Source organism: Homo sapiens, chromosome 16 (assembly GCF_000001405.40).
Source record: "Homo sapiens chromosome 16, GRCh38.p14 Primary Assembly".
In the NCBI taxonomy this organism is placed as follows: domain Eukaryota; kingdom Metazoa; phylum Chordata; class Mammalia; order Primates; family Hominidae; genus Homo; species Homo sapiens.
The window spans coordinates 31,049,794-31,588,939 of record NC_000016.10 but is presented as its reverse complement, the minus strand read 5'-3'; the positions used below and the strand labels follow the sequence as shown (position 1 = coordinate 31,588,939).

At 49.2% G+C, this 539,146-nt stretch overlaps 23 protein-coding genes, 3 long non-coding RNA genes and 6 pseudogenes across 110 annotated transcripts, besides 102 other annotated features; 15 read left to right on the top strand and 17 right to left on the bottom strand.

The window, feature by feature from the left end:
- The first annotated feature begins 19,415 nt into the window (after nt 1-19,415).
- YBX3P1 (Y-box binding protein 3 pseudogene 1) lies at nt 19,416-21,173 on the top strand (annotated as a pseudogene). The gene has a single exon (NR_027011.1). The product of NR_027011.1 is annotated as a Y-box binding protein 3 pseudogene 1 (transcript).
- Nucleotides 21,174-21,224: 51 nt separating this feature from the next.
- FRG2KP (FSHD region gene 2 family member K, pseudogene) lies at nt 21,225-25,718 on the top strand (annotated as a pseudogene). The gene is made up of 4 exons (NR_135055.1): nt 21,225-21,566; nt 24,232-24,332; nt 24,939-25,015; nt 25,306-25,718. The product of NR_135055.1 is annotated as an FSHD region gene 2 family member K, pseudogene (transcript).
- On the bottom strand, nt 34,013-34,887 carry VN1R65P (vomeronasal 1 receptor 65 pseudogene; annotated as a pseudogene).
- LINC02190 (long intergenic non-protein coding RNA 2190) lies at nt 35,373-42,242 on the top strand. Its single transcript, NR_146571.1, has 2 exons — nt 35,373-35,795; nt 39,653-42,242. It is a non-coding gene; the product is annotated as a long intergenic non-protein coding RNA 2190 (long non-coding RNA).
- On the bottom strand, nt 41,203-42,135 carry VN1R64P (vomeronasal 1 receptor 64 pseudogene; annotated as a pseudogene).
- Nucleotides 49,120-50,319: an enhancer, noted in NCBI's record as "MED14-independent group 3 enhancer chr16:31549942-31551141 (GRCh37/hg19 assembly coordinates)". NCBI's record gives its function as "activates an origin of replication core promoter dependent on BRD2, BRD4, P300/CBP and CDK7 cofactors, and independent of MED14, by STARR-seq in HCT116 cells {active_cell/tissue: HCT116}" and the evidence as "EXISTENCE:reporter gene assay evidence [ECO:0000049][PMID:35650434]".
- Nucleotides 60,137-61,040, bottom strand: AHSP (alpha hemoglobin stabilizing protein). 3 transcript variants are annotated; one of them, NM_016633.4, is made up of 3 exons: nt 60,978-61,040; nt 60,726-60,804; nt 60,137-60,482 (listed from the first exon to the last, which is right to left on the bottom strand). In NM_016633.4, exons 2-3 carry the CDS (start codon nt 60,798-60,800, stop codon nt 60,249-60,251), a joined length of 309 nt encoding a protein of 102 aa, NP_057717.1. In that variant the 5' UTR covers nt 60,801-60,804; nt 60,978-61,040; the 3' UTR covers nt 60,137-60,248. The 3 variants fall into 3 exon arrangements, with proteins under 3 accessions (NP_057717.1, NP_001305150.1, NP_001305151.1); NM_001318221.2 differs by having other exon boundaries at nt 60,726-60,800; NM_001318222.2 differs by lacking the exon at nt 60,978-61,040 and adding an exon at nt 60,926-60,963.
- Nucleotides 72,098-72,598: an enhancer, noted in NCBI's record as "H3K27ac hESC enhancer chr16:31527663-31528163 (GRCh37/hg19 assembly coordinates)". NCBI's record gives its function as "activates a minimal SCP1, AML or CMV promoter by ChIP-STARR-seq in primed H9 embryonic stem cells {active_cell/tissue: H9 hESC(primed)}" and the evidence as "EXISTENCE:reporter gene assay evidence [ECO:0000049][PMID:30033119]".
- Nucleotides 72,305-72,505: a silencer, noted in NCBI's record as "peak2567 fragment used in MPRA reporter construct". NCBI's record gives its function as "represses an SCP1 promoter by STARR-seq MPRAs in K562 erythroleukemia cells {active_cell/tissue: K562}" and the evidence as "EXISTENCE:reporter gene assay evidence [ECO:0000049][PMID:32103011]".
- Nucleotides 79,374-80,476, bottom strand: RUSF1-DT (RUSF1 divergent transcript). Of its 2 annotated transcripts, none has more exons than NR_186400.1 (2): nt 79,904-80,476; nt 79,374-79,772 (listed from the first exon to the last, which is right to left on the bottom strand). It is a non-coding gene; the product is annotated as an RUSF1 divergent transcript (long non-coding RNA). The 2 variants fall into 2 exon arrangements; NR_186401.1 differs by having other exon boundaries at nt 79,374-79,767.
- Nucleotides 79,999-80,568: an enhancer, noted in NCBI's record as "active region_10765". NCBI's record gives its function as "activates an Ori minimal core promoter by ATAC-STARR-seq in GM12878 lymphoblastoid cells {active_cell/tissue: GM12878}" and the evidence as "EXISTENCE:reporter gene assay evidence [ECO:0000049][PMID:35858748]".
- Nucleotides 79,999-80,847: a biological region, named in NCBI's record as "NANOG-H3K27ac-H3K4me1 hESC enhancer GRCh37_chr16:31519414-31520128".
- Nucleotides 80,133-80,847: an enhancer, noted in NCBI's record as "NANOG-H3K27ac-H3K4me1 hESC enhancer chr16:31519414-31520128 (GRCh37/hg19 assembly coordinates)". NCBI's record gives its function as "activates a minimal SCP1, AML or CMV promoter by ChIP-STARR-seq in primed H9 embryonic stem cells {active_cell/tissue: H9 hESC(primed)}" and the evidence as "EXISTENCE:reporter gene assay evidence [ECO:0000049][PMID:30033119]".
- RUSF1 (RUS family member 1) lies at nt 80,549-99,465 on the top strand. Of its 2 annotated transcripts, NM_022744.4 has the most exons (13): nt 80,549-80,866; nt 81,062-81,176; nt 88,209-88,254; nt 89,415-89,447; nt 89,533-89,638; nt 91,990-92,091; nt 95,004-95,074; nt 95,153-95,337; nt 95,416-95,473; nt 95,892-95,962; nt 96,600-96,743; nt 96,854-96,931; nt 98,008-99,465. In NM_022744.4, exons 1-13 carry the CDS (start codon nt 80,567-80,569, stop codon nt 98,103-98,105), a joined length of 1,407 nt encoding a protein of 468 aa, NP_073581.2. In that variant the 5' UTR covers nt 80,549-80,566; the 3' UTR covers nt 98,106-99,465. The 2 variants fall into 2 exon arrangements, with proteins under 2 accessions (NP_073581.2, XP_047290452.1); XM_047434496.1 differs by lacking the exons at nt 95,416-95,473; nt 96,854-96,931; nt 98,008-99,465 and having other exon boundaries at nt 96,600-96,634.
- Nucleotides 80,669-80,718: a silencer, noted in NCBI's record as "silent region_7423". NCBI's record gives its function as "represses an Ori minimal core promoter by ATAC-STARR-seq in GM12878 lymphoblastoid cells {active_cell/tissue: GM12878}" and the evidence as "EXISTENCE:reporter gene assay evidence [ECO:0000049][PMID:35858748]".
- Nucleotides 80,779-80,838: a silencer, noted in NCBI's record as "silent region_7422". NCBI's record gives its function as "represses an Ori minimal core promoter by ATAC-STARR-seq in GM12878 lymphoblastoid cells {active_cell/tissue: GM12878}" and the evidence as "EXISTENCE:reporter gene assay evidence [ECO:0000049][PMID:35858748]".
- Nucleotides 80,848-81,563: an enhancer, noted in NCBI's record as "NANOG-H3K27ac-H3K4me1 hESC enhancer chr16:31518698-31519413 (GRCh37/hg19 assembly coordinates)". NCBI's record gives its function as "activates a minimal SCP1, AML or CMV promoter by ChIP-STARR-seq in primed H9 embryonic stem cells {active_cell/tissue: H9 hESC(primed)}" and the evidence as "EXISTENCE:reporter gene assay evidence [ECO:0000049][PMID:30033119]".
- On the bottom strand, nt 98,171-105,817 carry SLC5A2 (solute carrier family 5 member 2). 4 transcript variants are annotated; one of them, NM_003041.4, is made up of 14 exons: nt 105,678-105,817; nt 104,196-104,267; nt 104,017-104,121; nt 103,047-103,211; nt 102,665-102,770; nt 101,540-101,620; nt 101,181-101,410; nt 100,767-100,902; nt 100,450-100,557; nt 100,168-100,318; nt 99,892-100,060; nt 99,602-99,817; nt 98,710-98,836; nt 98,171-98,631 (listed from the first exon to the last, which is right to left on the bottom strand). In NM_003041.4, exons 1-14 carry the CDS (start codon nt 105,801-105,803, stop codon nt 98,405-98,407), a joined length of 2,019 nt encoding a protein of 672 aa, NP_003032.1. In that variant the 5' UTR covers nt 105,804-105,817; the 3' UTR covers nt 98,171-98,404. The 4 variants fall into 4 exon arrangements, 3 of the variants coding, with proteins under 3 accessions (NP_003032.1, XP_006721135.3, XP_024306170.2); XM_006721072.5 differs by having other exon boundaries at nt 98,171-98,836; NR_130783.2 differs by lacking the exons at nt 99,892-100,060; nt 100,168-100,318.
- Nucleotides 99,393-100,052: an enhancer, noted in NCBI's record as "H3K27ac-H3K4me1 hESC enhancer chr16:31500209-31500868 (GRCh37/hg19 assembly coordinates)". NCBI's record gives its function as "activates a minimal SCP1, AML or CMV promoter by ChIP-STARR-seq in naive H9 embryonic stem cells {active_cell/tissue: H9 hESC(naive)}" and the evidence as "EXISTENCE:reporter gene assay evidence [ECO:0000049][PMID:30033119]".
- Nucleotides 101,050-101,209: a silencer, noted in NCBI's record as "silent region_7421". NCBI's record gives its function as "represses an Ori minimal core promoter by ATAC-STARR-seq in GM12878 lymphoblastoid cells {active_cell/tissue: GM12878}" and the evidence as "EXISTENCE:reporter gene assay evidence [ECO:0000049][PMID:35858748]".
- On the bottom strand, nt 110,980-116,788 carry TGFB1I1 (transforming growth factor beta 1 induced transcript 1). Of its 4 annotated transcripts, none has more exons than NM_001164719.1 (11): nt 116,717-116,732; nt 115,384-115,499; nt 115,206-115,258; nt 114,963-115,105; nt 114,701-114,788; nt 114,485-114,590; nt 114,183-114,377; nt 112,755-112,928; nt 112,378-112,459; nt 111,930-112,078; nt 110,980-111,630 (listed from the first exon to the last, which is right to left on the bottom strand). In NM_001164719.1, the coding sequence occupies exons 2-11, from the start codon at nt 115,459-115,461 to the stop codon at nt 111,364-111,366; spliced, it is 1,335 nt and encodes a 444-aa protein (NP_001158191.1). In that variant the 5' UTR covers nt 115,462-115,499; nt 116,717-116,732; the 3' UTR covers nt 110,980-111,363. The 4 variants fall into 4 exon arrangements, with proteins under 4 accessions (NP_001158191.1, XP_024306180.1, NP_001035919.1 ...); XM_024450412.2 differs by lacking the exon at nt 116,717-116,732 and adding an exon at nt 116,491-116,537; NM_001042454.3 differs by lacking the exon at nt 116,717-116,732 and adding an exon at nt 116,739-116,788 and having other exon boundaries at nt 110,982-111,630.
- Nucleotides 111,197-111,929: an enhancer, noted in NCBI's record as "H3K27ac-H3K4me1 hESC enhancer chr16:31488332-31489064 (GRCh37/hg19 assembly coordinates)". NCBI's record gives its function as "activates a minimal SCP1, AML or CMV promoter by ChIP-STARR-seq in naive H9 embryonic stem cells {active_cell/tissue: H9 hESC(naive)}" and the evidence as "EXISTENCE:reporter gene assay evidence [ECO:0000049][PMID:30033119]".
- Nucleotides 111,814-111,903: a silencer, noted in NCBI's record as "silent region_7420". NCBI's record gives its function as "represses an Ori minimal core promoter by ATAC-STARR-seq in GM12878 lymphoblastoid cells {active_cell/tissue: GM12878}" and the evidence as "EXISTENCE:reporter gene assay evidence [ECO:0000049][PMID:35858748]".
- Nucleotides 111,930-112,661: an enhancer, noted in NCBI's record as "H3K27ac-H3K4me1 hESC enhancer chr16:31487600-31488331 (GRCh37/hg19 assembly coordinates)". NCBI's record gives its function as "activates a minimal SCP1, AML or CMV promoter by ChIP-STARR-seq in naive H9 embryonic stem cells {active_cell/tissue: H9 hESC(naive)}" and the evidence as "EXISTENCE:reporter gene assay evidence [ECO:0000049][PMID:30033119]".
- Nucleotides 112,662-113,394: an enhancer, noted in NCBI's record as "H3K4me1 hESC enhancer chr16:31486867-31487599 (GRCh37/hg19 assembly coordinates)". NCBI's record gives its function as "activates a minimal SCP1, AML or CMV promoter by ChIP-STARR-seq in primed H9 embryonic stem cells {active_cell/tissue: H9 hESC(primed)}" and the evidence as "EXISTENCE:reporter gene assay evidence [ECO:0000049][PMID:30033119]".
- Nucleotides 115,909-116,449: an enhancer, noted in NCBI's record as "H3K4me1 hESC enhancer chr16:31483812-31484352 (GRCh37/hg19 assembly coordinates)". NCBI's record gives its function as "activates a minimal SCP1, AML or CMV promoter by ChIP-STARR-seq in primed H9 embryonic stem cells {active_cell/tissue: H9 hESC(primed)}" and the evidence as "EXISTENCE:reporter gene assay evidence [ECO:0000049][PMID:30033119]".
- On the bottom strand, nt 121,773-130,636 carry ARMC5 (armadillo repeat containing 5). Of its 6 annotated transcripts, NM_001288767.2 has the most exons (8): nt 130,439-130,636; nt 129,964-130,086; nt 128,941-129,472; nt 126,911-127,018; nt 126,023-126,809; nt 124,053-124,546; nt 122,958-123,090; nt 121,775-122,861 (listed from the first exon to the last, which is right to left on the bottom strand). In NM_001288767.2, exons 1-8 carry the CDS (start codon nt 130,541-130,543, stop codon nt 122,051-122,053), a joined length of 3,093 nt encoding a protein of 1,030 aa, NP_001275696.1. In that variant the 5' UTR covers nt 130,544-130,636; the 3' UTR covers nt 121,775-122,050. The 6 variants fall into 6 exon arrangements, with proteins under 6 accessions (NP_001288749.1, NP_079018.1, NP_001275696.1 ...); NM_001301820.1 differs by lacking the exon at nt 130,439-130,636 and having other exon boundaries at nt 121,773-122,861; nt 129,600-130,086; XM_006721091.4 differs by lacking the exon at nt 130,439-130,636 and having other exon boundaries at nt 121,775-122,879; nt 129,600-130,086.
- Nucleotides 128,891-129,240: a silencer, noted in NCBI's record as "silent region_7419". NCBI's record gives its function as "represses an Ori minimal core promoter by ATAC-STARR-seq in GM12878 lymphoblastoid cells {active_cell/tissue: GM12878}" and the evidence as "EXISTENCE:reporter gene assay evidence [ECO:0000049][PMID:35858748]".
- Nucleotides 129,431-129,770: an enhancer, noted in NCBI's record as "active region_10764". NCBI's record gives its function as "activates an Ori minimal core promoter by ATAC-STARR-seq in GM12878 lymphoblastoid cells {active_cell/tissue: GM12878}" and the evidence as "EXISTENCE:reporter gene assay evidence [ECO:0000049][PMID:35858748]".
- Nucleotides 129,769-130,309: an enhancer, noted in NCBI's record as "H3K27ac hESC enhancer chr16:31469952-31470492 (GRCh37/hg19 assembly coordinates)". NCBI's record gives its function as "activates a minimal SCP1, AML or CMV promoter by ChIP-STARR-seq in primed H9 embryonic stem cells {active_cell/tissue: H9 hESC(primed)}" and the evidence as "EXISTENCE:reporter gene assay evidence [ECO:0000049][PMID:30033119]".
- Nucleotides 130,957-131,525: an enhancer, noted in NCBI's record as "H3K4me1 hESC enhancer chr16:31468736-31469304 (GRCh37/hg19 assembly coordinates)". NCBI's record gives its function as "activates a minimal SCP1, AML or CMV promoter by ChIP-STARR-seq in primed H9 embryonic stem cells {active_cell/tissue: H9 hESC(primed)}" and the evidence as "EXISTENCE:reporter gene assay evidence [ECO:0000049][PMID:30033119]".
- Nucleotides 134,713-135,484: an enhancer, noted in NCBI's record as "H3K27ac-H3K4me1 hESC enhancer chr16:31464777-31465548 (GRCh37/hg19 assembly coordinates)". NCBI's record gives its function as "activates a minimal SCP1, AML or CMV promoter by ChIP-STARR-seq in primed H9 embryonic stem cells {active_cell/tissue: H9 hESC(primed)}" and the evidence as "EXISTENCE:reporter gene assay evidence [ECO:0000049][PMID:30033119]".
- Nucleotides 135,485-136,257: an enhancer, noted in NCBI's record as "H3K27ac-H3K4me1 hESC enhancer chr16:31464004-31464776 (GRCh37/hg19 assembly coordinates)". NCBI's record gives its function as "activates a minimal SCP1, AML or CMV promoter by ChIP-STARR-seq in primed H9 embryonic stem cells {active_cell/tissue: H9 hESC(primed)}" and the evidence as "EXISTENCE:reporter gene assay evidence [ECO:0000049][PMID:30033119]".
- Nucleotides 136,838-137,132: an enhancer, noted in NCBI's record as "tiled region #15326; K562 Activating DNase unmatched - State 8:EnhW". NCBI's record gives its function as "activates a minimal TATA promoter and a strong SV40 promoter by Sharpr-MPRA in K562 cells {active_cell/tissue: K562}" and the evidence as "EXISTENCE:reporter gene assay evidence [ECO:0000049][PMID:27701403]".
- Nucleotides 145,729-146,524: an enhancer, noted in NCBI's record as "H3K27ac-H3K4me1 hESC enhancer chr16:31453737-31454532 (GRCh37/hg19 assembly coordinates)". NCBI's record gives its function as "activates a minimal SCP1, AML or CMV promoter by ChIP-STARR-seq in naive H9 embryonic stem cells {active_cell/tissue: H9 hESC(naive)}" and the evidence as "EXISTENCE:reporter gene assay evidence [ECO:0000049][PMID:30033119]".
- ZNF843 (zinc finger protein 843) lies at nt 145,780-153,506 on the top strand. 2 transcript variants are annotated; one of them, NM_001353381.1, is made up of 2 exons: nt 145,780-145,797; nt 151,756-153,502. In NM_001353381.1, the coding sequence occupies exon 2, from the start codon at nt 152,091-152,093 to the stop codon at nt 153,135-153,137; it is 1,047 nt and encodes a 348-aa protein (NP_001340310.1). In that variant the 5' UTR covers nt 145,780-145,797; nt 151,756-152,090; the 3' UTR covers nt 153,138-153,502. The 2 variants fall into 2 exon arrangements, with proteins under 2 accessions (NP_001340310.1, NP_001129981.1); NM_001136509.3 differs by lacking the exon at nt 145,780-145,797 and adding an exon at nt 146,151-146,304 and having other exon boundaries at nt 151,756-153,506.
- Nucleotides 146,135-146,344: a silencer, noted in NCBI's record as "silent region_7418". NCBI's record gives its function as "represses an Ori minimal core promoter by ATAC-STARR-seq in GM12878 lymphoblastoid cells {active_cell/tissue: GM12878}" and the evidence as "EXISTENCE:reporter gene assay evidence [ECO:0000049][PMID:35858748]".
- Nucleotides 152,207-152,377: a silencer, noted in NCBI's record as "fragment chr16:31447884-31448054 (GRCh37/hg19 assembly coordinates)". NCBI's record gives its function as "represses an EF-1alpha promoter that drives an FKBP-Casp9 reporter gene in an ReSE screen in phorbol 12-myristate 13-acetate-treated (for megakaryocytic differentiation) K562 erythroleukemia cells {active_cell/tissue: K562(+PMA)}" and the evidence as "EXISTENCE:reporter gene assay evidence [ECO:0000049][PMID:32094911]".
- Nucleotides 152,959-153,459: an enhancer, noted in NCBI's record as "H3K4me1 hESC enhancer chr16:31446802-31447302 (GRCh37/hg19 assembly coordinates)". NCBI's record gives its function as "activates a minimal SCP1, AML or CMV promoter by ChIP-STARR-seq in naive H9 embryonic stem cells {active_cell/tissue: H9 hESC(naive)}" and the evidence as "EXISTENCE:reporter gene assay evidence [ECO:0000049][PMID:30033119]".
- Nucleotides 160,580-161,209, top strand: COX6A2 (cytochrome c oxidase subunit 6A2). Its single transcript, NM_005205.4, has 3 exons — nt 160,580-160,687; nt 160,789-160,925; nt 161,083-161,209. Exons 1-3 carry the CDS (start codon nt 160,615-160,617, stop codon nt 161,164-161,166), a joined length of 294 nt encoding a protein of 97 aa, NP_005196.1. The 5' UTR covers nt 160,580-160,614; the 3' UTR covers nt 161,167-161,209.
- On the bottom strand, nt 162,435-195,605 carry ITGAD (integrin subunit alpha D). 18 transcript variants are annotated; one of them, XR_950791.3, is made up of 31 exons: nt 195,549-195,605; nt 194,599-194,704; nt 191,478-191,581; nt 191,274-191,344; nt 191,031-191,145; nt 186,695-186,825; nt 185,295-185,440; nt 181,272-181,425; nt 181,024-181,174; nt 180,442-180,515; nt 178,416-178,578; nt 178,062-178,204; nt 177,724-177,864; nt 177,423-177,635; nt 175,972-176,102; nt 175,694-175,851; nt 174,335-174,489; nt 173,949-174,080; nt 172,654-172,727; nt 172,294-172,435; nt 170,749-170,865; nt 170,560-170,639; nt 170,325-170,459; nt 165,748-165,826; nt 165,481-165,588; nt 165,292-165,369; nt 164,982-165,095; nt 164,737-164,838; nt 164,363-164,473; nt 163,372-163,529; nt 162,435-162,925 (listed from the first exon to the last, which is right to left on the bottom strand). XR_950791.3 is itself a non-coding variant. In XM_011545835.4 (30 exons), the coding sequence occupies exons 1-30, from the start codon at nt 195,577-195,579 to the stop codon at nt 162,812-162,814; spliced, it is 3,573 nt and encodes a 1,190-aa protein (XP_011544137.1). In that variant the 5' UTR covers nt 195,580-195,605; the 3' UTR covers nt 162,435-162,811. The 18 variants fall into 18 exon arrangements, 17 of the variants coding, with proteins under 17 accessions (XP_011544137.1, XP_011544141.1, XP_011544139.1 ...); XM_011545835.4 differs by lacking the exon at nt 163,372-163,529; XM_011545839.3 differs by lacking the exon at nt 163,372-163,529 and having other exon boundaries at nt 170,376-170,459.
- Nucleotides 205,832-206,332: an enhancer, noted in NCBI's record as "H3K4me1 hESC enhancer chr16:31393929-31394429 (GRCh37/hg19 assembly coordinates)". NCBI's record gives its function as "activates a minimal SCP1, AML or CMV promoter by ChIP-STARR-seq in naive H9 embryonic stem cells {active_cell/tissue: H9 hESC(naive)}" and the evidence as "EXISTENCE:reporter gene assay evidence [ECO:0000049][PMID:30033119]".
- On the bottom strand, nt 205,941-233,764 carry ITGAX (integrin subunit alpha X). 7 transcript variants are annotated; one of them, NM_001286375.2, is made up of 31 exons: nt 233,649-233,764; nt 232,942-233,047; nt 232,212-232,315; nt 231,839-231,909; nt 231,576-231,687; nt 229,110-229,240; nt 228,875-229,020; nt 228,477-228,630; nt 227,727-227,877; nt 227,031-227,104; nt 226,736-226,865; nt 226,187-226,329; nt 225,865-226,005; nt 225,566-225,775; nt 217,726-217,856; nt 217,443-217,606; nt 217,156-217,310; nt 216,431-216,562; nt 216,270-216,343; nt 215,550-215,691; nt 212,025-212,141; nt 211,861-211,940; nt 211,675-211,758; nt 209,294-209,372; nt 209,076-209,183; nt 208,875-208,958; nt 208,561-208,674; nt 208,316-208,417; nt 207,933-208,043; nt 207,044-207,137; nt 205,941-206,472 (listed from the first exon to the last, which is right to left on the bottom strand). In NM_001286375.2, exons 1-31 carry the CDS (start codon nt 233,683-233,685, stop codon nt 206,444-206,446), a joined length of 3,510 nt encoding a protein of 1,169 aa, NP_001273304.1. In that variant the 5' UTR covers nt 233,686-233,764; the 3' UTR covers nt 205,941-206,443. The 7 variants fall into 7 exon arrangements, with proteins under 7 accessions (NP_001273304.1, NP_000878.2, XP_024306031.1 ...); NM_000887.5 differs by having other exon boundaries at nt 205,941-207,137; XM_047434074.1 differs by lacking the exons at nt 205,941-206,472; nt 207,044-207,137; nt 207,933-208,043; nt 208,316-208,417; nt 208,561-208,674 and having other exon boundaries at nt 211,667-211,758.
- Nucleotides 206,333-206,833: an enhancer, noted in NCBI's record as "H3K4me1 hESC enhancer chr16:31393428-31393928 (GRCh37/hg19 assembly coordinates)". NCBI's record gives its function as "activates a minimal SCP1, AML or CMV promoter by ChIP-STARR-seq in naive H9 embryonic stem cells {active_cell/tissue: H9 hESC(naive)}" and the evidence as "EXISTENCE:reporter gene assay evidence [ECO:0000049][PMID:30033119]".
- Nucleotides 219,775-220,381: an enhancer, noted in NCBI's record as "NANOG-H3K27ac hESC enhancer chr16:31379880-31380486 (GRCh37/hg19 assembly coordinates)". NCBI's record gives its function as "activates a minimal SCP1, AML or CMV promoter by ChIP-STARR-seq in naive H9 embryonic stem cells {active_cell/tissue: H9 hESC(naive)}" and the evidence as "EXISTENCE:reporter gene assay evidence [ECO:0000049][PMID:30033119]".
- Nucleotides 227,236-228,220, top strand: LOC100422479 (integrin subunit alpha X pseudogene; annotated as a pseudogene).
- Nucleotides 233,993-234,182: an enhancer, noted in NCBI's record as "active region_10763". NCBI's record gives its function as "activates an Ori minimal core promoter by ATAC-STARR-seq in GM12878 lymphoblastoid cells {active_cell/tissue: GM12878}" and the evidence as "EXISTENCE:reporter gene assay evidence [ECO:0000049][PMID:35858748]".
- Nucleotides 234,373-234,502: an enhancer, noted in NCBI's record as "active region_10762". NCBI's record gives its function as "activates an Ori minimal core promoter by ATAC-STARR-seq in GM12878 lymphoblastoid cells {active_cell/tissue: GM12878}" and the evidence as "EXISTENCE:reporter gene assay evidence [ECO:0000049][PMID:35858748]".
- Nucleotides 236,913-237,062: an enhancer, noted in NCBI's record as "active region_10761". NCBI's record gives its function as "activates an Ori minimal core promoter by ATAC-STARR-seq in GM12878 lymphoblastoid cells {active_cell/tissue: GM12878}" and the evidence as "EXISTENCE:reporter gene assay evidence [ECO:0000049][PMID:35858748]".
- Nucleotides 256,063-328,965, bottom strand: ITGAM (integrin subunit alpha M). Of its 8 annotated transcripts, none has more exons than XR_950796.1 (31): nt 328,848-328,965; nt 327,143-327,248; nt 323,442-323,545; nt 323,059-323,129; nt 322,793-322,910; nt 317,856-317,986; nt 316,948-317,093; nt 315,422-315,575; nt 313,241-313,391; nt 312,196-312,269; nt 311,891-312,020; nt 310,831-310,973; nt 291,286-291,426; nt 290,986-291,198; nt 267,569-267,699; nt 267,313-267,476; nt 264,387-264,541; nt 264,158-264,289; nt 263,909-263,982; nt 263,536-263,677; nt 263,318-263,440; nt 262,005-262,084; nt 260,710-260,793; nt 259,637-259,712; nt 259,035-259,142; nt 258,776-258,859; nt 258,519-258,632; nt 258,335-258,436; nt 257,665-257,775; nt 257,138-257,304; nt 256,071-256,702 (listed from the first exon to the last, which is right to left on the bottom strand). XR_950796.1 is itself a non-coding variant. In NM_001145808.2 (30 exons), exons 1-30 carry the CDS (start codon nt 328,873-328,875, stop codon nt 257,233-257,235), a joined length of 3,462 nt encoding a protein of 1,153 aa, NP_001139280.1. In that variant the 5' UTR covers nt 328,876-328,965; the 3' UTR covers nt 256,063-257,232. The 8 variants fall into 8 exon arrangements, 6 of the variants coding, with proteins under 6 accessions (NP_001139280.1, NP_000623.2, XP_011544152.1 ...); XR_007064878.1 differs by having other exon boundaries at nt 290,986-291,195; NM_001145808.2 differs by having other exon boundaries at nt 256,063-257,304.
- Nucleotides 257,383-257,462: a silencer, noted in NCBI's record as "silent region_7417". NCBI's record gives its function as "represses an Ori minimal core promoter by ATAC-STARR-seq in GM12878 lymphoblastoid cells {active_cell/tissue: GM12878}" and the evidence as "EXISTENCE:reporter gene assay evidence [ECO:0000049][PMID:35858748]".
- Nucleotides 263,398-263,625: a silencer, noted in NCBI's record as "fragment chr16:31336636-31336863 (GRCh37/hg19 assembly coordinates)". NCBI's record gives its function as "represses an EF-1alpha promoter that drives an FKBP-Casp9 reporter gene in an ReSE screen in phorbol 12-myristate 13-acetate-treated (for megakaryocytic differentiation) K562 erythroleukemia cells {active_cell/tissue: K562(+PMA)}" and the evidence as "EXISTENCE:reporter gene assay evidence [ECO:0000049][PMID:32094911]".
- Nucleotides 303,705-304,904: an enhancer, noted in NCBI's record as "MED14-independent group 3 enhancer chr16:31295357-31296556 (GRCh37/hg19 assembly coordinates)". NCBI's record gives its function as "activates an origin of replication core promoter dependent on BRD2, BRD4, P300/CBP and CDK7 cofactors, and independent of MED14, by STARR-seq in HCT116 cells {active_cell/tissue: HCT116}" and the evidence as "EXISTENCE:reporter gene assay evidence [ECO:0000049][PMID:35650434]".
- Nucleotides 314,408-315,607: an enhancer, noted in NCBI's record as "BRD4-independent group 4 enhancer chr16:31284654-31285853 (GRCh37/hg19 assembly coordinates)". NCBI's record gives its function as "activates an origin of replication core promoter dependent on BRD2, P300/CBP, MED14 and CDK7 cofactors, and independent of BRD4, by STARR-seq in HCT116 cells {active_cell/tissue: HCT116}" and the evidence as "EXISTENCE:reporter gene assay evidence [ECO:0000049][PMID:35650434]".
- Nucleotides 316,607-317,132: an enhancer, noted in NCBI's record as "H3K27ac-H3K4me1 hESC enhancer chr16:31283129-31283654 (GRCh37/hg19 assembly coordinates)". NCBI's record gives its function as "activates a minimal SCP1, AML or CMV promoter by ChIP-STARR-seq in primed H9 embryonic stem cells {active_cell/tissue: H9 hESC(primed)}" and the evidence as "EXISTENCE:reporter gene assay evidence [ECO:0000049][PMID:30033119]".
- Nucleotides 317,133-317,658: an enhancer, noted in NCBI's record as "H3K27ac-H3K4me1 hESC enhancer chr16:31282603-31283128 (GRCh37/hg19 assembly coordinates)". NCBI's record gives its function as "activates a minimal SCP1, AML or CMV promoter by ChIP-STARR-seq in primed H9 embryonic stem cells {active_cell/tissue: H9 hESC(primed)}" and the evidence as "EXISTENCE:reporter gene assay evidence [ECO:0000049][PMID:30033119]".
- Nucleotides 322,687-323,886: an enhancer, noted in NCBI's record as "P300/CBP strongly-dependent group 1 enhancer chr16:31276375-31277574 (GRCh37/hg19 assembly coordinates)". NCBI's record gives its function as "activates an origin of replication core promoter dependent on BRD2, BRD4, P300/CBP, MED14 and CDK7 cofactors, with strong dependence on P300/CBP, by STARR-seq in HCT116 cells {active_cell/tissue: HCT116}" and the evidence as "EXISTENCE:reporter gene assay evidence [ECO:0000049][PMID:35650434]".
- Nucleotides 323,093-323,572: an enhancer, noted in NCBI's record as "active region_10760". NCBI's record gives its function as "activates an Ori minimal core promoter by ATAC-STARR-seq in GM12878 lymphoblastoid cells {active_cell/tissue: GM12878}" and the evidence as "EXISTENCE:reporter gene assay evidence [ECO:0000049][PMID:35858748]".
- Nucleotides 329,109-329,208: an enhancer, noted in NCBI's record as "active region_10759". NCBI's record gives its function as "activates an Ori minimal core promoter by ATAC-STARR-seq in GM12878 lymphoblastoid cells {active_cell/tissue: GM12878}" and the evidence as "EXISTENCE:reporter gene assay evidence [ECO:0000049][PMID:35858748]".
- Nucleotides 342,544-343,046: an enhancer, noted in NCBI's record as "OCT4-NANOG-H3K27ac hESC enhancer chr16:31257215-31257717 (GRCh37/hg19 assembly coordinates)". NCBI's record gives its function as "activates a minimal SCP1, AML or CMV promoter by ChIP-STARR-seq in naive H9 embryonic stem cells {active_cell/tissue: H9 hESC(naive)}" and the evidence as "EXISTENCE:reporter gene assay evidence [ECO:0000049][PMID:30033119]".
- Nucleotides 343,552-344,055: an enhancer, noted in NCBI's record as "H3K27ac-H3K4me1 hESC enhancer chr16:31256206-31256709 (GRCh37/hg19 assembly coordinates)". NCBI's record gives its function as "activates a minimal SCP1, AML or CMV promoter by ChIP-STARR-seq in naive H9 embryonic stem cells {active_cell/tissue: H9 hESC(naive)}" and the evidence as "EXISTENCE:reporter gene assay evidence [ECO:0000049][PMID:30033119]".
- Nucleotides 344,056-344,560: an enhancer, noted in NCBI's record as "H3K27ac-H3K4me1 hESC enhancer chr16:31255701-31256205 (GRCh37/hg19 assembly coordinates)". NCBI's record gives its function as "activates a minimal SCP1, AML or CMV promoter by ChIP-STARR-seq in naive H9 embryonic stem cells {active_cell/tissue: H9 hESC(naive)}" and the evidence as "EXISTENCE:reporter gene assay evidence [ECO:0000049][PMID:30033119]".
- Nucleotides 344,922-345,011: an enhancer, noted in NCBI's record as "active region_10758". NCBI's record gives its function as "activates an Ori minimal core promoter by ATAC-STARR-seq in GM12878 lymphoblastoid cells {active_cell/tissue: GM12878}" and the evidence as "EXISTENCE:reporter gene assay evidence [ECO:0000049][PMID:35858748]".
- TRIM72 (tripartite motif containing 72) lies at nt 357,403-374,821 on the bottom strand. Its single transcript, NM_001008274.4, has 7 exons — nt 374,643-374,821; nt 373,812-374,208; nt 369,750-369,845; nt 369,421-369,651; nt 368,022-368,044; nt 365,995-366,113; nt 357,403-364,759 (listed from the first exon to the last, which is right to left on the bottom strand). Exons 2-7 carry the CDS (start codon nt 374,199-374,201, stop codon nt 364,185-364,187), a joined length of 1,434 nt encoding a protein of 477 aa, NP_001008275.2. The 5' UTR covers nt 374,202-374,208; nt 374,643-374,821; the 3' UTR covers nt 357,403-364,184.
- Nucleotides 371,670-372,584: an enhancer, noted in NCBI's record as "H3K4me1 hESC enhancer chr16:31227677-31228591 (GRCh37/hg19 assembly coordinates)". NCBI's record gives its function as "activates a minimal SCP1, AML or CMV promoter by ChIP-STARR-seq in primed H9 embryonic stem cells {active_cell/tissue: H9 hESC(primed)}" and the evidence as "EXISTENCE:reporter gene assay evidence [ECO:0000049][PMID:30033119]".
- PYDC1 (pyrin domain containing 1) lies at nt 371,805-372,978 on the top strand. The gene is made up of 2 exons (NM_152901.4): nt 371,805-372,197; nt 372,783-372,978. Exon 1 carries the CDS (start codon nt 371,912-371,914, stop codon nt 372,179-372,181), a length of 270 nt encoding a protein of 89 aa, NP_690865.1. The 5' UTR covers nt 371,805-371,911; the 3' UTR covers nt 372,182-372,197; nt 372,783-372,978.
- Nucleotides 373,500-374,414: an enhancer, noted in NCBI's record as "H3K4me1 hESC enhancer chr16:31225847-31226761 (GRCh37/hg19 assembly coordinates)". NCBI's record gives its function as "activates a minimal SCP1, AML or CMV promoter by ChIP-STARR-seq in naive H9 embryonic stem cells {active_cell/tissue: H9 hESC(naive)}" and the evidence as "EXISTENCE:reporter gene assay evidence [ECO:0000049][PMID:30033119]".
- Nucleotides 374,415-375,330: an enhancer, noted in NCBI's record as "H3K4me1 hESC enhancer chr16:31224931-31225846 (GRCh37/hg19 assembly coordinates)". NCBI's record gives its function as "activates a minimal SCP1, AML or CMV promoter by ChIP-STARR-seq in naive H9 embryonic stem cells {active_cell/tissue: H9 hESC(naive)}" and the evidence as "EXISTENCE:reporter gene assay evidence [ECO:0000049][PMID:30033119]".
- Nucleotides 385,488-387,055, bottom strand: PYCARD-AS1 (PYCARD antisense RNA 1). Its single transcript, NR_102400.1, has 2 exons — nt 386,954-387,055; nt 385,488-386,480 (listed from the first exon to the last, which is right to left on the bottom strand). It is a non-coding gene; the product is annotated as a PYCARD antisense RNA 1 (long non-coding RNA).
- Nucleotides 385,830-386,189: a silencer, noted in NCBI's record as "silent region_7416". NCBI's record gives its function as "represses an Ori minimal core promoter by ATAC-STARR-seq in GM12878 lymphoblastoid cells {active_cell/tissue: GM12878}" and the evidence as "EXISTENCE:reporter gene assay evidence [ECO:0000049][PMID:35858748]".
- Nucleotides 386,180-387,454, top strand: PYCARD (PYD and CARD domain containing). Of its 2 annotated transcripts, NM_013258.5 has the most exons (3): nt 386,180-386,523; nt 386,737-386,793; nt 387,099-387,454. In NM_013258.5, exons 1-3 carry the CDS (start codon nt 386,250-386,252, stop codon nt 387,353-387,355), a joined length of 588 nt encoding a protein of 195 aa, NP_037390.2. In that variant the 5' UTR covers nt 386,180-386,249; the 3' UTR covers nt 387,356-387,454. The 2 variants fall into 2 exon arrangements, with proteins under 2 accessions (NP_037390.2, NP_660183.1); NM_145182.3 differs by lacking the exon at nt 386,737-386,793.
- Nucleotides 386,300-386,529: an enhancer, noted in NCBI's record as "active region_10757". NCBI's record gives its function as "activates an Ori minimal core promoter by ATAC-STARR-seq in GM12878 lymphoblastoid cells {active_cell/tissue: GM12878}" and the evidence as "EXISTENCE:reporter gene assay evidence [ECO:0000049][PMID:35858748]".
- Nucleotides 386,719-387,349: an enhancer, noted in NCBI's record as "H3K4me1 hESC enhancer chr16:31212912-31213542 (GRCh37/hg19 assembly coordinates)". NCBI's record gives its function as "activates a minimal SCP1, AML or CMV promoter by ChIP-STARR-seq in naive H9 embryonic stem cells {active_cell/tissue: H9 hESC(naive)}" and the evidence as "EXISTENCE:reporter gene assay evidence [ECO:0000049][PMID:30033119]".
- FUS (FUS RNA binding protein) lies at nt 394,069-408,830 on the bottom strand. Of its 7 annotated transcripts, none has more exons than XM_011545781.2 (15): nt 408,713-408,830; nt 406,518-406,542; nt 406,276-406,427; nt 404,938-405,082; nt 404,550-404,731; nt 403,761-404,001; nt 402,104-402,138; nt 400,583-400,615; nt 399,714-399,817; nt 399,146-399,275; nt 398,799-398,900; nt 398,542-398,665; nt 398,098-398,198; nt 397,830-397,977; nt 394,069-397,541 (listed from the first exon to the last, which is right to left on the bottom strand). In XM_011545781.2, the coding sequence occupies exons 1-15, from the start codon at nt 408,723-408,725 to the stop codon at nt 397,502-397,504; spliced, it is 1,575 nt and encodes a 524-aa protein (XP_011544083.1). In that variant the 5' UTR covers nt 408,726-408,830; the 3' UTR covers nt 394,069-397,501. The 7 variants fall into 7 exon arrangements, 6 of the variants coding, with proteins under 6 accessions (XP_011544083.1, NP_001164408.1, NP_001164105.1 ...); NM_001170937.1 differs by having other exon boundaries at nt 404,556-404,731; NM_001170634.1 differs by having other exon boundaries at nt 404,544-404,731; nt 404,938-405,079.
- Nucleotides 406,159-406,659: an enhancer, noted in NCBI's record as "H3K4me1 hESC enhancer chr16:31193602-31194102 (GRCh37/hg19 assembly coordinates)". NCBI's record gives its function as "activates a minimal SCP1, AML or CMV promoter by ChIP-STARR-seq in primed H9 embryonic stem cells {active_cell/tissue: H9 hESC(primed)}" and the evidence as "EXISTENCE:reporter gene assay evidence [ECO:0000049][PMID:30033119]".
- Nucleotides 407,281-408,041: an enhancer, noted in NCBI's record as "NANOG-H3K27ac-H3K4me1 hESC enhancer chr16:31192220-31192980 (GRCh37/hg19 assembly coordinates)". NCBI's record gives its function as "activates a minimal SCP1, AML or CMV promoter by ChIP-STARR-seq in naive H9 embryonic stem cells {active_cell/tissue: H9 hESC(naive)}" and the evidence as "EXISTENCE:reporter gene assay evidence [ECO:0000049][PMID:30033119]".
- Nucleotides 407,426-407,515: an enhancer, noted in NCBI's record as "active region_10756". NCBI's record gives its function as "activates an Ori minimal core promoter by ATAC-STARR-seq in GM12878 lymphoblastoid cells {active_cell/tissue: GM12878}" and the evidence as "EXISTENCE:reporter gene assay evidence [ECO:0000049][PMID:35858748]".
- Nucleotides 407,526-407,575: an enhancer, noted in NCBI's record as "active region_10755". NCBI's record gives its function as "activates an Ori minimal core promoter by ATAC-STARR-seq in GM12878 lymphoblastoid cells {active_cell/tissue: GM12878}" and the evidence as "EXISTENCE:reporter gene assay evidence [ECO:0000049][PMID:35858748]".
- Nucleotides 407,676-407,735: an enhancer, noted in NCBI's record as "active region_10754". NCBI's record gives its function as "activates an Ori minimal core promoter by ATAC-STARR-seq in GM12878 lymphoblastoid cells {active_cell/tissue: GM12878}" and the evidence as "EXISTENCE:reporter gene assay evidence [ECO:0000049][PMID:35858748]".
- Nucleotides 407,766-407,855: an enhancer, noted in NCBI's record as "active region_10753". NCBI's record gives its function as "activates an Ori minimal core promoter by ATAC-STARR-seq in GM12878 lymphoblastoid cells {active_cell/tissue: GM12878}" and the evidence as "EXISTENCE:reporter gene assay evidence [ECO:0000049][PMID:35858748]".
- Nucleotides 408,042-408,803: an enhancer, noted in NCBI's record as "NANOG-H3K27ac-H3K4me1 hESC enhancer chr16:31191458-31192219 (GRCh37/hg19 assembly coordinates)". NCBI's record gives its function as "activates a minimal SCP1, AML or CMV promoter by ChIP-STARR-seq in primed H9 embryonic stem cells {active_cell/tissue: H9 hESC(primed)}" and the evidence as "EXISTENCE:reporter gene assay evidence [ECO:0000049][PMID:30033119]".
- Nucleotides 408,086-408,135: a silencer, noted in NCBI's record as "silent region_7415". NCBI's record gives its function as "represses an Ori minimal core promoter by ATAC-STARR-seq in GM12878 lymphoblastoid cells {active_cell/tissue: GM12878}" and the evidence as "EXISTENCE:reporter gene assay evidence [ECO:0000049][PMID:35858748]".
- Nucleotides 408,256-408,405: a silencer, noted in NCBI's record as "silent region_7414". NCBI's record gives its function as "represses an Ori minimal core promoter by ATAC-STARR-seq in GM12878 lymphoblastoid cells {active_cell/tissue: GM12878}" and the evidence as "EXISTENCE:reporter gene assay evidence [ECO:0000049][PMID:35858748]".
- Nucleotides 408,804-409,564: an enhancer, noted in NCBI's record as "NANOG-H3K27ac-H3K4me1 hESC enhancer chr16:31190697-31191457 (GRCh37/hg19 assembly coordinates)". NCBI's record gives its function as "activates a minimal SCP1, AML or CMV promoter by ChIP-STARR-seq in primed H9 embryonic stem cells {active_cell/tissue: H9 hESC(primed)}" and the evidence as "EXISTENCE:reporter gene assay evidence [ECO:0000049][PMID:30033119]".
- Nucleotides 409,046-409,115: a silencer, noted in NCBI's record as "silent region_7413". NCBI's record gives its function as "represses an Ori minimal core promoter by ATAC-STARR-seq in GM12878 lymphoblastoid cells {active_cell/tissue: GM12878}" and the evidence as "EXISTENCE:reporter gene assay evidence [ECO:0000049][PMID:35858748]".
- Nucleotides 409,276-409,345: an enhancer, noted in NCBI's record as "active region_10752". NCBI's record gives its function as "activates an Ori minimal core promoter by ATAC-STARR-seq in GM12878 lymphoblastoid cells {active_cell/tissue: GM12878}" and the evidence as "EXISTENCE:reporter gene assay evidence [ECO:0000049][PMID:35858748]".
- Nucleotides 409,856-409,915: an enhancer, noted in NCBI's record as "active region_10751". NCBI's record gives its function as "activates an Ori minimal core promoter by ATAC-STARR-seq in GM12878 lymphoblastoid cells {active_cell/tissue: GM12878}" and the evidence as "EXISTENCE:reporter gene assay evidence [ECO:0000049][PMID:35858748]".
- Nucleotides 414,118-414,367, bottom strand: NDUFA3P6 (NADH:ubiquinone oxidoreductase subunit A3 pseudogene 6; annotated as a pseudogene).
- Nucleotides 418,506-419,166: an enhancer, noted in NCBI's record as "NANOG-H3K27ac hESC enhancer chr16:31181095-31181755 (GRCh37/hg19 assembly coordinates)". NCBI's record gives its function as "activates a minimal SCP1, AML or CMV promoter by ChIP-STARR-seq in primed H9 embryonic stem cells {active_cell/tissue: H9 hESC(primed)}" and the evidence as "EXISTENCE:reporter gene assay evidence [ECO:0000049][PMID:30033119]".
- Nucleotides 438,630-439,166: an enhancer, noted in NCBI's record as "H3K4me1 hESC enhancer chr16:31161095-31161631 (GRCh37/hg19 assembly coordinates)". NCBI's record gives its function as "activates a minimal SCP1, AML or CMV promoter by ChIP-STARR-seq in naive and primed H9 embryonic stem cells {active_cell/tissue: H9 hESC(naive and primed)}" and the evidence as "EXISTENCE:reporter gene assay evidence [ECO:0000049][PMID:30033119]".
- Nucleotides 438,874-450,014, top strand: PRSS36 (serine protease 36). 5 transcript variants are annotated; one of them, NM_001258290.2, is made up of 15 exons: nt 438,874-438,941; nt 439,209-439,244; nt 439,442-439,477; nt 439,705-439,867; nt 440,265-440,545; nt 442,985-443,151; nt 445,103-445,352; nt 445,469-445,598; nt 445,947-446,203; nt 446,296-446,444; nt 446,980-447,217; nt 447,330-447,471; nt 448,183-448,448; nt 448,525-448,646; nt 449,524-450,014. In NM_001258290.2, the coding sequence occupies exons 1-15, from the start codon at nt 438,905-438,907 to the stop codon at nt 449,800-449,802; spliced, it is 2,553 nt and encodes an 850-aa protein (NP_001245219.1). In that variant the 5' UTR covers nt 438,874-438,904; the 3' UTR covers nt 449,803-450,014. The 5 variants fall into 5 exon arrangements, with proteins under 5 accessions (NP_001245219.1, XP_016878457.1, NP_775773.2 ...); XM_017022968.2 differs by having other exon boundaries at nt 446,296-446,459; nt 448,525-448,639; NM_173502.5 differs by having other exon boundaries at nt 446,296-446,459.
- Nucleotides 439,167-439,702: an enhancer, noted in NCBI's record as "H3K4me1 hESC enhancer chr16:31160559-31161094 (GRCh37/hg19 assembly coordinates)". NCBI's record gives its function as "activates a minimal SCP1, AML or CMV promoter by ChIP-STARR-seq in naive H9 embryonic stem cells {active_cell/tissue: H9 hESC(naive)}" and the evidence as "EXISTENCE:reporter gene assay evidence [ECO:0000049][PMID:30033119]".
- Nucleotides 439,703-440,240: an enhancer, noted in NCBI's record as "H3K4me1 hESC enhancer chr16:31160021-31160558 (GRCh37/hg19 assembly coordinates)". NCBI's record gives its function as "activates a minimal SCP1, AML or CMV promoter by ChIP-STARR-seq in naive H9 embryonic stem cells {active_cell/tissue: H9 hESC(naive)}" and the evidence as "EXISTENCE:reporter gene assay evidence [ECO:0000049][PMID:30033119]".
- Nucleotides 445,916-445,995: an enhancer, noted in NCBI's record as "active region_10750". NCBI's record gives its function as "activates an Ori minimal core promoter by ATAC-STARR-seq in GM12878 lymphoblastoid cells {active_cell/tissue: GM12878}" and the evidence as "EXISTENCE:reporter gene assay evidence [ECO:0000049][PMID:35858748]".
- Nucleotides 446,046-446,455: a silencer, noted in NCBI's record as "silent region_7412". NCBI's record gives its function as "represses an Ori minimal core promoter by ATAC-STARR-seq in GM12878 lymphoblastoid cells {active_cell/tissue: GM12878}" and the evidence as "EXISTENCE:reporter gene assay evidence [ECO:0000049][PMID:35858748]".
- Nucleotides 446,506-446,795: a silencer, noted in NCBI's record as "silent region_7411". NCBI's record gives its function as "represses an Ori minimal core promoter by ATAC-STARR-seq in GM12878 lymphoblastoid cells {active_cell/tissue: GM12878}" and the evidence as "EXISTENCE:reporter gene assay evidence [ECO:0000049][PMID:35858748]".
- Nucleotides 447,727-448,260: an enhancer, noted in NCBI's record as "H3K4me1 hESC enhancer chr16:31152001-31152534 (GRCh37/hg19 assembly coordinates)". NCBI's record gives its function as "activates a minimal SCP1, AML or CMV promoter by ChIP-STARR-seq in primed H9 embryonic stem cells {active_cell/tissue: H9 hESC(primed)}" and the evidence as "EXISTENCE:reporter gene assay evidence [ECO:0000049][PMID:30033119]".
- Nucleotides 448,261-448,796: an enhancer, noted in NCBI's record as "H3K4me1 hESC enhancer chr16:31151465-31152000 (GRCh37/hg19 assembly coordinates)". NCBI's record gives its function as "activates a minimal SCP1, AML or CMV promoter by ChIP-STARR-seq in primed H9 embryonic stem cells {active_cell/tissue: H9 hESC(primed)}" and the evidence as "EXISTENCE:reporter gene assay evidence [ECO:0000049][PMID:30033119]".
- Nucleotides 449,078-449,770: an enhancer, noted in NCBI's record as "H3K27ac-H3K4me1 hESC enhancer chr16:31150491-31151183 (GRCh37/hg19 assembly coordinates)". NCBI's record gives its function as "activates a minimal SCP1, AML or CMV promoter by ChIP-STARR-seq in naive H9 embryonic stem cells {active_cell/tissue: H9 hESC(naive)}" and the evidence as "EXISTENCE:reporter gene assay evidence [ECO:0000049][PMID:30033119]".
- Nucleotides 449,771-450,464: an enhancer, noted in NCBI's record as "H3K27ac-H3K4me1 hESC enhancer chr16:31149797-31150490 (GRCh37/hg19 assembly coordinates)". NCBI's record gives its function as "activates a minimal SCP1, AML or CMV promoter by ChIP-STARR-seq in naive H9 embryonic stem cells {active_cell/tissue: H9 hESC(naive)}" and the evidence as "EXISTENCE:reporter gene assay evidence [ECO:0000049][PMID:30033119]".
- On the top strand, nt 453,213-457,507 carry PRSS8 (serine protease 8). The gene is made up of 6 exons (NM_002773.5): nt 453,213-453,526; nt 453,769-453,786; nt 455,552-455,714; nt 455,987-456,258; nt 456,345-456,511; nt 456,605-457,507. Exons 1-6 carry the CDS (start codon nt 453,442-453,444, stop codon nt 456,929-456,931), a joined length of 1,032 nt encoding a protein of 343 aa, NP_002764.1. The 5' UTR covers nt 453,213-453,441; the 3' UTR covers nt 456,932-457,507.
- Nucleotides 454,152-455,098: an enhancer, noted in NCBI's record as "NANOG-H3K27ac-H3K4me1 hESC enhancer chr16:31145163-31146109 (GRCh37/hg19 assembly coordinates)". NCBI's record gives its function as "activates a minimal SCP1, AML or CMV promoter by ChIP-STARR-seq in naive H9 embryonic stem cells {active_cell/tissue: H9 hESC(naive)}" and the evidence as "EXISTENCE:reporter gene assay evidence [ECO:0000049][PMID:30033119]".
- Nucleotides 456,047-456,992: an enhancer, noted in NCBI's record as "H3K27ac-H3K4me1 hESC enhancer chr16:31143269-31144214 (GRCh37/hg19 assembly coordinates)". NCBI's record gives its function as "activates a minimal SCP1, AML or CMV promoter by ChIP-STARR-seq in naive H9 embryonic stem cells {active_cell/tissue: H9 hESC(naive)}" and the evidence as "EXISTENCE:reporter gene assay evidence [ECO:0000049][PMID:30033119]".
- Nucleotides 457,508-457,546: 39 nt separating the features above from the next.
- Nucleotides 457,547-471,276, bottom strand: KAT8 (lysine acetyltransferase 8). Of its 5 annotated transcripts, none has more exons than XM_011545971.2 (12): nt 470,364-470,881; nt 470,084-470,241; nt 468,680-468,754; nt 468,426-468,601; nt 461,852-461,905; nt 461,587-461,751; nt 460,801-460,890; nt 458,783-458,923; nt 458,580-458,673; nt 458,334-458,484; nt 458,040-458,194; nt 457,581-457,745 (listed from the first exon to the last, which is right to left on the bottom strand). In XM_011545971.2, exons 5-12 carry the CDS (start codon nt 461,891-461,893, stop codon nt 457,681-457,683), a joined length of 903 nt encoding a protein of 300 aa, XP_011544273.1. In that variant the 5' UTR covers nt 461,894-461,905; nt 468,426-468,601; nt 468,680-468,754; nt 470,084-470,241; nt 470,364-470,881; the 3' UTR covers nt 457,581-457,680. The 5 variants fall into 5 exon arrangements, with proteins under 5 accessions (NP_892003.2, XP_011544273.1, XP_011544272.1 ...); XM_011545970.2 differs by having other exon boundaries at nt 470,084-470,236; NM_032188.3 differs by lacking the exons at nt 470,084-470,241; nt 470,364-470,881 and adding an exon at nt 471,048-471,276.
- Nucleotides 457,941-458,888: an enhancer, noted in NCBI's record as "H3K27ac-H3K4me1 hESC enhancer chr16:31141373-31142320 (GRCh37/hg19 assembly coordinates)". NCBI's record gives its function as "activates a minimal SCP1, AML or CMV promoter by ChIP-STARR-seq in primed H9 embryonic stem cells {active_cell/tissue: H9 hESC(primed)}" and the evidence as "EXISTENCE:reporter gene assay evidence [ECO:0000049][PMID:30033119]".
- Nucleotides 458,889-459,836: an enhancer, noted in NCBI's record as "H3K27ac-H3K4me1 hESC enhancer chr16:31140425-31141372 (GRCh37/hg19 assembly coordinates)". NCBI's record gives its function as "activates a minimal SCP1, AML or CMV promoter by ChIP-STARR-seq in primed H9 embryonic stem cells {active_cell/tissue: H9 hESC(primed)}" and the evidence as "EXISTENCE:reporter gene assay evidence [ECO:0000049][PMID:30033119]".
- Nucleotides 470,693-470,812: an enhancer, noted in NCBI's record as "active region_10749". NCBI's record gives its function as "activates an Ori minimal core promoter by ATAC-STARR-seq in GM12878 lymphoblastoid cells {active_cell/tissue: GM12878}" and the evidence as "EXISTENCE:reporter gene assay evidence [ECO:0000049][PMID:35858748]".
- Nucleotides 470,983-471,332: a silencer, noted in NCBI's record as "silent region_7410". NCBI's record gives its function as "represses an Ori minimal core promoter by ATAC-STARR-seq in GM12878 lymphoblastoid cells {active_cell/tissue: GM12878}" and the evidence as "EXISTENCE:reporter gene assay evidence [ECO:0000049][PMID:35858748]".
- Nucleotides 470,983-471,458: a biological region, named in NCBI's record as "ReSE screen-validated silencer GRCh37_chr16:31128803-31129029".
- Nucleotides 471,232-471,458: a silencer, noted in NCBI's record as "fragment chr16:31128803-31129029 (GRCh37/hg19 assembly coordinates)". NCBI's record gives its function as "represses an EF-1alpha promoter that drives an FKBP-Casp9 reporter gene in an ReSE screen in K562 erythroleukemia cells {active_cell/tissue: K562}" and the evidence as "EXISTENCE:reporter gene assay evidence [ECO:0000049][PMID:32094911]".
- Nucleotides 471,300-480,554, bottom strand: BCKDK (branched chain keto acid dehydrogenase kinase). Of its 4 annotated transcripts, none has more exons than XM_017022859.2 (12): nt 480,461-480,554; nt 479,522-479,893; nt 479,361-479,429; nt 479,157-479,267; nt 478,816-478,863; nt 478,616-478,735; nt 478,441-478,539; nt 478,179-478,252; nt 477,721-477,849; nt 477,551-477,640; nt 476,913-477,071; nt 471,300-471,477 (listed from the first exon to the last, which is right to left on the bottom strand). In XM_017022859.2, exons 2-12 carry the CDS (start codon nt 479,714-479,716, stop codon nt 471,339-471,341), a joined length of 1,233 nt encoding a protein of 410 aa, XP_016878348.1. In that variant the 5' UTR covers nt 479,717-479,893; nt 480,461-480,554; the 3' UTR covers nt 471,300-471,338. The 4 variants fall into 4 exon arrangements, with proteins under 4 accessions (XP_016878348.1, NP_001116429.1, NP_001258855.1 ...); NM_005881.4 differs by lacking the exon at nt 471,300-471,477 and adding an exon at nt 476,149-476,819; NM_001122957.4 differs by lacking the exon at nt 471,300-471,477 and having other exon boundaries at nt 476,102-477,071.
- Nucleotides 479,044-479,936: an enhancer, noted in NCBI's record as "H3K27ac-H3K4me1 hESC enhancer chr16:31120325-31121217 (GRCh37/hg19 assembly coordinates)". NCBI's record gives its function as "activates a minimal SCP1, AML or CMV promoter by ChIP-STARR-seq in naive H9 embryonic stem cells {active_cell/tissue: H9 hESC(naive)}" and the evidence as "EXISTENCE:reporter gene assay evidence [ECO:0000049][PMID:30033119]".
- Nucleotides 479,937-480,830: an enhancer, noted in NCBI's record as "H3K27ac-H3K4me1 hESC enhancer chr16:31119431-31120324 (GRCh37/hg19 assembly coordinates)". NCBI's record gives its function as "activates a minimal SCP1, AML or CMV promoter by ChIP-STARR-seq in primed H9 embryonic stem cells {active_cell/tissue: H9 hESC(primed)}" and the evidence as "EXISTENCE:reporter gene assay evidence [ECO:0000049][PMID:30033119]".
- Nucleotides 480,162-480,701: a silencer, noted in NCBI's record as "silent region_7409". NCBI's record gives its function as "represses an Ori minimal core promoter by ATAC-STARR-seq in GM12878 lymphoblastoid cells {active_cell/tissue: GM12878}" and the evidence as "EXISTENCE:reporter gene assay evidence [ECO:0000049][PMID:35858748]".
- Nucleotides 482,438-483,254: an enhancer, noted in NCBI's record as "NANOG-H3K27ac-H3K4me1 hESC enhancer chr16:31117007-31117823 (GRCh37/hg19 assembly coordinates)". NCBI's record gives its function as "activates a minimal SCP1, AML or CMV promoter by ChIP-STARR-seq in naive H9 embryonic stem cells {active_cell/tissue: H9 hESC(naive)}" and the evidence as "EXISTENCE:reporter gene assay evidence [ECO:0000049][PMID:30033119]".
- Nucleotides 492,935-494,056, top strand: LOC124903680 (zinc finger protein ENSP00000375192-like). The gene has a single exon (XM_047435012.1). The coding sequence runs from the start codon at nt 493,562-493,564 to the stop codon at nt 494,054-494,056; it is 495 nt and encodes a 164-aa protein (XP_047290968.1). The 5' UTR covers nt 492,935-493,561.
- Nucleotides 492,975-493,154: an enhancer, noted in NCBI's record as "active region_10748". NCBI's record gives its function as "activates an Ori minimal core promoter by ATAC-STARR-seq in GM12878 lymphoblastoid cells {active_cell/tissue: GM12878}" and the evidence as "EXISTENCE:reporter gene assay evidence [ECO:0000049][PMID:35858748]".
- Nucleotides 493,670-493,719: an enhancer, noted in NCBI's record as "active region_10747". NCBI's record gives its function as "activates an Ori minimal core promoter by ATAC-STARR-seq in GM12878 lymphoblastoid cells {active_cell/tissue: GM12878}" and the evidence as "EXISTENCE:reporter gene assay evidence [ECO:0000049][PMID:35858748]".
- Nucleotides 493,770-493,819: an enhancer, noted in NCBI's record as "active region_10746". NCBI's record gives its function as "activates an Ori minimal core promoter by ATAC-STARR-seq in GM12878 lymphoblastoid cells {active_cell/tissue: GM12878}" and the evidence as "EXISTENCE:reporter gene assay evidence [ECO:0000049][PMID:35858748]".
- Nucleotides 493,850-494,029: an enhancer, noted in NCBI's record as "active region_10745". NCBI's record gives its function as "activates an Ori minimal core promoter by ATAC-STARR-seq in GM12878 lymphoblastoid cells {active_cell/tissue: GM12878}" and the evidence as "EXISTENCE:reporter gene assay evidence [ECO:0000049][PMID:35858748]".
- Nucleotides 494,143-498,086, top strand: VKORC1 (vitamin K epoxide reductase complex subunit 1). 3 transcript variants are annotated; one of them, NM_001311311.2, is made up of 4 exons: nt 494,143-494,383; nt 495,519-495,628; nt 496,074-496,157; nt 497,598-498,086. In NM_001311311.2, the coding sequence occupies exons 1-4, from the start codon at nt 494,211-494,213 to the stop codon at nt 497,804-497,806; spliced, it is 576 nt and encodes a 191-aa protein (NP_001298240.1). In that variant the 5' UTR covers nt 494,143-494,210; the 3' UTR covers nt 497,807-498,086. The 3 variants fall into 3 exon arrangements, with proteins under 3 accessions (NP_001298240.1, NP_076869.1, NP_996560.1); NM_024006.6 differs by lacking the exon at nt 496,074-496,157; NM_206824.3 differs by lacking the exons at nt 495,519-495,628; nt 496,074-496,157.
- Nucleotides 495,210-495,918: an enhancer, noted in NCBI's record as "H3K4me1 hESC enhancer chr16:31104343-31105051 (GRCh37/hg19 assembly coordinates)". NCBI's record gives its function as "activates a minimal SCP1, AML or CMV promoter by ChIP-STARR-seq in primed H9 embryonic stem cells {active_cell/tissue: H9 hESC(primed)}" and the evidence as "EXISTENCE:reporter gene assay evidence [ECO:0000049][PMID:30033119]".
- Nucleotides 499,820-500,320: an enhancer, noted in NCBI's record as "H3K4me1 hESC enhancer chr16:31099941-31100441 (GRCh37/hg19 assembly coordinates)". NCBI's record gives its function as "activates a minimal SCP1, AML or CMV promoter by ChIP-STARR-seq in naive H9 embryonic stem cells {active_cell/tissue: H9 hESC(naive)}" and the evidence as "EXISTENCE:reporter gene assay evidence [ECO:0000049][PMID:30033119]".
- On the top strand, nt 499,997-505,503 carry PRSS53 (serine protease 53). Of its 6 annotated transcripts, NM_001039503.3 has the most exons (11): nt 499,997-500,188; nt 501,114-501,134; nt 501,241-501,403; nt 502,042-502,307; nt 502,449-502,603; nt 502,757-502,976; nt 503,680-503,830; nt 503,916-504,160; nt 504,237-504,382; nt 504,605-504,821; nt 505,131-505,503. In NM_001039503.3, the coding sequence occupies exons 1-11, from the start codon at nt 500,131-500,133 to the stop codon at nt 505,148-505,150; spliced, it is 1,662 nt and encodes a 553-aa protein (NP_001034592.1). In that variant the 5' UTR covers nt 499,997-500,130; the 3' UTR covers nt 505,151-505,503. The 6 variants fall into 6 exon arrangements, with proteins under 6 accessions (NP_001034592.1, XP_011544121.1, XP_011544122.1 ...); XM_011545819.3 differs by lacking the exon at nt 504,605-504,821; XM_011545820.3 differs by having other exon boundaries at nt 504,605-505,503.
- On the bottom strand, nt 504,744-516,253 carry ZNF646 (zinc finger protein 646). Of its 9 annotated transcripts, none has more exons than XM_047434956.1 (3): nt 515,998-516,253; nt 507,239-512,694; nt 504,744-505,969 (listed from the first exon to the last, which is right to left on the bottom strand). In XM_047434956.1, exons 2-3 carry the CDS (start codon nt 512,613-512,615, stop codon nt 505,848-505,850), a joined length of 5,499 nt encoding a protein of 1,832 aa, XP_047290912.1. In that variant the 5' UTR covers nt 512,616-512,694; nt 515,998-516,253; the 3' UTR covers nt 504,744-505,847. The 9 variants fall into 9 exon arrangements, 8 of the variants coding, with proteins under 8 accessions (XP_047290912.1, XP_011544292.1, XP_005255769.1 ...); XM_011545990.3 differs by lacking the exon at nt 515,998-516,253 and adding an exon at nt 514,953-515,167; XM_005255712.5 differs by lacking the exon at nt 515,998-516,253 and adding an exon at nt 514,179-514,518 and having other exon boundaries at nt 507,210-512,694.
- Nucleotides 513,752-514,284: an enhancer, noted in NCBI's record as "H3K27ac hESC enhancer chr16:31085977-31086509 (GRCh37/hg19 assembly coordinates)". NCBI's record gives its function as "activates a minimal SCP1, AML or CMV promoter by ChIP-STARR-seq in primed H9 embryonic stem cells {active_cell/tissue: H9 hESC(primed)}" and the evidence as "EXISTENCE:reporter gene assay evidence [ECO:0000049][PMID:30033119]".
- Nucleotides 514,285-514,818: an enhancer, noted in NCBI's record as "H3K27ac hESC enhancer chr16:31085443-31085976 (GRCh37/hg19 assembly coordinates)". NCBI's record gives its function as "activates a minimal SCP1, AML or CMV promoter by ChIP-STARR-seq in primed H9 embryonic stem cells {active_cell/tissue: H9 hESC(primed)}" and the evidence as "EXISTENCE:reporter gene assay evidence [ECO:0000049][PMID:30033119]".
- Nucleotides 514,640-514,779: an enhancer, noted in NCBI's record as "active region_10744". NCBI's record gives its function as "activates an Ori minimal core promoter by ATAC-STARR-seq in GM12878 lymphoblastoid cells {active_cell/tissue: GM12878}" and the evidence as "EXISTENCE:reporter gene assay evidence [ECO:0000049][PMID:35858748]".
- On the top strand, nt 514,700-528,093 carry ZNF668 (zinc finger protein 668). Of its 4 annotated transcripts, NM_001172669.2 has the most exons (4): nt 523,911-524,140; nt 524,255-524,368; nt 524,459-525,127; nt 526,660-528,093. In NM_001172669.2, exons 2-4 carry the CDS (start codon nt 524,322-524,324, stop codon nt 527,870-527,872), a joined length of 1,929 nt encoding a protein of 642 aa, NP_001166140.1. In that variant the 5' UTR covers nt 523,911-524,140; nt 524,255-524,321; the 3' UTR covers nt 527,873-528,093. The 4 variants fall into 4 exon arrangements, with proteins under 4 accessions (NP_078982.3, NP_001166139.1, NP_001166140.1 ...); NM_024706.5 differs by lacking the exons at nt 523,911-524,140; nt 524,255-524,368 and adding an exon at nt 514,700-515,281; NM_001172668.2 differs by lacking the exons at nt 523,911-524,140; nt 524,255-524,368 and adding an exon at nt 515,438-516,200.
- Nucleotides 515,024-515,824: an enhancer, noted in NCBI's record as "H3K27ac hESC enhancer chr16:31084437-31085237 (GRCh37/hg19 assembly coordinates)". NCBI's record gives its function as "activates a minimal SCP1, AML or CMV promoter by ChIP-STARR-seq in primed H9 embryonic stem cells {active_cell/tissue: H9 hESC(primed)}" and the evidence as "EXISTENCE:reporter gene assay evidence [ECO:0000049][PMID:30033119]".
- Nucleotides 515,090-515,549: a silencer, noted in NCBI's record as "silent region_7408". NCBI's record gives its function as "represses an Ori minimal core promoter by ATAC-STARR-seq in GM12878 lymphoblastoid cells {active_cell/tissue: GM12878}" and the evidence as "EXISTENCE:reporter gene assay evidence [ECO:0000049][PMID:35858748]".
- Nucleotides 515,438-515,732: an enhancer, noted in NCBI's record as "tiled region #2047; HepG2 Activating DNase matched - State 1:Tss". NCBI's record gives its function as "activates a minimal TATA promoter and a strong SV40 promoter by Sharpr-MPRA in HepG2 cells {active_cell/tissue: HepG2}" and the evidence as "EXISTENCE:reporter gene assay evidence [ECO:0000049][PMID:27701403]".
- Nucleotides 524,035-524,662: an enhancer, noted in NCBI's record as "H3K27ac-H3K4me1 hESC enhancer chr16:31075599-31076226 (GRCh37/hg19 assembly coordinates)". NCBI's record gives its function as "activates a minimal SCP1, AML or CMV promoter by ChIP-STARR-seq in naive H9 embryonic stem cells {active_cell/tissue: H9 hESC(naive)}" and the evidence as "EXISTENCE:reporter gene assay evidence [ECO:0000049][PMID:30033119]".
- Nucleotides 524,663-525,290: an enhancer, noted in NCBI's record as "H3K27ac-H3K4me1 hESC enhancer chr16:31074971-31075598 (GRCh37/hg19 assembly coordinates)". NCBI's record gives its function as "activates a minimal SCP1, AML or CMV promoter by ChIP-STARR-seq in naive H9 embryonic stem cells {active_cell/tissue: H9 hESC(naive)}" and the evidence as "EXISTENCE:reporter gene assay evidence [ECO:0000049][PMID:30033119]".
- Nucleotides 528,094-539,146: the final 11,053 nt, after the last annotated feature.

Genomic DNA, 539,146 nt, shown 5'->3' with positions numbered 1-539,146 from the left:
TGAGCTCCCGGGGGGAGGGGTGGCAGCCATCACTGCAGCTCCAGACTGCCATGTTTTCCCTGCTGGTGCCAGGGAGACTAGACAGTTTGGACCCAGAAGGAATTCCCCACAGTGCAGCACAGCAGCTGTGGCAGATTGTGGCCAGACTGCCTCTTTAGGCCAGACCCTGACCCAGTGCTCCTCACTGAGGGGGAGGAGCCTCCCTAAAGGAATTTTAGCAACTCCAGCCAGGGGTTTAGGGACAGAACTCTGATCCCCCGGGACTGAACGCCTGAGGGGAGGGACAGCCACAGTCTCTTTGGATCAGCCTTATCCGCCTGCTTGTTCTGAGGAATTCAGGCAGTCCAGATGAGTGGGATTCCCCTCAGTGCAGCACACTGACTCTGCCAAGGGGCAGCCAGAATGCTTCGTTAAGTGGGTCCCAGATCCCAACCCTCCTGACTGGATGAGACCACTCCCAACAGAAATTGCCAGACACCTTATATAGGAGAGTTCTTGCTGGCATCAGGTCAGTGCCCCTCTGGGACAGAGATCCCAGAGGGAAGGAGCAGGCAGCTATCTTTACTGTTCTGCAGCCTCCACTGATGACACCTCCAGGTGTGGGAGGAATCCAGGCAAAAGGGTCTGGAGTGGACCCCCAGCAAAACACAGCTGCCCTGTGGAAGAGGGCCCTGACTGTTAAAAGAAAAACAAACAAACAGAAAGCAACAACAATAGCATCAACAAAAAAGTCACCATAAATACCCTGTACAAAGGTCAGGACCCTCAAAGATTGAAGGCAGATAAACTCATGAAGATGAGAAAGAACAAAAATCTCTAAAAACTCAAAAAGCCAGAGGGCCTCTTCTCCCCCACATGATCACAACACCTCTCCAGCAAGGACAAGCAGCTGGGTGGAGGCTGAGATGGATGAATGTACAGAAATAGGCTTCAGGAGGCAGGTAATAGTGAACTTCGCTGAGATAAAGGAGTGTGTTCTAACCCAATGCAAACAAGCTAAGAACCATGATAAATCATAAGGAACCGTTAAACAGAGCAACCAGTTTAGAGAGGAACATAAAAGACCTGATGGACAACACGAGAATGTCAAAATGCAACCACAAGTATCACTAACCACATAGACCAGGCAGAGGGAAGAATTTCAGAGCTTGAAACCTATCTTGCTGAAACAAGATAAGGTTAGAGAAAAAAGAAAGAAAAGGAATGAACAAAACCTAACTATGGAATTATGTAAAAAGACCAAACCTACAACTAATTGGGGTACCTGAAAGCGATGGGGAGAATGGAACCAAGTTGGAGAACATAATTCAGGATATCATCCAGGAGAACTTCCCCAACTCAACAAGACAAGCCAACATTTGAATTCAGAAAATCTAGAGAACTGCAGTAAGATAGCCCATGAGAAGATCAATCCCAAGATACATACTCATCAGATTCTCCAAGGTCAAAATGAAGGAAAAAATGTTAAGGGCAGCCAGAGAAAAAGGTCAGGTCACCTACAAAGGGAAGGCCATTTGACTAATAGCAAACATCTCAGCAGAAACACTGCAAGCCATAAGAGATTGGGGGTCAATGTTCAACATTCTTAAAGAAAAGAATTTTAAATTGAGAATTTAGTATCCAGCCAAACTAAGCTTCATAAGCAAAGGAGAAATAAAATCTTTTTCAGACAAGCAAATGCTGAGGGAATTTGTCACCACTAGGCTTGTCTTGCAAGAGCCCCTGAAGGAAGCACTAAATATGGAAAGGAAAAACTATTACTAGCCACTGCAAAAACACATGGAACTACAAAGACCAATGACACTAAGAAGCAACTATGTCAACAGGTCTGCAAAATAACCAGCTGACATCATTTGACAGGATCAAATTCAAACATAACAATATTAACCTTAAGTGTAAATGGCCTGAATGCCCCAATTTAAAGACACACAATGGCGAGCTGGATAGAGTCAATCAAGATCCATCAGTGTGCTGTATTCAAGAGACAAATCTCACCGTGAAGACACATATAGGCTCAAAATAAAGGGATGGAGGAAAATTTACCAAGCAAATGGAAAGCAGAAAAAAGCAGGGGTTGCAATCCTAGTTTCTGACAAAACAGGCCTTAAACCAACAAAGATCAAAGAAGATAATGAGGACATTACATAATGGTAAAGGAATCAATTCAACAGGAAAAGCTAACTATCCTAAATATATGTGCACTCAATATAGGAGCACCTGGATTTATAAAACAACTTATTAGAGACTTAAAAGAGATGTAGACGCCCACACAATAATAGTTGGAGACTTTAACACCCCACTGTCAGTATTAGACAGATCAAGACAGAAAATCAACAAGAATATTCAGGACTTGAACTCAACTTTGGATCAAGTGGACCTGATAGATATCTACAGAACTTTCAATGCAAAAGCAATAGAATATATACATTCTTCTCAGTGCCACATGATACTTACTCTAAAATCAATTACATAATTGGAAGTAAAACACTCCTCAGCAAATGCAAAATAACTGAAATCACAGCAAACAGTCTCTCCAACCACAGCACAATCAAATTAGAACTCAAAATTAAGAAACTCACTCAAAACCACACAACGACATGGAAATTGAACAACCTGCTCCTGAATGACTCCTGGGTAAATAATGAAATTAAGGCAGAAAGCAAGAAGTTCTTTGAAACCAATGAGAACAAAGAGACAATGTACCAGAATCTCTGGGACACAGCTAAAGCATGTTAAGAGGGAAATTTATAGGACTAAAATGCCCACATCAAAAAGCTAGAAAGATCTCAAATCAACACCTTAACATCACAACAAAAAGAACTAGAGAAACAGGAGCAAACAAGCCCAAAGCTAGCAGAAGACAAGAAATAACCAAGATCAGAGTGGATCTGAAGGAGATAGAGACATGAAAAACTCAAAAAAATCAGTGAATCCAGGAGCTGGTTTTTTGAAAAAAATAAAATAAATAAAATAGATAAACCACTAGCAAGACTAATAAAGAAAAAAAGAGAGAAACATCAAATGGACACAATAAAAAATGATAAAGGGGATATTACCACTGACCCCACAGAAATACAACCAACCATCAGAGAATACTGTAAACACTTCTAAGCAAATAAACTAGAAAATTTAGAAGACCAATAAATTCCTGGACACATACACCCTCCCAAGACTGAACCAGGTAGAAGTTGAATTCCTGAATAGACCAATAACAAGTTCTGAAATTGAGGCAATAATAAATAGCCTACCAACCAAAAAAGCCCAGAACCAGATGGATTTATGGCTGAATTCTAGCAGAGGTACAAAAAGGAGCTCATACCATTTCTTCTGAAACTATTCCAAAAACATGAAAAGGACGGACTTTTTCCTAACTCATTTTCTGAGGCCAGCATCATCTGGATATCAAAACCTGGCAGAAATACAATGAAAACAAAAGCAAGAAACTTCAGGCCAATATCCCTGATGACTATTGATGCAAAAATCCTCAATAAAACATGGCAAACCAAATTCAGCTGCACATCAAAAAGCTTATTCACCATGATCAAGTCGGCTTCATCCCTAGGATGCAAGGCTGGTTCAACATATGCAAATCAATAAACATAATTCATCACATAAACAAAACTAAAGGCAAAAACCAAGTGATTATCTCAATAGATGCAGAAAAGGCCTTCGATAATATTCAACATCCCTTCATGTTAAAAAGTCTCAGTAAAGTAAGTATTGATGGAGCATACCTCAAAATAATAAGAGCCATTTATGACAAACCCACAGCTAAGATCATACTGAATGGGCAAAAGCTGGAAGCATTCCCCTTGAAAACCAGCAAAAAACAAGGATGCCCTCTCTCACCACTCCTATTCAACATAGTATTGGAAGTTCTGGCCAGGGCAATCAGGCAAGATAAGGAAATAAAGTGTATTTGAATAAAAAGAGAGGAAGTCAAGCCATCTCTGTTTGCTGATGACATGATCCTATATCTAGAAAACCCCATCATCTCAGCCCAAAAGCTTCTTGAGCTGATAAGCAACTTCGGCAAAGACTCAGGATACAAAATCAATGTGCAAAAATTACAAGCATTCCTATACACAAACAAGAGACAAGCAGGGAGCCAAATAATGAATTAACTCCCGTTCACAATTGCTACAAAGAGAATAAAATACTTAGGAATACAGCTAACGAGGGAAGTGAAGGACCTCTTCAAGGAGAACTACAAACCACTGCTCAAAGAAATCAGAGAGGACACAAGGAAATGGAAAAACATTCCATGCTCATGGCTAGAAGAATCAGTATAATGAAAAAGGCCATTCCACCCAAAGTAATTTATAGATTCAATGCTATTTCCATTAAACTACCATTGACATTCTTCACAGAATTAAAAAAAAAAACTGCTTTAAAATTCACATGGAACCAAAAAAGAGCCTGTATTGCCAAGACAATCCTAAGCAAAAAGAACAAAGCTGGAGTCATCATGTTACCAGATTTAAAACTATACAACAAGGTTACAGAAACCAAAAGAGTGTGGTACTGATACTAAAACAGACATATAGACCAGTGGAACAGAATAGAGACCTCGGAAATTGACCCCACATCTACAACCATCTGATCTTTGACAAACCTGACAAAAACAAGCAATGGGGATAGGATTCCCTATTTAATAAATAGTGCTGGGAAAACTGGCTAGCCATATGCAGAAAATTGAAACTGGACCTCTTCCTTACACCTTATATAAAAATTAACTCAAGATGGATTAAAGACTTAAATATAAACCAAAAATTATAAAAACCCTAGAAGAAAATCTAGGCAATACCATTCAGGACATAGGCACAGGCAAAGATTTTACGATGAAAATATTAAAAGCAATTGCAACAAAAGCAAAACTTGACAAATGGGATCTCATTAAACTAAAGAGTTTATGCACAGTGAAAGAAACTATTATCAGAGTGAACAGACAACCTACAGAATGGGAGAAAATTTTTGCAATCTATCCATCTGACAAGGTCTAGTAGCCAGGATCTACAAGGAAGTTAAACAAATTTACAAGAAAAGAGCAATCCCATTAAAAAGTGGACAAAAGACATCAACAGATACTTCTCAAAAGATGACTTTTTCAGCCAACAAACATTTTAAAAAGCAACAAACATTCTCATCACTGATCATTAGAGAAATGCAAATCAAAACCACAATGCAATACCATGCCATGCCAGTCAAAATGGTGATTATTAAAAAGTCAAGAAACAACAGATGCTGCCAAGGCTGTGGAAAAATAGGAACGCTTTTACACTGTTGGTGGGAATGTAAATTAGTTCAACCATTATGGAAGACAGTGTGGCAATTCCTCAAAGACCTAGAACCAGAAATACCATTTCACCCAGCAATCCCATTAGTGGGTATATACCCAAAGGAATATAAATCATTCTATTATAAAGATACATCCATGCATATGTTCATTACAGCACTATTCCCAATAGCAAAAACATGGAGTCAATCCAAATGCCCACCAATGATAGGGTGGATAAAGAAAATGTTGTACATACACACCATGTAATACTATGCAGCCATAAAAAGGAATGAGATTATATTGTTGGCAGGGACGTGGATGGAGCTGCAAGCCATTATCCATGTCCAGCAAACTAAAACAGGAACAGATAACCAAACACCACATGTTCTCACTTACAAGTGGGAGCTGAACAGTGAGAATACATGGACACAGAGAGGGAAACAACAAACACTAGGGCCTGTTGGGGGGCTGGGGGGAGGGAAAGGTTCAGGATAAATAGCTAATGCAGGTGGGGCTTAATATCTAGGTGATGGGTTGAGAGGTGCAGCAAACCACTATGGCACACATTTAGCTATGCAACAAATCTGCACGTCCTGCACATGTATCCTGGAACATAAATTTAATTTAAAAAATTATCCATGAATATTCTTTCTTTTTGATCTATTATAAATGGAATTGTTTCCTTTATTCAATTTTCAGATAGTTGTTTGCTAGTATATAAAAATACAATTCAATTTACATGTTGATCTTGTATCTTGTGACATGGATGAATTTCTTAGTTCTAGTGAGTTTTAGTAAATTCCTGACAAATTTTTATATAGAAGATTACGTTGTGTGCAATGAAACACAGTTCTACTTTTTTTATTCAAACTGGACAATTTTATTTTACTTTCCAGTACAATTTCCCTGGCTGGAGTACAGTGTTGGATAGAGGGTTAAAAGTGGAAATTATGGTCCTATTCCCAAACTTATCAGTAAAGTACTCAGTCTTTCACCATCAAGTATAATGCTAGTTGTAGGTTTTTATAGATGGCTTTTAGCAGAACTCACTTTTTTTCTATTAGTAGCGTTCTGTGTTTTTTTTTTTATCACAATGTATGTTGGATTTTTGTCAAGTGTTTTTCTGTGTCTATCGAAATGTTCTTTTTGTCATGTATTCAAGTAATATTGTGTATTATCTTAATTGACTTTTAGATGTTAAGCTAACATTGCATTTATGAAAATAAAATCTCACTTGGCTATGGTATATAATCATGTTTATTATGTTCCTGGAATAAGTTTCCTAGTATTTAATAAGGATTTCTGTGTCTGTAGTCATTAGGGATTTTTCTCTATAGTCTTCTTGCAACACTTTTGTCCAGCTTTGGTATTATGGCACTCCTGGCCTCATAGAGTAAATTGGGGAGTGTTGCTTCTATTTTTGGAAGTCATTTTGAAGAATTAGCATGAATATTTTATTAGATGTTGATAAGATTTATCATTAAAAGCTTTTGATTCAGAGATTTTTGATGTGGAAGACTTTTAATTAATATTTTGTCTTCTGATATGACTTTATATAGAGTCATGTATTATTTATCAATGGGGATGTGTTCTGAGATATGTGTTGTTAGGCATTTCATCACTTTGCAAACAGTATAAACTGTACTTACACAAACCTAGATGGTAAACTCTATTGCATACCTAGGCTATATGGTATAGCTTATTGCTCCTATGCTACAAGTCTGTGCAGCATGTTACTCTACTGAATGCTGTAGGCAGTTGAAACACAATGGTAAGTATTTATGTATCTGAAGATACCTAAACATAGAGAAGGTACAGCAAAAAATACTATATGAAAGATAAAAAATGGTACACCTTTATAGAGCACTTACCATGAATGGAGCTTATGGGGCTGTAAGTTGTATAGTAAACACATAAATTAATAACATAGTCATTTATTATCATTATCAAGTATTATATGCTGTATATAATTGTATGTGATATACATTTATATGACTGACAGCACAGGGTTGTCTACCCCAACTGACGTGGTTTGGCTGTATGTCTCCATCCAAATCTCATCTTGTAGCTCCCATAATTCCTATATGTTGTGGGAGGGATCCAGTGGGACATAATTGAATCATGGGGGCAGGTCTTTCCCGTACTGTTCTTGTAATAGTGAATAAGTCTCATGAGATCTGATGATTTTAAAAATGGGAGTTTCCCTGCACATGCTCTCTTTCTTTGCCAGCCACCATTCATGTAAGATGTGACTTGCTCCCCCTTGCCTTCTGCCATGATTGTGAGGCCTCCTCAGCCATGTGGAACTGTAAGTCCATTAAACCTCTTTCTCTTGTAAATTGCCAAGTCTCGAGTATGTCTTTATCAGCAGTGTGAAAATGGACTAATACAGTAAATTGGTACCAGGAGTGGGGCACTGCTGAAAAGATACCCCAAAATATAAAAGCGACTTTGGAACTGGGTAACAGGCAGAGGTTGGAACAATTTGGAGGGCTCAGAAGAAGACAGAAAAATGTGGGAAAGTTTGGAACTTCCTAGAGATTTATTGAGTGGCTTTGCCCAAAATGCTGGCAGCAATATGGACAATAAAGTCCAGGCTGAGGTGGTCTCACATGGAAATAAGGAACTTTTTGGGAACTGGAGCAAGGGTGACTCTTGTTATGTTTTACCAAAGAGACTGGTGACATTTTGCTCCTGCTGCAGAGATCTCCAGAATTTCAAACTTGAGAGAGATTAGTTAGGGTATATGGCAGAAGAAATTTCTAAGCAGCAAAGCATTAAAGATGTGACTTGGGTGCTGTTAAAGGCATTCAGTTTTATAAGAAAAGGAGACTATAAAAGTTCAGAAAATCGCAGCCTGACAATGCAATAGAAAAGAAAATCCCATTTTCTGAGGAGAAATTCAAGCCAGCTGCAGAAATTTTCATAAGTAACAAGGAGGTGAATGTTAACCCCAAAGACAATGGGGAAAATATCTCCAGGACATTTCAGAGGTCTTCACAGCAGCTCCTCCCATCACACGCCTGGAGGTCTAGGAGAAAAAAATTATTTTGTAAGCTGGGCCCAGGGTCCTCCTACTGTGGTGAATCTAGGGACTTGGTGCCCTAAGTCCCAGCCACTCCAGCCACTTGGCTGACTAAAAGGGGCCAAGGTACAGCTTAGACCATGGCTCCAGAAGGTGCAAGCCCCAAGCCTTGGCAGCTCCACGTGGTGTTGAGCTGCAGGTGCACAGAAGTCAAGAATTGAGGTTTGAGAACCTCTGCCTAGATTTCAGAGGATGTATGGAAACACATGGATGTCCAGGCAGACGTTTGCTGCAGGGTTGGGGCTCTCCTGGAGAACCTCTGCTATGGCAGTGCAGAAGGGAAATGTGGGTTCAGAGCCCCCAGGCAGAGTCCCTACTGTGGCACCACCTAGTGGAGCTGTGAGAAGAGGGCCACTGCCCTCCAGGCCCCAGAATGGTAGAACCACCAACAGCTTGCACTGTTCACCTAGAAAAACCACAGACACTCAACACCAGCCTGTGAAAGCAGCTGGTAGGAAGGCTGTACCCTGAAAAGCCACAGAGGCAGACCTGCCCAAGACCATGGAAACCCACCTCTTGCATCATCATGACCTGGATGTGAGACATGGAGTCAAAAGAGATCATTTTTGAGCTTTAAGATTTGACTGCCCTGCTGGATATTGAACTTGCATGGGGCCGGTAGCCCCTTTGTTGTGGCCAATTTCTCCCATTTGGAATGACTGTATTTACCCAATGCCTGTAACCCCATTGTATCTAGGAAATAACTAACTGGCTTTTGATTTTACAGTTTCATGGGCAGAAGGCACTTGCCTTGTCTTGGATAAGACTTTGGACTTTTTAGTTAATGCTGAAATGAGTTAAGCTGAGAAGGATGTATGTCACCTCAGGACCTTGTGATGATTGCGTTAACTGCACAAATTGTTTGTAGAGCATGTGTGCTTGAACAATATGAAATCTGGGCACCTTGAAAAAAGAACAGGATAACAGCAATGTTCAGGGAACAAGACAGATAACCTTAAACTCTGATTGCCAGTGAGCTGGGCGGAACAGAGCCATATTTCTCTTCTTTCAAAAGCAAATGGGAGAAATATCACTGAATTCTTTTTCTCAGCAAGGAACATCCCTGAGAAAGAGAATGTGTCCCTGAGGGTAGGCCTCTGAAATGGCCGCTTCAGGGGGTGGCCATCTTTTATGGTCGAAGCTGTAGGGATGAAATAAGCCCCAGTCTCCTGTAGCACTCCCAGGCTTATTAGGACGAGGAAATTCCCACTTAATAAATTTTGGTCAGACCGGTTGTCTGCTCTCAAACCCTGGCTCCTGATAAGATGTTATCAATGACAATGCATGCCCGAAACTTCATTAGCAATTTTAATTTTGCCGCAGTCCTGTGGTCCTGTGATCTCGCCCTGCCTCCATTTGCCTTGTGATATCTTATTACCTTGTGAAGCATGTGATCACTGTGACCCACACCCTATTCGTACACTCCCTCCCCTTTTGAAAATCATTAATAAAAACTTGCTGGTTTTATGGCTCAGGGGGTATCATGGAACCTGCCGATACGTGATGTCTCCCCCGGACACCCAGCTTTAAAATTTCTCTCTTTTGTACTCTGTCCCTTTATTTCTCAGACCGGCCAACACTTAGGAAAAATAGAAAAGAACCTACGTGACTATTGGAGGCAGGTTCCCCCGATATCATATTTTCTGAACACTCTAAATTACAATAGAAAGTGTCTATTAAAATGTATTGGTTCATTCTCATGCTGCTATAAAAACTGCCCAAGACTGGGTAATTTATAAAGGAAACAGGTTTAGTTGACTCAGTTCCACAGGGCTGGGGAGGCCTCACAATACTTACAATCATGGTGGAAAAGGAAGCAAACACATCCTTCCACACATGATGGCAGGAAAAAGAAGTGCAGAATGAAGGGGGGAAAGATCCTTATAAAACCATCAGATCTGGTGAGAACTCACTCTCTATCATGAAAACAGCATGGAGGTAACTGACTCCATGATTCAATTGGCTCCCACTTGTTGCTCCCCTGACACATGGGGATTATGGGAACTACAATTCAAGATGAGATTTGGGTGGGGACACAGCCAAACCACATCATTATGCCCTGGCCCATCCCAAATCTCATGTCCTCACATTTCAAAACACAATCATGCCCTCCCAACAGTTCCCCAAAGTCTTAACTCATTCCAGCATTAACTCAAAAGTCCAAGTCAAAGTCTCATCTGAGACAAGGCAAGTCCCTTCCACCTGTAAGCCTGTAAATTCAAAAGCAAGTTAGTTACTTCCTAGATATAATAGGGGTACAGGCATTGAGTAAATACACCCATTTCAAGTGGAAAAAGTTGGCCAAAATGAAGGAGATACAGGCCCCATGTGAGTCCAAAATCCAGTAGGGCAGTCAAATCTGAAAGCTCAAAATGATCTCCTTTGACTCCATGTCTCATATCCAGCTCACACTGATGCAAGAGGTGAGTTCCTATGGCCTTGGGCAGCTCTACCCCTTTGGCTTTTCAGGGTACAGCCCCCCACTCCTTGCTGCTTTCACAGGCTGTCATTGAGTGCCTGCGGTTTTTCCAGGTGCAGGGTGCAAGCTGTCCGTGGATCTACCATTTCTGGGGTACAGGATGGTGGCCCTGTTCTCACAGCTCCACTAGGCAGTGTCCCAGTAGGAACTCTGTGTGGGGGCTCTGACTCCACATTTTCCTCCCACACTGCCCTAGCAGAAGTTCTCCATGAGGGCTCTACCCCTGCAGCAAACTTCAGTCTGGACATCCATGTGTTTCCATACATCCTCTGAAGTCTAGGTGGAAGTTCTCAAACCTCAATTCTTGACTTCTGTGCAACTGCAGGCTCAACAACATATGGAAACTGCCAAGGCTTGGGGCTTGCACCCTCTGAAGCCACAGCTCAAGCTGTACTTTGTCCCTTTTTAGCCACTGCTGGAGTAGCTAGGATGCAGGGCACCAAGTTGCTAGGCTGCACACAGTAGGGGGGCCCTGGGCCCAGCCCACAAAACCATTTTTTCCTCTTAGGCCTCCAGGCCTGTGATGGGAGGGGCTGCCATGAAGGTCTCTGACTTGCCCTGAAGACATTTTCCCCTTTGTCTTGTGATTAACACTCAGCTCCTCATTGCTTATGCAAATTTCTGCAGGAGGCTTGAATTTCTCCCCGGAAAATGGGCTTTTTTTTTTCTGTTACATCACCAGGCTGCAAATTTTTCAAACTTTGTGCTCTGCTTTCTCTTGAATGCTTTGCCACTTAGGAATTTCTTCCACCAGATACTCTAAATCATCTCTCCCAAGTTCAAAGTTTTACAAATCTGTAGGGCATGGGCAAAATGCCACTTTTGCATAGCACAAGTGGCCTTTACTGCAGCTCCCAGCAAGTTTCTCATCCCTATCTGAGACCACCTCAGCCTGGACCTCACTGTCCATATTACTATCAGCATTTTGGTCAAAGCCATTCAACAATTTTCTAGGAAGTTCCAAACTTTCCCACATCTTTCTGCCTTCTGAGGCCTCCAAGTCTCTAGGAAGTTCCAAACTTTCTCACATTTTCCTGTCTTCTGAGCCCTCCAAGTTTCTAGGAAGTTCCAAAGTTTCCCACATTTTCCTGTCTTCTGAGCCCTCCAAAGTGTTCCAACCTCTACCTGTTACCCAGTTCCAAAGTCGCTTCCACATTTTGGGGTATTCTTATAGCAGCACCCCACTCTGTGGTACCAATTTGCTGTATCAGTCCATTCTCATGCTGCTATGAAAAAATACTGGAGACTGCATAATTTATAAAAGAAAGAGGTTTAATTGACTCACAGTTTGCCCATGCAAGGTATTGAATTGTGAGTGTGCTCACAATTGTGATTTCAAATACCACTTTTCCACTCAATCAACCCTGCTACTTGGGTTTTACATGACCCAATCTTGGACATCATGTCTGGTAAAATGCATGCCTTGGTCACAATCAATGTATCAAGGCCATCCGTATGTGACACTGACCTCAATCCAAGCCATTAATTGTGGCCGTTTGGTTTGGCCTTTTGCAAGGGAAGGCCTGCAGCAATTCCATGGCAGTATCTACACATGTTAGTGTATACTTTTGACCCACGTTTACTGGCAGGTGTTTAATGTGGTCTAAAACAGGGGCAGCTGTCTTATGCATGTGTCCAGGTGTATGTGGGATGCTGCAAGGGCACATATGTGAGCGAACTAAACAGTTTGTTAATGCTATAGCTAAATCCGCATAGCAGGGTGGTGATCCTGTTCCCTTTGCTATTTGCCAGCTCCCTTGTTCACTGCAGTGCCTCTAACCTGCTTTCCTCCTCCCCAAAGGTAACTAAGATCTTAAAAGTTAACATTGTAAATCAACCTTGTCATTTCATACAAATGTTTTAATACAGGACATTTTTAGAAAATTGTTTTTTTACGTATATTTAGGGGACACAAGTGCCGATTTCTTTTCTTTTTTTTTTTTTTTTTTTGAGATGGAGTCTCACTCTATCACACAGGCTGGAGTGCAGTGATGCGATCTCAGCTCACTGCAACCTCCACCTCCTGAGTTCAAGTGATTCTCCTGTCTCAGCCTGGGACTACAGGCACACGCCACTATGCCCAGCTAATTTTTCTATTTTTAGTAGAGATTGGGTTTTACCATATTGGTCAGGCTGGTCTCGAACTCCTGACCTCAGGTAATCCACCCACCACGGCCTCCCAAAGTGCTGGGATTACAGGCATGAGCCAGCCACAAGTGTCAGTTTCTTTTTTTGTTTGTTTCTTTTTTTCTTCTCTTTTTTTTCTGAGACGGAGTCTTGCTCTGTCACCCAGGCTGGAGTGCAGTGGCGCGATCTCGGCTCACTGCAAGATCCGCCTCTCAGGTTCACGCCATTCTCCTGCCTCAGCCTCCTGAGTAGCTGGGACTACAGGCACCCACCACAACGCCCAGCTACGTTTTTGTATTTTTAGCAGAGACAGGGTTTCACCATGTTGGCCAGGATGGTCTCGATCTCCTGATCTTATGATCCGCCCGCCTTGACCGCCCAAAGTGCTGGGATTACAGGCATGAGCCACCGCACCCAGCCACAAGTGCCAGTTTCTTACATGCATACATTGCATAGTGGTGATGTCTGGGCTTTTAGTGTACCCATCACCCGAACAGTGAAATTTCTTCCCAGTTGTTTTTCACCCCTCACCCTACTTCCGCCCTCCAATCTTTCGTGGACTCCAGTGACTTATTTCACTCTATAAGTCAATGAGAACCCATTGTTTAGCCCCTACTTATGAGATCAAACAGTATTGAATGTTCTCTTCTTGAGTTATTTCACTAAGGAAAATAGCTTCCAGTTTCATCCTTGTTGCTGCAAAAGACATGATTTCTTTTTTTTTTAATGGTTGAGTATTTTGTGGTATATGTGTACCACATTTTAATTTTTTTATTTTTATTTTTTCGGTGTAACATAGTAGGTGTTATATGTCTATGAGGTATATGAAATATTTTGATACAGACATACAATGTGTAATAATCATATAGGGGTAAATGGGGATTCATCACCCCAAGCATTTCTTCCTTATGTTATAAACAACTCAACTATACTCTTTTAGTTATTTTTAAATGTGCAATTATGTTATTTTTTACTATAGTCACCCTGTTGTGCTAGCAAATACTATATCTTATTCTTTCTATTTTTTTTGTATGCATCAATTATCCCCACTCTCCCACCCACTGGTAACCATCAGTGGATTATGGGCTCGGGGTGCATATCATTCTCAGCCTCTGGTAAACACCATTCTACTCTCTATCTCCATGAGTTCAATTGTTTTAATTTTTAGCTGCCACAAATAAGTGAGAACCTGCCAAGTTTGTCTTTCTGCACCTGGCTTATTTTACATAATGTGATGACTTCCAGTTCCATCCATATTGTTGCAGATGAGAGAATCTTATTATTTTACAGCTGAATAGCCCATTGTGTACATGTACCACATTATTTATACATTCATCTGTTGATGAACACTTAGGTTGCTTTCATATCTTGACTATTGTGAATAGTGCTGTAAATAAACATAAGAATGCAGATATATTTTTAATATAGTGATTTATCTCCCTTTGACTATATACCTAGTAGTGGGATTGCTGCAGCTAATGGTAGTTCTATTTTTAGTTCTTTGAGAACTCTCCATACTGTTTTCCATAAAGGTACTAATTTATATTCCCACCAACAGTGTATAAGCATTCCCTTCTCCCTGTAGCCTCACCAACATCTGTTGCTTTTAGACATTTTAATAATAGCCATTCTGACTCATGTAAGATGGTATCTCATTGTGGTTTTCATTTGTATTTCTCTGATGATTAATGATGTTTAGGATCTTTTCATATGTTTATTGGCCACTGGCATATGTTGTTTTGGAAAATCTCTCTCTGTTATGTCCTTTGCCAACTTTTTAACGGGGTCACTTGTTTTCCTCTTGTTGAGTTGAGTTCCTTATAAATTCTGGATGTCAGCCCTTTGTCATATGCATAGTTTGCAAATATTTTCTTCTGTTCTGTAGGTTGTCTGTTTACTTTGTTATTTCTTTTGCTGTGCAGAATCTTTTTAGTTTAATTGAGTCTACTTCTGTTTTTGTTATGTTTACTTTTGAGGACTTTGTCATAAATTCTTTGCCTAGGCCAATGTCTAGAAGAGTTTGTCCTAGGTTTTCTTTCTTCCAGAATTTTTATAGTTTCAGGACTTATGTTTAGATCTTTAATCCATCTTGAGTTAATTTTTCTATATGGTCAGAGGTCTAGGTCCAGTTTTATTCTTCTGCATATGGCTATTCAATTTTCCCACCACCATTATTGAATAGGGAGGGAGTCATTTCCCCAGTGTACATTTTTGTTGACTTTGTCAAAGATTGGTTGTTCGGATGGTTCATTGGATGTGACTTTGTTTCACGGCTCTTTATTATGTTCCACTGATCTATGTCTATTTTTATACCAGTACCACGTTGTTTTGATTACTATAGCCCCATAGTATAATTTGAAGTTGGATAATGTGAAGTCTCTGGTGTTGTTCTTTTTGGTTAGAACTTCTTTGGCTATTTCGGTTCCATATCAGGATCTTTTTTTCGTTCCATATGAATTTTAGGAATTCTTTTCTAATTCTGAATAAAAGGACATTGGTAATTGGATAGGAATTGCATTGAATCTATAGATTTATTTGGCCAGTATGGCCACTGTGAAAATATTGGTTCTTCCAATTCACGAGCATATGCCATATTTTCTTTGTTTATGGAATTTGGTTTTTTTTTTTTCACTAGTGTTTTGTAGTTCTCCTTATAGAGATCTTTTACCTCCTCAGTTAAATATAGTCCTGGGTATTTTATTTTTTGTAGCTGTTGTAACTAGGATTGCCTTCTTGCTTTGTTCCTCAGCTAGATCATTATTGGTGTATAGAATCAGTATTGATTTCTGTACATTAATTTCATATCCTGAAACTTTACTGAATTTATTGATCAAATCTGAGAGTTTTTTGGTGGAGTCTTTAGGGTTTCCTAAATATAAGATCATATCATCAGTGAACAGGAAAAATTCTACTTCCTCTTTTTCAGTTTACATGCCTTTTCTTTCTTTCTCTTGCCTGATTGTGCTGGCAAGGACTTCCAGTACTATGTTGAGTAACAGTGGTGACAGTGGGCATTTTTGTCATCTTCCAGTTCTTATGGGAAATGCTTTCGACTTTCAACAGTATGATGTTGGCTGTGAGTTTCTTGTATATGGGCTTTATTATGTTGAGGTATGTTGCTTTTATAACTGGTTTCTTGTGGATTTTTAAATGAAGCGATGCTGAATTTTATCAAAGGCTTTTTCGGCATCTGTTGAGATAATCATACCATTTTTATCCTTAATTCTGTTTATGTGATGTGTCACGTTTATTGAATTGTGTATATTGAACTATCCTTGCATCTCTGGTATGAGTCCCACCTGATCACAGTGCATTATCTTTTTTATGTGCTATTGGATTTGATTTTCTAGTATTTTGTTGAGGATTTTTGCATCTGTTGAAGTATATTGGTCTGTAGTTTGTGTGTCCTTGTCTGATTTTGGTATCAGGGTGACACTGGCCTTGTAGAATGAGTTAGGGAGAATTCCCTTCTCCTTGATTTTTTGGAATAGTTTCAGGAGGATTGATATTAATTCCTTTTGTGTGTTTGGTAGAATTCAGCTGTGAATCCATCTGGTCCTGAGCTTTTTGTTGCTGTTATTGGAAGTTTGGTGAGGGTGGGGAGGTTTTGGCTTTGGGGTTTTTTGTCTGTTTGTTTGTTTGTTTGTTTGTTTTCACTAATTCAATCTTGCTACTCATTATTGGTTGTTCAGGAGTTGTACTTCTTTCTGGTTCAGTCTTAATAGTTTGAGCATTTCCAGGAATTTATCAATTTCCTCTTGGTTTGTGCGTGTACAGTCTTTCATGATAGTCTCTGAGGATCTTTTGCATTTCTGTGGTATCAGTTGTAATGTCTCCTTTTTCATTTCTGATTATGTTTATTTGGATCTTTTCTGGTTATTCTAGCTAGAGGTTTATCAATTTTCTTTTAAAAGAACCAACTTTTTGTTTCATTGATCCTTTGTATTTTTTGATCTCTATTTCCTTTAGTTCTGCCCTGATCTTTGTTATTTCTTTTCTTCTGCTAACTTTGGGTTTGGTTTATTCTTTTTCTATTAATAGTAACTGAAGATGTAATGTTAAGATGTTAATTTGTGATCTCTCTCCCTTTTTCATGTAGATATTTAATGCTATAAACTTCATTCTTAGCACCATTTTTGCTATATCTCACAGCTTTTGGTATGTTTTTTTTTTCATTTATTTCAAAAAATAATTTCTGTCTTAATTTTTGCTATCAACCCAGTGATTTGTCAGGAGTATGCTTTAAATTTTCATATATTTATGTAGCTTCCAAAGTTTCTCTTGACATTGATTTCTAGCTTTATTCCACTATGATCTGAGATAATTTGATTGTTTTAAATTTTTTAGGACTTGTTTTGTGGCCTAGCATGTTGTCTATCTTGGAAAATGTTCCATGTGCTGATGAAAAGGATGTATATTCTATAGTTGTTGGATAGAATGTTAGAATGTTCTATAAGTCTCCGAATTTCCTTTGGTCTAAAGTCCAATTTAAGTCCAACGTTTCTATTGATGTTCTCTCTTGGTGATCTGTCTAGTGCTGTGAGTAGGGTGTTACAGTCCCCTACTATTATTGTATTGGCGTCAAATTCTTTCTTTCGGTCTGGTAGGATTTGTTTTAGGTGTTCCAAAGTTGGGTACATATATATTTAGAATTGCTATATTCTCTTGCTGACAATTGTTATATCTTCTTGCTCTCAAATGATCTCTTTATCATTATATAATGAACTTCTTTGTCTTTTATTACCTTTTTGTATTTAAGTATATTTTATCTGATATACATATATCTACATCTCTTGGTTTTGTTTCTGTTTGTGTGGAATATCTTTTTCCACCCCTCTGCATTCAATGTATATGTCTTTACAGGTGAATTTCTTATAGGCAGCATATAGTTGAATAATGTTTTTAATCAATTCTGCCAATCTGCATTTTTTAAGTGGGGGATTTTAATCCATCTACATTCAAGGTCAATATTGATATGTGAGGCTTTGTTTCTGTCATATTATTGATTGTTTTCAAGCTGTTTTATAAATTCTTTCTTCTTGTTTTGTCATTGTGGTTTCATGAAATTATGTTGCATTGACATTTGATTCCTTTCTCTTCCTCCTTTGTGTGATTGTTTTGTGTAAACACACAAAGTGAGTTTTATATTTACACGTGTTTTTGGTGATGGTGAATATTGAGCTTTCATTTCCATGTTTAAGACCACTTTGAGCATTTCCTGTTGTACTGATACAGTGTTGACAAATTCACTCAGCATTTCCTCGTCTAGGAAAAACTTTCCTCTTCATTTACGAAGCTTATTCTGGCAGGATACACAATTCTTGGCTAATAACGTTTCAAGCATATAGAAAATACACAAAGTAATGTAATAAACCTGTCACCCAGCCTCCACAGGTACCAATCATGTGCCATTTTTGTTTCATCTATATTTCAACCCACTCCTCACCCCTCACAACTGTTTTATTATTCTAGGGGTTGTTTGTTTGTTTGTTTTTGAGACAGAGTTTCACCCTTGTTGCCCAGGCAATGGCGCCATCTCGGCTCACCACAACCTCCACCTCCCGAGTTCAAGCGATTTTCCTGCCTCAGCCTCCCGAGTAGCTGGGATTGCAGGCATGCGCCACCACACCCGCCTAATTTTGTATTTTTAGTATAGACTGGGTTTCTCCATGTTGGTCAGGCTGGTCTTGAACTCCACCTCAGGTGATCTGCCCACCTTGGCCTCCCAAAGTGCTGGGATTACAGGCGTGAGCCACATTTTAGGGTTTTTTTGTGAGACAAAATGTACATACATTAAAGATAGAATCTTAACCGTACCCTTTTGAGAAAACAGTACACCTATATAAACCTCCCTCTAAGAATAAAATTCCTGGCCAGGCGCAGTGGCTCACGCCTGTAATCCCAGCACTTTGGGAGGCCGAGGCGGCCGGATCACCTGAGGTCAGGAGTTCAAGATTAGCCTGGTTAACAGGGTGAAATCGCGTCTCCACTAAAAATACAAAAATTAGCCTTGGTGTGGTGGCGCATGCCTGTAATCTCAGCTACCCAAGAGGCTGAGGCAGGAGAATCGCTGGAACCCAGGAGATGGAGGCTGCAGTGAGCCGAGATCGTGCCACTGCACTCCAGCCTGGGTGACAGAGCGAGACTCTGAAAGAAAAGGAAAGAAAAAAAAGACGAAAAGAAAGGAAAGGAAGGAAGGGAGGGAGGGAGGGAGGGAGGGAGGGAGGAAGGAAGGGAGGGAGGGAGAGAAAAAAGGGGGCAGTAAGATCGAGCGAGGAGCCCAAGAAGCGAGCGCGCATCCCGAAGCTCGAGCTGCCTCCGCTGCGCGACCCCACCTCTGCCGCCGCCGCCTGCGCCGCGAGATCAGCCCCGGCCTCCCCGAGAGCGAGCCCCGGCCGCGGCGACCACCAGCCGCACTAACCGCCGACCAACCGCCACCGAGGCGCATGAGCGAGAGCAGAGGAGGAGGAGGCATGAGCGAGGCGGGCGAGGCCACCATCATCACCACCACCCTCCAGCAGGCTCCTGCGGTGGCGGCCGCCGCGGCTCCCCAGGACCCCGCGACCAAGAGCCGGGTGGGCAGCGGTGCACCCCAAGCCGCGGCCCCGGCGCCCGCCGCCCTCGTCGCAGGAAACCCGGGTGGGGACGGGGCCCCCGCAGCCACGGGCACCGCGGCCGCCGCCTCTTTAGCCACCGCCGCCGACAGCGAAGACGCGGAGAAAAAAGTTCTCGCCACCAAAGTCCTTGGCACTGTCAAATGGTTCAACGTCAGAAATGGATATGGATTTATAAATCGAAATGACACCAAAGAAGATCTATTTATACATCAGACTGCCATCAAGAAGAATAACCCACAGAAATATCTGCGCAGTGTAGGAGATGGAGAAACTGTAGAGTTTGATGTGGTTTAAGGAGAGAAGGGTGCAGAAGCAGCCAGTGTGACTGGCCGGGGTGGAGTTCCTGTGGAGGGCAGTCGTTACGCGCTGATTGGCGCCGTTACAGACGTGGCTACTATGGAAGGCGCCATGGCCCTCCCCGGGATTACGCTGGGAGGAGGAGGAAGAAGGGAGCGGCAGCAGTGAAGGATTTGACCCCCCTACCACTGATAGGCAGTTCTCTGGGGCCCGGAATCGGCTGCGCCGCCCCCAGTATCGCCCCCAGTACAGGCAGCAGCGGTTCCCGCCTTACCACGTGGGACAGACGTTTGACCGTCGCTCACCGGTCTTACCCCATCCCAACAGAATACAGGCTGTTGAGATTGGAGAGCTGAAGGATGGAGTCCCAGAAGGAGCACAACTTCAGGGACCATTTCATCGAAATCCAACTTACCGCCCAAGGTACCATAGCAGGGGACCTCCTCGCCCACGACCTGCCCCAGCAGTTGGAGAGGCTGAAGATAAAGAAAATCAGCAAGCCTCCAGTGGTCCAAACCAGCCGCCTGTTCGCCGTGGATACCGGCGTCCCTACAATTACCGGCGTCGCCCACGTTCTCCTAACGCTCCTTCACAAGATGGCAAAGAGGCCACGGCAGGTGAAGCACCAACTGAGAACCCTGCTCCATCCACCGAGCAGAGCAGTGCTGAGTAACACCAGGCTCCCCAGGCACCTTCACCATCGGCAGGGTGACCTAAAGAATTAATGACCGTTCAGAAACAAAGCAAAAAGCAGGCCACAGCCTTACCAACACCAAAGAAACATCCAAGCAATAAAGTGGAAGACGAACCAAGATTTGGACATTGGAATGTTTGCTGTTATTCTTTAAGAAACAACTACAAAAAGAAAATGTCAACAAATTTTTCCAGCAAACTGAGAACCTGGGAATTCCTGCACAGAAGACAAGAGAGCAGCCTCCCCAGTTTCAGCAAGCGCTAGGTTTATATTTTTTTCCTGGTTTTTACTGTTTGGGTAATAGATATTGAAACAAGTAATATTAATACCGCATGGGGAGAACCCCAACCAAAGAAATCTGAAATATAAAATAAATGCTTTTTTTTCCGTTTTTGTTCATTTTGGATGCTGGCGCTAAGCCTCCAAGTGTCATGATTAAAAAAAAAATTATGTCCTTATTTATTTCTAGGATGAGGGGAGGATAACATTTTTGCTTTCTTATGTGACTCTCTTGGAAAATGTGCAGTAAGAAGTTCCTCAAAAATAAAATTTTTACCCTTCAAAGGAAAAAAAAGAATAAAATTCCCCAACTTAACAATTATTAATGTGCATATGAATCATATGGGAATATTATTAATGTGTCAGAGGTTGAAGAAGTGGCCAGAAAAAGAAAAGTATTTTGATGGCAGGCTGGAGAACATCATGAGAGTAAACTTTAGGCCTGTTGACTGTCATTTTGGCAATGTATTGGGCCCTGGCCAAAGTGCTTGGATGCAACGTGGGGCCAATCAATAAATCCATCCCCCATGCTTTTCCTGGCCATGAGGTAATCGGCAGCCTAGTTCATGTCTTGATGGGAACCTTTGCCATGTGGAAGGATCACATCTCAGGTTTCTTGACAACTGGATGACTTTTGAGAACAAAGATCTAGGACAGATCTATTCTTGGATTGTGGACAGGCATCAGCCTACTAACATCATATGGAACAGGTGACATCCAAATATGTTAAGAACCTCTGACAATGAAGAGTAAAACACAAACTCAATTTTAAAAGGCACAGGACCTATGAAAACATTTTATGGTAAAAGAAATACAAATGGCCATTTCCCACGTAAAGATGCATCTAACCTCAATGGTGGTCACAGGAAAATAAATTACAAAAAAAAAAGTTTTGTGTGACCATCAGTTAGGAAAATTAAATGCTTCCTACTAATCTTTTCATGATAAGTAAAAACATACTAGCCAGGCATGGTGGCTCATGCCTGTATTCTCAGCATGTTGGGAAGCTGAGGCAGAAGGATACCTTAAGCTCAGGAGTTTGAGGCTACAATGAGCTATGATCATGCACTCCAGCCTGGGTAACAGAGAGTGAGACCCTGTTTCTAAATAAATAAATAAATGAGTGCATGAGTGAACATACATACATACATATACACACACGGTTTTTTACATGTTTATAGAGAGTATAAAGGGCCAATGACCTTTTAAGGCACAATTAGCAAATATGTATTGAGTGGAAAGATGCATGTTCTTGCATGCAGGATTCTACCTCCTGAAATGCATCTGATAACACTGCTTGAAAATGTGTGTAGAAATGCCCACACTAGCATGTTTGTGGTGGGCATATAAATAATAGCAAAACAAAACAAAGGAAAAAGAAAAGTACATATATGTGAGGAACCCTTTTGGTTATCCTGGGTTTTTGAGATAATGTTCATAGAAGGAAAGCAAGTCAAATGAAGAGCAATTGAGCAGGAAACGGGGGGAAATACCCTCAGAGTAATAAGATTATCTCATTACACTTAAGTTTTGCTGATGCTTCAAGTTTCCTGAGTAAGTTATGCGAAGCATCTTTCTCTGAAAATCTTCTTGCTGCAGAACAAACCATGTTTAGTGTCTGTATATGTCTCAACTTCCTGTCCCCACCTGGCGGATGGGAAAAAGGACACGGTCCTTGCTTGTGTTTTGGAGTGAAAGAAGCATTAAAGGTCTTGCAGACTTTACCAAGGATTCTCCTGGTCTCATTTCAGATCCAACTTCCAACTCCAGGCAGCCTCTGTGTTTTTCTTTAATGTATAATCAGGATGTACTTCAATTTGGACTCTATTGCTGTTTGGCCTGTATATGCAGTTTCAAGATAGCCCCATACACCTGCCTGCAATGATCCTTCAGGAATAGAATGGGCTTCTGAGTTGAGGAATTTGGGAGTATACTGAGCCCTTTGTGTATTTTTATTAAGTTTCTCTATTCATGCCAGGAGAAGGCTGTGGACAAAAAGTAAAGGAGGAGACACTGGAATTGTGATGTCCAAAGATTCCAATGTTCAAGGATTATTTGAACCCTTCAGATATCTCATTTTTGCTTTGTTCCTTCTGTCAGTCTTAGTAAAGGGTCCTGGAGTCAGAAGTTGCTGGGGCTTTCTTGGTTTCAGTGTCTGCTTTTTATTTAAGCCCATGGGTTTGGGGACAGGGTCCCACCACAGCACTTCACTGGGCACCTCCTGATCCTGGCCATGTGTCCTAAAATCTGGCAGTTATTGCATGTTCTCTGTGGGTTGAGGAGCAGGGAGGTCAATGAGTTAGCAGCAATCACAGGTGGCTTTCAGAGGTTCTTGTGAGGATATATTTTTGGATTTGGGTATTGGTTTTTCAGGACAGAAACAGACAAGTGGCCCATTAGGTGTCTGGAAATTCATAATGCAAAGTCATATCCACAACTTATTGTAAACAGAAACACAAAGAGAAAGAACCAAAGCGTGCAAGGTTGATGATGATAATCCAGCTGAATGGATCAGCTTAGATCACAGATGCCGAGCAGACTCTACAGAGTATAGTGGGGCTCCCAGGGTGACTGAGGGAGAATGAGGTAAAGGGAAAGTTTTGCTCTTCAGCTGGACTTTTTGCTGCCTCAAGAATTCAGTTGATTGGGTTAGCTTTACATGTGATCTAATCAGTCCAATGCGGTCACATTTTACCTAATCATCTCCCCCACTTTCAAGCTAGGAAAGGATATTTTATTTGGTGTTTACTTTTTCTCTGCATTATTATCTTACCACATATGCATATATCTAATATATGAACTATAACTTGATATTTGTCATATCCAAGCATTTGAGAAATATAACATCTATGCGCACAATTTTAACACTATATATAATTTTCTTCATGTGCAAAATATATATACACATGTCAATATGTGGTCTGTCTAATTCTGCATCTTGAATTCGGGGCAGGATCTTAAATACTTCTAGGTGGGAATTGGGGCACAAATCAGATAGGGATAAGTTTCTTGCATTCCTCTTCCTGTGCCCCCAGCTTTGAATTCCTGCTTCTTAACATGGTGACGGGGCTCTGCATCTAGACCTTATCTGTGTCTAGGTCCCCAAGGTGTTCATGATGGAAAAATTTCTTATTGAGGCCATGATGAGTGGCAGGAGGGAGAAATCTCTTCAGCCAGTAGGAGTGAGCCATGTCCAGCTTAAGGGCTTAGAAAAACAGGTTCACAAGAACAACCTGCACCTGATTCTGGGCATGTGTGAGAGAGAGAGAGAGAGATCACCTTTCACTGAAGCTTCACCATGGGATGGGGAACTGAAGACCAGACTCCCACTGCCCCTCCATCCAATGCCCCATTGACCCACCTTCTTTCCAACAGGTCTCCTTTACAGAAAGGGGCTTGGATAAGGAGGAAAGACCATCAGAAGAAAAGATAAGACACTGTCTTCTCATTCCAGTAAGAGCCACATGCAAGGCAAGGTAAGGCCTTTGGGCTGTTCCTATGGAGTCTGGTAGGAGGGGTAGAATTAGGGATACTGATCTGTGTCTTTGGTGGGGTTTCATTTTGAGATTAGAAACGGGAAATGACTTACAGTCATCACAGGGATTTCAGAAATATGGTGATGATCCCCCGGAACTCTGTGCTTCCCATTCACACTTGACACTGGCTGAACAGCCTTGATTGAGAGAATGACCCACAAATATCGGTTAGGTATAGACTTTGGGACTCTATGCCTAGGAAGAGATGAGTCACCTAAACTTTCTTTTGCACTGAGATCAGAGCCCAATTCAAATGAGGAAGAGAATTCCAAGGAAACTAAGCTCAAAGTCAGAAGCAGCACTGCTAAACTATGTAAGATGTGATTCTTTCAAGGTGAGAAGAGATAGTGGATGGGTAAACACAGTCTCCTCTGGGAAGGGAACTGGGAGCTCTTTGGCATCCAGGTTCTTATAATTCTTGGACTCTGGAGAACAGAGAAGAACCGAGTTTTGGTGGCTACCTCAGCTCTGGTGTGTCCAGGATGGACTAGAGTGCCTAAGGTGTTCAGTTGGAGGCAGTCACTCAAACTCCCATTTTATCCACAGAATCAGAGTCCAGCTCAGATGGGGGAACTCTAGGAAGAGAGAAATCCATTCCATGGACAGCTGCCAAGATAGAGCAGGTAGGATCTTCCTTTTTTGTTCCAAAGGGCAGATTAGCAGGTTGTTTATACTGAGTTTGGGCAGGAAAGGGGTTTCTCAGTGGCTGAGAGGATTTTAGAGATCCTGACATCCAGAAAGCATTTGGGGTCCCAGAAGGGATTTAGCCTCCCTTGCTTAGGGAGACAGAGGGGGCAGGGAAGGAGGAGGAAAGACAAGTGGGGTTCACCTGAAGGTGCATGGGGACATTCTGGGAATGAGCATCCATGGGAGCTGTTCTGGTAAGTCTCTCACTCACATGCTTCCTCTTCAGGACAGCATCAAGGACATGAGCCGAAAGTGCAAAAGGACTGCTTGACTTTGGAAAAGAAACCAAAGGCCTCTCTGACACTGTACACATCAGTGAAATGAGGAGACCCATGATGCCTGCTGTGGGGGACCCCCAGAGGCCCACACCGGGCACAGCAAGCGGCCCAGATCTCAGTCTCTAGGAGACCACCCACTGCCACTTCAGAAAAGCCTGGTGACCTCTCTGCACACTCCATCTGAAGCCATTTATCACAACACAGCCCAGGTGTGGGAACAGTAGGCCTATTCTCTGCTGACCTGGGAGCAGCTGTCTGAGCTCACCCTGGCTCCAGGGGGACTCTGTGCTATGGTACAAACCTGTGCCGTGGCCGCCCAGATGGCCTATGTCTTTCCCACTGAGGGCTGGCTCATCCCAGCCACACTCCCTGGTCCCTAGGATCCGGCCCTGAATGGAGAAGCTCAGAGCTCCTCCTAGGAAGAAAATGGACCCACCCTTACCCTGGAGAGGAGATAAAGGAGCCTGATAGTGGATCAAATGAGGCTTTAGCTGGGGGCACCCAGACCCTATTCAACAGAGGACACAGCTATGAGAGTGAGAACAAAGACCTGCTACTTCTCAGGCAATTTTAGACACACTGTGTTAATACATGACAAAACCAGGGACAGTCTTGGGAAAGGAGTTTGAACAATATCCTCAAAGTGGAAAATGTTTCATTTGAGTCTAAAACTACTGACAAATTTTGTACTTCATGTTAGACATTTGATGTTTTTGGATGTTTTATAACAGTCACACATTTCTTTGTAATCAGAAAATATTAGGGTAATGATTCATATGTGTTTGTATATTGCAAAGTATAGCAAAATGAATATATATGTAGCTCTTCCCCCTTTAAGTCAAAAAAGGCTGTAGCTCTTTACTTTCCCATCCTGAGTCAGTAATAAAGGACTGATATCTACTAACCTTCAACAACATTCTCTATGGAGAAATGTTGGTATTTTTTCAATTCGACGAAATGATAAAATCATGCCATTGTTTCATTTTCTTTGTTCTAAAACTGTCAGAATGTATTAAGCGCTTGTTGATCATATTTATTTATTCTTCAACCTGGATTATATTATCTGCCTAATTTTAATCTTCCATTTCATAGGCTTCAATTGAGCTTATTTTTTAAAAAGCTTTATTAAAGTATAATTAACTTTCAATAAGCTGCACATATCTAGAAGGTTTATTTTGTTTTGATGTATGTGTATACCTGGGGAATCATCAACACAGTCAAGACAATGAGTATATCGATTCCCCCCAAACATTTTATCATGATTACCCCCCATTGCAATTCTTCCTTTGCACTCCTTCCAACCCTAAGCGCTCTCTAAGCAACCACCGCTTCCAGTAACAATAGATTGATTTTCACTTTCCACAATTCTATATAAATAGAATCACACAGCATAAAATCAAGTCCCACTGTAGCAGGTATCAACAGTTCATCGCCTTTCGATGCAAAATTGTATTCTAGAGCTTGTTTATTTATTCGCTAGTTGGAGACCATGTGAATTGTTTCTAGTTTTTGTCTATTACAAATAAAACTGGCATGAATATTCATATACAAGTTGCTGAATAGACATATATTACAATATCTCTTAAGTAAATACTTCGGAGTTTAATGTTCAAAAAAGGGAACAACCACTAAACTGTTTTGGAAAGGGGTGGCATCATTACACATTCCCATGAAGACTGTACGAGGGTTCCATTTCCCCTACATTCTCATCACATTTGGTATAGTCCCTCTATTTAATTTTCTGTTTTTCTCTTTCTTAACTTTTACTTTAGGTTCAGGGGTACATGTGAAGGTTTGCTACATAGGTTGAAGGTTTTTTACTTAGGTAGACTCATGTCACAGGGGTTTGTTGTACAGATTTTTTCATCACCCAGGTATTAAGCCTAGTACCGAATAGTTACTTTTTCTGCTCCTCTCCCTCCTCCCAATCTCCACCCTCAAGTAGGCCCCAGTGTCTCTTGTTCCCTTTTTTGTGTCTGTGTGTTCTCATCATTTAGCTTTCACTTATAAGTAAGAACACATGGTATTTGGTTTTCTGTTCCTGTATTAGTTTGCTAAGGATAATAGCTGCCAGCTCTATCCATGTTTCTGTGAAAGACATGATCTTGTTGTTTCTTGTGGCTGCGTCGCATTCCATGGTGTATATGTACCACATTTTCTTTATCCAGTCTGTCACTCATTTAGGTTGATTCCATGTCTTTGCTATTGTGAATAGTGCTGCAATGAACATTCACATGTATGTATGGCAGAATGATTTATATTCCTCTAGGATATATCCAGTAATGGGATTACTAGGTCTAATGGTATTTCTGTTTTTCAGTCTTTGAGGAATCACCATACTACTTTCCACAATCGTTGAACTAATTTACACTCTCACCAACAGTGTAGCAGTGCCAGCTCCATCCATGTTTCTGTGAAAGACATGATCTTGTTTCTTATGGCTGCATAGCATTCCATGGTGTATATGTACCACATTTTCTTTATCCACTCTGTCACTGATTGGCAATTAGGTTGATTTCATGTCTTTGCTATTGTGAATAGTGTGCAATGAACATTCACATGCATGTATCTTTATGGTAGAATGATTTATATTCCTCTGGGTATATATCCAGTAATGGGATTACTGGGTCTAATGGTATTTCTGTTTTTCAGTCTTTGAGGAATCACCATACTACTTTCCACAATCGCTGAACTAACTTACACTCCCAACAACAGTGTGTAAGTGTCCCCTTTTCTTCACAACCTCACAAGCATCTGTTATGTTTTGAATTTTTTGTTTGTTTTTTTGAGACGGAGTCTCACTCTGTCACCCATGCTGGAGTGCAGTGGCACGATCTAGGCTCACTGCAAGCTCCGCCTCCCAGGTTCACGCCATTCTCCTGCCTCAGCCTCCAGAGTAGCTGGGACTACAGGCACCTACCACCACGCCCGGCTAATTTTTTGTATTTTCAGTAGAGACGGAGTTTCACCGTGTTAGCCAGGATGGTCTCGATCTCCTGACCTAGTGATCCGCCCGCCTCGGCCTCCCAAAGTGCTGGGTTTACAGGCATGAGCCACCGCGCCCGGCCTGTTTTGACTTAATAATAGCCATTCGGACTGGTGTGAGGTGTTAATCTCATTCTGGTTTTGATTTGCATTTCTCTAGTGATCAGTAATATTGAGCTTTTTTCAGATACTTGTTGGCCACATTTATGTCTTATTTTGAAAAGTGTGTGTTCATGTCCTTTGCTCACTTTTTAATGAGGTTGTTTGTTTTTCTCTTGTAAATTTAAGTTCCTTGTGGATAGGAGACCTTTGTCAGATGCATAGTTTGCAAAAACTTTCTCTCATTCTGTAGTTGTCTGTTTACTCTGTTGATAGTTTCTTTTGCTGTGCAGAAACTCTTAAGTTTAATTAGATACCATTTGTCAATTTGTGCTTTTATTGCGATTGCTTTTGGTGTCTGTCATGAAAGATTTGCCCATTCTTATGTCTAGGATGGTATCGTCTAGGATGTCTTCCAGGATATTTTATAGTTTTTGGTTTTACATTTAAGTCTTTAGTCTATTGTGAATTGATTTTTGTATATGGTATAAGAAAGGGGTCCAGCTTCAATCTTCTGCATATGGCTAGCCAGTTATCCCAGCACAATTTATTGAATAGGGATTCTTTTCCCCATTGCTTGTTTTTGTCAGCTTTGTCAAAGATCAGATGGTTGTTGCTGTATGGCCTTATTTCTGGCCTCTCTATTATGTTCCATTGGACTATGTGCCTGTTTTTTTTTTTACCAGTTCCATGCTGTTTTGGTTACTGTAGCCCTGTAGTATAGTTTGAAGTCAGGTAGCATGATGCCTCCAGCTTTGTTCTTTTTGCTTAGGATTACCTTGGCTATTCAGGCACTCTTTTGGTTCCATATGAATTTTTAAATAGTTTTTCTAGTTCTGTGAAGAATTTCATTGGTAGTTTGGTAGGAATAGCATTGAATCTGTACATTGCTTTTGGGCAGTCTAGCCATTTTAATGATATTGATTCTTCCTATCCATGAGCATGGAATGTTTTTCCATTTGTTTGTGTCATCACTGATTTATTTGAGCAGTGTTTCGTAATTCTCATTGTAGGGGTCTTTCACCTTCCTGGTGAGCTGTATTCCTAAGTATTCTATTCTTTTTGTGGTGATTGTGAATGGGATTGCCTTCCTGATTTGGCTTTCAGCTTGTCTGCTGTTGGTGTACAGAAATGCTAGTGATTTTTATATGTTGATTTTGTATTCTGAAACTTTGCTGAAGTTATCTATCAGCTGAAGGAGCTTTTGGGCGAGACCATGGGGTTATCTAGGTATAGAATTATGTCATCTGCAAACAGGGATAGTTTGACTTCTTCTCTTCCTATTTGAATGCCCTTTGTTTCCTTCTCTTGCCTGATTGCTCTGTCTAGGACTTTCAATACTATGTTGAATAGGAGTGGTGAAAGTGGACATCCTTGTTTCGTGCTTGTTTTCCAGGGGAATGCTTCCAGCATTTGCCCATTGACTATGATGTTGGCTGTGGGTTTTTCATGGATGGCTCTTATTGTTTTGAGGCATGTTCCTTTGATACCTAGTTTATGGAGAGTTTTTAATCAATATACTGATTTCCTTTCTTTGGGGTATATTCCTAGGAGTAGGGTTGCTGGATCATAAAGTAGCTCTATTTTTAGTTTTTTGAGGATCCTCCAAACTGTTCTCCATAGTGGCTGTACTAATTTACATTTCCACCAACAGTGTACAAGGATTCCCTTTTCTCCACATCCTCACCAGCATTTGGATTCTGTCTTTTTTTTCTCTTTTTCTTTTTTTTTTTTTTTTTTTTTTTGAGATGGAGTCTTATGCTGTCACCCAGGCTGGAGTGTAATGGCGCTATCTCTGCTCACTGCAACCGCTGCCTCCTGAATTCAAGTGATTGTTTTCAGTTTGCAGCCCCAAAGATGATGTCCTCATTCAAATAGTCTGTAGTTTTCAATACGGAAGACCAAAAGCTAGAAAGTAGTCAATGACACAAAACTCTTGAGTTCTGACCACTGAGTGGAGTGACCACTCCTGCTTCAAGTTCCACATGGCTGGCACTGAGGTTAAACACCCACAGCAGCCCAGTGGAACCATGAAGTGTCATTTTTCCCCGACCCATTAGAAAACTAGGACTAGGCATTTAGTAAATACTCAGTGAATTGTGTGTTGTGGGGGAGGGTCCCATAGAGCCAGCAGCATTGCTTTGGACAATGGAGGGGGGCAAAAAATTCCCACCAAAGATGAATCCCAGTTTTTCCTTTAGAGCTGTTTCTGTTCCAGTCCAATTTCCTTCTTGATTATGTTATTTCTATTTACCAAGTGGCATTCTGAGATCATTTATAGAGTCCAAATTGACCCATCTCAAAATTGAAATATAAAGCTATATTTCAGGAAATATAGTAACTTTCAGGAAAGGTCCCAGCCCTAAGTTTGGCAGGAGCCCCTGACTTTAAGCAAGCTCAAAGCTGACGTAGAAATCAGTGTAACTAGTAGTGTTACGGTTGCTATGAGTTCAAAATCCCAAAGAATAAAAATAGAAAAATTAGCTGGGTATGGTGGCGTGTGCCTGTAATCCCAACTACTCAGGAGGCTGAGGCAGGAGAATCGCTTGAATCCGGGAGGCGGAGGTTGCAGTGAGCCGAGATCGTGCCACTGCACTCCAGCCTGGGTGAAAGAGTGAGACTCTGTCTCACAAAAAAAAAGAAAAGAACAGAAGAAAGAAAGGGAAGGGAAGGGAAAGAAAGAAAAGAAAAGAAACAAAAGAAAAGAAAGAAAAAGAAAAGAAAGGAAAGAAAAAACATCCCTGCCCAGGAAGGGAGGGGCAGCTCAGGCTCCTAACCTAGGCAAGAGGGTGCACCAAATGCCTGGAAATATGCCTGGGCAAGGAGCAGAGAAACCAACACTGCAACAAGACCTTTTCAAGGAAAGGAGAGGTGGCTCAAGCTCCTAATCTGGGAGAGTGAGTATGCCGGAAGCCAAGAGACAAGTCCGTGTATGAGCAGAGAGAGTGCTGCTGCATCATGTTCTCTGCATGGGAACGGACAGGCAGCCCAGAACTCAAAATCCAGGTGAGAGGGTGCACCAGATGCCTGCAGACATGCCTCGGCCAAGAGCAGAGGAGATGCCTCTGCACCAAGCTCTTCGCACAGGAAGGAAGTGGTGGCCCATGCTCCCGATCCAGGTGAGCAGGAGTGGGATCTGTCTCCCTCCCCATCCTCAGAACCAGTTGGGCTCACTCCCCTGACTGACAAAGGGGGCAGGCTGGGGCGCCCAGAAATGCCATACGTAGACTGGTCCCAGGTTGCAAAGCCACCTCTGGCCATAAATATCACCACCTGAGAGCAACCATGGCTTCAGCAAATCTCCTCCCTTTCCAGTCCTGTAATGAAAGAAAGACCGATTCCGGTGCCTATAGCGGAAGTACACACCACACTTGCTGCTCAATTCTGCCTATGGGGGTCCTTCTCCTCCTCCAGAACAAGTGCTTTAATCTTTCTCACCAGAGACCTAAATACCTGTGGCAGCTGCTGCTGCCCAGCCACCAAACAATGACTGCCTTGACATGAGCCAGAATTGAAAATGGCATCCTCCTCTTGGTCCTGGGTCTGGGAAAATGTCTGCAGCTTTTCCCAGTGCCTTTCCCTCTCAGAGTCTCCCAGCCTCTCCCCAAATTCGCTCCAGGGCTTGGGAGAAGCAAGATGCTCTTCCATGTCCTGAGTTCCACATATCCCCGTTGAAAACGTGAGTTACTGAGACTCTCTGTCCCTTTCACATACTAGGGATTCACTCACTTTTCTCAGATGAATGCCACCACCCAAGCTGCTTGCCCACCTTCCCTTCCCCAGGATCTGAAGTTATCTATGCTTCTCTGGTGAACTGTCATGTTCCTGCTCGAATAAAAGCTCAGTGTCCATCTCTATGAACTATTTTGCTATTTCCGACATGGAAGACAAAAAAACAACTAGTGTTCCTAATAGCCCCATCATGAATACTACTCATATGCATTTACAGTGGCATGATTAAGTTCATTGCTTGATGTTCAGATGATGCCATTACTTTAGAGGGCAAAAACCTCAACCAACCTAATAATTCTATCACCTACCTAATGAATGAACCACAATAACATACAGATAAGTTTCCAAACATGTGGAATTCAAAATCTACATACAAAATAAGTTACGCTATATGATTTCATATATAAGCTACAAAACAGGTGAAAGTACAGGTGAGCTATACTGTTAGGAGTCAGAGTCATGGTTACTCCTAGAGGTAGTGACTGGGAAGGGCACAAGGAGGTGGCTGGGGTCTGACGATGTTCTGTTTTGCAACCTAAGACATGCATACAGAGTTGGGTTCAGTTTGTTAAAATTTCATTTAGTTGTGCACTTATGGCCTGTGCAAGTATTCCAACTTTTTTAAAAAATACATATCAATTAAAACACAAAGAGAGAACATAAATGGATTAGTGATTTTTGTTGTTGTTGTTTTGAGACAGGGTTTCACTCTGTCGCCTAGGCTGGAGTCAAGTGGTGTGACTTGACTCCAGCCTAGGCGACAGAGTGAAAACACACAGAGCAAACACAGAGCCTTGGCCTCCTGGGCTCAAGTGATCCTCCTACCTCAGCCTCCTGAGTAGCTGGGACTTCAGGCATGTGGCACCATGCCTGGCTAAGTTTTTAATTTTTTGTAGAAACTAGGGCTCACTATGTTGCCCAGGCTGGTCTCAAACTCCCTAGCTCAAGCAATCCTCCTGCCTCGGCCTCCCAAAGTGCTGGGATTACAAGCGTGAGCCACCTCACCTGGCTTGATTAGTAATTTAATGCCTTAATGTTGTCAAAGTGGAGGTTGAAAGTATTAAATAACTTTATACCATGATTAATATTTCAAAGTCTGCTGTAACCTCTGTGTTAAAAACTAAGATATGCTTGTATATAACTCCTAAATAACAGATGTTAACTGTGATTTTTAAAAATCTATATATAACATAGAAGACGTTAAAATTGGAAGAATCAGAAAAGATGATGGGTATTCAGAAGAATACAGAAAGTTGGTATATCCAATGCCAAATATAGCCTTTAAAATATTAAACATAAATAGCTAAATTATTCCTGTCAAAGTCAAATGTTATTTGACTATATTCAATTGGATATTCCTTCAAGAGATACAACTAAACATAAACATAATTTTTTTATATATTTATGTTTTAGTTACATCTCTTGAAGGAGTAGAAAAATTAGAAGATATATGTTATTTTAAACAATTAAAATTAAAGTAGAAAAAGTAAAGATACATTATATATGATTTTAACCAATTAATCAGTGAGGATGGTGATACCTCAGATAAAAAAGACAATACGGTTAAAGTAGTTTAACATTGTTATAACTAATATTATTTTTACATTTCTTAAAGAATAATTTTCCAATATTATTGCTTGATGAATAACAAACATAGTCTGATTATCCCCACACAGTTAGACATATGTAGGTGTTTTTCTGTATGTATCACCAATCCCTTGTAACGTCAGTTTCACAACTGTGCTTATAATTCTTTGGGGATGAGTAAACAACTGAACATTGTGCAAAAATACACAACATACATATATATGATAAAATTAGTGGATTTTGTATTCTGTGTCAGGCAAATCAGAACCTGGAGACAACAGAGTCACAGCTGATGGAAACAAAAAGTCTGAGAGTTGGGGAACACAGAGCACTCAGGGCAGAAATGTTCACCAGCCACTGCCCAAGAGGATTAAAAAGAGCCAAAAATTGACAAAAGGAAAAGACAATATAAAAGCATACATAGATGCTCCCCAGGACCAGGATGGCTTAGGTGACTCTGGACTCAGGGGAAGACCTGAACAGCCAGTGGGTCCTATGAATGTGTTGGACCTTCAGCTTGTGCCGGTGCAGGATGAAAATCATGGAGCCTCTGGCCCAAGCCGTGATTCCCAAATCCAAAACATCAAGGAATCAGAACAGCACTGCACACAGGGAGTGGGGGATTTTGACATGCATCACAGCATAACAGTAGCCATTATCTGTTTTCCTTGTGATGGCTGCATTGAGTTATAGCCAGACACATAAAGAAGAAAATTATTTGTTAGTGTGTTTAGGATCCAGCACCAGAGAATCAAGTGTCCAATGAGCTTGGGAAATATTATTCTAAGCTCTGCCCTACTGGAGTCCCTGGGGAAATAGTGATGGCCTGGAAGACACTCAGGAGGCAAGTGCTGCCAGGAGGAACACCCCTGCCCAGTCTCTGAAGGAAGAATAGAAGTTCACGTGAAAAATCCTTGAAGTTGTTCAAACCAAAGATGTCATGGTCTTCCAGATTTTTTTAGAGGGAATGACCAAAGAGTTGGGTATAATCAGGTGCATGAGAATCAAATCTGTGCACCTTAACTTGCACCCAGTGAGGAAAAGGGAGACATATGATAAAGAAGAGAGTTTCCCAGACTTTGCAGAGTCAAATGTGTCAGTCTGTCTTCTGCTAAACAATCCATCATGGTTGAGTATCGTTGATCAAAGTGATTCCTGCACCTGCAGATTATTCAGGTGATTATGACATGACCTCTCGGACAGGGTGTTCCAGAGAAACAAAACCAATTTAAATTGTTTAAATTTAAATAACTCAAATCATTGAATTAATAAATTATTTTAACTTACTTTAAATACATACATGCAATTTATTGAAGTATAGATATTAATACTCAATAAATGTTTATTCATTTTAAGAAATTGGCTCATGTAACTATAGAGGCTGAGAATTCCCATTATCTGCTGCCTTCAAGTCAGAAATGCGGGACACCCAGCGGTGTTGCTTGAAGGTTTGAGAACCAGGAGTGCTGAGGGCAATAGAAGATCCCTTCAGGAGTAGCCCCAGGTAAGGGACCCCAAAGAGTGACCTCACTTCCTTGACAATAGACCCCAACAGAACTTGGAACACTGGAAACCAAGCACCCACATTCTAGAAACAGTCTCTCCCCAGCTCACTTGGCTGAAGATACTAAAGAGAACTAGATGTTATCTAGTGTTATCCTGCTGATCCCAATTTCCTATAGTTCTGGCACCAGAAAATCCTGAATGATAGGTTTTTCTGAAGCTGCTGACATCGGGTCAGCCCTCAACACCATCACCTTTGGCCATGTTCAGGAAGTACTCAAAGGTAACACTGGCAGCCAAGAGCAGGCCAATCAATGTCTGGCCACCACCCTAATCCCACCTGGACAGTCACACCCCACCTCCCTATGTGTGTTCGCACAGTGGGGGTGATATCATGTGGGTCTGGCCTGTCCTGAGCAGAACCTGGTGTTGGGTTGTCAGAAACCCAGTGACCCATCACGTTCACTCTTCAGATCATGGCTCAAAAGTCTGCAGAGCAGAGACAAGAGATTGACAAAGAGGTGTTGATGAGGTAATGTATTCCATTTCCCTAGGTGAAAGGCAGGTGCACCACACTGTGAACAAGGACCAGTGCTGGACTGGAGTGAGTGCAGGAGCAAAGGGTTCTCTAAGCTGGGCGCAGTGGCTCACGCCTGTAATCCCAGCACTTTGGGAGGCCGAGGCTGGCGGGTCATCTGAGGTTGGGAGTTCAAGACCAGCCTGGCTAATGTGGTGAAACCCCGTCTCTACTAAAAATACAAAAAAAATTAGCCGGGCATGGTGGCAGGTGCCTGTAATCCCAGCTACTTGGGAGGCTGAAGCAGGAGAATTGCTTGAACTCGGGAAGCGGAAGTTGCAGTGAGCCGAGACCACGCCATTGCACTCCAGCCTGGGCAACAAGAAAGAAAATCCATCTCAAAAAAAAAAAAAGGTTCTCTAATCCAGAGCCTGGAGGGGGCTGGGGAAGGCCTTCTGCTGAGACACTACTGTAAATAGCTTTATTCCATACACACACACACTCACACCCATGCGCACGTGGGTGAAAAAATATGTAAACCTTGATATATAGATGTAGATGTAGATATTCATTCTATTAGTTCTGTTTCTCTGTCTTCTTGAGTATGGCCATCCTAGTGGGTGTGAACTAACACTTCATTGTGGTTTTGATTTGAATTTCCCTAATGAATAACTTTTCACGTGCTCATTGGCCATTTATGTTGTATTCTTATATCCTCATGTGTTCTTATCACCAATAATTAAAACATTCTCTGGTAAAATATTTTTCTAAGTTAATTTACTTATAAAAATTACAAAGGCATGAAGTGATTTACTCAATGAACGCTGTTATCTCATTTAATTTTTCATGTCATGATATGAGCTGATTCTCTCATTGGCGTGTCCTGTATTTTTGAAATGAACCCTTCTCAATCATTTTCTGTACCTGTATATTAATTATACATGCAAATCCATGACTTACACTTGCTTAAAGTTTTGACATAATGTATGTATTAGGTATCTTATTATTTAACAGAAATCACTTTTTCCTCTAAGTTTTCTAATTTATTAGTGTAAAGTTGTTTGTCTTAGAATGTAGACTTTTTAAAAATCTCCATGAAGTTTTAAATACTGTTTATTTTTTAATATTAAATATATCTTTTCACATTTTTATTAACATTGCAGTAAGCTCTATTTTATCATTAATTTTATTTTATTATATCCCATGTAATACTTATTCTAAATTTTTTACTTACATTATACTTTATGATAACACATTATTTAGGCTAAGCTTTTATTTTTTTGAGACAGTGTCTTGCTCTGTCAGCCAGGCTGGAGAGCAGTGGTGCGATCTGGGCTCACTGCAACCTCCGCTTCCCAGATTCAAGCGATTCTCCTGTCTCAGCCTCCCAAGTGGCTGGGATTACAGGCACATACCACCATGCCTGGCTAATTTTTGTATTTTTAGTAGAGATGTTTCACGCTGTTGGCCAGGCTGGTCTCAAACTCCTGACCTTAGGTAATCCGCCCACCTCAGCCTCTAAAAGTGCTGGTATTACAGGCATGAGCCACCTCTCCTGACCAAGGTGAAGCTTCTTTTTTTAATTTAATTTCAGAGTTTGACATCAAAAACACATATTGTCAGGCATCTTCTATTGTAGCATTTGAATTTGCAGCCATCTAATTTTCTCTACTTTTGAACAAATACAGTGCACAACTTGAATATGAAGAATTTTTATTGTCTTTTCATCTGAAAAGTTCTAAATATTAATTAGGAATATTGCTTAGTTTTTAGGTTTAGTATTTTAAATTGCTTCATAAACTATTTCAAAATATTATTATTTAATAGTGGCAAGGTTAATCTCTATGATTAAAATATTTTACATTCTTTAAGCCTCCCTCTGTGATTGCATTATTTCAATCGTTCTATATTGCTGAGTAATGCAACACATAGCCCAGGTTCCATATATGTCCATTGGACCAAACTTCTGCATTGTATTTTTCAAATATTTGAATTTTCAAGACATTTTACCTGCTTTACCTAACAATAATAAGAAAATATCTGTGGAAATTTTTCACTTCAACCACATGGTTAGCCCATTTGTATTATGATTGTTTCAAATTGGCTCCCTTGAATATTTCAAGGCAGCAATTACCACCAACTCCCTAGAAAAAGGGAAGCATAAGCCTCCCCAGGGTCCCTGGCGTCGGCTCCTCCACCGACGGTGACTGGTTCCACCAGATTCACTTCCCAGAGGTCACCCTGATGCTTATTTCTTCTGAACAGGCTAATTGGGATTATTGCTAATACAGCATAGTCTACCCTCACAGTGTCCCGAAAATTAGGCAGTTTTCTTGATGAGTCTCATATTCATCGGCTGTGAGTCGAATTCTAATGAAAATCTCTTTCCACAGTCCTGTGCTCATTTCGCTCCACCCAGACCACTGCGTCCATTTTTACCTTAAAATATTTGAAATGGACCACTCTCCTCCCACAAAAAATTCACAGATTTCACAGAACTAACTTTCTTTTTAGAATTTAAGGTAAAATGCCACCCGCCATGCAAGCCTGGGTGGGGAGCGCAGCTGCAGGCCTGGGGGGCAGGAGCGCAGAGCCAGGCAGAGAGGGGCTGCGGCAAAGGGGGAGGCCCAGACAAGGCGACCAGAGGGCCAGTTTTCAGTGTGTGAATTTTTGAGTGAAGCCTCAGCTCAAATGAGAAGAAATCTGCAAACAATAACTACTGACAGTGAGTCTGCAGAGTCATCTGAATGCATAACATGGAATGTTCTCAAACCAGAAGTAGCAGAATGTGTGACTCCATTGATGAGGACTGACTACTGGCTATAGGCCCTGGGTCAAGACAATTTTTATACCTCCCTGGTGGTTCAGAAAGGAGTCTCTGTAAAACCAGAAGCAAAGAAAGGAAACAATCTGAATTTTCTTTTTTTTTTTTTTTTTTTGAGACGGAGTCTTGCTCTGTTGCCCAGGCTGGAGTGCAGTGGTATGATCTTGACTCACTGCAACCTCCACTTCCCAGGTTCAAGCGATTCTTCTGTCTCAGCCTTCCGAGTAGCTGGGATTACAGATGCCCACCACATCACCTGACTAATTTTTGTATTTTAGTAGAGACGGGTTTTCGCCATGTTGGCCAGGCTGGTCTCAAACTCCTGACCTCAAGTGATCTGCCTGCCTCAGCCTCCCAAAGTGCTGAGATTACAGGCGTGAGCCACCGCACCCAGCCGTTATTGTGAATTTCTGTATTTTCTCTGTCCAATCTTCTGTAATTTATTTTGTCCTGTTGTTACGGGAAAGGGGTCCCGATCCAGACCCCAAGAGAGGTTTCTTGGATATCACACAAGAAAGAATTCAGGGTGAGTCCACAGTGTAAAGCAAAAGCAAGTTTATTAAGAAAGCAAGTTTATTAAGGAGGTTTATTATGGTAAAACGACAGCTACTCCTTAGACCAAGCAGGGCGTTTCTGAGAGTAAGAGGAGGAAGGTGTCAGCCCCAGGTACAATGTTTGTATATATACAGGATAAAAAAAGATCTTGGGGAGATGTGCTCTGCTACAAGGACTTGTGATAAAGGATTAATTTTCTTAATTACTATATTTTGCAAGAATCAATATTATTATCTTTAAAGCAAAATTAGGAATGCCTTTGTTCTCCAAATATCAGCATATCCAGACACTCCCAAGTCTGGATCTGTTTAGTAAACATTATTGGTTCCCTTAACCATGAACATGTAGAGGCCAGCCTCATTTTCCTAGCCCTCACTCAAAATGGAGTCACTCTGGTTTGAACGCCTCTGACGCTATGCTTGTGTTTCTTTTATTTTGAATTACAAAAAAGAGGTATGATGGAAGCTCATTCACCCTTTTGTGATTATTCCAGTGAGATGTTACTGTTCTGCTCTGGAGAAGATACTGTCAGATAATGTCCCGCATTTCCATCAGCTGGCATGCATGCCTTTGGACTCGGACAGGGTTCTTTGGATTGTAGCTGAATTTTCAATGTTTAGTCAATATGGATCTGATCTCCGCATGATCTTTTTTGTGAATGCCAACACCATTTTGTAACTTTTTTCCATTCTAAACATTTTTCTTTTCACTGCCAACCCTCTGCCTTGTGATTTTATTGGAAATCAAGGACCTGCTATTATTTGTTAATTTGCCATCATTTATGTGTATATTGAAAGGTACGAAACCCACAAGCACAATGATCATTTTTATTTGTTTGAAACTTCAGCAGAATAGATATCTGCATGCTTTATGAAGTTGCTTCGATAGCAGCCCCTGGGATGCCAGAAATTAGCATTTCTTTGCTGCCATGGGCTGATGATACTGCTGCTATTAGAGAAAGTTTAGCTGTGGCACCAACTCACAGCATTTTCATAGAAAAAGATTACTTGTAGCTTATTTTAGAAGTAGGAACATTTGGTCTATTCGACTAGACTTGCAATTTTAAAAAAAAAAGGTTGCATTCATTAAAGAAAAAATGAATTTAAGGTAAAATGACAAAACCTGATCTTTAACATCCTGAAGGATCTGATACATTATTTTCCCTCCAACTCCATCCCAGGCCTGGTGGTAGAACTGCTATTTTTCCTTCTTACCTTTTAGAAAAGTATGCATCTAGATTTTATTCAAAAATAGAAGAAACAACAGTAGAATCATATAAATAGCAAAAATTTGAAACTCAAAATATTAAGCGTAAGTTACAAAAAAACATATAAACAACAGAATATGTGGGATAAATACCAATTTTGATACAATTAGTCTGGATTAAAAGGCTGAAAGTTCAGGTGAAGGAGCAGAGAATGCTCCTTCAAAACCAAAAGAGAGAAAATCTTCGTATAAGAAGCATGAACATAGGATCTACACATCAGAAAATTTATAGAAGGACAGAATTATTTTTAAATAATCAAAAACTAGTCTCATTAAAATAAAGTATAATCATCAAGGACAAAAAGAAAATTCTACAACTTGAAAATGGGAAAAAAATGAAGATTAATTCAAAACAAAAAATGGCGTGAACTATGACTTTCTTCTCACTTTCTTCATTGATCATCACTTAAAGCTTCTTTACTTCATTAAACTTTTCTTACACTGCTGTGCCCAGTTAATTCCATGACATTTTTTACTAATTGGTTAAAATTGCACTGTTACAAATTATTAGAGGCCCACATTTAATGAATAATTTGCCTCTAAACTTCTCCATTGCAACATTAACAAAATGAAAATTATGAATGCCCTTTGCAAAACATTTCATCTGTAACTGTCGTTTATGATACATGAAAAATCCTTGAAGGGCAAAGACAGATTCTGAGTCTTACACACACTTTGCAATTGACTGCCAATTGTGGTGCTTAACCTTCTGCAGGAAGAAATCAACAAATGGCCATTCATTGTACAGAAAGAAGACAATCCACATAAATCGGAGAACTATCTGATCAGCTTAGGCAACTGTGGATTCCTTCCACAGCAAGCAGAGCCCAGCCTGGCTATTCTGGGATGGCTGCTCATGAGCACAAAGGGGCTGACCGTGGGAAAACAGGCAGTGATCAGTGCCAAGGTGTTCAACAGCCACCAACTGGGATTAGGAAAAAGACGTGTAAAGATGGAGGAGAGCGAGTAAAATAACACAAGGTGCTCACCAGGACCAGGATGCTTTGGGTGACTCTGGACTCAGGGGAGGATCTGGGGGAGAGGTTGGTCCCATGAATGTGCTGGACCTGCTGCTTGAGCCTGTGCAGGATAAAAACCATGGAGCCACTGGCCAAGGCCATGAGCCCCAAACACAAAACATCAAGGGATGATAACAAGACAATATGTAATGACTGTAGAATTCTGCTCCTACCTCTTCCAGAACAATACTTATAATCATTTGTCTTTGTGCTATTTATGCTGTTCCACTTGCCAGTCACATGTAGAGGAACAGTAATATTTACCAGCGTGTTCAGAATCCAGCACAGGACCAGGATGTTGAAGGACCTGATGTATCTGGGAGCATGTAGTTTAAGCTGTGCCCACCTGAATTCGCTGGGGCTGATGGTGATGACCTGGAAGACACTCAGGAGGCAGGCATTGCCAACGCACACAGCCCTGCCCACTCTGTGAACATAAAACACAAGTTTGCATCCAATATCACTGAGGGAATCTTTCGACCCAAAAGCAGCCATTGTTTGTGGGATTCCTTTAGAGTATAACCTAGGAGTTGGCTATGGTCAGGTGCTTGAGAATCAGATCTGTGGACCATAACATACCTCTGGTGAAACAAAGGAAACTATAGTGGTAAAGAAGAAAGAAATTCCCCAGGAATCCAACTATGATCTGAGATAAGAAGATCATGCCTATTGAAAAATCCCTGGAGGCCATTTGTCATTTTTCAGTGTCTGATAATTACATTCAAAGTGAGAGAACCCTGCGTGGAAACATAAACTCTGTTTCACTTTTGCAAATAAAATCCACTATTGTCCACTTACCGTTGTTTCCAACTTAGACATTTTCTTTTTTTTTTTTTTTTTTTTTGAGACAGAGTCTCGCTCTGGCCCAGTCTGGAGTGCAGTGGCGCATCTCGGCTCACTGCAAGCTCCGCCTCCCGGGTTCACGCCATTCTCCTGCCTCAGCCTCCCGAGTAGCTGGGACTACAGGCGCCCGCCACCACGCCCAGCTAATTTTTTTGTATTTTTAGTAGAGACGGGGTTTCACCATGTTAGCCAGGATGGTCTCGATCTCCTGACCTCATGATCCGCCCACCTCAGCCTCCCAAAGTGCTGGGATTACAGGCGTGAGCCACCGTGCCCGGCTATTTGTGGGACATTTTGTTTTCTGTTGTGTTTTCTCTTTTTTTGAGATAGAGTCCACCCTGTCACCCAGGGTGGAGTGCAGTGGCGCGATCTTGGCTCACTGCAACCTCTACCCTCCCAGTTTCAAGCGATTCTCTGGCCTCACCCTTCCAAGCACCTGGGATTACAGGGGCACACCACCATGCCCAGCTAATTTTTGTATTTTTAGTAGAGACGGGGTTTCACCATGTTGGTCAGGCTAGTCTCGAACTCCTGACCTTGCGATCCGACAGCCTCGGCCTCCCAAAGTGCTGGGATTACAGACGTGAGCCACCACGCTCAGCCTTGTTTTGTTTTTGAGACAGAGTCTTACTCTGTTGCCCAGGCTGGAGTTGCAGTGGTGTGATCTCGGCTCACTGCAACCTCTGCCATCTGGGTTCAAGCAATTCTCCTGCCTCAACCTCCCAAGTAGCTGGAATTACAGGCGCCTACCACCACACCCAGCTAATTTTTTGTATTTTCAGTAGAGATAGGGTTTCACCATGTTGGCCAGGCTGGTCTCAAACTCCTGACCTCAGGTGATTCACCTGCCTCAGCCTCCCAAAGTGCTGGGATTACAGGCCTGAGCCACCACACCCAGCCTATTTGTGGGGTATTTTGAAGCCAATTTTATAATGGCCAACCTTATGCCTTGAGGGATAAAAGATGAAGGGCCAATGTGGATGAGGAATTTTAATGGTAGTTTTGTTGCTCCATAATCAGCCAGAGACAGAACATTGGTTCACTCCTCTTAACCTACAGCATAGGGTGAAGAGAATATTGCCAGGAGGCCTTCACGCTTGTCGATGGGCATCATTTCTTAGGTCTCTTTTTCTATAGTTTGGAGTAAATATAAATGAGGCAATGATTAGACATTTGTCCCTCATAGTGGGCTCTGTAGCAGCTTCTACTGCAAAGGCTTTGGTTGTACAGCAGTCTTCTTCAAGTTCCGTTGCTATAGTTGTGCTAGATAATAGAATAACTCTAGATGACCTAATGGCTGAACGTGGAAGAATCTGCACATGGTTGAATACATAGGTATTAGAGAGATTTAGTTGTAGGGAATTAACAAACAGCCTGCTGGGTTAAAACAAGTACTCTATCTAGCTCACTCCTTGATCTATTTTATTTTAATTGGTTTGGTTTGGACCCTGGCTAAGGAGCATACTCCAAACTCTTGGTATTATCCTCCGGATACTCACAACAGTAATCTCCCAAGTATTCTGTATTCTCTCAAAAGTATTAAATGTTTGTTTGCAGCCATCTATGGAATGGCAAATGATCTCTTTGACTGGAATGACAAAAACTCAAAGAAATGTATGCTCATTGTTTGAAATGCTTGTTCCCTGGTGCTATAAAGAAATAGCACTTGAACATAAATTTAATTTACTCAGCAAGGCCATTTTTACTTCCTGCAGAAAGGTTACACTTGCCAGCAGTTTTGCCAAGAGAGTACACTGAACAAAGGACACAGGGTTATTTATAACCTGACGTGTCCACCCTACTGCTGTGCCTGGTTTCCACTGGCTGGAATGGGGCCTTACATTCTGTATTTGTCCCAATTGGCTAGCAATTTAGAACTTTTTAAAAGAGTCAAAGGCAGAGGAGAACAAAGGAAGGAGGGAGTAACTTGTGGAATACTAAGAAAGGTAAAAACACCTTCAAATAAGGAAGAGGAACAGGCTATGACTTAATGCTTGCTTGAACCAGTATAAGCATGCCAGGGCAAATATTTAGGCTAAATTGTGGGAGCTAAGAACACAAAGTACATTGATTTCTTTATCATGGCTAGCAGATATTTAAGAATGTTAGCACAGGTCTTTGAATAAATTTTGCTTCTAAGGGAAGTTACTATTTATTCCTAATTAAATGGGGAGGAAAATCTTTGAAGAGGAACCTCTACTTTACTTTTTACAATCATGAAAACAACACAATCTATGAATGTATTTGCTGAGACCAGAAGCCCAACATGATAGTGACTCAGAGTAGCACTAAAGCCCTAAGTTTTGGTCACACACAAAATTGAGAGTTTGACCAAAAGAGGAGATTGTTAAATTAAGTTTAGCCTAAACCTGTCTTCTTATATATTTTAAGTTTGGCCTAAAAGTTTCTCTCTACCTAGTTAACTGTAACTTACCTGGATGTATAGATAGACTATGGCCTGCTCTTGTACCAATCATTGAGCTTTGGCCAATCAAAGACGGCCAATTGTTCACATCATGTTCAAATAAGATAAATGCCAAGCTATACCCAATGCAGCTGTTTCTGCAGCTCACTTCTGTACTTTTTTCTGTATGTCACTTTCTTGATTCTGTCCATAAATCCTCTCCAACCACACAGCAGCATGGAGTCTCTCTGAACCTATTCTGGTTAAGGGAGCTGCCTGGTTTGCAAGTCATTCTTTGCTCAATTAAATCCTGTTCAACTTAATTTGCCTAAAGTTTTTTTAAAAAACATGACCACAATGAACATGAGCTTGGAATACCTTAGGTGGGAGGAACATGGTAGGTGACATTGTTGGGAGGATGAGGTGAGGCCAGAATGGGGTTTGAGGGCCAGAAAGGGACCCGTCTGTGAGGCTGATGAGGTCGCTATTGGTAACTGTGCCTGTTATATGGGGACAGGGTTATTACCCCTACGAAACATAAGAGAAGAGGAAAAGCAGGAGGTATTTCCCTCACATTTTTTTACATTTCCACAAGAGCCAATAGCCAAGTACATGGCTTCTATCCTTCATTCTCATAGTGTCCAGAATAACCAGCAATGTCCAGTGAAGAAGGGGCTCAAGTGCACACAGCAGTCTTCTAAATACTGACCAAAACAAATTAGGTTTAAAAATCATCTACATCTTTCTCCATCACAAAATTTTTATCAAGTTAATTTTTAAAATTGGGTTTGATTTTAAAAAACTTTTTAAATATATAAACATTACTTTCAAAATTCTGGTTGGTTAAATGCCAAGACCAGCTCAGTCGGGGGAGACCCTAACCCAGTGGGGTTAGATGAATTAAAGACACACACACAGAAATATAGCATGTGGAGTGGGAAATCAGGGGACTCACAGCCTTCAGAGCTGAGAGCCCTGAACAGAGAGTTACCCAAATATTTATTGACAGCAAGCCAGTGATAAACATTGTTTCTATAGATTATAGATTAACTAAAAGTATTCCTTATGGGAAACAAAGGGATGGGCTGAAACAAAGGGATAGGCTCTGGCTAGTTATCTGCAGCAGGAACATGTCCTTAAGGCACAGATCACTCCTGCCATTGTTTGTGGTTTAGGAATGCCTTTAAGAGGTTTTCCACCCTGGGTGGGCCAGGTGTTCCTTGCCCTCATTCCGGTGAACCCACAACCTTCAGCATGGGTGTCATGGCCATCGCAAACAAATCACAGTGCTGCAGATTTTGTTTATGGCCACTTTTGGGGCCAGTTTATGGCCAGATTTGGGGGATATCCCCAGCATGTCCCCCTTCTTGTTTTTGCAGGGCAATAAAAGCAAAGGTGGCTTTATCACGGTGAGCTACTTCTCACAGGAGTCGGGATCCACATCTGCAGACTACACAAAAACAAACAACACAGATTAAAAGCACAATCACCATTGAAATCACAGAGCCTCCAAGTGTCTTTATCTATTTTAATGGGTTAATAGCTGCTAATCCGTCTGCAGCTCCTTCAAGCACTGCAGTTCCTGGCATTACGGTCAGGTGTGCCTGGGATGCTTTAAATATTTGTTCTTTTAATTTTGCAATATCCAAAGACAAATTTGTAGAGTGTCCTTCTAGATCCTTTTTTATTCTTTCCCAAATTTTGATCTTACTAAGAACCATTAATAGTTTCCACAAATCCTTATGTTTAGCTCCTATAGCGGGCCATATCATCTGAGGTTGAGGTGCCACTATACTGCCATGTTTCAATATAATAGGAACTCTTGCTGTACTTCTTACCATTTCTACCATCTGACCATTTTGTTTAGACCAGTTGAACATAGGGTGGCCATGGCACACTATGCTCCAACACTGTGCTCCAATCCAGTGATCATAACATTGGAGTAATATTTCTAGAGTGGTGGCAACACAAAGTATATCATCCATATAATGAATAATGTAACGCTGTGAAAATTTTTTACAAGTAGGTTCAGTTGCTTGCCCTATATAAGTCTGGCAAATTGTTGGACTGTTTAACATGCCTTGTGGCAACACTTTCTAGTGAAAATGCTTAGCAGGCTGCAGGTTGTTTACTGCAGGAATCGTAAATGCAAACCATTCACAGTCTTGCTCAGCTAAAGGAATAGTAAAGAAACAGCCTTTTAAATCTATGACTATTAAAGGCCAATTTTTTGGAACCATAGCAGAAGAAGGGAATCCTGGCTGTAATGCTCTCACAGGTTGTATAGCTGAATTAATGGCTCTTAAATCAATTAAAATTCTCCATTTACCTGATTTTTTCTTAATTACAAAAACTGGAGAATTCCAAGGGGAAAATGTTGGAGCTATGTGTCCTTTTCCTAATTGTTCAGTAACTAAGTCCTCTAAAGCCTCCAGTTTCTCTTAGCAGCCGTTGTTCTATCCAAATTGGCTTATCTGTTAACCATTTTAAAGGTATAGGTTCTGGAGTCTTAACAATGGCCGCCATCAAAAATGATATCCTAAACCTTGGTGGGAACTTTGTCTTTCTGCTGGAAGCGGTTCCTGCAAATCTTGCAAATTTTTTACTAGTCCCATACCAGGGACATACCCCATTTCATGCATCATATGTTGACTTTGAGGGCTGTATAATTGCTCTGGAATTAGAACTTGTGCTCCCCATTGTTGTAATAAATCTCTCCCTCATAAATTTATAGGTACAGAAGTTATAATTGGTTGAATAGTCCCAGGTAGTCCATCAGGCCCCTCACAATGCAAAATATAACTACTTTGATATACTTCAGGGGCTTTACCAAATCCAACTATGTTAAATTTAGCGAGTTGAATTGGCCACATTGATGGCCAGTGCTGCAAAGAAATGATTGAAATGTCCACTCCTGTATCTATCAAACCTTTAAATTTCTTTCCCTGGATAGTTATTTCATAGGTAGGATGTTTATCAGTAATTTGATCCATCTAATAAGCTGCTTTGCCTTGTTTATTTGTGCTTCCAAATCCTCCTGCTCATTTAATTTCACTTTTCCCCATTTCTACATATGGCACAATCAGGAGTTGTGCTATACACTCTCCTGGCTCTGCTTTCCAGGGAACAGAAGTAGATATAACAATTTGAATTTCCTCATTGTAATCTGAATCAATGACTCCTGTTTGTACTTGCACTACTTTTAAATTTAAACTAGACCTGCGTAGAAGTAATCTTATCATCCCTGCTGGCAAGGGTCCACAGACCCCTGTTGGAACTTTTTTTGGGGTTCCCCAGGCAGAAGGCTCACAGCTTTTGTGCAGCATAAATCTACTGCGGCACTCCTGGCTGTGGCAGGTGACAGACATTGTACGGGGGTTAGGGAATGGCCTGAGCTGGAAATGTCACAGTTTGGAACAGGGCCCAGGACTGGCCCCTCATGCCTTTTTCCGAATTTAAAAGGAAAAGACTCAAATGTAGCTGTAATATCTCCCTGTTGATCTGGGGGGTGTATTCTAACAGGGAAACTGCCAAGCCTCTATATCACCCTCTTGTCTAGCTTTCTGAATTCCTGCCTGAATAGAACTGAGAGCAGTCGCTCAAGGTGCTGCTCAAACAGTCACTGGGGCAACTACTTTTTGCCCAGTGTCTGCCCGAAAAGAAAGATCTGGGGGGTCAGGCCACTCTTTTTCTTCAAAATAATGAGGGGGTGCAGAAGGGCAGGGATGAACCTCTCCCTCCTTTGCTGCTTTAGCTTTAGCTGGCAAACAAACCTGCTCTGTCATCTCCTCTGTTACTTCATTATACTTTCCTTCCTCCTCATCATGAGTGTTCCAAGGTGGAACAAACCAGAGCCCACACTTGTCCCATTGTTACTCTGATGCTTCCAAGCTCCCCTTCTTACTCACCATGGGGATTGCTTAAGAGTACTCGGGTGTCCTCCAACTTAGTTCCACGTTCTCCAACCCTCACTCCGGTGATCCTTCAACCTGGGTTCGAGTCCCCACATTGGGTGCCACTTGCCAATACCAGCTTGGTCAGGGAGACCCTAACCCAGCAGCGCTAGAGGAATTAAAGACACACACCCAGAAATATAGCATGTGGAGTAGGAAATCAGGGGTCTTACTCCTTCAGAGCTGAGAGCCCTGAACAGAGAGTTACCCAAATATTTATTGACAGCAAGCCAGTGATAAGCATTGTTTCTATAGATTATAGATTAACTAAAAGTATTCCATACGGGAAATAAAGGGATGGGCCGAAACAAAGGGATGGGCTCTGGCTAGTTATCTGCAGCAGGAACATGTCCTTAAGGCACAGATCGCTCATGCCATTGTTTGTGGTTTAGGAATGCTTTTAAGCAGTTTTCCACCCTGGGTGGACCAGGTGTTCCTTGCCCTCATTCCGGTAAACCCACAACCTTCAGCATAGGTGTCACAGCCATCACAAACATGTCACAGTGCTGCAGAAATTTTGTTTATGGCCACTTTTGGGGCCAGTTTATGGCCAGATTTGGGGGCCTATCCTCAGCAGTTAAACAATTATGTAAAGTTCACAAAGTATAGAGGAAGTTCCAAGAAAGTGCCAGAGCCAGAGCTACTCCTAGAGTATGCTTTGGGGCTGCTGTCTCATCCTCAGGGTGTCCCCAAATCCTCCAGCCTGGATGCTGCCTCCAGGGTCCACCCTTGTGGGAGTTCCTACTGAGACCTCCCTCACCAGAGCCCAGAAAGAGCCAAGCCAAGCTCAGCCGGCAGTGGCTGCTCACCCCGGATGATCTGTCTGCTCTGCCATCAGTTACACCACTGCTGCCTACTCTCAGCCAACTCCACCCTACAAAGAGACATGGGCGGCACATGCCCGATCATGCCTTTGGTAACAACCCCCCTGCATCTCACCTGTCTCCAGGTCCCCACATCCCTTGAAGCTTGGTTTCCTTGATCAGGATTAGGGGTTTTCAGTATGGCAGGGACTCCTGATAGTCACAGAATGGCATCTATGAGGCCAAACCATGTCTGAATTAACACTCCATATACCCACGTACTGGCCATGTGGTTTGGCAACTTTGTGAGCCTCCGTTTCCAAGTGAGTAATATCCCTGTAATTAAAAGTTCTCACAACTTAAAGTTCTTGTTAATTGTCCATGTCAAGATTACAGGCTAAATTACGGTTCTATTCAGCTGACCATGAGATGAGGAGATCATCCTTGACTATCCTGGTAGGTGCAGCAAAATCACAAGGGTCCTTAGAAGTGAAAGGATGCAGGAGAGAGTTGGCCTGATGTGATGTGAGAAAGACTGGACCTGGTGGTCATTGCTGGCTTTCGAGCTGGAAAGGGACCAGGAGTGAAAGAATGTGGGTTCTTCTATAGACTAGAAGAGGAAAGAAAAAGAACTCTTTTCCAGAGACTCCAAGGGGGACACAGCCTAGAGGACAACTTAATTTTAGCCTAGTGAGTCTCATTTCAGATTTCCGATCTCTAAGTCCATAAGATCATAAATTTGTTTATTTATTTATTTTGAGACAAGGTCTTGCTCTATCGCCCAGGCTGGAGTGCAGTGGTGTGATCTCGGCTAACTGCAACCTCCGCCTCCCAAGTTCAAACGACTTTCCCACCTCCCCCTCCAGAGTAGGTGGGACTACAGGCACCCACCACCACACCTGACTAATTTTTGTATTTTTAGTACAGATGGGGTTTCACCATGTTGGCCAGGCTGGTCTTGAACTCCCGGCCTCAGGTGATCTGCCTGCCGCTGCCTCCCAAAGTGCTGGGATTACAGGCGTGAGCCATCCGCCCAGACCATAAGATAATAAATTAATGATGTTTTAAGCCGCCAAGTTTGTGGTCATTTGTAATGACAGTCATGGGAAACCACCTCACAGATATGGAAAGATGTTCACCTTCACTTACCATGAAAGTCATGGAAAAAAATAGATCATCGTTTTTTTCTTTTTTGCCTACTAGGTTAGCATTAAAGAATTTTAAAAACGAATTAAAAAAAAACTTAATATCCTTGAGCCAGTCAGTGGAAAAAAATGATACCATGGTTCCTTACTGGAGAAAGAAAAAAAAATTAGCTCAAACACTTAAGGTGGTAATTTGGAAATACACATAACTATTTTACATGGACTTGTCCTCTGACTCAATATGCTAATGGCTAGAAATGTACAGTCCTCTATTTCCCAAAGTCTGCCAAACAACATGTACAGAATTTTTTTAAAGCAGCTTTATTGAGGTAAAATGGAATACCAATAACCGCATATATTCAACGTGCAAAATGTGATGAAGTTGAATACCTCCTGAAGCCATCACCAGAATCAACAGCGTGACCTTCCCATGACCCCCAGCGGTGTCCTCAGGCTCTGGAATCGGAATCTCCTTAATTTGCATCGGGCGGTTGGGGGTGTGCGGACCTCCCAGGAAGCTCAGCCCCGGGAACCCAGGAAGGGAGGGCAGCGCGCCGCGATCCCCGCTGGGCGGCAATGGAGGAGCGGGGGTCTGGGCGGATCCGAGCCAGCGCGGCCCCGGGGCGCGTCCCAGTTAGTGCAGCGCCGGTGCGGCCGGCGGCTGCGGGCTGGACGTGTCTGTCGCCAGTTCCTCCTGCGGGAACTTGGGGGCGGCTGGGCAAGGGGTGGCTCCACGGGAGGCCGGTCCCAGGTGAGCTGCGGCCGGAGCTCCTGGGGCACCCGGGGCTGTCCGGGGACGGGGCCTGGGCCGTGGGGACCTCATGACCTCCGCGGGGAAACGCCGGGGGCGCGGCCTGGGCCCGGCTGCTCCTGGGCTCTGGCCAGGGAGTCGCGGAGTGGGAACTGAGAGGCGCCGGCCCTGGTGACAGCGTCCTGGCTGCAGGACTTTGGGGCGATGGGCTCTGGGGGCGCCCTGGGGCGCGGCCCGGGGCATGCTGGAGTTCCCACAGATCAGTTAAAGGGCGGCCGGGAGGCATCGAGGTCGGTGAATTGTACAGTACACTTAAATTGTCACCTAACGTCACGTCTTGGCTCCTTTGCTCTCAAATGGATACCCCCCCCCCCACACACACACACACACACATACCCTTGTTTTTCTTATACAGGAGTGTGCTTCTGAGGCGGAAGTGTTCGCAGCTTTGCTTTGGCAAACCTTTTGAACCTGACCTTCCTAGTGGGATTGGACTCACATCTAGGAACAGAAAACGAGGCCTAGGAGGCCGCGCTTCCGTCCAGGAGCGGCCCCGCAGCCCCCACCTTGCCTTGGGTGGGCAGCCTTTGCGCAGCCTTGGGAGCCTGGAAAGGCCACAGCCAGAGGACAGGACCGCAGCCCAGGAACGCGCTCCTCCTGCTCTCAAATCCTGGGACTTCGCCTACCCATTGCAATCTTGACATCGTTGTATTTTACCAACTAGATTTTTGAAACTTGTTTTTGGACTTCAAAGGGTTTTTTTAATCAAACCAAAAATTTTTAAATAGATTTGATAAAAATCTTGTGATGGAAAATGACGTGATAATTCTCAACCCTAATGGACTTCTGGCTGTGTTTAGAAGAGGATGTGGGCACCTGAGTCCTTCCTGGCCAGGCTCACTAACCGCTCAGGACTGCAGGCAACAAGGGAAGAAAGCCATACACTTGGCTCCCGGCTCCCTTTAGAAAAATGACATTGAGAAGCAAAGTCCTCCTCCTTGTAGATTTTGAGGCTCAGATGTTATTACTATTATTATTATTATTATTATTATTGATATGGAGCCTCTCTCTGGGCTCACTGCAACCTCTGCCTCCTGTGCTCAAGCAATACTTTTGCCTCAGCCTCCTGAGTAACTGGGATTATAGGCACAAGCCACCACGCCCAGCTAATTTTTGTATTTTTAGTAGAGACAGGTTTTCACCATGTTGATCAGGCTGGTCTCGAATTCCTGACCTCAAATGATCCACATGCCTCCGCTTCCCAAAGTGCTGGGATTACAGATGTGAGCTACCATGCACGGCGAGGCTCAGATTTTAATAACAGAATTTCCATGGCTGGATGATATCACACAGGACTTACTTTTAAACTTTGTTGGAAAAAAATTAATATGAGTCCTATAAGTAAAACAGAGCCCTAGAGGAGCAGGTCCACACTCTTGGTGTTTTGGCTCTGGAGTATGACGGTTCCTACCAATGATAGCTACACAGACGTTTGAAGGTTTTGCCTTCTTTTAGGTAAACTCAAGGAAGATGATCTGTAAACGATCAGTGTCACATTTCTACTTCTTTAGTGGAACTTAGGCAGATAGCGGTGGGAGCTCCAGGAGAGAATTTCACGTGATTATTTATACTCCTCTTATCTAAATCACCCCACTACCTTCTGGAGGCACCACAGCAGCCTCTCTACTGGTTCCCTGATGCTATCTGCATCTACAATCTGTTTCCTTATTGTAGCCAGAGCGGTTTTTTTTTAACATGATATTTCGTTGTTTAGAACTGTTCCGCAGTTTTTGTTGATGAATAAATTCCAACATATCCTGGCGTTAGAATAGCTTAACACTTAGGAGTGGGGAGTGGGGGGCTTAGAAATCAGAGCATCTGAGCAGATCCCACGTTCACTGAGCTGTGTGAGAAGTCACGTTACTTCTCATTGTTTGCCTCTTCAGTTTGTCTAACTAAAAAAAAAAAAAGAAAAAAAAAACAGGAAAATCACGAATTTCCCAATCCATTTCTTTCTTTTTTTCTTTTCTTTTCTTTTTTTTTTTTGTTTTGTTTTGTTTTGTTTTAAGATGCCCAAGCTGAAGTGCAGTGATGCTTGGTCACCCAGGCTGGAGTGTAGTGGTGCAATCTCAGCTCACGGCTCCAACCTCCGCCTCAGGGGTTCCAGTGATTCTCCTGCCTCAGTCTCCTGAGTAGCCGGGATTTAAAACACCCACCAATACACCCAGCTAATTTTTGTATTTTTAGTAGACACGGGGTTTCACCATGTTCGCCAGGCTGGTCTTGAACTCCTGACCTCAGGTGATCCCCCGCCTCGTTCTCTCAAAGTGCTGGGATAACAGGCAGAGCAACCACGCCCAGCTATTGATACATTTCTTAATACAAGCTCCTGGTTCTGCTGTTTTGATATATTAAATATCCAGCAATAAATTTCTAGGTTCATAAATCTACAAAAATAAAATTAAACCTATTGCTGAAGACAAATTTTGTATTGCAGTTTTATGAGCTTTGATTCCTTCTCCACTTGCAGGTAAATGCTATTTAGTGGCAGGAAGACATTTCGCTTCTGTAAAAGGTATTAGAAACAATATAGCAGTAATAGAATTTATAACTACAAAACTATGCGCTCTTAAGATTGAAAATGCAAGCACATCTCTCCCAAAACATTTGTAATGAATAATGTGTCAACAAAAAGTATACAGTCATTATAGTCAACTCAATTTATACACTAAAGTCTTTTTTTGTTTGTTTTTGGGGGTTTTTTTGAGACGGAGTTTTGCTCTTGTTGCCCAGCCTGGAGTGCAAAGACACAATCTCAGCTCACTGCAACCTCCACCTCCTGGGTTCAAGCGATTCTCCTGCCTCAGCCTCCCAAGTGGCTGGGATTACAGGTGCCTGCAACCAAGCCTGGCTAATTTTTGTTTTTGTTTTTTTTTTAATAGAGACAGGGTTTCACCATGTTAGCCAGGCTGGTCTTGAACTCCTGACCTCAGATGATCCACCTGCCTCAGCCTCCCAAAGTGCTGGGATTACAGGCATGAGCCACCGTGCCCAGCCTAATTTATACACTAAAGTCTTTTATATTTTAATTTTGGCCACTAACTCCATTATGTGACATTCCTGTTTGTTTTGTTTTGTTTATGGTATCAGTAAAAACTCTTAAGTTGTAAGAGGGAAGAAAGTGTAAAAAAAAAAATTCATGAAAAATGTAATTAATTCTCATGAGTGCACAAACTCTGGAGGCTACAATAGAAGTTTTATATGGAAAATCCAATCAATACAGTAATTTTCAAGGTTGGGAGAGGGGATGCTCATGGACAAATGGGCCTCTGACATCTACAGAATTTTTAATTTGGTTCATCTACCTTCAGAAAACCTTTCACAAAAACATGACATTTGCTATAGAAAGATCAAGTAGTTTATTCCCTCACACATACAAAAATAGGAAACTGAGGCTTACAGAAGCTAGATTACTTACCTTGAAAATATATATATACACATATATATATATTTTTTTTGAGCTGGAGTCTCGCTCCGTTTCCCAGGCTGGAATGCAGTGGCAGGATCACGGCTCACCGCAACCTCCGCCTCCCGGGTTCAAGCAATTCTCCTGCCTCAGCCTGCAGAGTAGCTGGGACTACAGGTGCGTGCCACCACACCCAGCTAATTTTTTTGTATTTTTACTAGAGACGGGGTTTTACTATGTTGGCCAGGATGGTCTCGATCTCCTGAACTGGTGATCCACCCGCCTCAGCCTCCCAAAGTGCTGAGATTACAGGTGTGAGCCACTGCGCCCAGCCAATTTTTGTATTTTTTGTAGAGACAGGGTTTCCCTGTGTTGCCCAGGCTGGTGTCTTAGAACTCCTGGACTCTTTAGCCCAGCATGGTGGTACGCACCTGCAGTCCCAGCTACTTGGGAGGCTGAGGCAGGAGAATCACTTGAGCCTGGGAGGCAGAGGCTGCAGTGAGCTGAGATTGCACGACTGCACCCCAGCCTGGGCAACAGAGCAAGACTCCATCTAAAAAAAAAAAAAATCCTGGGTTCAAGTGATCCTCCCACCTCAGCCTCCCATGTCACTGGGACCACAGGCACGCACCACCACACCTGGCTAATTTTTGTATTTTTTGTAGAGACAGGGTTTCTCTATGTTGCCCAGGCTGGTCTCTTAGGACTCTTGGACTCAAGTGATCCTCCCAACTTGGCCTCCCAGTGTACTGTAATTACAGGCATGAGCTACTGCATTATTAATATATAAATGCATCAAACAAATGTATCGGGGATTCCAGTGGATTCTAAGTGGACTTGGACATGTTGGGATGTGCCTGGAACACTAGTGGGCATGGGCCGCCCATCTGCATTTGCAGGAGAACTGAAAAATATCCAGAAGGCAAAACCCTTTAGGAGCTACAAGAAGCAGGCCCTAGAGGAGAGTAAGGCAAGTGAGGCATGCAGGACACAACATTTAAGGAGGCCTCACTCTCAGGAGCTGTCCCTGCACTTTCACGAGCCTGCGAGAGAGGGCTTCCTTAAATTTCCCACTGATTCCTCTTTTGTCTCACCAAGTCACAGCCCTGGTAAGAAGCCAGAAGTGGCTGGGCTTGGTGGCTTATGCCTGTAATCCCAACACTTTGGGAGGCTGAGGCAGGCGGATCACCTGAAGTCAGGAGTTTGAGACCAGCCTGGCCAACATGGTGAAACTCTTGTCTCTACTAAAAATACCAAAATTAGACAGGCATGGCGGTGGGTGCCTGTAATCCCAGCTACTTGGGATGCTGAGGCAGGAGAATCGCTTGAACCTGGGAGGCGGAGGCTGCAGTGAGCCGAGGTCGCACCACTGCACTCCAGCCTAGATGACAGAGCAAGACTCCGTCTCAAAAAAAAAAAAAAAAAAAAAAAAAAGAAGCCAGATGTGTCCAGCTTGTTCCAGTGGTCAGAATTGGGCACAGAGTTTTATCATAAGAACGTGTTGCAGCTACTAATAGGAGTAAAAAGAAAGAATTTACTACAATGATGTAGCAGACATTTGTAATGCAATGTGAATATTTTGTTGTACAGATGGGGGTGGGGTGTCTTGCTGTGTTGCCCAGGCTAGTCTCAAATGCCTGACCTCAAGTGATCCTCTCAACTCAGCCTCCCAAAGTGCCAGGACTACAGGTGTGAGCAAATTGCTGAGTCTTGATGAGGGTAAGGGTCATGTTCCAGGGTCAAAGTCCAGCTGAGAGTCATCGTGAGGATCAGAGTGGGGGTCAGTGTCAGAGTGAGGATAAGGAGTGTGAGGCAAACATTCAAAGCCTGGGTCAGGGCGAGGGTCAGAGTCAGTTTCAGGGTCAGAGTTCATCACAGAGTGAGAAAGACTTAGTGCCAGGGTCAGGCTGAGTGTGTAGTTCAGGCTCAGCATAAGTTTCAGATTCACAGCAGGTTCAAGGACATGGTGAAGGTATGGATAAGGGTCCTTATAGAGTCAGGGTGAGGTCAGGATCAAGGAGACCATAAGGGTCAAGTCAGGGTCAGTGGAAAGTAAGCAGCAGAGTCAGGGTCAGGTAAGGGTCAGATTTATGGTCATGATGAGGGTTATGGTGACATTAAGATTTCCAGGCCAGGGGAGGGTCAAGTTGAGTGCCACTGTAGGGTTAGCTTCAATGTTCGGTTGGGATTAAGGGTGATGCTAAAACTGAAGGCAAAAGTGAGGGTCCGGGTCAAGTACAGAATCAGGGTCAGGGTGAGAACGAGATAGAGTGTGTAAGTGACAGTCAGGATCAGGGTCTGGTGAGTGTCACAGTCAGATGCAAGGTGAGAGTGAGCACCAGGGTAAGGCTCAGGTGTGAAGGAGGGGGTGGTGTCAGAACGAGAGCAAGGTCAGAGTCAAGGTGAGAGTGTATGCTTCAGGGTCAAGAGTCATGGTTAAAGGCCAGGTGCAGTGGCTCACACCTGTAGTCCCAGTGCTTTGGGAGGCTAAGGTGGGAGGCTTGCTTGAGGCCAGGGGTTCAAGACCAGCATGGACAACATAGTGAGACCCCATCTCTACAAAAAATACAAAAAAAAATAGCCAGGCATAGTGGCATGCACCTGTGGTCCCAGCTACTCAGGAAGCTGAGGTAGGAGGATCGCTTGAGCTCTGGAGGTCAAAGTTGCTGTGAGCCATGCTGGCACCACTGCACTACAGCCTGGGTGACAGAGCAAGACCCTGCCTCTTTAAAAAAAAAAAAAGTCATAATTATGATCACTGTCTAGGTCAAGTTGAGGATCAAGGGTCAGGGTCATAGTGAGGGTCAGAGTCAACATCATGCTAAGGGAAGGGTCAGTGAAGGTCAATTTCAGGGTAAGGGTCAGGGTAGGATTCAGGTTGAGGGTCAGAGACAGGGTGAAAATTAGGATCAGGTAAAGTTTAGGGTCCAATTCAGCATCAGGATCAGTATAAGAATGAGAATGAGAGGCAATGTCAGTGTGAGAGTCAGGGTCATTGTGAGGGCAAGGTGTCCATTATGATCAGGGGCAAGATGAAGCTAGAGGTGAGGCTCAAGTTCAGGGTCAGCTCTAGGTCAGGTTCAATATGAGGGTGAGGATAAGGGCAGGGTTATGGCTATAATGTTTTACCATTTATTTACAATCTTATTTCTAGTATTAATTCAGATACTGCTAAGCAAAAGAAGGTTATTCTTACTAATTCTAATTTATTTTCCTTCAGGAACAGTAATGGATTTGGGGCACTCTCTGCTTTAGTTATTTTATTTTTATTATTATGAACCATCAGGTTCATATCACCGTCTCTGAAAAATCAAAATATCCCCAATTTTACTTCTTGTAGATTTATAACCAGTCACTTCGTTGATAGTAATATGAGAGCAGAAAGTGCAGGTAACAGATTTTTCTGTCTTAAAAATATTTTTTGCAGCTTCTCAATTGCACAAGCTTATGGAATGGTCGGAATGGAGTTTCAATGTTGAACTTCCCAGTGAGAATCTTTTCTACCTTACACCTGTAATTGGTCATTTTCCTTTGAGCACCTGAGAAGTGCTTAGCTCAGCAGCTCCCATAGCTGGATAGTTATAAAGGTATGGAAAATTCCTCTTCATGAATTGAGCCAAAGCGGCTTCTAACATTCTTTTCAGCTAAGCTGAAAGACAAATACAGTGGTCCCTCCGTATCTGTGGGTTCCGCATCTGTGGATTCAACCAACCAAGGATGGAAAATATTTGGGGAGAAAAATGGATGGTTGCCTCTGTACTGAACATGTACAGGCTTTTTTTCTTGTCGTTACTCCCTAAATAATACAGTGTAACAACTATTTGCACAGCATTGACGTTGTAGTCGGTATTGTAAGTAATCTAGCCATGATGTGAAGTCCACGAAGAGATGTGCGTGGGTTACATGCAAACATTTCGCCATTCTGCATAAGGCACCGGAGCGTTGTGCTGTGCGCTCTCCTAGCGTCCCCCACTCACTTTCCTCCACCCACACACACCAGGCCAGGTCTCTCTTGCAAAGGTGAGGCTGCCGACTACTGTCCCGCCTGAGCGGGCTCTGGTCCTCACTCACAGACTGAGATTTCCTGAGAGGTGCCGTGGAGAAGGCCCCAGACTCTGCCTGGACCACCGACCCCAACCCAGAGGAGCTCGCCGCCTGCTTCCCTGGGAGGCGCCACTCTCCCAAGCTGGATCTAGGGCCGACCACACCCCAGGGTTGGAAGCACCGCTGGGGACACTGAGCGGGTTCCCTTTCCACCCTGATCCAGGCTGCAGAGACCTACAAAACAACAGTCGGTTCACAAGTCCCAGAGGAAAGCTTGCTGGAGGTTGGAACGAGGAGCAATCCCTCTGGGCCCCAAACTTTTCCCGCGTTAGAGAGAACACCGAAAAGGTCCAGAACTGCGCCCTCCAGCTCCCCGCGCGCACCCTGAGCCGCGTCTGATTGCTGTGCGGCGCCTCCTAGCCGCGCCCCCGCCCCGCGCACCCCCGCCCCCGCTCAGCACCCCGGGAACCCCCTCCCCCCGCGCGCCCCCGCCCCGCGCACCCTCCCCCGGAGGGCCCTCCCCTCTGCGCGTGGAGGCTTTTCCTGGAGACTGCGCCGCGGGTCTAACACCTTCATTTCGTTTTTAAAAAGCTCTTGAGTCTGGCCCGTCCCTGGTTCCGCCCAGAGCCCTAAAATAGAGGCTTCGAGTCTGGAGGTCTGGGAGAAAGGGAGCTAGACCGGGAATTGATCTGAGAAGCTTGGGGTGGGGGGAAGGCGGATTCCTCTGCTTCCCAATCCTGGCATCTGCGCCCAGGGATGTTGGAGCCAAAGGGAAGTGGCTTCCCCTCCTGAAATATAAGGGGCGCGCTAAAGGGTTCCCAGGATCCCTTCCAACTCTAAATTCCTGCGATGCCTGGGGCTCCGGGGAGGTATTTTGCGGTAGTCAGAGTCCGAAGATCCTAGAATGTAGTTTGAGCTGGGGCTAAGGACAGGGGATTGAAAAGTCGAGGCGGTGGACCTGGCGCAGGATGAACAAGACTGGGAGACTTCCAACAGTTTCCTCCTCGACAAGCAGGTCACAGGACAATGTCTGGAGGACTTCTATCCCCCTTTCTTGTTTCTGCCACCCCCTCCCCTGCAGCTCTGCACTCTCTCTAGTCCCGCCTTCCTGGCCCTCGTTCAGCCTGTTTTAGTTTAGAATCGCTGCCCGGTGGTCACTCAAGGCTGCTAACCTCTGCTGTAAGGAATTAAGCTTCCAAGAGCATATCTAAGAAGGAGGGCGGAAGGAAAGGGACCGAGTGCCTCCACATGTCAGGACAGACCATGAAAGAGAAGCCAGGAAGTCCAACAAAACCAGCACTGGTCTTTATTGAGGTGTCAGGGTAGAGTGGCAGGAGCACAGCCTAAGGACATGAAGGTCAGAGTTTCTCAGAGAGGAGGGGCTGGGTCCCTGAGCTAGGAGGAGGGCGGTGGGTGACTCGGGAGCTCATGAGACTTCAGGAAGTCCCTGTACTTGGCCAGGAAAGGGTTGGCCAGAGTGTTCAGCTCTTGCCGAAGCTCCTGCAGAGCCTTGTCTCGCTCTTGGGGCTCCCCTGTCACCTGCTGCCTGTAATAGTTGATGTAGAAGTTCATCCAGTCCTCCACCACAGTCACCATGTCTTCTTCAGAGACGAGAGGATCATTGAAGACCTGGGGGGTTGCGGAGAGGCAGTTGGCAAGGGAGAATGTGGTCAGCAATGGGATTCGGGAATACTAGAATAGTGCCACAGCACCAACTCTCACATTCTCTTTCCTCTGCATTGTATCCCGTGTCTCTCGTTGTTTCCATCAACTCCACCATTACTTCACCAGCTCCAATTATCCTCTTCCTCCACTTCCCCGGCACCCCCCAGTCTCCAGGCCAGTCCTTTGAAATGGAAAGCTTGGACTCACCTGCTGATTCAGCAGAACGCTGAACTCCTTCAATCCTGCGGAAATGAGATCCTTATTGGCCTTAAGAAGAGCCATCTGCCTGGGTAGAGAAAAGGGTAGAATTTACATATCTGTTTCCCTCCTCACTGGGTATTTCCCCCAACCCACTTCCTCCCCTTAAAAATCCCTCCTGCCCTGCAGGGCTATCTCCTTTCCAAAACCTTTCACATCCTGCCCTGCTCTGAGGTCACGATTTTCCCAGGTTGGGCTCACCTTCAGGTCTAACAGGCTGTATATGTCTCACCCACACTCTTGAGGGTGCGTGAATCTCTCTGTGCCAAGCTATAGATGTAGGCAAGGAGTCAAGTGTCAGCCTAAGATAGAAACGCCCTGCATCTAGGTCCTGAAGGAGGGTGATAGGTCATTCTAGGGAGGAGAAGAAGGGAGAGGCTTCCCTGAAGGTAGAAAGATAACAAGGCCAAAAAAAAAAAAAAAAAAGATAAATGAGGAAACCCAGGAAATGCAAGAAGGCAAGAGCCAAACCAGGGGCATGTTCCTGCTTTTTGCCCCATATTTCAGTATCCAGGCTCGAAATGCTATGGAAATTGACGTTTACTGAGCCCTATTACATGACAGAGGCTTTTGTGTAATCACAACGATGTGATCGCAATGATTCTCCCAATTCGGAGATGATGTATTAATAGCAGCTTGCATTACATTTATTCATTTGTGCCAAGCACTGTTTCAAACATGTACAAAATATTTATCCTATAAAATTTCTTTTTAGACACATTTTGCAGATAAGCCACCTGTAAGCGTGTGGACTGAACTCCACCACGCTGTGCTCCATAAGAATGGAGATAAATAGCCGGGCGTGGTGGCGGGCACCTGTAGTCTCAGCTACTTGGGAGGCTGAGGCACGAAAATCGCTTGAACCCAGGAGGCAGAGGTTGCAGTGAGCCAAGATCACACCACAGCACTCCAGCCTGGGTGACAGGGCGAGACTCCATCTCAAAAGAAAAAAAAGAATGGAGATGGATTTGTCTTGTTTACTACCCTGTCAACAGGTACCCAATAAAGCAGAAATACTCTTTTTCCTCTTTTTAAATATTTTTCCAGATATTTTCCATTTTCAGTAGATGTTTCTCAAATTTCAAAATCACTATATACTAATTGAAATAATTAAAACAATACAAAAACGTACACTGAAAAACTGAATCATTTTTGCCCCCTCCAAAGTAACCAGCATTAAACATTGTATATTTCCTGTCACTTTTTTTTTCCATTCAAAACCCAACATTCATAGGTGCCTATACACTCATAAAGCTTTGTTGATTTGCCTTTTTGGTTGTAGCATTTTTTAATCAATATACAGCAAAACTGACTTCCTTTTGGTGTACAGTATATTAAATTTTTTTTTTTTGAGAGGGAGTCTCCCTCTGTGGCCCAGGCTGGAGTGCAGTGATGCGATCTCAGCTCACTGCAAACTTTACCTCCCAGGTTCAGGCGATTCTCCTGCCTCAGCCTCCCAAGTAGCTGGGATTACAGGCGTGCATCACCACGCCTAGCTAATTTTTGTATTTTAGTAGAGATGGGGTTTCACCATGTTGGCCAGGCTAGTCTCGAACTCCTGACCTCAAGTGATCGACCCACCTTGGCCTCCCAAAGTGCTGGGATTACAGGTGTGAGCTACCGCATCTGGCCTAGTTTATTAATTTTATAACAGATTTGTGTAACTACAAACGCAGTTAAGATACAGAATGTTTCTGTCACCCAAAAACCACTCCTTCACGTTACCCTTTTGTAGCCACCCCTACCCTCACCCATAACTTCTGGCAACCACTTATCTGTTCATCACTACAGTTAAGCCTTTTTCAGGATGTCATATAAATGGAATCATACAGTATGTAACCTTTGAGACTGACTTTTTTTGGTCAGCATGATGTTCTTGAGCTCCATCCAAGTTGTCACAAGTGTCAGTGGACACATTGCATTGTATGGATGCACTGTAGTTTGTTCATTCAGCCACGGAAGGACATCTGGATTGTTTGTACTTTGGGGCAAGTGTGAATAGAGTTGCTATAAACATTTGTGTACAGGTTTCCATGTGAACATGTTTTCATTTATATAGGGTGGAAAGTATGTGTTACCGGCCAGGCACGGTGGCTCCCATCTGTGATCCCAGCACTTTGGGAGGTCAAGGCAGGCAGATCACTTGAGGTCAGGAGTTCGAGACCATCCTGGCTAACATGGCGAAACCCCCTCTCTACTAAAAATACAAAAATTAGCCAGACATGGTGGCATGCACCTGTAATCCCAGCTACTTGGGAGGCTGAGGCAGGAGAATCGCTTGAACCCAGGAGGAAGAGGCCGCAGTGAGCGAAGATCACGCCACTGCACTCCAGCCTGGGTGACAGAGTGAGACCTTGTCTCTAAATAAATAAATAAATAAATAAATTTATTATCTTACAGACTTAGAGGTCAGAAATCTAAAATGAGACTCACTAGGCTAAAATTAAGTTGTCCTCTAGGCTGTGTTCCCCTTGGAATCTCTGAAAAAGAGTTCTTTTTCTTTCCTCTTCTAGTCTATAGAAGAACCCACATTCTTTCACTCCTGGTCCCTTTCCAGCTTGAAAGCCAGCAATGACCACCAGGTCCAGTCTTTCTCACATCACACCAGGCCGACTGTCTCCTACATCCTTTCACTTCTAAATAATTTTTCTTAAATATTTCTTTAAAAATAATTCATTACCAGATGGGAAAGATCAAGATCCCAATGCCCTTCCAAAGCTCATTAAGGAAAAGTTTCAGGAAGGTCTCTGGTACATGCCAGGAAACTCAAAAGAGATGGTGCTGCCTCAGATGGCTTAGAAGACCATGCTGCCAAGAACACATCTAACATTGAAGCCACGCACAGTGGCTCATGCCTGTAAGAGGCAGAGACGGCAGGATCGTCTGAGCCCAAGGGTTCAAGACCAGCCTGGGCAACATAGTGAGACCCCATCTTTTAAAAAAAAAAGGAAAAAAAAATCTAATTTTGTTCATTCCTCAAAATTTCCTGGCACAGTTGGAACTAATCTAACTACCTGGACTATAATGAATTGCAGAGTAAAATTAGTGAGATGTAGTGAAGAATTGAAGTCTCCTCCCTCAACCAGTGTCTTGAGAATAGCAGGGGAAACTGATTCCCTTTCAGCATGCTAGATACATCAATAAAGGAAGGGTTGAACGTGAGATTACAAAAACACATTTGCTAAAGAATTGTAGAAAACCAGGATCACAAACTCATTCTGCAACAGAAAAATAAAGCACTGCTGATTTACAGAGGAATTCACTTCTGGTGATGTCTCTTAAAAATTAAGAAACCTAATAGGAACTCCCTCATCGAGGCAGGCTCTGCTTCAGCTGAACAAGAAATTAGCCAGAGGGAGGAAAAGAGAACTGTTTGGACTTCCAGGAAGGCCTCTCCTTCCACCGAGAGGACTGCAATGAAGACCTCAATCATCAGGGAAAGAAGAGCCTTCTCCAGAAATCTGATTGGAATTGATGACCCAAATCCCACTCAGTCAACGCAAAACCCTGACTTGCTCGTGGCAGTACCAGGTTGGAGTCAGGGCAAAAAGGTTGTAGATTTCATGTTACATAGTTTGGCCCATGGTTTCCCCTGTGAACATTTTGGGAGGGAGGTGAGAGCTGAACTGGTTAGGTGGAACCTTGGTCTTATTTCCTGGAGATGTGACGTTTTTGGGGCCTGTTCCTGCTGTGACTGGCACAGCAATCAGGACCTGCAGCCTCCAGAGGGTCCCAGGGCTGGGGAGGAGACATGAGCCTTGCGCATCTGAAGGTCAGCGTCTTGGCAGCATGGCTACTCGCAAGAGGGAGGAGCTCACTCTGGATCCATTCGAGAGAGACTTGTCCCTTCCCCCTCTTCTGCCCCACCCCTGGGCCACTTTCCTGTCCCCTGACTCCCACTTGACTTTGTTTTCACTAATTGGAGCTTAGCTCAGAAAATGGAGGGGGCTGAAGTTATAGGTTATGGGAGGGGAAATTTAAGTTTGGGAAGACAGAGGCTCCCTTGATTGGCACTATCAGCCACATCTGCAGCCACATGAGGGTCTCAATGCTGGGGCAGGGGGCAGTGAGACTGGCCAGGAACCTGAGTCCCCCGGGGACTCGCAGACACCTGCCCCACACATCCTGAGTGTGCTGAGGGAGACCCAGCCGAGATCAGCTGTGCTCCTGGGTAGGTGAGAGCAGGCCCTGCAGGGGGCCCAGTCCACCCAGGAAGGATGCCCAGAGTGGCTGAGTGTGCACCTCCCTCTTCTGCCTCTCCTTTTCCGCTGCAAGCAAGACCGGGGGTCAGGAGTTACAGGTGCCAGAGTCCAGAACGGGCCCCTCCTCCCCAGCAATGTGGGTGGGGTCAGGGGCTCAGGTCAAATTCAAGGAAAATCTTCAAGCCACATGGTGTAGAGCCAAAGCTAAAGAGGCCGCCCTAATAATAGACAGCAGCAGCCCCTTACAGATATGCTCAGACTCATAGGGTCTCAAAATGCAATTCTCCACAGTAGAAAGGACATCTGCCCTGACAGAAGACTGCACTCCTAGATAAACAGGGGTCATCTGGCCCATTATTTAAAGGTAGACCCGTATGTTCAGATTATGTTAGTGGAATAAAATTCATGACATGAACATTTTCTTTGGAAAGAAACATCCCTTAAATGGCTCCTGGAGCCTAAAACATCCTCTGGAACTCCCTTGAGGCCATGTACGTCATGACTGCTAAAATTATGATGAGAACCAAGTCTTATTTTCCTACAGGTAAATAGAACAAATGGAGACAAAGGCCTGGGCAGCCCCACTGCATGTTTCAGGAGGAAAAGTAATGTCAGCTAGGGATTCTTTCCTTTAACTGTCTTCAAATTCTTTCATCCAATCCTTCTAAAGAATCTTTGTGTATACTCCCACACAAGTTTTGTAGACATTTATTTTTGCCTCATACATTTAAATCATAGCAAAGGCTTTTAATTGTGACAGGATCCAAACACATTTAAACAAACCGCACATCGCTCTTTTGAATGTGTCCAACACAATGTTAATGGGGTGGTGATTTGGCCCTGACCACTATATATTTTTTTAAAAACCAAACAGGTTTTTCCTTAGCAGCTGGGAGTTTTACAACATGCCTTTTACTTCTTGAACTTGTATTTCTATTCCACTATCCCCACTTAACTTTATCCTAAGATAACTCACATGCTTTTGTGCTTGTATTTTGTTCACTCCCATTCTACTTACTTGCAACTTCTCTCATGTGCTGTGTCTTTCTGTTGGTCTCTCTGTCTCACTCTCTCTCTGTATAAATACATGGATAGACAGCTCTGACATATATATTCAAGAGGAAATTTATATATATATATAACATATATAGACACATATTTAGTAAAATGCGGTTTACCAAAGTGAATGTTTCAAATTTTAATAAATATTTATGAAACAGAAATTCCAATTGTATTGGAAATAAATCCTCTAATCAGATGGATGGCATAGAATTGAGGGAATTGTTGAAGGGTCCCTATTCTGGTGGTCTGGGACAACGCCCCTTGTAAATTTCAGGCAGGTGAGATTGGCAATTGGGAGAAGGAAGGAAACGTGAGAAGGGCCCAGGGGCAGGGACTCCCCTGGACACCGTTTCCGGGCCTAGTTGATTTTGAGAATGAGTGAGTATGGACTTCAAAGAACTGGAATTTGATTCTCTAAAACTTCCCAGGACCGCATACCCATTGGAAGGGTTCTTCCTGCTCATCTCGGGACCATGGTGTTCTGCCTACAGGGGTCTCTGAAATACCTGGATTAGTAGGAGACAGCTGAATTCTCACAACTGCTTCTGCTTTGGGGAACTCCACCCCACACTGCAGAGCAGAGGAGAGTGAAAAAGTTAGATAACATGGAGTGTCAATTCAGACATGGTTTGGCCTCAGAGATGCCATTCTGCGACTATCAGGAGTCCCTGCCACACTGAAAACCCCTAATCCTGATCAAGGAAACCAAGCTTCAAGGGATGTGGGGAGCTGGAGACAGGTGAGATGCAGGGGGGTTGTTACGAAAGGCATAATTGGGCATGAGCCGCTGACGTCTCTTGGTGTAGACTTGGTTGAGAGTAGACAGCAGTGGTGTAACTGACAGCAGAGCAGACAGATCATCCGGAGTGAGCAACCACTGCCGGCTGAGCTTGGGTTGGCTCTTTCTGGGCTCTGGTGAGGGGGGTCTCAGTGGGAAACCCCACAAGGGTAGACCCTGGAGGCAGCATCCAGGCTGGAGGATTTGGGGGCATCTTGGAGACAAACTGAGCTGGGGTTCCCACAGGAACCAGTTAAGGTGCGGGCTGGGCTAGCAGCTGGATCTGTGAATTGTACAAGGGACCCTGTTTGGTCACTGAAAAGAAAGGCCTCACCCCCTTTGCTTTCAAAGTGATTCCCCAACCCCCATATTTGTAGTATTCAGGGGCATGCTCCTGAGGTTAAAGAGTTTGTAAATGTGCTTTGCAAATCATTTGAAACTGACCTTCTTATAGCGACTGTACTTAACATCTAGTATGGAAAATAGGACCTATGAGACACCTTCTTTCCATCCAGAGGAGCAGAGTTAAAGGTCCCCTATTTCTCTTACACAGCAGCAACTGTGTGTTTGAAAGGTCAGCTCCATGTGTGACCTATGTAGCTTAGAAAGACTGTAGCACCCTGAGGACAGGACAGCAGCCCCGAAGCTCGCTCTGGGAGTAACTCTAGCTCTCACACTTCATTGGAACTTCCCCTATATTTCATGAACTTGACATAGTTGTTTTGCCAACCAGAATTTTGAAACTAATGTTTATATACTTTAAAAGGTTTTTTGTTTGTTTGTTTTGAGACGTAGTCTCGCTCTGTCACCCAGGCTGGAGCGCAGTGGCGCGATCTCGGCTCATGGCAACCTCCACCTCCCAGGTTCAAGCGATTCTCCGGCCTCAGCCTCCTGAGTATCTGGGATTACAGGTACCTGCCACCACGCCTGGCTATTTTTTGTATTTTTAGTGGAGACGGGGTTTCACCATGTTGGCCAGGCTGGTCTCCAACTCCTGACCTCAAGAGATCCGCCCACCTTGGCCTCCCAAAGTGCTGGGATTACATACATGAGCCACTGCACCAGGCCTTAAAAACGTTTCCTTAATCAACCAAAACTTTTTAAATTGACTTGATAAAAATGCTGTAGTGGAAAAAGATGTAGATTAGTATTTAGAAGACTGCTCTATGCACCTGAACCCTCCTCATTGGACATGGCTGGCTACTCTGAACACTGTGAGAATGAAGGACAGAAGCCATATACTTGGCTTTTGGCTCTTTGTGGAAATATAAAAAGTAGGAGGGAAATACCTCCTGCTTGTGTTTTAAGAACTTTTCCCCTTCTCTCATGTTTGATGGGGGTAATAACCTTGTTCCCATATAATAGGCCCGGTTACTAACAGCACCCTCATCAGCCTCTCACACAGGTCCCTCTTTGGCCCTTGAACCCCATTCTGGCCTCACCTCATCCTCCCAAAAACATCACCTACCATGTTCCTCCCACCTAAGGTATTCCAAGCTCTTGTTAACCTTGGTAATGTTTAAAAAAAATAAGTAAAAAATAAAAAAATACTTTAGGGAAATTAAGTTGAACAGGATTTAATTGAACAAAGAATGACTTGCAAACCAGGCAGCTCCCTTAACCAGAATGGCTCAGAAAAACTCCATGCTGCTGTGTGGTCAGAGAGGATTTATGGACAGAATCAAGAAAGTGACATACAGAAAATGGTACAGAAGTGGGATACAGAAACAGCTGCATTGGTTACAATTGGCATTTATCTTATTTGAACATGGTTTGAACAATTGGCCAAAGCTCAATGATGGGTACAAGTTTAAACATACATAGTCTGTTCATACACTGTTCCAGCATCCCTGAGCAGTTGGTGTCTCCCTGGACTGTTCACAGACTGTTATCACCTGTGGGCTTGGGTAGGAGGGGTTCCCAGATAGTCTCACACCAGGCAAGTCACCAACTGAAGGAATTACTAAAACAGTATGTGACTGTTTTTAAGGTACCCAGAGAAAGTGGGTCAGATGCAGGCGATAAAGTGTTACTGAAGGCAGCCACATCTCAGCTCACCAGAAAACAGGCTGTGGGCTCTTAAAACAGGTTACAGTGTGTATTGTGCCCGTAAAAATGTTATCCATCAGACAATAGCCACAGCTGCTCTATTCAAAGGCTGAATACCCTCCCTGCACTTGTGGAAACACCATCTCTGTGGCAACAAAACACATGAGGAGACAAAGGCTTAGCTACATATTTATGGGCTGTGGTCTCCAGTGAGACACCCCAAATCCACATTTCTACTTTTGTCACTGCTGTCTTATTGTAATTAAAATTGTAAAATATTTTCATATATTTTATTCTATTTTAAAATTTGTATTCCACTCATTTCTATTTCTATTCATGAATCAACAGTACACTATTTTAATTCCCATGGTTTTTATTTATTTATTTTTTTTTTTCCTATGGAGTCTTGCTTTGTCACCCAGGCTGGATTGCAGTGGCATGATCTCGACTCACTGCAACCTCTGCCTCCCGGGTGCAAGCAATTCTCCTGCCTCAGCCTCCTGAGTAGCTGGGATTACAGGTGCCCACCAAGACCTGGCTAATTTTTGTATTTTTGTTAGAGACGGGGTTTCACAATGTTGGTCAGGGTGGTCTCAAACTCTTGACCTCAGGTGGTCCGCCTGCCTTAGCCTCCCAAAGTGCTGGCATTACAGGCGTGAGCCACCGTGCCAGATCCCCATGTTTTAATAATATATGACAAAGGAAGTCACTCTTTTTTTTTTTTATTTCAAATTGTTCATGGATTTTTTTTGTTTACTTTACATAGCAATACATTTTTTAAATCTTCAGAACTCAAGTACATGGTATTATATTTGGGTCAAACTCAACATATAAATTTATTCAAAGATTATTGACTTCTCAATATTGTTGAATTTTCCCACCCAAACATTTGGTGTCATTATTTTTCATTTGTATAAGTCTATTTTCATGTTTTTCAGAAATCTTTTACACCAATTTCTTACTAAATTTATTAAACATAATTTTCTGTAGAATTCTGCCAATTTTTTTGCATTGATGAACATAGTCACATGACATTCTCATTCATTCTATTAATGTGATTAATTTCATCGATGAATTTCTTAAGAGTGAATCATACTTACCTTCATAACATAAAGGGCGATTGATTGTGCATTAACATATTGATGCGATAGTTTCTAATATTTAATATTTTACTCTTAAATGTATATGTCACCAGGCACTGTGGTTCACGCCTGTAATCCCAGCACTTTGGGAGGCCAAGGGGGGTGGATCACCTGAGGTCAAGAGTTCAAGACCAACCTGACCAACATGGAGAAACCCTGTCTCTACTAAAAATATAAAATTAGCTGGGCATGGTGGTGCATGCCTGTAATCCTAGCTACTCGGGAGGCTGAGGCAGGAGAATCACTTGAACCCGGGAGGCGGAGGTTGTGCTGAGCTGTGATCGTGCCATTGTACTCTGGCCTGGGCAACAAGAGCAAAACTCCGTCTCAAAAAAAAAAAAAAAGAAAAAAAAAGTATATGTCCTATTTGTCTATAGTATTCTATATGGCTAAATCTAGGCAAGGTTCTGGTATCACCTTTATATACCCTTCCTAAAAACTATCTTAGGAAAGATTTACCTCTCTATAACTCTTGAGTAGTTTAAGTAGCATTAGTTTATTGATTATTCTATCAGTAGAATTTCCCTCTCAACTACATAAACTTGGTGCTTGTGTGTGTGGGAGGGGAAATTCCTTGTTAAATGTCTTTGTTTCTTCTATGAATATTGCTCAGTTTAGCGTCTAACTCTATTGAGTTACATTTTGATAAAACATGTATTCAAAACACACACACACACACACACACACATACATATGCAATATACATGTGCATATCAACTTGCATTGAATTACACAGATGTCTCTATTTTGTCAATATTGAACCTCACGTTCTTCCTGGCACTGTAATCTGTTGACAAATCCTTCTCAAGTTACCATTTATTTATAATTCAAAGATTGTTCATTTGAAGAATTTGGGGAGTAACAGAAAATGAGAGCTTCAGCAAAAACACATTCCAGGAGGCACAGAATCCAGCACCCACTGCGCTTCATTGTCATCCCCTTCTGGCTCAGACTCTGCATTTTCTGCTTCCTCCAGGAGAGCCCCTGTCTGCCTCAAAGGATCATGGAAAAGCAGAGCCTCTCCAGGCACTGCCATCTCTCTGGAGGTGCTGCAGGGAAGTTGTCATTGTTTTTGGTAATTGTAACTGGGACAAAGTTTTTCAAAAATTACTGGGGGAAATTCAGCCCCGATATTTCACATAGGTTCTTTTCTATTTTCCCTAAGTGTCAGCCAGTCTGAGAAATAAAGGGAAAGAGTACAAAAGAGAGAAATTTTAAAGCTGGGTGTCCAGGGGAGACATCAAAAGTCAGCAGGTTCTGTGATGCCCCTCAAGCCACAAAACCAGCAAGTTTTTATTAGCAATTTTGAAAAGGGGAGTGAGTGTACGAATAGGGTGTGGGTCACAGAGATCACATGCTTCACAAGGTAATAAAATATCACAAGGCAAATGGAGGCAGGGCAAGATCACAGGACCACAGGACTGGGGCGAAATTAAAATTGCTAATGAAGTTTCAGGCACGCATTGTCATTGATAACATCTTTTAGGAAACAGGGTTTGAAAGCAGACAACCGGTCTGACCAAAATTTATTAGGCAGGAATTTCCTCGTCCTAATAAGCCTGGGAGCACTACTGGAAACCGGGGCTTATTTCATCCCTCCACTATGATCGTAAAAGACAGCTGTCCCCAAAGTGGTCATTTCAGAGGCCTCCCTTCAGGGACGCATTCTCTTTCTCAGGGATGTTCCTTGCTGAGAAAAAGAATTCAGTGATATTTCTCCCATTTGCTTTTGAAAGAAGAGAAATGTGGTTCTGTTCCACCTGGCTCACTGGCAGTCAGAGTTTAAGGTTATCTCTCTTGTTCCCTGAACACTGCTGTTATCCTGTTCTTTTTTCAAGGTGCCCAGATTTCATATTGTTCAAACACACATGCTCTACACACAATTTGTACAGTTAACACAATCATCACAAGGTCCTGAGGTGACATACATCCTCTTCAGTTTACAAAGATGACGGGATTGAGAGATTAAAGTAAAGACAGGCATAGGAAATCACGAGGGTATTGATTGGGGAAGTGATAAGTGTCCATGAAATCTTCACAATTTATGTTCAGAGATTGCAGTAAAGACAGGCATAAGAAATTATAAAAGTATTAATTTGGGGAACTAATAAATGTCCATGAAATCTTCACAATTTATGTTCTTCTGCCATGGCTTCAGCCAGTGCCTCCATTCAGGGTCCCTGACTTCCCGCAACAAAAAATATTTTCAATTCCCCAAGTGGGTACTGTCATTGCTGCCCCAGGTGAAAGTATAATTGCAGTTCTGTGGGGAGGTGAGGTCACAGGATCCTGAGCCCATATCTCTGACCTGGCCGCCTCCCTCCATACACTTGCTGGCCGTCCTAACAGTCACTGAGTTCCACAGCCCGGCAACAGGGAGGCGCCTGGTGGGTGTGTTACATTTTGGTCTATGAGGGATCGCCTGCAAGGGAAGGAAGTGTATCAGGAGGTGGGGTAAATGCTCTAGTCTGGAAAGGGGACTTCACTGGGCCAGAAACTGACCAGTGCCAAGGCCATGTGGGGAAAGGAAATAATTGCTGGGTCATGGGCTAAGTTGTAGAGAGGGAGCTAAGTTCTAAGAACATGAGCCAGTCCTGAACTGCGGCTCATTTATGTCATTGTTGGTTTTTGATGCAAGAGGCCAAAAATCTGTTGTTGTTTTTTTGTTTTATTTGAGACAGGGTGTGGCCCTGTCACCCAGGGTACAGAGGGACGATCTCAGCTTGCTGCAACCTCCACCTACCAGGTTCAAAGGTTTCTTGTGTCTCACCCGCCTGAGTAGCTGGGATTACAGGCATGCACCAACACGCCTAGCTAATATTTTTTGTATTTTTCATAGGGAAATACAAAATGATTTCACTATTTTGCCCTGGTTGGTCTCGAACTCCTGACCTCAAGAGAGCCACCCACCTCGGCCTCCCAAAGTGCAGGGATTATGGGCCTGAGCCACCATGCCTGGCCCCAAAAATCTGTTTTTGTTAATCTTTCTTGTCTAAGATCTCCTTACCCGTAAAATGGGAATAATGGGTTTTTTAAAGTTTTGTAGTTTAATTTGGAAATTAATTCACTAGTTGTTCTGTCAATTCCACAAGTCAGAACATTGTCAGGATGAGTGGAAGCATTTCTACAATTCCTTCATGCCTGTGATAATGTATAAGATATAGCTGATTAAATTATCTTATTCTTTTTCAAAAGTATTAAATATAAAGCTTTAACCTGCTCTGGACATACAAAGTACCTAATGGAGACTGTGATGTGTGGTGACAGGAAACATCTGGTCTCTGAGAATGATGAAAAGACCATGAAGTCAGGGGATGAGCGGTCAAGGTATCTTGATGACCTTAGGTTTTCATATTAGAACAAAAATCATGGACTTCAGTAGTTTTCTTAAGTAAATTATTTGATAATATTTACTCTGCCTTGAAAAACGTCCTAAAGCCATTCTTCGGCTCAATACTCATCTTAGTAACACTTAATTCAGTGAATAATTTTCCGTACCTTGAGTTTTCCTTTTACATAATAGACTTGTGTTTTAATATATCTAACAATTCTGACATTGAAATAATTTTTTTTTTTTGAGATGGAGTCTGGCTGTGTCACCCAGGCTGGAGTGCAGTGGCATGATCTCGGCTCACTGCAGCCTCTGCCTCCCAGGTCACGTGATTCTCCTGCCTCAGCCTCCCAAGTAGCTGGGCCCACAGGCATGCGTACCACCACATCCAGCCAATTTCTGTATTTTTATTAGAGACGGAGTTTCACCATGTTGGCCAGGCTGGTCTCAAACTCCTGACCTCAGGTGGTGATCCACCTGCCTCGATCACCCGAAGTGCAGGGATTACAGACATGAGCCACCATACCCGGCCTCCCCATCTCTATTTTTTAAAAAATAAAAATTTATTCTTTCCACAAATGGGTATTTGGACCCTACCTTGTGCCAGGCACTGACACAAAGCCCTGGAAATAGATTAGTGTTCCTGGATCTTATGATCGTTAGGGGAAGAGACAGGATGAGTGGCAGGGGTGAGGTTCAAGAGATCAGGCAGGGCCGGATCTGCAGAGTTTTGTTTGCTCTGACAAAAAGTTCGGGTTTTATTTTCAAGTATGAAGAAAAGCCATTGAAGGGTTTGGAGGAGAATGTTGCAATCTCCTTCCATAAAAGTAATGATAAGCCACTGTGAGGTGTTTTTGTTGTTGTTGTTTTTGAGACAGAGTCTCGTTCTGTCACCCAGGCTGGAGTGCAGTGGGACAATTTCGGCTCACTGCAACCTCTGCCCCCCAGGTTCAAGTGATTCTCCTGCCTCAGTCTTCCAAGTAGCTGGGATTACAGGCTAGTGCCACCACGCCTGGCTAATTTTTATATTTTCAATAGAGATGGGGTTTTACCATGTTGGCCAGGCTGGTCTCAAACTCCTGACCTCAAGTGATCCACTCACCTCAGCCTCCCAAAGTGCTGGGATTACAGGCATGAGCCACTGTGCCCAGCCCACTGAGAGGCTGTAAACCAGAGAGTTGGAAGCTGTGTGGAGAGTGACTACAGGAGGCAGGATTGGAAGGGGCGAAATCAACTAGGGGAAAGTCAAGGGGCTGAGAGCTTGGAGTATTCTGCCCCATGCTTGATATACCGGTGATCTTTGAACAACACGGGTTTGAACTGGGCAGGTCCACTTATAATGTAGATTTCTTTCAACCAAATATAGATCAAAAATATAGTAATGGCTGGAAGTGGTAGCATGCACCTGTAATTCTAGCTACTCAGGCAGTGAGATGGTAGGATCACTTGAGCCCAGGAGGTCAAGGCTGCAGTGAGCCATGGTCACACCCCTGCACCCAGCCTGGTGACAGAGTGAAACTATCTCCAAAAAGAGGAAAGGAAGAAGGGAGGAAGGGAGGAAGGGAGGGAGGAAGGAAGGGAAAAAGAAGGGAAGGAGGAAAGGAAGGAAGGGAGGGAGGCAGGAAAGGAAAAGAAGGAAGGGAGGGAGAGAGGGGAGAACAGAGCAAGAAGAAAAGAAAGGATACCAACATTTTTTCTTATTCAGTTAAATAATAAAAGGAAAAGGAAAGAAAATACAGCAGGCCGGGCGCAGTGGCTCATGCCTATAATCCCAGCACTTTGGGAGGCCGAGGCGAGTGGATCATGTGGGGTCAGGACTTCGAGACCAGCCTGGCCAACATGGTGAAACTCCGTCTCTACTAAAAATACAAAAATTAGCCAGACATGGTGGCACATGCCCGTAATCCCAGCTACTTGGGAGGCTGAGGTAGGAGAATCACTTGAACTCAGGAGGCGGAGGTTGCAGTGAGCTGAGATTGTGCCACTGCACTCCAGCCTGGGCAACAAGAGCGAAACTCCATCTAAAAAAAAAAAAAAAAGCAAATACAGTAACAGAGGGTTGCAAAAGCCACATATATGCAGAGCCAACTGCAAGACGAGTGTGTGCAGGTTTGCGTATACTCCAGGGTCCTGGAACCAATTCCCCAACTATAACAAGAGACAGTTGCACTATCAAATGACAGGATTTAGGCGCAGGCTTTCAAGAGACCTCATGAGAGAGAAATGTTACAGGCCGAAAGAATGAGGGTCATGATCAACTCAGTATACCACTGGAGGCTGTATGAGTAAACCACAAACTGTTTCTCATAAATGCAGAATGTTGGCAGACTGACAAACTGCGTCTGCCACCCAGAAGGAATGCTGAGGGCAGTCATGCCCCAAGCACAGTGTTTCTTGCGATTAGGTACATCTGAAGCCTGTTAATAATATTATGAACCTGTTATCAGTTAAGCAGCCAACCCATCATTACCTCCTCCTCCCTGCTCTTGCTACCCAACAAATACGAAGGGCTGTGGAAGCTCAAGGGCTGCCTTTGCTCACTAGAAGCAGGGAGCTCTCTTCTTCTTCCCCTGGACCCTTCCTTTTTGCTTTAAGTTTTCATTGTCTATGTTCATCCCTTCATTCAGTCTTGTAATGAGGGTGTTAAAGAGTAATGGCAGTAACTGTTATAATGACGGTCTCAAGTAGTAACAGTAGTAACTGTCATAATGATGGTCTCAAGTAGTAACAATAGTAACTGTTGTACTGATGGTCTCAAGTAGTAACAGCAACTGTCATAATGACGGTCTCAAGTACTAACAGTAGTAACTGTCATAGTGAAGGTCTCAAGTAGTCAGTAGTAACTGTCGTAGTGAAGGTCTCAAACAGTAACAGTAGTAACTATCATAATGAGGGTTTCAAGTAGTGACGGTGGCAGTCAGCCATAGAGAAAGGGGAACTATCACTCATCTCTTTGTCAAGCCACCTATCTGCACACTCAGGTCACAGGGAAGTGTATGATGGGTCCTTGCCCTCAGGCACTTACAGTCCACTTGGGAAGACAGGACATCTGTACCTAACAAAAGCAAATACAAACTGGCTCCAGACAGCATAGGCTAAGAGTTAAGTAAATGCTACAACGAACAGGGACTGTCATAGTCTCTGAGTAAGGAGATGTCAAGGTGGACAATGGTAAGCAGTAGAGCTGCAGTGGGTTCATAAATAATGTGACCATATATTCCCATTTGCCTGAGACAGCTTCACTGCAGACCTGTTTTCCCGCAGACCTGTTTTCCCAACACAATTATTACCAGTGCTTCCTTTAATGACCCTCTCAAAAGTCCTGGTTTGCACAATAAATTATACAGTGACACTAGTCATGAGGGCCACCTGCCTCACTTGGAGCCAAGGGCCTCACATTTGAACACTTGACATTATCTCTGAATAAGAACCAACACTTAAACAGTATGTACTATGTGCTAAATACTTTAAGAGTTTTGCACATACGACATGACTTTTTTGTTTTTTGTTTTTTTTTTAGACAGAGTCTTGCTCTGTCGCCCAGGCTGGAGTGCAGTGGCGCAATCTCGGCTCACTGCAACCCCCACCTCCCAGGTTCAAGCAATTCTCCTGCCTCAGCCTCCCAAGTAGCTGGGACTATAGGCACATATCACCACACCTGGCTCATTTTTGTATTTTTAGTAGACATGGGGTTTCACCATGTTGGCCAGGATGGTCTTGATCTCTTGACCTCGTGATCCGTCCGCCTCGGCCTCCCAAAGTGCTGGGATTACAGGCGTGAGCCACCGCGCCCGGCCAAGACATGACTCTTAATTCTCGTTCCAACTCTGTGTGGTAGGTACTAGTATTATTTCCATTTTACCATTACCATTTCGTCTTTCAGAAGAAGAAACTGAAAGACAGAGAGATATGTAACTTGCCCAAGATCTCACAGCTTCCTGGACAGCTTCCTGGACAGAACCTACATTCACAGTAAGGCCCTCTGATGCCCCAGAGTCCTATCCACTCACAGAAGCTAACCTTTCAAATATAACACAATGCTTGATCTTTCACTGTGCCAGGAAACTCAAAATTATTTTGAAAGGATAATTTATTGACAGTGTTATAAGCTAAATGGAAAATAAGAATTAAACATTAAATTTCTGCCAGGCACAGTTCATGCCTATAAGCCCAGCACTTTGGGAAGCTGAGGTGGGCAGATCACTTGAGCCCAGGAGTTTGAGACCAGCCTAGGCAGCATGGCAAAACCCTGTCTCTACAAAAATAAAATACAAAAATTAGCTAGCCATGGTGGCACACGCCTGTGGTCTCAGCTACTCGGGAGGCTGAGGCAGATCACTTGAACCCTGGAAGTTGAGGCTGTAGTGAGACTGTAGTGTGATCACACCACTGCACTCTCTGGGTGACAGAGAACCTGTCTTTTAAAAAAAATTAAATTTATTCAACTACTTCTCTAAAGTGCCACTCCAACATATACCAATATATTCTTTAATCTCAAGAGCTTTGGGAGGCCGAGGTGGGAGGATCACTTGAGGCCAGGAGTTGGAGACCAGCCTGGGCAACATAGTGAGATCCCATCTCTACAGAAAATTTTAAAAGTTGGCCAGGCATGGTGGTGCATGCCTGTAGTCCCAGCTACTTGGGAGGCTGAGGCAAGAGGATCACTTGAGCCCAGGAGTTTGAGGCTGCAGTGAGCTATGATTGCACCACTGCACTCCAGCCTGGGTGACAGAGCAAGACCCTGTCTCATCGATCGATTGATTGATTGACTGATAGAATAAAAAATAAATCTTAACCCTAAGGATGAAGAAGAGCTTGGCCTACAATGTCCTGCAGTTTGGCCCCTAACTCCCTAGCAGCCCTTTCCCCATGCCCCTCGTGCTCTAGACTTCTGCTGCACCGGCCTTTGTTGGATGTTAGGTACCATGCTCCCTCCCCACTCAGGACATGCTGCTCCTTCTTTCCAGAAAATTATTTTCCCATCATAATCAAGTTAACTCTTACTCTAGATCTCAGCTAAATACACACTTCCTCAAAAAAAAAGTTTCCCAGCTGGCCTCAACGGCTCATGCCTATAATCCTAGCATTTTGGAAGACCGAGGCGGGAGGCCTGGGCAACACAGAGAGACCCCAACTTAAATTTTTGTTAAAAAATTTCCCTTGGCCGGGCACAGTGGCTCATGCCTGTAATCCCAGCACTTTGGGAGGCGAGGCAAGCAGATGAGTTGAGGCCAGGAGTTCAAGACCAGCCTGGCCAACATGGCAAAACCCCGTCTCTACTAAAAATACAAAAATTAGCTGGGTGTGGTGGTGAATGCTTGTAACCCCAGCTACTCCGGAGGGTGAGGCAGGTGAATCACTTGAACCCAGGAGGTGGAGGTTGCAGTAAGCCAAGACTGTGCCACTGCACTCCAGCCTGGGTGACAGAGGGAGACTCCATCTCAAAAAAAAAAGTTTCCCTTGATTCCACTGATTAGCTCAATTCTCCTTCTAAAAGTCCTCATATTAAATAACATGTACCCCTCTACAGCAATTGAAATAGTTCCAACTTTGCATTTATTTGTATGATTTGATCAATATCCTTCCCTAATATAAGTTCCAAAAGACCAAGACCCTTGTTTGTTTTTGCTCACTATCCCAATGAGCACATAGGTAGCAACAGGTATTTGTAGAAGAAACTGGCAAACCATTGGTAAAAAAGAGATAACAAACACGGAGTTAATGACAACTGCACGGTTCAAGCGATTTTCTTGCCTCCGCCTCCCGGATAGCTGGGATTATGGCCACACCACCCCCACGCCCAGCTAATTTTTGTATTTTTAGTAGAGATGGGGTTTCAACATGTTGGCCAGGCTGGTCTTAAACTCCTGACCTCAAGTGATCCACCTGGCTCGACTTCCCAAAGTGCTGGAATTACAGGCGTGAGCCACCACGCCCAGCCCAAGGATCACTTTTGAGGCCAGGAGTTTGAGAGCAGCCTGGGCAACATAGGGAGGCCCTGCCTCTATTTAAATAAATATGTTTTTAAAGTACTTAGTCTTCAAACCTTGTTTTATTTTTGTCCTCTATTCAAACCAGTACCTGAATTTAGACAACATTACAGAAATGTTGTGATTAGGCCATTTGTATTTTGAAACCCGAAATTTAAAGAAAAAAAAAAAGAAAAGAAAAGAAGTGTTCAAGTTTATCTCAGTCAGAGAGAGACTGTGTTTGTGTGAGATAAGGCGAAGTGGGGTAGAAGGGCCTTCCAGGATTAAGTCCACGAGGAAGGTGACGGTTTGGGAGAATCTGAAGTTTCAAATAAGGAGTTGTCGGTTGGGATCAAACTGTGGGGATCCAAGAATGCCAGGCTAAGAAACCAGGATATTTTATTTTCTGATAAAAAGAGGATGCTTTTTTGGCAAATTTCTGCTTCGGAGTGAAGATGCTGCACTAGATGGGAAGGAGAAGAGGAGAAATGGAAAGAAGAAAAGGTGAGTTCCAAGGACAGAAACACTCCCTCTTTGGACTCCCCCCAATTTCATGGACTCTCTCCCGCAAAAAAACACACAAGAACTTCCTGCCTTGTTTCCTTGTTTTGTGACATCATTGCAATCTCTTGATTTTTTTCATCCCTCGGATTCCTTAGCATCCTTCAAAAGTAATGTTCCTGCAGTCTCGCAGAAGGCCGAAGGATGGAGAATTTCTAGTCCAGGCCAGGGACACTCAGAAGAGAGAAAAAAAAAAGAACAAAAAAAGACCCAAGCAGCTTCACAGGGCCTCATCTGGTCCAATTTCTTCTCATGATGCATTCATTCACTCATAAATATCTTTTGAGCACCTACTATGTGTTGGGTAGATCTAGGGATAAAATCAGGGTTAAAAATACAGTCGCTGGTCTCACAGCAAAAAAGGCACCTGAGGCCCAGAGAGGGCCACTGACTTGCCAAAAGTCACAAGCTAAAACTTCTGTGGCCGAACCGCGTCTCGAACACAACTGGCGGAGGCCCACGGCGCCTGCAGCCCAGCTGCAGAATGCTACAAAGCAACGGGGGCCGGTGCCGGGGCGTCCGAAGCAGCGCCGAGGCCGGAGAGAGCGACAGTCAGTTTCCTAACTGCGCGGCGGACGCCGAGGCCGGCGCCTGTTCTTGAAAGATGTCCCTCTGCAGCCGCGGTAGCCCAGCCGGAAGTGCCGCCTGCCACGTCCACCGTGCGGCAGGGGCGGGGCTGGGATCCAAAAGCTCGGCATGGCTGACGACGCGGGTTTGGAGACCCCGCTGTGTTCCGAGCAGTTCGGCTCCGGGGAGGCACGGGGCTGCCGCGCCGCCGCGGACGGGAGCCTGCAGTGGGAGGTCGGGGGCTGGCGCTGGTGGGGGCTCTCCAGGGCCTTCACGGTCAAACCTGAAGGACGAGATGCGGGCGAAGTGGGGGCTTCCGGGGCCCCCTCACCGCCCCTCTCCGGGCTCCAGGCCGTGTTCCTGCCTCAGGGCTTCCCTGATAGCGTCAGCCCGGACTACTTGCCCTACCAGCTGTGGGATTCCGTGCAGGTCAGCTCGGTCGTCTGGGGCAGAGGACAGTGCAGGCCACTCCTCCCTCCCCAATAATGGACGGGTGACTGAGACTCGGAGCCCGGGGGGCGGGGGGTCTGACATGCCTCATACACCAAGAACAAGAACAGATGAAGGCACTTAGACCGCCACGCTCCTACGCCCGCTTCTCACCCTACTTGTTTTCTTCTCCAGGCGTTTGCTTCCAGCCTCTCCGGCTCCCTAGCCACCCAGGCAGTCTTGCTGGGCATAGGGGTGGGGAACGCAAAAGCCACTGTTTCAGCTGCCACGGCCACCTGGCTCGTGAAAGGTGAGCTGCACCCCTGGAGCCTCACGTATTGCTGCTTTCAGCCCTGCTTTCGCTGGGCTCTTATGTGTATATATGTATGGACTCGTGCCCCATTAGGTAGAATTCAGGCAGGTCTCCCCAGTGATTAGAGTGGTGCTTTGTAACCCAGTCTTACTTCCCACATCTGGAAGACCCTCATCCCACTCACCAGCCTAGCAGCCGCACTCCATTCCCCACACAGACTTCTGAGTCTCAATCATCTGGATCCCAAATCCCGTCCCCTCCCCTTTATCCCTATTCTCTTTGTGGAAGATTGCATAAGAATGCAATTGATGGAATAAAACTGCCAGCTGCCCAGGATAGGGGAAATTGGTGAGCTCCAGAAAAAAAAGATATAGTTGGTCCTGAGAAGGAGAGAGGAGAGCCTGGAAAGAATGGAAGGTATTGTGTATGCTCTGGGATACCAGATGATGCTGTAAATAATAGAGTGACTATCTGCTGAATATGTACAGCTTTTAAAAAATTGTTTAAGGAAAAAAAATACAGTTTGGTACCATGCCACCCAGAGAGGGAAATAGAACAGAAAAGGGAAATTGTTACATGTTCTACACGAGGAGGCCCCATGGCTTTTGCCACTGTCCTTTGTCTTTCACTACTGCTCGCAGGGGATATTTATTAGGCTGGTGCAAAAGTAATTGCGGGGTTTCTTTGTCGTTATTGCCATTAAAGGTAATGGAAAACCCGCAATTACATTTGAGCCAACCTAATAGATCTAAGGAAAAGCGCTTTCCATTCGTAGCATCAGTCTGGCCACATCCCTTGTGAGCCTCTCTGGATTTTTTTGAGAAAACAGGAGCTTCCTGTTTACACCTTTACCATTAAGACTGAGAAAACTGGGCCGGGCACGGTGGCTCACGCCTTTAATCCTCGTACTTTGGGAGGCTGAGGCATCCTGGGCAACATAGGGAGACCCCCATCTCTATTTTTTTTTTTCCAGACTCGTAGTCTCACTGTCACCCAGGCTGGGATGCAGGAGTGCAGTGGCACAATCTCAGCTCACTGCAGCCTCCTCCTCCCGGGTTCAAGCGATTCTCCTGCCTCAGCTTCCCAAGTAGCTGGGATTACAGGCATGTGCCACCCTGCCCCGCTAATTTTTTGTATTTTTAGTAGAGACAGAGTTTCACCATGTTGGCCAGGCTGGTCTCGAACTCCTGACTTCGGGTGATCCATTCGCCTCAGCTTCCCAAAGTGCTGGGATTATAGGCGTGAGCCACTGCGCCCGGCTTGTTGGCCGTATTTTTGGAATGCATTTGGAGCTTGGGTCAGTAGTTTTTGTTTTCATGTGATGTCACCAACATGTTGCCTATACAGATTGAATATCCCTTATCCAAAATGCTTGCAACCAGAAGTGTTTTGGATTTTGGAATTTTTTTTGGATTTTGGAATATCTTCATGTATATAATGAGATTTGTTGGGGATCAGACTCAAGTCTAAACATGAAATTCGTTTATGTTTCATATATACTTTATACACATACCTTAAAGGCAGTTTTATACAGTATTTTCAATGGTGTGCATGAAACAAAGTTTGTGTTCATTGATCCATCAGAAAGCAAAGATGTCACTGTCTCAGCCACACGTGGACAATCTGGTTGGTTAGCGTCCCCATCGTTCCTGACTCTGAATGTATATGCTACCAAGAAGCAGTCATTTTCTTATACCTATTCACACAGAAGTACTTAACAGTATAAAACATGATATACCACTAATACAGTGAGAAATTGTGTGTTCAGGGTAACTAAGCAGCACAGCAGATCACCAGAACACCTGTATCAGCTTCTGAACCATAGCAGCAGCAACAAAAACGGCAGGCTGTCAGTCTTCAGCTGTTTTGGTGAAAAGGTTACTGGACACCATATTTTATTTTTTTAAGGTGAGAAGAAACATTAGAAGCAGTTGAAGGACAGGAAGCGGGTCCTCTAGGGATGAGGAAGTGTTCTGCTGGATGGCTTTTTAAAATGTTTCCTCCAGAGTCATTTGCCTCATTAACTGTGGTTTCTATCTTAGAAGTCTCTCTTGGATTCTATAAACTGCCTGATTTCTTGTTCCGTTATGAATGTATGCTGCTCTAGTGCCACAGTAATCCCCTCCCACATCCTCACCGTGCTGTCTATAGGCACTTTTTCTGTAGTGGTAACAGTATCCTCTTCATTGTCACTGTTACCATGATTGCCTTGATTCAGAACTGAAGGAGGCCAGCCCTTCCACACTGTGGGTATTTCTCATCAGGTGGGACGAGAGACTGAGAAAAGAAATAAGACACAGAGACAGAGTATAGAGAAAGAACAGTGGGCCCAGGGGACCGGCACTCAGCATGCGGAGGACCAGCACCAGCACTGGTCTCTGAATTCCCTCAGTATTGATTACTATTTTCACTATCTCGGCAAGGGGAATGCGGCAGGAGAACAGGGTGATAGTGGGGAGAAGGTCAGCAGGAAAACATGCGAGCAAAGGAATCTGTCACAAATAAGTTCAAGGGAAGGTACTGTGCCCGGATGTGCACGTAGGCCAGACTTATGCTTCTCTCCACCCAGACATCTCAGTGTAGCAGAGTAGCAGAGCAGCATTGCCGCCAGCATATCTCTCCTAATCCTCCTCAGCACAGACCCTTTACAGGTGTCGGGCTGGGGAACAGTCAGGTCTTTTCCTTCCCACGAGGCCACATCTCAGGCTGTCTCAGTAGGGGGAAGCCTTGGACAGTATCCAGGCTTTCTTGGGCAGAGGTCCCTGTGGCTTTCCACAGTGCATTGTGCCCCTGGTTAATCGAGAATGGAGAATGGCAATGACTTTTATGAAGCATACTGCCTGTAAACATATTGTTAACAAGACACATCCTGCACCGCCCTAGATCTCTTAAACCTTGATTCCATACAGCACATTTCTGTGAGCATAGGGTTGGCGCTAAAGTTACAGATTAACAGCATCTCAAGGCAAAACAATTTTCTTAGTACAGATCAAAATGGAGTTTCTTATGTCCTCCTCTTCTACATAGACACAGTAACAGTCTGATCTCTTTCTTTTCCCTACAAGAACAGTTTGTGCTATTTCACCATCGGCTGTTTCTACTGGTGGCATCGTGTCTGCACTCCCAAAAGCTGCAGGTTTTGGAGCATTTCAGATTTTAGGTTTTTGGATTAGGAATGCTTAACCTTGGCCGGGCATGGTGGCTCATCCCTGTAATCCCAGCACTTTGGGATGGGGGGCCAAGGTCGGCAGATCAGTTGAGGTCAGATGCTCAAGACCAGCCTAGCCAACATGGTAAAACGCCATCTGTACTAAAAATACAAAGATTAGCCAGGCATGGTGGCACGTGCCTGGAATCCCAGCTACTCAGGAAGCAGCGGCAGGAAAATCACTTGAACCCAGGAAGTGGAGGTTGCACTGAACCGAGATAGTGCCACTGCACTCCAGCCTGGGCAGCAGAGCAGTATCCTGTCTGAAACAAAAAAGGAACGCTAAACCTTTAGCTCAGACAAGTTATTAAGAAAAATCAAGATCACTTTAAGATATGAAAAAAAAAAAGAAAGGCCAGGTGCCGTGGCTCACGCCTATAATCCCAGCACATTGGGAGGCAGAGGCAGGTGGATCACTTGGGGTCAGGAGTTGGACACCACCCTGGCCAATATGGTTTAACCCCGTCTCTAACAAAAAACTCAAAAATTGGCCAGGCGTGGTGGCAGGCACCTGTAGTCCAGCCTGGATGACAGACTGAGACCCTGTCTCAAAGAAAAAGGATGAAAAATCTACTTAAAAGGCTTGTTATTGGCCAGGTGCGGTGGCTCACGCCTATGATCCCAGCACTTTGGGAGGCTGAGGCAGGCGGATAACCTGAGGTCAGGAGTTCGAGACCAGCCTGACCAACATGGAGAAACCCCCTCTCTACTAATAATACAAAATTAGCCAGGCATGGTTGTGTGCACCTGTAATCCCAGCTACACAGGAGGCTGAGGTAGGAGAATCACTTGAACCTAGTAGGCGGAGGTTGTGGTGAGCCGAGATTGCGCCATTGCACTCCAGCCTGGGCAACGAGTGAAACTCCATCTAAAAAAATAAATAAATAAAGGCTTGTTATTGATAGTAAAAGAAGCTCTCAATTAGGATTTTACAAGCTCATTTTCATCAAACATGGGAAATTTCTGTGCAGAGCTTCATCTGAGAAACTTACTTGGGATTTTTTGATGTGATCATTTTCAGTTACCTGTCTCAGTGGAACGTGATGCCAGTTGTCATGAGTAGCAATAGTAATAAAACTTGTTGCTAATATTTTGGCAACCTACCTTAAGCCACACATTTTGTATGGTTACATGTAATATGTGTCTTGATCTCTGCAGCAGCCATATTAGTTAGCTGCCATTATTCATTTTTTAGATGGAAAAACAGAGACAAAAGTGTGTTTAAGTAACTTGTCCAAGGTCACTTAGGGCCATGATTTTGACCTAGGCAGACTTATTCCTGTGTTCTACTCTTAACTACCACACTCTTTTGCCAGCTAAGAATGTCAAGTGGAGCCAAGTACAATTTGTGGTCAGCTGATTCCTTATTAGGACTCAGATGTTTCTAGATCTTACAGCTTGGCCAGTTGTAAATGAAGAGGAAAAAAAAGCAAGTGGGAGTTTTCTATTCTAGTGGACAGTAGTGACTCAGATGCTAGGGAGTATATATATCATTTGTCCTGTAAATGCCTCTGATGATCCATGGAAAGGTAGAATAGGCTCCCTTTCTGTCAGGTGGCCCAAGGAGGACATACACCTGAGTGGATACAAGTGTGTAGCTAAAGGGAAGAAAAATAGAGTCTGAGCTGGGCACAGTGGCTCACGCCTATAATCCCAACACTTCGGAAGGCCGAGGCGGGTGGATCACCTGAGGTCAGGAGTTTGATACTGGCCTGGCCAACATGGTGAAACCCCATCTCTACTAAAAATACAAAAGTTAGCCAGGTGTGGTGGCTGGCACAATGATGATTTTGCCGAGAATATAATGTACTTGAAGGGAAGAGGTTAAAGTGAGGGATGGGAGGCCTGTAAATCCACCTTGTTGGGTGTTACTTCCAGAGTCAGGACAGAAATGGAGAAACAAAGCAGGCCAGATGGCAGTAGCTTGGACCCATGCTTTCCTTCAGTGAGGTAGCCCCAGCTGATGCTGGCCGTGAGAGAGGGCAGCCCCAGTGTGGCCATATCTTCAGGTTCTTCCAGAGAAGCTGGAAATCCATATTTTCTTGTAAAATACCTCAATTTTATTCACCGATTTAATGGGAGCCTTAGTGAAGGGGAATGATCCCTCCCAAAGTCTCAGGATCATTGTGAAGATGAAAAAGCACAGGTATTTCAGGTGTGCACTGGAGCGCTTACTGATTTCCCTCAAGTCCAGGGTGGGCAAGCATGACTCAGTGCCCAAGAAGGCTCTGGAAAGGGGAGAATGCATCTGCTCTCAGTGGAGAATGGGAGGGCTGGCCCGTGTCATTGCATTTATGTTTCGTGGGAAGCTCCCAGCCCTCATTCCCATAACGTAGTGTCCTTTCTCCTACATCCCCACCTCAGGGTCAGTGCCCTCAAGCTCAGACAAGTCCAAATCCTCTCCCCATGGTATCTGTCCTCTCCCATGTCCACTGTATGAGTCCCTCCCAGGTGTCTCGTTCTAAAATATTTCTGCCAGGCTTAATGGGTGCTGCTCTCTGTATAATGGATGGTCCAGATTGACAAACTTTTTCTGTAAAGGGCCAGATCTTAATGCTTTGCAGGCTTTATAATCTTAGTTGCAGCAACTCAGTTCTGTCATTGTCTTGCAAAAACAGCTATAGACAATCTGTAAACAAATAGGCATGGCTGCATTCCAGTAATACTTTATTTCCAAAACCAGGGAGTAGAAACAGTTTAGTGATTCCTGGTCTAAATCAGTGTTTTCTATACTGATTGTTATCTGCTCTTTGGCTGGATTTTGACCCTGGGATCATCTTGGTCACTGTGGTCATGAAGTACCTGGCAGAGAGAGTTAGGTAGCCAGAAAGCATTTGTTGTGCAAACGAAGGTCCCACTGATTCCAGAGACTTCTCTTACTCTGCCCAGCCTAAGGAGGCCTGTCCCTCTGCCGTGCAACCCCAGCTGCAGTTCAAATCTTTTTTTTTTTTTTTTTCCTGAGACTGGGTCTTGCTCTGTCATCCAGGCTGGAGTGCAGTGACATGATCATAGCTCACTGCAGCATTGATCCTGAGTTCAAGCCATCCTTCCGCCTCAGCCTCCCAAGTAGCTGGGACTACAGGCATGCCACCATGCCTGGCTAATTTCTTTCCTACTTTTTGTAGAGATGGGGTCTTGCTGTGTTGCCCAGGCTGGTCTTGAACTCCTGGCCTCAAGCAGTCCCTGGGCCCAAACCCCCTGTAATCCCAAAGTGCTGGGATTATAGGCCTGAGCCACCATACCCAGCCTAAATCCTTTTATTTATTTATCCCATAATAGCCATCTGTGAGCCAACTGCCCAGCCTAAGAGCTAGAACAGGTTAGCAATAACCTTTGAATTTCCACTTAAGATTTCCTGCTTTTTTGAATAGTTTTACCAAATAGGTAAATATTCCTAAGTGCTATATTGTTTAGTTTTAATTTTAGAGCTTTGCAAACTGTGCTGTATGTGGTCTTCATGAGTTATTTTCATGCAAGAGTTTAATAGTATTCATCTATGAATGAATGCCTCTGGGTGAATATACTAGAATTTATGTATTCTGTCAGTCAACATTTGCATTATTCCCAGGTTTTTTGCTGTTATGAACAATTCTGCAAAGAACATTTCTTGTCCATGTCTCCTAGGGGACATATTGAGGAACTGCTATTTGTAGGCACTTCTGACCCCATTATGTAGCTATGACTATCCACAACTTCTAGTACCAGACCGAGTTCCCAAAGGCAGTGACTCAGTGAATTGGCCAGTTCAGTGCCAGGGTCTGCCAGGCCCCACAGCTCCCACACCTCTTCCTTGCTCCTTACCTGTGCCTTCTTTCCCCCAGATTCAACTGGCATGCTGGGCCGCATCGTCTTTGCCTGGTGGAAAGGGTGAGTTTGTCTTCCCGGCCAGCAACTCTGGCAACTCTTCCCAGTAGTGGTAGTAATGATAGTAATAGTATTGCCATTAATTGTGGCTGTAAGGGTTCCATGAGATGATCTATGCAAAGTGCTTAATGCCCGTGGCATCGTACATAATGGCTCAGTAAACACTAGCTACCATTAACAGCTGTAACTGTGCCCCCTGAGCCTCTGTATGTTGTCTCTAATCCTTACAGCAACTCTGTAGGATGGGATTGGATGTGTACATTTCATAAATGTGAAATATACCTGCATGAGGGAAGTTACCTGCCCAAACCACACAGCTTATAACTAGCGAGATGGGATTTGAACCTGAAGCCTGTGCTTTCCATGGTATTGGGCAGTTCACTGGGCAGAACCCTCAACCAGGCCATGTGTTCAGGATCTCGTTATGTGTGTCTGATACCTCTCCCAAGAATATTCCCATTCCCTCCAGGAGATCTCATACTGAGACTCGGGCCTAATGCTGCAAATCCTGAGCTGGGCTGGGGCTGCAGTATCTCCTGCCACTGGGACCCTAGAGAAGTTGTTTCCAAGTGTTTGTGCACAGGGCAGGGAGTCACTGTCTGACGAAAAGGGCAGGTGAGGTAGCCGTCCACGGTGTTGTGTAACAGAAGTACCCTAGGCCTGGATGTCGGAGCCCGGCTCTCTTAGCCTTTTCCCCAACTCTGCGTGTGATCCAGGGAAATCATATCCCCTGTGAGGGCTAGTTGTCTGTAACATGCAGGGTTACACACTCAATGTGATGTTTACTAGTCCAAAACATGCTCACTGGGTACCCTCACTCTAAAGCAAGAAGAAGAACGGAGAGAGGCAGAGGAACTCAGGAAGAGCCTCCCTCCAAGGACAGACAGAGGCTGGGGAGCAGCCACAAGACAATCAGGGTTTTTCCTTGGTAAATCATGAGTTCATAAGCGGGAGACACTAGGTGATCAGTCAGTCACTGAAGGTTCTCCCAGCTAATGGTGGCATTTTAGGTAGCAGTGACCGGCTGTGGGGACAGATGTCTGTCTGGGGGTGTGGGTTTTCCTGAGCTCTTCAGACTTTACTGTGGTCCAAGACTCCCCACACTGCCCATAGGATGTGTTTCTCCTTAAGTCCAAATTACAACAACCTCTCCTCCCCAACAGGAGCAAACTGGACTGCAATGCCAAGCAGTGGAGGTGAGGAGGGGCGGGGACGGGGGAGGGGAGTCTTCCATTATGAAAGTCTCCTACCTCTGACCTCTAACCTCTGATCCCTCCCCAGGCTTTTTGCGGACATCCTCAATGACGTAGCCATGTTCCTTGAGATTATGGCTCCTGTATACCCAATCTGTTTCACCATGACCGTCTCCACCAGCAACCTAGCCAAGGTAGCTGCCTGTGGGGGCACCCATCTGCCTAAAACACCTGCCTTGGTAGTGTGTGAGTTTACCTGGGCTCTGTGAGTTTACCTGCCACTTCAAGAAGAATAAGAAAGTTCAGATGTTTCTACTCGAACCCAACCATCCTTTCTGACCCTCCTCCAGCCAGACAGCATCTAGTGCCCCAGAAAGTGTAAGGCAATGTCTAGAGCCACAGGACTGGGGAGGGAGCTCCGAGCTGAGAACTAGAAGGGGTTGTCCAATGTTGACATTTTGGGACCAGCTTCCTTGACTTCCCTTTGGTTCTTTCAGTACAGTATTTATTGAGTGCCTACTGCATATTTGGCACAGAATGTGGGCCCCCGTCTTTGAAAGGAAACCACACATAATTGCACCAGTGTTTGTGGAATTATAGGTACAGGTATTCTAAATGAGAAATGTTGGGGCCTGCAAGAGGCTGAGGCGGGGATTCCAGCCTGGTCAGGGAGTGTAGGAAGAGCTCCCCTGAGCCTGGGTCCTGAAGATGGAGTTTAAGGTGCAGGGCGGGTGTTCCGGGCAAAAGAAACAGCACAGCTTAAGGTCTGGAGGCGAGGTGGAGATGGAGCACAGACCGCACAGTGAGCTGGGGGACACGCGGGGCTCAAGCACACTCTTCCTCCACGCCAAGCTGTTGCCTGCACAACCCTTGCAGGTTGATCTCACCCAAATGAGGACACTGAGGCCTGGCATGGTTCAGTAAAGAGCATATCCTGTCAGAGTTAAGTCCCTGGCCCAGAGGAGAAACTCAAGAAAATGGAAAACCCATTCCAAGGCCCATGTGTCAACTTAAAATCACGTTAGGGCCGTGTTTCTCCATAAGTACTAGCATTTGGGGTGCAACGGTTCCTTGTGGTAGAGGACATTTAGCTTCCTTGGTTGCAAGCCTAAATGCTACGAGCACCCCTAAACAGGGTAGGAAACCCCAGAGAAAAGCATGGCTGTAGCTATGGACCGAGGGTTGTGCCATCTGGCTTTTGCTTCAAACTCTGCCTTTGAGACTTCAGTCTCTTCATCTGTCCAACAAGGGAATGGAACAGGGCCATGAGCTTCCCTCTTAAGACCCCTCTCTAGAGTTCCCCTCTCCACAACCTCCATCTCCAGCTGCACCAAGAGAAGCCAGCCTGGCTGTCATCTATGCTGCCGCCACCACCACTGCCACCACCTCCTCCTCTTCCCCCTTCCCCTTATCTGTCACCTTCGGCTGAACCTTCAGTTCTGTTATTTTTCCCTCCTCAAAATCTCCAGTCCATTCTCTCCTCCATCTTCCTGTCACCACCTCTCACTGCTGAGAGAGCACCGTTGCTTCCCAGGTAGCCTCCGTGCCGCTCCTCTCTCAGAGCAGCCCAGTGATCCTTTCAAAGAGGAAAGCAATCAGGTCACTCTGCTGCTCCATTGCTCTTAGGGAAAGACCTTCACCAGGCTTGCCAGGCTCCGTGTGGTCAGGTCCCTGCCAGCCACTTCGCCCTCACTTTGTCCCTCGTTCCTCTGGCCTTTGAACAGACTGTTTCCTCTGCCTGCGTATTAACTTGTTTATTTGTTTATTATCTGTTGATCTGTATGCTCCATGAGGGCAGGGCCTGGGTCTGACTTGTATCACAGCACCTAAGTCTATGTCTGGCATCTAAAAGAGCCCTCAGCCAGGGGCGGTGGCTCACGCCTGTAATCCCAGCACTTTGGGAGGTTGGCGTGGGAAGATCTCTTGAGCCCAGGAGTTCCAGGCCCGCCTGGGCAACACAGGGAGACTCTGTCTGTATTCAAAAACTAAGGATAAATAAAAATAGTAATAAGTAAAAGAGCTTTGATGAACTCGGGATGATTGTGAGTGACCAGTGACCCTCCTTGATTAGCTTTATCCTGCGATCTCAGAGGGAGAGATCTGGGTACCCTGGGAGGTCAGGGCCATCAGTGTAGGTTTCGACAGCTTTAACTGGGGCAGGAGGAGAGTAGAGGAATTACAGGAGGCAGATGTAAGCATGAAGCTGGAAACCAGCCTGAGCCTCCCGCCAGTAATGGGGAGGGTATAGCCCAAGCAGGAGCTGGAGGGCTGGGAGTTCTGGGCTGAGAATGATCTTTGGGCCTCCACCTTGGGGAATGAAATTGAGCTTCTGTGAGGCCAGTCCCCAAGGTGATAGTGGCAGGTGGGACTCCAGTTTCCTAGAACAGGACAGGGAAGTTGAGCCTAGGGGGCATCAAGGTGAGAACTAGATGCCAAGGACAGCATTCAGAGTTTGGCCGGGGCCAGGTTTTCTCCAGCTGGTCTGAGTGCCTGTGTTACCAGGACACGTGTCTCTGCCAACCTTCTCTCTTCCCCTCCCACCCAGTGCATCGTGAGTGTTGCTGGTGGGGCCACTCGGGCTGCCCTGACCGTGCACCAGGCTCGGAGGAACAACATGGCTGACGTGTCAGCCAAGGACAGCAGCCAGGTGAGTGCCAGAGCTGGAGGGAGGGCGTGGAGTGGGGAGGGGAAGGGGAGAGAAGCCACTTGAGTGCCCTGGAGGGCCCAGGAACACACAGGAAGAAGTATGGGTGCTCCCTGCTGACTCAAGACACCCAGGCAGGAGTAGGGGTTTGGGCTCTGGTGGCGGCAAGTCCGAGCTGATCTCAGGCCCTGCCCGCCACCTGTGTGGCTGAGAGCAAGCCCTCAGCCTTGCCCTCTTCAGACCCCACCGTGCAAGCTGGATGTTCTGATCACATGAGGCCCCACATGTCAAGGCAATTGGCAAGTCAGAGTTACCCAGCATGTGGGGTTGCTGGGTCACTGGCTGGGGCCTCCACTCAGCAGTTTAGCAGGCCTGCTGGCCCAGCCCCCTTGCCCACCCTAGGGAGCCTGGAGTTGGGGTAGGGACACCCCTAAGGCTGAACTCCGCATGGATTAGACCTCTACAAACCCCGTGCTGAGTGCTTACGTGTACTGCATCACTTAACTCTCACGCCTGTCATCCTAGCACTTTGGGAGGCTGAGGTGGGAGGATCACTTGAGGCCAGGAGTTTGAAACCAGCCTGGGCAACCCGGCGAGACCCCATCTCTACATAATATATAAAAGAAACTTCAGCTAGGTGTGGTGGTGCACACCTGTAGTCCCAGCCTCGAGCTCAGGAGGTGGAGGCTGTGGTGAGCTAAGATCACCCCACTGCACTCCAGCCCAGGTGACAGAGCAAGACCCTGTCTCAAAAACAAACAAACTCTCACACCAACCCTTTGAGGTAGGTACTACTTTATCCCTAGTTTACAGATGAGGAAATTAAGGCCCAGGGAAGTCCCAGAAGTGTGAGATGGTTTTCTTTGACACTGAAGCAATTTAGAAACTGCTGTTCTGTGCATTCCTACTTTCTGGCCTTCTCTTCCATTGTTTGGCTCAATAATCTTAACCCAAGCTAATATTTATTAAGCACTAACCATGTGCCAAGTATTTTGGTTCTGGGAACTCTTTAAATTCTCACAGTGGGCATGTGCAGTAAATGCTCATGGTTGCCTTAGTACAGATGAAGAAATAAAGCATGGAGAGGTCCCATCTCCCTGGGGGCCCCTGGGGAAGTCCCTTCTCTCAGGATGCTCGGGCTTATTCCACCCATTGTCTCTTCTGAACCTAAGTCCACAGGCTGTTAAGGAGCAAGCAGGAAGCACAGCACAGGTCCCTCACCGCAGGACTCCCAGCTCCATGCCTGGTGTCCCTCTCCTGTTCTCTCGCTGGTCCCCAGACCTCCCCCTAACCCCAAGCCATTTTTCCCAAGACCCCAGGGCTTCCTCGGTCCACAGAGCCAGGGACATATCCGGGACTAACCTGGGAATGTGTCAGTCCCGCAGCAGACTCCAGCTTTCTGCCAGTGCAGCTTTGCTGTCACTGGATGTGGCCACTGGAAATGACTCTTCCCACCTGGGAGAGAGGAGCTCCTGAACTCCCCAGGTCCCTGATCCCCAGTTTCCTGCCACACCCACAGCGTTTATTCCCACAGCATATGCCCTTCCCAGGAGGGCTGGTTGAGAAGAGCTCTCCAGTCTCGGGTCCTCTCTATGCCAGGACCAGCTCTCCCTGGGAGCCCAGTAGTCAGGGGCACCAATCCAGACTCCTCCCTCATGATGAGTTGGGGGCAGGTAGCCTGGGGTCCCTTCCCCTAGAGTGATCTCAATCCAGCCATCAGAGTGTTCTCCTAACATTGATACACAAGGGAAGAGGTGTGGGTCTTGTTCCTTTTCTTCCCGGGTGGTTCCTTGACCCCTTTGCAAATCTATCTGCCAGTTACTGCATACCAAAGGAGCTTGGTGGGAGGGGAGCAGTCAACTTTTTAAAATCAGTAAATAAAAGTTATTCCAGCTCATGCCTGTTATCCCAGCACTTTGGGAAGCTGAGGTGGGGATTGCTTGAGCCCAGGAGTTCAAGATCAGCCTGGGCAATATAGCAAGACCCATCTTTACCAAAAAATGCAGTAATAATTAGCAGAGGCGTGGTGGTAGGATCACTTGAGCTCAGGAGTTTGAGGTGGCTGTGAGTTATGATTGCACCACTGCACTCCAGCCTGGGTGACAGAGCGAGACCCTCGCTCTTTAAAAAAAAAAAAAAGTACACATTAGTGAGTGCCTGAGTGTGGGTCTGTTCTGGTGACTTGCAAGACAAGATGTGTTCAAGGGTATTCCGAGGGCACCTACCTGGGCAAAAAAGCAACTGATACACATATGTATTTAGACAGGGTATCACTGTGTCTCCCAGGCTGGAGTACAGTGGTGCAATCATGGCTTAATTTTTTTTTTTTTCTTTTTTGGAGACAGTCTTGCTCTGTTGCCCAGGCTGGAGTGAAGTGGCGTGATCTCAGCTCACTGCAACCTCCACCTCCCAGGCTCAAGCAGTTCAGCCTCCTGAGTAGCTGGGAGTAGAGGCACGCGCCACCATACCTGGCTAGTTTTTTGTATTTTTACAAAAATGCAATGGGTCTCACCGTGTTGCCGAAGCTGGTCTTGAACTCCTGAGCTCAGGGAATCTGCCCACCTCGGCCTCCCAGATTGCTAGGATTACAGGCGCGAGCCACTATGCCCCACCAAATTTTTAATTTTTTTGTAGAAATAGGGTCCCACTATGTTGCCCAAGCTGGTCTCAAGCTCCTGGACTCAAGTGATCTGCCCACCTCAGCCTCCCAAAGTGCTGGTACTACAGGTGTGAGCCACCTCGAGCTGGCATCTTTTAAATGACATTTCACCCACCAAAAACTAAAAATTTACCCACATTGCAGTAAGGAGCCCTGGGAGGTTGTGGAGCAGGGAGGATGAGGTGAAAGGCACTCGGGCACTCAGTCTGGCCTGGAGGGGCACCTTCCAACTCCTTCTCCCTCTGCCATTTTCCAGGAGACGCTGGTGAACCTGGCGGGGCTCTTGGTCAGCCTCCTGATGCTCCCTCTGGTGTCAGGTTGCCCTGGGTAAGCCGGAAGCAGGGTGGGCAGGAGAACCCCAGCTGGGCCTCTGCCCACTTCAGCTACCTCACTCTCTCACCCCAGCTTCAGCCTTGGATGTTTCTTCTTCCTCACTGCCCTCCACATCTACGCCAACTACCGCGCGGTCCGAGCCCTGGTCATGGAGACCTTGAACGAAGGCCGGCTCCGGCTGGTCCTGAAGCACTACCTTCAGAGGGGAGAGGTACTCGACCCAACTGCAGCCAATCGCATGGAGCCGCTGTGGACAGGTGACCCTGCCCCTGGTCTCGGGTCCTGTGTCTCAACCTCTCCCACTGCCTAGGCATCCTGACCCCAGCTTCCCACAGGTTTCTGGCCAGCTCCGTCTCTATCCCTGGGGGTCCCCTTACACCGCTTGGTCTCCAGGTGAGTGGCCTAGCGTCTCCCGCTCGTCACCACCGCCACCCACACTCCCCTCACTCCGATTACACACTGGCCTCCCTGGCAAGGCCCCACCTCTCTGTCCTGGGTTCTTCATTGCTGCTGAACAGACATGGGGTTGGTGTGGGTGTGTGAGGAAGGAAAGGGTGTATAACATGAAGCAGATGTAAGAGATGTGCTTGATGGGTGAAGGAAGGATGGGTAGATGGGGAAGTTGGATGACTGGATACAGGAAGAAAGGATGGATTTGGTGTGTATGGGTAATGGCTGAGGGAGAGAGGAAGCGAGGGGACCTGAGTGAAGCCTGGATCATTTCAGTTCACTGGGTGGCTGTTCAGTGGCTGGTTGGGCATGCCTGCCTTTGCTGTCCTCCACCCCCACTGCACTGTCCTCTCCCCCACAGTGTCTTTGAGCTGCAGCAGCTGGTTGAGGGGCACCAAGAATCCTACCTCCTCTGCTGGGACCAGTCACAAAGTGAGTGTGCCTCATTCTCCCAGCCTAAGACGCACCCTCCCAGGTCAGCCTCTCATTCCTCCAACCTAGGGCCCCGAGCTCTGGGCAGTTTGGAGGCTGCCTGTTCTGGGGGTTGCTCTAGACCGTTCAAATTACAGCTGCAATGCCCCAGTGAAATTCATGTCACCGCTTTGTAAAACAGAGCTAACAGTACCTGCCTTATTCCTTGCGGTGTTTTTATGAGGATCAAATAATGTGACTGCAAAGCTACATTGCAGCACTCTTAGGAAGGCTATGACCTTTGCTGTCCGTGGGAAACCACCCTTCTCTCCATCCTGGGTTGCCTCTTGGGTAAACAAGTCCTTGAGTGTGCTGGTCCGCTGGTTGAGTGTGAAAAGGTGCTTATTCTCACTAGCCATTAAAGAAATGCAAAATAGACCCAGCCCAGTGAGCGGCTGGGAAATTGTATTTGGAAATTGGTCAGTTTGGCCCGAACATTGGGGAGCAACAGGAGATGAATTGGAAAGGAAAGGGTGAGGTGCTAGCCTTCCGTGCCAGGCCAAGGTCTTGGGGCAGACAGGGGAAGCAGGGTGATGGGATAGAAGGGGTTTGGGAGGTGGCCCTTCCCTGATACCAGTCTGTCTCTGGGTCCCTCCAGACCAGGTACAGGTAGTTCTGAACCAGAAGGCAGGCCCCAAGACCATCCTAAGGGCCGCCACACATGGGCTGATGCTTGGGGCCCTGCAGGGAGATGGACCCCTTCCAGCAGAGCTGGAGGAGCTGAGGAACCGGGTGCGGGCAGGTAAGTGCCTCAAGATTTAGACTGCTGATGCCTCAGGGTGGGGAGGAGAGAGGACAAACTCTGTCCTGCTGGAGGACACAGAGCTTCTGGTTCTGCACCCCCGTACCCAGGTCCTAAGAAAGAGAGCTGGGTCGTCGTCAAGGAGACACACGAAGTGTTGGACATGCTGTTCCCAAAGTTCTTGAAAGGTAACATCCCTCAGCCCATGGCTGCTTGGCCCCTGAAGCCTTGTCCCTGGGGGCCCCGCCTTCCCCCACTCCCACCCTTTCACCTGAAAGGTAAAAGACTTGGGTTCTTGGGCCTGGTGCAGAGGCTCACACCTATGATTCTAGTGCCTTGGGAGGCCTAAGTGGGCAGATTGCTTGAGACCCTGCCTGGGCAACATGGCAAATCCTTGTCTGTACAAAAAAAACACAAAAATTAGCCAGGTGTGGTTCTGCTCTTGTGGTTGCAGCTACTCAGGAGGCTGAGGTGGGAGGATCACCTGAACTGGGGGAGGTCGAGGCTACAGTGAGCCATGATTGTACCAGCCTGGGTGACAGAGCAAGACCCTCTCTCAAAAAAAAAAAAAAAAAAAAGACTGTCGGGCACAGTGGCTCACACCTGTAATCCCAGCACTTTGGGAGGCCAAGGCGGGCAGATACTTGAGCTCAGGAGTTCAAGGCCAGCCTGGGCAACATGGTGAAACCCTGTCTCTACCAAAAATATAAAAAAATTAGCTGTGCATGGTGATGCACGCCTGTGGGACTGTCAGGAGGCTGAGATGGGAGGATCACTTGAGCCTAGGAGGCAGAGGTTGCAGTGAGTCCAGATTGTGTCACTGTACCCCAGCCTGGGTGACAGAGACCCCATCTCAAAAAAAAAAAAAAGATGGATTCTCTCTGCAATCCTAAGTTTGGGACTCAGTTACTCAGTTTCCCTGTTTATAGGACGGAGAGCTTAGAATGGTCTTTGAAGTGGTATCAGTGTAGACAGTCTGTGTAATCCCAGTTGGCATGTAGGAAATGGGAGGATGGAGCAGGGAGGCCCTCACATTGGCTGATGAGGACGTTTTGTCTGGCGCCTGTTCCATCCCAGCGCTCTTCTGTGTGCCATTTCAACGAATTCTTGCTGCAGCCAGGTGTGGTTTCAGCCTCATTTTATGCCATACTCACCCAGCAGAGGCAGTGGGAGCCCCAGTAGTGCACAAAGCCTGCACCCAGCCTGTGCCTCTCCTTACCCTTGTCCCCAGCATTCCCGGCAGCACCCCATGATCTCTCCCCAGGACTGCAGGATGCCGGCTGGAAGACCGAGAAGCACCAGCTAGAGGTGGATGAGTGGAGGGCCACATGGCTTCTGTCTCCCGAAAAGAAGGTCTTGTGAGCAGCCCAGACGGAGGCCCAAGCCCAGGGCAGGAACCTGGAGCAAGGACACTTTGGCCACAGCAGGACAGGGGAAAGGCAGCTTTATTTTTCCTTAGGGCAACTGCAGCGGGTGGGCCAGGCCCTCATGGGAAGTGACTGCCAATCAGATGCAGTGGGCCCCAGGCAGAGGAAGGCCGGGAGAAGGGGAGCCAGGACCTTCTCACCCCACTGCCCCTTCCCCTTTTCTGGGGAGCACCGCAGGCTCCTCACCCCCACTTCCTGTGAGGCTGTGGCTTATGGTGTCCAACGCAGTTGGTCTTAGGCATAGAAGCCCCAGAGGAACACGGCCACTGCCATCATGAGCAGGGCATTGAGGTTGACCACACGGGCCCAGCTCGGGTCCTCGCTGATGTCCTCCAGCCGCCTGGCTGCTGCCGCTGCCTCCTCCTGGGTAAGGGGCGGAGGACTGCCCACCCCACCTCTGCTCATTCCACAAAACCAGAGCAGGCACTGGCGGAAGAGGCTTGGTGCCGGGGCCTGGGGCTCTGAGGGAAATTGAGGCCCTGCAGTTAGTTTGCGGGAACTCAGCTCCTCCAGCCCCACCTCCCAGCATGGTGCCCTACCATTCATCTCCATGGCACTCTCTGGGCACCCATTCTGTACAGGGAGTGAGGAGCCTTGCTGCTCATCAGCATCCAGGTCCTCCCGTTCCTCCTTGCTATGCCGGAGACTGAAGACCAGGCGGTGGAGCTGGGGAGGGTGGGAGCACGAACGAGGTGGGAGTTCTGTCCCCCCATGCCTGGCCCTAAAGTCTCTTGCACACCAGCTCGTCACTGCCTGCCCTACCCACCTCTGTCCAGTCTACACACCCAGCCCAGGCTTAACTCATGCCAACTCCACCCTACATGGCTGCCCTGTGCCCTCGGGATAAACCCCAAGCCCCTGAGCTTGTGTTTAAAGCCGTTGGCCTTGCTCCCCCAGCTTTGTCAGCTCAGGTCTGTCTACACCCAGATGGTAGCGCTTGTGACACTGGCCTGGCAGTCCTGCTCACAGTGTTCTGTGCCTGTGTGCTCCCACCCTTTCCTCCTGCTGCTGCAGAAACCCGGCCATCCTTCCACACCCAGATCTCTTGTCCTGTCCTCACCCCACCCTGCCACCATCAGCCCTGCCTGGAGCCACCTGCCCTTTGGCAACAAAACCAAACCTTTTTGTGGGCGTTCAAGATGGTATTGTGCCCACCAGTCAGATCCTGTGTTTTGAGTCCCAAAGGCCATGCCAAGGATTGGCTTTGGGAGGCTTTAATCACCAACCCATCAACATCAAGCCTCCCCCAGGCCGGTTCAAATAAATGTATTTAAATAAAAATTCTTGCTCGGCAATTGCAACTGCAGCTGGACCCCCAGCCCATTCCCAACCCTCAGTCGAGAAATTCAGGTCCTCCCAGCTGGGCACTCCAGGAAGCAGAGGGTAGGTGCTGTGTCCCACAGTGCTTGCCTGGGGCACCTGGCCACTCACGTGCTTTCTGGGGATGGGCGCGGTGCACAGGGAGACCGTGAGGGTGAGGAGGCCAGAGCAGAAGAACAGCACAATGGCGAAGTAGAGGTAGTGCACGCCGCAGAGGAAAGCTGGGCACGCCGAGGGCTGCACACAGCTGCCCGAGCCGAAGGAGAACTCGGGAATCAGGCGTGCCAGGCCCATCAGCAGGCCCCCGATGAGTCCCCAGAAGGCGCCCTGCGAAGGAAACAGGTCAGCCTGCTGAGGATGTGCAAGCCCAGCCCTGCCGTCACCACGCGCGTGCCGCTCACCTGCTCATTAACGCGCGGCACGAAGAGCGCCAGCACGAAGACGGCGGACACGGGCGGTGCCAGGTAGCTAGAGACTGCCTGGATGTAATCGAAGAGCTGCCCGCCCTGTGCCGCCTGCACCACGGGAAGCCAGGCCACCGACACTACCACGATGAACACCACCCAGAGCCTGCGGCGGAGGCCGTCGGATCGAACCCGGACCCTGGGCTCCCCTGCAGGTGCGCAAGCCCCCGCCCCGGGCTGATCCGTTGGGGAGGAGGGGAGCCCAGGCCGCACCGTCCCACCAGCAGCAGCTCGCGGTCGCCGGCGCGTGGCCGCAGGCGCGTGTAGATGTCCATGGTGAAGAGCGTGCTGCTGCTGTTGAAGATGGAGGCCAGCGAGGACATGAGCGCGGCCAGCATGACCGCCAGCATGAGTCCGCGCAGACCTGCGGGCCGACGGCAGCCGTGAGGCTGGGGCCACTGGGGGTCCAGGGCGGCTGCAGCTGCGCGAGGGACGACCCCTCCCAGCAGCGGGCTCCGCAGCGAGCTTGCGCCTGTGGCCCGGGGCTGCCCTTACCGTTGGGCATGAGCTTCACGACGAGCCGCGGGTAGGCGATGTTGGAGCAGCCCACCTCCGTGCCGCACACGCGCCTGCACACCTCAGGCACCACGCACGCCACCTCGTCTGCCAGAGAGAGGCCACCGCGCCGTTAGGACGGGGCCTGGTCTGGGAATCCCAGGAGGTGGGGACTGGGAATCCTAGCAGAGGAGGCGTGCGACCCCCGGAGGGAGGCGGGACTCCGGGCCCAAACTGCCGAGTCTTAGGAGGGTGACGGAACTGGGCGACGGGCGCCCGGTTGCTGGCACAGGAAAGGGGCGGGGCAGGGATGTTACCTGGGTACAGAATGCGGCTGATCATGCCTGGCATGACCATGAGAAACATGGGCGTCAGCTTCAGGTACCCACACAGGATGCAGCCCGCCTTGATGTGGGTCAGGCTCTTCCCGGCCAGGCAGCGCTGCACGATGACCTACGGGAGGGGCGTTCAGCTGCCCGCTTGCGGGCCTCCCCTCGGCCCCGCCCCGCGCCCCGTTCCGCTCTGTGCCCCGCCTCTGGCTCGTGAGTGCCCCAAGTTCAGCTGCACGCTTGGAGTAGATGGAGCCTTCTGTCTGGTTTAGCACCAACCCGAGGGGTTCCCGCCCCTCAGACTGCGCCTTAGACCGTTGTGGGGAAGGCGGGGAGGGACTCAGGCTCCGCCCGTCTCGGCTCCGCCCCGGCCTCACTGCAGGCGCAGCCCTATACCCGCACCTGGTCGCTGCACCAGTACCAGCCCGAGACGATTGTGAGTCCGAGGAGCAGCGCGGGCCACGGCAGATCCCCGGTCACGGGGTGCCGGAGCAGGTGGTAGGAGTCGGGCCGGGGTCGATAGCAGAAGCTGGAGATGTTTCCCACGGCTGGATCCTCGGACACCGTCAGCGAAGTCGCTGCTCCCAGGTATTTGTCGAAGAGACCCGAATACCCGCCCACCTCGTGGAAGGCTGCCGGGCAAGGCCGTCAGGGGACCCTCCTTAGGACCCTCAGACCGGAGACGCGCAACGGCCCCGCGCGCAGGCCGAGAGCTCCGCGACCATGCCCTCCGCGCCCCTCCCTGGTAGGCGAGCCCCTACCGTAACCCATGAGGATGCAGGCGCCCCCCAGAATGACGAAGGTCTGTACCGTGTCCGTGTACATCAGCGCGGCCAGCCCTCCTGCAACAGGCCGGGGTCAGGGGACAGCCCAGCTGTTTATGTTACAGGCTGGCCTTAGCAATAAGGCGTCTTTGTGGGAATTTGAAAGAGTTCCCCTTCCTGGAGAATAAATTTCAAAACGATAGCCTGTTCTCGGGGCTCATGCACGCAGGCACCAACAAGCAGGGCTTGGCGGGCAGAGTGTGGCTGAGTTTTAGGGCCAGGCGCCTACTTGCAGGACCCCCACTAGCAGCCCCCTCTAGGCCCCAGTTTTGTTTGTTTTTGTTTTTGTTTTTGAGATGGAGTCTTGCCCTGTCGCCCAGGCTGGAGTGCAATGGTGGATCTCAGCTCACTGCAACTTCCGCCTGCCCGGTTCAAGCAATTCTCCTGCCTCAGCCTCCCGAGTAGCTGGGATTACAGGGGCGGGCCACCACGTCCAGCTAATTTTTTGTATCTTTAGTAGAGACGGGGTTTCACCATGTTGGCCAGGCTGGTCTCAAACTCCTGACCGCGTGATCCGCCCGCCTTGGCCTCCCAAAGTGCTGGGATTACAGGCGTGAGCCGCTCCCAGCCGGCCCCAGTTTTTTCTGCGTCATCGTAGGAGAGGATGATTGTCTAAGGTCCTATACTCAGTTCCGTTCCTTCTGGAGGTGGGTCCCTCAAGCGGGCCTTGGCACCAAGCCCTGCCTACTCTGGTCCGCATCTGACCTCAGGCCCCACCCCAGGTCCCTATGAACCATACTGGGTTTTGCCAGAGATCTTGGAGACTCGTCAGGTGTGCTCTCCCAGGTGTTCAAGGCAGGCAAGAGCTGCTAAATCTTCCTTTTCTCAAAGTCCTCACTCAAGCCCAGCATGGCTTTCTCTCTGAACTTCCAGTCAAAATCCAAGAGACAGTGGAAAGAGAGGAAGCCTTTGCTCTCCAAAGATTTAGTTCCTTCTCCTGCTTGGACCACACCACCCTTCCAGACCTCTCCAGCTTGCTTTCCTCTGGCAGCTCCCTAAACCCTGGCCACAGCTGGCAGCAGTGTCCCAGGCCCACTCCCTTTCCTAAGCCCCTGCTGGCACCTGTCACCGTGTAAATCATGGTGATGCCCAGAAGCGCGATGACGGAGGCATAGATGTTCCAGCCCAGAGCCTGCTGGATGAATACAGCTCCGGAGAACATGTCCACCTTGGGGGAGAAGCAAGTGCCAGGTCAGGACCCAGGGCAGTGTCCCCAGCCCACCTCCTGCCCAGGCCATGCCCTACTAGCCTCAAAGCTTCCCTCCATTTTTCCAGGTCCCAGCACTGTAGCTGGTGCCCCGGAGACATTCATTGCAGGCTCTGCCTCCATCATCATAACCCTCGCAGTGGTTTCTCCTAGGTCTCACGCCCTCTAGGGTTCTCTAGAGACCCCACTTGAGCCCCACCCTTCTAGGGCCCAATCGCATCTGCCACAGGCACTCACTGAGATCTTGGTGAAGATGTACAGGAAAAGGGAGAGCACAGACAGGTAGAGGCGGATGCGGCGGCCGCCGAAGCGCTTGCGCAGGTACTGTGGCATCGTGATGACCCCCGCTGTCAGGTACACGGGTGCAAACAGCCAGCCCAGTAGCAGCACCACGAAGAGCGCCTACGGGGGGCAGTACTGCCGCTGAGGGTGGCTTTGCCCTCATCCCTGAGGATCTGACCTCTTCGTGAAGGTGCTACTCCAAGCAAGTGGCCCTGGGAAGGGCCACATCTGGGGCCCAGAGGACAACTGCAGGTGATGGCCCCGGGGCCCTGGGCACCAAGGAACAGAGCTGACACCCTCCTGGGCTCTTAACTGGAGCCCTCCTTGTCTCCCCAGGCTATCACTTCTGGCCCGTTTTTCCCAATGTTGTCCCTATGATCATCTAGATATGAACCCCAGCATAGACCCCTCAGACTGACCTGAGCCAAAGCCACCCAAACCTTGTGTCCCTCAAGGATCAGCTCAGCAGTCTCCTCCTCCAGGAAGCCCTGAGCTCAAAGCCCAATCTCCCCTCCAACAGGAGCCTCAGTCCCAGAGCTTTGTCTCTGCTCCTCTCTTCTGCAAAGGGCTTTAACTTGGCCCCAAATTCCTCACAGACCACAGCTTCGGAGCGCATCTGAGCAGGTGCTTCCCTGGCTTTGAGGCTGCTCACCCCACTCAGAGAGGAATAAATGGAAGCTCCCAGAGGCAGTGGCTGGTGCAGGCTGGCTCACATGGCAAGTCAGAAGCAGGACCAACAGTGGTCACCCCTGCACCCCTCTGCTTCCTGGCTAGATGTATGACCTCCACTCCCAGCCCAGTCACACCCCGCAGTTGGGAAGTCCCACTGCCAGTCTCATTCCCCCTTTCCTGGAGTTTCCCCAAGGTGTGACCCTTCCAGGTGTTCTCACTGAGGGTGGGGTTATTGGAAAAAAGAGGGCCTCACATTCCACTCGAATCCAGCAACAGCCAAGCCACTTGCAGCGCCAGTCCCTGCCAGGCCCACAAAGTGGCCACTGCCGATGTTGCTGGCGAAGAGAGAGGCCCCAACCTGGGTGGCCAGAGGAGGGAGTGAGCAGGGCTGCTTCTCCAGGCCCCTCCCGTTCCCGGCCCAGCCCGTCTCACCGGCCACCACACCATGCTGCGTCCTGCCAGGAAGTAGCCGCCCACAGTGCCTCTGTTGGTTCTGCACATGGACTGGGAGACAGAGGCGGGGGAGACCTGGGTTTAGGGCACAGCCTTGGACCTCATCAGCCACCTCAACACATTCCTCAGCCTTGTTTCTGGCTGAAGATTAACGAGCCAAGTTTCCCTGATCGTTTGCACTCCCACCCCCAACTCCTCCCAGACACTCAGGGCAACCCAGGCTCTAATCCCAGTGTCCTATTCCCCCAGTTTTTTTCACATATTTTTTCTTTTTCTTTCTTTTTTTTTTTTTCTCATTTTTTGAGACAGAGTCTTGCTCTTGTTGCCCAGGCTGGAGTGCAGTGGTGTGATTTTGGCTCACTACAACCTCCACCTCCCAGGTTCAAGCAATTCTCATGCCTCAGCCTCCAAAGTAGCTGGGATTATAGGCACACGCCACTATACCCAGCTTTTTGTGTGTGTGTGCGTGTGTGTGTGTGTGTGTGTGTGTGTGTGTATTTTAGTAGAGACAGGGTTTCACCATGTTGGCCAGGCTGGCCTTGAACTCCTGGCTTCAAGCAATTCACCTGCCTCAGCCTCCCAAAGTACTGAGGCATGAACCACCGCACCCAGCCCCACATCTGTCTTTCTTTTTAGAGACAAGGTCTCGCTCTGTCTCCTAGGCTGGAGTGCAGTGACATGATCATAGCTCACTGCAGCCTTGAACTCCTGGGCTCAAGCAATCTTCCCACCTTGGCCTCCGAGTAGTTGTGACTACAGGCACACACACCACCATGCCTGACTAATTTTTCCTTTCTTTCTTTTTTTTTCTTTTTTCTTTTTAAGAAACAAGGTCTCATCCAGGCACAGTGGCTCACATCTGTAATCCCAGCACTTTGGGAGGCAGAGGCAGAAGGATTGCTTGAGCCTAAGAGTTCAAGACTAGCCTGGGCAACATGGTGAGACCCCTCTCTCTTTAAAAGTAAATAATTTTTAAAATAAATTTTTTAAATAAAAAAGAGATACGGTTTCACCATGTGGGCCAGTCTGGTCTCAAACTCCTGGCCTCAGTGATCCCCCTGCCTTGGCCTCCCAAAGTGCTGGGATTACAGGTGTGAGCCACTAGTTCCATCCCAACTCCCCAGGATTTATCATTTGTGGATTTGGCTTGACCTTCCTGGGGACCTTGAATATTTTCTGCTGGTCAGCCACAATGTGGCCAGGGGAATGAGACCCCATTTAGAATGTCGACCCTGATGAAAATCCGCGGACCCCTTCAGCTAGCACAGTCCCAAAGTGGGAAGACAAGGGAGGAATGTTGGCTGGGTCTCCCTGAGAACTTCCAAAGACCTGCTTGCCCCCAGGCCTAGGTTTCTCCTTCAAAGATCCAAGCATCATTCTCCCACCTAGGGTCCCCCTGAGACTTTTCCCCCAGGCCCCCAAAGCCAGCAGCCACCAGCAGCACACCCCCCAACTTCTCACCCACAAGCCAACGCCAATGACCAGCAGGAAATATGCAGCAATGACTAGGATGTCAGCAGGATTGTCAATCAGGGCCTTCTGGGCCCCCATCTCTGGTGCCGAGCCTGCCTCTGTGTGCTCCTCCATTCTCCCCAGGATCTGCCCCATCCAGGAACCAGCCCCTGGATTCCCCCAGGGGAAGGATTAATGGTTACCTCAGGGGCACTGAGCCGACAAGTCCCCCAGGTCTCATTCCCGCTCCCCAGCTTTGTTTAGCTGAATCAGGTCATATCAAGGCTGAAGGCTGGTCTTGGGGAGCTGGGCCCTTCCAAGTTCAAGAGCACTCTTTCCTGGGCCTTAGCATCCGCCCTCTCCCCTGTGCTCCAGGCTCAAAATCACTCTTTTACTCCCTAAAAATGCATCGCTTCCTTAGCTAAGCTAGCACCCCTGGATTTAACTAATCCAGAGGAATCATTTTCAAATCCAAGTCTGACAGGGTCACTCGCCCTCCTCAGGAACCCTCCATAGCTCTTAGTACAAGCTCTTCAGCCTGATTTCCAATCCTGGTCATGCCCCAATTCCCGCTCATCCTTCCCCCTGCTTCTCCAAACCAAATCTAGAGGAAATCAGAAATCCTTTCCCACTCCTTTAACCTACCCAGCCCAGATTTTTGCTTTTTGCTTTTTTTGACCAGATATTTTATCCCCACCAAATCCTTGCACAAACTGTGTCTTCTGTTTAGAGCACTTCCCTGTCTCCCAAATGGCCAACTCCTACTCAGCTTTCAGTACCCAGCCTGTGTCGCCTCTTCAAGAAAGACTTCTCTGACATTTCTGATGTAGTTCTGAGCACACTGTGTGGCCCTTGCCTGGGTCCAGGTCTGTCTTCCCAACAAACTAGTGTCTCCTCAAGAGTAGGACTGGCTGGGTGTGGGGGCTCATGCCTGTAATCCTAGCACTTTGGGAGGCTGCAGCAGGAGGCTCACTTGAGCTCAGGAGTTTGAAACCAGCCTGGGCAGCGGAGTGAGACCTCATCTCTTAAAAAATAAATAAATAAAAATTAAAAAGAGCAGGACTGATCTGATTCATCCCTGGAGTCTCATTTCTCAGCACAGGACTGGATTCAAGAAGGGAGAGGCTGGTTAATATCTGTATGTCTACCTTTCTAGAAGAATTGACCAGACTTGGATGTCAGGAGACAGTCGAAGGAAAGTCCTGCCTGATTATGGCAGCGATGGTCATCCCGGAGATGGGGAACAGAGAAAAATGCTTTGAGTGTAATATGACAGAGTTTGGATGAAGGAGTTCCTTAGCTTGTATTCCTCTAAAAGGAGACCCTGAGATGAGAATTTGTGTGCAACGACTTTCCTGAGGAGGTGATTCCAGTATGGACTGTGATGGTGTAGGGAAGAGAAATGAAACAAGGAGAAAAACCAACAAAGCATGTGTTTCTTTGTTTTGAGACAGGGTCTTGCTGTGTCACCAAAGCTGGAGTACAGTGGTGTGATCACAGCTCACTGCAGCCTCGACCTCCTGGGCTCAAGGGATCCTCCCACCTCAGCTTCCCAAATAGCTGGAACTACGGGCACGCCACAACACTTGGCTAATTTTTGTATTTTTTATACAGATGGGGTTTCACTGTGTTGCCCAGGCTGGTCTCAAAATCCTGAGCCAAACTGCCTCAGCCTCCCGAAGTGCTGGGATTACAGGTGTGAGCCACCACGCCTGGCGTAAGGGTGTGTCATTTGTCAGGTTACCACAAAGAGCAGTTGGAGCCTCATCCCAAAAAGGACACTCTGAGACACTGTGAAGAACACCCCATAGCAATGTTCCTTGAGGGGCCAGGTGGTTGGGGTATCTATTCCCTGATTTGTGTCTGTCACTGGCTAAAAGCTGCAGAAATGTCCACACACTTCAGGCCTGCTGAGAACACGGAGCACACTCCCTCCTCCCAAGAACAGCCTCAGACAAGAAACTCCAGAAGGAGCTGCAAGTCAGGGTATCTGGAAACTGTCACAGTATATGACTTCCAAGGTGGGCCATGCAGGTATATGGGTGGGGCACCCACAGTGTCTGCTTCAGAGGGTGATGAGTTTAAAGTGCCTGAGAGAAATCCAGTGCCAAGTGTCAGAGGACACGTGTGTGTTACAGACATTTCAGATAAGGTCCCTTCACCACGGCCGTCAAAGGCCTTCATGATGTGACATCTCCTTCCTCTTTGGCCTCCCCATTGCTGGCTCCAGTCCAGCCACAGTGGCCTTCTTTCTTCCAAGGCATCAGACTCTCTCCTCCTCCCTGGCCTTTGCACCTGCTTCCTGTCTGCCGGGAATGCTCTCCTTGGCGCCTTGCACAGCTGGCTCCTTCTCCATGTTCGGCTCTCAGCTGAGACCTTACATTTTACTACCTGGTGAAAGTAATCTCTTCCCCACCTCCCCTAACTTAGTTCTCTATTTCATCCATTGTACTCTCTCTCTTTCCTTCCTTCCTGGTTCCTTCCTTCATTAACAAACACGTATGGAGACTGGCTATGTACTGGACCTGTTCTAGACACCAGGGAGAAAATGGTCAGCAAAACAAATGCACTGCCTGCTCTCGGGAGCTTCTGTTCCGGTTGCAGAATCAGACAGAAGCCAGAAACAATAAGGTCCAGGTGTGGTGGCTCATGCCTGTAATCCCAGCATTTTTGGAGGCTGAGGCAGGGGAATCACCTGAGGTCAGGAGTTCGAGACCAGCCTGGCCAACAAAGTGAAACCCCGTCTTTACTAAAGATATAAAAATTAGGGCTGGGTGCAGTGGCTCACGCCTGTAATCCCAGCACTTTGGGAGGCCAAGGCGGGTGAATCACCTGAGGTCAGGAGTTCGAGATCAGCCCGACCAACATGGAGAAACCCCGTCTCTACTAAAAATACAAAATTAGCCGGGTGTGGTGGTGCATGCCTCTAATCCCAGATACTCGGGAGGCTGAAGCAGGAGAATCTCTTGAACCCGGGAGGCAGAGGTTGCAGTGAGCTGAGATCACGCCATTGCACTCCAGCCTGGGCAACAAGAGCGAAACTCCATCTCAGAAAAAAAGTAGCCAGGAGTGGTGGCACAAGCCTGTAATCCCAGCTACTCAGGAGGCTGAGGCAAGAGAATCGCTTGAACCCAGAGGTTCAACCTCAGGAGGCAGAAGTTGCAGTGAGCCCAGATGGCACCACTGCACCCCAGCCTGGGCAACAGAGCGAAACTCTGTCTCAAAAAAACAAAAACAAAAACTCCTACTTGCAAGAGCACTGCATGCTAGGAAGGAACTAGGGAGGGGCCGTGGCACGGAAACCAGGGAAGCATTGGCTTTAGCTAGGCGGTCGGGAAGGTACCGCTCCTTCATCACGCATGTCACCTTTGTACTTGGCTGTCATCTGTCTCCGCTACTAGACTTCAGCTCCCTGAAAGCAAGGGTCATAGCTGCTTGGTTCCCCATTGTCTCCCCAGAGCCTGGCACAGGAGTGCTCAATAAATATTTGGTGAATGAATGAATGCCAATTTGGGCATCCTCAAGATAGGGAGGTGATTACAGGCTGGGGTTGGGGGTACATTCTTTGGGGAGAATATGTGGAAGGGGAAGAGCAGGAGACCTGGGAAGACCATGGGAGAGGAGCCTTAGAGAGGAAGAGATCTGGGGGCCTGGGAGAGGCTGGGGCCATGGACGCCTCACCTTTTCCTTGTGCCCATACATGCTCCCTGCGGCTTCTAGCTCTTCCTGATGAGCTGGAAAGGGCTCTGAGGACCTATCATTTCCAGCACCAGAGGTCCCTAGAGTCTAGACCCAGGGGACCACCCTGGGACTTAGGGACTCAGATGGAACCTGAACTTCTTCACACCTGAAACCCTTGGCTCCATCTTCCACACCTGAAAACCCCTGGCCCCATCCTTCTCTGCTAGGACTTGGCTCAGGTCTTGGGTGTCAGTTACTCCAGGATGCATCCCTTGACTCCCAGTCTGGGTTAAGAAGCCACCTTCTGGCTTCTACAGCCCCCAGTGCTTCCCTCAGTCACAACCTGGCCACACCAAGTGTCATCCTCTGTCCAGGTATCTGCCTCCTCAGCCTGGGGCTCTCCAGGGCAGTGAGCCTGACTCATCTCTGGACCCAGCACCACCCAGCACAGGGCTAGGCCGGGAGAAGCCTCAGGTGGTGGCAGACAGGCCAGCAGGGACAGTAAGTAATGGCTCTGAGTGCGCTGATTGTTCTGCCTTGACTGGGACACCTGGGGGTGGGAGTGAGAAAGGGTTAAGCTGAGGCCGTAACTACATGAAACATTCAGGTGATCCAAGATGTTGTGGGTCAATAGTAAGAGGGAAGCTGTACCTTAGTGCCCAGAACCAAAAGGTGAGCACAGCTGGCACTCTGAATAGAGCTCCATCCCTCAAGGCCCTTTAATAGGAGAAAAAATCTGGGAACCAAAGGCAGTGCAGGAGGGGAGCAGATTAAGTTCTTTCTCTCTCCTTCCTTCCTTCCTTCTTCCTTTCTCTTTCTTTCTTCCTTTCTTTTCTTTCTTTTTTTTTTTTTTTTTTTTTTTTTTGAGACGGAGTCTCGCTCTGTTGCCCAGGCTGGAGTGCAGTGGCGTGATCTCGGCTCACTGCAACCTCTGCCTCCCAAGTTCAATTGATTCTCCTGCCTCAGCCTCCAGAGAAGCTGGGATTACAAGCGTGTGCCACCATACCCAGCTAATTTTTGTATTTGTAGTAGAGACGGGGTTTCCCCATGTTGGCCAGGCTGGTCTCAAACTCCTGGCCTCAAGTGATTCACCCGCCCTGGCCTCCCACAGTGCCAGGATTACAGGCATGAACCACTGTAAGCGCTTATTTCAAGAATAAAGGGAAGGGCGGGCACAGTGGCTCACACCTGCAATCCCAGTACTTTGGGAGGCCAAGGCGGGAGGATCGCTCAAGACCAGGAGTTCGAGGTTGCAGTGAGCTATGGCACCACTGTACTCCAGCCTGGGCGACAAAGTGAGACCTCATCTCTTAGGACAAAACAAAACAAAACAAAATATAGAACTGAAGAAAGAGTAATGAGGGCGGGAATATTCGGTGGGGCCCCAGTTGGAGCTCTTGTCCTGGCTCTGCCACTATCTGTACAGTCCTGCGCGAGTCGCCACACTTTCCAGCCTCAGGCTCATCTGATACTTGAAGTAGGAAGTGCAGGAGTGGCTACCTGCAAGGGCTGAGGCTGCAGGTCCCGCTGCGGCCACAGGGCAGTGACCTAGAGACGGCCGGGGACAGAGCCAGCGCGGGGGTGGGGAGTCAGGGCCAAGCTCCTGCGCGCATTCAGAGACAGCACCAGGGAGAGGTGGAATGCGTGTGTTTATGTAGGTAGAAAAAGTGCACAGAACAGTGAGGGTGCAGGGAGCAAGGACGTCCTGGCCTGGCCTCCGATTCGCTGGAATTGCAAGGACCCTCCCCCAGTAAGGGGGCTCCCTCAAGGGTGGGAATAGAGTGGAGGCCCGCACGGGAGTTCTTGTCTGTGTGCAATCCACTTTGTGGGCGTGTGGGTTTAGGTCTGGCTGGGCCGTTTCTGAACTTGACCCCTGAGGACTCATAGTACCTTAGGGGCGGGGCTCTCCAGTGGGTGGGGCCTCCCGCTCTGAGAGCAAGGCCTCGGGGTCTGGAGGACCCGGCTTTTCCGGGAGGGCGCGGCCTCCGGGGGAGAGGGCGAGCCGAGCGGGCTGTCAGCCGAAGAGCTTCAGGAAGCAGGGCTGGCAGTAGGGCTTGCCGGCGCGCTCCTGGAAGGACCCCTTGGTGAGCGGGCGCAGGCAGAAGGTGCATGTGAAGTGGTCCGGGTGGAAGCGGCGACCCAGGGCCGACACGCAGCGGCCGGTCACAGGGAGGCCACACGTGGCGCACAGCGAGCCGCGTCGTGCGTGGAAGTGGTTCTCGCACAACGGGCGGCCCTCGTGCTCGAAAAAGCTGCCTCCCGAGAAGGGCGCGAAGCATTCCTGGGGAAGGGAAGCCGCGAAAGAGGACAGACAGGTCAGCGGCCACTGCCAGACAACGCGCGTTACTAGCGGATAACGCCCTGGGACCCCGCAGCCCGCCCTAGACGCGAAGAATCCCGTCCGGTGGGACCCTGCCCGGAAAACTCGCCCCACCCGAGGTTCCTAGCAGCACCTCCCGTGACCCGCCCCCCCGAGGGCCCGCCCCCTGCCCTGCACCCTTGACCCGCCCCTCCAAGGCCCCGCCCCACAGCCCTGTACCCTTGACCCGCCCCTCCAACGCCCCGCCCCGCAGCTCGCACCCTGCAGACGAAACAGTCCGGGTGCCAGAGCGCGCTGAGCGCCGAGATGTAGTTATCCAGGATGGGGCCCTGGCAGCCCTGGCAGCGCGGGGCGAACAGCTGCAGGAAGTCCCGGCGGCAGTAGGGGCGGCCCTCGCGCTCGTGGAAACCTAGGAGAGGGAACCGAGTGGGCTGAAAGCAAAGGGTGCGGGCGGGACGGGGGACCCACAAGACCTGAGATCTGGGGCCGAAGGAGGGGCAGTCCGAGGGAGCCTTGGGGAAGGAGGAGCCGGGTCTATGGCGGGACAGAGCGGGGAGGGCTCGGGTCCGGAGTCTGTGTAGGAGAGGGCAGGGCCAGAAGAGAGCAGAAGGAAAACCATGGCCCTGAGGACTCCGGAGGTCGGAGGGGCTGGGGCGAGACGTCGAGGGGACCCGCAGCTTTTAAGATGGGAGTCGAGTTCACTCTCACCCTCATCTCCGAAGGGCTCCCCGCAACTGACGCAGCAGAAATGCTCTGGGTGCCAGTGAGTGCCCAAGGCGGTCACCATCTTCTGCAGGGAGGGAGAGGGCACTCAGCGCGGCCTCCGTGCCTTCGCGCCTTCCTCTCCCGCGCGGAACCCGGGTGACTGGACTAAGGCATGCGTGGGGGGAGGGGGAGAAGATCTAACTAGGAACGTGGGGGTCAGAAAGGAAGAGTGGAGTCCAAGGGGCCGTGGACATTGCCAAGGGGAAGGGGTAGGGGTGGAGTGGGGTATCGCGGGTGGGGCGGGACCCATGCGGTGGAGGCCCGTCCCACAGCTCTCCTGGTGAGATAGGGCGGGCTCGGTGCGGCCGGGCGGGGCTCACGTGTCGGATGGGCTGGTTGCAGAAGCCACATCTTGGCGAGAAGCGCTCAAAGTAGCACTCGGGGCAGAAGGGGGCTCCATCCTTCTCGAAGAAGCTGCTGCCTCCCAGGGCGGTGGAACAGCCTCCGCAAACGAAGTGCTCGGGGTGCCAGGCGCGGCCCAGAGCCGTCACCACCTGCGAGTGGGAGGTGAGGCGGGTCAGAGCGGCTCTGACAACCACATGCCCAGTGAGGCAAGATTTACGCGGCGTTTTTCGAGTCCTCTCTGAGCGATCAGAATAAAGAATCCAGTGTTCGAGATCACGCAGCCTGTAAGCGATGGAGATCTAGCTCCCGTGTTCCGTCTTCCAGCTGCGCTCCAGGATTGACCTATACATGAGGCACAGCAGGCACAGCGCCTGGAGCCCACAATACATTTAGGGGCCCATAAAAACGTTTTAATTTTTTTAAAATCAAAATACGATCAGGCTGGGTGGCTCGTGCCTCTAATCCTAGCATTTGGGAGGCTGAGGTGGGAGGATTACTTGAGTCCAGGAGTTTGAGACCAGCCTGGGCAACATGGCGAAGCCCCATCTCTACAATAAATAAATAAAATTAGCTGGGCGAGGTGGCGGGCGCCTTTAGTCCCAGCTACTCGGGAGGCTGAGCTGGGAGGATCACTTGAGCCCAGAAGGTCGAGGCTGCAGTGAGCCACAATCGCACCACTGCACTCCAGCTTGGGTCACAAGAGTGAGAATTTGCCTCAAAATAAATAAGAGGGAGGAAGTGAAAAATCCGTTTTTAAAAATTCAGAATAAAAAAATGAACTAGAAGAAAATGCTGTAATACACAATAATAACATACCCATCTTTACACCAACACAGACATAAAAATCTATTTATTTTAATGGACGAAGGGACTCATGAAGATGAAAGTGCCTATGATCCACAAAAGTCACAATGCCACCCTCCTTTGCTGAGATGGGCAATTCTGGGCTGGGAGTCAGGTACTTGATCTAGCAGGGGGCACTAGGTTAACCCCTAGGCACAGCTGTTGTCAATCACATCTGCTCAGTCAATAAAACAAGGACCAGTGAACCCAGTCCAGACTCTGACGGAGGAAGAGAGAGCCTTTGTAGATGCCTGAGAGATATTGGGTGGAGCCACAGAGTGTTTTGTGAAGATCAGATGAGATGAGGGTTTGTAAAGGAGCTGGCACAGTGCCTGGCACACAGTAGGACCACAATAAATGGTAACATGGTTGGAATTTTCACCCTACCACTAACCTGCTGTGTGGTTCAGAGCTTCAGTTTCCTCATCCATAAAACATAAGTAATAATGATACCCACTTCCCAGATTAACTTACTAAAAGGGAACAGCATAAAGCCCAGCTCTCACTAAAGATGGGTCTGTGACAGGTCTCTGCCTCCCTTCTCACAAGGCTCCACTTACTTGCCCAGCAATAGGTTTATTGCAGGAGCCACAGAGGCCTTTGGCCTGGGTGGGAACACCCCGGCGGCTGAGGTCGGACTGCAGCAGCCCCAGCATGGTGTCTAGGCTGCCCTTGCCAGTCGGCTCTGGTGGGGATGGGGAGCCCTCATTTGTGGAGCTCACCACCGGTGGCTGAGTTGGCCCAGAGGCTGGAAGCTGCAGCGGGGAGGACATGAGAATTGAGTCAGCAAAGCAGCAGATGTGGAATTGTCTAGAAGGGGTTGGGGAGCCACAAATGGACACTGGCCCACTGCCCAACTCACATGGTTTTGAACGCGGAAGTCAGAGAGTGAGGCCATCAGTCTATCCAGCTCCAGAGTGGCTGAGGTGGCAGAAGCCTTTGGGAGGCCAGGAGACGGGCTGGAAGGGCTGTGAAGAACATGCTTGTGTCATCTCAGAGCCTCCCAGAGCAACGCTCCCTCTAGTGACTCAGATATCCAGGACTCATCTCTCAGCCCTGACAACGACGCCAAACTCACAGGCTGGGTCTTTTCTTATCTTCAGACTGGTCCTCCTTCTGCTCTCCTGAAGCCACCTTGCTAGATGGGAACTGAGACATGATTTCATCTGGAGAGAGGAGAGGAGGACGCTACATATAGGGCCATGCTCAACGCACCCTCACACTTGAGGCTTTAGGTCCCTTTAACTGCTACTCTGGGAAGTGTATTCCTCTTAGTCTCTGCCCCACCCTTCCCTCCCCTGCCCCTATCGCATCAAGGCCTCTCTCAGTCACCCTGGTACCTGTGATGTTGAACTGAGTGGCATTAAGTTCCTGAAGCAACCGATCTAGCTCACAGAGCCCGGTACCCAAGACACCGCTGGAAGAGGAGAATGGAGGGGCCGCCGGGGCTGCAGGCTTTGGGGACCGAGGCTTGCATACCGTGCTGGGAAGCAGAGTGGGAGCCTGGGTTCAGGGGTGGGGAATCCAAGCCTCCTCACCTGAGACTCAGTTGGCCCCCATGCCCTGGTTTCCAGGCCCCTCACCTGTACAGGTGGTCCTTGTCCCCCGAGGCTCCTGAAGACTCCCCAGACCCTGTCTACAGAGCGGAGACGCACAGGTGGGATGACAGGCCTGCACTCTGCCCCACTGAGGCTGAGATCCCCATAGACCAGGCCGAGCCTGGCCCTAGTGGCTGCCCCAGTCCCCAACATCCGATCTCACCTGTGGCTGGTGGCCATAGGATGGGGGAGGGGTGAGAGGCTCCGCAGGGCGCTCTTTGGGAGCCCCTGACCTTGGCATGTGCGAGGTGGTAGTCTCCAGGTCAGAGAGCAGGGCATCTGCAGGAAGAGGCCATCAGGGAGAGAGACAAGGGTCACGGTTAGATCAGAAGATAAGGTTCCCAGTGGGCAGTACTGGAGAAGGACAGAAGCCAGTATTAAGAGAAGAGGTCACAGGGCCAGAGCCAGGCAGAGCACTGCTCGAAGGGTAGCAAGGAATATTTATGACCAGAATATCCCAGTTGCTCACGCTTGGAGCCAAGCACAAACCCAGCCTCCTGATTATTTTATTCTCCCCATCTTCTCTGATGCAGTCAAAATGGGCTCTTCACCCAAGCCAAATTTGGCTCCCCTCCAAATTGCTCCATTGGCCCAGTGCCTGGCCCTCAGCTTTCTGATTGGACGCTCTCTCTTCCATGCTGGTTAACTCCTCCCTCTACCTACACAGGCCCCGCCCAGCCTGGCCACTCCCAGGCCCCTGAGTCCCGCCCTGGGCTCCTCACTGGCGCTTCGCTGGGACCTGCCTTCTGATTGGCTGTTTATCTGCGGTACAGCGTCAGTTACCCCTACCGAGCAGCGCCCTCTACCGCCAGGGGCCGGAAGCCCCTCTCTCCCGTGGAGCGCACAGCCTTCCAGCCCCAGGCTTCGCAGGGAGGACGAGATACCTGGGTCCCCCTTCCGGACAAGACACCTCTCTCCATCCCTGCATCCCCAGATCCGGGTCTTTTGAGCCCTTTCACTTCCAGAACCCAGAAGTCCTGCCCTCAGTCTTCGTCTCTGAGCACCCGCGTGAAACCCTGAAGCCTTCGCGGGCGCCTAGGCACTCCTGAGTTACTATTCTCTTCCTTGCCTCAAGGACCTGACCCTCACTGTGCTCAGGAGCCCTTAACTCCTCCTCTCCCAAAACTCTGGTGCAGGCAGGCCCGCTTTTTTTCTCCAAAACTTGATGCCAGACTTTCCCGTGCCCTCTACTTTCCCGGTCCCCGGGCCGAGGCCCCTTTAACCCCTCCCTCCCCAGAGCCCCGCGCCCGGGCGCCCGCGGGCGCCGCACCTCCCGTTCCATCTGCCGCAGCCTGGGATGGAGGAGCACAGCGAGGGAAGAAGGGAGGGAGCGGCCGGCCCAGGAAAGGCAGGAAGGGAGAGGCAGGAAGGGGGACGTGGAGTTGGAAAGGAGGCGCGGGCAGAGGCGAAAAGCAGAAGTAAGAAGACAGGGATGGGGAGATGCGGGAGAGCGACGGCGGGGAGGCAGCTCTGGGCAGCGGTGAGGGGCCACGGACCCGGGGATCCGGCCCCACTCACCCAGGTCCTCCATGGCGGGGCGCGGGCCGGTGGCGCGGGGCGAACAGGGCGGGGGCCGTGTCCGGTGGGGGCGGGGGGCGGGGGACGTCCGGGAGCTGGAAGCCCGGCCGTGACCATGTAAGGAAGCCGGGACCCGCTGAGATGGGGATGGGGGGGCGATGAACGGGGGAACCCGAGGTGGGGGCGTGGAAAGGAGGGAGCGCCCCGGCCCACCCGAGCCCAGCCCGCCGGCCTGCCGCGGAGGCGGCCACACCCCAGCCTTGGCCTCAGCTGCAGGGAGCCCCAGGAGGCCAGAGCCAGAGAGAAGTGGCTTCTCCAGACCAAGCCCCAGAGCCGCTCCCTAGGGAGACTTACAGACACGGACTGAGGCCCCCAAACAGACACCGCTCAAAGCTAGCGCCTGAGTCCTAGACAAGAGCCTCCCTCCCACCCATGCCATTCCTGGGAGACTTGTCCCAGACGGAATTTTTGGATTGGTAGCAGGAGTGATATTCTAAGGCTCAATTAGACCTCAGGTTCGGAGACCCTCCCATCGGAGACCCTGACAGATAAATAGAGGCCCCAAGAGGCATACATACCAGACACAAAGAAATCTGAGGGACGGGGACAGACACAGTGAACCCACCCACAGACTCTACACTAGGACCTTCCCTCCAAGACTTGGTCATGGACACACGTAAACTCGAACCCGGGCGCAAGCCCCTTGCAAATTCGGGGAAAACACTCCCAGGCAACCAACCCCCAGCCAGCCTGCAAGACAAAGCCCTTCCTCAGCACTGAGGTGGCCCAGGCCTGCTCTGAAACAGCCCTTTCCCAAGTTACTGATGAACTCAGAGCAGAAAGCAAGACACAGTCTCCAGCCACAAAGTGGCAAGGCCTTCCCTGGACTGAGACCCTGAGAAACGAGGTGGAAACGAGAGGCCATAGAGGTAGTTATGGACAGACAACTGTGCTGCAGCCACTCTTCTGGACAGATCTGAGCACTGGAATGTGAGTATCAACCCAGCAGCAAATCGGAACAACCTGGGGAGCTTTTTAAAAATGCGAGACAGGCATGGTGGCTCACACCTATAATCCTAGCACTTTGGGAGGTCAAGGCGGGCAGGTCACTTGAGGTCAGGAGTTCGAGACCAGCCTGGCCAACATGACAAAACCCCATCTCTACTAAAAACACAAAATTAGCTGTGCGTGGTGGTGGGAGCCTGTAATTCCAGCTACTTGGGAGGCTGAGACAGGAGAATTGCTTGAAACCTGGAGGCAGAGGCTGCAGTGAGCTGAGATTGTGCCACTGAACTCCTGAGCAACAGAGGAGACCCTGTGTCAAGAATAAAAAAGAAAAAGAAGAAAAAATGGGCAAACGACCTGAATAGACAGTTCAAAGAAGTTATATAAATAGCCAATGATTACATGAAAAGATCCTCAACATCATTAGTCCCCAGAGAAATGCAAATCAAAACTACAATGAGATGCCACATCATACCTATTAGGATGGCAATAACAAAAAAGACAGGTAATTAGGCAAGGAGCAGTGGCTCACACCTGTAATCCTAACACTTTGGAAGGCCGAGGTGGGTGGATCCCCTGAGGTCAGGAGTTCGAGACCAGCCTGGCTAACATGGTGAAAACAGTCTCTACTAAAAACACACAAAAAAATTAGCCAGACATGGTGGTGGGCACCTGTAGTCCCAGCTACTTGGGAGGCTGAGGCGGAAGAATCCCTTGAACCTGGCAGGTGGAGGCTGCAGTGAGCTGAGATCGTGCCACTGCACTCCAGCCTGAGCAACAGAGCGAGACTCCATCTCAAATAATAATGATAATATTTTAAAGGCCAGGCTCAGTGGTTCACGCCTGTAATCCCAACACTCTGGGAGGCCGAGGCGGGCGGATCACCTGAGGTCTGGAGTTGGAGACCAGCCTGGTTAACTTGGCAAAACCCCGTCTCTACTAAAAATACAAAAATTAGCTGGGTGTGGTGGCAGGCACCTGTAATCCCAGCTACTCGGGAGGCTGAGGCAGGAGAATCACTTGAACTCGGGAGGCAGAGGTTGCAGTGAGCAGAGATTGTGCCACTGCACTCCAGCCTGGTGACAGAGTGAGATTCCGACTCAAAAAAAAAAAAAAAAAAAGCTGAAAAGAAAGAGGTAATTAGCAAGTTTTTGTGAGGATATGGAGAGATTGGAACCCTCACACATGGCTGGTTGGAATGTAAAATCGTTCACTAACTTTGGAAAATGGTCTGGCAGTTCCTCACATGTTTAAACATAGAGTTATATGATCCAGCAATTTCCCTTCTAGATATGTAACCAAGAGAAATAAAAGCATATTCCACAAAAAAACTTGTACATGAGTATTCATAGCAGCATTATTCATAATAGCCCGAGTGGAAACAACCCAAATGTCCGTCAACTGATGATTGAAGAAATGAAAGTGGCATATCCATGTCTTAGTCTGTTTTGTGCTGCATCGTAGAATGCCTAAGGCTGGATAATTTATAAAGAATAGAAATATCTTTCTTTCAGTTCTAGAGGTTGGGAAGTCGAAGGTCAAGGGCCCTGCATCTGGTGAGGGCCTTCTTTCTGCCTCATCCCACAGCAGAAAGCAGAAGGGCAAGACAGTGCAAGAGAGGGGGTGGGGTGGGGGCAGAACCCATCCATTTATCTATCAGCTGTCCACTCCCTTGATAACTAACCTACTCATGCAATAATGCCATTAATCCATTCATGAGGGAAGAGCCCACATAACCTAATCACTTCTTAAAGTTCCCACCTCTCAACAGTTGAATTGGGGGTTAAGTTTCCAACACATGAACTCTGGGGTACATGTTCAAACCACAGCAATCCATAAAGTGAAACTGTATTATTCCTAATAAAAAGAAATGAGATGCTACAGTGTGGATGAACCTTGATAACATTAAGCTATATGAAAGAGGCCAGATATGAAAGATCACACATTGTATGATTCCATTTATATGACATGTCCAGAATAGGTCATCTGTAGAGATACGATGTAGATTAGTGATTGCCTAGGGTTGGGGGAAAGGGAGTGTTATGGACTGAATGTTTGTGTCTCCCCCACATTTATACATCACAGTTCAACCCTCAGTGTGACTATATTTGAAGATAGGGCCTGACTGGGCGCGGTGGCTCACGCCTGTAATCCCAGCACTTTGGGAGGCCAAGGCAGACAGATCACCTGAGGTCAGGAGTTCGAGACCAGGCTGGCCAACATGGTGAAACCCCATTTCTACTAAAAATACAAAAAAAGTTAGCCGGGCATGGTGGCACCTGTAATCCCAGCTACTTGGGAGGCTGAGGCATGAGAATTGCTTGAACCAGAGAGGCGGAGGCTGCAATGAGTCAATATTGTACCACCACACTCCAGCCTGGGTGACAGAACAAGATTCCAAAAAATAAAATAAAATAAAATAAAATACCGATGCCCAGTCCAATGTGAGCAAAAAGACCCCAGGCATCAATAGTTTTTCAAAGCTCACTGCTTGGTTCTAATGCATAGCCTGAAAACCAGAGACCTGGACCAACACTCACAGAGGCTCAGAGACAGCAAGTGCCAACCTCAGCTGCCCAGAAGCAAACCTTGGCAGGCCCAGTGCAGCTCTCCCCAAAATCAGGCTGCCACTGAGGAGTCAAAAATCTGCAAGCCAATTATTAAACAGTAAAAGAGCAACAGATGTTGGCATGAATGTGGAGAAAGAGGAATACTTATACACTGTTGGTGGGAATGTAAATTAGCTCAACCTCTCTGGAAAACAGCATAGAGATTTCTCAAAGACCTACAACTAGAACTATCATTTGACTCAGAAATCCCACTAACGAGCATCTACCCACAGGAAAAGAAATCATGTAAAAGACAGCTGGACTCATTGTGTTTATTGCAGTACTATTCACAATAGCAAAGTCATGGACCCAACCTAAGTATCCATCAATGGGTGACTGAATAAAGAAAATGTTGGCTGGCACAGTGGCTCGTGCCTATAAATCCCAGCATTTTAGGAGTCTGAGGCAGGAGAACTGCTTGAACTTAGGATTTTGAGACCAGCCTGGGCAACATAGCAAGACCCTGTCTCTTAAAAAAAAAAAAGGAAAATGTGGTACATATACACCATGGAATAGTACACAGCCTTAAAAAATGAAATAACGTCCTTTGCAGGAACATGAATGGAGCTGGAGGCCATTATCCTAAGTAAACTAACTCAGACACAGAAAACCAAATACTGCATGTTCTCCGTTATAAGTGGGAACTAAGCAATGGGTACACAGGGGCATGAAGATAGAAACAGACACTGGGGACTCCAAAAGGGGGGCGGGTAGGTGCGGGGCAAAGGCTGGAAAATTGCCTAGTGGGTATAGTGTTCACTCTTTGGGTAATGGGTTCACTAGAAACCCAATCCTCCCCAGTACACAATACACCCGTGTAACAAACATGCACGTGCCCCCTGAATCTAAAGCAAAATAATAGTCAAAAAAAAAAAAAAAAAAAAAGATCTGGAAGCCAGATGATGGAGACCCTGCCTTGGAGACCAAAGCAATGTGAGCCCTTCCCTCCCCTCAACGCCAGCACAGGTCTTTGTCTGTCTCTGGGCATGACTAAGACAGGGCTCAGAGATTCCCTCCACAGCAGGTCTTCCCTCAGACAGACAGCAGTAGGACACGTGGCCCAGGAGATGAAAAGGGAGCCAAAGAATGGGGGCCCAAGATGGGCAACAGTCAGTAATGCAAAGGCCTTCAACACATCATCAGACTAACAGCATTCCCTCAGCACAACCCTTTCAGCCCCAAGCAAGATCTGTGTGTCCAGTTGGGTTGCTATGTCAGAGGAGTGAGGCCCTGACAGCAGGAAGCAGGCTTCCCCTGAGGCCCAAAACCACATCCTAAGCAGCAGCCTGGGAACTCAACCTTGTCCCAGTACTTATTAAACTGTCACATGCAAGGGTGGTCTGTGTCCAGACACAAAGACCTGAACAAGACCCTGCTTGGTGGGCGAAGAAACAGAAGCAGACACACCACACAACACAGGTATCCAACTCCAAATTGTTTAATCTCAATTCCAGAGGTCTAGGCCAGGCCAGGCACCTGGGGCTCTGGGCTGTTCTGCTTCTCTGGGCCCTACACCCAGAACCTGGCCTTGGCTTCTCGCTCCCGGGTCTTTAGATCGTCATCTTGGAGTCCGGTTCCATGTTCTCACCGCTCCTCCATGATGACTCCTTCTGCTCAGCCTCCTCCCTTGCCAGTCTCAGGGAGGATCCTTCACAGCCAATTCATCCTTGGGTCCCCTTCCCAGGGGACGTCAACAGTCTAGGCAGGGACCCTTGCCCCCAACTCAATCCCCATCACCACAGCCAGCAAAGCCTCCGTCAGGGGCCCTGCCTCTTCACCTGCTGCCTCCACAAGCCCCACCAGGGCCAGACCCCGCTTCCTCGGGCACTGCTCTGACCCCAGTGTCCAGCGGGCACAGTGGGCAGCCAGCCGGGGCCGGCCCAGGCGGAACACCTCACCCACTGACTCCGGGCCACCCTGGGGTCCCAGGTGGATGCGGCCCACGGCCTCTTCCAGCTCCTCCTCCAGCCCAGGCAGTAGGAAACGGCCAGCAGCCTCCAGTGCCTCCTCGGCCTCTGAACCCAGCAGGGGCTGGCCTGGTGGGGGCACGGGCCCCAGGGCAGCCCCACACCCCCGACAACCATGCAAATGATGCAGGACAGGCCAGGCTGCACCAGGCGACAGACCTCGCAGGGGCACCAGGTCCATCTGGGCTTCTGCAAAGCTGCCTGACAGCAGGGCCCGGAAGAAAGGGGAGGCGGTGGCTGAGGCCGCTCGCTGGGCAGGGAGCTGGAGGCCTGAGTCCAGCAGGAAGTGCAGGTCGGGAGCTGGGACAGGGGCTGGGCCCAGCAGAGGTTCATAGAGGCAAGGGGAAGGTGAGTCTAGGTCCATGGGGACTGCCTGTGGGACAGCTGGGCTCACAGTGGGAGACACCAGGTCTTGGAGGCAGGAAAGGGAGTCCGCGGCAAAGAAGAGGAAGAGCGGGTGTGGGGCCGGCCGGGTCAGCGCCGCAAGGAGGAGCCGGAGACCACCCTGCTCCAGAAGCAGCCGGCGCCACAGAGAGGGCTTCCTACAGGGAAGAGAGGGCCTTTCAAAAGGTGGGCAACGGGCCTGGGAAACACAGCACTCCTCCCCCAACCCCGCAAGGCACCCACTTCCCACTCACCGGCAGATGAAGGGCAGGGTCAGCGCGCAGGCCACTCGGTCCTCAGGGCTCCCAGAGAGCAGCAGGTGCGTCAGGGCCCCAACCCCAAAGGGCGACTCAGCCTGAACCGTCAGGTTCTGCAGTAGCCTCTCCCCTGTGAGTGGAAAGCTTGTCAGGCTGGGAACTGGGGTCTAAGACAGGTGGGGTGAGTGAGACAGGGCTCTGGGCCCGTGAGATGAAGGAGGGTGAAACCTCTGGGTGAGAAATCAGGGCACTGAAGAGACAGTGCTGGGCTCGGGACGCTGGGAACCTGAGGTCCAGGACAAGGACAGAAGGTGGGACAGTCAGGGTGTAAGTCTGGGCCCCTGAAGTGTGGGCGGCAAGCCACCCAGGCGCCGAGGCAAGAGACGGAGGACACGAGCTGTTCCAGTATAATACAATATAAAACAAGAATAGTTATACCAGATATAGATCTTAGAGATATATGAATATCATTAATCATTAGTTTGTAGTAATTACTCTTTATCCCAATATTGTAATAATCCTCGCTCTATAATCATAACCTGGGAAAAACCAGGCCATACAGAGATAGGAGCTGAGGGGACATAGTGAGGTGTGACCAGAAGACAAGAGTGCGAGCCTTCTGTTATGCCCGGACAGGGCCAGCAGAAGGGCTCCTTGGTCTAGCAGTAACGCCATGAAGCAGCCTGTGGTCAGGGCACAGCAGACAGGGCAGTCCCTGGCAGTGCTGGGGGTGATGGTGAGGCTGGGGTTCACAGGTCAGCGTGCTGGTGGGGAGCAGTCAGGACAGTGCTGAACCAATGGCAGAGCCAGGAAAGAAGCACAGACCAGCCCAGATCCTGGGCGCGGGGCTGCATCTAGAGTTAGGGTATCTGGGTCCCAGGGCTAGGGCAGAGGACACAGCAGAACTCTGCCTGTGGGCCCATGGAGGGACTGGAACGCCCTGCTCCCCACCCCACTCTGGTGACAGGTTGTCTGGAGGACGGGCTGGGGAGGACAGGTGAGTGGGAAGGTGAGGTTCTGGGCCCATGGAAGCCATGGGGGAGGATGGGGACTCACATGGGGGCAAGGAGACGGGTGGGTATGGGAACTCACCCAGCTCTCGGTGCCGGCTGTGGAGAGTGGGCCGGGCACGTGGTGCCGGCCAATCGTCAGGCGCCACCCCCAGCACCAGCCAGGCCCGCAGCAGCGCCGCGCCATAGCTGCGCACGAAGGCCTCGAGGCAGGCAGGGTTGCAGGTGAGGCGTGACAGAATGCGCAGTGCACGTGGGCTGGGCGGGCCCGGTGCGCCGGTCACATAGGTCAGCAGGCCGTACAGCGCCGGGCCGGTCACAAGTGCCCCACTTGGGTCAGGGGCCTGGGAAAAGCGCGACAGCAGCAGCAGGGCTGGCCCTTCGCGTCCCCAAGGCTCCTCGATGGCGGCGGCGGGGCTGCGGCCCGGAGTGCGTTGGGTGCGTGGTGCCCGCAGCGAGGTCGGGGTCGGGGCGGGGCTGGCCGGCTCCATGGGCTCCGGCGGACACTGCTCAGGAGACCAGTCGGGGGAGATGTCATCAGGGCCTGTGGCATAGCCCTCGGAGATCAGCCACGACCTGCGGAGGGCAGAAAGGGAAGGAGACTGAACCCAGAGCCAAGGTTAAGGGGCAGAGTCCAAGAGGCGTGAGGCGTCTTTTTTTTTTTTTTTTTTTTTTTTAAAGAAATGTGGTATCCCTCTATAGCCCAGGCTGGAATGCAGTTGTGGGATCCTAGCTCACTGCAGCCTTGAACTCCTGAGCTCAAGTGATCCTCCCACCTCAGCCTCCCAAGTAGCTGGCACTACAGCTGTGTGCACCACACTCAGCTAATTTTTTAAATGTTTTGTAGAGATGGGTCTCGCTATGTTGCCCAGGCTGGTCTCGGACTCCTGTGCTCAAGCGATCCTCCTGCCTTGGCCTCCCAAGGTGCTAGGATTACAGGCGTGAGCCACTGCATGAGCTAAAAGCTGTCTTGGAGGGAGGTAAAGCCAGGGGAGAGAAGGAGGGCGGAGAAAGGGGAGAAACGGAAGTGAGAGGGGGATACGACTAAAACCTCATTCAGTAATTACTGATGCCTGTCACGTGCCAAGCCGTTCTTTAGGTGCTGGGTAGAAGCACTGAACAAAGTGCCTGTCCCCCTGGAGTTTATGTTCCAGTGAGAAGAAGCAGACAAGAAGTAAGAGTACCATGAGTTATGTTAGTGTGGGGCTAGTGTAGAGTACAGGGGTCATGGAGAAAATAAAAAGGAAATAGGAAGCGCTGGGGGCTGGGCATGGTGGCTCACATCTGTAATCCCTACACTTTGGGAGGCTGAGCCAGGAGGGTCACTGGAAGCCAAGAGTTCAAGACCAGCCTGGGCAACAAAGCGAGATCCCCAACGCTAATGTTTAAAAAAAAATAAAGAGTTCCTCAGCTTTCCTGTGATGCTTCAGCTCATGAGTGATGGTAAGAGAGTAAGAACTTGGACTCCAGAGCCCACCATCTTAACCAGCGTATATCCCACCTCCCAGTGAACTTGTCTGGGGCCCAAAGTTCAAAGGTGCTGGCGTGGAACCAAGGTTAAAAGGTAGATCCAGCCAGTGCAGTGGCTCATGCCTGTAATCCCAGGACTTTAGGAGGCTGAGGCGGGTGGATCACCTGAGGTCAGGAGTTCGAGACCAGGCTGGCCAACATGGTGAAACCTTGTCTCTATTAAAAATACAAAAATTAGCTGGGAGTGGTGGCCGGCACCTGTAATCCCAGCTACTCGGGAGGCTGAGGCAGGAGAACTGCTTGAACCAAGGAGGTAGAGGTTGCAGTGAGTGGAGATGGCACCACTGCATTCCAGCCTAGGTGACAGAGTGAGACTCTGTCTCGAAAAAAAAAAAGGTAGACTCAGGGGAGTGGAGTGTGTTAAATAGGAACTGGCAGGTGGTCGTGTGGGAATCAGGAGTCTGGGTTATAAAAGTCTTATTCAGACAGAATAGGGGTGGAGGTAGTGAAGAGGACCAAGACAGACACAAACCCCACATCACTGCACTGCTCACCCTCCCAAGCCCTGAGGCAGGGACTCACCTGAGGCTCCGGAAGCTTCCACCCTGTGCCCGCTCAGGGGTCCTCTCCTCAGGAAAGTCCCAGGAAGCAGCTTCTCTTCCCTCTTCTTCCTCCTCACCAGCCTCACCACACAGCTGCCCAGCCAGGAGAGGCACAAGTCCCAGAGCCTGCAGCCGGCCCAGGGCCCCAGTGTCATACAGAAACCCCACAAGGGCAGCCACAATACGAGGGTGCCATGCGCTTGCACGAGGGTCCCGCAGCAGGCCCATCAGTAGATCCAAGCCACCAGCATCCCGCAGTCGGGCCCGGTTGATGGCCTCACGACATAGGAGGCACACAGCCCGCACCAGGGGCTGCTGGGAGGTTGGGCTAGCTCCATTAGGATCCCGGCGCTGCCGGAGCTCATCTACCAGCACCTCCACGCCACCAGCATTGCCCAGTGCAGGCCGAATCAGGCCCTGGGCACACAGGTTGGCGAGGATCAGAATGGTTCCCTCGCGTACTGCCCGCTTGGGGTGGGAAGCCAGGCTGACGAGTGGGCCCAATCCCCCACCCAGACTTAGCTGCTCAGCACAGGCCCGGGAGCAGCCTCGGCTGAGTTCCAGGAGGGCACGGACGAGGGCTAAGGTCAGTGCAGCATCTGGGGCAGTGGCCAGGAGCTCGGCCAGCGGACGCACTGCTCCCTGCTGTGCCAAGGCCAGGCGGTGCTGGGGTGAGTCTGCCAGGTTACGGAGGGCACGCACCACGCTCTGTAGGCACTGCGAGTCCTGGCAGGCTGTCAGGCTCTCCACAAGCAGGGGAACAGCACCTGAGGGCAGGAAAGGGGAGCACAGAGGGTGAACAAGGACAGACACTCAAGCCTTTCTTCTGCCCCAAGCCCTAGCAGACCCCAACCTCACAGCCTCTTACCAGCACAGTGGATGTCCCCACAGCTCTCAGGTTCCATGGCTAAGTTCCCCAGGGCACGGGCCGTTCGGTTCTGGATGCTGTCTGTCTTCATGCACTGAAGAATGGTCACTGCAACGACAGTTTGGGCTTGTGAGGGTTCTACCCCTTACTGTCTCTCACATCAATAACCTGGAGAATGTGGCCTGAGAGGGCCTGGAAGGCTTTCAGAAGAGGCTAATGGTCGGCAGGGCACCGTGGCTCAAGCCTGTAATCCTAGCACTTTGGGGGACCAAGGTGGGTGGGTCACTTGAGGTCAGGAGTTCAAGACCAGCCTGGCCAACGGGGCCAAACCCCATCTCTACTAAAAATACAAAAATTATCTGGGCATGGTGGTACACGCCTGTAATCCCAGCTACCCGGGAGGCTGTGGCAGGAGAATTGCTTGAACCCAGGAGGCAGAGGTTGCAGTAAGCTGAGATCGTGTCACTGCACTCCAGCCTGGATGACAGAGCAAGACTCCATCTCAAAAAAATAAAAAGAAAGAGGCTAACACTCGGGCTGGGTCTGGAGGGGTACACAGGAAGGTATTTGCCAGAAGCACGGTGGATGGGGGTGTGAGAAGGCATTTCAGGTTTGGAAGCAGCCTTTCCAAAGGCCCAGAGGTAAGATACAGTGTCTGTGAAAGGCTTCAAATGTCAGGCCAAGGGGTCAGGACTTGAATGTGAAGGCACTGGGGGCCACACAAGGGTTTTATGAAGGGGAGTGACACGATACAATCTGACATCCATAGGGAGAATGCATTATGGGGAAAGAATAGGAAGGGGGGAGTCAAAAGGCTGTCATAATAGTCCAAGCATGAAAAGACAATAGCTTGAACCAACCCAGCTACTGGCATCACACAGCACAGAGATACCAGTCTCTGGGCACACAATGGAAGTAGGAAGAGAGAGAAGCAGATAAATTCAGAAGATATTTAAGATGAAAAATAGTAGCTGAATGATGGGGGTTATTTAATAACCAAAGCTCTTGTCAAACATATATGGTCCAGATACATTTTATGTAAATTTTAAATATATTAATGCTTCCCTTTATCCGAAAAGTTAAGATGTCATCAAAACTAGCATAATTTCGTGGAAGGCAGGTAGTGACATGTAAACTGCTTTCACACATTGCCACTAGGAGGCACCAATTTAGCTGGTAAACAGAAAAGCTTATGTTTTGCTAGGATTTGTTCTTACTGTGCTGGTTTTAATTATTTTTATTTATTTTTTCCTGCTTCCTAAGCGACTACTGATTTGTTTGGTTTTCTAAGATACGAGGTCTTGTTACGTTGCCCAGGCTGGAATGCAGTGGCTATTCACAGGCAGTCATTGTTCACTGCAGCCTCAACCTCCTAGGCTCAAGGGATCCTCCCGCCTCAGCCTCCCAAATAGCTGGAACTACAGGCGCGTACCACTGCACCCAGCTTATGCTAGTTTTTAATAACTTGAAATACGTATCATGCTTAGAATATTTGCATATTCGTGCCATATTTGTACTTCGTTTTCTCCCCACTCTGATTTTTTTAGGTAGCTATTATTGCCCCATTTTACAAGGAATCCTAGCCTCGGAGGGGTTAGGTGACTTTTGCAGATCTCCCTTTCTGAACCACTACACCTTCCAGCTCATCAGTGGGGCTTCAGAACCTTGCACAGGGCCGGACACATAGTTGGGCACTGAATGTCTGCTATGAACATCATAACTGGACGGTAAGAATCATCTGAAAAAATCACCAAATAACTCTTTGGCCTCCGCTAGTCCAGCTTCGAAAGAAGTCCTCAACAACCAATTCCTAGATAATGGCTACAATTATCTGGTCTGGGAGGGCTCTCTCTCATCTATAGAGAGTGCAGTGACGTCACGGGGCACAACAGATTGAGAAACAGGAGCGATGCGCCATCACAAAGCACGTTATTCCGGGATAGGACACAAAGAACTCCAGACTGCCCGGGTCTAGAGAGCAAGGGAGTTGCAAACCTAATCTTTCTAGGAAACGGGGGCGGAGCACTTACCCAAAGGGAGTATGCCTCCGAGTCTGCGCACTTCGGTCCGGCACGCCCCTTCCGTACAGCAATCGGCTAGGATGCTGAGCGCCAAGTCCAGCGTCTTGCGCAGGCGCACTGGCGGCGTAGGACTAGACGACGACACAGCGGAGGGGGCGGGGCCCGACGCGGGGGCGGGGCTAGAAGCTCCCGACGCGGCCGACGAGGGGGCGGAGCCGGGGCCTGCCTGGGACGGGGCGGAACCCGCTGCAGCCGCTCGCCGTAGCAGCGCGAGTAGGGGGCGGAGCCCGCCGCGTGCCCGGAAGCGCTCGATTCCCCCCGCTGCCTTGATGTGGCGCGTGCGGAGGGCTAGGAGCGCGCGGCTCAGGGGTGTCTCGTTGGTCGCTGGGTCCTTTTCCCCACCCAGAGCCTCCCCGGCCGCCGCCGCGAGCTGCGCGAGGCAGAACGAGAGCGAGTCCGTGAGGGTTGGCTTCGCAGCCGCCATCTTGGCTCGGGCCTCAGACTCCGCCCCGCTTCTCGCCGCTGATCCCAGGGAGCGGAACTGGAAGACAGGGAAATCGTCGGGCACCGCCTCGCTGACGCTGTTTAGCGCCACCGCAGTGATGCAAGTCGGAAGTTGTAGTTCTCGACCCCGGAAGTCTGTCCTTGCACACGAGGCGCGGCAGTACCTTAATCGCAGCGCATCCTGGGACGTGCGGGCGGTGCATGAGGGAGATGTGGTCCGCGTCGAGCTTCTCACGCCTACCTCGGGAAGCGCTGGAAACTCTTCCAGGGCCCTCCAGGTGGGCCAGGGCCTCCGAACAGCCCAGAAGTCCGACCACGGAGCCTTCGTGCCGTGCCCCGCCCCCGGCGTGCACTCGGCGGGGACCGCCTTTTCTCCTCTAGGCTCGCTTCGCTGCCCCCCAGCGGTGGTGCGGCCCGGCCTTGGGACGGACTCCGAGAACCCCGAGCCGGGCCGAAAGTGCGGGGTCCTGACCGCGCCGCAGACGGGGAGCCCTCGCTCGGTCAGAGGAAGAAGAGGGTTAAACCTACCGAGAACGTTCGCTGCCGCTTCCTAGAGTGACGGGCTTGTGGAATTTTCCGTTTCCGGAGCTGGACCCCGGTGTCCCGAGTGTCCTCCGCTCTGGACGTGCTCGTGAGCTCAGGAGCTGGCATCTAGGAAACGGGGAGTTCTTCACTCGCAGCGCAGTCGGCCGCGCCAGAAGAGGCGAGGGAGAATCCGGACGGGGCGGGGCGGCGGGGGAGCGGGACATTCGCGTCCCGGGGAGCCCCCAGGTCACCCCTGGATTGCGAGGTGGCTCCGCCTGAGCAGCCCTTCCTGGTGTGGTCGGGGCAGCTGCCCGCCCGGAAAATGGTCAGGCTCTAGCCCTGGGGAGGAAGAAGCCTTTGCCAAGAGCAACCGTCTACAAGCCCCAAAACCTGCGAGTGCCGGAAATGTGGACTGACCACAGCCTGCCTCCCCGGCTTCATTCACCACCAAGGCAGCCCCTCTGGTGACAAGCCTTACCGTTGTCCGGGTTATGGCAGAAGCTTCCGATGTGGCTCTGATCTGGTTAAGCACCACTGGGTACACACCGGTGAAAAGCCGTACTCCTGCCCCGAGTGTGACCATCGCTTCGGCCCTATGCCTGTGCCTAGTGTGGTAAGACTTTCAGCGTCAGCTCCAACCTGATCCAGCACCAGCGCGCTCACACCGCTAAAAGCCTTACCGCTGAGGGGACTGCGGCAAGAGTCTCAGCCTTGGCTCCACCCTGTTGCAGCACCTGCGCTCCACATGGGTGAGAAGGCCTCTAAGTGCCTTGTTTGTAGTAAGAGTTTTGTGCACAGTTGGAATCTGCTGCGGCACCAGCACAGTCACAAAGTCCGGAAACCTGATGCTTGGTGGTGAGTGTGGCCAGACCTTCGGCCACAGCTCCCACCTGCCCATCCACTAGGCGGCCCACAGCAGCACCCCTGCGTCTGCCTGCAGTGTGGCAGGGCCCTAGCGCAAAGCTCCAACCTGGGCCAGCACCAGCGGACGCACTAGGGCGGCAGCCTCTGCAAATAGCCCTGGCTTCAATTTTAGCTGAAACTTCAGCTCTGACTTTGGTTCGGACTTCAAGGAAATGGAAGGAACCAGGATCTCTAAGCAGACCCCCTTCTGCTCCCTTAGGGCTGTTGATTTTAGAGCTAATGATGGGATTCGGTTGGGGCGAGGGGGTCTCCACATCTTTTTGCCCAACCCTTTGCTAAGTCAAGGAACCCCAGTCTGGGCTGGGCATGGTGGCTCATGCCTGTAATCCCAGCACTTTGGGAGGCCAAGGTTAGCGGATCACTGGAGGCCAGGAGTTCGAGACCAGCCTGGCCAACATATTGAAACCCTGTCTCTACTAAAAAAAAAATGCTAGGCGTGTTGGCTCTCGCCTGTAATCCCAGCTACTCGGGAGGCTGAGGCAGGAGACTCACTTGAACCCCGGGAGGCGGAGGCTGCAGTGAGCGAAGATCGTGCCACTGCACTCCAGCCTGGGCGACAGAGAGTGTCTCAAAAAAATAACAAATTTAAAAATTGTTTTTAACAAAGGAGCCCCAGTCTGGAAGAATCAGAACACTAGATCTGTGATCACTGCCTTCAAAGAGCCCAGTCAGCTGAGAGGGCTTAGGTTTGTTCTTTGAAGTTACAAAGACAGAACGTCGACCAGCTGAAGGGAGAGTTTTGGAATGGCGGGAGCTATCCAGCGTGGACCCAGCTGCCTGCAGATCTGGCAGTAGCTGACACAGTCCCTTCACAGGCCTAGGGAGTGATGGGGTTAATCACACCTAGAACAACAGCTACCTCTTCCCAGAGGAATGGGACCAGAAATCAGGCAAGCCCCTGTGAGGAGTTCCATGGCAGCGCGCAGGCGGGGCATTCCTAACCTCCAGAGGGAACCATGAGGGATCCTGTGTTCTGGCAGATGGGCCAGAGAATTTGAACTTGGGACCATTGTGTGAGCCCTGGGTGTGTGAGCCCTTCAAAAGTCCTCTCAGCACGTGAGAACTATCATTATGGATGATGCTAGGGTGGTGGGGGCCCCAGAACAGACCTGTATGTTGAGTTCAGGGGTTGCTTTGTTGCATTTCTGGGCAGGGGCAAGAGGCCCAGGGTTTGTCATCTGCCCCTTCCCCTGCCTTATCCCCTTCCCTTCCAAGTTCCCCAGGCTCCTTTTCTGCCAGTCTGTCAAGAGAGGGAAGAGTGGCGAAGAGTCCTTTGTGCCTGGACATTGGGGACTGAACATGGCCCTTTTGCCTGGGCATTGCCCAAACATATATTTCTACTGGCATAACTTTGTGTATGTGAGAGCCAGGGGTAGGCTTCCCAAAGCACCTGCCTGTGCTCAGAGTAGACACCAAGCTCTGAGGCCCTTCCCTTCCCTGCTGGGGGAGGGAGTTGTCTGTTTCAAGGACCTAATGTCCACCCCTTGTGGGACAGTCCTACCATCAGTCCAGGCATCTGGTCTGCTGCCCCCAAATTTTACCATCTTTTTTTTTTTTTTTTTTTTTTTTTTTTGAGACGGAGTCTCACTCTGTTGCCCAGGCTGGAGTGCAGTGGCACGATCTCAGCTCACTGCAACCTCCGCCTCCTGGGTTAAAGTGATTCTCCTGCCTCAGCCTCCCGAGTAGCTGGGACCACAGGCTTGCGCCACGATGCCAGCCAGTGTTTGTATTTTTAGTAGAGGGTTTCACCAACCCTCTACTAAAGACCAGCCTCTAGTTGGTCAGGCTGGTCTCGAACTCCTGACCTCAAGTGATCCATCCGCCTCAGCCCCCCAAAGTGCTAGGATTACAGGCATGAGCCACCACGCCCGGTAATTTTGCCATCTTTTATCAGGCTTTCTGTGTCGAGGACGCTACCCACATAGAGTAGAACCTAAAGGGAAGGGATGTGAAGTGACCTCACCCTCAGCTTCTAGCTCATGGTGTCAAGGCTTGTGTGATCTTAGACACGTCTGCCTCTTCTGAGCCTGTTTCTTCATCTGTAAAACAGGGATGGGAGGTTGTGGTAAAGATTCCACAGCAACACTGCACACGCATGAAGTACCTGGGCCAGGGATGACTCGGCAGACCTCAGTTTCCCTCTGCCTCCTGCCTAGAGCTGTTAGCAAGCATCCATCATGCGGCTCACACAAGAGCTCCCCCCGGAGGTTACAGAAATGAAGGCAGCAGCCCCAGTCCTTGGGTAGCCTGTTTCCCCTTGAAGGAAACAGACTCAATATCAGCAACACAGAGTGAATGACGCCAGGGTGGCGAACGGGCCTTTCCTGGAGCAAATGCGGGAGGCTTCATGGAGATGACGTGTAATGAACAGCACTCATCTCAGGCTGGGAGCAGCACATGCCCCCGGCAGGGAGTCAGTGATGAGGTATGGGGTTCTTGACATCTTCCTCACCCAGGACCCTTCAGAGAGTACGAGCCAGGGTTTGAGTGAAGGGCCTGAGCCCAGCACATGCATGGTAGGCACTCAAAGAATAATTGTCATGATCAGGTCCTTTTTACACTGCTTACTAGTGGCCTTTAAGCCTCAGTTTCCTCACAGTTGCCTTGAGTGAGTGTCAAGTGTTGTAGACCTCTGCAAAATTCATAACTGCTTAAGAATATTAGGTATGGGTAGAGTAGGCTTGGAAGGAGGATTGGTTTGCAGAATCCCTTTCAGAGACCTGTAATCTAATTTCTCACATTAGGGCTAATACTCCTGGGACCCCTCTCCTCTCCAATTGCATAAAACAGGTTCTGACCAGAACAGCGAGGCAGGCCAGACCTCAGAAGCAGAGGGACGGGCTTAATCTAACAGGAGTTTATCCCATGTCCTGCATCCACTGTACCCTGTGCTGGGTTTAGAAGTAGCTTCACTGTCCAAGCTTGTGACCCAGTGCCCAAGCCCGAGATGGGAAACACATTTGTTTTGGCTGTGTGTGTGTGTGTGTGTGTGTGTGTGTGTGTGTGTGTGTGTTTTCAAACAAGCCAAGATTTTTACTTTTTGAGTTCCATTTTGTTGCCCAGGCTGGTCTCTGAAACTTCCAGGCTCAAGCAATCCCCCTGCCTCAGCCTCCCAAAATGCTGGAATTACAGGTGTGAGCTACCATGCCCATTTATTTATTTATTTATTTATTTATTTATTTTTGAGACAGAATCTCACTCTGTCATCCAGGCTGGAGTGCAGTGGTGCAATTGTGGCTCACTGTAGCCTCAACCTCCTGGGCTCAAGTGATCCTCCCACCTTAACCTCCCAAGGAGCTGGGACTACAGGCATACACCACCACACCTGGCTAATTTTTTGATTTTTAAAAAATGTTTTGTAGAGACGGGGTCTCACTGTGTTGCCCAGGCTGGTCTTGAACTCCTGAGTTCAAGTGTTCCTCTGGTCTCAGCCTCCCAAAATGCTGGGATTACAGATGTGAGCCACCTAACCTGGTCTTTTTATTTTTTTAAAGAGCCAACATTTAAATAAGGAGATTTCACATCACAGTCGATTTCTGGGGCTTGGTTTGTTGTTGTTTTTTTTGTTTTTTTTTTTTTTTAATTGAGACAGGATCTTGCCAGGTTGCAGACTGGTCTTGAACTCCTAGGCTCAAATGATCCCCTCCTGGCCGGGCACGGTGGCTCACGCCTGTAATCCCAGCACTTTGGGAGGCCTAGGTGGGCGGATCACGAGGTCAGGAGATCGAGACCTTCCTGGCTAACAAGGTGAAATCCTGTCTCTACTAAAAATACAAAAAATTAGCTGGAAATGGTGGCAGGCGCCTATAGTTCCAGCTACTCAAGAGGCTGAGGCAAGAGAATGGCATGAACCCAGGAGGCAGAGCTTGCAGTGGGCGGAGATCCTGTCACTGCAATCCAGCCTGGGTGACAGAGCAAGACTCCGTTTCAAAAAAAAAAAGAAAAGATCCCCTGCCCCGGCCCTTCCCTCCCCCACCCACCTCGGCTTCCGAAAGTGGTAGGATTACAGGCGTCAGTCACCACACCCGGCCTGCTTTATTATTTATATCAGAAGATGCTGCAACATTGGATTTTTATGGCAGCAGTTCGTTGAGTAGTGGCTGTCCTGGACATAGGAACAGGGACACTCCCTCTTGCATCCCTGACTCAGCACGTTTCATATGTGTTACTTGCCTGTCCCCTGCAGAAAAGTACTTGAGGTTACAGTCTCCATCCCACCCCACTGTGGGTGAGAAGGACCTTTCCATGCAGTGAAGGCACTTTTCCCCTTTCCTTCACCCCTTCCTGTTCCCTTCTCTGCCGTTTTCCTTCTTCTCCCCCAGAACTCCTCTGTGAAATACCTGGCCTCCTTCCCTGAGCCTCCCTGTCTCCCTGCCACCCCATCTCCACTCCGTGCTATGACATCACCCCGTAATTTGAAGCTCCTTTCCCTATCTGAAGGGAGGCAGAGACAGAGTGCACAGGCTCAACTAGGCAAGGCAGACCCTTGCATGCCTGGGTCAGAGGTCAGGGTCTCTGGCACACATTCCTCCCAGAGCAACTGTAGGAAGCAAGCCAGTACAGAGGTACTCTAAGCGCTAGACAGGACGGGGTGGGAGTCGGTAACATCGTCTCCTCTGGGCTGGCCCTGCTTCTGCTTAGCTCTGGGCATAAGACTGACTCCAGTACAGTCACAGTTATGTCTCTGAGCTCACCCAGTCCTGGGTTCCAGGTTCCCAGCTCTGAGCCTGGCGAGACACACACAGGCTGGTGCTGTGGGATGTCTTGGTACGGTGGCTCACGCCTGTATTCCCAGCGCTTTGGGAGGCCGAGGTGGGCAGATCACCTGAGGTCAGGAGTTCGAGACCAGGCTGCCCAACGTGGTGAAACCCTGTCTCTACCAAAAATATAAAAATTAGCCAGGCATGGTGGCACGTGCCTGTAATCCCAGCTACTTGGGAGGTTGAGGCAGGAAAATTGCTTGAACCCAGGAGGTGGAGGTTTCAGTGAGCCAAGATCGTGCCACTGCACCCCAGTTTGGATGAAAGAGTGAGACTCCGTTTCAAAAAAAAAACAAAAAAAACAAAACCAAAAAATAAAAAAACACATCAGCTTGACATTTTGGAGGCATTCCCAGACTCAGGGTTAGTCAGCAGATTAGCATTTAAAAGAAAGTCTTGTCCCTACAGATTCCCTGACCTCAGCTACCCATGAAGGGTGGGAAGAGGAGTCCTTAGCAAGAAGTCCAGGAAGTTGACAACCTCCTCAGACCTGATAGGACACTCCTCTCTCCACCCTGCCTCCTGACTGATTTAATCTCAGGGGTGTGAGGACCTCTGAGATAGGCCCCAGGAGTCTCACCCGCACCACTTATGTCTCAGGGCTAACCAGAGACTCCCTGAAACAGATCCTAGAGGATTCCCAAGTGATAGGATAAATAGAGAGGTACTGAGACTTCCTGGCGTGGGTGACCTCTCCCAGGCTGGCCAACCTCCCCCATTCAGAAATTTGCTGAGCACCAGGAGTGAATGAAGTAAAGGAAGCCCCTAGGAGTTCAAGAAGCAGAGATTTCCAGGTCCATGCACCAAAGCTCATGTGCTCAATTCTCAGGAAAGGCCTCACTCAGTTAAAAAATTTTGTATCATGAAAGGGTAAATGAATTAATTAGTGAATCTGGTTTCTAAGCCAATGGCTTACTAGAAATATTATAGTAAATCAGAAAAAAAAAAAAAGGCGGTGGCTCACACCTATAATCCCAGCACTTTGAGAGGCTGAGGTGAGAGGATGCTTTGAGCCCAGGAGTTCGAGACTAGCCTGGGCAACATAGCAAACCCCATCTCTAGAAAAAATTAAAAAACCAGCCAGGTGTGGTGATGTTCACTGTAGTCCCAGCTATTCAGGAGGCTGAGGCAGGAGGACCGCTTGAGCCCAGGAATTTGAGACTGCAGTGAGCTAGGATTGTGCCACTGCACCCCAGCCTGGGCAACAGAGTGAGACCCTGTCTCTAAAAAAATAATTTTTTTTAAAGATAATTCTTCAAAGGAGATCCGCTCTTCCTTTCCTACACCCATTCCCTTTCCTCCCTTTCCTGAACAATGCTGTCTTACAGCCTCTAGGGGCAGGCAGAGCCAAAGAGGCCTCTGCCGGGTGTGGGGAGTGAGACGCAGCAGGCCAGAGCATGTATCAGAGCTCCAGCAGGTGGGGGAGGGTGTCCACACGAGAAGGTGGCCTGGCTTGGCATGGCAGAACCTGATAGGATTAGGAAGGCATCAGCCACGGGAAGGAGATGGCGAGAGAGATAAGAAACTGCTTCCACCAGCTATTGGTCAAATAAGTACACATTTGAAAGATAACAGCCAGGTTTCTCAGTGTCAGAGAAAACCGAGACACAGCTCGGGAAAGGGAGAAAATGTGGGTGGGGAGACCCTTGTGGTGTCGAATTGGAACTGGAGGTATAGGAGTAGACTCAGGATTTTCAGAAAGTGTTTAGATAGACATAGAAATTAGTATGGGTGTGTATATGTGTATGTGCACGCAGATGTGTGTAAATGTCCATATATTCCCTAGCTCTGGAAAGCCCTGGAGCAGTGCCATCCCAATAACAAAAAGCTTTTTATGGTTTTTTGAGATAGGGTCTCTCCCTCACCCAGGCTGGGGTGCAGTGGTGCGACCACAGCCCACTGCAGCCTCGACTTCCTGGGCTCAGGTGATCCTCCTGTGTCAGCCTCCCAAGTAGCTGGGACTACAGGCATATGCCACCACACCCAGCTAATTTTTAATTTTTTTTTTTTGTAGGGACGGGTCTTGCTACGTTGCCCAGGATGGTCCTGAACTCCTGGGCTCAAGCAATCCTCCCACCTCAGTCTCCCAAAGTGCTGGGACTACAGGTGTAACAGTTTTAAGGTAATCAGAATCAAGAAATGATTGAGGTGATGCTCTGGAATAATGGGGACTAGAGAGTCGTGACAACTAAATGCAATGTGTGGTGTGGTAGCATTTTTCTGGGCTGTAGTCCCTAGATGGGTAGAGAAGAAAGCCCCGGAGAGGGTGAAGAGGTGGGGATGTGGAAGACGTCAGAGAGAGCACAGGGCAGAGCGCAGAGAACTGCATCCACAGGCCTCGCCATGCCCCCAGCATGGCTGCACCACACCAGCAGATGCCTTCGCTTCCCAGCAGTGGACACAGGTCACTGGATCCTCACAAATGAGCAGCCAGGAGAATGTTTGCAGCCTGGAGATTCGGGGCTTTGTCAGCACCTTGGGAAGGTTTTGTTCTTGGGTTTTGGGTTTTTGGTTTTTGGATTTTTTTGGTAACAATATCGCTATATTTATTCTCCTGCAGTACACTTTTAAATTGCTTCAACATTTTCCCCTTAAAATAAAAAAGAACAACAACAAAAAAATTCCAAACCTTAGAATTGAAATATTTGGCCTTTTCTCTCTCTCTTTTTTTTTTTTTTTTTTTTTTTTGAGATGGAATCTCGCTCTGTCGCCTAGGCTGGAGAGCAGTGGCGCGATCTCAGCTCACTGCAACTTCTACCTCCTGGGATCAAGCGATTCTCCTGCCTTACCCTCCTGAGTAGCTGGGACCACAGGCGCATGCCACCATACCAGGCTAGTTTTTTTTTGTTTTGTTTTGTTTTGTTTTGTTTTGTTGGTATTTTTAGTAGAGACGGGGTTTCACCGTGTTAGCCAGGATGGTCTCGATCTCCTGACCTCGTGATCCGCCTGCCTCGGCCTCCCAAAGTGCTGGGATTACAGGTGTGAGCCAGTGCACCTGGCCTTGGCCCTTTCTCTTTTTATTTCCTCGCAGTTCTCTCCCTTTTTTAAAAAAAATAATAATAAATTGAATTTATAAATAGAGGCAAGGTCTTGTTATGTTGCCCAGGCTGGTCTCGAACTCCTAGGCTCGAGGGATCCTCCCACCTTGGCCTCTCAAAGTGCTGGATTACATGTGTGAGCCACCCCACCTGGCCCCAGCTCTCTTAATTGCCAGCACTCCTCTTGGAAGTCCCTCATCTTGATTACCTTATTTAAGGTCACCTCCTCACAGGCCCTATCTTTTTTTTTTTTTTTTTTTTTTGAGAGGGAGTTTCGTTGCTTTTGCCCAGGCTGCAGTGCAATGGCGTGGTCTCGGCTCACTGCAACATCCATCTCCTGGGTTCAAGCCATTCGCCTGCCTCAGCCTCCCAAGTAGCTGAGATTACAGACATCTGCCACCACACCTGGCTAATTTTTTGGAATTTTTAGTAGAGACGGTGTTTCACCTTGTTGGCCAGGCTGGTCTTGAACTCCTGACCTCAGGTGATCTGCTTGCCTTGACCTCCCAAAGTTCAGGGATTACAGGCGTGAGGCACCATGCCCAGCCAGTCCCTGTCTTCAAATACAGTCACACTGGGGGTTAAACAATGTATAAATTTGGGGGCGATACAAACATTCAGTCCATAACACCCCCTATACCCCAACCCTAGGCAACCACTAATCTACATCTTATCTCTACAGATGACCTATTCTGGACATGTCATATAAATGGAATCATACAATGTGTGGTCATTCGTGTCTGGCTTCTTTCATATAGCATAATGTTATCAAGGTTCATCCACACTGTAGTATCTCATTTCTTTTTATTAGGAATAATACAGTTTCACTTTATGGATTGCTGTGGTTTGAACCTGTCCCCTAAAGTTCATGTGTTGGAAACTTAACCTCCAATTCAACTGTTGAGAGGTGGGAACTTTAAGAAGTGATTAGGTTATGTGAGCTCTTCCCTCATGAATGGATTAATGGCATTATTGCATGAGTAGGTTAGTTATCAAGGGAGTGGACAGCTGATAGATAAATGGATGGGTTCTGCCCCCACCCACCCCCTCTCTTGCACTGTCTTGCCCTTCCGCTTTCTGCTGTGGGATGAGGCAGAAAGAAGGCCCTCACCAGATGCAGGGCCCTTGACCTTCGACTTCCCAACCTCTAGAACTGAAAGAAAGATATTTCTATTCTTTATAAATTATCCAGCCTTAGGCATTCTACGATGCAGCACAAAACAGACTAAGACATGGATATGCCACTTTCTTCAATCATCAGTTGACAGACATTTGGGTTGTTTCCACTCGGGCTATTATGAATAATGCTGCTATGAATACTCACGTACAAGGTTTTTGTGGAATATGCTTTTATTTCTTTTGGTTACATATCTAGAAGGGAAATTGCTGGATCATATAACTCTATGTTTAAACATCTGAGGAACTGCCAGACCATTTTCCAAAGTTAATGAATGATTTTACGTTCCAACCAGCCATGTGTGAGGGTTCCAATCTCTCCACATTCTCACAAAAACTTGTTAATTAACTGTCTTTTCAGCTTTTTTTTTTTTGAGTCGGAATCTCACTCTGTCACCAGGCTGGAGTGCAGTGGCGTGATCTCAGCTCACTGCAACCTACGCCTCCCAGGTTCAAGTGATTCTCCTGCCTCAGCCTCCCAAGTGACTGGGATTATAGGCGCCTGTCACCACGCCCAGCAAATGTTTGTATTTTTAGTAGAGACAGGGTTTCACCAAGTTGGCCAGGCTGGTCTCAAACTCCTGAGCTCAGGTGATCCGCCCACCTCGGCCTCCCAAAGTGCTGGGATTACAAGTGTGAGCCACTGCCTGTAAATATTATCATTTAAAAAATATCATTTTTAAAAATATTATTTAAAAAAAAAATTTTAATGTTTTTTAAATATTATTTTTAAAAATAATAATAATGTTATTATTATTTGAGATAGAGTCTCCATCTGTTTCCCAGGCTGGAGTGCAGTGGCGTGATCTCAGCTCACTTCAGCCTTCACCTGCCAGGTTCAAGTGATTCTCCTGCCTCAGCCTCCTGAGTAGCTGGGACTACAGGCACCCGCCACCATGCCTGGCTAATTTTTTGTGTGTTTTTAGTACAGACTAGGTTTCACCATGTTCACCAGGCTGGTCTCGAACTCCTGAGCCCAGGTGATTCGCCCACCTCAGCCTCTCAAAGTGATGGGATTACAGGCATGAGCCGCCACTACTGGCGTAATTACCTGTCTTTTTTATTATCACCATCCTAATATGTATGATGTGGCACCTCGTTGTAGTTTTGATTTGCATTTTTCTGAGGACTAATGATGTTGAGGATCTTTTCATGTAATTATTGGCCATTTATATAACTTCTTTGAACTGTCTATTCAAGTCATTTGCCCATTTAATTTTTTTTCTTTTTCTTTCTTTTTCTTGAGACAAGGACTCCTCTGTTGCCCAGGAGTGCAGTGGCACAATTTCGGCTTACTGCAGCCTCCACCTCCATGGTTCAAGTGATTCTCAGCCTTCCGAGTAGCTGGGACTAGAGGTGCAGGCCACCACACTCGACTGATTTCTTTCTTTCTTTCCTTTTTTTGTTTTTTGAGACTGAGTCTTGCTCTCTCGCCTAGGCTGGAGTGCAGTGGCGTGATCTCTTCTCACTGTGACCTCTGCCTCCCGGGTTCAAGTGATTCTCCTGTCTCAGCCTCCCGAGTAGCTGGGATTACAGGCACATGCCACCATGCCTGGCTAATTTTTGTACTTTTAGTAGAGACAGGGTTTCACCATGTTGTCCAGACTGTTCTCAAACTCCTGACCTCAGGTGATCCGCCCACCTCAGCCTCCCAAAGTGCTGGGATTACAGGCGTGAGCCACCGTGCCCAGCCTAATTCCATTTTTAAATTGGATTATTTGTCTTTTTTATCATTGAGTTGCAATAGTTCTTTATACAGTCTAGGTACAAATCCCTTCCCAGATATATGATTAGCAAAGATTTTTACCTGCTCTGTGGGTTATCTTCTCCTTTTCTTTTTTATCTTCTCTTTTTCTTAATAATGTCCTGTGAATCTCCCTGACGTCTGGGTATTTGGAAAGAAAAAGAAAAAAATTAAAGAATAATGTCATATGAAGCGCAAGAGGTTTCAATTTTGATGGTGTTCAGTTTCTGTATTTTTTTCTTTTGTTGCTTGTGCTTTTGGTGTCATATCTAAGAAAGCATTGCTTAATTCAAAGTTATAAAGATTCTAAGAGTCCTAACTTTTAGTTCTATGATTCAATTTGAGTTAACTTTTATATGTATTGTGATATAGGGATCCAAATTCATTCTTTTGCATGCAGATATTCAATATCTACCTTGTATATATACATATATTTTTTTAATTTTTAATTTTTTTTTTTTTGAGACAGAGTCTCCCTCTGTCACTGAGGCTGGAGTGCAGAGACACAATCGCAACCCACTGCAACCTCTGCCTCCCAGGTTCAAGGGATTCTTGTGCCTCAGCCTCTCGAGTAGCTGGGATTAGAGGTGTGTGTCACTATGCCCAGCTAATTTTTGTATTTTTAGTAGAGACAGTGTTCTGCCATGTTGGCTGGGCTGGTCTCGAACTCCTTGCCTCAGGTAATCCGCCCACCTTGGCTTCCCAAAGTGCTGGGATTATAGGAGGGAACTACCTCGCCCTGCCTATTGTATAATTTTTTATTGAGAGTGCTATGGTTTGAACATCCCCTCCAACTCATGTTGAAATTTAATTGCCATTGTAACAATATTAAGAGATGAGGCCTTTACGAGGTGATTAAGTCATGAAAGTTCTGTCCTCATGAGTGGATTAATGCCATTATCATGGGAATGAGTTAGTTATCACAGGGGTAGGCTCCTGATACAAGGATAAATTCAGTGCTATTTCTCTCTGTGTCTCACGTCTCACAAGATTGCATGCCTGATATGGTTTGGCTCTGTGTCCCCACCCAAATCTTGTCTCAAATTGTAATCCCCACATGTTGGGGGAATGGCCTGGTGGGAGGTGACTGAATCATGGGGGCGGACTTCCCCCTTGCTATTCTCGTGATCGAATTCTCAGGAGATCTGGTTGTTTGATAAGTGTGTGGCTCTTCCTCTTTGCTCTCCCTTTCTCTTCTGCTGCCATGTAAGATGTGCCTTGCTTCCCCTTCACCTTCTGCCATTATTGTAAGTTTCCTGAGGCCTCCCCAGCCATGTGAGTCAATTAAACTTTTTTTTTTTTTTTTTGAGACCGAGTTTCAATCTGTCACCGAAGCTGGAGTGCAGTGGCGCTGTCTCAGCTCACTGCAACCTCTGCCTCCCAGGTTCAAACAATTATCCTGCCTCAGCCTCCTGAATAGCTGGGATTACAGGTGCCTGCCACCATAGCCAGCTAAATTTTTTGTAGAGACAGGGTTTTACCGTTGGCCAGGCTGGTCTCAAACTCCGTACCTCAAGTGATCTGCCCACCTTGCCTCCCAAAGTGCTGGGACTACAGGCGTGAGCCACTGCGCCTGGCCTCTTTTTTTTTTTCTTTCTTTTTTTTTTTTTTAAATAAATTACCCAGTCTCAGGTAGTTCCTTACAGCAGTGTGAAAACAGACTAATACAAAGCACTTTCACCTTCTGCCATGGATGACCCTTGATGCTGGTGCCATGCTGTTGGACCTCTAAGACTGCAGAACTGTGAGCCAAATAAATCTCCTTTCTTTATAAATTACCCAATCTGTGGCATGGTTATAGCAGCAGAAAATAGACTACACCAGAATATAGAATATATCAAGAGTATAGAAACACAACTGACTTCTGTGTATTGATTTTGTTGTTACAGCTTTGCAGAATTTGTTTATTAGCTCTAACAAAGTTTTTTTCATAGATTCTTTAGGATTTTCTATAAAATCACCTCATCTATAAATGGAGATAGTTTTACTTCTTCCTTTCTGATTTGCTTGCTTTTTATTTTTCCTTGCCTCATGGCAAGAGCTTCCAGGCAAGAACTGGTGAGAGCTTCCAGTACAAGGCTGAATAGATGTGGCAAAAGTGGGCATCCCTTTCTTGTTTCTGATCTTAGAGGAAAAGCTTTTATTCTCTCACCATTGAGTATGATGTTGGCAGTGGGTTTTTTCATAGATGCCCTTTATCACGTTAATTGAGTTTCCTTCTATTCCTAGTTTGCTGAGTATTTTTATGATGAAGGGTGCTGAATTTTGTCAAATGCTGTTTTTACACCAATTGAAATAATAATGTTTTCCTTTATTGTATTGATGTAGTGTATTAATTTATTTTCATAAGTTAAGCTAACCGTACATTCCTGGGATAAATCCCACCTGGTTATCCTTTTTATATATTTCTGAATTTTATTTGCCGGTATTTTCTTGAGGATTTTTATGTCTATATTCATAAGAGATATTAGTCTCTAGTTTTCTTGTGATGTCTTTGTCTGATTTTGATAGTAGGGTAATACTGGCCTCAGAATAAGTTGGGAGGTTTTCACTGTCATGACTTTTATAACCTAATTATAAGTAATTCTTGCCAGGTACGGTGGCTCATGCATGTAATCCCAGCACTTTGGGAGGCTGAGGTGGGTGGATCACCTAAGGTCAGGAGTTCGAGACCAGCCTGGCCAACATGGCAAAACCCCATCTCTATTAAAAATACAAAATTTAGCCAGGTGTGGTGGCCGTGTGTGTAATCCCAGCTACTTGGGAGGCTGAGGCACGAGAATCACTTGAACCCAGGAGGCAGAGGTTGCAGTGAGCCGAGATCGTGCCACTGCACTCCAGCCTGGGTGATAGAGCAAGACTCTGTCAAAAAAAGAAAGAAAGAGAGAGGAAAGAAAGAAAGAGAATGAGAGAAAGAGAGAAAGAAAGAAACTCCTATAGTATTCCACAGGTCACATAGACCAACCCTGGTGCATTGTGGGAAGGGACTAAAAAGGGTGTGAACACCAGGAGTAGGATCACTGGGAACTATCTCAGCAGATGGCTGCCATAGCCACCAACTGACTAACATTCACTGAACACTCACCATGTGCCAGACATTGTGCTAAGCTCTTCACTTGGCTTATCTCCTTGAATCTTCCCAGCAACCTTATGAGGTAAGTAGGTGCTGTTATTATTGCCATGTTACAGATGAAGAAATTGAGATACAGAGATTAGATTCACCAAACTGCCCAAACTCCCACAGCTATTAACTGGTGGAACCAGGAATCAAACTCAGTAGGGTGTGCATATAATATACTTTGGGTGGTGGTGGTTGTTGTTGTTGTTGTTGTTGTTGTTGTTGTTGTTGTTGTTTTGAGACAGGGTTTCACTCTTTCACCCAGGCTGGAGTGCAGTGGCATGATCTGCAACCTCTGCAACACTGCAACCTCTGCCTCCTGGGTTCAAGCGATTCTCCTGCCTCAGTCTCCTAAGTAGCTGGGATTACAGGTGTGCACCACCATACCCGGCTAATTTTTGTATTTTTAGTAGAATAATTTTTGTATTTTTAGTTTCACCATGTTGGCCAGGCTGGTCTCGAACTCCTGACCTCAACTGATCCACTACCCTTGCCCTCCCAAAGTGCTGGGATTACAGGCGTGAGCCACCGCGTCTAGCTTTTTTTTTTTTTTTTTTTTTTTTTAAGAGACATGGTCTTGCTCTGTTGCCCAGGCTGGAGTGCAGAGGTGTCACCATAGCTCACTGCACCTTCAACCTCCTGGGCTCAAGTGATCCTCCCACTTAAGCATCCTGAGTAGCTGGGACCACAGGCGCCCACCACCAAGTCCGGCTAAATTTTAATTTTTTTTTGTAGAGATGGGGGTCTCGCTTTGTTGCCCAGGCTGATCCCTAACTCCTGGCCTCAAGCAGTCCTCCCGCCTTGGCCTCCCAAAGTGTTGGGATTACAGGCGTGAGCCACTGCGCTCAGTCTGTGTATCCTGATTACTAAATTTTGGGGTGTCTCCTTAAATTCTGTGCCAGAAGCCAGTGCCTCACTCGCCCTACCCTAATTCCACCCATCCCGGTGACCCAATGTCCCCGTTCAACCTGCACCATGGCGCTTCCCAGCCCCGCTCCTAGCGCCTCCTCCCGCCCCTAGGGGTCGCCGTCGCGCCGTCATTCCCTTCCTTCGATGCCCGGGCGAGACGCGCAAAAGGTGGGAGGAGGAGAGGCCCGCGTGTGTGCATGCGCATGGCGCGGACTCCCTCATCCTGGTCAGGGAGTGGAGGGGTTGGGTCTCAGGCAGCTGTTAGCGGAGTCCTCAGTGTCTCGGTCGTTTCTCCCTGTCTTGGTGAGGGCCAGGGGACAGGTCGGGGCAGTATTTGGGGGAAGCGAGAGGCAAGCAGGGCGGGCTGGATACGGAGCGCCCTATGACTGAGGTTAGGGAGGACGCCCGAGACCCCCGGCATCCTAGTCCTGGGCCGTGGGCTCCGGACGCCGGGCCAGGACGCCTCCAGCTCCCAGGGTCCCTTGCGGGGACCATGTTTCCCCACAGGCCCCGCGGCTGCCGGGTCCTCGCCACGTCCCCTTCCCGGAGCTACGCGCCCGGCTGGGTTCCGATCCGCCGTGTCTCTCGGGGGCGGCTCGCGGGGCAGGGGCGCTCCCGGCTCGGCCGCACGCCCAAGTGTCATGCGGGAGGTACGCGGGCACGGGACCTCACCGGGTAAGAGCGAGCGAAGGGGCCGGGCGCGGTGGCTCACGCCCGTAATCCCAGCACTTTGGGAGGCCGAGGCGGGCGGATCACGAGGTCAGGAGTTCGAGACCAGCGTGGCCAATATAGTGAAATCCCTTCTCTACTAAAAATGCAAAAATTAGCCGGGCGTGGTGGCGGACGCCTGTGGTCCCAGCTACTCGGGAGGCTGAGGCAGGAGAATCGCTTGAACCCGGGAGGCAGGGGTTGCAATGAGCCGAGATCTCGCCACTGCACTCCAGCCTGGGGAACACAGCGAGACTCCGTCTCAAAAATAAATAAATAAATAAATAAATAAATAAATAAAATCGAGCGAAGGGCCGCAGCCCGGGCCCACCGCCTCCACCTGAACACGCGCCTCCGCCGAGCCCCTCGACCCCGCGCCAGGCGAGGCTTGGTGGGGCGTTCCGTGGACCCCACACGCACGTCGGTGTTATCAGGAGGGAAGGGGCGGGCCAACACCTCCACCGCCTTTGCGGCCGGCCGTCCACCCTCCATTCTCCTGCTGGAGCCGTTTCCCAGCGATTCTCCGGCAGTGCTGGCTGCAGCACACCCGGCCCGCCTTAAAATCTCAGCCGCCTCCCCCGTCCCGGAGTCCTCCCCTGGGTTCTGTCCTTAACTGCATCACCGACCCCACATACACACAGGCATGAACACCCATCTTTTCACACGCCCCGTTTGCTTTCTCAGAACTTAGCAGATACTCTTAAGCTGAGAGGGTTTGGTGAGGTTAAAATTTATCTTGTGACATTGAGTCCAGCAGTTCAGAGCCTTGAACACCTCAGTACATGGCCTTGACCTTAGTTTATTACTTCTGTATTCTGCCGGGCGCTGCGGCTCACGTCTGTAATCCCAGCACTTCGGGAAGCCAAGGCGGGAGGATCGCTTGAGCCCAAGAGTTGGAGAGTAGCGTAGGCAACAATGAGATCCTGTCTACACTAATTATTTAAAAAAAAAAAATTAGCCAGGTGTGGTGGTGCACACCTGTGATCCCAGCTACTCAGGAGGCTGAGGGAGGACCGCTTGAGCCCAGGAGGTCGAGGCTGCAGTGAGCCATGATGGTGCCACTGCACTCCAGCCTGGATGATAGAGGGAGAGCCTGTCTCTAATACTAATAATAATCAATAATAATACTGTACGGTGTGCCCATTACTCAGGAGGCACTGTAGTAGAAGGATAAGCTGTGGCGGTAACTGAGGATAAACAGATAACCATTTAGCTAAAAAGGTTCTTAACCTTGGCTGTATGTTGTTACTCCTGGGTGCAGCACAGGCAAAATAATTTTGAAAGCTCCCAGGTAATCCTAATGTGCAGCTAGCACTGAGAACCACTGCTTTAACCCCTGAGGAAGGTAGGTAGGGCCTAGGGTGGCCCGAAGCACTGGGCCGGGCACCTTCAGTAGGGAGCAATCTCAACCCTTTATCCCTGTGAGTTACTCATATTGTAACATTTTCTGTGGGTTCCATGCTGTGAAAACAGTAAGCACTGCCCTACAGTAACAAGCATGCTTGACAGCCCTTGTGTCAGATCATCCATTGGAAGAGAGGGGAATCAAATCACAAAAGGCCAACTGGAAAACACACTCATCTAGGGAAGAGATTAGGAAAGCCTGGGCAAGGCTGATGACAGGGAATGTAAGAGAGGAGTTATAGTCACAGGAAGAATGTTGAGTGATAGTAGAAAACTAGATGGAAATTTCTGGCAGCCTGTGGTACTTTTAATTGGCACAAGGACTGATTTCGGTAACAGGTCCCCCTGACTCCCAAAGGAGAGCTGCGGGAATTGCTGTGGTCTTCCTAGGGCCCTCAAGACCATGAATGGGCTGGAGTCTGGACCAGTCTCAGGCACTAGCAAATTGGACAGTAGCTCATTCATACTGGTATAAGAGCTGCTGCTTTATCGAGGCCAGAGGCCCTTTCTTATATGGGGCAGCAGCTGCGCTCCTGGGAATGATTCCTACATAAAAGATTCCACATGGAAAAAAAATAAGCTCTGTGCATTCCATGAAGATGCTCATTACAGCATTATCTCTACTAATGATCTATTCCAATAATAAAGGAAATGAATACAATATAATATGGTATTTCAAACAAAGCCATTAAAATAGATCATTATGAAAGAATGTGAATGAATGAGAAATGTTCATAAGTTAAAAAAATGCTTATTTTTCAGAGAGCAAAATTAGACTCGTCTGTTGCTTGGAATGGCTTCCTCTTGCTCTGTGTCTAAACTATGATTATGGAGTAGTTAAAATGCATATGCATGTTGGCAAAGCCTGAATAAAATATGCAAACGTGAAAATATTTTTTGTAGAGGAGATGAAATTATGGAGGAAGGAGTGTGTCTATTTCAAAATTGTCCTAATGAGAAGTATTGTGGCATAGTAGTTCAGAGGAAGCTCCCTGGAGCCAAAAATTTTTTTACCGTATATATGGCTTTTCTAAATTACTTAAACTTTCTATGCCTCAGTTTCTTCATCTATAAAATGGGGTAATCGTTAGTATCTTGGAGAGTTGTTGTGAGGTCTAACCAATATGTGGAAACTCTTAGAATAGTACCTGGCATGTAGTAAGTACACTGTAAGTCCTGGCTATTTCAACTCCGTATTATTTATAGCTTAATAAAATATTTTAAAGATAGTTGGCCAGTCAGCACTGATACTCCTGTCTACCTGTGTTACATCTCAGAAGAGGCTTAGCCTATCTGTGCTGACACTTACTGAAGTATAAGTTATATATAAAACACACCCACTTTAAGTGTACAGGTTGCTGGTTTTTGGTGAATGTGTACACGGGCATAACCATCATCACATTCAGGGTGCAGAACTTTGCCGTCACCCTCTCATGCCCCGTGCAGTCAGCTGCTCTCTCCCTGACCCAGCCCCAGAGAACCACTGGTCTACTTTCTGCCCCTATGAGTAAGTTTTGCTTTTTGTAGAAATGGAATTTCACAGAAATTGAATCATATAGTATGTATTCTCTTGTGTCTGGCTTCTCTGGTTTAACATAATTTTGAGATTCATCCATTGCTTGCAGGTAACAGCAGTTCCTCTTTGTTGCTAGTATTCTGTTACATGGGTAAACCACACTTTATTCTTCCACCCATTGATGGACATTTGGATGTTTCTATCTTATGCCTATTATGAATAAAGCTGATATGCACATTTGTGAAAAAGTCTTTGTGTGGACATATGTTTTTATTTTCCTTGAGTAAATCCTAAGAGTAGAATTATTGAGTCATGTGGTAAGTGTACATTTAATTTACTGTTAACCAAAACTGGTTTCCAAAATGCCCAGGCCATTTTATATTTCCCCAGCAATGTGTGAGACTCCATATCCTCAGGCAACAGTTAGCACCTTCAGTCTGCTCGATTTTAGTGGGTGCATAAGGGCACTCCTTGTGGTTTTAATTTGCATTTCTCGGGTGACTGATGATAGCACATCACTTTTTTTGTATCATTATACTTTTAAGTTCTAGGGTACATGTGCACAACGTGCAGGTTTGTTACATATGTATACATGTGCCATGTTGGTGTGCTGCACCCATTAACTCGTCATTTACATTAGGTATATCTGCTAATGCTATCCCTCCCCCCTCCCCCCACCCCACAACAGGCCCCGGTGTGTGATGTCCCCCTTCCTGTGTCCATGTGTTCTCATTGTTCAATTCCCACCTATGAGTGGGAACATGCGGTGTTTATTTTTTTGTCCTTGGGATAGTTTGCTGAGAATGAGCACATCACTTTTAAATGGTAGCTCACTTCTAGGGAAGGAAGGAGAGCGATGAGTCAAAAGAAGTTCCACTGTTTTTGAGCTTAGGTGTCCAAGAGAATAAAACTGGTGCCACCAACAAAAGTGAAATTAGGAGTCAGTGATTTTTTGGCATAGGGGTATTAAATTTGAAGTGATGGCAGGATGTTAAGGGGGAAATAACTGGGTGGCAGCATGCTTTGCAGGCTTGGAGCTCAGTGGGAGGTCAGGTCCTGAGATAAGAGCCAAGTATCCGCTGAGAGGTGAAGCACAAACGGGGAGAGAGAGAGAGATGAGACCCAAGGATCAAGCCAGGGCTCAGAGTGGCCAGAAGCATCTGTTCCCCAGTCCCCATTTCCAAGTAATGGAAAATCCAGACTGACAGGCCTAATAGGCCTAAAAATAGATAAAATTAGCCCACTTATATATGAGCCACTGGAATACTTTCTAGTCCTATTGCAAACTCTACTCTTGGCTACTTTGATTGTTAAAATTGTAAATTAAAAGTTATCTATACCCTTTTTAAAAAAGAGTTTCAATATGGTTTGTGACAATCAGTTAATTATCTTTGTGGCCTGAGGGGCCCCCTTCTTTTAATCACCTTAACCAATAAAGCAATAATGTCTTTCTGAAGTTGATTCTTTTTGATGGTTTGTGTTTGGATGTTCAAGGTTAATGAGGAAATGATCCTTACCACGCTTTTGTAATTTTAATACAGACAGGGTCTTGCTTTGTTGCCCAGGTTAGTCTCCTGGGCTCAAGGATCCTCTGGCCTCAGCCTCCCAAAGTGCTAGGATTATAGGCATGAGCCACTGCGCCCAGCCTCTTGCTACACTTTCATTCAGGATAAAGATGGTAATATCCAAGACTACTGAAAGTCTTATAACCCCAATCCAAATTTTAAAATAAATCTTACTATTAAGAAGCATTGATTGGCCATGTGCAGTGGCTCACACCTGTAATCCCAGCACTTTGGGAGGCTAAGGTGGGTGGATCATGAGGTCAGGAGTTTGAGACCAGCCTGACCAACATGGTGAAATCCTGTCTCTACTAAAATACAAAAAAAAATTAGCCGGCAATGGTGGCAGGCGCCTGTAATCCCAGCTACTCGGGAGGCTGAGGCAGGAGAATCGCTTGAACCCGGGTGGCAGAGGTTGCAGTGAGCCGACATAGCTAGCACCACTGCACTCCAGCCTGGGTGACAGAGCAAGACTCCCTCTCAAAAAAAAAAAAAAAAAAACATTGATTATAGGAGGCCGGGCATGGTAGCTCATGCTTGCAATCCCAGCACTTTGGGTGGCCCAGGTGGGCCAACCGCTTGAGCCCAGGAGTTTGAGAGCAGCTTGGGCAACATGATAAAAACCAGCTTCTACCAAAAAAAAAAAAAAAAATGCTGGGCCTAGTGGTGTGCAACTACAGTCCCAGCTACTTGAGAGACTGAAGCGGGAGGATCACTTGAGCCAGAGAGGCAAAGGTTGCAGTGATCAGAGATCGTACTACTGCATTCCAGCCTGGGCAACAGAAATAGACCCTGTCTTAAAAAAAAAAAAAAAAAAAAAAAAGAAGGAAAGAAAAAGTAAAATAGTAATAAAGAAGCATTGATTACAGGATTCTGAAAGCAAAGTCTCCTTTGCAGTTTGTAGTAAAATTTTTCTGTGGTTTTCTCTCCCTCTAGAGAGAATGATGGCTCTGGGATCTGAAATCTTTCCTTCCGCAGGAACTGGACACGGCAGTGAGGACCAGCGTATCCAAGAGGATGGACTTAGTGATGGGGAACACCCAGGGACATGCCCGAGAGCCTCAAGAAACACCTTCAGATGACATTGCCCAGCGTCTTACATTAGAGAACTCTCCAGACAGCCCCCGAGGCCTGGGGCCGGGTGCTGCTCCCAGACTGTGAGCTCGTGGCCACGGGAAGCCTGAGTGCGGCAGAGGCCCCACAGCTGCGCCAAGTGCGGCAAAGCCTCCCGTACAGTTACTCCCTGAGCGGTCATCTCCGAAGCCCTGCTCATGAGAAGCCTCCCCTTTGCCCTGACTGTGGAAAGCGTTTCAGCCAGAGCTCCTACCTGCTGCAGCACCGGCAGATTCACCCAGGGCCGTCAGCCCTGCAAGTGCAAGGCCTGCGGGAGGGGTTTTACTCAGAGCGCATCCCTCCTCCAGCACTGGCGGGTCCACAGCGACTGGCGAGAGACCTTGTCGCTGTCCCCAGTGCGGCAAGACCTGCTGTGGCCGCTCCAACCTCATCAAGCACCAGCGAGTCCACTCGGGAGAAGCCATTCGTCTGCGGGAGTGCGGCAAGGGTTTAGCGGCCAGCTCTGCTGCTGGCTCACCAAGGAGCACACACTGGCCGAAGCCCTGCGTCTGTCCCCAGTACCAGCAGGTTTTTGGGGACCGGTGGAAGCTGATCGGCCACCAGCGAATTCACACAGGAGAGTGTGTCCCTTCTGCTGCTGCAGCTGCGGTGACAGTGTCAATGAGAAGACCTCCCTCTCCCAGCGCGTCCTTCCGCACCCAGGGGAGAAGACCTGCAGGGGTGGGAGCGTGGAGAGCGTCAGCCTCGCACCCAGCTCAGTCGCCCCGGACAGCACCTCTGGGCTCCGGCCCTGTGGGAGCCCCGGGTCCTTCCTTCAACATCTGCCCCCATCCACACTCCTGCCCCGACCTCCCTTCCTTTATCCTGGCCCCCCACTCAGTCTCCAGCCTCTGGTTCCATCCGGCCTTCCCGCAGTGCCTGCAGTGCCTCTGGGAGGCCTGGAAGTTGCCCAGGTTCCGCCAGCCACCCAGCCGGCAGCTCAGCAGGAGGGGGCGATGGGGCCCAGAAGCTGTGCGAGCGCGGGACGGGACTCGCGGGAGGCGGTTCAGGCCCCAGGCTACCCTGAGCCAGCCCGGAAGGCCTCGCAGCACAGAGCGGCCGGACCGCTCGGCGAGGCCAGGGCCAGGCTTCAGCGACAGTGCCGAGCTCCTCCACCGCCCTCGAACCCACACTGGAGAGGAGCCCTACCAGTGTTTCCGGTGTGGAAGGCCTCCAGCCGGAGGTCCAACCTGGCCCGACACTGAAGAACCAGCGTGCTGCAGCCCTGGGTGGAATTGTTGCAGCCGCCGGTGGACTGTGGATCTGAGATGCAGTCCCCTCCCTCCACACAGACCCGCTCAGGACGGCTTTTCTGTATGGCAGATCTTTCTCAGAAGTGCTGGGGGCTATTTTGTTTGTTTTTTTTCCCCTGAATTCTCGCTCCTTTCCCTTATACATTAAGGGATTTAGGCAGGTGCGGCTGCGGGCGGTGACTCACACCTGTAATCCCAGCGCTTTAAGAGACCGAGGTGGGAGGATCGCGTGAGCCCGAAGAATTTGAGACTAGCCTGGGCAGCCTAGCGAGACCGCATCTCTGTGAAATAAAAATAAAACGAGCTGGTGTGGTGGCGCTGGCCTGTAGTCCCAGCTACTCAGGAGGGTGAGGCGGAAGGATCGCTTGAGTTGGAGAGTTCAAGGCTGCAGTGAACTATGATCAGGCCACTGCACCCCAGCGTGAGAGACAGAGTGAGACCCTGTCTCTCTAAAATAACTAAAATAACAAAAGGATTTAGGTAGGTAGTAGGCAAAGGTATATTATCGAAGTAACAATAATATACAAGGTATATTATCGAAGTAACAATAATATACAAGGTATATTCTTGGTGTGGACAGGAATAATATTGTGTTATCTTAATATTAGTGATTATTTCTCTCTCCTTTTTTTTTTTTCTTGAGACGGAATCGTGCTCTTTTGCCTAGGCTGCAGTGCAGTGGCATGATCTCTGCTCACTGCAACCTCCATCTCCCGGGTTCAAGCGATTCTTCTACCTCAGCCTCCTGAGTAGCTGGGATTACAGGCGCCCACCACCACGCCCAGCTAATTTTTGTATTTTTAGTAGAGAGGGGGTTTGACCATGCTGGCCAGGCTGGTCTCGAACTCCTGACCTCAGGTGATCCGCCCACCTCAGCCTCCCAAAGTGGTGGGATTATAGGCATGAGCCACCGCACCCAGCCTCTCTTGTGCTTTTTAGATAAGTATTTTTAAAAGTGTTTGTTAGTTGTCGGCTGGGCGTGGTGGCTCACGCCTGTAATCCCAGCACTTTGGGAGGCAGAGGAGGGCGGATCACGAGGTCAGGAGATCGAGACCAGCCTGGCTAACACGGTGAAACCCCGTCTCTACTAAAAAAAATACAAAAAAATTAGCCGGGCATGGTGGCGGGCTCCTGTAGTCCCAGCCAAGCTGGAGGCTGAGGCGGGAGAATGGCGAATGGCGTGAACCCGGGAGGCGGAGCTTGCAGTGAGCCGAGATCGCGCCACTGCACTCCAGCCTGGGCGACAGCGAGACTCCGAATCAAAAAAAAAAAAAAAAAAAAAGTGTTTGTTGGTTTGTTGGTTGTCTTAATGATGTGCTATTAGAGTGAGGAAGAAAAGTTACCCTATGAGAATTTAAACTGCATGAAAGTCTGTGGTAGCATTACTGGTTCAGTTCCAAGCTTGCTACCTCAGTCCTTGATGCCTCTTTCTCCCAATCCAAGTAGTATCAGGCACTGCCGTCTACTTGTTGTACCTCAGAAGAGTTTTTCGACAGCACCCCGTGCCCTCTGTGGCCTGTGCTCTCTCACAGGTGCAAGTCCTGTCATCATGAGCCTGGACTGTTGCAGAAGACTCCTAGCCAATCTCCCCTGCTTCCCGCCTCTGCATTCTGGTTCAGCATCCATAGAACCTACCAGTTATTATAGATTCCTCCCTCAGACTCCAGACTCCAACACTAAATCTGATGTCAGTCTCCTGCCTGAAAGGATCTCCTGCCTGCCACTCCCACCCCTCCACCCCCTCCGCTGACCCCAGCAGGGCCTACAGAACAGGGTTCAAATGCTTTAGCGTGGCATGCATGCTTCTCCATTGGGCTTCGCCTGACCTCTGTGCCTTTGCTGGCCAGGGCCTCCTGCACCTCTGTGTCTTTGCACTTGATTTATTTCTTTCCACTGCCCAAAATGACCTTTCCCCTTTTCTGTCTCCCAGACTTGCCCTACTCATTCATATGAGCCCCACTTCCACTTAGAGACTGCCCCACCTCTCGTGTCACACCTGACGTGGTGAGTGCTCCAGTGGCATTAAGAACATAGGGCATGTCTGTCTGGTAACCTATCTCCCCAGCAGACTGAGCTCCACGAGAGCAGAGACCCTGGTGCAGGGCCTGGCTCACAGTGGGTGCTCAATTAATATTACTTATGTGAAGGAACCACTTCCAGCTGCTCAAGTATTCTATGCTAAAACTTGGGTTTCTTTCATCCTTGTTGTCCTCCCAAGATACAATGTGTACATAATTGGAAAGTTAGCCAAGGTGACTATGAAGGTGACCCCACCCAATCAATCTATGTCTTCCTGGTTACTGTGCCTGTCATTCGATGATTCCACGGTTATGTCTATAGTGATAACAGAAAAAAGCAACTGAAAACAATATTATTTACTCGGGTCTCGTGCATCTCCTCCACACATTTGTAGAAATGAGATTACCACAAATTGCCAAGATGGTTACATCAAATTTTCAGCAGCATCAGTCATAGGACAAAAAGGCCTTTGAGTGTATTTTTAATAATCAGCATTTACTGGTGGCAAAATACTGGTTTAGAAAATATCTGAGATTATGGTCAGGCACGGTAGCTCACGCTGGTAATCCCAACATTTTGGGAGGCTGAGGCAGGTGGATCACCTGAAGTCAGGAGTTCAAGACCAGTCTGGCCATAATTTCAGATGGTGAGATTATAGTGAAACCCCATCTCTACTAAAAATGCAAAAATTAGCTGGGCGTGATGGCACACATCTACAATTCCAGCTACTCAGGAGGCTGAGGCTGCAGTGAGCTGAGATCGCACCACTGCACTCTAGCCTGGGCAACACAGTGAGACTCCATCTAAAAAAAAATCTGAGATTAATAGGTTGCCATTTTAGGCGCTCTTTATAGACCAGCTGGCCTAGTGGTCCTGGTTCTGTAATATGTGAAGTAAAGGTCTCGCAGGGGAGCACCAGTTTCAAACTCTGTCCTAGTTTGCAGCCTTGGCTGGAGTGACCCCAGTCATGAGGCAAACTGAGCACAAGTGTGCAAGTGTCATGGATTCAGCCAGAACATCAGTGTTCCCAGCATCAGACACAGATTCGGGAGAAATCAAGTCACAGTGTAGAGATGTATTGTGATGTGTCACTACACTATTATGAAATGGAAGAAAATAAAATTACAAGCCTCAACCTTTAAACATTTAGCAACTTGGGCTGTATCTCAATGTGTAATTTATTTGTCTCACTTCATTTTCACAAACATTAAATCCCTTCATATCAAGTGCCTATGAGGTTTAATTCATTAAAGGCATGCATACTCCAGAATGTTTATTAAATACATTTCTATCATTTCTACAAAAGAAGCCCCAAAACTTCAATAAAATATGGATCACAGTACAGGGGAACAGAAATCAGAAATGTGCTGGTAAAAGTTTAGAGATGTGGTATAGCTTCATAAAAAATGTTTAACAATAAATTAGGACTTAAAGCCCCATTTCTAACTGGCTTTTACGAATAGGGGATTTGTTATTTCACATAACTGAAAAGTCTTAAGAGTTCAGCTCTTTCTCAATTCCGGCACATCTTGACTCAGGGATTCACATAATATTAACAAGGCTAGATCTCCCATTTTTCAGGTCTGCTCTGAAAATGGCTTCAATATTGGCTTCAATTGAAGGCCCCAGCCTGAGGCTCCAGCAGCTCCAAGTCCAGTTGAAGTATAATTGTGTTTCAACAGTCCAAGAGACAGGCCTGAAAATTGGAACTCATGGACTTGTGCCCCTCCCTACAACAATCATCCCAGCCTGGGCAACACAGTGAGACCCATCTCTACAAAAAATTAAAAAATTAGCTGAGCACAGTGGTTTGTGCCTATAATCCCAGCTACTTGGTAGGCTGACATAGGAGGAATGCTTGAGCCCAGGAGTTCGAGGCTGCAGTGAGCTATGAACACACCACTGCACTCCAGCCTGGGTGACAGAGCCAGACTCTGTCTCAAAACAAAATACAAAAAACAATCACTACGGCCAGGTGGGGTGGCTCACGCCTGTAATCCCAGCACTTTGGGAGGCCGAGGCAGGCAGATCACTTAAGGCCAGAAGTTCGAGACCAGCCTGGCCAACATGGTGAAACCCCATCTCTACTAAAAATACAAAAAAGTAGCCAAGCATGGTGGTGTGCACCTGTAATCCCAGCTACTCAGGAGGCTGAGGCTGAATAATCACTTGAACATGGGAGACAGGGGTTGCAGTGTGCCAAGACTGCACCACTGCACTCCAGCTTGGGGGACAGAGTGAGACTCTGTCTCAAAAAAAAAAAATCACTATGACCTGGAGAATAGAATGCTCTGATTGGGTAGGCCTGGATCATGTGGCCCTTCTTGGAGCTAGAGGAGGGAGTCAACCCCACTTGAACTTGAACTGAGAATAAGGGGGGCAGGGGTGTGTGTGTCAGTATCAGAAAAGAAGGCATAGATATATTGGTCATATGACACAAAACAGTAGACATCCACTATCACATAGCCACTGGCCCCTCCCAAGTGCAGAGGGAGCTCAGAGCCCCATTTATTTAGAGTCTATGTCCCTGTTGCCACTGGACCCCACCCCAATGCTGTCTGAGCTCCATCTCTCTGTACCTGTTCGTTCTAGCTAACCCATGTCCTGTATCACAGTTGTTTTTCCAGGACTATTCTAATTTCAAATACGCTGTCCCTAGGGCCCCCATAAACATTTATACTTAGTAGATCACATGTAATCGATCTTTGCTTTAGAAAATGTGGTCATGGTATGCAGCATCCCAGGAAGAGGGCACAAGAGAAACTGACCCTGAGTCATGCCTCCACCTCCTTCACCACCAACAGCTGAGATACTCTGAACAGAGGCTGAGATGCTGCCCTCCGGGGTTTATTTAGCACCTGGTGAGTTTGTTCTTCCCTCTGCCTAAAGTGGAGGAAAAATTAAACCTCTAGAAACTGAAAGTGTTGGCAGCAGCCAGGTTAAGAACTGTGTGAGTGAGAACTTACAGAAACAATGGTGAGTGCACAGCCTGGAAGAGACAGCTCTGCACACCCTCTAGAGAGGCAGGTAAGATGGTGACAAGCCCAGAAAAGCACAGACCACCTGAGCGGAGGTCTCTGGGTACCTGGGCAAGTGCACCTCGTGATGGTGACAGCAGCCCAGGACAGAAGTGGCCCTCCTCAGGGCGTTCTTGACATCCCAGCAAGAAAACCTCTCCACAGGAGCTCCCAAGCTGAGAACAAAGGGATGGGAATTCCCAGGGAATTGTTTGGCAGCAACCAGAAAAACTCTGAGGGGCCTTTTAGGGGAGAAAAGAAACCTAGAACCTTTTCTTCCTTTTTTCCTTCTTTTTTTTTTTCTTGAGAGAGTCTTACTCTGTCACCCAGGCTGAAGTGCAGTGGCACAATCTTGGCTCACTACAACCTCCACCTCCTGGGATCAAGCGATTCTCCTGCCTCAGCCTCCCGAGTAGCTGGGATTACAGGCACGGGCCACCACACCCAGCTAATTTTTGCATTTTTAGTAGAGATGGGGTTTCACCATGTTGGCCAGGCAGGACTCAAACTCTTGACCTCAAGTGATCCGCCCTCCTCATTCTCCCAAAAGTGCTGGGATTACAAGCGTGGGCCACTATGCCAGGCCTCTAGAACTTTGTCAAGTAAAAATACCTGTCTTCATGTCTGTTTTCTCCAGGAGCCATTATCTTATATACGTAGGGAGGGGGCTATGTGTAGAGGGAGATGCCAGGTATCTTTAACTGGAATAGGGCCCCATCTTCTCTGCAACAATGCCAAAGTCCAGCTGGGAAAAAAACTGTAGGAAGAATTCTATTATAGCTCAGTGAGAGCTCAGGAATAATTTTTGTAACACTGTATAACATTTGACTGCTCAAGGAGGTTATTTTTTTTAAAAATAGCAGCAGCTTAAAGTTGGATGGAACATACTGTTCAGTTTATTACCAATGAGAAACAGGTATAGAGCCCCTTCTTGAAAATATATCTTCCTCGTTTTTTTTATATATTAAATTCAGATTATATGTCTATATAATTCATTCTTCTTTTGTATATTAAGTTCATATTAGTACATCAGCCCTTGATCAAAGCTAGAAGCTTCCTATTGGATTGTAATTCTGAAAAGGCATTGTTGTAGGGTTAACCAAAGTAACAAGGTTCAAGCATTCATTACATACATATTTTTAGAACACCTCCTTCATGCCAAGGTCCCTGCCCGTTGCTGAGGACAGAACAGGCAGATGTCATCCCTGCCTGGTCTTGTGGCTTTCTTGTGACCTGCTTTGATAGAGGGTTCACACCAGCCCTGTCTAGGCTTGCTTTCTCCAAGTAGTCATATTTTTCAGATTGAAATAATGCACTTTGCAGTAGACACCTGTCAGGCTTGTGGCTGCCTGGAACCTTTTGAATACTCATCCTAGACCTGGAGATTTTCCCTACAATTCCTGCCTCCCTAAGGCAGAATCCAGAGCTCAGTTTCCCATCCCCTCCTGCAGCTGGGGGACCTAGGGGTTGCCAGTTGGTGCAATCACATAATTCTTTCAGAAAAGAGCGACCCAGGATACAGGTTTCATGAAGAATCTGTTTTCAAGAGGGGATGAGGGTGGAAAATTCTGGTTTTCCAGGGCAGCCTTAATGAAGCTTTTGGCATCCAGGGTCCAGCAGTGTGAGCTGTGGGGGTGTCACTGCAGCTGGCCAACGGAATGACTTGTTTATGACTGTGCAGACTGTAGGCATCTCTGGCTATATCAGACATAGTAAGCTACCTAAGATTCTCAATTACTTATCTTCTAAAACTAGTAAGAGTGAGTTCTGTTCTTTGCAAAGAACTGTGACTAATACATATACTGAACTACTGTTACCTGCCAAAATCCAGGTTGACACATTCCTACCTTACATAAACTTCATAAAAATGATGTAAGGGCCGTGTAGTGGCTCATGCCTGTAATCCCAGCACTGTGGGAGGCTGAGGCGGGAGGATCACGTGAGCTCAAGAGTTCCACACCAGCCTGGACAATATAGTGAGATCCCCGTCTCCAGTATTTAAAAAATCTTTTAAGGTACGAATTATTATACATTTTACAGCTGAAAACACTGAGACTCAAAAAGACACTTAATTCATTCTACAAATATTTATTAAAGCCCAACTGTGTGCCAGCCACCAGGCATAGAATAGGGAACAAAATAGTTTCCCTGCAACTATATAAAAAGAATGGCATATTGTACTTAAATGCCTCCTTGCCAAAATAAGAGGCACAGGACAACAGCTGTCTGGAGATGACCTCAAGCCAGTCAGGCCCCATTTTAAATATAGAAACCCCTAAGAATAGCCGCCAGTGCTCCAGACTCAACAGGTGATTGGCCCAGAGAGGGGAGGTGACCCCAGGCCCCAGGAAAGGGAGCGAGGACAGCGCTGGTTCCCGGCTCCCCGCACCATCATGGCTTTGCCTCTGAGGCCCCTGACCCGGGGCTTGGCCAGCGCTGCCAAAGGAGGCCACGGAGGAGCAGGAGGTGAGTGGGGAACGGGCGGATCCGGGGGCTCCCCTACCCTGCCCACCTGTTCACAGGCCCGCCGCCCCAGGACCGCCGCGCTCACCCCGCTCCGTCCGCAGCTCGTACCTGGCGTCTGCTGACCTTCGTGCTGGCGCTGCCCAGCGTGGCCCTCTGCACCTTCAACTCCTATCTCCACTCGGGCCACCGCCCGCGCCCCGAGTTCCGTCCCTACCAACACCTCCGCATCCGCACCAAGGTACGCGGGACGGGCGCGCGGGCGGCACGGGGGTGCTGCGGGGGCGGGGGGGGGTGCTGCGGGGGCGGGGGGGGGTGCTGCGGGGGGGGGGTCGCGCGGGGCGCGGACTCCGGACTCACGGCGCTCACGCGCGCTCCCTCCCCCGCTCTCTCCACAGCCCTACCCCTGGGGGGACGGCAACCACACTCTGTTCCACAATAGCCACGTGAACCCTCTGCCCACGGGCTACGAACACCCCTGAGGCCCCGGACGCCCCCGGACACAATAAAGGTGTGAAGCTTCGAGTCTGCGGCTCTGTGGGGAGGGCGGGGCCACGGGGAGCGCGCCCAGAGGCGCCCGCTCCGCGCATGCGCCCAGCTTGGTAAGCGCTCCTGCTCCGCGCATGCGCCTAGCGCGGTGGGCGCTCCACGTGCTTTTCCCACGCCGCTGATACGGAGGTGCTCGAGGGAGCCTCCTCCACTCACAGGTAGGCGATCCCAGCTCCCTGTCTCTCACCTGGTAATAATGAGGCCTCCCTCTCACACACACCTATTAATAATTAGGGCTCTAGGCTGTAATGGGCTTCCGCGTACACCGAATCCTCACAGTAACGCTGGGAGCAGGGTATAAATTTAGTTCACCTTCTCCCGAGGAAGACCTGAGATTCTTGGGAATTAAATGACTTGTCCAAGTTCCGGCAGCTCGGCAGAGCCCCCATGGGAGCCCAGGGCTGCAGATCCTGAAGTCCCACTTCTTGCCTGACACCTGAGCTGCTGGTGTCTGTGAATCCCAGCTCTCTGGATTTCAGACGGAGGCTCCACAGTCCTGTGTGTGAGGCCTTGGGACCTAATGCTGGATTTGGAATCTTTTGATAATTCTCTATAATCTTTCTTTCTTTTTTTTTTTTTTTTTTTGAGACGGAGTCTCGCTCTGTCGCCCAGGCCGGACTGCGGACTGCAGTGGTGCAATCTCGGCTCACTGCAAGCTCCGCTTCCCGGGTTCACGCCATTCTCCTGCCTCAGCCTCCTGAGTAGCTGGGACTACAGGCGCCCGCCACCGCGCCCGGCTAATTTTTTGTATTTTTAGTAGAGACGGGGTTTCACCTTGTTAGCCAGGATGGTCTCGATCTCCTGACCTCATGATCCACCCGCCTCGGCCTCCCAAAGTGCTGGGATTACAGGCGTGAGCCACCGCGCCCGGCCTATAATCTTTCTTAATGAGTCTTCTATATGGGAAATCACATGCTCCTAGCCTGGCTCTCCTGGCTTCTGAGTACCTCATTCAAGGGGGACAGGAGTTCAAATGAGCTCTGGACATTTCTTCACCTCCTAGGACAGCCTGCCCACTTACCATTACAGAGGAACCTGAAGTGTGTGAAGAAACCCATGACCAATGCATGCCTGCGTGCACGTGCATGCACATGCACACACACACACACACACACACACACACACACTCTTTGACCCTCTCCCCTGATACACACCTCTCAGCCCCATCAAGAAAAGATGACCTCAGGCTCCCATCACCATAGAAAGTGAAAAAACTTTTTCAATGCCCACAAATAGGTTCCCCCGACTATTCCCAGAGAGGCACTCAGGTCCCTGGGTTATAGCTCTTCCACGCAAGGAAAGTGTGCTATAAACATCCTCATTTCATGTGACAATTCTTAAGCATATGAAAATTTATGCTGGCACCATGCCTGCTTCTGTAAAAAGTGGGTCATTGCTGAAAAAGATGGACAGATATGTAAAAACATTACAATCTCTATCTCTCCGAGAAGGTGCTTAGCACCTGGTAGGTTGCTTAGGCCAGTGCAGATCTATGCAGAAGTTGTTTCCATGTAAGTTGATTTATGGTTGCAAGCAAGTCCAGCCCACAGTGGTAGAGATAAACAGGAAAGTGGATTATTAGGACAAAGGCACATTTGGGGCCACACAGCTGAAATCGTCCCCACTGAATGTGGCAGTGTCTTCAGGCTTGTCCTCCAGCATTTCCTTGTAGTGGCGTTTGAAGAAGCCAAGCTATCAGGGGAAATAAATTAGAAAAGCTGGGTAAGTCCGGGCCCGGTGGCTCACACCTGTAATCTCAGCACTGTGGGAAGCTGAGGAGGGTGGATCACCTGAGGTCAGGAGCTGGAGACCAGCCTGGCCAACATGGTGAAACCCCGTCTCTACTAAAAATACAAAAATTAGCTGGGTGTGGTGGTGCGCCTGTAATCCCAGCTACTCAGGAGGCTGAGGCAAGAGAATCGCTTGAACCCGGGAGGCAGAGGTTGCCGTGAGCCAAGATCATGCCACTGCACTCCAGCCTGGGCAAGACAGCAAGACTCCATGTAAAAAAAAAAAAGAAGAAGAAGAAAAAGAAAAGAGAAAGAAAAGAAAGAAAAGCTGGGTAAGAGGGCAGGGAAGAAAATTGGGAATAAGAGGAAGCTGAGAGAGAAGAGGAGGCAACAACTAAGCTAACTTACGTTTGTGTGCGAGAACATTTATGTGAACAGCTATCATATATCGAGCATCTGCTGGCCCCGAGCACAGTAGGTACACACACGACCCGTGGCAGGACAGCATAGATCCAGGCAGATCTGTGCACATGCCCTGGCCTCATTTCTCTCTCACTTCAGCCACTCTGTGATATAAGCATTATTATCATTTCAAAAATGAGAAACGGCCGGGCACAGTGGCTCATGCCTGTAAACCCAGCAGTTTGGGAGGCCGAGGTGGGCGGATCACATGAGGTCAGGAGTTTGAGACCAATCTGACCAACATGGTGAAACCTCTCTCTACTAAAAATACAAAAAATAGCCAGGTGTGGTGGTGTGTGCCTGTAGTCCTAGCTACTTGGGAAGCTGAGGCATGAGAATCTTTTGAACCTAGGAGGTGGAGGTTGCAGTGAGCTGAGATTGTGCCACTGCACCCCAGCCTAGGCAACTGAGTGAGACTCCATCTCAAAAGAAAAAAAAGAAAGAGAGAAACAGGCTTAGAGAGGTGGAGCAACTTGCCTAACATTAAACAGTGAGTACATGATAGAGCCAAAATGTGTGTCCAGGCCTGTCTGCCTCCACAGTCTGAGTTCTCACTATATCAGCCAGTCTGTAGGAGGGCTTGGGTTGGATGCTGGTGGTGTCAAGAATGGGATAAGGCCGGATGAGGTGGCTCACACCTGTAATCCCAGAACTTTGGGAGGCCAAGGTGGGCGGATCACCTGAAGTCAGGAGTTCGAGACCAGCCTGGCCAACATGATGAAACTCCATCTCTACTAAAAATACAAAAAACTAGCCGGGCATGGTGCAGTCCACCTGTAATCCCAGCTACTCGGGAGGCTGAGACAGGAGAATCACTTGAACCCGGGAGGTGGAGGTTGCAGTGAGCCAAGATCATGCCATTGCACTCCAGCCTGGGCAGTAAGAGTGGAAACTCCATCTCAAAAAAAAAAAAAAAAGAGTTGGATAAAACACTTGCCTTGTACAGTGTGGCTGTGATGAGCGCCAGCAGTAGCAGAGCCCCCACAGAGCTGCCCATGATGATGGGAATGGCATTGTAGACCTCGTCTTCTTCTAGCACCATCTCCATCTGATTTAGAGATCAGAGAGCATCCGGCCTCATGCCATCCCAGATGCCTCCCAGGTTCCGCAACCTTTAACTCTCTCCCCTCCTTTCTGAGGCTCTGCTCCAAGGAGTGAGACACAGTAGCACCCGTGCCCTTAGGGACAGCTGTCCTGCCCAGAGACTTTCACCCTCCTCCCGCAAGGCTTGCAAACCCCCCACCCAGCACCACAGATGTAGCCCTAGGGGTCCTCTTTCCAGCTGGTCGCTGCCCTCCACATGGTCTCTACCTGAGCTCTCATAAATGCCTCCTGTCCTGGAAGCTGGGAGTACACGGATGTGTCGAACGTAATTTCAGCCACACTCACGACCAACACCTTCTTCTGCAATGTCTGCAAAGGGGTTGGGGGAAACCTGTGGAACTGGCTCTGGGGGAGGCTCAGAGCTTCGGGGGTGCCCTGGCTTGCAGATGGGCACAGACATGCCAGGTCCTGCCTGAGTCTGGGGCAGGGGCTCTGCCGCTGCCCCCACACACCTCGCGGACCCAGCCGAAACTGAGATTGCCCTTCAGGGTGAAATCCAGCTCCTCCTGGACGCTGAAGGAGGGGACGTCACAGCGGAACTGCAGGCAGTCAGCAATGGAGCAGTCCTGGGGGCAGAAGAGGGGTGAAACTGAGGGGTTCTTCCCTGAGGAGGGAGCCATAGGAAAAAATATGGTCAGGTTTGGGGTGGGGAACAGATGAGCAGTTACAGGACATGCACGGAACTCTGTGGCCTAGCAGTACATTTCCCAGTATCCCCGGTGGGGGCTGATCTTGGCGGTGGGGGTTCAGGGACTTTCTCACCAGCATGGGACTTCTTGAAATCTGGGTCAGGAAGTCAGAATGCTGGGGAGGTTTTCTCTCTGAAACACAGGGGAGACTCTGGGAAGAGAAAGAAGCACTTAGCCACAGAATGAGCAACATGTCCCTGGTAAGAGGGAGTGCTGTGCTGTGGGATGTCAGTCTGAAGAAAGAGGAGAGATAGGCGGGTACCTGAGATGGGGCCTCCATGACCACATCCCACACAGCCACCCCGTTCAGCAGGACAGGAACCCAGAAGTTAATGCTGATGGCCAGATCTCGCTGGCTGAGGTTATTCACCTGCAGGAAATCAAGGCAGAGTGTTATTGTGGTCTCTGGAGCCTTCCAAATCCTACTTCCCTCCTGGCCCTACCCCAAGGCTCCTCTCCATCTTCTCCACCAACTTCCAACTTTATCCACAACGTGGAAGGCAGACATGGATACTCCCTAGACTCTCACACGGTATCGATGCTCAGCCTCTTTCATTTTCTTCTCATCGGAGGTTGCAAAGTTGAAGTACTTGGTGGATTCTTCCTGCCTGGAGAGAGAGCCTGTGGGTGAAAAACAGCCCTGAAACTGTCCCCAGTTGTGCCCTGTCCTACTGCAGAGAGCTCTGTTGGGCTGGGCAGATGTCTCAGGGAAATAACGATGGACATTATTTGGCCGGGCACAGTGGCTCATGCCTGTAATCCCAGCACTTTGGGAGGCTGGGGCAGGAGGGTTTCTTGAACCCAGGAGTTCCAGACCAGCTGGGGCAACATCGTGAGACCCTGTCCCTATTCAAAGTAAATAAGTAAAAGATGGTCCCACATAACCTTTGCTGCCTCGGCTTCAGCTCCCCTCCCTCCGATGTCCCTTGCCCCCATCACCCAGATCCACTAGCTCTGCCATGCACACCGCTGGCTCTTTCATAGCCTCATGACTTTGCTCAAGCTCTTCTCCTTGGAACGTTCTTACTGTCTCCAGTTTTGGAAATTTACACTTAAAGACCCAACTTAAACCTCATGTCTCCTACATGGGGCAAAGGCGTTTGCATTGCTTTCTCTAATAGGTAGTGTTTGGCCTCTGGTAATGCTTACAGAGATTGTAGCAGAACAAGTTAGCCTAAGGGGACTCTAGGAATGAGAGCTGGATCACTCAGGAAGACATGGAGTGAGGGCCCCTTCATGGTGGGAATGAAGAAAATAGATTCGGCTGTCCTGGGGCAGGTGAGTAAATGTGAAGGAAGATAGTGCCTGTGCACAAGCCTGTGGAAGGGACATCAGTGTTCCAGGCAGCAGGTGGGGTCTTTCCACCCAAACTTCCTTCAGCAAACACAGGCTGTGTGGTTGGCACTGGGGATTCAAGTTAAGCCATAACTCCCTGCCCTCTCACCACTTAACATCTAAAGTTTTAGTAAAAATGAGCAAGCTGGCCAGGCGAGGTGGCTCACGCCTGTAATCCCAACACTTAGAGAGACTAAGGCAGAAGAATCGCTTGAGCCCAGGAGTTCAAGACTGGCCTGGGCAACACAGAGAGACCTCGTCTCTGCAAAAAAAAAAAAAAATACAAACATTAGCTGCAAGTGGTGGCACACGCCTGTGGTCCCAGCTACTCAGGAGGCTGAGGCAGGAGGATTGCTTGAGCCTGGGAGGTCGAGGCTGCAGTAAGCTATGTTCACACCACTCCCCTCCAGCCTGGGTGACAGAGTGAGACCCTGTCTCAAAACAAACAAAAAGCAAAAGTAAGCAGACCAGCAGAGGGGCCTGCACCTCGCATGCAGCAGCCAGACCAGCCACACAGAAACAGCCCCAGCAGTCCACCCCCCATCAGCCTGATGACTAAAAACATGGGCTCCAGTGTCAAACCGCCTAGGTTCACATCTCAGGTCGACCACTTCCTACCTGAGTCACTGAGGCAAGCCACTTCACGTCTCTGGAAACTGTAGCTTTTCACTCTTTAAAATGGGGATGCAAACCGTAGCAACCTCCCTGTAGTAGAGTTGTGACCAGGGCTTGGTAGTGCCCAGCACACAGGGACTCCTCCATAAATCTTAAGGTTTATTTTTCCCTAAGTATGCCGGTTTTCCTCTGTGCCCCCCACCCCAAACCCTTCTCTCTATGCTTCTGTTTTCTCATCTTAAAATCTAGTTCTAAACCTCTTTTCATTTTTAAAGTTTTATTTTATTTTCATTTTTAATTTTTTTTTTTTGGTAGAGATGGGTTCTCACTATGTTGCCCAGGCTGGTCTTAAACTCCTGGGCTCAAGCCATCCTCCCACTCATGCCTGTAATCCCAGCACTTGGCCTCCCAAAGTGCTGGGATTACAGGCACGAGCCACCGTGCGCAGCCTAAGCCTGTTTTCAGATCTAAGTAAACCACCCAGCTTTCCCCAGTCCTTGGAGAGGCATGCCATGTATGGCCATGGGCATGGGCTCTGCAGCCAAACCGTCTGGGTCTGATTCCTGGTTCTGCTGCCCACTTGGAGATTGACAGGAACAAAGTATTTCACTTCTTGATGTCTTTGTTGGTGAAAATAGGGATAACAATATAATTATTGGTAGGATTAAATAAATGTAAATACATATAAAGTACTTAAGATGGTGTAAGAAAACCACCATAAAACAACAGCAACATAAAACGTGCCTGACATGGGTATATATAACTGTAAGCTCTTATTGTAAGTATTTTCCTGTGGATAGAAAGGGAAACCTACATGTGGCTTGAAAGGACAATGACACTGCTTGATCTCCCTCGCTCCTTCCCCTAACAACTTAATACATCAGAAGCAACAGTGGACAGGTGTGGTGGCTCATGCCTGTAATCCCAGCACTTTGGGAGGCCCTCGGGTGGGGGTGGATCACCTGAGGTCACGAGTTCAAGACCAGCCTAACCAACATGGTGAAACCCTGTCTCTACTAAAAATACAAAACTAGCCAGGCATGGTGGCACATGCCTGTAGTCCCAGCTACTCGAGAGGCTGAGGCAGGAGAATCACTTGAACCTGGGAGGCGGAGATTTCAGTGAGCTGAGATCGCAACATTGCACTCCAGCCTGGGCAACAAGAGTGAAACTCCATCTCAAAAACAAACAAACAAACAAACAAAAAATTAGCTAGATGTGGTTGTGCATGCCTGTAATCCAACTACTCGGGAGGCTGAGGCAGGAGAATCACTTGAACCTGGGAGGTGGAGGTTGCAGTGAGCCCAGATTGCACCACTGAACTCCAGCCTGGGTGAAAGAGTGAGATTCCGTCTAAAAAAAAAAAAGCAATAGCAGCAAACTTTGTCCCACAGCAGTGTTACAGTCTTTCAGCCCAGTGTATGGGATGCCTTGCTCTGCATCCAGCCTCGCCTGCCCCTGTGCCTCCACCACCTGCAGAACCCTCTTGCCTTCAGCCCTACACTTGCCTTTCCTGCGCTGCCTTGGCCAGGCTCTTAAGAGACCTTCCCAACAGTTTCTCACACCTCTGCCCCACTCTGAGTTTTATAGAAACCTGACCTTTCCTTTCCTCTGTGTGGTGACAGACCATATCCTGTTGGGCACAAGCTCCCCAATTCAGGGTGCTCAGAAAAGCCTTGATCTCCATGTAGCAGCTTTGCTTCAGCACATTCACATTTAATACAAAGGACAGAATTTGTTTCATGTTAAAAAAGGAAGCCTTCCTTTTAGAGGGAGAGGGGGAAAGGCACAGTGGTGGCAATGTGTGTGTGTCCCACCAGCAAGTCGATTTGAGAGAAGCAGCAAGAGCTATGGTATATATTATTAGGGTACAAATACACCAAGGATACATTCCAAGAAATTAATCGTTAGGCAATTTCTTTTTCTTTTCTTTTTTTTTCTTTTTTTTTTTTTTTTTTTGAGACAGAGCCTTAATCTGTCACCCCTGAGCTGGCATGCAGCAGCGCGATCTCAGCTCACCGCAATCTCCGCCTCCCAAGTTCAAGCGATTCTCTTGCCTTAACCTCCCCAGTAGCTGGGATTACAGGCGTGTGCCACTGCGCCTGGCTAATGTTTGCGTTTTTAGTAAAGACAAGGTTTCGCCATGTTGGCCAGGCTGGTCTTGAACTCCTGACCTCAGGTGATCCGCCTGCCTCAGCCTCCCAAAGTGCTGGGATTACAGGTGTGAGCCACTGCGCCCGGCCTTAGGCAATTTCATCATTGTGCAAACATCATAGGTTGCACTTATGCAAACCTAGATGGTAGAGCCTACTGCACAGCTAGGTGATATGGTATAGCCTATTGCTCCTGGGCTACAAACCCATGCAGCGTGTTACTGTACTGGATATTGTAGGCAATTGTAACACAATGGAAAGTATTTGTGTATCTAGACATAAAAAAGGCAATGAGTTGCACTACAATGTTACAACTGCTATGACATCATTAGGAGATTTTTCAACTCCGTTATAATTTTAGGAGACCACCCGTAGTAAATGTGGGTCCACTGTTGACAAAAACACCTTTTTTTTTTTTTTTTGTTTGAGACAGAATCTTGCTCTATTGCCCAGGCTGGAGTGCAGTGGCACAATCTCAGCTCACTGCAACCTCCGCCTCCCAGGTTCAAGAGATTCTCCTGCCTTAGCCTCCTGAGTAGCTGGGATTACAGGCATGCGCCACCAGGCCCAGCTAATTTTTTTTTTTTTTTTTTTTGAGACAGAGTCTCCCTCTGTCACCCAGGCTGGAGTGCAGTGGCATGATCTCGGCTCACTGCAACCTCCGCCTCCCGGATTCAAGTGATTCTCCTGCGTCAGCCTCCCAAGTAGCTGGGATTACAGGCACGCATGACCACGCCCAGCTAATTTATTTTGTATTTTTAGTAGAGATGGGGTTTCACCATGTTGGCCAAGCTGGTCTCGAACTCCTGACCTCAGGTGAACCACCTGCCTCAGCCTCCCAAAGTGCTGGGGTTACAGGCGCGAGGTACCGCGCCCAGCCCAGAAACATCTTTATGCAGCATAAATGTCATTATATATGGCCATTCACCCACAAAGGCATCCCAAAACAGGAGAGCTTAGATGTGCATCATTGGAAGAGCAGGCTGGGACTCAGAAGGAGTACCAGGCATAGAGGAAGGCCAGAGGTCCAAGGGGAAGGCCAGGGACTGGGCACCTGCTGATCATGGTGTAGACTGCATACTTCACCGGGAGCTCCAGCTGGAAGGTGGCCTTGCTGCTTGAAGCCTTATTGTTCTCACTGGAGACAGAAAGGAGGGACCAATGGGAAGGAATCCAGGAGAGGGGTCTCTAGCCGGGGCATGCGATGGAGGGTGGGGGATACCCTGGCCTGGACCCACCTGCTTGCACTGGCCCTCATAAGCATCCTGTCTCCCAGGGTGGCCTTGTAGGAGACATCGAATGTGACTATGAAGGTGCCCTGAGGGAAGAAGAAGGAAAGAATGGGGATAAAAGGAAGGGCATGGCAGAGTGAGGGACAGATTGGGACAAGGGAGGACAGTGATGGGGATTTAGGGAGAAGCACTGACGTTAGAGCCCTCATGGAAGATGGGGTGGTTGACACTGCAGCGGCTGCTTCTTAGGCCCTCATCCTCAGTGGGCACTGTCTCACATGCCAGGCGCAGGGCACTCTGATGGGGCTGCTTCTAGGGGAGGAGAATGAATTTTAAGAAGTTACCCGCATGCATGTGTGGGCTTGATACACAGCAGTGGTGGCACTGCAGAGCACTAGGGAAAATGACAGACTTTTCTTTTTTTGTTGTTGTTTTTTTTTGAGACGGATTTCACTCTTGTCACCCAGGCTGGAGTGCAATGGCATGATCGTGGTTCACTGCAACCTCCACCTCCTGGGTTCAAGCAATTCCCCTGCCACAGGCTCTTGAGTAGCTGGGATTACAGGTGCCTGCCACCATGCCTGGCTAATATTTTTGTATTTTCAGTAGAAATGGGGTTTCACCATGTTGGCCAGGCCAGTCTCAAACTCCTGACCTCAGGTGATCCACCCGCCTTGGCCTCCCAAAGTGCTGGGATTACAGGTGTGAGCCACTGCACCCGGCCAAGGACAGACTTTTCAATCAATTTCCATCAATGCCAGGAAAATTGACCCATACAAAAAATTTTTTAAAAAGCAGAAGAAAAGTAAAGAAAGTACAAGAGGAAGAGGAGGAGAAAGAAGAAAAAGAAATTGGATCCCTACCTCACTCCATAAATTAAAATAAATTCCAACTGGATTAAATACTTAAATGTGAAAAAGCAAAACCATGAAGCTTTTGGAATATAATATAGGGGGCTATTTTCATAACCTGGAAGTGTTTCTTAAATAAGACCCACACACAGAAACAATATGGTCAGGTGTGGTGGTTCACACCTGTAATCTCAGCACTTTAAGGGCTGAGGTGGGAGGATTACTTGAGCCCAGGAGTTTGAGACCAGCCTGGGCAGCATGGTGAGACCCTGTCTCTAAAAAATAAATAAATAAATAAATAAATAAATAAATAAATAAATAAATATTAGCTGGGCGTAGTGGCATGCACCTGTAGTCCCAGCTACTTGGGAGGCTGACGTGGGAGGATTGCTTGAGCCCAAGAGGTCTAGGCTGCAGTGAGTGGTGATTGTGCCACTGCACTCCAGCCTGGGTGACAGAGTAAGACTCAGTCTCAAAAAAAAGAGGGAGGGAGGGAGGGAGGGAGGAAGTAAGGGAGGGAGGGAGGGGGGAGGGAGGGGGGAAGGAGAGAGAGAGAGAGATACAAGGAAATGACCACAAAGTCAGAATAGTGATGACCTTTGGGGACAGGATGGAGCTGTGATGGGGAAAGGTAAACAGGGAGGGGGTTCTGGGGATGCTAGCAGTGATTTATTTCTTGATCTGGATGTTAACTCTATGGTTTGTTTAATATTATTCATTAAACCGTATGTATGCTTTATGCACTTTCTCTGTGTGTATGTGTGTGTGTGTGAGAGAGAGAGAGAGAGCACATATCATCACAGAACAATTTTGAAGAACACTGTGTAACTCCCGGGGCTACAGGGCAGGGGAGAGGCCCCCTCCCACTAGAGCCTACAGCAGTTGTTACCTGGGCTCCTGACACCCGTCGGTGCGACAGCCCTGCTGGATAGTAGAGGCTGACCACGGTTCCGTAGGAATCCTCACCTGCGTTCCACACAGTCACAATCACGTTGAGCTCCAGGGAGCTCCCCACGGTCAGGGTCTGCAGGCTGAAGGGGAAGGACGAGGCTGGGAGTGGCGCTCCACTGGAAATAGGTGGGAACTGGGAAGGGCAGGGCAGAATCCCAGGAACTCTGGAGCTCTGGGCCAATAACAATCCAGTGAACATCACTTTTGTTAGAAAGAGCCAGAGAGCAGCACAAGCATCCCAGGAGGATGGGGGACTCAGAAGCCTGAGTGTCTGGATATGAAGGGAGTTACAGCTCACCCTGAGAAGCTGAGGGTGACACCCAGGTCCCCTTCACAGAGGCCATCTTGCCCACAGTTCTTCTCGAAGGGGAGCTGCAGCAAAATAGTATATTCTGTTCCCATCTGACATCTTAGTCTTTCTCCAAGCCCCTCCTTAGAAGCACTCTCCAACATTGAGCATTACTAAGCCACTGCCCCCAGCACTTTGCTGGACACCAACAAGGGGCGCAGGTGCGGTTTGGAGGTTGGCATATAAAAGAAAGATAAGACAAGATCCTTGGCTTCAAGGGACATAAAGTTCAGTTGAGTTACATCCAGCTTATCCTGGAACAATTATTCCACAAACATTATTAAGTGCCAATAATTGTGCAGGTTCTGGGTTGGGCGAGGGCTGGGGGAAGGTGGAAATGACAGGCAAATTCGACATGGTTCCTATGCTCAAAGAAACTACAGTCCCAAGACAGCCTCAAATGTAGATGCAGATGGTTATAACAGCCATGTGATATCTGCTGTGGCACCACCTTGGTGTAACAGGGACCAGAGAAGGAGCGGCAGATGCTGAGTGTGGCCTTCAGAAGAGAGGGAGGTAAGGCTGGAGCTTCGGGGGAAAACGGGGAGAGAAGGCAGAAGGCACTGTTTTCCAAGTGAGGGGCGAAACAGGGACAAAGGCACAGAGGTAGGAATGAGGAAACTTGGGAGGGATCTGGGAATGAACAAGAGAGTCTGTGCTAGGGAAAAGTGGGAACTGCCTAGGATGTGTACAGTTCCTGGGTGTGTGGATGGAGGTGGGAGAAGGGCCTAAGACCAGAAGGGAGAGCGAGGCTGGCGCATTTATGAAAAGCGTGCCTAGTAAGGGCGAGTGGGATGCCGTGAAGCCAGAGAGGCCAGGAGGCCAAGTCAGAGAGGACATCAGAGGGAAGGACTGGGATCTTTGTAAATGCAAGGGGGATTACGCAGGGGAGTGAAGAGCCTAGATTTGCATTTTAGGACCAGTCGACTCTAGCTCCTCTATGGAAAATGGGTGGGAGGATACAACAATAGATATGGGAACCATTTCGTGTCAACTCTGGTGTAGGTGGGAGAGAATCGAGGGGCTGGGGGAAGGCAGCAGCTGGGACCAGGAGGAGAAATGGGTGGACTTCATGTCAGTCCTGGAGACAGAACCCACAGGCCTGGGTGTGAGGAGGAAGGGAGAGACTGGAGTCAGGTTTCTGGACTGGATGTGGTTGGGTGTTGGGGAGCTACAGTGGATTCTTAAGCTCATGGAGACAAAATGAAGTCAGCACATCCCTGGGACTTCATCAGAAGACTCACAGAAGCAGTGAAGAGGTCTTGTGAGCCCACGGCCAGCACAGGACGCAGGTTCTGGGGGGAGGGGATGGGCTCTCTCACCAGTGAGAAGTTGAGGTGCAGAATGATGGGGCTCACCACATCCTCCACACAATCCTGAGAGAGAACAGGCTTTCAAGAACCTGCTGTCCTCTCTACGCTCCACCACAAGTCCTCCTCCACTGCATCCACTCCCCACTGCCCTGACAGTGCTCCCTCCAAGCCGTGGAGCCAGGTTCTCCTGCCCTAATGTCCCTCTCTCCAGCCCCAACATCCTAACCCTTCCCACCTCGCTCAGCAGAGAACGGGGGTGCTCCAGGCCAGCCTTGGGCTCCTCCTCTCTCCCCCTTCCCAGAACCCAAAGTCCTCACTGGCAAAAGCAGCTTCAGGGTTTCACAGTGAATCCCCAGTCCCAGGGTTTTTCTTCGAGTCAAAGTGGGGTTCTTGGTTTCATTGAAAATGGCACGAGAAGTCAGACGACCTGGGTCCAGTGCCAGATCAAACCTGACAGAGCTTTGGATGTCACCTGAAGTGCAGGGGAGAGTGCAAAATGAAAAGGCAGAAATAACCTAGAATGCTCTGTTTTCATTATTTGTTCATGCAATACATGTTTGCTGGACACTGCTATGGGCCATGAACTGTACCACGTGCTGGGGATACATGTGAAGAAGATAGATGGACGGATAGATGATGGATGGATGGATGGATGGATGGATGGATGGATGGATGGCTAGATAATAGATAAATAGATGATAGATTAAATAGGTGACAGATTAGATAGACAGATGATAGATAATAGATGATAGATTTGGTAGAGGATAGATTAGATAGGTGATAGATGATAGATAATAGGTGATAGATTGGTAGATAGATGATAGATTAGATAGGTGATTAGATTAATAGATAATAGATAGATGACAGATTTGGCAGATAGATGATAGATTAGCTAGCTAGATAGATATGGCCCCCACTCTCATGAACCTCACAATCTAAGAAAGAAGCCAAGCACATGGGACGTGATGTTGCAGCGTGATCAGTGCGAGGGGAGGCTCTCCTGTGGTTCTAAGGAGAGCATGCTTGCTGGACCTGGCCAGGCTGCCATCCCGGATGGACCATGGCTAAGCAGCCACCTGGAGAATGAGCAGGAGCCAGGTGAGGAGTGGGGAGAACATCCGGGACCATGGGAACAGGGCCTAAGACCAGAAGGGAGAGCAAAGCTGGTGCATTTACGAAAAGCGTGCCTAGTAAGGAGGAGTGGGATGCTATGAGGTCAGAGAGGCCAGGAGGCCAAGTCAGAGAGGGCACTGGAGGGAAGGACTGGAGTCTTTGTAAATGCAAGGCGGGTTACGCAGGGGAGTGAGGAGCCCAGATTTGCATTTTAGGACCAGTCGACTCTAGTTCCTCTGTGGAAAATGGGTGGGAGGGTGCAAGAAGAGATGTGGGAACTGCTTCATGTCATGACTTTGGTGTAGGTGGAAGGGAATCAGGGGCTGGGGGAAGGCAGTGGCTGGGGCCCAGGAGAGAACTGGGTGGACTTCAGGTCAGCCCTGGAGACAGAATCCACAGGCCCAGGTGTGAGGAAGAGGGGAGAGAATGAGCCAGGTTTCTGGCACAGGTGGTGAGTGAATGTGGAGGTAAGATTGGATTCCTAGGCCCATCCCATCCTCAGGATGGCATTGGGGCCCCTAATGGAATGAGGGGCCTGGGCCCCCTTTATGGGGGAAACACACCTAGCTGGTCCAGTGAGCTTTTCTGGATGGTGAGACAGACGGTGGCGTCCCCAGCTTCCAGGGCACTGGGCTTCTCTTCCCAGCACCGGTACACAGCCTTGGCCACCTCCACAGGGCTGAATCTCATGGCCACCCCCACTTTCAGCACCGGCAGACTCCTGAGGGGCAGAGTAGTGGGGAGGACAGAACACTGGCTTCTGGGAGGATAACGTGGCTGGGGAGGCAGCACCGGTGAATCAGACACAGCGCGGGAGGGCAGGATGTTGGGGAGTCGCTACCTGAGCAGGAGCACCTGGCCCCGGGCCCCCACGGCCAGGTCCATCAGTCCATCCTGGGTGAGGTCCTGACCCCCACTCAGCGCCTGCCCAAAATACTGCAGCCTGGGGGAGAGCTGGGAGCTGGCAATCCGCTGGCCAGAAGAGAAAAGGGTGAATCAGGCTGGAAGATGGGGGAAGAAGTTGGAAATAAGTAACAAGGGGAATATGGAGGTAGGATGGTGGCAAAGGGAGAGAAGGGGTGAGCTGTGAACAGATGTCACCAACAAGAGCCTGAAAAGAGGAGGTAGGAGTCGGGAGATGATTGCTAAGAAATAGATGTAGGAGTGGAGATTGGAAGGGTGTCCTGGTGACCCGAGTGTCATTCATTCAATCAATCTCTAGTTCCAATTCTGACTCCTCCACGTATGAGCCACGAGGCCGTGGGCAAGGACTCAATCTGTCTGTCCCTCCGTTTGCTCATCTTTCCAGCAACCCGCTGGCCAGAGAGATGGGAGTGGCGGAAGTCAAAGGGAGGTGATGGGAAAGGTTTGAGAGGAGAGATTTGGAAAACAGATTGTGGTGAAAGAGGATCAGAAGACAGAAATTGGAAAGGAGAGATGTGGAGATAGAAATTGAAAGCAAATACAGCCAGGCGGAGTGGCTCACGCTTGTAATCCGAGCACTTTGGGAGGCTGAGACAAGCAGATCACCTGAGGTCAGGAGTTCGAGACCAGCCTGGCCAACATGGTGAAACCCCATCTCTACTAAAAATACAAAAATTAGCCGGGTATGGTGGCAGAAGCCTATAATCTCAGCTACTCGGGAGGCTACTCGGGAGGTTGCAGTGAGCCAAGATTACGCCACTGCACTCCAGCCTGGGCGACAGAGTGAGACTCTGTCTCAAAAAAAAAAGAAAAAAAAAAAGCAAACAGGGTGAGGACCTCGGGACCCCCAAACAGAGAAGGGGGCTCTTTGGGTCCAACCCGTCATGAGGGTGCAGGTTGGTGAGGAAGTAAGAGCGTAACAATAGGCGTATAATATATTTGTGTATTCATCACTGGTCAGGTCACTCATGAACCTTCAGTGAGTGCAGTGGTGATTGCCTTAGCACTCTCACTGTTATTTCTACAAGAGGCCTAAGGAGTTGGTTTTATCATTTCTGCGTTTTATAGAAAGAAACTAAGGCTGACCAAGGCTGTCAGTCACCTGCCTAAGGCCACACAGCTCAGGATGGCCGGCCCGGCCAGGGATTTGAACTGGCCTCTGACCTCAAAGTCTGCTCTCCTAACCATTAAGCTGCCCACACAGATGGAAGGCTTTCTGGAACAAAGGAGAGAAGAGAGATGACGTGTGCTTAGCTGACAAACCACTGCAACAAGGAAGGGAATGGTGACAGAGACAGGAGGCTGCGTTCAGTGAACTCAGGACATGGGAAGGAGCTGGGACTAAAAGAGGCTGAAGACGGGCCTCACCTGGCTGTGGGAGGGGCTGATGCCGGATTCTGAGGCTCCGTGAAACAGGTAGACAGCACCCCGGTTCTCCTGCTCTCCCGGGGCCCCAATGGCCACGTCTATCAGCTTGTCCTCATTCACATCCCCCAACACTGTCAGGGCTGCCCCAAAGCGGCCCCAGGGGTGGCCCTGCTCACCACGGAGAACAGCGTCACACTGCCACTGCACCCTCTGCTGAACACAAGCAGTGTCAGACCCCAATCCAGGTGACGCCTCCACTCACACCGGACCCCACCCAGCCTAGGTCCCATCAGCCACTCACCCCCCTAGGCAAGGGACACACGGACACCTGGCCCCCTCGGGTCTGCTCATAGTAATGGGGGGCCCCAATGAGGATCAGGTCGGTGCTGCCATCGCTGTCCACATCCACAGAGCAGAGGGAGGCCCCGAAGTAGGAGCCGATCTGGAGGGCAGAGCCTGGGTCATGCTGCCTGTCCCAGCCAGAGGCAGCCCTGTGGGCCAGGGTCCCGCCTCTCCCCAGGTACCAGGACCTCTCCCAAGGCCCCCAAAGCCCCTCCATCCTCTCCCTAGCCCCGGCCACTGTCCCCACCCTCATCCTCCCCACCCTCATCCTCCCCTCTGGCTCCTGTCACGCCCAACCTGCGTCCCTGTGACTTCGGCCTTCTTCCTCCATTGCCTGGACACCTGGGTGAAGATGACAGCCTTCCCGGTATGCTGGTAGCGGGGGGCCCCCAGGACCAGGTTCTGTACCCCCTTCCACAGGGCTAGCTCGGTGGAGTAACCTGAGGGGCCCAGGCCTCAGCACAAAGGCCCCCATTCCCCCTCCCCAGAACCCTGGACCCCCACCCCAGGCAGCGCAGCCCCCATCTCCCCTCCCCAGAACCCTGGAACCCACCCCAGGCAGCACAGCGCCCATCCCCCCTCCCCAGAACCCTGGACCCCACCCTGGGCAGTGCATCTCCAACCTGTCCCCAACCCCTGGCCGTTTCTCACCCAGGTAAGAGTCCCTCATGTCCACATTCTCCTGAGACATGTTGATGAAGGTGGGGCTCATATTTGGGGGATACAGGAAGGCACCTCCAGACCAGCTAAAGCTCCCCACAGCCCCCAGGAAGAGGCCATCCTGGGAGGAAAGAATTCCAGGGCTGGGCAGAGACTAGAGCGGGAAGACAGCATATCCCAGAGACACGCCTGCCACCCGCATCACTCGCCATCCAGGCTTTTCTTCTCTGTCTTCCCGGCCCGCACCAGCAGCCTCTGTGCCTCTGCCTGTCCCCACAGCCACTGCTCCGCCAGCCCCCTCTCCTCTCACTCTCCACCCTGTCTGCCCCCGCTGTGCTCACCACTGCCTCTCTGTCTACTGCCCCAGTGCCAGGCTTTCCCAAACCCAAATGTGCAGCCACCCCTGCTGGAAAACCATCACCAAGGCCCTTACGGTGGTACCTAGGACCCTTCCCCATCAAAGCCATGGAGCCTCCCTCTGTTCCAAAGCACATCAAGCCTTTGGCCAGGACACCTCCCTCCCCTTCTTGTTTTCTGGGACTCAGCTCATTTCCCCTCCCTGGAAGAGTCAACTTCATCCTTTCTTTTTTTTTTTTTTTTTTTTGAGACAGGCTGTTGCTCTGTCACACAGGCTGTGATGCAGTGGCACAATCATCGCTCACTGCAGTCTTGAACTCCTGGACTCATGCAATCCCCCCATCTCAGCCTCCTGAGTAGTTGAGACCACAGGCATGTGCCACCATGCCTGGCTAATTTTTTTTTATTTTTTGTAGAGACAGGGTCTCACTATGTTGCCCAGGCTGATCTCAAACTCCTGGCCTCAAGTGACCCTCCCACGTCAGCCTCTTAAAATGTTGGGATTACAGGTGTGAGTCACTATGCCCAGCTGGAAAAGTCAACGTCAATGTCGCCTCCTCTGTGAGGTCTTCCTCAGCTCCTTCAGGGAGCCACAGGCATTTCCTCCTGGGTGTACTTTGTTTATTGCTTTCTTGAACTTTTGATATGGATAATTTAGAACACATACAGAAGTAGAAATAAATGTATAATGAACCCCCAAGTATGTGTGACCTACCTTGAGTGATCAATTCTTGACCAATCTTATTTCATTTCACCACCCCCTAGACACCCCCAAATTACTCTGAAGTAAACCCATCTGGGTTTGTTTTTGTTTTTTTTTGCTTTGTTTTGTTTTGTTTTTGTTTTTGTTGTTGTTGTTGTTTTGAGACAGAGACTCGTTCTGTCACCTAGGCTGAAGTGCAGTGGCACAATCTCGGCTCAGTGCAACCTCTGCCTCCTGGGTTCAAGCAATTCTCCTGCCTTGGCCTCCCAAGTAGCTAGGATTACAGGCATGAGCCACCACACCTGGCTAATTTTTTTGTATTTTTAGTAGAGGTGGGGTTTCGCCATGTTGGCCAGTTGGTCTCAAACTCCTGACCTCAAGTGATCCGCCCGTCTCAGCCTCCCAAAGTGCTGGGATTACAGGCATGAGCCACAGTGACCGGCCCCATCTGGATCCTTTGAACACACACGCACTTCCAAACCACATCTTTGATCCCACCTGGTCCTTCTCAGCCTCCAGCCCTCTCCTTCCAGGCTGCCTGGGCTCCCTGGGCTCTGGCAAGCCCGGATCTCTCCCGCCGAGGACCTGGGTCCTGCCTCAGGACCTTGGCACTTGCTTTGTCCTGTGCCCAGAACAGTCTCCCCTGATTTGTCCAGGGCTGGCCTTTTCCATTACTGAGGCTCCTCTGGCTATCTCTCTCTCTACCCTGATGCTTAGTGCTATCTGAGAGGCTCTTGCTTACTGTCTCCTCCACTAGAATACATGATCCTTGAGAGCAGGAACCCAGGCTACCCTCCTCCCTGCTGTGCTCCTGGCCCCTAACACACGCGTGGGGGCCTCTCCCTGGCGATTGAGGATGGGGTCTGCTCTTGTTTATGTCTGGCTCCCAGCCCCCAGCCCAGGGTGGGTGCAGAGTTGGTATCCAAGAGCTATGGATTGAGGGCAGGCTCTACCCACCATTGTGAGGGCTGTGCTGAAGCCTTCTTGGGACATCTCGTGCTGGAAGGAGCTGCTTGCCCTGGACTGGGTTCCTGTGGGGAAACAGGTCAGTGAAGTTCCTAGAAGCCATGAGACCCATGAGGACTCAGAACACAGGGAGGAGAACATGATCTGAGGCTTGGGTTCCAGACAGCAATTTTGAGTGAGTTGTGAACAGGAATGGCCCATCAAGACTGTGCGGGACAGGCTGGGCGCAGTGGCTCACGCCTGTAATCCCAGCACTTTGAGAAGCTAAGGTTGGCGGATCACCTGAGGTCAGGAGTTCGAGATCAGCCTGGCCAACATGACAAAACCCCGCCTCTACTAAAAATACAAAAATTAGCTGGGCATGGTGGTGCGTGTCTGTAATCCCAGGTACTCAGGAGGCTGAGGCGAGAGAATCACTTGAACCCAGGAGGCAGAGGTTGCAGTGAGCCGAGATCGTGCCACTACACTCCAGCCTGGGGACAAAGTGAGACTCCATCTCAAAAAAAAAAAGCCTGCACGGGACAATTGGGTGGGGACCCCTTGGCTCCCAGGCGCACCCTTGCTTCCATTTACCCTCAACTGCATAGATCTTCTCCTGCAGCTGCTTCTGGATGCTGCCAAGGGCTGCAAAGTTGTCCACCTTGAACACGTGGTCCTGCGGAGGCGCTGAGCTGATGGTATTCAGCTCCTGCCTGGCAGTGGGTCCCTGGAAAGCGTGTCCCACCTGCAGCAGAGAGACAGCCGAGGAGGATGAGCCCAGCAGCACTGCACCTGAAGGAGATGCAGGCTGAGCCTGGGGCAGGGGTGAAGAAGAGGCGCACCCCGATAGCGTAGCGGATGATGCCAGCCTTCTCTGCCTGGGGGATGACATCACTGTATTCCAGGGGGTCTTTGTACTTCTGCCCATCTGTGATGACAATGAGGATCTTCTTGGCACTTTTTCGGGCCCCATTCTTATGATGAAATAGCTGTGTCCTGTCGGGGAGGAAAGGAAGATGACTCTACTGAGATGTGATTGATTCTGGAAAGACATCATTTGCAGTCCTCTCATCTGGAGAGGCTGGGGAGTCCTGGCACCCTCACATTCTATCAGGCATGTTAAGGAATTGATTTTGCCGTTTTGGGTTTTCTTTTGAGACAGAGTCTCGCTCTGATGCCCAGGCTCTGGAGTGCAGTGGCGTGATCTCCACTCACTGCAACCTCCGTCTCCCGGGTTCAAGTGATTCTCCTGCCTCAGCCTCCTGAGTAGTTGGGATTATGGGTGCCCACCACCATGACTGGCTAATTTTTGTATTTTTAGTAGAGAGGAGGTTTTACCATGTTGGCCAGGCTGATCTCAAACTCCTGACATCAAGTGATCCACCAGCCTCAGCCTCCCAAAGTGCTGGGATTGCAGGCGTGAGCCACCATGCCCAGCTAATTTGGCCATTTTTGAAAGCCACACAAACCATAATTAGATCAATAATAAAAAAAGTCACATTCTTTGTTTCTAAATTCTATCCATGGCTGAACTCTCTTCCCCAGAGGCAGTGTGGTTCAAAGCAGGGGCTTTGGAGTCAGACACACTTTGGGCATGGGACTTAACCTCTCCGGGCCTCTGCCTTTCTCCATGCATGATGAGGATAACTGTGCTGTAGCTGTCTCAAAAGATGGCCCCCAGTGAACCACACCTGGTTCCCTCCCACACTGGACCTGGCCTGGCTGAGTCCCACTCTCATCAGTAACGTGCGGTGGAAGTGACACCATGCCAGTTATAGGTCTCAGAAGCCTTGGTTTCTTCGGCTTTTGCACTTTTGGAAGCCCTGAGCCACGATGAGAGAAGTCCAGCTGCCTTATTGGAGGCACCCATGGAGGAAGGCCACCTGAAATAAGAGGCTCAGCCGTCCCCACCAAGCCTGCCTTCCAGCATATCCCCCACAGGCACCAGACACCAGCTTAGTGCTGGATTGTTTAACCCACTTAATTTGGGGATGGTTTGTTAGGCAACAGTAGATAACTGAAACAATTAGTGTCAGATTATCCTGAAGATTAAACAAGGTCAAGCTTTTACAGTGAATGGCCTACGGTGACTACTAATTAGATAACAGCTGTAACAAACAATTAAAAATGTAACTATCGGCCGGGCACAGTGGCCCACACCTGTAATCCCAGCACTTTGGGAAGCCAAAGTGGGAGGATCACGAGGTCAGGAGTTTGCGACCAGCCTGACCAACATGGTGAAACCCCATCTCTACTAAAAATACAAAAATTAGCCAGGTATGGTGGCGCGTGCCTGTAATCCCAGCTACTCAGGAGGCTGAGGCAGGAGAATTGTTTGAACCTGGGAGATGGAGGTTGCAGTGAGCCGAGATCATGCCGTTGCACTCCAGCCTGGGCGACAGAGCAAGACTCCGTCTCAAAAAAAAAGAAAAAAAAAAGTAACTACCTGCTCATGTAACTCTATAAACTCAGATAAACTCAGAGCAAATACACACAGGTGTCAAATACAATATTGGAAATAACCCAAATATCCAACACTGGGGAAAGGGTTTAGCCAGTCATGACCTAGCCTGTTAGTAGACACAGCCATTTCAAAGGAAAGCAGTATGGGAGGCCGAGGCAGGAGGCTCTCTCGAGGCCCGGAGTTCAAGACCAGCCTGGGCAATAAAGCAAGACCCCATATCTACAAAAAATGTTTTTTAAAATTAGCCAGATGTGGTGGCATGCACCTGTGATCCCAACTCGGGAGGCTGAGTCAGGAGGATTGTTGAGCCCAGGAGCTGGAGGCTGCAGTGAGCCGTGATCGTGCCACCGCACCCCAGCCTGGGAGACAGAGTGAGACCTGTCTCAAAAAAAAAAAAAAAAAAAAAGGAAAACAAAAAATTGTGGACCTAGATGAGGGGGAAAAAAACCCAGACAGGATGAAAATAGCTTCTGCCCTGAATGTGACCATACAAAATAAGCCTGAATAAAGATGAGTATGGAAGTGGCATTGTGCTATGCAGCTGAGATTTATTGATTCACTTGTAAGTATCCCTTGATGTTACTAAAATACTGTAGGGCGGTTGACTAGAGGGACTGTGGGTAATATAATACTTCTTTTAAAAAAAGTTTCCTTACCATTATTGCCGTTTGGGTTTTGCTTTGTTTTTGTTTTTTTGTAATAAAACTTCTTTTTAAAAAAAGAAGACAAGAAAGAAAGGGAAGAAAAGAAAGAGAAGGAAGAGGCTGGGCATGGTGGCTCACGCCTGTAATCCCAGCATTTGGGAGGCTGAGGCAGGCAGATCACTTGAGGTCAGGAGTTCGAGACCAGCCTGGCCAACATGGTGAAACCCCATCTCTACTAAAAATACAAACATTAGCCAGGTGTGGTGGTGCGGGCCTGTAGTCCCAGCTACTCAGAGGTTGAGGCAGGAGAATTGCTTGAACTTGGAATACAAAAATCAGCCGGGCATGGTGGTGTGCACTTGTAATCCCAGCTACTTGGGAAACTGAGGCAGGAGAATCCAGGAACCCAGAAGATGGAGGTGGCAGTAAGCCAAGATTGTGCCATTGCACTCCAGCCTGAGCAACAGAGCAAGACTCTGTCTAAAATACAAAACAGAGTGAGAGAAGAAATGAAGTGAGGGAGGGAAGGGAGGGAAGGGAGAAAGGGAGGAAGAGAGGAAGGGAAGAAAGGAAGGAGGGAAAGAGGGAGGGAGGGAGAAAGGAAGGGAGGGAGGGAAGGGAAGGACCGGCAGCAGGGAGGTCCAATCCTTGGCTGAGTCCAGCCCTGAGATGGGCTTGGCTCTGGGGAGCAAAGGCTGCTGGGAAATTTCCTGCAGTCTGGGCATGAGAGCAGGACTGGAGTTGGTGAGAACCACTCGGTCACCCCTGCCTCATTCATTTTTTTCCCCAGGCCCCACCACTGGAAGAACTTTGAGGGGTGAGGTGGAGACTCCAGAATGGGACACTCCCGTGTGACTTTAAACTTACAGGACAGACGGAGGCCTTCCTCTGGGTTGCTGAGTCACAAGGGGCCACCGTTCAAGGCAGAAGAGCCTCCCAGAAGTAAAGAGGGTGCGTTTGGTGGGAGCATCTCTTGTTTAAGCCAAATTCTAGCACCACCCCAGGGCTGCTCCCAGGGGTGTGTGCAGGAAGCCAAGGATCCCCGACCGTCAGCCCAGCTCCTTCCTACAAGAACCACATGCCTTTCTCGGGGGTCCCACCTCCTACATCGTTTTAGGAATAGACTGCATGTGCACGGGGCAGGCCCACGGTGAGTGCCTGGGTAGCACAGGGGGTGCGCAGGGGTGAGGGATGCGGGAGAGGAGGTGAGTGGGGAGAAAGGCACCAGGACGACCTTGGGTGACAATTCCTGAGTCCCTGACTACTCCATTCTCTGATAAAACCTCAGGCATTTATCCGACACCTCCTACGTGCCCCGGGCTGAGCACCCCACACACATGATCTCAATCCTAAGCTGTGAGCTTATCTTCATCTGAGAGTTACTGAGACTTAGAGCCCATCACCCCAGGGTTACACCCAGAGTAGCTCACGGGGAGCCAGGATGGGAGCCTGATGTGTCTGAGCCAAAGCCCGGGCCTCTGGCTGCTGTGGGGTGGGGAGGGGTCCTGGGGTCCAGGCTCTGCAGAACCAGGCAAAGGGGAGGCATAGCTGCAGAGGAGCCTAGTCCTATATCAGGGAGACTGGCAGCGAGGCAACCAGGAGCACCCCGGGGGGAGGTTCTCCCTGCAGCCCCGACATGCCCCTTGGTAGCCCCTTTCCCTGGAGCCTCCCTCAGCCTCTGAGAAGAGCTGTGCTGACCCAGGGTTAGGAAGTGGGGGTGGCAGTCACATCGCCAGGCTGGGGTCGGGGTTGCTTACACCACTGTCAGGATGCCCGTGGCCGTGAACGTCAGGCCTTTCAGTTGGACGATGGGATCCACCAGGCTCTGCTGGCTCGGGCTGGTCCGGAATTGGGTGAAGGTGAAGTGGATCTTCAGGAGGTTTGAGTACTGCATCAGTGCAAACTGCAAAGGCCAGTGGGGAGGGCCCAGGGCTCAGTGCCTGTTACTATTGTTTTTATTTTAATTTTTTGTAGAGACAGGGTCTCTCAAACTCCTGGCCTCAAGTGATCCTCCTGCCTCAGCCTCCAAGTAGCTGGAACTACAGGCACACGTCACATGCCTGGCTTTGTTTTTTGTTTTGTTTTGTTTTTGGTAGAGACAAGGTCTCACTATGTTGCCCAGGCTGGTCTCGAACTCTTGGCCTCAAGCAATACTCCCACCTCAGCCTCCCAAAGTGCTGGGATTACAGGTGTGAGCCACCACACCAAGCCATATTGTTTTCAGTTTTAATAAACTTTATTTTGGAATTATTTTGGATTTACAAACCATTTCCCATGTGTTTTGAAGCCCTACAAATAATATACTGAAACCCAGAGAAGAAAATTCATTGGCCCAAAAATACAAAATATAAACTGGAAAATCTAAACCAAATGATATTTCCTTCACAGTTTATTAAAAATAACTTTGCCAACCACAATATTTGCTACCCTTAGCTTTTTAAAAATTTTATCACACATTAAATCAATTTGTGTATTTCCTCCCTTCTCAAGAATTTGTGGCTGGGCGTAGTGACTCATGCCTGTAATCCCAGCACTTTGAGAGGCCAAGGTGGGAGGGTTGTTTGAGCCAGGAGTTGGAGACCAGGTTGGGCAATATAACAAGACCCCATCTCTACAATAAAAATTTTTAAAAATTAGCCAGGCATGGTGGCATGCACCTGTAGTCCCATCTACTCAGGAGGCTGAGGAAAGAGGATCACTTGAGCCTGGGAGATCAAGTCTGCAGTGAGCTATGATTGCACCCCCACACTGCAGCCTGGATGACAGAACAAGACCCTGTTTAAAAAACAAAACAGTGGGGTTTTTTTGCACATACATAGGCACTAGTTATGGGAAAATAAAATAATAAAAAGAAATCATTAGTTACATAGAAAATATGTCAGTCAAATTCCATAGCAAAATTATTTTTTAAACACTTTCAATGTTTTTAAACAGCAGAAACATTGTATTTCCTGTAGCTTTTGGATACATTATTAAATGCCAAGAGGGCCTCCTAGGTCAGGGCTCAAGTTGGGCCTGTGCTGGGACCATAGCTTCATTCTCCACCCCAGCCCCATCACACACGGCTCACTGGCCTGCCCCCACCCCTCCCGGGATGCCTCCCCGAGGCCAGCCTCCCCCGTCCCCCAAACCCCAGCCCCAGGTGCCCAGTCTTCACCAGGGTGTCAGTGCCCTCAAACTGGCCCATGACAGCTTGGACAAAGCCCTTCATCTGGTTAAAGTCATTTTGGTCAATGCTTCCAGAGCCGTCAATCAGGAAGACGATGTCCATCTCTTGATGTGGACACTCTGTGGGGGAATGGGGAGGAATCGGAGATGCACTGCGGGGGCCCAACCCCCTCCTGCAGCTCCTGCTCAACAGAGCCCGGGGGCTGTTCTTGGCATCCCCACCTAGTTTCCGACCCCTCCTTGGAGGAGGCCCCAGTCTGCCACCCCAGCCCCCTGCTCCCTTCCTCCCACATGGCCTGGAAAGAGAGGGATGACAACACAGGACCCAGGTGGGCTCCTCATCCATTTAATCAACAAATATTCATTAAACACAGATGCTAGGGGTGCCACAAGCATCAAGGGCGAATGTTTAGCAAAGTGGTTCAGGGCGCGTGTTCTGGAGCCAGTGTGCCTGGGCTAAACCCCAGCTCAGCCACGTGCTAATTGGTGAATTCAGGCACATTACTTAACTTCTCTGGACTTCAGTGTCCCTATCTGTAAAATGAAGGTAATATCAGTGGCTACCACGTGGGATCACTGCAAGGATAAAGCAACACGCACATGGGTGCTGGAGACAAGTCCTGGCCCTCTGCCAGGGTCAGCCGCTGGCACCATTCTCACCACGTGCCAGGCACCTTCGAGGCCTGTAGGATATGCCTGTAGGGATGCTGTGGGGGTGGGGCAGGGATCCACCCCAGACCCCACCCTACCCCCAGTCGGTCAGAGGTCCTTATTTCCAGCTACGTGGAGTTGGCTCTGAGCTGAGTCCCTTCCCAGGAATCACGCTAGGCAGAGGGGAACTGTTGCCCACTGGGACACCTCCTGCCCCTGGAGGAAACCTTTACCGATGACTGGTTCAGCGTCTGAAGGGCCAGCTGCACTCTGAGCCCCCCAGGCATTGGCTGAGGCCTCTGGTTTTTTCATTTTTTGTTTTTTTGAGGCAGAGTCTCACTGTCACCCAGGCTGGAGTGTGGTGGTGTGATCACAGGTCAGTGCAGCCTCGACCTCCCCAGGCTCAGGCAATTCTCCCACCTCAGTCTCCTGAGTAGCTGGGACTACAGGTGTGCACCACCTTGCCTGGCTAATTTTTGTATCTTTTTGTAGAGACGGAGTTTCGCCATGTTGCCCAGGCTGGTCTCAACCTCCTGGGCTCTAACGATCCACTCACCTCGGCCTCCCAAAGCACTGGGATGACAGGCAAGCACCCCAGTGCTGACCTTGGGCCTCTGTTATGATTGCATTGCATCCACCCTTCATGCTCCCATGGGTGCGGTGCCCAAGAATATTCCCAGTTGGGAGTGGTGGCTCACGCCTGTAATCCTAGCACTTTGGGACGCTGAGGTGGGCGGATTACTTGAGGTCAGGAGTTCAAAACCAGCCTGGCCAACATGGTGAAACCCCATCTCTACTAAAAATACAAAAAAATTAGCCCGGCATGGTGGCGGTGCCTGTAATCCTAGCTATTTGGGGGGCTGAGGCAGGAGAATCACTTGAACCTGGGAGGTGGAGGCTGCAGTGAGCCAAGATTGTGCCACTGCACTCCAGCCTGGGCGACAGAGTGAGACTCCGTCTCAAAAAAAAAGAACATTCCCAAGTGACCTCAGAGTTTGTGGAGTTCACTCTGCAATCGTGAGGGCACATCATATGCACATGAACAAATAAGACTTTTCATGCTGTCCCCAGGCTCATGGGGGGTGTGTGGCCTGTGTTCAGGGCCCAGTTGGTACCTCCACCAGCAGCCACATCCTGTGCTGCCCGCAGGGCACTGGGAGATCAGGCCACCAGAGCACTAAGGTGTGAGGCCCACACCACAGGGCTGTGGTTTCTGCCCCCTGCCCACCACTGCAGAAAAAAAAAATGCCTTTTCCTCTTTCCTCTCCCCTACCCCACTTGCTCAACCACTGGTGCTTCAAGGGTGCTGGGGAGAAACAGAAGGTCACTTCCTTCCTGCTTCTTCAATCACCAGCAAATCTTGACATCCATGGGGCAGGCTGCAGATCCCCCCAGGAGCTCCCCGTTTTTTGCCCACATCTGGGCAGCCAACATCTTGCAGTGGTGCCTGTTTTTTCAGCTGCGTCAAGAAACCACCCTCTCATCCTCTCTCAGGCCAGGTCTGTGGCAAATCCTCTCACAATGTCTCTTCTGTTTCTTGGTCTTTTTATTGTATCCCCTGGTCTCCCACTAGCAGAAGCCTGGACTTATCCTTTTGAAAAAGGACCCCACCAATCAGGCAAGGATGGCTCAAGCTCTGGGCTCTGCCTCTTGCTATCGATGGAACTCATCTATCTGAACCTTGGTTTTCATATCTGTAAAATGAGAATGGGCCTGCCCGCCACCCAGGATGTTGTGAGGATGCAATAAGGTGATTCATACCAGGTATTCAGCACTGCTTGGCACACAGGTGATCCTCAGTGGACCCTGGTCCCTTCTACTTGGACCCACACCCCCCTTGCCTGCACCAGTTTTGTGCTCCAGTCCCATTTGCATCAGGCATCCCACCTCATGAGTTCCACGGATGGCTGTGAGAAGACATTTACCCCTTGTTTTTAAGTGCCACCTCCCTAACCTGGCTTCACAGACATCTCAGGCTGGGCACGGTCCCCCCAAGAACCCTGGATGTCCCTTCCCCCTTCCCTTGGTCCCCTCCATAGACTCCACCCTCACCATTTGCTCTGGTAATGTTTCTGCTGCTGCTCCACCTTTGTCTAAAGGCCCAGCATGCCTGTCATCATGGCCTCTCTGGTCTGAAGCCCCACCCTCGGTCAGCACCCTGAGCGGCCCCTGGCATTCCCTCTCACACGGCAGATGAGACAGTTTGCCTGTATCTTCCTCCCAGTCCCAGCATGCAGTCCCCAGCTGGAAGATGGGTCAGAGGGGCTATCACATACTATGTGCCAGGCAGGGTTCCAAGTGCTTTATGCACCTCAATCCCTTTCACCTTCATAACCCCCTGATTATTGAGCTCTATTTTACCAATGAGGAAACTGAATGGCTTTGAGGGAATGAAGCTTCAAGGGAATGAAGCCTGGTGCCCATGGAAAACAAACTTGGGAACCACCATGATGCAGACCAACCCTCAGAGAGATGTCATGGTGGTGTCCCCAGGCCCTGTTCTCTGTGGAAGACATGGGCACTGACAAAATTGCACATCGCATTTTCCGCAGCCCTGTCATTTGCTCCTCTTCGAGAGGAAAGTTAGTTTGGGGAATCCTGGAAGCTCAGCAGTGAACCATCCAGAAGAAACACCTCCCTCATGGATTTATCTTCCTCACCACGTTCTTTACCACACTAAGGTCCTTCCTCTGAAACTCAAGAAGTGGCCATGCACCTGTTGGCAACTGGAAGATGCTGTGCCCTCTACAGCCCGCACAGTGGGGCTCCTCTCTGCCTCCATCAGAACTTTCATCCCTCAGGCCAGGCACAAGGACTCATGCCTGTCATCCCAACACTTTGAGAGGCTGTGGCAGAGGATTACTTGAGCCCAGGAGTTCAAGACCAGGCTGGGTAACATAGCAAGACCCCCATCTCTACAAAAACATTTTTTTTAATTAGCCAGGTGTGATGCATGTACCTGCAGTCCCAACTACTCAGTAGGCTAAGGGAGGAGGATCACTTGAGCCCAGGAGTTCGAGGCTGCAGTGAGCTATGATTGCACCACTGCACTCCAGCCTGGGCGACAGAGCAAGACTCTGTCTCAAAAAAATTAGCAGGGTGTGGTGGTGCATGCAGCCTGACAGAAACTCTGTTTTTTGTTTTTTTTTTTTTTTTGAGATGGAGTTTTGCTCTTGTCACCCAGGCTGGAGTGCAATGGCACAATCTCAGCTCACTGCAACCTCCGCCTCCTGGGTTCAAGCGATTCTTCTGTCTCTGCCTCCCGAGTGGCTGGGATTACAGGCGCACACCACCACATCCTGCTATTTTGTTTTGTTTTGTTTTGTATTTTTAGTAGAGGGGTTTCACCACATTGGCCAGGCTGGTCTCGAACTCCTGACCTCAGGTGATCCGCCCACCTCAGCCTCCTAAAATGCTGGAATTACAGGCCTGAGCCACTGTGCCTGGCAGGGACCCTGTCTTAAAAAGAAAAAAATATAAAGAAAAACCCTGCAAAGAACTTCTACCCTGGAGCAGCAGGGCTCCTGCCTGAGCCACCCTCTTCTCCTGGCTTCTCTCCTAGCCACACTCGGCCCTCCAGGGAGGGCACAGGGGCCCAGACACAGGCCTCACGCCTGCTCACCCTCAGTGCCAGCATGTGCTCCACAGGGAACCATGGCCTGCCAGGGACCTACCTGGCGTGGCGTCGGGGACTGTCTGGATGATCTCCCAGCGCGAGCCCAGCAGGAGGCAGGAACCCTTTGAGTATGAGTTCTCCCCACAGACTCTGTGCAGGGTCGGGCCACAGGCCTGGAGGCAGAAGCCTGTGAGCCAGGAGTCCCTAGCAGCCCCTCCTCCTTCACTCCCAGCCCCAGCCTCCTCCCCAACAACACCCCCCGCCCCACCCCACCCCCCCGTGGCCCAAGACACTCACTCACCAGGAGCCGGGAGCCGTTGGTGGAGGCTGCCAGGGTCAGGCCCAAGGACATGTTCACGGCCTCAGGGCGGACTGCAAGGGCAGACACGCGGGGTCTCACTCACAGCACACACTCATTTGCGGGGAAGGTCTGGACTGGAAGCTAAGCGGGGGCACAGTTGGGTCCAGGAGGGTTGAGGGGCCCAATTCCCAGGTGGTCACTCACTGTGCAGCGGGATGGGCTGGCACATGCCGGTGGCAGCTGCGCAGTCATACAGCCGTCCCGTCTGGTTGGCCGCCACCACCTCCAGGGGTGCTCCCACCACGAGTCTGGAGACACAACCATGGCCATGTCACTGCAGCCACAGGAGGGGTGGGAGCAGCGGGCACTTGGGGGTGAGGAAGTGTCCCTCCATGGGGAAGCGAGACTCTGTGGGGGAAATTCCTGGCATTTGCCACTTGGCAGAATATTCAGAAATCAGGGCCCAAGTGTAACTCACAGATGCCCAGGGGCCATGCTGGGGTTTATTTGGTTTTGAGTGTGCATAAGTACGTATGTGTGTATTTATGTTTAGAAATTTCTTTTTAACATTCACCAAAAAAAAAAAAAAAAAAAAAAAAAAAAACCTATTTAAAGACCAAAATGGCATTTCCCAATCATGGGTAAGCACATTGCGTTTCTGAGTTGCCATTATTTTGAACCACCCAAGAAATAAGATCATCTCAAGTTAATTGGAACAATTTCCTGAAGACATGTGCTTTCAAAACAAATAGTTGATTCTGTAATTCATTGGACCAATTTAAATATTGTATAAGCAATTTCAATTGGCCAATGTAAAGCAGTGTACTAGGATCCATAACTATATCTATAGTTATGTAGAGTCAAGGGTTTATTTGCAAAACTCCCTGAGTGGGAAAGTTTTTTAATTTTGGAAATGTTTTCTCACTACCCACAATCTCCTGTCTGTGAGAAAAGCAGACAGATACTGGTGTATTTTAATGCGCCAAGCAAGGCTTCATTAAATGGCCATGTGAGGGTTCCTTCTAGGTGCCGCTCCTTTACAGAAAGCTACAATCCCTGTGCATCATGATTCAGGGGATGCCTAAGGCTTTGTGAAGAAAATCTGAGCATTGGCTAGAGAGGTAGCAGTTTGGAACCTGCTGATACAAACGATGAGCAAAACTTTAGTGTAACCCATCAACCCATATGTTTTTTGAGACAGAGTTTCACTCTGTCACCCAGGTTGGAGTGCAATGGCGTGATCTCAGCTCACTGCAACCTCCACCTCCCAGGTTCAAGCAAATCTCCTATTTCAGTCACCCAGCTAGCTGGGATTACAGGCACCTGCCATCACGCCAGGCTAATTTTTGTATTTTTTAGTAGAGACAGGGTTTCACCATATTGGTCAGGCTGGTCTTGAACTCTTGACCTTAGGTGATCCACCCGCCTCAGCCTCCCAAAGTTCTAGGATTATAGGCATGAGCCACTGCACTCAGCCAATGTATTCTTTTTTTAAAATGTGGCCCAAAAAACTGATGGTGACAGAAGTCTGACCAGGGGTTCTCTGGGGATGTTGGGTGATGAGAAGGGGTCCACGGCAGCCCTGTGCCTGTGGGATTTGACACTGGAGCAGCTGACCTAGGTGGGGCTCACCCAGGCACGCACATGTGTATCCTTTATCAGATTGGGTCTTTCAGATTTGTGCACCTCAGTTGACCACATTTCCAAATAAAGAAAAACAAAAGCCTGGTGCCTGGTGCTTGCTTCCATCCCCCCAGACTGCCAGTCACATGAGGAAGGGAGAGGGGTGCGCGGTTGGAGCTCGGTGACCTCTTATAGCTCCTCGTGACCAACTGAGCCTTCCTGTCCACTGGGGCTCACTGCCAGCACCACTTCCTCCATGGAACCCTCCTGGGTCTGCTCTCTCCCTGCCTGCGCCCCCCAGACCTTGGTGACACCTGTGTCACATTGTGACTTGAACTCTCTGGGACAGGAGAATGTGAGCTCCTGGAAGTGGGGGCAGGTTCATAATTTGTGGGTCCCAATTTGAAATAAAACTGTGGGGTCTCTTGGGGTTGGGGGGCTCTTACCTTTCTTCTGCTCTCTTCCTCAACCTGTCCTGACGTTTTTTATTTGCTATGTAGTGTCCCACTCCCTCGGGGTACTCCCAGAGTGAGCGCCCCTAACTGACTTTACCCAGCTCATGCCAGGGGCGGAAGGTAGCAGCGGTCATTGCTCCCACATGGGTGGGGGAGCCAGCAGCTGATACCCCTTCACCACCCTTCAGGAGGCGGTGGGAGGTGGGGCTGCTGCTGAGCTAAGGCTCCAAACCCCCAGTGCATCTCCCTTCTCCCATGACTTTTTTTTTTTGACGGAGTCTCACTCTGTCACCTAGGCTGGAGTAAAGTGGCACGATCTCGGCTCACTGCAACCTCCACCTCCCAGGTTCAAGCGATTCTCCTGCCTCAGCCTCCCAAGTAGCTGGGATTACAGATGCCTGCCACCATGCCCGGCTAATTTTTTTTGCATTTTTAGTAGAGATGGGGTTTTGCTGTGTTGGCCAAACTGGTCTCAAACTCCTGGCCTCAGATGATCTGCCCGCCTCAGCCTCCCAAAGCGTTGGGATTATAGGCGTGAGCCATGGTGCCCAGCCCTGCCATCATTCTTTACTTGCAAAACACAAATGCACAGATAAAATTTTTAAGAATTGGCAAGACAGGGTGGCTCACACCTGTAATCCCAGCACTTTGGGAGGCCAAGGCAGGAGGATTGCTTGAGCCCAGGAGTTCAGCCAGTCTGGACAACATAGCAAGACTCCATCTCTGTAAAAAGTAAAACAAAACAAAACAAAAAACAGGCATGATGGCATGCACCTGTGGTCCCAGCTATTCAGGAGGCTGAGGTGAGAGGATCACTTGTGCCCGAGAGTTTGAGGCTGCAGTAAGCTGTGATTGCACCACTGCACTCCAGCCTGGGTAACAGAGCTGGAGTAAAAATAAAAATAAAAATAATCAGGAATTTCAAGAGGTCAAGGGCAGAACATTAAACTCCAAAGTTAATGAGTGTGGGCCCTGTGTGACCATACTGGCCCCAAGAAGTGGGCCCTGCCTGGGAGGCAGGTTCAAGGCTTCCCTCCCGAGGTAAGGTAGGGTCTTGTCTAGAGTTTTGTGGCCTTTCCTGGGATTGAGAATAATAGGTGCTGATGTCAGGGCCTCCAAGGAGCCAAGGGAAGACTTCTCACCCCTGCTGGCCTTCCTCCAGGACACCTCCCTGGGGTAACCCACGTGTACCCATCCACAGGACTTGATGTAGTGGAGGTTGGGGAAGGAGGGTGAGTGGGGCCTACCGAGATCCACCGAACTGCACCACGCTCTGCCCAAAGCCGCCTGCATCCTCCTGGAAGATCGTAGGCTCCTCCACATCCAGGTTGAATCCATGATAAGAAGCCAGGACTGAGGAATATTTGGTGGGCGGGGAGGCTGGGAGTTAAAGAAGCCCCAATCCCTAGGACCTCCCAGCCTCTTTTTCTTTTTTTTCTTTTTTTTTTTTTTTTTTTTGAGATGGAGTCTCGCTCTGTTGCTGAGGCTGGAGTGCAACGGCACGATCTCAGCTCACTGCAACTTCCGTCTCCTGGGTTCAAGCGATTCTCTTGCCTCAGCTTCCCAAGTAGCTGGGATTACAAGTGCACGCCACCATGCCCGGCTAATTTTTATATTTTTGGTAAAGATGGGGTTTCACCATGTTGGCCAGGCTGGTCACAAACTCCTGACCTCAGGGGATACGCCCATCTCGGCCTCCCAAAGTGCTGGGATTATAAGCATGAGCCACCGCACCCAGCCAAGCCTGATTTTTGATGGCACGTGAATGTGACTCTGATGCAGTTTTCAGCAGGGGGCCTCTTCCCTACGTGCAGTCAGGACTTGGGGGAAACAGGCCCAGGGAGGTGATGTCCAACCTTTCCCCCTCCCTGGTGGCTTCTGTGGCCTTCCACTCCCGGGGGAGGCTGGGGAGACCTCTGTCACCCACACCAGGGACTCCATGAGTGGGAGCAGGGAAGCCTGGGACAACATAGCCAGCTGGAGAGGTAGCTTAGTCGCCACCTGAGCACAGCCCCTGAGCCCCTCTTCATTCAGGTCACACTCTACTGACTCCGGGCCACTCGCACATGAAGCACTCCCCTGCCTCAGCTCCTCATAAGAGTGGTTGGAGCCGACCACCAGCCCCCAGCCTGCCCTCCCAGATGGAGTCCCCTCAGAACTCCTCCAAGCTTCTCCCCAGCACCCTGGCCCCACTTACCACTCAGAAGAAGCACAGTGCCGAAGGTCATCCCTGAGCAGCGCGTTGAGGGGAAGTGGAAGGTTGGGGACAGAGCACAGAAGGTGCTCACCCTCCCAGGGGGTAGTTAAAATAATGATTCAGGGCCTCCACACAGCAGGAAGAGGGGCACAGTGGGTAGGAGGGGCGTGGTTAATTATGGAACAGAAGTGGGGGCAGGGGCCAACAACACCCTGGGGAAAAACCCTCATTCTGTCCCCCTCCACAACCTGCAGGGACCTGGCTTCCTTCTCCCAGAAGACCACCCTCCCCCAGGCCTCAGGAGCCAGTTGGTACCCAGGGAGCCCCGTAGCTCTCTGAGGTCCCACAGGAGTGGAAGGACAGGAAGCAGAATGGCTGCAGAGGTCTTGGCATGTGGATGTGAGCCGGCAGAGAGGCAGGGAGAAGGGGAGCTAGGCCAGGGTGTGGTTTCAAAAAGCAGAGCCCCTCCAGAGGAGAATGGACACCCAAAATAATAAAGTCATGCCATGGGCTACTACTCAGCAAGAAATAAGATCAAACTACAGATCAGATGCCATGGCTCATGCCTGTGGTCCCAGAGCTTGGCAGGTGGATTGCTTGAGGCCAACAGTTCGAGACCAGCCTAGGCAACATAGCCAGACCCTGTCTTTACAATAAATAACAAAGAACAAACTGCAGTTCTGTACAACAATACAGGTTAACTCAATTTTATCTTAAGTGAAAGAAACCAGACACCAGAATGCCTAATGTCTGGTTCCTTTCATATACAAGAGAATGGGCAAAATTCATCTACGAAGATAGAAATCAGAAGAGTGGTTGTCTATGGTGGGGCAGAGAGGAAACTTTTTTTTTTTTTGACAAGTTTTGCTATGTCGCCCATGCTGGAATGCAGTGGCATGATCAGGGCTCACTGCAGCCTCAAATTCCCAGACTCAAGCAATTCTCCCACCTCAGCCTCCCAGTCACTGGGATTACTGATGCACACCACCATGCCCAGCTAATTTTTTTGTTTTTTGTAGAGACGAGATCGCACTATGTTGCCCATGCTGGTCTCGAGCTCCTGGACTCAAGCAATCCTCCCACCTCCTCCTCCCAAAGTACTGGGATTACAGGCGTGAGCCACCACATCCAGCCAGGAACCTTTAGCATGTGTTAAATTTAGCATTTAACACAATATTTTAATATTTATTACATGGGGTTGGGGAGAAGATAAATGAGTGGTTGTTATTTATTTTCTGTGATTTTTCTGTATGTTTGAAATATTCCATGATTAAACATAAAAGTTCCTTTAAAATGTGAAAAAGAAAAAGGTCTATATATAAAAGGCTAGGAATAGGCCAGGCGCAGTGGCTCACACCTATAATCCCAGCACTTTGAGAGGCTGAGGTGGATGGATCACCTGAGGTCAGGAGTTTGAGACCAGCTCTGGCCAATATGGTGAAACCCCGTCTCTACTAAAAATACAAAAATTAGCTGGGCATGGTGGTGCGCACCTGTAATCCCAGCTACTCAGGAGGCTGAGGCAGGAGAATCGCTTGAACCCAGGAGGTAGAGTTTGCAGTGAGTCAAGATTGCGCCACTGCACTCCAGCCTGGGCGACAGAGCAAGACTGTCTCAATAAATAAAAAATAAAAAATAAATAAAAAGCTTAGGAATATACTTTGAAGGTTAAAATATAACAAGATCCCTACCTATAACATAAATTATTTTGTATATATATGTGACAATTATTTAAAACATTTGGCTGGGCACAGTGGCTTATGTCTGTAATTCCAGCACTTTGGGAGGCTGAGGCAGGTGTATAGCTTGAGGTCAGGAGTTCGGGACCAGCCTGGCCAACATGGTGAAACCCCATCTCTACTAAAAATACAAAGATTAGCCAGGCATGGTGGTGCACGCCTGTAATCCCAGCTACTCAGGAAGCTGAGGCAGGAGAATCGCTTAAACCCAGGAGGCAGAGGTTGCAGTGAGTCAAGATCACACCACTGCATTCCAGCGTGGGCAACAGAGCAAGACTCTGTCTCAAAAACAAAACAAAATGAAACAAACAAAACATTTAAAATGTAATTAAACATCAAGTGCAAATAATATGAAATAGTTTTCTATACAAAAATTTTACATCAATTTACTTGAGAGCTGACATTTAATGGACAGAAGAAATTAATTGTGATGCATTAACGATGCCCTTGCAGGAAACCGAGCCGAGGGCTGTGATTGCTAACTTCGAGGCTGACTTATCTACTGCCTTACAAAGACTGCCCAGGCAAAGTGGAGCGGCAGCCTTCTCCCTCTTGTGCTGAAAGGTTTGTGGCTGGCCGCACCCTGTCATCAGTTCTGTGGATCTGTGAACTTCTCCCTGTATTTGGAACCACAAAATAATTTGTTGGTGATTCTTCATAATTCAGAAATTTAAAGAGCTCTTCATTTTCTCCATCTTCACCACACCTCATCTTTTACACATTTCTATATCCCCTTTAATTTTGGACTTCCTTCTGTAAGTAGTGCTTGAAACTCACGATTTGCTGATATCAGCAACTATAAAATTCTCCAACTTTCCCTAACTCGTATTATCGCTTGTCTCAGCAAAATTTTTTGTTTTCCACTCATGTTTGGAGAGCAATGATAAGGGCAAAATGCAGTAAGGTAGTCAAATGCTCACAATCACTGCACGCTGCCAGGAAATCATCTTTCTCCCAGGCCTGGAGCTGGAGCTGCCAAGGCTCAGAGTCCACAGCAGCTGAAGGTGATGCCCCCAAATTCAGGGCATCCTCTGGGGACTTGATGGCGGCTCCACCCTTAAAGGAACCACCAGCTCTCAGTAAATTTTTAATTAATTAATCAATTAATTTTTATTTTGAGATGGAGTCCTGCTCTGTCGCCCAGGCTGGAGTGCAGTGGTGCAATCTCAGCTCATTGCAACCTCTGCCTCCCAGGTTCAAGTGATTCTCCTGTCTGAGCCTCCCGAGTAGCTGGGATTACAGGCACACACCACCACACCTGACTAATTTTTGTATTTTTAGTAGAGACGGGGTTTTGCCATATTGGCCAGGCTGGTCTCGAACTCCTGACCATAGGTGATCCACCTGCCTTGACTTCCCAAAGTACTGGATTACAGCAGTGAGCCACCGTGCCCGTCTTCTCTCAGTAAGTTTTAAAAAGTTACACTTAGATAAATAAGAAAACAAGAATTTAATAATTGTTTTCAAATCAATGTGAAGGAGAATATTTTTGCAGCCTTTCTCCAGAATGAGCTGTGTCTGCCTGGAGAGCATAACTCCAGGTCCCCATGCCTTAGAGGCCACAGCCAGGATTTGGTTTTGTTTCTCCTGGTCTTCCCCTCCTCCCAGGAAATTTGGCTTTATTCTTCACATGCATTCATAATTCTCTCTCTCCAAATCACTTTTTCCCCCGCATGAGAAAAATACATCCATAGTAATGTGTTCAAATTGCTGGCTTCCAATTCTCCCCTTTTCCATTTGGGGTATGGATTAGATGCCCTGGAATATTTGCATTGAATTTTACCTATTCATCTACTTTGATCATCATAATGATCGCTGAGGGAAGCCAGGCTGTCAATAGACACATCTAAAATACAAAGTTGATGAGAAGGATAGAGTTTGCAAATGAAAGTAATTAAATGCATTAGTCAAAAGCAGAGAGAAAGAAAACCTAGCCAATAGTTCATCAGATAGAAAAGGTTTTTCTTAATAGAAGGATATCATGAAACTGACAGTTAAAGTAGAATTAATTTTTGTTGTTGTTGTTGTTAAGAGACAGAGTCTGGCACTGTTGCCCAAGCTAGAGGGCAGTGGCGTGACCATAGCTCACTGCAGCCTCGGACTCCTGGGCTCAAGTGATCCTCCCACCTCTGGTTTTTTTGTTGTTGTTGTTTGTTTGTTTGTTTGTTTTCTACAGATGGAGTCTCACTATGTTGCCCAGGTTGATCTCGAACTCTTGGGTTCAAGCAATCCTCTGGCCTCCTAAAGCACTGGAATTACAGGTATGAACCACCGCACCTGGAGCCACTGCACCTGGCCTCGAAATTAATTTTGTTTTTTTTGAGACGGAGTCTCACTCTGTCGCCCAGGCTAGAGTGCAGTGGTGCGACTCACTGCAACCTCGGCCTCCCGAGTTCAAGCAATTCTCCCACCTCAGCCTCCTGAGTAGCTGGGATTACAGGTGCACGCCACCATGTCCAGCTAATTTTTTTGTATTATTAGTCGATACAGGCTGGCCTCCAACTCCTGACGTCAGTCGATTCACCCTCCTCAGCCTCCCAAAGTGCTGGGATTACAGGCATGAGCCACCACACCCAGCCCAAAATTAATTTTTATATCATCAGGGATAATACCTTTGTCCAGAGGGCACAAATACAGATGTTGACTTCAAATTCTTGGTCCTGTCACACAATATACTACCCTGAAGATTTTCAGTAGATCCTTTTACTTATCTGTTCACACTTGTTTTGTGCATTTCTTCATCATGCTGAATTCCTGACAGCTTTGTATAAACCACGTAGTATGGAGACAGGTTTTCCCCTCTGAGCTGATAAAGTTTATAAAATATTCTGGACACACATTCACTCAGACTAGAAACGAAATCATGACTAACTTGGATTCTGCATGTATGCCTCTCTTAAGAATCAGTTTGGCCACTTTGCCCCACTCACCCATGGGTGGGCTAACAGGCACAGATGAACAGGGGCCAGCAGAAAACACCCATGACCAGCAGGCACTTTGCATCCAATCTAGTTAATGTATTTCTTTTTTTCACTCAGTTCTCCTAAAACCACCAGCCCAGGCTCCTTGCTAGAAAAATTGCCAGGTCATGAGAGTTAAATCATAAAAAGTTGGATGCTCAACTTTTCTAGCTTTATAGATGTGTTTTTTGCAGACATGCGACATTAAAGACAATTTAGCTAGGCCAGGCATGGTGGCTAATGCCTGTAATCCCAGCACTTTGGGAGGCGGAAGCAGGAGGATCACTTTAGGGCAGGAGTTCAAGACCAGCCTGGGCAACACAGTGAGACACCATCTCTAAAATTTTTTTTTTTTTTGAGACAGAGTCTCACTCTGTCACTCAGGCTGGAGTGCAGTGGTGCAATCTCGGCTCACTGCAGCCTCTGCCACCCAGGTTCCAGCAATTCTCCTGCCTGTAGCTGGAACTACAGGCACATGCCACCACACCCAGCTAATTTTTGTATTTTTAGTACAGGCGGGATTTCACCATGTTGGCAAGGCTGGTCTCAAACTCCTGACCTCAGGGGATCCACCTGCCTCAGCTTCCCAAAGTGCTAGGATTACAAGCACGAGCCACCATGCCTGGCAACGTTTTTAAAACATTAGCCAGGCATGATGGCACACACCTTTAGTCCCAGAAGCTCGGAAGGCTGAAGCAAGAGGATCGCTTGAGCCCAGAAGACCAAGGCTGCAGTGAGCTCTGATTGTGCCACTGCACTCCAGCCTGGGCAACAGAGCAAGATTCTGTCTCAAAAAAAAAAAAAAATTACCATATGATTCAGCAATTCCACTTCTGGGTGTATACCCAAGAGAATTGAAAGCATGGTCTTGAAGAGATATTTGTGCGCCCATATTCATCATTCATGAGAGGCAAAAAAAGCAACCCAAATGCCCATTGATGGGCAAATGGATAAACAAAACGTGGTATATACACACAATGGAATATTATTCAGCCTTCAAAAGGAGAGGAATTCTGACACATGCTACCACATGGGTGAACCTTGAGGACATTATGCTAAGCAAAATATGCCAGTCGCAAAAAGACAAATGCTGTATGAGTCTATTTCTATGACATGCCAAAGCAGTCAAATTCATAGAGACAGAAAGAATTGTGGTTGCCAGGAGTTAGGGAAAGGGGAGAATTGGGAGTTGTTTAATGGGTATAGGGTTTCAGTTTTACAAGATAGAAAGAGCTCTTGAGATTGGCTATACTTAAAAATGGTTAAGATGGTAAATTTTATGTTATGTATATTTTATCACAATTAATTTTTTTAAGTTCCAAGTAACTATCTTTCTCTTTGACATTAATGTGAAAAGCAATCTCCTACTTGCCTATTCCTCCATACAACACTGAAAAGATGAATAGGCAATGGCCATGATTTGATCATGTTCACCATTTTCCCTCCTTTCTTAAGCACTGAGTCAAGGGTGAGAGGCATCCCGTGAACTACCGTGTGCTCTGTGAATACTGCCCTGCAAGCATCAGCCTCTTTAGCCTGAGTGCACCATAAGTAGTTAGCCCATTCTACTGATGCAGGGCAGGCAAGCTCCAAAATTGGGGCTTAGCCCGGGAGGGTTCTTAACTTTGCTCAGGAAAGAACTGAAGAGCGAGCCTGTGGTGGAAGAAAGCAGGTTTATTGAAGCAGCAGTGGCAGCAAGGTAGCTGTTCCTTGCAGAGCAGGACAACCCATAGGCAGTGAGCCCACAGTAGCAGCCAGTGGGCTGCTGGCTAACTGTACTTATACCGACTTTTAATTACATGCAAATTAAGGGGTGGGTTATTCAGAACTATCTGGAAAAGGTGTGGGGAGTTTCCAGAACCATATGAGGTAACTTGCTGACCGTTGCTATGGTGTGTTTCCATGGCATTTGTAAACTGTCATGGCACCGGTGGGAGTGTCTTTATGCTAATAAGTGGCGAGGGTAATGAGAGTTTGCTTTCCTGGCCATCTGCTGGTTTGGGCTGTTTTTTTAGTGCATCCCATCTTGACCAGATCATGCTCTGATTAGCTGGGTTGTGACCAGAAAACAGGTCCTGCTGATCTCCTACCTCACTATCTCTCCCACCACTCATAGGATTAACATTAATTACAAATGAACAACAAAACCTCCTTTTCTGTCACTAGAGGTTTCAGCAGCTGAAAAGCTCCCACATACATGTGTTGCACAAAGATGAAAGCTGATTCAGACTTTGTATGGCAGTGACTTATTCCAAGTATGAGGTGACATGCTTGCTCTCCCACACAAGCGTTAGTCACTGCTATTCTGCTGTATACCTCTGACATACACAATGTCCAAGCTGTTCCTTCACAAAGGAATCTTGCTCACAGCATAGTCTTCAAGCATAGTATTTGCCAGACACTGTAGGTAGCCTATCCAACAGCCACCAGCGCTGCCACCTTCCTGGCTGGTGGAGCTACCCTCCTTTTTTTTTCTCTTTTTTTTTTTTTTTTTGTTGAGACAGAGTTCTACTCTGTCCCCCAGGCTGGAGTGCAGTGGCATGACCTCAGCTCACTGTAACTTCCACCTCTCAGGTTCAAGCGATTCTCCTGCCTCAGCCTCCCAAGTAGCTGGGATTACAGGCACCTGCCACCATGCCCAGCTAATTTTTGTATTTTCGGTAGAGACAGAGTTTTGCCATGTTGGTCAGGCTGGTCTCAATCTCCTGACCTCAGGTGACCTACCCACCTCTGCCTCCCAAAGTGCTGAGATTATAGGCATGAGTCACTGCACCTGGCTGGAGCTACCTCTTTTTATTAAGCCTGTGAAAAGCACATGCTCACCTTCTCAGCACTGCATGCAACCAAGGGGATGGAATTTGACCCAATCCTAGTCAGTGGGAAAGAACTAAACCGCCCCCGCAAGGACGATCAATTGGAAGATCAGAAAGAATCTGTCAATGCTGAGACTCTGCATTAAACACTAACCTGCACCTGAACCTCTTGCAGAGTAAAGGTCTTCTGTCTGCTCTTACATGCTTTTGTTTTTTTCTATTATTTGCAGCCAAAAGCAACCTTTCAATACAGGTATGAACTCTACTGCCATTTCTACAAGCTTCTTGGAAATTATGTGACTTGTACCTACTTTTGCTACTTTAAAAAGCACCTTTGATTTATGTCACTGTGGTTTTGCTGTCTCCTCTGTATTCGGTGACAACACTAATCACTTTTGAATAGGAAAGCTACATGTAGCAGTTGTTCTAAGAAATCTCTATTGCTTTACCTGAGGCAGGCAGATCATGAGGTCAGGGGTTCGAGACCAGCCTGACCAACATGGTGAAACCCCCGTCTATACTAAAAATACAAAAATTAGCTGGGCGTGGTGGTGCGCGCCTGTAATCCCAGCTACTCAAGAGGCTGAGGCAGGAGAATCACTTGAACCCAGGAGGCAAAGGTTGCAGTGAGCCAAGATGATGCCACTGCACTCCAGCCTGGGCGACAGAGCAAGACTCCATCTCAATAAATAAATAAATAAGAAAATAACACAAAAGCTTTCAGAGGTTCATGCGACTGTTTGATAAAGTTTCAGAATGGGCAGCACACTAGGGACAAATACATGTCAGAACCAATACAACCTACCTGTCAGGGAGTATAATACCTTCTAGATATTTTCGGGTTTTGGCTCACAATCACTTATTCCGGTATGCATGTCTATACTATACGTGCACTGGGCTCAATATTTAAAAGTCAATATTGACTTTGATGACATTATTGTAAATTGTAGCAATTAGATTAGTTTTTAATCACAACTTCCATGCTTTTGAGCCATTGATCCATTTTGTGATTCGGGGATCTAATGCAACACAATAGCCAACCCTGAAAATGCAAATGTAATAAATGTACACAATAACACACAAAGGAAGAATATCAGAAAATAACACCTTGTCGGCCAAGTACAGTGGCTCATACCTCTAATCCCAGCACTTTCGGAGGCCGAGGAGGGCGGATCATGAGGTCAGGAGTTCGAGACCAGCCTAGTCAACATGGTGAAACCCCATCTATACTAAAAATACAAAAATTAGCTGGAAATGGTGGTGCCTGCCTGTAATCCCAGCTACTCCAGAGGCTGAGGCAGGAGAATCGCTTGAACTTGAACCTGGGAGGCGGAGGTTGCAGTGAGCCAAGATCATGCCACTGCACTCCAGCCTGGGTGACAGAGCGAGACTCTGTCTCAAAAATAAATAAATAAAAATGGGCATGGTGGTACGCCCCTGTACTCCCAGCTACTTGGGAGGCTGAGGCAGAGGCATCACTTGAACCCAGGAGACAGAGGTTGCGTTGAGCCGAGATCGTGCCACTACACTCCAGCCCGGGAGACAAAGTGAGACTATCTCAAAAAATAATAATAATAAAATAAAATAGAAAATAACAACTTGTTGCCTGAATTTAGACAAGAACCCACTGTAGTCCCTGGAGTCCGTGTGCCACACAATTATTAAGGCCACAACACTATTTCTGTGCAAATCACTAGTTTCAAATGTTTGAGATGTATGGGTTTCTTGCTCTTTTTCTCTAAAACCTTCCACTTAGAAGACCATCATTGACCACCAGTGGTTCGTGGAACACATTTTGAGAAACACCACTCTAGGGTCAATTTTTTTTTTTTTTTCTGAGACATGATCTTTCTCTGTTGCCCAGGCTGGAGTGTGGTGGTCCAAATCACAGCTCACTGTATCCTCAACCTCCCAGGCTCAAGTGATCCTCCTGCTTCAGCCTACCAAGTAGCTGGGACTACAAGCACATGCCACCATGCCTGGGTAATTTTTAAATTTTTTTGTAGACACAAGGTTTCAATATATTACCCAGGGTGGTCTCAAATTTCTGAGCACAAACAATCCTCCTGCCTCGGCCTCCCAAAGTGCTGGGATTACAGGCATGAGCCACTGTGCCCAGCCATTAGGGCTGAATTCTTACAAAGCCTTATCTTCTGATTCCCTTTCTGAGGAAACTGCATAATAATTAGTCATCCTGGGGACTCAAAAGCTTCAAAATCCACAGGGATTTTGGAGCCTCTGCTGATGTATAGGACAGACATTTTTGGCTGGAGGTAAAGGGCCACTTTCCATCTTCCCTTCAAATCACTCAACTGCCTCCCTTCTGTTTTTCTAATTGAAACATCCACACGGCCCGGGTCCCTTGCTGGTGATAGCTGCAGTGGCGTCACTCCGAGGTCAGGAATGGCTTGTCCTGTGAGGCCCCCAGCTCAGTGCCAAGCACCATGATGAACTTTATGCCAGGATGGTGGCATAATAGCAAGAATGACCTTATTGTGGGCAGCAGCTCTCAATGTGGGACCCCAACATGTTCTTCAATCACTCACTATATGCAGACAGTGTGCCCTTCAACACATCCTAGGACTTGTAGGAAACGCTTGTGAGTATTGGTCACTCCAGAGACCTTTCCAGGTGGAAAAGTAGCCACTGGAGGTTGTCCCTTCTCTATTCTATGCCCCCTCCACCCGACAGCTCCACCAGCTTACCATCGGCACCAGCCCTGAGAGTGGAGTGAGCAGATTAAGAGGTCAGGTTACTTCCAAGAGAGGGATATTCACAACCCTACTCTGGTTAACTTCTTGTCCTGGCCCCAGGCCTCAGTGCTGGCCAGGGTCCACCGTGGTAAAGGGACCCCATGGGTGTCATCCTTCAGGACTCATATCCACAGAAGGCTTTTTTATTTTTAGACCTTTGACATATTTCCCAAGAGCGGTAGATGCATCTTTTTGTGCATGTTTTAATTTATTAACACAAACATTTAAAGTACGCTTTTTAAAAAAATAATCATGTCTTGGCATTTTTTCAGGTACTATATTCATAGCCTCAAAAAATAGAAGTGGTTGGGTCTCTTCTGCCCCTGGGGCTGGGTGAGCTGCAGCCGCACCGGGGCCATGTCCCTCCCTAGAGGGCGCTCCTCCCTTCCAGCCAGCAATGTTGCCCAACGCGGGAGGCCAGCTGTGCAGAACCCAGCATGCAGGCATCTCACTCCCAATTCAGCCTGGGAAATCGGAACTGAGAGCCCCACGATGAAGCCCTGAGCTGATGCTGACATGACACTAATTCACTGGAAACGAGGGTGATGGGGGCACAGAGCCTCTCATGCTGTGCGCCCTGAAGCCCACCCTCTGGGATGGAAGGGGACTTCTCACGCGAAGCTGGAGAGTTCAGACATTGTCCTGAGGGTAATGGGGAGCTGTTGAAGACAGGTGGGGATGAGCAGCATATTCAGAACTGTATTTTAGAAAGATCGGGCCGGGCGAGGTGGCGTGTGCCTGTAGTCCCAGCTACTCAGGAGGCTGAGACAGCAGAATTACTTGAACCCGGGAGGCGGAGGTTGCAGTGAGCCGAGATCACGCCATTGCACTCCAGCCTGGGTGACAGAGCGAGACTCCGTCTCAAAAAAAAAAAAAAGAAAAGAAAAAAAAAAAAAAAGAAAGGAAAGAAAGATCATTCGTGCCTCATGGGAGAAGGGAGACTGAGGCCTGGGGGTATTGTCCATGTATTTCTAGGTAGAAATTGCAAGTCAAGTCCTTTGGGGAACACAGCAGGGACCCTGTCCTAAGGGTTTCCAGTTGGAACCTTGACAAGACAAAGGCCCCTTCCCAAGCAAGACGTTTTCTCCCAAAGACAGGAAGCAGGCCCATCCCAGCCTCTCTCGGTGGTGCAGTGGTTCCTCCCCGTCAGGCCTGACAGGTGAGGGTAAGTAAGTGGGGAAAACTCGCGGGGGAGAAGAAGTCCAAGGCAAAGAGGGGATCATTTCTCACTGGGCGGGCTGGGGGTCTGTGTCCCGTTTTCTGGGGCAATTTGTCCATTTGCCTCCTCCATCATTTCCTTGTACTGACGCTTGAAGAAGCCAACCTAGGGGGGAGGACGAAGAAGAAACTCAGGAAGCCCATTCAGTGGAAGAGAGGAAAAGAGATGACTGAGGGAGAGGGGTCACTATTTCTGAAATCCTTGCTAGGTTCAAAGCACTGCACTAGGAACTTTATATGCATCATGTCATCTAGATTTAGCCAAAATTATTTTCTTTTTGAGATGGAGTCTCACTCTGTTGCCCAGGCTGGAGTGCAGTGGCGTGATCTCGGCTCACTGCAACCTCCACCATGCCCAACTAATTTTTGTATTTTTAGTAGAGACGGGGTTTCACCAGGTAGGCCAGGCTGGTCTCTTAACTCCTGACTTCAAGTGATCCACCTGCCTCGATCTCCCAAACTGCTGGGATTACAGCCATGAGCCACCGTGCCCAGCCTAGATTTAGCCAAAATTCTATGAGCTGGGGTAGAATCACCTTCACATTGAGAAATCAAGGCCCAGAGTGGAGCAGACACTGGCCTATGGTCAAAGACAAAAAGAACCCGTGGTGATGTCGACATTCAAACCCAGGTCTGTGCTTTTATATGATAATCTGCTGTCAAGGGAAACACGTAGAATGATGGAGAAGAGCAGGAAAGAAAGGGAGAAATATTAGAGGAAGCCTGGGAATCACAAAGCAGGGGGCCACTGGGGACAGGTGACATTGCAGGTGGGAAGCAGTTTCTCATATGAAGTGACCCAGTAAGAATGTGCCTCTGCCTTCAAAGTGAGCTCCTTCTCACTCTGCAAAAAGAGCGGGACCAGATGCTGGTGGTGTCAAGAGTGGCATAAAACACTCACTTTGTACAGTACCGCTGTGATGAGTGCCAGCAGCAACAGACCCCCAATGGAGCTGCCTACGATGAGGGGGGTGGGGTTGTGGACCTTGTACTTCTCCAGCACCGTTGTCGTCTGAAGTGGAAGTGACCCTGTCAGAGCACTCCCATCCTCCTACTATCCCAGACTCCTCCCAGGCTCCCCAACCTTTAACTCCCTCCCCTCCTTCCCCAGGCCCTGCTCCAAGAGGTGAGACACAGCAGCACCCGTGCCCTTAGGGACAGCTATCCTGCCCAGAGGCCTTCGCCCTCCTCCCCCAAGGCTTGCAAACCCCCCACCCAGCACCACAGATGTAGCCCTAGGGGCCCTCTTTCCAGCCTGGTCGCTGCCCTCCACATGGTCTCTACCTGAGCTCTCATAAATGCCTCCTGTCCTGGAAGCTGGGAGTACACGGATGTGTCGAACGTAATTTCAGCCACACTCACGACCGACACCTTCTTCTGCAATATCTGCAAAGGGGTTGGGGGAAACCTGTTGAACTGGCTCTGGGGGAGGCTCAGAGCTCTGGGGGTGCCCTGGCTTGCAGATGGGCACAGACATGCCAGGTCCCGCCTGAGTCTGGGGCAGGGGCTCTGTCGTTGCACCCACACACCTGGCGGACCCAGCCAAAGCTGAGGTTGCCCTTCAGGGTGAAATCCAGCTCCTCCTGGACGCTGAAGGAGGGGACGTCACAGCGGAACCGCAGGCAGCCAGCAATGGAGCAGTCCTGGGGGCAGATAAATAGCATGGGGCTGAGAAAGATGAGTGTGAAGGTGGGAGGCAGCATTATGCGGTGTGACTTGAGGGCAGCGGCCATATCCGAATGCAAGAGGGTACTTCAGCAGGATGGATATGGAACATGAACTCCTGGGTTAAATTCCTCTGATGTGGGGCCTACAGTGAGGGCCAGCCCAGAGCCCTCCTCACCAGCACGGGATTCTTCTGAATGTGCGCCAGGAAGTCAGATGCTGGGGGTGCGATTTTCTCTGAGGAGCACCGAAGGGATGGGTTCTGGGGGAAAATGCAGAGAACAAGTGTCTCAGCTGGGACATCAGGGACCCACATGGGGCACAAGGAATCCAGGTAGAAAGGGCATTCGTGGAGGAGCCACATGCAGTCCTTGGGTACCTGGGGGTGGGAGACCTCCACATCCATCCACACAGCCTCCTGGTTCAGCTCCACAGGCACCCAGAAGTTGATGCTGACAGGCAGGTCCCTCTGTCCCAGGTTATTGACCTGCACAGAGGGCACTGAGGGCAGAGCCCACGCCAAAGCCCAAATCCCTCCCCAGTCTCCGGCTCCCAGCCTCCCACCCCAGCCCAGTCTCCTGCGTCTCCACCACCTGCCTGGTATCTGTGCATGGCCACATGGCTTTCCTTCTCCTCAGACTCTGAGAAGTTGAGGTATTTGGTGAATTGTTCGTGGCTGGAGAGAGAAGACGCATAAGTGGATGTGAACTACCATGGGGCATCTGCAGAAGGCATTGGCTAGAGCATGAGAGGACAGGTGGTCGGTGGGGCCTTGGAATGTCCTGGAATGAGGGCTGTGGCTGAGTTAGGTTATAAGAGAGTTTAGAGGCCAGGCGCGGTGGCTCAGGCCTGTAATCCCAGCACTTTGAGATGCTGAGATGGGCGGATCACCTGAGATCAGGAGTTCGAGATCACCCTGGCCAACATGGTGAAACCCTGTCTCTACTAAAAATACAAAAATTAGCCAGGCATGATGGTGTGCACCTGTAATCCCAGCTACTCAGGAGGCTGAGACAGGAGAATTGTTTGAGCCCAGGGGACAGAGGTTGCAGTGAGCCCAGATCACGCCACTGAATGACAGAGCAAGACTCTCTCTCTCTCAAAAAAAAACAGAGAGAGAGAGTTTAGAGACCAGGCACAGTGCTCACGCCTATAATCCCAGCACTTTGACAGGCTGAGACAGGCAGATCACCTGAGGTCGGGAGTTCAAGACCAGCCTGGCCAACATGGAGAAACACCATCTCTACTAAAAATACAAAAATTAGCCAGGTGTGGTGGCAGGTGCCTGTAATCCCAGCTACTTGGGAGGCTGAGGCACGAGAATTGCTTGGAGCCAGGAGGCGGAGGTTGCAGTGAGCAGAGATGGTACAACTGCACTCCAGCCTGGGCAACACAGTGAGACTTGGTCTCAAAAAAAAAAAAAAAGAGAGAGAGTCTAGAAAAGCAGGGCTGGGCTTCAAACAAGTGCTAATTGGCTGAGTGCAGTGGCTCACACCTGCAATCCCAGCACTTTGGGAGGTTGAGGTGGGAGGATCACTTGAGGCCAGGATTCAAGATCAGCCTGGGCAACATAGCAAGACCCCATCTCTCCAAAACAATTTTTTAAATTAGCCAGGCATGGTGGCACACATCTGTAGTCTCAACTACTTGGGAGGCTGAGGTGGGAGGCTCGCTTGAGCCCAAGAGGAGTTCAAGGCTGCTGTGAGCTGTGATCACACCACTGCACTCCAGCCTGGGCAACAGAGCAAGACCTGGGCTTTAAAAAAAAAAAAATGAGGCAAAGAGCTCATAGCTGCCTGCAGAGGAGGCTGCCAGTGGGGCCGGGTAGTCGGTACAATGAACGGAGCAGAGAGCTCTGCCACTGACTGCAGGAGAGCAGGGGCCATGGCCTGCCCCTCCGCTTTCCTTCCATCCCTTTGTGGGGATGTAGGATGCCAGGGCTCTGTGGGACACAGCACAGAGTTGGGGTGGCCCAGGCTGACGCTGTTGACCAAATGCTACTGAGCATTGCCCCTTCCCAGTCCCCCACATACCTCCCCGGGGGCCCTTTTTTCCCATTTCCTTGGCTTTTCCGGGCCTGGGGCTTGGAGGGGAGGGAGGGCCCACAGCAGACTCTTCATGAGGTCTCAGTTTAACACCTCCTGAGCCCTTTTTGGGCACAAGCCTGGAGACCTGGTGGGCAGCTGGGACCATCACACAGGTGGCCAGTCTCACCACTGCCTCACTGCTTCACTCTTCCGGCACCTGTCCTCCAGCTGGCATAGTCCAAACACCAGCCCACCACGCCTACTCTGAAGCCTCATTCCTCCTCTGCCAATTTTTTGTAGAGCTAGGGTCTCACTATATTGCCCAGGCTGATCCTGAACTCCTGGCCTCAAGCAATCCTCCCACCTTGGCCTCCCCCAGAAATGCCCCAACCTGGCACTCCCTGTGCCCTAACCCACAGAGTCACACCTGCCATGTGTGGCCAAGCTGTGGATCACACCTGCCATGTGTGGCCAAGCTGTGGACCACACATGCCTAGAGTAGGTGAGCCCTGCCTGTGGGTCCCCTGCCAAGGGGTATGAGAGCCTGGGGCACACCCCAGCACACGAGCTCAGAGCGTGCACCTGGCTGGGAGCCTCCACGCATGCAGGTGCAGGTGAGAGTGGGAAACACCAGGCACAGGAGAACATCCAGCAAGGCACACCCCACAAGGGCGAGGGTTCATGTCTGGTTTTGATCACACATAATGGGGGCTCAGTAAATCTTCAATGAATGTCAAATGAATGTATGGAAAATAACCACAGCACCCTGCCTGGCACACAGCAAATTCGAGGAAGGCATTGGCTGAAGGAAGGTGTCTGCTGAAACACCTGACCTTTTAGTTTCAAACACCTTATCTCACCCTCTGTGGCAGCGTTTCAAGGCCTTTTTTTTTTTTTCTTTTTGAGGTCAGAGAGAAGAACCCTTTTTCCTGCAGTGGGGTACCTGCTGACCTGCTAACCACAGTGTAGACAGCATACTTCACCGGGAGCTCCAGCTGGAAGGTGGTCTTGCTGGTCCTGGGAGTGTTGTTCTCACTGGAGAAAGAGGAGAGACTCAGTTGCCAGAGGCCCCAGAGGAGGAGAATGGGGTGTGAGGCTGGAGATGAGGGGCACTGCCCCTGGCCTGGCCCGGCTCACCTGCTCACATTGGCTGTCAGAAGCAGCCGGTCTCCCAGGACAGCCTTGGGGGAGACGTCAAAGGTAGCCAAGAAGGTGATCTGAGGAAAAGGAACTGAGAGGTCACAGAGCAGTAAAGACAGGGTGGGGCAGGGGAGCAGTGAGGGGACAGAAGCCAGGCTGACCTGGGCGCCGCCACGGAAGATGAGGTGGTTGATTCTGCAGCTGGTGCTCCAGGTGCCCTGGCTCCCAACTGGGGCGCTGTCACATGTCAGGTGCAGGGAACGCAGCTGCCCTTGTTTCTAGGCATGAGAAAAAGTAGAGGAGTATTAGTTGAAATTGAAAGCAATGGCAAAAACCCAATTACTTTTGCACCAACCTAATATAACAGCATTCCAAAGACACGCCACGAAGTAGTGATAAAGCTTCCTGGAGCCCACCTTAAGCTTATGTTTTTGTTTGTTTGTTTGTTTTTTGAGACCAGGTCTCACTCTGTCACCCAGGCTAGAAAGCAGTGATGCAATCACAGCTCACTGCAGCCTCAAACTCTGGCCTCAAGCCATCCTCTTGCCTCAGCCTCCTGAGTAGCTAGGACTACAGGCACACACCACCACCATGCCTGGCTAATTTTAAAAAAATTTTTTTATAAATGGGACCTCGCTATATTGCCCAGGCTGGTCTTGAACTCCTGGCCTCAAGCAATCCTCCCATCTTGTCCCCCCAAAACACTAGGATTACAGGTATGAGCCACCATGTCCAGCCAAGGTTACGTTTTTAAAAGCTCCCCCATAGCTATCTGGTCAAACTTTCTTCCAAAGTAGAAATCTCAAATGTATTAAAATGTTCACCTTTTTATTGTTATTTTAAAGGCCTCTTATAATGGAAAATTTAAAACACATTAAAAAATAGAGAGACTGGAAAATCAACCCCATATAACCATCACTCATTTTAAGTAACCAACATTTTTCTACTCTTGTTTCTGCTATGTTCTCTTTCTGAACACTTTAAAGCACATTCCAAACACCATATTGTTTCATCTAGAAATACTTCAGTGTATACCACCAATAGATAAGGGTATTTTAAATGTAACCACAAGAACCAACAAATCACAGCCAACAAAATTAACAATTACTCCTTAATATACCAATATACTGGTCATGTTCTATTTTCTTAGATTGTCTCCAAAAATGTTATTTTACAGCTCATTTGTTAAAATCAATATTCAGCAAAGGTCCACCCATTACATTTGGTTGATATGTCTAGGAGCACTTTCATTGACAGTGATCACCCCTCACATGCAAGAGATGGCCTTTCCTGCTGTGTTCTTTTATACGTTAATCAAAATGCGCTTCCGCTGGGAATATTAGACTAAGAGAGACAGCAGAAATAACAACCAACCATCATGTATGGACCTAGTTCGAATTTTCGTTCAAATAGACCAGAAGTAAAAAGATATTTTTGAGACAGTTACACAATTTTGACTATGATCTTAATACCAAGGAATCACTTATTTCATTGGGTGTGATAATGGTGTTGAGGTCATATAAGAGGTCCTCATTGTTCAGAACTATAGAGTGTGTCTTTGTCTGTTCCCTGCTGCTATAACAGATTACCGCAAACTAGGTAATGTATCAATAGAAGCTTTGTGGTTCTGGAGGCTGGGAAGTCCAAGAACATGGCACCAGCATCTGGTGAGGGCCTTTGTGCTGCATGTGCAAGGCAGTGCATGTGAGAGTGAGAGGGAAAGGGGGCCAAACTCATCCTTTAATTAGAAACCCACTCCTGGGCTAGGCTCCGTGGCTTACGCCTGTAATCCTAGTACTTTGGGAGGCCGAATCGGGTGGATCATTTGAGGTCAGGAGTTCAAGACCAGACTGCCCAACATGGTGAAACCCCATCTCTACTAAAAATGCAAAACTTAGCTGGGCGTGGCAGTGGGCACCTGTAATCCCAGCTACTCAGGAGGCTGAGGCACAAGAATTGCTTGAATTCGGGAGGCAGAGGCTGCAGTGAGCCAAGATCGTGCCACTGCACCCTAGCCTGGGCAACAGAGCAAGACCCTCTCAAGGAAAGAAAGAAAGAAGGAAAAGAAAGAAAGAAAAAGAAAGAAGAAAGGAAGGAAGGAAACCCACTCCTGAAATAACTAATCTACTCTTGAGATAATAGTATTCATCCATTCATGAGGGCAAAGCCCTCATAACCTAATCACCTTTAAAAGGTTTCACCTTTCAACACTGTTGCATTGGGGATTAAGTGTCCAACACACGAACATTGGGTGATGCATTCAAACCATAGCAGAGTGAATAAGGAGGAGTACAATGACCCCCATGTCTGAGATTTGTTTTAAAATACTTTAGCAGGTCAGGCACAGTGGCTCATGTCTGTAACTCCAACACTTTGGGAAGCTAAGATAGGAGGACTGCTTGAACCCAGGGGTTAGAGACCAGTTTGGGCAGCATGGTAAGACCCCAACTCTACAAAAAAAATTAAAAAATTAGCCAGGTGTGGTGGTGTGTGCATGTGGTTCTAGCTACTCAGGAGGCTGAGATGGGAGGATCGCTTGAGCCCAGGAGGTCAAGGCTACAGTAAGCTGAAATTGTGCCACTGCACTCCAGCCTGTGTGACAGAGCAAAACCCTGTCTCAAAAATAAAGAAATAAAGAAAATACCTTAGCAAAGGGGAAAAATTGATGAAACAAATGTGGCAAAATGCTGCTAATTGTTGAATCTAGGTGACAAGTTTTGGGGAGGTTTGTTGAACTACTTTCTACTTTTGTAAATGTTTTAAATTTTTCATAATAACTTTTTTTTTTTAGACAGAGTCTTGCTCTGTTGTGCAGGCTGGAGTGCAGTGGCACAATCTCAGCTCACTGCAACCTCCGTCTTCCGGGTTCAAGCAGTTCTCTCACCTCGGCCTCCCCAGTAGCTGGGATCACAGGCACCTGCCACCACACCCAGCTAATTTTTGTATTTTTCGTAGAGATGGGGTTTCACCATGTTGGCCAGGCTGGTCTCAAACTCCTGACCTCCGGTGATCCGCCTGCCTCAACCTCCCGAAGTCCTGGGATTACAGGCGTGAGCCACCACTCCCAGCCATAATAACATCTTTGTTTAAAAAATCTGGTTCTCTTTGACTCCCCGTGGTCCTAGTTCTGCATTTTAAAGCAGGGATTGGCAACCAACAGCCACTACCTATTTTTATAAAGTTTTACTGCATCGCAGGTATATTCACTCATAAACTCATTCATGTCAATGGCTGCTTTCATTCCACAACACCAGAGGTTAGCAGCTGTGACACAGACCACGCAGACCACGAAGCTGAAATATTTACTATCTAGCCCTTTATAGAAAAAGGTCGCCAAGCCTTAATGTAGAGTGACCAATAAATTCAACCCCTTGCTTCTACAGAACAGTGTTTTAAAATATTTGAAGGCTGAGGTATGTTTTCATTTAAAAGAGGAATACTGATATAATATGGAATAGAAAGAAATTTGGGCAGGTTCCCCTCTGTCTCCACATTAGTGGCCTCTCAGGAAATCATTCCTGATAGTCAGTGTCCTTAAACTGCGATGCCCAAAGTTGAACACCCACACGAGCAGAGGCGTGCCCCAGATGGCACTACCACCTCCAAGCCCAGCCCGGGTTCTGAACCGCACGGGAATCTACGCTAACGCCCAGCCCTGCCTCCTCCTCCTTCCCCAGAGGGTGCACCTGGCCCTCTGCCACGTAGCGGTAGGACAGTCCTGCGGGGTGGGAGAAGGTGATGGTGGTTCCGTAGGAGTCTTCCCCGTCATTCCACACCATCACTTCTGCGTTCAGCTCCAGGTTACTCCCCACCAGCAGGGACTTCAAGCTGGGTATCAGGTGAAGGAAAGGAGAAGATGATTCTGTGACTGAGGCTAGAAATGGTCTGGGATAAAATGGGGTGGGTGGGGATTTGGGAGATAGACAGGGGACGGACCCCTGGGTTCTTCTTCTTCTTCTTCTTCTTCTTCTTCTTTTTTTTTAAGAGACAGAGTCCTGCTCTTTCACCCAGGCTGGAGTGCAGTGGTGTGATTATGGCTCACTGCAGCCTCCAACTCCAGAGCTCAAGCAATCCTTAAGCTTCAGCCTCCCAAGTAGCTGGGACTATAGGCATGCTCTACCACACTCAAGTGATGTTGTTGTTGTTGTTGTTGTTGTTGTTTTGTTTTTGTGGAAATGGGATCTCGCTCTGTTGCCCAGGCTGATCCCTAACTCCTGGCCTCAAAAGATCCTCCCACCTCGGCCTCCCAAAGTGCTGGGATTACAGGCGTGAGCCACTGTGCCCAGCCAAGACACCTGGGTTTTGACTATAGGATGAGACAATGTTAGGGAGAGCCAGAGGCAGGAGTCCCAGATTCCAGGAAGGAGGCTGGGGCAGTAGGGCAGGTCTAAGGTGGGGGCGCTCACCCTGGGAAGCTGAAGGAGATGCCGAGATTGTCCTGGCAGATATGGTCGGCTCCACAGTTCTTCTCAAAGGGTAGCTGCGTGGGAAGGCAACGGGGGGTTTTCTCCGAGACCCAGGCCCCACGCTGTGCACCCTCTCTGGGAGACCCAGTGCCAGGACTCACGGAGGCCGTGAAGTATCTCTGAGCATCGGCGGCCAGCATAGGCCGCAGGTTTCTGAAGGCAAGGAGGGGCTTGCCCACCAGCGTGAAGTTCAGACGCAAGGTAATGGGGGTCACAGAGTCCTCCACGCAGCTCTGGGGGACGGGCGTCGCGGGGAGCGGAGGGTAAGGGGAGGGTAAGAGCTGCGCTCGGCCTCATCCGCAGTTCTTATCCTGCCTCTGCCCAGCTCCCGCGCGGCTTCAGCTTCCTCCAGAGCCTGCTCAGCGTCACCGCCTTCAGGAGGCCTCCCTGACACCCTCTCTGTTCTCTCCCCTTGTTTGTCTTTGTTTTTTTCCTCCCCCCCCCCAGACCTCCCGATCAGCAATGACTGTTTTGGCCACCTATGCCCCTGGCCCCCAGGGCAAGGCCTGTCTCCCAGGAGCAGCTCGATAAACCCCTGTCCAGTGAATGCCTGAAAAAAAGCCCAGCCGGAAGCCCCAGAGCTCTCTCAGGTTGCCCAATTCTCTTTCCTGAAATCCAATCGTGTGGCCCCTGGAAATTGCAGCCGATCTCATCACTTGTTTGCTCGCTCACTCACTCACTGGCTAACGTGCAGTAAGCACGTCCTGCATGGCTGGTCCTGTGCTGGGCTGAGCCACAGGGAGGCCGGAACACAGCCTGTTCTCTCCCTGCCCTGCCTTCTGCCAGCCCCAGCGCGGCCGCCACCCACGTTCATGCCCAGACGCACCGGGAGCAGCAGGTTGAAGTTTTCACAGTGTGCCTTCAGCCCGAGGACTCGGACTCGGCTCAGACTCCGGTTCTTTGTTTCCTGGAAGGTGGCACGGGGACTCAGGCGGCCAGGGTCGAGGGCCAGGTCCAAGGTCACAGAGCTTTGGAGGTCACCTGTAGGCGGTCGCAGGGACGGCGTTGAGACAGGAACTCCTTGGGTGGACAATGAGCAGGGTGGGAGACAGGGGCCTGGGATGGGGGACTCCAGAGGTCAGGGTGTCCTGGGTTGGAGGGGAGGGGACTCACGGCTCCCAAGCAGGTTCTTAGAACGTTTGTCAATGTAAAGGCAGATGTTGGACTGTACCAGGGTCTGCTCAGAGACCACCTGCTCCCGACACTCAAACGCAGACCTGGGGATCTCGGCAGGTATGAACTGCATGCTCACCCCCACCCAGAGCACAGGTCTGGTCCTGCGGGCAGAGCACCGAGCTGAGGACAGGCCGTCGGCTCCTGGGAGCACCACGTGGGGTGGGCACCCCCATCTGAACCTAGGACCACCTGGGGAGCCTCTGAGAAAGGCTGCTCTCACCTGAGCAGGAGCACCTGGCCCCGGGCCCCCACAGCCAGGTCCACCAGTCCATCCTGGGTGAGGTCTTGACCCCCGCTCAGTGCCTGCCCAAAATACTGCAGCCTGGAGGAGAGCTGGGAGCCCGCGATCCGCTGGCCAGAGGAGAGAAGGGTGAATCAAGATGGAAAGTAGGGGAAGAAGTTGGAAATAAGTAACAAGGGGAATATGGAGGTAGGACCATCGGAAAGGGAGAGAAGGGGTGAGTTGTGAACAGATGTCACCAAGAAGAACCTGAAAAGAGGAGGTAGGAGTTGGGAGATGATTGCTAAGAAACAGATGTAAGAGTGGAGATAGGAAGGGTGTCCTGGTGACCCGAGTGTCATTCATTCGATCAGTCTCTAGTTCCAATTCTGACTCCTCCACGTATGAGCCACGAGGCCGTGGGCAAGGACTCAATCTGTCTGTGCCTCCGTTTCCTCATCTTTCATATAATGATACTATTAGCTCAGAGTTTAGCCATGCTCAGGAGAGGAATTCCTACGGTTCTTAGAACAGCACCCAGGATACAGCCAGCAGTCAATAATATATCACAATGAGTATTAAGGCTGAAAGGGACCTCAGAGTTTGTCCAACCTCACCTCCCTCGTTGCAAAGATGCAGGAGAGAGGTTGGGGACAGTGTCAACCCCAGGTAGCCTTTAAGAGGCTGACTGCAGACCTAACACCAGACCGTCCAACCCCAGGCCCAAGTCCCCTTTTTGTTTCTTGCTGTCACTCTGTCTCTTCAAAGGACAAGAAAAAGCCGCGGTGGGGTAGGGAGTGGTCGCACCCACACCCAGATCCACCCTCCCAGGCACTGCCTCCCCTGTAGAACCTATCACCTTCATTCCCAGTGCTCATGTTATGCCCAATCCCTGGAAGAATGTGCCCTTTAAATCTCTGTGCACCCTGGAACTAGCAGCCATTAAAAGTGATAATAATGGCTGGACGCGGTGGCTCACACCTGTAATCCCAACACTTTGGGAGGCCGAGGCGGGTGGGTCATCTGAGGTCAGGAGTTCCAGACCAGCCTGGCCAACATGGTGAAACCCCGTTTCTACTAAATAAACAAAAATTAGCTGGGCATGATGGCACATACCTGCAATCCAAGCTGCTCAGGAGGCTGAGGCAGGAGAATCACTTGAACCCGGGAGGCAGAGGTTGCAGTGAGCGGAGATTGCACCACTGTGCTCCAGTCTGGGTGACAGAGCGAGACTCTGTCTCAAAAAAAAAGGTAATAATAATGGGCAGGGCACACTGGCTTTGTGCCTGTGGTCCCAGCTACTCAGGAGTCTTTGGCAGGAGGATCTCTTCAGTCCAGGAGTTCGAGGCTGCAGTCAGCTATGATTGCGCCACTGAACTCCAGCCTGAGTGACATGATGAGATTCTGTCTCTAAAAAATAAAAATTAAAAAAAAGAAAAGAAAAAAAGGAATAATAACAAAATAAAAAGAGAAATTTACCAATTACTGAGGGAGTCTAGAAAGGCTAGGTGTACCCCCTCTAAATCTAAAAGTTCAAAAATAAAAATAAAATATTTGATTGGTAAAAAATGCTAACAATCGTTTAAGCCTTTAGCAAGGCATAATCTTTTTGCTGGTGGAGGGTCTTGCCTGATGGTGACACGGCTGACTGATCACAGTGGCAACTGCTGGAGGTTGGGGTGGCTATGGCAATTTCCTAAAATAAGACCGTGAGGAAGTTTGCTGCCTGGATGGACTCTTCCTTTCATGAAATTTCTCTGGAGCATGCGATGCTGGTTGATAACATTTGGCCACAGTAGAGCTTCTTTGAAAGTTGGAGTCGTCCGGGAGGTGAGGGGCGCCTCTGCCCGGCCGCCCCTACTGGGAAGTGAGGAGACCCTCTGCCCGGCCAGCTGCCCCGTCCGGGAGGGAGGTGGGGGGGGGGGTCAGCCCCCCGCCCGGCCAGCTGCCTCGTCCAGGAGGGAGGTGGGGGGGTCAGCCCCCCGCCCGGCCAGCCGCCCCGTCCGGGAGGTGAGGGGCACCTCTGCCCGGCCGCCCCTACTGGGAAGTGAGGAGCCCCTCTGCCCGGCCACCACCCCGTCTGGGAGGTGTACCCAACAGCTCATTGAGAACGGGCCATGATGACAATGGCGGTTTTGTGGAATCGAAAGGGGGGAAAGGTGGGGAAAAGATTGAGAAATCGGATGGTTGCCGTGTCTGTGTAGAAAGAAGTAGACATGGGAGATTTTTCATTTTGTTCTGTACTAAGAAAAATTCTTCTGCCTTGGGATCCTCTTGATCTGTGACCTTACCCCCAACCCTGTGCTCTCTGAAACATGTGCTGTGTCCACTCAGGGTTAAATGGATTAAGGGCGGTGCAAGATGTGCTTTGTTAAACAGATGCTTGAAGGCAGCATGCTCGTTAAGAGTCATCACCACTCCCTAATCTCAAGTACCCAGGGACACAAACACTGCGGAAGGCCGCAGGGTCCTCTGCCTGGGAAAACCAGAGACCTTTGTTCACTTGTTTATCTGCTGACCTTCCCTCCACTATTGTCCTATGACCCTGCGAAATCCCCCTCTGCGAGAAACACCCAAGAATGATCAATAAAAAAAATAAAAAATAAAAAAATAAATAAAAAATAAAAAATAAAAAAAGAAAGTTGGAGTCAATTCTCTCAAATTCTATGCTGATTTATCAACTACGTTTATATAATATTCTTTTTTTTTTTTTTTTTGAGACACACTTTCACTCTGTCGCCCAGGCTAGAGTGCAGTGGTGTGATCTCGGCTCACTGCAACCTTTGCCTGAGGGGTTCAAGCGATTCTCCTGCCTCAGCCTCCTGAGTAGCTGGGATTACAGACATCTGCCACCACACCCAGCTAATTTTTTTAGTAGAGATGTTTAGTAGAGAGGTTTCCCTATGTAGGCCAGGCTGGTCTTGAACTCCTGACCTCAGGTGGTCTGCCCACCTCAGCCTCCCTAAGTGCTGGGATTATGTAATATTCTTAATCTTGTGTTGTCATTTCAACAATATTTATATCATCTTCACCAGGAATAGATTCCATCTGAAAAAAAAAAAAAACACTTTCTTTCCTCATCTGTAAGAAGCAGGTCCTCATCTGTGCAAGTTTCATCATGAGACTGCAGCAATTCAGGCTCCACTTCTAATTCTGGTTCTCTATTTCCACACATCCGCAATCACTTCCTCCCCTGAAGCCTTGAGCCACTCAAAGTCATCCATGAGAATCAGAATCAGCTTCTCCCGAACTCGTGTTAATGTTGATATTTTGACCCCCTCTGATGAATCATGAATGTTCTTAATGGCATCTAAAATGGTGAATTTTTTTCCAGAAGGTTTTCAATTGACTTTGCCCAGATCCATCAGAAGAATCACTATCTATGGCAGCTATAGCCTTATGAAATGTATTTCTGAAATAATGAGACTTGAAAGTCGAAATTACTCCTTGGTCCATGGACTGCAGAATGGGTGTTGTGTTTGCAGGCATGGAAACAACACTAATCTCCTTGAACATCTCCATCAGAGCTCTTGGGTGATCAGGTGCACTGTCAATAAGCAGCAAACTTTGGAAAGAAATCTATTTTTCTGAGCAGCAGGTCTCCAGAATGGGCTTAAAACACTCAGTCAAGCATGCTATAAACAGATGTGCTGTCACCCCAGCTTTGTTCCATTTCTAGAGCACAAGAAGGGTGGATTTAGCATCATTCTTCAGGGCCCTGGAATTTTCCAAATGGTAAATGACCACTGGCTACAACTTGAAGTCCTACCAGCTGCATTAGCCTCTAACAAGAGAGTCAACTTGTCCTTTGAAGCTTTGAAGCCAGGCATTGACTTCTCTGAAAGTCCTAGATGCCATCTTCTTCCATCGAAGGCCATCTCATCTACACTGAAAACCTGTTGTTGAGTGTAGCCACCTTCATCAGAGATCTTCTGGAGAACTTGCTGCGCCTTCTCCATCTGTACTTGCTGCTTCACCTTGTACTTTTATGTTGTGGAGATTGCTTCTTTCCTTAAACCTCATGAACCCTGCTGACTTCCACCTCTGCTGACTTCCAATTTTTCTTCTGAAGCTTCCTCACGTCTCTCAGCCTTCATAGAACTGAAGAGCATTCGGACCTTGCTCTGGATTTGGCTTTGGCTTAAGGGGATGTTGTGGCTGGTTTGATCTTCTATCCAGATCACTCAGACTTCCTTCATATCAGCAATTAGGCTGTTTCACTTTCTTATCATTCATATGTTCACTGGAGTAACACTCTTAATTTCCTTCAATAACTTTTTCTTTGCATTCAGAATTTGGCTGTTTGGTGCAAAAGGCCTTCAGCCCATCTTGGCTTTTGGCATGGCTTCTTCACCAAGCTTAATCATTTCTAGGTTTTGATCTAAAGTGAGAGATATGTGGCCAGACGTGGTGGCCCACGTCTGTAATCCCAGTGCTTTGGGAGGCCAAGGCAGGCAGATCACTTAGAGTCAGGAATTCCAGACTAGCCTGGCCAACATGGTGAAACCCCATCTCTACTAAAAACACAAAAATTAGCCAGGCATGGTGGCACCCACCTGTAATGCCAGCTACTCAGAAGGCTGAGGCAGGAGAATCACTTGAACCCCAGAGGGGGAAGTTTCAGTGAGCCAAGATCACACCAGTGTACTCCAGGCTGGGTGACAGAGTGAGATCCTGCCTCAATAAATAAATAAATAGTGAGAGACATGTGACTCTTCCTTTCAGTTGAACACTTAAAGACCATTGTAGAGTTATTATTTGGCTTAATTTCAATATCATTGCATTGCAGGGAATAGGGAGGCCACAGGAGAGGGAGAGAGAGACAGGGGAGCTATCAGTGGTGGAGCAGTCAGAACACACACATTTATGAAGTTCGCCTTCATATACGGACGTGCTTCATGGTGCCCCAAAAAGAGGACAATAGCAACATCGAAGATCACTGATCACAGATCACCATCACAGACATGATAATTACAAAAAAGTTTGAAACATTGTGAGAATTACCAAAGTAACACGGAGACACAAAGTGAGTGCATGCAGCTGGGAAAACAGCACTGATAGACTTGCTCAGTGCAGGGTCGCTGCATACCTTCAGCGTGTAAAAAATGCAGTATCTGCAAAGCGCATAAAACAAGGTATGCCTGCATGTGATGGGTTGTGGGAATTGGTACGAACTGTTTGCAGTTTCATGACAACACGTGGGCCCTTGTTATTCTCAACAGTCTTTCACCCTCTTCTTTAGATTCCCCTTCAGGTGTTAAACTATGTGTTTTTTGTTTGTTTGTTTGTTTAGAGATGGAGTCTCACTCTATCACCCAGGCTGGAGTGCAGTGGCGCAATCTCAGCTCACTGCAACCTCCGATTCCTGGGTTCAAGCCATTTTCCTGCCTCAGCCTCCCAAGTAGCTGGGATTATAGGCATGCGCCATTACGCACAACTAATTTTTGTATTTTGGGTAGAGACGGGGTTTCCCCATGTTGGCCAGCCTAGTCTGGAACTCCTGACCTCAAGTGATCTGCCTGCCTCAGCCTCCCAAAGTGCTGGGATTACAGGCGGGAGCCACCGCGCCTGGCCAGTTGTTAAACTATCTTAATGATAATTAAAACAGATTATAACAACATGATACCTATTGTGTGCCAGGCACTTCATGCATACTAACTCATTTAATCCTCACAGCAGCAGCTCAATAAGGTTGGTTCTATTAGTATCACCATTTTACCAGTGAGAAAACTGAGCACAGAGAGGGTGAGTTACCTGTCAAAGATCACACAGCTGGTGTGTGACAGAACTGCAGGGACCTTCCTTGGCACTTTTTTCTTTTTGGTAACAGCTTTTTTGAGCTATAGACCACATAGCACACAACTCACCCCTTTAAAGTATATGACTTAGTGCCTTTTGGTATGTTTAGAGAGTTGTGAAACCACTACCACAATCAATTTTAGAACATTTCCACTACCCCAAAAAGAGACTCCACACCCATTAGCAGTCACCCTCATGCCCCTGACTTTCCCCCACACCCAGCCCTGTGAAACTGCTCATCTACTTTCTGTCTCTACAGATCTGTCTGTTCTGGACATTTGGCCTGAATACATGTGGCCTTCTGTGTTTGGCTTCCCTCACTTAGCATGTTTTATAGGTGGAATTGCCAGATCACATGGCAACTCTATGTTTAACTTTTTGTTTGTTTGTTTGTTCGAGACGGAGTTTTGCTCTTGTTGCCTAGGCTGGAGTGCAGTGCCGCGATCTCGGCTCACCACAACCCCCACCTCCCAGGTTCAATAGATTCTCCTGCCTCAGCCTCCCAAGTAGCTGGGATTACAGGCACCCACCACCATGCCCAGCTAATTTTTTTTTTTTTTTTGTATTTTTAGTAGAGATGGGGTTTCACTGTGTTGGCCAGGCTAGTCTCAAACTCCTCAGGTTATCCACCTGCCTCGGCCTCCCAAAGTGCTGGGGTTACAGGCATGAGCCACTGTGCCCAGCCTATGTTTAATGTTTTGAGGACCTGCCATGCTGATTTCCAAAGCAGCTGCGTGGATTTACATCATCCCCAGCATGGGGGAGGATGCCCGGTTCTCCACATCCTCACCAACACCTGTCATTATCCGCCTTTGTTTCTAGCCATTCTAGTAGGTGAGAAGTGGCATCTCATTATAGTTTTGATTTGCTGATGACTAATGACATTGAGAATCATTTTATGCACCCATTGGCCCTTTGTACCTCTTCTTTGGAGAAACGTCTACCCTATCCAAATCCTTTGCCCTTTTTTTTTTTTTTTTTTTTTTTTTGACACGGGATTGTGCTCTTTCACCTGGGCTGAAGTGAAGTGACGCAATCATAGCTCACTGCAGCCTCAACCTCCTGGGCTCAGGTGACCTCCCACCTCAGCCTCCCGAGTAATTGGGACTACAGTTACTACAGCACCACAATGCCTGCCTAATTTTTAAAATTTTTTCTAGAGATGGGGTCTCCCTATGTTGCCCAGACTGGCCTGAAACTCCTGGCCTCAAGTGATCCTCCTGCCTCAGCCTCCCAAAGTGTCGGAATTACAGATGTGAGCCACCTGGAGCAGCCCCTTTGCCTATTTTTTAACAGAGCTTTCTTGACTTTTGCCAAGAAAAGCAGCCCTTCGTTCTCAGGGAACCCTGCTCCCTTGGGGTGGAGGGCGGCTGCAGGGATGGGCATTTGGTGGGACCTTGATGGCAGGAAGGGAATAAAATCATGTAGCATCCAGGGAGGAGAGGGGCGAGTGGAAGGGAAGGTTGAAATGACTGGACCTAAGTGGTGAGCAGCAGGGAGCCGGGAGACTGCACACCGGGTTAGAGGTCAGGAGGCCGGAGTGCCCTTCACCATCTCGGACCCACTCTGAACCTCCAACAAACCAAGGCCCTTGTCTTCCTAGTGTCCCAGATTCCATCTGTAAAATGGGTTTTCTGTGCCTGACCTGTGTACCTTGTAAAACTGGCAGGGGCCTGGGCATGGTGGCTCACGCCTATAATCCCAGCACTTTGGGAGGCCGAGACAGGCAGATCACCTGAGGTCAGGAGTTCAAGACCAGCCTAGCCAACATGGCGAAAGCCTGTCTCTACTAAAATACAAAAAATAACCGGACATGGTGGTGCATGCCTGTAATCCCAGCTACTCTGGAGGCTGAGGCAGAGAATCGCTTGAACCTGGGAGGCGGAGGTTGCAGTGAGCTGAGACCACGCCACTGCTACAAGGTGCTCAGAGCTGGGCAAGGGAGGTAGGAAAAGGTAAAAAGGGACAGTTTTCCAGTATGACAGAGTGGGAGAGGCAAGAAGCAGGCTGCTCTAGTGACAGAAATGGGACACGGCCTCACCTGGCTGTGGGAGGGGCTGATGCTGGGTCCCAAGACTCCGTGAAACAGGTAGACAGCACCCCGGTTCTCCTCCTCTCCTGGGGCCCCGATGACCACGTCTGTCAGCTTGTCCCCATTCACATCCCCCAGCACTGTCAGAGCCGCCCCAAAGCGACCCCAGGGGTGGCCCTGCTCCCCGTAGAGAACAGCATCACACCACCACCTTCTCCACTGCAGAAAAAAAGCAGTGCCAGGCCCAACCCGGGCAACCCCTCCACCCACACCAGACCCCACCCACCCCAGGCCCATCAGCCACTCACCCCCCTGGGCAAGGGACACACAGACACCTGGCCCCCTCGGGTCTGCTCGTAGTAATGGGGGGCCCCGATGAGGACCAGGTCGGTGCTGCCGTCGCTGTCTACGTCCACGGAGCAGAGGGAGGCCCCGAAGTAGGAGCCGATCTGAAGGGCAGAGCCTGGGTCATGCTGCCTGTCCCTGCCAGAGGCAGCCCTGTGGGCCAGGTCCCACCTCTCCCCAGGTACCAGGACCTCCCCCAAGGCCCTCAAAGCCCCTCCATCCTCTCCTCTGCCCCAGCCACCTCCCCTACCCTCATCCTCCCCTCTGGCTCCTGTCACGCCCAACCTGAGTCCCCGTGACTTCGGCCTTCATCCTCCATTGCCTGGACACCTGGGTGAAGATGACAGCCTTCCCGGTGTGCTGGTAGCGGGGGGCCCCCAGGACCAGGCTCTGCACCCCTTTCCAGAGGGCCAGCTCGGTGGAGTAACCTGAGGGGCCCAGGCCTCAGCACAAAGGCCCCCATTCCCCCTCCCCAGAACCCTGGACCCCCACCCCGGGCAGCACAGCACCATCTCCCCTCCCCAGAACCCTGGACCCCACCCTGGGCAATGCAGCCCCCATCCTCTCTCCCCAGAACCCTGGAACCCACCCCAGGCAGCACAGCGCCCATCCCCTCTCCCCAGAACCCTGGACCCCCACCCCAGGCAGCACAGCCCCCATCCCCCCTCCCCAGAACCTGGAACCCACCCCGGGCAGCACAGTGCCCATCCTCCCTCCCCAGAAGCCTGGACCCCACCCTGGGCAGCACAGCCCCCATACCCCTTCCCCAGAACCCTGGACCCCACCCTGGGCAGTGCATCTCCCACCTGTCCCCAACCCCTGGCTGTTTCTCACCCAGGTAAGAGTCCCTCATGTCCACATTCTCCTGAGACATGTTGATGAAGGTAGGGCTCATATTTGGGGGGTACAGGAAGGCACCTCCAGACCAGGTGAAGCTCCCCACAGCCCCCAGAACGGGGCCATCCTGGGAGAAAAGGATTCCAGGGCTGAGCAGAGGCCGGAGCAGGAAGACAGCATGTACCAGAGATATGCCTTCCGCCTGCGCCTCTTACCCACCTGACACCCACCCTGGCCTTCCCTGCTCCCCCTCCCCTCACGGCACATCATCGGCCTAAGGGGCCCCACTCACAGGTGTGAACACAGCGCTGAAGCCCTCCTGTGCCATCTCCAATTCGAAGGAGCTACTGCTTGTGGTCTCCGTACCTGGGGGAAGGCATGACGCTTGAGTGCCAGGGAGGGAGACGGGCTTTGCCAGGTCCAAGAACACTTCAGCTTTAGGAGAAGCTAAGACTGGAGGCTACAGGGAGAGCTGGTGCCTGTGACAGGGACCAGGCTCTGCCCTCCAGATCAGCTCCGACTTCGGGGCCCCCCTCTGCTCCATGGATGTGGACAGCGATGGCAGCACCGATCTGGTCCTCATCAGGGCCCCCCACAGGTCTACAAGCAGACCCGAGGGGGCCAGGTGTCCGTGTGCCCCTTGCCCAGGGGAGTGAGTGGCTGGTGGGATGTGGGCTGGGTAGGGCCCGGTGTGGGTGGAAGGGTCTCCTGGGTTGGGCCTGGCACTGCTTTTTGTTCTGCAGTGGAGCCGGTGGTGGTGTGAGATCACTCTCTGTGGGGAGCAGGGCCATCCCTGGGGCCACTTTGGGGCAGCTCTGACAGTGCTGGGGGACGTCAGTGGGGACAAGCTGACAGACATGGCTATCGGGGTCCCGGGAAAGCAGGAGAACCGAGACGCTGTCTACCTGTTTCACGGAGCCTCGGGTTCTAAGTGGAAAGGTGTTAACGGCTGAGGATTCCCCAAGCGAAGAGCTCCCTTCAGACTCACCCTCAATGGCAAAGATCTTCTCCTTCAGTTGGTTTTGAATATCTTTCAGAGCATCAAAGTCCTCCACTTTAAATATGTGTTCCTGGGAGGGCTTCGATGCAATGTCATTTAATTCTTTCCAAGAATTTCTGTTTTGAAAAGCTAATCCAACCTGTCCCCAGAAAAGATCAACTCAGTAAAAATAATAAATCAAATGTGCCTGTGTGCACTGGGTGCAACATCTTCCAATAACCCCACAAGATCAACATGATCACACCCGGTGGACACAGGAGAAACACGAAGCCCGGACAGCATCAGGGAGTTTAGGAGAAAGGATCATGGTCTCCAGTCTGGGGCAGAGTTTTCATCCTTAAGGCAGTAAGAGCCGAGAGAGCTGGTGTTTCTATCCTTGAAAGGGATGTTGTTGGCGGTGGTTCACGCCTGTAATCCCTGTGCTTTGGGAGACCAAGGTGGCAGAATTGCTTAAGGCCAGGAATTTGAGACCAGCCTGGGCAACATAGCAAGACCCCATCTCAACCAAAAAGAAAATAGCCAGGCTTGATGGCACACACCTGTGGTCCCAGCTACTGGGGAGGCTGGGGTGGGAGGATCACTGGAGCCCAGGAGTTCAAGGCTGCAGTGAGCTAGGATTGCACCACTTCCTGGGTGATAGAGCAAGACCCTGTCTCAAAGAGAAAAGAACATACACAGAAAGGGGAGTTGCCCTGAGAGGAAGCCGTGGGAGAAGTGGGAAGCCATCCCACGCCCTACCCCAATTGCATAGCGGATGATGCCTGCTGCATCAGCCATGGGGATGACATCCTTATAATCCAGGCTGTCGCCTTCTTTCTTCCCATCAGTGATGACAATGAGAATTTTGGCGGCATCCCTACGGGCCCCATATGAGGCATGGAACAATCGGTGCCTATCAGGAAAGGAGAGGTCTTAGAGGCCTGTGAACCAAACCACACTAGCCCCTGGTGCCCTTGTGAAAATTAGAAGATGCCTTTTCCTTTGGGAGGCCCCAGTCCCACCCAGAGGCCCCAGCTTGGCAAGGGTATCACGGGCTGGATTTTGGTCCCTGCCTGTCCCCTTCTCGTGGAGACAGATGAGGCCCAAGGGAAGACCTGGGTGCTTTGGGACTGTGCCTGGAAGAAATCAGGACTCACACGACATTTTGGATGGCGGTGGCCGTGTATGTAAACCCTTGCAGCTGGTGAACAGAAGCCAACAGGCTGAGGGGGTTTGAGCTGCGCCTGAATTCCTCGAAAGTGAAGTGTGTTTGGAATTTGTTGGAGAACTGCATCAGGGAAAACTGGGAGAAGCACACAGGGCTGGGGCTGAGGCCATTTCACCAGGATCGAAGCACCCACCCCCAGCAGCCTCCCTCCCCCAAAGGCACACCTGGGTGCTGGGTCTCTGGAACTGGCTTATCACAGCTCTCACGAAGTTCATCATCGTGGCAAAGTTGCGGGAGGAGATGCTGCCTGAGCCATCGATCAGGAACACAATGTCCTGCTCCTGTCTTGGGCACTCTGGGGAAGGAGGTGGCACCGGTCCTCCAAGTGACACTCCTGGAGTCCAGGACCGTGGCCTCCTGGCCACAAGAGCTCACTCTCCCAAAACCCTTCCTCCCCTAAGCCCCTAGTCTGGCGATGGGAGTCAGGCTCCACACCCTGGGTCCTCTCCTCATCAGGGGCAGAGCTTCCCTAACCCCTTGCCTGGAACAAGGCCCTTCATTCTCTTAAAGTTGCCTAAAGAGGCTGTGATGAGCCAGGCGTGGTGGCTCACGCCTGTAATCCCAGTACTTTGGGAGGCCGAGGGGGGCGGATCACGAGGTCAGGAGATCGAGACCATCCTGGCCCACATGGTGAAACCCCGTCTCTACTAAAAATACAAAAATTAGGTGGGTGTGGTGGCACGCGCCTGTGGTCCCAACTACTTGGGAGGCAGAGGCAGAATTGCTTGAACCTGGGAGGTGGAGGTTGCAGTGAGCTGAGATCGCACCACAGCACTCCAACCTGGCAACAGAGTGAGGCTCCATCTCAAAAAAATAAAAAATGAAAAAGGCTGTGATGAAGCTGCTCAGCCCCATCAACAAAAGAGTGAAGGTCAGACTGGGTGCAGTGACTTACTCCTATAATCCAAGCACTTTGGGAGGCCTAGGCAGGAGAATTGCTTGAGCCCAGGATTTCAAGATCAGCCTGGACAGCATAGTTAGACCTCACATCTACTAAAAATTGTTAAAAATCAGCTGGGCATGGTAGCTCTTCTCTGTGGTCCCAGCTACTCTGGAGGCTGAGGTGGGAGGATCACTTGAGCCCAGGAGTTGGAGGCTGCAGTGAGCTGTGATTGTACCACTGCACTCCAGCCTCAGTGACAGAGTAAGACTATCTCTAAAAAAAAAGAAAAAAAAAAAAACCAGGAAGATTTCTCCAATTCAGACGGTAGGAAGCAGAGGGCCTACCCCTCCACCACCCTGGATATCTGTGCCCCTCCCTGGACCCACCCCTCCTTCCTCCCTCAATGTCACCCCATCCAGCAATGACACAAACTGGCACCAGTCCCTAGCCAGTGTTTGTCCTCACTGCTCAGTGCTGAATGGTAGTTTTGTTAAATTTCTTTTTTTAATTGAGATGGAGTCTCACTCTGTCACCCAGGCTGGAGTGCAGTGGTGTGATCAAAGCTCCCTACAGCCTCCAACTCCTGGGCTCAAGCGATTCTCCTGCCTCAGCCTCCCCAGTAGTTAGGACTAGAGGTATGTAACAGCATGCCAAGCTACTTTGTATTTTATATTTATTTTTTGTAGAGATGAGGTCTCACTATGTTGCCCAGGCTGGTCTCAAACTCCAGGCCTCAAACAACCCTCTTGCCTTGATTGTTAATATTTTAAACAAATCATCCCAGGCAACAGCCACACACTGGGCCTGTTCTGTTCTCAGCTTAAATACAGGCCCCCACTCCCCTCCTGTGTGAAGTTAGCATCTGTCCTGAGAAGAGACGATCTTCCAGCACCTGGAGAGGAAACCCCCTTCCATGTGACCTCTCAAGCATCCCCTCTGCCCCAGAGGCCTCCACCGGAGAGACAGGTGTCCTGGGCATTCTGATGGGTGCCCAGGCCCCTGTGGATGGAGTCTGGACCCACGGAGGTGCTGGAAGGCACACCCTATTTGCAGCCAGATGTCAGTCTCACCAAAGGCTTGAGAGCAAATGTGAAACCAGGGGGAGGCCTCAGCCTGCCAAAGCCCACTGTTTTGCTTCCTTATCTTTCTTCCCCATCAGCACCAGGGAAGTCAGGCCCTGCGTCTCAACCTGCATGTGCACACGCACACACACATACATGCACACACATGCATGTACATGTGTGCATGTGCACATGTATACACATGCATACATATACACACATGTACACACACACACGTTGCTCACACTGCACTTTCACTGACCTTTCCTAAACTACGGCACAAACCAATTGGTCATATCCCAGGACCCATTGGATGAAAATAGATCCTCTCCTCTAAAAATAACAACAGCTGGCCTTCATGGGGCTGTCGCCTGGTGCTAGCTGCTGTGCTAACCCCTGGCCATGAATCATCCTGTGTTGCTTTCAGTGCTGGGTGTGTTATTATCCCCATCCAACAGATGAAGAAACTGAGGCTTGGAGAGGTTAAGGTCACAGGAAAGGTCCGGCAGCGTGCGGGCGATCGGCAGGATGTGCGGGCAGCAGCGTCAGGAACCACTGCAACACGTGGTAACTCTTTTTCCAGATCCCTTCTTTCTGATCCACTCTGGCAAGACTGTCTCTAGCCCACCGCACCCCCAATTGGATGTGCGTGAGCTCCTCAAAGCCTTGGTGGTCCCGACACTCACCCTGCCTGGACACCGGGAGCCTCTGGGTGAGCTGGGTGGGGCCCAGGAGGAAGCAGAGTCCGGTGAGGTACATGTTCCTCCCGCACTCGTGGTGCACGGTGGGGCCGCAGGCCTGGGGACACAGCGGGCTGCTGGGGGGCTGCCCCTGCTTCCTCCCACCCTCACATTCCGGAACCTCCACCCTACAGGAGACTCCCAGCCCCCCGCGGCCCCGGCTCCTCCCTCCCTCCCTCAGAAGCCTCCTGTGACCCAGGGCCACTCACCAGCAGCTGGGAAGGGCTGGTGGTAGACGCCAGGGACAGGCCCAGGGACATGTTCACGGCCTCCGGGGGCACTGTGGGGACAGATATGTGCATGGTCACTCTCGGGGGTACAGAGAAGGCTGTGGAAGAGCTGGGCAGGGGTCACCTCCACCTGGGAGACAAGGAGGTCTGACGGTGAAGGAAGCTGTCGGGTCTTGACAGAGCTGCGGGAGTGCGATGGGCGGGGAGGCCTTAAGGGGCCAGGAAGCATATCTGAGGGTGAGGGTCTCAGACACAGTGGAAGCTGAAAGTGACACTCCGGTGAGTCCACGGGCCCCTGGAGCAGGGAAGCCTGGGAGCCCGGCCCTGGGTCCCGGGAGGGGCGGTGACTCACCCTGCAGGCCGATGGGCTCACAGGCACCAGTGCTGTAGCCACACTGGTAGAGGCCACCCGTTTGGTTGGCAGCTGTTATCTTTTGGGGGGCTCCAACCACCACCCTGCGAGGAGACAAAGAACACTTTAGGTAAGAGTGTGGACGCTGCAGCACAGCTGCCACTCCGGCAAGTTTGCGTTCCCTCCCTGAGCCTCAGCTTCCTCATCTGCAAGATGGATTTTAATAATTTAAAGTCCATGTGGAAGGGATTTCTGTCTGTTGGATTCTCTGGCGTATGGAGACAAGAAATATTTGTTGAGTCTGGGTGTGGTGGCTCACACCTGGAATCCCAGCACTTTGGGAGGCTGAGGCGGGAGGATTGCTTGAGCCCAGGAGTTTGAGACCAACCCAGGCAACATAGTGAGACCCTGTCTCTATATATTTTTAAATGTATAGAAAAAAAGAAAGAAAAAACAAATAAGTGTTTGTTGCACGACTGATTCCTACTCACAGGCTGTCGTGTGGACTAAATCAGCATCCACCTGTGATGAGCCTGGCACTGCACTTACTGCTCTGTAAATGTTAGCTGTGAGACCGTGCCTGCCTTCAAGGCAAATCTTCATTAGCCAGGGCAGTCGCTACACCAGACAGAGAGGAGAGTTTGCAAATAACAGGGCAGGGCCGGGGGCATGGGGCCCTGAGCAGGGAGAGGATGGATGGAGCCAAAGGCCAGCACCACCTGGGCCTCACCAGGAGTTGGCATACTGGACCACGCTGTCTCCAAACCCAGCGCTGTCCACACGGAAGGCTGTCAGCTCCTCTGTGTCCAAGTTGAAACCTAGAGAAGTTGCTAAGGCTGGGAAAGAGGTGGGAAGAGAGCTTTGGAGAAGGGTCTTCCTTCTGCCTGGCTGCCCTCCACCCCCGGCCCCAGCGTCCCAATCTCCCCTCCGAGCCTGATGCCCGGGGTGCCTGGGTCTTCTGGACACCCAACTCATCCCCTTCTCTCCTTCCCAGGGTCCAGGGATGCCCCTTGCCCACCATCCACTATCGAGTTGCAGTTCTCCATTTCTGCAGAGCAGTACCCAGGCTCTAAAAAGGATCTTTCCCCAACGTGCACCTCGGGCGCTATGAGAGTGAGTCCAGGAAAACTTGCGGACCAAAGCATCCTGTCCACAGAGCACAAGTTGGCGCATTCTGCCTATTTTAAAAATCTCTGCAGTACAGAGACAACTGGCCTCTCTTCCAGCATCTCTGGAACTCTCCCAAAATTGGTTCATCAATATCCTCTCCCTCCACAAACTCCAAATCTCAGACCCTATGTGCCTGCCTCCCCCTCAGGCTTGACTGAGTCTCTCTTCCTACCCAGATCCTAACCCCCCAGCCTGAGCCCCCAGTTCAGGGCCCTGGCTCCCTTGGGCCTGGGTCCCCAGCCCTACTTCATTGGGGTCCAGGCTCACCTGTGAACAGGAGGAGTGCTGCCCTGGTCCTGGTCATGACTAGAAGGTCAGATGTGGAGCTCTGAGCTCCTGGGCCGTTGCAGGAAGAGCTGGACCAAGGTACTGAGGAAGCAAGTGGGCAGAGAGGTGGCCAGGGGAAGGAAGAAGATTGTCAGCATGAGTCAGAGGGGGCGGGCAGAGTACGCAACTGATCCGAGGACAGGCTCGGCCTCCCACACGCCCCCACCCCCCAACCGGAGTCACTCTCATCAGATGACTTGGCTTGATGCCCTTTGCTTAGATGGATGCAAATCCCTGCCCTGCCCCTCCCAGGCTCACCCTTGACTGCCAGAAGGCACCCCTTGACCTTGAAATTTCAGCCAGACTGGAGGGGGTTTGGGCAGATGCCAACCCCTCAGGACCCTAAAGGAAACCCTGGTGGGAGCCCTCCACTCTGACCTGGAAAGTCTGGGCCAAGGAGTGGGGCATCCGGGTCCCTAGGAGGAGCACAGAGCGAGTATTTGTTCATTCATTCATTCACTCATTTATTCATCATTTATTCAAGAAGCCTAATTTGAGCCTGGAGATGCAAGCCCTCTGCTAGGTGGGGAAGAAAATATAAACCACAAAGCACCAGCCCTGGGGTCAGTGGAGAGGCAGATGTATAAACAGCAAGTTCATTGCTGTGAGGGGGAAGCACAGAGACCACAGGGTGCCTCACCCGGGTTGTGAAGGTGTGGCTTTCTGAGAAGGCTTCCTGAAAGAGGTGGTGCTTGAGCTGAGCATTGAAAGCAACCAAAGTTGGGAGATGACAGAGCAGCCAGACATGGATGAGGCAGGGGACAGGAGGGTCTGTGTGTGAAATCAGCAATGGGAACCAGACAGTCAGGGTGGGAAGTTGTAAGAGACAAGGTCAGGGCCACTGGGAGGAAAGCAAGGGGAAGCAGGCCTCAGGCCGTGGAAGCCCCCCTAATGTACATCAATTTTTTTTTTTAATTTCAGAAACAGGGTCTTGCTCTGCCACCCAGGCTGGAGTGCAGTGGGTGCATAGTTCACTGCTGCTTCGAACTCCTGGGCCCAAGGGATCCTCCTGCCTCAGCCTCCTGAGTAGCCAGGACTATAGGATTGCACCACTGCACCTGAATATATATATATATTTATATATATATATTTTTTAATTTTAGTAGAGACAGAGTTTCCCCATGTTGGCCAGGCTGGTCTCAAACTCCTGATCTCAATCAATCCTCCTGCCTCAGCCTCCTAAATTGCTGGGATCACAGGTGTGAGCCACCACACCTGGTGAAGACACATTGATTTTGTCCTGAGAGTGGAGGACAGCATTGAAGGGAATTCATGGGGACTGAGATCTTCACATTTTCATTTTAGAAAGTGGGTTATATGGGGGCATGGTTTCTTTTTTTTTTTTTTTTTTTTTTTTTTTGAGACGGAGTCTCGCTCTGTCGCCCAGGCTGGAGTGCAGTGGCGGGATCTCGGCTCACTGCAAGCTCCGCCTCCCGGGTTCACGCCATTCTCCTGCCTCAGCCTCCCAAGTAGCTGGGACTACAGGCGCCCGCCACTATGCCCGGCTAATTTTTTGTATTTTTAGTAGAGACGGGGTTTCACCGTTTTAGCCGGGATGGTCTCGATCTCCTGACCTCGTGATCCGCCCGCCTCAGCCTCCCAAAGTGCTGGGATTACAGGCGTGAGCCACCGCGCCCGGCCGGGGCATGGTTTCTTTGGGAAGCAGCTGGAGACTGATTTGTCAGGAGAGAGATGTTGGGGGTCTTTGGGGTGGGCTGGTGGCTGTGGGGATGGGCTGGAGGCTGATCGGTCGCTGCAGGGAGGACGAAGGTGATGGAGGAGGAAGGATAGGGGTTAGGCCAACCTCAGTTTTGAGGAAACCAGAGTGCAGTGTTTAAGAGCTTGGACTATTTCAACCTCTTTGTGCCTCAGTTTCCTCATCTGCAAAATGGGAGTGATCATGAAAGTCCACACCCCCTGTTGTTGCTGGGAGAGTTGAGTAGTGTGGAGGGCTCGGGAGAGTGGGTAGAAACCTGGGCTGGCAGCTGTGATCATTGCTGTGCTGTGACAGCTGTCCTGGTGGGAAGAGGGCATCTGTGGAGCCTCCGAGAGAGAGGTCGGAGGTAGCTGGGTGTGTGGGTCTGGACCTCAGGAACAGCCTGGATTCTGGGCCCATCAGCAGAAGTGCTGGGCAAGGTCCTGGTGAGAGTGTGATGAGGGAGGAGCATGCAGGCCATGGAAACAGCAGCGGTGGCCGCAGAGCAGGAGATGCTGAAGACTGAGGAGGCCCCACAGAGAGGCAGGAGGAGGCTGGGAGAGAGACGGGCAGGCCGGACAGGGGACATGAACCATGGCACAGCCTGCCAGACATCCAGTGAGGCAGGAGATGAGGAGGTCCCCGGCTCTGGTCACAGAGGCCATCAGAGACCCAGGAGTGGGCCATGCTGGGGCGGCGGGAAGGCCAGGCTGGCATGGGCAGAGGAGGGGCCGGCGTGAGGAAGGCGGCAGTGCTGTCACCTGGAGTGACAGCCTCGGACACACTTCCAAGCCGCGTGGGTAGGAGAGGGCCCTGGAGAAAGGGGGAGACAAAGAAAACTACAGAGAGAGAAGATGGAGGGTTGAACGCCAAGAAGGAGACAGCAACAGAAAATCCCCCCAAAAGAGGAAGTAGTGCAGGGTCTGGAGAGGATAGAAGAGGAACTGGCAATTGGGGATGCAGGGCTGGTCTTGTGGGCAGGGTGAGGGCCAGAGAGCCCTCGCCTTCGAGGAGGCCACAATCCCAGCCTTCAGGACACCCCCTTTCCCCGGGTTGAGGTCCACCTCTGGCGGAGGAGGCAGGAGAGGAGGACCCTGGACATATGAAAGACCCCGTCTCCTCTCAAGCTGCCCACCGACTTCCACGGTGCCCCGGGCTCAGCCAAGGTGAACTCGAATTGGAAGAAAGCCATGGTGAGACCACTCGCTTTTAGAACAGACAACTCAGGCTCAGCAAAGAGGAAGACAGGACGTGTCCTCAACTCAACCCACCCCTTTTACAAATGAGAGCCGTGTGACTGCAGCCTGGAACTCAGGGTGTCTAAAACTCATAGCCCCACTTCAGTGAATCATGACTATGATGTTTCCAGAGAAAGGATGGCGCTGGGGAAATGATGTAAGTGAGGAAGGAGGGTGCTGCCCGTCACCCATCTCCTCAGCCCCGTGGGACCCTGAGTCAGCAGAGCCCAGCTCCCCGTCTAGCCTCCTGGGGTGCTCAGAGCCCAGGCTGAGCCCATGGCAAGAGGTCAAGGGCAGAGGGAGGGTCTGGGGGAGTCTGGAGAGCAGCTAGCCTGTCTTGGGCTGATCCTCACCATCCCTGCTCCGTCCCTGAACCCAGGAGCGCTGGTTTAAAAAGGTTCCAGCAGGGCAGCAGGTCAGGGGGGTGTGGTTCTGGCACAAACAGGGGAGGAGGTGGACATGGAGAAACCAGATCGGACGCTGCTGCCTTAATTCGGATCTGATTTGCCTAAGTGAAACTGAAAAATTTGGGGTCTGTCTCCTGTGTCCTTTGTTTTCTGTGGAAAGAAGAGAACAGAAACCTGGTGGGCAGAAACCCTCGGATTTCTGGGTCCGTTTCCGCCCCATCTTCACCCACGGGGCCCGAGTGGAGTTACCCTAAAGTTTCTGCCCTTCCTCTCCCTGCCTGCAGTCACTCTCACTTCTCTCTTTGAAGGACAATCCCTGTTGTACCCCCACATTTTCTTAAAATACAATTTATTTTAATTCTAAAGTGTAAAAATACACAAATACAGAGGTACTCGGGAAGACGCTCTGCTCCAAAAACCCACCCTGAAGGCGTGGCGTTCCGGTGTGGTGACAGTTTGGGAGCACTGTCTGGGAAGCTCAGGAGGTGGAAAGAAGAAGCGGGCATGGGATAGTGATATCGGGCGGCCGACACAGGAGCTGCCATGATGACATTTATAGCACCATGCACTTTATTTATTTTCTTAGTAAAAACAATTTTTTTCTTCTCTCCTTTTTATTTTATTTATTTTTTTAGTAGAGATGGGGTTTCTCAGGCTGGTCTTGAACTCCTGGCCTCAGGCGATCCACCTGCCTTGGCCTCCCAAAGTGATGGGATTACAGGCATGAGCCATCTCACTCAGCTTCTTTTTTAAAATTTTAGATTCAGCAGGTACATGTGCAGGTCTATTACACAGGTATATTGCGGGGTGCTGAGGTTTGCACTTCTGTTGATCCTGTCACCCAAATAGTGAGCAGAGTGCCTGATAGGTGGTTTTGCAGCCCTTGCTCCCTTCCCTCCCTCTCCCCTTCTGGAGACCCCAGTGTCTGTTGTTCCCATCTTTATGTACATGTGTACCCAACGTTCAGCTCCCACTTACAAATGAGAATGTGCAGTATTTAGTTTTCTGTTCCTGCATTAATTCACTTAGGACTATGACCTCCAGCTGCATCCATGTTGCAGCAAAGGACGTGATTTCATTCTTTTTCATGGCTGCATAGTATTCCGTGGTGTGTGTAGCACGTTTTCTTTAACCAATCCACCACGGATGGGCACCCAGGTTGATTCTACGTCTTTGCTATTGCACTTTATTTATACTAGCTAATTGAACCCTCACAGCAGCCCCGCGACGGGGACTGCTGTCACCCCTGTTTCACAGATGCAAAACTGAGGCCCTGAGAAGTTGGGTCATCCTCCTCAGGTCACCCAGCTAGTGTGGGCTGAGGACAGGACTCAAGGTGCTGGAGTCTTGACTATTTGGCTAATGACTTTACTTCCTCCTCTCTGCCCTAAACGCTGCCTGTGTCATATTTGTTCCCTCAACCACTCATCCCACACGCATGGGCTGCCCACATGACATAGGCTCTGGGCTGGCCACTGTGAGAAGCAAGACAAACAGGAAAGGGTCTCAGCCCTCAAGGAGTCACACCCCAGAAGGAGATTACACCCCAGAAGTTTTACTAGACAGCACAGTGACTCTGCTTGATGAATCGCAGAGGGAGAGGCTTGAGATGAATTAGGCAGTGCCTGGTGCTCCAGGGGCTGGGCAGGGACTGCTGGCTTCCACACACTGGGGCCGTGTCCTTCTAACATTTCTTTTATTGTTTTGTTTTTCAGAAACAAAGTCTTACTCTGTCACCCAGGCTGGAGTGCAGTGGTGTGATCAGAGTTCACTGCAGCCTCAACCTCCAGGGCTCAAGTGATCCTCCCAATTCAGCCTCTTAAGTAGCTGGGACTACAGGTATGCACCACCATGCCTAGCTAATTTTTAAATGTTTTGTGAAGTTGGGGGCCTTGCTATGTTGCCCAGGCTGGTCTTGAACTCCTGGCCTTAGGCAATCACCCCCACCACCTCAGCCTCCCAAAGTGTTGAGATTACAGGTGTGAGCCACCACGCCCAGCAGTTTTAACCCTTTTATCCCCAGTTCTTCACACAATGCCTGATACATGGGAGGCACACAGTCCATACTTGGTGCATGAATGAAGTGAAAGAATGGCAGAATGTTATCCAGGCAACACAAGGATCTGATAGTTCCAGTCCCAGTCACGATTGCGGCTCAGTTATGTGCCTGGGAAAGAGCATTTGCTGCAATGGTTCTAAGCTGAGGGTGGGGGAGGGGAAGTTAATAATCAGTCTTTCTCAGTGAAGGATAAAAGATGACACTCTCTAGATGAGAGTTCATTGAAGGGAGATACTGCATCTCACTTCTCCTTGTCTCTCTAACAATGGGCATTGGACACCGAGCAGATACAACCAGGGGTCAGTTCCTGTCTGTGGGTGTAGGATGGATGGGTGACAGGAGGGTGGATAGGTTTGTGTGTGGACAGGTGGATGGATGAAAGGATGGGGTGGAGGGTGGATGGGCAAATGTGTGGGTGGGTGGGTGGGTGGGTGAACAGGTGGATGGGTGGAAGGATGGGGTGGTGGGTGGATCGGTAGATGGGTGGGTGAACAAGTGGATGGGTGGAAGGGTAGATGGGTGGGTGGGTGGGTGAACAGGTGGATAGGCGGAAGGATGCAGTGGTGCGTGGATGGGTAAATGGGTAGATGGGTGGGTGAACAGGTGAATGGATGGAATGATGGGGTGGTAAGTGGATGGGTAGATGGGTGGGTGAAGAAGAGACTGCACAGGTTTGAAGCAAATGGACCAAATGCTCAGCCCCCTCACCTGCAGACCTGCTCAATAATTGCATGAATCAGAAGCCGCCTGGAGCAAAGCAAGAGTCGCCTAAGAGGTAAACTAACTTGAATTGGTGTAAATTTAGAATAAAACAAGGATTTAACTTGAGTAACAGGCAACAGGAAACAAGTCAAGCAGAGGAAATCAATGAGAAGTTGGGGAATGTGGGCAACGCATCCCTGGCAGACAGGGAAATGCTGGGTCATGAGCAAAGGGAAGAGGGAGGAAGGAGCTCCTGCTGGCAAAGCCCCGGGAGAAATGAGGGCTGTCCCTGCTCAGACTCCCACACTGGCAAGCGATTTCACCAGAATGAGAAGAATATGGATTTAATTTGTATTTAAATTCAGTGAAATAGACACACAGGAGAAAAGGGGAAGTGAAGACAAGTCACTGAGAAACTGGGGAAGAAGGGAGAGAAGAGGAAAGATTATAGAAAAGAGGTGGTCACAGAAGGGGGCTTGGGTTTGCAGTGTTGGTGACAACACCCACACCTTCCATTTGAAGGCTTCCATTTGAAGGTGGAGGCTTCCCTCCACCCACCCATCCACCTGTTCACCCATCCACCCACCCATCTGCCCATCCACCCTCCACCCCATCCTTCCATCCGTCCACTTGTCCACACACAAACCCATCCACCCTCCCATCACCCATCCGTCCTACACCCACAGACAGGAACTGACCCCTGGTTGTATCTGCTCAGTGTCCAATGCCCATCATTGGAGAGACAAGGAGAAGAAAGCAGGATAGAGTGGGGAAAGAGGCTAAGTGACAAGGAGCTCTCCCCTGACCCTGACTCCAGCCTGGTCCCCGGAAGCTGTGAGCATGAATGGGTCCTTCCTTGAGGCTGAAGTGTGGCCCTTGGTTCTCCCCGGGTGGGTCAGTCATTGACCACCAGCCATTCTTCCCCACTTCCTCTAGCTTATCCCACTGCCACACAGAAGAAGGGGCTACTCCCCTGCAGGCAAGACCATTCCCCAGAGATTGGGGGCACTTGTGAGCCTTGAGCATCAACACAGCAACTGAGAAATTGGTGTTAACCCAATGTTAACCCTCCAAGCAAGAGTTTTTAAGGGCGAGGTACATTTCAGGAAAGCAGAAGTTACAGGCAAAATCATAAACCAATACCTGGAGGTTATACATTAGTTTGGCCTAAAAAGCCAGGATATCTTGAAGCAAGGCTTACAAGTCATACATGGGTTCAAAGATTCTTTGATTTGCAATTGGTTAAGGAAGGAAAGCTTCATCTAAAAACTTGGGGTCAGCAGGAAGGAATATTAAGGTCTGGCCTATGGGAGTGACTGTCTCTCCAGGGCCCTCAGGAAGAAATTTAGAGCAAAGAATAGTGATCAGAGTTCAGTCTTCACTTCCTCCTTATCAGTGGCCTACATACCAGCAGATGGCATTTTCCATCTGGGGGTGATATGGTTTGGATTTGTGTCCCCACTCAAATCTCATGTTGGATTATAATCTGCAGTGTTGGAGGAGGGGCCTGGTGGGAGGTGATTGGACCATGGGTGCGGATTTCTCCCTTGCTGTTCTCGTGATAGTGAGTGAGTCATCACAAGATCTGGTTGTTTAAAAGTGTGTAGCACCTCGCCCTGGTCTGTCTTCTTTCCTTCTCCAGCCGTGTAAGACATGACTCCTTCCTCTTCGCCTTCCACCATGACTGTAAGTTTCCTGAGGCCTCCCCATCCATGCTTCTTATAATGCCTGAGGAACCATTAGCCAATTAAATCTCCTTTCTTTATAAATTACCCGGTCTCAGGAAGTTCTTTGTAGCAATGCAAGAACGGACTAATACAGTGGGGGTCCAGGTTTCTGAAAAACAACTCAGGGATGTACGTTAAAACCCTTGGTTTTCTGGGGAACCACACATCTTGTGGCTCTCACTTCCTTGGCTATTGTTTGAAGTGACTGTTATCTTCTTGCTTACCGGGCTGCTCATATACTTCTCCAGATTAGCAAGGTGCCTGGAATTCTCCTTGAAGAAACTCAAGATTTTTCTTTATTTCCATGTGTAGGGGAACCCAGCAGGCCTCTGAAACGGATCCACGCTCAGTCTCAGGCACAGACAACATCTAGTGACCACAGAATGATTTCATCTTAATCCCTTTTTAGGGTAAAAGGAGGGAGTGAGAGAATCCCTAGGAAGGTGGGGTGAGAGAACAGAACAGGGCAGAAATCCAGGGTCTCTGTGAGAACTTGAACCAGTGGGGCCGTGCCTGGGAGGGGCTGGGCTGGAGATGCCTGTGTGAATTAAGAGAGGGAGAATTCCAAAGAGGAGGAGTAAGGCAGGGTCATCCCACTCAGCTTCTCTCTCCTGGCCCTGGCATGGTAGCAGGATTGGTCTCAACAGGCAAATGCGTATATGGCAGAACTTGGCAACCAATGCATTCCGTTCACATTCACTCAGCCCAGCCTGCAGAGGGATCTTATCCTTTAATGGCAGTGGGGCATAGGGGGCAGATAAGGGGAAGGATTTTAGCAATTGTTCAAGTCTGCGCCAAGATGGGAATGCCCACAGAGGAAGCAGAAAGGAAATTGCTCTATTGATCTATTTATCACAGTAGCTGGACCAGAGGATTGCGGAAAGACACAAAGACCAACCAAATGAGAACAGGCGAAGTCTATTTATTCAAAGCTGGCTCTAGCAAGGGAGTCAGTGGCCATCACTGGTGTTTTGGCAGAGACTCAAAAATGGGCAGTACAGTAGGAAAGCTTTGTAGTGGAAACTGGGAAGTCTTCAGGGATGCCCCAAGTAGAAGCTGCTGGCCTGGGAAGCTGTATGTGGCTCACTGGAAGCGGGCATCCTGTGCAATTGACTAGGGGACATATTTGGCTTTGTCTGGTTGGTCCTAAGTTGGAAGTAGGGACAAAAATTAGGGAAGCCATCAGTTATTGATTAAGTCCTGGACATGGGGCTGATTGTTAGTTATTGATAGGCTTCCTGGGCTGGTTGCTGCAGGCTGGGGGGCAGATGTCTATTTTTATGTCTAGTCTGACCACTATCCCTTTGTATATTCAGTCTCTTGGACTCTAGAAAATGTGAAGTATGCCAGGTGCGGTGGCTCATGCCTGTAATCCCAGCACTTTGGGAGGCAGAAGCAGGAGGATCACTTGAGCTCAGGAGCTCAAGACCAGCCTGGGCAACACAGCAAGACCCTGACTTTACAAAAATTTAAAAATTAGGCTAGTACTGGCTGGGCACGGTGGCTCACACCTGCAATGCCAGCACTTTGGGAGGCTGAGGTGGGCAAATCACGAGGTCAGGAGTTCAAGACCAGCCTGACCAACATGGTGAAACCCCGTCTCTACTAAAAATACAAAAATTAGCCAGGCGTGGTAGCGGGTGCCTATAATCCCAGCTACTCAGGAAGCTGAGGAAGGAGAATTGCTTGAACCCAGGAGGCGGAGGTTGCAGTGAGCTGAGATCGTGCCATTGCACTCCAGCCTGGATGACAGAGCAAGACTCCGTCTCAAAAAAATAAATAAATAATTAGGCTAGCACAGTAATGTGGGCCTGTAGTCCCAACCACTCAGGAGGCTGAAGCAGGAGGATCCCTTGAGCCTGGGAGATCAAGTATGCAGTGAGCTATGATCGCACCACTGCACTCAGCCTGGATGAAAGAGAAAGACCCTGTCTCAAAAAAAAAAAAAAAAAAAAGAAAGAAAGAAAAATGTGAAGTGGCCCAGTTGGATACTATATGGTCCTGAAGATGTGTTAGGATGAAGGGAAAGGGATGTCTGAGAGCTGTCTCTCCTTCAAGAGTGCACAGAGAATAGGAAGCTGGGGAAACCCAGGCCTGTTCATTCATTCATTCCCTCTCTCAGCAATTGTTTGTTACATGTTCTGGGTATTGTCCTAGGGTCTAGGGGTGTGATGGGGCTTCCTGTCCCCTGGGAATGTACAGTCTCCAGGAAAAGAAATGCAGGTTGCCATGGCAGCAAGTGAGAGGCAGAACTTCTCCCAGCTGGGGGATCAAGAGGATCTGGAGGAAGATCACTTCAGCTGAGGCAGGGGTCAGGTGAACAAGAAAAGGAAGTGAGTTCTGGGCAGAGGATACAGCATAGGCAAAGGTTGAGAGGTGAAAGGGAGTTAGGGGAACGCGGACAGGTCCCGACCTTCCCAGATAGGCCATGTTGAAGCCGGGCTTCTCCGGTAATTACTAATCACAATGCCTTTCACTTTCAGAAGCGTGTTGGTCAACCAAAGTGTGGCTCACCTCGGAAATGTGAGGTTCAAGAGGGAGGGGTGGGCCGGAGCAGAAGCTGAGCTACAGAGGAAGCCAGGGTCTCAAAGGTCACCTCAAAAACAACTGCCCAGGCTCAGAGGCCAGAGTGCTATGTGGAGTCAGGGGACCAGAGTGATTGGAGAGCCGTGTCCTGCCTAATAGGGCAGTTCTGTTGCAGCCTCATATTGCCAAACGTTTCAGTTTTTCTTTTTCTTTCTTTTTTTTCTTTTTCCTTTGAGGCAGGGTATTGTTATGTTGTCCAAGCTGGAGTGCAGTGGTGCCATCATAGCTCACTGCAGCACTGACCTCCTGGGCTCAAGCAATCCTCCCACCTCAGCCTCCTGAGTAGCTGAGACCGCAGGTGTGCACCAGCACACCTGGCTAATTATTATTATTATTTTGAGATGGAGTTTCACTCTTGTTGCCCAAGCTAGAGTACAATGGTGTGATCTTGGCTTACTACAGCCCTCGCCTCCTGGGTTCAAGCGGTTCTTCTGCTTCAGTCTCCTGAGTAGCTGGGATTACAGACACCCGCCACCACTCGCAGCTAATTTTTTGTACTTTTAGTAGAGATGAGGTTTTGACATGTTGGCCAGGCTGGTCTCGAACTCCTGACCTCAGGCGATCCACCAGCCTCAGCCTCCCAAAGTGCTGGGATTACAGGTGTGAGCCACTGAACCTGGCCCTTTTTTTTTTTTTTTTTTTTAAGAGACAGGTCTTGCTATGTTGCTCAGGCTGGTCTTGAACTCCTGGGCTCAAGCAATCTGCCCCCTTTGGCCTCCCAAATGCTGGGATTACAGAACTGCACCACCATGACTGGCCTCCAATTTTTCTTTTTTTATTATTATTATTATTATACTTTAAGTTTTAGGTTACATATGCACAACATGCAGGTTTGTTACGTATGTATACATGTGCCATGTTGGTGTGCTGCACCCATTAACTCGTCATTTAGCATTAGGTATATCTCCTAATGCTATCCCTCCCCCCTCCCCCCACCCCACAACAGGCCCCGGTGTGTGATGTTCCCCTTCCTGTGTCCATGTGTTCTCATTGTTCAATTCCCACCTATGAGTGAGAACATGCGGTATTTGGTTTTTTGTCCTTGCGATAGTTTGCTGAGAATGATGGTTTCCAGCTTCATCCATGTCCCTACAAAGGACATGAACTCATCATTTTTTATGGCTGCATAGTATTCCGTGGTGTATATGTGCCACATTTTCTTAATCCAGTCTATCATTGTTGGACATTTGGGTTGGTTCCTAGTCTTTGCTATTGTGAATAGTGCCGCAATAAACATACGTGTGCATGGGTCTTTATAGCAGCATGATTTATAATCCTTTGGATATATACCCAGTAATGGCATGGCTGGGTCAAACGGTATTTCTAGTTCTAGATCCCTGAGGAATCACCATACCGACTTCCACAATGGTTGAACTAGTTTACAGTCCCACCAACAATGTAAAAGTGTTCCTATTTCTCCACATCCTCTCCAGCACCTGTTGTTTCCTGACTTTTTAAGGATCGCCATTCTAACTGGTGTGAGATGGTATCTCATTGTGGTTTTGATTTGCATTTGTCTGATGGCCAGTGATGATGAGCATTTTTTCGTGTGTCTTTTGGCTGCATAAATGTCTTCTTTTGAGAAGTGTCTGTTCATATCCTTCGCCCACTTTTTGATGGAGTTGTTTCTTTTTTTCTTGTAAATTTGTTTGAGTTCATTGTAGATTCTGGATATTAGCCCTTTGTCAGATGAGTAGCTTGCAAAAATTTTCTCCCATTCAGTAGGTTGCCTGTTCACTCTGATGGTGGTTTCTTTTGCTGTGCAGAATCTTCTTAGTTTAATTAGATCCCATTTGTCAATTTTGGCTTTTGTTGCCATTGCTTTTGGTGTTTTAGACTTGAAGTCCTTGCCCATGCCTGTGTCCTGAATGGTATTGCCTAGGTTTTCTTCTAGGGTTTTTATGGTTTTAGGACTAACATGTAAGTCTTTAAACTATCTTGAATTAATTTTTGTATAAGGTGTAAGGAAGGGATCCAGTTTCAGCTTTCTACATGTGGCTAGCCAGTTTTCCCAGCACCATTTATTAAATAGGGAATCCTTTCCCCATTGCTTGTTTTTGTCAGGTTTGTCAAAGATCAGATAGTTGTAGATATGCGGCATTACTTCTGAGGGCTCTGTTCTGTTCCATTGGTCTATATTTCTGTTTTGGTACCAGTACCATGCTGTTTTGGTTACTGTAGCCTGGTGGTATAGTTTGAAGTCGGGTAGCGTGATGCCTCTAGCTTTGTTCTTTTGGCTTAGGATTGACTTGGCAATGTGGGCTCTTTTTTGGTTCCATATGAACTTTAAAGTAGTTTTTTCCAATTCTGTGAAGAAAGTCATTGGTAGCTTGATGGGGATGGCATTGAATCTATAAATTACCTTGGCCAGTATGGCCATTTTCATGATATTGATTCTTCCTACCCATGAGCATGGAATGTTCTTCCATTTGTTTGTATCCTCTTTTATTTCATTGAGCAGTGGTTTGTAGTTCTCCTTCAAGAGGTCCTTCACATCCTTTGTAAGTTGGATTCCTAGGTATTTTATTCTCTTTGAAGCAATTGTAAATGGGAGTTCACTCATGATTTGGCTCTCTGTTTGTCTGTTATTGGTGTATAAGAATGCTTGTGATTTTTGCACATTGATTTTGTATGCTGAGACTTTGCTGAAGTTGCTTATCAGCTTAAGGACATTTTGGGCTGAGACGATGGGGTTTTCTAGATATACAATCATGTCATCTGCAAACAGGGACAATTTGACTTCCTCTTTTCCTAATCGAATGCCCTTTATTCCCTTCTGCTGCCTGATTGCCCTGGCCAGAACTTCCAACACTATGTTGAATAGGAGTGGTGAGAGAGGGCATTCCTGTCTTGTGCCAGTTTTCAAAGGGAATGCTTCCAGTTTTTGTCCATTCAGTATGATATTGGCTGTGGGTTTGTCATAGATAGCTCTTATTATTTTGAGATATGTCCTATCAGTACCTAATTTATGGAGAGTTTTTAGCATGAAGGGTTGTTGAATTTTGTCAAAGGCCTTTTCTGCATCTATTGAGACAATCATGTGGTTTTTGTCTTTGGTTCTGTTTATATGCTGGATTACGTTTATTGATTTTCGTATGTTGAACCAGCCTTGCATCCCAGGGATGAAGCCCACTTGATCATGGTGGATAAGCTTTTTGATGTGTTGCTGGATTCGGTTTGCCAGTATTTTATTGAGGATTTTTGCATCAATGTTCATCAAGGATATTGGTCTAAAATTCTCTTTTTTTGTTGTGTCTCTTCCAGGCTTTGGTCTCAGGATGATGCTGGCCTGATAAAATGAGTTAGGGAGGATTCCCTCTTTTTCTATTGATTGGAAGAGTTTCAGAAGGAATGGTACCATCTCCTCCTTGTACCTCTGGTAGAATTCGGCTGTGAATCCATCTGGTCCTGGACTTTTTTTGGTTGGTAAGCTATTAATTATCGCCTCAATTTCAGAGCCTGTTATTGGTCTATTCAGAGATTCAACTTCTTCCTGGTTTAGTCTTGGGAGAGTGTATGTGTCGAGGAATTTATCCACTTCTTCTAGATTTTCTAGTTTATTTGCGTAGAGGTGTTTATAGTATTCTCTGATGGTAGTTTGTATTTCTGTGGGATTGGTGGTGATATCCCCTTTGTCATTTTTGTATTGCATCTATTTGATTCTTCTCTCTTTTCTTCTTTATTAGTCTTGCTAGGGCTCTATCAATTTTGTTGATCTTTTCAAAAAAACCAGCTCCTGGATTCATTAATTTTTTGAAGGGTTTTTTGTGTCTCTATTTCCTTCAGTTCTGCTCTAATCTTAGTTATTTCTTGCCTTCTGCTAGCTTTTGAATGTGTTTGCCCTTGCTTCTCTAGTTCTTTTAATTGCCATGTTAGGGTGTCAATTTTAGATCTTTCCTGCTTTCTCTTATGGGCATTTAGTGCTATAAATTTCCCTCTACACACTACTTTGAATGTGTCCCAGAGATTTTGGTATGTTGTGTCTTTGTTCTCATTGGTTTCAAAGAACATCTTTATTTCTGCCTTCATTTTGTTATGTACCCAGTAGTCCTTCAGGAGCAGGTTGTTCAGTTTCCATGTAGTTGAGCGGTTTTGAGTGAGTTTCTTCACCCTGAGTTCTAGTTTGATTGCACTGTGGTCCGAGAGACAGTTTGTTATAATTTCTGTTCTTTTACATTTGCTGAGGAGTGCTTTACTTCCAACTATGTGGTCAGTTTTGGAATAGGTGTGGTGTGGTGTTGAAAAGAATGTATATTCTGTTGATTTGGGGTGGAGAGTTTTGTAGATGTCTATTAGGTCCGCTTGGTGCAGAGCTGAGTTCAATTCCTGGATATCCTTGTTAACTTTCTGTCTCGTTGATCTGTCTAATGTTGACAGTGGGGTGTTAAAGTCTCCCATTATTATTGTGTGGGAGTCTAAGTCTCTTTGTAGGTCACTAAGGACTTGCTTTATGAATCTGGGTGCTCCTGTATTGGGTGCATATATATTTAGGATAGTTAGTTCTTCTTGTTGAATTGATCCCTTTACCATTATGTAATGGCCTTCTTTGTCTCTTTTGATCTTTGTTGGTTTAAAGACTGTTTTACCCGAGACTAGGATTGCAACCCCTGCCTTTTTTTGTTTTCCATTTGCTTGGTAGATCTTCCTCCATCCCTTTATTTTGAGCCTATGTGTGTCTCTGCACTTGAGATGGGTTTCCTGAATACAGCATACTGATGGGTCTTGACTCTTTATCCAATTTGCCAGTCTGTGCCTTTTAATTGAGCATTGAGCCCATTTACATTTAAGGTTAGTATTGTTATGTGTGAATTAGATCCTGTCATTATGATGTTAGCTGGTTATTTTGCTCATTAGTTGATGCAGTTTCTTCCTAGCCTTCATGGTCTTCACAATTTGGCATGTTTTTGCAGTGGCTGGTACCGGTTGTTCCTTTCCATGTTTAGTGCTTCCTTCAGGAGCTCTTTTAGGGCAGGCCTGGTGGTGACAAAATCTCTCAGCATTTGTTTGTCTGTAAAGTATTTTATTTCTCCTTCACTTATGAAGCTTAGTTTGGCTGGATATGAAATTCTGGGTTGAAAATTCTTTCCTTTAAGAATGTTGAATATTGGCCCCCACTCTCTTCTGGCTTGTAGAGTTTCTGCCAAGAGATCAGCTGTTAGTCTGATGGGTTTCCCTTTGTGGGTAACCCGACCTTTCTCTCTGGCTGCCCTTAACATATTTTCCTTCATTTCAACTTTGGTGAACCTGACAATTATGTGTCTTGGAGTTGCTCTTCTTGAGGAGTATCTTTGTGGCATTCTCTGTATTTCCTGAATTTGAATGTTGGCCTGCCTTGCTAGATTGGGGAAGTTCTCCTGGATAATATCCTGCAGAGTGTTTTCCAACTTGGTTCCATTCTCCCTGTCACTTTCAGGTACACCAATGAGATGTAGATTTGGTCTTTTCACATAGTCCCATATTTCTTGGAGGCTTTGTTCATTTCTTTTTATTCTTTTTTCTCTAAACTTCTCTTCACGCTTCATTTCATTCATTTCATCTTCCATCGCTGATACCCTTTCTTCCAGTTGATCGAATCGGTTACTGAGGCTTGTGCATTCGTCACGTAGTTCTCGTGCTGTGGTTTTCAGCTCCATCAGGTCCTTTAAGGACTTCTCTGCATTGATTATTCTAGTTATCCATTTGTCTAATTTTTTTTCAAAGTTTTTAACTTCTTTGCCATTGGCTCAAACTTCCTCCTTTAGCTCAGAGTAGTTTGATCTTCTGCAGCCTACCTCTCTCAACTCATCAAAGTGATTCTCCGTCCAGCTTTGTTCCATTGCTGCTGAGGAGCTGTGTTCCTTTGGAGGAGGAGAGGCGCTCTGATTTTTAGAGTTTCTGGCTTTTCTGCTCTGTTTTTTCCCCATCTTTGTGGTTTTATCTACCTTTGGTCTTTGATGATGGTGACGTACATATGGGTTTTTGGTGTGGATGTCCTTTCTGTTTGTTAGTTTTCCTTCTAACAGTCAGGACCTTCAGCTGCAGGTCTGTTGGAGTTTACTGGAGGTAAACTGCTGATACCCTGTTTGCCTGGGTATCAGCAGCAGTGGCTGCAGAACAGCAGATATCGGTGAACCACAAATGCTGCTGCCTGATCATTCCTCTGGAAGTTTTATCTCAGAGGAGTACCTGGCTGTGTGAGGTGTCAGTCCACCCCTACTGGGGGGTGCCTCCCATTTAGGCTACTCGGGGGTCAGGGACCCACTTGAGGAGGCAGTCTGCCTATTCTCAGATCTCAAGCTGCATGCTGGGAGAACCACTACTCTCTTCAAAGCTGTCAGACAGGGACATTTAAGTCTGCAGAGGTTATTGCTGTCTTTTTTTTGTCTGTGCCCTGCCCCCAGAGGTGGAGCCTACAGAGGCAGGCAGGCATCCTTGAGCTGTGGTGGGCTCCACCCAGTTCGAGCTTCCCAGCCACTTTGTTTACCTACTCAAGCCTGAGCAATGGCGGGCGCCCCTCCCCCAGCCTCACTGGCACCTTGCAGTTTGATCTCAGACTACTGTGCTAGCAATGAGTGAGGCTCCATGGGTGTAGGACCCTCTGAGCCAGGTGCAGGATATAATCTCCCAGTGTGCCATTTGATAAGTCCATTGGAAAAGTGCAGTATTAGGGTGGGAGTGACCCGATTTTCCAGGTGCCGTCTGTCACCCCTTTCTTTGACTAGGAAAGGGAATTCCCTGACCCCTTGCACTTCCCGGACGAGGCAATGCCTCACCCTGCTTCGGCTCATGCACAGTGCACTGCACCCACTGTCTTGCACCCACTGTCCTGCACCCACTCTCCGGTACTCCCCAGTGAGATGAACCCGGTACCTCAGTTGGAAATGCAGAAATCACCCATCTTCTGCATCACTCACGCTGGGAGCTGTATACTGGAGCTCTTCCTATTTGGCCATCTTGGCTCCACCCCCCACTGGCCTCCAATTTTTCAAGAAAAACTATAAATACAGATTCCTCTCAGAAATCTCTCAATTTTAAAATGTCAGCAACTAATCAAAAACAAACAAACAAGACCATGTGGGTCAAATAAGACCTGACAGCTGGATTTGGTCCAAAGGCTGTGAGTTTGGAATCTCTTTTCTGAATTGGAAGTGATTATGAGCTAAGAATCTCCAAAAACAAAGCCTGTGTGTTTTCCCTGGGAAAGGGAAATCCACACCATCTGGGCACACATCTCTCGAGAATCACTCCAGAAAGGGAGGGAAGCACCTTTCTAGCAGCTTTCTCATGCATCTGCAGGGGGGACAGGTCACAGCCTATTTCTCTATCAGGTCATCCTGCCACCAGGTGGGAAGGAATGAAGGGAGAGGACCCACCCCACAGTGCTCTCAGAGATGGAGGGTAAATCCCTAGAGACCAAGCCACATGGGCTCATCACGGAAGGTCCTACACATGGAGAAAACATAACTGCACCTGTGACCATCTTGGGGACCCTCTATTTTGAGTGCTGGCCTTATCATGAGTAGTGATAAGAGGAAAGGGATTAAAATGCTAGAAGCTGGGGTAGCTGCACCATCAAGAGGCCTTCAGAGGCCGGGAGTGGCAGCTCACACCTGACATCCCAGTGCTTTGAGAGGCCAAGAAGGAAGGATCACCTGAGGCCAGGAATTCAAGACCAGCTTGGGCAACATAGCAAGACCCCGTCTCTACAAAAAAAAATCATAAAACAATCAGCCAGGCATGGTGGCACATGCCTGTAGTTCCACCTACTCGGGAGGCTGATGTGGGAGATCACTTGAGCCCAGGAGCTCAAGGTTGCAGTGAGCTGTGATCACGCCACTGCACTCCAGCTTTGGCAGCAGAGCGAGACACTGTCTGAAAAAAGAAAAAGAAGAATAAGAAGAAGACGACTTCGGCCTTTACCACAATTGGGAGAACAGAATCTTTGGGAAGGTGGTGATATCAATTAACAAAACAGATAAACTGCTGTATCGGAGGCTCTGAGTGATAGTGTTTTCAACAAGACCAGTGTTCTCATCTCTCTCCTGTAATGGCATGAGAATATGGAGTCCAGGGCTGACATGGTGCCTCCGCAGAGGCGGGACCCAGCCTCCTCTGTTCCACTCTTGCATTCTTCGATGTCAAACTCATCTTCAGGGTCCAAAATTGTGCACCGTGATGCTGACACTCCAGCCAGCGGGAAGGTGGTGAAAAGAAACGACACTTCTTCCCTCAAAGGACCTGGCTCCGAAGTTGCTCGCTTCACTGCTGCTCACATCCCATCAGCCAGAACCTCGCCAGGCAGCCACACCAGCTGCACAGGAGGTGGGGAGACGAACCCTATAACTAAGGGGCTATACGCAATATCCATTGCAGCGTAACAAACCACCACGCAGGACTGAGACATCAGTAATTGATTATTTCTCACAGTTGCATGAGGTGACAATCCAGGCAGTTCTGTGGGACTCTCCAGTGGCTGCAGGTGTTGGACAGCTGGATGGAAGGATCACAGCAGCCTCATGCATGCACAGTGGCAGTGGCCTCCGCTGTCTCCTCCATGAGTCCACTCTTTCTCCAGTGGGCCATATGGATCACGGCGTGGTGACCTCAGTGTTCCGAGGGGTGCAGGGCAGGATCTGCTGTGCTCCTAAAGGTCTAGGCTCCAGAACTCACACGACCACACTCCTACTGTATTCTATTAATCAAAGCAAACCACGGGACCAGCCCAGATTCAAAGAGGTAGACAGGCCGCACCATGTGATGTCAGGGACAGCAATGTCACACTGCAAGGGTGTAGGGCCGGGAAGCACCATTCACTGGGAGTCAGAATTGTAACCATCTCCCATGGTGGCCCAAATTAAGATTCTACTCTAAGTAGGAAAAGGAGAGTGGATACTGAAGGGATTCATTTATTCTGAAGTGAGAAATCCCCAAAAATAAAAGCAAGCAGACGTTCCTGGACTTGGCCACTTATCACCAGATTTATGGTCCTGTTTATTAGTCACTTTGTGGTCATGCTAGGGAAATCTGTCGCTTGAAATGATTGACTTTTCTAACCCATCATAAAGCTCCTATCTGGCTGAATTCAACACAAGCTTCTCATTTGAAGACGCGGAGGTGAACTCTGAGTTCACAGGACTTTAACTGCCCTGCAAAGACTGGCGGCTACAGGCACGGAGGCTGCAAGGACAGGCAACTACAGGTATGGAGGCTGCCAGGACAAGCAACTAGGTACGAAGGCTACAAGGACCAGCATGGAGGCTGCAAGGACAGGCGACTACAGACATGGAGGGTGAAAGGACAGGCGACTAAAGGTACAGAACTCTCTCTGTTCCCGGAGCAATTCAGGACTTCTGCAGATATTGAGGACTTTTATCTTTCAACATAAGGAAACACAGAAATTCTTAACAGACTTTATTTAAGTCAGGAGAGGAAATAGCAAAGAACCGTCTAAAGGTGACCGTGTTTTGTGTCACCCCCACAGATACAAAGGGCCATTGTCTCATTAGCCACCTTTTGAGGGCATCTCACTTCACTTTGAGTGAAATTGGAACTACTCACTCTGGCTTACAAAGCACTCATGCCCAAGCCCTGCCCACTCTCCCAGCCTCCCCTGCCCTCCCTTCTGCCTGGAGATCTTCTGGCCCTGCTTCAGTCAGGTGTCACCTCCCTTGGGGACCCTTCCTTCACCTCCCTAAGGAGTAAGCCCTCTCTCCTCCTGCCACATGTGAAACAAGTGTCCCTCTAAGCCATGATTTTCTTGTATTTCAATGAAGATCATGAAATTACCATTTTTTGGCTGGGCACAGTGACTCACACCTGTAATCCCAGCATTTCGGGAGGCCAAGGCAGATGGATCACCTGAGGTCAGGAGTTCAAGACCAGCCTGGCCAACATGGTGGAACCCCATCTCTACCAAAAATACAAAAAAAAAAAATTAGCCAGACATTGTGGTGCACGCCTGTAATCCCAGCTACTCAGGAGGCTGAGGCAAGATAATCACTTGAACCCGGGAGGGAGAGGTTGTAGTGAGCTGAGATCACACTACTGTACTCCAGTCTGGGCGACAGAACAAGACTCCATGAAAAAAAAGAAAGAAAGAAAGAAAGAAAGAAAGAAAGAAAGAAAGAAAGAAAGAAAGAAAGAAAGAAAGAAAGAAAGAAAGAAAGAAGGAAGGAAGGAAGGAAGGAAGGAAGGAAGGAAGGAAGGAAGGAAGGAAAGAAAGAAAGAAAAAAGAAAGGAAGGAAGGAAGGAAGGAAGGAGGAAGGAAGGAAGGAAGGAAGGAGGAAGGAAGGAAGGAAGGAAGGAAGGAAGGAAAGGAAGGAAGGAAGGAAGGGAAAGAAAGAAAGAAGGAGAAAGAAAGAAAGAAGGAGAAAGAAAGAGAGAGAGAAAGAAAAGAGAGAAAGAGAAAGAAAGAAAGAAAAGAAAGAAACATTTTTGTCCAAAAACATGTCATCAATTTCATATGCTTTAACCCAATATCATAACAGTTAAATAACAGCCACCCTCTCCCCACACTCCCTCATGCCTGTTCTGGGGCCATTCCTCTGAGGCTGTCAGGACAGTAAAAGAGAAAAGCTTTAGACCTAGGCAGAGCTGGGATTAACTCCTAGCTCCATTCCTTCCCAGCTGTATGACCTCAGGCAACTGGTATGATCTATCTAAGCCTAGGTTTCCTCATAAGTGAAATTCATGTAAATACCAAGGACTGGTGTGAGGATTAGAGAGGATGTATGTTCAGGCCAGGCTAGTGTTTACTGTGTTTGCAAAGTATGAGGGACAGGCACTGGGCATCCTCCCTCTGAGGAAGCAGCCACCAAAATGTCACCTGCACACACCTTGGCAGCAAGTGCTCCTGGTGCCCTGACCTGAACCAAAGGCACCGTGTCAGGGGCTGTGTTCACCTGTCAAACATCCAGCCAGCAGCACTGGTATCACTTTCTCTGGCCACTAGAGCCCACTCTCCTCACACTCAGGGCAGGCCAGAAGTGGTAGGAAATTAACACACTCTCCCCACCAAGAGCAGCCCTCATCCAATAGCTAAGTGGAATCGGTGTCTATGCGCTCCAGCCTTCTCCCCTGGGTGGGGTGATACTGAGGTGCGTGTTCTGCACTGCCTCCGAGAACTGCCCAGTGGGGTGAAGCTCCAGGAACTCACAGCAGCTTCTCTGTGGGTGATACACCTGTTATTGGCAGCCTTCCCTTCCTCGGTATTTCCTGGAGCCATCTCTTTATTTTATTTTATTTTATTTATTTTTTTTTTTTTAAGATGGAGTCCTGCTCTGTCGCCCAGGCTGGAGTGCAGTGATGCAATCATATCTCACTGCAACCTCTACCTCCCAGGTTAAAGCAATTCTCCTTCCTCAGCCTCCCAAGTAGCTGAGATTACAGTTGCCTGCCACCATGCATGGCTAATTTTTTTGTATTTTTAGTAGAGACGGGGTTTCACCAAGTTCGACAGGCTGGTCTCAAACTCCTGAGATCAGGTGATCCACCAGCCTCGGCCTCCCAAAGTTCTGGGATTACAGAGGCGTGAGCCACTGTGCCCGACCTTTATTTTATTATTTTGTTTATTTTTGAGACAGGATCTCACTCTGTCACCCAGGCTGGAGTGCAGTGGTGCGATCATGGCTCACTGCAGTCTAGACCTTCTGGGCTCAAGTAATCCTCCTGCATCAGCCTCCGGAGTAGCTGTGACTACAGGCATGTAACACCAGGCCTGGCTAAATTTTTTTAATTTTTCGTGGACACAGGTTCTCACTATGTTGCCCAGGCTAGTCTCGAACTCCTGAGCTCAAGCAATCTTCACACCTTCACCTCCCAAAATGCTGGGATTTCAGGTGTGAGCCACCATGCCTGGCCTGCCACCTCTTAAATACGCTTGTTTCACCCAAATTCTTGGGTTTGCTTCTGGGAGAACCCAAACTTCCAGGAACATATCCTATAAATTATCCTTACATATATGCAAAAATGACATATATTTGATTTATTAACTCAGCATTGATGCAATAACAAGAGAATGAAAATAGTATATCAAAAGAAGACTGGTTAAATACATTATGGTACACTCACACAATGGAATACTATGCAGCGGTATAAAAGAATGAAAAAGTAATTTATGTCTTAATATGAACCGATGTCTGAGAAATATTGGTGAAAAAAAGCAAGATACAGACCAATATAAAGTATGCTACCATTTGTGTAAAAAAGCTTGTGTGTGTGTATGTGTGGTGTGTGTGCACACGTGCATACACTTGCACATCGCCTGGAATCTGTCTGAAGGAAACCTCAAAACACAATCTTGACTACCTTTAAGGAGGTGACTTGAATATCTGGAAAGGGAGACTTTTCACTGTACACTTGAATGCCTTGTGATTTTTGTACCATAGACAAGCTTATCCATCCAAAAAATTAAAGTCACATTGAAATAATAAATGAATCCAGAAAGGAAGCTTCATCATTCCTCAGTGGGCATCTTTATTGGGCATCAGCGCTGGTGTGGAGGAGGTTCCTGGTTCCACCCACGGCTTCTCATGGAGTCTCCATCCAAGCTGCGCAGGCTCCAGCAGGCCGCAGGCTCGCAGGCGACGGGAAGTCCCACTTCTTTCAGTGGAGAGAAGCTGCTGTGTTTCCCTCTGTCTTCACCCACAGGATTGACCGTCCCCTCTCCCGGAGGAAAACCCAGCAGCGGCTTCACCCACGCACAAGGGAGCCCAGGCAGTTCCCTTCTGCCGGAGAGGCTACGCTGCCGTCACCTACCCACACGCCAGAGACATCTGAGTCACACACGTGAGCCACACGCCCCTGAGCACACACATGCACACACTCGCACACATGCACACACTTGCACACACATGGACACACGCACACACACTTGGACACACTCACATACTTGCACACACTCACACATGGGCGTGCAAGTGCACATGCACGCACACGCACACATGTGCACACACTTGCACACAGACACTTGCACACACGCACATACACACTTGCACACACACAAATGGAAGCCCAAGCCCGTCCTGTCGGGGATACTTCGCTGTCCGACGTGTCCAGCAGCCTGGGGGCTACGTGTGGTCTGGGCAGAGTCCTGCTGGCCACCGAGAGGCAGCTCTGTCGGGAAGGAGCCGCTACTGGGGTTCGGCCCCCGGGGGACCCCCTTCACTCATCATGTCCTTGTATTGCCGCTTGAAGAAGCCGAGCTGCGGGGCAGAGGAGGGCAGTGAGAGCGACAGCAGCCAGGGAGCGTGCGGCTCCGCAGACCAGGGGGAGGGGGCGGGAGGGCCGGCAGAGACAGAAGGGACCCAGGAGGGCGGGGCGGGAGGGGAGTGACATCCGCGTCGGGGCCTGGAGAAAAACAGAAACTACAAGGAGGGCGACTCGTTCTCAGCGCGCCCCGCGCATGAACCCGGCCACCCTCCCTAAGAGACTGAGGCGCAGAGAGGCTCCCAGACTCGCCCCAGTCACACAGCTGGCAGCCCCGCCGGGGAAACCGAGGCACGGAGCTGCAGCGCGAGGCCCGAGAGGATGAAGGGAGGGGGTGGGGGAGCAGCGGGGAGCACCTTGTACAGCGCGGCGGTGATGAGGGCCAGGAGCAGCAGTCCCCCGACAGAGCTGCCCACGATGAGCGGCAGGGGGTTGGGGACCTCGAACGGCTCCACTTTGGTCTCCGTCTGGGGGAGGAAGGAGGGGCGTCAGGGGAGACGACTCTGGATTTCTGGGGGTTCCCCATTCACACCGTGTGCACCCCTGAATCAAGTGGGGAACCCCTCCTCATGTCCCCCAGAACCCCAGCCCTCAGTCCTCCTCCCCCACCTCTTCTCCCTCCTCTCCCTCCTCCGTTTCTCTGTCCTCTATCTCTCTCTATCGCTTTCTGCCTCTCTCTGTCTCTCTATCTCCATGGCTCACTGTCTCTGTCTCTGTCGCGCTCTGTATCTCTCTCTTTATCTCTATCTCTCTGTCTATCTCCATCTCTCACTGTCTCTGTCTCTATCTCTATCTCTCTGACTCTCTATCTCTCTCTCCTTTGTCTGTCTCTGTGTCTGTTTCTCCCTCTGCCTCTATCTCTCTGTCTCTGTCTGTCTCTCTCCTTACGTCTCTGTATCTCTCTGTCTCTCTGTCGCTCTGTCTCTCTCTCTCCCTCTCTCTTTGTGTCTCTCTCTCCTCCCCCAGAAATCTCCACAAGCGCAGCCCCTCTCCCTCCAATAGTTCCTCAGCGCCCAAGACAGGTACCTGGGACCTCACAAACGCCCCCTGTCCCGGCAGCAGGGTGAACACGGAATCGTTAAACAAGATCTCAGCTGTGCTCACGATCAGGAGGTGGTTATGCGAGGTCTGTGGAAGAGAGCGGGTGGGCACTGCACCTGGGCCCTGAGCACCACGCCTGTGCCCGGCGAAGCCTCAGGACCCCACACACCTTGATGTACCAGTCAAACGAGAGGTTGCCTTTGAGGGTAGCATTGAATTCTTCCTGGATGCCAAAGAACGGGATGTCACACTGGATTCTCTGGCAGACAGCGATGGAGCAGTTCTGGGGAACGCAGGAGGGGAGGGGACGGGTAAGGAAGCCGAAGGCAGAGAACACCCCTCCCCGTTTGCTCAGAGACCATACAGGTTCCAGCAGGGAAGCGCTCTGGGTCTCTGTGTGGCCCTGGGGCTGACTTAGCTTCTCACCACCACGGGGGCCTTCCGAAGCTCAGCCAGAAAGTCGGAGTGAGAGGGCAAGCGCTCCTTGGTGTGGCACGTACTCGAGAGGTTCTGAGGAAAGAGACGCACTGAGAAGGGGCAGAGATGAAGGCGCCAGGGCCTCATCTCGGGAGGTGAGATGGCCTGGGTCCAGGAGAGGGGCGGAGCGGCTCTAAAACCCAATAGCATTAACAGAGGTGAGAGGAACGCGCAGGGCCGTGCAGGAGTCAGGCCGAGCTCCGCTCACCTCGGAGAAGGTGACCTGGGGGCGGTCCCATATGACAGTCTGGTTCAGCCGGACGGGCACCAAGAACACCAGGCTGATGGGGAGGCTCCTCTGCCCCAGGTTGCTGACCTGCACCGGGGAGGGCGGGGTCAGGGCTCTGGCCTTCCTCCCCCACCAGCCTGGAGAATCAGCCTCCCCTCCCCACGGGGCAGGCCATAGGCCCGGGCGTCCTGCCCCTTCCTGTTTGAGAGAGTAGAGTGTACATGTAATACGCATTCCAGTGCCACACGGCCTGGTCTCCAGTCCTAGCTCTCCCACTTACTCGGTGGGAGACCTCGAGCTTGTTCTGTAAACCTCTCTGAGCCTCAGTTTCTTCATCTGTAAACTGGGGATCATGACAGTGCCCCACAGAGTCGCTACGAAGGTAATACAAGATAACTACGTGCGTGCATGTCACATACATACGTGCGTGTATGTGTGCATACTGAGTGATAGCAGCGTGGAACCAAGCCTGGCACACCACAGGTGCCTTGCGCACATTTCCCATCCCTGTTTCTGCATTTTCTACCATCGATTTTCCTCCCCAGCCTCCTTCTCAGGACCCAGACGTCCCAGCTGCCCACCTGATATTGATGCTGCATGACCCGACTGGTATTCTCTGAGGCCGTGAAGTTGAGATATTTAGTGGAGACCCCATGGCTGAAGGGAGAAAAAAGGGACAGGAGGTGACAAAACATGAGGGGTGCCCTGGGAGGGTGTCTCAGGCTAAGTGTGTAAGGAGCGAACAGGCACATGGGTAATGGGTATGAAGTCCTGGGGGGTGGAGATGGGGTGGGGTGCAGGGGGATGGGGGAACCAATGTGTGCTGGACACACAGTGCGTGCCCATTTGGGCCACTCACACACACGTGCACAAATGCACACCCATGAGCACATACACACATGCACACAGACCCTCAGACACACACACGCACAAATACACACCCATGCACACATACATGCACATAGATCCTCAGACACACACACATGCACGAATACACACTCATGCACACATACATGCACATAGACCCTCACACACATGCACAAATACACACCCATGCGCACACACATGCACATAGACCTTCACACACACACATGCACAAATACACACCCATGCGCACACGCATGCACATAGACCTTCAGACATACGCACAAATACACACCCAGGCACACAGATCCTCATACACACACATGCACAAATACACACCCATGCACACAATGCACATATATCCTCAGACACACACATATGCACACACACCCATGCCCAGACACACATGCACATAGATCCTCACACACACATGCACAAATACACACCCATGCACAAGGATCCTCACACACACGCACAAATACACACCCATGCACGCACACACACATAGATCACACTCACATCCACAAATACACGCCCATGCACACATACACACATGCAGATACATCCTCAGACACACACATGCACAAATACACGTCCATGCACACAAACATGCACATAGATCATCACACTCACACACCCATGCCCAAATACACACCCATGCACACATACATGCACAGAGATCCTCAGACTCTCACACACACACACATGCACAGACTCATGCACACAGATGCACAATCAGCCATGTCCAGCCCAGAAGTGGAGGCTCAGCTAAAGTCCTGGAAGCCAGCACCTGGTGACCACCATGTAGACAGCATATTTCACCGGCAGCTCCAGTTGGAATTCGGTTTTGTTGGTTCTGGGCATGTTGTTCTCACTGGAGGGAAAGAAAGAGCTCCAGCCGGCTCTTGAGAACTGACAGTTAGTCTTTGCTCCTCCCTCTCCCTCACTCCCTGCCTCCAATCAGCCACCAAGTTCTGTTATCTCTGCATCTGAAACCCCACTGTTCTCCAACCCCTGCCCCCGCCTAGCCCAGGCCCATCCCTCTCCAGCTGGATGTCTGCAACCACCTTCTTCTAACTGGTCCCCTGAATTCACACCTGCTCCCACCCCAATCGCCAGCCCTCCTGAAGAGTGATCGTTCTAACATGCAAATATGATTATGTCACTCCCAGAGGCGAAACTGCAAATCCCAAACAACACCCGTCAGTCATTTTGGGACATGGCCTGTATCTAACCACCACCAACTCCTTCAGCCCTGCATTTCATGCTGAGGCCACTCTTAAACACACCCTGATCTTCCCGTCCCTGGTATCTGCTTCCTGCCTTCTGTCTTCATGCCCGCCCTCAGTTCATGCCTTTGCTTTGTCTAAATATATTTTCTTTTTTTCCCTTTTATTTTTTATTATTATTATTATTATTATTATTTTGACACTGGGTCTCACTCTATTGCCCAGGCTGGAGTGCAGTGGCACCATCTCAGCTCACTGCAGCCTCAATCTTCCAGGCTCAAGCAATTCTTGTGCCTCAGCCTCCTGAGTAGCTGGGATTACAGGCATGCACCACCATGCCTGGCTAATTTTTGTATTTTTTTTTTTTTGTAGAAACAGGGTATTGATATGTTGTCCAGGCTGATTTTGAACTCCTGGGTTCGAGCAATTGTTTTGCCTCAGCCTCCCAAAGTGCTGGGATTACAGGCTTGAGCCAGCACGCCCAGCTCCTAAATATATTTTCTTTAGGAATCTTCTCTGAACACCAAACTCCCAAGAACACTGGCCGTCCCCCATCTAATCTTGCATCTCATACTGGATTTGAGATGGATGCAAGATTAATGGCTAGATTTCTTGTCTGTCTTTGCCACTAAATTATCATCTCCGAGAGGGCAGGAACCACTATCGTCTGATCCACCACCATCCCACCAGCACTCAGCACAAGGCCCAGCACGTGGTGGGTGGTCAGTGAGTGTTTGCTGAGTGAACAAATGAGTTGAAGGGAGAACCAGTGGGCAAAGGGCAAAGGCCCACCATGGGCCAGGGGCTGGGGCGTCAGACGGGCAACTGCCTGCAGAAGCCTGGTAGCAGAGAGCACCTGGTCACATTGGCCTTGAGGAGCAGTTTGTTTCCAAGGGAAGCCTTAGAGTCTACATCAAACGTGATATTAAAGGTGACCTGGAGTGAGAGAAAGGAGAGACAATGACAGAAATATGAGAGAAAAAATAACCCAAATGCCCGTCATCTGATTAATGGAGACATGAAATATGGCCCATCCATGCAACAGGATATTGTTCACCAAATAAAAAGCAATGAAGGCCAGGTGCGGTGGCTCACACCTGTAATCCCAGCACTTTGGGAGGCTGAGGCAGGTGGATCACCTGAGGTCAGGAGTTCGAGACCAGCCTGGCCAACATGGCAAAACCCTGTATCTACTAAAAATACAAAAATTAGCTGGGTGTGGTGGCGGGCGCATGTAACCCCAGCTACTTGGGAGAGTGAGGCACAAGAATTGCTTAAACCTGGGAGGCAGAGGTTGCAGTGAGCCAAGATTGCACCACTGCACTCCAGCCTGGGCAACGAAGTGAAACTCCATCTCAAAAATATATATAAAAAATTTAAAAACAATTTTTTTAAAGCAATGAGGTACTGACATATACTACGACATGAATGATCCTTGCTAAGTCCTTGCTTAATATTATGCTAGGGAAAGGATCACATACGGGATTATTTCATTTATATGAAATGTCCAGAATAGGCAAATCTATAGACAAAGTAGATTAGTGGTTGCATAGGGCTGGGGGATATGGGAGGACTGGGGCTGAGGGCCAACGGGAACAGAAGCTCTTTGTGAGGTAATGAAGATGTTCCAAAATGGATCATGATGACGGATGCAAGACCCTATGAATTCACTCAAAGCCACTGAACTGTATACTTTATTTTATTTTATTTCATTTTATTTATTTTCAAGACAGGGTCTCACTCTGTCGCCTAGGCTAGAGTGCAGTGGTGTGATCATAGCTCACTGCAGCCTCAACCTCCCAGGCCCAGACGATCCTCCCACCCTAGCCTCCCGAGTAGCTGGGACTACAGGTGTGCACCACCACGCCCAGCTAATTTTTACATTTTTTGTAGAGACAGGGTCTCGCCGTGTCACCCAGGCTGGTTTCAAACTCTCGGGCTCAAGCGATCCTCCTGCCTCGACCTCCTAAAGTGCTATGATTACAAGCATGAGCCACTGTGCCGGGCTTGAAATGTATGCTTTAAATAGGTGAATTGGATGGTATATGAATTATATCTCAATAAAGCTGTTTTGTACAAAAAGGAACCACTACTAAAGAAGAGAAGAAGAAGAAAAGAATCCCCAAAGAAATCAAAGAGAAAAGGAGGGGAGGAGCCAGGAGTTCTGACCTCTGAGTTTTCCGGGAAGATGGGGTGGTTTATGCTGCAGCTGGTGCTCTTCAAGGCCCCAGACACTTCGGTGGAGGAGGCAGACTCACAGGCCAGGCGCCAGGATCGCTGTGAGCGCTGGTTCTGGAAGGCAGGGGAGGCAAAGGCGGTGATATCCACCTCCGGCCGTGAGGATGGGGAAGCAAAGGTCAGATAGAGCCTGAGAAGGATGTGGCTACCTGGAGCGTGGACACCTTCCGGTAGGACAGGTCAAGCGGGAAGAAGAAGGTGACCTGTGTCCTGTAGGAGTCCTCACCATCATTTCTCACAGTCACTGTCACGTTGAACTCCCGGGGCCCACCCACCACGAGGCAGTCCAGGCTGTGGGAAGAAGAAGACAGGCCGGGGGATGGGGCGCTGGGCTTCCCTGTGGCAAGCCTGCTCCAGCAGAACAGAGACGCAGACACTTGATGAAGAGACAACAGTGGAGGGGCAGCCACACCGGACCTTATAGCCCAGGAACACCCGGCTCCCTTGGGGGCCAGGAGGAGAAAAGAGCGGGTCATGGTACGGGTCCTTCTCTGGAGGAGGTGAGGAGGAAAGGAAACTCACCTCATGAAACTGAAGGTGATGCTGAGGTCATCCTGGCAGATGTTGTCATTGCCACAATTCTTCTCAAAGGGAAACTTTTAAAAAATAAATATGATCAAATGAAAGGAAAGAAAATAACCAAGTATTGTGAAATTAAACAATAAAATCAAATGTTGAAGTAAAATTAGATGCAATCAAATAAAATGAGTTTCAACCACCTTGGTCTCTGGTCTCTTCCACACCCCTGCAGGACCCCAACTCTGGACTCACCAAGGCTGTGAAGAGTCTCTGAGCATCCTCCGCCAGCACTGGCCGGAGGTTCCCGAAAGCAGACAATGGCGTTCCCACCAGAGAGAAGTTCAGGCGCAGCACAATGGGGCTCACTGGGTCCTCGATGCAATTCTAAGAGATAGCCGGGATTTGGGGATCTGCCCTCCTCAGCTCCCCAAGCCCACTCCATGCTTGGAAGACCCAGGGGTCTGGCCACTAGCCTGCTCACCGGCAACTGTAGTTTCAGGGTCTCACAAGTCTGGGTCAGCCCCAAGACCTGTGTCTGTCTGCGTGTGCTGTTCTTTGTCTCATTGAAGACGGCGCGGGAATGTGGGCGGCCGGAGTCCAGAGCCAGGTCATAAGTCACAACACTCTGGATCTGTCCTGAAGGGACAGGGTGGCACAGCAGTGAGGGGCCTGAGCCTCGGAACCCGGCAGATGGGAGTTCAAGGCCCAGCTCCTCTGCTTCTCAGCTGTGTGACTTGGGGTATGTTATCTGACTTCTCTGAGTCTTCTTTCCTTCCTTCCTTCCTTTTTCTTTCTTTCTTTCTTTCCTCGCTCTCTTCCTCCCTTTCCTTCCTTCCTTCCTTTTTTCCTTTCCTTTCCTTCCTTCCTTTTCTTCCTTTCCTTCCTTTCCTACTTTCCTTCCTTTCCTTCCTTCCCTTCTTCCTTCCTTCCTTTTCTTCCTTTCCTTCCTTTCCTACTTTCCTTCCTTTCCTTCCTTCCCTTCTTCCTTCCTTCCTTTCTTTTTATTTTTTATTTTCTTTTTTGAGACAGAATCTCACTCTCTTGCCCAGGCTGGAGTGCAGTGGTGCCATCTCAGCTCACTGCAACCTCTGCCTCCCAGGTTCAAGCGTTTCTCCTGCCTCAGCCTCCCAAGTAGCTGGGATTATAGGCACATGCCACCACGCCGTGCTAATTTTTGTATTTTTAGTAGAGATGGGGTTTCACCATGTTAGCCAGGCTGGTCTCAAAGTAATCCACCTGCCTCAGCCTCCCAAAGCGCTAGGATTAAAGGCATGAGCCACTGCGCCTGGCCTCCATTCTTTATTTTTAAAGTGAGGATAATAATGATACCCTCCCAATGGTAAAAAGGAAATGAAATAGTGCTTATCAAGTATTTAGCACAGTGTCTTTTATACAATAAGTGCTCAATAAATGGTAGCTATTCTGTCACTCACTAAAAAATTTATTGTATTTTTCTGACTACTTTAAATTTTTTTCTCTTTGTCTTTGGTCTTCAGCAGTTTGATTATAACGTACAATGATATAATGTCCTTCATATTTATCCTGCTTTGATTTTGTAAAGAATCTTGATGTCTTTCATCAGTTTGGGGAATTTTTTTTTTTTTTTTTGAAATGGAGTTTCGCTCTTGTCACCCAGACTGGAGTGCAATGGGGCGATCTCAGCTCACTGCAACATCCGCCTCCCAGGTTCAATTCTCCTGCTTCAGCCTCCTGAGTAGCTGGGATTACAGACGCATACCACCACACCTGCTAATTTTGTATTTTTAGTAGAGATGGGGTTTCACCATGTTGGCCAGGCTGGTCTCAAACTCCTGACCTCAGGTGATCCACCTGCCTCGGCCTCCCAAAGTGCTGGGATTACAGGCGTGAGCCACCGTGACTGGCCAGTTTGGGGAAATTCTTTAACTACTGCATCTTTCCTATTCCATCCTATTCCATCTTTCCTATTCTGTCTTTCCTATTCCATCTTTCCTATTTTCTTTCTCTCTCTCTCTCTCTCCTCCCCCACCACCACTTTCTGTAATTCCAATTACATGTTTGTTAGATCTTTCACCATATCCCACACATCTCTTATGGTGTTTTTCTGTATTTTTCTTTCTTTTTATCGCATATTTATCCAGATACTTTCAAATGACTGTCTTCTTGTTCACTAATTCTCTGTTCTGCTTCTAATCTGCTATAAATCTATTTACTGAATTCTTCATTTCAGTCAGTGCGATTTTTGGTTCTAGAGTTTCCATTTGACTCTATTTTATGAATTCCAGGTTTTTGCTGAAGTTCTCATCCTTTCCCTTTTTTCTTGAAGATATTAATTATAGTTACCTTTTAAAAATTCCTATCCAATCACTCTAATTTCTGAATCACCTGTGGGTCTATTTCTATTGTATATTGTTTCTCTTGGTTGCTAGTCAGTTGTCTCAATGGAAAGACCAAGGTATTTACCAAGGCCTCTCAAATCTCTGTCTCCCCAGCACTGAGGAGCTGCTGAATTCTCTGATCAGCTCTTTGGCTTTTCAGTTGCTGTTTTCTACTGGGTGTCTTGGAGTACTGACCTAGGCATTCGTGTCTTAAGAGTCAGCCAAAGAGTAGAGGGGGACTTCTATGTAGGTTTAAGGGTACCTCTTCTTCAATTCCCTACTCTCTAACATTTTGCTCTTAATTTCTAGCCATGCTGGCTGCTCTCATATCTGGAATGCTATCTCCTCAGCACAGGAAAACTGTTCCTAGAAAGGTAATCATTTTTTAGGGATGGGTCTTGCTATGTTGCCCAGGCTGGCCTCAACCTCCTGGGCTCAAGTGATCCTCCCCTCCCACCTCAGCCTCTCAAGTAGCTGAGACTACAAGAACATGCCATCATGCCTAGCTAATAATTTTACTTTTAAAGAGGGTACAATTCTTTCTAGTACTGTCATTACTAGAGACAGTTATTCCTAGTGCTGTCACTACTAGAGACAGTTATTCTTAGTATTGTCATTACTATTCTCCCACCCCAAACACAGTTCTACTCTTTGAGAATAGGAACAAGGGAAGAAGTCACTGGTGATAAAATGCGTATGTGAGTGCTTTGTAAATCTCTGTTTAGCTTCATCAATTCAATCTCCCCAAATAGGTTTTCTCTCCGTTTATTAAAAAACAAAAACATAGTTTGTTCACAGGCATGGGGCCTTCAGTTCTCTGGAGAACTGAGTGAGTAAGGAAGTGCCACATGCTCACCTCTTTAGGGAGGTCCACTGGACTTCCCTACCCAGCAGGACAATAGCCTGCTCACTCAGGTAAGGCTTGGAGAAGGTTGTCAGAGCCTGTGAGAACTCAGTTCAGGACAGCCAGAAGGCTGGGCAGAGTGGATTGCAGCACCCATTCATGTCCTCGGTCGTTTAACCTCTTGAGACTCATCCACCAAGCCTCACCTTCTCTTAGCCGATCCCGTGTGCTCTTCTGGACATGGAGGCAGACTCTGACCTCTCCGGCTTCCTTGCCTTTCACCACCTGATCATTACACTCAAATACATTCCTTGCCACTTCCCTGGGATTGAACTCCATGATTGCCTTGACTCTCAGTACTGGCTGGGACCTAAAGGGACACCAGAAAACCATCAGGGACCTTCAAACAGGAAACATTCCTTCAAGGGAGAATGTCCGGTTGACTCCAAAAGGCATTCTCACCTGAGCAGCAGCACGTGCCCCTGGGCTCCTACAGTCAGGTCTACCAGTCCATCCATTGTGAGGTCCTGGCCCCCACTCAGTGACTGACCAAAATACTGGAGCCTGGGAGAGAGCTTGGAGCCTGCTATCCGCTGAGGGTAAAAAAGAGGTGTGGAGAGAGAAAGGGGTAGGAAAGACAGGAGATGTATAACTCAGTCATCCAGCATGGCCCAGACAGAGGTTCTCTAAGCTCTACTCAAGTCTCATCTCTTGCAACTAACCAAGGAACTAGGACAGCTTAGAACTTATCAAGGAATTATTCACCTTTAGACCACAACCTCAAGAGGATACCTACAATTTCTTTTTTAAAAAAACTTTTAAAATAAAAACGGGGGTCTCACTTTGTGGCCCAGGCTGGTCTTGAACTCCTGGGCTCAAGCGATTCTGCCCTGTCAGCCTCTCAAGTGCTAGGATTATAGGTGTGAGCCGCCACGCCCAACCCCAATTTCTATTAATTACCTGCATTTCCCTGCATACAGGGAAAAGTAAAAGTATATTATTTGGCTCAGCTGAATTTCATTTACGTAGTCAGAATAATGCAAACACTGAATGTTGATCTAAACAAAATGATCACATAAACATGAGGCGTGAATGGGGGGTAAAAGAGTGCTACTATGTGGCAAAAGGAAAACTGAAAAAGAGATCAATCTCCACCTTCCATGGTGGGAAGTCAGTGGTAAAACAAAAATCAAAAAGTAGCAAAATTATTATTATGTAATTGGAACAAATAGAGAATTGAAAGAGCTGAAAGTGGTTCCCTCAAGAGCAAGGGAAATGAAGCCAAAACCATCGTGTATGTGGAAATTGTTGTTTTTTAATAGTGAGCTTTTTGGAACTATTTTGACTCTTTAAAGTATGTGCAAGAGTAATATTGAAAAAAATGACAGCCAAATAATAAATTTTAAAGAAATTTTAAAAGTGATTTTGTCATGTCCTTAATGCAAGTGAATTGGACACTTTTAATTATGGTATAAAAGTTATAAGACAAAGATATTAAAAATAACTATAGCTAAAATTATGTTACTGGATACACAATATAAATAACTGTAAATTGTGAATCAATAACGTAAAACGTGTAGTGGGGAATAAAAGTATAGAGTGCATGTGATTTAAGTTCAGTTGTTATCAGCTTAAAATAGACCATGATAATTATGAGATGTTTTGTGGAAACCACAAAGAAAATACCTTTAGAAGTTATATACACAAAAAAAGGGTCAGACGCGGTGGCTCACGTGGCTTACACCTGTAATCCCAGCACTTTGGGAGGCTGAGGTGGGCGGATCACGAGGTCAGGAGATCAAGACCATCCTGGCTAACGTGGTGAAACCCCATCTCTATTAAAAATACAAAAAATTAGCCAGGAGAGGTGGTGGGCACCTGTAGTCCCAGCTACTCGGGAGGCTGAGGCAGAAGAATGGCCTGAACCCGGGAGGCGGAGCTTGCAGTGAGCCGAGATCGCACCACTGCACTCCAGCCTGGGTGACAGAATGAGATTCCGTCTCAAAAAAAAAAAAGTACAAAAAGAGAACAAAATGAAAGCATATTAATACAAAAATTAACAACAATAAAACACAAAGGAAGACAGCAAGAGAAGAAAAGAGGGACAAAAGACCTACATGACTAACAGAAAACAATTAACAAAATGGCAGTAGTAAATCCTTCTCTATCAATAATTACTTTAAATGTAAACAGAAGCAAACTCTCAAAACAGAGTGGCAGAATTAATAAAAATACAAAATCCAATTATATGCTATCTACAAGATACCCACTTTGTATTTACTGACACATAGGCTAAAAGTAAAGGAGTAGAAAATGCTATTCCATTAAAATGGTAACCAAAAGAGAGCAGGATGACATGCTAATATCAGACAAAATAGACTTTAAGTCAAAAAACAAATAATGATATTATATAATGATGAAATGGCCATTTCACCAGGAGTTACAACAATTAATTATATACACACCCATCAGACATCTGAATATATAAAGCTAATAATGACAGAACTGAAGGGAGAAATAGACAGCAATTCAATAGTAAGAAACTTCAAAATCCTACTTTCAATAGCAAATAGAACAACTAGACAAAAAAAAAACCCAAGGGAGAATGGACCAAATGGACTTAACAGACATATACAAAATACACAAGCCAACTACTGCAGAATATACATTCTTCTCAAGTGCACATGGACCATTCCCCAGGACAGACCACATGTTAGGTCACAAAACAAGTCTTAACAAATTTGAAATGATTTAAATTATATCAAGAATCTTTTCCAACCACAATGGAATGAAACTAAAAACAATACCAGAAGAAAAACTGGAAAAAAACATACATATGTAAAAATTAAACAATACACCATTGAACAACTAATGGATAAAAAAATAAATTAGAAAATAACATGAGATAAATGAAAACAAAAACACAATATACCAAACTTAATGGGAGGCAGCAAAAGCAGTACTAAAGGAAAGTTCGGGATAAACACCTAATTTTAAAACAAAAAGACAAATTTCAATTACAAAACCTAACTTTACACCTCAAGAAATGAGAAATAAAAGAACAAACTAAACCTAAAGTTAGTAGAAGGAAGAAAATAATAAAGATTACAGAAAAATAAATCAAATAGAGAATAGAAAAAAATCAATGAAATTAAGTTGATTTTTCAAAAAGATAGAATTGACAAGCTTTGGCCAGGTGCAGTGGCTCACGCCTGCAATCCCAGCACTTTGGGATGTCGAGGCAAGTGGATCACCTGAGATGAGGAGTTCAAAACCAGCCTGGCCATCATGGTGAAACCCTGTCTCTACTAAAAATACGAAAATCAGCCAGGTGTGGTGGCACGTGCTTGTAATGCCAGCTACTCAGGAGCCTGAGGCAGGAGAATCACTTGAACCTGGGAGGTGGAGAATGCAGTGAGCTGTGATCATGCCACTGCACTCCAGCCTGGGCAACAGAGTGAGACTCCATCTCAAAAAAAAAAAAAAAAAGAACTGACAAGCTTTTAGGTAGACCAAGGAAAAAGGGAGAAAAAACAGAAACAACAGATAAGTAAAATTATAAATGAAAGAACATACAACTGATGCCATAGCAATAAAAAGGATCATTAAGAGACTACTATGAACAATTATATGTTAACAAACTTGATAACCTTGAAGGAATGGATAAATTCCTAGAAATATACAACCTACCAAGCCTGAATCATAAGGCAATAGAAAGTTTAAACAGATCTATAATGAGTAAGGAAATTGAATCAGTAATCAAAGACCTCCTAACAAAGAAAAGCCCAGGACCTGGTGGCTTCTCAGGCAAATTCTACCAACCAAACATTTAAATAAGAATTAATATGAATTCTTCTCAAACTCATCCAAAAAACTGAAGAGGAGGGAATACTTCCAAACTTATTGTATGAGGCAAGCACTATCCTGACACTAAATCCCAACAAACACACCATGAGAAAAGATCACTACATGCCAATTTCCCTATTGAACATAGATCCAAAATCCTAAATAAAATACTAGCAAACTGAATTCAATAGCACAAAAGGGTCATACGCCATGACCATGTGGGCTTTATTCCTGGCATGCAAGGATGGCTCAACATATGCAAATCAATAAATGTGATGCACCACATTAACAGAATAAGGAATAAAAATAACATGATCTTATCAATAAGAAAAGAAAGCATTTAATAAAACTAAACATCTGTCTTAGCTTATTTGGTATAACAAATAACATAGACTGGATGGGTTATAAGCAATAGAAATTTATTTCTCATAGTTCTGAAGACTTGTGACATCCAAAATCAAGGTGCAAGCAGATTCAATATCTGGTGAGAGCCTATTTTCTGGTTCATAGGCAACCATCATTTTGCTTTTGTCTAAGGGCACTAATCCTATTAATGATGGCCACACTCTCATGACCTAAACACCTTCCAAAGGTCCCATCTACAAATACCATCACACAAGGAATTAGGCTTCAACATATGAATCTGGGGAGGACACAAACATTCAGGCCACAGGAATAGCCACTCATGATTAAAAACCCTCAACAAACTAGAAATACAGGGAAATTACATCAACATGATAAAGAACATTAAAAAAAGTGTCTAGTTAACATCATACCCAGTGGTGAAAATTTGATTTTACCACTAAAATTAGGAACAAGGCAAGGATGCCCACACTCACCACTTCTATTTCAACACAGTACTGAAAGTCCTAGCCAGAGCAATTGGGCAAGAAAAAGATAAGAAATGCATTCAAGTTAGAAATAAAGAAAAAAAAATTGTCCCTGTTTGCAATTGACATGATCTTATATATAAGAAACTTGTTATAAATACTCTACGAAAAAGTTATCAAATTTAATAAACAAATTTAGTAAAGTCATGGAATACAAAATGAACATACAAAAATTATTTGTTTCTATACACTAACAACAAACTATCTGAAAAAGAAATTAATCCTATTTACAATGGCATCAAAAAATAAAATGCTTACAAGTTAATTTAACCAAGAAGGTGAAAAATATGCACACTAAAACTATAAAACATTGACGAAAGAAAGTTAAGACAAAAATCAATGGAAAGATATCCCATATTATGGATTGAAAGAATATTTTTAAAGGTCCATACTATTCAAAGTGATCGATAGAGTCAATGTAATTCCTACCAAAATCCCAATGGCATTTCTTACAGAAATAGAAAAAACAATACTAAAATTAATATGAAGTCACAAAAGACCTCAAATATCCAAGACAATCTTGAGCATAAACAACAAAGGTAGAGGTATCACACTACCTGACATCAAAATACACCACAAAGGTATACTCAGCAAAACAGCATGACACTGACATAAAAACAGAGACATTGACCAATGGAACAGAATACAGAGCTCAGAAATGAACCCATGCATTTACAATCAACTAATTTTCTTTTCTTTTTTTTTTTTTTCCAGACGGAGTCTTGCTCTGTTACCCAGGCTGGAGTGCAGTGGCATGATGTAGGCTCACTGCAACCTCTTCCTCCCAGGTTCCCCCATTCTCCTGCCTCAGCCTCCCGAGTAGCTGGAACTACAGGTGCCCACCACCATGCCTGGCTAATTTTTTTTTTTTTTTTTTTTTTTTTTTTTTTTTTTTTTGAGACGGAGTCTCGCTCTGTCGCCCAGGCCGGACTGCGGACTGCAGTGGCGCAATCTCGACTCACTGCAAGCTCTGCTTCCCGGGTTCACGCCATTCTCCTGCCTCAGCCTCCCGAGTAGCTGGGACTACAGGCGCCCGCCACCGCGCCCGGCTAATTTTTTGTATTTTTAGTAGAGACGGGGTTTCACCTTGTTAGCCATGACGGTCTCGATTTCCTGACCTCATGATCCACCCGCCTCAGCCTTCCAAAGTGCTGAGATTACAGGCATGAGCCACCGCGCCCGGCCAACAATCAACTAATTTTCAACAAAGGTGCCAAGGGCATACAATGGGGAAAGGACAGTCTTTTTAACAAATGGTGTTAAGAACACTGGATATCCACAGGCAAAAGAATGAAACTGAGCCTTTATCTCAAACCAAATACAAAAATCAAAAGTGCTGGGCCGGGTGCAGTGGCTCACGCCTGTAATCCCAGCACTTTAGGAGACTGAGGCGGGTGGATTACCTTAGATCAGGAGTTCAAGACCAGCCTGGCCAACATGGTGAAACCCCGTCTCTATTAAATATACAAAAAAGTAGCCAGGCATGGTGGCGGAGGCCTGTAATCCCAGCTACTTGGGAGGCTGAGGCAGGAGAATCGCTGGGACCCGGGAGGTGGAGGTTGCAGTGAGCTGAGATCGTGCCACTGCACTCCAGCCTGGGCAATAGAGAGAGACTCCATCTAAAATAAAATTAAATTAAAAAATAAAAAAATTAAAAAGTGAGTTAAAGGCTTAAATGTAAGATCTAACACTATAAACTATTAGAAGGAAACGTAGAGGGAAAGCTTCATGACATTGGTCTGGGCAATGATTTTTTTATATGATCCTGAAAGCACAAGCAACAAAAACAAAAACAGACAAATGGAATTGCATCAAACTAAAAAGCTTCTGCACAATAAAGGAATAATTAACAGAGTGAAGAGACAACCTACAGACTGGGGGAAAATATTTGCAAACCACACAACTGATAAATGGTTAATATCCATAACACATAAAGAACTCAATAGTAAGAAAATAAATAACCCAATTTAAAAATGGGCAAAGAGGGCCGGGTTCGGTGACTCACACCTGTAATCCCAGCACTTTGGGAGGCTGAGGCAGGTGAATCACTTGAGATCAGGAGTTTGAGACCAGCCTGGCCAACATGGTGAAATGCCATCTCTACTAAAAATACAAAAATTAGCTGGGTGTGGTGGTGGGCACCTGTAATCCCAGCTACTCAGGAGGCTGAGGCAGGAGAATCACCTGAACCTGGAGGCAGAGGTTGCAGTTCACGCTACTGTACTCCAGCCTGGGTGACAGACTGAGACTCCATCTCAAAAAAAAAAAAAAAAAAACCCTGCCTCCTACTACCACAGGAGGAACAGCCTAACCGTTTGCTGTAAAAGTTGGCTGTAGCTGATCTTGTGAAAACTACTTTAAATTTCATATGCAGCCAAAAAAGAGCCCATATAGCCAAGACAATCCTAAGCAAAACAACAAAGCTGGAAGCATCACACTACCTGACTTCAAACTATACTACAAGGCTACAGTAACCAAAACAGCATGGTACTGATACCAAAACAGATATATAGACAAATGAAACAGAACAGAGGCCTCAGAAATATCACCACACATCTACAACCATCTGATCTTCAACAAACCTGACAAAAGCAGGAAATGGGGAAAGGATTCCCTATTTAATAAATGCTTCTGGGAAAACTGGCTAGCCATATGCAAAAAACTGAAACTAGATCCCTTCCTTACACCTTATATAAAAATTAACTTAAGATGGATTAAAGACTTAAATGTAAAATTTACAACCATAAAAACCCTAGAATAAAACCTAGGCAGTACCATTCAGGGCATAGGCATGGGCAAAATCTTCCTTACTAAAACACCAAAAGCAATTGCAACAAAAGCCAAAATTGACAAATGAGATCTAATTAAACTAAAGAGCTTCTGCACAGCAAAAGAAACTATCATCAGAGTGAACAGGCAGCCTACAGAATGAGAGAATATTTTTGCAATCTATCCATCTGACAAAGGTCTAATATCCAGAATCTACAAGGAACATAAACAAATTTACAAGAAAAAAACAAACAACCCCATCAAAAAATGGGCAAAGGATATGAACAGATACTTCTCAAAAGAAGACATTTATGTGGCCAACAAACATATGAAAAAAAAAAGCTCATCACTGGTCATTAGAGAAATGCAAATCAAAACCACAATGAGATACCATCTCATGCCAGTTAAAATGATGATCATTAAAAAGTCAGGAAACAACAGATGCTGGAGAGGATGTGGAGAAATAAGAATGCTTTTACACTGTTAGTGGGAGTGTAAATCAGTTCAACCATTGTAGAAGACAGTGTGGCGATTCCTCAAGGATCTAAAACCAGAAATACCATTTGACCCAGCAATCCCATTACTGGGTATATACCCAAAGGATTATAAATCATTCTACTATAAAGACACATGCACATGTATTTTTACTGAAGCACTATTTACAATAGCAAAGACTTGGAACCAACCTAAATGCCCATCAATGATAAACTGTATAAAGAAAATGTGGTACATATACACCATGGAATACTATGCAGCCATAAAAGAGAATGAGTTCATGTCCTTTGCAGGGACATAGATGAAACTGGAAACCATCATTCTCAGCAAACTAACACAGGAACAGGAAAGCAAACACCACATACTCTCACTCATAAGTGGGAGTTGAACAATGAGAATACATGGACACAGGGAGGGGAACATCACTGGAGCCTGTTGAGGGGTGGGGATCAAGGGGGAGGGAGAGCATTAGGACAAATACCTAATGCATGTGAGGCTTAAAACCTAGACAACGGGTTGATGGGTGCAGCAAACCACCATGGCACTTGTATACCTAGGTAACAAACCTACATGTTCTGCACATGTATCACAGAACTTAACGTATAATTTTTTTTTTTGAGACGGAGTCTCGCTCTGTTGCCAGGCTGGCGTGCAGTGGTGCAGTCTTGGCTCACTGCAACCTCCGCCTCCTGGGTTCAAGCAATTCTCCTGCCTCAGCCTCCCAAGTAGCTGGGATTACAGGCACACGCCACCAAGCCCAGCTAATTTTTGTATTTTTAGTAGAGATGGGGTTTCACCATGTTGGCAAGGCTGGTCTTGAACTCCTGACCTCGTGATCCGCCCGCCTCGGCCTCCCAAAGTGCTGGGATTACAGGCATGAGCCACTGTGCCTGGCCCAATGTGTAATTTAAAAAAGAAAAAATAAATAAAAACATGAAGATTTAAAAAAAAAAAAAAAAAGACTGCTCCCTACTACCACAGGAGGACGGACCAGCCTAAGCATTCACTGCAAAAGATGGCTATAATCGATCTTGTGAAAGCATTACTGAGCAGATCAAGATCTCTGGGAATGAACACTAAAGATGTTCTGAATAAATTATAGTCCGGCTGAGTGCAGTGGCTCACACCAGTAGTCCCAGCACTTTGGGAGGCCAAGGTGGGAAGATCACTTGAGCCCAGGAGTTGGAGACCAGCCTGGGAAACATAGACAGACCCTGTCACTGCAAAAGAAATTTAAATATTAGCCAGGTATGGTGGCATACACCTGCAGTCAAAGACACTTAGGAGGCTGAGGCAGGCGGATCACATGAGCCTGGGAGGTCAAGGCTGCAGTGAGCCATGATTGCACCACTTCACTCCAGCCTGCATGACAGACCAAGACCCTGTCTCAAAAATAATAATAATAAATAATAAATACATTTTAATGCAGTGGCATTTTAGTGTCTTTTTTGAAAACAAAAATTACATGTAATGTTACATTCTTGCATGTTCTTTGTTGATAGCATTAATTGATTCATTGGATTTCTTTTCTTTTTCTTTTTTATTATTATAATACTTTAAGTTTTAGGGTACACATGCACAACGTGCAGGTTTGTTACATATGTATACATGTGCCATGTTGGTGTGCTGCACCCATTAACTCGTCATTTAGCATTAGGTATATCTCCTAATGCTATCCCTCCCCCCTCCCCCCACCCCACAACAGTCCCTGGTGTGTGATGTTCCCCTTCCTGTGTCCATGTGTTCTCATTGTTCAATTCCCACCTATGAGTGAGAACATGCAGTGTTTGGTTTTTTGTCCTTGCGATAGTTTGCTGAGAATGATGGTTTCCAGCTTCATCCATGTCCCTACAAAGGACATGAACTCATCCTTTTTTATGGCTGCGTAGTGTTCCATGGTGTATATGTGCCACACTTTCTTAATCCAGTCTATCATTGTTGAACATTTGGGTTGGTTCCAAGTCTTTGCTATTGTGAATAGTGCCGCAATAAACACTTGTATGCATGTGCCTTTATAGCAGCATGATGTATAATCCTTTGGGTATATACCCAGTAATGGGATGGCTGGGTCAGATGGTATTTCCAGTTCTAGATCCCTGAGGAATCACCACACTGACTTCCACAATGGTTGAACTAGTTTACAGTCCCACCAACAGTGTAAAAGTGTTCCTATTTCTCCACATCCTCTCCAACACCTGCTGTTTCCTGACTTTTTAATGATTGCCATTCTAACTGGTGTGAGATGGTATCTCATTGTGGTTTTGATTTGCATTTCTCTGATGGCCAGTAATGATGAGCATTTTTTCATGTGTCTTTTGGCTGCATAAATGTCTTCTTTTGAGAAGTGTCTGTTCATATCCTTCACCCACTTTTTGATGGGGTTGTTTGTTTTTTTCTTGTAAATTTGTTTGAGTTCATTGTAGATTCTGGATATTACCCCTTTGTCAGATGAGTAGGTTGCAAAAATTTTCTCCCATTCAGTAGGTTGCCTGTTCACTCTGATGGTAGTTTCTTTTGCTGTGCAGCAGCTCTTTAGTTTAATTAGATCCCATTTGTCAATTTTGGCTTTTGTTGCCATTGCTTTCGATGTTTTAGACATGAAGTCCTTGCCCATGCCTATGTCCTCAATGGTATTGCCTAGGTTTTCTTCTAGGGTTTTTATGGTTTTAGGACTAACATGTAAGTCTTTAATCCATCTTGAATTAATTTTTGTATACGGTGTAAGGAAGGGATCCAGTTTCAGCTTTCTACATATGGCCAGCCAGTTTTCCCAGCACCATTTATTAAATAGGGAATCCTTTCCCCATTTCTTCTTTTTGTCAGGTTTGTCAAAGATCAGATAGTTGTAGATATGCGGCACTATTTCTGAGTGCTCAGTTCTGTTCCATTGGTCTATATCTCCAGCAGCTGAAGGTCCTGACTGTTAGAAGGAAAACTAACAACAGAAAGGACATCCACACCAAAAACCCATCTGTACGTCACCATCATCAAAGACCAAAGGTAGATAAAACCACAAAGATGGGGAAAAAACAGAGCAGAAAAACCGGAAACTCTAAAAATCAGAGCGCCTCTCCTCCTACAAAGGAACGCAGCTCCTCACCAGCAACGGAACAAAGCTGGACGGAGAATCACTTTGACGAGTTGAGAGAGGAAGGCTTCAGAAGATCAAACTACTCTGAGCTAAAGGAGGAAGTTCAAACCAATGGCAAAGAAGTTAAAAACTTTGAAAAAAAATTAGACGAATGGATAACTAGAATAATCAATGCGGAGAAGTCCTTAAAGGACCTGATGGAGCTGAAAACCACGGCACGAGAACTACGTGACGAATGCACAAGCCTCAGTAACTGACGCGATCAACTGGAAGAAAGGGTATCAGCGATGGAAGACGAAATGAATGAAATGAAGCGTGAAGAGAAGTTTAGAGAAAAAAGAATAAAAAGAAATGAACAAAGCCTCCAAGAAATATGGGACTATGTGAAAAGACCAAATCTACATCTCATTGGTGTACCTGAAAGTGACGGGGAGAATGGAATCAAGTTGGAAAACACTCTGCAGGATATTATCCAGGAGAACTTCCCCAATCTAGCAAGGCAGGCCAACATTCAAATTCAGGAAATACAGAGAACGCCACAAAGATACTCCTCGAGAAGAGCAACTCCAAAACACATAATTGTCAGATTCACCAAAGTTGAAATGAAGGAAAAAATGTTAAGGGCAGCCAGAGAGAAAGGTTGGGTTACCCACAAAGGGAAGCCCATCAGACTGGCAGCTGATCTAGTCTGATGGGCTTCCCTTTGTGGGTAACCCGAACTTTCTCTCTCAGCAGAAACTCTACAAGCCAGAAGAGAGTGGGGGCCAATATTCAACATTCTTAAAGGAAAGAATTTTCAACCCAGAATTTCATATCCAGCCAAACTAAGCTTCATAAGTGAAGAAGAAATAAAATACTTTACAGACAAACAAATGCTGAGAGATTTTGTCACCACCAGGCCTGCCCTAAAAGAGCTCCTGAAGGAAGCACTAAACATGGAAAGGAACAGCCGGTACCAGCCACTGCAAAAACATGCCAAACTGTAAAGACCATCAAGGCTAAGAAGAAACTGCATCAACTAACGAGCAAAATAACCAGCTAACATCATAATGACAGGATCTAATTCACACATAAAAATACTAACCTTAAATGTAAATGGGCTTAATGTTCCAATTAAAAGGCACAGACTGGCAAATTGGATAAAGAGTCAAGACCCATCAGTGTGCTGTATTCAGGAAACCCATCTCAAGTGCAGAGACACACATAGGCTCAAAATAAAGGGATGGAGGAAGATCTACCAAGCAAATGGAAAACAAAAAAAGGCAGGGGTTGCAATCCTAGTCTCGGGTAAAACAGTCTTTAAACCAACAAAGATCAAAAGAGACAAAGAAGGCCATTACATAATGGTAAAGGGATCAATTCAACAAGAAGAACTAACTATCCTAAATATATATGCACCCAATACAGGAGCACCCAGATTCATAAAGCAAGTCCTTAGTGACCTACAAAGAGACTTAGACTCCCACACAATAATAATGGGAGACTTTAACACCCCACTGTCAACATTAGACAGATCAACGAGACAGAAAGTTAACAAGGATATCCAGGAATTGAACTCAGCTCTGCACCAAGCGGACCTAATAGACATCTACAAAACTCTCCACCCCAAATCAACAGAATATACATTCTTTTCAACACCACACCACACCTATTCCAAAACTGACCACATAGTTGGAAGTAAAGCACTCCTCAGCAAATGTAAAAGAACAGAAATTATAACAAACTGTCTCTCGGACCACAGTGCAATCAAACTAGAACTCAGGGTGAAGAAACTCACTCAAAACCGCTCAACTACATGGAAACTGAACAACCTGCTCCTGAAGGACTACTGGGTACATAACAAAATGAAGGCAGAAATAAAGATGTTCTTTGAAACCAATGAGAACAAAGACACAACATACCAAAATCTCTGGGACACATTCAAAGTAGTGTGTAGAGGGAAATTTATAGCACTAAATGCCCATAAGAGAAAGCAGGAAAGATCTAAAATTGACACCCTAACATCGCAATTAAAAGAACTAGAGAAGCAAGAGCAAACACATTCAAAAGCTAGCAGAAGGCAAGAAATAACTAAGATTAGAGCAGAACTGAAGGAAATAGAGACACAAAAAACCCTTCAAAAAATTAGTGAATCCAGGAGCTGGTTTTTTTGAAAAGATCAGCAAAATTGATAGAGCCCTAGCAAGACTAATAAAGAAGAAAAGAGAGAAGAATCAAATAGATGCAATACAAAAATGACAAAGGGGATATCACCACCTATCTCACAGAAATACAAACTACCATCAGAGGATACTACAAACACCTCTACGCAAATAAACTAGAAAATCTAGAAGAAATGGATAAATTCCTCGACACATACACTCTCCCAAGACTAAACCAGGAAGAAGCTGAATCTCTGAATAGACCAATAACAGACTCTGAAATTGAGGCAATAACTAATAGCTTACCAACCAAAAAAAAGTCCAGGACCAGATGGATTCACAGCCGAATTCTACCAGAGGTACAAGGAGGAGATGGTACCATTCCTTCTGAAACTCTTCCAATCAATAGAAAAAGAGGGAATCCTCCCTAACTCATTTTATAAGGCCAGCATCATCCTGAGACCAAAGCCTGGCAGACACACAACAAAAAAAGAGAATTTTAGACCAATATCCTTGATGAACATTTATGCAAAAATCCTCAATAAAATACTGGCAAACCGAATCCAGCAACACATCAAAAAGCTTATCCACCATGATCAAGTGGGCTTCATCCCTGGGATGCAAGGCTGGTTCAACATACGAAAATCAATAAACGTAATCCAGCATATAAACAGAACCAAAGACGAAAACCGCATGATTATCTCAATAGATGCAGAAAAGGCCTTTGACAAAATTCAACAACCCTTCATGCTAAAAACTCTCCATAAATTAGGTACTGATAGGACATATCTCAAAATAATAAGAGCTATCTATGACAAACCCACAGCCAATATCATACTGAATGGACAAAAACTGGAAGCATTCCCTTTGAAAACTGGCACAAGACAGGGATGCCCTCTCTCACCACTCCTATTCAACATAGTGTTGGAAGTTCTGGCCAGGGCAATCAGGCAGCAGAAGGGAATAAAGGGCATTCGATTAGGAAAAGAGGAAGTCAAATTGTCCCTGTTTGCAGATGACATGACTGTATATCTAGAAAACCCCATCGTCTCAGCCCAAAATCTCCTTAAGCTGATAAGCAACTTCAGCAAAGTCTCAGGATACAAAATCAATGTGCAAAAATCACAAGCATTCTTACACACCAGTAACAGACAAACAGAGAGCCAAATCATGAGTGCACTTCCATTCACAATTGCTTCAAAGAGAACAAAATATATAGGAATCCAACTTACAAGGGATGTGAAGGACCTCTTGAAGGAGAACTACAAACCACTGCTCAATGAAATAAAAGAGGATACAAACAAATGGAAGAACATTCCATGCTCGTGGGTAGGAAGAATCAATATTGTGAAAATGGCCATACTGCCCAAGGTAATTTATAGATTCAATGCCATCCCCATCAAGCTACCAATGACTTTCTTCACAGAATTGGAAAAAACTACTTTAAAGTTCATATGGAACCAAAAAAGAGCCCGCATTGCCAAGTCAATCCTAAGCCAAAAGAACAAAGCTAGAGGCATCACGCTACCTGACTTCAAACCATACTACCAGGCTACAGTAACCAAAACAGCATGGTACTGGTCTTTTCTTTTTTTCTTTTGTGACACAACTTTTAGTCTCACTTGCGTTTATGTGTGTTTTTCAGACAACAATTAATAATTATATTGAAAATGTAGCAGCAATTGTCTTGAAGGGTGTTCATATATTATTGGACACTAATACTAACTACATTGGACTAACTTGTGTAAACTCTCTGTTAAACATGATTTAAAAGTCATTAAGAGTACTTTGCGGCCAGACATGGTGGCTCATGCCTGTAATCCCAGCACTTTGGGATGCTGAGACGGGCAGATCACAAGGTCAGTAGTTCGAGACCAGACTGGCCAACATGGTGAAACCCAATCTCTACTAAAAATACAAAAATTAGCTGGGCATGGTGGCGCACTCCTGTAATCCCAGCTACTCAGGAGGCTGAGGCAAAAGAATCTCTTGCCCAGGAGGCAGAGGTTGCAGTAAGCCAAGATCATGCCACTGTACTCCAGTGTGGGCAACAGGGCAAAATTCTCCATCTCAAAAAGAAAAAAAAAAAAAAAGAGTACCTTGCATTGCTAATAGATATTGCCATTAGCTGTGAAGGTTTGAGTGTTATATGTCTGCACTGATATTCTTATCAAAAATTTCTATATTAGCTTCAAATATTCAGTTTAAAACTCAAACTTTGAGATTTTTGTAGCTTTTAGTTGTTTAATTTTGAAAATTTAATATGTTGATGGAAGTTTTAAATTATCATCGTTATTTTACAAAATGATGGAGGAGGAGCTAAAATTCCTTGTTAAGAGAATTATGAAGCGTCAAAAAAATTCCTCATTAGGACACAAGGAAAAAGGATGGCCTGCTAAATCATTCAAAATGCTTTTCGGTACCTTGGATTAATCATATAATAGCTATAGCAAGAAATAGATACCAAGAACAGACCAATAACAAGCAGCGAGATCAAATCAGAAAGAGCCCAGGACCAGAAGGTTTCACAGCTGAATTTTAACAGACATTCAAAGAATTGGTACCAATGATATGATACTATTCCAAAAGATAGAGAAAGAGGGAATCCTCCCTAAATCATTCTATAAAGCCAGTATCACACTAATATCAAAACCAGAAAAGGATATAACAAAAAAAAGAAAACTACAGAACAATATCCCTGATGAATATAGAAGCAAAAATCCTTAACAAAATACTAGCTAACCAAATCCAACAGTACATCAAAAAGATAATACATCATGATCAAGTCTGTTTCATCCCAAGGACGCAGGAATGGTTTAATATATGCAAGTCAATAAATGTGATACATCACATAAACAGAATTAAAGAAGAAAACTATATAATCATCTCAATAGATGCAGAACAAGCATTTGATAAAATCCAGCATCCCTTTATGATTAAAAAAAGGCTTTCAATAAATTAGACATAGAAGGGACTTATCTCAAAATAATAAAAGCCATTATCTGACAAAAGCACAGCCAACTTCATATTGAAGGGGGAAAAGTTGAAAGCATTCTCACTAAGAACTGGAACAAGACAAGAATGCCCACTTTCAGCACTTCTATTCAACACAGTACTGAAAGTCCCAGCCAAATCAAATCAGTCAAGAGAAAGAAATAAAGGGGTCCAAATTGGAAAAGAGGAAGTCAAATTAGAGCTGTTTGCCAATGATATGATCATTTACCTAGAAAATGCTAAAGGCTCATCCAAAAGATTCCTAGATCTGATAAACAATTTCAGTAGTCTCAGGTTACAAAATCAATGTATGCAAATCAGTAGCACTGCTATACACCAACAATGACAAAGCTGAGAATCAAATCAAGAACTCAACCCCTTTTATAACAGCTACAAAAATAAAATAAAATGCCTAGGAATATAGTTAACCAAGGAGGTGAAGCTCCCTACAAGGAAAACTACAAAACACTGCTGAAATAAATTATAGATGACACAAACAAATGGAAATATATCCCATGCTCATGGATAGGAAGAATCAATATTGTGAAAATGACCATACTGCCCAATCTACAGATTTAATGCAATTCCCATCAAAATACCAACATCATTTTTCACATAACTAGAATAAAACAATCCTAAAACTCATATGGAACAAAAAAAAAGAGCCCAAATAGCCAAAGCAATACTAAGCAAAAAGAACAAATCTGGAGGCATCACAGTACCAGACTTCAAATTATACTACAAGGCTATAGTTACCAAAACAGCATGGTACTGGTATAAAAATAGGCACTTAGACCAATGGAACAAAACAAAGAACCCAGAAATAAAACCAAATACTTACAGCCAACTGATCTTTTACAAAGCATACAAAAACATAAATTGGGAAAAGGACACCCTATTCAGTAAATGGCGCTGGGAAAACAGGCAAATCACATGTAGAAGAATGAAACTGGATCTTCTTCTCTCAACTTATACAAAAATCAACTCAAGATGGATCAAAGACTGAAATCTAAGACCTGAAACCATAACAATTCTACAAGATAACATTGGAAAAACTCTTCTGGACATTGGCCTAGGCAAAGAATTCATGACCAAGACCCCAAAAGCAAATGCAACAAAACCAATAAATGGGACCTAATTAAACTAAAAAGCTTCTGCACAGCAAAAGAAATAATCATCAGAGCAAACAGAAAACCCACAGAATGCAAGAAAATATTTGCCAACTATGCATCTGACAAAGGACTACTATCCAGAAACTATAAGGAACTCAAACAAATCAGCAAGGAAAAAACAAATAATCCCATCAAAAAGTAGGCAAAGGATATGAATAGACAATTCTCAAAAGAAGATATACAAATGGCCGATAAACATATGAAAAAAATGCTCAACATCACTAATCATCAAGGAAATGCAAATTAAAACCACAATAAAATACCACCTTACTCCTGCAAGAATGGCCATAACTAAAAAGTCAAAAAACAATAGATCTGGCATGGATGTGATGAAAAGGGGACACTTTTACACTGCTGGTGGGAATGTAAATTAGCACAACCTCTATGGAAAACAGTATGGAGATTCCTTAAATAACTAATAGTAGATCTACCATTTGATTCAGTAATCCCACTACTGGGTATCTACCCAAAGGAAAAGAAGTCATTATATGAAAAAGATACATGAACATGCATGTTTATAGCAGCACAATTCACAATTGCAAAGATATGGAACCAAACTGTGGTACCCGTCGACCAATGAGTGGATTTTAAAAAGTTATATATATGTGTGTGTGTATATGTGTATATATACACAGAGTACTACCCAGCCATAAAAAGGAACAAATAATGTATTTTGCAGCAACTTGGATAGAACTGGAGGCCATTACTGAAGTAACACAGGAATGGAAAACTAAATATATGTTTTCATTTATAAGTGGGAGCTAAACTATAAGGATGCAAAGACAAGAGTGATGTAACGGACTTTGAGGACTTGGGGAAGGGGAGTCTGGGAGGAGGTAAGAGACAAAAGACTATATATTTGGTACAGTGTACGCTGCTTTGATGACAGGTGCACTAAAATCTCAGAATTCACCACTATAGAATTCATTCATGTAACCAAAAAGCACTTGTACCCCAAAAGTTACTGAAATTTTTTAAAAAATCATATAATGACTATAGTCCACTCAGTACTTGCTTAAATTTTAGATAATAACTATAGTCCATTCAGTACTTTCTTAAATTTTAGAAAAGCTATATAAATTACTGGTACATAACTTGAAGACTGCTTTGGCTGGGTGCAGTGGCTCACATCTATAATCCTAACACTTTGAGAGGCCAAGGCAGGAGGATGGCTTGAGGCCAGAAGACCAGCCTGGCCAACATAGTGAGACTTCATCTCTACAAAAAATTGAAAAATTAGCCAAGCGTGGGGGTGCACACCTATAGTCTCAGCTACTTGGGCAGCTGAGAAGGAAGAATTGCTTGAGCCTGGGTGTCAAGACTGCAGTGAGCCATGATCTCGTCACTGCACTCCAGCCTGGGCAACAGAGGGAGACCTTGTCTCAAAAAAATAAAAAGAGAGAGAAAGAAACAGAGAGAAAGAAAGAGAGAAAGAAAAAGAAAGAAAGAAAGAAAGAAAGAAAGAAAGAAAGAAAGAAAGAAAGAAAGAAAGAAAGAAAGAAAGAAAGAAAGAAAGAGGGAGGGAAAGAGAGAGAGAGAAAGAAAGAAAGAGGGAGGGAAAGAGAGAGAGAGAAAGAAAGAAGAAAGAAAGAGAAAGAAAAAGCTGGGCGCGGTGGCTCACGCCTGTAATCCCAGCACTTTGGGAGGCTGAGGCAGGTGAATCACAAGGTCAGGTGTTCGAGACCAGCCTGGCCAACATGGTGAAACCCCGTCTCTCCTAAAAAGAGAAAAATATTAGCCAGGCGTAGTGGCGGGCGCCTGTCATCTCAGCTACTCGGCAGGCTGAGGCAAGAGAATAGCTTGAACCTGGGATGCGGAGGTTGCAGTGAGCCGAGCTCACTCCACTGCACTCCATCCTGGGCAACAGCACGAGACTCCGTCTCAAAACAAAAACAAAAACAAAAGAGAAAGAGAAAGAAAAAAAAGAAAGAAAGAAAGAAGGAAAGAAAAAAGAAAGAAAGAAAGAAAGAAAGAAAGGAAGGAAGAAAGAAAGAAAGAAAGAAAGAAGAAAGAAAGAAAGAAAGAAAAAAGAAAAGAAAAGAAAAAAGAAAAGAAAAGAAAGAAAAAAAGATTGTTCTTCCTTTGGCTAATTAAGTAATGCCCTCACAGCACTAGATTGCACAGTGCTCTTACTGGATAAACTCAATAGTGCCTCTAGTTGGGTTGATTGAGGATGTCTGAAAGGCACTCACAGAGCCCGATGCCTGCTATTGCACAACAGATGAGCCTTTTCCTTTCTACACTGAGAATTTTCTTCTGTTTTTAGTGTGGTTTATTTTTGGCTCAGAAATAGTTGCTATGATGAAAATATTCCTCTGTTAGAAAAGACGGTAGCTACAACACCACTTTGAAAGAACCATGAGCATGAGCTATTTTTAAAAGCCAAAATAAGTGGGTTTTTTTTTGTCAGGGTTAATTTTTGATTATGTTAACACTGTTTTATGATAAGGTGACTTTTTTAGATTAAAGTCAAAGAGGTTCTATATTTTTATCATTACAGATCGTAGTTACAACATAGTGAGTTCTGCATACTGACTCATGTAGTGAAACCTTAAATAAGTTAGTAAGAAAAGCAATAGTTTTCTGAAGCCATGATATGGGTGATACACAGTTCATACTCAAATTATAATAAAGCTCTTCATATTTGTGAATTATAGAATACTACCTTTTATAAATCCATATTTTTAGGGAAATTTAGGAGTGATATAGAACTGGTAAATTAGTAAAATAAGTTTCACTGGATTTTTGTATATAATCATCTCTAGTACTCTGGAAATTGAGGATTCATTATGCTGTGATCAACTTCAAATACTTTTTAGTTCCAAATATATGAGCTAATAAGCCTTGCTTTTATAAGTATGTGCCAAATTCATCAACATCAATGGGTTTTCTAAAGCGAATATAAGTGTCTTTCTTTTAATGTTATTTGACTCTAATAAAATGCAGGATTATATATATAAATGACAAAGTTATAGTACTTAAAATAGTATGGTACTAGCATAAAGATAGACATATAGACAAATGGAACAGAATACAGAGCCCAGAAATAAACCCATCCATATGGGTCCAACTGATTCTCCTAAATAATGCCAAGAATACACAATGGGTAAAGGATACTCTCTTAGACAAATGGTATTGGGAAACTGGATATACAAATGCAGGAGAATGCAACTTGACTCATATACCATACACAAAAATCAATTCAAAATGAATTAAAGACTTCAATGAAAAAGTAAAACATCTAGAATAAAACTCAGGGGAGAAGCTGGAAAGATGGTGGTTTGAGCAATGAGTTTATGGCTATGACACCAAAAGTACAGACGACAAAAATAACTAAGCCTGACTGCATCAAACCAAGTGAGACTTCTACACAGCAAAGGCAAGAATAAGCAGAGTAAAATATAACCTATGGAATGGGAGAGAGTATTTGCAAACCATGTATCTGATAAGGGGTTAATCTCCAAAATATATAGTGAACTCATACAACTCAATAGCAAAAAATCTAATAACTTTTCTCTTTTTTTGAGACAAGGTCTCCCTCTGTCTCCCAGGCTGGAGTGCAGTGGCACAATCTCGGCTCACTGCAACCTCCACCTCCCGGGTTCAAGCGATTCTCCCATCTCAGCCTCTGGAATAGCTGGGATTACAGGCATGCACCACCACAGCCCGGCTAATTTTTGTATTTTTAGTAGAGATGAAGTTTTACCCTGTTGGCCAGGCTGGTCTTGAACTCCTGACCTCAGGTGATACACCCGCCTCGGCTTCCCAATGTGCTGGGATTACAGGCATGAGCCGCTGCTCCCGGCCTTAATAACTTGATTTAAAAATAAGCTTAAGGGCTTGAAGAGACATTTTTTTCAGACACAAAAATGCCCAATACATACATGAAAAGATGCTCAACATCACTAATCATCAGGGAAATGCAAATCAAAGCCACAGTGAAATTTCACTTGCACACCTGCTAGCCTGGCTATTGCCAAAAAAACAAAAGACAAGTGTTGGTAAACACATGGAAAAATCAGAACCTTTGCACACTGTTGGCGAGACTGCAAAATGGTGCAGCTCCTAGGGAAAACGTATGGAAGTTCCTCAAAAAATTAGAAATAGAACTACCATATGATTTAATAATCCCACTTCTGGTTATTTAACCAGAGGAATGGGGATTATGATCTTAAAGAGATATGAACGTGCCCATGTTCATTGCAGCACTATTCACAATAGCCAGGATGTGAAAACAACCTAAATGCCTATCAACAGATGAGGGATTTTTCCTTCCCTCTCTACCAGGAAATGATGGATTTTTTTAATTGTGGTATATACATACAGTGGGATATTATTCAGCCTTAAAAAAGAAAGCCATCAGCCTGGGCAACATAGGGAGACCCCATCTCTACAAAAAATAAAAATAAATTAGACAGGCATGGTGGAATGGGCCCACAGTCCCAGCTACTCAGGAGACTGAGGTGGGAGGGTCGCTTGAGCCCAGGAGGTTGAGGCTTCCAGGAGCCGTGTTTGCACCACTGCACTCCAGCCTGTGTGACAGAACAAGACTTTGTCAAAAAAGAAGAAGGAGGAGGAGGAGGAGGAGGAGAGGAGGACGACGAGGAGGGGGAGGAGGGGGAGGAGGAGGAAGAGGAGGAGGAGGGGGAGGCGGAGGAGGAGGAGGAGGAAGAGGAGGAGGAGGAGAAGAAAAAGAAGAAAGATATTCTTTCATTTGTGACAACATGGATGAACCTGGAGGACGTTATTCTAAGTGAAATAAGCCAGTCACCAAAGGATGAATACGGCGTGGTTTCACTTATATGAGTTATCTAAAATAGCCAAACTGGCAGGGTGCGGTGGCTCACACCTGTAATCCCAGCACTTTGGGAGGCCAAGGCAGGTGGATCACTTGAGTCCGGGAGCTCAAGACCAGCCTGGACAACATGGCAAAACCCAGTCTCTACAAAAAATACAAAAATTAGCCAGGCATGGTGGTGCATGCTTGTAATCCCAGCTACTCAGGAGGCTGAGAGAGGAGAATCGCTTGAACCCAGGAGGTAAGGTTGCAGTGAGCCGAGATTGTGCCACTGCACTCCAGCCTGGGCGACAGACTGAAACTTTTGTCTCAAAAACTAAAAAAAAATAAAACAGCCAAACTCATTGAAGCAAAGAATATAATGGTGGCTGCCAGAGGCTAGAGAACAATGAGGAGTTGCTAATCAATGGGTATACATTTTCAATATGCAAGATGAAGTTCAAGAGGTCTGCTGTACAACATTGCACCAATAGATGACAGTATTACATTGTACATTTTAAAATCTGTTAAGAGGATAGGTCTCATGTTAAGTGCCCTTACCACAATAAAAAAATTTTTAAACATAAAGAAAGAAAAATGTAAGGCTAGCAAAAACCCAGAGACCAGAGGCCAGAAAACTAGATGGTCTCAGGTGGCTATGGTGGGAAAGAATATGAACAGGGAAGATGGAACCAGACTGTAAGGGTCCCTCCAGACAGTGGGCTCCACCTGGCAGGAGACAGAAAGCCAACTTACAGAGCAAAACAGTTGTCAGGTCCAGAATATAGGGTGACAAGTCATCAGGATGGGCTCCATGCTTTGCAAGACCCAATGCAAAAAAACGTAGGACCCCTTGTTGAAAAATTACTAAGAATTGAAGATGGCAATAGCAGAGCATTAAGCCAAGCACAGGGCGATTCTGAGAGAGGGGCACGTGTGACTGCACAATTCCACATCTGTGAAGTGTGCAATCCCGTAAGGTGGCCAACCGCATAGGTTTCCCAGGATGTGGGATTTCAGTACTAAATCTGGGACAGAGTTAAGCAAACTAGAGCTCTTGGTCACCTTACCAGGACCGAGATTCAGAAGAAAGGAATGCCTGCATCCCAATACTGCTAGCTTGCCATTTGCCATCGCTGGGCCTTGATCTACTCATCTGTAAAGTGGGGGTGATGAGGCTATCATGCACCTCCTATTGCTGTAGAAATAATCAATCTGGAACTAAGAGTCTTTGAGATTTCTGTGAATGTGTGTGTGTGTGTGCACGTGCACGCATGCATGTGCAAGTCTGACTCTGTCACTCTGGCTGCTGGAGTACAGTGGTGTGACCAGGACTCACTGCAGCCTCAACCTCCCAGGCTCAAGTAATCCTCCGGCCTCAGCCTCCAGAGTAGCTGGGACCATGGGTGTATGCCACCACACCTGGCTAATTTTTTTTTTTTTTTTTTTTTTTTGGAGAGATGGGTTCTCACCATGTTGCCCTGACTGGTCTTGAGCTCCTGGGCTTAAACAATCCTCCCAACTCAGCCTTCCAAAGTGCTGGGATTACAGGCGTCAGCCACCAGGCCCAGCCACATGTTATTATTTTTGAAGGTTCTGAAAGGAGTACTGTGAGAACTTATCTGGCAGCTGTGGGCACACTGAATTAGGAGAAAGATCAACAAAGAGGCTACTGTCATGACAAGGACAGTGACCAGGTCTCACCTGGCTATGGGAGGGGCTGATGCCAGATCCTGAGGTTCCGTGAAACAGGTAAACAGCACCCCGGTTGTCCTCCTCTCCTGGGGCCCCAATGGCCACGTCCGTCAGCTTGTCCCCATTTACGTCCCCCAGCACTGTTAGGGCTGCCCCAAAGCGGCCCCAGGGTTGGCCCTGCTCCCCGTAGAGAACAGCATCACACTGCCACCGAGCCCTCTGCTAAACACAAACAGTATCAGGCCCCAACCCAGGCGACCCCTCCACCCACACCGGGCCCCACCCAGCCCAGGTCCCATTGCCACTCACCCCCCTGGGCAAGGGGCACACGGACACCTGGCCCCCTCGGGTCTGCTCGTAGTAATGGGGGGCCCCGATGAGGACCAGGTCGGTGCTGCCGTTGCTGTCCACGTCCACGGAGCAGAGGGAGGCCCCGAAGTAGGCGCCGATCTGAAAGAGACAGGACCGTAATCACACACCTCTTCCCACCTAAAGCAGATGTGGAGGTTTTCTCTCTCTGAAGAAAAGTTATGCCTGCTGGGGGAATCCCTCTGGAGCAGATGTGATCTTCTATATGGTTCATGATAAATTATCACTTGAATGTGCTGCCAGCTAAAGGAACCTATATAATAAGCCTGGCAGAATGGTTTCTGCCTGTAATCCCAGCTCCTCGGGGGGCTGAAGTGGGAGGATCCCTTGAGCCAAGGAGTTTAAGGCTGCAGTGAGCTTTGTCACCACTGCACTCCAGCTTGGGCAACAGAGCAAGATCCCAATCTCTAAGTGTATATATATATTTTTTAATAATTTAAAAGATAAAAAATAAGCCTATAGTAGAGTCAATGGGCAGTGAGTGAGGATTTACTCCAGGTGGTATTCCTGGGAGATTATTAAGGCAGCAAAGAAGAATTTGGGTTGGAAAATACATAGAAAATTCTAGAAGAGAAGACAGAATACCACCCTTTCAATATATTGGGAATCTTTAGGGAGGTAAAAAGTCAAAGTTGGCACTCTGACTAATAAGGCTAATAACTGGCTTAGATTAAAAATAACTATTTGTTATTTGAATATTTGTTGTGATATTAAGAAATATCTTCAAGGTCAATATGTAGAATTCATCCATAAAATTCACCTATTTAATCATACATTCATTCATTCATTTATTCATTCATTCAACAAACAAGTGTTTCTTATTGCTAAGCACACAGCTGGGTAATAGAGATACAGTGCCTTCCAGGGCCCTCAGTGCAGCCAGGTGGAGGAGAGGAGAGTAATCAATGGATTAACAGGGAGATGTGTATAGCAATTTCAAACTGGGACAAGTTCTAGAAAGGGAATGTGCAGGGGACATCATGCCACGGCTCTGCAACGTGATTTCTGCCTCATACACCATTGAGGGAAGACTCATTGATAACTGAATACTTTATCCTAAAGTCAACAGAATTTGATTGTTTTTTAGGTCAGATTTATTGGGGAAGAGTTTACATACAATAAAATTCAGCCTTTTAGTACATAGTTTTATGAGTTTTGACAAACATATAAAGTCATATAACCGGCCAGATGCAGTGGCTCATGCCTGTAATCCCAGCATTTTGGGAGGCCAGGGCGTGTGGATCACCTGAGGTCAGGAGTTCGAGACCAACCTGGAAATCATGGTGAAACCCCATCTCTACTAAAAATACAAAAAAAAAAAAATTAGCAGGGCATGGTGGCGGGCGCCTATAGTCCCAGCTACTCAAGAGGCTGAGGCAGGAGAATGGCGTGAACCTGGGAGGTGGAGCTTGCAGTGAGCCGAGATAACGCCACTGCACTCCAGCCTGGGCAACACAGAGAGACTCTGTTAAAAAAAAAAAAAAAAAAGATAAAAAGATAATAACCATGATCAAGTGTGATTTATCCCTGGGATGCGAGATGCAAGGATGATTCCACATATGCAAATCAATTAATGTGGCATATCACATTAACAGAATGAAGGACTAAAACCACATGATCATCTCAATATACGCAAAAAAAAGCATTTGACAAAATTCAACATTCTTTTATAATAAAAACTCTCAATAAATTCGCTACAGAAGGAATGTACCTCAATATGATAAAGGCCATATACGACAAGCCCACAACAAACATCATACTCAATGGTGAAAAATTGAAAGCTTTACCACTAAAATGAGGAAAAAGGCAAGAATGCTCACTCTCACTACTTCTATGTAACATAGTACTGGAAGTCCTGGTCACAGCAATTAGGCAAGAAAAATAAATGAAAGAGACCCAAATCAGATATAAAAAAGGAAATTTGTCTCTGTTTACACTTAAAATGATATATATATAAAAACATATATATATAAATATATTTTTAAAAAACCCTAAAAACTCCACCAAAAAAGAACTACTAGAACTAATGAATAAATTCAGTAAAGTTACAGGTTACAAAATCAATGTGAAAAATCAATAGTGCTTCTATACACTAACAATGAACTATCTGAAAAAGAAATCAAGAAACAATCTCATTTACAATAGCATCAAAAAAAATACCTAAGCTTAAATTTAACCAGAGAGGTGAAAAACATGTACACTAAAACTATAAAACATTGATTAAGGAAGTTAAACAAGACAAAAATAAATGGAAAGATATCCTATGTTCATGGACTGGAGTATTAATGCAATCTTCTGATTCAGTACAATCCTTATCAAAATCCCAATGGCATTTTTTTACAAAAATAGAAAAAAAACTAAAATTTATGTAGAACCACAGAAGACCCTAAATAGCCAAAGCAATCCTCAAGAAAAAAAATACTGGAGGCATCATAATTCCTGATCTCAAAACATACTGTGTCAAGAAAGCTCTAGTAAGCATAACAGCAAGGTGGTGGCATAAAAACAGACACATCAACCAATGGAACAGAACAGGGAGGCTAGAAATAAAACTATGCATTTATGGTCAATTGATCTTCAATAAAGGTGCCAAGAATATGCAAAGGAGAAAGGACATTCTCTTCAACAAATGGTGTGGGGAGAACTGGATATTCATATTCAAAAGGATTAAATTAGACCTTTATCCCAAACCATATACAAAATCAACTCAAAATGGATTAAAGACTTAAACACAAGACCTGAAACTGTAAAACTACTAGAAGAAAACAAAGGGAAAAGCTTCTTGACAATCAAGCTTCTGAGAAATGATTTTTTGGATATGACCCCAAAAGCACAGGCAACAAAAGCAAACCAGACAAATGGGGTGGCATCAAACTAAAAAGTGTCAGCTTAACAAAAAAAGAAAATTTCAGGCCAATATTCTTGATGAACACTAATGCAAAAATCCTCAACACACTACCTGCAAACCAAATCCAGCAGCACATCAAAAATCTAATCCACCATGATCAGGTAGGCTTCATTCCCGGGGTGCAAAGTTGGTTCAACATATGCAAATCAATAAATATGATTCATCACATAAACAGAACTAAAGACAAAAACCACATGATTATCTCAATAGATGAAGAGAAGGCTTTAATAAAAGTCAACACCCCTTTATGTTAAAAATTCTCAATAAACTAGGTATTGAAGGAACATACCTCAAAATAATAAGAGCCATCTACAACAAACCCACAGCCAACATCATACTTGATGGGCAAAAGCATTCCCCTTGAAAGCCAGCACAAAACAAGGATGCCTTTGCTCACTAGTCCTATTCAACATATTATTGGAAGTTCTAGCCAGAGCAATCAGGCAAAAGAAAGAAAAAAGGGCATACAAATAGGAAGAAAGGAAGTAAAAAAGTCAAACTATCCCTGTTTGCAGACAACATGATTCTATATTTAGAAAACCCCATAGTCTTGGCCTAGGAGCTCCTTCAGCTGATAAATAACTTCAACAAAGTTTCAGGATACGAAATCAATGTACAAAAATCACTAGCACTCCTATACACCAACAAGAGCTGGGAGCCAAATCAGGAAGGCAATCCTATTCACGATTGCCACAAAAAGAATAAAATAACTAGGAATACAGCTAACCAGAGAGTTGAAAGATCTGTACAGTGAGAATTGTAAAACACTGTTCAAAGAAATCAGAGATGACACCAAAAAAATGGTAAAACATCTCATGCTCATGGATAGGAAGAATCAATATCATTAAAATGGACACACTTCCCAAAGCAATTTATAGATTCAGTGCTATTACTATTAAGCTACCAATGACATTCTTCACAGAACTAGGAAAAACTATTTTAAAATTCATATGGAATCAAAAAAGAACCTGAATAACCAAGTCAATCCTAAGCAAAAAGAACACAGAAGGAGGCATCACATTACCTGACTTCAAACTATACTACAGGGCTACAGTAACCAAAACAGCATGATACTGGTACAAAAACAGGCACATAGACCAATGGAACAGAATAGAGAGCCCAGAAATAAGGCCATACACCTATGACCATCTGATCTAAGACAAAAATAAGCAATGGGGAAAAGAATTCCTATTCAACAAATGGTGCTAGGATAACTGGCTAGCCATATGCAGAAGATTGAAACTGGACCCCTTCCTTACACCATATACAAAAATCAACTCAAGATAGACTAAAGACTTAAATGTAAAACCCAAAACTATAAGAACCCTGGAAGACAACCTAGGCAATACCATTCTAGACACAGGAATAAGCAAAGATTTCCTGACAAAGACACAAAAAGCAATCTCAACAAAAGCAAAAATTGACAAATGGCATCTAATTAAATGCAAGAGCAAAAGAAACTATCAACAGAGTGAACAGACAACCTAAAGAATGAGAGAAAATATTCACAAACTATGCATCCAACAAAGGTGTAATATCCAACATCTACAGGGTACTTAAACAAATTTACAAGAGAAAAACAACGCCATTAAAAGGTGGGAAAAGGAAATGAACAGACACTTTTCGAAAGAAGACATGCATGCAGCCAACAAGCATACAAAAAAAGCTCAAAATCATTATCATTAGAGAAATGTAAATCAAAACCACAATGAGATACCATCTCACACCAGTTAGAATGGCTATTAGTAAAAGTTAAAAAATAGATGCTGGTGAGGTTGTGAAGAAAAGGGAACACTTATACTGTTGGTGGGAGTGGTAAATTAGTTTAACCACTTGGGGAAAGCAGTATGGCAACTCCTCAAAGAGCTAAAAGCAGAACTACCATTCAACCCAGCAACCCCATTACTGGGGATATACCCAGAGTAATATATATCATCCTACCATAAAGACACATGCACATGAATATTTATTGCAGTACTAGTCACAATAGCAAAACATGGAATCAACCTAAATGCCCACCAATAACAAATAGGATTTTTTAAAATGTGGTACATATACACCGTGGAATACTATGCAGCCATAAAAATAGCAAGATCATGTCTTTTGTGGGAACATGGATGGAGCTGAAGGCCGTTATCCTTAGCAAACTAACACAAGAACAGAAAAACAAATACTGCATGTTCTCACTTATTAGTGGGAGCTAAACTATAAAGAACTTATGAACACAAAGAAGGAAACAACAGACACTGGGGTCTACTTGAGGGTGGAGGTTGGGAGGAGGCAGGAGCAGAAAAAATAACCATTGGATACTAGGCTTAATACCTGGGTGACAAAATACTCTGTACAACAAACTCCCATGACATGAGTTTACTTATATAACAAACTTTCATGTGTACCCTCAAACCTAAAGTAAAAGTTGAAAAATTATAAAATATCAATCTAATTTTTTTAAATTAAATAAATAAATAAAAAGTGACAGCTACTTAATGGTATGTATCAAGATTCTTTTCAAAATTCTTTTGGATACTCTACTTTTTTATTTTTTATATAAATTTTAGAATTGGCTAAATTCTGCAAAATATACTTCTAGGATTTTTACCTTTTTATGAATATGTAATAATTGCACATATTTATAGGGAACATGTGATATTTTTATACAAGCATACAATGTGTGATGATCAAATCAGGGTAACTGGGATATCCGTTGCCTCAAGGATTTATCATTTCTTTTGCTGGGAACATTCCAATTCCATTCCTGTAGTTATTTTGAAATACACAATAAATTATTGTTAACTATAGTCACCCTACTGTGCTACCAAACACTAGGTCTTATTTTTCCTAACTGTATTTTTGTACCCATTAACCATCCCCTCTTTACCCCATCCTCCTTACTACCCTTCCCAGTCTCTAGTAACCCATCATGCTACTCTCTACCTCCATGAGATCCATTTTTTTTTAGCTCCTACACATGAATGAGAACATGCAATATTTGTTTTTCTGTGCCCGGGTTGTTTTACTTAACATAATGTCCTCCAGTTCCAATCCTGTTATTGCAAATCACAAGATTCATTCATCTTATGGCTGAATAATATTCCTTTGTGTACCAGAAAAATGCAAATGAAAACCACAATGAGATATCATCTCATTCCAGTTAAAAGGGCTTTTATCGAAAAGACAAACAATGATGGATGCTGGCAAAGATGCAGAGAAAGAGGAACCCTCATGCACTGTTAGTAGGAATGTAAATTAGTAAAGCCACTATAGAGAACAATATGGAGGCTCCTCAAGAAAACTAAAAATGGAACTACCACATGATCCAGCAATCCCAGTGCTGGGTATATTGCCAAAGGAAAGGAAATCAGTATACTGAAGAGATAACTGCACTCCCGTGTTTATCGCAGCACTATTCACAATAGTCGAGATATAGAATCAACTTAAGTGTCCATCAACAGATGAATGGATAAAGAAAATGTGGTACATGTGCACAATGGAATATTATCCAGGATTTTTACTGCATTGAATCTGTAGATCAACCCAGGGAGAATTGACATCTTAACAATATTGGAACTATAATATTCGAATCCATGACCACAGCGTCTCTCTCCATTTATTTAGGTCTTTTATTTCTCTCATTAGTGTTTTGTAGTTTTCAGCATAAAGTTACCGTACATGATTCGTTTGATTTATACCTAAATATTTCATGGTATTTTATGCTATTGTAAATGGTACTTTTTAATTTAAATTTCCAATTGTTCAATTATATTATAGAAATAAAACTAATTTTTATACATTGCTCCTATATCCTGAGAACTTACTGAAAAAACCTATTATCATAGCTTTTTTATAGGTTCTTTGGAATTTTCCATGCAATTGTATCATCTGCAAATAGAGAGGGTTTTATTTCTTCCTTTCCTCTTTATATTTTTTTTTCTTCTTTTTCCTGCTTTATTGCATTGGCTAGGTCTTTCAGTACAATGTTGGATAGGAATTATAAAAGTAGATATTCTTGTCTTGTTTCCAATTTTAGGTGAAAAGCATTCTCTTTCACTTTTAAGTATAATGCCTGGTAGAGATTTTTTGTAAATGCTCTTTTTCAGCTTGAGGAAGTTCCCTTTAGTTCCTAGTCGGCTGAGAGTATTTTTAATCATGAAACGATGTTGTATGTTGTCAAATTAGAGTTCTATATCTGTTCAGGTGGTTACATGTTTTTTCTTCTTTAATCTGCTGTTATGGTGAATCACATTGTTTTCTTCAAAGTAGCTTTTATAATTTAGATTAAATGTATAGACCATAAAATTTACCATTTTAAAGTATAAGGTTCACTGGGTTTTAGTACCTTCACAATGTTGTGTAATCATCACCACTACCTCCAGAACATTTCCATCTTCCCAGAAAGAAATTCTCTACCTGTTAGCAGTATTTCCAATCCCCAGTCCAACCCCCAGCCCCTGGAAACCACTAATTTACTTTCTGGCTTGATGGCTTTGTAAGTTTTGAATTGGAAAGTGTGAACCCTCCAGCTTTGTTCCCCTTTTCTAAGATTGTTTTGGATACAAGATCAATATGTAAGAATCAGTTGTATTTCTTTTTTTTTTTTTTTTTTTTTGGATGGAGTTTCACACTTGTTGCCCAGGCTGGAGTGCAATGGCATGATCTCGGCTCACCATAACCTCTGCCTCCCAGATTCAAGCGATTCTCCTGCCTCAGCCTCCCAAGTAGCTGAGATTACAGCCATGTGCCACCACACCTGGCTAATTTTGTATTTTTAGTAACGACAGGGTTTCTCCATGTTGGTCAGGCTGATCTCAAACTCCTGACCTCAGGTGATCCACCTGCCTCGGCCTCCCAAAGTGCTGGGATTACAGGCGTGAGCCACTGGGCCCGGCCAGTTGTATTTCTATATCCCTAAACAATCGGAAATTTATTTTTTTATTATACTTTAAGTTCTAGGGTACATGTGCACAACGTGCAGGTTTGTTACATATGTATACATGTGTCATGTTGGTGTGCTGCATCCATTAACTTGTCATTTACATTAGGTATATCTCCTAATGCTTTCCCTCCTCCCTTCCCCCACCCCACAACAGGCCCTGGTGTGTGATGTTCCCCTTCCTGTGTCCAAGTGTTCTCATTGTTCAATTCCCACCTATGAGTGAGAACATGCAGTGTTTGGTTTTTTTGTTCTTGCGATAGTTTGCTGAGAATGATGGTTTCCAGCTTCATCCATGTCCCTACAAAAGACATGAACTCATCCTTTTTTATGGCTGCATAGTATTCCATGGTGTATATGTGCCACATTTTCTTAATCCAGTCTATCGTTGATGGACATTTGGGTTGGTTCCAAGTCTTTGCTATTGTGAATAGAGCCGCAATAAACATTCGTGTGCATGTGCCTTTATAGCAGCATGATTTATAGTCATTTGGGTATATACCCAGTAATGGGATGGCTGGGTCAAATGGTATTTCTAGTTCTAGATCCTTGAGGAATCGCCACACTGTCTTCCACAATGGTTGAACTAGTTTACAGTCCCACCAACAGTGTAAAAGTGTTCCTATTTCTCCACATCCTCTCCAGCACGTGTTGTTTCCTGACTTTTTAATGATCACCATTCTAACTGGTGTGAGATGGTATCTCATTGTGATTTTGATTTGCATTTCTCTGATGGCCAGTGATGATGAGCATTTTTTCATGTGTCTGTTGGCTGCATAAATGTCTTCTTTTGAGAAATGTCTGTTAATATCCTTCACCCACTTGTTGATGGGGTTGTTTTTTTCTTGTAAATTTGTTTGAGTTCTTTGATGATTCTGGATATTAGCCCTTTGTCAGATGAGTAGATTGCAAAAATTTTCTCCCATTCTGTAGGTTGCCTGTTCACTCTGATGGTAGTTTCTTTTGCTGTGCAGAAGCTCCTTAGTTTAATTAGATCCCATTTGTCAATTTTGGCTTTTGTTGCCATTGCTTTTGGTGTTTTAGACATGAAGTCCTTGACCATGCTTATGTCCTGAATGGTAATGCCTAGGTTTCCTTCTAGGGTTTTTATGGTTTTAGGTCTAACATATAAGCTTTTAATCCATCTTGAATTAATTTTTGTATAAGGTGTAAGGAAGCGATCCAGTTTCAGCTTTCTACATATGGCTAGCCAGTTTTCCCAGCACCATTTATTAAATAGGGAATCCTTTCCCCATTTCTTGTTTTTGTCAGGTTTGTCAAAGATCAGATGGTTGTAGACATGTGGAATTATTTCTGAGGGCTCTGTTCTGTTCCAACAATTGGAAATTTAAATTTAAAAACCAGTACAATTTACAATAGTGCCAAAGGTCATGAAACATTTAGGTATAAGTCTAATATATGGGTCCCTTCTGTTTCCATATGGACTTCAGGATCAGCTTGTCCATTTCTGCAATATTGGTATTTGGGATATTGAACAAGCCCTGCATGTCTGGGATAAGCCACACCTACCCTTCTTTCCTGTTTTCTCCCACCACTCCTCCCACCACCCTATACGCATATTCTGACCCTCCATTCCATTCTCTCTCCCTCCTCTGGCCCCTTGCTTCCCCACACCCCTTTTCACTTCTCTTGTGCTTCCACCTCAGGCCTTGGCTTAGCTGCCACTTCCACCAGGAAGGCTTCCATACTGCCTTTCTGTGGGTGCCCCTCCCATTTGCTCTCATAACTCCCAGACTGTCCCACTTTAAGCATCTATCACCCTTGATGGTAATGTGCGTGTACTTGTGTGGGGTGGGGGAGTTGACCAGCCAGCCTTCCTCATGTGGTCCTGACCACACACCGAAAACAGAGAAGTGGCATCCAATCCACACTTGACTTCCCGTAATTCCTCTACACTTTTTTCCCCACCCCATCCCTTATACATGTCAGGCATTGACACCATCAATGGCCAGTATGTGTTTAGAGAGACCACGTGAAGAATTTGACTATTGGCAAAGAATTATGACAAGCTGTTCAGGTATCAGGAGAAACTGGTTTCATCCCCATACAATGCATTAATTACAAGTCAAAGAGAACCACCGACAAAAATTTTAAAAACACACAGAACTACAGGCAGAAACGAAAAATGAAGTACCTGGGAACACAGCTAACCAAGGAGGTAAAAGGTCTCTACAAAGAGAAATACACTGTTGAAAGAAATCAGAGACGACACAAATAAGCGGAAAAGTATTCCATGCTCATGGATTGGAAGAATCAATATTGTTAAAATGGCCACACTGCTCAAAGCAATTTGCAGATTCAATGCTATTTGTATCAAACTACCAATGCCATTGTTCACAGATAGAAAAAACTATTCTAAAATTAATACGGAACAAAAAAAGAGCCTAAATAGCAAAAGCAATCCTAAGCAAAAATAACAAAGCTGGAGGCATCACACTATCCGAATATGAGGCTATAGTAACCAAAACAGTATGGTACTGGTACAAAGACAGACACATAGACCAACGGAATAGAACAGAGAGCCCAGAAATAAAGCCACCCACCTATAACCACCTGATCTTCAATAAAGACTATGAAGCAAGCAATGGGGAAAGAACTCCCTATTCAATAAAGAGTGTGGAGATAACTGGCTATCCATATGCAGAAGAATGAAACTGAACCCCTTCCTTACACCTTATACAAAAATCAACTCAAGGTGTATTAAAGATTTAAATGTGATTAAAGACTTAAATCACATGGATTAAAGATTTAAATGTGAGCCCTCGAACTATTAAAATCATTGAAGAAAACCTAGGAAATACTTTCTCAACAGCAGCCTTGGCAAAGAACTTTCGGCTAAGCCCTCAAAAGCAACTGCAACAAAAACAAAAATCAACAAGTGGGAACTAATTAAAGAGTTTCTGTAGAGCAAAAGAAACTATCAACAGAGTAAACAGAAAACTTTCAGAATGGGAGAAAATATTTGCAAACCACATCTGACAAAGGTCTGAAATCCAGAATCTATAAGGAACTTCAACAAATCAACAAGCAAGAAACAAATAACCCCATTAAAAAGTGGGTAAAGGACATAAACAGACACTTCTCAAAGGAAGACATACAAGTAGCCAAAAAACATTTGAAAAAGAAAGTTCATTATCACTAATCACCAGAGAAATGCAAATCATAAACCACAATGAGATACCATCTCACACCAGTCAGAATGCTATTATTAAAAAGACAATAACAGATGCTGGTAAGGCAATGAAGAAAAAGGAACGCTTATACATTGTTGGCTGGTGGGAATGTAAATTAGTCCAGCCACTGTGGAAAGCAGGTTGAAGATTTCTCAAAGAATATAAAACAGGGCTACTATTCAGCCCAGCAATCTCATTACTGGCCATATATCCAAAAGAAAATAAGCTGTTCTATCAAAAAGATACATGCTCGTATGTTCATCACAGCACTATTCACAATAGAAAGACATGGAATCAACCTAGGTGTCTATCAGTGGTGGATTGGAAAAGAAAATGTGGTACATATACACCATCAAATACTACGCCACCATAAAAAAAAAAATGAATCACATCCTTTGCGGCAACATGGATGCAGCTGGAGGCTATAATCCTAAGTGAATTGGCACAGGAACAGAAAATCAAATACTGCATGTTCTCACTTATAAGTGGGAGCTAAACACTGGGTATACATAGACATAAAGATGGGAATGATAGATACTGCAGACTACCAGATGGAGGAGCAGGAGGTGTGGGTTGGAAAACCACCTATTGGGCCAGGCGCAGTGGTTCACACCTGTAATCTCAGCATTTTGGGAGGCCAAGGCAGGAGGATTGCTTGAGCTCAGGAGTTCAAAACCAGCCTGGGCAACGTTGCTTGAGCTCAGGTGTTCAAAACCAGCCTGGGCAACATAGTGAGACCCTGTCTCTAAAAAAAAAAAAAGAGAGAGAAAAGAAAAGAAAAAGAAAAAAGAAAAACCACCACAGGTACTATGCTCACTACCTGGGTGATGGGATCTGCAGCCCAAACCTCAGCAACATGCAATGTATGCATGTAACAAGCCTATACATGTACCCCAAATCTAAAACTTGAAATTTTTTTTTTAATTGAGATGAAGTCTCGCCCTGTCATCCAGGCTGGAGTGCAGTGGCAAGATCCCAGCTCACTGCAACCTCTGCCTCCCAGGTTCAAGTGATTCTTCTGCCTCAGCCTCCCGAGTAGCTGGGATTACAGATGCACACGCCACCACGCTTGGCTAACTTTTTTTAATATTTTTTATTTTTAGTAGAGACAGAGTTTCACCATATCGGCCAGGCTCGTCTCAAACTCCTGACCTCAGGTGATCCACCTGCCTCAGCCTTCCAAAGTGCTGGTAAGGGAGGAGACCACCCCTCATGTTGTCTTATGCCCAATTTCTGCCTCCAAAGAAAGAAGTAAAAACTAAAAGGCAGAAATTAAATCCACGGGCTGTGCTGCACCCTGGGTCTGGTTAAAGATCAACTCATGACCTAACCAGTTATGTTATGTATAGATTCCAGACATGGTATGGAAAAGCATTGTGAAAATCTCTGTCCTGTTCTGTTCCGTTCTGTTTACTGGTGCATGCAGCCCTCAGTCACGTACCTCCTGCTTGCTCAATCGATCACGACCCCCTCACGTGGACCTGTTTAGAGTTTTAAGCCCTTAAAAGGACAGGAATTGCTCACTCGGGGAGCTCAGTTTTTGGAGACGTGAGTCTTGCTGTAGCTCCTGACTGAATAAAGCCCTTCCTTCTTTAACTCGGTGTCTGAGGGGTTTTGTATGCAGCTTGTCCTGCTACACTGGTATTACAGGCATGAGCCAACATGCCCTGCCTGAAATTTTTTTTTTTAAAGAACTATAGGCAGAGGAGGTTCCAAGATGGCCGAATAGGAACAGCTCCAGTCTACAGCTCCCAGCGTGAGTGACGCAGAAGACAAGTGATTTCTGCATTTCCAACTGAGGTACTGGGTTCATCTCACTGGGGCTTGTAGGAGAGTGGGTGCAGCCCACAGAGTATGAGCCAAAGCAGGGTGGGTCATCGCCTCACCTGGGAAGTGCAAGGGGTTGGGGAATTCCCTTTCCTAGCCAAGGGAAGCCGTGACAGAGAGTAAGTGGAAAATTGGGACACTCCCACCCTAATACTGCACTTTTCCAATGGTCTTAGCAAATGGCACACCAGGAGATTATATCCCGCGTCTGGCTCAGAGGGTCCCACGCCCATGGAGCCTTGCTCACGCTAGCACAGCAGTTTGAGATCAAGCTGCAAGGTGGCAGTGAGGCTGGGGGAGGGGCGTCCACCATTGCTGAGGCTTGAGTAGGTAAACAAAGCGGCCAGGAAGTTCGAACTGGGTGGAGCCCACTGCAGCTCAAGGAAGCCTGCCTGCCTCTGTAGACTCCACCTCTGGGGGCAAGGCATAGCTGAACAAAAGGCAGCAGAAACTTCTGCAGACTTAAATGTCCCTGTCTGACAGCTTTGAAGAGAGTAATGGTTCTCCCAGCATGCAGCTTGGATCTGAGAACAGACAGACTGCCTCCTCAAGTGGGTCCCTGACCCCCAAGTAGCCTAACTGGGGGGCACCTCCCAGTAGGAGCCGACTTACACCTCATACGGCTGGGTGCCCCTCTGCAACGAAGCTTCCAGAGGAAGAATCAGGCAGCAACATTTGCCGTTTTGTAATATTTGCTGTTCTGCAGCCTCCACTGGTGAAACTCAGGAAAACAGGGTCTGGAGTGGAACTCCGGCAAACTCCAACAGACCTGCAGCTGATGGTCCTGACTGTTAGAAGGAAAACTAACAAACAGAAAGGATTTCCACACCAAAACCCCATCTGTATGTCACCATCATCAAAGACCAAAGGTAGATAAAACCACAAAGATGGGGAGAAACCAGAGCAGAAAAGCTGAAAATTTTAAAAATCAGAGCACCTCTTCTCCTCCAAAGGAGCACAGCTCCTCACCAGCAATGGAACGAAGCTGGACGGAGAATGACTTTAACGAGTTGAGAGGAGAAGGCTTCAGATGATCGGTAATAACAAACTTCTCCGAGCTAAAGGAGGATGTTCAAACCCATCACAAAGAAGCTAAAAACCTTGTAAAAAGATTAGACGAATGGCTAACTAGAATAAACAGCATAGAGAAGACCTTAAATGACCTGATGGAGCTGAAAACCATGGCATGAGAATTACGTGATGCATGCACAAGCTTCAGTAGCCAATTCAATCAAGTGGAGAAAGGGTATCAGTGATTGAAGATCAAATGAATGAAATGAGGCAAGAAGAGAAGTTCAGAGAAAAAAAGAGTAAAAAGAAATGAACAAAGCCTCCAAGAAATATGGGACTATGTGAAAAGACCAAATCTACGTCTGATTGGTGTACCTGAAAGTGACAGGGCGAATGGAACCAAGTTGGAAAACACTCTTCAGGGTATTATCCAGGAGAACTTCCCCAATCTAGCAAGGCAGGCCAACATTCAAATTCAGGAAATACAGAGAACACCACAAAGATACTCCTCAAGAAGAGCAACTCCAAGACACATAATTGTCAGATTCACCAAAGTTGAAATGGAGGAAAAAATGTTAAGGGCAGCCAGAGAGAAAGGTCAGGTTACCCACAAAGGGAAGCCCATCAGACTAGCAGCTGATCTCTCAGCAGAAACCCTACAAGCCAGAAGAGAGTGGGGGCCAATATTCAACATTCTTAGAGAAAAGAATTTTCAACCCAGAACTTCATATCCAGCCAAACTAAGCTTCATAAGTGAAGGAGAAATAAAATACTTTACAGACAAGCAAATGCTGAGAGATTTTGTCACCACCAGGCCTGCCCTAAAAGAGCTCCTGAAGGAAGCACTAAACATGGAAAGGAAAAACCAGTGCCAGCCACTGCAAAAACATACCAAATTGTAAAGACCACCGATGCTAGGAAGAAACTGCATCAACTAACGAGCAAAATAACCAGCTAACATCATAATGACAGGATCTAATTCACACATAACAATACTAACCTTAAATGTAAATGGGCTCAATGCTCCAATTAAAAGGCACAGACTGGCAAATTGGATAAAGAGTCAAGACCCATCAGTGTGCTGTATTCAGGAAACCCATCTCACGTGCAGAGACACACATAGGCTCAAAATAAAGGGATGGAGGAAGATCTACCAAGCAAATGGAAAACAGAAAAAACCAGGGGTTGCAATCCTAGTCTCTGATGAAACAGTCTTTAAACCAACAAAGATCAAAGAGACAAAGAAGGCCATTACATAATGGTAAACCGATAAATTCAACAAGAAGAGCCAACAATCCTAAGTATATATGCACCCAGTACAGGAGCACCCAGATTCATAAAGCAAGTGCTTAGTGACCTACACAGAGACTTAGACTCCCACACAATAATAATGGGAGACTTTAACACCCCACTGTCAACATTAGACAGATCAACGAGACAGAAAGTTAACAAGGATATCCAGGAATTGAACTCAGCTCTGCACCAAGCGGACCTAATAGACATCTACAAAACTCTCCACCCCAAATCAACAGAATATACATTCTTTTCAACACCACACCACACCTATTACAAAATTGACCACATAGTTGGAAGTAAAGCACTCCTCAGCAAATGTAAAAGAACAGAAATTATAACAAACTGTCTCTCGGACCACAGTGCAATCAAACTAGAACTCAGGATTAAGAAACTCACTCAAAACCGCTCAACTACATGGAAACTGAACAACCTGCTCCTGAATGACTACTGGATACATAACAAAATGAAGGCAGAAATAAAGATGTTCTTTGAAACCAATGAGAACAAAGACACAACATACCAGAATCCTGAGACACATTTAAAGCAGTGTGTAGAGGGAAATTTATAGCACTAAATGCCCACAAGAGAAAGCAGGAAAGATCTAAAATTGACACCTTAAAATCACAATTAAAAGAACTAGAGAAGCAAGAGCAAACACATTCAAAAGCTAGCAGATGGCAAGAAATAACTAAGATCAGAGCAGAACTGAAGGAAATAGAGACACAAAAAACCCTTCAAAAAATCAATGAATCCAGGAGCTGGTTTTCTGAAAAGATCAACAAAACTGATAGACCGCTAGCAAGACTAATAAAGAAGAAAAGAGAGAAGAATCAAATAGACGCAATACAAAATGAGAAAGGGGATATCACCACCAATCCCACAGAAATACAAACTACCATCAGAGAATACTATAAACACCTCTACACAAATAAACTAGAAAATCTAGAAGAAATGGATAAGTTCCTGGACACATACACCCTCCCAAGACTAAACCAGGAAGAAGTTGAATCTCTGAATAGACCAATAGCAGGCTCTGAAATTGAGGCAATAATTAATAGCCTACCAACCAAAAAAAGTCCAGGACCAGACGGATTCACAGCTGAATTCTACCAGAGGTACAAGGAGGAGATGGTACCATTCCTTCTGAAACTATTCCAGTCAATAGAAAAACAGGGAATCCTCCCTAACTCATTTTTTGAGGCCAGCATCGTCCTGATACCAAAGCCTGGAAGAGACACAACAAAAAAAAGAGAATTTTAGACCAATATCCCTGATGAACATCAACGCAGAAATCCTCAATAAAATACTGACAAACTGAATCCAGCAGCACATCAAAAAGCTTATCCACCATGATCAAGTGGGCTTCATCCCTGGGATGCAAGGCTGGATCAACATATGCAAATCAATAAACATAATCCATCATATAAACAGAACCAAAGACAAAAACCACGTGATTATCTCAATAGATGCAGAAAAGGCCTTTAACAAAATTCAACAGCCCTTCATGCTGAAAACTCTAAATAAACTAGGTATTGATGGGACGTATCTCAAACTAAGAAGAGCTATTTATGACAAACCCGCAGCCAATATCATACTGAATGGGCAAAAACTGGAAGCATTCCCTTTGAAAACTGGCACATGACAGAGATGCCCTCTCTCACCACTCCTATTCAACATAGTGTTGGAAGTTCTGGCCAGGGCAATCAGGCAGGAGAAAGAAATAAAGGGTATTCATATTGTCCCTGTTTGCAGACGACATGATTGTATATTTAGAAAACCCCATTGTCTCAACCCAAAACGTCCTTAAGCTGATAAGCAACTTCAGCAAAGTCTCAGGATATAAAATCAGTGTGCAAAAATCACAAGCATTCCTATACACCAATAACAGACAAACAGAGAGCTAAATCATGAGTGAACTCCCATTCACAATTGCTTCAAAGAGAATAAAATACCTAGGAATCCAACTTACAAGGGATGTGAAGGACCTCTTCAAGGAGAACTACAAACCACTGCTCAATGAAATAAAAGAGGACACAAACAAATTGAAGAACATTCCATGCTCATGGATAGGAAGAATCAATATCGTGAAAATGGCCATACTGCCCAACATAATTCATAGATTCAATGCCTTCCCCATCAAGCTACCAATGACTTTCTTCACAGAATTGGAAAAAGCTACGTTAAAGTTCATGTGGAACCAAAAAAGAGCCCACATTGCCAAGTCAATCCTAAGCCAAAAGAACAAAGCTGGAGGCATCACGCTACCTGACTTCAAACTATATTACAAGACTACAGTAACCAAAACAGCATGGTACTGGTACCAAAACAGAAATATAGACCAATGGAACAGAACAGGGCCCTCAGAAATAATACCACACATCTACAACCATCTGATCTTTGACAAACCTGAAAAAACAAGAAATGGGGAAAGGATTCCCTATTTAATAATGGTGCTGGGAAAACTGGCTAGCCATATGTAGAAAGCTGAAACTGGATCCCTTCCTTACACCTTATACAAAAATTAATTCAAGATGGATTAAAGACTTAAATGTTAGACCTAAAACCATAAAAACCCTAGAAGGAAACCTAGGCAATACCACTCAGGACATAGGCATGGTCAGGGACTTCATGACTAAAACACCAAAAGCAATGGCAACAAAAGCCAATATTGACAAATGGGATCTAATTAAACTAAAGAGCTTCTGCACAGCAAAAGAAACTACCATCAGAGTGAACAGGCCACCTACAGAATGGGAGAAAATTTTTACAATCTACCCATCTGACAAATGGCTAATATCCAGAATCTACAAAGAACTTAAACAAATTTACAAGAAAAAATCAAACAACCCCATCAAAAACTGGGCAAGGGATATGAACAGACACTTCTCAAAAGAAGACATTTATGCAGCCAACAGACACATGAAAAAATGCTCATCATCACTGGCCATCAGAGAAATGCAAATCAAAATCACAGTGAGATACTATCTCACACCAGTTAGAATGGTGATCATTAAAAAGTCAGGAAACAACACGTGCTGGAGAGGATGTGGAGAAATAGGAACACTTTTACACTGTTGGTGGGACTGTAAACTAGTTCAACCATTGTGGAAGACAGTGTGGCGATTCCTCAAGGATCTAGAACTAGAAATACCATTTGACCCAGCCATCCCATTACTGGGTATATACCCAAAGAATTATAAATCATGCTGCTATAAAGGCACACGCACACATATGTTTATTGTGGCACTATTCACAATAGCAAAGACTTGGAACCAACCCAAATGTCCATCAACGATAGACTGGATTAAGAAAATGTGGCACATATACACCATGGAATACTATGCAGCCATAAAAAAGGATGAGTTCATGTCCTTTGTAGGGACATGGATGAAGCTGGAAACCATCATTCTGAGCAAACTGTTGCAAGCACAGAAAACCAAACACTGCATGTTCTCACTCATAGGTGGGAATTGAACAATGAGAACACTTGGACACCAGGTAGGGAACATCACACACCAGGGCCCGTCGTAGGGTGGAGGGAGAGGGAAGGGATAGCATTAGCAGATATACCTAATGTAAATGACGAGCTAATGGGTGCAACACACCAACATGGCACATGTATACATATGTAACAAACCTGCATGTTGTGCACATGTACCCTAGAACTTAAAGTATAATAAAATAAAAATAAAATAAAGAACTATAGGCACCATATCATGGGTGCAGTCCTATTTCAGGAATTTGCAAGAATGATTTTGACTAGAGAGTTTTGCCTCACTCGCTAGTTCCCACATAATATGTGACCATGCTGCTTTTGCAGGGGTGATATTCAAAATAATGAACAGCTGGAGCTGCACAGGTACTGAGCAGGGGCATGGCTGGAGCAGATCCTAGAGGGTGTGTGAAGTGTCCTGCCTGACCTCATAGTTGCTGGATCATGGGGAAGCCCACAGAGACTGGGGAAGCACCAGAGTGCATGGGTGAGGGGGAATCCACCATTTATCAATGAATACGGAATTGTTTCAATATTTTATTAACTAACATGGCTATCCTGGTTATATACGGGTTGAATACCAGCCCTGAGTACAGAAAGACCCATAGAGAGCTCTGTACAGGCAAGCATTGTTATTTATCATTGTTAAAAAAGCTGAGGACACAGCATTCACAAATGCTAAGCTGATCCCACAACTCCCCAGCTCACAGCCCCCAAAGCCTCCTTTACAAGAGGGCCATGCATGTCATCTGAATGCCCCTCCTGGAATCTCTAAGACCCCAGGGCGCCTCTGTTTGCACATTCATGCTCCACAAACCGCACTCACCTGGGTGCCCTTGACATTAGCGTTGGACTCCCACATGCCAGTGTTCTGCCTGAACATCGCTACCAGGCCGATGTGCTGATATCGAGGTGCCCCCAGAACCAGGCTTTGCACCCGGTTCCGTAAGATGATGGCGGCAGCATAACCTGAAGGTGGGGGTCTGAGAGGTGAAGTGCATTCCCTGCCCCCTCCTCCACCATGCAGACCCACCCCTTGAGTAGGGGCACTGGGGCAGCCCCACGCTTGCTGTGTTGGGGTAACTGATCCCTACGCTATATTTCTCTTTATGAACATAATTACAATTCAATTTAGAAGTTTCTGGCCGGGTGCGGTGGCTCACACCTATAATCCCAGCACTTTGGGAGTCCGAGACAGGCGGATCACCTGAGGTCAGGAGTTCCAGACGAGCCTGGCCAACATGGTGAAACCCGGTCTCTACTGAAAATACAAAAAAAGACCAGGCACGGTGGCTCACGTCTGTAATTCCAGCACTTTGGGAGGCCGAGGCAGGTGGATCACCTGAGGTTGGGAGTTCGCGACCAGCCTGACCGACATGGAGAAATCCCATCTCTACTAAAAATACAAAATTAGCTGGGCATGGTGGCACATGCCTGTAATTCCAGCTACTCAGGAGGCTAAGGCAGGAGAATCGCTTGAACCTGGGAGGCGGAGGTTGTGGTGAGCCAAGATCACGCCATTGCACTCCAGCCTGGGCAACAAGAGCGAAACCCCATTTCGAAAAAAAAAAAAAAATTAGCCAGGGGTGGTGGTGCATTCTTGTAATACCAGCTACTCAGGAGACTGAGGTAGGAGAATCGCTTGAGCGCAGGAGGCAGAGGTTGTAGTGAGCCGAGTGCCATTGCACTACAGCCCGGGCGACAAGAAAGAAACTCCACCTCAAAAAAAAAAATTGAAGTTTCTGTCTTTAAAGCTATCCCAAGAGACTAATAGCTAGTATCCCATACATATGTATCCCATTCATTCAAGACCCAGACATCTATGCTAGTTGACTTATGCCAAATCCTCACCCCTTCTTAGAGTAACCCTTGCCCTCCCCACTTACCCAAGTAAGCATCATTCATGTCTGAATCCACTCTGGTCATGTTGATGAAGGTGCTTTTCTCCTTTGATGTATATAGAAAGACTCCACCAGCCCAGTCATAGCTCCCCACAGTGCTCAGCAAGGGGCCATTCTGGGAAAGGTGTAGAACAGGGTTGATGAGGAAGGAAGAAGGGACAACCGCTGCCCCTCACAGAGCTACTTCCCAAGTATCTATCACAGAGAAGAGTCCCCAAACCCCCACATCTCTCCTATCTCTTCTTGCTACCCCCTGCCCCACCCCCGCAATTTAATGAAGGGCCACTTACAGAGGTGATGGCAGCGCTGAAGCCTTCCTGAGACATCTCATGCTCAAAGGAGCTGCTACTTCCTGTCTGAGTACCTGTAAAGAGGAGAAGTTTCTATATTAAAGAAAGCAGAAGGCCGGGCATGGTGGCTCACGCCTGTAATCCCAACATTTTGAGAGCCTGAGATGGGCAGATCACTTGAGGTCAGGAGTTAGAGACCAGTCTGGTGAACATGGTGAAACCCCGTCTCTACTAAAAATACAAAAATTAGCTGGGCGTGGTGGTATGCGCCTGTAATCCCAGCTACTCAGGAGGCTGAGGCAGGAGAATCACTTGAACCTGGGAGGCAGAGGTTGCAGTGAGCCAAGATCGCACCACTGCACTCCAGCCTGGGCAATAGAGCAAGACTCAGTCTCAAAAAAAAATAGAAAGAAAAGAAAAGAAAGCAGAAGAACCTAGAACAGGTACTGAAAACCCAAGTGCTCTGGTGGCCACAGACAAAGGAGACTCCGACAGGATCTGTGTCAAGCTGGACAGCATACGTCCCTCTTAGAAGGATGGCAGCCATTCACCTCCAGCAACATCCTGCCAAGTGGGAATGCGGTCTTCAAGGTGTCTAATCTTCCAGCTTTTCAAGATAAGCCATAAACCCAGACTGTTTATGAAATCCCCCAATTTCTAAATTCCTTTTATTCAACAAACATTTATTGAGCACCTTCTGAGTACCAGGCACTATTCTAGGCAATTGGGATACAACAGAGAACCGAACAGACGACAGCTGGCAACACATCCAAATTTTTGTTAAAATACTGGGTGGGATTTGACTCCCCCATACTCCAATTTACCAGCCTATAGCCAAGATTTGCAAAATTACAGATAAAAGTATGGATTCTTTGACTTCAAAGGAATTGACCAAGTGAGGCTGGGACTGGGAGCTGTAGGAAGTGGAGAGAGTTGATGCTGGGGGATACCAAGGGTTAGGAAGGTCTGGATTCTAGAGGGGACTATGTTCTGGGGTGGGGGGCTGCCTCTGGAGCTGCTCTGGGAACACAGATGCCTGACTCACCCTCGATCGCAAAGATCTTCTCCCGAAGCTGGTTCTGAATGGTCTTCAGAGCCTCAAAGTTATTCACCTGGAACACGTGATCACGAGGCGGCTTGGATGCGATGGTATTAAGCTCTTGGCGGGATTTCTCACTGCGGAAGGCATCTCCCACCTGTTACCAAGGAACAGAGGCTAAATCATGGTGTGAGGCTAGCAATATCATCTGGCAAAGACAATTCTGCAGGAAACTAGTCTGAACCATTATTTATCAAGTGAGGAAATGCATCAGAAGGTCCCTGGGACAGGGTTGCCAGGTATAGTTGGGCAGGTTGTACACTGCACAAGGCACTGTGCCAAGGAAGCAAGTTGGGGCAGAAACCCGGCTGCTGATCCATCTGCTGTGCCACGTCTCCTGGTATGGAGCTGACCTCCCCCTAGAGGAAGGGGAGCCTTTTTCTTTATATGAAGGTATGTCCTACGTGCCAAGGCATGTATCCATGGTGATATCGCTTTCTGTGTCATGCAGGTGCTGTAGTAGTTTGATTACACTGATGATCCTGACTCCTTGCCTCTTCCTGTATCCAAGCCCTTTCCCCCAGCACTCTGCTGTGCCCTCCTGCTCTTGGTGGAGTCATCTGCCCCCTTCATTGCCTCTGGGCTCAGACATGAGTCTTGCTTTAGCCCATTGTATACAGAGCACCCTTGACATAACTGACTCCATCTTAGAAAAAGGCTCCATTCTATATTTCACAGGGCACTTTGCCAACAAGGATAAGGTCGTTTTAAACAAATTTTTTAAATAGGCCAGGTGCAGTGGCTCATGCCTATAATCCCACACTTTGGAAGGCCAAGGCGGGCAGATCACTTGAGATCAGGAGTTCAAGACCAACCTGGCCAACATGGTGAAACCCCATCTCTACTAACAATACAAAACAAAAATTAGCCAGGCATGGTGGTGCATGCCTGTAGTCCCAGCTACTCAGGAGGCTGAGGCACAAGAACTGCTTGAACCCAGGAGGTGGAGGTTGCAGTGAGCCAAGATCATGCCACTGCACTCCAGCCTGAGCGATAGAGCAAGACTCAGTCTCAAAATAAATAAATAAATAAATATAAATAAATAAAATAAACAAATAAAGACTACATCCAACCAGATAAGGATGCAAACAAGCACATTCTTCTCTGTCTGTTCTCACCAGACAGCTCTGTGACTAGAAGAGATCAGGCCTTCAGCAGCTCAAAGCAGCTGTTGGAACTCACACCTCGCAGTCGCTCATGATGAGAGCCTGGCATTTGCTGCCGAGGGCTCTGCCGTATCAAAGACTCTGCCTTGCAAGACTAACAGGACCAGGACCCTTGGGCCCAGACCAGGAGTCCTTTTCATTCATCCTTTCTCCTCTTTCTTTTTCTTCTGATGTTAAATGTTACTTTGTTTGCTGTGGAATGTTTAACCTATAACTTATATATTGATTAAGTATACTATTATATATGGTTTGCAATATTGACTGACTTGTGGGTGGCTTGAGCCAGAGTGTCTGAGGGAACAGGATGCACTAAGAAGAACTGCCTCCTTGGGAATTCCATGCAGCTTGTGGCGTTTGTGATTGAAATAGCATCAGCGAAAGATGTTGTGGAAAAACACAAACCTGCATGGACCTGGTTATCGCTAACCTTGCACTGCTCGTGACACCCATGGATGTTATCAAACATGATGCAGAGGCGTAAAAAAGCACTTGCAACATCTCCACTGTTCTCTTGCTCCCCTGCCTTCACCATGAGGACATGCCCAGGCTAGCCCTGGAGAATGAGAGCCAGGTTGCCAAAGGGCCAAGTCACCCCAGTGGTTCCACCCAAGGCCATCTGGTCCAGCAGATGACATAGCTGGCAACCCTCAGAAACAGAGAGAGCCTGGCCAAGATCAGCAGAGCAGCCTGCCAACCTGTAGCTAATGACAGTGAGGAAGGCCATTGAGACCAGAACTCTTGGCAGGCTGACCCACAGGCTTACTTATTATTTTAAGCTGCTGAATTTTGGGATAGTTTATTACACAGCATTGATGTGGCAACAGATAGCTGATACGGTGTATATGAGCTAGCATTAGCTCTCATGTCACTTTGATTTTAATAATATTTGCAAATTGAAGGGAGGATGGATCCACATAGAAACCCTCCACAGAAGCATCAACCTGAGAGCTGCATTCCCTACCCCAATGACGTAGCGAATGACTCCCTCTCTGTCTGCCTCAGGGATGACATCCTCATATCCCAAGGGATCGCCAAACTTTTCTCCATCCGTGATGACAACTAGGATCTTAAAGGCATTCTTTCGGGCTCCGTTGGTGATGTTAAACAGCTCTCGTCTGTGCAGGAAACAGGAGGGACAAAGTCAAATGCAAGTAGATGACACACTAGTTTTTTTTTTTTTTTAAGAAATAGACACTCACTCTGTTATCCAGGCTGGAGTGCAGAGACACAATCATAGCTCACTGCAGACTTGAACTCCTGGGCTCAAGTGATTCTCCTGCCTCAGCCTCCTGAGTACCTGGGACTACAGGCATGTACCACCACACTTGGTTTATTTTTTTATCTTTTTAGAGATAGAGTCTCACTATGTTGTCAATTGGTCTCAAACTCCTGGCCTCAAGTGATCCTCCCACCTCGGCCTCCTAAAGTGCTGACATTACTGGTATGAGACCCTGCACCTAGCCAGAGATGCTATTAACGTCAGAAAGGAAATGTCAGCAGAGTCCCAGACACAGATACAGCTAGGCGAGGTCTCGGAGGGGCTCCGTCTCCCCTGAGACTTAGCACTGAGATGCAACTGCCCCGAGACCTGGAAAAGCAGCAGGGAAGGGAAAGGAAGCCTTCACGGTTTTTGTTTTTATACTTTCGCATAATTTGGGTTTTTTAACTGAGTATTATTACTTTTGAATTTTAAAAATATATATATTTATGGCTGACACTTGTAATCCCAGCACTATGGGAAGCCAAGTCAGGTGAATCACCTGAGGTCAGGAGTTCAAGACCAGCCTGGTCAACATGGTGAAACCCTGTCTCTACTAAAAATACAAAAATTAGCTGATGGTGGTGATGGACGCATGTAATCCCAGCTACTCAGGAGGCTGAGGCAGGAGAATTGCTTGAACCCAGGAGGTGGAGGTTGCAGTGAGCCGAGATCAGGCCACTGCATTCCAGCCTGGGTGACAGAGTGAGACTCTGTCTCAAAAAAAAAAAAAAAAAAAAAAAAAAAAAAAAAAAAAATATATATATATATATATATATATATATATATATATATATAGTTAATTGGCCTTCAGGAAACCTCTCCCAGAGCACTGCACCAGCTCCCCAGCCCCTCTAGGACTCTCCAGTGCTTCTTGTACTTCTGTCCCAACCCCATCCTTGCCTCTACACCCACCTCAAAATCAGAGTGAACTTCCCAAAATGAGACATGGCGATATCTCACCACAGGCTGTAAAGCTGCCTTTGGCTCCCTGGCCTGAGCTGATCTTTGTAGCTTCCCTCCAGACACCTTTCCCTCACTTCCCCACTCCACTCCCACCTTTCACTCACAACTTGTCCTTTGATGAACACACCACGCACAGCCTCCCCACCTCTGCCGGTGGGGAAGCATCCTCTACCACCCCTGTCTGAACGGCTCCCTTCATCCATCAAAGCCCAGCTAAAAGTGTCTCCTCCTCCCTCCATCCTAAGGGAAAAGGGGAAGCTTACACCACTTTGCGGATGCCCGTGGCCGTGTGTGTCCGCCCAAGCAGCTGCGTTATTGGCTTCACCAGTGATCTTGGGTTAGGGTTGTTCTGGAACTCTTTGAAGGTAAAGTGAATCCGGAATTCTTCAGAGTACTGCATCAAAGAGAACTGCGGAGGGGGCGGCTGGTGTGATGCTGGAGAAGGTGCCCCCACCCCTCAGACATCTCCCAGCAAGCTCCACGAAGATCTTAAACACTCCACTCTCCAAATTCCTCCTCTGTGCTGCCCCTAATCCCCTGCCTCACCAGGACGGAGAGCTGCCAGCAGCTCCCATCTCTCCTCAATACTAGAACACGGCCAGCGGCCGGGAGCAGTGGCTCACACCTGTAATCCCAGCACTTTGGGAAGCCGAGGCGGGTGGATCACCTGAGGTCAGGAGTTTGAGACCAGCCTGGCCAAAATGGTGAAACCCCGTCTCTACTAAAAATACAAAAACTAGCCAGGCATGGTGGCATGCGCCTGTAATCCCCGCTACTCGGGAGGCTGAGGCAAGAGAATTGCTTGAACCCGGGAGGCGGAGGTTGCAGTGAGCCAAGATCACACCACTGCACTCCAGCCTGAGAGAAAGAGTGAGATTCTGTCTCAAAAAAATAAGAAATAAAAATGAAAATAGAACTCAGCCAGCAATGACACGTGGGCTTCATCTCCCATGCCAACCTTAACAATTAGAGCTGCCCGCTTTATAAAAGGCTGAAAGAATGCTGAGGCTGCATCCAACAGAGCAGAAAAGAGACTCAGGAAGGCAAACCATAATCGATCGTCAATTTGGCAATGTCTGCAGTTGAACTGGGAGGAGAACATGGTGGCCCGGTTGCCATGTATCTTCCAGCCCCGTGTGGGCTCTTCCCTAACCTACCCCTGGGCCCTCACCAAGGTTTTGGACTTTTTTAATTGCTCCATCACAGTTGAGACAAACTCCTTCATCCGCCGAAAGTCATGTGGGATGATGCTACCAGAGCCATCAATCAAGAAGGCAATGTCACTATCCTCTTGAGGACACCCTGGGGAAGGGGAAAAGAGTATGAATCAAGTAATTTGACACTTGGTGTTTTGGGTTTTTTTGCATGTCAGCCCTCTGCTGAACAATGAGAATATAGGACCCCGTCTCTATAAAAAATATAGATGTTAAATATATATATAAATTATGTATAATATATATATAATTTTTAACGTGTGTGTATATATATATATGTATACACACGTTAAAAACATATATATATATATATATATATATATATATATATATATATATATACACACACACACGTTAAAAATTAGTCAGGCATGTTGGCACATGCCTGTAGTCCCAGCTACTCAGGAGGCTGAGGGTGGGGGATCACTTCAGCCCAAAAGGTTGAGGCTTCAGTGAGCTATGATCACGCCATTGCACTCCAGCCTGGGCCACAGAGAAAGACCCTGTCTCTTAAAAATAAATAAATAAGTAAATAAACAAGGACAAAGTGGTATGGAAAATTTTCGTTAATTCTGCCCAAGGGAATCAGGGAATGTGGTGATGTTTGACTGAATCTTGAAGAACAGGAAATAATTTGCCCAGCTGGGCGAGGTGGCTCACACCTGTAATCCCAGCACTTTGGGAGGCTGAGGCAGGTGGATCACTTGAGATCAGGAGTTTGAGACCAGCCTGGCTGACATGGTGAAACCCTATCTCTATTAAAAATACAAAAAGTAGCTGAGATCGCACCACTGCACTCCAGCCTGGGTCACAGAGCAAGACTTCGAAGAAAAGGAAGAAAGGAAGAAAAAAAGGAAAGGAAAGGAAAGGAAAGGAAAGGAAAGGAAAGGAAAGGAAAGGAAAGCAAAGGAGGAAGGAAGGAAGGAAGGAAGGAAGGATTTGCCAGATATACAAAAGGAGTAGATTCTAGAAAAGGGAAGGGCACACACATATAAAGTGATGTGGAATGTGCTCCTCTGCCTTCTGCCCCATCCCCAAATCCACTTTCTACCCATTGCCGCTCAGCTCTGTGGCCTGGGAGGTCAACCTGCAGGGACCCCATCACCAGGACTCTGTTGCCCTCTGGATTCCCATTGGATTTGGCAGATGAGGGGGCTCAACAGAAGACTAGAGGGAGGAGGGCAGTGAGGTCCGGGTGTTCTCCCATTGAGGTTGTTTGGGGACAGCTATGTCCTTCACAAAAGACCAACTGTTCCTCAGAAGGAAGCCAGCTCCACATGACTCTCTCCAGACCCTGGTGAGCTCTCCCTCTCCTCAACCCATAAACCCAGGGGTGGCAACAGACCTGCTTGCCCAGGGCTTGGAAAGTCCCTGATGGCTCCCTTAGGCCTGTCACAGCTTTATAATTACTCCCTTTATAAATAAACCCCCCTCTTTGTAAATAAATCTTACTGAAACCGCCTTTGCAAAATTATGACTGAGACAGTGAAAGAGATCTAACTTAACTGATTCCATCTTGCTTCTAACCTCCAAGCTGTCCGTGTTCATTCCTGGGTGTAGGCTGAGCTAACTTTGGGAGACACTTAGTTTATAGTTTATAGTTTATAGTTTAAACAAAGATCGTAACAGCCCTTTCCCAAAGCAGACCTCCTTCTTACCTGGGGACTAGATTGCCTTTGTAGGACTAACGTTAGCCACAAGATGAGAAATTATGATTTAGGAGTCATGCAGCTGGAGGCTACAAGATTCTGACCCTCCCTAAACTGCTCCTAAAATCAGTGCTTGAGATATTTTGCAGACCTTGCACTTGATGGATCAGCTGGCACTGCCCAGATCAATAAACTGGTTCATCCGATCTTGCTGCCCCCACCCAGGAACCAACTGAACGCAAGAAGACAGCTCCGACTCCCGATGATTTCATCCCTGATCAATCAGCACTCCCAGCTCACTGGCTTCCCCCGCGACCTACCAAGTTATCCTCAAAAACTCTGCCCCCAAATGCTCGAGGAGACTGATTCGAGTGATAATAAAACTCTGGTCCCCTGCATAGCTGGCTCTGTGTGAATTATTCTTTCTCTATCGCAATTCTGCTGTCTTGATGAATCGGCTCTGTCTAGGCAGCAAGCAAGGTGAACCCCTTGGGCAGTTACATTACTGGAATGTGCTTTTGGTCCCAGTTGAGACTCCTACTGATATATGGGACAAGGGCCTCAAAAGGATTCTGGCAGAATCCAGGAATGCCGTTTGATGGAAACAGCACTACAGGGACAAACGTATGTGACGGCGATGGAGACACAGCGGTGGCATCAAGCAAAGAGCAGCGGGCAAGGGCCTTTCTACTCCAATAAGGAGCTCGACTTTATCTGTAGGCAATGGGGAGCCACAGAAGGTTCTTAGAAAAGGAAGTGAGATGATTTGTTTTGTATTTTAGAAAGACTGGCAGGGCACAGTGGCTCATGCCTGTAACCCCAGCACTTTGGGAGGCCTCCTGAATAGCTAAGACCACAGGCACACGCCACCATGCCTGGCTAATTGCATTTTTTGTAGAGATGGGGTCTCATTATGTTGTCTAGGCTGGTCCCAAACTCCTGGCCTCAAACAATCCTCCTGCCTTGACCTCCCAAAGTGCTGGAATTACAGGTGTGAGCTACCGCACCCTTTCGAATTTTGAACCAAGTGTATGTATTATATATTTTTTAATAAATGAAAACTTTTTTAAAGAAGTAGTCTTGAACCCTGAGAGTGAGGTCTAAAGAGGGAGAGGTAGAAGTGTTAGCTGAAGCCACAGAACTGGGTGATTTCAGGAAAGAAGAACACGTGGGTGAAAAGAGAACCCAGAACCCAGTGCCCCTAGGTGGAGAGGGAAGCTGGAGGCCAGCCGGGGGTGAAGAGAATGCACTCAGGAAGCTTGGGTGGTGAGGGTGAGGAGAGATGGCAGGAGATGAGGAGGAGACTGGAAGAGAGAAGATTGTTTTCATGGCTATCGATTGTGGTGGTTGATTGCTTTTCAGATACAGATAGAATGAAGAGTGTTTACAGCCAGAGGAAGGGGGAAGTTAATTGTCCTAGAGAGAAAACAAGTGATTCAAGAGATGCTGGGCCAGGCGCAGTGGCTCACACCTGTGATCCCAGCACTGTGGGAGGCTGAGGTGGGAAGATCTCTTGAGCCCAGGAATTCGAGACCAGCCTGGGCAACAAGGTGAAACCCCATCTCTACAAAAAATACAAAAATCAGTATATGCGCACCTGTGATCCCAGCTACTCTGGAGGCGGAGGCACAAGAATTTCTTGAGCACAGGAGGCAGAGGCTGCAGTGAGCCGAGATTGTGCCACTGCACTCCAGCTTAGGTGACAGAGCAAGACCCTGTCTCCAAAAAAAAAAGAAAAAAGAAAGATAGGTGATCACCTTAGTTGGTGCATGAGAGACTCTCAAAAGCCCATATGGAAGAATTTAGTCATGGGACAGAGGAGAGACAGGTCTTCCTCTAAAACGAGTGAGTCACTGCCAGGAGTGCTGTCATTATGGAAATTTGAGAAAAAGGAGAAAGTGCGGTGTTACAGCTCCTTTAGAATTTGTCAACAAATTCCAGTGAAGACTGGAAAACCGCTTATTAAGATAAAATAAGAGAAGGGGAAAGTGGAGGGAGTCCATGCCTGAAGCTTTTGTTTTCTCTGTGGAGGAAGGAGGATTAACTGTGGAGGGTGAAATATAGAGGAACAGGGCTTGAGAAAGAAAAAAAATGCAAGGGAGAAACATTCGCCTGTGGTCCCAGAATCAACATGAAGACAAGCAAAAAGATGGCATAGCCATCGAACAAAGCAGTGGGAAAAAGCAGCTTGAAAGATCCACGCACTCTGGCCAGGCATGGTGGCTCATGCCCCCCACTCATTCCCTGGCTCATTCCCAGCACTTTGGGAAGCCAAGGTGGGCAGATCACCAGAGCTCAGGAGTTCGAGACCAGCCTGGCCAACATGGTGAAACCCCGTCTCTGCTAAAAATACAAAAATTAGCCGGGTGTGGTGGCGGGCACCTGTAATCCCAGCTACTTGGGAAGATGGGGCAGGAGAATCGCTTGAACCTGGGAGGCAGAGGTTGCAGTAAGCCAAGATCGTGCCACTGCACTCCAGCCTGGGTGACAGAGCGAGACTCTGCCTCAAAAAAAAAAAAAAAAAAAAAAATCCATACAGTCACTCAGAATCTCAATCAACAGAGGTTTGGGGAACAGGGGTGTGGAAGGCCGCCCCCCAGGATGGTCCCCAAGATTCCCACCTCTTGCCAATGACACCTTGCACCATCCCCTCCTCTGCAGTGTGACCTGGACTTATTTTTTAAAGACAGGGTCTTGCTCTGTCACCCAGGTTGGAGTACAGTGGTGCAATCATAACTTGCTGCAGCTTCAACTTCCCAGGCTCAAGTGATCCTCCTGAGTAGCTGGGACTGCAGGTGTGTGCCACCACGCCTGGCTAATTTTTTTTTTTTTTTGTAGAGACGGGGATCTCCCTATGTTGCCCAGGCTTGCCTTGAACTTGTGGCCTCAAGCAATCTTCCCACCTTGGCCTCCAAATAGCTAAGACTACAGGTGCTCATCACCACACTCAGCTAATTTTTTTTTTTTTTTTTTTTAGAGACAGGATCTCACTACATTGCCCAGGCTGATCTCAAGCTCCTGGGCTCCCAAAGCTTTGGGATTGCAGGTATGAGCCACTGTGCCTAGCCAAGGCGTTTTCCTAAAGTACAAGACCCTAGCACCTCCCTAGCTTCTGACTCTAATGGGACCCAGTTCCCCCACTCTTCTGCACCCAGAGCCCAGACCTTGAGCAGACGTCACCTCAGTCCTGCCCCCTCCCCTGGTCTTTTGCTGCGCATCTGTTCCCTCTGCCAAAGGCAACCCACCTCGGAGGGCCTCTGGGAACTTCTGGGGCTGCTGCCGTAGGTTGGATCCAAACAGGAAGCAGAGCCCTTTCACATACGTGTTCTCACTGCAAGTCTGGTGCACGGTGGGACCACAGGCCTAGGGGACAGGAGCCAGTGGAAGGGGCTGCCCCTGCTTCCTGTCCTTGTACCCCAGCACCTCCACCCTCCACAAGACCCCCAGCCCCACCATGCGTGGGCCCCCAAACACCCCCATTAGGATGCTCCTCTGATCGAGCCCCACTCACCAGCAGCTGAGGGGGGCTGGTGGTGGCTGCCAGGGACAGGCCCAGGGACATGTTCACGGCCTCCACGGGGACTGCGGGGACAGATATGGGCATGGTCACCCTGGTGGGGGGACAGAGAAGGCTGTGGAAGAGCTGGGCAGGGGTCACCTCCATGCGGGAGACAAGGAGGTCTGACGGTGAAGGGGGATCCTAAATCTTGGGAAAGAAAGGAACACAGAGGGGTTGCCTGGGGATGTCTAGGGTAGAGACTGCAGGCAGAGGAGAGGGTACGGAGGCAGGCACCTGTGTCCCCACCACAGATCCCCAGGACACAGGAGTGCCTGGAAAGTCCCTATGTGTTCACAGGGGAATCCCAGTCCCAGCCCGGCGGGGCAGTGACTCACCCTGCAGGCGGATGGGCTCGCATGAGCCTGTGCTGTAGTCGCACTGGTAGAGGCTGCCCCTTTGGTTGGCAGCCACTATCTCCTGGGGGGCTCCAACCACCACCCTGTGGGGAGAAGTGGGAACAGAGAAAACTTCGACATGTGGGGAGAGAAGGAGACCACAGAGGAAGTTCTGCCACCCAGAGGACGGTGGGGGCCCATACCCGGATTCCTAAATTCCTATGACTAGGAGGAAGAATTAGCAAAGAAAAAAATGGGAAAATGTTAAGACTCAGAATGAGAAAAGGTCTTCCTAAGAATGACACAAAAACCAGAAGTCATTTAAAAATAGGACCAGGCGCGGTGGCTCATGCTTGTAATCCTAGCACTTTGGGAGGCCAAGGGGGTGGATTGCCTGAGCTCAGGAGTTCAAGATCAGCCTGGGCAACATGGTGAAACCCCGCCTCTACTAAAAATACAAAAAATTAGCCACACGTGGTGGTGCGTACCTGTAATCCCAGCTAAATGGGAGGCTGAGGCAAGAGAATTGCTTGAACCCAGGAGGCAGAGGTTGCAGTGAGCCGAGATAGCACCACTGCACTCCAGCCTGAGAGACAGGGCAAGACTCTGTCCCAAAAAATAAATGAATAAATTTTAAAAATAAAAATAGGTCAATTCAAGCTGGGCACCATGGCTCATGCCTTTAATCCCAGCACCTTGGGAGGTTGAGGCAGGAGCATCATTTGAGGCCAGGAGTTTGAAACTAGCCCGGGTAACATAGCCAGACCCCATCTCTACAAAAAATGTTTTTAAAAATTAGCCAGGTATGGTGGTACACACCTGTAGTCCCAGGCCAACCATTTTTTTTTTTTCTTTGAGACAGGGTCTCACCCTGTTGCCCAAGATGGAGTCCAGTGGCATAATCATAGCTCACTGCAACCTCTGCCTCCTGGGCTCAAACAATCCTTCCACCTCAGTCTCCCAAAGTGTTAGAATTACAGGCATGAGCCACTGGACCCGGCCCACACAGTCATTTTATTTATTTTTATTTTTATTTATTTTCTTTCTTTGAAACAGATTCTCACTCCATCACCCAGGCTGGAGTATAGTGGTGCAATCTCGGCTCACTGCTGCAACCTCTGCCTCCCAGGTTCAAGCATTCCTCCTGTCTCAACCTCCTGAGTAGCTGGGATTACAGGTGTGTGCCACCATGCTTGGCTAATTTGTGTATTTTTAGTAGAGATGAGGTTTCCTTATGTTGGCCAGGGTAGTCTCGAACTCCTGGCTTCCAGCGACCAGCCCAGCTCGGCCTCCCAAAATGCTGGGATTACAGGCGTGAGCCCCTGCACCCAGCCTCCACACAGTCATTTTCAATAAATTTCTGGGCCAGGCGCAGTGGCTCACACCTGTAATCCCTGCACTTTGGGAGGCCGAGGCAAGTGGATCACGAGGTCAGGAAATCGAGAACATCCTGGCTAACATGGTGAAACCCCATCTCTACTAAAAATACAAAAAAATTAGCCAGGCGTGGTGGCACGCACCTGTAGTCCCAGCTACTCGGGAGGCTGAGGCAGGAGAATCGCTTGAACCCAGGAGGCAGAGGTTGCAGTGAGCCGAGATCACTCCACTGCACTCCAGCCTGGACGACAAAGCGAGACTCCATCTCAATAAATAAATAAATAAATAAATAAATAAATAAATAAATAAATAAATAAATTTTTGTATGTGATAAACTACCATAAGCATACTCAAAAGAAAAATAATACACAAGGGAGAGAGCTTCACAACTCATACCCCAGACTACTTTCCTCAGTGTACTCAAAGCTTGTACAAACTAGTAAAAAAAAAAAAAAAGAAAGAAAAATGGCCAACAGATAAGAAAAACATGTTCACAGAAAATGCCTCTCTCATAAAAAAAAAAGAAGCAATTTAAAGCTAAATTAAGATACCACTTCTCACCTACTCGATCTGCAGAGATCAGTAAGTTTGATAGCACACTGAGTTGGCAAATGAGTGAGGGAGTATGAGGAAGTAGGTATTTTCATGAATTTCTGGTGTGAGTGTAAATTGCTGCCACCACTGTAGAGGGGGATCTGGAAAAATCTATTAAAATTGCACGTGCTCATGCACCCGTGGATACCACAATCCCAGTCCTAGCCTTTACTTCCAAATAGGCTTGCACATGTGCAAAATGACAGCATTGTTCATAGAGCAAAAGTTTGGGAACAATCTAAATGTTCATTAACAAGAGATCTAATGTAATGTAAAAGGAGATTACAAGCCAGGCACGGTGGCTCAAGCCTGTAATCCCAGCACTTTGGGAGGCCGAGGCAGGTGGATCACCTGAGCTCAGGAGTTCAAGACCAACCTGGCCAACATGGTGAAACCCTGTCTCTACAAAAATACAAAAATTAGCCAGGCGTGGTGGCAGGCACCTGCAATCCAAGCTACTCAGGAGGCTGAGGCAGGAGAATCGATTGAACCCAGGAGGCAGAAGTCGCAGTGAGCCAAGATCATGCCACTGCACTCCAGCCTGGGCGACAGAGGGAGTCTCTAAAAAAATAAAATAAAATAAATTATAGCATCTCCCAATTATGGCATGCAATGCAAGCATAACATGGGATTAATGGACTCAAATCACTGGGCTGTATTATGGGAGATAAAGCAAAGAGCAGAGACCAGCCCCCTTCTTCTGGAAAGGTACTATCACCTCCACAATTACTGTTTCTGTAAAGGTAAATGTTTTAGGCTTCAGGGTCCATACAATCTCTATCACAGCTCCTGAATTCTGCCATTACAGCTCAAAAGTGGCCATAGCCAGGCACAGTGGTTTACACCTATCATCCCAGCAAGTTGGGAGGCCCAAGCAAGAGGATGACTTGAGGCCAGGAGTTTGAGACCAGATTGGGCAACAGAGTGAGACCTCGTCTATACAAAAAAAATCAAAAAATTAGCCAGGTGTGGTGGCACATGCCTGTAGTCCCAGCTACTCAGGAGGCTAAGGTGGGAGGATTGCTTGAGCCCAGGAGTTTGAGTCTACAGTGAGCTATGATTTCACCTGTGCACTCCAGGCTGAATGACAGAACAAGACCATGTCAGAAAGGAAAGAAAGAAATGAAGGAAGGAAGGAAGGAAGGAAGGAAGGAAGGAAGGAAGGAAGGAAGGAAGGAAGGAAGGAAGGATGGAAGGGAGGGAAGGGAGGGAAGGAGGGAAAGAGGGAAGCAGGGAATGAGAGAGGGAGGAAGGAAGGAAGGAAAGAAGGAAGGAAGGAAGGAAGGGAGGAAGGGAGGGAAGGGCAATAAACAGTAAGAGACAAGTGGACGGAGTTGTTTTCAATAAAATTCATTCACAAAAATAGGCGGCAGCCTGCAGGCAGGCCTTAATTTCAGTACAATGTATACTACACATGGTGTGTTGGCTGAGGGAGGGAACGTGTATGTGTTATGCACACACAGAGTCTCCCCGAAGGAACACCCAGGAAACCATTTGTGAGGTCCCTCCTGGGAAGGGAACTAGGGGAAGGGAGTAAGGAAGAGATTTTTACTCTTACACCCTTTTGCATCTTTTGAATTTAGAATACTGTAAATTCAAAAGATGAATTTGTTGTATATTTTGAATTGATTTATCTGTTGAAAAAGATCACTCAAATCGCTGATTTTTTTCAGGTATGTAAGTCTTGGAGAGAAAGCACTGAGAAAGGGGGCTCCATCTAAGGGTCTCACCTGGATCCCTGAAGCTGGACCACGCTCTGCCCGAAGCCCCTTGCGTTCTCTTGGAAGGTCATTGCGTTTTCAGTGTCCAAGTTGAACCCATGACATAAGGTCAAGGCTAAAGGGAGAATGGGGGAAGGATCAAGCAGAGGAAAGTAGCATGCCAGTTAGGGGCTGTAGTCCTAGCACTTTGGAGGGCTGAGGCAGGAGGATCACTTGAGCCCTGATTGTGCCACTGCACTCCAGCCTGAGCAACAGAGAGAGATCCTATCTCAAAATTAAATACAAAAAAAAAACAAAAACTAATAATAATTTAAAAGAAAGCAATGGCTGGGTGTGGTGGCTCAGGCCTGTTATCCCAATAATTTAAGAGGCTGACGTGGGAGGATCACCTGGGCTCAGGAGTTTAAGACCAGCCTAGGCAACACAGTGAGACCCCATCTCTACAAAAAATAAAAAATTAGCCGGGTGTAGTGGTACTCAGGAGGCTGAGGTGGGAGGATTGCTTGAACCCAGGAGGTCAAGGCTGCAGTGAACCATGATCATGCCACTGCACTACAGCCTGGGCAACAGAGAAAGACCCTGTATCAAAAAAAAAAAAAAAAAAAAAAGATAGCAGCATGTCTTCCTGCTCCATTCCCTTTCCCATCCATTCGGTCACCCTAACTAACCCAGCATCCAGATGTCTGCCTCCCAGGTCCAGCTCTGTTAGCCTGGGGCGGGGATTAGCACACTTATTCTGTAAACAGCCAGATAGTAAATTTTAGGTTTTGCAGACCAAGAGGCTGATAGAATATGTTGTACAAGTACTTATATAACAAGACAGAAAATACTTTTCCACAAATTTGTCATTAGGGAAATTTCAAACATAATGATTGAGTACAATTTGTTTGTAATACGGGTTTACAAATGAGACAAATAGAATTCTTTGGGGGTGGTGCTCCCTATCATCAAATCGATTATCAGTGTTCATCTTCAATCTCTAGCTGGCAGGTTGTGCAAAAACAGGTCGTGGGCCATATCGGGCCCCCAGGCCACTGTTTGCTGACTCCTGACCTAAGAACCACCGTCGTGGGGCACGTCCAGTCCTGCTCTGAATTCCAGCCTCCCTTCTGAGCACCTAAATGGCTTCTTCCCCCGGTGTCACAACGATGATTTGCCCAACAGTGAAGTTTCTATACATTCTTAATTAGATAATTTCCTTCCTATGCAGCTCTCAAGTATTTCCTTCCCTTTTGAGGAGAATTTCATTTTCCACAACATATAAGCATAAAAGGTAACAAACTCAAATCATTTTCATTCATCAGTCATTCAACAAACATTTGCACCCGGGACCTTGGAAAATAGAACCGGAGGCAAAGTGGAGATGGTGAGAGGGGATCCAGGAGGAAGCACTCAGGAAAGGGGTCTCACACCTGCTGCGCACCCTGAGCCATGTCACTTCTCCTCCCTGGGCCTCCGTCTCCTCATGTGTGAAGCAAGGGGACCGGCAAGCAGCCTTGCACAGTCCATGAATGTGGTCATTCATCCAGGCTTCCCTGGCCAGCCTGTCTGGGTCTAGCTGTTCTCCCTGCTTCTTCTTGAACCCTTTCTCCTTCCCCAAATCCCCTTTGCCTCTCCCCAGACTGACTCCTACATATTCTGGGCCCTCTATTTATGACAGACCCAAAAGTTACCCTCCTCCCCACCCAGAGTCCCCCACCCCACCCCCATGCACCTGTTAACAGAAGGACTCTGAGAGCCATGGCTGGAAGGAGCCAGAACCTGGAAGGAGGTGAACCAGGGGTTGCAGGCACCACTGAGGAACCACAAGGAAGCCACCAAAGCAAAGAAGGGCAGAAAAGGAGAAGTAGGAGGCAGAAGTCTATCAGAGATTCAAAGGAAGAGGGCGGAGGCTCAGTGAGCACATAGCCCTGCCTGGTCTTCCGCCCAGGACTGCCCACAGCCTGCCCACCCTTCCTCCCCAGCTTCCTGACCCAAACTTTCAAAGTCAATACCACTATCCAAAAGGTGCCATTTGTCACCCACTTGTTTCTTGGGTTGGCCCAAGCATATGAACAAGCTGAACAGACTTAGCCTGCCTCCTGGAATTCGTGTTCTAAACATTAATACGGGCCAGGCGCAGTGGCTCACGCCTGTAATGCCAGCACTTTGGGAGGCCAAGGCAGGAGGATTGCTTGAGCCTGGGAGTTTGAAACCAGCCTGGGCAACATAGAGAGACCCTGTCTCTACAAAAAAATATTTTTAATTAGCTGGGCATGGTGGTGCGCGCCTGTAGCCCCTGCTACTGGACAGGCTGAGGTGTGAGAATTACTTGAGCCCGAGGTCCAGGCTGCAGTGAGCTAGGATCACACCACTGCACTCCAGCCTGGGCAACATAGGGAGACCCCGACTCTACAAAAAAATACATTTAAAAAATTAGCCAGGCATGGTGGCACATGCCTGTAGTCCTAGCTACTCCAGAGGCTGAGGCAGGAGGATTGTTTGAGCTCAGGAGTCTGAGACTGCAATGAGCCTCAATAATGCCACTGCACTCCAGCCCAGGTGACAGAGTGAGACTCTGTCTCAAAAAAAAAATTAAATAAATAAATAAGCAAACATTAATACAGATCAAACAAGTGTAGGAGGTAAAACTCTGTGTCTTCCTGAAAACACACTTTGCAAAATGTCCCTCCTTCAGCCCATGGAAATGGAAGCGCCCTTCAGCCAGAGCTGTCCTCATTTGTAGCCATCAACAAAGACAACTCAAGTACAGGCATACCTGGTGCTTTTTAAATATTATTTTGTGCTTTTTTTAGAGACAGAGTCTAGCTCTGTTGCCCAGGCTGGAGTGCAGTGGTGTAATCACAGCTCACTGCAGCTTCAATCAACCTCCTGGGCTCAAGCGATCCTCCTACCTCAGCCTTCCGAGTAGCTGGTACTACAGGCACATGCTGCCATGGCCAGCTAATTTTTTTTAAATTTTTTGTAGAGACAAGATCTTGCTATGTTGTTCAGGCTATTCTCAACCTCCTGGACTCAAGTGATCCTCCTTCCTCAGCCTCCCAAACTGCTGAGATTACAGGTGTGAGCCACTGCATCCAGCCTATTTTTGTGTGTGTGTGTGTGTGTGTGTGTAAAGGCCTCAAGCTCTTCACCCAAGAATTTTCACTTCTAGTAATTTATCCTAAGAATAGTTAAGAAGTGTAGTCAAAAATATATGTACAAACTTGGCTGGGTGCGGTGGCTCATGCCTGTAATCCTAGCATTTTGGGAGGCTGAGGCGGGGTGGCTCACTTGAGGTCAGCAATTGAAACCAGCCTGCCCAACATGGTGAAACCTCATCTTTACTAAAAAGACAAAAAAATTAGCCAGGCGTGGTGGCAGGCACCTGTAATCCCACCTGGGAGGCTGAGGCAGCAGAATCACTTGAACCCTGGAGGCGGAGGTTGCAGTGAGCAGAGATTGTGCCACTGCACTCCAGCCTAGGCGACAGAGCAAGACTCTTATCTCTAAAAAAAAAAAAATATATATATATATATATATTTGCAAGCTTGTTCATTGCAGCATTATTGTTAATATGAAAAGCTAAAAAAACCTGAATATTCAACAGAGGAATGGTTCAATGATACTTCACTCTGTGATATATCCTTACCCTCCCCTGTGTCTGTCACTTTTAATTCTGTTTTCAAAGGCACAGGAAAATAGGTATCCTTCCACACATACATGGAACACAAACCTCACCTTTATGTGACCGCCAATGTGATTCTCAAGCCAATGATTTTTTTCACTCTTTCTCAACACATTTTCTTTTTTTTTTTTTTTTTTTTTTTGTGAAACGGAGTCTCCCTCTGTCGCCCAGGCTGGAGTGCAGTGGCGTGATCTCAGCTCACTGCAACCTCTGCCTCCCGAGTTCAAGTGATTCTCCTGCCTCAGCCTCCCGAGTAGCTGAGAATACAGGTGCTTGCCACCACGCCTGGCTAATTTTTTGTATTTTCAGTAGAGACAGGGTTTCACCATTCAACACATTTTCTTTTGCCTCTAGTTCTACTTTCCCGATAACTAGATGGAAAAAAATGCTTGCTGGCTGAAAAAAAAAAAAGCAATTAAAATTATGTACATTTGGTTAAAAATTATCTGTTTATAATTTTTATATATAGCCAGGTGTGGTGACTCCTGCTTGTAATCTCAGCACATTGGGAGGCCAAGGCAGAGGGATCATTTGAGCTCAGGAACTCAAGACCAGCCTGGGCAACACAGCAAGACCCTGACTCTACAAAAAAATGTTTAAAAATTAGCTGGGCATAGTGATGCACACCTGTGGTCCCAGCTACTCAACAGGCTGAGGTGGGAGGATCGCTTGAGCCAAGGAGGTTGAGGCTGCAGTGAGATATGATTGCACCACTGCACTCCAGCCTGGAAAACAGAGCCAGACCCTGTCTCTAAAATATATATAGGCAGGGCATGTAATATATACAGGCACGCCTGTAATCCCAGCACTTCGGGAGGCTGAGGTGGGAGGATCACCTGAGATTAGGAGTTCAAGACCAGCCTGGCCAACATGGTGAAACCCCATCTCTACTAAAAATACAACAATTAGCCAGGCGTGGTGGCAGGCACCTGTAATCCTAGTTACTTGGGAGGCTGAGGCAGGAGAATCACTTGAACCTGGGAGGTGGAGGTTGCAGTGAGCTGAGATTGCACCATTGCACTCCAGCCTGGGCAATAGAGCTTGACTCAGTTTCAAAAAATAAAAAATTAAAATTAAATAAATAAGTACATACATACAAAAATAAATCATATATATATATATATATATATATATATATATATATATATATATATGCAGGAAAACCAAATGTTAATAGTCGTTATCTCCAAGATAGGAGGATTACAGGTATGTTCCAGTATCTATTGCTGCAGAGCGAGCTACTCCAAAACTTCATAGTTAAAAACAGCAGCATATTATAATCTCTCGCGTATCTGTGAATCTCCTGGCCTCAGCAGTTCTCAGCGGGGTCTCTCACATGATTGCAGTCGGATCACAACCAGGGCTAGAGTAATCCAAAGCTCAGTTGGGCTGGGCTCCCAAAATGGGTCACTCCCACAGCTGGCAGTTGGCCGTGGGCTAGGAGCTCAGTTGGGGCTGTCACCTGGGCACCCCCACGTGCCCTCTCCATGTGGCTTGGGCTTCTCGCAGCATGGTGGCTGGACTTCAAGAGCAAGTGTTCCAACAGACAGGAAGCAGAAATTTCCAGGCTACTAAGGTCTTGATCTGGAAACTGGCGCCAAGTCATCTGCACCACATTCCATTGATCAGGCAGTCACAGAGCTCATCCACATTCAAGCAAAGGGGACACAGATCCCACCTCCCAATGGGAGGAATTTGTGGTTGTATTCAATCTGCTACAAGATGACTTTAATATTCTTTTCTATATCATTTGTACTTAAAATATTTATATAGGCTGGGTGCAGTGGCTCATGCCTGTGATCCCAATGCTGTGGGAGGCCAAGGCAAGAGGATCACTTGAGCCCAGGAGTTTGAGGCTACAGTGAGCTATGACCTCAACACTGCACTCCAGCCTGGGCAACAGAGCAAGACCATGTCTCAAAGAGAAAAAAAAAAAAGACCTTTATACAAAAAAAAGACTCATAATCATAAAAAATACCAATAGATAATTTAAAACAACAGGTTACCTGTATTTGTTAGCAGGTAAAGAAGCTGAGGAAAGGACGAACGAAGTCATGAGCCCAAGATGAGAAGATACCAACCAGGGTGCCCGGGGAGGAGTTTAGTAGATCAGCTGGGTTTGCTTTGGGAAAAGTTTTCACACTCTGGCCACTATGGGGGCTGCTCGAACTCAGACGTGGAGGCCCCTCCTTGCCCTGAACAGTGGCCAAGGGTCCACTCTCTGTAAAAACATAGGCAAGATCTCAGACTGGCTGTCCAACCTGCAGAGGCTTTCTCAATGAGCCACCACCAAGTGTGCACCTGACCTGGTGACCGTGGGTGGGGACATATCTATAAGCTGTTGGCTGTTCCCTCCTACCTGTCCCCCATCCCCACTCTTGATAAAATCTTAGCTTGATTTCCCCTATAAGTGGACTCTGAGACAAGGCTTCAAGTGTAAGTAATTTATCTGGAAGGTGATTCCGGAAACACTGGTGGGAAAGTGAGGAAAAGAAGGAGCTAATGCCAGGCACAATGGCTCACTGCCTGTAATACCAGCACTTTGGGAGTCCAGAGTGGGAGGATCGCTTGAGCCCAGGAGTTCAAGACCAACCTGGGCAACATAGGAAGATTCTGTCTCTTAAAAAAAATTTTTTTTTAATTATCTAGTGTGGTGGTATGCACATGTAGTCCCAGCTACTCAGGAAGCTGAGGCAGGAGGATCACTTGCACCCAAGGGGTCGAGGTTGCAGTGAGCTATGATCATGCCACCATACACTGTACTCTAGCCTGGGCAACATAATAAGACCCCGTCTCTTAAATTTTTTTAATTAAATAAATAATTAATTAATTAAACATTAATATGTATCAAACAGGTGTGGGAAATCAAACTATCTCCCTGAAAACGCACTTCGCAAAATGTCCCTTGGACATTTTGAGCCCAAGTGTTGGAGGCTGCAGTGAGCCATGATCACACTACTGCACTCCAGCCTGGGCAACAGAGTGAGACCTTGTCTCAAAAAAAAAAAGAAGGAAGAAAGAAAGAGCTTATAAAAGATATGTAATTAAACAAATTACTGGCCGGGCATGATGGCTCACGTTTGTAATCCCAGCACTTTGGGAGGCTGATGTGGGTGGATCACCTGAGATCAGGAGTTCGAGACCAGCCTGGCCAACATGGCAAAACCCGTCTCTGCTAAAAATACAAAAATTAGCCAGACATGGTGGCATGCGCCTGTAGTCCCAGCTACTCGGGTGGCTGAGACAGGAGAATGCTAGGAACCCGGGAGGTGGAGGTTGCAGTGAGCCGAGATCATGCCACTGCACTCCAGCCTGGGCAACAGAGCAAGACTTCATCCTCAAAAAAAAAAAAAAAAAAAAAAAAAAAAAAGATTATTGACCTGGTGCAGTGGCTCACGCCTGTAATCCTAGCACTTTGGGAGGCTGAAGTGGGTGGATCACTTGAGGCCAGGAGTTTGAGACCAGCCTGGCCAACATGGTGAAATCCCATCTCTACAAAAAATACAAAAATTAGCTGGGCATCATGGTGCATGCCTGTAATCCCAGCTGCTCGGGAGGCTGAGGCATGAGAATTGCTTGTACCCGGGAGGCAGAGGTTTCAGTGAACTGAGATTGTGCCACCACACTCCAGCCTGGGCAACAGAGCAACACTCCATCTCAAAAAAAAAAAAAAAAAAAAAAAAAAAAAGAATAGAGAGATATGTCATCTTCATGGATGACAAGACTACAAGACTACAGATGTCAGTACAGATGTCGGTTCTCCATTTAATTACTCAAATTCATTATAATCTCACCCAGCAGAATTTTTCTAGAATTTGACGTGCTGATTCAAAAATTGACTGGACTAGAAAACACACAGCAATAGCCTATAAAGCAATGGGACATACCTTACAATGTCATGTTATTCCATAACAAGTACCCTATCAAAGCAATATTCTAAAGCCACAGTAGGTAAAAGTACAGTGTTGGCTCTGGAATAAGTATATAAGACCCTCGGAAAGAATACAAAATACGTATGTAGAAATCTGGTGTTCCCATCAGAAACAATACATTTCTCCTACTGAAAAAGCAAACAAGACTTTCTTTGATTCCACTCCCCTCATCAACCACTGCCCATTTTTTACTTCCCTTTTGCAAAACTTCTCCAAAGTAGTTGTCTGTGTTGGCTGCACCCTGTTCTACTGCTCACATCCTCCCTTAACCCCATTCCAACCAAGCCTGTGCTCCAACCCGGCACCTACTCCACCTAAACTATTTTTATCAAGGTCACCAAGGCTGCCTGAGTGACTCCAGTGATGAGTTCTGTCTTCATCTTGAGTGACTCAGCAGCAGCTTCTGACACTCGGCCCTCGCTTCCTGGAACTGATTTCTACATCTGTCCTCTGACCCCACACTCTCCTGCTTCCCGCCTACCGCCCATGACCCTCCTTCTCAGTTTCTCTTGCTGATTCTCCTCTTCTCCCAACCTCTTCAGAAGGATCTCAGAGCTCAGTCCTTTGACTGCCTTTTTTCTTTTTTCCAACTCCTGGGTTCAAATGATCCTCCCACCTCAGCCTCCTAAATAGCTGGTACTACAGGCATGCGCCCCCATGTCCAGGTAATTTTTCAATCTTTTTGTAGAGACGGGGTCTCACTAAGTTGCCTAGGCTGGTCTCAAACTCCTAGCCTCAAGCCATCCTCCCACCTCAGCCTCCCAAAGTGCTGGCATTACATGCGTGAGCCACCGTGCCCAGCCGAAGTCAATTTTCAGTACAGCAGTCAGAGGGATTGTTTCAAAACACAAGACATATCATGCCACTCCTCTGCTCAAAACCTTGCAAAGGCTCCCACGTTACTGATAGTAAAAGCCAGTCCTTTCTACAACCTACAAGGACCTGCATGACCTGTCATCCCAACCCCAGCCCTTACCTCTCTGAGCTTACCTCATTTTCTGGGACAGCAGCCACCCTGGCCTCCTTGCCATTCCTCAAACCTGCCAGGCACACCACCACCTGAAGGCCATGGCACTGGCTGTTCCCTCTGATGGAACCAATCTTCCCCCAGGGATCGGCAGGCTCACTGGCCCACCTCCTTCAAACAAGTGGGTTTTGCATCACATGACTCTCTATACTCAACTTCGCAAACCTTCTTTGCCACATTCCTCAACATTTTCCAGTTTTGCTCTCAGGGGAATGAAGGTATCAGGTCTTCATCGTCCCTTTTCCTGCACAGCACCCAGGGTCACGGCTTCTCTCTTCCCAACAAAATCTCCCAGTCCCACCTCTCCAAATTTCCTTCCTTGTCTACACAGACAAATTATCTCCGTCTGAGCTCCTCCAATTTGCTTCGCTCACCACACTCGAAGAAACTTGCTACAGGATCCGCCCTCCTGAGAAAGTTGTGGGAAGAACAAGAATAAAATACTGTTTTTCCATTGCACTGGATTGTCAAGAAAAGTTCCTGTGATCCTGTCAGGCCTCTGAGCCCAAGCTAAGCCATCATATCCCCTGTGACCTGCATGTATACATCCAGATGGCTTGAAGCAACTGAAGATCCACAAAAGAAGTGAAAATAGCCTTAACTGATGACATTCCACCATTGTGATTTGTTTCTGTCCCACCCTAACTGATCAATGTACTTTGTAATCTCCCCCACCCTTAAGAAGGTACTTTGTAATCTCCCCGACCCTTAAGAAGGTTCTTTGTAATTCTCCCCACCCTTGAGAATGTACTTTGTGAGATCCACCCCTGCCCGCAAAACATGGCTTTTCACCCCCTATCCCAAAACCTGTAGGAACTAATGATAATCCACCACCCTTTGCTGACTCTCTTTTCGGACTCAGCCCGCCTGCACCCAGGTGAAATAAACAGCCTTGTTGCTCACACGAAGCCCGTTTGGTGGTCTCTTCACATGGACACGTGAGACAACCCCAGCTACCCAGGAGGCTGAGGTGGGAGAATCACTTGAGCCCAGGAGATTGAGGCTGCAGTGAGCTGATTGCACCACCGCACTCCAGCTTGGGCAACACAGCGAGACCCTGTCTTAAAAAAAAAAAAAAGTAAGAAAAAAAAGTTCCACCTGAGTGTCATCCTCAGCCATCTGGTTAAGCCTTTGGGTCTGGAATCAGACTAAGGGCACTAAAATCCTAGGTCTACGCCGGGTGTGGTGGCTCACACCTGTAATCCCAGCACTTTGGGAGGCTGAGGCAGGTGGATCACCTGAAGTCAGAAGTTTGAAACCAGCCTGGACAATATAGCGAAACCCTGTCTCTACCAAAAATACAAAAATTAGCCGGGAATGGTGGCACATGCCTGTAATCCCAGCTACTCAGGAGGCTGAGGCAAGAAAATCACTTGAACCCAGGAGGCGGAGATTGCAATGAGCCAAGATCACACCACTGCCCTCCAGCCTGGGCAACAGAGCAAGATCTCATCTCAGAAAAAAAAAAAAAAAGAATAAAAATATCCTAGGTCTATAAGTATGCCCTTGAACAACTTACTCTCTGGACCTCACTGTCCTCATCTGGAAAATGGGGGCAATAATTGTACTAACATCTTGGGGTGATTGTGATAGTTAAATGAGATAATAATAGATGTCAAAGTGCATGTAGTCAACATTCGCTGTAATCATTCTACCAACTGTGTTGGGTTGATGGATGACCTGGCCAGCGCACCCTCGATGACACACAGAGGTAGGTGGCTGAAAGCTGCCTGTCGCTCAGTGGGAAGCATTCTGGATGCTTCCCTTGCCACCTCAGTTGTCCATGCAGCAGGCCAAATGTCTGGCAGGCCAAGGAAATTGTTCTACCACAGGCTTTGTGAGTCCCAGGTGTTTCGACCAAGGTCACACAAAGAGCATGGTTGGCCACAGGTGACTTGCAGGGCAGCGACAGCCATTTCACCATCTCTAAGTTCTTGCCTCCCAACCTTGAAAGGAGGAGTTGCTCAGGGCCTAACCTGAGCAGGGCAGGAAACAAAACTACTAATTCCTGGAATAGGCTACTTGGTACTCAGTAAATCTCATGTTCTACTTGTTCTGTTGTTTTTCCCCAAAAGGCCCTAACTGATGTGTGACTTAACAGAGTTTTTGTAAGGGTTAAATTAAATAATGCATGTGAAAAGCTTAGCACAGTGCCTGGCATGTAAGATGCGCCCCCACCGGCAAAGATGATTATTTGTATTGGTGGAGACTAAGGTTCAACTGTTGTAATAAGACCCAAAATCACAGAGGCTTAGCCCAGACAGTCCTGTGATGGCCCCAGCATCAGCATTTGGGGGTTACGGAGGCTCCATGGTGTTGGAGATCCAGGCTCCCTCCAGCAGGTTGCTCTGCCATCCTGAGGGTTTTGTCTTCATCCGCCTGGTCAAAGACGGCCCAGCGCCAAGTCCACCCTCGGGCTGACAGGAAGGATAAAAAGAAGTGGTGCCTGGCAGGGAGTGGTGGCTCACGCCTGTAATCCCAGCACTTTGGGAGGCCGAGGCAGGCGGATCACCTGAGGTCAGGAGTTCAAGACCAGCCTAACCAACATGGTGAAACCCCATCTCTACTAAAAATACAAAAATTAGCTGGGTGTGGTGGCACATGCCTGCAATCCCAGCAACTTGGGAGACTGAGGCAGGAGAATCGCTTGAACTCAGGAGGCAGAGGTTGCAGTGAGCCGAGCTCAAGCCACTGTACTCCATCCTGGGCAATAGAGTGAGACTTTGTCTCAAAAAAAAAAAAAAAAAAATTGAGGCCAGGCACGTTGGCTTATGTCTGTAATCCCAGCACTTTAGAAGGCCGAGGCAGGCAGATCACTTGAGCCCACGAGTTCAAGACCAGCGCAGCAACATGACACAACCTTGTCTCTATAAAAATTACAAAAAAAAATTAGCTGGGCATGGTAGCATGTGCCTGTGGTCCCTGCTACTTGGGAGGCTTAGGTGGGAGGATCACCTGAGCCTGGGAGGTCAAGGCTGCAGTGAGTCAAGATTGCACCACTTTACTCCAGCCTGGGTAACAGAGCAAGAATCTGTATCAAAAAAAAAAAAAGCCAGGCACAGTGGCTCACACCTGTAATCCCAGCATTTTGGGAGGCCGAAGTGGGTTCACATGAGGTCAGGAGTTCGAGACCAGCCTGGCAAACATGGTGAAACCCCGCCTTTACTAAAAATACAAAAATTAGCCAGCCATTGTGGCGGGCGCTTATAGTCCCAGCTCCTTGGGAGGCTGAGGCAGGAGAATCGCTTGAACCTGGAAGGTGGAGGTTGCAGTGAGCCAAGAGCATGCCACTGCACTCCAGCCTGGGTGACAGAGTGAGACTCTGTCTCATAACAAAGAAAAAAAATGGTGGGAAGGCCCCTTTCCTTTAAAGGTGAGACCAAATGTTGCACACATCATTTCCTTCACATCTCATTGGCCAGGACTTAGTCACATGGCCACACACAACTGCAGTGGTGACTGGAAAATGTGATGTTATCCTAAGTATCTGTGTGCTAATTAATGGGGTTGCATTACTAAAGGAAGAAGAGGAAAGCACATGGGGGCAACTAGCTCTCTCTGCCACATATCATTATCATTACTCTAAGCACGCTCTGGATGAAACATCTTGTACAATTTGACAAAGTAACTATGGTCCTTAGGCATCCTTGACCTGATATAAGTATCATTACTGTCACATTCAGCTCAGGGCCTCTCTATTCAGAGCTTTACAGGCCTTGGGGTTTGGGGAGAGGCTGCAGATTCAACAAGAGCTTTCCTCCAGAAAAGTTTTATGTGCCTTAAATAAAGTGGGAAATTGAGGGAGAGGGGGGCTTCCTGGTTCCACATGAAGGAATACAGAGGTTGGAGAAAGGGTGGAGGCAAAGCCCTGAGGGGAGGCAGGCATCTCTCACTCCAAGGGGCTCCTCAGCAGAGGAGAGAGCCATGGTTAAGCTAAATAGCAACCCCAGGAACACCTCAGCTGTACTTCAGCTACTGGGGACCACAAGCAAGAGATGGACCCAGCTTGGAGTCTAGAGAGAGTCAGGGCATTTCCAACCACATATGGGTACCAGTCATGTGGAACCCCTGCCATCCCTTCAATTCTTTCCTCTCAATCTCTCACCCTGGGGGAGCCACAAACAGAAGGAAGAGAAAAAGGAGGAGAAGTAAAAGGGTGGATCACACACCCTGGCCCCTCAAAGTCCCTAGAGCTAGCATTAAACTGTATATGGTGTGATGACTTGGAGATTATGCCCATCTTTCCACTAGACTCTTCATTCAACAGGTATTAACTATGTGCCAGGTGCTGCTCCAGGCTCAGGGAAATGGATGTGAACGAGAGAGGAAACCTCCCTACCTTTAAGGAGCTTACGTTCTTGGGGGGTGATAAACAATGGCTGCCTTGAGAGCAGTGACTATGTCCTGCTCATGGCTTTATCCCAGGACCCAGCACCTTATCTGGCTGGGGCTCACTGAGTGTTGCTTAGATGAACCACATCACAATTGAGTTTGTGTGGACACTTGTGGTTATCTCCCCAGCATCCAGTTTCCCCCTTCCCAGCGACTCTCAATTTCCACTTGGAGGACTACGTGGTTTGGGAAGAACTGACTTTGCCCCAGGTCTGAGGGTGGAGCATGTGAACTACACTAAGACAATCCAACTATTCTATCGCTCTGACATAAGTCGTTGGTTCAAGTGTGGGCATGTGTCTAATCAAAGTGGATCTCAGGACAAAGATGTTTTTTCTCCTCCTAGTGTGATGTAAAACCTGGAACCACTGCAGCTATTTTTGCTACTGTGGTGCTGGGATTACAGATGTGAGCCACTGCACCCGGCCAAAAATTTTTTTAAATTTAAGAAAAGAAATCAAGGGAGATAAGAAATGATTACTGTTGTTTTAAGCCTCTAAGCTTAGGGTCATTTGTCATGCAGTTTCAGATAATTATTAGGTGGGTGCAAATGTAACTAAAGTAATTAAAGTCATGGCCAAAACCGCAATTACGTTTGCATCAAACTAATAGTACAATTGACTATTGGGTGTGTCTGGAATACCATCCTTCTGCTTCTTTTTGTTTTCCTTAGAAACTCCTACTTGCTCTCCAAGGGCCAACTCAAGTTGTCACCTCTTCTGAGAAGCCTGCCCTAATTTTCCTGCTTAACCCCAAGCTCTGTTACACACAGCTCTATTAGCAGTCCTCACACTGTGATCTTATTGTTTATGAGGTTATTTCTCTCACTATAGCTTTTTGAAGGCAACAATTTTGAATTATCCAAATGCATACGCCTAAGACTGAGCATGGTATGTGCTACATTAAAAAGGAGTTTGATGAAGTTTGGTTGAATAAATAAATAATGGAAACTTCAGCTGTGGACAAGACAAAGAATGCTGGCGGGGTGCGGTGGCTCACGCCTGTAATCCCAGCACTTTGGGACGCCAAGGCGGGCGGATCACAAGATCAAGAGATCAAGACCATCCTGGCCAACATGGTGAAACCCCATCTCTACTAAAAAATACAAAAATTAGCCGGGCATGGTGGCGAGCACCTGTAGTCCCAGCTACTCGGGAGGCTGAGGCAGGAGAATCACTTGAACCCAGAAGGCGGAGGTTGCAGTGAGCTGAGATCATGTCACTGCACTCCAGCCTGGGGGACAAAGCAAGACTCCGTAAAAAAAAAAAAAAAAAAAGAGAGAGAGCGCGCACAAATTCAGATGTAGTTATAGACATGCAAATTAACTGGTTGATGTGAACGACACAGCTAATAAGGTAGCATTAATAGATGTATGTCATGCCTGTAGTGCCAGCTACTTGGAGGGTCAAGGGCAGGAGGATGGCTTGAGCTTAGGAGTTCAAGGCTGCAGTGAGCTATGATGTACTGCACTCCTGCACTCCAGCCTGGGCAACAGAGCAAGATCCTGTCTTTAAAAAAAAAGATGAATAGGCTGTGTGTGGGTGTGTGGTGGCTCACGCCTGTAATCCCAGCACTTTGGGAGGCCAGGGAGGATGGATCACTTGAGGCCAGGAGTTTGAGACCAGCCTGGCCAACATGGCAAAACCCCATCTCCACTAAAAATACAAAAATTAGCCAGGCATAGTAGCACATGCCTTTAAGTAATCCCAGCTACTTGGGAGGCTGAGGCATTAGAATCGCTTGAGCCTGGGAGGCAGAGGTTTCTGTGAGCCGAGATCGCACCACTGCACTCCAGCCTGGGCGACAGAGCAACACTCTGTCTCAAAAAAATAAATAAATAAAGCTTTTTAAGCACTAAAACTCATTTCACAAATACCATTCCAATTTCATGCCACAGAAAGGCAGAAATGATACATACCACATCCCTGATTAAGGTAAAATCAGAAATGATAGATTAAGGTAAAAACAGAAAATACTGAAAATATAACTAAAAGTGCCTAATTCTTGAAAATTGAAAATGTAGAACAAATAGTCAATACATACTATAATGACATACTGTATTTTACAATAATAATAATAATACATAATAAAAACTGACACTGATTGAGAATTTACTCTGTGCCAGACATGGTTCTAAGTGATTAGCATGTGTTCACTCACTGACCCTTCATAGAAATCCTATGAAGAAGGTATTCTAGCCCCATTTTGCAGATGAAGAAACTGAGGCACATGGAAGTTATGTAACCAGGCTGGGTGCAGTGGCTCACACTGGGACTTTGCGGGGCTGAGGTGGGAGGATCACTTGAAGCTAGGAGTTCAAGACCGATAATATAGCAAGACCTCTTCTGTTGTGGGAAGCCCGGAACCCCTAATGGAGGGACCAGCTGAAGCCATGGCAGAAGAACATAAATTGTGAAGATTTCATGGACATTTATTAGTTTCCCAAATTAATACTTTCATAATTTCTTATGCCTGTCTTTACTGCAATCTCTGAACATAAATTGTGAAGATTTCATGGACACATATCACTTCCCCAATCAATACCCTTGTGATTTCCTATGCCTGTCTTTACTTTAATCTCTTAATCCCGTCATCTCGTAAACCGAGGAGGATGCATGTCACCTCAGGACCCGGTGATGATTGTGTTAACTGCACAAATTGTTTGTAGAGCATGTGTGTTTGAACAATATGAAATCTGGGCACCTTGAAAAAAGAACAGGATAACAGCAATGTTCAGGGAATAAGACAGACAACCTTAAATTCTGACTGCCGGTGAGCCAGGCGGAACAGAGCCATATTTCTCTTCTTTCAAAAGCAAATGGGAGAAATATCACTGAATTCTTTTTCTCAGCAAGGAACATCCCTGAGAAAGAGGATGCATCCCTGAGGGGAGGCCTCTGAAATGGCCGCTTCGGGGGGCAGCCGTCATTTATGGTCAAAGCTGTAGGGATGAAATAAGCCCCACTCTCCCATAGCGCTTCCAGGTTTATTAGGACGAGGAAATTCCCACCTAATAAATTTTGATCAGACCGGTTGTCTGCTCTCAAACCCTGGCTCCTGGTAAGATGTTATCAATGACAATGCGTTCCTGAAACTTCATTAGCAATTTTAATTTCACCCCAGTCCTGTGGTCCTGTGATCTCGCCCTGCCTCCATTTGCCTTGTGATATCTTATTACCTTGTGAAGCATGTGATCTCTGTGACCCACATCCTATTCGTACACTCCCTCCCCTTTTGAAAATCACTAATAAAAACTTGCTGGTTTTACGGCTCAGGGGGCATCACAGAACCTGCTGACATGTGATGTCTCCCCTGGACACCCAGCTTTAAAATTTCTCTCTTTTGTACTCTGTCCCTTTATTTCTCAGACCAGCTGACACTTAGGGAAAATAGAAAAGAATATTCTATGTGAAATATCAGGGGTGAATTTCACCCGATATCTGGCTGAATTTCCCTCAATACTCATCTCTACAGAAAAATTTAAAATTCACACCACTGCATTCCAGCCTGGGCAACAGAACAAAACTCTGTCCAAAAAAAAAAAAAAAAAAAAAAAGCCAGGCACAGTGGCTCACGCCTGTAATCCTAGCACTTTGGGAGGCCAAGGCGAGCAGATCACCTGACGTCGGGAGTTCAAGACCAGCCTGACCAACATGGAGAAACCCCATCTCTACTAAAAATACTTTTTAGCCGGGCATGGTGGCACATGCCTGTAATCCCAGCTACTCAGGAGGCTGAGGCTGAGGCAGGAGAATCACTTGAACCTGGGAGGTGGAGGTTGCGGTGAGCTGAGATCACACCATGGCACTCCAGCCTGGGCAACAAGAGTGAAACTCCATCTCAACAAACAAGGCCAGGCGTGGTGGCTCACGCCTGTAACCCCAGCACTTTGGGAGGCCAAGGCAGGCGGATCACCTGAGGTCGGGAGTTTGAGACCAGCCTGACCAACATGGAGAAACCCCATCTCTACTAAAAATACAAAATTAGCCGGCGTGGTGGCGCATGCCTGTAATCCCAGCTATTCGGGAGGCTGAGGCAGGGGAATCCCTTGAACCTGGGAGGCAGAGTTTGTGGTGAGCCGAGATCGCACCATTGCACTCCAGTCTGGGCAACAAGAGCGAAACTCCATCTCAAAAAAAAAAAGGAGGAAGAGAATATAGCTTTTTAAACACTAAAACACATTTCACAAAAACCATTAAGCATTTTTAGTTGTCTAGGGTGGTACACACCTGTAGTTTCAGCTACTCAGGAGGCTGAGGCAGAAGGATCACTTGAGCCCAGGAGGTCAAGGCTGCAACGAGCCACAGTCATGTGACTGCACTCCAGCCTGGGCAACAGAGTGAGACCCTGTCCCAAAAAAAAAAAAAGTTATGTGATTATATGCCAAGTATTTACAACAGAGATTATGTCTGTTGGGATGCTTTGAGCTACAAATAACAGAGATCACAACTTAAACAATAGCCCATGAATCCTATCACAGAAAGAGGCCAGACAGGAGCTCCAGGGCAGGGTAATCGGAAGCTCAGCAGTGTCTGTTAAACACCGAGTGATTTTATCTCACATCACTGGATTCCACAAGGCTGAACTGAATTGTTGTCAGGTTCCTCTTTGCTATTCTGAAGTTTCTCCTCACTTCCCCTTTTCCCATTGAGGAGTGGGCCTCCCTTACCTAATGTGTTTCACTTCCCCGGTATCTACAACTACAATTTATTGGGCTTCCTGCTGGACTCTTAGAAATGAAGCAATGAATTCCTCACTTATTCATTTACTCATTAAAATATATAAACTCAAGATAAACTCGAGAGACTGAGGCAAGAGGATCTCTTGAGCCCAGGAGTTCAAGGCTGCAGTGAGCTATGATCGTGCTACTGCACTCCAACCTGGGTAACAGGGTAAGACTCTATCTCTTTAAAAAAAAAAAAAAAGTATCTCTCTCTCTCTTTTTTTTTTTTTTTTTTTTTTGAGATGGAATTTCGCTCTTGTTGCCCAGCCTGGAGTGCAATGGCGAGGTCTCAGCTCACTGCAACTGCTGCCTCCCAGGTTCAAGCAATTCTCCTGCCTCAGCCTCCCAAGTAGCTGGGATTACAGGCACCTGTCACCATGCCCAGCTAATTTTTGTTTTTTTAGTAGAGACAGGATTTCACCATGTTGGCCAAGCTGGTCTTGAACTCCTGACCTCAAGTGATCTGCCCACCTCAGCCTCCCAAAATGCTGGGATTACAGGCATGAACCACCATGCCCAGCTTGCTCTATCTCTCTTTCTCTCTCTCTCTCTCTATATGTATAGGTATATGTATACCTATACATATATATCCAGATATATAGAGATAACGTGTGTGTGTGTATATATATATATATATAATGTGTACATATATATAATGTGTACGTATATATAATGTGTATGTGTGTATATATATAGAGAGAGAGAGAAAGTGAGAGAGAAACAACTATGTACCAGGCATCAGGGACCTACAAATAAGCAAAACACACAAGGTCCCTTCCCTCACAGAGCTTTTCTTTCTTTCTTTCTTTCTTTCTTTCTTTCTTTCTTTCTTTCTTTCTTTCTTTCTTTTCTTTTCTTTTTGGTAGAGGTGGGTCTCACTATGTTGCTCAGGCTAGTCTTGAACTCCTGGCCTTAAGTGACTTAGCCTCTGAGAGTGCTGGGATTACAGGCGTGAGCCACAGTGACTGGCCCAAACACAAATTTTTCTTTCTTTCTTTTTTTTTTCCAAGGCAGAGTCTCGCTCTGTCACCCAAGCTGGAGTGCTGTGGTGCGATCTTGGCTCACTGCAACCTCCATCTCCTGGGCTCAAATGATTCTCGTGCCTCAGACTCCCAAGTAGCTGGGATTACAGGCACACACCACTACACCTGGTTAATTTTTTTTATTTCTCGTAGAAACGGGGCCTCACTGTGTTGCCTAGGCTGGTCTCAAACTCTTGGCCTCAAGCATTCCTCCCTCTTCAGCTTCCCAAAGTTCTGGGATTACAGGCATGAGCCTTCACACCTGGCCTCGCTTGTCTTTTTTTCTTTGAGAGAATTTGTTTCTCATAATTGCAACCATAGTGGATTTATTGTTTGATGTGATTGTTGTCTCTTATGAGTATTGCTTATTTCATTAAAAAACTCTTTGATATTAGATCTCACACTATTTGATTCGCAAAGTTGCGAATCATGGTTTCGCAAAGTTGCAAAAGATGGTTTAAGGGTGAAGGAAAAGCGTTCATTCACACAGCGAAAGCCATTTCTATCCATTCATCCAGGCCTTGGGCAACTGAACAGTGGGCATTTCCTGGTTCTTGAGTCCTTTCCTGAAACACCCAGCTACACCCGAACCTTGCTAAATTCTCTGCTCTGTCTCAACTCCGGGACAAAAGCCAGAAAAACAGTAGCAGCAGTTTAGATTGGCCATGACTACTTTCAACTTTACTAATACAAGCCTCCCTTCTGAGGATATTAGAGTCACATTCTACCCCCATCCCCACCCCCAGGCAAACGCTTCAGAATTCTTTCAGGATGGGGATTAACTAATAACCGCATGGGGAAGAGAAGCCAAGATTGAGAGATAGATCAGGCTCCTGGGCCAACACCATCACTATTGCTGTTGGGAACTGCTGAGAGACTGTTTTCTCCAATGAACTGGAGACCTGATTCCAACCCTCCCTTCATTCCCTAAGAGGGTCAATTAAGATCATGGATATGAAAGCACTTTGTAAAATCTGAAAGTGCTACCCATGTGATTGCATCTGAATTGGGATGTTATGAGTTAGGGTTCAGGTTTCAAGCACCAGTTAGAAATCTTTTAGGGACTGAGGCTGGGCATGATGGCTCACGCCTGTATTCCCAGCAGTTTGGGAGGCCAAGGCAGGCAGATCACCTGAGGTCAGGAGTTCAAGACCAGCCTGGCCAACATGAGTGAAACCCCATCTCTACTAAAAATACAAAAAATAGCCCGGAGTGGTGGCGTGAGCCTGTAATCCCAGCTACTCGGGAGGCTGAGACAGGAGAATCACTTGAACCCAAGAGGCGGAGGTTGTAGTGAGCAAGATTGCACCACTGCACTCCAGCCTGGGAGACAGAGCGAGACTCCATTTCAAAAAAAAAACAAATAAATAAAATAAATCTTTTAGGGACAAGGGATTTTCCCACCAGGTAGAGCAGCAGGGATGTTGACCCAAAGAATCCATGCTCAGGACCCAGGTCCCACCCTGATGGAAGGAGCTTGCAGTGCCAAGAGAGTGTGTTGCCATCACTCAGGCACTGTGAAGGCACAAAAAAAATGCCCTGTGCAGATGACACTTAAGCCAAAGCTGTCCAAACATTTCCTCTGTAACACAAGGAGAAGAACTCCATAAACAGAGTTGAAGGACAAGCTGTCAGATTAGGAGAAAACACTTGCCACACATGTATGTAGCAGAAAAAAAAAAAAGTATGCAGATATATAAAGAACCACAATAACTCATGAAGGAAAATAAGCAGCCGGGCGCACGGTGGCTCGTGACTGTAATCCCAGCACTTAAGGAGGCTGCGGAAGGTGGGTCACTTGAGGTCAGGAATTCGTGACCAGCTTGGCCAACATGGTGAAACCCCTTCTCTACTAAAAATACAAAAAGCCGGGCGTGGTGGTGCGCGCCTGTAATCCCAGCTACTCAAGAGGCTGAGGTAGGAGAATTGTTTGATCCTGGGAGGCAGAGGTTGCCGTGACCCAAGATCGTGCCACTGCACTCCAGTCTGGGTGACAGAGCGAGACTCCGTTTCAAAAAAAAAAAAAAGCCAAGGCATAGGAACAGACCATTTTTAGAAGAGGAATTATAACTGGTCAATAAATGCATACAATGAGAAAAATATAAATTAAACTTTTAAAAAGCCATGTGATACTATTTATTTATTTCCCATCATGTTGGCAAAAAGAAATAAGAATTTGAGCTTGATAATATTGAGTGCTCCAGCATGGCCAACATGGTGAAACCCTGTCTCTACTAAAACTACAAAAATTAGCCAGGCATGATAATTTTAGCCAGGCAAAAATTAGCCTGAAATCCCAGCTACTCGGGAGGCTGAGACAGGAAAATCCCTTGAACCCAGGAGTCGGAGGTTGCAGTGGGCCAAGATTGCACCACTGCACTCCAGCCTGGCAGCCTGGGCGACAGAATGAGATTCTGGCTCAAAAAAAAAAAAAAAAAGAGTGCTGGAGAAGATTTGGAGAAACTATATTCTCGTACGGTGCTGTTTGGAATGCAAATTGATAGAATTTTTGTTTACAGCCCCAAAGCTGAGGACAAAACTGATTAATACAAAGCCCCACATTCTAAACCGAGCCGCAGACACACCCTTTAGGATTCCTAGTGAGAGAGCAGGTCCATCTTGCTAATTTCCACCCTCATCACCCACCTCAATGAGACAGCTGTGGTGGTTCCTCACCTGCCCCCACAGGGACGTCCCACACCTCAAAGCAAGTGAGGAGGTTGCTCCAAAAGAAGCCCTGACCAGCCTGGGCAACATACTGAGACCCCATTTCTACTAAAATTAAAAAGTGAAAATTAGCCAGGCAGGGTGGCGCACACCTATAGTCCCAGCTACTTGGAAGGCTGAGGCGGGAGGATCGCTTGAGCCCAGGAGTTGGAGGCTGCAGTGAGCTGTGATTGCACCTCTGAACTCCAGCCTGAGTGACAGAGACCTTGTCTCAAAAACAAACAAACAAACAATACAACAACAATTAAAAAAGAAGAAGAAGAAGCCCTTGTGGAGATTGGAGGCGGCTCTCCTGGGCTGCAGGAACCGGAAGGCTCAGATGAAGGCTGACAAGAGGTTCTTAGGAGAACCTGATGCAGGCCCCTGAGTGTGGCATCCACCAGTGCTGTCATCCAACCCAGAGGATTCTGGAGGAGGAACGAGAAGGTCCGGAGCAGCCCGAAGGGGCCAGACAGGGAGAGAGAGGAGGGCACGTCCTTTTGGATAGGTGAGAATAAATGAGACCCCTAGGCCTGGTGAATGCCAACAAAATGAGCGGGCTCTAGTGTTGTGGCGGCCCCTGCCCTAAACAGCTGCCTACCCTGGCAAAGGGACGGGCAGTGAGAGGCTGCCGGGAGTGGAATCCCCTGGGGCAGGGGCAGGGAGGAAGGACTGAGGGGTTGTCATAAGAGGCCAGCCAGAAAGCGTCTGCCTATACCACCTCAGAAGAAGCCAACACCTCCCAGGAGAGCACATGACAGGTGTCACAGATCATAGACACACCAATCATGTGTCACCCAGCCCCTTTTCCTCTGATTAACCTTGACCTTGAAGGAGCCAGCAGAGAGGAGTGGGGAGGGTTCCTTCACCACTTTAGGTCACCTTATTTATATTTACATTAAAAAAAAAAATACTGGGTCTCCTTCTAATTGCCCAGGCTGACACGTAGTGGCCCAATCATAGCTCACTGCAGCCTCCAACTACTGGACTCAAGCAATCCTCCTGCCTCAGCCTCCTGAGTAGCTGGGACCCCAGGCGAGCATCACCATATCCAGCCTTTTTTTTTTTTTCTGGAGAGATGGGGTCTCACTATGACTGGTCACAAACCCCTGGACTCAAATGCTTCTCCCACCTCGACCTCCCAAAGTGCTGGTATTATAGGCGTGAGCCACCGCGCCTCACCAGGTCTCTTTAAATTGGATGTGATATTAACTTTGGAACCGTGCTGGGCTTTTTTTTCATATCTGAAAATGAGACTCCCAAAGTGCAAAGCTATCCTCCCACCTCAGCCTCCCAAGTAGCTGAGACTACAGGCATGAACCACCATGCCTGGCTAATTCTTTTTTGAGATAGAGTCTTGCTCTGTCACCCAGGCTGGAGTGCAGTGACACAATCTCTGCTCACTGCAGCCTCTGTCTCCTGGTTCAAGTGATTCTCCTGCCTCAGCCTCCCGAGTAGCTGGGATTACAGGTGCCCACCACTGCACCCAGCTAATTGTATTTTTAGTAGAGACGGGGTTTCACCATGTTGACCAGGCTGGTCTCGAAATCCTCACCTTGGGTGATCCGCCTGCCTCGGCCTCCCAAAGTGCTGGGATTACAGGCATGACTCATCATGCCTGGCCAAAAAAATTTTTTTTAATTAAATTTTAAAAATAGGCCGGGCGCGGTGGCTCACGCCTGTAATCCCAGCACTTTGGGAGTCCGAGGCAGGTTGATCACGAGGTCAGGAGATCGAGACCATCCTGAAACCCCATCTCTACTAAAAATACAAAAAATTAGCCGGGCGAGGTGGTGGGCGCCTGTAGTCCCAGCTACGCGGGAGGCTGAGGCAGGAGAATCACTTGAACCTGGAAGGCAGAGGTTGCAGTGAGCTGACATCACACCACTGCACTCCAGCCTGGGTGACAGAGCAAGACTCTGTCTCAAAACATAAAACAAAACTACTCACTAAACTTGACAATATTACTTCTGATGAGGAGGAAAAAGAAATAATCAGCACTGGGGGTGTGGTCAAAGGAAACCTTCCCCTTATCTGTAAGATATAATTAAGTACAGACATGCGTTGTTTTATTGTAGTTCACTTTATTGCTTTTCATGGATACCGCATTTTCTGCAAACTGAAGGTCTGTGGCAACCCTGCGTCAAGCAAATCTATTGGTGCCATTTTTTCAACAGCACGTGCTCACTGCACCTCTCTTTGTCAGATTTTGGTAATTCTCACAATATTTCAAGCTTTTCATCATTCTTCTATCTGTGATGGTGATCTGTGATCAGTGATCTTTGAAGTTACTATTGTAATTGTTTTGGGGTACCACAAACCTCAACCATAAAAGATGGTGAACATAATGGATAAATGTGTGCATTCTGACTGCTCCACCAGTCAGTGGTTCCCCTCTCTCTCCCAGTCCTTGTGCCTCTTTATTCTCTTAGACACAACAATATTGAAATTAGTACAATGAGTAACCCTAGTGTCCTCTAAGTGTTCAAGTGAAAGGAAGGGTCATGTTAAATCAAAGGAAGCGTCATGTTAAATCAAATTATTAAGCTTAGCGAGGAAGGCGTTTCAAAAGCTGAGACAGAGGCTGGGCGCAGTGGCTCACGACTGTAATCGTAGCACTTTGGCAGGCCGAATCGGGTGGATCACCTGAGATCAGAAGTTTAAGACCAGCCTGGCCAACATGGTGAAACCCTCTCTTTACTAAAAATACAAAAATTAGCAGGGTGTGGTGGTGGGCGCCTGTAATCCCAGCTACTCAGGAGGCTGAAGCAGGAGTATCACTCGAACCCGGGAGGCGGAGGTTGCAGTGAGCCAAGATCATACCACTGCACTCCAGCCTGGGTGACAGACCAAGACTCTGTCTCAAAAAAAAAAGGCTGAGAGATAGGCTGAAGGCTAGGCCTTTTGCACCAGTTAGCCAAATAGTGAATGCAAAGGAAAAGTTATTGAAGGAAGTTTAAAGTGCTACTCCAAGGCCTGGCACAGTGGCTCAGCTAATAATTTCAATACTTTGGGAGGCCAAGGTGGGAGTATCACTTGAGCCCAGGAGTTTGAGACCAGCCTAAACAACATAGCGAGACCCTGTCTCTAAAAAATATTTTAAAAATTTAAAAATTAGCCAGCATGGTAGTTCACACCTGCAGTCCCAGTACTCAGGAGGCTGAGGTGGGAGGATCATTTGAGCCCAGGAGGTCCAGGCTGCAATGAGCCGTGATTGCACCACTACACTCCAGCCTGGACAACAGAAAGAAATCTTGTCTCAAAAAAAAAAGTGCTACTCCAGTGAACGTGAATAATAAGAAAGTGAAACAGCCTAATTGCTGATACGAAGGAAGTTTGAGTGATCTGGATAGAAGATCAAACCAGCACAACATCCCCTTAAGCCGAAGCCAAATCCAGAGCAAGGTCCAAATGCTCTTCAGTCCTATGAAGGCTGAGAGAGGTGAGGAAGCTGCGGAAGAAAATTTGGAAGTCAGCAGAGGTGGAAGTCAGCAGGGTTCATGAGGTTTAAGGAAAGAAGCAATCTCCACAACATAAAAGTACAAGGTGAAGCAGCAAGTACAGATGGAGAAGGCGCAGCAAGTTCTCCAGAAGATCTCTGATGAAGGTGGCTACACTCAACAACAGGTTTTCAATGTAGATGAGATGGTCTTTGATGGAAGAAGATGGCATCTAGGACTTTCAGAGAAGTCAATGCCTGGCTTCAAAGCTTCAAAGGACAGGCTGACTCTCTTATTAGAGGCTAATGCAGCTGGTAGGGCTTCAAGGTGTAGCCAGTGGTCATTTACCATTTGGAAAATCCCAGGGCCCTGAAGAATGATGCTAAATCCACCCTTCTTGTACTCTAGAAATGGAACAAAGCTGGGGTGACAGCACATCTGTTTACAGCATGGTTGACTAAGTGGTTTTTCTTGTTTTATTTTGGTTTTTTTTTGTTTTTTTGAGACGGAGTCTCGCTCTATTCCATGCTGGAGTACAGTGGCGCGATCTTGGCTCACTGCAACCTCCGCCTCCCAGATACAAGTGATCCTCCTGCCTCAGCCCCCTAGTAGCTGGGATTAGAGGCATGCGCCACCATGCCTGGCTAGTTTTTTTATTTTTGGTAGAGACGGGGTTTCACCATGTTGGCCAGTCTGGTTTCAATCTCCTGCCCTCAGGTGATCCACCCGCCTTGGCCTCCAAAAATGCTGGGATTACAGGCGTGAGCCACCGTGCCCGGCCAAAGACTGAGTGTTTTAAGCCCACTCTGGAGACCTGCTGCTCAGAAAAATAGATTTATTTCCAAAGTTTGCTGCTCATTAACAATCCATCTGGTCACCCAAGAGCTCTGATGGAGATGTCCAAGGAGATTAGTGTTGTTTCCATGCCTGCAAACACAACACGCATTCTGCAGTCCATGGACCAAGCAGTAATTTCGACTTTCAAGTCTTATTACTTCAGAAATACATTTCATGGCCGGGCGTGGTGGCTCAAGCCTGTAATCCCAGCACTTTGGGAGGCCAAGGCAGGTGGATCACCTGAGATAAGGCGTTCGAGACCAGCCTGGCCAACATGGTGAAACCCCATCTCTATTAAAAATACAAAAAATTAGCCAAGAGTGGTGGTGGGCGCCTGTAATCCCAGCTACTTGGGAGGCTGAAGCAGAATTGCTTGAACCTGGGAGGCCGAGGTTGCAGTGAGCTGGGATCACGCCACTGCACTCCAGTCTGGGTGACAGAGCAAGACTCTGTCTCAAAAAAAAAAAAGAAAGAAAGAAAAAAAGAAAGAAATGCATTTCATAAGGCTATAGCTGCCATAGATAGTGATTCCTCTGATGGATCTAGGCAAAGTCAATTAAAAACCTTTTCTGGATAACTTGCAAGTTATTCAGAAAATCTAGCTAAGATCATTGATGAAGGTGGCTACACCTTACAACAGATTTCCAATGTAGACAAAACAGCCTTCTATTGGAAGAAGATGCCATCAAGGACTTTCATAGCTAGAGAGGAGAAGTCAATGCCTGGCTTCAAAGCTTTAAAGGACAGGCTGACTCTCTTGTTAGGGACTAATGCTGCTGGTGACTTTAAGTTGTAGCTAATGCTCATTTACCATTCCAAAAATCCTAGACCCCTTAATAATTATGTTAAATGTACTATGCCTGTCTCTATAAATGAAACAACAAAGCCTGGATGACAACATATCTGTTTATAGCACAGTTGACTGAATATTTTAAGCCCACTGTTGAGAACTACTGCTCAAAAGGAAATTTCTTTCTTTTTTTCTTTCTTTCTTTCTCCATTGCCCAGGCAGAGTGCAGTGGCATGATCATAGCTCATTGAAGCCTCAACCTCCTAGGCTCAAGCAATCCTCCTGCTTCAGCCTCCCAAGTAACTGGAACTACAGGTTTGTGCCACCATGCCTGACTAATTTTTTTTATTTTTTGTAGAGACAGGGTCTTGCTATATTACCCAGGCTGGTCTCAAACTCCTGGGCTCACGTGATCCTCCCTCCTCAGCCTCCTGAAGTGCTGAGATTACAGACACAAGCCACCACATCTTCTCAAAAAGACTCCTTTCAAAATATTACTGCTAATTGACAATGCACCTGGTTACCCAAGAGCTCTGATGGAGATGTACCAAGAGATAAATGTTGTTTTCATGCCTGCTGATATGGTTTGGCTCTGTGTTCCCACCCAAATCTCACGTCAGGTTGTGATCTTCAGTGTTGGAGGAGGGGCCTGGTGGGAGGTGATCGGATCATGGGGGCAGTTTCTAATGGTTTAGCATCGTCCCCCTAGTGCTGCTTGTTTTAAAGCATGTAGCACCTCTCTCACCTCCCGCCAGCCATGTGAAGATGTGCCTTCTTGCCCTTCACCTTCCACCATGATTATAAGTTTCCTGAGGCCTTCCCAGAAGCAGAAGCCTGTACAGCCCACAGAACCATGAGCTGATTAAATCTCTTTCCTTTGTAAATTACCCAGTCTCAAGTATGTCTTCACAGCAGTGTGAGAATGGACTAATACAGCTGCTAACACAACATCTCTTCTGCAGTGCATGGATCAAAGAGTCATTTTGCCTTTCAAGTCTTTTTTTTTTTTTTTTTTGAGATGGACTTTTGTTCTTGTAGCCCAGGCTGGCATGCAATGGTAGAATCTCGGCTCACCGAACCGCCTCCTGGGTTCAAGCAATTCTTTTCCCTCAGCCTCCTGAGTAGCTGGGATTAGAGGCACCAGCCACCATGCCCAGCTAATTTTTGTATCTTTAGTAGAGACGGGGTTTCACCATGTTGGCCAGGCTGGTCTTGAACTCCTGAGCTCAGGTGATCCACCTGCCTTGGCCTCCCAATGTGCTGGGATTACAGGCATGACTCAACCGTGCCCAGCCTCATTATTGTCTTCTTTTAAGAAATTCTTTTTTTTTTGAGATAGAGTCTCACTTTGTCACCCAGGCTGGAGTGTAATGGCATGATCTCAGCTCACTGCAACCTCCGCCTCCTGGATTCAAGTGATTCTCCTGCCTCAGCCTCCCGAGTAGCTGGGATTACAGATGCCCACCACAACGCCCAGCTAGCTTTTGTATTTTTAGTAGACATGGGGTTTTGCCATGTTGGCCAGGCTGGTCTTGAACTCCTGACCTCAGGTGATCCACATACCTCGGCCTCCCAGAGTGCTGGGATTACAGGCGTGAACCACAGCACCTGGCCTAAGAAATTCTTTTAAGAAATTGCCACCGCCACCCCCACCTTCAGCAGTCACCATCCTTATCAGTCAGTAGCCATCGACATTGAGGCAAGACCCTCCACCAGCAAAAAGACTATGACTCACTGAAGGCTCAGATGATCCTTAGCATTTTTAGCAATAAAGTATTTTTAGGCCAGGCGGAGTGGCTCACACCTGTAATCCCAACACTTTGGGAGGCTGAGGCAGGTGAATGACTTGCGCCCAGGCATTTGAGACCAGACTGGGCAACACGGTGAAATCCCATCTCTACTAAACTTAAAAAAATTAGCCAGTCATGGTGGCGTGTGCCTGTAATTCCAGCTACTTGGGAGGATGAGGTGGGAGGATCACCTGAAACTGGGAGGTCGAGGCTGCAGAAATCACACCACTGTACTCTAGCCTGGGTGATGGAGTGAAACCCTGTCTCAAAAATAAATAATAATAATTTTAAGAACTCACATTTTTGAGAGTCTGAAGGCCTATACAAATGGCCAGCACCAATGCAAAATTTTGTGGACATCTCTTTTTTTTTTTTTTTTTTTTTCCCAAGGCAGAAGAATTTTTCTTAGTACAGAACAAAATGAAAAGTCTCCCATGTCTACCTCTTTCTACACAGACACGGCAACCATCCGATTTCTCAATCTTTTCCCCACTTTTCCCCCCTTTCTATTCCACAAAACCGCCACTGTCATCATGGCCCGTTCTCAATGAGCTATTGGGTACACCTCCCAGACGGAGTGGTGGCCGGGCAGAGGGGCTCCTCACTTCCCAGTAGGGGCGGCCGGGCAGAGGCGCCCCTCACCTCCCGGACGGGGCGGCTGGCCAGGCGGGGGGCTGACCCTCCCACCTCCCTCCCGGACGGGGCGGCTGGCGGGGCAGAGGGGCTCCTCACTTCCCAGTAGGGGCGGCCGGGCAGAGGCGCCCCTCACCTCCCGGACGGGGCGGCTGGCCGGGCGGGGGGCTGACCCCCCACCTCCCTCCCGGACGGGGCAGCTGGCCGGGCGGGGGGGCTGACCCCCCCACCTCCCTCCCGGACGGGGCGGCTGGCGGGGCAGAGGGGCTCCTCACTTCCCAGTAGGGGCGGCCGGGCAGAGGCGCCCCTCACCTCCCGGACGGGGCGGCTGGCCGGGCGGGGGGCTGACCCCCCCACCTCCCTCCCGGACGGGGCGGCTGGCCGGATGGGGGGCTGACCCCCCCAACTCCCTCCCGGACGGGGCGGCTGGCCAGGCGGGGGGCTGACCCCCCCACCTCCCTCCCGGACGAGGTGGCTGCCGGGCGGAGACGCTCCTCACTTCCCAGACGGGATGGCTGCTGGGCGGAGGGGCTCCTCACTTCTCAGACGGGGCGGTTGCCAGGCAGAGGGTCTCCTCACTTCTCAGACGGGGCGGCCGGGCAGAGATGCTCCTCACATCCCAGACGGGGCGGCGGGGCAGAGGTGCTCCCCACATCTCAGACGATGGGCGGCCGGGCAGAGGCGCTCCTCACTTCCTAGATGGGATGGCGGCCGGGCAGAGACGCTCCTCACTTTCCAGACTGGGCAGCCAGGCAGAGGGGCTCCTCACATCCCAGACGATGGGCGGCCAGGCGGAGACGCTCCTCACTTCCCAGACGGGGTGGCGGCCGGGCAGAGGCTGCAATCTTGGCACTTTGGGAGGCCAAGGCAGGCGGCTGGGAGGTGGAGGTTGTAGCGAGCCGAGATCACGCCACTGCACTCCAGCCTGGGCACCATTGAGCACTGAGTGAACGAGACTCCGTCTGCAATCCCGGCACCTCGGGAGGCCGAGGCTGGCGGATCACTCGCGGTTAGGAGCTGGAGACCAGCCCGGCCAACACAGCGAAACCCCGTCTCCACCAAAAAACTACGAAAACCAGTCAGGCGAGGCGGCGCGCGCCTGCAATCGCAGGCACTCGGCAGGCTGAGGCAGGAGAATCAGGCCAGGGAGGTTGCAGTGAACCGAGATGGCAGCAGTACCGTCCAGCTTCCGCTCGGCATCAGAGGGAGACCGTGGAAAGAGAGGGAGAGGGAGACCATGGGGAGAGGGAGAGGGAGAGGGAGAGGGAGAGCGACATCTCTTGTTTTAGCTTGAAAATTCACACAGATTCTGTACTCTATGTTTGTTTTAATGGGAACGTGACATCTTGATTTTTACTTTTGGTTAAATTACCCAACTTTCTCACCACCACCAGTATCAAGAAGAAGAATATTGGCATAAAGTCGATACTCCAAGATGCATCATGCTTCTGTGGACCGGGGTCCTTTGTGGTCAGACTGTCATGCACCCAGGGGATGCGTGAACCCAGTATAAGAGGCAACCTAAGCCGGACGCGGTGGCTCACGCCTGTAATCCCAGCACTTTGGGAGGCCGAGGCGGGCGGATCACGAGGTCAGGAGATGGAGACCATCCTGGCAAACATGGTGAAACCCCGTCTCTACTAAAAATACAAAAAAATTAACCAGGCATGGTGGCGGGCGCCTGTAGTCCCAGCTACTTGGGAGGCTGAGGCAGGAGAATGGCGTGAACCCAGAGGGCGGAGGTTGCAGTGAGCCGAGATCACGCCACTGCACTCCAGCCTGGGAGACAGTGAGACTCCATCTCAAAAAAAAAACAAAACAAAACAAAAGAGGCAACCTAGTGGGGCTCTCGTTGTTGTGAGATCCAGGGTTGCGAAGATCAGTGAGATTCTGAATAGAGAGCTATTGACGCATAATAAGGTCTCAATAAATTTTCTTTTTTTTCCTTTGAGACAGAGTCTCATTCTGCAGTGGGATAATTTAGGAATCAGAGAGACCAAGAGGTTGAGGAGGATACTTATTATTTATTATTTAGTTAGGTGCACTGGCCCGGTCAGATTAACATCCAAAAAGACTGAGCCCTGAACAAAGAGTCCGGTTACCTTTTTTTTTTTTTTTTTTTGAGGCGGAGTCTCGCTCTGTCACCCAGGCTGGAGTGTAGTGGCGCCATCTCGGCTCACTGCAAGCTCCGCCTCCCGGGTTCAGGCCATTCTCCTGCCTCAGCCTCCCAAGTAGCTGGGACTACAGGTGCCTGCCACCACGCCCGGCTAATTTTTTGTATTTTTAGTAGAGACGGGGTTTCAACATGTTAACCAGGACGGTCTCGATCTCCTGACCTCATGATCCGCCTGCCTCAGCCTCCCAAAGTGCTGGGATTACAGGCGTGAGCCACCACGCCCGGCTCCGGTTACCTTTTAAGCATTTTGTGGGGCAGGGGGAGATCTGTGCAGGGGGAAGCATATTACAGAAGCAAGAAACAAAGACAGTTATTCAGTTGAGACATGCATTACATCATTTTTTACTTTTCAAGGAAAAACATGTTTTATGACTTGAGTTTATCTGCCTAGTGACCTTGCAGCTGCACAGCTAGAGAAACAGGGTCTTCACAATGCCTGGGAAAGGGAGAGAGATAAGGCTCACTATCCACAGAAAAACAGGCAGTTAATTTTTAAAGGACTTTAGCTCTTTCTCTTCCTCAGGGTGAATGGGGTTTTCTTACATACAACTGAGTTTTTGCTTACACATTCTTTAATTTCTTTTAATTCCTGTTTTAACTCTCTCACCCAGACTGGAATGCAGTGGCCCGATCTCAGCTCATCGGAACCTCTGCCTCCCAGGTTCAAGTGATTCTCCTGCCTCAGCCTCCTGAGTAGCTGGGATTGCAGGCATGCACCACCATGCCTGGCTAATTTTTGTATTTTTAGTAAAGATGGGGTTTCACCATGTTGACCAGACTGGTCTCGAACTCCTGACCTCAGGTGATTCACCCGCCTCAACCTCCAAAAGTGCTGGGATTACAGGCGTGAGCCACTGCACCTGGCCACGATAAATGTTCTTGCTTGCAGTTTTATCATGGCCTTGGCAGGTTCAAGTTTGCTATTATGCTACCTAAAGATGTCAGGAAACACAGGAAATGTCTTGGCAGCCAGTTTCTGGGGGTTTCCAGCGTTCCCGTGGAGAGGAGGGACTCACGGAGGGGACGCTGGTGCTTTAGAACACATGTGCTGGAGGAACTCCTTTCTCTGTTCACATTTCACCTTCCTACATCCCCAGGGAGACCCTGCCTGGGTCAGGCAGCCCCACCCGACAAGGACCACCTGGATTACGCAGCTTTTCCCACAAAGCCCACCTCACTCAGTCAGCCATGGGCCATTTCCTTCAATGCATGCAGCTCAAGCTGGGGCAACTATACGCAGAAAGAACCTGTGGCAGCTTCGAAAGAAAGTTTCCTGATATAATTCCAACAAAAGGCAGCATACATTACTCAGCTCTGCAGGGAGACTAAAGCCAGCCCGGGTCCCGGAAGGCACAGGAGTGTTTGGACGGTGGCTCTGGCTGCCGGAGACGCCACAAGAGCCTTCCCTCCCTCCCTCCCACACGAACAGCAGACTTGCGACACGGTCTGATGGCCCTCCCCATCTTCCCTCACATGGGCATCTTCCCTCCTAAAATCTCTGCCCATTTAATCCTATCTTGGCATCTGCTTCTCAGAGTACCCATTTCCTCAGAAGGAGGCTTTGGGTCTCAGATACCACCATCCCTCCAGACACCATGGCCTGTGTGTAGACAATTCAATGCCGTGGGCTACACATGGTGGAGGAGCTGCTGGGCGATCCAGAGAGGAGAGTAACTGATTCTTCCTGGAGGCCTAGAAGGTCAAGAGAGGACAGGAAATGGTGGTGTTTTGGGAGAGCCATGAAGGATAAGTGGGAGGGAACTGACATTCCTAAAAAAGAAGTGCAGGGGCCAGGCCCGACAGCTCATGCCTGTAATCCCAGCACTTTGGGAGGCTGAGGCGGGCAGATCATTTGAGGTCAGGAGTTCGAGATCAGCCTGGCCAACATGGCAAAACCCCGCCTCTACTAAAAATACAAATAAAAATGAAAAAACTAACCTGGCGTGGTGGTGGGTGCCTGTAATCCTAGCTACTGCGGAGGCTGAGGCAGGAGAATCACTTGAACCTGGGAGGCAGAGGTTGCAGTGAGCTGAGATAGCACCATTGCACTCCAGCCTGGGCGACAGAGCAAGACTGCATCTCAAAAAAAAAAAAAAAAAAAAGGAGGTGCAGAGACCCCAGCAGTTCAGTTCAGCATAGCCAGAGTGTAGACATGCACAGGGCGGTGATCCAAGGTGAGGCTGGACACAGCCCACAGCCCACAGTCTACAGGGTGAGGAGCAACACAGGAGACCACAGGTCCCTCCCTCACTGTGGCCAGTCCTTAGCCTGAGCAATGACAGAGAGTTCAGTGACAGTCAATGGACAGCAGCCTTTCCCCAACACTAGGATCCCAAAGAGCTTTTGTTATGTGGTTTTATCTTTCAATATTTGCCCTGTTAGATATTAAAACAGAGAACTTTTCTTTTTAAGATGAAGCTGGGGCTGGGCGCGGCGGTTCAAGCCTGTAATCCTAGTACTTTGGGAGGCCGAGTTGGGGGATCCCCTGAGGTCAGGAGTTCGAGACCAGGCTGGCCAACATAGTGAAGCCCCTGTCCCCACTAGAAATACAAAAATCAGCTAGGCGTAGTGTCACCTGCCTATAGTCCCAGCTACTCGGGAGGCTGAGGCAGGAGGATCACTTGAACCTGGGAGGCAGAGGTTGCAGTGAGCCAAGATCACACCACTGCACTCTAACCTGGGTGACACGGTGAGACTCCATCTCAAAAAATAATAATAAAATAAAAGATGAAGCTGGGCTGGGCTCAGTGGCTCACACCTGTAATCCCAACACTTTGGGAAGCCAAGATGGGAGGATCGCTTGAGGCCAGGAGCTCGAGACCAGCATGAGCAACATAGTGAGACCTCATCTCTACCAAAATACAAAAAATAAAAAATAGTCAGGCATGGTGATGGGTGCCTGCCATCCTATCTACTCAGGAGGCTGGAGTGGGAGGATCATGTGAGCCCAGGAGGTCAAGGCTGCAGTGAGCCACAATCACACCATTGCACTCCAGCCTGTGCGACAGAGCAAGACCTTGTCTCAAAAAAAAAAATTGTTTTTTAACTAAAAACAGATGAAGCTGGAAGGCCAGCCTGTAATCCCAGCACTTTGGGAGGCCAAAATGGGTGGATCACCTGAGGTCAGGAGTTCGAGACCAGCCTGGCGGGCACCTGTAATCCCAGCTACTCGGGAGGCTGAGGCAGGAGAATCCCTTGAACCTAGGAGGCGGAGGTTACGGTGATCACACCACTGCACTCCAGCCTGGGCGACAGAGCGAGACTCTGTCTCAAACAAAACAAACAAACCAACCAACAAAAAAAATGGCAGAACAGCTCAAATGCTAAGCCAAAGACTGGGGGCTTTATCCTGTAGGCAAGAGGGAGTTGTTGAAAGTTTTGAGCAACTGAGTCCCGTGACCACATTTGCATTTTTGGAAACATTACCAAGTCAGGATTAAAGGCTGGAGGGCAATTAGGAGGCCTTGCAGTAGGTCACATGTCTTTTCATGTGGATTTAATGAGGAAGGAGTCAGAATATAACAGTTTTATTAATGGTGTTGGATTTTACAACCAAATAATCCCTTAGCTATATTGTTTTATTTTCTAACATGAAAGAGCTTCTACCGTTAATCCTCTCTTCTGTCTCCTGAAGCCAGGGCTCCACAGGCCTTCCTCTGGGAGACACACCCAGGTGTGCCGCCTTCCCCTGCCAGATCCTCAGGCCTTTCTTACCCAACTCACAACTTCCCTTTCACCCTTAGTCCCATACCCACCATCTCCCGAGAAAACCTCCGCAATGGGCTGCCGGGGCCCCAGGCCCTTCCACCCATCCCGCCAGCACACCCTCCCCGTGAAAATGAGTGACCCCAGGCCAGCGTCTTCCCTCAGGAGAGAAGCCTGTCTGGATCCCCAAAGGCCTCTCCCTCCAGGGAAGAGGGACTCTCACTCTGGCCTCAGTGGTTACTCCAGAGCCCAAGAAATGCCCTGTGCGCTAAAACCAAAGAAGGTGTGAACCAGCAAGTAAGTGGGGAGCGGCCAGTTCTGGGACATCTAGTTGGGGGCCTTCTCTTCCCCATGAGCAGCAGGGACCAGTGTGACCTTGGCATCAGGCTCTTTCTCTTGGCTGGCTTCCTCAACGTTCAAGACGCTCGATAAACATATCCCAGAGGCAAAGCAAGTTAAGTCGAGGGTTGTTTATTCACCTAGAATCAGCTCCAGCCATTTTCCAATGTCTTCTTTTTGTTGTTTTTCTGGTTTTTGTTGCAACAGGGTCTCACTATGTTCCCCAGGCTGGTCTCAAACTCCTGGCCTCAAATGAGCCTCCTGCCTCAAACTCCCAAAGTGTTGGGTTTACAGGCATGAGTACCCAGCCCTTAAGTGTCTTTGCTTTGGTTTATGTTTGTTTGTTTCCTTCCACTCCTGGTGCAAACCTTACATGTTTTTGACTGGGGAAACATATTTTGGACCTATGCCTCTACACTGACAGTGAAGAGCCCAATGGGTTGTGCACTAGGTCAGGGCTTCCCGCAGCGTCAGCCCCTGTGGCCAGCAGCGTCACCTGGGAACCTGCTAGAAATGCACATTTTTGGCAGGGCGTGGTGGCTCACACCTGTAATCCCAGCACTTGGAAGGCCAAGGCAGGAGGATCACCTGAGGCCAAGAGTTCAAGATCAGCCTGGGCAATGTAACGAGACACCATTTCTACAAAAACTAAATTAAAAAAAAAAAAATGAGCATTTTCAGCCAGGTGCAGTGGCTCATGTCTGTAATCCCAGCACTATGGGAGGCCAAGGCGGGTGAATCACTTGAGGTCAGGAGTTCGAGACCAGCTTGGCCAACATAGTGAAACCCCTACTAAAAATAAAAATAAATAGCCAGGTGTGGTGGCGGGCGTCTGTAGTCCCAGCTACTTGGGAGGCTGAGGCATGAGAATTGCTTGAACCCTGGAGGCAGAGGTTGCAGTGAGCCGAGATGGCACCACTGCACTCTAGCCTTGAGTGACAGAGCAAGACTCTGTCTCAAAAAAAAAAAAAAAAAAAAAAAAAAGAAATAAAAAAAAGAAATGAGCATTTTTGACCTGTCCAACCTACTAAATCAGAAACTTAGCACCCTATGCTTTAACAAGTCATGGCTAAGGGCTTTAAAAAGGTGATTTTAATGCATGCCTAAGGTGGAGAACTAAGGAGAAGGCTTTTGGGTAAGGTGAATCTGGAGCGGGGGACCCAAGGCCTAAGGAGGAGGGGAGTGTGAGGCAAAAGGAGCCCCTTATCTACAGGTTCTCAAGCTCCTCCCATCAATCCCCCAACCTGGCCCTGTCCCTCCCTCGCTCAACCTTAGTTTCTTCCTGGAATTCTCAGGCCTCCTGGTTCCCAAATTCTGATTTCCCCACTGACCTGACTCCAGATCTCCCTACCCCACTGGGTCTTGTCCCCAGCGTCACTCCAACCCCTCACCAGCAGTCCCCAGGCCATGCCAACCCCCACACTTTTTTTTTTTTTTGAGACAGAGTCTCACTCTTGTCACCCAGGCTAGAGTGCAGTGCCGCAATGTCTGCTCACTGCAACCTCCACCTCCTGGGTTCAAGCAATTATCCTGCCTCAGCCTCCCAACTAGCTGGGATTACAGGCGTATGCCACCGCGCCCAGCTCATTTTTGTATTTTCAGTAGAGAGGAGTTTCACCATGTTGGCCAGGCTGGTCTTGAACTCCTGACCTCAGGTGATCCACCCGCCTCCGTCTCCCAAAGTGCTGGGATTACAGGCATGAGCCACCAAGCCAGTCCTACCCCACGCTTGTCAGTATTCTGGGAGATCCCCCAGTTCCCAGCCCCCTGGGCCCTGGCAACCCGCTCCCCACCCTTCTCCCGTCAGACCCGACCAAGGAGACCTAAGCTTCAACCCAGGCCCCCGCGCCCCTCCACTACCCGTCCGGCGGCTCAGGCCTCGGCGCCTTCGGGACCCACGAGCAGCAGCGGCTGGGCATTCTTGCCCTTGTCGTGCCAGCACACGTCGAAGAAGGGGTACACGGGCCTGGGCAGGCGCTCGTGGAAGGCAAAAAGCGGCACGAGCGCGTCGGCGTCGCTGGCATCGTAGAAGGAGAGGACGCCGTCGCCGAAGCTCAGGTAAAGGCCAATGCGCGTGGGCCGCCTCTCGGGGCTGCGCAGAGCGCGCGGCTCCTTGGCCTCCACGTGTGCCTCCAGGATCTTGCCCTCGCGCAGCCCCAGCAGCCACAGGCCCTGCGAGGGCACCGCGTGCAGGCGCCCGCGGCGGGGGGCCTCGGCCGCGATCACGCCCAGCGCCCAGCGCGGCTTGTCGCCAACATCCACCTCCCAGTAGTGCTCGCCCTCGGAGAGCTGCTGGTGCGCCACCACCGCCACCGCCTTGTCGAACTGGCGCGGGTCCTCCCCGGCCGGCGGCGCCTTCTGCTCCGAGCACTCCACGCGGCGGCCAGAGGAAGACACCACCAGGCTCGGGTGCGCAGAGCTCGGGTCAAAGGTCAGCTCCTCCAGCGCTGCCAGAGAGAACACGGTCAGAAAACCCTAGGTTTCTGCCTCGCTGGGGTCTTCTCCCAACCAATTGCAGGCCAGCTTTCTCTCCCCTAATCCTCTTGGCATCTCTGCTCACTGGGCTTGGGCCACAAGATCACACCTGGCTCAACTTCAGTTTGCCCAGCTGTGAGATGAGGCCATGATTGCTTCCCTCCAGGGTTGCAGGCAGGCCTGCATTTTCTTTTTGTTTTTGTTGTTGTTATTGTTGTTGTTTTTTGTTTTTGTTTTTTGTTTTTTTGAGGCGGGGTCTCACTCTGTCGCCCAGGCTGGAGCGCAGGTGCAACCTAGGCTCACTGCAACTTCCAACTCCCAGGCTCAAGCAATCCTCCCATCTCCCATCTCCCAAGTAGCTGGGACTACAGCCACGTGCCACCACACCTGGCTAATTTTTTTAAGTTTTTGTAGAGACAGGTGTTCTCACTATGTTGCCCAGGCTGGTCTCCAACTCCTGGGCTCAAGTGATCCTCCCACCTCGGCCTCCCAAAGTTCTGGGATTACAAGCGTGAGCCACCGAGCCTGGCCAACAGGACTAAATTGATACAAGGCATGGGACTCACCATCTGAGGCCCAGACAAGGCCCAAGGCCCAAGGTCAAGGAGCCTGATCTTCACATCAGCCTAGACCCAGTCTCTGAGCCTTAGTTTTATCTTGAATAAAATGAGGCTGTCTGCATTCCCACCTGCGCTGAGGCAGGAAGGGCTGCCCCAGCAATGTGTATGTCCCAGAGCTCTGTAACCTGCATCATCCAGCTCTTGGGGGGAGGAACTGAGCCCTTGGGCCTCCCCAGCCACAGGCCGCCAGAGTCACTCTCTGACCCAGGCCAGTCCCCAGGGTTCCAGGAGCTCTGCAGAGCCTCAGTCCCCAATTGGCAGGATTTATCATCTCCACCGTCCAGAGAGGGGCAGAGACTGACCAAGGATCACACAGCAAGTCAGTGGCTCAGACCTAGGCCCCAGCGTCCCGTGCCACCAACAGCAGCAGCATTTTCATGTCAGTCACCCACTGCAAACCCCATGCTCTCAAAGGCCCTCCTCCCAACACAGGTTAGAGGACTGCAGCGGCAGTCCAGAGGCAAAGGGGCAATGGGTACCTCCTTCAGTGGCCTCCCCAGTTGGGACTGGGAGGCCTCTCCAGGGTGGCTAGGGCCTCCCATCAACTGCCTGGTCACACACAAACCTGAGCCAGTCCCTCCCGGTACCTGGCATCAGAGCCCGGAACATCTTCCTCCACACCTGGAATTTGAAGTCATCTGAGATAATTGGCAGCTGGATGTCCAGACGGGCGGGTGGGGGAGACTCTGCCAGGATCTTCTGCAGCCTGGGGGTGGGGAGGGGAAGGGGAGGCATGTGTGAGGGGGGAGGACAAGGGCTGGGGGGATTCCAGGATCTCCCCACATCGCACCCCTGCTTAAAACTCTTCCTTTGGAGTTTTGGTTTGGGAAGATGAGAAAATTCTGGAGATAAACACTGGTGATGGTTGTACAATGTGAATGTACTTAGCACCACTGAATTTAAATGCACACTTAAAAATGCTTAAAATGAGCGAGGTAGAGTGTAGTCCCAGCTGCTCAGGGAGGCTGACTCAGGAGGCTCACTGGAGCTCAGAAATTTGAGTCCAGTCTGGGCAACATAGCAAGATCCTGTCTAAAAAAAAAAAAAAAAGAAGAAGAAGAAGCTGAAAATTGTCAATTTTATGTTACATGTATTATTTTACCACTGTTTATTTGGTTTTGGTCTTTTTTTTTTTTTTTTGAGATTGAGTCTGGCTCTATCACCCAGGCTGGGGTGTAGTGGCATGATCTTGGCTCACTGCAGCCTCTGCCTCCCCAGTTCAAGCAATTCTCCTGCCTCAGCCAACCAAGTAGCTGGGATTATAGGCGCCTACCACCATGCCTGGCTAATTTTTGTGTTTTTAGTAGAGGTGAGGTTTTGCCATGTTGGCCAGGCTAGTCTCGAACTGCTGACCTCAGGTGATCTGCCCGCCTCAGCCTCCCAAAGTGCTTGGATGACAGGCGTGAGCCACTGCACCCGGCCCAACTACATTTTCTTTTAATCCTTCTGTTGGGATAAGGTCCAAGCCTCTCAGCTTCGCCAGTGTGCACACACCTACTACCGCAGCTTCCTCTTCCCTCCCACTCGCCAGCCCTCTCGCTGGCTGTCCCCTCTCCCAGCAATGCCATTCTCCCAGCAACACCCTTCTCCCAGCAATGCCCTTCTCCCAGCAACACCCTTCTGCCAGCAACACCCTTCTCCCAGCAACGCCCTTTTCCCTGCAATGCCCTTCTCCCCACAATGCCCTTCTCTCTGCAATGCCCTTCTTCTCCCAGCAATACCCTTCTCCCCGCAATGCCCTTCTCCCAGCAATGCCCTTCTCCCAGCAATGCCCTTCTCCCCACAGTGCGCTTCTTCTCCCAGCAATGCCTTTCTCCCCGCAATGCCCTTCTCCCCACAATGCCCTTCTTCTCCCAGCAATGCCCTTCTCCTAGCAATGCCCTTCTTCTCCCAGCAATGCCCTTCTCCCAGCAATGCCCTTCTCCCAATGCCCTTCTCCCCAGCAATGCCCTTCTCCCCGCAGTGCCCTTCTCCCCACAATGCCCTTCTCCCCACAATGCCCTTCTCCCTGCAATGCCCTTCTCCCCATAATGCCCTTCTCCCAGCAATGCCCTTCTTCTCCCAGCAATGTCCTTCTTCTCCCAGAAATGCCCTTCTCCCAGCAATGCCCTTCTCCCAGCAGTGCCCTTCTCCCCGCAATGCCCTTCTCCCCATAATGCCCTTCTCCCAGCAATGCCCTTCTTTTCCCAGCAATGTTCTTCTCCCAGCAATACCCTTCTTCTCTCAGCAATGCCCTTCTCCCCGCAATGCCTTTCTCCTCACAATGCCCTTCTTCTCCCAACGCTTTGCCTAGCCAGCTCCTGTTCATCCCTCCAGGCCCCAACTCAAACATTCACTCCATCCCTGGCCACCTCTTTCCCTCAACGGCCACACTGAGCACACAGTGACGCCTGTGTCCCCACCCACATGTGTCTCACGGCACCAATCTAGGAGGTCCCTGAGTGAAAGGATCCTTCCAGATCATTTCTGTCTACAACCTTGTGTTCAGGCAGGGGTGGGGCAGCAGACTGAATTGCGGGTGTGCAGGCACAATAGTGAGTGGAGAGTGAGCCGGCTGGTGTCCCTAGAAGACTGGGACAAGTCGGGCAAAGGGACAGGGCCAGGTTGCTCTCACCTGCTGGTCACCAGGCAGTATTTCTGGAGAGAGAGAAAAAGAGAATGGTGGTGAAGCCGATGGTGGGGACACTGGAAACTTTTGAGGATGGGGTAGACAACTAGGAATGCTGAGTGCAACGTCAGAAAGAATCAGAAAAGCTAAAAGAGGCCAGACGAGGTGGCTCATGCCTGTAATCTCAACACTTTGGGAGGCCAAGGTGTGTGGATTGCTTGAGGCCAGGAGTTCGAGACCAGCCTGGCCAACATGGTGAAACCCCATCTCTACTAAAAATACAAAAAAAATAGCTGGGCATGGTGGCAGGCACCTGTAATCCCAGCTACTTGGGAGGCTGAGCCACGAAAATCACTTGAACCCGGGAGAAGGAGGTTTCAGTGAGCCGAAGTCATGCCACTGCACTCCAGCCTGGGCAACAGAGCAAAGCCCTGTCTCAAAAAAAAAAAAAAAAAAAAAAAAAAAAAACGCAAAAGAGACCTAGAACTCAAGGCCACCCCTACCCCTTCACTTTTATGTGGATTACAAAAAGGTATCTTTGCCTCCAAGAAACTCTGATTCCACCTGTTAGAAAACTGTCCTAATAGGCCGGGTGCGGTGACTCATGCCTGTAATCCCAGCACTTTGGGAGGCCAAGGCAGGCAGATTGTTTGAGCCCAGGCATTTGAGACCAGTCTGGGCAACATAATGAGACCCCCATCTCTACTAAAAATACAAAAACTAGCCAGGTAAGCGCCTGTAGTCCCAGCTATGGGAGGCTGAGATTGGAGGATTGCTTGAGCCTACAAGGCTGCAGTGAGCTATGATCATGCCACTGCACTCCAGCCTGGGTGACAGAGTGAGACCCTGCCTTTAAAAAAAAGACCAGGCGCGGTGGCTCACGCCTGTAATCCCAGCACTTTGGGAGGCTAAGGCAGGTGGATCACAAGGTCAGGAGATCAAGACCATCCTGGCTAACACGGTGAAACCCTGTCTCTACTGAAAAATAGAAAAAATTAGCCAGGCGTGGTGGCGGGTGCCTGTAGTCCCAGCTACTCGGGAGGCTGAGGCAGGAGAATAGCATGAACCCAGGAGGCGGAGCTTGCAGTGAGCCAAGATCCTGCCACTGCACTCCAGCCTGGGTGACAGAGTAAGACTCCATCTCAAAAAATAAAAAATAAAAATAAGAGTGTCCTAATAAATATATAAACCTACAATGTCTATGATATGAATAGTGCTCACTTAATACAATGTCCTTATGCAGTGCTCAACCTAAACAACCATATAGCAGTCCTGAGGCCTGCCCCTCCCGGCTGTGTGCTGCTGGCTTATCCCTGCCCCTCTCTGGGCCTATCTGACAATGGGATGAGGTCTCTGGGCCCTGAGCAGGGGGCTGAGGCAGGGAGGGGGGTCACCCAGTGCTCACCATGAGGAACTCAGTCTGCGGCTTGTCCGCCACCTCCTCCAGGACCTTCTCCATCTGCCGCAGCTGCTCCAGGTAAGAGTTCAGGCTCCCCAGCTCCCGGCGCAAGGCGACCCCTGCCTCACCCCGTACACGCTCTGCCTCGCGGTCCAAGGAGCCCTCCAGTGCAGCCAGGAACACCCGCATCTTGCCCAGCTGCTCCCCCACGGCCCCCCGGAACTGACGCACTGTCTCCTGCAGGGATGGGGCAGTGATTGAAGGGATAAAGACTCTTGGCTGGAGACCCCTAGCCTGGCCCCCAGCCCTCAGACATGGCCCTGTGAAGTCCTCACCTCCACCTCCACCAGCTGATGCTCCAGCACAGCCACACTCTTCTCCTTGCGCATGCATGCCTCCTGCAGCTGCAGTTTCTGCTGTGGCAGCTGTGTCTGGGGGTCGAGGCATGGAGAAGTGATGGGGATGCCACCCACCCAAAACCCACACCTCCCATCCTAAACCTGCCCTCTGTGGCTCAACCTCAATGCCAGCTCCTCCTCCAGCCATCTTCCCATCCCCAAACCCACTTACATGCCTCCCAGCCCCAGCCAGTGCTACTCCTGAGGTCCGAATGCTTCCCCTGCCCCTTGTCTATTTTGGTGCGGTTTTTTATTTATTTATTTTGGTGTTTTGTTTTGAGACAGGGTCTCACACTGTTGCCCTGGCTGGAGCAGTGGCATGATCACAGTTAACTACAGCTTCAACTTCCCAGGCTTAATTGACCCTCTCACTTCAGTCTCCCAAGTAGCTGGAACTATAGGCACACACCACCGTGCCCAGCAAATTTTCTGATTTTTTTTTTTTTGAGTTGGAGTCTCGCTCTGTCACCCAGGATGCAGTGCAGTGGCACAATCTCAGCTCACTGCAACCTCCACCTCCTGGGTTCAAGCGATTCTCCTGCCTCAGCCTCCCAAGTAGCTGGGACTAATTTTGGTGCACCACCACGCCTGGCTAATTTTGGTATTTTTAGTAGAGACAGGGTTTCACCATGTTGGCCAGGCTGGTCTCAAACTTCTGACCTCAGGTGATCCACCCACGTCAGCCTCCCGAAGTGCTGGGATTAGACATGAGCCACCACTCCTGGCCATGATTTTTTAAAATATTTTTGTAGAGACAATCTCACTATATTGCCCAGACTGGTCTCCAACTCCTGGCCTCAAGCAATCCTCCCACCTCAGCCTCCCAGCATGCTGGGATTACAGGCATGAACCGCCACACCCCCAGCCCCTTGTCTGTTTTGTTGACCCCTCCCTGGCCTTGCCTTCCCTGATCCCCTCTGCTCAGCAGTCAGCCCCATAGCACAGGTCTTTGCGAGGATGACAAACATCAGTGTGGTTTGGTCTCTCCCACCAGACAGGCAGGCACAGAGCTTGGCACACAACAGACCTCAGGGGGTACATGAAGGATATATGAAAGAAGAAAGGCAACCTACCCCTACTCCTGGGCTTCCTCTCTTACTTAAAAGCAGAACATCAGCCTCAGTCAGCCTGTCAGCCTGACCACCAAGTCAGCCTGCCTGTACACACATGGGCTTGGAGTAGGGGGCAGGAAATTTAATTAAAATGTCCCCTGCTGGCCGGGCGTGGTGGCTCACACCTGTAATCCCAGCACTTTGGGAGGCCAGGGCGGGTGGATCACGAGGTCAGGAGTTCAAGGCCAGCCAGACCAAGATAGTGAAACCCCATTTCTACTAAAAATACAAAAATTACCTGGGCGCTGTGGCAAGTGCCTGTAATCCCAGCTACTCGGGAGGCTGAGGCAGGAGAATCACTTGAACCAGGGAGGCGGAGGTTGCAGTGAGCCAAGAATGTGCCACTGCACTCTAGCCTGGGCGACAGAGCAAGACTGCATTTCAAAAAAAAAAAAAAAAATGTCCCCTGCACAGACCAACCATTCTGTGGTCTAGATCTTACCCAAGACCTCAAATGCAAATATGCAAATATAGGAGAGCTCCCAATACTCCTGCCAAAGCCATTTTTTTTTTTTTTTTTTTTTTTTTTGGAGACAGGATTGCCTAGGCTGGAGTGCAGTGGCAGAATCACAACTCGAACTCCTAGGCTCAAGCAATCCTTTTGCTTCAGCCTCCCGAGTAGCTGGCACTACAAGCATGAGCAACCATGCCAGGCTACAAAGCCACTTCTTTGCTGGGAGGTGCCTGACCATGGAATCAGTTCCATTCCTGCCTCAATGACTTGCAACCTGTTTCCTCCTCTGCAGATTGGGAACAGCAATCCCCACCTCAACAATTTGGCGCCCCCACTCTCCCAGGGGAAACTGGGGGACCCTCTAGGCGGTGTTTGCAGAGTCCCCTCCCAGCAGGAGCCACAGGGTTGAATAGGAGCTGCCAGATCAGTCTCCTTCCCGGGACATCCCCGGGGGCGGCAGCTCCACCTGCTGCAGGAAAGGTAGGACCTGATGGCTCCAGGCCCTCGGAGGCTCAGAGGCGCAGGGCTGAGCCATGGGAACGAAGCGCGAGGCCATCCTGAAGGTGCTGGAGAACCTGACACCGGAGGAGCTCAAGAAGTTCAAGATGAAGCTGGGGACGGTGCCGCTGCGCGAGGGCTTTGAGCGCATCCCGCGGGGCGCGCTCGGGCAGCTAGATATCGTGGACCTCACCGACAAGCTGGTCGCCTCCTACTACGAGGACTACGCAGCCGAGCTCGTCGTGGCCGTGCTGCGCGACATGCGCATGTTGGAGGAGGCCGCACGGCTGCAGCGGGCTGCGTGAGGGCCACTCTGAGCTGGTACGTGATCTCGGGACCCAACCCCGCTTCCTCGCCAAGGACCCACGCGTCAGGTCCCGCCCAGAGCCTTCCTGTTCCCCTCCTTCAGGGTCCCTCCTGGGGTCCTCCCTCAGACCTCCGGCCAGCCCCTCCCGGGGGCGAAGGGCTGGGCTGCCGCGAACCCTGGTGGGCTGCATCTCGCCCCACTGCCCCCTTCCAGGCTCCTGGGCTGCCTGGGCCCTGTTCCGTTTCATGGGTTCTGTGCTTTCTTCGCAGATAAAGACGGGCAAGGTTGGGCGAGGTTGGGTTTTTTTTGTTTGTTTGTTTTTTGTTTTTTTTTTAGCGGCAGCAAGATTTATTGCAAAGAGCAAAAGAACAAAGCTTCCACAGCATGGAAGGGGATCCGAGCGGGTTGCCCTGAGGTTGGGGTCTTAAGCACAGGTGTGCTGGGATGGGAGGGGTCCCGGGAGGAGGCTCCTGCCCTGAGCTAGGAGACCACCAGCTAGGACTGGGCTGAACTGGGCCAGGCAGGACTGAGAGGCTGGGTCCCTGGGAAGTCTGGGGGCCTCGAATACCAACGAAAGGACGGTGGTCTACCCCTTCTAGGAGGCGGGTCAAGGCAAAAGGAGTAATGCAACGCCTGTGAAGCCAGCCCCACGCGCGCACCAGTCGCGTAAGACAACAGCAGTGTCTCCACCTCGGGGACCAAGGACGCCTCCGTGCCTCCAGACCCCGCCTCCTCCAGCCCCTGCACCTGTCATTTATTCTTCCACTGCCCAATAAATATTCATGGCAGACTTTACTGGGGCTGCGCGCACACGTGCCCGCCGGTAGCTATACGTGTGTGCTTTTGCCACACGGATGACACGCACCAGCCAGTGTGCGTTCGTCTCTATTTGCCTCTGTCTGGGTGTCTCTGCTGGGTACTTCGGGACGCGCACAACTGCGTGTGGGCTCCCAAGGCTTTCGGGACTTCCAGCTCCACCCAGAAAAACATCCTGGACGGGGCTCTCGGTGCCACCCTGGGCCCGCACACATAAGTGCAGATCCCGGCTGCCTAGCCCTTACAGTCTCCCTTCTGGTGAGGCCCCGCCTGGGGACCGTCAGGCCAGCCCAAGTTCCGCAGCTTCAGGGGTGCGTGGGCCTCCGCTGAGCACAAGGGGACAACCCTGCCCCGGCCGCCTGGCTCGGTCCCGAACGCCGCGCCTCCAGTCCAAAGTGGGCCAGCGCCGAGCAGGGAGCCAGCCCGAACGGCCCACCGGGTGCAGGAATGCGAGCGTGGGCCGCAGGGGCTGGTCAGTCCCTGCTCCGCCTGGCTCCGCCCGGCCCATCAGACCCGCCCTGGGGCTCCGCCCGCCCATCTCCAGTTTCCTCTAGGGACTAAGGCCGGGAAACCTACGTTTGCTCAGCGCCCTTATCGCCAGGCTCCATCCCTGCGCGGCTTTCCTCTGCCAGCCCCGCCTTAAGCTCCTCAGACCCTCTTTCCTGGCTGCTTCGCCCCGCCCCCGCCCCCCGCAACTCCAGGAGCTCGTGAGCCTCTCTAGAGACTCAGAATCCAAATCACTGCAGCGACCTCCCCATCGGCCCCGTGCCACCGAACAGCCCCTCCGACCACGATGCGCGCGGATCCCGCACCTTGAGGCGTGCGTGGGCCTCGGCGGCAGGCAGGAGGCGATGACCGCGGTGCGAGCCGAGTGAGGCGCACACTCCGCACACCAGCGCGCGGTCCTGCTCGCAGTAGATGCTCAGCGGGTCCAGGTGCTCCTCGCAGTGGCCCTGCGGCACCTGGGCCAGCCCCTCCACCAGGCGCGCCAGCTGCAGGTTGGTGCTGAGTGCCTGCGGCCGCGTGGGGGCCTGGCAGCAGGGGCAGAGAACGGTGCCATCCGCCGCCGGCTCCCCGGCCACGCGGCCTAGGCAGGCGCGGCAGAAACTGTGGCCGCACTCGGCTGTCACGGGCGCGTCGAACAGCTGCAGGCACAGCGGGCAGGACAGCTCCTGGTGCAGGAGGCCGGGCGCAGCCGACATGGCGGGCCTGGGTGGAGGAGGAGTAGGTTAGGGGGACCCCGCGGCGCCGCGCTCCCGGCCCAGCCCTGGCCCAGCCCTAGCCCAGGCCGGGCCCGCCGCCCCGCAGGGAGAAGCCCCAGCCTGTAAAGACCTCACATCCTACACTGGATGGGACTCTGACGGCCAAGGGGAAAGAGGAACTCGGTCTCAGGCCCAAAAGCAGCCTCCACTGCAATTCTCAGCTCCAACCCCAAAAATATGCCCTATCAGTCAACCCCAGTTCCTGAACACAAGCCCAGATTCTAGCCCACTGTCCTTGCCCTCGCCTTAGCCCCAGGCCTCAGCCTCTGACCTTAGTCCCGGACCCAAATTCTCCAGAGCCCCCACTCCGAGACTCCCCTCCCTCACTTTACCAAGATACCCAGACCTCCCCTCCCCCTCTCTCCAGCCCACGGGACTCACAGGTCTGGTTGGAGATCTTAGGCTGAAAGAGTCTCGAAGGAGGACCGGTCAGGGTTGAGCTTAGCTGGACTGGGGTCAGGGCTGGGTCCAAGGATCTGAGACAAGCAGCAGGCTCCAAGCAAGGACAGGGACTCACAGGGGCAGCTGGCAGTGGACACCACGCGTGATGGGCACACAGTGCTCAGCGGAAGACCCTCCCAGACTGAGCCATGGCCCCAGGACTATATTTAGCTGCCCTGCCCAATCCCTCCCATCACTTCCGGAAACCGTTCTAAAAGTGAGGGCTGAGTAGTCCCTGGGCACACATCACATGACAGGGCCACCTGTCTTGGCCCATCCACTGTTCTCTCCCCGGCCTGCCTGGAGTCAGAGCTCAGAGCCAGCGGGGAGCCAGGGCCTTTCACACCACAGAAAAGACAGAAAATTGAAGGGGGTCTGCCCTTTCTCCCCCCACTCCCACCTCCACACTCTCCAGCTCCTTCCTCCTTGCTGGCAGCCCCTCCCCAGCCTGTCACCCACTCATTCCCCAAGTTTATGGCTGACCAAGGTCACCCTGGCAGGATTACCCCACCTGCAGGAGGGCAGGACCTCACCCCACCCTGAAATGTTTTCTTCCTCCAGAGCTGAGGGGAGGGTCTTTTCCACTTTGGTCTCTCTAGTACACCCAGGACAAGCCTGGGACAAAGTAGGCCTCTCTAAATGCTTGGAGAATGAATGATAGAGAGACATTGAACAAATGAATGAACTGAATCCAGAGCCTGCAGCCCAGAACTCAATTCTGCCCTGGTTCCTGTATGTGTATCTTTCAAATCTCAGCTGAAATTTCATTTAAGTGGCGCTGGGATAACTGGCTAGCCTTATGCAAGAGAATGAAACTGGACCCCTACCTTTCACCATATAAAAAAAATTAACTCAAGATGGGTTAAAGATTTAAATGTAAGACTTCAAACCATAAAAATCATAGAAGAAACCGCAGGAGAAATACTATTCTGGATATCAGCCTTGGTAAAGAATTCTTGACTAAGTCCTCAAAAGCAACAAAAACAAAAATTGTTAAGTGGGACCTCATTAAACTAAAGAGCTTCTGCACAGCAAAAGCAAAAGCAACTATCAACAGACAGACAACTGAAGAATGGAAGAAAGGCCAGGCGCGGTGGCTCACGCCTGTAATCCCAGCACTCTTGGGAGGCCAAGGCGGGTGGATCATGAGGTCAGGAGATCGAGACCACAGTGAAACCCCGTCTCTACTAAAAATACAAAAAATTAGCCGGGCGCAGTGGCGGGCACCTGTAATCCCAGCTACTCAGGAGGCTGAGGCAGGAGAATGGTGTGAACCCGGGAGACGGAGCTTGCAGTGAGCCGAGATCGCGCCACTGCACTCCAGCCTGGGGTACAGAGTGAGACTCCGTCTCAAAAAAAAAGAATGGAAGAAAATATTCACAAACTATGCATCCAACAAAGATCTACTATCCAGAATATATAAAGAAACTAAACATTTCAACAAGCAGAAAACAACCCCATTAAAAAGTTGGCAAGGGCCAGGCACAATGGCTCACACCTGTAATCCCAGCACTTTGGGGGGCCCAGGCGGGTGGATCACTTGAGGTCAGGAGTTTGAGACCAGCCTGGCCAACATGGTTAAACTTCGTCTCTATGAAACATACAAAACTCAGCCGGGTGTGGTGGCAGGTACCTGTAATCCCAGCTACTTGGGAGGCTGAGGCAGGAGAATCGCTTGAACCCGGGAGGCAGAGGTTGCAGTGAACCGAGATCGCACCACTGGACTCCAGCCTGGGTGACAAGAGCGAAACTCCAACTCAAAAAAAATAGCTGGGCATGGTGAAGAACACCTGTAGTCCCAGCTGCTCGGGAGGCTGAGATGGGAGGATTGCTTGAACCTGGGAAGCAGAGGTTGCAGTGAGCCAAGATCATGCCATTGCACTCCAGCATGGGCAACAAGAGCAAAACTCCGTCTCAAAAAAAACAATAAATATTAAAAAAAAGAAAAGAAAGAAATTTCATCTAGAATAAAAACCAAAGTGCTAACTGTGGCTTACAAAGCCCTATCTGCTATGACCCCATTAATCACTCTGACTCTTTTATCACCCCTTTCCCCATTGATCACTCGGCATCAGGGACTTTGCACTTACGGTCCCCTCTGCCTGGAACACTCTCCAACCCAGGTACTGCATGGCATCCTCTTTTTCCTCCCTCAGACTTTGCTCAATATTACCTTTCCAGCAAGACCTCTCCCAATTCCCTGATTTTAAATCTCCTAACTCCCCAACATCTCACTGCCTGGCTTTCCTTTTCTCCATAACATTTATCAGCATCTGACATGCAATGTATTCTACTTGTTTGCTGGTTTCTTGTCTGTCTCTTCCTACGGAATAGAAATTGTGTTTACTGCTTGTCTCCAGCTTAGACTAAAGTGTGTGACACACATTAGGCGCTCTACAGATACTAGGTGAATGAATAAACACGCAAACTCAGTCCCTCTCATTTGGCCTCTCCATCTTTCTCTTAGCTTCCCTCAAACCTTTTCCTGGTTTTACTCTTTCCTCTCTCAACTGCTGTCTCTCTCAGAATGAATTTTTGTTTCTGTTTCACTCTCTTAATCTCCCCTTTGGACTCTCCCTTTGCCTGTCTCTTAGGTTCTTAATTTTTTCTTTTTCTTTTTTTTTTTTTTTTTGAAATGGAGTCTTGCTCTGTCGCCCAGGCTGGAGTGCAGTGGTACAATCTCGGCTTACTGCAACCTCCACTTCCCAGGTTCAAGCGATTCTCCTGCCTCAGCCTCCCGAGTAGCTGGGATTATAGGCACGTGCCACCACGCCCAGCTAATTTTTGTATTTTTAGTAGAGACGGGGTTTCACCATGTTGTCCAGGCTGGTCTCGAACTCCTGACCTCAGGTGATCCACCCGCCTCGGCCTCCCAAAGTGCTGGGATTCCAGGCATGAGCCACCACACCCGACCGCTCATTCCTTCTTGCATGTTATGTGGTGACAGCATGAACTTCTGCTGGCCTGCTTAAGAAGGTAGCTACTTCAGGCTGCCTGACACCTTGTTTAACCTAGGCCCTCGTTCAGGCTGTAAACATTTGGTTCTTTTAGGAGGAAAAAAAGTTCTATTATTCTTTTGGATAAGAGCAATTACCTGTATAAATGACTGCAGATAAAATTCTGAAATTAAGATGTGAAAAGTCTCAGGAAGCTGGTGCTCTTTTTTTTTTCTTTTCCTTTTTTTTTTTTTGTTTTTTTGTTTTTTTGTTTTTTTGAGACGGAGTGTCGCTTTGTCGCCCAGGCTGGAATGCAGTGATGAGATCTCGGCTCACTGCAAGCTCCGCCCTCCTGGGTTCACGCCATTCTCCTGCCTCAGCCTCCCGAGTAGCTGGGACTACAGGCGCCTGCCACCACGCCTGGCTAATTTTTTGTATTTTTAGTAGAGACAGGGTTTCACCATGTTGGCCAGGATGGTCTCGATCTCCTGACCTCGTGATCCGCCTGCCTCGGCCTCCCAAAGTGCTGGGATTACAGGCATGAGCCACTGCGCCCGGCCAAAGCTGGCGCTCTTTACCGGCACACTGAGAAATCCAGGGGAGTTTTGTGTCCCCACCTTCTTTGTCCTTAAGTCTCTGAGGTCTCACTGTGTCGCCCAGGCTGGAGTGCAATGTTATAATCATAGCTCACTACAGCCTCGACCTCCCAGGCTAAAGTGATCCTCCCACCTCAGCCTCCTGAGTAACGGGGACCGCAGGTGTTCACCACCATGCCTGGCTAAAAGCCCCTGATTTCTTCTCTTCCATTCTTGATGGCTCAGACGCAGCCTTGTGTTAGCAATAGGAAGAGGTTTGAAAGAGGGTATATCTGGAGCTGGTCTCTGAAACCACAAGTTGCTCATGCTCAAAAACTCAACTTCCAGAACTTAAATCTCATCCAGAGTTTCCAATATTGCCAAGTTGGGACTGAAGGTCCTGCTGTCATCTATAGGAGTGGGTGTCTAAGACAGGTGGGTGATAGTCAATTCAATCCTTCCCTGCAGATGGGCCAGGACTGGCCTCTGATCCACGGAAGGAACATTGATTGTCTTAAGCAGACTGAGAACAAGAAGAGGCAATAAGCCATGTGCAGGGAAGGAGGGAGTGGTAAACCGGTATAGCTGGCCCTATGAGGTCCCTCAGACCTAAAGAGCTAGGGATAGATTTCAGCTTGTCCTAAGGGAAAGTTTCCCAACAGCTCAAGCAATGAGTGCCTTGGAAGGTAAGAGCTCCTAATTATTGGGTACATGCAGAGAGAGGCCAGAAAGCCCTAGTCAGGGCTGCTACAGAAGCAAGTCCTGAATGCTGACTTCATGAGCTCATGCTGGGCACCCCTGGGAAAATCACCTGCCTCTCTGGGCCTCAGCACGTTCAAATACAATATGTGGATAAATAACACCATCCTGGCTGGGTGTGGTGGCTCACACCTGTAATCCCAGCACTTTGGGAGGCCAAGGTGGGAGGATCACTTGAGTCCAGAAGTTCAAGACCAACCTGGACAACACAGCGAGACCCCCGTCTCTACCAAAAACAAACAAACAAACAAAACAGTATAGTGGCTCACGCCTGTAGTCCCATAGTCCCAGCTACTCCAAAGGCTGAGCCAGGAGAATTGCTTGAACCCTGTCTCAGAAAGAAAAGAAAAAAAAAACCATCCCATAGAGTTGTCATGAGGATTAAACTGAAAAATATGCCACATAGGCCGGGTGCAGTGGCTCACACCTGTAATCCCAGCTCTTTGGGAGGCCGAGGTGGGGGGATCACTTGAGGTCAGGAGTTCAAGACCAGCCTGACCAACATGGTGAAACCCCATCTCTACTAAAATTATAAAATTAGCTGGGCATGGTGGCTGGTGCCTGTAACGCCAGCTACTTGGGGGGCTGAGGCAGGAGAATTGCTTGAACTCAGGAGGCAGAGGTTGCAGTGAGCTGAGATCGAGCCATTGAACTCCAGCCTGGGCAATAAGAACAAAACTCAGTCTCAAAAAAAAAAAAAAAAAAAGAAAGAAAAAAAAATATGCCACATAAACAGGGACAGTGTGCTGGCACCCAAGGGCTTAGGAAGCAGTGACTGTCACTTCCAGGTTCCAGTCCTGACTAGAATTTCCTTGTTGTGTGACCTTGGGCAAGTCGCTTAACCTGATTTTCTCACCTATAAAATGAGAATCATGTAAGGATTAGTATCAAGACTATGTATTTCTGTAAAGATGCAACAAGTAAGTTGTTTTGTTTTTTGTTTGTTTTTTTTTTTTTTTTTTTTGAGATGGAGTCACTCTGTCACCCAGGCTAGAGTGCAGTGGGGCCATCTCAGCTCACTGAAATCTCTGCCTCCCAAGTTCAAGCGATTATTCCACCTCAGCCTCCCAAAGTGCTAGGATTACAGGCACACACCAACACGCCCAGCTAATTTTTGTGTTTTAGTAGAGATGGGGTTTCGCCATATTGCACAGGTTGATCTCAAAATCCCAAGCTCAGGCAATCCACCCACCTCGGCCTCCCAAAGTGCTAGGATTACAGGTGTGAGCCACCATGCCGAGCTCTTTTATTTTGTTTTGAAACAGAGTCTCACTCTTGTCTCACAGGCTGGAGTACAGCGCTTGAACCACCTCCCGGAGGCAAGCAATTCTCCTGCATAAGCCTCCCGAGTAGCTGGGGTTACAGGCACCCATCACCATGCCCAGCTAATTTTTGTGTTTTTAGTAGAGACAGGGTTTCACCATATTGGCCAGACAGGTCTTGAACTCCTGACCTCAGGTGATCTGCCCGCCTCAGCCTCCCAAAGTGCTGGGATTGCAGGTGTGAGCCACTGCACCAGCTCTTCACAATTCTGAACTCATTGCAGCCTCATAACAACGCTTTCACTTTCCTACAGGGAGGCCATGGGGCACAAGGGCTAAATGACTTGCCCAACGTCCTGGCAGTCTGTGGTCCTTCTTGCCCCAGGAGAAGCAATCTGGCTCCAGCAATCAAGGTGTTACTTTGTTGTGGGGGTAGGGGTCACACCCAGGAAGCAGGCATCCTAATTCCACCAACCACTCTGGCTCCTGTCCAGGGGGGCAAGGGTGAGCCTGGGCTGAGAACTGGAGGCTCTTTCCTGTCAGGGGTCAAAACTCAGCTCTTGGAGCTCGCATCCAGAAAGAGGGGAGGGTCAGACCGGGCACGGTGGTTCACGCCTATAATCCTGGCACTTTGGGAGGCCGACGCGGGCAGATTGCTTGAGCCCAAGAGTTCGAGATCAGCCTGGGCAACGTGGTGAAACCCCGTCTCTACAAAAAAATACAAAAATTAGCCAGGCGTGGTGGCACATGCCTATGGTCCCAGGTGCTTGGGAGGCAGAAATGGGAGGATCACTTGGGCTTGGGAAGTTGAGGCTACAGTGAGCCGGGAGGGTGCCATTACACCCCAGGCTGGGCGACAGAGCCTGACCCTGTCTCCAAAACAAAAGCAACAAAAGAATTTACAGTCTGCTCACAGAGCACATGCACCTGCCAAAAGATGTCACTTGTTCTCACTGAGCTCCGACCTGAAACTGCTGCAGGAGGGAGGCTTCCAGTTCTCCGAGAGAAACGGCTGCATTTCCCCAGTCCCTTGTCCCTTGCCTCCCTGTGACATCTCACCGAAGTGCTAACACTTGCTCTGAGGTGACGGCAGGTGACAATCACAGCCAGGAGCTTCCCCGTCTCCATCTGAATGTGTGTATCAGTAGGACGTAACTGGGGTCAGATGCCAGGGGCAAGCTGGGCCCCAAAGGAAGGACCTGGGTGGTGATGCTCAGAAGTAAGGAGAGCTTCACCCCACGGGGACTCACATGCTCACCTCCTCTCTACCAAGAAGCTGAGTGTGAGGAGGAGAGAGGCATCACTCACTCACACACACGCATATACACACACATACACACACTCCTGTAGGTGCATTTTCCTGCAGCCCCAAAGTTTCCGTTGTAAGGCATCACATTTGTTTTACCTAAAGCAAAGGCCACCCCATCCAAACAAGGGCTCTGGAGATGCAGGCAGGAGGCCACATGGCAAAGGGGACCCCTGCTCTGCGTTGTAGGGATTGAATCAGGCAATCATTTTTAAATGGATCAAACACCCAAAGCTCTTCCAATTCTACCAAAGTGAAAAGAGCAGGTTTCGATGATTCTAGATTCTAGGATTCTTGTGTCATTCTACAACAGCTTATCAAGGCTGGATCTGTGCCAAGCTCTGTGCTGGAATGTGACCTTGGACAAGCCCTTCCACCTCTCTGAACCTATCTTCTCATTTACAAAGTGGGGCCATGATTCCCTATCTCAAAGGGATTGCTATAAGGCTTAGAAATAATGCACGTGGGCTGGGCATGGTGGCTCACGCCGGTAATCCCAGTACCTGGGGGGGCCAAGGCAGGCAAGATTGCTTGAGCCAAGGGGTTCGAGACCAGTCTGGGCAACATGCCAAAACCCCATCTCTACTAAAAATACAAAAGTTAGCTGGGCATGATGGCTCACGCCTGTCATCCCAGTTACTCAGGAAGCTGAAGCACAAGAATCATTTGAACCCATGAGGCAGAGGTTGCAGTAAGGGGACATTGCACCACTGCACTCCAGCCTGGGTGACAGAGCAAGATTCTGTCTAAAAACATATATATTACAAAAATTGGCTGGGCATCGTGGTGCACACCTGTAGTATCAGCTATTTGGGAGGCTGACATGGGAGGATCGTTTAAGCCCAGGAGGTCAAGGCTGTAGTGAGCTATAATCATGCCATTGCTCTCCAGCCTGGGCAACAGACTGAGACCGTATCTCAAAAAAATAAAAAAAAAAAGAGAGAGAAAAAGAAAAAGAAAAGAAAGGAAGGAAGGGAAGAAGGGAGGGAGGGAGGGAAAGGAAAGAAAGAGAGGAAAGAAGAAAGAAAGAAAGAAGAAGGAGGAAGGAAGGGAGGGAGGGAGGGAGCAAGGGAGGGAGAGGGGGAGGGAGGGAGGGAGAGAAGGAAGGAAGAAAGGAAGGAAAAGAAAAGAAAGAGAGGAAAGAAGAAAGAGAGGAAGGAAGGAAAGGGAAGGGAGGAAGGAAGGAAAGAAGGAAAGGAGGGGGGAGGAAGGGAGAGAAGGAAGGAAGGAAAGAAAGAGAAAGAAAGAGACAGAAAGGAAGGAAAGAAGGAAGGAAGGAAGGAAATAAAGAGGAGATAGAAAGAGAGAAAGAAGAAAGAAAGAGGAGGGGAGGGAGGGAGGAAGGGAGGGAAGGAAGGAAGGAAGAAAGGGAAAGAAAGAAAGAAAGGAAAGAAAGAAAAAGAAAGAAAGAAAGAAAGAAAGAAAGAAAGAAAGAAAGAAAGAAAGAAAGAAAAGAGAGGCCGAGTGTGGTGGCTCATGCCTGTAATCCCACTAATTTGGGAGGCAGAGGCGAGCAGATCACAAGGTCAAGAGATCAAGACCATCCTGGCCAGCATGGTGAAACCTCATCTCTACTAAAAATACAAAAATTAGCTGGGTGTGGTGGTGCGCACCTGTAGTCCCAGCTACTTGGGAGGCTGAGGCAGGAGAATCGCTTGAACCTGGGAGGTGGAGGTTGCAGTGAGCCGAGATCACGCCACTGCACTCCAGCCTGGCAACAGAGCAACACTCCATCTCAAAAAAAAAAAACAGAGAGAGAGAGAAAGGGAAAAACAAAAGAAGGAAAGGAGGGAAGGAAGGAAGGAGGCATGCGAAGGACTGCAGACTAAAGGCTTATTTCTATTATTTATTAGAAGAGGTGACTCCTAGGTTGGGTGTGTTGGCTCACACCTGTAATCCCAGTGCTTTGGGAGGCCAAGGCAGGAGGATCGCTGAGCCCAGGTGTTGGAGATCAGCCTGGGCAACATAGCCAGACCCCATCTCTACAAAAAAATTAAAAAATTAGCTGAGCATGGTGGCATGCACCCGTAGTTCCAGCTACACAGGAAGCTGAGGTGGGAGGATCGCTGGAACCCAGGAGTTCGAGGCTACAATGAGCTATGATTGCGCACTGCACTCCAGCTTGGGCAACAGAGTGAGACCTCATCTCTAAAATAAAAGCAGAAAAGAAAAAGTGATGCCTGATGAACGTCAGAAGACAGGCAGGAACTCACCAAGTAGACCAGGAGGAAAAAGAGGCCAAGCAGAGAGCAGCTCCCACAGGGGCGGAGGTTCACGGATCAGCAAGCTGGAAGGGGCAGCTGAAGAGGTTGGCAAGGACCTTGAAGGCCAAGCCAAGGGCTTGGGACTTGAGTTTGAGGGCACTGGGGAGTCATGAGGGGGTCTCTGAGCCAGGCAGGTGCAGGATCATATGTGTGGGTTAGGAAGATGTATCCTTCTGGCCACAGTGCACAAAAGGAAATGGAGATTCTGGAAGGATAAAGGCCAGTGAGAAGGCATGATAAACATCCATGAGCCAAGGAACACTGGCTGTTGGACCACAAGTGCCACCCATGGTGAGGATGTTGGCACACAGCTTACCCCAGCCCACATGCTACAAGGATGGGGAGCAAGGCCAGGCACAGTGGCTCACACCTGTAATCCTAGCATGTTGGGAGGCCAAGGCAGGAGGACTGCTGAGCCCAGGACTTTGAGACCAGCCTGAACAACATAGGGAAACCCATTCTCTATAAAAATTTTAAAAACTAGCCAGGCATGGTGGCACAACTGTAGTCGCAGGTACTCAGGAGGCCGAGGTGAGAGAATTGCTTGAGCCCAGGAGTTCAAGGCTGCAGTGAGCCACAATCCCTCCGGTGTACTCCAGCCTGGGCAACAGAGTGAGGTCCTGTCTTCAAAAGAAAAAACAAACAACAACAACAACAACAACAAAAAGGCTTTCAGCAGGGTAGCAGAGCACTGCTCCCCATCGTGGTTTTTGTTTGTTTGTTTTTGTTCCTGTTTTGAGATGGAGTTTCGCTCTTGTTGCCCAGGCTGAAGTGCAATGGTGTGATCTCAGCTCACTGCAACCTCCACCTCACGGGTTCAGGCGATTCTCCTGCCTCAGCCTCCCCAGTAGCTGGGATTACAGGCACCTGCCACCACGCCCGGCTAATTTTTGTATTTTTAGTAGAGATGGGGTTTCACTCTGTTGGCCAGGCTGGTCTCAAACTCCTGATCACCCACCTCGCCCTCCCAAAATGCTGGGATTACAGGCATGAGTCACCGTGCCCGGCCCATCCTGGTTGTCTTGTTTGTTTTTGAGACAAGGTGTCTGTTGCCGAGTGGCACAGAGTGCAGTGGCACAATCATAGCTCACTGCACCCTCAACCTCCTGGGCTCAAGTGACCCTCCGGCCTCAGCCTCCCAAAGCACTGAGATGACATGCGTGATGAGCCACTGCACCCAGCCATGCTGGAAGCTTTTGAATACAACATGCTGCAGGCATCACAGCCTCATTCATTCCTTCACTCAGCAAATCTTTACTCAGCACCTAATGTGTTCCAGATACATTTTTTTTTTTCAGATGGAATCTAGCTCTGTCACCCAGGCTGGAGTGCAGTGGTGCAATCTTGGCTCACTGTAGCCTCTGCCTCCGAGGTTCAAGCGATTCTCATGCCTCAGCCGCCCTAGTAGCTAGGATTACAGGCGCCCTCCACCACACACAGCTATTTCCAGGTACATTCTTGACGCTAGGAATTCAGCAAAGAATAAGACAGTTAAGGTCTCCGATGCTCATAGGCCTCACATTTTAGAGAGGGATGAATGTCCAATAAGCATATAAACGTATAATATGTCAGGGTCGTATGACTACAAGGAACAGTGATTGTTACAACCCAGATGAGAGGGAAAAATAAAGGATTCCAAATATCCCCCTTGGGAAGTAGAGTCAGGATTCAAACAAAGAACTGTATGGCTTCAAGTTCATGGTCTTTAATCTCCTGGAGGCTGTCTCTCTTTCTTTTTTCTTTTTTTTAATCAGTGTTGGGATCAAATTCTGGCTCCCCTAGGAAGCATCTGGCAAGGTTTCGGGAGCCATCGGGTTGGCCATGTTATGCTGGAATATTTATAAGCACCGGAGGGTTATCCCCATGTCGTAGAAAATGAAACTGAAGCTCAGAGAGATTTGCACTCTCTGCCCTTTTGTACAACTCATTTTTCCCCAGTATGTGGAATTGAGGGAGCTTCACGCTTCTAGCTGTCATGATTCCAAGATTCTACGACATGTGGGAGAGGATCCTAAGGTTCGGGGAACCGCGGAGGTTTCGGGGTTCTAGAAATCCGAGGTTCTAAGCCTAGGTGCTCCAATAAACCCAGTGAGAGCCAGCCCAGGTTTCCGGTCTGTACCCGCTGGTGCAAGCCCAGAGACAAGCAGGCGCCACCCATGAGCCCCTCTGCGGCCCCCTCCCGGGTCCCACCTCGCAGGCCAGCTGGAGGGCGCGATCCTGGCGTCCCCCGACGGCCTGGGGCCCCAATCCAGAGGCCTGGGTGGGAGGGGACCAAGGGTGTAGTAAGGAAGCGCCTTTTGCTGGAGGGCAACGGACCGGGGCGGGGAGTCGGGAGACCAGAGTGGGAGGAAGGCGGGGAGTCCAGGTTCCGCCCCGGAGCCGACTTCCTCCTGGTCGGCGGCTGCAGCGGGGTGAGCGGCGGCAGCGGCCGGGGATCCTGGAGCCATGGGGCGCGCGCGCGACGCCATCCTGGATGCGCTGGAGAACCTGACCGCCGAGGAGCTCAAGAAGTTCAAGCTGAAGCTGCTGTCGGTGCCGCTGCGCGAGGGCTACGGGCGCATCCCGCGGGGCGCGCTGCTGTCCATGGACGCCTTGGACCTCACCGACAAGCTGGTCAGCTTCTACCTGGAGACCTACGGCGCCGAGCTCACCGCTAACGTGCTGCGCGACATGGGCCTGCAGGAGATGGCCGGGCAGCTGCAGGCGGCCACGCACCAGGGTGAGCCGCCCCCGTTCCCCTCCACCCCGTCTTTCCCCTCCACCCACACCAGCGCTTACCCCGCGGGCTCTTCCGCTTTCTGTTCCTCCTACCCCTAAACAAAGCTGCTCTACCGGAAAGGAGGCTCCCCACGCTTGGCCTACCGACCAACGGGACCCCGGCCCCACGGCGGGAAGGGAAGGGAAGGGGATCACTTGGCCCATATCCTTCCAGGCTCTGGAGCCGCGCCAGCTGGGATCCAGGCCCCTCCTCAGTCGGCAGCCAAGCCAGGTGAGGCCTCCACACCCAGCCCGGCCCCACCGCACTCCTGCACAGCCTGCATCTGTGCTCCCGCAACCAGGGCAGGGCAGGGCAGGGCAGGCACGGCTTGGCAACCCTGCGCACCCCACCCACCAACCCACACCCTGCGGGGGAAGGGAGACAATATTACCCTCATCCCACTGCATGTGGGGTCCTGGTGGCCGCCCCCTGGAGCCCTGCCCCTAGGCTTGCAGAGGAATTCCTGAAGAACTCAAGTTCAGCAGGGACAGGCCCCACACCCTGGCTGCTGGCTCATGTTCTCCTCCCACCCCCAGGCCTGCACTTTATAGACCAGCACCGGGCTGCGCTTATCGCGAGGGTCACAAACGTTGAGTGGCTGCTGGATGCTCTGTACGGGAAGGTCCTGACGGATGAGCAGTACCAGGCAGTGCGGGCCGAGCCCACCAACCCAAGCAAGATGCGGAAGCTCTTCAGTTTCACACCAGCCTGGAACTGGACCTGCAAGGACTTGCTCCTCCAGGCCCTAAGGGAGTCCCAGTCCTACCTGGTGGAGGACCTGGAGCGGAGCTGAGGCTCCTTCCCAGCAACACTCCGGTCAGCCCCTGGCAATCCCACCAAATCATCCTGAATCTGATCTTTTTATACACAATATACGAAAAGCCAGCTTGAACTTGTGTGTTTTCCTGCTTCTAGCCTGCTGGCATGTGCAGAGCTCAGCTATGCTTCAGAGGCCACCCAGCCTCCAGCTCCATGTCCCTAGGGTCTCTGGCACCCCAAATGCTTCCCCCATCCTTCCTGGTATCGCCATGGAATATCCCTCCTCATTCACCAGGTGGTGCTCCTCCAGTGCTCCCTAAAGGGTCTAACCTTACCATTATAGATAACAGCCTGTGACCCAGGTCCGAAGGTTAAAAGAGGCATGTACCAAAGGGCGCAAACTGGTGGGCAGCTCTGTCCAAGCCATTTAGAAACACACTAGTCTTCATAGCTCCCCTACCTTCCACATTTTCCACTGGAGAAAAATGCAGAATTAGAGAAATTTGCAGGGGGAGACACATTAGAGCATTATCTAAACATAGGACAGAAGAGCACAAGTCACCAAATTGCTCGAGGGCTCCTTCTGGTGCTGGCTCTTAACAGGCTTAAAGGCTCCCTCTGCCCCACCCCATCCCGTGGGGGAAAGGGTCATAGGTTGCACTTTGCTCAAAAAACATGCCAACCACCAAAGCAGATTTTCAGGAAATGAGTTGTGTGTGGTAGCTGCCTCTTTTCTTGATGCGATTTTTTTGGAGGGTTATTACTTATTCATTCATTTGAAAGGAACATTTAAAACTTTTTTTTTGAGATGGAATCTCGCTGTGTCACCCAGACTGGAGTGCAGTGGCGTGACCTCAGCTCACTGCAACCTCCACCTCCCAGGTTCAAGCTATTCTTGTGCCTCAGCCTCCCGAATAGCTGGGATTACAGGCCCCTGCCACCACACCTGGCTAGTTTTTGTGTTTTTAGTAGAAACAAAGTTTCACCATGTCAGCCAGGCTGGTCTGGAACTTCGGACCTCAAGTGGTCCACCCGCCTCCACCTCCCAAAGTGCTGGGGTGCTGGAATTACAGGCGTGAGCCAATGCACCCGGCCACTTTTTTCTTTTTTTTTTTTTGAGACGGAGGCTCACTCTGTCACCCAGGCTGGAGTGCAGTAGCATGATCTCAGCTCACCGCAACCTCTGCCTCCCAGGTTCAAGCAATTCTTGTGGCTCAGCCAGTCAAGTAACTGGAATTACAGGTGCTTGCCACCCCACCCGGTTAATTTTCGCATTTTTAGTAGAAACGGGATTTTGCCACGTTGCCCAGGCTGGTCTCAAACACCTGACCTCCAGTGATCCATCCACCTCAGCCGCCCAAAGTGCTGGGATTACAGGTGTGAGCCACCGGGCCCACCTTCTTGATGCAATTTTTGCCTACAAAGGGAAATATGAGTATCTCTCTCCAGGAAACTTGAGGTCTTTCCAGAGGCTGTTTGGGAAAGCAGGAATCTAGGGCTACTTCCTAAGTACACTTTACAAGCAATCCTTTCTGGCCTTGAAGAGGGAGGATTTGCAAAGCAATGGGCAGATACCAAGGAGACCCTGAATCCTATCCTTAGGAATCACCAAACAACCACTTTCCAACCTCACTGCCCCACCAGGCTTATCTCTAATTACATCTTATCTGCAACACACCTCCTACCTTGTCCTCCCTGCCTCTAGCTCCAAGAGCCTGAGAAATCCAAACTGATCATGGGAACAGACTCTCACTTTTTTTGAGACGGGATCTCATCTGTTGCTCTGGCTGGTGTGCAGTGGTGTGATCATGGTTCACTGCAGCCTCAAACCCCTGGGCTCAAGCAATCCTCCAGCCTCAGCCTCCTGAATAGCCGGGACTACAGGTGCATACCACCATGCCCAGCTGACTGTCATTTTTAACAGGACACCTAAACTCTCCTCCTAACCTGGCACTTAACCCCATGCAACCTCTCCTCTCCTCACATACCCACGATCCCACCACTATCTGCTCATACCAGGTGCCCTTGCACATGCTGACCCCTTTATCTCTGGACACCTTGACATCTTCTACCTGCCCCAGACTGCCCATACGCATGCGTTCCTCTGGGTTTCAGAGGCTCTTCCCAGTGTCTCTGTGGCAATGCAAACCATGTGCTGGTCTACCTTCACAGAAGACTCCACCACTCCCCTGCTTAAATGGACGCTTAAATGGAGACATCTTTTCAACCTCTGTACAAGTGCCTTGCATGTAGAAAGTAATATATGGCAGTTACTGTGTATCTCTAGTATCTAACAGGATTTTTTTTAAACTTCACAGGAACCTAATCATTCTCCTGACATGGGGCCATAGGTAACACATCCTTGCATGACAGACATCCTTAGAGTCACTACAAAAACCAGTGCAGGCCTGAGGGAAGGAAGTGGTTCCAAGAAAGTTTCCCTAAGATAAAACATTTCTTGGGGCTTCCTTTTTCCTTTGGGCTGTGGGAGAAAGAGTCCTACCAGAAGTCTCCTCAGATTTTAGGCATAGCATAGTGGTTAAGGACAGAAGTTCTATAGCTAAAGAATAGAGGTTCAAGTCCCTGCCCCACCTCTCACTAGCTGTGTCAGCATCCCCTCTAAAGTGGGAGTGACAGGAATCAGCTCATCCCCTAACAGCAACTGGCTCATGGCAAGTACACCTCAGAGTTAGCAATCACCTCCACTAAGACGATTCTGCTCCTAGCCCCTCAATGGCTTAGAACTGTATCTGGGAACCTGTGCTATCCCAAGAACAATCTAGAGTGCCCCTCTGGCAGCACCCCCAAACTCGTTCTGTCACTCCCAGTCCTAGTCGTGGCTCCATGGGTGTGGAAATCCCAGCCCCAGTCTGGATGGCCCCAGACAACTCCAGCATCTTGGGACACATCCCAGATAAGCTGAACGGCAGCCACTGCAAGCGGCAACATTCCTGCCAAGCCCCAGAACTGGATTTCAGAGACATTCAACAAAGTGAAGGAACAACTCAAAATCACCTTCCCCTAACACCTGAAGGGCTTTCCCATGCTTCTCTGAGGCCCTGCAGGAACCAAATCCCATCCCTGTGCTGAGAACTCCCTCCATGATGGTCCAGATCTCCCCACACCAGCAAAAATCCCACAAAGAGGACAGCATCCTCTTTTTTGCTCAAACCTCCCATTTAAGCTTCACAAGACTTAAAAAAAAAAAAACAGAACAGAAGCCAGTGTTGACTGGGCCTCTGCTAATTACAAAAACCCACACGCAGGGCCCTGTCTTCCTTTTCCTTAGCTCCTAGCCAGCATTTTATATAGAAATATAATCCTAGCACTTAGGGACGCCGAGCAGAGAGGATTGCTTGAGCTCAAGAGTTTAAGACCAGCCTGAACAACACAGTGAGACCTCATCTCCACAAAATAATTTTTAAAATTAGCTGGACATGGTGGTTCATGCCTGTAGTCCGAGCCACCGTGGCTGAGGTGGGAGAATTACTTGAGCCCAGGAATTGGAGGTTGCAGTGAGCTGTGATCATGCTACTGCACTCCAGCTTGGGCCACAGAGCAAGACCCTGTCTCAAAAAAATAAAACAGGGGGGTGAGAGAGGGAGAAAGATGAAAGTTTTGTACAAAGTTCCCCTTCAGAAATAATTTGACTCTGCCAAACTCTAGAACGTTACTCTGAGAGGTGTTGAACCAACAGCATCATTATCACCAGAAAGCCTGTCAGAAATGCTTTGCGGGGAGGGCAGGGGGACAGTCTTGTTCTGTTTCCCAGGCCTGCGGGCTGGAGTGCAGTGGTGGGAACACAGCTCACTGCAGCCTCAACCTCTCCAGCTGGGACCACAGGTACATGCCACCACACTTTTTTTTTTTTGAGATGGAGTCTCATTCTGTCACCCAGGCTTGAGTGCAGTTGCATGATCTCAGCTCACTGCAACCTCCACCTCCCAGGTTCAAGCAATTCTCCTGCCTCAGCCTCCCAAGTAGCTGGGATTACAGGTGCATGCCACCACACCTGCCTAAATTTTGTACTTTTAGTAGAGGTGGGCTTTCACCATGTTGGCCAAGCTGCCCACCTTGGCCTCCCGAAGTGCTGGGATTACAGGTGTGAGCCACCGCGCCCAATTTTTTAAAATTCTGGTAGACAAAATGTTGCTGTTACCCAGGTTAGTCTCAACTCCTGGGCTCAAGTGATCCTCCCACCTCGGCCTCCCAAAGTGCTGGGATTACAGGAATGAGCCACCGCACCTGGCCTGAAATGCGTATCTTGAGCCCCACCTGGACCTACTGAGCTAGAATCCATATGTTGACAAATTATAAAGTTCAATTTATAAATTAAGCACAGGAGATTATTATACTGTACTGAAACTGTGTAAGATGAAACCATAGGTAAGGGAGGATTCCTCTGTATATATATATATTTTTTTTAATCTGTGTGTGTGTGTGTATATATATAGGTATAGATAGATAGATAGATAGATTATCCCCCTCAAGTTATAGAGGATGTGGTTCTAGCCATCTCAGACTGACAGGTTTGCGCACCCCTGCCCACAAGAGTAGGGATTTGCCTTGTTTCCTCCTCAAGGGCACAATAAACAGGATGGGTCAACTTTCCCTCAAACTCTGGAAAATCAAAACCAAAAAACAAGCACAACAAGCCTAGGTCTCCTTTTATTTATTTACTTATTTTTTTGAGAGTCTCGCACTGTCGCCCAGGCCAGGGGGCAATGGCACGATCTTGGGTCACTGCAACCTCCACCTCCCGGTTTCAAGCGATTCTCCTGCCTCAGCCTCTCGAGTAGCTGGAATTACAGGTGCCTGCCACCAGGCCTGGCTAATTTTTTGTATTTTTAGTAGAGACAGGGTTCACTATGTTGGCCAGGCTGGTCTCAAACTCCTGACCTCGTGATCTGCCTACTTCAGCCTCCCAAAGTGTTGGGATTACAGGCACAAGCCATCGCACCCAGCTGCCAGGTCCCCATTCTTAAGAACACTGCACTCAGTAGTGACAAAGAATCGGTGTGATTGTGCAACACCCCTCGGCGTGATGAGCACAGGCAGGATGTCACCTGGGAAACTCGGTTCCTGCCCACTTCATCCGGCCCTCGACTGCCCTTGCTTGGACCCTGCTTGCTCAAACACTTTGTCGTTGGCTCCAGAGTCCAGCATCAGCACTCTCACAGGGACAGCACATCCACCATCTTCAGCCCAACCATCCAAGCTTTCCTCTGCCTCTTGCCGCTAACATGGGTGGCCCTCAATTGTTTTCCAGGTAAGAGTCTCTACTGCCCCAATATTTAGGGCTAAAGCCACAATCCAAGGAGCTGACAGCATTAACCACCAACAGAAAGCAGTATTTCTTCCAGCTCCAAACTCCTGCTCATAAACTACATTCTCCAAGTCTGTTCCTGCCTCAAAGATACTGGGAATTTTAGACTCAATGGTCTCCAAAATTTCTTAGAATACCTTGAGATTGAGGATCTAATACTTCGTTTTTTGAGACAGAGTCTCACTTCATTGCCCAGGCTAGAGTGCAGCGGCGCGATCTCGGCTCACCGCAACCTCCGCCTCCTGGGTTCAAGCGATTCTCCTGCCTCAACCTCCCGAGCAGCTGGGACTGCAGGCACCTGCCACCACGCCCAGCTAATTTTTGTATTTTTAGTAGAGTCGGAGTTTCACCATGTTAGCCAGGCTGGTCTCAAACTCCTGGCCTCAGGTGAGGATCCAATATTTCTACAACAAAAAATCCTGGTCAGATGTGCTGGCACAACCCACTTGACAATACTTTCTCAGCTTGTATATGCCAGCGCCACTGAAGATTGTATTTGCATAAGAAGGTGAACACAATTGTAGAAATATTCTTCTAAGTCAAATTATTTCAAAATAGCCAGGTGCAGTAGCACACCTGTAGTCCCAGTCATTCAGGAGCCCGAGGCGGAAGGATCGCTGGGGCCCACTGAGACCAGCCTGGCCAACATGGAGAAACCCCATCTCTACTAAAAATACAAGAGTTAGCTGGGCATGGTGGTGCACACCTGTAATCCCAGCTACCTGGGAGGCTAAGGCAGGAGAATCACTTGAATCTGGAAGGCAGAGGTTGCAGTGAGCCAAGATCCTACCACTGCACTCCAGCCTGGGTGGCAGGGCAAGACTCTGTCTCCAAAAAAGAAAAAAGAAATCTGTACGTCAGAGATGTCTGCACTCCCACCCAATGCAGCGTTATTCACACTAGCCAAGATATGCAAGCAACCCAAGTGCCCAATTAACGGATGGATTTTTAAATGTGGTATGTAGACACAACAGAATGCTATTCAGCTTTTTAAAAGGAAACCGTTATTTGTAACATGGGTGAATCGATAAATCTAGAAGACATTATGCTAAAATAAGCCACAGAAAGACTGCATGAACTTATACACGGAATCTAGAAAGTCAAACTCGGAAACTGAAAGTAGAATGGGGGTTACCAGAGGCTTGGAGGTATGGGTAAGCAGGGAGACAAAGGGTACAACACTTCAGATGCAAGAAATGAGTTCTGGTAAGCCACTGCACAGCATGGTGACTACAGTTCATAAAAACGTGAGACACAGTGGCATGCATCCATAGTCCCAGCTGAGAGGCTAAGGGCAAGAAGATCACTTAAGCCCAGGAGTTCAAGTCCAGCCTGAGCAACATAGGGAGACCCGTTTCAACCCATTTACGCCTAGTGCTCCATTACAGGTGTGACCCACCACACTCGGCCAGAACACACTATTCTTACTGAATGACTGAAGTCAATCATTTTTTGTTTTTATTTTTGGTCTGATTATTCACAAAACATTTGCAACCTCCAGCATAAAAGGGCTGAAATAACATAAATTTCAAAATTTTCTAAGAGTGGCTTTGTATGTTCTCATTCATGCTAATGATATGAAGTGATGGATATATTAGCCTGATTTGATTCCACAATGTGTACATGTACAGAAATAGGACATTGTACCCCATAAATATATACAAGTTAATTAAAAATAAAATTTTCATAGCCGGACACAGTATCTCACACCTTAATCCCAGCACTCTGGGAGGCCAAAGTGGGACAATCACTTGAGCCCAGAGCAGTTTTGAGACCAGACCAGCCTGAGCAACATGGCAAGACCCCATCTCCACAAAAAATACAAAAAAAAATTAGCCAGTCATGGTGGCAGGTGCCTGTAGTCCCGTCCCAGCTACTCCAGAGGCTGAGGTGGGCAGATAGCTTGCGGGTGGGAGGCAGAGGTTGCAGTTGGTCGAGATCACACCACTGCAATCCAGCCTGGGTGAGAGTGAGACCGTCTCAAAAAAAAAAAAAAAATTTAAAAAGGATGAGACTGGAAGGAAGACATGCCTAAAGGTAGATCAGTGAGTCAAGTCTCACATGGGCTGGACCCTAGACCTTAATTCCTGGTCAATCTACCCACCACTGACATAACTGCAGCCCTACATCCAAGTACTGAAACCCAGGAAGGCCCGGCACAAGATGGGGAAAAAAGCTGAAAGGGCTAACTGAAGGCTACATCAAGGAAGGGACAAACAGACCTACAGCACAGCTCTCCCCACCCTCCTCACTTCCTACTTAGCCTGTCCCAATTCCAACTCACAAAAATGGGACACCTAATGCTTCAAGACAGATTTCAATCATTCAGTAAGAATAGAGTATTCTGGCCAAACGCAGTGGGTCACACCTGTGATCCCAGCACTTTGGGAGGCTGAGGCAGGCAGGTCACTTGAGGCCAGTTCAAGACCAGCCTGGGCAACCCAGTGAAACCCTGTTTCTTAAAAAAAAAAAAGTAATTAAAAAAAAAATTACCCAGGTGTGGTAGCGAGGAAGCACCTGTAGTCCCAGCTACTTGGGAGGCTGAGGTGGGAGGTTGGCTTGAGAGGCACCAATGTTCTCTCTGCTGCTAGGTGTCTCTATCCATTCTCCTGGAAGATCCCCCCAAACTGGACCTACCCACTAAACAGTCACCTGGGACCCTATTTCCTTTTAAGGTCAAGGCCAATCACATATGCCATTTGAAGGACACAGGAACTTGACACTAATGGTCCCAGTAATCATATCTTACAAGGAGCTTCGACCTCCTCCACTCCTAACAGGAGGGCATCAGGGGACCACAACCAAAGCAAGATTAGAATCCTGCTAGGCAAAGCACCAACAGTGAACTACTCAAATATCGTATCAGGCCATTTCAACTAAACATTTAACAAAGAAACCAGCAGTGGCAGGGACGGAGAGAACTGCCACATCCTCTACATGTACTAAGTCAAAGCAATGCCTGGGAAGGCCCACTTGACGATCCTTTGTTTTTAATACGCCAGACCACTCTCCGCCTACTGTTGCTTAGAGAGCACCCCAATGCTGGCAGGGGAAGTAAACCTGCTATTCCTCTTAAAAGTCATGGTTTATTGGGAGGCTGAGGTGTGCACATCACCTGAGGTCGGGAGTTCGAGACCAGCCTGACCAACATGGAGAAACCCCGTCTCTACTAAAAATACAAATAAATTAGCTGGGCATGGTGGCGCATGCCTGTAATCCCAGCTATCGCTTGAACCCAGGAGGCGGCAGTTGCGGTAAGCCGAAAAACGTGCCATTGCACTCCAGCCTGGGCAACAAGAGCAAAACTCCATCTCAAAAAATAAAGTCATAGTTTCTGTGCCTCAAATCACCCAAGATTCAAGGATGCAGCAACTCTTCAGTAGAGAACATACTTGTGGAACACTTGAAAATTTGAGAGGATGGCCAGATGCAGCGGCTCATGCCTGTAATTCCAGCACTTTGGGAGGCCAAGGCAGGTGGATCACCTGAGGTCAGGAGTTAAGAGACCAGCCTGGCCAACACAGTGAAACCACACCTCCACTAAAAATGCAAAAACTAGGTGGGCATGGTGGCCCACGCCTGTAGTCTCAGCTACTCAGAAGCTGGGATTCTCCTGAGGCAGGAGAATCGCTTAAACTCAGGAGGCAGAGGCTACAGTGAGCCGAGATCACGCCACTGCACTCCAGCCTGGATGACAGAGCAAGACTCTGTCTCTAAAAATAAAAAATAAAAATTTGAGAGGAAAGCACTTCCCAATTAGGGGTCCCCAGCACATTTGTAAGCTATGCTTGTGATGGCAGCTGTCTTACAAACCAAGTTCGAAAACCCTGTAAATAAAACCTTTCTGCTCTTGGGTTAATGTTACGCTCTGTGTAACTAAAATAAAAAGCATGCTAAATAACTGGTTGGCAGGTACGTGCAAGTTTACAACCACATGGTAAGAGGCTGAGGAGCACTGCTCTAAGGTTTTAACTCATTGGCTGCAACCCCTTCCCCCTCTTATCACTTATCATTCCCTTAGGAGGGCCTTCCACCCTCCAATCAAAAAGGGATCAAGCCTAAAATCTCATAATGTCAATGACCTCAAGCCCTCTGAGTACAGGCAGGATGTGAAAGTAACCCAGCCAGACCAGTCTCCTTATAGCAGGTATCTACCCAAGCGCTGTTCACCAGGGCAGCTAGGAAGGGAGTCACTCACCTCCTAGATCCTGACTCCACTCCACAAACTCCTGCAGCACTCAGTTACTCTCCTTCCTGTGAAAGACCCAGAGTGGCTAAGCGCTCTCCACCATGGTCAAATCTGAATACTGCCCCATTTAAATGTAGTTTGTTTGAGCCTCACCATTAAAAGGGCCAAAAGATCAAAGAGTTCTTAAAAAGGGATAAACTGCTGCAAATAAACTAAGACCAGTATGCAAATAAATGTGGTAAAGGAAAAATTCCCCATAGCTGGGCAAATTTAGGCCAACACTCATGACATCCCATGTTCTTCATTTCTCATTTATACACCAACTTTCCCCATGACAGAAAAGTTTAATCTCTGCTCTCAAGGATATCATTTGGCCTTCTCCCCGAACACTGTATTCCAGTTCCTGCTGGGCAGGGTAATCTGAACAGGAAAACTCTCTACCTTCCTGATCGGGACATCGATCTTCCAGGAAAGTGAAAAGGGGGAAGAGGAACAAAATTTAACTAAAATGGTCACTTTTAATGGGAACCAGAGGTATAGTTACAATTACATAGTCCGACACAAAAAAACCCTTGGGTGATCAGGAATTGGAAGGTTACAAAATAACGAGGGTAACACTGGGTACAGGACAAAAAGCTGTTCCAGAACCTGGGGAGCCAGGCTAATTAATACGGCCTCTCCCTGCGATCCTGTCTGTGCTCACCCCTGCAAAAAAAAAAAAAAAAATTAAGTATCCATTATATTTGAGTTACCAGCCTCTCCAAGCCTAGATATCCTATCTGCCCCTCCTACCTAACCCAGCGAGTATCTTATCTCAAGTGGGTCTACAGATTCACTCCCCCTGAGTTAATTTTCCTTCCCTCTCCACTACTGGTTACAACCTCAGGTCTTTCCACCTAGCCCTCAAAATGAAACCACTTTCTCAACAAAACCCTGTTATCCTATGGCCTCTGTTCAACTGCTCTACTTTTTTATTCTGATTTAAAGTCTTACCTGGAATCCATCTTGCCAGGGCCAAAGCCACCTCTGTCCCCACCACCCCGGCCCCCTCGGAAGCCTCCACGGTCCCCGCCGCGGCCCCGGTAGCCGCCTCGATCATAGCCTCCTCTGCCACCACGACGATCATCCCCGTAGTTACCCCCTAGGACAAAAGAAACAAGATCTATCATATTCCCATTCCCCTATGTTCCCCGAGCCTCCCCGCTGAAAAATTAAGGATTCTTTGGTCCCAGCTCCCTAGCACCAGGTCTGCCTTTCTTACCCATGTGAGAGCCACCTGGTCCCCCTCCTGGGCCATCTGGTTTAGGGGCCTTACACTGGTTGCATTCATTCCTCCAAGAGAAGTTCATATTCTCACAGGTGCTAAGGAGAAAGGAAGACAATCAGTCTGGAGCGATGGGGAATAGGCAAGACCTAGAACTAGGAAGAAACTACGGTGACTTTAGAGATACAGTGAGGAAACTGAAGCTTCAGAAAGACAAAACGGCTTGCTTCTCAGAGTCAGGAACAAAAATCAGTATTACTGAACCCAATCCATTACCTTTCCCATTACATCAACCTTACCTAGGTAAGCTTTTGGCTAAATCTGACCCCAACAGTGTGGCCTTGACATTTACTTCTTTGGAAAACACGCACATACCTCAGTACCAATATATCAAAGAGCACGCATGCAAGAGAACTAAGAAAAAAATTAAGTTTCACTCACGGATTAGGACACTTCCAGTCACCAGCTCGCTGCTGTCCTCCACCGCCACCACCTCCACTGGGAAATCCTCCTCGGCCACCACCACCACTGCCACCACCTCCATAGCCTCCACGGCCCATGGGTCCTAATGCAGATAGACCAAGTATGGGTCTGCTCCCTCTCCAAGTTTGGTAAATCTAACCCATTCCATGCAAGCCTTTACCATCTTCTGCACTCTCCCCATTACCCCTCTGCACCACTAGCAGGTAGCTCCTCACCTCCTCGCCCTCGGCCTCCACGACCATTGCCACCACCCCGATTAAAGTCTGCCCGGCGAGTAGCAAATGAGACCTTGATAGGATTTCCGGAGAATTCTTTACCTAGAGAAACAAAAAATCATCAACAGACTTTAAATGCAAGACACATTAATCCGAAAATACAAGAGAAGCGTGCCTTTCTCAAATGGTTTATAATCTGCTGACACATAAGCAAAAATGAGACTACCTGAAACCGCAGCTAAAGTAAGTGTTGGAAGACTCAAAAGAACCCTCAAACTATGGCTTGTTTCCTAAGGCTTGCTGCCCTATATCCCCAGCCCCACCTCTGCCAGCCTTCTCATACATACCATCAAACCAGTCAATAGCTGCTTTAGCTGAAGGTGGGTCATCAAAAGAGACCGTTGCCTCTCCCTTCAGCTTGCCAGTTTCCCTGTCTGTGTACAAATTAATCATGGGCTGTCCCGTTTTCTTGTTTGTCTGAAGAAAGCAAAATGAGGTAACATCAATTTTAAAGGCTACAGTACTCCCTTTCCATCTTCTTCCTCTAGAACATGAGGTTTATAATTCCCAAACTTCAGCTCCCCTCTTCCCAGTTACTTCTTCCTACCTCACATGTAAACCTCCATTAAAGAAAACTGTCTCTCACTCCAATATTGAAAGATAAAACTAAAAGTTACTATAGAGTACAAATCTCAAGAGTTTAGGGTACTCTGATAAGTTATACTTTTTGTGTTAAGATAGAACTTCTCTTTTAGAAAACAGTAACTAAGGCTCTTTCCTCAACAAATTAAGCTGGCAACAACCACTAAGACTTGTTTTTACTGCTGGCAACCATTAAAGACTTGCTTTTACTAATGTGTGAAATCCACAAGCCTACAACACTGACAGAAAGCTCCCACTCCTCTCCACAAGTACCTTAATAATACCAATCTGCTTGAAGTAATCAGCCACAGACTCAATTGTAACATTCTCACCCAGGCCTTGCACAAAGATGGTGTTGTTGTCTGAATTATCCTGTTCTGCTTGTTGAACAGAGAAAATGCAAATGTGAAAAGGTAAAATAAAAAACACAGGAAAAAACCTAAAGCACCTAGTATCCATCAAGCAACTGGTATCATTTGGTTTATGGAAGACAACTAAAAAGAAATCCACATCCCTTTTGAGTCCCTATATGCCAGCCATGCTGATAAATTTCAGATTCAGTTTGACAATTATCCTTTGAAACATGTTAACACCCAGTATACAGTATGGAAACCAGGGCTCAGGAGTGAAATGCCCAACAAGACCACACAGAAAAGTCCATCAGTATTTATCAACTTTCAGTTGAAGGTCCCCGAATTAAATAAGAAACCCATTTTACATTCAAATCTAGTACACAAACATCAATACAACCTAAACAGGAGTTCAATGCTTTACTTCATGTGGTCAGGTCTTTCACTAGTTTTGTTCACCAACTTGGACATGATCCACATTTTGAAAGAACCACTGCTGTAAACCATCTGAGTGTGGTCCAGACGCATCAGCATCACTGGGGACTTGTTAGAAAGGTAGATTTTCAGGGTCCTCTCAGACCTAAATCACTGGGGGTGGAACCCACAAGCCAGGTATTTCTGAGAAATACTTCGTAACAAATACTTCTCACTGCTAACTAAGGACACACCTAACTCCCTTCCTTCTCTATCCCCATTTTTTTCAGTTTCCTTTTTATAATAGTTTCAAAGAACATCCAGGCAGTCTTGATACCACTTTAGCCACTCTTTTCATGCCACCACGTGTGAACTCACCGGAGTCATGACGTGATCCTTGGTCCCGAGGGCCTTTAGTGACATGGAAAAAAAGAACAAAAAAAAAACAAAAACAAGGAAAAGATGAGCCGTTAGTCAACAGGAAAAAACGGACAAGGAAAAAAATTAACACCAAATCCAAACTTGTAAAATATCAAGTAAGTGCTCACAGCCTCACTCCAAACCCTTTCCTGGGTCGCCTGCCCAGAGGAGAAAATTCTAGGCAGGCCCCTTAAGATCTGTAACTTGAGTCTCCACAGAGACAACTCCACACTTCAGCAAATGCTGCCTCCCCCAGCTCAGGCTGGGAAATGTCCTCAGCACAGGTGGCAGGGGAAACGGAGACCCATTAAAGTGAACAAACCAACTCAGCTTGGCCCGGTTCTCTCACCCGAGAGAAGAGAGATGGGCTCGCCACCAGCCATGCGATGTGCATCCATCCAGTTTCTCCCAACTTTACCACCAGACACTTAACCCTTGTGGAACAATTTTTAATTTCATCTTTAGAAACCATCCTTAAAACCGTGTTGTTTCCCCGAAACCACATGAAAATAAAAACCATACATAATAGCTATTGTATTTTTTAAGCATGTCCCAGGGAACAGACCAGAAATCTTATTTCCGTAATGCAGCCTCTATTTTGTTTTTCCAGAGACCATCTTTGACCAATGTTTATCTGAATTCGCCATATATAAATATTGTACCCACACGCAATGACACCTAAGTCATGAACCCACACCTTTGGCTTTAAATCTTGAAACAAATCAAGAAACCTTTTGTTAACCAAACCAGAAAAGTTCCAGCTTACTGGGAGACTTCTCAAATTTGTCATTTTTCCATGAATTCAGTTTGTGCTGTTTAAGACCTTCCTGGTCCACGAATTCAGTTTGTGCTGTTTAAGACCTGGTTATTTCCCATGAGCCACACATGCTTCCAATCTTTCTTGAAGTAGTGCACATGTTCCTTCCCAGAGCTAGTTTCTATTTGCCCATCTCAGTTAAGTCCATATACATAGAATTGCATTCATTGACACCATTCCGTACTTTATAAATGTATACCAACTTCACCATCCTCAGGGCAATGTTACATCCCTCTTCCAGAATTAAACATTCGGAGTTGTCTCCCACACACTCACACACACACAAGCCTTGGACACAACGATCAAAAGGATCCTAAAGCCAAGATGGCACCACGTGTTCCAGCACGCACTCTCCAGTTTCTCATGATGATGGTCACTAAGTGCCAGGTGTGGCAACGGCCCAGTCCAAGGCCTACTAGACCCCTCTTATTAACCTGGGGCAAACCCATTTGGTAAAAGATGACTATTGAGTCTTACCCCTACCTGCTCCAGGTTAGCACACACCAGGCAACAGGTGGCATTCTACCCTACCCCTTTCTGGAGGTGGTTCTGGACACCTCAAAACCTTTGACATTTAAATTAACACGCTAAGACATCTGCAAATGAACAATCAGACAAAGCATTGCTGGGAGTTGGGAATTTTGGAAACTCTGTTCACTTACCACCAAATTTATTGAAGCCACCACGGTCACTTCCGCTGGAGAAGACAAGTTAGAAGAAAGGACATGAAGCTTCCAACGGCTACAAAAGGTTGTTTTTTGATTTTGTTTAACATTCCCCAAACATGGGTAGGTGTTTTTGGAAAAAGATACAAGTGGCTACTAAAATACATCCCTTCCTGACCACCCCTTGTCTGACCTTTGAGCATGTCACACACACGTGTGCAATTTCTCAGACACAGTTTATAAAGATTTTGCTTTAAAAGGTTACGTTATCTATTTCCTCTGGAAAAAAAATAACCCATTTTCCTTGGTCGTTCTTCCGATGGAGCAGATGTTTTTTTTTCCTCTTGTCGCAAGTGGTTGACAACCAAGTAGTTGGTTTAAAAACCCTACCCCAATTTACCCAGAAGACATTTCACACCAGGCTGGGGTAGCCTTGAACACATTTTTGTGGTTTTTGCTTTGAAAGCAGCAAGCAGACCCAACCCCATTCCATAAAAAGTCAAAACCAAAGGCAACTTCCCCTTAAAGCAAGACAAACTTAGCTAAGCTCTGTCCTAACTACTGAGCTGTTTTTGATCTCCCCCAACCCCCGGGGTCACCCCTTCTACACTGCGAGAAGAGCGGAGTATTTTGCAATGTCACCTTTCATACCTGTGGCACATAAAATGCAGAGCAAGTTAACAGTCACATAACAGTTGTTTTTCTTTTTAAAGTTTTGCATTAAACACACGCACACATTTCCTCATTTTTGTTTTCCTCATTTTTGCACGTTTTTGAGATTGCCCCCACCCACCTCTGCATACTTACCATTTCCAAACTCGGTTTAAAAATCTACTTTTTCCAAAAACAGTAACACTGACATTCCTCCCCTTTTTCAAGGGAGACAGAGTAGGGTCCTTCAAATCTTATTTACCAACAGATTTGACAACTGTTTTAACATCAAATCTAAGGTTTTACTTCAAATCAACTTCAGCAGGAAGGAAAGAAGGTCCAGTTGGACAAGCTGATGAATTTTAAGTAACCAGGGGAAGGCAGACAGTGGAACAAATAGGTGGGAGACCACTGTCAAAGCATATTTTTGCCCAAAAGGTCTGCTTACTTCAGTCAGCTGGCCCCATAAACCAAGTCACACACAAAATCAATGTCGGTCAAATTAGTGCAAATCAAGCTCGTGGATTCAAATGACTATAGAAAACGGGAAGAGTAGCCAATTCCTGGAAGCTGAAGTCAGGTTAACCATTACCAACTCCCTAGAGGACACATGGGAATACACATACCAAGTTTCCCTACTATTTCCCAGGAGTGGGATCATCGGTTTCCCTTGCAGAGAAAGAAGTCTTCACTTCCATGTTTCTTGCCTAGGATATTAATGACTCCAATCCATACGTATCTATGTATGGTTTCTTTTTTTTTGGAAACAAGTATCATTACTCAAAATCTCTATTCAGTGGTATGGATGGGAGTTCAGGCTCCCAAGTTCTCACAAAAATAAAATGGGGATGTAAAAAGAAAGTCACTGCCCCCAAATCAAAGCCCTCACAGATCCCTAGACAACAAGAATACTAAACCATGCACTAGGGACTGGCTTCAGGGAGATTCATGCAATCCTCCACACTCCCCACCAAAGATACTCCCTGGCTCATGAGACACCTACCCCATGCCACCTCTGCCTCCACGGCCACCTCCACGACCTCTGGGTTCATAGCCACCACTGCTGCGGTTGTAACCACCACCGCCGCCGCCGCCGCCGCCACCACTGCCACCCCTGCCGCGGCCTCCACGGTCCTGCTGTCCATAGCCACCGCTGCCACCTCCACCACTCTGGTCTTGATTGCCATAACCGCCACCACTGCCACCACCACTACTCATGGAGGATTGATCTTGGCCATAGTTACCTGTGAGAAAAGAAAGAATGATTAAAAAAAAAAAACAAAAAGATTGTAAAGTAGCACTAAAAGGTTTGAAAAGGTTTGACAAGTGCCAGGCAATGAAGGACAAAAGAAAGTAAAAAGACAGCTAGGAAACAAGACAGGAACCCTCTTTTAAGCTAAAACAGGAGAATACAAATCCTTATAGAAAATGGGCTGCAGACACCAGGCACAGTGGCTCACGCCTGTAATCCCAGCACTTTGGGAGGCCAAGGCGGGCGGATCACAAGGTCAGGAGATCGAAACCATCCTGGCTAACATGGTGAAACCCCGTCTCTACTAAAAATACAAAAAATTAGCCGGGCGTGGTGGCGGATGCCTGTAGTCCCAGCTACTCGGGAGGCTGAGGCAGGAGACTGGCGCGAACCCGGAAGGCGGAGCTTGCAGTGAGCCGAGATTGTGCCACTGCACTCCAGCCTCAGCAACAGAGACAGAGCAAGACTCCGTCTCAAAAAAAAAAAAAAAAAGAAAAAGAAAATGGGCTGCAGACAAAGCTGAAGACATCTCACCTCCACCTCCACCTCCACCTCCACCACCACTGCTGCTGTTGTACTGGTTCTGCTGTCCATAGCCCTGAGGGGGATTATAGCTTTGCTGCTGTCCATAGCTTTGCTGCTGTCCACCATAGCTAGGCTGCTGGCTGTAGCTCCCACTCTGGGGCTGCCCATAGCTGCTGCTCTGAGAACTGCTACCGTAACTAGGGAAAACAAACAAAAAACACAATCACAATCCCAGCATAGCCCCCAATTTCCTTTCACTTTTAGTGGAGTCCATTCTCTGTACCCAACACAGGCTCCCCTACCCCAATTACACCTCTGAACTGCTCCTACTGCTGGTCCCTTTATCATTCCTCATCAATTCACCCCTCTTTTCAAGCCTTCCCCGACATCAACACCACCGTACCTTCCCGAGGTGCTGCTGGGAGCTGGCTGCTGGCCATAGCCAGGGTAGGAGGACTGCTGCCCGTAAGACGATTGGGAGCTCTGGCTACTGCCATAGCCGCCAGTCGAGCCATATCCCTGGGGAGTTGACTGAGTTCCATAGCCTGCTACCAGGATAAGAAAAAGGGAGTCACAAAAGCCACCAGGAAAGAGAAAATGTAAGGAATGGGTTAAAGAAAACATAATACCTATACTCATAAAGCCAGCCTCTCAGAAGCTGTTAGTGATGTTGCAACTCATAGGCAAAGATAGTTACCCTCCTTTCAAAGCCTAAATTTAATGCTTCAACTTCTACCAACTCTTTAGTACAGTTCCAATTTCACCCCGCCAATCCCAACACCATCTCCAGCACCACCCTCTAAACCCAGGCCCAAGGATCCCTGTTAACAGCACTGTAATATGCAGCTGTGCGTGCAGTATCTACAGGACAACCACCTTTCTTAGTTACACTTCAGGACCTTGGGGCAAATCCCACCTCCTTATGTATCACATGATTTCATACATTTTCAAACAAAACCATTTTCTCCATTTCAGAATTGGCCTAAAACTGGTTCTTCCTTTAGAAAATATGCTCTCTTTCATGCTGATGGAAAATAAGAAGAGTCAAAAAAATTAAAAGCCAAAGAAAATAAATGGAAACAGAATCACAAACCAATAAACATTTTTGTTTTTTGTTTTTTTTTTTATGTTTTTGAGATGGGGCCTCAACACACTGCCCAGGCTGGAATGCAGTGGCTGTTCACAGGCACCATCATAGCTCACTGCAGCCCCAAACTCCTGAATTCAAGGGATCCTCCCGCCTCAGCCTCCTCAGTAGCTGGGACTACAGGTGTGCCACAATGCCCTGTAAAGGACTCAGATCCCAAAAAGTTTTAAGACTTATACACTGTTTCACGGAAAAGAAATATGGAACAGTTTCAACATCTCAGTGCTGCTCAGGTTTAAGAAAAGCAACATTCAGGGCATTGTGGCTGACGCCTGTAATCCCAGCACTTTGGCAGGTCAAGGCAGGCAGGAGGTCAGGAGTTCCAGACCAGCCTGTCCAACACGGTGAAACCCCATCTCTACTAAAAACACAAAATTAGCCAGGCGTGGTAGCAGGTACCTGTAATCCCAGCTACTCAGGAGGCTGAGGCAGGAGAATCGTTTGAACCCGGTAGGCTGATGTTGCAGTGAGCTGAGACAGCACCACTGCACTCCAGCCTGGGCAACAGGACCAGACTCCGTCTCCAAAAAACAAGAAAAAGAAAAGCAATATTCAGAAAGAGTAGGAAGAGGTGACCCGCTGAGAAAGACTCACTGTTCTGGCTCTGGCCATAAGAAGAATAGCTGCTCTGGCCATAGCCTGAAGTGTCCGTGGACTGGCTATAACCACTGTAACTCTGCTGTCCGTAGGGCTGACTGCTCTGCTGGGAATAGCCCTGCCCGGGCTGGGTGGGGTAGGCCCCATAGCTAAATAAAAGGAAAACCAGCGTGATCAGAAAACATGGCGTGACCACCCTTGCCCTCTACAAACTCTGGAAGCCCAAAAATAGCACTCACCTTTGGGTTGCTTGTTGGGTATAATCTGCAAAAGAAAAATACAATCACATTATCTTCAGCTGCCACTCTGAAAGAGTTGAATTAAAGCTAAATTCCTTAACTCAAGCACTGATGAATAAAAAGGACCACGTAGGCCAGGCACGGTGGATCATGCCTGTAATCCCAGCAGTTTGGGAGGCCGAGGTGGGTGGATCACTTGAGGTCAGGAATTCGAGACTGGCCTGACCAACATGGTGAAGCCCCATCTCTAATAAAAATACAAAAAATTAGCCGGGCATGGTGGCGCACGCCTGTAATCCCAGCTACTCGGGAGGTGAAGCAGGAGAATCGCTTGAACCCGGGAGGCAGAGGTTGCAGTGAGCCATTGCACTCCAGCCTGGCAACAGAGCAAGACTCCATCTCAAAAAAAAAAATAAAAATAGGACCATGTTGCAACAAAGGGCATAAAATTCCTCCATGAGACACTGGTTGAGAAGAGGAACAAACTGGCGTTATCAGCCAAGTGTTCTTACAATAAAGAAAAAGTGAAGAAAATGCAAGTTTCTACAGAGTCCCAGAAGCCTTAACCATTGGAAAAACCAAGGTCTTGGTGGACATCCACAATTTTCTGCAAGCCCAATTCATGTCAGTGATTGCTCTAAAACATCGCGCATTCGTTTCATCCACTCTATGAGAAAGCCATTATCGCCAGGAGTCAAGAGACTAACTCTCCCAACGTCGCAGAACTACCAAAGTGGCACAGGTTTGAATTCGAACAGTGTTCAGATTGTGGCCTCTGCTCTCTCAGCCCAGACCCACAGAATAAGAAAGTCTCAAAAAAGGCCATTCTTCACTCTTTGACCAATCCCGGAGATGAAGTGGGCTTTTTAGTGCAAAGCCAGAGAATCAAAAGAGCCCTTGGACCCCAAATGACAGAGATCATGCAACTGCTCGCCTTAGGAGGCGAAAGTCAACAGGTACTCGAGTCCCCAGCCCTGGGACTCCAGATGGTTCCGTTTTCTCACCTACCCTGCCTTCCCCCAGCGAACAAAAAGCAACAAAAGCGCTTTTGAAAAGCCCCACTTAAGATACACGAACAAGATCAACTCATCCTCCCAGCACAGGAAACGCGGCGCTTCCCCCGCAGGAAAAGGGAAAGAGGACCAGGAGAGGGTGTGGCCTCGGGCGGCCGTTCTTCTCCGTCCCTATCTCAGAAAAAAGAAATTTAGACCAGGCGTGGTTGGCTTACGTCTGTAATCCCGACACTTCGGGAGGCCCAGGCGGGCGGATCACCTGAGGTCAGCAGTTCGAGACCAGCCTGACCAACATGGTGAAACCCCGCCCCTACTAAGAAACACAAAAATTAGCCGGGCTGTGGTGGCGGGCGCCTATAATCCCAACTACTCAGGAGGCTGAGGCAGAAGAATCACTTGAACCCAGGAGGTGGACGTTGCAGTGATCTGAGATCGCACCACTGCACTCCAGCCTGGGCGACAGAGGAAGACCGTGTCTCCAAAAAAAAAAAGAAAGAAATTTAGGCGGGAAAAACTCTCGGGCCGTCCCCAAGTCCGTTGGTCGAACCCTGACCACCGCCGCCAAACCGTTAAGCTAGAGGGCGGCCCCGATCCCGAGCCTCCGCCCCCAGCCGCGTGGCAACCCAGGCGGGAACGGAGCGATCCCGCCCATTCGCGAAGGACCACTGAGGGACAAGGCTCACACCGGACGCGCGCCGCCGAGTCTTCCGCGAAGGGTCTCGCGACAGAAAGCTGAACCAACACGAGGCGGGGAAGGGGTACCCGCGCCGCGAAGGGGGAGGGGCCCGCAGAGCGCGTGCGCGCCGCGAGTGCCCGGATGCAGCACTGCGACAAAGCGGGCTCGAGCGCGGGGCCGGGAGTTGGGGGAGGCGAGGCCACGGAGAATGGGCGTTTTCCACCCTCACCTGACGCTTCAAACCCCTAAGAAGCGTCCCTCCCAACGCCCACCCCAAGCAAACGGACTGCAAAGAAAAGACTTCCCGCCCCGCGCGCGAGGGCCAGAGGAGCGAAACAAAATGGCGACACCAGCCTCCTCCAGTTACTCTTCTCCGCGGCTTCCCGCCACAGGGGCGCCAAAAAATCCCACACGGGATCGCCGCCCCGGTCCCACTGAAAACGAAAAGCCCAGCTGGGAGGCCTCGGCCGGGTGCGCCGCCGCCGTCGCCTCGCGCCCTTACCTACCGTTTGAGGCCATGTCCGCGCACGCGCGCACAGGCAAGCAAGCAACGAAGTTCCAACACCGCTGAGTACCGACGCCTGGAGGACTGAGCAGCCCCGCCTCCTGCGTCGAAGCTTAAGTACGCTCCGCCGCCTACGCACCGCGCAGGCGCGCACCAAACGCGGAAGAGCAGGGGGAGGCAGGAACGCACTCCGCCCCCTTCGTAGGGCAGGTAGAGGGTCCGAGCAGGCAGAAGGGAAACAAGTTAACTAGAATCATGCGAATACTATACATAATCATATTTTTTGAGGAAGAACCCCTCTCTCCTCGGCAGGACTAGCCCACGATCTATCTCCACCCCCATGAAGGCACAGTGGTACGGCCTGAGTGCCCGCTGGGGGCGGGGCGAGGGGGCGGTCCCGGCGGCTGGGGACGAAACTGGAGTCACAGCCGGGAGTAGCGGGGTGGAACCGAGATTCCTGTGGCCGGGCCCCTTCGCTGGGCCCCGCTTTCACCCAGGATGGCGAGCTCCTGCCCTCCACCCTCTTGCCGCTGTATGGGGCGCCTCGTCCCCGCGGCTCCAGCCTCCCTCGTCGGCAGCACACTGGCCCTCCCTCTCCTGCGCCCTGAGGTTGACTTCGTCGTCTTTCAGGGTTGCCTTGCCTTTCGGCCTTTCTGGGGTTCGGGGATTATGACGTTTGACCTGAAAGACAGCAGGGATTTCGGCCGGGACCCCTGGGCCCCGGGCTCGTCCAGCACTGGGCTCTCACCCGGATCCTCATGGCTTTGCCCCTGGGGAGCCACGGGGCGGAACAGCCCAGGCCATCCTTGGGACCAGAGAGGGTTGACCTCAGATGTACGGTACCCAGCCTTTTCTCAGGGACCTCCTTTTTATTTTTCTGAAGCCCTACCAGGGCGATCCCAGAAATAAAACGTGTACAAGGCTTAAGTGGTTTCAAAATGCACAGATAATTTCCTTGTCATCAGTCTTACGAAGGAAGTAAAGATACCTCCGTTTTCTAGATAAGGAAAGTGAGACTCAGAGACCCAAGTAATTGTGCCTGATTACAGGGCAGCTAAGAGGAGTCGTGATTCGAATCCAGGTCTTGTAACTGCAAAACACTCCTCTTTTTGGTGGCATGAATGCTAGAGTGTTTGGTCGCCTTTTCACTTCCTGTGAGAGCAAAAGCAAAAAGAAACATTCAAATTAACTTGCAACTTGCACTTTCATCAGCCTTGCCTGGAGAAGGCAATTTGAAACTACTGAATAAAACAAGACAAAAGACGTTAATTCCTGATACATAGGCATGCAGGTTTTCCTTCCCAACTTAACCTTTCAGCGGGATTTCAGAAGGTCCTTTGAGGGTTGGACACGTCTTTCTAGAGAAACAATGAGGGCCATGCCCTGGGCCCGCCCACAAATTAAGCCCCACTAAGCCCTTGACTTCAGCCCTAAAGGCCCTGAATATGCCAATATCCACCCCACCGCCTTTGGAAGGAGAGTTCAACTCTCCAGTGAGAGCAAAAGAAAGGAAGTCCACCCTTATTCATGCATTAAGTCACAAATATTTATTTAGCACCTAGTATGTTCCAGGCACTGTTCTGGGCACTGGGTATGCATTCGTGTACAAAGCAGATGAAGTTAACATTTAATAATAAAGCTGACCGGGTGCGGTGGCTCACGCCTGTAATACCAGCACTTTGGGAGGCCGAGGCGTGTGGATCACGAGGTCAGGAGTTCGAGACCAGCCTGGCCAACATGGTGAAACCCCGTCTCTACTAAAAATACAAAAATTAGCCAGGCGTCGTCCGCGCATCTGTAATCCCAGCTACTCAGGAAGCTGAGATGGGAGAATCGCTTGAACCCAGGAGGCGGAAGTTGCAGTGAGCCAAGACGTGCCACTGCACTCCAGCCTGGGCAACAGAGCAAGACTGTCTCAAAACAAATAATAATAATAAAGCTGACATTTAATAATGATATACATTGTGCTCATCTATAATATGTAATAGCTAACACTTTAACAAGACTTACTGTCAGGCCCTGTTCTGACTGAGTAAACTCTTGATTTTATTTTTCACAACAAAAGGCTGATGTGAGGATGACATTTTATCTTTTTTTTTTTTGGGGGGACACTGTCTCACTCTGTCACCCAGGCTGGAGTGCAGGGGCGCCGTCTCGGCTCACTGCAACATGTGCCTCCCGCGTTCAAGTGATTCTACAACTTCAACCTCCCAAGTAGCTGGGAGTACAGGTGTGCGCCACCACACCCAGCTAATGTTTGTATTCTTAGTAGAGACGGGGTTTCACCATGTTGGCCAGGCTGGTCTCGAACTCCTGGCCTCAGATGATCCATCTGCCTTGGCCTCCCAAATTGCTGGAATTACAGGTGTGAGCCACCACGCCCTGCTAAGGATGACATTTTACAGATGAGGAAATAAGCATAGAAAGACAGGCAGTTGACCGGGCACGGTGGCTCACGCCTGTAATCCCAGCACTTTGGGAGGCCAAGGAGGGCAGATCACAACGTCAGGAGTTCGAGACCAGCCTGACCAACATGGTGAAACCCCGTCTCTACTAAAAATACAAACATTAGCCAGGCATAGTGGCGCGCACCTGTAGTCCCAGCTACTCAGGAGGCTGAGGCAGGAGAATTGCTTGAACCCCGGAGGCAGAGGTTGCAGTGAGCCGAGATCGCGCCACTGCACTGCAGCCTGGATGATAGAGTAGAGCAAGACTCTGTCTCTAAAAAAAAAGAAAGACGGAAAGTTATGCTGAAGCTACACAGGAAGTGGCAAAGCTGGGTTCCCAAGCCAGGTAGCCTGCTCTTAACCCCTGCGCTTCAGCAAACATTGCCTGAGCACTGCATAGTATGTTCCAATCATGGGGCCGACTGGATGGATATGGATAAAAAAAAGCTCAGTTCCTAAACCACAGGACCAGCCAGTGGGTGAATGTGGGTGAGACACACAGACCACAAAGTGTACTTGAGTGTAGTAAGTGCCATCACATGGAATCAAAGACTGGAAACCCTGCCAGCAGAGTAAGTCATCCATCAGGTGGACAACCACAGAACACTAAAGAGAGATGGTAACCCTGAAGCCAAGGCTTACTGGATAAGTAGAAGTTTGCCAAGCAGCAAGGGAGGAAAGGCTATAATAGGCAGAACCGCGAAGACAAAGGCACAAGTGGGGAAGACACTGAGGCAGAGTTCAGGCTCCAGCTGTGACTCTGGGCTGGGCATGGTGGCAGATGAGACTCGGCCTCAAAAAAAAAAAAATATGTGACTCTGAAAGACTAAATCAAATGGCCATTTCTTTCTTTCTTTTTTTTTTTTTTTTGAGATGGAGTCTCACTCTGTCACCCAGGCTGGAGTGCAGTGACGTGATCTCAGCTCACTGCAACCTCTGCCTCCCGGGTTCAAGCAATTCTTGTGCTGCAGCCTCCCGAGTAGCTGAGATTACAGGCATGCATCACCATGTCCAGCTAATTTTCCTATTTTTAGTAGAGACGGGGTTTCACCATATTGCCCAGGCTGTTCTCGAACTCCTGATCTCAAGTGATCCACCTGCCTCGAATGTTTTAATTTTTTTAACTAGTTGCCAACACTAAAAATAGTGGGCCATTCCAGGCCCACTTCCATAGGGCAAGGGTCAGCTGGAGTGAGACACTGTCACCTTTAGCTGCCATATGTGCTTTAAGTTCACCATAAATGTCTTATTTACTTCCTATCTCTGACAGGAAAGTCAATGTTAAATTTTTCTTTTTTGAGACAGGGTCTTGCTATGTTGCCCAGGCTGGTCTTGAACTCCTAGGCTCAAGGGAATCCTCCCAAAGTGCTGTGATTAAAGGTGTGACCACCACACCCAGTTTCAATTAACATGTATATCAGATATTGGGCCAGATGCGTTCGCTCACACCTGTAATCCCAGCACTTTGGGAGGCTGAGGTGGGCAGATCATGAGGTCAGGAGTTCGAGACCAGCCTGACCGACCTGGTGAAACCCCATCTCTACTAGAGATACAGAAATTGGCCGGGCATGGTGGCGCGCATCTGTAGTCCCAGCTACTCGGGAGGTTGAGGCAGGAGAATTGCTTGAGCCAGGGAGGCAGAGGTTGCGGTGAGCAGAGATTGTGCCATTGCACTCCAGCCTGGGCGACAGAGCAAGACTCCATCTCAATAAAAAAATAAACACGTATATCAGATATTGATTTTTTTTTGAGACAGAGTCTCACTCTGTCACCCAGGCTGGAGAGCAGTGCTGCAATCTCAGCTGACTGCAACCTCTACTTCCCAGGTTCCAGCAATTCTCCTGCCTCAGCCTCCTGAGTACCTGGGATTACAGATGTGCACCACCACACCCAACTAATTTTTTTAGTAGAGATGAGGTTTCCCTATGTTGGCCAGGCTGGTCTCGAACTCCTGACCTCAAATGATCTGCCTGCCTTGCTTTCCCAAGTGCTGGGATTAGAGGCATGAGCCACTGCACCCAGCTCAGATATCCAGATATTTATTTAGTTAGTTAGTTTTAATTTATTTATTTAATTTTTTTGTTTGTTTTTTTGAGACAGAGTCTCCCTCTGTCACCCAGGCTGGAGTGCAGTGGCACAATCTCAGCTCACTGCAACCTCCGCCTCCGGAGTTTGCAGTTCTCTGCCTCAGCCTCCCGAGTATCTGGGATTACAAGCTCCCACCATTACGCCTGGCTAATTTTTTGTATTTTTAGTAGAAACAGGGTTTCACCATCTTGGCCAGGCTGGTCTTGAATTCCTGACCTCCTGATCCACGCGCCTCGGCCTCCCAAAGTGCTGGGATTACAGGTCTGTGCCATCGTGCCAGGAAGTTACATATATATATATATTTATTTATATTTATATATATTTGTTTGAGATGGAGTCTCGCACTGTTGCCTGGGCTGGAGTGCAATGGCGCGATCTCGGCTCACTGCAATATCTGCCTCCCAGGTTCAAGCGATTCTCCTGCCTCAGCCTCCAAGTAGCTGGGATTACAGGCACCCGCCACCACGCCTGGCTAATTTTTTGTATTTTTTTTTAGTAGAGACGGGGTTTCACTATGTTGGCCAGGCTGGTCTCAAACACCTGACCTCGTGATCCACCCCTCCTCGGCCTCCCAAAGTGCTGTTACAAGCATGAGCCACTGCGCCCAGCCCCAGAATTTATTTTTTAAAGACAAGGTCTCATTTTGTTGGCCAGTTTTGTCTTGAACCCCTGGCCTCAAGCAATCTTCCTGCCTCGGCCTCCCAAAGTGCTAGAGTTACAGTTACAGGCATGAGCCACTGCGCCTGGCCTAGATCAAATATTTAATGCAATTTTTCTTTTTCTTTTCTTTTTTTTTTGAGCAGGGAGAGGTTGGTTTTCACATTTCTAGTGGGAGCCATGGGAGGGTCCTCCTTTGGCAGTGGAGGTGCTCACAATTTCTTCAGCCACTCCAAACTGGGGCCTTGGGGGTCCTGGGGGTGGCTGGGCACATCGGGCATGTTCCCATCATTGCAGACAGGCACTGGGTAGTTGTAGGGCCTTGCCTCGTTGATCATGATGGAGTACTTGGTGTGGGGACTAAGTGGGGGTAGAATTACAGTGAGGCTCCGGATGACAGAGGACAAGACCAGCACTGGCTCCTTGGCCCAGGAAATCTTGAGGAAGGTGCTGAGTCTCGTGGCCTTCTTGGTCTCGGTGGTGATGACAGCGGCCTTTTTTTTTTTTTTTGAGATTGAGTCTTGCTCTGTCACCCAGGCTGGAGTGCAGTGGCGCGATCTCGGCTCACTGCAACCTCCGCCTCCCAGGTTCAAGCAATTCTCCTGCCTCAGGCTCCCGAGTAGCTGGGATTATAGGCACGTGCCCCTACGCCCAACTAATTTTTGTACGTTTAGTAGAGATGGGGTTTCACCATGTTGGCCAGGCTGATCTCGAACTCCTGACCTCATGATCTGCCTGCCTTGGCCTCCCAAGCGCTGGGATTACAGGCGTGAGCCACCATGCCTGGCCTCCTTTTTTTTTTCTTTTGAGTTAGGATCTCAATCTGTCACCCAGGCTGGAGTGCAGTGGTGCAATCAAAGCTCACTGCAGCCTCAAATTCCTGGGTTCAAGCAATCCTCCAAATTTGGCCTTACCAGCATCTGGGACTACAGGCCTGCACCACCATGCCCAGCCTCTATTTGGGTTTTTGTTTTTTTTTTTTTTTTGAGACGTAGTCTCGCTCTATCACCCAGGCTGGAGTGCAGTGGCACGATCTCGGCTCACTGCAAGCTACGCCTCCCGGGTTCAAGCGATTCTCCTGCCTCAGCCTCCAGAGTAGCTGGGACTACAGGCGCCCGCCACCACGCTTAGCTAATTTTTTTGTATTTTTATTTTTAGTAGAGATAGGGTTTCACCATGTTTGTCAGGATGGTCCCAATGTCCTGACCTCGTGATCCACCCGCCTCAGCCTCCCAAATTGCTGGGATTACAGGCGTGAGCCACTGTGCCCGGCCTCTATTTGGGTTTCTAAAAAAGAAAGAGGGCCAGGCTCAGTGGTTCATTCCTGTAATGCCAGCACTTTGGGAGGCCGAGGCAGGAGGATCATTTAATAACATAGTGAGACCCTGTCTCTACAAAAAAATTAAAAATGATCTGGGTTTGGTGGTGTGTGACTGTGGTCCCAGCTACTTGGGAGGCTGAGTCTGGGGCAGGGGGGTGGGGTACTATCCAAGAGGTCAAGGCTGCAGTGAGCTATGACTGTGCCACTGTACTCCAGCCTGAACAGCAGAGTGAGACCCTGTCACAAAAAAAAAAAAGAAAAAAGAAAAAGAGAAGGAGAACAGTTAGGGATATATATATATATGTGTTTACTTATGCATAAAATATCTCTGGAAGAAGAAAAACAAGTCATAGCCTATTTCTGAGGAAGGAATCTGGGGAACTTGGGGTCAAGGATTGAAGGAAATTCACTTTTCCTAGATCCTTTTATATTTTAATTTTTCACTATGTGCATATAATGACCAATTTAAAAGCAAACTGACTCCTACAATGCACCACAGCATGGTAGCTGAGGAGGGTATTATACAGGGTAAGACCTGCCACAGGGGAAGAGTGATTACTTTTGCAGTGAGTAGGGTGGGTCAGCCTTCACTGAGGAGTTGACTTTTTTTTTTTTTGAGATGGAGCCTCGCTCTGTCGCCCAGGCTGGACTGCAGTAGTGCAATCTCGGCTCACTGCAAGCTCCGCCTCCCAGGTTCACGCCATTCTCCTGCCTCAGCCTCCCAAGTAGCTGGGACTACAGGCGCCCACCACCATGCCCGGCTAATTTTTTTTTTGTATTTTAAGTAGAGACGGGGTTTCACTGTGTTAGCCAGGATGGTCTCGATCTCCTGACCTTGTGATCCACCCGCCTCAGCCTCCCAAAGTGCTGGGACTCAGGCGTAACCCACCGCACCCAGCTATTTTTTTTTTTTTTTGAGATAGGGTCTCGCCCTGTCGCCCAGGCTGGAGTACAGTGGTACAATCTCTGCTCACTGCAGCCTCAATCTCTTGGGTTCAAAAGATCATCCCGTCTCAGCCTCCCCAGCAGCATACACCACCACGCCCCAGCATTTTTGTTTTTTGTAGAGACTGGGTCTCATCACATTGCCTGTGGCCGGCAAGCCACCCAGGCGCCAAGGCAAGAGACCGAGGACATGAGCTGTTCCAGTATAAAAAAATATAAGACAAGAATAGTTATACCAGATATAGATCTTAGATATGATTATATATGAATATCATTAATCATTAGTTTGTAGCAATTACTCATTATTCCAATATTATAATAATCCTCGCTGTATAATCATAACCTAGGAGAAACCAGGCCATACAGAGATAGGAGCTGAGGGGACACAGTGAGAAGTGACCAGAAGACAAGAGTGCGAGCCTTCTGTTATGCCCAGACAGGGCCACCAGAAGGGCTCCTTGGTCTAGCGGTGACCCCAGCGTCTGGGAAGACGCCCATTGCCAAGTGGACCGTGGTCTAGCAGTAGCGAAAAGTGTCAAGGAACAACACCCGCTGCTTAGCAGACCGGGAAAAAGAGTCTCCTTTTCTCTGGGGGAGTTTAGAGAAGACTCTGCGCCTCCACCTCCTGTGGAGGGCCTGACATCAGTCAGGCTCGCCCGCAGTTATCCGGAGGCCTAACCATCTACCTGTGATGCTGTGCTTCAGTGGTCATGCTCCTAGTCTGCCTTCATGTTCCATCCTGTACACCTGGCTCTGCCTTCTAGATAGCAGTAGTAAATTAGTGAAAGTACTAAAAGTCTCTGATATGCAGAAATAATGGTGTAAGCTGTCTTTCTCTTTGTCTTCTCTCTCTCTCTGCCTCGGCTGCCAGGCAGGGAAGGAAGGGCCCCCTTTCCAGTGGACACAAGACCTTACCTATCATTGGAGATGACTCACACTCTTTACCCTGCCCCTTTTGCTTTGTATCCAATAAATAACAGCACAGCTAGACATTCGGGGCCACTACCGGTCTCCACGCATTCGTCGTAGTGGTCCGCCGGGCCCAGCTGTCTTTTCTTCTATCTCTTAGTCTTGTGTCTTTTATTTCTACACTCTCTGGTCACCGCACACAGGGAGAAGCCCACCGACCCTGTGGGGCTGGTCCCTACAATTGCCCAGGCTGGTCTTAAACTCCTGGGCTCAAGCAATCCTCCTGCCTCAACCTCCCAAAGTGCTGGTATTACAGGCATGAGCAACTGTGCCCAGCGAGGAGTTGACATTTCAACTGAACGAATGAAGCATTTCTCAGTACAAAAACTGTACGAACAGAAGAGAGCAAGCTTGACCCAGAGCCTGTCCTGGCCAGGCACTTTAGCTGGGTTCTTGTATGTATTTATATTTTAGAGACAGGACCTCGTTCTGTTGCCCAGGCTTCTTGAGTGCAATGGTGCAATCATAGCTCACTCTAACCTCGAACTCCTGGCCTCAAGCAGTTCTCCCACCTCAGCCTCCCAAAGCGCTGGGACCACAGACGTGTGCCACTGCCCTAGCTGGGTCCCTGTAGAAGGGCAAGGGAGGAAGAGCAGGCGTGTAGAAGGGCAAGGGAGGAAGAGCAGGCAAGGCCCTCCCCTCAGGAGCACTCTGGCCTGGGGAACAGCGTGGAGGGATGGTGAGAGATGGCTGGGGCCAGACCCAGGCCCCACCTCTAGCCTGCTGCACATCTTTGTGCAAATTAGGAAAAGGCATCCCTTCCTCCAGGCAGAAACCCACCCCCCGCCCAACTCTGCCCCCCAAGGCCGAAGACTTGGGGAGGAGAGCAGGAGCTGAATTTTACTCAGCCCCATTTCAGCTCTGAACAGAGGATTTCATGCAGGACGAAACGGTCACATTCCTAAGCAGAGGCACTGAGGTATGAGACAACCTGCTATTTCACATCACTCAAAACAACAGGCTTGGGATTGCTCACACCTCTAATCACAGCAATTTGGGAGGCAAAAGCATGTGGATTTCTTGAGTCCAAGAGTTCAAGACCCCAGGCTGGTCTTGAACATGGCGAAACCAGTCTCTACAAAAAATACAAAAATTCGCCAGGCTTGGTGGTACACGCCTGTGGTCCCAGCTACTCAGGAGGCTGAGGTAGGAGGATCTCTTAAGCCCTGGAGGCAGAGGTTGCAATGAGTGGAGATTGCACCACTGCACTCCAGCCTGGGAGACAGAGCAAGAACTGTCTCAAAAAAAGCAACTTCTACTGGGAATATTAAATGACATTTCCATCTGCAAATACCCTTAACTGGGCCTAGAACATAGTAGGCATGAATAAATGACCTTTTCTCTCTCACTCGTCCTTCAAGATGTACTGCTTCAAGCAAGAAATAATTGCTTTATTATCTCCTTGGGCAGTGCCCAGGACAGGAAGTGCCCCTGTCTGCATGGGGCCCACTCAGATTTTGTGTCTCTAGGAGAGGTTGTCATGGTACACAGACTGGGAAAGTAAATGCTGGGCAGATAATTGGCCTGTGCTAAGAAAAGACCTGCTTGGACCAACTAGAAAAGAGCAACACAGGACAATAGTGGAGGGAAGGTCAGCAGATAAACAAGTGAACAAAGGTCTCTGGTTTTCCTAGGCAGAGTGTTTGTGTCCCTGGGTACTTGAGATTAGGGAGTGGTGATGACTCTTAACGAGCATGCTGCCTTCAAGCATCTGTTTAACAAAGCACATCTTGCACCGCCCTTAATCCATTTAACCCTGAGTGGACACAGCACATGTTTCAGAGAGCACAGGGTTGGGGGTAAGGTCACAGATCAACAGGATCCCAAGGCAGAAGAATCTTTCTTAGTACAGAACAAAATGAAAAGTCTCCCATGTCTACTTCTTTCTACACAGACACAGCAACCATCCGATTTCTCAATCTTTTCCCCACCTTTCCCCCTTTTCTATTCCACAAAACCGCCACTGTCATCATGGCCCGTTCTCAACGAGCTGTTGGGTACACCTCCCAGACGGGGTGGTGGCCGGGCAGAGGGGCTCCTCACTTCCCAGTAGGGGCGGCCGGGCAGAGGTGCCCCTCACCTCCCGGACGGGGCGGCTGGCCGGGCGGGGGACTGACCCCCCCCACCTCCCTCCCGGACGGGGCGGCTGGCCGGGCGGGGGGCTGACCCCCACCTCCCTCCCGGACGGGGTGGCTGCCGGGCGGAGACGCTCCTCACTTCCCAGACGGGGTGGCAGCCGGGCGGAGGGGCTCCTCACTTCTCAGACGGGGCGGTTGCCTGGCGGAGGGTCTCCTCACTTCTCAGAAGGGGCGGCCGGGCAGAGACGCTCCTCACCTCCCAGACGGGGCGGCGGGGCAGAGGCGCTCCCCACATCTCAGACGATGGGCGGCCAGGCAGAGACGCTCCTCACTTCCTAGATGGGATGGCGGCGGGGAAGAGGCGCTCCTCACTTCCTAGGTGGGATGGCGGCCTGCCAAATCCCCCTCTGTGAGAAACACCCAAGAATGATCAATAAAAAAAAAAAAAAGCAAAAACAAAGAAGGAAGAAGCCATTTGTACCTTAGTATGAACTTAAAAACGAGGTTAAACACTAAAAAAAAAAAAAAAAAAAAATGAAAAGGGCAACACAGTGCTGGGTCTGAGGGAAAACTGCAGAAAGTCCTCCTGGAGGCAGGAAAAGGGCCTGGGGCAAGGTATGCAATAGTCACAGTGATAGATGGGAAATTGACCAATCATTGTGCCAGGTCTATTTCCAAACAGGTTAAAGGTCCCAGGGAAACAAATTGAGCGTCCTGGTACCTGGTTTGCAAAAATGCAGTGTGGCCAGGCACAGTGGCTGACACCTGTCATCCCAGAGCTTTGGGAGGCTGAAATGGTGGGGGATATCACTTGAGCCCAGGAGGTCAAGGCTGTAGTGAGCTATGATTGAACCACTGTACTCCAACCTGGGCCACAGAACAAAACTGTTTCTCAAAGACAAAAACAAAAGTGTGCCAGGCGCTGTGGCTCATGCCTGTAATCCCAGCACTTTAGGAGGCCAAGGCAGGCGGATCACCTGAGGTCAGGAGTTCGAGACCAGCCTGACTAACATGGTGAACTCCTGTCTCTACTAAAAATACAAAAATTAGCCGGGCGTAGTGGCGTGTGCCTGTAGTCCCAGCTACTCAGGAGGCTGAGGTGGGAGAATCGCTTGAACCCGGGAGGCAGAGGTTGCAGTGAACCGAGATGGCGCCACTGCACTCCAGCCTAGGCAACAGAGACACTGTCTCAAACAAACAAACCAAAAGTGTAACTTAGGCCGGGCATGGTGGCTCACGCTGTATTCCCAGCACTTTGGCATGCCGAGGCAAGCAGATCACCTGAGGTCAGGAGTTTGAGACCAGCCTGGCCAACATAGCAAAATCCTGTCTCTACTAAAAATACAAAATGTTAGCTGGGCATGGTGGCAGGCGCCTGTGATCCCAGCTACTCGGGGGGCTGAGTCAGGAGAATCGCTTGAACCCGGGAGGCGGAAGTTGCAGTGAGCCTAGATCGCGCCATTGCACTCCAGCTTGGGCAAAAAGAGTGAAATTCTGTCTCAAAAAAAAAAGTGTAAAGTAAAAGGATCTGTTAACAATTCCATATCATTTGCCTTTTTCAAGGACTCTGGGCTACAGATTCTCTAGCTCTAAATAGGAAAAGGGAGAAGAGTGAGAGAGGGTATCAGTACAGGGGCTTCTGAACAAATACGCAAAAGAACGAAGAAACTTCTTTATGCTTAAGGCCAAGCTCAGTGGCTCACACCTGTAATCCCAGCACTCTGGGAGGCCAAGGTTGGAAGATCACTTGAGCCCAGGAGTTCGAGATCAGCCTGGGCAACATAGCCAGACCCAGTTTCTACAAAAACTTTAAAAAATTAGGCCGGGCGTGGTGGCTCACGCCTGTAATCCCATCACTTTGGAAGGCCGAGGCGGGAGGATCACCTGAGGTCGGGAGTTGGAGACCAGCCTAACCAACATGGAGAAACCCCGTCTCTATTAAAAAAAATACAAAATTTACCAGTCATGGGGGCCCATGCCTGTAATCCCAGCTACTTGGGTGACTGAGGCAGGGGAATCACTTGAACCCAGGAGGCAGAGGTTGCGGTGAGCCAAGATCGCGCCATTGCACTCCAGCCTGGACAATAAGACTGAAACTCCGTCTCAAAAAAAAAAAAAAAATTAGCCAGGCATGGTGGTACATGCCGGTAGTCCCAGCTACTGGGGAGGCTGAGGAGGGAGGATCATTTAAGCCCAGGAGTTCAAGGCTGCAGTGAGTCGTGATTGCGCCACTTCAGCCTGGGCGACAGAGAGAGACTCTGTTTCAAAGAAAAAAAAAAGAAGAAGAAACTTGTTTATGTTTGACCCTGCAAGGTGATTTAAACCCTAATATGCCAAATATGTATGTATACTTTTTTTCAGATTAATTTGCAAATATTTCCAGGAAGATACATGTAAAACTACTGAGAAGAGTTCTTTCTCTGTGGGACAGCTAAAAAAAAATTACACACATTTGGCCAGGCGCAGTGGCTCACACCTGTAATCCCAGCACTTTTGGAGGCTGAGGCAGGCGGATCACAAGGTCAGGAGTTCGAGACTAGCCTGGCCAACATGGTGAAACCCCATCTCTACTAAAAATACAAAAATTAGCCAGGCATGGTGGTGGATGCCTGTAATCCCAGCTACTCAGGAGGCTGAGGCAGGAGAACCACTTGAACATGGGAGGTGGAGGTTGCAGTGAGCTGAGATCACGCCACTGCACTCTAGCCTGGGTGACAGAGACTCCATCTCAAAAAAAAAATTACACTTATTTATTTTTTATTTATATTTAGACGGAGTCTCGCTCTGTCGCCACGCTGGAGTGCAATGACATGATCTCTGCTCACTGTAACCTCCACCTCCTGGGTTCAAGCGATTCTCCTGCCTCAGCCTCCCAACTAGCTGGGATTACAGGTGCCCGTCACCACACTTGGCTAATTTTTTGTAATTTTAGTAGAGACAAGGTTTCGCCACGTTGCCCAGGCTGGTTTCGAACTCCCGAGCTCAGGCAATCCGCCCTCCTCGCCCTCCCAAAGTGCTGGGATTACAGGCGTGAGCCACCGCACCTGGCCTACACATATTTTTTAAATTTTGGATTTTTTGTTTTTTTAAGATGGAGTTTCACTCTTGTTGCTCAGGCTAGAGTGCAATGGTGCAATCTCAGCTCACTGCAACCTCTGCCTCCCGGGTTCAAGCATTCTCCTGTCTCAGCCTCCCGAGTAGCTGGGGTTACAGGCACATGCCACCACGCCCAGCTAATTTTTGTATTTTTAGTAGAGATGGAGTTTCATCAAGTTGATCAGGCTGGTCTCGAACTCCTGACCTCAGGTGATCCGCCCACCTCGGCCTCCCAAAGTGCTGGGATTACAGGCATAAGCCACCGTGCCCAGCCTAGATTTGTTTTAAATGGATGCCTCAAGGGAACTATTTTGAGCAGCATGATATACTTATGTAATTTTAATTTTTTTTTTTTTTTTTTGAGACACAGTCTTGCTCTGTCGCCCAGGCTGGAGTGCAGTAGTATAATCTCGGTTCACTGCAACCTCCACTTCCCAGGTTCAAGTGATTCTTCTACCTCAGCTTCCCGAGTAGCTGGGACTACAGGCCTGTGCCACCATGCCTGGCTAATTTTGTATTTTTAGTAGACATGGGGTTTCACGATGTTGGCCAGGCTGGTTTCGAACTCCTGACCTTGTGATCCGCCCGCCTCGGCCTCCCAAAGTGCTGGGATTATAAGCATAAGCCACCGCGCCCGGCCATAATTTTAAATTTTCTAGGAGCTATTTTTTTTTTTTTTTTTTTTTTTGAGAAAACTGTTTTAAGGCACTGTGACATGAAAAGGGCTGCCAGGGATGTGTTCCTCCCCCCACTTCACAGCCAGCACGTAATGGCCCCTCTCCTTGACGACGTATGTGACATTGTATTGCTGGTTGCCTACATGCTTCATGGAGACCTTCTCGCAGGCGGTCGTGGGCCCATGTACCCTGATCAGCAGCATGTTGGAGCTGGCTTTGCTGCAGTCCACCAGGAAGGAACTCTTCTGGCCCACAAAGGCCTTAGAGAGCCCTGCCCCCTTAGAGGTCAACTAGCTGGCGTCATTTTTTTTTTTTTTTTGAGACAGGTTCTCACTCCGTCACCCAGGCTGGAGTACAGTGGTGGGATCATGGCTCACTGCAGCCTTGAACTCCTGGGCTCAAAAAATCCTCCCACCTCAGCCTCCCAAGTAGCTGGGATTACAGATGCACACCACCATGCCTGGCTAATTTTTTGTATTTTTAGTAGAGACAGGGTTTTGCTATGCTGCCCAGGCTGGTCTGGAGCTCCTGGACTCAAGTAGTCCACCTGCCTCAGCCTCCCAGAGTGCTGGGATTACAGGCGTGAGCCACCATGCCCAGCCTTGTTTTTCATACTAAGTCTTCAAAGTCTGGTGGGTCGCCAAGATGATCCTGGCCAGGCTAGACCAAGAATGCACAGACACACACACACACACACACACATACACACACACACCCGTGGAAGGACATCTCTTGGAATTTCCAAGATTGATTTTTGTTTCCAACTAAGCAGTTTTCTTGTTGTGTTTATTGGTGTGTGTGTGTGTGTGCGCGTGTGTACATGCGTGCGTGCATGTGTGTGTGAAAGAATATTGTGGCCAGGTGAGGTGGCTCACACCTGTAATCTCAGCACTTGAGGCCAGGAGTTTGAGACCAGCATGGGCAACATCGTGAGATGCTGTCTCTACAAAAAATACAAAAATTTGCCGGGTGCAGTGGTGTGCACCTTTAGTCCCAGCTACTCGAGAAGCTGAGGTGAGAGGATTATCTGAGCCCAGGAGGTCAAGGCTGCAGTGGGCCATGATCGCGCCACTGCACTCCAGCCTGGGCAACACAGAGAGACCTTGTCTCAAAGAAAAAAAAAAAGCATTTTGGGGAGGGATGGCATTAGGAGAAATAACTAATGTAGATGACGGGTTGATGCGTGCAGCAAACCACCAGGGCACATGTATACCTATGTGACAAACCTGCACGTTCTGCACATGTACCCCAGAACTTAAAGTATAAATAAATAAGAATTTTGCCCTCAGCACCAGCTTGCATGGTGAAAAAAGAAAGAAGGAAAGTAAGAATTTTGCCCTAAGGCGCCTGTCTATTAGCTGTTTAGAAACCATAGAATTTAGCAACTGTTTTCTTTCTTTAGTGGAAACTTCATAAGAAATTATTTTGGAAAGTTTTGCCTACAAAATTAAAAAGGAGGCCGGGCGCGGTGGCTCACACCTGTAATCCCAATACTTTGGCAGGCCGAGGTAGGCAGATCACCTGAGGTCAGAAGTTCGAGACCAGCCTGGCCAACATGGTGAAACCCCGTCTCCATTAAAAATACAAAAATTAGGCCAGGCTCTTTGGCTAACGCCTGTAATCTCAGTACTTTGGGAGGCCGAGGCAGGCGGATCACCTGAGGTCGGGAGTTCGAGACCAACCTGGCCAACATGGTGAAGCCCCGTCTCTACTAAAAATACAAAAAAATTAGCCATGTGTGGTGGCAGGTGCTTGTAATCCCAGCTCCTCAGGAGGCTGAGGCAGGAGAATCGCTTGAACCCTGGAGGCAGAGGTTTCAGTGAGCTGAGAATGCTCCATTGCACGCCAGCCTGGGCAATGAGTGAAACTCCATCTCAAAAAAAAAAAAAAATTAACAAGATGCTGAGCATGGTGGTGCATGCCTGTAATCCCAGCAAATTAGAAAGCTGAGGTGGGAGGATGGCTTGAGCCCAGGACTTGGAGATGAGCCTGGGCAACATAGTGAGACCATCTTGCCCCCGATTTTAAAAATAATAATTAAAATAAAAAGGCTGTGGGAAAACATTATGTAATAAAGCTGGAAGATTTCCTTCTCATTTGAGAAGGGGTCTGTTTGTTTGTTTTATAGAGACGGTCTTGCTGTGTTGCCCAGGCTGGTCTGGAACTCCCAGACTCAAGCAATCCTCATGCATCAGCCTCCTGAAGTGCTGGGATTACAGGCATGAGACACCACGCCCAGCCTCAGAGGGTTTTTTAGGTTGTTTTGTTGTTTTTTTTTGTTTGTTTTGTTTTTTGACACGGAGTCTCCCTCTGTTGCCCAGGCTGGAGTGCAGTGGGGTGATCTCAGCTCACAGCAACCTCCACCTCCCAGGTTCAAGCCTCAATTCTCCTGCCTCAGCCTCCTGAGTAGCTGGGATTACAGGCATGCGCCACCACGCTTGGCTAATTTTTGTATTTTTAGTAGAGACGGGTTTTCACCATGTTGGCCAGGCTGGTCTCAAACTCCTGACCTCGTGATCCACCCACCTCGGCCTTCCAAAGTGCTGGGATTACAGGTGTGAGCCACCGCGCCCAGCTGTTTTTCTTTTTTTTTAAGACAGAGTTTTCGTTCTTGTTGCTCAGGCTGGAGTGCAATGGCACGATCTCGGCTCACTGCAAACTCTGCCTCCTGGGTTCAAGCGATTCTCCTGCCTCAGCCTCCCAAGTAGCTGGGATTACAGGCATGCACCGCCACACGCAGCTACTTTTGTATTTTTAGTAGAGATAGGGTTTCTCCATGTTGGTCAGGCTGGTCTCAAACTCTTGACCTCAGGTGATCCGCCCCCCTCAGCCTCCCAAAGTGCTGCGATTACAGGCGTGAGCCACTGCGCCCAGCCTCAGAGGGTTTTTTAACCTGATGATGCGTATCGAAATAGGAAGACATTTTTATTAGTAAATTTGACTTTAGTATTTTTAGGTGAATATGTGTTTTTTCTCCGTGGTGGCAGAAGAAGAAACACATTATCGGATCGCCAAAAAACCTAACCATGAAAGAGTGTAAAATTGGAGAAACAGATATGGTTTACTTTAGTCTACCAGGGACAATTATGTGGCTGTTTGTGTAACATAATTGTTACTTGCTACTTTTTCTGTGGCTGACGATATGCAAAACTCTCTGGGCCAGTACAAAAATTGTGCGAAATTTACCAATGGCTGGAAGCAGTGGCTCACGCCTGTAATCCCAACACTTCAGGAGGCAAAGGTGGGAGGATTCCTTGAGGCCAGGAGTTCAAGACCAGCCTCAGCAACATAGCAAGACCCCCATCTCTACAAAAAATGTAAAAACCTAGCTGGGCGTGGTGGCATCCAAGTAGTCCCAGCTACTCTGGAGGCTAAAATACAAAATTACTAAAATACGAAATACTACATTACTAAAATACAGAATTACTGAAAATACAAAATTAGCCAGGCATGGTGGCCAGGGACTGCTTCAATTTCTCTGCCTTCTCTTTGTCAATGATGACCAGGGTATAAAGGTATCTGCTGCATCGAACTTTAAACTTCACATTGTCCTTATTTTTCTTTTTTTTTCTTTTTTTTCTTTTTTTTATTTTGAGACAGAGTTTTGCTCTTATTGCCCAGGCTAGAGTGCAGTGGTGCAATCTCGGCTCACTGCAACCTCCGCCTTCCAGTTTCAAGCGATTCTTCTACCTCAGCCTCCCAAGTCGCTGGGATTACAGGTGCCCGCCACCATGTCCAGCTAATTTTTTGTATTTTTAGTAGAGACGGGGTTTCACCATGTTGGTCAGGCTGGTCTTGAACTGCTGACCTCGTGATCCACCCGCCTAGACCTCCCAAAGTGCTGGGATTACAGGCATGATCCACCGTGCCCGGCGCATTGTCCTTATTTTTCTTGATCTTGACAGATTTGGCATCCTTTTGTCGGGCTGTGAGCAGAAAGACCTTGATTTCCTCAATTTTCTGAGGCATGGCAACAAGGAACACAGGGAGCAGGCGGGGACCGGGACAGTGAGCAGCGACCAAGGAGAGCTTGAGTTTATTATAAGAGCCTAGAGCCGCCACAGAGACTTTTAAGCAGGGACAAACACTTTTTTTTCTTTTTTTGAGATTGAGTTTCACTCTTGTTGCTCAGGCTGGAGTGCAGTGGCGCGATCTCGGCTCCCTGCAACCTCCGCCTCCCAGGTTCAAGCGATTATCCTGCCTAGCCTCCCGAGTAGCTGGGATTACAGGTGCCTGCAACCACACCTGGCTAATTTTTTTTTCTTTTTCTTTTCTTTTTTTTTTTTTTCTGAGACAGAGTCTTACTCTGTTACCAGGGCTGGAGTGCAGTGGCACAATCTCAGCTCACTGCAACCTCCACCTCCCAGGTTCAAGCAGTTCTCCTGCCTCAGCCTGGGATTACAGGCGCCTGCCACTACCAAACACCCAGCTAATTTTTTGTATTTTTAGTAGAAAGGGGGTTTCACCATGTTGGCCAGGCTGGTCTCGACCTCCTGACCTCATGATTTGCCCACCTTGGCCTCCCAAAGTGCTGGGATTACAGGCGTGAGCCACCTCATCTAGCCCGGAGTTTCACTCTTGTTGCCCAGGCTGGAGTGCAATGGCGCGATCTTGGCTCACTGCAACTTCTGCCTCCTGGGTTCAAGCGATTCTCCTGTCTCAGCCTCCTTAGTAGCTGGGATCACAGGTGCCCGCCACCACTCCCAGCTAATTTTTTGTATTTTTAGAAGAGATGGTGTTTCACTATGTTGGCCAGGCTGCTCTTGAACTCCAGACCTCAGGCAATCCACCCGCCTCGGCCTCCCAAAGTGCTGGGATTACAGGCGTGAGCCACCACTCCCTGCTAATTTTTTGTACTTTTTTTTAAGTAGAGACAGGGTTTCACCATATTGGCCAGTCTGGTTTCAAACTCCTGACCTCAGATGATCACCCACCTCAGCCTCCCAAACTGTTGGGATTACAGGCGTGAGCCACCACGCCTGTCCGTGTCCCTGTGTGTTTGATTAAACTAATCTCAATGGGTTTTCATTATCTAAACAGCTTCCCCTCTCATACGCATTCTCGTTTCAGATGTTCAGAATTCAGAAAATACAAACAACCTGCAGGAGAAATGGCTGCTCAGCTTGAGTACCTGAGGTCCTGCAACACCCCACCTCCTTTGTTTTCCAGAGGGGTTCAGAAAGCTCGCTGTGCTCAGGCCTCCAAGTCAGGGCCATAAGCCTTGTTGCCTCCAGCCATGACTCAAAAACCTCGCCCTCACCCCCATCCCATCCTGACCTCCTCTCTTGCCCCCAAGAGCTCTCCCGGACCCCATACAGTTTATGCAGGAGCACCCCAAAACTGCTCCCCTCAGAAGCAGGAGGACGTCTCTCTCCCAGCAATGAGCTGCCACCTCCTCAGACTCCAACTCGGATTGTTCTCTCTGTGTCTCAGGAACCACCCTCCAAATTGCATACAATGGCCAGGCACGGTGGCTCATGCCTGTCATCCCAGCACTTTGGGAGGCTGAGGCAGGTGGATAACCTGAGCTCAATAGTTCAAGACCAGCCTGGCCAACATAGTGAAACCCCGTCTCTACTAAAAATACAAAAATTAGGGCCAGGCACGGTGGCTCACACCTGTAATCCCAGCGCTTTGGGAGGCCAAGGTGGGCGGATCACCTGAGGTTGGGAGTTCGAGACCAACCTGGCCAACATGGAGAACCCCTGTCTCTGCTAAAAAATACAAAATTAGCTGGGCGTGGTGGCACATGCCTGTAATCCCAGCTACTCGGGAGGCTGGGGCAAGAATCACTTGAACCCGGGAGGCAGAGGTTGCGGTGAGCTGAGATCATGCCATTGCACTCCAGCCTGGGCGACACAGCGAGACTCCATCTCAAAAAAAAAAAAAAATTCTATACAGTGCATCTCACAAAGTGAGGTCCCTTTGAAGTAGGGCAACTCATTTGAGGCTAAAGCGCTGAGTCCTGGGGCAATCTCTGGCTCCGACAGGCTCAGGGTACCAGCATGGTCCCTGGAGACCAAGAGGTGGGTGGGGAGGTGGGGGCAGAGTCTGGGAGTGAAATTGAAGGAGCAGTTACTCTTCTTGCCACGAGAGGGAGCACCAAGGGGATGTCTTGATCATATCAGTCAAGCGTGGAGTCAACACACAACATGTTCCCAATTTTATCAAGTCTCTCAAATATTCCCACTCAGAGGGTCCCTCATAGAATAACATTCTAACTCCAAGTTTTTTCTGAGAACAAGTTATTTCTGGCCAGGCGAAGTGGCTCATGTTTGTAATCCCAACACTTTGGGAGGCCAAGGCGGGCAGATCTCCTGAGGTCAGGAGTTCAAGACCAGCCTGGCCAACAGGGTGAAACCCCGTCTCTAAAATACAAAATTGTAAAATACAATTTTGTATTTAAAATACAATACTCTATCGTATTTAAAATACTCCAGAATACAAAATTGTAAAAATACAAAATTAGCTGGGAGTGGTGGTATACACCTGTAATCCCAGCTACTGGGGAGGCTGAGGCAGGAAAATCACTTGAACCCAGGAGGTGGAGGTTGCAGTGAGCCAAGATCGTGCCATTGCACTCTAGCCTGGGCAACAAGAGCAAAACTCCGTCTCAAAAAAAAAAAAAGTTATTTCTTCCAAGCAGATATGCAACAATATAGTGACTTAGCAAGATAATATTATGGAATAGGGAACAGGGTTGCCAGGTTTAGCAAAAAATTTTATTTTACTCCTTTTTTATTTTACAAAAAAATTTTGTACAAACGGGGTCTATGTTACGTTGCCCAGGCTGGTCTCGAACTCCTAGACTCAAGTAATCCTCACACCTCAGCCTCCTGAAGTGCTGGGATTATAGGCATGAGCCACCACTCCCAACCAGATTTAGCAAATAAAATAAGTGCCCGATTAAATCTGAATTTCAGGTAAACACAAATAATTTTTTTTTAAGACAGGGTCTTGCTCTGTCACCCAGGCTGGAATGCAATGGTGCAATCATAGCTCACTGCAGTTTCGAACTCCTGGTCTCAAGTGATCCTCCTGCCTCAGCCTCCCAGACCACTGGGATTACAGACGTGAGCCCTGTGCCTATTGGAAACACAAATAATTTTTTTTTGAGATAGGGTCTGGTTCTGTTGCCCAGGCAGGAGTGCAGTGGCATGGCTCACTGCAACCTCTGCCTCCTGGGCTCAAGCCATCCTCCCACCTCAGCCTCCCAAGTAGCTCCCAAGTGCACACCACCACATCCAGCTATTTTTTTTTTTTTTTGAGACGGAGTCTCGCTCTGTCACCCAGGCTGGAATGCAGGGGCGCTATCTCAGCTCACTGCAAGCTCTGCCTCCTGGGTTCGCGACATTCTCCTGCCTCAGCCTCCCGAGTAACTGGGACTACAGGTGCCCGCCACCATGCCCGGCTAATTTTTTTGTATTTTCTTTTTAGCAGAGACGGGGTTTCACTGTGTTAGCCAGGATGGTCTCAATCTCCTGACCTCGTGATCCGCCCGCCTCAGCCTCCCAAAGTGCTGGGACCACAGGCTTGAGCCACCACGCCTGGCCCACATCCAGCTAATTTTTTAAAAAACTCTTTGTAGAGATGGGGTCTCACTATATTGCCCAGGCTGATCTTAAACTCCTGAGCTCAAGCAGTCCACCTGCCTCAGCCTCCCAAAGTGCTGGGATTACAGGTGTGAGCCACTTCACTTGGCCCGACAAATAATTTTCAATATAACTCAAGTATTTCCTGAGACCTAGTTATAGTAAAAAAAAAAAAAATCGTTTATCTCAAATTCAGACTGAGCTAAGTATTCTGTATTTTAGCAGGCACTCCAAAAGGAGTGACACGTGCTTTAAGAGTTTTATACACCAGCTGGGTGTGGTGGCTCACGCCTATAATCCCAGCACTTTGGGAGGCTGAGGCGGACAGATCACCTGAGGTCAGGAGTTGGAGACCAGCCTGCCCAACATGGCGAAACCCCATCGCTATTAAAAATACAAAAAAATTAGCCGGGCATGGTGGTGGACACCTGTAATCCTAGCTACTCAGGAGGCTGAGGCAGGAGAATCACTTGAACCCGGGAGGCAGAGGTTGCAGTAAGCTGAGATCGCAACACTGCACTCCAGCCTGGGGGACAAAAGCAAAACTCCGTCTCAAAAAAAAAAAGAGTTTTACAAACCAAATGTTTGCAGTGGCTGCGCTCACGCCTGTAATCCCAACACTTTAAGAGACTGAGACGGGTGGATCACTTGAGGTCAGGAGTTCAAGATTAGCCTGGCCAACATGATGAAACCCTGTCTCTACTAAAAATACAAAAATTCGCTGGGCATGATGGTGGGCACTTGTAATTCGAGCTACTTGGGAGGCTGAGGCAGGAGAATCACTTGAACCCAGGAGGCAAAGGCTGCAGTGAGTGGAGATTGCACCACTGCACCCCAGCCTGAGCAACAGAGTGAGACTCCGTCTCAAATAAAAAATGAAAATAAAATGCAGCTTTCTCTGTCATGGCACCCATTCTGGTGTGCATGAGGACAGACAGCCCAGATTATTTTTCGAGGAGACATGTGGCCCTGCCCACAGTATATTCCACAGAACAGCCCTGACCAGAAGTGGAGTGACTCCCAGCTTCTGGCTTCCTCTTTTCACGATGAGATGCGGCACTGCTGGGCTTCGCTGGTGTGGAGCGCGTGCGGCTGTGTGCTTGAGCTGTGAAACAGTCTTCTGCTCCCTCTGGTCAGCACCTTTGGAAAGTGTGGTGAGAGCAACAATACTATCAAGGATTATCTGAAGAATGCCTTTTTTTGTAGGTCAGTGATAACCAGACATTTTAGTGACAAAGCCAATTCAGAAAAAAAGTAACCTGTTACCAAAATCCTTTAAAAAACATGATCTCTTTTATCAGGAAACATAATATCAACATCTTTGGTTAAGCATGCTTTTCTTGTTTTTCCAAATGCTGAAGGGTTTCATTATTTTAGCTAAGCTTTCAGAAACAACATTACACACATGCCCTGGTGTTATCGGATGTAAAGCTGCACATTTTCCCAACGTTTTTGGTCCAGGAAAGCATTTCTGGAGCTAGTTCGTTTGGCTTTTTCTTAATTGACTCTGGAATCCATTTATTTGCAAAGTGTGTTTTGCCTCTTTTAATTTCTTTTTACTCATGTGGAATAACCATATAGTTTTTTTTTTCTTTCCTTCTTTCTTTCTTTTCTTTTCTTTTTTTTTTTTTTTTCTTTTTTGAGACAGAGTCTCGCTCTGTCACCCAGGCTGGAGTGTAGTGGTGCAATCATAGCTCGTTGCAGCCTCGACCTCCTGGGCTTAAGTGAACCTTCTACCTCAGCCCGAGTAGCTGGGACTACAGGTGCATGCCACCATGCCTGGCTAATTTTTATTTTATTTTATTTATTTTGGGGACGGAGTTTTGCTCTTGTTGTCCAGGCCGGAGTGTAATGGCACGATCTCAGCTCACTGCAACCTCTGCCTCCTGGATTCAAGTGATTCTCCTGTTTCAGCCTCCCAGGTAGCTGGGATTATAGTCATGCACCACCATGCCCAGCTAATTTTGTATTTTTTTTTTTTTTTTAGTAGAGACAGGGTTTCACTGTGTTGGTCAGGTTGGTCTTGAACTCCCAACCTCAGGGGATATACCCGCCTTGGCCCCACAAAGTGCTGGGATACAGGTGTAAACTTTTTTTTTTTTTTTTTTTTTTAGAGATGGGGTCTCATTATGCTGCCCAAGCTAGTCTCAAAACTCCTGGGCTCAAGAGATCCTCCCACCTCAGCATCTCTAGCTAAGTTCATAGAGAGTCCTGATCTTAAGGGTACGGCTCAGTGAAACTCTGCATGTGTATATTCCTGTGTATATACACACCTACATCAAGATCTAGAACTTTCTTGCACTCTAGCAAGTTTCTCTGTGCTCCTTCCCACATAATATAATACTTCCACCAGAAGCAACCACTATTCTGATTCCTTTTTTTTTTTTTTTTTTTTTTTGAGATGGAATCTTGCTCTGTCACCCAGGCTGGAGTGCAGTGGTGCTATCTCGGCTCACTGCAACCTCCGCTTCCCAGGTTCAAGCGATTCTTCTGCTTCAGCTTCCTGAGTAGCTGGGATTACAGGCATGTGCCACCACACCCGGCTAATTTTTGTGTTTTAGTAGAGACAGGGTTTCACTGTGTTGGCTAGGCTGGTCTTGAACTCCTGACCTCAAGTGATCCGCCTGCCTCAGCCTCCCAAAGTGCTGGGATTACAGGTGTGAGCCACCGTGTCCGGCCACTATTCTGACTTCTACCACTGGGGATTAGTTATGCTTGTTCCTAAATTGCATATAATTGGAATCATGCAATATGACACATATTTGTTGAAAAAAAAATCTGTAAGATTCATCCATGTTGTTGCAGATATCAGTAATTCATTCTTTTTTATTGCTGCATAGTATTTCAGTGTATGACTATGCCACAATTTATCAATTTTCCTGGGGCCGGACATTTATGTTCTGGATCTTGGCTCTTGTATCTAGACCTTCTATGAGTGCCATGCTCTGCATATGCCTTATGGCACCCTCATTTCTCTTAGGTCTATACCTAGGATCTTGATTGTTGGGTCAAAATACAGGCATATGTTTAGCTTTCGTCTATTCTGCCAGTTATCTTTTCTTAATTTTTATTTTTAGGAATAGAGATGAAGTTTTCACTATGTTTTCCAGGCTGGTCTCAAGCTCCTGAGCTCAAGTGATGCTCTCGCCTCAGCCTCCCAAAGTGCTGGGATTACAAGGCATGAGCCACTGCGCCTGGTCTTTTTTTTTTTTTTTTTTTTTGAGACGGAGTCTCACTCTGTCGCCCAAGCTGCAGTGCAGTGGTGTGATCTCAGCTCATTGCAACCTCCGCCTCCCAGGTTCAAGCGATTCTCCTGCCTCAGCCTCCCGAGTAGCTGAGATTACAGGCGCCTGCCACCATGCCCGGCTAATTTTTTGTATTTTTAGTAGAGACGTGCCTAAGTTTTGTAATTTTAGTAGAGACGGGGTTTCACTGTGTTGGCGAGGCTGGTCTCGAACTCCTGACCTCAAGTGATCTGCCCACCTCAGCCTCCCAAAGTGCTGGGATGGATTACAGACGTGAGCCACCACACCCGGCCCCGTGCCAGACTTCTAATCTTTGAAATTGTAACATAATAAGTTGGTATTGTTTTAATCCACTGAGTATATGGGAATTTGTTACATCAGCAATGGAAAACTAATATACTAGTTCACCTATCATTTCCCCCTCCACTAGTCAGACCAGTAGAGAACTGCGTATGTATCACCTTTCTTACCCAGAGGCACCACCCACATATCCTTATTTTATTGACTGTGGTTTGTTTATGGTGTCATAGGCTGAAATTAAGCAGCACTATAAAAATCAACCTTAGGCATGGTGACACATGCCTGGAGTCCCAGCTACTCAGGAGACTGACATGGGAGAATCGATTGAGCCCAGGAGCTCGAGGCTGCAGTGAGCTATGACCATGCCACTGCACTCCAGCCTGGGTGACAGAGTGAGTCTCCATCTCTAAAAAAAAAAAAAGGCTGGGCATGGTGGTTCATGCTTGTAATCCCAGCACTTTGTGAGGCCAAGGCACGCAGATCACCTTAGGTCAGGAATTTGAGACCAGCCTGGCCAACATGGTGGAAACCCGTCTCCACTAAAAATACAAAATTAGCAGGGCATGGTGGTGGGCTCCTGTAATCCCAGCTACCCGGGAGGCTGAGGCAGGAGAATCACTTAAACCTGGGAGGTGGAGGTTGCAGTGAGCCGTGATCATGCCATTGCACTCCAACCTGGGCAAAAAGAGCGAAACATCATCTCAAAAAAAAAAAAAAAAAAAAAAAAAAAACCTCATGAAACTATTTGCTGTTTTTCACATGATGTTGTTAAGAAAGATTTTATTATACCCAAGTAAAGAGACATGATCTCCCAACCAGAATGGACTCGAACTCCTGGGCCCAAGGGATCCCCCCACCTCAGCCTCCAGAGTAGCAGGGACTACAGGCATGCACCGGCACACCTGGCTCCTCCAAGGAGAAATTTATTTTCTGTCCTTGAACCTGGAAGAGAGAGACTCCTGCTTGAGCTTCCCTCCTTACCTTGGCTGCTAGTTGCAATCAAGGGCATCTTAGAGTGGTGAAACCATAAGAATCACCTGGGCAGCTTTTGCAAACTGCACTTGCTCCTCCAGAAATTCCAATCTGTCTCCCTACAAGAAAATGTTCTCCTTCCTCCCATAAGATCCATTGCTTTGGCGAGCCTCTGTGCTATTTATTTTTTTATACTTATTTATTTATTTATCTATTTATTTTTGAGATGGAGTTTTGCTCTTGTTGCCCAGGCTGGAGTGTAATGGTGCAATCTCAGCTCACTGCAACCTCTGCCTCCCGGGTTCAAGCGATTCTCCTGCCTCAGCCTCCCAAGTGGCTGGGATTACAGGCATCCACCACCACACCCGGCTAATTTTTTGTATTTTTAGTAGAGACGGGATTTCACCATGTTGGCCAGGCTGGTCTCGAACTCCTCACCTGAGGTGATACACCTGCCTCGGCCTCCCAAACTGCTAGGATTACAGGCGTGAGCCACCGCGCCTGGCCAACGTCTGTGCTATTTAGCAGAGCAAGTCCTACTCCTCATGTCTGCTGGGTTGGGGAAAGGGTTAAGAATCATTGTCTTGGCTGGGCACGGTGGCTCATGCCTGTAATCCCAGCACTTTGGGAGGCCGAGGCAGGTGGATCACCTGAGGTCAGGAGTTTGAGACCAGCCTGACCAACATGGAGAAACCCCTGGGCAGCTGGGACTACAGGTGCACACCACCACACACAGGATCGCGTTATGCTGCCCAGGTTGGTCTAGAACTCCTGGCCTCCAGCAATCCTCCCATCTTGGCCTCCCAAAGCACTAGTACAGGCTTGAGCCACTGCACCTGGCCCCAAAATTTTATTTATTTATTTATTTATTTCGAGACAGAGTCTCACTCTATCACCCAGCCTGGAGTGCAGTGGTGCGATTTCAGCTGAGCACAACCTCCGCCTCCTGGGTTCAAGCCATTCTCCTGTCTCAGCCTCCTGAGTAGCTGGGATTACAGGCACATGCCACCATGCCCAGCTAATTTTTTAATTTTGAGTAGAGATAGGGTTTTACCATGTTGGCCAGGCTGCTGGTCTTGAACTCCTGACCTCATGATCCACCTGCCTCGGCCTCCCAAAGTGCTGGGATTACCAGCATGAGCCACCGCGCCCAGCTCCAAAATGTTTATTAACCACTAAATTGGAGCAAGCAATGTATCGGTGAGGGTCTCCAGGGCGTGCATGTTTTGCGTCAATGACACTTGCACTCTCTTCTTTCCTACCTTTGCCCATTACCTCATTTTTCTGAGTTTTGGTTAAATGATTGGTTATTTATCCTTTGAAGGGCAAATAGCTACCCAAGCAGCAAGTTAAACAAATGCCTGAGGAGGCTCTCATTGTTAAGAAATCTGAAGTTAAGACTCAATTTACCTCCATCGTTTCCTGTGGACAGGCTAAGGCTAGCAGGTTTATCAATTGAGCCCAGTCCGTTGCTGGGTGGCTGAATTTGCATTTTCCCTCTTCCTGCTCACTTCTCATTTTCCCTCAATCTTGCCACCCTGGGATTGCACCTCCCAATTAAGCACAAGCATGCAGGCTTTGCCTAGGCCTGTTTTCTAGGGCAACTAGACTCATAGACCAATATTATTATTAATTGATATTATCAGTAAGAAGATAGATACACATGTGTAAATATTCCTGGGTTGACCCTGCATTTCTGCTGTCCACCCTGATTTGTTCCCTAAGAGTGACCTTTATGGACCATATAATGGTCTCCCTTGAACTCTGGCCTCTGGGAGGTTTCAATGAAAAGAGCCAGGGGGTGATCAGAGGATGGGAGGATCCCAGCACTTTTGGAAGACTGAGGCAGCAAGATCGCTTGAGACAGGAGTTTGAGACCAGCCTGGGCAACATAATAAGACCCCATCTCTACAAAAATAAAAAACATTAGCTGGGTATGGTGGTGCGTGCCTGTAGTCCCAGCTTCTCAGGAGGCTGAGGCCAGAGGATCGCTTAAGCCCAGGAATTCGAGGTTACAGTGAGCTATAATCACAGCACTGCACTCCAGCCTGGGTGACAGAGTGAGACCGTGTCTCTAAAATTTTTTAATTGGTTTAATTAAAAATAGAGAGGATGAGATGAGAGTGAGATGGGGATTTTTCTTTCCCCACTCCCTCTCTGCTGGTAAAGGCTGCATTTCTCTATTGAAGGCCACGGCTCCTAACAGCTATCTCTTCCATAGCTGCAGCTCTTGCTGGGTTCCAGTAACTGCCCCCTCTCTGCCTCTTCAGGCCAGCAGGTAGCAAGGGCTCTCTATTATTGCTGGCCCCAGGATGCGTTACCATCCCTCTTTGGTTTCCTTTTTTTTTTTTTTTTTGTGAGACGGAGTTCGCTCTTGTCACCCAGGCTAGAGTGCAACGGCGCTATCTTGGCTCACTGCAACCTCCACGTCCTGGGTTCAAGCATTTTTATCTGCCTCAGCCTCCCTAATAGGTGGGATTACAGGTGAGTTCCACCACACTCGGCTAATTTTTGTATTTTTAGTATAGATGGGGCTTCTCCAAGTTAGCCAGGCTGGTCTTGAACTCCTGACCTCAGGTGATCTGCCCGCCTCGGCCTACCAAAGTGCTGGGATTACAGCCGTGAGCCACCCAGCCTCTTTGGTTTCCTTTGACCCTGCCTACACTTCTATAAATAGTTTCTTCCTTAAACTCTCTTCAACTCCTCTTTGAAGAGCCATATGTTTCTTTCTTCTTCTTATTCTTCTTTTTTTTTTTCTTTTTGTTGTTGTTGTTGAGACAGGGTCTCGCTTTGTCACCCAGGCTGGAGTGCAGTGGCACAATCATAGCTCACTGCAACCTCGACCTCCCAGGCTCAAGCAATCCTCCCACCTCATCTCCCGAGTAGCTGGGATACAGACGTGCACCACCACGCCCTGCAGTTCATAATTTTTGTATTTTTTAATTTTTTGTAGAGATGGGGTCTTGCTATGTTGACCAGGCTGGTCTTGAACTCCTAGCCTCAAGCAATCCTCCCACCTCAGTCTCCCAGAGTGTTAGGATCACAGGAGTGAGCCACCGTGCTCGGCCAAGTCATATGTCCCTTAAACTGGCTCTTACTGATACACACCAAGAGGTTGGGTTACTTTCCCAAAGTCACACAGAGTAAGTGACAGGGCAGCTAAGAGCATTGTCACTGGAACACAGAGCAGGGTGGAGGCTTTTTCAGCCTCGCCAGCCTGCCCAGCCCCCTCCCAGGGTCCCTATGCCCTGCCCAACCTGCTGGAATCTGTGATCCTTTTGTTGGGATGGGATTGAATTCCCTAGGGCTCCTGTCCCAGACCTGGCCAGCAGCTCCAGTAACCAGAGCTGTGTGAGAAGAAAAGGCCAAGCCACTGGGGCAGCCGCACCCCAAACAGAGGTGAGGTCTCCGATGAGTCATGCCCGTGAGGGGCCACTTCCCCTGTCCTAAGGGCCACTGCTCACCAAGGACACAGAACACTGTCCTCCTCTTTGACCTTTGCCTGCAGTGTTTTTCATCCCTCCCTCTCCCACCCAACAGGTGTCCAGGAGCTAGGACACCTGTCCTCCACCCCCACCCTGGGCCTCCAGAGACATGAGATGTGCGCAGGGCTCTGGGTGGGGCCTTCAGGCTCCCCAGCTTCCCCCTTCCAGCCCCAGATCCTCTCAGATTCCCAGAGATGGGCTCCAGCCAGGGAGGGTGGGGCTGCCCCTGGGACCATCAGGAGTCACGGGCTGCCTGGGCAGTGACAGAGCCCTGCAGGGAGCAGACCTTCACTTGGCTCTGCCTCCGCTGACTCTAGCGCCATGGCCCGGCACCTGCTCCTCCCCCTTGTGATGCTTGGTAACCTCAGGGGACAAGAGTGGCTGCAAAGGGCCTGGGTCCTGGCATCTGGGGGGCTGGAGAGCAGGATTCCTGGTTTCTGTGTGGGGAGCAGGAAGTCAGAGAGAAGGAAGTGAGGCAGCAGAAGGCGAGGATGTATCAGAGGAGGGAGAGGGAGGCCTGGGTGCCCTGGGGAGACGGAGGCTAGGAGGCTGGGGGAGGGAGTCAGGGAGGGCACATACTGAGTGCGAGTCGCCAGCCTCTTCCTGCCTACCTCTGTCTTTCCAGTCATCAGTCCCATCCCAGGAGCCTTCCAGGACTCAGGTAAGGTAGCCGGACTGGGGGAAAGTCACGTGCAGAGGCAGAAAAGACCAGAGGACTGGCATGGGTGCTGGCAGGGGTTGCTGAACGGACAGGGAAGTGGGAAGATAGGGTCGGGGGTTGGAGAGCAGGAAGTGGGGCTGGGCGGTGCAGGCCTGGAAGTCACAAGTGTCCTCCTCTCTTTCCCCTCTGGCTCCCAGCTCTCAGTCCTACCCAGGAAGAACCTGAAGATCTGGGTAAGGAAGAGGCCTTGGCACCCTCAGACCTTAAAGGAGGCTAAGGCTGGTCAGGCCATGAGGGAGGTGGAAAAGACCAGAAATGTAGACAAGCCTGGGTCCTCTATGTTCTTTGTTCAGAGGGGCAAACTGAAGTGGGTGGAGGACGGGCCTTCGTCCTGAGTTACCTGGGCTTCTGGAGTGGGGAACCCGAGGGGAGCTTTGGCTTCCACGGCTCCCCGTTGCAGACTGCGGGCGCCCTGAGCCCTCGGCCCGCATCGTGGGGGGCTCAAACGCGCAGCCGGGCACCTGGCCTTGGCAAGTGAGCCTGCACCATGGAGGTGGCCACATCTGCGGGGGCTCCCTCATCGCCCCCTCCTGGGTCCTCTCCGCTGCTCACTGTTTCATGACGTGAGTATTCGCCCTGGTCCTGGCCCCTCTCCGCCAAAAGCTGGCCCCCGCCCCCGCAGTTGGTCCCCTCCTCCCGCCCCACTTCCGTCCTCAAGGATAATTTGGAGCCAAGCTGTCCCCAAAGCGAGGTGCTATTCGAGGCATCATGGTTCCGAGTGGGGCAAGGCTGCCGGACTGGTCCCACCACTCCACTCAATATCCGGGTCTGAATCCCATCTTTCCAATGACCCCCCCACCACCAGCTCCAAATCGGATTTGCTCTTCCCCTTTGAGGAGTATCAGCACCAAATCTGGATCGGATAGCACCTGCCCCTCTGGCTCTGAGCCCCTGCCCCCAACGAGGGTCTGCCCCCTCCATAGGGTCAACCTAACCTCCTACTGCCCCGGTCGAGCGCAGGAATGGGACGCTGGAGCCCGCGGCCGAGTGGTCGGTACTGCTGGGCGTGCACTCCCAGGACGGGCCCCTGGACGGCGCGCACACCCGCGCAGTGGCCGCCATCGTGGTGCCGGCCAACTACAGCCAAGTGGAGCTGGGCGCCGACCTGGCCCTGCTGCGCCTGGCCTCACCCGCCAGCCTGGGCCCCGCCGTGTGGCCTGTCTGCCTGCCCCGCGCCTCACACCGCTTCGTGCACGGCACCGCCTGCTGGGCCACCGGCTGGGGAGACGTCCAGGAGGCAGGTGAGTGGGACGGGACAAGAGGGGAGGGCCTCGGGGAGGTGGGGCTTCGAGAGGTGAGGTTCCTAGGGCGGGGCCTCAGGAGGTGGGGCCACGGAGCGGAGCCTGCGGGGAGCGTTGGAGGGTAGGTTTCTGCGGGTCGGTGGATGAATCCCACACCGATCTCCATGTAGCCTTCTCCCTGCAAGGATTCTCAAACTAAGACCACGGAATCACCCACACGCACCCCATTCCCTCCTTACCTGTCCTTCCAGTTTTTTCTTTCCTGGGTTTAGGCTCCGACTAGGGTTCCCATCCCAGCTCTAACATGTCAGACAAAGCACTTCACCCAGTACATTTCCTCATCTGTAACACGAGGAAAATAGCCATACCCACTTCAAGGGGTGGTTGAGTGGATTAAATGAGAAAATCCATGTAAAGTTCATAGTACAGTGCCTGGCATAGCAATAACCAATGCACTTTACATATTTCACCTCAGGTAATCTATAGTAAAGCACTACAGCATAAGGCTGGCCTATAATAGATATTCAGCAAATGCCAGTCTGTGCCTCCCTCCCATCCGCCTTCCTCTCATTCCATCCACCCCCACTCATCTCTCTACTCCCCACCTCCTCTCTTCTTCCTACCCACCATCATTCATTCAATCATTCTTTCACTCAAGATATTTCTTGAGCACCTTCTACATGCCAGGCACCGTGTTAGGCATTAGAGAGACACCAGTGAACATAAAAAGCCAAAATCCTGCCTTTTCAGAGTTTACATCCTAGGAGATAGACAAGCAACAAATTCAATAAATAAGCACGCATTATGTTAGAAGGTGGGGGGGAATAGACCAAATCTCCATCCCCATCATCCCCATCACCCAAGCTTTCCATGCTCCCAGGGCCCCCACAAATATCCACATCAGCCGTGGTCAGACCTGTGCCCATCCTCGGGGCTTTGGGTAGGTGCTACAGGGGAAGATGCTACAGCCTCTGCTTGTGGAGGTCCCATCAGGGCAGGAGGTGATGAGGAAGCGTCACTGTGAGCCCCAGGAAGTCTGTGTGAATGGGGCCAGGCCATCCTAACAATGGGCACCCAGAGAGGGAGATTTCTGCAGAGATTTTTGAAGAGAGGGTACATTGCAGGAAGATGGGGGGAGATGAAGGCCACCCTGTGGACCCAGATAAGTCATGTTAGATGAAGAAGGGCCAGGATGCCAGGCTGGAGTGAGAGGGGTACAGGCACCTGGGCTGCAAAGGCTGCTGTGGCCCGGCCATGAAGACCTTAAGATCAGACTGAGGGCCAGAGCACCCCACCAGCTCCAGGGACGCCCAGGACAATCCCCAACTTCCCTGGTGAGCCCCAAGTACAGCTTCAGCCATCACCTGACCTCAAATTCTTTTCTTTTTTTCATCAATTCTTTTTTTCTTTTTGAGACAGAGTTTCACTCTTGTTGCCCAGGCTGGAGTGCAACGGCGCGATCTAGGCTCACTGCAACCTCCGCCTCCCAGCTTCAAGCAGATTCTACTGCCTCAATCTCCCAAGTAGCTGGGATTATAGGCACCCACCACCACGCCCAGCTAATTTTTTGTATTTTTAGTAGAGACAGGGTTTCACTATGTTGGGCAGGCTAGTTTTGAACTCCTAACCTCAGGTGATCCACCTGCCTCGGCCTCCCAAAGTGCTGGAATTACAGGTGTGAGTCACCGCGCCTTTGACCTCAGATTCTGAGTGAGTTGGGGAAGGAGTTCTGTCTGTACTTCCCCCCACCCCCTACTCCTTTCTGGATCCTGAAGCTGTTTCCGTCAAAAGCAGGATGGGCTGCAGCACCAAGTTTAGACAGTGTGATCCGTTTATTTTTCTTGGTGAGATCAGAACTGAACTTGAGTAGCATTCCTCTTCATTGCTGAAGTGAAGAGTGGATCAGAAGGCTGGGTCAGTTATCCAGGCCCAAAGCTATGCAGCCTCAACTAGTGTAGTTGTTTAGAATGCCAAGACGTCACAAATGAGAGGTTTTCATGAACTGGGAACTGACTGGAGGAGGGGAGTTGAGAGAGGAGACAGGGATGACACCCAGATTCCATGCTTGGCAACTCAGGACAGGACCATGTCAAGTCCGTATGGCATCTCTGTGAAAAGATGTCTCTGGACCAACACAACTCCACGTGAGAGCTCAGAACTTAATGGTTTTAGTCCCTACATTGCATCCTTTGTTGCAGTGCACAACCTGCACAACCATGCATGGCAGCTCTCACTAGGAGCTTGATGAGACCATTCCTGAGATGAAAAAGTAGAAAGAACAGATAGAAGCAGGAGGAGATGTGGTGAATGTGGTGGGCTGAGAGGCCATGGGGCATCTAGCTGATGTCCAAGAAGCAGCCGCAGGAGGCAAACCTGAACCCTGGGAACTGGGGATGCCATACCTGCCTCACAGCACCTGCTCTCTGGTTCTGCCTCCAGATCCTCTGCCTCTCCCCTGGGTGCTACAGGAAGTGGAGCTAAGGCTGCTGGGCGAGGCCACCTGTCAATGTCTCTACAGCCAGCCCGGTCCCTTCAACCTCACTCTCCAGATATTGCCAGGGATGCTGTGTGCTGGCTACCCAGAGGGCCGCAGGGACACCTGCCAGGTGAGGGAAGGCCCCGGCACCTGCCTGGCAGGGCCAGAGTCCTAACCAGTGACAAATAGATAAAGGACATCTCTCCAAGCCTCATCTGCAAAAGGAGGGCAAGATTGCCAAGGGATGGGGTTGACGTGAAGTTTTTTGTTTGTGTATTTTGAGACAGAGCCTCACTTTGTCGTCCAGGCTGGACTGCAGTGGCGCAATCTCGGCTTACTGCAACCTCCCCCTGCTCCACCCCCACCGCTCAAGCGACTCTTGTGCTTCAGCCCCCCAAGTAGCTGAGATTACAGGCATGCACCACCACAGACTGCTAATTTTGCATTCACTTGCGCCTGGCCAAGTGAATTTATTTATGTATTTATTTATTTATTTATTTAATTTATTTTTTGAGACGGAGTTCCTTTTTTTTTTTTTTTTTTTTTGAGACGGAGTCTTGCTCAGTCGCCCAGGCTGGAGTGCAGTAGCATGATCTCAGCTCACTGCAACCTCCGCCTCCCGGGTTCACGCAATTCTCCTGCCTCAGCCTCCCGAGTAGCTAGGACCACAGATGCCCGCCACGACGCCCAGCTAATTTTTTTTTTGTATTTTTAGTAGACACGGGATTTCACCAGGTTAGCCAGGATTGTCTCGATCTCCTGACCTCGTGATCCACCCGCCTCAGCCTCCCAAAGTGCTGGGATTACAGGAGTGAGCCACCGCGCCCGGCCGAGACGGAGTTTCACTCTTATTGCCCAGGCTAGAGTACAATGGCACGATCTCAGCTCACCACAACCTCTGCCTCCCGGGTTCAAGCGATTGTCCTGCTTCAGCCTCCCAAGTAGCTGGGATTACAGGCATGTGCCACCACGGCCAGCTAATTTTGTATTTTTAGTAGAGATGGGGTTTCTCCATGTTAGTCAGGCTGGTCTCGAACTCCCGACCTCAAATGATCCGCCTGCCTCGGCCTCCCAAAGTTCTGGGATTACAGGCGTGAGCCACCATGCCCAGCTATTTATTTATTTATTGAGACAGAGTTTTGCTCTTGTTGCCCAGGCTGGAGTGCAATGGCACGATCTTGGCTCACTGCAAACTCCACCTCTCGGGTTCAAGCAATTCTCCTGGCTCACCCTCCCAAGTAGCTGGGATTACAGGCATGAGCCACCATGCCCAGCCAAGGCCGAGTGAATTTAAAAACCAAAGACAGCATAGCCAGGAGCAGTGACTCATGCCTGTAATCCCAGCTAATCAGAAAAATTGAGGCGGGAGGATCACTTGAGCCCAGGAGTCTGAGACCAGCCTGAGCAACATAGTGATACCTCATCCCAAAAAAAGAGACAAACTGGCTGGGCACAATGGCTCACGCCTGTAATCCCAGCACTTTAGGAGACCGAGGCACGTGGATCACTTGAGGTCGAGAGTTTGAGACCAGCCTGGCCAACATGGCAAAAACCCATCTCTACCAAAAATACAAAAATTAGCCGGCTGTGGTGGTGTACACCTGTAGTCCCAGCTACTCGGGAAGCTGAGGCAGGAGAATCACTTGAACCCGGGAGGCAGAGGTTGCAGTGGGCTGAGGTTGCACCACTGCACTCCAGCCTGGGAGACAGAGCGAGATTCCGTCTCAAAAAAGAAAAGAAAGAAAGAAAAAGAAAGGGAAGGAAAGAAGGAAGGAAGGGAGGGAGGGGAATTATTTGAGCTAGTAACAACAAGAATCACTTGGCTCTAATGACAACTGCAGGATTATCTTGTGTGGCTTTGAATGCACTCCCCTGGTGCTCTTGGCTCTGGCTGCCATCGGCCTTCTGCTTACAGGGATTTCTTCTGTTTAGAGCCGCAGGGAATGCAGAGGACAAGGCCTAGCCAAGGAGGGTTTCTAGGAGAAGGGAGAAGGTGGTGTATGTTGGGCCAAAAGGAGGTGCAGGACCTTTTCGAGTAGGTCCCTGGGCTGACCCCTTGACATGCAGTCATCTGCCACTAGGGTGACTCTGGGGGGCCCCTGGTCTGTGAGGAAGGCGGCCGCTGGTTCCAGGCAGGAATCACCAGCTTTGGCTTTGGCTGTGGACGGAGAAACCGCCCTGGAGTTTTCACTGCTGTGGCTACCTATGAGGCATGGATACGGGAGCAGGTGATGGGTTCAGAGCCTGGGCCTGCCTTTCCCACCCAGCCCCAGAAGACCCAGTCAGATCCCCAGGAGCCCAGGGAGGAGAACTGCACCATTGCCCTGCCTGGTGAGTGGGCGGCACCCCTGGATGTAAGCGGGACATGGGAGAGTGAGTTGGGATGGAGACTGCTGGGAGTGATTGGGTTGCAGGAGGCCCACTGACCCAGGCCTCTCACCCCTCAGAGTGCGGGAAGGCCCCGCGGCCAGGGGCCTGGCCCTGGGAGGCCCAGGTGATGGTGCCAGGATCCAGACCCTGCCATGGGGCGCTGGTGTCTGAAAGCTGGGTCTTGGCACCTGCCAGCTGCTTTCTGGAGTGAGTGAAAATCTACGTTTCAAGCCGATCCTTGCCCCTCCCTACAGCCTGAGATACCATCCATTCGGCCCCAGCCCCTCCCCAGGGGGTGTGGGGGGGGCGGGGTCCCATTCGGAGGTGTAGGATCCAGCACAAAAAGAGGGGTCCTGGCCTGGCAGGGGTGGGTAGAGGCATGGTAGATAGAAGTTCGATCCCGGAGGCGGGGGTGTGAGTGAGCTGTTGGAATGGGGGTGTCGTGGGGATCCCGCCAGGATGCAGGATCCTCGCCTGGCAAGTCTAAGCCGGGGTGTGAGGTTTCCAGCCACGTGTGCGGGATCCGGCCCACGTCCCTCGGCCCCCATCCCGCAGCCCGAACAGCTCCGACAGCCCACCCCGCGACCTCGACGCCTGGCGCGTGCTGCTGCCCTCGCGCCCGCGCGCGGAGCGGGTGGCGCGCCTGGTGCAGCACGAGAACGCTTCGTGGGACAACGCCTCGGACCTGGCGCTGCTGCAGCTGCGCACGCCCGTGAACCTGAGCGCGGCTTCGCGGCCCGTGTGCCTACCCCACCCGGAACACTACTTCCTGCCCGGGAGCCGCTGCCGCCTGGCCCGCTGGGGCCGCGGGGGTGAGCTGGGGACCGGCGCTGGGCCGGGCGGCACCGGGCGGTGCAGGGGCCGTCTGGGCCGCAGCGCGGGCTCCCTGCCTTTTCCCTTCCAGAACCCGCGCTTGGCCCAGGCGCGCTGCTGGAGGCGGAGCTGTTAGGCGGCTGGTGGTGCCACTGCCTGTACGGCCGCCAGGGGGCGGCAGTACCGCTGCCCGGAGACCCGCCGCACGCGCTCTGCCCTGCCTACCAGGAAAAGGAGGAGGTGGGCAGCTGCTGGGTAAGCGGCGGGGGCGGGGCCCGCGGAACGCGGGCCCGAGAGGGCTCTAGGAAGAGGGCGGGGCCTGTGGAAGGCGAGTCCAAGTGGGCTCTAGGGAGAGGGCGGGGCCTGCGGAAGGCGGGTCCGAGTGGGCTCTAGGGAGGGAGCGGGGCCTGGGGAAGGCGGGTCCGAGTGGGCTCTAGGAAGGGGCGGGGCTTGCGGAACTGGGAATGGGGCGGAGCCGGGGTGGAAGCGGGGCCAGAACGAGCTGGGGGTGGGGCCTGCCCCTAGAGAACTTTTGGGAGGGAGCTGAGGCGGGCTCTGAGCTGGTGCTATGGTTTCTCTCTATCTCTGGATTTAAGGAGAATCTTAAAGTGAGGGCTGAATTCTTACACAAATTAGTATTTGGAGTCTGATTTGGAGAAGGTGGAACTTGATACTTCCGCAAATGGGAAAATCTGGAGTCCTGGAAAGCCCCAGGAGCTCTGATATTCTCTGCACACACGCAGAGGCAAGTAACACACACACTTTGTTGCTGCAGAATGACTCGCGTTGGAGCCTTTTGTGCCAGGAGGAGGGGACCTGGTTTCTGGCTGGAATCAGAGACTTTCCCAGTGGCTGTCTACGTCCCCGAGCCTTCTTCCCTCTGCAGACTCATGGCCCATGGATCAGCCATGTGACTCGGGGAGCCTACCTGGAGGACCAGCTAGCCTGGGATTGGGGCCCTGATGGGGAGGAGACTGAGACACAGACTTGTCCCCCACACACAGAGCATGGTGGTGAGCAGGACGCTTTTGGGCCCTAGGGGCTCCTGGGAGTGCACAGACCCATGGCAGGGGCTCAGGGGTCAGCCATGGGGCCCCAACTGAGGTGGCCACCTCCTCTCCCTAGCCTGTGGCCTGCGGCTGGAGGCTGCTCCAGTGGGGGTCCTGTGGCCCTGGCTGGCAGAGGTGCATGTGGCTGGTGATCGAGTCTGCACTGGGATCCTCCTGGCCCCAGGCTGGGTCCTGGCAGCCACTCACTGTGTCCTCAGGTGGGTCTCACTCGTCTCCTAGGCGAGAGACGGGAGGGGAGAATGGAACAGAGCCAAAGACTTGTTTTTGTTATTTGTTTGTTTGTTTGTTTAAAAAAAATTAACAATGAGATCTTGCTGTGTTGCCCAGGCCAGCCTCAAGCAATCCTCCTGCCTTGGCCAACGTACTAAGATTACAGGCATGAGCCACTGTGCCTCACCCAAAGGACTCTTAAAATAGTGGGATATTCTCCTTTAAGCATCTTACAGCTGGGCGCAATGGTTCACACCTGTAATCCTAGCACTTTGGGAGGCCGAGGCGGGCAGATCATGAGGTCAGGAGTTCAAGACGAGCCTGGCCAACATGGTGAAACCCCTCTACTAAAAATACAAAAATTAGCCAGGGGTGGTGGCAGGCGCCTGTAACCCCAGCTACGTGGGAGGCTGAGGCAGGAGAATCGCTTGAACCCAGGGAGGGCAGAGGTTGCAGTGAGCCAAGATTGCGCCACTGCACTCCAGTCGGAGCGACAGAGCAAGACTCTGTCTGGGGTGGGGCATGAGGGAAGAATCTTACAGCACTGGGAGATGTTTTGACCTAGAAGGGAGATTTGGAAGGAGGGATGATGAAGGAGTGAGTGGCATGACCCCAGAGAGTCATCCTTCCCCTGGGCTGGGAAGGACTTTGCCAGCAATGGGAGGAGCAGAAGGTGACATTGGACCTTGTTCCAACAGGCCAGGCTCTACAACAGTGCCTTACATTGAAGTGTATCTGGGCCGGGCAGGGGCCAGCTCCCTCCCACAGGGCCACCAGGTATCCCGCTTGGTCATCAGCATCCGGCTGCCCCAGCACCTGGGACTCAGGCCCCCCCTGGCCCTCCTGGAGCTGAGCTCCCGGGTGGAGCCCTCCCCATCAGCCCTGCCCATCTGTCTCCACCCGGCGGGTATCCCCCCGGGGGCCAGCTGCTGGGTGTTGGGCTGGAAAGAACCCCAGGACCGAGGTGAGACCCCTGGGTCACGGGAACGAGGAGTAGCTGGAGGCCAGAGCCCTGGAACAACTTTGTCTCCTCTCCCCAGTCCCTGTGGCTGCTGCTGTCTCCATCTTGACACAACGAATCTGTGACTGCCTCTATCAGGGCATCCTGCCCCCTGGAACCCTCTGTGTCCTGTATGCAGAGGGGCAGGAGAACAGGTGTGAGGTACAGGGGCCTGGGCGTCCTGGAGTAGGCAGGGGAGAGGCAGTGTTGGACTACTGTACCCTAGAGAGATAGCAGAATTGGAATTTTTTTTTTTTTTTTTTTTTGAGACAGAGTCTCACTCTGTCCCCCAGCTGGAGTGCAGTGGCGCGATCTCGGCTCACTGCAAGCTCCACCTCCCTGGTTCATGCCATTCTCCTGCCTCAGCCTCCCGAGTAGCTGGGACTACAGGCACCCGCTACTACGCCCGGCTAATTTTTTGTATTTTTAGTAGAGACGGGGTTTCACTGTGTGAGCCAGGATGGTCTTGATCTGATCTCGTGATCCGCCGGCCTCGGCCTCCCAAAGTGCTGGGATTAGAGGTGTGAGCCACTGCGCCCGGCCAAGGAATTTTTTTTTTTTTTTTTTTTTTTTTTTGAGACTGAGTCTCGCTCTGGTACCCAGGCTGGAGTGCAGTGGTGTGATCTTGGCTCACTGCAACCTCCACCTCCCAGGTTCAAGAGATTCTCCTGCCTCAGCCTCCCTAGTAGCTGGGATTACAAGCATGCACCACCACACCTGGTTAATTTTTGTATTTTTAGTAGAGACAGGGTTTCACCATGTTGGCCAAGCTGGACTCAAACTCCTCACCTCAAATGATCCGCCCACCTTGGCTTCCCAAAGGGTTGGGATTAGAGGTGTGAGCCACTGCACCTGGCCAGGATTGGAATTATTGGGTATTTGGCCCCAAATGGGACCCTAGCTGGACCCGGGAGAGAAACCAGGGACCTGGATGTCTAGGGATGCAGACCAGAGTGCTTCGTGGCCAGACCCTGGGGAAAGGGGGAGGGGACCAAGAGGAAGGGCAGCAGACCCACGTGGCCTCGCTCCAACTCTGCAGATGACCTCAGCACCGCCCCTCCTGTGCCAGATGACGGAAGGGTCCTGGATCCTCGTGGGCATGGCTGTTCAAGGGAGCCGGGAGCTGTTTGCTGCCATTGGTCCTGAAGAGGCCTGGATCTCCCAGACAGTGGGAGAGGCCAACTTCCTGCCCCCCAGTGGCTCCCCACACTGGCCCACTGGAGGCAGCAATCTCTGCCCCCCAGAACTGGCCAAGGCCTCGGGATCCCCGCATGCAGTCTACTTCCTGCTCCTGCTGACTCTCCTGATCCAGAGCTGAGGGGCTAGGGTCCCAGCACCACTTCCCCCTTCTCCACCCTCTACTTCCCGCCCAGTGGGGCTGGAATGTGGCCCAGCCGGCTGGAACCTCAAGGGCCCCACCCACCGAGATTGCAGCGGCTCTGGCTAATTGGGCCTCAGTGCCCGGGCTATTTTGAACCCAGGAATCCTTGGGGGTGGTGGGAGGAGCGGACAATAAAGGTGTAAACACAGGTACCTGTGTGGCCTTGTGGCATCGCCGTGGGCAGGCTGAGGGGCTGGGCATCAGAGGCTAAGCGGGAAGCCCAAGGGGGAGGTCCCCTCCCTCCTCCCTCCTCCGGCCTCTGAGTCAGGCCTTGGGCTCTCAGGAAATGTACCCTGATAACCTGGCAGCGATTCCTTCATTCCTGTCCCAGGGCAGGGAAGTCGGGTGGCCAGCTGGCTGTGTGTCACCTGCCCAGTGGAGTCAGCACCCTCGGCACGTGCTGGACATCTCATCCCCTGCTCAGACCCGCTGCCCTCGCTGCCCGCCATAGACACACCTCAATGCACAATGCTCCGATGTATCCCCTGCACACACACAACACTTGGGCCCTTCAAGGGTCTGCCACTTTCACATTCTGCCCAGAACTTGGGTCCCTTATATGTGAACCTCACTCCCTTACCCACTGCTTACCTGCACCTCCCTGCATTCATTCAACCCGTGTTCCCTGGTGGCTACTAAGTCGTGGCACAATTGGGGTCTGATATATAAGCCCACAAAGTCCTCCCAATCTAGTGGGGACACATGTGGACATCCCTGGCTGGGATTGGGAAGATGTCATAGCAGTGATGTTTGAGCACAGAAAAAGGGAAGGTGGTTTCCAGCCAATGAATCTACAATTAAAAAGTAACGCAAAACCAGAGACGAGGTGCGGCAGCTCATGCCTGTAATCCCAGCACTTTGGGAGGATCGCTTGAGGCCAGGCATTCCAGACCAGCCCGGGCAACAAAGCAAGACCCCCATCTCCACTTTTTTTTTTTTGAGACAGAGTCTCATACTGATGCTCAGGCTGGAGTGCAGTGGTGCAATCTCGGCTCACTGCAACCTCCACCTCCTGGGTTCAAGCGATCCTCCTGCCTCAGACTCAAGTAACTAGGATTGCAGACTCAAGACACCATGCCGGACTAATTTTTGTATTTTTATTTAACTTATTTATTTTTAATTTTTTGAGACAGAGTTTTGCTATTGTCGCCCACACTGGAGTTCAATGGCGCAATCTCGGCTCACTACAACCTTCACCTCCCAGGTTCAAGCAATTCTCCTGCCTCAGCCTCCTGAGAAGCTGGGATTACAGGTGCCCACCACCATGCCCAACTAATTTTTGTATTTTTAGTAGAGGTGGGGTGTCTCTATGTTGGCCAGGCTGGTCTTGAACTCCTGACCTCAGATGATCCGCCCACCTCAGCCTCCCAAAGTGCTGGGATTTACAGGCGTGAGCCACTGCATCTGGCCTATTTATTTTATTTATTTATTTATTTTGAGATGGAGTCTCCCTCTGTTGCCCAGGCTGGAGTGCAGTGGCACAATCTTGGCTTCCCAGGTTCAAGCAATTCTCCTGCCTCAGCCTCCCGAGTAGCTAAGATTACAGGTATGCGCCACCACGCCTGGCTAATTTTCTTTGTATTTTTTAGGAGAGACGGGGTTTTACCATGTTGGCCAAGCTGGTCTCAAACTCCTGATCTTGAGAATGATCCTCCCACCTTGGCCTCACAAAGTGCTGGGATTATAGGTGTGAGCCACCACATCCAAGCTCCACAATTTTTTTTGTTTGTTTGTTTTTTGAGACGGAGTCTCGCTCTGTCGCTCAGGCTGGAGTGCAATGGCGCAATATCTCGGCTCACTGCAACCTCCACCTCCTGGGTTCAAGCGATTCTCCTGCCTCAGCCTCCTGAGTAGCTGGAATTACAGGTGCGTGCTACCACGCCTGGCTAATTTTTGTATTTTTAGTAGAAATGGGGTTTCACCATGTTGTTCAGGATGGTCTCAAACTCCTGACCTCGTGATTCGTGTGCCTTGGCCTCCCAAAGTGCCGAGATTAGAGGCGTGAGCCACCACACCCAGCCTCAACAGGTGTTTTGAACGGCCAGAGTGGCCCTCAAGGAGGATACATGCCTCACTCCCACCGCAGCCACACGGCAAGCCTTCTTTCCCTGAGCCTCTGCCCTCTGCACCCCATCCCCCCATCTTCGCCTTACCACCTTTTATAATCCCTTTCGGTCTCAGTTTCCAAGGCAATTCCTCGAGGACCCTTTCACAATGCCAGCCTTTGCCAGGCTGTGGTGTGCTCACGCCATTCTTTTTCATCACTATTCCTAGCTTGAAATTATTGTGTAATTGCAATTTTTTTTTTTAAGACAGGGTCTCCCTCTGTTGCCCAGGCTGGAGTGCAGTGGCGTGATCATAGCTCAATGCTTCGTTGAACTCCTGGGCTCAAGCAATCCTCCTGCCTCAGCCTCCCAAATAGCTGGAACCATAGGCATGCGCCACAATGCCTGCCTAATTTTTATATTTCTTTGTAGAGATGAGGCCTCGCTATATTCCCCAGGCTGGTCTGGAACTCCTGGCTTCAAGTGATGCTCCAGCCTCAGCCTCCCAAAGCCGACTAGCCACCTTGCCAGCCTGTTTGTGATTATTTGATTGAAGTGTGTCACCCCTACTTCACCATGAGCTCAGGGCTCAAGGGGGACGGGGCTGGTGCCTGTTTTGTCCTGGACACCTGGGAACATCATAGGCACTTAGGAAATGTCTGTGGGATGATTGGTGCTGCTCCACAAGCTCGCCACCACCCATGAGGTGCAGGCATCGCAGAAAGGGCCTGGCAGGGGACAGACCATAGTGTCTTAAGCTCCCATAACCAGCCTAAGGAGGGAGGGAAGAAGGGAGGAGTGGCTGTGGCTCCAGATAATAAAAGCTGGGGCCAGGCCCTGGGGGGCATAACTGGCCTGAGATAACCTGAAAGACCTGAGGCGGAGGAGAGTCGTCACATTCCAGGGAGACTGCACACACACACAAACCACATGCACGTGCATGCACGCACACTCAGACACACACACTACACACACAGGGACACACACAGCCTACACATGTGCACATACAGCCTGTACATGCACACACACACACATACCACACCACATAAGAGGACACACACAGCCTACACAGGCATACACACACACCACATACACACTACACACCGGGACACACACACAAAAGGCCTATGCATGTGCACACACATACACACGGACACATACATGCACACACACGGGCCTGCAGCTCTGAAAGGACTCATGACTTTGGTGGCAAGAGGAGCTGGCGGAGCCCAGCCAGTGGGCGGGGCCAGGGGAGGGGCGGGCAGGTAGGTGCAGCCACTCCTGGGAGGACCCTGCGTGGCCAGACGGTGCTGGTGACTCGTCCACACTGCTCGCTTCGGATACTCCAGGCGTCTCCCGTTGCGGCCGCTCCCTGCCTTAGAGGCCAGCCTTGGACACTTGCTGCCCCTTTCCAGCCCGGATTCTGGGATCCTTCCCTCTGAGCCAACATCTGGGTCCTGCCTTCGACACCACCCCAAGGCTTCCTACCTTGCGTGCCTGGAGTCTGCCCCAGGGGCCCTTGTCCTGGGCCATGGCCCAGAAGGGGGTCCTGGGGCCTGGGCAGCTGGGGGCTGTGGCCATTCTGCTCTATCTTGGATTACTCCGGTCGGGGACAGGTAAGTGAGGACGTGGGGGCAGGGTGGGGACAATGCACTGGAGGGAGCCGGCGTGATCATTTTCTGGGGTGTGCCCTTGTCTGGGGCCCAAGAAAACCCCCGGCCTCCCTAGCTCTTGGCCTCTCTTTCCCACCTTGGCTCTGTCAGGGAAGGGGCCAGCCCTCTGGAGCAGTGGTGGGTACTAAGGGGTCAGGGAACCCGAGTCTTCCCTACTCACCCCTCCTCTTTCTCTTTCTTTCTAGGAGCGGAAGGGGCAGAAGGTGAGACTTTCCTCGGAGAGGGAGGAGGGGAGGGGGAGGTGACTTGGATCGGATTCCCCTGGGGTTTAACCAGTGCCTGGCCTTCAGCTGGGCTGCCTTCCAACTAGATTCTCTTAGGGCTCCCAGAGTGGGGGGTTTTAGCCCTCACCTTATGGGCAGAGAAGCAGGGACTTGCCCAGGGCACACTGCCAGTGAAGGTGCAGCTGGGATTCAGATCCACGTCTGACTCCCAAAGTGGGGCAATCGAGGTGGTTTTTTTGGTTTGGTTTTTGTCTTTTGAAACAGGGTCTGGGTCTGTCGTCACCCAGGCTGGAGTGCAGTGGCCCGATCGCAGCTCACTGCAGTCTCAGTGATCCAGCCTCCCGGGCTCACGTGATCCTCCCACCTCCCCACCTCAGCCTCCCTAGTGGCTGGGACTACAGGTGCATGCCATCACACCCAGCTAGTTGTGTTTTGTTTTTGTTTTTGTTTTTGTTTGGTAGAGATGTGGGTCTCACTATGTTGGCCGGGCAGGTCTTGAACTCCTGGGCTCAAGCGATCCTCCTGCCTTGGCCTCTCAAAGTGCTGGGATTACAGGTGTGAGCCACCGTTCCCATCCTGGAGGTGGTTTTGAGGGAACCAAACCAAGGGTCTCCTTTCTTGGAAGGCACCCAACCCAGCTCTGAGTCAGACCGGCTTTCAATCCTGGCTTCCCCATGCACTGGCTGTGTGTCATTGGCCAAGTCCCCCCACTTCTCTAAGCCTTAGACTCCTCACCTCTAAAATGAAGCTGGTCATGTCCGTCTCCTGGGGCTGTGGAGAGGATGCAGGGAGATGAGGAAGCGAAAGCCCCTCCAGGGCCTGGCACAGCCGCTAGGCTCTCTAAATAGTGGCTATTGTCATGATGATAAGGGAGAGAAAGATCTGGTCTGCAATTTTCTCTGCTCCTAGATGACTTTGTGAAGAGCAGTTGGGCTCCACTCCAAAGTGGCCTCAATGGGGGTGGGGCTGGGGCTGTCCTGGAAACTAGACATTCACATCACAGGAGCCCAGTTCTGCTGTTGGTTTGTTGAATATATGTCCACGACGCCACAGGCACTGCAGACATGAGAATCTGCCCCTAGGGAATGCCCAGATTGGTGTGGTGGAAACAGACACAGTTGTGGACTCCGGAACAATTGTGAGACTGGGCAGCATCGGGGAGCATGGTGGAGGTTGGGGGGTGCTGGGCTCGGAGGCAATGCCCAACTCAGCCAGCAGAAGCCCGCCTGTCTACGGAGGGGCTGCTGTTCCAATCAAGCATCCACAGGCAAAGGGAAGTTTGCCAGACAGTAAGGATGGGGAAGGGCATACCAGGTAGAGTGACCTGGATCAGCCAAGGTCCCGGGTAAACAAGTGTGTGGCCTGATGTACACAACTGAAGGGTCCAGAGGGGACGGCTGGGTCCGATGGCGGTGCCATGGTCTGTCTGGAATGTATCTTAAGGACCGCGTGGAGCCAAGAAGGGTTTAAGCAGGGCTGTGGCCTGGTCAGATTGGGGGTTTATGAAAATCTTCAGACTTGTAAGGGGCGGGATGGATGGAAGGCTTGCAAGGAGAGAAGCTGCCATGAGACCTGAATTAGGTAATGGGTAGTGGACAGAAGGGGCACAACTGCCCATGCCTGGGAGGGGACAAAGGGGTGTTGACTCCTGTGAACCCACTTCCCAAGCTCTATATCAGAGCTCCTGGGCTGCATAGGAGTGGCCAGGCTAACAACCTGACCCCTTCCCTTCCTCCCTGGGCAGCTCCCTGCGGTGTGGCCCCCCAAGCACGCATCACAGGTGGCAGCAGTGCAGTCGCCGGTCAGTGGCCCTGGCAGGTCAGCATCACCTATGAAGGCGTCCATGTGTGTGGTGGCTCTCTCGTGTCTGAGCAGTGGGTGCTGTCAGCTGCTCACTGCTTCCCCAGGTACCAAATGGTGAAAGTCAAAAGTGGGCTGGAGGTCAAAGTTAATGGGTCAATCCAGGTCAGAGGTTGGGGTTCTTGGGTTGGGTCTGAGAGTGTCAGTTCTAAGTCTGGAAGGACCAGTTAGGAGTGAAGGTGAGGGGTCAGAGGTTACATGATAAAACTAAGGTGCAATTTGAGACCTAAAAGGGGCTGATCGGAATCAGGGGTTGGCAGTGGGGGTTGGGGAACAAGGAGAGGTCTCCTGGGTCTCAGCCTTTGCCCCCTGCCTGCAGCGAGCACCACAAGGAAGCCTATGAGGTCAAGCTGGGGGCCCACCAGCTAGACTCCTACTCCGAGGACGCCAAGGTCAGCACCCTGAAGGACATCATCCCCCACCCCAGCTACCTCCAGGAGGGCTCCCAGGGCGACATTGCACTCCTCCAACTCAGCAGACCCATCACCTTCTCCCGCTACATCCGGCCCATCTGCCTCCCTGCAGCCAACGCCTCCTTCCCCAACGGCCTCCACTGCACTGTCACTGGCTGGGGTCATGTGGCCCCCTCAGGTGAGGTGGGACGCTGGGTGCCTAGAGGTGTGGAGGGGCACCTGACTTGGGGAGGGGCCCAGGGTAAGCCTCTTTTACCCCCACAGTGAGCCTCCTGACGCCCAAGCCACTGCAGCAACTCGAGGTGCCTCTGATCAGTCGTGAGACGTGTAACTGCCTGTACAACATCGACGCCAAGCCTGAGGAGCCGCACTTTGTCCAAGAGGACATGGTGTGTGCTGGCTATGTGGAGGGGGGCAAGGACGCCTGCCAGGTAAGCACAGGCCCGGGGGGCAGATGACCAGTGCAACTTCGGAAAGGAGGCCTGGCCCGGTCCTGATGGCTGCTGTGTGGCTTCTCTCCTCAGGGTGACTCTGGGGGCCCACTCTCCTGCCCTGTGGAGGGTCTCTGGTACCTGACGGGCATTGTGAGCTGGGGAGATGCCTGTGGGGCCCGCAACAGGCCTGGTGTGTACACTCTGGCCTCCAGCTATGCCTCCTGGATCCAAAGCAAGGTGACAGAACTCCAGCCTCGTGTGGTGCCCCAAACCCAGGAGTCCCAGCCCGACAGCAACCTCTGTGGCAGCCACCTGGCCTTCAGCTCTGCCCCAGCCCAGGGCTTGCTGAGGCCCATCCTTTTCCTGCCTCTGGGCCTGGCTCTGGGCCTCCTCTCCCCATGGCTCAGCGAGCACTGAGCTGGCCCTACTTCCAGGATGGATGCATCACACTCAAGGACAGGAGCCTGGTCCTTCCCTGATGGCCTTTGGACCCAGGGCCTGACTTGAGCCACTCCTTCCTTCAGGACTCTGCGGGAGGCTGGGGCCCCATCTTGATCTTTGAGCCCATTCTTCTGGGTGTGCTTTTTGGGACCATCACTGAGAGTCAGGAGTTTTACTGCCTGTAGCAATGGCCAGAGCCTCTGGCCCCTCACCCACCATGGACCAGCCCATTGGCCGAGCTCCTGGGGAGCTCCTGGGACCCTTGGCTATGAAAATGAGCCCTGGCTCCCACCTGTTTCTGGAAGACTGCTCCCGGCCCGCCTGCCCAGACTGATGAGCACATCTCTCTGCCCTCTCCCTGTGTTCTGGGCTGGGGCCACCTTTGTGCAGCTTCGAGGACAGGAAAGGCCCCAATCTTGCCCACTGGCCGCTGAGCGCCCCCGAGCCCTGACTCCTGGACTCCGGAGGACTGAGCCCCCACCGGAACTGGGCTGGCGCTTGGATCTGGGGTGGGAGTAACAGGGCAGAAATGATTAAAATGTTTGAGCACAACTTGCCGTGCATGTGTGAAGTGAAATGAAGAACATCCGCTCTTGGCCTCCCCTTCCCCTCCAAAGTCCAGGGCCACCAGAACTGACTTTATTAAAAAAATGACAAAACAGGTCTATACATATTTACAGGCTGGGAGCCAGGAGGCTCAGGTCCGACAGCAGGGGCCAGGCTGCTCACTTCTTGGAGAGCTTGACTTGCTTGTGCTTGGGGGGTGCCCACTTGAGGCAGACGGAGTCCACTGTGGGGAGAAGGGGCGGGAGGCAGGGCTGGGCCTGGGCCAGGCCAGCTCACACCTGGCTGCCCTCCTCTGGGCTCAGGCCAGTTTCACCTCCTCCAGGTGAGAACAAAAGGGCAGGCTGTGCTGGGGAGGGGTAGGGAAGCCCAGGAATGAGAGGCCTGCCCCGGGCTCCATCCTGGGAGCTGGTCTGACTGGTTTGGGATCATGTGACAGCAATAAGGAGGCCTTGACTCCTACCAGTCCATATACTGACACTCCCCCACCGCCCCCGACACACAGCAGCCCCCCACCCACCTGTGATGGGTGGTTTCTTATACTGGGCACTTTTGAGGTGCTCCTCCACCAGCTTGGGTGTGACACAGATCACGTGCTGGCCCTTCCAGTACTTGACCATATTGAGGGATTGCAGGGTACTGATGATGTCATTTTGGGTGATACTGGTCATCTGGCTGCAAAAAGGGATGAGAGCAAATGCCAGACCTGGTGCCCTTGTGGGATCTGGCCAGGATGGTGACAGGGTATGAGGAAGCAGGATCGTGGCCCATCTCAGGGCAAGTCCTGCCCCCAGGGCCCGGGAGGCCCCCTCACCTGAGGTCCTTGATGGACAGTGTGCCCCGGAAGTCCCGCAGGATCTCTAGCAGCACCCAGGACCAGTAGCTGCGGTAGCTGAGCTTGCCCAGGTCAGACAGTGGCTTCTCCGGGGAGCCGACTGTGCTCTCCAGCTTGGAGAGCTCATAACCTGGCAGCAGTAGAAAGAGGAACTTAGGATCCAGCCTGCCCTGGCACCCCTGCCCCACAGGTCTCCCCCTCCCAGACAGGCCAGGAACCACTCACTGAAAGCGATGAGGAACTTCCCGTAGCCGCGGCGTTGGTAGGGGGGCAAGGTCAGGATGCAGGCCACATTGTTTCCATCCGGGGACTCCTTCTCCTGCAGGAGGCAGGTGCTCAGGGCCGCTGGGGAGGCTCTGCCCCACTCTCTGTTCATGCCCACCTTCGCCCTCCCCACCCTCCCCACCCCGAGTTTCCAGACCCAGCACCTTGGAGAAGTAGCCAACAATGTGGGCCCCCTGCCGGTCCACCTCAGTCAGGATGTAAAAGACGAACGGCTCCACGTCAAAGTACAGTGTCTTATGGTCCAGGAAAAGCTTGGCCAGCAGACACAGGTTCTGACAGTAAATCTAGGGTTGAGGAGGGGGGAGACAGGCTCAGGGGGCAGGCACAGGCCCCACCCAGCTGGTTCCAGCGGCCGGCACCAGCCCACGCGAAGTGGGCGCCTCGCCAGGCCAGAAGGATTTCACACTGGAAGGAGTCTTCGGTCAGCCTCTGACGAACAGGGAACTGGAAATGAGAGAGCAACAGCACTTCGGAGGTGCCAGTGGAGCTGGATGAAGCCCGGCCACCCCTTCTGAGTGCCAAATACGAGCTGGGTGCCTTCCATGCAGGATCTGCTTCAGTCTTCACAGACATTAACTCTGTTTCAGCTCGTGAAACTGAGGCTCCGAGGCAGGAATTTAGACCGTCCTGTTCATGGCTGTGTCCCCAGCGCCTAGCACGAGTCTAAGTATGAAGCTGGGTGCCTGGTAAACGTCTGCTGAATGGAGGAACCTCGAGCCCTGTCTGTCCACTTGGCTGCACTCCAGGAGGGGGACAATGGGACCGAGTTTGGCTTCACGGCACACACTAAGGGGCTCCCTGGTTTATGACACCACAGCCACTCTCTCATCCAACCCGGCAGCTGTGCGAGCCCAGCACTGCCAGGCCCATCTTACTCAGGAGGAAGCTGAAGCTCCCAGAGTGGAAGTGCTTGCCCAGAGCCTCAAAGCTGGCAGAGCGCAGTTGGAAAGCACCCCCACATCTCCAGCGGGGGCCCTTCTGCTATTCCACACAGCCATGCTCAGGAAGGCAGAGCAGGGGCAAGGGCTGGGCTCAGCCTGCGTATTCTCCGAGTCCAAGGCTAATCAAGCCCCAAGAGGTCACCGATAATAACAAGGCCCGTGTTTATTAAGCACATACTAGTGCTAAGCACTGCACTAAACACTTGACATTTGCTGTCTCATTTATTCCACTAACAACACAACTAGGTAAATATTAAATATTATGACTCCCGTCTTATGGACAAGGAAACAGGAACAAACCATGTTAAGTAACTTGTCTGTGGTCAGTGAGGAAGTGACAAGGCAACATGAGCCACCCTGAAGCCTGCCCTCTCTGTCCTGTGCTGTATGGCCCATCTGCGGGAAACCAGTACACTTGGCCAGACCCTCCCAGACTGATAAGGCAAAGGCCAAGTTCTCTACAACAGCTAGGCAGGTCCCAAAGGCCCCAACCTGCCCTGCTGAAGTCATTCGGGGCCAGGAACAAGGAACTCAAACCTTGAAAGCCACAGAGCTCTCTCAGGAGGAAATTTCACACAAAGCAGTCCCCTCCCAGGCAAAAACAAACACCTTTCTTTCCAACGGAAGGAGAGAGCACTTCTAAAAGCAGCCTCAGGCAAGAAAATCTCCTCTGGGTTCCAGAACAACCCAAGTTTGAACCTAACCCCACCAGCAGAAGAGTCTTGGGGCCACCACAAGGCCCTGTGTTTCCTATGCACCAACTACAGGCCTAGTGCCAGGCTAGGAGGCCCTCAGAGGCCTTCTTTTTTTTTTTTGAGACAGATTCTCAATCTGACGACCAGGCTGGAGTACAGTGGCACAATCTCAGCTCACTGCAACCTCTGCCTCCCAGGTTCAAGCAATTCTTGTGCCTCAGCCTCCCGAGTAGCTGGGATTACAGGTGCGCACCACCACGCCAGCTAATTTTTTGTATTTTTAGTCGAGGAGTTTCGTCATGTTACCCAGGCTGCTCTCAAACTCCTGAGCTCAGGCAATCTGCCCACCTCAGCCTCCAAAAGTGCTAGGATTACAGGTGTGAGCTGCAGTGCCCGGCCCCTCAGAGGCATTCTGCCCATAGAGGCTCAGCTAAGGCTGCCCCCTCCCCTTTGGTGGTGATGAGGATCATCTGGGAGGTGCCCAGGGCCTCCCCGGCCTCTCCCAACCCCTGGCCACCCACTCACCTTATGGTCTTTGCCATCAACTTCGTACACGGAGATGTTGCTCTTGCGGTAGATCTCTTTCCCGGGGGGCTGCCGCCACTGGCACTGACCCTGGTCGGGGACAAGAGAACAGGTTCGCTGCCCATATGTTCTCTGCTAGGAGGCACCCAACCCACCACTGCATGCTTTGGAGCAAGTCTCTGCCTCTCTGTTTCCCCCCTCAACACTTCACCTACATCGAGTAATCCTCCCAGCAGCCTTAGGAAAGTGATCCTGCTTTTACAGACCAAGGCCCAGGCACAGAGATCCAAACATCACACAGCACGGTGGGGTTTTGAGTCTCTGTGGGCCTGGCTCTGGAGGGACCCGTCCATGACAATGGCTTCCCTAAACCACACCTATTCGCTTCAGATTCCACACTTCGGGAAGCAGCCCACTGTGTCAGTGATGAGAGCGCCCCTTCCTGACAGCCCCCAATTTCATCCACACTTAAGGTCCCACTGCCAGGGGCTATGTGTGCTTCCTGGGATGGAGCTGGCCTTGGCAAAAGACCTGAAGGGGGTGAGTTACTGTCCCCATTCCAGAGAAGAGGAGCTGAGGTCTGAAGTTGGCAAGGTCACCCTGCCAGCAACAGCAAAGCCAGGCCTGGAATCCAGGCCTCCTGACCCCCAGCAGCTCTTCCCTGTACTCGCTCCTTTGGGCCTGTCTCCTCCCTGGAGCTGCCGGCGCAGCCGCCCTCAGTCTCCATGCCTGCCTCTGCCTCTCACCGGGCCCCTGCCCAGCTCGGCCCGGCCGGCCCAGCCTCACCAAGTGGAAGCGGTAGCTCTTCTCATATTTCATGTACTTGAGGCAGTACTCGCAGAGCCAGAGCTTGGGCTGTTTCCCATAGTCTTCGGGGAATGGTGAGAAATACCAGGCATCAATTTCGTAGTTCCCGATGTGGATCTTGTCCACATACTTCACCTTGGTGATCTGCAGGCAGGGTGGGAGTGAGGCACAGTGCACGGCTCAGCAGGGGCTCCTCGGCAAGGGGAGACGGGGGACCTGCAGGCAGCTTCCCAGCCCCACTTACCGCCTCATGCTCCTTCTCCAAGGCTGCTGTGGTGGGGTCCATCTCTGCATAAGTCTGGGCCAGGAAAGAAAAGTGGGCAGAGGTGAACAGAAGTGGTGACCAGGCTGTCCCTCCCGTCAGGACCCACAAGGCTTCCCTGCCGTCTACCAGACCTCATTCCTGGATGGCAATAATAACCACACCAATAGCTAACCTATCTGACTTGGTTCTGAAGCTGGCTGGTCCAGACTCCTCTCACACCCACCCGCCCCACCCCCGATATCCCAGACATCCCTGATGTCCAAGTTTGGACCTTTTGCCAGATGAACAGGGTTAGGATCAGGATGGGGCTTCAGCTGCACGATGGGGGGCAATCCAGCTCTGCCAAAGTTGTGAGACTCAAATGAAATAACAGATTTGCCTTCCAGGCCCAGCGTAAGAACTGTTACTACCTCCCCGATGTTCCTGGACCCCTTTCCTGAGGACCAGACCCTGCCTGCCCATGCGACTGCCCCAGAGGTCCCTCCCACAGGGACAGCGGACTCAAGATGTGCAGAAAGGACCTCATCACTCCTCCCTGCAAACCTGCGCCTCCTCCTGGGTTGCTCATTTTACTGGGAACATCACCCTTGGTCCCAGTGTCCAAGACCCATAACTAGGCTTGCCTCAGACTACTCTCTCTCCCTCGGCCTGGCCAAGTCCTAATACAGTGGATGTCGAGTCTACTTCTGACATCTCTGGAATTGGGCCCTCTCTGGAATTCTCCTCTCTGTCCTGCTCCAGGTAGTCATGGCCCCATCTCAGGTCTGGACAATTTACTAGGCCGCCTCAGACTCCCTGCCTCCAGCCCCAGCCTCCTCATTGCTATCAGCAGCCCCCTTTTAGCGGCCTTCATGCTTCTGCACAAACAGCTCCTTCTACCTGGAGAATGCCCTTCCTTCTCTCACTGCCAGCAGAAAACACTTCCTCAGCCTGGCACGGAGCATGAGTCAGGTGAGTCCATGATGCTTTGTGATCTATCCTTTGTCACTGTTGTTATTGTGCTCTTTCCCATCCTTCAAGGCTTGAGATTCTTACCACCCCCTCCAGGAGGCCTGACTGGATTCTTCCCATCCAGAAAACATTCCCTCCTTCCCAAGTTCAGCGAGAAGTGGTCAACAGGGCAACACTGTCCAAGTATGCCCACCTGGGTTCCTCTATTTTTCAAGTCCTTAGAAAGCAGAGACTAAGAGTCACACCACACTCACAACACATCCTGCTCCTAGGCCAGACCCTGTGGGAGGAACCCAGTACAGCCTGACAATGGAAGGGGGACCCAAGACGGTCCATGACCTACACCAGGGCAGACAAGGCCCTGCCCTGTAGCTGAGAAGGGAGGAAGGAGCCAGTGCTTTACCCAGAACCCCCTCCACAAAGCACTGTGCCTATATGTTTATATGGCCTCATTTAATCCTTTCAGTAACCCTTACATAGAGTGTTATTTCTTTTTTTTTTTTTTTTTTTTTTGAGACGGAGTCTCACTCTGTTGCTCAGGCTGGAGTACAGTGGCACCATCTCGGCTCACTGCAACCTCCGCCTCCCAGGTTCAAGCAATTCTCCTGCCTCAGCCTCCCAAGTAGCTGGGACTACAGGCACATGCCGCCACATCCAGGTAATTTTTGTATGTTTAGTAGCAATGGAGTTTCGCCATGTTGGCCAGGCTGTTCTCAAACTCCTGACCTCAGGTGATCAACCAGCCTCGCACTCCCAAAGTGCTGAGATTACAGGCGTGAGCCACTGCACCCAGCTGCGTTATTTCAATTTTACAGAGTAGTAAACAGGCAGGGCAAGGTGAGGTCCCTTACCCTCGGGGACTAGTGAGCTGCCATTTATTCCAAGTGGCAAGCACGGCACAGACATGTTTTTTTTTTTTTCTTCTGAGATAGACTCTCACTCTGTCGCCCAGGCTGGAGTGCAGTGGGGAGATCTCAGCTCACCACAACCTCTGCCTTCTGGGCTTAAGTGATTCTCCTACGTCAGCCTCCCAAGTGGCTGAGACTACATGTGCCTGCTACCATTCCCAGCTAATTTATTTTGTTTTTTGAGATGAAATTTTGCTCTTGTTGCCCAGGCTGGAGCAATGGTGCAATCTTGGCTCACTACAACCTCCACCTCCTGAGTTCAAGCGATCTTCCCACCTCAGTGTCCCAAGCAGCTGGGATTACAGGCGCCCACCAGCAAGCCCGGCTAATTTTTTGTATTTTTGGTAGAGATGGGGTTTCACCATGTTGGCCAGGCTGGTCTTGAACTTCTGACCTTCAGATGATCCACCCACCTTGGCCTCTCAAAGTGCTGGGATTACAGGCATGAGCCATAGCCTTTTTTTTTTTTTTTTTTTTGAAATGGAGCCTCGCCCTGTCGCCCAGGCTGGAGTGCAATGGCAAAATCTCACGTCACTGCAACCTCGCCTCCTGGGTTCAAGCGATTCTCCTGCCCCAGCCTCCCAAGTAGCTGGGATTACAGGTGTGCACCATCACACCCAGCTAATTTTTTGTATCTTTAGTAAAGACAGGGTTTCACCATGTTGGCCATGCTGGCCTCCAACTCCTGACCTCGTGGTCTGCCTGCGCCTGGCCTCTTTTTGTATTTTTAGTAGAGACGGGCTTTCACCATATTGGCCAGGCTGATCTCGAACTCCTGACCTCAAATGATCCAATCATCTCAGCTTCCCAGAGTGCTGGGATTACAGGCATGAGCCACTGCACCCAGCCGACATTATTTCATTTTGTTCCTCACAATGAGCCTTTGAAATAAGAGTGCTCATTGTCCCTGTTGTATGAGAGAAAACTGAGGCACAAAGAGGTGAGGTCACTTGCCCAAGGTCACAGAACTGGTACTCAGCAGAGTTGGGCATGGGCCCCTGGTCTGTCCAATTCTGAACCTAACCACTGTAAAGATGAGGAAGAAAGATTTTCCTCCTCACACATCTCTTTAAAACACATTTCCCAATTCTCACAAAATACAGTACTCTTCTGCAAATGCAATAAAGAACTACAAAAACACTACTTTTCTTAATTGTTGCAATTTATTTAGAATTAAACATTAATTAGGCTCTGAAGAACCTTGCTGATTGTTAACTGGATGATTGTTTCATTACCTATTCTTTGATTTTATCACCACTGGCCCGTTATCCACCCTGCTGGTTGCCAACTCAGAGGTATGTCTTTGTTGAGTGCAAAACAGTTGAGGAATTAATCTTAGATCTACACTGTCCAATAAAGTAGCCACTTGTCACATAGGGCTATTTAAAATTATACTCAGCTAAACGTGGTGGCTCACGCCTGTAATCCCAGCACTTTGAGAGGCCGAGGTGGGAGGACCACTTGAGGCCAGGAGTTCCAGACCAGTCTGGCCAACATGGCGAAACCCCATCTCTACTAAAAATAAAAAATAAAAAATAGCTGGGTGTGGTGGCACACGCCTGTAATCTCAGATACTTGGGAGGCTGAGGCACAAAAATTGCTTAAGCCAGGAAGGCGGAGGTTGCAGTAACCCAAGAGCTCGCCACTGTACTCCCGCCTAGGTGACAGAGTGAGACTCTGTCTCAAAAAATGAAAATTTTGGCTGGGCACGGTGGCTCACACCTGTAATCCCAGCACTTTGGGAGGCCGAGGCAGGCGGATCAGTTGAGGTCAGGAGTTTGAGGCCAAACATAGTGAAACCCTATCTCTACTAAAAATACAAAAATTAGCCAGGCATGATGGTGCGTGCCTGTAGTCCCAGCTACTTGGGAGGCTGCGGCAGGAAACTCACTTGAATCTGGGAGGCGGAGGTTGCAGTGAGCTGAGATCGCACCACTGCACTCCAGCCTGGTTAACAGAGTGAGACTCTGTCTCGAAAAAATAAAAATAAAATTTTTTTAAAAAATGATAATTAATTTTTTTTTGAGACAGTCTTGATCGGACACCCAGGCTGGATGGAGTGCAGTGGCATGATCTTGGCTGACTGCAACCTCCATCTCCTGGGCTCAAGCGATTCTCCTGCCTCAGCCTCCTAAGTAGCCGGGATTACAGGTGTGCACCACCACGCCCGGCTAATTTTTGTATTTTTAGTAGAGATGGGGTTTTGGCCATGTTGGCCAGGCTGGTCTCAATCCCCTGACCTTAAGTGATCCACCCACCTCCGCCTCCCAAAGTGTTGGGATTACAGGCGTGAGCCACTGCACCCATAATTTAAAAATTTTTTTTTTTTTGAGACGGAGTCTCACTCTGTCACCCAGGCTGGAGTGAGCCCAGGATCTCGGCTCACTACAAGCTCCACCTCCCGGGTTCACGCCATTCTCCTACCTCAGCCTCCCGAGTAGCTGGGACTACAGGTGCACGCCACCACGCCCGGCTAATTATTTTGTATTTTTCAGTAGAGATGGGGTTTCACCATGTTAGCCGGGATGGTCTCGATCTTCTGACCTGGTGATCCACCCACCTTGGCCTCCCAAAGTGCTGGGATTACAGGCGTAAGCCACCGCGCCCAGCTAAAATTCTTAATTCTTCGTCACACTAGACACATTTCAAGTGCTCAACAGCTACATGTGGCTAGTGGCTACGGTACTAGATAGTACAGCTATAGAACATTTCCATTACAATAGGAAGTTCGATTCGGCAGTTTAGACCTTGAGGAGTTCTTCCAGTTTAGGGTATTTCAATTTTTTAAATCACACCACAGTAGGAAGTACACTTGGCACTGTAACATGTCTGTATATACACACAAGTATGTGCTAGGATCATCGGGAAGGTAAGGCTGGAACAAGAGGAATCCTGCACACTTTTATTGGGTGTGAAATAAAAGCTTCTCAAAACAATACCTACACTTAATAAAGTGCAACACCCTGATTTTTCTATCTTATCCACTTTCTTTCTTCCATTTAAAGAAATTTAAATGTTGGGCTTGCCCACTAACTCATGTACTCAGAAGGATGAAGCTGCAATAGCTGAAAGTAACAAATGTCTGGGTGTCTGGAGACTTTGACAAATCTTGCTCTGGTGTGCACTCCTGATTTTTATAAATTTAGAAACTGAGACTTGGTCGGGCGCAGTGGCTCACACCTGTAATCCCAGCACTTTGGGAGGCTAAGGCAGGAGGATCGCTTGAGACCAGGAGTTTGAGACTAGTGTGGGCAACATAGCAGATCCCGTCTCTACAAAAAAATAAAAAATTAGCTGGGCATGGTGGCACGTGCCTATGGTCCCAGCTACTCAGGAGGCTGAGGCAGGAGGATTGCTTGAGCCCAGGAGGTTGAGGCTGAAGTGAGCCATGATTGTGCCACTGCACTCAGCCTAGACGATAGAGTAAGACGCTGTCTCAAAAAAAAAAAATAACAATAATATGTACAATTATTAAGTATCAATACAAGAAAAAACCAAGGCAGGTACAGGGATGCACTCCTGTAGTCCCAGCTACTTAGAAGGCTAAGGCAGGAAGAACATTTGAGCCCAGGAGTTCAAGTCCAGCCTGAGCAACACACCAAGACTCCCGTCTCTTAAGAAAAAAACCAAAATCATTGCTAAGGCCTCTGGCTCTGAGGTAGCACAATTTAGCTGGTTGATCAAATTCCTGTCTGGGTCCCTAAACTTATCTGTAGCTCTTCTGCATGCTTACTTCACAGGCCTACTGTGAAATGTCAGTGAGGTCATGTATTAAAACACTTAGCTTAGGCCGGGCGCAGTAGCTCACGCCTGTAATCCCAGCACTTTGGGAGGCCGAGGTGGGCAGATCACCTGAGGTCAGGAGTTCGAGACCAGCCTGACCAATATGGCGAAACCTCGTCTCTACTAAAAATACAAAAATTATCCGGGCGTGGTGGCAGGTACCTGTAGTCCTAGCTACTTGGGAGGCTGAGACAGGAAAATTGCTTGAACCCAGGTGGCGGAGTTTACAGTGAGCCGAGATCATTCCACTGTACTCCAACCTGGGCGACAGAGCAAGACTCCGTCTCAAAAAAAAAAACAAAAAACAAAACACACACACACACACACACACACACACACAAAAACCATTTAGCTGAATACTTCTGCTCACCGGCTAACAAGTGTTTGGCATTATTATTCTAATTCCAGCCCACCGTTTTACTGGCTGTGTGACCTTGGGCATGTTACTTAATCTCTCTCAGCCTGCTTCCTCACCTACCAAAAAAGTAACTATTCCTGTGTGTTGAATTGTTGGGAAGGATTTGAGGAGCTTATACATATACAGCACTTGGCAGGGTGCTTGGCTATAGCAACTGCCGAATAACATTCTCGTCTTTCCCACTGAACTTCAAGTCATTTTTTCTACTAAGACACAGCTACTAGGAGACAAAAGAGGCTACCAGTGCCGGAGGCCTGAGTTCTAGTCCCAGCTGTGCCATTTCCTTGCTGTGAGACTGCAGCGAAGCCCTTACCCTCTGTCTGTTTTCTTACCTATGAAAAGTAAGTAAGAGGAAGTAGGTAAAGTCCCTGACACACTACAGGAGCTTAAGAAATGGGATTTGCTATGGTTTTGGCACTGGGGCCCGAGAGACCCAAGGGAACTGGCAGAGAAGCTGGGCCTCCTGGGCCCGTGGATGGGAAGGGATCCGGACCTTCTGCACATGGTTGATCTCATCATGCTTGCGCTTTTGGTTGCGAGTGATCTTGCGCTCAGGCTGCTCTGCGAGCTCGCTCAGGTACTTCTCTGAGTTCTTCTGTACAGCATCCTTCACTGTCTTGGTCAGCGCCAGCCGGTTCTTGTCTACCCACTCGTCCAGCCGCCGGTTAACTGTAAGTATGGGCCATAAGAGTGCTGCCAGGGCAGCCAACTCCCTGCACCCACGCCCAGATGTGCCAAGCCACTCACAGCCCACGTAGTGTACATAGAATTCCTCTCGGCCCTCCTGGTCGTTCACTCGAGACTGGATCACTTCAGCAGAATCTGTGATGGAAAAAGGCTAGGGTCATCAGGAAGGTAAGGCTGGAACAAAAGGAATCCTGCACACTGAGAAGCAGTTTCCAGAGTTCAGGGCCACACATCAGCTAACCTCACTGGTCCACCTCTGCCATTCTACTCAATCACTGCCACAACTGTGAGGTGGATCAGGTTGAGGCTGTTATTCTCATTTTACGAATGAGAAAATAACTGGCTGGGTGTGTGGCTCACACCTGTAATCCCAGTACTTCTGGAGGCCGAGATGGGCAGATCACTTGAGGCCAGGAGTTTGAGACCAGCCTGGTCAACATGGCAAAACCCCATCTGTACCAAAAAGACGAAAAAAAAAAAAGCCAGGCATGGTGGCACACACCTGTAATCCCAACTACTCGGGAGGCTGAGGCAGGAAAATTGCTTGAACCTGGGAGGCAAGGCTGAGGCAGGAGAATTGCTTGAACCCGGGAGGCAGAGGTTGCAGTGAGCCGAGATTGTACCACTGCACTGTGGCCTGGGTGACAAGAGCAAGACTCTGTCTCAAAAAAAAGAACCCCAAAAAACAGAACAAAACTGAGGCTTACCTAGGGTCACAGATTTGAAAAGTGGTAAGAGCTAATACTTAACTGAATTTAAGTCTGACTCTAAATTCAATGCTCATTTTACCACATACCCGCAGTTGTTCATTTGTTCAGGGATCATGAGTGCTGGCTCTGGATTAAGATAACCTACATTAATGTATAATTCCAGGGCTGGGCATCGTGGCTCACGCCTGTAATCCCAGCACTTTGGGAGGCCGAGGTGGGTGAATCACGAGGTTAAGAGGTCAAAACCATCCTGGCCAACATGGTGAAACTTCGTCTCTACTAAAAATACAAAAATTAGCTGGGTGTGGTGGCGCACAACTGTAGTCCCAGCTACTCAGGAGGTTGAGGCAGGAGAATCGCTTGAATCCGGGAGGCAGAGATCGCAGTGAGCCAAGATGGCGCCACTGCACTCCAGCCTGGCAACAGAGAGCGATTCCATCTCAAACAAACAAACAAAAAAAAATACACAAAATTCCAGCTCCCTACTTCCTAGCTATGTGTAACTGAGCAAGTTATTCCATCTTTCTGAGCCTCAGTCTCTTCATCTGTGAAAAGGGATAACAGCTGGGCACAGTGGCTCATGCCAGTAATCCCAACACTCTGAGAGGGTGAGGTGGGAGGATCACTTGAGCCTAGAAGGTCTAGGCTTCAGTGAGCTGTCATCGTGCCACGGCAATCCCACCTGGGTGACAGAGCGAGATCCTGTCTCAAAAAAAAAAAAAAAAAAAAAGACAAAAGGGATAATAGTACCAACCTTAGAAGGTGAATTAATGCCTCCAAAATTTTTAGCAGCGCACCTGACAATTAGCAGAGCATTCAATAAATGAGTAAGGCAACCACTACGTGTCTGGCCCTATGCTGTGTTGTTGCCGGGTACAGAGGACACAGTGATGAATCACAAGAAGTGCTGCCCTCCAGAAGTTCCCAGTATGATGGAGGAAGACAGAGAGAGAAAATTACAACATAATGTTACAAAAACTATGACTGAGGTAGGAAAAAAATGTTGCAGGAACATAGAGAAGGGAACCACTCACTTTGCCTGAAGGGGAATCAAGGATGACATCACAAAGGATATGAAGCTAAGAGGATGAGTAGGAGCTAGGCAGGCAAACAAGGAGAAAGGGAAGAAAAAGCATTCCAAGCAAAGGGCACAGGTGGTAAAGGGCGTGTGGTCTTCAGAGGGCACAGTGTGTTCTGGCCTGGCAATGCCCTTTCCTAGTGTTGGCTAGAAACTGGAGAGGTCACAAAAATGAATGCCACCCTAAGGAGTTTGGGGTTAATTTTGAAAATGAGAGAAGGCAGCAGAACTTTAGGAAAGGGAAGCCTGTTGTTTCTGGAAGGTCTTCTCTCTGCGGATGGCTGCCAGGGACAAATGGAAAAAGAAGACGCAGAGACAAGAGAGGGTGAGGAAGCAGCGTTAGCAAGAAAAAGGAATGAAGCCTAAGACTGGGCAAGGAAGTGGAATGGGAACAATCCTGGTGAAGGCCTGAGCGGTGGGTTTGTAGGCGTCGCTCGGCATAATTCAAGGTCAACAGCCTCCCACAACCCGGCTGGTTTCTCAGCGCCCGGAACGCGGCGTTCTTTCCTCAAGCCCCGCCCCTCCTCCTCTCCACTCCCAGCCCCCGGATCTTGGCCTCACTGACAGCCTGTCCTCAGGCCCCGCCCCACCCCCTGGCCCTGAGCTCCGCCCCGCCCCCAGCCCTGGGCCCCGCCCTCACGCCAGGTGCTATCCGGTCGCCGGCACAGGTACGTTTCTCCGATCTCCACCGTGACTTCCGGCTCGCCGCGCGCCGGGGTCGGCGGAGAGACGCGGCCCGGGGATGGGGCGGTCCCCTCAGCGGCCGCATTCTCCCCGGGCCCGGGCTCGCCCTCCCCCGCGACCCCTGAAGTCCCCGCCGCAACCGCCGCAGCAGCTCCCTGTGCCGCCATCGCGGGAAGGGAAGTGACGCCAGAATCGGACGCCACGCAGTTCTTTTGGCTCCGGGTCAGCAGTGCGTGGGGCGGGCTCCTCAAGGTTTGAGGGCGGGGTCTGTGATGTAGCAGGAGCCGATTGGCTTCTGTGGCCGTCCCCGCGGCCCCGCGAGTTGGATGTTGAGTGTGCGGCAGTCTTGGAGCTCCTGGTTTTCCGTGCGGACCTGTGGCTGCAGCCTATGGGTGAGGAGAGGAGACAGACTTACCTCATGCGATGACTCAACTCAACCTTTTTTTAATTTATTTATTTATTTATTTATTTATTTATTTTGAGACGGAATCATGCTCTGTCGCCCAGGCTGGAGTGCAGAGGCGCGATCTCGGCTCACTGCAACCTCCGCCTCCGGGTTCAAGCGATTCCTCTGCCTCAGCCTCCCGGGTAGCTGGGACTGCAGGCGCGCGCCACCACGCCCATCTAATTTTTGTATTTTTAGTAGAGACGGGGTTTCACCATGTTGTCCAGGATAGTCTTGATCTCTTGACCTCGTGATCTGCCAGCCTCAACCTCCCAAAGTGCTGGGATTATAGGCGTGAGCCACCGTGCCCGGCCAGCTGAACCTTTTTAAAGGCCCTGGTACCTGCGGAAGCCAAGATGTGCCAATTTTCAGCGGGCGCTGCCCCCACTTTAACAGGGCAGAGCCAGAGCGGCCGCCCTGGTGGCCTGGAGCCGCACACTCGCGCTGGCCTAATGTCGCTCCCCGCCCCCCCCCCTTTTTTTTTTTTGAGATGGAGTCTCGCTCTGTCGCCCAGGCTGGAGTGCAGTGACGCGATCTCGGCTCACTGCAGCCTCCGCCTCCCGGGTTCAAGCGATTCTCCTGCCTCAGCCTCCTGAATAGCTGGGATTACAATCGCGCGCCACCACGCCCGGCTATTTTTTGTATTTTTAGTAGAGAGAGGGCTTCACCCTGTTGGCCAGGCTGGTCTCGAACTCCTGACCTCAGGTGATCCGCCCGCCTCGGCCTCCCAAAGTGCTAGGGTTACAGGCGTGAGCCACCGTGCCCAGCCAGTGCCCCATTTTTGAAGGTTGAAGAGACTACTTCCCCTATTTGGGATACAGTTGGTGCGGGGAAAGCAGAACGGGTGTGTCCAGGGACAGGCCATAATTCACCCTCACAGGATAAAGTCTAAAGAAAGGACGAGTTGGGCGGGGCGTGGTGGCTCACGCCTGTAATCTCAGCACTTTGAGAGGCCGAGGCGGGCGGAGATCGAGACCATCCTGGCTAACACCGTGAAACTCCGTCTCTACTAAAAATACAAAATTTAGCCGGGCGTGGTGGCACGCACCTGTAGTCCCAGCTACTCGGGAGGCTGAGGCAGGAGAATCGCTTGAACCCGGGAGGCGGAGGTTGCAGTGAGCCGAGATCCCGCCATTGCACTCCAGCCTGGGGACCAAGAGCCAGACTCCATCTCAAAAAAAATAAAAAGGCCGGGTGCGGTGGTTCACGCCTGTAATCCCAGCACTTTGGGAGGCCTAGGCGGGTGGATCACGAGGTCAGAAGATCGAGACTATTCTGGCTAACACGATGAAACTCCGTCTCTACTAAAAAAAAATACAAAACAATTAGCCGGGCGTGGTGGCGGGCCCCTGTAGTCCCAGCTACTCGGGAGGCTGAGGCAGGAGAATGGTGTGAACCCGGGAGGTGGAGCTTGCAGTGAGCTGAGATCACGCCACTGCACTGAGGGTTCTGTGAGAGTCAGTAAAGGTTAAAGCCATTTATATGTGTATGGTCCAACCATACACAATCGGCCCTCCATATCCGCATGTCCCACCTTTGGAGATTGAACGAAGAGCGGGTTGAAAATACAGTGTTGAGGTATGGTGGCTCACACCTGTAATCTCGCACTTCAGGAATCCAAGCAGGAGGATCGCTTCAGGCCAGGAGTTCAAGACCAGCCTGGGCAGCATAGAGACCTCCTTTCTACTAAAAATTTGGGGGAAAAAAAAAATTAGCTGGGCCTCGGGGCCCGCACCTGTAGTCCCACCTACTCAGGAGGCTGAGGCAGAGGGATCGCTTAAACCCAGGAGGTCGAGGCTGAGTGAGCTATAATCCCTCCACTGCACTCCAGCTTGGGTGACAGAGACCCTGTCTCAAAAAAAAAGGGGGGAAAGAAAAGGAGGCTGGGCGCAGTGGCTCACTCCTGTAATCCCACCACTTTGGGAGGCCGAGGCAGGCAGATCACCTGAGGTCGGGAGTTCGAGACCAGCCTGACCAACATGGAGAAACCCCATCTCTACTAAAAATACAAAATTAGCCAGGCGTGGTGGCCGCATGCCTGTAATCCCAGCTACTCGGGAGGCTGAGGCAGGAGAACCGCTTGAACCTGGGAGGCAGAGGTTGTGGTGAGCTGAGATTGTGCCATTGCACTCCAGCCTGGGCAACAAGAGTGAAACTCTGCCTCAAAAAAAAAAAAAAAAAGACTGGGCGCGGTGGCTCACACCTGTAATCCCAGCACTTTGGGAGGCCGAAGCAGGTGGATTACTTGAGGTCAGGAGTTCAAAACCAGCTTGGCCCACATTGTGAAACCCCGTCTCTACTGAAAATACAAAACAGTCAGGGGTGGTGGCGTGTGCCTGTAATCCCAGCTACTTGGGAGGCTGAGGCAGGAGAACTGCTTGAACCCAGGAGGTGGAGGTTGCAGTGAGCCGAGATCGCGCCACTGCACTCCAACCTGGCCGACACAACAAGACTCCATCTCAAAAAAGAAAAAGAAAAAAGAGGGAGGAAGGGAGGAAAAGAAAAGGAAAGGAAAGGAAATATTGTAAGGATGCAGAACCCACAGATCTGAAGAGCTGACTTCATATCTGCTGTTTGGCAGGGCCAACTGTAGGACTTGAGCGCCTGCAGATTTCGGTATTCACAGGCGGTCCTGGAACCAATCCCCAGCAGTTAAGCATGTATAACTATCAATCATATAACTATGTAACGGTTGAACTATCCGTCTTAGCAATATACAAGTGTATTGCAAAGTGCCAGACCGGGTAGGTACTCAGTAAACATTCCCTTTGGCTATTCTCTGAATCTTGTTTGATTTATAATGTGGTTATTGGGCTTGGAAACAATTCTGAGAGGAGTGGAATGCTCAGGGCCTGCGGATGGGTCTCTCAGAGGTTACAAATCAAGAAACATCCGACAGGCATGGTGGCTCATGCCTGTAATCCTGGCACTTTGGGAGGCTGAGGTGGATGGATCACGAGGTTGGGAGTTCGAGACCAGCCTGGCCAACGTGGTGAAACCCCATCTCTACTAAAAATAGAAAAATTAGCTGGGTGTGGTGGCACGCGCCTGTAATCCCAGCTACTCGGGAGGCTGAGGCAGGAGAATCGCTTGAACCTGGGGTTGGGGGGGGGTGGGGCGGAGGTTGCAGTGAGCGAAGATCCAGCCACTGCACTCCAGCCTGAGCAACAGATTGAGACTCCGTTTAAAAAAACAAAACGAAACAAAACAAACAAAAAAACAATGTAGGTGCTCCACCCAGATCCTCTGGGAGTTCTTGCTGTTTCTGTGTGCCCAGATTACCTTTGATGTGCTTTCAAAGACCCACACCAGCACCTGAGGCTCTTCTTAAAAAACCATCCTTAGGTTAATAGAGCTGTTCACTTTCCCAACTGACTTTAACCAGTGACTGCCAAGTGGAGAAATTAATCAGTAACTCTGAGGTTTAGCTCTCTTACCTTCAACCCTGAGGCATAATTGACTGGTTCTGGGCTTTTGCCTGAGGTCACATCCTTGCTTGGCTTCCTCCCCTTCCCCTTCCTACTTCCCCTACTCTGTTCTGGGAGCACTTTCTTAAGAAATCACGTGGACATGAATCCTCTCAGGGACTCCAACCAGAAACATCCCTTCCCAGCTCAAAACCCACTCATGGGCCAGCTGCAGTGGCTCATGCCTGTAACCCCACCACTTTGGGAGGCTGGGGTGGAAGGATCATTTGAGCCCAGAAGTTCAAGTCCAGCCCGGGGCAACATAGGGCTTTGTAGAAACCCTGTTTCTACAAAAAATTTTAAAATTTAGCCTGGCATGATGGTCCAAGCTACTCAGAAGGCTGAGGTGGGAGAATCTCTTGATCCCAGGAGTTCAAGGCTGCAGTGAACTCTGCAGCCACCATATTCCAGCCTGGGCAACAGAGCAAGACCCCATTTCTAAATAAATAAAAACTCACCCATGGATCCCTATGGCTCAAGATAAATCCCATGTTTCAGGGCCCTGGCCTCTGACTGCTGCCTGCCTCTCCAGCCTCAGCACCCTGCCTTGCAGCTGGCGGGATTTTTCAGTCTAGCAAGTCACTGTGGTTTCCTAGCCCCTGCCATTTGGCTTCCACATACAACTTCCCCTCCATCCCCGTGAAGGGTAGGAGATGGTACAGGCCTAGAGCCAGCCTCAGGAAGTTTGCTGTGGGAGCTCACATGTGAAGGCAAGAGAACTTTCCAGTTCTCCTCCCAGCCCCACCAGGCCGCCCTTAGGCCTTTCTTCCCTGGCAAGGTGGGTAGGGTGTTCCTACCTAAGATGTCATCTGGAGTTCTGATTCAGGTCTAACCTTGAGCCTACCTGATATCTTTGCCCAAATCCTTGGTCCTTTCTATCAGGGCCCCACCTTTCCTTGCAGTGGGGCACCCAGTCCCTGCTAGGGCCTGCCAAGGCACAACCTTGTATGTTCTTTTCCTTGGCAGCAGCAGACACAGTATTTTTAACCTACTCAGGCTTGGGAAGCAGTTGGCTCAGGAGTTTGCCCAGTCTGGTGACCTTCACCTCTAGAAACTGTGACTGCCAGGAAAGGAAGAGTCAAAACTGATGCCCGAAGCTGGGTCAGTCTGGGCCTTCAATATTATCTGGGACCCGGAAACATTTGTTCAACAAGATGAATGAAAGCTCTTTGTATAAGGTGCTGCAGTCATCCCACTCCCACCAAATCAAACATGCAACAGACTTGGGACCCATTCTACTCCTGGCCTGCCAGGCTCTCAGGGCAGGTAAGAGACTGGGACACGAACCAGTTCAACCCAAGGGCTCAGTGAACCTGAATGGGGGCAGAAACAAAAGTTCACCTGCCCTCCCCACACACGGGGCCCGAGAGGGCATTCAAAATGTGAACTTTAATAACAGGTCAGAGTGGGGGTTCCCCAGGAACGAGAATGACGGAACTGGTGCTGGAGGCCTCAGGGTGCCCACTTCCCTGCTCCAAGTTCTGGAGGCGAGGAGGCAATGGACCCTGTTGAGGCAGGGCAGTGCCCAGCTCCATGTAAGTCCATCTGTCTGGGTCCCTGAGACCCAAGATGCAGCAGTGTGTGGAGCAGGGGGCCGCCCTGCCTGACCCGGGAGGTCCTGCAGGGAATGCGGCCCAGGCTGGTCGGGTGAGCAGGCCAAAGGCTGTGGGGTCAGATCCGGAAGCTTTCCTCCCGGCCATCGATGTGGCGGAGCCGCAGGTAGACGTCCGTGCCAATGCCCTGCAGGGACTGCAGCTGCAGAGACCCACCGAGGTACTCCGCGTAGGCCCGTGACGTGGGCAACCCGAAGCCAAAGCTGGGGGTGGGCAGGGGGACAGGACAGGAGGCTTCAGAGGCTTGAGTCTCCTGGGGTCCCCCACCCCTCCATCCTGGCCTGGCAGGGTCTCACCCGTGCATGGGTCCTGACTGGGCGCCACTATGCATGTCCAGATGGCCAAAGAGGGGGCTGATCCGGGGGTCCTGTGTGCTGGCCTCAGCAGTAGTGAAGTGGTAGTCCATGACCCGGTCCAGATCTTTGTGAGCGATTCCTCCACCACGGTCTGAGATCCTAGCAAGATGGCAACAACAATGGGCTTGGCTCAGCTTTGATGGGGTACTCACCACCCCCCAAGCAGACAGTGCAAAGTCTGCCTTCCTGTTCCTTCCACCCAGAGCTGGAATGTGGTCCACCTAGACCCTTGGGCCTTGTTTATATCATCCTCACCCCTGCCAGGGCCACTGACTGCTTATACCTTCTCACAGGATGTGACATTTATCCTCGGCCCAGCATCCTAGACCGACTCCTGACTATTTCTCAATTTCAAGCTCCTCAGCTGCTGACAGAGGCAGGATACCTAGGCCTGCAGCTGGCCCCAGATCCATTAATAAGCAGCTCATGGCCATCTCAGGATTCAGAGAATAGTTTGTCTGGTCAGGGACCAAGTCCCAGAATGGGGCAGGAAGGGGCTCAAGGTCCTAAATCAAGTCAGAAACAGTGCCTAGACCCCCATCCCATCCACCTCAGCTCAACTCCCACTCAGGGCAAACCTGATGATCAGATCGACATCATTGTTGGCGATGGTGATGACCACATCTGGGACATTGTAGGGAGTGTCTAGGTGACTCTCCATTGTGGCTCTATGCAGAGGGGAAAGACCAGTAGGTACAAGCACCCCGGTTCCTGTCCGCCCCCAAGCCAGCACATCAAGCCACCCCACCTCATGGCATTCTTGAGCAGCTCCGGCAGGATGTAGTCCAGTGGCATAGGGATGAAGGGGAACCGGGCAGCCACATGGCCATTGATGCGGACACGGGGCGCATTGCCATACTTGTGCTCACACAGGCGTCTGCGGATAGGAGCGAGGGTTCAGTCAGGGGCCCCTCCACCAGTGGTTTGCAACTGGAAACAATTCTGCCCCCCTAAGTAACATATGGCAATGTGCAGAGACATTTTTGTTTGTCACAACTAGGCAGTACTGCTGGCGCCAGGGATGCTGCTGAACTTCCTAACGTGCACGGGGCAGCCCCTGTGACAAAGAATTATCTGGCTGGAAATGTCAATAGTGCCATGGTTGAGAAACCCTGCTCCCCGCAGATCATGCCCCGGGCAAGGGCTCAGACCCAAGCCTTCCCTGCCCCAGATGTCTGCCCACCCCCTGAGCCATTCTTGCCTCACCTGGCAAAGTCCACCCACTTCTCAATAATCTTCTTTGGTGAGAGACGAGTACAGATGATGCCGACAAAGTCAGGCTGGCCGGAGAAAGGAGGTCAGGACTACCCACGCCCCTAGCCCCACCCCAAGATGCTGGCAACTTCGGAACTGCCCCAAAGCACCAGCCCCACAGCCTCAGCCCCCAGGCCCTTGACCCGGATCCCCAGCCCAGTCTCCTCTGTCTCACTTAATGTTCCCAGGTGGGTCTCAGGTCCCAGAGCCCCACCTTGTCCTCATGCAGCGCCAGGTGATGCGTGGCCAACATGCGGATTCCAAGCCTCGAAGTCAGCGTCTTGTCCAAGAAGTAGCGGACGAGCTTTTCATCCTGTAAAGAGTGAGGTCTCAGAATCCCGTGCCCTTCCCACCCCCAGCAGGCCCGGCCTCTCCTTTGCTGCCCCAACCTCTATGTGCTTCCGGCTCTCACGTAGGCCCTCTGCCAAGAGGGTCACCACATCCTTGTGGTCATCCAGCAGCTGTCGCACCAGCTGGCAGTACTGGGCCTCGTCCGCCTGGTCCTTGATCTGCAGGTCACAGAGTCATGAGGAAGGGTGGTCCAAGCCCAACCTCTCAGCCCCTCACCCTGCTCTGGCCCAGCACTCACCGGAGGGAAGTCTGTCAGCTTCTGGAAGGCACGGATATATAGCTCATGCTGCAAGGAAGAGGTGTGGGAATTCACAAAGCCGCATGGGCACTGAGCAGAGAACAGCCACCCCCACCTACCCATGGGGATCACCACCCAGCTGGTCGACCACGTGATCAAACCCCCACTTCGACCCTTCCAGGCTCCGTGAATACACACCTTTGGCTTCTGAAGGCCTGGGGTTGAATCCTGTGTGGCCCTGACACCTTTAGGCAAGCAATCGTCTGCCACTCTGGGCCCCAGACTCCCCACTTGCCCCCGGGGCAGGGTGGCCCGCTGACCTAAGGTCCTCTCTACCTTACCACGTGCAGTATGGTGGGGTTGCAGCCAATGATGAAAGGAAGGCAGCGGAAGCCCTTGATGCGGTGAGCAATCCTCACTGGAAGTTCTTGCTGCAGGTACCGAGCACTTTTCTGGGAGAAAATGAGAAGGGAAGGCGGGGCTGGAGCCTGAGTGTCTGGGAGAGCTCCAGGATCCACGAGGAAAATAGAGGGCGTGAATCTTACCAGAAGGTGGCTGCCGTCCTGAGAGCGGCCAGCGTAGAGCATCATGGTGGGCGTTAGGCGGACTGAGGGCTAGAGAGGGAGAGAGGCCTTGAGCAGAGAACCCCCAACACTCTCCCTCCCGCCTACATCCCGGACCCTGGGCTGGCTGCCCCCTTGCGCACCTTCTCCGCTGCCGCGTCGATGGCCGACTGGTTGTAAAAGGAGGTGACGGTCTTGGAGCGCTCCCGAGCCATCTCCACGTGGTGTGTGTCGGTGGCCGACGTCGAGCGGGCCCGGAGCGCGAGTGCGGGTCCCAGGAGGGGCCGGAGCGGAAGCCCGCCCCCGGGACCGCTCCTCAGCACCGACGCCAGGATCATCGTCTTGCTCCTTTCAGACCCGGTGGCCGCTAGGACTGAGGATCCGCTAGGACTGAGGACCCAGGCGACCCAAAATGGGGCAAGGGGGTGTGGGTGGGTAGGGGCTCTTCTCCGACTTCAGGGACCAGGGTGCGTCGAGGATGCTGACAGGCTCAGCCCGCGGAGAGCAGCTCCCATCTACCGGGGCGGGGAAGAGGAAGTTGTAAGGATCCGAATCCACAGAACCCGCACCATCTCTCCACCTGTGCATCGGTCTCCCCAGACCCGGGCGACCTCTCCCCACCACTCCCACCGTCTCCCCAGATGCACACAGGCCGCGCCCAAAGGACCTAGCCTCCCGGGGGCTTCTATTCCCCAACCCGAGGCTCTACTGGCGGTGGGAGGGCTGTCGGGGGAGGAGCCCCTCAGACCCTTCCAGCCCGAAAACCTCGCCCCAGCGCCCCGGGGTCCCGGGTACCCTTCTCAGGGGGCGGGGCTGCCCCTGCCTGCCCAGCGCCTTCAAACCCGGGCCCTGGGAGCGCGGCCAGCGAACGTGCGACACCAGCCCTGGGCCCCTGGGGCCGGCTTGGGAGGGTGCGGCACGGAGTCCCCAGCGGGACCCCCCACGCGGGTCACTTGGTTCGGCCCGGATGCCCCCCATATGGTAGATGCCAGCCCCGTCTGCGCGCCCGCGCTGTGATGGAGGCTGCGGACGTGCGCCGCGGGGCCTCCGCGGACTGAGTAGGCTGGGGTCGCCCCACTTACCGCGGGGCCGGAGCCAGGGCCCGGGTCCCAGCGGAAGGGCTCGAACAGTCCACTCGCCAGGCGCCCAGCCGCCTGCGCCCTCCGCCGCCGTGACGTCGCGTGGGCGGCAGCGCCCGCTGGGTCCTGGGAGTTGTAGTTTGGTCTGAGGACGTGCCGTCCCGGGCGCCCGCGCATCCAGGCCACGCCCTTGCTCCCGGACCCCAAACAGCACCGCTTCCTCCACACGGCTCTCGAGGCTCTCCGTGTCCCTCCCAGCCTCTATCTCCTGCTCTATGAAACGGGCTCCCTGGGAGCTGGAAGATCTTAGATGTAAAGCGCACAGATCACGCCCTACCTGACTCCTTCTCGGAGCTCTTGTCCTCCTTCCAGTTCTTGGTTCATTTATGGGTAACCAGGCTTCAAACCCCAGCTCGACCCCTTAATATCTGGAGCAAGTTATTTAACTGCTCAGTGCTTGGTAAGATGAAGAGATATCATCAGTTTTGGGGTTGTGTGGATTACATGAATTTATATGAGTGCCTAGAACAGTGCCAGGCGTGGAATTAGCACTATATAAGGGTTAGGCATTATTATTATTCACTCATGCCTGCAGATAATGCAAGTCGCTGACTGGGTGTCTTTTCTGCACCAGGAGAGGAGATTGGGCAGTGAGTTGAATAGATCTTTCCGTGCCCTGCATAAGAAAACAGTTTCAGTATCATTGGCTGTGATGAGGACTTTCAGAGGAGGCTGCGGGAGCCTCAGATAGAAACTGAGACAGCTGTGTAGGTGCAGCCTGAGTAGGACTTGCAAGGGAGCGGGGTGGGAAGGGTGTGTGGCAGGACAGACAACAGCCCAGATGGTCTGAGGATATGGCTGGAGCCATATGGGATCTGGGAAGGAGAGGGGCGGCAGCAGAGAGCGAAGGATAAGTCTGCATTTGTCCTAGGGTAGTTAGGAACTACTGAAGGGTTTTAACTGGTGGGCTCTCCTCCTTAGACAGAACCCCTTGTCTGCAGTGATTTAGAGTGGGGCGTTTGGTGAGACCAAAGGCAGAGAAACCAATAAGAAGACAATTACTTTAGGCCAGGCGCAGTGGCTCAGGCCTGTAATCCCAGCACTTTGAGAGGACGAGGTGGGCGGATCTCAGGAGTTCCAGACCAGCCTGGCCAACTTGGCAAAACCCCGTCTCTACTAAAAATACAAAAATCAGCCGGGTGTTGTGGCTGGCGCCTGTAATCCCAGCTACTCGCGAGGCTGAGGCAGGAGAATCGCTCGAACCCGGGAGGAGGAGGTTGCAGTGAGCCGATATCCCGCCACTGCTCTCCATCCTGGGCAACAAGAGCAAAACTCCGTTGCAAAAAAAAAAAAAATTATCCAGGCAGGAGGCGCTGGAAGGGACACGTTTCAGTGTGTGCACGTGCATATGTGTGTAGTGTGTATTTGTACTAATTGCAATTTTCTTTACCATGGTTATATATTTCCTAAATATGTTCAATAAAAAGTGCTAAGTGAAGCAAGTGACATCTTTGGAGGCTATCTTTATTTATTTATTTGGAGATGGGGTCTCGCTCTGTTGCTCAAGCTGTAATACAGTCGCTCCATAGTAGCTCACTGCAGCCTCCGACTTAAATGATCCTCCCACCTCAGCCTCTCAAGTAGCCGAGACTGTAAGTGTGCACCACTACCCCCAGGGTGATTTTTTCCCCCTCAGGCAATCCTTTTGCCACAGCCTCCCAAAGTGCTGGGATTACAGACGTAACCCACCGTGCCTGGCCTATTTTTCTTAGAGCCGGGGTCTCGCTATGTTGCCCAGGCTGGTCTCAAATTCCTGGCCTCAGCCTCCTGAGTTGTTGGGGTTACAGGAGTGAGCCACTGGGCCTGGCGGCTGTCTTTAAACTTGGAGGTTAGCCAGGTGCAGTGGCTCATGCTTGTAATCCCAGCACTTTGGGAGGCCAAGGCGGGCAGATGACCTGAGGTCAGGAGTTCGAGACCAGCCTGGCCAATATGGTGAAACTCTGTCTTTACTAAAAATACAAAAATTAGCCGGATGTGGTGGCATGCACCTGTAATCCCTGCTACTCGGGAGGCTGAGGCAGAAGAATCGCTTGAACCCGGGAGGCGGAGGTTGCAGTGAGCCAAGATCGTGCCAATGCACTCCAGCCTGGGCGACAGAGAGAGGCTCCGTCTCAAAAATAAATAAATAAATAATAAATAATAAACTTGAAGGTGAAAAAAATAAATAATAAATAATAATAAATATAAACTTGGAGGGAGGACGCCTCACCGTGACTGGCCTGCCTGAGCAATTGGGGGCAGACCACGGGAAAGGGGCGCCCTGCATCTCTGGGTTTCCTCTTTGACCCCCACCCACACCATTCCCACCCGTTCTTTCCCAACGTCCTGGAGTACAGCCAGGCGGCGGCAGCCCCAAGGCAGCCACGGCTGGAGCCCGTGGTAAAAGGGAGCGGGAAGGGTGCTCCTGGCGGGGAGGACAGGCTGCGCAAAGCAGCAAAGGACTGGCAGTGGTCTGTGCGCCAGAATCTGGCGCTCACGTGGCCGCGGCGTGGACAGGAGCCGCAGGCGGAGGAGGCTGCGGCTGCCACCGAGGTGGAGAGGTCTGGCACAGGCCTCACCCCATTTGACCCCGCTCGCTAGGCCCCGGCTCGGCCTGGACTCGCTGCTGCCCCCGGCGGCGGAGGTTGGACATGCACCTCGCGACCCCCTTTTCAGAATACTGTATACAGGTCAGGCGGCTTTCTTTTTTTTTTTTTTTATTTTTTTATTTTTTTTTTTTTATTTTTATTTTTTATTGATCATTCTTGGGTGTTTCTCGCAGAGGGGGATTTGGCAGGGTCATAGGACAATAGTGGAGGGAAGGTCAGCAGATAAACAAGTGAACAAAGGTCTCTGGTTTTCCTAGGCAGAGGACCCTGCGGCCTTCCGCAGTGTTTGTGTCCCTGGGTACTTAAGATTAGGGAGTGGTGATGACTCTTAACGAGCATGCTGCCTTCAAGCAGGGCAGAGGGGCTCCTCACTTCCCAGTAGGGGCGGCCGGGCAGAGGCGCCCCTCACCTCCCGGACGGGGCGGCTGGCCAGGCGGGGGGCTGATCCCCCCACCTCCCTCCCGGACGGGGCGGCTGGTCGGGCGGGGGGCTGACCCCCCCCACTTCCCTCCCGGACGGGGCGGCTGGCCGGGCGGGGGGCTGACCCCCCCACCTCCCTCCCGGACGGGGCGGCTGGCCGGGCAGAGGGGCTCCTCACTTCCCAGTAGGGGCGGCCGGGCAGAGGCGCCCCTCACCTCCCGGACGGGGCGGCTGGCCAGGCGGGGGGCTGATCCCCCCACCTCCCTCCCGGACTGGGCGGCTGGCCGGGCGGGGGGCTGATCCCCCCACCTCCCTCCCGGACTGGGCGGCTGGCCGGGCGGGGGGCTGACCCCCCCACCTCCCTCCCGGACGGGGCGGCTGGCTGGGCAGAGGGGTCCTCACTTCCCAGTAGGGGCGGCGGGGCAGAGGCGCCCCTCACCTCCCGGACGGGGCGGCCGGCCGGGCGGGGGGCTGACCCCCCCACCTCCCTCCCGGACGGGGCGGCTGGCCGGGCAGAGGGGCTCCTCACTTCCCAGTAGGGGCGGCCGGGCAGAGGCACCCCTCACCTCCCGGACGGGGCGGCTGGCCGGGCGGGGGGCTGACCCCCACCACCTCCCTCCCGGACGGGGCGGCTGGCCGGGCAGGGGGCTGACCCCCCCTCCCCCCTCCCGGACGGGGCGGCTGGCCGGGCAGAGGGGCTCCTCACTTCCCAGTAGGGGCGGCCGGGCAGAGGCGCCCCTCACCTCCCGGACTGGGCGGCTGGCCGGGCGGGGGGCTGACCCCCCCACCTCCCTCCTGGACGGGGCGACTGGCCAGGCAGAGGGGCTCCTCACTTCCCAGTAGGGGCGGCCGGGCAGAGGAGCCCCTCACCTCCCGGATGGGGCGGCTGGCCGGGCGGGGGGCTGACCCCCCCCACCTCCCTCCCGGACGGGGTGGCTGCCGGGCGGAGACGCTCCTCACTTCCCAGACGGGGTGGCTGCCGGACGGAGGGGCTCCTCACTTCTCAGACGGGGCGGTTGCCAGGCAGAGGGTTTCCTCACTTCTCAGACGGGGCGGCCGGGCAGAGACGCTCCTCACCTCCCAGATAGGGTTGCGGCCAGCAGAGGCGCTCCTCACATCCCAGACAGGGCGGCGGGGCAGAGGTGCTCCCCACATCTCAGACGATGGGCGGCCGGGCAGAGACGCTCCTCACTTCCTAGATGGGAAGGCGGCGGGGAAGAGGCGCTCCTCGCTTCCTAGATGGGATGGCGGCCGGGCAGAGACGCTCCTCACTTTCCAGACTGGGCAGCCAGGCAGAGAGGCTCCTCATATCCCAGACGATGGGTGGCCAAGCAGAGACGCTCCTCACTTCCCAGACGGGGTGGCGGCTGGGCAGAGGCTGCAATCTCGGCACTTTGGGGGGCCAAGGCAGGCGGCTGGGAGGTGGAGGCTGTAGCGAGCCGAGATCACGCCACTGCACTCCAGCCTGGGCACCACAGAGCACTGAGTGAACGAGACTCCGTCCGCAATCCCGGCACCCCGGGAGGCCGAGGCTGGCGGATCACTCGCGGCTAGGAGCTGGAGACCAGCCCGGCCAACACAGCAAAACCCCGTCTCCACCAAAAAAAAAAACGAAAACCAGTGAGGCGTGGCGGCGTGCGCCTGCAATCGCAGGCACTCAGCAGGCTGAGGCAGGAGAATCAGGCAGGGAGGCTGCAGTGAGCCGAGATGGCAGCAGCACCGTCCAGCCTTGGCTCGGCATCAGAGGGAGACCGTGGAAGGAGACCGTGGAGGGAGACGGAGACGGAGACGGAGACGGAGACGGAGACGGAGACGGAGAGGGAGAGGGAGAGGGAGAGGGAGAGGGAGAGTCAGGCGGCTTTCTAAGCGCTTTCAATGTATTTTTAAAAATTTACATATACTCGATGTAAAAGAGAACTGTATGTATTTATTTATTGAGACAAGATATCGCTCATGTCACCAAGGCTGGAGTGCAGTGGTGCGATCACAGCTCACTGCAGCCTCGAACTCCTGTTCTCAAGCAATCCTCCTGCCTCAGTCTCCCAAAGCACTGAAATTCCAAGCGTGAGCCCCACGCCTGTCCTACAACATTATTTATTTTATTTTATTATTTTTTCTGAAACAGTGTCTCACTCTGTTACCCAGGCTAGAATGCAATGGCATGTTCATGGCTTACGGCAGCCACAACCTCCCTGACTCAAGCGATCCTCCTACCTCAGCATCCCGAGTAGCTGTGACCACAGGTGCCTGCCACCACACCCAGCTGATTTTTAAAAAAATTTTGTAAGGACGGGATCTCCTTGTGTTGCTCAGGCTGGTAACGATGGATCTTCTGGCCTGAAGCGATCCTCCCATCTCAGCTTCCCAAAGTGTTGGGATTACAGGCGTGAGCCACTGGGCCCAACCAACTTCTCTCTTTTTTTTTTTTTTTTTTTTTGAGACAGAGTCTTGCACTGTAACCCAGGCCAGAGTGTAGTGGCACAATCTCGGCTCACTGCAACTTCTGCCTCCCAGCTTCAAGCAATTCTCGTGCCTTGGCCTCCCAAGTAGCTGGGATTACAGGTGCATACCACCATGCCCAGCTAATTTTTGTATTTTTGTAGAGATAGGGTTTCACCATGTTGGCCAGGCTGGCTTCAAACTCCTGACCTCAGGTGATCCATCTGCCTCGTCTTCCCAAAGTGCTGGGATTACAGGCATGAACAACAGAGACAAGCAGGGCCTGGCCAACTTCTTACCATATAACTTTGACACTTCTTGTATCAAGAGGTGAGGGAGTCTATGTTCCCTCCCCTTGGAACTGGGAAGGCTTGTGATTACAGTGGAACAGATGCTATATGACTTCTGAGTTTAGATCATAAAATATGTAGCTTCCACCTGGCTTTCTGGAGCACATGTGCTAGTCCTGAGCTGCCAGGTGGGCAGTCTGACTGCCCTATATTATTATTATTTTATTTTTAAATTGAGACAGAGTCTTGCTCTGTGACCCAGGCTGGAGTGCAGTGGTGCGATCTTGGCTCACTGCAGCCTCCACCTCCCAGGTTCAAGGGATTCTCCTGCTTCAGCCTCCCAAGTAGCTGGGATTACAGGCATGCACCACCATACCCGGATAATTTTTACTAGAGAAGGGTTTCTCCATGTTGGCCAGGCTGGTGCCCTGTACGAATTATTTATTGCTGTGTAACAAATTACCTCCAAAACATAGCACCATGCTGGAGTGCAATGGCACGATCTTGGCTCACTGCAACCTCTGCCTCCCGGGTTCAAGCGATTCTCCTGCCTCAGCCTCCCTAGTAGCTGGGATTACAGGCGCCCACCACCATGCCCAGCTAATTTTTTGTATTTTTAGTAGAGACGGGGTTTCACTATGTTGGCCAGGCTGGTCTCCATCTCCTGACCACAGGTGATCCACCCACCTCAGCCTCCCAAAGTGCTGGGATTACAGGCGTGAGCCACACCATACCCAGCTCAAACATAACATCTTAAAAACATTTTTTTAAATAGAGACAAGGTCTCACTATGTTGCCCAGGCTGTTCTTGAACTTGAACTCCTGAGCTCAAGTGATCCTCCCACTTCGGCCTTCCAAAGTGCTGGGATTACAGGTGTGAACCACTGCGCCTAGCCAATATCTTAAAACAATAAACACTGGCCGGGTGTGGTGACTCACGCCTGTAATCCCAGCATTTTGGGAGGCGGAGGCGGGCGGATCACGAGGTCAGGAGATTGAGACCATCCTGGCTAACACGGTGAAACCCTGTCTCTACTGAAAATACAAAAAAATTAACTAGGCGTGGTGGTGGGTGCCTGTAGTCCCAGCTACTCAGGAGGCTGATTCAGGAGAATGGTGTGAACCTGAGAGGCGGAGCTTGCAGTGAGCCAAGATTGTGCCACTGTGCTCCAGCCTGGGCAATAGAGCGAGACTCTTTCTCAAAAAAAAAAAAAAAAAAAAAAAACAATAAACACTTATCACACACAGTTTCCTTGGGTTAGGAATCTAGGGGGTTCTGGCTCAGGGTCTCTCATGAAGTGCAGTCAAAATGTTGGCCAATGCTACCGTCATCTGAAGGCGTGACTGTTTTACAGAATCTGATTCCAAGGTAGCTCCCTCACATGCCCAGCAGGTTACTGCTGGTTGTTGACAGAAGGCCCGTCATGCTCAGGGTTGGGGTCCAGCCCCAGCTGAGGTGTGAGAGGAAGCAGTGGACGTGAGGCAGGGAGCTAGAAGAACACTCGAGAGACAGCAGGTAAATGAGACATGGCTTTATTCAGCAGCTCTCTCATCATCAACATCTTACTCTCGCACTGTCTGCTCTGTCTCAGCTGCTTACTCCGGCAGCTCCCACACACACACAGCTGTGTGGCCAGCTCTCCCTTCAGGGTCAGCAGCTTCACTCTTTCTTTTCTTTTCTTTTTTCTTTTTTTCCTGAGATGGAGTCTCGCGCTGTTGCCCAGGCTGGAGTGCAGTGGTGTGATCTCGGCTCACTGCAACCTCTGCCTCCTGGGTTCAAGCAATTCTCCTGCCTCAGCCTCCTGAGTAGCTGGGATTACAGGCATGCACCACCATGGCCAGCTAATTTTTGTATTTTTAGTTGAGAAGGGGTTTCACCATGTTGACCAGGCTGGTCTCAAACTCCTAACCTTGTGATCCACCTGCCTTGGCCTCCCAAAGTGCTGGGATTATGGGCATGAGCCACCACACCCCACAGCCTTACTCTTTCTCCCTCTGGGCATGAGCTAGCTGAGCTGTGTCTTGGCTTCCCCGAGATGGACAGCTCTGGCTTTCTCTCTTTCTCTGGGTACAAGCACCTGCACAAGAGCCATGTCCCATGTCAAGCCATGTTGGGCCGAGCCCTGTGCACAGTGTCAGCAGGGCAATTATACCTTTTACAGACAACAGTGGCTCAGAGCCAAGTGATGAGCCTTCCCATGTTATGGCTACACGGCTGTGATAACAAGTGGAGCTATATGCCTGCACTCTAAACTCACTGAGTCACTCTGGATGTTTACTTTGGCCTATGCCCACTTGACTGCAGCACACCCACGTTTCTTACAGGGCCTCAGTTCCTCACTAAGGAGACCTCTCTCCCTAGGGTTACTTGAGTGCTTTCATATCATGGTAGCTGGCTTTGTCTAGAATGAGTGATCTACAAAGGAGCAAGATGGAAGCCACAATATCTTCATGATTTAGCCTCTAAAGTCACACACTGTCATTTCTGCATTATCCCAATGGGCCAGTTCAGCCCCTTTCAATGTGAGAAGAGACTTCACAATGGTATCAATACCAGGAAGCAGGAATCACTGAGGACCATTTTGGAAGCTGACTATTAAAGCCTTAAGGCTGCCATGCTGTGAGGAAGCCCAAGCTAGCCCATGCAGAGGACAACATAGATAGGTTCGGAGACTACTCAGAGAAAGGGAGAGAGAATGCTAGGTTATCTTTCAGCTGTTTTAGCTGCTTATTGTTCCAGCTTTAGCCACCATCTGACTGCAATTGTATGAGCCAGAAATAGCCAGGTAAAATTGTCTTCCCAAATTCCTAGTGCACAAAAACTGTCAGAGGCTGGGGGCAGTGGCTCACTCCTGTAATCCCAGCAGCACTTTGGGAAGCCAGGGTGGGAGAACTGCTTGAGCCCAGGAGTTAGAGGCAACATAACAACAACTCATCTCTAATGAAAAAAAAAAAAAAAGAAAGAAAAAGGCCAGGCACAGTGGCTCACGCCTGTAATCCCAGCACTTTAGGAAGCCAAGGAGGGCGGATCATGAGGTCAGGAGTTTGAGACCAGCCTGGCCAATATGGTGAAACCCCGTCTCTACTAAAAACACAAAAATCAGCCACGCATAGTGGCTGGTGCCTGTAATCACAGCTACTCAGGAGGCTAAGGCAGGAGAATCACTTGAATCCGGGAGGCAGAGGTTGCAGTGAGCCGAGATTGCACCACTGCATTTCAGCCTGGGCAGCAGAGTGGGACTGTCTCACATTAATTAATTAATTGATTAAATGCTAGAAGAAAATATGGTCAAAATCTTTTATAACTCTTGGAGTGAGGAAGGCAATCTCGGCTCACTACAACTTCCACCTCCCGGGTTCAAATGATTCTCCTGCCTCAGCCTCCTGAGTAGCTGGGATTACAGGCACCCACCACCATGCCCGGCTAATTTTTGTATTTTTAGTAGAGACGAGGTTTCGCCATGTTGGCCAAGCTTGTCTTAAACTCCTGACCTCAGGTGATCCACCCACCTCAGCCTCCCAAATTGCTGGGATTACAGGCATGAGCCACCATGCCCCGCCTAATTTTAAAAATGTTTATAAAGACAGAGTCTTACCACGTTGTCCAGACCTGTCTCAAACTCCTGGGCTCAAGTCATTGTCTTGTCTCAGCCTCCCAAAGTTCTGGGACTACAGGTGTGCACCACCACACCTGGCTAATTTTGTTTATTTTTTATAGAGTGAGGGTCTCCCTGTGTTGTCCAGGGTGTCTCAAACTCCTGGGCTCAAGTGGTCCTCCTGCCTCAGCCTCCCAAAGTGCTGGGATTATAGGCATAAGCCACTGCACCTGGCCCCAGTGTGTGTCTTCTGAGGCTAAGTCATAAAGAGATTGCGGCTTCTATTTTGCTTCCTCTTAGATCACTCATTCTGGGGGAAACCAACAATAAATAACAGGAACACACCAGGAGATCAGAGAAAGCTGAGATACAGGCCTAATGCCCAGTCCTCTGTATTCATTTCTAATTGCTGCTGTAACAAGTTACTGCACATTTAATGATGTAAAACAACACAAATTTATCTTACAGTTCTGTAGCTTAGAAGTCTGACAGAGTCTCACTGGGCTGAAATCAAGATGTTGATAGTTCCTTCCCGGTGACTCTAGAGTGAGAATCCAGTTCTTTACCCTTTCTTGCCTTTAGAGGCCACCCGTATTTATTAGCTCACAATCCCCTTCCTCCATCTTCAAACCAGAAACATTGCAGCTCTCTGTGTCTTTTTTCTTTACTCACATCTCCCTCTGACTTTCTTCTGCCATCCTCCTTCATTTTTTAAGGACCCCTGTGGGCCAGGCATGGTGGCTTATGCCTGTAATCCCAGCACTTTGAGAGGCGGAGGCAGGCGGGTCACCTGAGGTCAGGAGTTCCAGACCAGCCTGGCCAACATGGCAAAACCCCATCTCCACTGAAAATACAAAAATTGGGCCAGGCACGGCGGCTCACACCCGTAATCCCCATACTTTGAGAGGCTGAGGCAGGTGGATCACTTGAGGTCAGGAGTTCAAGACCAGCCTGGCCAACATGGTGAAATCCCGTCTCTACTAAAAAAAAAAAAAATTACAATAATTAGTCAGGCGTGGTGGCCAGCACCTATAATCCCAGCTACTTGGGAGGTTGAGGCACAAGAATTGCTTGAACCCGAGAGGGGGAGGTTGCAGTGAGCTGAGATTGCACCACCGTACTCCAGCCTGGATGACAGAGCAAGACTCTGTCTCAAAATAAAAATTAAGATAAATAATAAAAAATAAATAAAAATCAGCAAATTAGGCCAGGTGTGGTGGTGGCTCATGCCTGTACTCCCAGCACTTTGAGGTGGGAAGGTTGCTTGAAACCAGAAGTTTAGACCAGCCTGGGAAACAAAGTGAGACCCCATCTCTACAAAAATAAAAATAAATTAGCCAGGTGTGGTGGGACGTACTTGTACTCCTAGCTACTAGGGAGGCTGAGGTGCAAGAATCGCTTGAACCTGGGAGACGGAGGTTGCAGTGAGTTATGACAGTGCCACTACACTCCAGCCTGGGTGTCAAGGGTCTTTGAAAAAATAAACAAAATAGGCTGGGCGTGGTGGCTTACACTTGTAATCCCAGCACTTTGGGAGGCTGAGGCAGGCAGATCACAAAGTCAGGAGTTCGAGACCAGCCTGGCCAACACAGTGAAACCCCGTCTCTACTAAAAATACAAAAATTAGCCAGGCATGGTTGCACGCGCCTGTAGTCCCAACTGCTCGGGAGGCTGAGGCAGGAGAATGGCTTGAACCTGGGGGGGGGCGGAAGTTATAATGAGCCAAGATTGTGCCACTGCACTCCAGCCTAGGCAACAGAGCGAGACTCCGTCTCAAAAATAAAAATAAAAATAAATCAATAGAGCCTGGTATGATGGCTCACGCCTATAATCCCAGCACTTTGGGAGGCCCAGGTGGGTGGATCATCTGAGGTCAGGAGTTTGAGACCAGCCTGACCAACATGGAGAAACCCCATCTCTACTAAAAATACAAAAAATTAGCCAGGCGTGGTGGCACATGCCTATAATCCCAGCTACTCAGGAGCCTGAGGCAGGAGAATCGCTTTAACCGGGGAGGTGGAGGTTGCGGTGAGTCGAGATAGCACCATTGCATTCTAGCCTGGGCAACAAGAGCAAAACTCCATCTCAAAAATAAATAAATAAATAGATAGATAGGCTGGGCACGGTGGCTCACGCCTGTAATCCCAGCACTTTGGGAGGCCGAGGTGGGCGGATCACCTGAGGTCAGGAGTTCAAGACCAGCCTGGCCAATATAGCGAAACCCTGTCTCTACTAAAAATTTAAAAAATTAGCCAGGCATGATGGCGGGTGCCTGTAATCCCAGCTACTCGGGAGGCTGAGGCAGGAGAATCTCTCGAACCTGGCAGGCGGAGGTTGCAGTGAGCCGAGATCACACCATTGCACTCCAGTTGGGCAACAAGAGCGAAACTCCACCTCAAAAACAAAATAAAATAAAATAAAATCAGGAGATTGGTCAGCTTAATTCCATCTGCAACCTTAATTCCCTTTTGGCCATTTAACCTATCATATTCACAAGTTCCAGGGATTCATGCAGGGACATCTTTGGTGACCATTATTCTGTCTACCACACTCTCTAGAAGAGAGTAGATGTGAGAAACAGCATCTGGAGAGGGAGGAGCCAGCAGGAGAGGGAAATATCACAGACGCCAGAGGAAGAGAGTTCCCAGAAGGGTAGGTGCAACAGTAAGGGATCCCTCTGGGAAGTCAAGCAAGAGAAGACCTGAAAAACAACCATTGGCCGGGTGCGGTGGCTCACGCCTATAATCCTAGCATTTTGGGAGGCCGAGGTGGGTGGATCACTTGAGGTCAGGAGTTTAAGACAAGCCTGGCCAACATGGTGAAACCCTGTCTCTACTAAAAATACAAAAATTAGCCAGACATGGTGGCAGGCACCTGTAGTCCAAACTACTTGGGAGGCTGAGGCACGAGAACCACTTGAACCCTGGAGGCGGAAGTTGCAGTGAGCCGAGATGGCACCGCTGCACTCCAGCCTGGGCGACAGAGTGAGACTCCGTCTCAAAATAAGTAAATAAATAAATAAATAACCATTGGGTCTAGCGTCTTGGTGACACCAGCCACTAGGTGTCAGGGCAATGCTGGAGGCAGCAGCTAGTTTATGGCGTGGGCAGCAAGGAAGAAGTGAGGAAGTAGAGACTGGGAGTGTAGAATCTTTCCAAAAACTTGAATGTGGAGGGGTAGATGGGATAATGCCGGGAGAGGAGGCTGGTGAAGGACCTCTTAGTGAAGGGAGATTTGTTGCTGTTTCTGAGATGGGAAAGAGAAACAAGTTGCAGTGTAGATGGGGAGGATGGAGAGGTTGAAGGTGTAGGAGAGATGGGTCACCATCAGATGGGACGTCTGTGAAGGAGAGACCTCATCTGGCCCACAGCTTGGAAAGGAGAGACTGACTGTTGAGTTGATGCAAGCTCAGGTGTTGCCAGGCGGGCGCCATGATAGTAGAGAGGTTAGGATACTGTCAAGGGTGTGTGTGGCCAAAGGAGTGGTTCTGTGAATGTATGGGAGAAAGGGAGACCGACCACCAGGAAGCACTGGTGAGGCAGGACCCGGGAGGATGGGAGGCTGCAGCCCGAATGGTGCCTGAAATAGTTTCAGGGGAAATGCTTGGTTCCCGAATCGGATCGCCGTATTCGCTGGATCCCCTGATCCGCTGGTCTCTAGGTCCCGGATGCTGCAATTCTTACAACAGGACTTGGCATAGGGTAAGCGCAAATGCTGTTAACCACACTAACACACTTTTTTTTTTCTTTTTTTTTTTTGAGACAGAGTCTCACTCTGTCGGCCTGGCTGGAGTGCAGTGGCACGATCTCGGCTCACTGCAACCTCCGGCTCCCCGGCTCAAGCAATTCTCCTGCCTCAGCCTCCCGAGTAGCTGGGATTACAGGCATGTGCCACCACGCCCGGCTAATTTTTGTATTTTTAGTTGAGATGGGGTTTCACCATGTTGGCGAGGCTGGTCTTGAACTCCTGACCTCAGGTAATCCGCCAGCCTCGGCCTCCCAAAGTGCTGGGATTACAAGCGTGAGCCACCGTGCCCGGCCAACAGTTTTTAAATCTGTGGAGACTTCATTTCCCTTGATGCCTTGCAGCCGCGCCGACTACAACTCCCATCATGCCTGGCAGCCGCTGGGGCCGCGATTCCGCACGTCCCTTACCCGCTTCACTAGTCCCGGCATTCTTCGCTGTTTTCCTAACTCGCCCGCTTGACTAGCGCCCTGGAACAGCCATTTGGGTCGTGGAGTGCGAGCACGGCCGGCCAATCGCCGAGTCAGAGGGCCAGGAGGGGCGCGGCCATTCGCCGCCCGGCCCCTGCTCCGTGGCTGGTTTTCTCCGCGGGCGCCTCGGGCGGAACCTGGAGATAATGGGCAGCACCTGGGGGAGCCCTGGCTGGGTGCGGCTCGCTCTTTGCCTGACGGGCTTAGTGCTCTCGCTCTACGCGCTGCACGTGAAGGCGGCGCGCGCCCGGGACCGGGATTACCGCGCGCTCTGCGACGTGGGCACCGCCATCAGCTGTTCGCGCGTCTTCTCCTCCAGGTGTGCACGGGAGTGGGAGGCGTGGGGCCTCGGAGCAGGGCGGCCAGGATGCCAGATGATTATTCTGGAGTCTGGGATCGGTGTGCCCGGGGAACGGACACGGGGCTGGACTGCTCGCGGGGTCGTTGCACAGGGGCTGAGCTACCCAGCGATACTGGTGTTCGAAATAAGAGTGCGAGGCAAGGGACCAGACAGTGCTGGGGACTGGGATTATTCCGGGGACTCGCACGTGAATTGGATGCCAAGGAATAACGGTGACCAGGAAAGGCGGGGAGGCAGGATGGCGGTAGAGATTGACGATGGTCTCAAGGACGGCGCGCAGGTGAAGGGGGGTGTTGGCGATGGCTGCGCCCAGGAACAAGGTGGCCCGGTCTGGCTGTGCGTGATGGCCAGGCGTTAGCATAATGACGGAATACAGAGGAGGCGAGTGAGTGGCCAGGGAGCTGGAGATTCTGGGGTCCAGGGCAAAGATAATCTGCCCCCGACTCCCAGTCTCTGATGCAAAACCGAGTGAACCGTTATACCAGCCTTGCCATTTTAAGAATTACTTAAGGGCCGGGCGCGGTGGCCCACTCCTGTAATCCCAGCACTTTGGGAGGCCGAGGCGGATGGATCACTTGAAGTCAGGAGTTGACCAGCCTGGCCAACATGGTGAAAGCCTGTCTCTACCAAAAATAGAAAAATTAATCGGGCGCTATGGCGGGTGCCTTAATCCCAGCTACTCGGGGGGGCTAAGGCAGGAGAATCGCTTGAACCCGGGAGGCGGAGGTTTCAGTGAGCCGAGATCGCGCCACTGCACTCCAGCCTGGGCCAGAGTGAGACTCCGTCTCAAAAAAAAAAAAAAAAAAAAAAAAAAAGAGACTTACTTAAGGTCTAAGATGAAAAGCAGGGCCTACGGAGTAGCCACGTCCGGGCCTGGTCTGGGGAGAGGGGAGGATAGGGTCAGTGACATGGAATCCTGACGTGGCCAAAGGTGCCCGGTGCCAGGAGATCATCGACCCTTGGACTAGGATGGGAGGTCGGGGAACAGAGGATAGCCCAGGTGGCTTCTTGGAAATCACCTTTCTCGGGCAGGGTCCAAGGCACTGGGTTGACAGTCCTAACCTGGTTCCACCCCACCCCACCCCTCTGCCAGGTGGGGCAGGGGTTTCGGGCTGGTGGAGCATGTGCTGGGACAGGACAGCATCCTCAATCAATCCAACAGCATATTCGGTTGCATCTTCTACACACTACAGCTATTGTTAGGTGAGTGGCTCCGCCCCCTCCCTGCCCGCCCCGCCCCGCCCCTCATCCCCCTTGGTCAGCTCAGCCCCACTCCATGCAATCTTGGTGATCCACACAGCTGACAGCCAGCTAGCTGCTCATCACGGAGCGTCCTGCGGGTGGGGATGTGGGGAGGTAACTAACAGGAGTCTTTTAATTGGTTTAAGTACTGTTAGAGGCTGAAGGGCCCTTAAAGACATCCTAGGTCCCCAGGTTTTTTGTTTGTTGTTGTTTTGAGACAGGGTCTGGCTCTGTTGCCCAAAGTGAGGTCTAGGATGCCCTTAGTGTGCACTGGCGTGATCTCAGTTCATGGCAACCTCTGCCTCCCTGCCCAAGGGATCCTCCCACCTTAGCCTCCCAAGCAGCTGGAATCACAGGCGTGCACCACTATGCCCAGCTAATTTTTGTTTTTGTTTTTTTTTGGTAGAGATGGTGTCTCGCCATGTTGCCCAGGCTGGTCTCAAGCAATCTGTCTGCCTCAGCCTCCCAAAGTGCTGGGGGGATTACAGGCGTGAGCTACCATGCCCCACCAACACCCCAGTTTTGTGGAAAAGATGCCGAAATTCCTTTTTAAGGAGAAGCTGAGCATGAGCTATCTTTTGTCTCATTTAGTGCTCAGCAGGAAAATTTGTATCTAGTCCCATAAGAACAGAGAGAGGAACCAAGGGAGTGGAAGACGATGGCGCCCCAGGCCTTGCTGATGCCATATGCCGGAGATGAGACTATCCATTACCACCCTTCCCAGCAGGCTCCCACGCTCCCTTTGAGTCACCCTTCCCAGCTCCAGAGAAGGCATCACTGAGGGAGGCCCAGCACCATGGTCCTGGCTGACACATGGTTCAGACTTGGCCGATTTATTTAAGAAATTTTATTGCTCAGAACTTTCCCTCCCTGGGCAATGGCAAGAGCTTCAGAGACCAGTCCCTTGGAGGGGACCTGTTGAAGCCTTCTTTTTTTTTTTTTTTAAGAAATAATCTTGCTCTGTTGCCCAGGCTGGAGTGCAGTGGCACAATCATAGCTCACTGTAACCTGGCTCAAGCGATCCTCCTGAGTAGCTAGGACTATAGGCATGTCACTGCACCCAGCTAATTTTTTTTTTTTTTTTTTTTTTTTTTTTGCGACATAGTCTCGCTCTGTCACCAGGCTGGAGTGCAGTGGCACGATCTTGGCTCACTGCAACCTCTGCCTCCCGGGTTCAAGCAATTTTCCTGCCTCAGCCTCCTGAGTAGCTGGGACTACAGGCGCGTGTCACCACGCCCAGCTAATTTTTGTATTTTTAGTGGAGACAGGGTTTCACCATGTTGGCTAGGATGGTCTCAATCTCTTGACCTGGTGATCCATCCGCCTTGGCCTCCCAAAGTGCTAGGATTACAGGCGTGAGTCAACCTCACCGGGCATTTTTTTTTTGAGACGAAGTCTTGCTCTTGCTGCCCAAGCTGGAATGTGGTGGCATGATCTCGGCTCACTGCAACCTCCACCTCCTAGGTTCAAGCGATTCTCCACCTTAGCCTCCCCAGCAGCTGGGATTACAGGTGCCCATCAACACACCCGGCTAATTTTTGTATTTTTATTAGAGATGGGGTTTTGCCATGTTGGCCAGGCTGCTCTCGAACTCCTAACCTCAGGTGATCCACCCCCATTGGCCTCCCAAAATACTGGGATTACAGGCATGAGCCACCGTGCCCAGCTGAATTTCTAAATTTTTGATAGAGATCGGGTCTTTCTATGTTGCCCAAGCTGGTCTTGAACTCCTAGCCTAAAGCAGTCTTCCCACCTCGGCCTCCCAGAGTGTTTGGAATACGTGCGTAAGCCACCACATCTGCCCTGGAGCCTCTTGTTTTAGAGACCCTTCCCAGCAGCTCCTGGCATCTAGGTAGTGCAGTGACATCATGGAGTGTTCGGGAGGTGGCCAGTGCCTGAAGCCCACACCGGACCCTCTTCTGCCTTGCAGGTTGCCTGCGGACACGCTGGGCCTCTGTCCTGATGCTGCTGAGCTCCCTGGTGTCTCTCGCTGGTTCTGTCTACCTGGCCTGGATCCTGTTCTTCGTGCTCTATGATTTCTGCATTGTTTGTATCACCACCTATGCTATCAACGTGAGCCTGATGTGGCTCAGTTTCCGGAAGGTCCAAGAACCCCAGGGCAAGGCTAAGAGGCACTGAGCCCTCAACCCAAGCCAGGCTGACCTCATCTGCTTTGCTTTGGCATGTGAGCCTTGCCTAAGGGGGCATATCTGGGTCCCTAGAAGGCCCTAGATGTGGGGCTTCTAGATTACCCCCTCCTCCTGCCATACCCGCACATGACAATGGACCAAATGTGCCACACGCTCGCTCTTTTTTACACCCAGTGCCTCTGACTCTGTCCCCATGGGCTGGTCTCCAAAGCTCTTTCCATTGCCCAGGGAGGGAAGGTTCTGAGCAATAAAGTTTCTTAGATCAATCAGCCAAGTCTGAACCATGTGTCTGCCATGGACTGTGGTGCTGGGCCTCCCTCGGTGTTGCCTTCTCTGGAGCTGGGAAGGGTGAGTCAGAGGGAGAGTGGAGGGCCTGCTGGGAAGGGTGGTTATGGGTAGTCTCATCTCCAGTGTGTGGAGTCAGCAAGGCCTGGGGCACCATTGGCCCCCACCCCCAGGAAACAGGCTGGCAGCTCGCTCCTGCTGCCCACAGGAGCCAGGCCTCCTCTCCTGGGAAGGCTGAGCACACACCTGGAAGGGCAGGCTGCCCTTCTGGTTCTGTAAATGCTTGCTGGGAAGTTCTTCCTTGAGTTTAACTTTAACCCCTCCAGTTGCCTTATCGACCATTCCAAGCCAGTATTGGTAGCCTTGGAGGGTCAGGGCCAGGTTGTGAAGGTTTTTGTTTTGCCTATTATGCCCTGACCACTTACCTACATGCCAAGCACTGTTTAAGAACTTGTGTTGGCAGGGTGCAGTGGCTCACACCTGTAATCCCTGTACTTTGGGAGGCCAAGGCAGGAGGATCACTTGAGGCCAGGAGTTCCAGACCAGCCTGGGCAAAATAGTGAGACCCCTGTCTCTACAAAAAAAAAAAAAAAAAAAAATTAGCCAGGCATGGTGGTGTATGTACCTATAGTCCCAACTAATCGGGAAGCTGGCGGGAAGACTGCTTGAGCCCAGAAGGTTGAGGCTGCAGTGAGCCATGATCACTGCACTCCAGCCTGAGCAACAGAGCAAGACCGTCTCCAAAAAAAAACAAAAAACAAAAAAAAACTTGTGTTAACGTGTTAAACTCGTTTAATCTTTACAGTGATTTATGAGGTGGGTACTATTATTATCCCTATCTTGATGATAGGGACAGAGTGGCTAATTAGTATGCCTGAGATCACACAGCTACTGCAGGAGGCTCTCAGGATTTGAATCCACCTGGTCCATCTGGCTCCAGCATCTATATGCTTTTTTTTTTGTTGGTTTGTTTTTGAGACGGACTTTCGCTCTTGTTGTCCAGGCTGGAGTGCAATGGCACAATTTCGGCTCACCACAACCTCCACCTCCCAGGTTCAAGTGATTCTCCTGCCTCAGCCTCCCGAGTAGCTGGGATTACAGGCATGCGCCACCAGGCCTGGCTAATTTTGTATTTTTAGTAGAGACAGTGTTTCTCTATGTTGGTCAGGCTGGTCTCGCACTCCCGACCTCAGGTGATCTGCCTGCTTTGGCCTCCCAAAGTGCTGGGATTACAGGCGTGAGCCACCATGCCCGGCCAGCATCTATAATATATGCTAAACCTTACCCACAGCTGCCTCTGTCTTGGGGTCAGGGTTCTTGAATGGTCTGGGCCAGCCTGAGTTAGGAGTGGGAAGAGGAAGAGGAGGCACGCGCCAAAGTGTTCTTCCCGCCTGACCGAGTCCTCTGCGCCTATGAGGAAGGTGGGCACCGCTGTCACCCTGTTTCCCAGGAAGCCAGCAGGCCCAGGGAGATACTGGGATTTGCCAAAGGCTCACAGCGAGCAAGCAGCAGTGGGTGCTGGCTCCTCACCACTCAGCCTGGCACACACTGTCTCTGAGCAGACCTGGGAGAAGGCATGTGAAACCCACCTAGCCCTGGCTGGAAGAGAAGTGGGGGAGTGGAAATGAAAAGTGGGGACTGGGAGGAGCTGCCCACGTGCCCTCCATGGTTCCAGGATGGCACTTTCATGCTGGGAGTGAGCTTGCCCTGTGCCAGGCTGTCATTGAGACGTTTTCCATTCAACAACTGTTTCTCAGACAAGGCACAGGCAGGTTAGCTCTCCCAGGCCACTCAAGTAGTAAGGAAACAGATTTAAACCCAGACAATTTGGCTCCACGGCTAAGGCCCAGAGAGGGGTGGTGACAAGCCTAGGGTCACACAGCCACAGCCCCAGAGCTAGGAACTGCTGGCTAGGGCAAGCAGACAGCTGAATCCTAGCCAACTGGAGGTGGAGCAGAGGTGGAGCCAGGGAGACCCAGGTGGCCTCTCTCAGAGTGGAGCACAGGTGGCAGAGTGGCCCGGGGCAGCATGAAGTGGTGCTGGGGCCCAGTGCTGCTCATCGCGGGTGCCACAGTCCTCATGGAGGGTAAGCCGCCATGTGCTGGGGTATGGGTGTGGCCTGGTGGGGGCTCAGGGGCCATCTCTGCCCCAGCAGTCCCTGCTTCTTGGTGGGGGGACCGCCTGTGGGCGACAGTCCACCAGTGGGGATGTAACTCCGTAGGACTCTGTGGGGTGGTATATGTGGCCACCTGTGTCAACATGGATGAGATTTTCTCGGGCCAGCTGCAGTTTGCGTTGGCGGGGCCTGTGGTCTTGTGTGTGTGTGAGGTGCTGCCTGCGTGTGTCCTGTGCCTGCCTCCCCCTCGACTTCCACAATGACGTCAGGCAAACTCTGGGCTCCTCTGGCCTCAGTTTCCCTTTCTTTTCATCCATCCTCTGGGCAGCCTGGCTCAGCTGTCTCATGGGGTGCCTGTGTGCCTGTGAGGGGCGGTGGGCAGGGGCCCTCTCTCTGGCGGGCTCTCAGACAGTTTCTGGGAAGGTGGGGAAGACTGAGTCTCTAGACCAGGGTGAGGTAAGTCTCCATTTCTTGGGGCCCTCCCCACTTGGAAATGATGCAGGCCTCTAATCCTTCCTCTTAGGCCTCTGCTGCTAAGAGGACAATTAAGCTAATGCTCTCTACACACACAGGCCGCCTGGCTGACTCAGTGGCGGGGGCAGGAGTTGGGGGTTCTGAAGCCTGGAGGAGGGCTGGCCTACTCCCAAGCTGAACCCCAAGCCCCAGAGTGCTGAGCACAGCTGAAGGAGAATTAATTACTGAGTGTGCACACTGAATAGGTTCCAATAAAAGCTGTCTCGGCCTCATATAAATATTTTCATTCTGGGAGGGGCTGGTAAGGTAATCAGAGTCACAGGCAAGGACCCTGGGCCCGCCCCCCAGCCCATCCCCTCTCCTCCCCAAAGCTAGGCAGGCCTGGAGTCCCTGCATCTTACCTGTGTCTCTCTCTTCCCAGGTCTTCAAGCCGCTCAGCGTGGTAAGGTCTGGGGACACGGGGCCTAGGTCTTACTTGGGTCTGGGTTGGGACTGGGGTGAGGTCAGGACAGGTATCTGCTGTCAGTGTGACTAACTCCTTTCCACAGCCTGTGGACAGCGTGGCCCCGGCCCCCCCAAGCCTCAGGAGGGCAACACAGTCCCTGGCGAGTGGCCCTGGCAGGCCAGTGTGAGGAGGCAAGGAGCCCACATCTGCAGCGGCTCCCTGGTGGCAGACACCTGGGTCCTCACTGCTGCCCACTGCTTTGAAAAGTAAGTCATGGCTGGGGTCAGGCAGGGTCTCCGGCTCTGGGGAGTGGACAATTTGTCTCAAGCCCCACAAGGCTAGTCCCTGCCTCTAGAGTAATAATAAAGAACCATTTACTGAGAATCTGCCATGTACTGGGTACATATTGTCAAGTTAATTGTAACAACCACCTTTCATGGTAGAAGATTTACAAATCAGAAAACTCAGGTTGCAAGGGAATGACCTCGCTTAAAGTCACAGACTGAGGCCGGGCACAGTAGCTCACGCTTGTAATCCCAGCCCTTTGGGAGGCCACGGAGGGAGGATCGCTTGAGCCCAAGAGTTCAAGACTAGCCTGTGCAACATAGCAAGACCATGTCTCTACAAAAACTGTAAAATTAGCCAGGCATGGTGGTGCACGCCTGTAGTCCCAGCTACTCACGAGGCTGAGGTGGGAGGATCGCTTGAGCCTGGGAGGTCAAGGCTTGTAGTGAGTCATGGTCATGCCACTGCACTGCAGCCTGGGCGACAGGACGAGACCCTACCTCAAAAAGAAAAAGCCGTGGAGTGCTCTCTGCTATCTTCCACCTACCTGTGGGGTCTCCCATGGTGTCACTGTCTACCCTTGCACTCAGCAGCCTGGACCTTGTCCTTCCCCTTCCAGGGCAGCAGCAACAGAACTGAATTCCTGGTCAGTGGTCCTGGGTTCTCTGCAGCGTGAGGGACTCAGCCCTGGGGCCGAAGAGGTGGGGGTGGCTGCCCTGCAGTTGCCCAGGGCCTATAACCACTACAGCCAGGGCTCAGACCTGGCCCTGCTGCAGCTCGCCCACCCCACGACCCACACACCCCTCTGCCTGCCCCAGCCCGCCCATCGCTTCCCCTTTGGAGCCTCCTGCTGGGCCACTGGCTGGGATCAGGACACCAGTGATGGTAAGTGCTGGCCCAGACTGAAGCTCGGAGAGGCACTCTGCTTGCCCAGCGTCACAGTCTCAGCTCCCAACTGTCCTGGCTTCCAGTCTCCCTTGCTTCCCAGATCCCAGACTCTAGCCCCAGCCCCGTCTCTTTCACCAGCTCCTGGGACCCTACGCAATCTGCGCCTGCGTCTCATCAGTCGCCCCACATGTAACTGTATCTACAACCAGCTGCACCAGCGACACCTGTCCAACCCGGCCCGGCCTGGGATGCTATGTGGGGGCCCCCAGCCTGGGGTGCAGGGCCCCTGTCAGGTCTGATAGGGAGAAGAGAAGGAGCAGAAGGGGAGGGGCCTAACCCTGGGCTGGGGGTTGGACTCACAGGACTGGGGGAAAGACCTGCAATCAGAGGGTGTCTGCCATAGCTGGGCTCAGGCATCTGTCCTTGGCTTTGTTGCCTGGCTCCAGGGAGATTCCGGGGGCCCTGTGCTGTGCCTCGAGCCTGACGGACACTGGGTTCAGGCTGGCATCATCAGCTTTGCATCAAGCTGTGCCCAGGAGGACGCTCCTGTGCTGCTGACCAACACAGCTGCTCACAGTTCCTGGCTGCAGGCTCGAGTTCAGGGGGCAGCTTTCCTGGCCCAGAGCCCAGAGACCCCGGAGATGAGTGATGAGGACAGCTGTGTAGGTACGAGTGGGGCATGCTGGGAGTGGGCAGAAGCCACTGTGAAGCAAACCTCAGTTAGGACTAGAGAACTGGCATAGGCATCCACACCGCCGAGCCTAATTAGGGGGCTCTTTCACCCCCTGGGATGGGAACAGCCCTGTTAGGGCTGAGAGGCACAGGCACTTTGGAACTCTACAGGTTTGGAGTTTAGGTGAGAAGAGGAATCTCTGAGACCTGACTTGGGTTTCTGGGGAAGTGGCAGGCTTCCAGCAGGGACCCAGCGAGCCTGCACAGGGTAGGGCTCCCAGTCAGAATTCCGGCATTAAGTGACTGGCATGCAAATTGAATGCAAAGTAATTCCTGGGACGGATATTATGTCTTGATGATAAGAGATGCACTAATGAGTCAGGAATACGGGAGGCAGGCCCATCCTGGAGGGTGCAGACGGGTGGAGCAGGGGAGTGACAAGTAGGGGCATTCCCACGAGGCTGGGACAGGGGTCCCATCAGACCAACAGGGCTAAAAGCTCAGGCCCTGGCTTGCGAATCGCAAGTCTGCCACTTGCCTGTAGTTACAGAGCAAGGAAGTCTCTTAACCTCTCTGGAACTTTGGTTACCTTCAGTAATGAGGGGAACAAAATTCAATTTCAAAAGCTACTGTGAGGATTTGATGGGAAGTGGGAAGTGCTTAGCAAGAAGTCAGATGAGGCACTTATCTGTTTCAGCCTGTGGATCCTTGAGGACAGCAGGTCCCCAGGCAGGAGCACCCTCCCCATGGCCCTGGGAGGCCAGGCTGATGCACCAGGGACAGCTGGCCTGTGGCGGAGCCCTGGTGTCAGAGGAGGCGGTGCTAACTGCTGCCCACTGCTTCATTGGGTGAGTCTTGGATCCCTCTCTGCTGTGCCCCCTGCCCCTGCCGGCAGCCCTGTCACCTGGTGCCGTCCACACTGCCTCTGCACAGGCGCCAGGCCCCAGAGGAATGGAGCGTAGGGCTGGGGACCAGACCGGAGGAGTGGGGCCTGAAGCAGCTCATCCTGCATGGAGCCTACACCCACCCTGAGGGGGGCTACGACATGGCCCTCCTGCTGCTGGCCCAGCCTGTGACACTGGGAGCCAGCCTGCGGCCCCTCTGCCTGCCCTATCCTGACCACCACCTGCCTGATGGGGAGCGTGGCTGGGTTCTGGGACGGGCCCGCCCAGGAGCAGGTAGGTGGGCACAGGGCCAGGGCTGCTGTCCATCCAACCTGCAGGCCGGGGCAGCCAGCTTTCCCTTGCTCCACAGGCATCAGCTCCCTCCAGACAGTGCCCGTGACCCTCCTGGGGCCTAGGGCCTGCAGCCGGCTGCATGCAGCTCCTGGGGGTGATGGCAGCCCTATTCTGCCGGGGATGGTGTGTACCAGTGCTGTGGGTGAGCTGCCCAGCTGTGAGGTGAGCCCCAGGCCCCCACACCTTACCTAACAGGCCCCTGGCATCCCCTCACCCAATAGCTCAAGAACGGACCTTCCAGGCTTGGCCTCTGGACCCACCTCCCACCTGAAACTAAGCCTTTTTGCCAATTAGCCCCCAAACAGCCAGAGGTTCCCTAGCCTGCTCTACCGTCCTGCACAGCTGCCTATAAAAAGTCACCCAGTGTCACCTGACCCCTGACAGGGCCTGTCTGGGGCACCACTGGTGCATGAGGTGAGGGGCACATGGTTCCTGGCCGGGCTGCACAGCTTCGGAGATGCTTGCCAAGGCCCCGCCAGGCCGGCGGTCTTCACCGCGCTCCCTGCCTATGAGGACTGGGTCAGCAGTTTGGACTGGCAGGTCTACTTCGCCGAGGAACCAGAGCCCGAGGCTGAGCCTGGAAGCTGCCTGGCCAACATAAGTATGTGGCCCCGGGGCCTCCTGCCAAACCCTGCCTCTCCAGGACCCTTCTCTCTCCAGTGAGAACGTGCCGTTCTAACCCACTCCAGCTGCCTTGGGTAGGGTGGAGCAACAGGCAGACCCATTTGATTCAGATTCTGGTTCTTTGTCATCGTGTGACTTGGAGCAGGCTGCTCAACCGCTTTGAGCCTCAGTATTCTCATCTGTCATGGCGGCCAAGACAGACCCTGTTCCTTCGAGGAATGGGGAGGGAGGGAGGGACCAAAGCCGTGAGGATGAGGACAACTCCACCCTCCTTCCTTCCCCACAGGCCAACCAACCAGCTGCTGACAGGGGACCTGGCCATTCTCAGGACAAGAGAATGCAGGCAGGCAAATGGCATTACTGCCCCTGTCCTCCCCACCCTGTCATGTGTGATTCCAGGCACCAGGGCAGGCCCAGAAGCCCAGCAGCTGTGGGAAGGAACCTGCCTGGGGCCACAGGTGCCCACTCCCCACCCTGCAGGACAGGGGTGTCTGTGGACACTCCCACACCCAACTCTGCTACCAAGCAGGCGTCTCAGCTTTCCTCCTCCTTTACCCTTTCAGATACAATCACGCCAGCCACGTTGTTTTGAAAATTTCTTTTTTTGGGGGGCAGCAGTTTTCCTTTTTTTAAACTTAAATAAATTGTTACAAAATAGACTTTAGAAAATAAGTTACAAATTGTAGCAAAAGGCTCCCTTCCACAGGCAACTTTCCCACCGGTGGGGCTCTGCATCCGCCTCTCCCTGGTGTTGCAATCTGGCTGCTGAGGGTGGCGCTGAGAAGAGCACGGTGATGAGGCTGGGGGAAGGAGGTCCTTCAAGGACAGGGACGCGAGGAACACCCCACCCCCTCCTTGGGAAAGAAGCCAGATCTGGGTCCTCTTCACAAGGGGAGAGGAGAAGATATGGGGATGCCCGAACTACTCCTGAGAAAATGTGGAGATCAAGCCCCTCCCTGCACGCGCTCCCTCCCCCAGATTCTGATCTTTGGAGACTTGAAGTTCAGAGGGAGAAGCTGAGGTCTGCAGGCCACTGGGGTGAAGGATCCAGGAGTGGGGTCGTGGGGGTGGGTGGAGGGGGCAATGGCAAGTCCCCTCTGCCCGTCACTGGTGCCACTGGGGCTCCTGGGGGGAGAGAGAGAGGAGGTCACCAACTGAGGGGCAGACCCCGCACAGCGTGTACCCCCTCCCAGCCCTGCAGGCCATTCCCCTGCCCCTGGCCCCGGAGGCCCAGATGAGAACAGGGATTCTAGGCCTCCTAATTATTTTCCCAGCCCTGGCAAACTGGCTCCTCCCTCATATCCCTTGAGGTCATGAGAAATCTTCTATCCTTAAAGCCATTCCTTCAGCTTTCAGGTGACTCCCACCTGCCCTCTGCTCTGACAAGGCCTGTCAAGGGCCCACCATCTCAGGGCCACCCACCCTCGGTGGCCACTAGATGGAATGGGTCCGCCTCTACTAGGGGAGGTGGAGAGGCCAGCCCAGGTCCTGCTGAGGGAACCGGCCGCCCCACTCCCTGGCAGCTGCGGCTTCCAGCAGTGCTGGGTGGAGGCGATTCCCCACGGAGATGCCCTCTGATCAGGGATGTGACACGGGCTAATGACTGTTGTTGCTGCAGCTGGGCCTGGACTTCAAGGAAACAATTATCTGTGACTCAGTCCTCCAGTTAAAGGTGTGCAGAGGGTGGCAGGGTGCGCAGGTAGAAAGGGTGGTTTGGTTGGATCCTAAAAAGGCCGTTGGCAGCAGAGGGAAAAGGGGCTGAATAAAGGTTAGAGAAGAGATGGGAGCAACACTGACAGGGAAGGACCAGAGGTCTAGTTTCCAAGGAGAGGAGCAGCAGAGACAAGGCGCAGGGAAAGAGGGACAGGGAGTAGGGTGCCAACCAGTGAACCAGTTTCCGTGGCCAAGTCAGCAGGGAAGCCGTGGAGCCCATGCCCCATCCCTTGTTCCCTGGCACCCGGCCTGCTCCAGGAAAGAATGGAACCTAGACCAAACCAATGGCTTCCTCTTTTTCTCTGGAAGTCATTACTTTACTGGCTGACTCAGGAGGGTTTCCAGACACAGCAGCCAGGGGGTACCCAGTGACCTTCCCCTGAACAGAAAGACCATTCCATTCTGGCTACAGTGTAATGGAGGAGCCCAGGTAGCAGCCTCGGCCTGACCACGCCCCCACGTGCTGCCCAACCCACCCTGCTATTTGTTATACCTGACTTGCGGGTGCTCAGCTCAGCACATCCTCAAGCTACTTCTCTCACCCCATAGCCAAGCCCCCACCCACCTCTTAGAATCCCCGGGGCTCTCTCCTCTCACTCCTTGCTCCCCCACCGACTTTGGGGCTGGACTTCCCCCTCCACTGTGTGCCCACCTCCTCCTGGGACCCTTCATGCCCCCTACCGGAGCCGGCCACCGTCCACTCCTCCTGGTGCTGCTGCTGGTGCTGCACGAAGCTGATTCGGCGGCGGAAGTGGCGGGGACAATGGGGGCAGGTGAAAGGCCCCTCCCGGGGTGCATGGACCCGCCCGTGGCCCTCCAGCCGGGCAGCTGTCCGAAAGGCCTTGCCACAGATGCTGCAGCAGTGGCGCTTGGGGTCCGTGTGGGTCCTGCTGTGGTTCTTAAGAGACAGCAGGTTAGGGAGAAGTTTGGGACAGAGGGAGCACGGGTACAACCCTGTGGTGTGGGCCTTCTGGTGGTTCAGCAGGCTGCCAGCATGGCGGTAGGAGCGCCCGCACTGGGTGCAGCGGAAGGGCCGCTCCTTGTCCTCAGCCGCCATGGACGTCACCGCTTGTCCTCCCCTGGCTCTCTCCACACTCTCTCCTGGGCCTCTGGGGGTTTCTGATGGGGCCTCCTGGGCTTTCCCTTGACCAGGGAGAACCACCTGGTCCTCCCCAGTCCCGGCTTTGGGATCTCTGGCCTCCTCCATCTGGGCTGGCACCTGGCTGTGGCCCCGGGCATGAGCCTGCAGGTGGCTGGCCAGTTCCTGGTGGGACTCAAAGGCTTTGCCACAGTCAGGACAGGCAAAGGTCTGGGCGTCTATGTGGTTGTGGCTGTGGCTCTTTGTGGCCACAGGATTTAAGAACTCCTTGGAGCAGAGCAGGCAATAGTGTCGGTCTGTCTTGTTGGTGTTGTGGTTCAAGAGGCTGCCTGACTGGCAGTAAGTCTTGCCACACTGGCTGCAAGAGGAGTGGCTCCCTGGCTGCAGCTGAGAGCTGTTGTCTCTGTTGTCCCAGCTATCCATGTGACTCAGAGTAGGTCCATTGAGCTGGCAGTCACCAGCGTGGCAAGGACTCCTGTGGACACTGTCCTCTGGCTCCTCTGACCTAGTTAGGAACTGAGGAACCCAGCCTCCACTATGATTCCCCAGTCCCCCACCTACCGGCCACCCACCTGCCTTCCCTGCACCCCAGGACAGTGGCTCTGGGGCTTCTGAGCTTGCTGCCCTGATGGGGCTCTGACTGCGCTCCCCTGGCCTTGGGACTCCATCCTCCAAGTGGGGTACTGGCTCAGCACCACCCAATTGGGTCTCTAGTCCCTGGCTGCCAGTCAGGTTCGCCTCACTGGCCGCTGTGCCATCCAGGCCTCCCTGGCCATTGGCTGGCTCCCTTTCTGTCTCCTCATGCTCCCGCAGGTGCCGCTCCAAAGATCCCCGGCCAGGGAAGCTGCGGCCACAGAGGGCGCAACGCACAGCTGTGCGCCTGGACCGTCCAGCCCGTCGCCGCCGATTCTCTGAGTGCAGCCTCTGGTGGTCCTTCAGGGCCATGCGGTTGGAGTAGGTCTTGGGGCAGGTGGGGCAGCTGTACTGGCCCGTCTCGTGGCTGCGCCGGTGGTTCAGGAGGCTGCCGGCGTGGCGATAGGTCCGCCCGCACTGCCCACAGCGGAAGGGCCGATCTTCCCGAGTCGCCTTTCGGGTGCCCCCACCCCCACGCCGTTCCATGTGGACCCGCTGGTGGCTGGCCAGCTGTTTCCGCAGGCGGAAGGCCTTCCCACACTCGCTGCAGCGGAAACGTCGGGGATCTGCATGGATGCGCCGGTGGTTCTTGAGGGACATGAGGTTTGAGAAGCCCTTGGAGCAGGCCTGACAGCCAAAGTGGCCGGTCTGGTGGCTCTGCCGGTGGTTGATGAGGCTGCCGGCGTGCTTGTAGGATCGGCCACACACCTCGCAGCTGAAGGGCCGCTCAGAGCTGGCTTCAGTCTGGCAGCCCTTCTCGGCAGTCTCCAGCCTGGGCTCTATCTCCTCCCCCTTCACAGTGGTCTCCTCCCACACCTCTTCTTTCACCCTGGCCACTTCCTCCAGGGGCTCCACTTTAAGTTCTTCCTGGAGCTTCTCGACTTCTGCTTGCCCCGGCCCCTCCTCTGCCATGTGCTGGGGCTTGTTGCTGCCTCCTTCTGGGATGGGCCCAACCTGCAGCTCACTGCTACCTGCTGCCTCTGGGATGGGCCCAACCTGGGGCTCAGAGCCTTTGCAGCGAGGGTGGTTCCGCAGATGATTACGGTAGGCAGCCAGGTTGGGGTAGCAGCGGGAGCAGACAGGGCAGAGAAAGTCTCCAGTCTGGTGGATCTTGCGGTGGTTCACCAGGCTGCCCCCATGGCGATAGGTCTTGCCACACTGGTTGCAGCGGAAGGGGCGGGGCTGAGCCTCCAACAAACTTTCCCCACCCTGGATGCAGAGGCTGTCTCCCAAGGGGGTGCCTGCTCCCTCTTGAGACTTGGCATCTCCACCCTCTCCAGAGACAGAATTCACTATGTCCTCCAAGACACTGTCCACGACCATCTCCATGGCATCACCTGCCACTCCCAAGGGGCTGGGAGCCTTGTCTGCAGTAGTCCCAGAACTCTGACTTTGGTGGTGACGCTCCAGGCTCCCCAGGTCATCGTAGGTCTGACCACAGCAGCCACAGATGTGCCCATACCCTGCACTGTCCAGCGCTTCCACCTCCCGCTGCAGCTGATTCAGCAGCTCTGCTTCCGAGAGCTGCAGTGGTGGACTGCGTGCAGGGGCTGCCTCTGCCACTCCTTCCTCTTCCCCCTCCTCCTCTGAGCCCTCAGTCATGCCAGAGGAGCTGTGGGCCTGGCGCCGGTGAAGCCTGTAGCCAGCCCGCCCAGGGAAGATCATGCCACAGAGGCAGCAGAGGAAAGGCTGTGCTGAGGTCGCCTCCCCAGGCCTATGGTTCTGGAAGTGGCTGCGGAGGGCAGGCAGAGAGTCAAACTCCTTCGGGCAGAGGGAGCACTGATAGATGCCTGGTGGGTGGCAGGGCCTGTGGCTCAGCAGGCCAGTGGCATGGGGGAAAGAATGCCCACAGTCAGAGCATGTGTGAGCGGCCCCAGCCTGCCAGCCAGTGACAGCATTGGCAGAGTGGGAAGAGGAGTTGGGTTGGCCAGTGGCTGGCTTCTGGTCTTCATCCACCCCAGTGAGGCTATCGCAGAAGTGAGTGCCACCACCTTCCTCACCTGGGATGTCCAAGTTGTCAAGTAAACTGGCATCCTTCCTTTCCAGTCCTTCCCCAGTGCCTCCGCTCTCTTTATCACCCTGGAAATGGGTCTCATCCCTCTCAAGCCCACATTTGTCCCCTTCAGATTCAGCCTGCAAACAGTCCCCATCACTTTCCAGGTTGCCTTCAGCCCCATGAGGACTTTCCCCTGAAGGGTCTTGGGGAGACTCCAGGCCTTCATTGTCTTCTAGCTCCCGGGTCCAGCTCTCCGCTGCCAGGAGTTTGGCTTCTCTCCCACCGCTGGCACCGCCAGCCCGCTTCCGATGCCGCCTGCTCCGCCGCCGACTGTGCCGGCGCAAGTGGTTCTTCATGGCAGCCATGGTGTGGAAGTGCTTGGCACAGGCCCCACAACTGAAGTCTCCTGTCTGGTGGGTCTGCCTGTGGTTGATAAGGCTGCCTGAGTGGCGATAGCTCTTTCCACAGTCTCGGCAGGCAAAGGCCCTAGGAGGTGACATTGTGGTCTCTGTTCTGCTATTTTCCTTTTCCCCTGCCCCATGAGTCAGGCCATGACGTTCAAGGCTCTCAGCGTCTTCAAAGAGCAGCCCACAGATGCTACAGATATGTGCTGCTGTCTTGTCTGCTGCTGGGGTGATGTCCGTGGCCTCTTCTTCATGTTTGCACACATGGTCCTGATCTGTGTGCGGGGCTGCCTCTGCCTCCACTGGGTCAGGCGGGAGTTCTACCTTGAGGTGGCTGGGGGCACCCTCAGCCCCGATGTCTGCACTTCGGCGAGCAGCCTTGCAATGTACCCGCACGTGGTTGCGCAGGGCCATGAGATTGGGGTACTTGCGGGGACAGAGTGAGCACTGGTACTCTCCAGTCCGATGGCTGTGGCGATGGTTCACCAGGCTCCCCCGGTGGCGGTAAGCACGACCACACTCACTGCACTTATAGGGCCGATGGTCCAGGGTGGTGGTGGGGTCCTCTTCCTCTTTGTGGGTGGTCTCAGCCAGCAGCAGGGGAGCTGGTGGGACTGATGGCTGCCCATTTTCCCCAACTCCTTGCCTGGGCCTGTGATGAGCCCGCACATGGTTTTTGAGGGCAGCCGCATTGAACAGCTGCTTAGAACAGAGTGAGCAGGGGTAGACACCTGTCTGGTGGCTCTTTCGATGGTTGATGAGGCTCCCAGCATGGCGGTAAGTACGGCCACAGTCCCCACAGCGGAAAGGCCGGTATTCCTCCAGGCCACTGTCCTCCAGCTCCCCAGAGGTGCTGAGCTCCGCAGAGCCATTCAGCATCTGTGCACTGGGGAGCTGGTCCTGGCTGCTCTCATCTGTGTGCCCATTGGTGGTGGGCATCCCTTTCTCCTCCCAGCGTGGCTCCTGCCTTTCACCCTCATGGGACTGCTGGTGTTCCAGCAGCTCCCGGGGGAGCCGGAAGACACGGGGGCAGTGGGGACAGTGGTAAGGCCGATACTGGGCATGCAGTCGAGAGTGGTTCTTCAGAGCCATGAGGTTAGAGAACTCCTTGAAACAGATGGCACAGGGGTAGATGCCCAGCGTGTGGCTCTGGCGGTGGTTGGTGAGGCTCCCGGCGTGCTTGTAGGTCTTGCCACACTGACTACATTTGTACCGCCGCTCCTCCTCAGCAGGAGGGGACTGGGTGGGCTCCTGGCCCCCTGTGAAGTTCACTACTGATTCAGCCAGATACTGTTCCAAGTTGCTAAGAAGGCTGCTGGCTGGGATGGGGAGAGGAGGGGCTCTGGCAGAGTTAGTGGAGGGTCCCCAGCCGTCTGCACCATCCTCAGGACCTGGGTGGCTTGCCAAGCCTTCTCTTTGTCTGGTGGGCAGATCTTCCCACGTACCCGAAGCTGCCCTGGGGTCAGGTACAGATTCACAGTCAGGTGTCTCTTCTGTATGTTTTGTCTGGTTTTCCCAGCCTTCACTAGAGCCAAGCCTTTGGCCCCAGGAGTCAGTGGACACCGTCTCACCCTGGAGGTGTGGAGTGGCTTCCTTGGGGCGTGGGGGCCTGTGCCTGCGGCGGCCCTCAGGAGCATGTGTCCTCATATGGCTCTTGAGAGCCATGGGATTGGAGAAGTCCTTGCCACAGGTGGTACAGGGGAAAAGGCCAGTCTCGTGGGTCCGACGATGGTTAACCAGGCTCCCGGGGTGACGGTAGCCCCGCCCACACTGCTGACAACGGTAGGGCCGAGGGATGCTGTCAGCCTCCTCACTGTCCTGGTTGGGAGATGGATGGAGCAGTTCTCGGTGCCGAGAGAGCTCTGGGAGGCTGGGAAAGTGGCGCTGACAGTCGGAGCAGCTGAGTGAGGGGGGTGTGTCCTCCATGGGGCAACGTAGCAGAAACCTGGAGGTTCAGAAGGAGCAGACACGTGGCAGCACCTTCCTCTGGTGGAGGGGCCAAGGCCTAGGAAGAGGGGGCAGTGGTCAAAAGGAAGGCCTGAATTAACTTCGCCTCTTGGCTCTACGAGCAACAAGTTCACCTGAGGTCACTGAGAGGTTCCCCAAGCATCCATGCCCAAGGACCTAATTTCTACTAGATCCAATCTGCAGGCACCATCATTTAAGGCTTCCCTGTGCACAAGCTTCCCAAATATAGGAGCTCCCCTAGGCTTAAGTCATCCCTACAGGTATAGCTAAGGAAATTAAAGTTGAGAGAGATGCAACCTACTTCTGATCACAGACCTGTTATGTTCTTCAGACCAGACTCAAAAGGCATTACTGTCCTTTAAGAACAGTAGGAATCTGCTCCCTACAATCCTGAAACAAAAATTTTCTGTGACATCTTAAAAGGACACCAAAACCTTCTCTAGGCCTTTCAATAAGAGAAGTCCAAATCTTCCTACTTCATCTCTCAGCTAAACAGAGTAGCTGAGAAGCACTGAAAAAGCAGCTGTTTCCTCCAGTTAATAGCTGAGGACCTGAGAGGAGAGGTTAGAGGCCTCCTTCAGGGAAAGGGCTGGCTTGTTCCCCCACCACCCCGAGTCATTTCAGTGTCACAAGGTCTCTTTTCCTTGTGACAAGAGAGTTAAGAGAGTTAAGACTCTCTTAACTGGGCCAGGTGTGGTGGCTCACGCCTGTAATCCCAGCACTTTGGGAGGCCGAGGCTGGTGGATCACCTGAGTTCAGGAGTTCAAGACCAGCCTGGACAACATGGTGAAACCCTGTCTCTACTAAAAATACAAAAATTAGCCGGGCGTGGTGGTGGGCACCTGTAATTCTAGCTACTCAGGAGGCTGAGGCTGAAGAACTGCTTGAACCTGGGAGGTGGAGGTTGCAGTGAGCTGAGATCCCACCACAGCACTCCAGCCTGGGTGACAGAGCGAGACTCCATCTCAAAAAAACAAAAAACCCCAAAAGACTCTCTTAGCGACTTCTTTTATCTACTTCCCTTGAACTCAAACTATCTTCCATCTTGGGAATAACATCAATACCAGGTTGTAATGTCACTTCATTGCCTACCTTTTCTCTCCCATGCCTCCTGATCTTACCCTCACCAGTCTTTCTCATTTTTTTCTTCTGCCTCCTCTCTTAATACTGATGATGACAGCAACTCATGAAGAGTATTATATTACCATGTGCCAGGCACTGTGCTAACTATATTCATTGTGTTACTCAATCCTCAGAACACACGGCAATGCCTGTTATTCTAGTTCACGTAACAGCAAACCCCCTGACTGAGGCGGTCTTCATCCCAAAGCCCTTGCTCTCTCATGCCCCCTACATCGTCTTGTCCTTCTCCAACTCTGACTCTTCTTCCCATGGGACCCCAGTACAACTGTCTCCGACCGTAAACCCCTTCACTGAACCTGCCCCCGGAATTCTCACCTCACAAAGCCCCTTTGATCAAAAGTCCCCTCCCCTAGTCAACCACCAATGAAGTCCTCTGACCTCACTCATCTCGTCTGCCAATTTCCTCTCAGGACGCCTACCTCGCACCGGCGGCCCCCTCTCCTTCCCGCCGCGGGCGCGTCAGTTGGGGACCGCGAACAAGAGCGCGCCTGCGCACTGGGACCCTTACCCTAACTGCAGCCGCGCGCCCCAAGGGGTGGCTGTCGGGGGGCTCTCGCGCTCCCACACACGCACACTCAGCCAGGGTTCCCGGGAGGTGGGAGGGAAGGGAAAGAGGGAAAGGAGAAGGGGGGAAGAGGAAGGAGGTAGAGAAAAGAGGGCGCAGCTGGCATGAGCCAGGAGTCTACTCCCAGCTCTACGGACACTTCCTATTGTTACTAGGAAACAGGAAGTGTCCTTAGGTGCAAAAGCTTCCCCGCGAAACTTCCGCTTCGGGAGCACTGCCTGTCCCGCCTCCGAGCCGCAGTTTTACGCAGACACACTTCCGGCGCTAAGTTCTAGGTCTGCACGGCTGACTCCGCCCACGTAGGTCACAACGCGGCGTCTTTGCACGCTAAGCTAGCCACACTTCCGGCAAGAGCAGCTAGAATCGTTCCGGTGCATATTGAATAGGCGCAGAAAGGGAGAAAAAGATTCTACAGCCCTGGCCACAGTACTTTGGTGACACTTTTCGTGGGGCTCTCTGGAGGACTTTTCCCAAGGCAGATGGAGAAAACTTCGTGAAACCCACTCCTTGCTATTAAAGGAAATGTTGTGGAATATAATTGGACTTAGGTTTTGCAGAGCTTGAGCATGGCCTTTTTGTCCTCCCACCTTCTGGTTCTTGAAGACATTGCCGGTGACCTGGCCCCAGACTAACACAAGGCGGGCGTATACCGTCAGCCTGCCTGGCGTCCCCTTGCCTCAGCACACACAGAGACCTCTTGCAAGATGCTTCTCTGCCGCCATAGGCTGGAGGTTCCCCGGGAACTTTCCCTTCCTTCCTAGCTGAGGAAGATCCCTCACTTCCGCTCGCCGCGCCACCGGTCCCACCTCCCCGCCCCCCGCTGGGTCCTAGCGCCGGCCCCTGTTTGGCAGGGTCCGGGCTCCGTCGGTGCGAGGAGCCGACGCCGACGCCACGGAGTCAGCACAAGTCTCATCAGGTAGGAAACGTCGGCGGGAAGCCGCGAGGGCCCCGGGCAGCTCCCACGCGGCCACGATCCGAGCTGGCCTCAGTTTCCCTGCGGGCGCCGAGGGCGGGCCGGGTTGGCCCAGCGCGAGCAGCGCGGGCGGGGCGGGCTGTGAGCGGCCCCGGGCGCATTGCGGGCCCAGCAGGTCCTAGAACCCGCCGGCTGTCTCCGCGGTTCTGGGCTGCGGACACCCAGGCTCGGCCCGCGCGGCTGCTGGCCCGGCGCGGTGTGGTCCCGGGGGTCCTAGAGCCCGCCATGTTTTGGGTTTTTGTCCCGGTCGCGTGGCCCGCGCTGCAAGATCCCAGGCGCCGGCGGCCCCCTCCCCTGCTGAGGCCCGGCCACCACTCCCGCGGTCCTAGAGAACGCCATCTTGCAAGCCTTTGTCCCTCATTCGGCCTTCCGTCCATTCATTTGTTCATCTCCTCATCCTTCGTTCAGTCCTCCTTGCCACGTCCTCCGAAGCCACGTTTTCTGAGGCTTATAACCGGGGTCCTGCCCTCCAGGGGCTGCCTGGCTGGCGGGGGCGCCGCGTACAGACGGTTGCGAGGAGCGAGGAGCTCCGGGTTTCTGCAACTCTCGGCTCCTCGGCGCGCTTCGTAGGCCCCACCGCCCTTCAAACTCCCACAAACTTAAGGGACCCCATTTTACTGATGAGGAAACTGAGGTCCAGAGCGGCGTGGGGCCCTTACCTCTCTACTGCCATAAAGTATTCCTGAGGGCACTAGGGAAGGGGGTTCTTGAAGGATGTAAAGGGGCTTTCCCGTTGGAGAAGGCAGGCAAGGGCTCCCCGAGCCCAGGAAACTGCATCTAGAGGTGGAGGATTGAGAATTGTGGCTGGAGGTTCGGTCGCTGCCGGGAGGAGGACTCTGTCGCTGGAGCTGAGGCTGGAAAAGTAGGTTGGGATCAGGTTGTGAACTGGCCCGGTAGGAGGCCTAGGATATGATTAGCGCTCACTTCTGCAGGGTTCATCCGCTCACTACGTCACTCCTGGCCGTGAGGCCTGTGTGGTGACTGCTTGTTTAGAGATGGGAAGATTGAGGTGCCTCCTTTTTCTCCTCATCCCTGCCCCAGGGTCCTAGCCTAGGATTTTTGGAAATTGAATCTTTGCTTGCCTAGTGAGACAGCAGAACTTCATCCCCTTCCTAAGCCAGTAGTGAGGCAAAGCAAGGCTTCATCGCCACGACAGGGAGCCCACTGTGGGATATTGGGGCAATAGTTGAGCCTTGTGGAGTTGGAAAGGTGGAGGAATTTAGTTAATAAACAGTTATTGGTGGACATTCTCACAAACTCCTACTGTGGAGGAGGCAGAGGCTACAGACCTGGGTTCAAATTTCATCTGAGGTTGGTTCTTTCCATTTGTTTTGGGTCACCACACAGGGTTCTGGGTGTAGAGGAGGCAGATGATCGGTTTCCTAGCCCTTTGCCAGCCTGGACTCTGGTGCTGGTGATGAAGAATTAACAGCCAAACCATAAGATGTGTAATGCTAGCAAAGCAATAGTCAGGGCTCAGAGAGCAGGTGTTTGGGATTTGAACACTGGCTGGGACCGTGACTAGTAAGCTTGTTTCTTTGTGGTGTCACTTCTCATAAGAACGCTAATCCTACTGGACCAGGGCCATACCCTTATGACGTCATTCAGCCTTAATTACTTCCATAAAGGCCTTGTCTCCAAATACAGTCACAATGAGAGTTAGAATTTCAATATATGAATGGACAGGGAACACAAACATTCACTCATAATGAACTGCTAGGCAGCTGTGCAGTTGGCTTGAGTAGTTGAGTATTATGCACAAAATGCTTAGAATGATACCTTGCCCATGGTAAGCTTGCAAGGAGTATTGTCCAGATGACACCATAAAGGAAATTAGAGAGGAGGGGTGCTGGTCACTGTGGCTCATGCCTGTAATCACAGCACTTTAGGAAGCCATAGTGGAGGAGCATCTGAAGCCAGGAGTTCTTGAGACCACTGTCGGCAGCGTAGTGAGACCTCCATCTCTATATACAAAGAATTTTTAATAAATTAGCGAGGTGTGGTGGTGGGTGCCTATAGTCCTAGCTACTCAGGAGGATTGCTTGAGTGCAGGAGTTTGAGGCTGAAGTGAGCTATGATTGAGCCACTGCACTCCAGGGTGACAGAGTGAGACCCAATCTCTAAATAAAAATAAAGGCCAGGCACGGTGGCTCACGCCTGTAATCCCAGCACTTTGGGAGGCTGAGGCGGTCGGATCACTTGAGGTCAGGAGTTCGAGACCAGCGTGGCCAATGTGGTGAAACCCTGTCTCTACTAAAAATACAAAAGTTTGCCAGGTGTGATGGCTTTCGCCTGTAGTCCCAGCTACTCGGGAGGCTGAGGCTGGAGAATCACTTGAATCCGGGAGGTGGAGGCTGCAGTGAGCTGAGATGCAGCCACTGCACTCCAGCCTGGGCAACAAAGACTTTCTCTCAAAGAAAATAAATAAATAAAAATGAAATAAATAGGCCGGGCATGGTGGCTCAAGCCTGTAATCCCAGCACTTTGGGAGGCCAAGGTGGGTGGATCACCTGAGGTCAGGAGTTCCAGACCAGCCTAGCCAACATGGCCATCTCTACTAAAAATACAAAAAATTAGCTGGCTGTGGTGGCAGGCACCTGTAATCCCAAATACTTGGGAGGCTGAGGCAGAAGAATTGCTTGAACCCAGGAGGCAGAGGTCGCAGTGAACTGACATCACACCATTGCACTCCAGCCTGGGCAACAGAGGGAGACTCTGTCTCAAATAATAATAACAATAAATAATAAAATAAATAAAAATAAGCCAGGCACGGTGGCTCATGCCTGTAATCCCAGCACTCTGGGAAGCCGAGGCAGTGGATCATCTGAGGTCAGGAGTTCGAGACCAGCCTGGCCAACATGGTGAAACTCCATCTCTACTAAAAATACAAAAAATTAACCAGGCGTGGTGGTGGATGCCTGTAATTCCAGCTACTCGGGAGGCTGAGGCAGGAAAATCTCGTGAACCGGGGAGGCGGAGGTTGGAGTGAGCAGAGATGGTGCCATTGCACTCCAGCCTTGGCAACAAGAGTGAAACTCTGTCTCAAAAATAAATATATAAATAAAAATAAAAACATTTTTTAAAAAGTAAAGAGGGCTGGGTGCGGTGGCTCATGCCTGTAATCCAAGCACTTTGGGAAGCCAAGGTGGGTGGATCACTTGAGGTCAGGAGTTCAAGACCAGCCTGGCCAACATGGTGAAATCCTCTCTCTACTAAAAATACAAAAATGAGCCAGATGTAGTGGCGGGCGCCTATAATTCCAGCTACTCGGGAAGCTGAGGCAGGAGAACCGCTTGAACCCGGGAGGCGGAGGTTGCAGTGAGCAGATATTGTGCCATTGCACTCCAGCCTGGGGGACAGAGTAAGACTCCGTCTCAAAAAAAGGGCCGGGCGCGGTGGCTCACACCTGTAATCCCAGCACTCTGGGAGGCCGAGGCGGGCGGATCACGAGGTCAATAGATCGAGACCATCCTGGCCAACATGGTGAAACCCCATCTCTACTAAAAATACAAAAATTAGCCGGGATTGGGCCGGGTGCAGTGGCTCACGCCTGTAATCCCAGCACTCTGGGAGGCCGAGGCAGGTGGATCACGAGGTCAGGAGATTGAGACCATCCTGGCTAACACAGTGAGACCCTGTCTCTACTAAAAATACAAAAAATTAGCCGGGCGTGGTGGCGGGCACCTGTAGTCCCAGCTACTCAGGAGGCTAAGGCAGGAGAATGGCATGAACCCGGGAGGCGGAGCTTGCAGTGAGCCAGGATTGTGCCACTGCACTCCAGCCTGGGTGACGGAGTGAGACTCCGTCTCAAAAAAAAAAAAAAAAAAAAAATAGCCGGGCGTGGTGGCGGGCACCTGTAGTCCCAGCTACTTAGGAGGCTGAGGCAGGAGAACTGCTTGATAGATAATCATGAGATTCCGTCAAAAAATAATAATAATAATAAAGAGTAGATAGAGAATGATTATCAGGGGTAAAGATAGCATTGAGAAAGGTAGTCATTCAGTGCTCCTTGGTTGGTTAAAAAAGGAAAAAATTTGGAATATTAAAAGGGGGGAAGAAAAGGAAAGGTGGTCAAGAAAGCTCTTTTTGAGGAGGTGACTGGGAGCTGAGATCCAAATAACACCAAAAAAGACAGCTACACAAAGATCGTGGGAGAAGAGTGGCTCAGACAGAGGGAACTGCTAGTGCCACTGCCCTGAGGTGGGAAGGAATTTAGCTCTTTGAGGAGAAGAAAGGAGGCCTCTGTGGGTAGAGCCCAGTGGGCCAGGGAGAGGAGTGGGAGGTGAGGTAGGCAGGTGTGTGTGTGTGTGTGTGTGTGTGTGTGTGTGTGTGTATTTTTAGTAGAGATGGGGTTTCACCATGTTGGCCAGGCTGGTCTCAAACTCCTGGCCTCAAGTGATCTGCCCAGGTAGGCAGGATTTAGATGGTTTGGGGCTATGCTGGCCATGGAAAAGATATTGGTCTTTTTCCTGGGAGCAGTGGGAAGTCTCATGATTCAACCTGGGGGAGAGAATGGAGACTTGGGTTCGAGTCTGGCTCCTTGACCAGCTGTGTGTCCTTGTGTACAGTTTTTCCTTTGTGGGGACCTTAATCTCAATATCTGAAAAAGAGGTGTAGTGAACACTTAAAATGCTCCTCTCCTGAGAGCTCGTGGAGACCTAAGGATGTGTGTTTGGTTCTTAAGTATTGGTTGGGCAGGCACGGTGGCTCACGCCTGTAATCCCAGCACTTTGGGAGGCTGCGGTGGGAGGATCACTTGAGCCCAGGAGTTCTAGACCAGCCCAGGCAACATAGCAAGACTTCATCTCTACTAAAAATAAAATAAAAATTAGCCAGGCATGATGGTGCATGCCTGTAGTCCCAGCTACTTGGGAGGCTGAAGTGGGAGGATTGCTTGAGTCTGGGAAGTCAAGGCTGCAGTAAGCCATGACTGCACCACTGCACTCCAGCCTGAGCGACAGAGTGAGATCTTGTTTCAAAACCAAACAAACAAAAGTATTGGCTGGAATGATCCAGAGTGTATTTAAAATACAGATTCCTGAGGCCTACCTCAAGCTCTTTAATAAAAAAAAAAAAAAAAGTCTGGGCGTGGTGGCTCTCGCCTGTAATCCCAGCACTTTGGGAGGCCGAGGCGGTCGGATCACGAGGTCAGGAGATTGAGACCATCCTGGCTAACACAGTGAAACCCCGTCTCTACTAAAAATACAAAAAACTAGCCAGGTGTGGTGGCAGGTGCCTGTAGTCCCAGCTACTCAGGAGGCGGAGGTTGCAGTGAACCAAGATCGCGCCACTGCACTCCAGCCTGGGCAACAGAGTAAGACTCCATCTCAAAAATTATATATATATATATATATATATATATTTTTTTTTTTTTTTTTTTTAATGGTGGGATGTTAGACAGAGACCTAGCCTACCTGGCCTCTTTGTGTAGCTGGGCGCATGCTGAGACCAACCTGGCACTCCCCTACCTTTTCCCCTGGGAAGTGCCATGGGAGGAGGGATTTCCCCTCCAGCTACCTGGTGTCTAACTCACAGATAGGAAGGCTGAGACCCAGAGCTGGCAAGAGGCAGTAGAAGGGCCAGAGCTCAGAACCACTGGGTCAAGCCCTCTGAGAGGGAAGCAGAGACATAAAGGGTGCCGGCCAGGGTCTCAGGGCAGTTCTGCAAGGATGAGAGAAGACACAGGTATGACCTGAGCTCAGGGTTCTGGTCACTGTGGGGCTGGCGGAGGCAGCAGACAAGCGTAAGAGGCCCCAGACCACTGAGCAAGACCCCAGCAACTTAAGGCAAATTAAACACCTGGACTGAAGTCCCAGCTGCTTAGGTTACCCATTGTGGGACCATGGGCAAGTCACTTAACTCTTGGAACCTCGATTTATTCCTCTGTAAAGTAGGGACAAGAATCCCTATCTCAGAAAGGTATAAGACATTAAATTAAATAAACCAGCACACCCAGCAATGTGTCTGGCTCTAAGAAGACGCTTTGATAATTGAGGACAGTAATTATTTTTGACTCATTCATTCCTCACCCAACTCTGTCAGGTAAGTACTGTCATTATCTCCATTTTTCAGATTAGAAAACTGAGGTTCTAAGACATGCAGTACATTACACACGGTCACATCAGCTGGGAAGTGATGGAGGCAAAATCTGAAGCCAGACAGTTTGGCTTCAGGGACTGGGCACTTAACAAAATACTGAACCATTTCTCTGGACCTTGGTTCCCTTATCTGTGAAAATGGAATAATAGAACTTTCCTCATGGGGTTGCCATGAAGGGTAACTGAGCTAATACACATAAGGAGTTTAGGATACTGCCTGGTATTTGGCGAGTGCTCAGTAAATGTGAACTATCTTTTTTATCATTTATTTATTTATTTATTTTTGAGATGGGGTCTCACTCTGTTGCCAGGCTGGAGTGCAGTGGCACCATCTTGGCTTACTGCAACCTCAGTCTCCTTAGGCTCAAGCATTTCTCCTACCTCAGCCTTCTGGAGTAGCTGGGAGTACAGGCATGCTCCACCATGCCTGGCTAATTTTTGTATTTTTTGTAGAAATGGGATTTTGCTATATCGCCCAGGCTGGTCTTGAACTCCTGGGCTCAAGGGATCCACCCGCCTTGTCTTGAACTCCTGGGCTCAAGCGATCCACCCGCCTTGGTCTCCCAAAGTGCTAGTGTGAGCCACTGAACCTGGCCCAAGCTATCATTTTTATTAAGGAGGAACATTATCAGGCAGACTCTCCAGAAACCGTCTGGAAGAGGTAGTGAGTACCTCATCCAGAAATAGGGAGGGATCCCTTGGAAACTGTAGGAAGAATTCAAGTCATCAGAAAGGTTAGAATTCAGTCCCTTTAACTTATCTTCAAGCCCCAGGATTGATTATTGATTGATTGATTGATTGAGACAGTGTCTTGCCCTGTCTCCCAGGCTGGAGTGCAGTGGTACAGCCTTGAACTCCTGGGCTCAAGCAGTCCTCCCACCCCAGCCTCTCAAGTAGGCAGTACTACAGGCACATGCCACCACATCTGCTAATTTTTATTTTTAGTAGAGATGGGGTCTCACCAGGTTGCCCAGGCTGGAGCGCAGTGGTACGATCATAGTTCCCTGCAGCCTCGAACCCCTGGGTTCACAGGATCCTCCCGCCTCAGCCTCCCACGTAGCTGGGACTTAAGGCGCATGCCACCACACCTGGCTAAGCCCTAGGATTTAGTGGGAAAAGTGAAATAACCAAGTGAGAATAAGATGGAGTTTTGTGGGATTGGGGCCAAACCCAAAGGGGAGATGCTTGAGGATCCTCCTGGTGGAAGTGGGGCTCCAGTGAAGGACTTGTCAGATTTGGAACAAGCAGGAAGGACCTGGGGATTTGCATGGTGTGGTGGAAGCCATGGAAAGTTCTTGAGCAGGGAACAGGAAACATCATTCATTACTTTTGGGAGAAGACCGGCTGCATGGGGTTGGGGAGGGAGGGCAGCGTGCAGGCCTGAGGCCGGGATTTCAGGCAGAAGGGTGCTGACTTTAAGGATGTGGCCCTTGCCACGCGTCAGGGGCTCCTGTGTCCTCCCTGGGTCAACCAGGTAAGCTGCTTCTCCCGCCCTTTCCTGGCATAAGGGGCCCTGAGTCTCTGTATTTCCCCTAGCACCCTCGTGGCTCAGCTCAGTTTCCTCCTCCTGAACCCCAGTGTCATAACTTAGAAGCCACCAACCCCTAACGTGTCCAGATGAGGAAATAGTCTTTTTATTTTTTTTTTTTTGAGACGGAGTCTTGCTCTGTCGCCCAGGCTGGAGTGCGGTGGCACGATCTTGGCTCACTGCAAGCTCCGCCTCCCAGGTTCACACCATTCTCCTGCCTCAGCCTCCCGAGTAGCTGGGACTACAGGCGCCCGCCACCACGCCCGGCTAATTTTTTTGTATTTTCAGTAGAGACGGGGTTTCACTGTGTTAGCCAGGATGGTCTCGGTCTCCTGACCTCGTGATCCGCCCCCCTCGGCCTCCCAAAGTGCTGGGATTACAGGCGTGAGCCACCACGCCCAGCCGGGCGGAAATAGTCTTATAAACAACACTCATTTCACTGAGGTCTCATAGTAATCCACAGGGCTGCAAGTAGAACGTAGGCCCCCTAGCCTCTGGGCACACCTGGCTCCCTGCAGCCCCCACTCCTCAGACCCCTTCCCCCAGCAGCAGCTGCTGAGCACTCCTTAAGTGGATCTGCCATAATCCTCTTCCCTTCATCCCCCAGGGAGGATGAGCTGGTGTTAAGACTAATACAGCCATTAATCCTGTTTCCTCCCAACCATGATCCCCAGGAGCAGCTGGGTGGAGGGCGTCTGGGTTCTGGACCAGAAAGTAGGGATCTCAGCTAGAGCTGGTATCCCAGGAGGCCATGTTAGATCAGATACATCAGTTATGACTCAGAAAGAGGCTTCCAGCTGCTAGCAATGGCTCAGGCTGCCTTGAGTGATTCTCCATTACCAGAGTTGTGGGAACAGGCCAACAAGATTCCAGAGCAGAGAGTGGACAGATTCCAGTCTGGGGCGGAGGCCCGTACAGCTGTGCAAGGCCAGAATTCTGTGTGAACAGTTGCTGTCTCTGAGGACTAACCATCCAGAGGAGGAAAGAAAACACAAATGCTGGGGACCTGTCACTTCCAGACAGTGCCAGCTACCAGATTTAGCCCATTGGCTCAGCCCTTTTCTGGTCCCAGGTCTGTCTTTTCTGGGCGCTTGGAGACCTTCAGGCCAGGCCCACGTCTGGGTACACTCTTTATCCTGGCATAGTTCTTGGACACTGAGCTGAAGAAGGAAGATGGTGAGACAGATGGAACCTGGGCCTCTGGGAATGCCACAGTGTTTGGAAAAGCCCGTTGGGGGCGGGGGGGGACGTGTAGGTGAATCTTTTGTGACCCTCAGCCTCCTTTCTTAGTGGCTCTGCGGACACTTGGTCCAACTCCTTTCTTCAATGAGCAGATCAGGGAGGAAACGAACGCAGGATGTCAGAGCCAGGAATGCTGGGCAGGAAGGATGTGTGGGTTCCGAGGTGAGAAATGCAGATGAGATAGGGTTCTCTCTGAGGCTTTCAGGAGTGGCGAAGGTATGTGGCTTTGGTCTAACTTTGCTTCTCTTGCAGAGAAACCCCGTTCACCAAGGCCATGGAAGTGGAGGCTGCAGAGGCCCGGTCCCCAGCCCCCGGCTACAAGCGCTCGGGCCGCCGCTACAAGTGCCTGTCCTGTACCAAGACATTTCCAAACGCGCCCAGGGCAGCGCGCCACGCTGCCACACATGGGCCGGCAGACTGCTCTGAAGAGGTGGCCGAGGTGAAGCCAAAGCCAGAGACAGAAGCTAAGGCAGAGGAAGCCAGTGGGGAGAAGGTGTCAGGCTCCGCGGCCAAGCCTAGGCCCTATGCGTGTCCGCTATGCCCCAAGGCCTACAAGACGGCACCCGAGCTGCGCAGCCACGGGCGCAGCCACACGGGGGAGAAGCCCTTTCCGTGCCCCGAGTGCGGCCGCCGCTTCATGCAGCCCGTGTGCCTGCGCGTGCACCTGGCCTCGCACGCTGGCGAACTGCCCTTCCGCTGTGCGCACTGCCCGAAGGCCTATGGCGCGCTCTCCAAGCTCAAGATCCACCAGCGTGGCCACACAGGCGAGCGGCCTTACGCCTGCGCCGACTGCGGCAAGAGCTTTGCTGACCCTTCAGTGTTCCGCAAGCACCGGCGTACTCACGCTGGCCTGCGGCCCTACAGCTGTGAGCGTTGCGGCAAAGCCTATGCGGAGCTCAAGGACCTCCGCAACCATGAGCGGTGAGGGTGCCTTCCGGGGCAGGGCGCCTTCCGGGGCAGGGCGACAGCGTTGCTGCAGCCAATGGGGCCTGGGTTTGAGTCTCAGGGTAAAGTGAGCCAATGGGAAGGTGGGCATGGCAGATCCAAGGGGAGGGGCTAGGCATGTGGGAGAAATTGGTGCCCCTGATTGGGCAGAGGTGGCAACCACCTTGAGGTTGATCTCTGAGAATGGGATTGGGTCAGATTGGCCTCCGTTGTAGGCCAGCTGGAAAGGGGGCGGGGTTTGGAGTTGGGCAGTTCTGAGGGTCTTTTGTGGAGACCAGGAGGTGTGAGTGGGGCCTGGTTTGTCTAGGTCATTTTTTTTTTTCTTTTTCTCAGCCTCTACATTAATGACATGTTTCTAGGCTGGGCACAATAGCTCACGCCTATAATTCCAGCACTTTGGGAGGCTGAGGCAGGAGGATTGCTTGAGCCCAAGAGTTCAAGACCAGCCTGGGCAACACAGCAAGCCTCGTCTCTATAAAAATAAAAAAATTACCCGAGCGTGGGGATGTACACTTCTAGTCCCGGGTACTTGGGAGGATAAGGTGGGAGGATGGCCTGAGCCTGGGAGGTCGAGGCTGCAGTGAGCTATGGTCAGGCCACTGCATTCCAGCCTGGGGAACAGGAAAAAAAAGGCGGAGGACACGTATCTTGGTTTTCTGTTTTGTTTTGTTTTGTTTTTGTTTGTTTGTTTTTTGAGACGGAGTTTTGATCTTGTTGCCCAGGCTAGAGTGCAATGGCGCGATCTCGGCTCACCGCAACCTCCGCCTCCCGGGTTCAAGCGATTCTCCTGCCTCAGCCTTCCGAGTAGCTGGGATTACAGGCATGCGCCACCATGCCCGGCTAATTTTGTATTTTTAGTAGAGACGGGGTTTCTCCGTTTTGGTCACACTGGTCTTGAACTCCTGACCTCAGGTGATCCGCCCGCCTCGGCCTCCCAAAGTGCTGGGATTACAGGCGTGAGCCACCGCGCCTGGCCATGTCTTGGTCTTTTTTTTTTTTCTTTTTCTTTTTTTTTTTTTTTTTTTGAGACGGAGTCTCGCTCTGCCGCCCAGGCTGGAGTGCAGTGGCAAGATCTCGGCTCACTGCAAGCTCCGCCTCCCGGGTTCACGCCATTCTCCTGCCTCAGCCTCCCGAGTAGCTGGGACTACATGCACCCACCACCACGCCTGGCTAATTTTTTATAGTTTTAGTAGAGACGGGGTTTCACCGTGTTAGCCGGGATGGTCTCGATCTCCTGACCTCGGCCTCCCAAAGTGCTGGAATTACAGGCGTGAGCCACCGCGCCCGGCCCATATCTTGGTCTTTAATGTGCAGAGACAGGTCTTTGGAATAGAGACACCCAGCCAGCCTGAAGGCTTCTTCCTCTGGGGTGCAGCCATGTGGCTCTTAGGGGATTAAGCCTAGGCCCCCACGAACGTTTGGGGAGCCCCTAAAGTACAGCCCAGACAGGCAGTGGGGTCACGTTATGGGTCTGTCGCCTTCATGCCAAGTCCTCCACACCCCCGCAGGTCCCACACCGGCGAGCGCCCCTTCCTCTGCTCCGAGTGCGGGAAGAGCTTCTCCCGCTCATCCTCGCTCACGTGCCACCAGCGCATCCACGCGGCACAGAAGCCCTACCGCTGCCCGGCCTGCGGCAAGGGCTTCACGCAGCTCAGTTCCTACCAGAGCCACGAGCGCACGCACTCGGGGGAGAAGCCCTTCCTGTGCCCGCGCTGCGGCCGCATGTTCTCCGACCCCTCGAGCTTCCGTCGCCACCAGCGCGCCCATGAAGGGGTGAAGCCATACCACTGCGAGAAGTGCGGCAAGGACTTCCGGCAGCCGGCGGACCTGGCCATGCACCGGCGTGTGCACACAGGCGACCGGCCGTTCAAGTGCCTGCAATGTGACAAGACGTTCGTGGCGTCCTGGGACCTCAAGCGGCACGCGCTGGTGCACTCTGGCCAGCGGCCCTTCCGCTGTGAGGAGTGCGGGCGAGCCTTCGCCGAGCGTGCCAGCCTCACGAAGCATAGCCGGGTGCACTCGGGGGAGCGCCCCTTCCACTGTAACGCATGTGGGAAATCCTTTGTGGTGTCGTCGAGCCTGAGGAAGCACGAGCGGACCCATCGAAGCAGTGAGGCCGCGGGTGTGCCCCCTGCACAGGAGCTGGTGGTGGGGTTGGCGCTGCCTGTGGGCGTGGCAGGTGAGAGTTCAGCCGCCCCGGCAGCAGGGGCGGGGCTGGGGGACCCTCCAGCAGGGCTGCTAGGGCTGCCCCCGGAGTCAGGTGGTGTGATGGCCACACAGTGGCAGGTGGTGGGCATGACGGTGGAGCATGTGGAATGCCAAGATGCTGGTGTCCGGGAGGCTCCTGGTCCCTTGGAAGGGGCAGGCGAGGCGGGGGGTGAGGAGGCTGACGAGAAGCCCCCCCAGTTTGTGTGCCGAGAGTGCAAGGAGACCTTCTCCACAATGACGCTGCTGCGTCGGCACGAGCGCTCACACCCGGAGCTCCGGCCCTTCCCCTGCACCCAGTGCGGCAAGAGCTTCTCTGACCGGGCTGGGCTGCGCAAACACAGCCGCACTCACAGCTCAGTGCGCCCCTACACCTGCCCCCATTGTCCCAAGGCCTTCTTGAGTGCCAGCGACTTGCGCAAGCATGAACGCACCCACCCTGTGCCCATGGGGACCCCCACACCCCTGGAGCCCCTGGTGGCTTTGCTAGGAATGCCTGAAGAGGGGCCGGCCTGAAGCCCATGACCCCCCAGCACCACACTCCGGGAGCCCAGCCCCCATCGGGGGCTTCCTGTACCTCCTTTTGCCTGGCTCTGCTCTTTAGACTCCAGATCCCTACCCCTCAGCAACTAGCTCCCCTGTCGGCCAGCTAAGAGAGCTGGGACAGTGGAGGCTGGCAGAAGCTGAGACGTGACTGTCTAGGAGTAACACTCATTAAAGCTTTCATTTTGGCACCAGGTCATCTTCTGTGTTCTGGTTGGGAGTGAATGGGTGGGAGTTTGGGCATCAGGTAAGGTTCAGTGGAGACCCCTGGATCCACAGATTTGAAACTAGAAGGGTCTTTGGATGCAGTTTCCCAAAGTATGTTTCAGGATGTCTAGTGACAAAAGGTTTCATGGGCAGGTAAGAAAGGAAATTCCCTGTGCCCTTCTTGGGATTCTTGGTGATCAAAACTTGGTGATCAAAAGTGGGCTGGGGTGGCCCTGGAGGAGCAGTCCCTCTGGCAGCTGAAGCTGGCATCTCCAGGCCCACTGCCCCTTTGTTGTGAGGGCCTGGGACTTAGGAATCTGCCCACAAAAGGGGTATTGTTCATTAAAATCTACCCATTTCTTCATAGAATATACGTCTTCAATTGCCTGGTGGTGGTGGCTCACACCTGTAATCCCAGCACTTTGGGAGGCTGAGGCAGGCAGATCACCTGAGGTCAACAGTTCTGAGACCAGCCTAGTCAACATGGTGAAACCCTGTCTCTATTAAAATTACAAAAATTAGCCAGATGTGGTGGTGCATGCCATAGTCCCAGCTACTCGGGAGGCTGAGGCAGGAGAATCACTTGAACCCGGGAGGTGGAGGTTGCAGTGAGCCAAGATCCCGCCACTGCACTCCAGCCTGGGCTACAGAGCAAAACTCTGCCTCAAAAAAAAAAAAAAAAATTATCACAAGCATTGATAAGTCCAGCAGTGAACACATCTGTTTAGCTTTGTTTAGCCCATACTTATTTGATTATGGAAACCTTTTACTGAGTAGTTCTACTTTTATCCTTTCATAGATAATAAACTGCAGATAAAAATTAGTTATCTTTCCTGTATACTAAAGTAACAAATTAGAAAATATACTTGGTGGAAAAAGGATTCCCAATTCACAACAAAATCCATGGACCATGAAGGAATAAACCTCACAAGAAATGTGCAAAACCTGTATGAAAAGAAATGATAGCTCCAACCTGAAGGATATGAAATAAGACCTAAGTAAATGGAGACATATACCATATACCTGAATGGAAAGACTGATTATTAAAAGATGTCCACCAGGCCCGCTGGCTTACAGCTTTAATTCCAGCATTTTGGGAGGCTGAGGTGGGAGGATCAACTGACGTCAGGAGTTCGAGACCAGCCTGGCCAACATGGTGAAGCCCTATCTCTACTGAAAAATACAAAAATTAGTCGGGTATAGTGGTGGTTGCCTCTAATCTCAGCTACTCGGGAGACTGAGGCAGGAGAATCGGCTTGAACCCGGGAGGCGGAGGTTTCAGTGAGCCGAGATTGTGCCACTGCACTCCAGCCTGGGCGACAGAGTGAGACTCCACCTCAAAAAATAAATAAATAAATAAATAAATAAATAATGTCGAATGGGCTGGGTACAGTGGCTCATGCCTGTAATCCCAGCACTTTGGGAGGCCGAGGCAGGCAGATCACCTCAGGTCAGGAGTTCAAGACCAGCCTGGCCAACCATAGCCAACATGGTGAAACCCCATCTCTACTAAAAATACAAAAATTAGCCAGGCATGGTGGCGGGTGCCTGTAATCCCAGCTACTTGGGAGGCTGAGGGACAAGAATCCCTTGAACCTGGAAGGTGGAGGTTGCAGTGAGCCGAGATGGCGCCCACTGCACCCTAGTCTGGGCGACAGACCAAGACTCCATTTTAAAAAAAAAAGTCGATTCTCCCTAGTTTAGTCCTTAAATTCATTGCCATCCTAAAGGATTATTTATTTATTTATTTAGAGATAGAGTCTTGCTCTATCACCCAGGCTGGAATGAAGTGGTGCAATCTCAGCTCACTGCAACCTCTGCCTCCCGGGTTCAAGCTATTTATTTTTGAGACTGAGTTTTGCTCTTGTTTCCCAGGCTAGAGTGCAATGGCACGATCTCAGCTCACTGCAACCTCCACCTCCCAAGTTCAAGCAATTCTCTTGCGTCAGCCTCCTGAGTAGCTGGGAGGGACTACAAGTGCCTGTCACCACGCCCGGCTAATTTCTTGTATTATTTTTTCTTTTTCTTTTTTATTTTTTAGATGGAGTTTCACTCTTGTTGCCCAGACTGGAGTACAATGCCACGATCTCAGCTCACTGCAACCTCTGCCTCCTGGGTTCAAGCGATTCTCCTGCCTCAGCCTCCCGAGTAGCTGGAACTACAGGTGCATGTCACTATGCCCGGCTAAGTTTTGTATTTTTAGTAGAGACGGGGTTTCACCATGTTGGCCAGGCTTGTCTCGAACTCCTGACCTCAGGTGATCCACCCGCCTTGGCCTCCGAAAGTGCTGGGATTACAGGCGTGACCCACCACGCCCAGCCAAGATTTTTAAACATAACGTGAAAATTCAAACTTCAGATACAACACAATATAATTCAAAGTTCACATATAATACAATATCATTTATTTTTTCTTTTGGGATAAGGTCTCATTCTGTCAGGCTAGAGTGTGGTGGTGTGATCATGGCTCACTGCAGCTCCGACTTCCCAGGCTCTACAAGCAATCCTCCTCCCTCAGCCTTGAGAGTAGCTGGGACTACAGGCACACACCAGCACAGGTGGCAAATTTTTCTATTTTTGTGCAGAGACAGGGTTTCACCATGTTGCCCAGAATGGTCTCAAACTCCTAAGCTCAACCAATCCTCCTGCTTTGGCTTCCCAAAGTGCTGGGATTACAGGCATGAGCCACCGAGTTGGGCCAATATGGTTTTTTAAAACAGGCCGGGCACGATGGCTCACACCTGTAATCCCAGCACTTTGGGAGGCCGAGGTGGGTGGATCATCTGAGGTCAGGAGTTTCAGAACAGCCTGGCCAACATGGCGAAACCCTGTCCCTACTGAAAAAAAAAAAATAACAAAAATTAGCCAGGCATGGTGGCACGTACCTGTAGTCCCAGCTACTCGGGAGGCTGAGGCGGGAGAATCGCTTGAACCCGGGAGGCAGAGGTTGCAGTGAGCCGAGATCGCACCACTACACTCCAGCCAGGGTGACAGAGCGAGACAACATCTCAAAAAAAGAAAACAAAAACAAAAACCAGATAATGTGTTCGACATTCTTCATGTTTTATTTATTTTGAGACAGGGTCTCGCTCCATTGCCTGGGCTGGAGTACAGTGGCATGATCACAGCTCACTGCAGCCTTGAACTCCTGGGCTCGAGTGATCCTCCCTCCTCAGCCTCCTGAGGAGCTGGTCTACTGGTGCACCCAGCTAAATTTTTTAACTTTTTGTAGAGGCAGGGAGTTGCTACATTGCTACGCTGGTCTTCAGCTCCTGGGCTCAAGTGATCCTCCCACCTCAGTCTCCCAAAGTGCTGGGATTACAGGCGTGAGCCACTAAACCCAGCCTGTTTGACATAATAGATAATCAAACACCAGGCTGGGTGCAGTGGCTCACGCCTGTAATCCCAGCACTTTGGGAGGCTGAGGCGGGCAGATCATGAGGTCAGGAGATCGAGACCATCCTGGCTAACATGGTGAAACCCCGTCTCTACTAAAAATACAAAAAATTAGCCGGGCGTGGTGGTGGGTGCCTGTAGTCCCAGCTACTTGGGAGGCTGAGGCAGGAGAATGGGATGAACCCAGGAGGCAGAGCTTGCAGTGAGCTAAGATTGCACCACTGCACTCCAGCCTGGGTGACAGAGCGAGACTCTATCTCAAAAAAAAAAAAAAAAAAAAAAAAAAGATAATCAAACACCAAAGTACTAGGGGAAAAAACACATTGTTTGAGCCCAGGAGCCGGAGGTTGCAGTGAGCCGAGATTGTGCCACTGCACTCCAGCCTGGGTGACAGAGCAAGACTCCGTCTAAAAAAAAAAATTAGCCTGGCATGGCAGCACACACTTGAGAGGCTGAGGCAGGAGAATTGGTTGAACCAGGGAGGCGGAGGTTGCAGTGCGCCGAGATCGTGAAACTGCACTCCAGCCTGGGTGACAGAGAGGGAGACTCTGTCTAAAAAAAAAAAAAAAAAATTATAGTTACCTTTACCTTTAACTGCTCTATGGATCACAACCTGGACATTACACAACATTAAGTGTTCCCTTTGAGATATTCCTTCAGACTCTGGGAGGCCAAAGCAGGTGGATCACTTGAGGTCAGAAGTTCAAGACAGCCTGACCAACATGGTGAAACCCCGTCTCTACTAAAAAAATACAAAATTAGCCGGGCGTGGTGACGCATTCCTGTAATCCCAGTTACTTGGGAGGCTGAGGCAGGAGAATCATTCAAATCCAGGAGGCGAATGTTGCAGTGAGCCAAGATTGCACCATTGCACTCCAGCCTGATCAACATGGTGAAACCCCGTCTCCACTGAAAATACAAAAATTAAGGCTGGGCACCGTGGCTCACTCCTGTGATCCCAGCACTTTGGGAGGCCGAGGGTGGGGCGGGGGCCGATCACGAAGTCAAGAGATCGAGACCACCCTGGCCAACATGGTGAAACCCTGTCTCTACTAAAAATACAAAAATTAGCTGGGTGTGGTGGCACGCACCTCTAGTCCCAGCTACTTGGGAGGCTGAGGCAGGAGAATTGCTTGAACCCGGGAGGTGGAGGTTGCAGTGAGCCAAGATCATGCCACTGCACCTCTAGCCTGCGACCCCCTGCACCTCTAGCCTGGCGACAGAGAGAGACTCCATCTCAAAAAAAAAAAAAAAAAAGAAGAAGAAGAAGAAAAGAAAAGAGATTCCTTCAGGTCCTCATGGAACTACTGACTCAGCTGACCTGAAGGACCCCACAAGGAGCTAATTCCCCCAAAAACGCAGCTTCTACATCCTTCCCCCAATCAATCAATGACCCAGTTGCCCAAAACCTTACCCTCCACAATCCCCTACCCTCCACAGTCCCCTTAGAAACCCTCTCCCAGAATTGCTCGGGGAGATAGATTTGAGGGCCTCTTCCCATCTCTGCACTAGGTGCCCTGCACCAGTAACTCTCTCTGCTGCATCCCTATTGTCTTGGTGTAATGGAGCTGTAGCTGCACAGCAGGCAAAGGAACCTGCAGGTCCCCTAACAATGAAAGGTAAAAAGGAGTCACCAATCCAAAGCAACTGCAAATCCAGCTGGGAAATTCCTTTAGGCTTCCAGGCCTGGAAATGGTTTTCTATGGCTCTTTTCTGCCCTCTTGGCTCTCAGCTCTGCCCTCTGTGTCAGCCATCTTTTCTTTCTTTTTTTTTTTTTGAGATGGAGTCTCGCTCTGTCGTCCAGGCTGGAGTGCAGTGGCGTGATCTCAGCTCACTGCAAGCTCTGCCTCCCGGGTTCACGCCATTCTCCTGCCTCAGCCTCCTTAGTAGCTGGGACTGCAGGCGCCCGCCACCACACCCGGCTAATTTTTTCTATTTTTTAGTAGAGACGGGGTTTCACCGTGTTAGCCAGGATGGTCTTGATCTCCTGACCTCGTGATCTGCCACATCAGCCTCCCATGTGTCAGTCATCTTTTCTAAGAAGCCATTCCTAACCATCCAACAGAAAAGCTGTCTCCAACCCCCTATCACTTTTTGTCACATCACACTGTTTAATTTCTTTTCTTTTCTTTTTTTTTTTTTTTTTGAGACAGAGTCTTGCTCTGTTGCCCAGGCTGGAGTGCAGTGGTGTGATCTCGGCTCACTGCAAGCTCCGCCTCCCAGGTTCATGCCATTCTCCTGCCTCAGCCTCCCAAGTAGCTGGGACTACAGGCACCCGCCACCACACCCAGCTAATTTTTTGTATTTTTAGTAGAGACAGGGTTTCACCATGTTGGCCAGGCTGGTCTCGATTTCTTGACCTCGTGATCTGCCCTCCTTGGCCTCCCAAAGTGCTGGGATTTTTTTTTTTTTTTTTGAGACGGAGTTTTGCTCTTGTTGCCTAGGCTGGAGTGCAGTGGCACAATCTCAGCTCATGGCAACCTCCACCCCTGGGTCCAAGCGATTCTCCAGCCAATTTCTTTCTTTCTTTTTTTAGATGGATTCCCACTCTGTCGTCAGGCTGGAGTGCAGTGGCGTGATCTCGGCTCACTGCAACCTCCACCTCCCGGGTTCAAGGCATTCTCCTGCCTCAGCCTCCCGAGTAGCTGGGACTACAGGCACGCGCCACCACACCCAGCTAATTTTCGTATTTTTAGTAGAGACAGGGTTTCACCATGTTGGCCAGGCTGGTCTCGATTTCTTGACCTCGTGATCTGCCCTCCTTGGCCTCCCAAAGTGCTGGGATTACAGGCATGAGCCACTGCACTTGGCCTAATTGCTTTTTTTTTAAGACAGGGTCTCACTCTGTCTCCTAGCCTGTAGTGCAGTGGCATGATCTTGGCTCACTGCAACCTCCACCTCCCCACTCAAGCAATTCTTATTCTTGTGCCTCAGCCTCCCGAGTAGCCGGGACTGCAGGCATGCACCACCACACCTGGATAATTTTTTTGTATTTTTAGTAGAGACAGGGTTTTACCATGTTGGCCAGGCTGGTCTCAAACTCCTGACCTCAAATGATCCACCCGCCTCAGCCTCCCAAAGTGTTGTGATTACAGGTGTGAGCAACTGTGCCTGGCCTTAATTGTTTTGATAATACACGTTATAGCTTAGAATAGCTTAGCTCTTGGCCGGGCATGGTGGCTCACGCCTATAATCCCAGCACTTTGGGAGGCCGAGGCGGGTGGATCATGAGGTCAGGAGATCGAGACCATCCTGGCTAACACGGTGAAACCCCGTCTCTACTAAAAATACAAAAAATTAGCTGGGCGTGGTGGCGGGCGCCTGTAGTCCCAGCTACTCAGGAGGCTGAGGCAGGAGAATGGCGTGAACCCAGGAGGTGGGGCTTGCAGTGAACCGAGATTGCGCCACTGCACTCCAGCCTGGGCGACAGAGGGAGACTCCGTCTCAAAAAAAAAAAAAAAAAAAAAAAGAATAGCTTAGCTATTTACTTGTCCTCTTCACTAGAATATAAACTCCATGAAAGCAGAGGCCTTGTCTGTATTTTCACCTCTATTTCTCTAGCACCTAACACAATGCCTGGCACACAGGTCTTGCTCAATACATATTTTATGAATAAATGAGTGAAGGAGTTAAGTGTGGAATGGCATGGTACAGTAGGCTGAATAGAGAACCCCCCTAAATATGTCTACGTCCTATTCCTGGAATCTGTGAATGTCACGTTATATGGTGAAAGGGATTTTGAAAATGTGAAGGATCCTGAGATGGAGAGATTATTCAGGATTATCCAAGAGGGCGGTATGTAATCATGAACATCCTCCTAAGAGGCACACAGGAGGAATAAGTCTCAGAGGAGAAAGTGGAGTGATGATGAAGGCAGAGATGGATTCATGTGCTTTCCAATGGAGGATGGACCCACCAGCCAAGGAATACAGGTAGCCTTTCTAAACTGAAAGAGGGTGGGGTGCAACGGCTCACACCTGTAATCCCAGACCTTTGGGAGGCTGAGGCAGGAGGATCTCCTGAATCCAGGACTTTGAGACCAGTCTGGGCAATGGAGTGAGACCTCATCTCTACAAAAAATAAACAAAATTAGCAGGGCGTGGTGGCGTGAGCCTGTGGTCCCAGCTACTGAGAAGGCTAACACGGGAGGATCGCCTGAGCCTGGGAGATGGAGGCTGCAGTGAGCTATGATTGCACCACTGCACCCCAGCCTGGGTAACAGAGCGAGACCCTGTCTCAAAAAAAAAAAAAAAAAAAAGAGCTGAAGAAGGCAAGGAAACATTGTCCACCAGAGCCACCAACAAAAACCAGCCCTGCTGACACCAGACATTGGCTCAATGAAACTGATTTTGAACTTCTGACTTCCAGAACTGTAAGAAAGTAAATGTGTGTGGTTTTAAACCACTGAGTGTATGATAATTGGTTAAATCAGTAACAGAAAATTGATACCGTTTGAGGCCAAGGCAGTGGCTCACGCCTATAATCCCAGCACTTTTGGAGGCTGAGGTGGGTGGATCACCTGAGGGCAGGAGTTCAAGACCAGCCTGGCCAACATGGGGAAATCCTGTCTCTACTAAAAATACAAAAATTAGCTGGGCATGGTGGAGCACGCCTGTAATCCCAGCTACTCAGGAGGCTGAGGCAGGAGAATTGCTTGAACCTGGGAGGCAGAGGTTGCAGTGAGCCGAGATGGCAACACTGCACTCCAGCCTAGGGGATAGAGGGAGACTGTCGAAAGAAAGGAACAAAGGAAGGAAGGAATGAAGGAAGGAAGGAAGGAAGGAGGGAGGGAGGGAGGGAGGGAGGGAGGAAGGAAGGAAAGGAAGGAAAAATTGATACAGTTGGGATGGGTTAACATTCAATGTGTGTGGTGGCAACAGCTTATGGTCCCCCAGTATCCATTCTACCCTTCTCCCAGAGTAACTGAACTTTTATCTGGGCAAAAAGCTGCTCAGGGTAGAGATTCTATTTCTCAGCAACACTTTCATCGGGATGTAGCCATATGACTACATCCTGGCTATGGGGATTAGAGCAAAAATGATCTGTACTTCTGAATCATGCTCTTTAGGGCAAAGGGCAAACCATCACCCCTCAGAAGGGCCAGACTGTGGAAGTGGTGGTGAATCATATTGGATCATGTGGGTGAGGGCAACGCCCTAGGGATGGAACAGCAACAAGATAAAAAAGACCTGGAGGGGCAGAGTGGCTCATGCCTGTCATCCCAGAGCTTTGGGAGGGTGAAGCAGGAGGATCACTTGAGGCCAGGAGTTTGAGACCAGCCTGGGCAACATAGTAACACCCCACCTCTACAAAAAAGAAAAAGAAAAATTAGCCAGGCGTGGTGGCATGTGCTTGTAGTCCCTGCTACTTTGTTGGGGCTAAGGCAGGAGAATCGCTGGAGCCCAGGATTTTGAGGTTACAGTGAATTATGATTGCACCACTGCACTCCAGCCTGAATGGTGCAGAAAATTGTCTCTATTAATGGTAGTAATGAATCAATGAATGAATGAATGATACAAAAAATCTGGCTCCTAATGATTTCATGGAAAGATCCATCATACTAACTTGGACTTTTATAGAAGAGAGAAATAAACTTCTATCTTATTTAAGCCACAGTTAATTTGGGTCTCTATTATATGCAACAATACACATACACAAACTAATTCAGAATTTTCACTTACTAACCATTATGATTCTTTTTTGTTTTGTTTTGTTTTTGAGACGGAGTTTTACTCTTGTCGCCCAGGCTGGAGTGCAGTGACACAATCTCGGTTCACTGCAACCTCTGCCTCCAGGGTTCAAACAATTCTTCTGCCTCAGCCTCCCAAGTAGCTGGGATTTCAGGCATCCACCACCACGCCTGGCTAATTTTTTTTTTTTTTTTAGTAGATATGGGTTTCACCATGTTGATTAGGTTGGTCTTGAACTAACCTCAGGTGATCCGCCCCCTCGGCTTCCCAAACTGCTGGGATTACAGGTGTAAGGCACCATGCCTGGCCAAACATTATGTTCTTTTCTCTTTTTTTTTTTTTTTTTTTTTTCAGAGTCTCACTCTCTAGCCCAGGTTAGAGTGCAGTGGCGTGATCTGGGCTCACTGCAACCTCCACCTCCCAGGTTCAAGCGATTCTCCTGCCTCAGCCTCCCGAGTAGGTGGGACTACAGGTGTGCACCATGAGGTGTAGCTAATTTTTGTATTTTTAGTAGAGATGGGGTTTCATGGTGTTGACCAGGCTGGTCTCTCAAGTGATCCACCTGCCTCAGCCACCCAAAGTGTTGGGATTACAGGTGTGAACCACCATGCCCAGCTTTTTTATTTCTTTTTCCCCCCCTTTTTAAAAATAGAGCTAGGATTTTGCCATGTTTCCTAGACTGGTCTCAAACTCCTGGGCTCAAGCAATCCACCCGCCTCTGCCTCCCAAAGTGCTGGGATTACAGGCGTGAGCCCCCGTGCCCGGCCTGGACAGCTTCTTTTTAATGCATCTCAGGATGCATGTGAGATTGATATTTACTAGGCACCATGTTGATGCTAGAAGGTCTGGGCCCCACCAGATGTTTTTACAGTTCCTGTGAGCAGCTGCTACTAGTTGCCAAATGCCAGCAAGAATCAAGAAGACTCGGCTTGGCTGGGCACGGTGGTTCATGCCTGTAATCCCAGCACTTTAGAAGGCCAAAGCTGGCGGATGGCCTGAGGTCAGGAGTTCCAGACCTACTCAGGAGGCTGAAGCACAATATTTGCTTAAATCCAGAAGGCAGAGGTTGCATTGATCCGAGATCGCACCACTGCACTCCAGCCTGGTGACAGAGCAAGACTCCATCTCAAAAAAAAAAAAAAAAAGAAAGAAAAAAAGAAATAGGCTCACTGGTTAGGACCTGAGGGTGAACAGCTCTGAAGAGGAGCAAAGGCGGAGACTTCCTAACATCAGCATAGCTCATTATGGTGTGTCAGTTGTCATGGTGATGGGAAAGGATACCTGAGCAGGGTATCCCACAGGGAGGCTGCATCTATCAGCTGGGATCCAGTTACGCTGCAGTAATAGCAGCCCCCAAATCTTAGGGGCTCACAACACCATGTTGATTTCTCACTCATATCCATGTCCTCCATGGGACCACTCTGTTCTATGCTATCTTCATTCTAGAGCCCTGTCTGAAGGAAAAGTCTCAAGCTGGAACTTTCCGTCTCCAGACACCGAAGAGAGGAAAGGTGGCAGACCCCATGACGGCTTTTAAAGCTTCCTCGTGGAAGTGGCACATGTCATTTCCACTCAAAGTCCATGGTCTAAAGCAAGCCACATAGCCATACCTGATGTCAGTGAACTGGGGACAAAAAACCATTCTATGTAGCAGGTCCCCAAAGAGAGGGCCAGTGAATACATGTGATTTTTTTTTGTTGGTTGTTTTTTTAGAGTCAGTGTTTTGTTGTGTTGCCCAGGCTGGAGTGCATAGGTGCATGGTGCAATCATAACTCACTGCAGCCTCTACCTCCTGAGCTTAAGTGATCCTCCCACCTCAGCCTCCTAAGTAGCTAGGACTACAGGCAAGCACCACCACGCCCAGCTAATTTTTTTTTATTGTTTTATTTTTTGTAGAGATAGGGTCTCACTATGTTGCCCATGCTGGTCTCAAACTCCTGGCCTCAAGTGATCCT

What these genes read in the sequence shown, in the direction of transcription:
- AHSP (NM_016633.4), bottom strand. Translation starts at nt 60,800, where the DNA reads ATGGCTCTTCTTAAGGCCAATAAGGATCTCATTTCCGCAGGATTGAAG. An exon ending in GCGTTCTGCTGAATCAGCAG is followed by an intron (nt 60,483 to 60,725) that starts GTGAGTCCAAGC and finishes GCAACCCCCCAG; the next exon opens with GTCTTCAATGATCCTCTCGT.
- RUSF1 (NM_022744.4), top strand. Translation starts at nt 80,567, where the DNA reads ATGGCTGACGACGCGGGTTTGGAGACCCCGCTGTGTTCCGAGCAGTTC. An exon ending in GTCTTTGCCTGGTGGAAAGG is followed by an intron (nt 88,255 to 89,414) that starts GTGAGTTTGTCT and finishes CCTCCCCAACAG; the next exon opens with GAGCAAACTGGACTGCAATG. An exon ending in CTGCTGGGACCAGTCACAAA is followed by an intron (nt 95,963 to 96,599) that starts GTGAGTGTGCCT and finishes GGGTCCCTCCAG; the next exon opens with ACCAGGTACAGGTAGTTCTG.
- SLC5A2 (XM_006721072.5), bottom strand. Translation starts at nt 105,803, where the DNA reads ATGGAGGAGCACACAGAGGCAGGCTCGGCACCAGAGATGGGGGCCCAG. An exon ending in CAGCCGCATTCTGTACCCAG is followed by an intron (nt 100,558 to 100,766) that starts GTAACATCCCTG and finishes TCTCTCTGGCAG; the next exon opens with ACGAGGTGGCGTGCGTGGTG. An exon ending in GAGCTGCTGCTGGTGGGACG is followed by an intron (nt 100,061 to 100,167) that starts GTGCGGCCTGGG and finishes CCTCCGCCGCAG; the next exon opens with GCTCTGGGTGGTGTTCATCG.
- TGFB1I1 (NM_001042454.3), bottom strand. An exon ending in CCTATGGCCACCAGCCACAG is followed by an intron (nt 115,259 to 115,383) that starts GTGAGATCGGAT and finishes TCCGCTCTGTAG; the next exon opens with ACAGGGTCTGGGGAGTCTTC. An exon ending in GGAGCCCTTCGGAGATGAGG is followed by an intron (nt 112,079 to 112,377) that starts GTGAGAGTGAAC and finishes TCCCTCTCCTAG; the next exon opens with GTTTCCACGAGCGCGAGGGC.
- ARMC5 (NM_001288767.2), bottom strand. Translation starts at nt 130,543, where the DNA reads ATGGTCACACTCGGGGCAGGAGTACGGCTTTTCACCGGTGTGTACCCA. An exon ending in CGGAGGCATACTCCCTTTGG is followed by an intron (nt 127,019 to 128,940) that starts GTAAGTGCTCCG and finishes CTGTCGTTGCAG; the next exon opens with TGACCATTCTTCAGTGCATG. An exon ending in ACCCTGCCCTTCATCTGCCG is followed by an intron (nt 122,862 to 122,957) that starts GTGAGTGGGAAG and finishes TCTTCCCTGTAG; the next exon opens with GAAGCCCTCTCTGTGGCGCC.
- ZNF843 (NM_001136509.3), top strand. Translation starts at nt 152,091, where the DNA reads ATGAGAAGCCTCCCCTTTGCCCTGACTGTGGAAAGCGTTTCAGCCAGA.
- COX6A2 (NM_005205.4), top strand. Translation starts at nt 160,615, where the DNA reads ATGGCTTTGCCTCTGAGGCCCCTGACCCGGGGCTTGGCCAGCGCTGCC. An exon ending in AGGCCACGGAGGAGCAGGAG is followed by an intron (nt 160,688 to 160,788) that starts GTGAGTGGGGAA and finishes CTCCGTCCGCAG; the next exon opens with CTCGTACCTGGCGTCTGCTG. An exon ending in ACCTCCGCATCCGCACCAAG is followed by an intron (nt 160,926 to 161,082) that starts GTACGCGGGACG and finishes CTCTCTCCACAG; the next exon opens with CCCTACCCCTGGGGGGACGG.
- ITGAD (XM_011545835.4), bottom strand. Translation starts at nt 195,579, where the DNA reads ATGACCTTCGGCACTGTGCTTCTTCTGAGTG. An exon ending in TCAGCCCCTCCCACAGCCAG is followed by an intron (nt 176,103 to 177,422) that starts GTGAGGCCCGTC and finishes TCTTCTGGCCAG; the next exon opens with CGGATTGCCAGCTCCCAGCT. An exon ending in TCACAGCCACACTGTACAAG is followed by an intron (nt 162,926 to 164,362) that starts GCAAGTGTTTTA and finishes TTCCCCTGATAG; the next exon opens with CTTGGCTTCTTCAAACGCCA.
- ITGAX (NM_001286375.2), bottom strand. Translation starts at nt 233,685, where the DNA reads ATGACCAGGACCAGGGCAGCACTCCTCCTGTTCACAG. An exon ending in AGCACTCCTCCTGTTCACAG is followed by an intron (nt 233,048 to 233,648) that starts GTGAGCCTGGAC and finishes CCTCTTTCCCAG; the next exon opens with CCTTAGCAACTTCTCTAGGT. An exon ending in GGCCAGGTGCTCCTGCTCAG is followed by an intron (nt 217,607 to 217,725) that starts GTGAGAGCAGCC and finishes CTCTGCCCGCAG; the next exon opens with GACCAGACCTGTGCTCTGGG.
- ITGAM (NM_001145808.2), bottom strand. Translation starts at nt 328,875, where the DNA reads ATGGCTCTCAGAGTCCTTCTGTTAACAG. An exon ending in TCAGCGCTGCCATCACCTCT is followed by an intron (nt 312,021 to 312,195) that starts GTAAGTGGCCCT and finishes CACCTTTCCCAG; the next exon opens with AATGGCCCCTTGCTGAGCAC. An exon ending in CATGAATGATGCTTACTTGG is followed by an intron (nt 310,974 to 311,890) that starts GTAAGTGGGGAG and finishes CCCCACCTTCAG; the next exon opens with GTTATGCTGCCGCCATCATC.
- PYDC1 (NM_152901.4), top strand. Translation starts at nt 371,912, where the DNA reads ATGGGAACGAAGCGCGAGGCCATCCTGAAGGTGCTGGAGAACCTGACA.
- TRIM72 (NM_001008274.4), bottom strand. Translation starts at nt 374,201, where the DNA reads ATGTCGGCTGCGCCCGGCCTCCTGCACCAGGAGCTGTCCTGCCCGCTG. An exon ending in AGGCCCACGCACGCCTCAAG is followed by an intron (nt 369,846 to 373,811) that starts GTGCGGGATCCG and finishes CTCGACCCCCAG; the next exon opens with ACACAGCTGCCACAGCAGAA. An exon ending in GTTCCGGGCTCTGATGCCAG is followed by an intron (nt 364,760 to 365,994) that starts GTACCGGGAGGG and finishes TCTCTCTGGCAG; the next exon opens with CGCTGGAGGAGCTGACCTTT.
- PYCARD (NM_013258.5), top strand. Translation starts at nt 386,250, where the DNA reads ATGGGGCGCGCGCGCGACGCCATCCTGGATGCGCTGGAGAACCTGACC. An exon ending in GCAGGCGGCCACGCACCAGG is followed by an intron (nt 386,524 to 386,736) that starts GTGAGCCGCCCC and finishes ATATCCTTCCAG; the next exon opens with GCTCTGGAGCCGCGCCAGCT. An exon ending in TCAGTCGGCAGCCAAGCCAG is followed by an intron (nt 386,794 to 387,098) that starts GTGAGGCCTCCA and finishes TCCCACCCCCAG; the next exon opens with GCCTGCACTTTATAGACCAG.
- FUS (NM_004960.4), bottom strand. An exon ending in AGGTGGAGGTGGAGGTGGAG is followed by an intron (nt 404,002 to 404,543) that starts GTGAGATGTCTT and finishes CTTTTCTCACAG; the next exon opens with GTAACTATGGCCAAGATCAA. An exon ending in TGGAGGCCGAGGGCGAGGAG is followed by an intron (nt 398,666 to 398,798) that starts GTGAGGAGCTAC and finishes TATCTGCATTAG; the next exon opens with GACCCATGGGCCGTGGAGGC.
- PRSS36 (NM_173502.5), top strand. Translation starts at nt 438,905, where the DNA reads ATGGCCCGGCACCTGCTCCTCCCCCTTGTGATGCTTG. An exon ending in GGAAGAACCTGAAGATCTGG is followed by an intron (nt 439,478 to 439,704) that starts GTAAGGAAGAGG and finishes TCCCCGTTGCAG; the next exon opens with ACTGCGGGCGCCCTGAGCCC. An exon ending in GGCAGGAGAACAGGTGTGAG is followed by an intron (nt 448,647 to 449,523) that starts GTACAGGGGCCT and finishes CCAACTCTGCAG; the next exon opens with ATGACCTCAGCACCGCCCCT.
- PRSS8 (NM_002773.5), top strand. Translation starts at nt 453,442, where the DNA reads ATGGCCCAGAAGGGGGTCCTGGGGCCTGGGCAGCTGGGGGCTGTGGCC. An exon ending in GCTGCTCACTGCTTCCCCAG is followed by an intron (nt 455,715 to 455,986) that starts GTACCAAATGGT and finishes CCCTGCCTGCAG; the next exon opens with CGAGCACCACAAGGAAGCCT. An exon ending in GGGTCATGTGGCCCCCTCAG is followed by an intron (nt 456,259 to 456,344) that starts GTGAGGTGGGAC and finishes TTACCCCCACAG; the next exon opens with TGAGCCTCCTGACGCCCAAG.
- KAT8 (NM_182958.4), bottom strand. Translation starts at nt 471,258, where the DNA reads ATGGCGGCACAGGGAGCTGCTGCGGCGGTTGCGGCGGGGACTTCAGGG. An exon ending in AGATCAACCATGTGCAGAAG is followed by an intron (nt 461,906 to 468,425) that starts GTCCGGATCCCT and finishes TTCCTGGCCCAG; the next exon opens with ACTTATGCAGAGATGGACCC. An exon ending in TGGAGAAGGAGCATGAGGCG is followed by an intron (nt 461,752 to 461,851) that starts GTAAGTGGGGCT and finishes CCCTGCCTGCAG; the next exon opens with ATCACCAAGGTGAAGTATGT.
- BCKDK (NM_005881.4), bottom strand. Translation starts at nt 479,716, where the DNA reads ATGATCCTGGCGTCGGTGCTGAGGAGCGGTCCCGGGGGCGGGCTTCCG. An exon ending in ACCCCACCATACTGCACGTG is followed by an intron (nt 478,864 to 479,156) that starts GTAAGGTAGAGA and finishes TCTTCCTTGCAG; the next exon opens with CATGAGCTATATATCCGTGC. An exon ending in AAGTGGGTGGACTTTGCCAG is followed by an intron (nt 477,850 to 478,178) that starts GTGAGGCAAGAA and finishes TCCTATCCGCAG; the next exon opens with ACGCCTGTGTGAGCACAAGT.
- LOC124903680 (XM_047435012.1), top strand. Translation starts at nt 493,562, where the DNA reads ATGCTGTTAACCACACTAACACACTTTTTTTTTTCTTTTTTTTTTTTG.
- VKORC1 (NM_001311311.2), top strand. Translation starts at nt 494,211, where the DNA reads ATGGGCAGCACCTGGGGGAGCCCTGGCTGGGTGCGGCTCGCTCTTTGC. An exon ending in CACACTACAGCTATTGTTAG is followed by an intron (nt 495,629 to 496,073) that starts GTGAGTGGCTCC and finishes TTTTTTTGGTAG; the next exon opens with AGATGGTGTCTCGCCATGTT. An exon ending in GTGCTGGGGGGATTACAGGC is followed by an intron (nt 496,158 to 497,597) that starts GTGAGCTACCAT and finishes TCTGCCTTGCAG; the next exon opens with GTTGCCTGCGGACACGCTGG.
- PRSS53 (XM_011545816.3), top strand. Translation starts at nt 500,131, where the DNA reads ATGAAGTGGTGCTGGGGCCCAGTGCTGCTCATCGCGGGTGCCACAGTC. An exon ending in GCTGCCCACTGCTTTGAAAA is followed by an intron (nt 501,404 to 502,041) that starts GTAAGTCATGGC and finishes TTCCCCTTCCAG; the next exon opens with GGCAGCAGCAACAGAACTGA. An exon ending in GCTGCCCACTGCTTCATTGG is followed by an intron (nt 503,831 to 503,915) that starts GTGAGTCTTGGA and finishes GCCTCTGCACAG; the next exon opens with GCGCCAGGCCCCAGAGGAAT.
- ZNF646 (XM_047434956.1), bottom strand. Translation starts at nt 512,615, where the DNA reads ATGGAGGACACACCCCCCTCACTCAGCTGCTCCGACTGTCAGCGCCAC. An exon ending in GTGGACGGTGGCCGGCTCCG is followed by an intron (nt 505,970 to 507,238) that starts GTAGGGGGCATG and finishes CTCTCCCCCCAG; the next exon opens with GAGCCCCAGTGGCACCAGTG.
- ZNF668 (NM_001172669.2), top strand. Translation starts at nt 524,322, where the DNA reads ATGTCAGAGCCAGGAATGCTGGGCAGGAAGGATGTGTGGGTTCCGAG. An exon ending in AAGGATGTGTGGGTTCCGAG is followed by an intron (nt 524,369 to 524,458) that starts GTGAGAAATGCA and finishes CTTCTCTTGCAG; the next exon opens with AGAAACCCCGTTCACCAAGG. An exon ending in GACCTCCGCAACCATGAGCG is followed by an intron (nt 525,128 to 526,659) that starts GTGAGGGTGCCT and finishes ACACCCCCGCAG; the next exon opens with GTCCCACACCGGCGAGCGCC.